This window comes from Canis lupus, chromosome 1 (assembly GCF_011100685.1).
Source record: "Canis lupus familiaris isolate Mischka breed German Shepherd chromosome 1, alternate assembly UU_Cfam_GSD_1.0, whole genome shotgun sequence".
NCBI classification, from domain to species: domain Eukaryota; kingdom Metazoa; phylum Chordata; class Mammalia; order Carnivora; family Canidae; genus Canis; species Canis lupus.
This window is the reverse complement of record NC_049222.1, coordinates 54,914,681-55,483,066: the sequence shown is the minus strand read 5'-3', so window position 1 is coordinate 55,483,066 and position 568,386 is coordinate 54,914,681. Positions and strand designations below refer to the sequence as shown.

Here is a 568,386-nt window from a genome sequence, read left to right as displayed (position 1 = left end):
TATGATAGAGGGTGATAAGTGCCTTGGAGACACATCCAGGAGGGAGGTCAGATAGAGATACAGCTGAGAAATTATAAGTAGAATAAACAGGGAAAGATTCACTGATGAGACAACACTTGAACGGAGCTCTGAGAGAAGGGTGCAAGTGAGCCATGTGTTTACCAGGGGAAGGAGGATTTCAGGATGAAAGAACAGCAAGGGTCGTGTCCCCTGAGGCAGACACCTACTTGACATGTTCAGAGCTCATGTAGCTTCAGTGAGCCAGGAGAGGGCACTGGGAACGGAGTCAAAGAGGCAAAGAGGTGATAGGACACAGGTCATGGAGCTGTGCGGTTCATGGTGACAATTTTACCTTCCTGTCAGGGTGAGATGGAAGGCTAGTGGAAGATTCTGAGTGAGAGGATCTCACTTATATTGTAAGGAGATTATTCTGGTGCCCATGTTAAAAATAAATGAGGGACAACCGGGGTAGGAGGGTGGGGGGCATAGGGATGAGGACAACTGTCCCAGTGAGATATGATGGGTCTATTTTGGAGATAAAGCCAACGGGATTTTCTGACAGACTGGACATAGTGTCTTGAGAGAAAGGAAATCATAAAGGATAACTCCAAGGTGCTTGATGGGAACGGTGGAGAGATGGCGTTCATCAGTACAGTGGGAAGTGTTGAAGAAAATGCAGGATAGGGGCAAGGGAGACTATCAGAAAGTTGGTTAGGGACTTGAGAAGTTAGGTAACAAGTAGACCATCCCAGGGGTGACATCTAGCACACAGGTGTTTATTTGAATCTGCAGTTCAGAGAGAGTACTGGGCTGGAGGTGTACTTTGGGGGGGGGGGCAGTCATGAGCTTATGAGGTCACCCAAGGAGTGGGTGTAGATGGTCAAGAGAAGAGCCCCAGGGCCTGAGATCTGGAAGACAAGTGCAAATGTGTTTCAAGAAGGAGAGAAGAATCAACCATGTCAATGCTGGCAGATCAAGCAACGCAAAACTGAAAAAATTGACCACTAGACCATTTAGCAGCATGCAAATCATTGCAGCCCTGACACAGGTTTTGTTGAGTGGTGTAGAGAAAAAAAAAACTGACTATAAGAGAGTTAAAGACAGGAGAGAATACATTTATCTCAGGAAATTTGCATGAGGGAAAGAGCTAGGCAGTAGCTGGAGATGGTATCAGAGTCAAAAATATTTGTTAAGATCCAAGAAATACAGGATGGGTTTGCATATTGGTGGGAATAGCCCAGTAGAGAAGAAAATGTTGACTCTGCAAGAGAGAGGGAGGGAGAAGTGCTTGCTCTCCATCATCGAGTAGACCAAGGCAGCTGGGCAAGAGTGGAGGGAGGGGCTGGACTGGGGCGGGGAGGGGGCAGCTTTCCCACCTGGGAGTCACAGGCAACAAGGCAGGGGGCAGGTGGGGGTGGGGGTGCGGACGTGCTTGCGCAGGCTTCTTCCTGACTGTTCCTCTGTTCTCAGTGAATAGGAAACCACGTCATCCCCTGAGAACAAAGATGGAAAAAGAGATGTCAGGGCTTTGACAAGAGAGGAAAAGGGATGAGGCAGCCATTTAGGGGAAAGGATAGAAGATCCTCTGCTGCCAGGCACCACCAGCCTGCAGTCATACATTTGAAGTGACACCAGCCACCACCATTGTTTGCTATCTTTTTTCTACATATTCCGTTATGTGGGAGGAGAGTTTAATTCAAGTGGAGCTGTGGTTTAGCCAACTGAGTAAGACAGAGAATGTGCCAGTTGGTGGAGAGTGTGTGCGATAAAACTATTATACTGCCTTCTAACCACTGCACCCAGAACACCCTAGTGACGGCCCAAAGACAGACTAGTTGAAAAAGATGGTAATTCCAAACTCTTGGCTCCTTTTAAAAATCTATGATGGGGGCACTTGGGCGGTGCATTTGGTTGAGTGTTTGACTCTTGGTTTCGGCTCAGGTCACGACCTCAGGGTGTGAGATCGAGCCCCGACATCGGGCTCCTTGCTCAGCACGGAGTCTGCTTGAGATTCTCTCTCCCTCTCCCTCCTGCTCGTGCTCTCTCTTTCTCTCTCTAATAAATAAATAAATCTTTCAAAAAAAATCTATGATGGTCTCTAACACCAAAAACATTTCAATATTGTTTTACCTTTTATTAATTTTGGCCCTGCCAGTTCTCAGGGCCACTGATTATTGAATTTTGCTGTCATCTATAAAAGCAACACCTTTTTTCACCCTAACTTTCTTTTCTTATGCATCTAGTACATTCTAATACTCTGATATTTAGCAAACAAACCTGTGTGCAATATAGTGATATCCTTGATGATAATAATTACCCATCAGACTGTTTATACTGCATATATATTTCAGAAAGGGGAAAAAAGCTACTTTAGCAAAAGCTATCTGAAATTGCTTATTCATTCTTGGGCAGTAAATAGATTGCTTATACTAGCAGTCTTGGGGTTGCCTGCCCTTATTGATATGGAAAGCTTGCTAATGGCCGCTTTTAGACCTCAAATATAGGCCCAGAGACTTACCTGGGCTGGGCTTTGGGAGACATTATTCTGATAAAATAACATGAATTTGGGAGCAGACACTTCCAGTATCTGATTTTAGGTTGCCCTGGCTTTTTCTGTGATGTAGCCAGCACTCCAGAATCCTTAAACCTTAGGGAAAACCTTGCTAGATACATTCGACATACATTAAAGGTGCTCAATGGAGATGAAGCAAAGAAATGGTCTCGAGAATTCAGCACTGAAACCAAAATTACTGTGGCTGGGGGCCAAAAGCAACATTAGAAACCCAGGGACATGACCACAGCAAGGCTCTGAGCATGCTCTGGACATGTCCTGCCACGGCCCGCATCACAGTGAGAACCCCCATGCGCTACAGATAGGCAAGAAGTTGGAAGGTGATTTTGAGTTCTTCTCCACTGGGATGGCTTACTTGACTTTTTACTGCCTGGAATAATAGGGTTATCTGAACATATGGAAATAAGCAGAACTAGTCTCACCCAAAACCCAAGGCCCACTTCTAGCAAACCCCAGACTAAGATTGTACAAACTCGTAAACATTGTCCTGAGAAATGTATGCTTTTATTGCTTTAATATCTACTTGGTTTTTTCAATACATACAATAATATTTCCAGTTAAACATTTTGTTTTGCTTTGTTGAAATACATAACTATAAGGATGCCAAATAGGGACTCTGATAGAGTGAGCCACAGAGCCCCGTGGCAGTGAGCTTCCTTAGTGTTTAAGTCTCCTTAGAGGAGACCAGTGCTGGTCACAACATCCATTTATTCTGAAAGAATAAAATGGGCCCAATTTCTGCCTCCTACAGCCAAACCGAGCAATGTCGTAGGATGGCATTATTTTTATTTTTTTTTTACATTTTTTTATTTAAATTCAATTTACCAACATATAGTATAACACCCAGCGCTCATCCTATCAAGTGCCCCCCTCGGTGCCCGTCACCCAGTTACCCGATTGTCCCACTCTTTTTCAACAACCCTATTAGTGATAAATAACACTTGTGTTGCAAGGAGAGGGGCGTGCTGCTGTGTGCGGGGATTTGGAGATTCAGCATGAGAGTGAAGAATGAAGGCTCTTCTGATCCTCAAGGTAACAGCTTCCCTTCATGTGCATTAAGGTCTCATTATTTAGAACTGTTGCCTCCCAGCACCCATCGTTGCATATTGAGTTGACATAATTATTACCTAAAAGAAAGTTCCAGTGATTAGAACAAAAAGACTCAACCTTTCATGTGCCCTTTTGCCCTCCCACATCTCCTAAGAGAAAAGGGCTGATGCAAAGTCTGAGTTAAACCCTGAACAAGCTGAGCATTGCCATCCTATTCGCCAGCATCACCTCCATACCTGCCAAGATTAAATCTCTAAACACGTGTCACATCTGGGCGTTCAGCTTTTCGGCGCTGTCTCCTGTTTGTCATAGTGCCTTGGAACCAACACAGGGTCCGATGGTACAGAAAGTTAAATCTTGGGAAGAAATGAAAACATTAATTGTGAAACAGAGCAGGTCCCCAAATGTCTGATGCTGCAAGGACAACTGTGATGAAAATGAAATGCTGCCTCCACGGTCTGCACCGTCCGACCACCGAACAGACTTCTCCCATGACTGGCTCTCCATGAAATAATTTCTCCCAAATGCACCTTCGTGTTTCTCTAGTTTGCTAAGATTCCATTTTTCTTACCAGCCTCATGTTTTATAGCTGTCAGTGGGCAGAAAATGTCAAAGAAACCATTTGTATGGCCTGTGTGCATTTGGTGATCTTAACAGAGAAGTAGGGTAGGGATGGGTTGATGACACAGAGAGGAGAACCGACACCTCCTCGATCAGCGCAGACCCAACCCTGTCCTGCTGTCAGATGCCTCCTGGCTTCTCTGGTTGTCCCACTAAAGCCATTCAGGGCAGAAAGGTCCAGGGTATGCTCACGTGGTATGCTCAGTTCTCAAGGGCTCTCTCGAAATCAGACTTTCCCTGGTCTCATGACCTTGACACCTGACACTGTAGATTACAGGACGTTCCTTAATTTGGGTTTGTACAGGGTTGCCTTCTGACTGATACGGGATAGGCCTTTCTGGTGGAAACATTGCAGAAATGATGCTGTGATGACGCATCTCACCGGGTCCCAGCAGGTGATACATGGGGGGTGGTTGGTGGGGGGTAGGGATTTTTCCCCGGGCTCCTGTCGGTAGGGATGGCAAGATGCAGGGGACATCTGGCAGATTCCAGCACTGTCAGGCCATTCTTTCTCACTTTGGAATGAGTACATATTTTAAGAGGAGAAGCCGTGAAGCTGTAAGTGTCCCTACCCTCATCCAACTGCCACCTGCCAGGTCCAGCACAGCTGGTGTTTCCTGCATCACTTACTACGAGCTTCCAGCGGTGATTCTCCGCTTCACCAGCCCTACCCCGCCAAGAGGCTGGCATGCTGCTGAAAGCTTCCTCTCTTCTCTACTCATTTTTGTCAAAACAGGCTGATGGGTTCCTATTTTTCTCAGTGGGTTATTGCAAACCTTGCTATTATTTTATCAGTATTATTATTTATTTTGGTGTAAAGTCACTGCAGATCCAACCAGTAGGAGCCCCTTCAAGCTGGCCACCGTGTCTTCTTAACAACAGGTCACCGTGTGAGCACTTTTTGCTGCAGCCCACCGTGCACTTCTGCAGTCCCAGCCCTGGAACCTGGAATCAGCCCGGGTCCCTTCTGTGGAGAACGATCTGCTGAAACTAGTCCCTGGGCTCTAGGGTGTTCTCTGCTACAGAGGTGTCTGCTCCCAGGCACTCTGGCTGGGAAAGCTGCACACACACACACACACACACACACACATGCACACGAGTGCACACACACACACATACACATTTACGTCTGTACTTGTATCTGCATCTACCCACATTTGTTGAAACAGCTCCAGTTTTAACTTAGCACCGTAGGATTTATTCCAGTCTTCTCCCTTTCCATATTTATAATTTCTTTCTTTGACCATGAGAAACATGGCTTCTATAACCCTCAAGATATTTACCTATTTGACCAACCTTCCCTCCGTCTAAATCACCGCTGCCATCCTGGGTAGCTACCCTCTGCCCTTGCTTTGGTTCTGATAACCCACCCTGGGCTGCCGTCCACACTCCCACACAAATAACCTCCTTAATCCACTTGTATTCTGGACCATGTGTCCATACCTGCCCCAAGCGTCCACGGCCACAGCCCCCACCCTGGGCACTTGAATGTTAACTTTTCATGTGAGTAACTGTAAGCTGGGCTGCCGCTCATAGTTGCATAGGATGTACACTGAACAACTCCAGAGAGCACCTTCTGAATCATAGTGTGTAGAGTTTTCGACACTAGTTTCCTTTCCAGGCTCTTCAACCTTCTGCAGATATTTACTAACATATCAGCATTTATGAAAATATGTCTTTGAGAGTAAACTCATGAACATCGTTTCCCTGCAAGCACTGTTGAAACCTGCAAACAAAACTTTTCTCAAGTATTTTTCTCTCACTTAGTCAGTACTTACCAAGTATCCGTTTTGTCCTAGAATATGAGCCTTTTGTTAACATTTATTAGGATTTCAGGATTAACTAGGATGTTCCCAAGTCCCAGTCTCTTCATTTATTCTCTAGAATCAGAATGTCTTCCAGGACCGTGGCCTTTGGCCTCTAGGACATTTCCTTGGACATACAGAAAAGACAGAAATGACTTTTGTCCATGATTAGTCCTAGCTGCTGCCACTAGAAGTCACCAGCCATGTACTCTCTAAGCAACCTGGATACAGCCTGTTTTTCTTGTTCACAAATGCTTTTGTCTCTTATATTTCTCCCTGAGTCCCTCATTCGCTTCTTGGGGGCCACGGTTTTAACCAAACAAACCCGGTGAATGTTGGTTGTCACTGGCAATGAGAGGCCCCTGCAGACACGCACACGCATGCACACACACACACAGGCGCGTGCGCGCACTATGTCCCACACCCCTCCCCCACCCCCGCCCTGGACAGCTTCCTCTTCTCTCACCGGACGGGGCAGGTGCTAAGCCCGGCACCCAGCTGTCCTGGGTCCTGCTCCTGCTGCCCCGTGCATAGGGCAGAGCCAGACCCGTCACAGCTCTGCTTCCCTCAGTGACACAAGACTCCAACCATTGACATACTCATTTTCTGAGTCTTGAACTGGCCCAAAGTGCAGCTTTTGTAGGAAAAATAGAGACAACATGCTTACATGGGGCTCTAGGAAGACAGTTAGCTGAGGGCATCACCTTTGAGCAAGCAAGACCCCCGGGAACAAGCAGCTGAAACTTCCTGATGGTTTGTTGTGTCTTCAGGTGGATGCGTGGCCCCATGGGTGAGTGACAGTGTGTGCGAGTGGTTCCTGCCCACGTTGAGACACGAATGTGTGCAGATCGGAGCCAAGTGCATCCCAGAGACCAACTCTCCCCAGGTTCTGATCCCTGCTTCTCCATAAAGGTGGAAGTTTTGCCTGGACACACGGCCCCGGAAGCAAAGCTCTATGTCTGCACGCCAGCCTCTGCGGCATCCCGCGTGGCACCCAGTGGCATCCCTTGTGGCAGAGTGACAGAGCTCTGGTTCTGGGGCAGTTGAAGGTTCCCTGGTGTGCACCTTTTGCCCTTCTTCTCCATCTGGCCAACCACCCCATGTGGTGAACAGAGGGCCTGGCCCCAGGGACAGGGGGTGGTGGGTCAGGGAGCCCTGGGCCACATGAGGACCACCGGTCTGGGGCCATACGTCTGCAGAACTTGAGAGGAGAGAACAGCCCAAGCCCAGCTGGCTTGAGACTCTGCTGCTTTCAGTTTTCTGCATGTGTGAGACCGCTCACTGCCCCCCGATACAAGGACAGAGGAGAACAGAACCCAACCACAGCCTTCCTGGGGTGCGATCAAGCATACAGGTACCCAGGGACAGAGTCCCGAGAAGCAGCCCAGGGCATGGGCTTCCAAGGAGGCGAGGTCAGCAGCCAGACTCCCGCACTTCCTCCAGAAGGACACGGGCAGCAAAGTGGGGAGGAGCCAGGACATGGTTGGGGGTGAAGGATGTGAGCAAAGGAACAGAGGGAGGACACCACAGGTGGCTGGGGAGGTGGGGCGGCCAGATTAGCACCATTTGTCCCAGACAGGAGACAGCAATAAAGAGGCTTCAACTCCGCCTTCTAAAGCCTGAATCTGATGTGTGGGACGTCGTGCTGGCCCACGTAAGGAAAGTCAGTCCAAGGTGTGAAGATTGTAAACCAGCAGCATCCTCACCCCTCCCACTCCCCTGAACCTCAGGGTCCCTGAGCAGCAGCAGGGAGGGCTGGAGCCTGGGAATGAAGAGCAGTGAGGACAGGAGACAGCCCCGCCGCTGACACTATCAGGCAAAGCTGGAAGGATGGGAAGGCAACGGGTTTTGTGCAACGTCACAATACCCTCGGGTTGTGGGGGTCGTAGGAGAATAATCCCCTACACAGGACAATAGTCACAGAGTCAGCCACGCCAAAGAGCCGGTCAACACCATGCAGGCCACACAAGCAAGATCAGGCCAGTCCCAGACAGTGAGAACCATCCACAGAGGACTCTGAACATTGAGCCAGAGGCCTTAGGAGCCCCTGAGGACCATGCACGGGTGCGCAGGTTGAGCACTGCTCTGTATTAACAGCCGCGTGCTGGAGGCGAGATGCCAATTGGGTCGAGAGGAACAGATGGTGGGCGGACGAGCTAAGCAAGCTGCTGCGATGGGCTGGATATGTGGGCGAGGCAAACGCCACACATCACCCCAAAATATGTCTCTTTGACCTGTGCATTGTTTTGAACAGAAGCCCCTGACAACCAACAGAGGCAGGAAGAAGTCCTAAAACATGGCACAAGTCCTCCTCCTGGAAGGAGCACTCCCCCCTCTCCCATCATGGGCGGAGGAGGACTTAGCAGTTCCATCCGTGAAGGAGGCACAGGCTGCATAACGAACCCAACTCACAGCCCTCGTCCCCACCCTTTCCTGGTCATCTCCCTACAATGTGACCCCCACCCCCCGCCCCAAAGCCTCCCCCCAACCCTCGTGTTTAGCCCCACAGTGTCCCTGCCACGTCCTAACCAGCCCGCGGTGACTCATGTCTGGGTGCTCCCGGGAAGCACAAAGCCGTCCCAATAAACTTTTAAGTGGAAACCTGAGCTTGCCTCCATGAACATAACTTTTGGGTCAGCGGTCAGTCCTGTTTACAGGGCGCCAGCTGGAGAACCCAGGCTGAATGAGCAGAAGGGACAACTGAACCCAAAACTTGACAGGCGAGCATGATGCACAGGTGGCAGGTGGCAGTCTGTGCCGGCACGCGGTGACAAGCGGGGGCCAGAAAGGCAGCCCTGCCCTGGGGGAGCAGGCTCCTGGGGAGCACCGAAGGGGGCTGCTGGGTGTGGGGCTGCAGGCTTCTCCAGGGGTTACCCTTAAGCGGAGCGTTGGAGGATGAGAGGGGATCGGCCACCTCCCCGGGAAGCGAGCCCGGGAGAACATTCCAGGGAACCTCGCAAACCAAGCCCAGAACATTCCAGGGAACCTCAGGAGCCAAGCCCAGAGGCCGGGGGTGGGGGGGGGGGGTTCCCCAGCTACTCCTGTCTAGACTCCCACGGGGCCCTACTGCGTGTAGGAGGCTCGGGGGGCTCACAGGTGCAGGTGCGGGGGCGCCTGGTGAACATCTGTCACATGTCCTTCTACGAGTAGGAACATGGTTCATAGGAGGAGAGTCAAACAGAGAGTATTAGGGAAGGTATTGACCTTTACCAAACTTTCAAGGGAGATTATTTTCACTTTTTAAATGAAAACCTGAGCTTGCCTCCATGAACATAACTTTTTACATCTGGTCTAAGACCTGGCATGGCTCCGAGGAGCTCCTGTGATTGAGACATTTCAGCAGTGATTTCTGCTGAGCAAGCTTGGGTAGAGGCCGGCCACCCCTGACCCCAACCAGGGGGGCTAGGCCGGGGAGTGGTGCTGGGAACGCAGGCCCACAGAATCAGGATGACAAGTGTCCTGCTGCCTGAGGGTATCGGAGCCGGAGAAGGATGCTCACAGACCTGGGGACCGCAGACGTCCTGAGCTCCAAAACGAAAGGTTGGGAAACAAGCCCTGAAGACCAGTCACCCACCGCCCAGACATGCGTTAGGACGTGCTGCTGTGGGGCAGCCCGGGTGGCTCAGCGGTTTAGTGCCGCCTGCAGCCCAGGGTGTGATCCTGGGGTCCCTGGATCGAGTCCCAGGTCGGGCTCCCTGCGGGGAGCCTGCTTCTCCCTCTGCCTGTGTCTCTGCCTCTCTGTGTCTCATGAATAAATAGATAAAATCTTAAAAAGAGAGAGAGAGAGAGAGAACATGCTGCTGCATAAATACTCTTGGAGCACTTAAAAGAGCGTGGCAGACACTCAGAGTGCACCACCAAAAAGCCACTTCTTTTCTCTAGTTCTTGAAATTAAATGGCAGTGAAGCGGGAGAGCTGGGTTCTTGTCCCACGGAGTCGGAGAATGAATCTCGGGACCAAGGACACTGAGTAAAGTGATTGAGGTTTATTAAGCAAAGCCACAGAGACACTCTCAGAAGTGAGAGGGGTCCCGACGGGGCCCCCACGGACAGTCCTTTAGAAGTGACCAGGGAGCCTGTGGCCTTATCATCCTTGTGACGTCTTGGTGTGAGCGAGGACTGCTGATCACATCTTTAAGGGCTTCCTGGTTATTCTTTGTTGGTCACAGATGACTGTCATAAAAAAAAGACCCCCTCCCCACCCAAACCCAGGGCAGGGTGGTCTGGCTCGTTCCCTTCGCTCTGGATTCCTTCCACCTCAGCATTTTTTGGGGATTTCTGTAAGCCTGATCCCATAGCCCCCTACCTCTCTCTCCCTACCTGTCCCCCCTCCCCTGTCCCTCACTCGGCAAGATACTTAACACCTGCAATGTGACCATTCAATATATATACATGTGTCCACTGGGCCAGGAGGCCCCCCCCCCGAGTGAATGCATGCATCACCCCACATAACTAGCTTGGGGGCTTTTTTGGGGAGAATCTTTAAATTCTACTCTCAGCAAATTTCAATTATACGATACAGTGTTATCATCTGCAGTCGCCACGTTAGGCATTAGATCCCCAGATCTTATTCATCTCAAAACTGAAAAATCATACTCTGAAAAACTACCCCTCTCTATTCCACCCCCCCCAACCCTTTCCCCCAGGCAACCATTTTTCTGTTGTTGCTTTGAATGCAAAAAAAAAAGGTTTTTTGCCTTTCTCAGGTGTGGCTTGTTTCACTTAGCATAATGCCCTCCAGGTTCATCCATGTTGCCACAAACAGGATTTCTCTCTTTTTTAAGGATGAATAACATCCTATTTTATATATATGCCACATTTTCTTTATCCACTCTTCTGTCGATACTTAGGTTGTTTCTATATCGTAGCTATTGTGAATAATACTGCTACGAACATGTGAGTACAGGTACCTCTTCAAGAGAATCATTGCACTGCCTTTGTTTTTTTTAAGATTTTATTTATTTATTCATGAGAGATGGGGGGCGGGGGTGCAGAGACACAGGCAGAGGGAGAAGCAGGCCCCATGCAGGGAGCCCGATGTGGGACTCGATCCTGGGTCCCCAGGATCACCCCCTGGGCTGAAGGCAGCACTAAACCGCTGAGCCACCCGGGCTGCCCTGCCTTTGGATATATACCCAGAACTGGGATTCTTGGATCATAGGCTATTCCGTTTTCAATTTCTTGAGGAACGTCTGTCCTGATTTCCAGAGTTGCTGCACCAGTTCACAATCCTGCCAGCAACACACAGGGCTTCCTGTTCCCCACATCCTCGCCACCATTTTGTTACCTCTTGCTGTTTTTGACAGTGGACACCCTAACAGGTGTGAGGTGACATCTCATTGAGGTTTTGATTTGCATTTCCCTGATGGTGAGTGATGTTGAACATTTCTTTATGTACCTGTTGGCCATCTGTATCTTCTTTGGAAAAATCTATTTTGACCTTTTGCCCGCTTTTCAATTGGGTTTATTTTGGGGGTTTTTTTCTTTCTTTCTTTCTTTCTTTCTTTCTTTCTTTCTTTCTTTCTTTCTTTCTTTCTTTCTTTCTTCTTTCTTTCTTTTTTTGGCTATTGAGTTGTCTAAGTTCCTTGCATATTTTAGATATTAACTCCTTATCAGATACACGGTTTGCAGTTATTTTCTACCACTTATTGATTGCCCCGTTGATGGTTTCCTTCACTGTGCAGAAGTTTTAGTCCAACTTCTTTATTTTTGCATCTGGTGTCAAATCCAAAAAAATCACCACCAAGACTGATGTCAAGTGATGTTTTCTTTTAAGAGTTTTATGGTTTCAGGTTCTATGTTTAAGTTTTTAATCCATTTTGAGTTGATTTTTACGTACGGAGTAAGATAGGGATCCAGTTTCATTAATCTGTATGTGGCTGTACAGCTTTCCCAGCATCATTTATTGAAAAAGCTGTTGATTCTTGGCTCCTTCGTGGAAAATTAGTTGACCACATCTGCGTGGGTTTATTTCTGGGCTCTCTATTCTGTTCCATTGATCTCTGTGTCTGTTTTTATGCTGATACCACACTGTTATGATTTATGTGGCTTCATAATATAGTTTGAAATCAGGAAGTGTGATGCCTTCAGTTTTGTTCTTTCTCAGGACTGCTTTGGCTCTTTGGGGTCTCTTGTGGTTCTACACAAATTTTACATCGCTTATTCTGTTTCTGTGAGAAATGTCATTGGATTTTGAAAGGCATTGAACCTATAGATGGCTTTGAGTACTATGGACATTTTAACAATGTTAACTCTTTCATCCCATGAGCAGAGACTATCTTTCCATTTATTTATGTCTTCTTCATTTCTGTCATCAATGTCTTATGCTTTTCAATTCATAGATCTGTCACTTCCTCAGTTACATTTATTTTAACAATTTTATTCTTTTTTATGCAATTGTAAATGGGATTGTGTTCTGAATTTCTTTTTCTGGTAATTCATTGCTGTATATAGAAATGCAACTAATGTTTGTATATTGATGTTGTATCCTGCAATTGTGCTGAAATTGTTATTAGTTCAAATAGTTTTTGGTGGAGTGTTACAGGTTCTCTCTATATAATTTTATGTCGTCTTCCTTCTTTTTTTTAAAGATTTTATTTATTTAGAGAGAGAGGCAAGCTCCATGCAGGGAGCCCAATATGGGACTCGATCCCAGGACCCCAGGATCATGCCCTGGGCTGAAGGCAGGCGTCCCTGTCATCTTCCTTCTTACTTGATTGCCTTTTAATTCTTTTCTTGATTAATGGCTCTGGCTAGGGTTTGCAGTACTATGTCAATAAAAATGGTTAGAGTAGACATTCTTATTTCTTACCTTTGGAATAAAGCTTTCAATGTTTCTACACTGAGAATATTGTTAGCTGTGGGTTCATTGCATATGGCCTTTATTATGTTGAGATATGTTCCCTCCATATCCACTTTGTTGAGAGTTCTTTTCATGACAGGATGTTGGATTTTGTCAAATGCTTTTTCTGCACCTATTGAGTTGATGATATGATTTTTATCCTTCATCTTGTAAATACGATGTATCACATTAATTCATTTGCAGATGTTGAGCCATCCTTGAATCCCTGGAATAAATCCCATTTGATAATGATGTATGACCTTTTTAATGTACTGTTGAGCTCATTTTGCTAATATTTTGTTGAAGATTTTTGCATCTACATTCATCAGGGATATTGGCCTGTAATTTTCTTTTCTTATGATGACTTTGTCTGGATTTGGTAGCAGAGTAATGCTGCCTCATGATATGAGCTTGGGAATGTTTCCATATCTTTTACTTTGGAAAAATTTGAAAGGATTGGTAGTAGTTCTTCTTTAAATGTTTGATAGAATTTCACCAATGAAGCCATCTGGTCCTGGACTTTAGTTTGTTGGGAGGTTTTTGATTATTGATTCAATCCCCTTACTAGTAATTGATCCGTTCAGATTTTCTGACTCTTCATGATTCAGTCTTGGGTAGGTCATATGTTTGTAGGAATCTATCCATTACTCCTAGGTCATCAAATTTTTGTGTATAATTATTCACTGCTGTCCTTATGTTCCTTCATATTTCTATGGTATCTATTGTAATGTGATGTAATGTAAATTTCTAATTTTACTTATTTGAATCCTCATTATTATTCTAAGTGAGTCTAGCTAAAGTTTTGTCTATTTTGTTTATTGTTTCAAAAAATCAACTCTTAGTTCCATTAATCTTTTTCATTGCCTTTTTAGTCTCTAATTTATGTCTGCTCTGATCTTTGTTATTTCCTTCCCTCTACTAACTTTGGCCTAGTTTGTTCTGCTTTTTCAAGTTCCTGAGGTGTAAAGTTCCTTGAAGTGTAAAATTTGGCTGTTTATTTGAGATCTTACTTTTTACTGACATATGTGTATATCACTATAAACTTCTCTCTTAGAACTGCTTTTGCTGCATCACGTAAGTTTTAATACGTTGTATGTCTGTTTTCACTTATCTCAATATGCTTTTTTATTTCTTCTGTGAACCATTGGCTGTTCAGGGGCATGCTGTTTAATTTCTACATATTTGTAAATTCTTCCATTTTCTTCTTATAATTGATTTCTAGTTTCATACCATTGTGATCAGAAAAGATGCTTGATAGGATTTCAATCTCTGAAATTCATTAAGACTTGTTCTAGGATTGCCTGGGTGGCTTAGTCAGTTAAGTGTCTGCCTTCAGCTCAGGTCATGGTCCCAGGGTCTTAGGATCAAGTCCCACATCAGGCTCCCTGCTCAGTAGGAAGCAGGGAACCTGCTTCTCCCTCTCCCTCTGCCTACTTGTGCTCTCTCTCACTCTCTCTCTAATAAATAAATAAAATCTTTATTTAAAAAAAGACTCATTTTAATAAACAACATATTTTGGCCTAACATCTGCTCTATCCTGAACAATGTTCCATGTGCACAAGAAGAATGTGTATGCTGCTGCTGTTGGGTGGAATGCTACATCTGTTAGGCCCATCTGGTCTAATAGTAGTGCAATCCAATGTTTCTTTATTGATCATTTGTCTGGATGTCTCTGTTATTGTATTGCTATTTATCCCTTCAGCTCTGTTAATATTTGCTTTATATATTTAGGTGCTCTGATGTTAGGTGCATAAGTATTTACACTTGTTATATCCTCTTGCTGAATTGACCCCTTTGTCATTATATACTAACCTTCATTGTATCTTGTTACAGTCTTTGGCTTAAAGTATATTTTGTCTAAGTATAGCTACCTCTGCTTTTTTTTTTTTTCCATTTGCATGGATTATGCAAACCTTTCACTTTTAGTCCACTTCTTTCTGTTGTAGGCAGCAAAGTTAGGTTTCACTTTATTTTTTTAATTCATTCGATCACTCTGTGTCTTTTGATTGAAAAATTTAGCACATTTACATTTAAACCAATTATTGAGAGGTATAGATTTGTGCTGCCATTTTGTTCACTATTTTCTGGTTGTTTTGTATTCCTTTGTTCCTCCTTCACTTGCTCTCTTCCTCTGTGATTTGATGATTTTCTGGAGTGGTGTGCTCATATTCCTTTCTCTTTATGTTTTGTGTATCTTCTATAAGCTTTTGCTTTGTGGTTACCACAAGGCTTACATAAAATATCTTATATTCATCACAGTCTATTTTAGGCTGATAAGATCTAACTCTGAACACATACCACACATACCCCCACATGTTATTCTTTATGTCACAGTTTGCAACTTTTAATATTGTGTATACATTAACAAATTATTGTTATTATAGTTATTTTTAAGGAATTTATTTATTTATTTATTTATTTATTTATTTATTTATGTGAGACAAGAGCATATGCACAAGTAGGAGGGAGAGACAGAGGGCAAGGGGAGAGAATTGCAAGCAGACTCCATGTGGAAAGCAGAGCCCAATGCAGGGCTCAATCTTACAACCCTAAAATCATGACCTGAGCCAGAATAAGAGTCCAATGTTTAACCAACTGAGCTACACAGGTGCCCCTGTCATTATACTTATTTTTAATACTTTGCCATTTAACCTTCATACGACAGTTATAAATGATTTACCAACCACCCTTGGAATGCTAGAGTATTCTGAATTTAACTACACATTTACCTTCCCAGTAAGTTTTATACTTTCATATGTTTTCATGTTACTAATTAGTGTTCTTTTCTTTCAGCTCGAAGAACTCCCTTTAACATTTCTGCCCTAGTGGTGATCAATTTCTTCAACTTCTGTTTGTCTGGAAAATGTTTTTTTTCTCTTTAATTCTGAGGGACACCTTTGCCAGGTAGAATCTTCTTGGTTGGCAGGTTGTTGTTTTCTTTCCATGCTTTAAATATATTATAAATAAATAAATAAATAAATAAATAAATAAATAAATAATCCCATTCCCTTCTGGCCTACAAAGCTTCTGTTGAAAAACTCTGCTAGTGGTATTACGGGGTTTTCCCTTGAACATAGCAAGTTGCTTTCCTCTTGCTGCTTTTAAGATTCTCTTCTTGTCTTTAATCCAGTGTAGGTCTCTTTAGATTCACTTTTGGGGGACCTGGGTGGCTCAGGGGTTAAGCACCTGCCTTTGGCTCAGGGCATGATCCTGGAGTTCCAGGATGGAGTCCCACATGAGGCTCCCTTCCGGGGGCCTGCTTCTCCCCCTGCCTATGTCTCTGTGTGTGTGTGTGTGTGTGTGTGTGTGTGTGTGTCTTCTGTGAATAAATAAATAAAATCTTTAAAAAAATAGAATCACTTTTGGAACTGTCTAAGCTCCCTGGATCTGGATGTCTGTTTCTTTCCCCAGGTTAGGAAAGTTTTCAGCCATTACTTATTTGAATGAACTTTCTGCCCCCTTCTCTCCTGGGACCTCTATGTGTGTATTGGTCCATTTGATGGTGTCTCATATGTTCCTTAAGCTATCCTCACTCTTTTTCATTCTTTTTTCTTTCTTTTGCCCTTTGAGTTCCAATGTCTTGTTTTCAAGTTTGCTGATCCTTTCTTTTACTTGATCTAGCCTGCTGATGAACACTTCTACTGAGTCTTTCAGTTCAGTTATTGTATCTCAGCTCTATGATTTCATTTGGTACTTTTTAATATTTTTCTATCTCTTTCTTGAAATTTTCACTTCATTCATACATTGCTCTCCTGACCCCTCTGAAGTCTTTAAAACCATTATTTTGAAATCTCTATCAAGTAAATCACTTACCTCTTTTATTTTTTATACTTATATTTTATTTTATTTTATTTTTAATAATAAATTTATTTTTTATTGGTGTTCAATTTGCCAACATACAGAATAAGGGCAGGGGTGGGGGTGAATGGGCGACGGGCACTTACCTCTTTTAAATTAAGATCTATTTCTGAATAGATCTTGTCCTTTTGTTTAGAACATATTTCTCTGTTCATTTTCCTATACCCTATATGTTGGTTTCTGCACCTTGGATAAAACAGCCACCACTCCTAGACTTGACAAGAGCAGTCTCATGTAGATGAACATCGTCATCAAGCCTGGTCCAAGCCCCTAGTTTGTTGTCTCTCAAGCTTTTGTGATTGTCCAAGCCTCCTTCTTTGTTTTTAGTGGCTTCCAGTAGTTGAAGGTGTGCCAAGAACCATCATCATCCCAAAGGGGAGGATCACAGTCAGTACCTAAAGGTAGGCTGACTAGAAACTATAACTTCAGGCAGAAGCTGGGAAGATGCATAGTTAAGTTCCTTCTAGGGAGAAGCTTGGAGATGGGCTTGTTGCTCTTTGCTGGGCCTGGGTGTACAGCCCCTGGCAGGAGGCAGAGGACAGATGAGAATATGTTGCTCCTATGACCATTAAGAAGTGTTTGTTTGGTATAGTCCTGGGAATCATAAGTGCACATGTCATTGGCTACTGGGGACAAGGGATCTGGGGTTCTGTCCCTTTGATGGCAGCCTCAAGAGATAGAAGCCACACTTGTGTATAAGCATATTCCAAGGAGACACTGGCAACTAGGTTTTATTATGGGAGCAGGCTGGAAGGAGAAGGGATGAAAGGTATCTACCAGCTTCTCAGTCTCTAGGGAATATTTCAGCTAGCACATTTATGCCTTCTAAGTTAGAAACATGGCCCTTGGATAGGAACTTTCAAAGTATGCAGAAAAACCCCTTTCAGGGAAAGACTGGGAGATAGTAATTTTGCCTGCTTTCTCTGTGCTGTTTGGGGGGGATAGCCAAGTGAGTACTTACTTGCCTGCTGATAATTTCTTCTCTGTATGCCATAGTCTTGTTAGTCTCATGAATACACATCCCATTGGCTTTCAGAGCTAGTTGTTTTGGGGTAGGACTCTAGATATGGGATCCAAACCATTTGCTCCTCAGGGGGAAGTTAGGAGTTGCAGTTCCCTCCTGATTGTATGATATTCAGCCAGGGGTAGAGTTTATGGCCAAAGTGTATCTCAGCCTTTCTTACACAATTAGATGTGGGTATTTGTTCATGTGTCTCATGTGTAGGAGTCACCTAGGCAGTTTCTGGATCTCTTTTAGAGAGAATTGCCCTGTGGGTAACCATAAATTTGGTGTGGCTGTGGGAGGAGGGGAGCTCAGGAGCCTCCTATGTCATCATCTTAGTTGACTCATGCTTTGTTTCCATTCTTGATGTGTCAGTTCATTGGTGCATCGGGGAACGCCTCTCATTCTGCAGATCTCAATTTTACCTCCCATTCTTTAAATCTGGATTTCCACATATGTATGATGATCTTAGCAAAGCCCTTCACAAAAATTCTTTTTAAATCCTTCTGGATAAAATGGTAAAATGTAGGCTGAATGACACTCTAGGGCAGATTCTTAACTGCCAATGATTGGATCATGGTACAACCAGGCATGGTAAATCATTTTCTCCATGTGAAATAAACTGATGAGTGAAATGTTATGGGGTTGTGGTATTGATCTTGTGCTCATCAGAATTACTTTAAATCAATGAGTCTGATGAAAATAAGGAATAGAAGCTTATCCAATTTGCTGAGATATAAAATTTGTGAGGGATAATGAAATAGTCAAGATAACGCTCAAGATTCCATATCATTTGATGTGGTTGGAACTGAAAGCAATAAGATACAGAAAAAAGAAAATTATAAACATATAGGCTAGGAAGATACTACCTTGAGTGATGCTGTGAGACATACCATGAGTCACATGTACATTTTTGAATTTTCTAGTAGTCACATTTTAGAAAGGTCAAAGGAAACTGAGGAAATTAATCTTCAAAGTATTTTTTGAAGATTTATTTGTTTATGTATTTATTTAAGGAAGGGAGAGAGAGATCACAAATGGGGGGACAGAGGCCGGGGGCTAGGGAGAATTTCAAGCACCCTGCGTTGAGCACAGAGACCTATGCAAGGTCAATCTCATGACCCTGAGATCACAACCTGAGCCAAAACCAAGAGTCAGATGCTTAATCAACTGCACCAACCAGACACCCCAATCCTCAAAATATTTTAACTCAATATCCACAAACTATAATCATTTGAACATGTGATTACACGTAAAATTTATCAATGAGATATTTTATCTTATTCTTGTATGAAGTCTTCAAAATCAGGTGCGCATTTGATGTTTATTCCAAATGCTCCGTTGTCCTGTGTGGCTACGAGCTACCATGTCGGGCAGCCCAGGTCACAATATTGGTATATGTAAAAATTCTGAGATGAAAGTAAACCAATCACTGCTTTGATATAGATCCCTATAATAAATAATCCAGTCTTGGATGGCTGGTAGTGTGGTGTATCAGTTATCTCTTGCCAAAATAACACTGCATAAAAACAACCCTAAAACCCTAGTGGCATGGGACACAGACCTTTAGTATGGTTCACAAGTCTACAGGCAAGCTGGGACCAGACAGTCAAGGTGACTGGAGTGACACAGCTGTCTTCAACCAGCAGGTGAGCCACTGCTGGTGGCTGGACTAATGTATGTAAGGTCTACAATGACATCCTATATTTTATTCATTATATTAACAATTTGTGTCTCCTTTTTTCTGGCTAGAGCTTAATGAATTGTATTGATACTTTCTTTTTTTTGTATTGATATTTTCAAGATAAACTTTTGGTTTCTTTGATTCTGTTTTCAATTTCATTGATTTTGACTTTCATCATCTTTTCATTTATTTTCTCTCCTTATAGCCTCTTAAGGTAGAAGTTTGGATTACTGATTTGAGACCTTTTTTATTTTTATTTAGTTACATTTTAAAGATTTTATTTATTTATTCATGAGAGACACAGAGAGAGGCAGAGACATAGGCCTCACCTGGGATAACCCATCTCTGCCCTGTGTGCCCTCCCATCTTTGCCAAGCAGCCCTGCCTGCCCTCAGGATGGGGGAATTCTCAGGGACTAGACTCAGAACTGGCACTAAGTCCCTTTGCCTCATCGCCTGACCAGATCGGTCTCAAGTGAAGGCAGATCCTCCAGCTGGGAAGACAAGTCAGTCTCCTCACAGGAGGCTTGTGAGACCACATTTCAAAGGAAAGGAGTGCTGGGCCACTCCCTGGGGCCACAGGGACCACCAATCTGCCTCTGGTGGTGTCCGTGCTGACCAGTGGGTCGTTTCTTCCAGGCCTGGGCACTGCATCCTACGTGTGATGGGAGCTGCACTGGGGAATGTGGAGGCTGAGCTCCTGGGACGAGGCCCCCTTGTAAGGAATCGTAGGAGTTGCATATGTGTAGCCCCTAAAGAACAACAGTGCAGGGAACAATGTGAAAACTCTCTTCAGATTGCGGTGAACTGTCCTGGGCAAGAAGCAGCCTTGTTCTCGGTTCCCCTAATATCTTCTGGGGGTTTGTTACACACCAGGAAGTGTGCTGCATGAGGAGGCTAGTAGCATAAGGGAAGTTCCAGCAGATACCAGTTCATTCAAAGGAGAACTTTCTAACAAATGAGAGGACTCATTACTATCAAATAATTTACTTGCCACAGTGAATTCTAAGAGTAGAAGTACTTAAGCAGAGGCAGTGCCATGGGGACTCCTTCCCCAGGGTGGGTCACGGACCTGCTTCTCATGGACCTTCCAGCGCTTACCTCTACACACTGGTCTCCCAGTTGCAGCTGGTTGGTTTGCGGAGACACAGCCTATCACCCTTCTGTGCACAGACCCATCTAGACTTACAAAGTGTTCCAACCACAGACATAACAAGCCATCTTAAGATGAGCCCCAAGTTGTTAGGTATCCAGCAAACTGTTTTGTGACACCGTAGGGTGGGAAAGTACAGAATGGTTACGTGACTGAAGCTCACGTGGCACAAGTGGATGAGCTAGAAGTGAAACAGAGCCTGTGGGTGCTCATCTGTGTGGTGCTCACTATTCCCGGCACTGTCAAACCACAAAGCCAAACAAAATGCCTGCGAGCCCATCCTTCTCGTGTGGCTGATTAAGTGTATTCTTTTACGCAGAGAAATAATTTAACTTTCACTGAGCTAAAACAAAACAAATCATTAGCAGCCCCAGAGTTAGAATTCGGGACTGCAAGAGTAAGAACATCACACTGAATCGTCTGTTTCCTGACAAGTACAAGGAAATTCCTACAACTCCAAGGAATTGGAGTGGGGACTGCTATTCATGGTGGGGACTGCTATGGAAGACGCAGTTGGAGAAGCTGCTGGCCAAAAGGGGAGAGCCTGCTCCAGGGCTCAGGAGAAACAGTAAAAGATTCTGGAATGGGTCTCCTTGGTCCTCAGAAGTCATGGAAGCATAGAACAAGAAGGCCATGGCGGCCAGTAGTACTGAGAACTTTTCTAGCTGGCTTGACTAGGGCTGCTCTCTGACTCAATCTGCAAAACTGTAAGGGTCTGGGAAAAAGGTGCATAAATCTGCATTCGAGCCAGAGGCACCCCTACAAGAAAAAAAGTTGAGCATTACTAAAATGTCCCTGATGATTCAGGTGGTCTCAACTGAAGGTCACTGGGCAGAGGACCATCAAGAGCCCTGGGAGAAATAGGTCATGAAGAAAAGAAGACCAACAGGTGACCGGGACGACAAGCTCTCAAACAAGATTGATCAGAGGCCCTCCCTCCCCCAGTGAGCTGAGCACACCAGAGAATAGCACAGAGCTTGTGCAGGCACAGGATACACCCTTGACTCAGTGGTGGCGCCAGCATCCTTGAGAAGACCCCTCTGGCCTGTACAATGTTCTAGATGAACCATAGCAAGGCTCCTTTCCTCTCCCTCCCACCATGGGACAGAAGCAATGACAATAGAAGACATGCCCCTGTGCATTCAGGCTAGGGGATGGGTCAGAGCCTTCACGTCTCTCAGTGGCGCCTTGGGAAATGGAACAAGCCCCTCAAGGACACCCTCCCAGGATTCTGGGGAGGTGGGGGGACAGTCAGGTGTAGTGGGGCTGCAAATACAGGAGCAGCAACCAGTGCTGGGTTTTCTGCTAATGTGGCCGGAAGAGTGATCAGGAAGTTACTCTGAATATTCAAAGGCCTGACCAGTGGTGGGCCGCCAAGTGTTTATCAGCTGGCTCTTAGAAGATAAAGAGGCCTGCTCATAGCGCTTGCCAATTCCTGTGGTGTACGTCTCCTCCGCTGGCCAAGGCCGGCAGGGCTGGGGGAGATGCAGCGTGTGCCGCGGACTCCAGCCCACCAATGCACCCCACTTTGCAGCGTGGAGGGCTCTGAGGACAGCGCACACAGAAGAGTCCATTCTGGATGATTCCATGGACAGGAGATATGCGGTGACCACCCACAGATCAGGGGTTGCTTGCCCCAGTGTGGGGAGCCGGGATGGATAGGAAAGGAAAATCTATTTTGATTGTGGTTGAGGTGACACTGGTATAACTCTGTTAAAACTCATTGAAAGAACCTTGAAAATGAACGCATTTGTTGTATGTAAATTAGATCTCAATAAAGGTGCATTTTAATAGGTGGCTCAGTCAGTGACACATCTGCCTTTGGCTCAGGTCATGATCTCACGGTCCTGGGATTGAGCCCTGCATTGGGCTCCCTGTTCAGTGGGGAGTCTGCTCCTCCCTCTCCCTCCCTGCACCCCCACCCCATGCCCCCACTCATGCTCTCTCTTACTGTCTCAAATAAATAAAATCTTAAAAAAAAAAAAAAAAGTTTGAATTTTAAAATATGCAACACCCCTCCCAAGCCGGTGAAGATATCATTAGGCTGATTTCTGGTAGTGGGCACTGGGCTGCAAGGACATTCAGGGGTGACTGTCCTGGCACAAAGCTCCCTTCCCACAGCAGGCAGGGTAGAGGCACCACACAAACCTACCCCCTGTTCCCACCTGTTGTTTCCCACTGGCTACTCTTTCTAAATTCTACTGGAATGATGACAAACAGGACGTGTCAGGCACCTGCCTGGGCCCCTCACCTCCTCTGCCCCTGGCGTCAAGGTGCCCTGTGCTCAGGTCCCGTAGTACAGCTTCATCCAGACCAACACTTTGCACACTGTCTGAGCCCTGAGACTCCTCGTCCATTTCCCACAGAGGTCTCTCAACAAAGCACCACCACTTGGTGGCTTAAGAGAACAGAAATTTATTCTTTCACAGGTTGGGAGCCCCGAAGCCCTAAATCAGGGCTGGTTCCTTCTGAGGCCCCAACAGATGGAACGTGCCATGCCTCTCTCCTGGTTCCCCGTGGCCGCCTGCAGCGTGGCATCCGGAGCTTGCAGACACACCCCTGTCTCTGCCACCCTGACCACACTGCCATCTCTGTGTCGCTTCATGCCCTCTCCTCTTATAAGGACACGGCTTGAGGGTGAGCTGGGCGTCCCACCCTCCAGCCAAGACTATTCCATCTCAAGACCCATAACTCATTCAATCTGCAAAGACACTATTTCCAAATAAAATCACATTCTGAGGCTCCAGGTGGACGTGAATTTGAGGAGACACTATTCCACCAACCACACCCTTCATACTGTACCCCCAGTACAATCCCTCTCTGGAACCCCGGACATCAAGCTTCCAGCTCAGAAGGATCTCATGTCCATCCTGCCTCACCCTCAACTCCTCCTTCCCAGACTTACCTCTGCACAGTCCTGCTCAGTTCAGCAACACACCCTCCCAGGCCCTCAGGCCACTAACTGCCCAGTCATCCCTCAGACCCAGCAGCAAATCCTCCTAGATCTCCCTTCCGAATTGAATGCACATCCTGTACCCCAAATCCAGCGGCCTACCCACGTTCCTCGCCCAGCTGGTCTCCTGCCCGACCCCTGTCTTCTGAGGTCTGTTCTCCACCCAACGGAAAAGTAGAATTTTAAAATCATTCCAATCATGTCTGCATTTCATTCAAATTCTTCAAGGGCACCCCAAAGATATCAGAATAAAACCCTGCATCTTGCCTATGCCCTACAGGGCCTGCATGGAACCTGCTGTCCCCCTCCATGTTCCCACCTCTTCCCCACTTTGTTGACACCGGTCACCCTGGCCACCAGGCCTTTGCTTAAGTTGGCTCAGCACATCCCACTTCAAGTACTTTATCCTCACTGATTCCGTACCAAGAATGTCCATGCCAGACAACCACAGGACTGACCCCTCTCTGTGCCCGGTGACCAGTGGATGCTGGAGCTTCCCTGACCACGATTTACAGTAACTTCCCAGCTCCGACCCCATTTCTGGCTCCTACCTTGCTTTATTTTCCCCTGCCTGCCATGTTGGCTTGCTTGTGGTCACAAGTGTGTGAACTCCAGCAGAGAAGCTCTGTTTTGCTCACTGCTGACTCCCAGTCATCTAGAACAGGGGCCCAGCCAAGGGTAGGTGCCCCAGAAATACTTGCCAAGGGAATGAAGGAATGAAATGGTGATGGACATGGAAAGTTCATTAGAGTGTGGGTTTTATAAAAGCTTATCTCTTTTCTGCAACAATCTTCAGACCTGATCTCCTATGTCAGCCCCTGGTTGATGCATAGATAGGGGTAGATCACCACAATCTGGGGCAAGCCAGATTTTGTGATTTGTCATCTCAAAAGGGGAAGAGGTTTTAAGTTGAAAGAGAAAAAAAGGTAGGCAGCCTTTATATGGGACATTTACACGAACCTCAGTGGGGCCAGGCAACTTCCTTTCCAACTTCTCCTTGTTCTGGACTGCGCTGCCTGTTTACCACTTCACCGGAGGCCGTGGAGATGCTACAAACATCTTGTTAAATAGAGGGTCTTGGGGGACGCCTGGATGGCTCAGCGGTTGAGCATCTGCCTTTAGCTCAGGGTGTGATCCCACAATCCCAAGATCGAGTCCCACATCGGGCTCCCTGCATGAGCCTGCTTCTCCCTCTACCTGTGTCTCTGCCTCTCTCTGTGTCTCATGAATAAATAAATAAAATCTTTAAAATAAATAGATGATAGATAGATAGATAGATAGATAGATAGATAGATAGATAGATAGATGATAGTCTTAGTTTGACAGAACACACGAAGATGCCTCTGGCCGTCAGACAAATACATTTCAGGGAAATGAATGGACTCTCACCCTGGGCTATATTACTTTTGACTTCCTTGTAATGTTGGAAGGCCCTCTCAGTTAAAATATTAAAGAGTACAGGCCTAGGATGTGGAGGTTAATTATACGCGGGACACTGGAGGCATGAGTGCCACGGATCGGTTCTCAGGTCTCGACTGGAACACGATGCCATGGAATGTAACAACCCTTGGGATCAGATGAGTATCTGAATCTTGACTCAACTGCTCATTGACCGGGCTTCCATCTCCTCTGGCTTGAAGTAGGGGGACACAGCCCCTCACGGGGATGCGTGGACATGCCATGGGTGGTACAAATTGAAGAGCTACAAGGCGGAAGAGCAGATAGGTCATGCCGTGGCCACCTGAGGAGGTGGATGGCCCATGTCTGAGTGTTACGGTGATCCAACTTGTCAAGACCAGAGAGGCCTCCAGCCAACAATGGAACCATGGCTCCTGGCCACTGTTGCTGACTTTTGGGAACCAAGTCTTCAGAAAGCTGGTATGAAAATTACTCATTCGGGTATAAGGTTGGCAGAAACACTGTGTTGGTCAGTGCTTTACATACAAGAACCCCCAAAATGGAGGAAGTGGGTATGGAGGAACAAGAAAAGAAGGAAAAAAAAAAACCCAGCCACAGAAGTGGGGTGGCTGCCCCTCTTCCTGCCACCTGGAGGAAAGACACACCTCATTAAGGAGATGCTGGGCTTTCTATTATTTTGATTATTTGGCAGAGCCTAACCCCACCTCCCACCCCCCAGTGGAAGAGAGAAAATCCTCTCCTTGCTGTTCCCCAAAGGGAAGCCGCTGAATCCGGGAAGGGGCCACCCACTCCGGTTTCCAAGCAGCACTATCCTGCCCACGCACCCTGCCACACACACACACTTGCCAAGGAGCCCATCTCCATCCAGGGCTTCTAGCACTACCGTGCCCCCTCCCACATTTCCTGTCCATCTTCTGACCCCTGTTCTTGGTGACTTGGCCCAATACTAAGGGTTATATCTCCTCCATCTTCACCTCTAGACCACAGCCATGGTTGACTCAGGAGTGCTTGACCACCTTGTCTAGCCAACGGAATATGCCATACACGTGACCCCAAGCCACGTGGGTTCCTGGAGGGATGCTACTCGTCTGTGGCCTATGTCCAGAGGAGAATGGGCAGTGTGATCATGCGGTGCCCCCAGAGGCTTCTGCTATAAACCACACAGAGGCCCACACCGAGGCTGGTGTGTTTGGCTGCCCATGACCCACAGTTTCTATGGGTCCCTGGTTCCTGGAGAGGAAGGCCTCTGGATTATCAAGAATATCCAGTTGTTCCTGGTGATTCACAGTTCTCCATACAGACCCCCTAGGGAGGCAGCCTCTTGTTAACCGGGCAGGTTTTCTTGGTGTCCATCCAGGCTCCTGACTCCTGTTCACTCACTTGCCACTGGCCATCCCTGAGTCAACTGGGAGAACTGCCCGGAGGATGACCACACACACAGCTGCAGGACACGCATCCACAGGTGCCATGTCTTAGGCACATCTAAGACAGGTGTGGGCATCACACTTCTCAGGCATGGCACCCAGAAAGTTCAACTTTTTAAGGAACACTCAAGAAGTTCTCACATTAGCTAGATTTGAGAACCACTGAATTTTTAAAAAGATTTTATTTATTCATGAGAGACACAGAGAGACAGAGACATAGGCAGAGGGAGAAGCAGGCTCCCTGAGGGGAGCCTGATATGGGATTTGATCCCTGGACCCTGGGATCACATCCTGAGCCAAAGACAGACATTCAACCACTGAGCCACCCAGGCGTCCCCAAGAATCACTGAATTAAATGATAAAAAGTCTTTTTTCCCCTCAACTCTGAGTCTCAAATGACCCTTGCCCTGCTTAAACCTTTCCAGGTATAACAATGTTCATTGTTGATATTACCAACTGATCTGAAATTACTACTTTAAGCCAAAAATTTCAAAATATTCTCATACTTTAGTAGTTGACATTTACATTACACTTCCAGCTTCTCCCTCCCATCCCGCTGTAATTATTTCCATGTATCCTGCATCTCCAGACATTAGAAAATCCATTTGCTATTTTTGCTTTAGTCAATAATCTTTTTTAAAAAAATAATGATCAGAGAACCATTTTTTATTATTATTATTTTTTTTATGATAGTCACAGAGAGAGAGGCAGAGACCCAGGCAGAGGGAGAATCAGGCTCCATGCACTGGGAGCCCGATGCGGGACTCCATCCCGGGTCTCCAGGCTTGCGCCCTGGGCCAAAGGCAGGCACTAAACCGCCATGCCACCCAGGGATCCCCCAGAGAACCATTTTTAATATCTATTTTATTTTTACTATTTCTGGTGCTTCCTAGTTCTTTGTGTAGATCCAAATTTTTATCTGATGCAATTTTCCTACAACTCAGAGAACTTCCTTCCACACTTCTTGTACCACATGGGCCTGTTGACAATGAGTAATCTCAGGTTTTGTCTGAAAAGCTTTCATTTTTTGCCTTCAATTTGAAAAATACTTTTACTGGATATAGAATTCTGGGTTAATGGATTTTTTTCCTTTCAGTATTTAAAGGCATCACCTCATTATCCTCTAGATTGCATAGTATCTGATGAGAAATCTATCCTATCTATATCCAATAGCTTTTCCCCCTCTGGATGCATTCTCTTTTTTAAATTTTTAAGTTTTGTTAAATCAAGTTGATTTTTTAAAAGTAAGCTCCATGACCAACGTGGGGCTCAAACCCATGACTCCAAGATCAAGAGTCCCACACTCTACCAAATGAGCCAGCCAGGCACCCCTACCTTCTGGATGCATTCTATATTCTCTCTCTCTGTCTCTCTCTCTCTCTCTCGGTTTTTAACAGTTTTATTACGGCATGATAGGTGAGTTTTTATTTTACTTGGGTTGGTTTTTTTGTTTGGTTGGTTAGTTGGCTTTGGTTTTGGGTTTTTTTGTTGTTGTTCTGTTTTGTTCTGGGATTTTTATACATATACTGTTAAGGTTCTCTGAACTTCATGGCTCTGAGGTTTGTTGTCTTGCATTATTTTTGAAAAATTCTTGGCCGTGATCTCTTTAGTTTTTATGTTGTATTCTTTCTCTTTTATTCTGGACATCAGTTACATGTATGTTAGATCACTTTACATTGTCCAATGACTCTCAGATACCTTGTTTGCTGTTGTCACTCTTGTATTCTGTGTATCACTTTTTATGATTCTGTTGTTCTGTCTTCAAGTTCATCCCTCTTTCTCAAACTGAGAGTAGTCCACTGAGACACCTGCCAAAGGAATTCCTTGTGTCTTTATCAGTTTCTATTTGTGGCACCTATTTGTCACTTTCTTACTGATTCTACCTTTCAGTGAAAATGCTCTCTCTGTTCATTGCTATCTACCTCTCCTTCTAGATAATTCAGCATTCATTACGGTTACACCGTAAATCCCTGTCTTAGAGCACCAGCACCTGGGTCACTTCCAGTTCCAGTTCTGGTGATTGCTTTATCTGTTGCTAATTAGTTGTTTTTGTTTTTGTTTTTCTTTGCTTTGCTTTTTTAAATATCAACTTTTGATCGGCTGCTGAAAATCATGTATAAATAGTGGAGACTGAAGGAAGTGGTTTCTATGCTCATTAAAAAAAACAACTCATTTTGTGTGGGGGGGGGGTATGTGTGGGGCAAGATAGTTGTTGATCAGTTAGATGTTGAACTGGGTTTGAGTTTCACTTTGGTTTAAATCATTACCTTCAAAGCACCACAGGCTCCAGAACCCTGCAGAGATGGGCTGCCTTGCGCACAGGGCTGGGGTGCTGGAGGGTTTCCCTGGGTCCCTGCTCCAACCCCCACTCGCAGCCTTGCCTGGGGAGCTCAGAAGCTCCTGCCACTCAGGATCCCTCTCCTGCTAGGCGCCTCCCTCAGAAATAGGCAACTCTTGCTTGTTAGCCCTACGCAGCTCCTGGTGGTGGAAGTAGGGATTTCCTGATGCTGTTAGGCAAACCCTGTGAATCTGGGCCTTGGGAGGAGGGTCTCATAAGCATTCCTGCTCCTCTTTCCCATGGAAGCCAATCTCAGCCTTGTATTTGTGGTTGGTCTCGGGAGGGACAGCATTCCCTGTCGGTTTCTCTGCTGCTCTGGGTTTTGGGGTTTGTCCTGGGATGAGAAGCATGATTGTCCTTCTCTCCATAGTTCAAGGCTTTTGCTCACTGGCAGAAAAGGATGATGGGGAGTTTGTGTCTGTTTATTTCACAAGAGCCACGATGTTCTAGCCGCATGATGACCTCATACAAGCCTGTGCCACTGGGTGGGGGGCCTCTTTCAAAGCCTCTGCCCCACCCCCAGACTCTCTTGGGCAGACCCATAGAAAAGAGCCTGCAAACAAGTACAAACTTTCCTGCATCCTAGGCCTCCTGCTATTTGAACCTGACCTGCTGGCCCAGGTTTGGTCCATAAGGATTCTTTAAAACTCGCTGCTTTGTCCTTACCTACAGTATGGCAGCCACCACTTTCTCCTTTCTATGCCAGGTTTGGCCTAGTTCATGTGTCCCAACTCCTTTCAATGGGGCTTTCCTTTCTTTGGAATTCAGCCCATGTAGTTGTCTTGCAGATGAAGCTCTTTGAAAGTCTCAAGAAAAGCTGTGAGTTGGTGGGTGACCTGGAGTTCTCTCTCTTTTTTAAAGATTTTATTTATTTATTTATTTATTTATTTATTTATTTATTTATTTATTTGAGAGAGAGAGCGAGAGCGTGAGCTGGGGGAGGGGCAGAGGGAGAGGAAGAAGCAGACTCCCCAGTGAGCAGGGAGCCCAATGCAGGGCTTGATCCCGGGACCCTGAGATCATGACCTGAGCTAAAGGCAGATGCTCCACTGGCTAAGCCACCCAGGTGCTCTGACCTGGAGTTTTCTTATAGCCAGGATGAGAGTTATTCTCTTCTGAGATTTCCTACATGGTAGCAGGAAGCAGATGTCCAGTGGTTGGCATTTAACACTAAACACTTGTGTGACTCTGGGGGCTGTGGCCAAAACACTGATCTCCTTCATATAAGAAACTCACATTTTAAGAATGTGTCCATTTCCTCATCCTTGGGGCTGGGTGAAATCCAGAAGAGCCCTAACTAGGCCAAGGAGGTGGCACACCAAGGTCACGGCTGAGTGGAGCAGGGAAGGTGTGCAGAATCGCCTGATGAGAGCAAGCTAGACCATGTCCCAGGTTGGCCAGAGGCTGAAACCGGGGCTGTCTCTCTAAATGGAAATATGGTCTATATGAAGCGGTTGTCTCTTCCTTAAATGTTTTGTTATCAGCATCTCAGCGACACAAATTATGTATTAAACACTGAATTGCTATTAGGAGCAATTATATTCAGGTTTTTATTTAGAGATAAGATCACTTCTCCAGGCTCCAAATCTAGATCTTGATTTCATCATTGGTTCCTAGAAAAAGCTATTCCTAAAACCTACTTTAAATTCAACCATAAAATGATGAATTTCCCCTGGGAATCAAAAAGTGTCATCTCTTCTGATATCCTAGTAGGGAAGGTGTTGCTTGCCTTTGCTCAGGGAGTGGGTTCTATTTCCTAAGTGGCATCACAAAGATTGTATTCACAATTCTAGCTAACGTGCATGAGACCCTACTGTGTGCCAAGCACTCTGCCTGGATTATCTACCTCCCACACACCTATGAGGAAATGCGATGGATCAAGAAAGAGGAAGTGAGAGCAGAGATGAAATGTGCTAGAGGTTTCAGAGCCAGGAAGCCATGAAACTGGGACCAGAACCCAGGTCCACCTTACGCACTTAATAAATAGAGTACTTATGACACGTGGGTCTATTTCCACACCCACATCCTGTATCTGGAAGGTGGAACATCTGGAGACCTGGCTTCATACTGGTGATCCCACAGGTCATTGTTAATATCCACATGTGTTGCTTAGGAACAGTAGGTCTTAGCAAGACCTGGTTCCCCTAGAAATCTGAGACACATTGGAAGCCACAGGGGTAAGGAAGAGGACAGTGAATTAATACAGAGGGCCTGCTGAGTCCTGGATGCCACTTTTCTGTTTAATGCTCAGAAGCTTTATGCAAAGTAGCTGCTGTCTCTGTCTTACAGATGCAGAAACCCAGATTGGAGAGAGGTTATGTAACAGGGCCCTGATATATCTAGTCAGCATCAGAACTAGATTTCGGTTCAAAATCTGTCCTTTATATAGGCCATGCTCCTTCCCCATAACACAGTGAGGAGACACAGAAAAGGCAGGAATCTCTGGAAGTCACTAGGAAAATCATATGCCTGGACAGCCGCACGATGAAGAATGAGGCCATGGAACACCGGAGAAGTGCTGAAGGAAGCCCACCTGCCACCCATCCCTGGGGGCAGGCCCAGGACGGAGGGAAGGTGTCTTGTTTCTCTCTTGGACCTGAATCAAACTACCTGAGTGTCCAGGTACTTTAAAGAAGAAATTATAATTCAACTGCTTTTTTGATCAATGGGTGAGGTTCTTTTTCCAGAGAGGAAAGCCAATGGACCCTCTGTTTACCCACCAAATCCATTCTGCCCTTCTCTGTCTGGACACATGGGCACTAAGCAGGAGAACCAACTTGATTTATAGAATAGTTACTTTTAATTTTATTAAATTTATTAATTAAATTTAATTAAAACCCAAAGAATGATTACTGTAGTTTTGATAAAAACTATCCAAAATTTTAAGGCAAGAAATCTATTAACTAGGATTTGTGAAATGCATGTCTCAATTTTTTCACTTTAAAAGAGTTAACAGAAAAAAAAAAAAAAAGTGTTCTAGGTAAATGCCAGGTGGGGGAGGGCAGGGAAACAGGTCTTAATTCTGAGTCATTGACTTTCCTCTTCCCTTCTAGAACTGTCTCAAAAAATTGGCAAAAGTAGAGGTTTTCAAGGCTACCTCACCATCCTGAGCAAAGTCTGAGATGGACTGATTGCTCTGAGACATGTTTCACAGCAGCAAGAGATGGAGTCCAGCCAGATGGTCCTGCTGTCCCACTGTTCTAATAACATGCAATGTTCATCCGTGTCCAATGTCATTTGCTTGCCTCCAACCTCATGTTGAAAGTGGGACTATTTTGCTGTCCCCATAGCCCAACCCAAACTGCTGCCCCTCCCTACCCACCCAACCCCGGGCATGGTTCACATGGTTTCAAGGAGGAGGAGCAAGGGAGGTACCCTGCCCACAGCTGGAGTCTGGATACTGGCCAGGTAACTCCCTCAGAAAGGGGAGGGTGTTTTTGCCCCTTTAAACAAGTCCCACTCTGCAGAAATGGACCAATGTTGCTACCTAAATATAATTCTCTTCTCTCTTTGGACAAATGTTCAGTGGGGACATTAAATATCTTCACTGTGTCAGAAAGAAAAGAAAAGGAAAAAAAAGAAGGAAGAAAGAGAGAAACATAGATTCCTTTCCTTTCTCTACTAGAAAGGTTAATGAACCAGAATATTTCTAGAAACAAAGAGAATTTCCACAGGAATTTCAGAAACACCCTCATCTCATATACACAATGCATAATATGTGTGTCATTTGTCTTTGGGGAAGAAGTACACAGAAATAAAAGTTTACTAAAACCATTTTTTTCTAAAATAAAAAATACATATATTACATAATGAAAGCAGAAAATCATCTAAGAGTCTCACATAAGAAATAACAGACTTTGAACATATATTATCTCAATAACATATATTATCAACATATATTATTCATATACATGAACTGATGAAATAGGTCCGGTTATCCCCATTTTTGAGGTGATCAAACTGAGAAATAAAACCAGTAGACTATGTACATACACCGTCTATAAGTCCATTTCCTCTGCATCCGGTTCTGGAGTTTGAAATCCATAGGACAGACAAGAATATAAAACCATCTGGATATAGAATTTCCTTCCTTTGAAAGGTTTTTAGCTACAAATTTATTTTCTCTAACAGACTTGGGATCATTCAAGTCATGTAATTCCTCCCTGAGTGAATTTTGATGTTTGTGTCTTTTAAGAATTTTTTCCATTTATCTAAGTCGTCAATTTTATGTGTATAGCATTGTTTGTGATATTCCTTTATTATTCTTTTAATGTATGTAAGGTCTACAATGACATCCTATATTTTATTCATTATATTAACAATTTGTGTCTCCTTTTTTCTGGCTAGAGCTTAATGAATTGTATTGATACTTTCTTTTTTTTGTATTGATATTTTCAAGATAAACTTTTGGTTTCTTTGATTCTGTTTTCAATTTCATTGATTTTGACTTTCATCATCTTTTCATTTATTTTCTCTCCTTATAGCCTCTTAAGGTAGAAGTTTGGATTACTGATTTGAGACCTTTTTTATTTTTATTTAGTTACGTTTTAAAGATTTTATTTATTTATTCATGAGAGACACAGAGAGAGGCAGAGACATAGGCAGAGGAAGAAACAGGCTTCCCTCAGGGAGCCCGATGTGGGACTTGATCCTAGGACCCCGGGATTACGACCTGAGCTGAAGGCAGACACTTAACCGCTGAGCCACCCAGGCATCCCAAGCCCTTTCTTCCCCCCCCCCCTTTCTTTTTTATATCAGCTCTGAAGGCTGTAAGTTTCCTTCTAAGTACTGCTTTTATGGCTGCTTTCTAAGCATCCATATGTTTTTGTTATATTGTATTTTCATTTTCATTCAGCTCAAAATATTTTATAACATCTCTCAGGATTCTCTCTTTATTCATGGACTATAGAAATGTACTGTTTAATTTCTGAGAGCTTAGAGTTTCTTGTGAAACCCCAAGAATATTACCTTGTAATAATATTTCTTTTATTAAGTTCTAATTTAGGGGATCCTGGGTGGCTCAGTGGTTTAGTGTCTGCCTGGAGTCCTGGGATCAAGTCCCACATCAGGCTCCCTGCATGGAACCTCCTTCTTCCTCTTTGTCTCTGCCTCTCTCTCTCTCTCTCTCTCTCTCTCATAAGTAAATAAAATATTTTTTAATAAAATATTTTTTAAAAAGTTCTAATTTAATATCATTATGGCCAGAAACATATTCATTTCAGTTCCATTAAATTAAGAGCTTTTTTTCTAATAATATAAGATATGGTTTATTTATGTGACTATTCCTTGTGTACTTGAAAAGAATGCTTATTCTGCTATTGTTGGGTGGAGTATTTTACAAATGTCAATTAGATCTTATTGAATGATGATGTTGTTTGGTTCTTCTATATCCTTACTAGTTAGTCTATTTGTTAATTCTATCAATTACTGAGACAGGAATGTTGAAATTTCCAACTACTACTGTACAATTGTCTTTTAATTGTTTCAGTTTTTTTCTTCCCAGTTTTTGTTTTGTATGTTTTGAAGTTCTGTCATTAGTGTCTTGGTGAATTGACATTCATAATGTTATGTCAGTCTTTATCTCTGGTGATTATCTTTACTCTGTGGTCTATTTTATCCAGCTCTGATACAGCCACTCTAGCTTTCTTTTGATTTGTGTTTACAGAGTCTATCTCTTTCCATGCTTCTTCTTTTTTGTTTTTTAACAGCGTTAGGGGCGCCTGGGTGGCTCTGTGGTTGAGCGTCTGCCTTTGGCTCAGGGCGTGGCCCCGGAGTCCTGGAATCGAGTCCCACAGTCAGGCTCCATGCATGGAGCCTGCTTCTCCCTCTGCCTGTGTCTCTGCCTCTCTCTGTGTCTCTCATGAATAAATAAATAAAATCTTTTTTAAAAAACAATTTTATTGAAAGTAATTCACATATCATACAATTCATCTCTCTTTTTTTAAGGTTTTATTTATTTATTCATGTGAGACAGGGAGAGAAGGACAGAGACATAGGCAGAAGGAGAAGCAGGCTTCCTGCAGGGAGCCTGATGCAAGACTCGATCGCGGAACTCCAGGATCACGCCCTGAGCTGAAGGCAGACACTCAACCACTGAGTCATTCAGTCGTCCCAGAATTCATCTCTTTAAAGTATACAATTCAGTAGGTTTAGGATATTTATAAATGTGTGCATCCATCACCAGTCAATTTTAGAATATTTTCACCACCTTGAAAAGAAAAAGAAATTCCATGCCCTTAAGCTTTCAACCGCTTATCCCCAGCCCACCCCCAGCCACACCACCCCCAAGAAGCAATCACTACTTTACTTTCTCTTTATAGCAGATTTACCTGTGCTGGACTTTCATATGAATGGAATCATATAGCACGTGGACTTTGTGAATGGCTTTTACACTTAGCTTATGTTTTAAAATTTCATCCAAGTTACAGCATGTATCAGGATTTCATTCCTTTTTTGTGACCAAATAATATTCCATTGTATGGATAGATCACATTTATTTATCCATTCATCCATGATTAGCCATTTGGGTTGTTTCCACCTTTGGTTATCATGAATAATGCTGCTATGAATATCCATGTTTATGTTGTTGTGTAAACATGTTTTCACTTCTCATGGGTGTATACCAAGGAGTGGAATTGCCTGATCATATGATAACTCTGTCTTTGATCATTTGAATAACTGCCAGCCTGTCTTCCAATGCAACTGCACAATTTTGCATTCCTACCAGTGGTGTATGAGAGTTCCCATTTCTCCATATCCTCATCAACATTTTGTTATTATTTAACTTCTTTATTCTAGCCATCCTAGTAGATAAGAAGTGATATCACTGTGATTGTGATTTGCATTTCCCTGACAATTAGTGATGATGAGCATGTTTTCATGTACCTGCCGGCCATCTGTATACATCTTCTTTGAGAAAATACCTATTCAGCTTCTCTGCCCATTTTTTAGATGAATTGTTTGGGGTTTTCTTTTTGCTATTGAGTTGTAAAAGTTCTTCTGTATTTTTTATATATCGCTTTATCAGATAAATGTGGTTTGCAAATGTTTTCTCCCATTCAGTATGTTGCCTTTTCATTTTGTTGATGGTTTCCTTTGCTACGCAGAAGCAAATACTTTTTCTGTACACACTCTCATCTCTGTCTGGTATTAAAATTATAAATATTAGCCTTTTGGGTATGATTCCAAAGTTCCATAATTCTGTTCATTTTTTTTTCAGTCTCTTCTCTTTCTGTTGTTGAAATTAGCTGGTTTTGCTGATCAGTCTTCAAGTTCACTGATTCATTCCTATGTCACCTTTGCTCTGCTACTGAACCCACCCAATGAGTCTTTTATTCATTTCTTTTAACTTTTCAATTCTAATTTCTTTTTTTTTAAAGATTTTATTTATTTATTTATGACAGACACACAGAGAGAGAGAGGCAGAGACACAGGCAGAGGGAGAAGCAGGCTTCATGCAGGGAGCCCAACATGGGACCCGATCCCAGGTCTCCAGGATCAAACCCTGGGCCGAAGGTGGCGCTAAACTGCTAGGCCACCAGGGCTGCCCTCAATTCTAATTTCAACTTAGTTCTTGGTGTCTTCTCTTTCTTTGCTGATAATTTCTATCTCTCAATTCATCTCAAGGAGTGTTATTACAATAGCTACTTTAAAGTCTTAGTCTAATAATTCCATCACCTGCACCATCTCAGTATGTGCAACTGTTGATCATCTTTCCTGCACAAGTTAAGATTTTAATGGCTTTGTCTGCAGTGCAAGTTTGGATTGTATCCAGGATACTTAAATAGTATAATCTTCTAGGATATTGCTTCTTTTTTTTTTTTGTTTTTTTTGTTTTGTTTTGTTTTTGTTCAATTTGTTGAACTTCAGCTCCAAACCCCCATCTGCCTTTCATGGTTTGTGTTTCCAAAGCCAGGTCAGTTTTCAAAGACTTTGCAGTGCTAGTCACATCTTTCAAATGCATATGACACCCAGTGGCCAGTCTTGGGGTAGGGTGGTGGCTTCTCTCAGAGATCAGCACTCGATGTCTAGGGTATGATGTATAGGGTCAGATCCATGCATGCAGAGCTCAGGGGTGCCCAAGACTCATAAACAATGTTGTGGGGTCATTTTCTGGGCCCCTCTCTGCAATCTCCCAGTATTTTCTGGCTCCCTGGTTTCCTTTCCAGTCCTCCTGCCAGACAGCTCTAGTTTTCACCACCCACATCACTCCTCACTCCCTCTGACTGTGCTTACACCCAGGGCCAAGCTGCAGGAGTAGAGATAGAAAAAAAAAATTTCATACAGGTTTATTCTACTCTCTGGGAACCTCATTTCTTCTCATCAGAGGAAAGAGTCCTCCCTCCTCCTTCATAGATGAGACAGCTGTGGGCCTCCACTGGTATTGCAAAGAGGCTGGAGTCCAAGAGAAGCAAAGTTGGAGACAGTCACCCCCTATATGAGCACTGAGTGTCCCATTTCCCAGTCTTTGAGCCAGAAGTTAGGGGTTTTCACTGGCACTCTCTCTGTCCACACTCACTAAATCATCCCTTTCCTCACATCTGATGCCAGTCATTCTGTACAGAATTAACACAGCCTAGGTCATAAGGACCATTTCATTTTTAACTTAGGAGATTTTCTTTTCCTTTTGAAAACACACGAGGACAATATAACAACACTAATTACTGAAAATTCACAAATCCATGACCCTAACCAAGTCCATGACCCTAACCAAATCCATGAACCTAATCAAGCCCATGACCCTAACCAAATCTGTGACTCTAATCAAATCTGTGACCCTAACCAACTCATGACCCTAACCAACTCCATGACCCTAACCAAATCCATGACCCTAACCAACTCCATGATCCTAACTTACTCCATGACCCTAATCAAATCTGTGACCCTAACCAACATAATCCTAACCAACTCCATGACCCTAACCAACTCCTAACCAGCACTTCTCACACCATCTTCCTACATTTCTTGAGAGCTTGTTTGAAGGTTATATTATAGCAGGGGAGTGCAGCTACTCGTATACCCTTGACCAAAAAACGGTCCTCCTTTATTGGGGATGGTCGTCCTCTTCAACTGAGCACACAGTTGCAGGAGGGATGCACATGGAGCAGTGAGGGAGGAAGGGGACATCCGCCTAGCCAGCCAGATCAGCCAAATCAACACTGGCGATCAATGGGGTGACAGATGTCACAGCCAGATCGCCCTCACATCCCTTTCCTACATTTCTTAAGCATACAATATAACCTTCCAAATTTATCTTAGTTTCTTTTTCCAAAACTATTTATCGAATGCCTATTATGAGCCAGGCACTGGACCATGCTGGAGATACAAATATATCCTTTACCCCCTGCCATTGTGTTTACTTAGGAGGGAAATGGACAGAAAAGCCCAAGTAATATACATGGTGGTAAGAGTTACAAAGGAAACACGCCAGGACACAGGCAGCGACCATGTGTCCACATATTCCCTACTACATGAATTTGGGGTTAGTTTGTCAAGGTCTATGTTTTTAAAGCACTATGAGAATTGAAAGAGATTACAGAGAGTTAAGAGATTTTTAGAGAACTGATACATTTACCTCACTGAATCTTCTTTTTTTTATAAAATTTTTTTAATTGGTGTTCAATTTGCCAACATATAGAATAACACCCAGTGCTCATCCCATCAAGTGCCCACCTCAGTGCCCGTCATGCAGTCACCCCCACCCCCCCACCCACCTCCCCTTCTACCACCCCTAGTTCGTTTCCCAGAGTTAGGGGTCTCTCATGTTCTGTCTCCCTTTCTGATATTTCCCACTCATTTTTTCTCCTTTCCCCTTTATTCCCTTTCACTATTTTTTATATTCCCCAAATGAATGAGACCATATGATGTTTGTCCTTCTCCGAATCTTCTTATCCAAACACATGATGTATCTATTTATTTAGGTATTCCTGTGTCCTTTCTGGCATAGGTATGTGGCTTTGTGTACATTCTGTATGAGCAAGCCTGGCAAACCTGTTACAGTTAATCACACACAGTTTGTATGTTAGTGCAAATAGGGTTCTATCTGGTGAAATGCTTCTGATGTTGTTCTAATGCTGCCCACTTTACTACAGTGTTTGCTATGACTTTCCAATACATCTCTTTGACCTGCATTACAGTTTTTAAAGTAAATTAATTTTGTTACGACAAAAGAAAAAGTCCCACTTGGGTTCTTAGTATGATTATCATTTTGGGTGAGCAGGAACTAGTCTCAGTGATGTGGGAAAAGGAACACAAAAATGTAATATTTCACAGGTAGTTATTGCCATCCCTGACCACCCTCCATCTTATTTTTATTATTTCCTGCCAATGTGGTATTTTTACCTCTTCAAGCAATTCAGGAAAACTTATATTTGATCGACCCTCACGAATATTGGAATTTCTTTCTATCCAACACCTTTAGGAGTAAAGCAAACAAGAAAACTTCATAGAGGGATTTATTTTTATAAAATACCTAGCACAGGACAGGTGTCTCATGGTACTGAAAGCACGAATGAATGAATGTAACTTTTAAGGAATACATGGGTACACACATTTTACGATTCTCATAAAATGAAAATTTATGTTAGCTGGGGTGTAGGTTATAATAGTTGCTGGAAGAGTCAACTTCAAAACCTCTGTGGCTTGGAGCACCTGGGTGGCTCAGTCCATCTAGAGACCAACTTTTGATTTCAGCTCAGGTCCTGATTTCAGGGTGGTGGGATTGAGCCCTGCATCAGACTCTGCAGTGGGCTAGAGCCTGCTTGGGACTCTCTCTCCCTCAGCCCCTCCCCTCCCCTCACCCCCTGCTGCTCCACAGTGCACTCACAAAAACAAAAAACATCTGTGACTTAACCCAGGAGAATTTCAGGGGGAGGTGCATCTGCTCCACACAGCCACTCAAGGACCCAGGCTGCCCCCTCTGCTGGTCCCACCATTCTCTACAGCCTTTTAGGGTGACTCCAGAGGCCACCAACAAAGTAATAGCTGGAAGTGGCCACACTCCGACGTAGTGCTTTCCCTACAGCCCTGCAGCATTGGACAATAATTGACATTGAGCGTGAGGATCCTGGATTAATGAGAAGTCCTAAATCACTGAAGAAAAAAGTTAAAAATCTGGATGCTCATTAAGATTACTTAACCTACATTTGTAAATACATTTTCCGTGTTGCAGCTTCCGATGCTTTCATGTAGAGAGGACACTCAGGCAGTGAGAGCACCCATGTGAGCAGGGCTCACCTCCCAGAGCGCGGCCGACCGAGGACAGGGCCCTGGGCAGCAGGGCGGCTATTACATAATCGCACACGCGCAGCGCACACAGCACTTCTGAAACCACAGAGGCCAAACCACAGTGGAAAATTCAGCTACTCTGGAAAGAAATAGCAAGATAATATTCTGCAAACTTTCCTACTCTGATATGCATTCTTCTTAGGTGGCCTATATTTCTAGTGCTTTCTAGAGCCCACATGGTTAGGGAGGAGGGAGGCTCTATGAAGAGACGTGTGCAGTCATCATGTCACCATGGCTAAAACCGAGGACAGATGCTGCATCTGATGCCACACTTGGTGGGCAAGCAGCAGGAGTCCAGGCAGTGAGACCTGGGGAAGGCTGCGTGTTTGGTCTCACACACAGGCTGTCAGTAATAGTGAGGTATTAATGCATCTCCCAGGACTGAAGATGCACGACTCCTTTTTCAATGCACAGGTAAACCCCTGAGAATTCTGAAGATCTTCATCGACTCAGTTTCTGAGGATCACTTGGGTTCGGGAGCAGACGCCACCTGCCAAAACAGCCTGTTAAGCATACCCATGTATGCCCCCCCACCCACCTCCAGAGTCCAGGGTTCTCAGGGCTGGAGAGAACCTGCTGGACTTGGTGTCCTGGACCAAGTCCCTGGGGAGATGACGGTACTGTGTCTGCAGCTACCCGCAAGGACGGCGCATGCTGGCTCCACCTGGGCATGTAATCCCTCGGCCCACCAGGTAAGAGTGGCCCTGAGGCCAGCAGCACAGAGCACCAAGCGGCTCACCTGGGAAGCCCCTGACTCACCACGCAGTGTCCAGGTCCCCTCCTGCCACTGCCCTGCGCTCCTCACCATGCTCTGCCTTCCTCCTGCACCTGCTCTAGGCCTCATCTCTGCCCCTCTTCTCCTCTTCTCTCCACCTTTCCTTGCCCACAATGGGTCAACTGAATACTTACTTTTGTTCTTATAAAGTTGGTCAGTTAAACACTATTTCTAGGTTTTTTGAGCCCTCAATGTATATGGTCCCTGGGAAAAACATTTCAAGTTTCTCTGCTGCTTCTTAGGGCATATGCTGCCAAATGTTTTTATACATCCATGGCAATTAGGATTTAAAAAAAAAAAAAAAAAGAAATGAGAATAGCTCTAGTTAGACAGCCCCTGCTCTCCCAGGGGTATGACTTGAACACGCAAGCTCAGTAAATGGCGTAATTTTGCTTGTTGCCATCACTGGGCACATCATGTAGACCGAGTTAGTTAAATACCTAAATATGAATAGAAAAACAAGTAGTTCTAGGCAGGGTTTTTGTTGTTGTTGTTTTTGGGGGTTTTCTTTGTTGTTGTTTTTGTTTTGTTTTTTTGGTTTTTTGTTTGTTTGTTTGTTTGTTTGTTTGTTTTTGCGTGGGTTGTGCTCTCAACACATTAAATACTTTTAGTTACCACTCTGACTTCGAGCACGATGACACCTGTCCCCACCTCCCCTGCCCCGAGGAGCACCCAGCCACCTGTCTCGAGCATCAACATGTCCAGTTGATCGCGGAGTCCCACTGGTCCTCTTTACCAGCAGTGTTTTCCCTCGCAGGTGGTCACACCCCGTAGGCAGCAGGCCGACCACTGCCTCAGCCGAGGCTGGATTCAGGTGCACCTCAGAAACTGCCCTGAAAGCTCTAGAAGGTTAGGGTGGGTGCATTTTGTGCAGTGGCTTCCCCCAAAGAAGCAAGGGAGAATTCTTAGTTTTAAATCTTTACAGCTTGGTTATATGTTACAGGAAGGACAAATGGGGCTCTGGTCCCGTCCACAGCCCACAGGACACCCTGAACGCCCTGGACTTTACCTCCCAGGATGGAGACACGCAGCCGAGGGACCAGCACCCTCAGTTGACGGGAGAGGCAGGGTCCAGAGAAGTAGGCACGCTGAGAGCTGGAGGCCCAGCAGGTCCCGGACCCCGTTATTCTGTGAGCCAGGATTCCTTCTTCCAAACGGGACCACTTCCACCTCCCACCAGCATTCCCTCACATTCATTATGTTGATTTGCTATTTCACCTAAAACACATATTTTCATGGGCAAAACTTGGCCAGTTATTTTTCCTGAGGCTTATTTCAACACCTATGTAGACTTAGCACTTCACATTCAGAATCTTTTGGTCACTTTCTAGGAAATATATAAATTTCACTAAATAATTATTTGGTTTTGGGGAGCCTGGGGGGGCTGTCAGTTAAGCATCCACCTTCAGCTCAAGTATGATCCTGGGGTCCTGGGATCCATCCCCACTCACTGGGGAGTCTGCTTCTCCCTCTCCCTCTGCCCCTCTCACCACTTATGCGCTCTCTCTCGCTCTCTCGCTCTCTCTCCCTCTCTCAAGTAAGTATTTTTTAAAAATTATTATTATTTGGTCTCAAGGCAATGGATGGGTCAGTGAAACCATTAAAATGTTCATTTACTCTGATTTATCTTGACTATAGACCAAAGCCCTCTCCCTTGGCGCAGAGTACAAGCAAAGAAAAGAAGTCAAGCTCCGGTTTTGAAGGAATTACATGTCAGAACATCACCCTTAGGTAGACAGACTGACATCTATTGTTTCCGTGGGAATAAGTGCCGAAGTGTAGGGAGCCACAAGGGCCAGCCTCCACAGGCCTGGGTGTCATCCTTGGGACTGTCCCCAGTATGCTGTCACAGTCTCCTGGGAGATCACGGACCACTGTGAACGGTCGTTCCCTAAACCCTACTGGGATCCAACTGGAGTCACCCGGTCCGCAGGAACCTCAGCAGCTCCGCATGTGGCCACTTCAGCAAGGTGCAAGACCAACCCAGGGGTGCTCCGAGTCACTTCCGACACTACCACATCCAGGTCCGCCCTGAAACAGGTGAGCTGGCCAAAGAAAGGGATGCCCTCGGGGTTCGCTGCTGGCCAGCAGAAACAGAGAAAGGTGGGCTGTGTTCTCTGAAGAGCTGTGAGGTGGGAGGTCACCAACATCCTCTAGAAAAAGCTCAGGGTGAGGCACAGTTCACTTTCCTGATTTCCCTTCCTTCCCCTGCCTCTCCTCCTACCTCCCTCCCTCACTTTATAGTTTCAGGTACTTCAAAAGGTCCCAAATTATATAAGCAAGAATTGTAACAGATCGTTCTTGTGTTTGTAACAGGTAGAGAGGTAATAAGTGTAACAATAATAGCACAAAAATAAGAGGAGAGGAAATAGAGTTCTCTAGGAGAAACGTTTCCATCCTTACGATCAGTTAAGAAGTACACCATGAGCCCTAGAGCAACCACTAAGAGAGCACTTTAAAAATACGGTGAGGACACACAGGAAAGTTGTGGAGAGTAAAACAGAAGAGTTCTCATCATAGGGAGAAGTCTTTGTTCTTTTCCTTTATTGTATCTATGGGAGAAGATGGTTGTTAGCTGAACCTGCTGTGACCACCTCACAATATGTAGATACGTCAAACCATTATGCTGCACACCTTAAAATTACATTATCCTCAATAAGATTGGGAAAATATAGTGAAAAAGTAAGGAGTTAAAAATGTTACACTAGAAAACACTTATTGCAAAAGAAAGCAGTTAAGGAAAGGAGAAAAAAGATATGAGACATATACTAAACAAAAATTAAAGCTGCCAACATAAATCTAAACTATTTCAATAGTAACACTAAATGTGAATGCATCAAACAATATAGTCAAAAGGTAGAGGTTACCAGACTGTATTTTTTTTCTTGGTCTTTTACCATAATTTTACAGCTTTTGGAGAGAATGTGAATGATCAGTCGCTTGACAATCTGAAAGATCAATCACTTGACAATCTTTCCCAGCATCCAGAAAACATCAAAAAATCCACCTATTGCTACCTACAGGAGACAAATTTATTTAGATTGTAAGATGCAAGCAAGTTGAAAGGAACACCAGCATGCAAACAGCCACCATAAGAGCCAGAATGGCTATACAAACATCAGGCAAAATGGCTTTAAAACAAAACAAAACAGGCACACCTCAGTGACTCAGTGGTTGAGCATCTGCCTTTGGCTTGGGCTGTGATCCCAAGGTCCTGGGATTGAGTCCCACATCAGACTCCTTGCAGGGAGCCTGCTTCTCCCTCTGCCTGTGTCTCTGCCTCTCTCTGTGTGTCTCTCATAAATAAATCAATAAAATCTTTAAAAATAAATAAATAAATAAAACAAAATTGCTAAGGACAAAAGGGACATTTGATGATAAAAAGGTCTCCAATCAGGAAGACATGACAATGAGAATTGCACCTAAAAACAGTTCCAAAATGAAGCAGCAAAAAAAAAATAAAATAAAATAACAGATTTAAAGGAAGAAAGAGTTAATTCGACAATAGTTGGAGATTTCAATACCTCCATTCCCAATAAAGGATAAAACAACTAAGAATGAGATCCGTAAGGAAATAGAAAACTTGGGCAACACTATTAAATAATTAGACCTAATAACCATCTTGTAGGACACTCCACCTAACAACAGCAAAACACACATTTTTCTCAAGTGCACATAAAATATACTCCAAATGCAAATCAAAACCACAATGTGGTACCACTTCACACCCATCAGAATGGCTGTATTCAAAAAAAGAGCTAATAACAAGCACTGGTGAGGCTGTGCAGAAACTGGAAGCCTCGTCCATAGCTGGTGCGGATGCAAAATGGTGCACCTGCTGTGGAATGCAGTTTAGCAATTCCTCAAAGTACTAACTAAACATGGTCATCACAGGACCCAGAAATCCCACTCCCACTTATGCACCCAAGAAAAGAAAAAAAAACCTATATTCACACAAAAACTTGCACAGGAATGCTCTCAGCCGCATCATTCATAACAGCAAAAAGTGGAAACACCCAATCTTCACCAGCTTACTGATACCTCAAATACAGTATATCTAATCAGAATATTATTTGGCAATAAAAAGAAACAAGGTACTGACACCTGCTACACCTTTACACGGAGGAACCGTGAAAACCTGGTGCTCAGTGAAAGAGGCCAGTCACAAGAGGCGATAGATTATAACGTATTATATAACTCCATCTATAAGAAATGTCCAGGACCTGCAGTTCTATAGAGACAGGGAGCGGTTGTCTGGGGAGGGGGTGAGGAGGGACTGCTAATGGGGACAGGGTGTCTTTTTGGGTGATGGTAATCTTTCAAAATTGATTGTGGTTTCTCTCCTCCAGCAAGCCAGGACGCAGAAAGGAAGAAGGCAAAGGGGAAGAAGGTGGCCCCAGCCCCTGCTGTTGTGAAAAAGCAGGAGGCCAAGAAGGTTGTCAATCCCCTGTGTGAGAAAAATGTTGGCATCGGACAGGACATCCAGCCCAAAGGGACCTCACCTGCCTTGTCAAATGGCCCCACTACATCCGGCTGCTGTGGCAAAGGCCTATTCTCTTTAAAGGTTCGAAAGTGCCTCCCACGATTAACCAGTTTGCCCAGGCCTTGGACCACCACACAGTGACTCACCTGGTTCCGCCGGACCACAGATGCAGACCAGAGGCAAAGAAAGAGAAGACGCAGAGGTCATTGGCTGGGGCTGAGAAGAAAGCTGTGGGCAAAGGGGATGTCACCACTAAGAGGCTCCTTGTCCTTCGAGCTATCCACTGTCACCACCTTGGTGGAAAACAAGAAGGCCCTGCTGGTAGTGATCGCACATGACGTGGATCCCACTGAGCGGGCTGTCCTCCTACCTGCCCTGTGTCGTAAAATGGGGTTCCCCACTGCACTCTCAAGGGGAAGCCAGGCTGGGGTGTCTGGTCCACAGGAGGACCTCCCCACGGTTGCCTTCACACAGGTGAACTCGGAAGACAAGGGAGGCCTGGCTAAGCGGTGGAAGCCCTCAGGACCAATGACAATGACAGATATAAGGAGATCCACCGCCACTGGGGAGGCCACGTCCCAGGTCCGAAGTGGGTGGCTCGCATCGCCACCATGGAAAAAGCAAAGGCTAAAAAACTGGCCACCCAACTGGGCTGAGTGGACACTGTTGAATTTTCTGTATCTTGTGATATCAGGTGCTCTAAGAAACAAACTTAAAAAACAAAACAAAACAAAAAAACAACGAATTTCCCAGAGTACACCACAAACCATTGGATGAAGATTATAAAAGATATCACAGATACGGCTTATAATGTTTGTATTCCTTGGGAGCACCATTATCTGTCTGGGTTGACTGCGCCCTAATCTCGAGTCCCTCCCGAGGAATGCTAATCCAGGCTTGACTCTTAATTTTTTGTAGAGGTTCCTTCTCCTGGCCTGAGTGGGAGTCTTCAAAGTCACACAACCGCTTTCCCAAGACCTGGTCGCCTTAAGGTGACACCCCATGTCTTTGGGAAAGTCATCGGGATGTTTCTGAAGCTTTCCTTTCTGGGGCGAAAGCCAAGGGTGGGTGCAATGGTGATGTTGACTGCTTCTTTCTCTCATGCCTCTCCAAACACTGGGGACGTTTTCCCTTAGCTGGGAAAATTCTTCTGATTTTTTTTTCTTTTGTCTCCTATTCCTCCTTGGAATCTTATCTTTGAAGTGAAGTAATGGTGCCATTTTTTTCCACTCATGTTCAATAACTAGACTACAAGCTCAGCCACCCTGTTGTTTCCAGTTTGTAAATCAGTAGCTAGCTGTGTTTAAAAAAAAAAAAAAAAAACAGCTGATGATAACTTCTTCTTCCAACAGATCTGCATCATACATCTCCTTTAAGATATGGGGAATCTTGGATATAAAATATTTTTTTATTTAACAATAAATTTGTTTTGTTTTTTTTTTAACAATAAACACCTTTATTAAATGACCGAAGACAGAAGATTTATTTGCCTTTCCGGGCTTTGATTTTCCTCAGATAGAACTCCAGCTCCTTGCCCTCTAGCACACAGCCATCTGCCCGGCCGCCCTGGCCTGGTCTCGAAGCGATGCATGCAAGAAGCTTGCCCTGTTGGAACTGCTCCTCCAGAAGACTGCTGATTTTGGCATTCTTTTTCCTTTCATCATACTTCTTCTGGATTTTCTTTGATCATTTTTTATTTAAAATCTCTTCCTCCTCAGGCGTCAGCTTGGCCCCCTTCTTGCGTCCGGGGCAGTGCATAGTGGGACTCGTACCACTGTCGGTACGGCGTGCTGTCATGAGCACGATACAGTTCTTCACCAGGGTCTTGGTGCGGACCAGTTCATTGTTGGATGCATTATAGACAACATCGATAATCCTGGTTTTGCGTGTACAACACTCTGAGCCCCAGGAGAAGTTCCCCACGTCTAGCCTCAAGTAGCAGTGAGTAGCTGTTTTCTGGAGGTCCCAATGTGGGAGTACAGATGGAAAATTTCAGATGATGTGCTAAGTGTACAAGGCTACATATTCTTACTGCATTCTCTCTCTCTCTTTTTTTTTTTTTTTTTTTTGGTGATTTTCTTATTATGGTCTGAAGCTCTGACCACTTCAAAATAACCTAAAGTGCTTGTTAAAAAAACGTGAGTCCTGGCCCTAGCCCATCTTACTAGAGCATGATCTTTGCAGATGAGGCTAGGAAATCTGTCTTTTTAATAATCACTGGATTGGTTGTTGGGCATACTAAAGTTTGAGAATCACTGTGTAATGGAAAGGGTGCTAAAATGGGAGTTTTGTGGGTTCTTGGGTAAGTGATAAAAGTTACTAACTTGCAGATTAAGGTGAATAGATATCTTCAACATCCCTTCCTGATCTGTGATTCAATAAATGTTGATGATGTGTAAAAAAAAAAAAAAAAAAAAAAGGAATAAAAGGTTCTCTTTCAAAAAAAAATTGTGGCGGTGGTGACACAAGTCTGTGAATCTACTGAAAACGATTGAATTGTACACTTGACATGGGTAGATTGTCCAGAGTGTGAATTACATGTCAAGAAAGTCGTTAATGACTGCAAGGTGGTGGAGCTGCGGGACGGCCCGTCCTGGCCTGTAACGTGCATCCCTGCTGCTCCCCGGCCCTGACCTTTGTCTCTGCTATTCCGGCTTGCTGCTTGCCCGCTTGTTCTTTGGTGAGTCATGCCCAGCAAGCAGGCAGGAGGCAGGAGGCTGTAGAGAAAGTATTTTTTTTATGTTTGCATGGTTAGAGTTTTCTGAAAGAATTTTACTGGGACCTGGGACAAAGGACAGGCCTTACAAGTTACTGGATAAATGGACTCCCCTCTCCTGAGGTCTGGGCTTACCTTCCAGAAGGGTTTGAAACCCAGGAGCCATGAGGACTTCTAAGGACTCTCCCCTCCTGGAGAGAGGAAAGAGGAACCATATGTATACACACCCCCAGCTTCATATTGTTTGGGCTCTTCACCAACAACACAGACCCCAGGATGGGTACCTGGTCGCCAGTTTGAGCCCCATCATGCGGCCGCTGGGAAGGATCACAGAGCCTGGCGCATCTTCACAACATGTTTTCCTAACGTTGGTTTAATGGTATAGTTTTTGATACCATCTCTTCGTATCAGAACTTTTTAAAGTATCTATGGAGTTAAATAATTTTACTCTAGAATAATTAATTAAAATGGTTTTTCAGTTACTGATATATAATTTTTGAAAATGTCAGCTAAGTTTTAGAACTGTCAAGTTTGGGAATATTCTTCTTCACTGTGAGTGTAGGATTTACAGCATTTCACATTTTCTCAGTGACTAGTCACATTTTAATAATATAAATGCTCCTTTAATTATCTTCATTCCCCAGTTTGTCATCAATGTCCTCAATGTAATGGCATATTTTATTTTTTTATTATTTTTACCAATAATACAAGTGTGTCAAATCAGCTATATGTTTAAATATTTTTATCTACTTACATGATGCACTCCCCTCATTAACTGGATCATCAAATACTACAAGAGCAAATTCATTATTCGCATTCAAAATTTAATTCATGAATGATTACTTCTGGTACCATCTGAACAGCACGCGGTTATAATGAATGTCAGGATAATTTGTGACATTTCAACACAGAGCTGCCCAGCAGCACGAGGGCCCTGGAGCGGAAGCAGGAGCCCACCCCCGGTGCAGCACTGAGTTGCTACTTCATAATCATGAAAACAGAACTGCCCCGCATGTCAGGGCACTAACCGGGGTCTCCGCGGGCTCCGCGCAATTCCATGTCGATGATACACCAAGCGTCCCCTCCAGGGCCAGCGCAGTCCCAGTTCTCAGGCCACCACCAGGACAGGAGGAAGGGGTTCCCCAGTGGGCTTCCCAGCCCATCATCACTCTGGAGGCAGATCTGGAGAAGGAAGCAGGACAGTGATTCCTCGGAGGCTGAGCGAGCTCCCAAGGCACTCTTTCGTCTCCTTCCCTCCACTTCCACGTACAACCAGGGTCTGGGACCCCAGGCTGAGTGCAGGTGAGTGTCAGCCCACGACGAGGCTAACCGCTCTAGGAGCATGACTTCCTTTATGCAGCAGCCCCCCAACCCACCGTAGCAGGTGGAGAATACTCCTAGTAACCACCCAGTAGGTCACCATCCAGGGCTCCCACCAAGGTGGCTTCAGAGGGCAAGCCCAAGGCCCGCCCCCTGCGGCTGCGCCCCCCAACCCTGCGCCCACCCTGTGTGACGCTGCCCTGCTGGGCGACACCCTTCCTTCTCCAAGTACCCTCTGCTTGATCCGTGCATCTGGCAGTCCTGGGCAGATACCCTCCCCCCAGCCTCCAGTGTCTCAAGGTGCCCAGTTCAAAGGTCACATCATGGTGCTACTGCCGGTAGTGGTGACGCTCCACTACTCCTCGGAGGGTCCCAGCTCCTCCTTGTCTTGCAGGGCTTCTAACCAGCAGGGCAGGCATCAGGCCCACCCCAGCCTCAGTGCACAGATGGCAGAGATGTTCCCCAGGCCCCCATGCTGTAGGCAAGGGCCAGGTGTCCTGCGGTGCAGGTGCACCCCAAACCTCTGGAAAACATCTGCTAGAGTATCAGTGCTATGTGTCCACAATGATCAGGGAGTAAAGGAAACGGGTGACAAGTGCACCGAGGGAACAGAGGACACGTGCTTTCTCCGACCAGGGCCTGAGAGACTGCCCAGGTGCTGCCCAGGTGTGCGTGAGAAGGAAACGTGGGCAAAGTGGTGTATCCAAGACAGAGGCAAGACTGCGTGAGGGTCTGAAGACACGCGTGGCATCCAGGGCCTCGCTCAAGACTCAGCAGCTGGCACGGAGCATCACTCTCTGTATCAAAATTTAAAATATAAGACTGAGAAGATCGGAAACCACGTACCACAGGACCAAGAGAGCAGCGAGAGAAATGCCGAGTACTCTAAAAGGGAAGGGGTCTTAGTTACCAGAAATCTTAGTTTCAGGAGAGCTACCCCTCAGTTTTACAAACCTCAAGGATTCAAAAGAAAATAAGTATGCTTAAAATGTATAACTAATACCTGGCAACTTCTAAAGCCAGCCCAAACCAGCCTTTGTTGCAAGTCTAAGTGCTTGAAAATTGAACATTAATGGGACAAATAATTTTGTCAAATCCAAACATTGCATAAAATGCTAAAAACAACTCAAAATAAGGGACCATCGTACGAGCCCGTGTTGCTCTGCTCGCTTCTTCCTCCCAATCTGGTCTGTGGATCCGCCCATGAACCGCCCTGGACTCGGCCCTCTGTCGCCGGGGAGGTGGCTCTGGTGTGGGGAGGGCCCCCGTTCCACGCAGGCAGGGCCATGGCCAGGGCACTGCCACACAGAGAGGGCGAGGCTTGCTAGCAGCAGCCACGACCCACAGGCACACAGCACAAGCCCGAGGACATGTGACACTCCAGGCCCGCCGTCCCTTGCTCTGGATCCATTCCTGGTCAGCAGGAAGGTTCCTCTGTCATAGGATGGAAATTCTATGCTCAGAAATCACTCTCCCCCCTAACTTTGTAGTCCTGGCTCTATCACATCCAGCATCCAGGGCCAGCAAGCTCACGCTCAGCCCCGTCAGGAAATCTTGGAAGTCTTTCCTTACACTAAGGCTCGCCCAATGGCACCAGGACGTGCCCAGCTCTGCGCCAGGGCTCCTGTCCCCACTGCCACTGGTGGCACCCACCGCCGGGTCTTGGGCAGAGCCCGGGGCTCCGTCCCAGAGGCGCCGGCGCTGATATGGGCTCCCTGTTTAACCCAGCCCAACACTTTACTCCCCAAGAATCAGTTTTTCAAAGAGTCTCTTTTAGAAAAAAAAAAAGTCTCTTTTAAGGTAAAAAAGTGATCTCGAAGGTCAAGCTGGATAGTTAGGTTAATTATTCTGTTCTCCGAGCTGTTTCCTCCAACATAAGCCACTCTGTTCACCTCAGGCCTTTAGTCACACGGAGTTCACTGTCCTTCCAGGCCAGGGCTCCTTTGCTCTGGAAGCTGCACGGACGAGTCTCACACGTAGCTGCCCAGCTGCCTCTGCACTTGTCTCCCCGACACGCCCCTTCCTCGGGCGGAGGCTGGCTACGGTGTCCGTGTCAGGAGGGCAGGGCGGCCAGCAGGCCAGAGCCGGGCCAGCCCGACCCCAAGCAGGACGTGCATGTGACTCGGGGTGCCCCGTGCTCCCGAAGCTGCCTCTCCTTGCTGCCCTGCGTGAGTCCCACTCTGCAGCTCTCCCCTGTGCCAGCATCCACACTGAGCCACGGGTGGGACACCTGCCTGCTTCCTCTGGAGAATATTCCCATTAGCTTTGGTCCCATTGACAGCCTTAACTGAACCGTGGACCCACTTGTCGGACCTGAAGCCTGGGGCCTCTGCAAGCTCAGGATCAGGACGGCTGATCCCCTAAAGTGTGGAACGTGGGCCTCAGGAGGAAGCTGCCCAGATGGGCACCTTTACTAGATGCCCCCCCCCCACGCTTAACAGGTGCTGCTCACACGCCCGCCATCCCTGCTGGGCGCGCTCAGGGGCAAGGGCACACCTAGGGAGCGATGGGGCGTAGGGCCCATAAACAGGCTATTCCAGCACGGAGAGGGAGACAGAGTCCGGGTGGCAAGGAAACAGGCAGCCTCCGAGGCTGGAGGTCTCGGAGAACAGAACGCACCCCTGGGGGGAAGGGCCCACGGACACAGAGGGACACACGCACACATTCCAAGGGCAGGTGCGGCCTCAGGAGCACGTGGCCCATGCTGGGTCCCAGCCGGGGAGCCCGTGGCCGCTGCCAGACCCAGACCCACAGCGGCCACAGGTCACAACAGGTGGAGGAACAGAAGAAAAGGTTTTTATTCATGTTGAGTCATCACCAGTAAAACACTCACACTTGAAAAATGCCACCATGAAAGTCAGGTTTCACCATAAAAATGTGATTCATGATTAGTATGTCAAAATGTATTTCTGAACAAAAAATATTAGTCATTCGAAACCTAACTCGAGGAGCGCGTGGGGAAATGGATGTTGTCGTCACTGGATTCGAAGCTATTTGACATCACTCGACTAGGGGTGTGCGGTGATGACGGAGGTGGCTCCTCCCAGGTCTCATTAAAGGGCCAAATTCTCCGCGTGACTGGAGAACGACAAATCTCTGACGCTGCTAAGTCACCCAGAAATTTCAAAAGCCGCCTCCTGCTATCCTTTCAAACCATTTCACTGAAATCTAGCTGTTATCGGGTATCACAAAAATAAGTCCCAGCTGACGTAGATTGCAGGGGCCCAGAACAGAAGCACATGCTACAGGCTACCGGAAGTGACTGCTTGCAGAGGCCAGCCAGGGAAACGCACTCGTAACGAGCACCGGGTCACATCGCACGGCGCTGTGCACTCACACAAACGTGGCACGCCACAAGGCGAGGCCAGACCCACAGGGCCGCTCCCGGCTCGCCTGGCCCACTTTCTGTTCTACTTCCTCTCAGCGCTCCTGGCTCAGGTTCACCTAGATGTTACACAATCACATGGTCATGTTAGAGAACCTTAACCATCTGCTATGGCGTCCCTTCACGTAATGAGGACCCAGCAACGATTTCTGTAACATTGAGGCAGAGATGAAATGAAAACCTGGCACTTGATGAACCACGAAGTCTGCTCATTTACTGAAATCACTCTCTTTATTAATAAAGGTGACTTTTAATTAAAAAAAAACATAATTTAATTCAAATAAAAAAGTACAAAATGTAGCACACAATCACAGCTTCCCTTACGTGACTGGGCACACACACGCCTCACTTCCAGCGCAGTGAAGGTTGCGGCCCCATGGGCAGCAGCACAGCAGGAGCATTGAGTCCAGCGCTGGCTCCGTCAGGAAAGGGCGGCGAGGAGACTGTGCAGCGTCCAAAGCTCGTCACACCCGGTACAGTCCTAGGCCACTACTACTGTTACAGTCCAATTTGAATTTTAATACGATCGACGGACAGATCTGAAATGAAAGCACTGCTTGATGGTTTCAGATGCATTTTGGTATTAAATACGCTTCCAGGCATCTTTACACACAAGTTACAATGATAACGAAGACAGCCCACGGCTAATGGCTTCTTCTACGACAGGGGCAGCGACCACGAACGTTGTCAGCCTCAACTCCTCAACTCCATGGATTAGAAGTCGTAATGACCTCTAGATTTCTTCAAAACAAGCAAACTAAGTAGAACACATTTTAATATATAAACCTTAATGGTCTAATAACCCTTCCAGATGGAAGGAAATACAAAATAAAGCTGACATATCAAATCTAACTTTCGGTAATAAGCTTCAGGTCACTTTGCCAACTATTTGTACAACCACCTAATATCAAATATGCTTTGACTCTGGATGGCTAAAGCCACACACACACACAGAGTTGTGTAACCTACAGCTTTATTGACACTTTTCAGTAAGCTCTTAATACTCATACTTTCATGGGTTCAGTCCTTGTAATGAATTTGAGTTGTAGATAATCAAATTTCCACAGAGAAATGTGTAGCCAAATCAAATCAAGTATATCATATCTTCCATACATGGGCTCAAGTAGGAAGCATTTTGTTTAGTATAATGAAAACTTAATTTTTAAAAATATCTGCAGTCTTTTTGAAACACAAGGCACCAATAGGGAGCAGACATTCCAACAAAGAGTGATTGTCTGGGAAAAAAAAATGGAACTGATCAGAGTCCTTTGTCCTTTGTTGATTAGAATACTTCCTTCCTTCACGGCTATGCAACATCTTCCAGATAATCCGCAACATCACTGAGCTGGGACACAGTCAGGTCCTGTGTCAGGTCATCAAGCTTTGTTGTTCAAAAGAAAAAAAAGAACGGGTATTAGAATACAAGCAGAGTTATAAATAATCCTTAAAATACTTGCTATAATTTAAGTATTATCTTATAATCTACAAACTGCTTCATATTCACCTTCTGTTTTGAAATCTGTGAGAATTACCAAAAGGCTGACCTAATAGCAAAACAAAAAACCTGCTAACATATCCCTCCGAGCTCCTCTGGTATCTTCATAGCAGCATGCCATGGCCTCCTGAGGGTGGCATGAGGCGCACAGGTAAGTGGCTGGCTACTGGAAGCCGCTCAACGTGTCAAGAGCTCTCACTCACCCTCACCAACAATCCAGTGAGGCAGGCATTCCCATTTCCATCTCACAAACCAACCAAGGATTGAAGATTAAAGCCTGCCTAAGAAACCACAGCACATAAAATAGGTGCCCAGATGCTGCTACCTCAGATGTGCTGTTTTCATTGTAAAACACGCCTCTCTCAAAGGCTTTCCCCTGCCTGCTCATTCCTTGATGGTCACAAGCATTTGGAGAGCCCTCCTCATTCTGGAAGGTTCGCTCCCTTTAGGCTGTAGCAACCCACAAGCCCAGAGGCACTCACGGGAACAGGGTCAGCTGTGTATGGGCGCCCACAGGAGATCCTGAGGTGCTCCCTGACCCTGCATCTCACACACATCTAAGTATGTGGAACATGGATCTCCAGAATGGACACCTAACCGTTCAGCCAGCCTGCACTCCTGCTTGCATCGTCCCCTGTGGGACTTCTGCACCAGCCCTGATCTGCCTGCTGAAATGCGGCTTCACCTCCGCCATCACAGCACCCTTGGACCTGTGCCAATTTCCACCCTGACGTCTCCAAACAGGACCTCTTGCTTCTGCTGACTATACCACTGAGGAGGCCATTTCTGACTCCAGGACTTGGGCCAGGAACTGTCCTGTCACAACCTTCAACTGTCTCCTAATCTGCGTAAACTGGCTAGAGCTCTGCAGTAAATAAGTGTGAGACACACACACATGGCACTCGGCAAGCAACGCGCACACCCACTTTATCACTGGTATTGAGGTCATCAATTTCCACAGAAAGATCTTCTTCGATCTCTTCACCAATACTCAGCTCACTTTTCTCTGATCGATGGCTGGTACTAGTTTGAGAGAAAGAATAAGGAAAAAGAACATTGAATATAAACATTTAAATAAAATATAATAAAACAATATTAAATATGATTTCATACATATTATCTCACTTGATCCTTAAGTAACTAGCGAGGGCAACACAAACAGATGAGTCACTTCGAGAGACAAGAAAAAGGTGTCCATAAAGGTGACCAGGACACAAGTCAAGGAAGATGCAAACACAGATTTTTAAAATTTCATCTACCACATCATGCCCGTCTCTCAAAAAAATTGTTTAACAATAAATTATTCTGTTAAAAGGTAAACATAAACTCCCAATTGGGGGGATAAAAAACCCTGTCAATTGTGTAAAATTCTCAGACTCTAGTTTAAAAGTTCTAATCAAATCCATAGTAAGTATTTCCAAACTCTCCAACAATGCATGGGTTATGTTACATATGTAAAAAGGCTATCTGAACCAACATAGTAAGAGACGTTATCTGAATCAAAACAGGAGCTGCGTGTGGCTGCCCCTCCATGATGTCCAGGACCTCATGGCCCACAGCACCTAACACCTGGGAGCAACCCCATGACACTTCCTTGGGTTCCCTGCTTTACCCACGCCTATCAGGCAGGCCTCCTGGACATAACACATTTGTTCACATCCTAGTGCAAAACGAAAATAGGCTTCAAAGTCCAATTTATAATTCTGGACTAACTATCCTTGTCTCTTCAACTGCAACCAGTATGAATGAGAGCGCCGACTACCCTAAAATAAGCATGAATGGAATGGCCACACCTCTCTGGGTCAGAAACTATTCACGATGTACCTACTGCCCAACTACTTTTCTCACCTGTTGAAGTCATCAATGTAGTCATCTTCCTCTCCAGTGCCTGGTAAGGTGAAGAAAAAATATGTTTATACCGACATGCTCCACAATTTATCTGTGATCATATACACAAATTTCTTTCAGGAAACACTGCATCAATGAATAATATTGCATCATTTAAAAAGAAGTCTCCAGAATCAGAAATACTACTATTAACCATATATAATATGAAAACAAAGGACCAAATAAACTGCCTGGGAAATAATAAAATGTGTGTCATGAAATGTAGTTAATTTTTTTATTCCAAGTACCCAAAAGCTGTGTACGTTTACTATTTATAAAGTCCCTCTGCCCGTCCTCCACATGTGCACTCTCTGTATCAAATAAATAATTTTTTTTTTAAAGGAGGCAGCTGAGAGCTGGACAAACCAGATGCCATTAGAGTGGTGGAGAGAACCCTGAGTGGAAACCTAAATAAAGTACCAGAAGTACAAATTATTGGGAAAGTGGTTCCAAGAAGAGACATGTGCAAAGGCCCAGATATAGGGAAGGTGCGGTGGTTTGGAAAACAGTAAGGAAGCCAGTACAAGCTCAAAATAATCAATCTGGGGGGTAGGAGGGAGGTGAGAGCAGAAGGGCTGGCAGGTCATGCTTGGGGGGAGGGGCAGGAGTGCAGGAGAATAAGGAAGAGGTGTGTAGTTTCTATCTTCTGAAACATCCAACCCCTGTGGGAAGATATGCGCTGAGGGGCGGGGGATGGTGGGGATGGGGAGGGCGACCACATCAGGAGGCTCAGTCAGTTGTCAGTTGAGCATCCAACTCTTGGTTTCAGCTCAGATCATGATCTCAGGGTCGAGAGATCAAGCCCCAGTCAGGTCAGGCTCTGTGCTCAGTGGGGAGTCTGCCTGACATTCTCTCCTTCCCCTTAGGCACTCTTTCTCAAATAAATCTTCAAAAAAATTAAAAAAAAAAAAAGACCACCTTTGCCCAAATTGTCCTCAGTGCCCTTACCCATCAGGTCTTGGGAGATAAGTCACTTCTTAGGTGAGGCCTTTCCAAAATGCCTAGGCCAGGATAAGTCACCCTATGACCTGTTTTCCTACCAGTGCATGTTGACTCGCTAACAGGCCAGGTATTTGGAGGGACCTGTTTCATGGAGATCCTCCCTACTACAACCCAAGCTCTATGGTGGCATATGGAGTAACTCTGGGTTCATGAAGACTACCCAAACATCTCATCATGAAGTGCACACTAAGACTAAGCCACTTCAGTTAAGATTTTATTCTAAAAAATAATCACCTTCAAGCAACCAACACTAAAATTAGAAATCTAGTTACCTAACCCGAGCGATCCAATTTTATCATTGACCAGTTTCAGATCTTTCAACACTGCGTTTCCTCTTTTACCTGTAAAGGAAAAATATTCACACTAAATTGACTTTTAGAATACAACAGTCTCTAAAATCATACCATTTTTCTTCAGCATAGAGTTTATGACTAAAATGCCATAATGGAACACCAAGAAAGAAGTACAAGCTCTGATGAATGATTGCTGGTGTCATGCATTGCATCTCCTCGTTCACCACACGAACACCAGTCTTTATTAGAAAATAAAATACTTTCCAGTCCAACTAACCAGCATATCACTGTCTATAATGAGCCTCACCAGTATGAGTTCATTTCTCTCATCAATTTTACTTTCCTCTGAACTTCTCAACGTTGCTTTAATTCAACTGCTTTTTCACTGACCAAACTGACCTCACTGGTTTTATTTCTTCAGTCCCAAGTGCTCAATGTCCCTTCCACATCATTATTCCCTGATCAGTGTTAAGAGTGACGTGATTGTGACATCCTCAACCCCTACTGTTGGTGACAAAGGCCAGGGGAAAGAAGAACAAGAGGTAAACTGATGGGCGTGCATTAGCAAGCACACAATGAGTTTGCTAGATAGCTAAAAGCAGCCACACATCACCTCCTTCACCTGTCCTATGGCAAATCCTACTGCCATAATATGTGATATTAAAAGGTTAGTAAGGGCAGGCCAGGTGGCTCAGCAGTTTAACGCCACCTTCAGCCCAGGACATGATCCTAGAGACCTGGGATCGAACCCCATGTCAGGCTCTCTGCATGGAGCCTGCTTCTCCCTCTGCCTGCGTTTGTGTCTCTGCCTCTCTCTCTCTCTCTCTTTGAATAATAAAATCTTTTTAAAAAATAAATAAAAGGTTAATAAATATTGCAAAGTTATGCAAAATCACATCACAGTTTCCTAATAAAGATCTGCTTTTTAGAAAACGTTCTCAAAAGAGGCACACTTATGCTCTGAACACACGGTCGATTATATTTACTGTGGTAAACAAAGTTCACCTACGTATCTACATGTTTATGGCTGTGCTTTCTTTGGTCTTGTTGCCACCTGTGTGTTGGGGGGAGGCAGGAAATAAACTGTGGTGTAGCTATCCTGTATCTTCCTAAAGACCCACCTCCCTGCTACATGTAAAAACGTCAGATTCATATTCCAAAGAATGAAGTCTTGCCATCTGCAACAATGTAAATAGAGCTACAGAGTATAATGCTAAGTGAAACAGGTCAGAGGAAAGACAAATACTGTATGATCTCACTGGTATGTAGGATTTAAGCAACAGGTGATGGGGACTAAAGAGGACACTTATCATGATGAAAAAATAAATAAATTTTAAAAATCACATTCACAAAATGATGCCAATATCCAAGGTAGAAAAAAAAAAAGACACATTAGACCCAAATAGCTAAAGACTGAATATTTTAACATTCCTATGACAATTACTGTGGTACCACAAAATCTATAAAACAAATTATTAAGAACTGAATTTAAGTTCTACTCAAATCAATCTAAATGTTCAACAAGAGGAAAATGATTTAAAAATACTACATTTACTATACAAGGCAGCTAAAAAGCCAATTTCCTGAAAGTATTCTGATGGCACAGAGAAACAGAATACAAAATGATGAAGCAAACGTGACCATACTAAAAAGTAGTGAAGAGGAAATGTCGGTGGTTTTAAAATTATGGGCTTTCTTAGTACTTAAGAGAAAACACATCCTCAGTCCTCAAAGTCCGCGTCTTCAGTAAGGAGACCGGGGGCTTCCAGGCACTCACTTTCAGAGTCTTTCAGTGAGGGGGCTCCAGCAAGGGAGCTGAGTCCACTTTTCAGAGGGGGCGCATCAGAGAGTGATGCAAGGCTTCCTGCTTGCTTACTAGGTTCACTTCTCCTAACAAGAAACAAGTGGACAGTTAAAGGTCACACTAAGACATAAGCAACTTAAAATATACATATCACATATGCACACAGTGCTGGGAAAAAGGTTAAATATTTCATAGATTCAAAATCATTAAGTATTCCTACAGGGCAACGCAGGCTGAGCACTATCATCAGCATATCCAAATGGCAACTTAACAGTGAGAAATCCGCTCAGCTCTCTAAAACAGTTTGATGTCTTACAAATTAAATTGCTCTGTCCTCTTCAGTGTGAGTTTTATCAGAAGCCCCCTCCAGCATGCAGCAAGGCAGGGAAGGGATGGCCCAAGAGGTGACCTGACCTGCACAGCTGACCTCCCCGACATCCTGCGCTCCCCACCCTTCAAGCAGGTGTCTACCTGCCCCACCACCGCCCTCCACACCCACGGCCCACCCTCCTCAACCCCTCCCGACCACTTCCTACATCCTGAGGCCTCCTCTCCAGCCCTGCTCTGCCCCCACCCACTTGGCAGGAACCTTCAGGCTACTCCTGGCACACCCACCCACCTGCCCACAAGGGCACCCACATGCCCCCTCATTCCAGCAGACAGCCTCCGCACTGGGTGCTGCCCTGTGCACCTAAGCACAGCAGTGTGGGAACCAAACTCTCCCCCGCCCCTCAGCATATCACTCCTTCTCCTAACAGTGGACTATTCTCTGTAGACATGCACCCTGGGATATTCCACATTATTTCTCAACACCCTGCTCCTTCACACCCCTGTACAACACACTTACCAGGAAAATGCTCCCCATTTACAATCCCCGCCATCCTTTCCTGAACCCACCCTAATCTTTGATACCCTGTCCCCCGCATCCCCACAATCCCATTATCCCCACCTACACAGGGCTACGTGCAATGGCTGACTTTCAGCACTTAGCTCGGGGACCCATTCCAGCCTCCTCCTTCAAGGACACCTCTCTTGGGTCTCCTTAGTCCCCTCCCCTCTTCTCCTCACCTCACTCACCTCCACACTGCCACTCCCCAGGTGACCATCTCCAGCAGGCTTGAAAATGAAGATGTCTCCCCTAACTCCTAGACCCTTTCCCCACCGTGGGCTTGACCTCTGCCTTAGCAACCTTCCCACCCTTGACACATCAGAAGTGAGTTCTAGACTGTCACCTGGCATACCTGTGCAGCCCACGCTTGCTCTCCACTTTTTACCTGTCCGTGGTGTTTTCAACCATCTAATTATTCAGCTGAAAACCCTGAACTTCTCTTGATGTCACTTCATTCTCTAACACTCATCAGCATATCCTTTCAGAGCTAACCTCAAAAGATATTCCCAAACCACCTATTTCTTACCACCTATGCCACCATCTTCCACCTGGATAATCCTGACAGCTTCCCAGCTGGAGACTCAGCAGGCAGGTGAGCCAGTGACTCTGCTGCTCTCAGATCCCGGGGCTCCCAGGCTCCCTCAGGGTAAAGCCACACTCCTGCTAGGATAAGCACTGCATCCCCCTCCAGAGTCTGTGTCCACAACTGCCCCTAGCTGATCTCTGACACCTGTCACCACCTCTGCTTGTGCTGCTCCCTCTCCCCAGAGTTCTGAGAGCTCAGGTATCCACCTGGCTGACTCACCCCCTTGAAGCGAGGTGGTCCCTGTCCTGAGGCTCTAACTGAACAGCACATACCTCCACACACTCACCCCCCCACCCTTAGCTTGGTCCCTATCACTCTGACTGCATCCACCCACACAGCATGTTGGGATCACTTCTTTAGCCTCTGTCCACAAGAGCATAAGCTTCTGGAGGCAGGAGTGTTTGTGTTTTAACTGCTACATCTTGTACCTGAAACAGTACCTGGCATATGACAGGCACTCAGTATACACTTACAGAAATCGTTAATACACAGGTTTTTTGCCACCTGGAATTGTTTTACAACATAAAGGCTTTAAGGAGAGAAAATCAGACTTACATATTCAGTAATTACAGAAGATTTAGGAGCTCATTTTTTTAAAATCCAAAAACAAGAGTTTACTCACCAACCATAAGTTTTCTCTGGTTTAGGAATGGGATCATCAAAGAAAGAATCCCCTTCCATATCACCATCTGGACAAAGACCAGCTTTGTCTTTGACATCTAGATTTTTGTTACTTAAGAAAGATCCAATTTTTGTTTCATGGGCCAGCAAGTGGAGGCTGCTTTTGCTCTTTGGTTCTGCTGATGAGATGCTTGTATCACTCTGACTAGCATCATTGCTGGCCTTCTAGAACGAGAGAATGGGAAAGAGAAGAGGTGTCTTTGGTGAAATAAAACATTAATAAGCTATCTTAAATAGTAAAATGTCATGTGAACATACGCGAATCTGTGTCTCGGTGTGCAAGGGCACGTGTGGGGTCTCACTACTGCAAGGGGGTGGGGAAGCCCCAGGACCTAACAGTTCATCCCTAGTTCACAGCATGGTTAACTTCTGAGGGCGAAAATGTCAACTGTCATATGTTTACACCATTCTTTGTCTCCCTTTCTAAATGGAAATAATTTTACCTATCCCATTTATAAACAAACTTTCCCATTTATAAACAACTTCTGCATTTCCTCTTACATGTACATCACTGCTTTGAAAATTATCTTAAATTAGTAAATTTCCAACCTGCAGAAAGGAGAAGGCATTACTAGTAAAGATGTAAGATTAGTTCACCTAAAGGAACAAAATATTAAAAAACAAAGTGGTCCATCAGTAAAAATAGCAGTTTTCCATCCAGTGCCAAATATAACACGCGTGAAGGTGAAAGATGCCACCTTTACCATTGTTGTTCCAAAGGTAGACTTGCTACAGAAAGCACTGGTCTATGTTCAGACTCTCAGATAACTTCCTCTCATGCCTAGGGACATGTGTACCATGCATGTTTCTGGGCATCTTGAATCGTACAAAATCCTCAAGCATTTTTATGCCTGTCTCGCAGATCTGGTGAAGTTGGCAAAAGAGCACACTGCTTCCTCGTTTTCAGCTGGCCTTAATCTGTACTTCATCATTCTAGTCCACATTTGGTCAGATTTTTTTTTGCCTTTAGGAAGGCTTATTTTAACAACAAAAATAACAGCAAACACAAACAACCATGCTAGTCACGACAGAGGTAGCTGACATTTCTGGAGAGCCTTCCCATCTTCCCATAGGTTATGTCCTCCTCACCCTCAAAGCAGCCTATGGTGTGTGGGGAGTGGGTTCTGGTTTCTCTGCAGATATGGAAGATGAGGCATGGTGTGCATTTTTTTTTTTTAAAGGTGACAAACGTGGGTATCCTATCTCCTTGGTGACTTGGTCATACAAGCAAACATGGCAAAACCTGCTCTGAACCCAAAAGAACTGCACACTGATGAACCAATGTGAGGAAAGGAGCCATGACATTCTGGGTGGACAGAAACACAATGGCAATTTGGTGCAACGCTGCTATAGATACTGTTGGTTAAAGTCAACCTTTTCATTCCCCGAGCTGTACACAAACTCTCTGTTCCTGTTACATGCCTGCCTGCTCCATGCTGAAGGAGACCTCGGGGTGCTTGTAGCTGAGCAGAATGTCTGTAATGCACGTGGATGGATAACAAGAGGAGTTTAAATGCTGGCTGCCGTCTGTCAGGTCCAGGTGCTTATGACCAACCAGACTCTCCCTGCATTCCTCATTCTCCCCATCTTGAAACTGCTGGCTCCCCATGAGTGAGGACTGGCTGAGAACAGCATCTGACATCCGGGCAGAGCCTGCCGGCCCTGAGGGGTGGACTGGGCCCTATACATCCTACACACAGTCCGCGCCCCTAGGACTAAGGCCAGGAACAGGGACCAGTTCCCTGGGGGGTCAACTGACCCTTGGCCCACTTCTCCAGACTCCCCTCCCCCATTTTCAAAGATAAATGAAATAAACGTGCACGGACTGCCAAAATACATACATACATATATATATTTATATATTTTTATATGTATTTATATATTTTTTTATATTATATATATATATATATATATTTTTTTTTTCAGTCACTTGTCAAGGTTCCCAGAAAGTGAAAGGGTCAGGTCAATACAGAAATCTGATTCCAGAGCGCAGCTCTTATGTCATGCTATTACGGCCAAGTTGTTATTAAACTGCAGTGTCTGTGGGTTCAAACTGACAATTTCCCAAAATTCAGCCTTGCACACTGAAAAGGGCAGTGCTGTGTACGATGCCTGTGGTGTGTAAGAGAAGACTCTCCTGAGAGGTGCATGGGCCAGGCCATCCACACTCTACTACCAGCCACACGATCCCAAGGAACTGAATGTTTGCAGGCATGGGTGTCCCCAAGAATTCAACCTGAGTAGTCTTTTCCAAACCTGGTTTCTGCCGGGAGATAAGAAAGAAAGCATGTGCAGCTGGGGAGAAATCTCTGGAGAAGAAACTCCCTGACGTAGACTGCCTTTTCACTATGCATAGAGACAGAATGGGGCATTTGTGTATGAAGATGCATGTTTACACTTTCACACTATTTAGAGGCCAGGATTAGCTGACAGCAGATGAGACATGTACTATACAACTTCTAGGACCTTGTACACTGCTATATGTTCCAGAAGTTATTAATATAGATAAATTACCATAAAAGACATGTCTGGAAAAATACCAAGTTATCATCCTTTAGACAACATAGGATATTTTCACAGGGCAGATACATTTTATGACTTCCTAACATTCTTGAAATTTTCCTGGTATAATCAAATACAGAGAATTATCACCCACTTATATATCCCTTAGATTCATGTCCGCTGTAAGTTATGATTGATATGATTAAAAATGAATTTATAGATTTTCAAAGACATATGCATTTGGAAATAAAAACCCTGAGTCTTGTGATACTTAAACCCATTTACAATTATAGATACTGAGTGATCCACTTCCTCCATCAAACACTCCTGAGAAAATTCAGAAGGACACAGTGGTGTGAAATAAAATGGAATGTAAATGTAAAGCAACTTTACAAAAAACAGCGATTATTCCAATAGAGTCTTCCTTCCGCATGAATTCACATCACCAACGTAACTTAAATTCGCATAATGAACTATCTACACATAGTACCTAACACCTATCCGTGACTAGTTTTTGACCGGTTTCAGCAACATTCCTGCTACAGGAACAAAGACTAGTTTGAGGAGGACAAGCTTCATGGACAAGCACATGCATAATATGTATTTTTTAAAATAACAGTATGTTTTAAAATTATAGTTCTACTTATCTAGGGAGTAAAATTTAAAAATACTCAATCTGCTTTGGAACTGTTCTCAAAATGAATTTCTAAACCCCATAGGAATGTATCATTATAACTATGGCTACCTGTTTACCAAAAGGACCATTACTCAATTGGGTTACTAATGAATTCACTAAACTTCATTCCAAATCACTTTTACTGCTAGAAAAAAAATTCACACGGAGAGAAAGATTTATCAAAACATCTACAGATTAATACGAAAGTATTATAGAACTTTAAGAGCAATTTCCATGCAAGAAATCCAAATCCTTGGGCAACTAGAAATCAAATCATGATATATACCCTGGGATCGGTTTTAAAAACCTTTACCAGGCAGCCCCGGTGGCACAGTGGCTTAGCACACCTTCGGCCCGCATTGGGTTCCCTGCATGGAGCCTGCTTCTCCCTCTGCCTGTGTCTCTGCCTCTCTCTCTCTCTCTCATGAATAAATAAATAAAATCTAAAAAATAAACAAACCTTTACCGTGGCTTAAGACAAGTCTTTGTCTTATACACATAAACTTAAGTTACTTGTGTTCCTACCACCTAGCTGTGGATAATCTGGAGCTAAGATTCAGGAGGAATCTAAATGGTGAAAATCAAGCACTGTTTAAAATAAGTAAGTGTAAAAAAAAAAATAAAAAAAAATAAAAATAAAAATAAAAATAAAAATAAAATAAAATAAGTAAGTGTAACAACAAAAATCCCTGGACGATGCCTTGGAATTCACTCCCTGGATAACCTCACAGGCCTCAAGCAGTTGTGATGGGTTAAATGGTATCTCCCCAAACAGAAGATGAAGTCCTAATTCCCAGGACTTCAGAGCATGCCCATGCTTATAAATCATGTCACATTACAGGAGGCAGGTCTCTACAAGAGAAGACATTCAGGGAGAACACGTGTGAACAGGACAGTGGGGACAGATGATGGGTCTACAAGCCAAGGAACACCTAAGGACCACCGGCAACAGATCCTCCTCCTGGCCTGCAGGAGGAAGCAGTTGGGCAGATACCCTGATTTCAAACCTGCAGCCTCTAGAACTGTGAGACACTACATGCCTGTTGTTTTAAGTCACCAAGTTTGTGTACCTTGTCACAGCAGCCCTACATGTAGATGCTTATAATAAATAACTAAAGCCTGTTTTGTCTTTTCATAAAAGGGAGACACCTACTGAACAGCACGAAAGCAGTCATTTAATTCCCTTGGACCAATCTCAAGACTCTTCATGGTGAATTAGTGTAAAGTTGTAAGAAAGGTTTAGTCTATATTTAATGCTCTACAAGCACACTTAAAAATTTGGATTTCAGTCATTTCTAGATTAACAGAAAATGAGCCTCACAGAGAAAGAAGTTTCACAGTGAAAATAATTACAAATTTTCGAGGAGCCAAAAAAAAGTGAATTATCACTAGAGTATCTTAAGAACCTAAAAAAATAATTTTTCCAAACTAGTAACAGAGAAACATCAAAGCTAAAGAAATACCTCAGTTTTGCAAAAGTATTTTAAAAATGCATGAGTATTCATTCCCTTCCTCACCCACACCACAAGCCCCCAGCTCCCCTCTCCCACCCCACCAAAGCCTTTTCCTTGATATGACTTGAACAATTTTACCACAGCTGCAACACACATATATTTAAAATTTATTGACCTCGAAAGTAAATACTGTAGGATTCTAGAGTCACAGAATATTGCAACTTCTCTAAAATCTCTGTTTTTCTAGAAAACCTCTGTGCCTCACGCTCTCCAGATGATCTATGATTCCTGTAGAGGCACTGTATCTCTGGCTTTGAAGCCAGATTTGAAAACGACCCTCTGAACAGCTCCACCACCCGGTCCAGCCAGCAGCTCTGGGGCCAGGGGACAGTGCCCACATCCAGCCTGGGATCTGAAGCAGCTAGACACAGACAGCTGGCCAGAGCTATGGGCCGAGTGGCAGAAATGCTGTTGGCCCATGTATCCACCCACTCTGGCTGGGTGTGTGTGTAAGGGAATGACAGTGCTTGGTTTATCTAAAACGCCCTGAGAAGACTGAAGACCCACAAACATGCCTATCCATCCACTCCCAAACACACATGCTTTGTGGTCTTCATCACTGCCTTCAACCAGCAGAAGCCAGGCTTATCCCAGAATTTTAAAAATAGGGAATAATTTAAAAATATCCTTTTATGGGAACTTGAAGCAAAAAATACCTCAATACACACTAGTATTATAACACCTGAGAACTGGTTACAAAAAAGGATGATCTTTCCTATTTTTTAACATAATGATAAAAAGTATCTGAGTCTAAAAATTAAACAAAAACTGTCTAACATCTTAAATAACAAACCTAAGTTAGTAGAACCTACCAAAAGTCTGTTGTCATTTTTGATATGCATTTTCTTTTCTATGACAACTGGCACCACGTTTAGTAACATGAGAGTTTACAATGAAGTAGACTATTAAGGAGGGTACTTTGGAAGTAAGTATTAACAGACACTTGAATGTTTAAAGAACCACCCCCCCCACCAAACACTTCTCCACCAGTATTCCAATTCTCCCATCCATCTTTTACTGTCTCACAATAGTAACAAAAACCAGAAGCGTAACTTATTTGCACCCAACTTAAATTTGTTCAAAAACCTTATATTTTGCTCTGCACGCACATTGACAGGTTTAAAATAGCAAGTACAAATCATTTATGTGTCTCTACACATGCACACACATACACACACACACACACGAATGACCTTTAAAGTTCATTTCTAACATGAATATAACTTCTCTGAAAACTGCCAAGGATCTCTGAATGAGCCATTAATACCGTGCCTCCCTGTATGTGAAAAAAGTAACAAGACACATCAACACTCCTTGCTCAGTGTCCTGGACTCTCCTGCTGCTCTGCTCATGGTCCCTATAGGGCACACTTGGCCATGGCAGGCAGAGTCACCACTTACAGATTTGCACAACTGGGAAACGCCCTCTAGCTACCATGTGAAGGGCTCCCCCTGGAGCCTTGTGCTACCTCAAGACCACATGCAGCTTGGTGTTTGAATATTAAGATGTTAAGAATGTTATAGGATATTAAGGATCTGCAAACCCACAGCATGCACGAGGCAAAGCAGAAAGGTAGATGAATGAGGACCTACAGGTTCATCCGCTACCAAGCTGCAAAAAGGCAATGCCAAATATAATTCAGATTAAGGCAATAGAGAAACAAAATCAGAAGTAGAGGAGAAAAAAGCTTCCAAAGAGACGAAGAATCTGGGGTGGGGAATACAAAAATGAAGTATAAGGGCCCGACGGACAGCCTATAGCTCCAGGGCTGGGGCCTCCGTATTCCTCAGACACCCCCCAAGGTAAGGGGAGCACATGAGGCCCACCCGCTGCAGAGTGAAGGGTAAAGTCCAGGACGCATTTCACTGCAAAGTGAAATTTCATCTTTCACTTGTGCTTTGGCTGTACGTACAGACTTCTTCAAAATGTTTTAACCAATAAGATAATAAAAATTTAATACCATGAAATATGCTCTAAGCTTTCTTAAAAAGTGTAAGAAATTGATTAAAGGTATCTTTAAAAACATGCTGGTTTATATTTTCAGGTGAGTCTCACCTCTCCAATTAGCCTGTCAGCTGCTTCAGTGGGGACCATAATAACCTGGCTGGCCCACAGCCCTTAACACAGCGACTTTCTCTAAAGTGTTCAAACATACCTACTAAATAACACTCTAAAATGTCTTCTCGTGGACTAACACATAAAAATAATGTGAATAAATATAGTAATGGGAATTTACCAGTGAAACCACTAGAACTAAAGACAGCTAAAATAGCAAATGTGATTTTAAAAACCCTTTAATTTTAAAGGTCTTCAATAATCTATACATAAATTAAGGTTCAACGAGAGCTGAAGAATCTCACAGAACTAAATATTAAATATCTTAAGTATCTTATTCTAGATAAGGTGAGAAGTGTACTGATGAGTAGTGCTTCTAAGACCTGTAATATTTAAATTTTAAAAGCAGCTAATCTACTGGTTTAGTCAATTTTTGTCATGTTTTGGGGAGGGAAAAAAAAGCAGCCATGGCACCCATCACTGCAGTATCAGCTCGCCCAGCCCTGTGTGTCCCAGTGGGCCTACCATGAGCCAGGGCTTCAGGGAAGGCTAATCACTGTGCAATGGTCTGATAAGTTGCTGAATGCTGAACACAAAAATGTCTTGAAAGAAACTAAGTTTAGCCTCCAATTTATCAATTGGGACTTATCCAAAAAGCAGTTTCATGCTCTATTTACCTCAGATAAAAATCATAACGTTAAGAATATGTACATGACCATCCATTCAAAATGAAAATATGTATTTTCAACCTTTTTATTGCCAACAAAACAAAGAATTCTCCAAGTAAAGCCTGTTGACAGCACATTTTTAAAATCCAACAGTATGATTTTCACCTGGATAAAAATCAAAAAATCAAATTACTTTTTGTTCTACACCCCATGACTTGGTTGTATTCTGATTTCAGACAGAAGACAGTGACACTGGCATAGAACACTGAACCCTCGGCCAATAGGGATTCAGTGCCCGCTAGGAGGCCCACAGAGTTGGCGGTCTGCGGTGGCACAGGCTGCTTTTTCCCTCTGCCCTCATGCATGTTACCTTGGCACCAGACTTCTGCCCGCTTGTCTTCTTCTTACCTTGTCCTTTATACCTTGGTATCTGAGCATGAGAATAAAATGACATTTTACCACAAAGTAGAAATCTTTACAAAGAAAGTAATTCATCAAACTAATAAAGTTTCCTATGAGAAAAGCTCTCAGGAATGGAAGCCCTGATCAATATGCTCCTTTCTGAAACCCATATTTTTTCTTCTCATTCCTTAATTCTCTTCTTCGAGTGGTTCCACCCGTGTAACTACCGTACCTCACACCTACTGGGTCCCACGTCCACGCTGCGACCTTGCCCTGCCCCACAGCATCTCTGCGCTCCATGGCCAAGCCAGGCCCGGCCTCCAGAGCACTCTCCTCCAGGAGCTGCCCTGGCCTCACCTGGCCTTGCCTCACTCAGGAGCACACAAAGCGGGTTCCTGTGGATGGGGCTGGGCTCCAGGCTTGGCCACAACGTCCCACAGCTCCTAGTGCTCTCCATGGGCACCCAGACCAACCAGGTATGCTGAGAGCCCAAAATGATTCAAAGACCACTGAGAAATAAAAGACAGCTGGCAAGAAAAAGGTGGGGAAAGTGCTTAATCCCCAAATCCACATACCCAGAACTACACAGAACTGCCACCAGAAGGCCTCATCTTGAAATGAGTCCTCCATGGCACTGAGGGCATGGCCGCCCTCACAGGGCCTCTGCTGCCCCACCTCCGGCCTCCGCCACCCCCACGGGCCTCCAGCGCCCCCACGGGCAACCCACAGAAGGTGGTGAGAGCAAGTAAGGGGACACCTGGAGGGGATTGCCACTCTCCAAATCCACCTTTTAAAATTAACAGCACTTCTCTGTACTTAAGGCCACATTTCCTAACTGACTTAAAAGATTCTCATCATAATTCTTAGATCTTAAAAATAAAATCTGCATAGAGAAAATATGTCCAAGACTTTAATGTTATCCTGAACACACACCACATGTCAAAGGTTCATAGTGCTAATTTGCTTTACAAAATACTAATTTGCTAAAAAGAGAACTTCCAAACAGCTCAATGCTATAGGTACTGATGTTCTGGTATGTGCATTAATTTTAGCCCCTTCACAGCCGGACATTTTCACAGAAAGCACAGCTTTTTCACAAAGACTCCTGTATCTGACAATTCACTAAAAGGGACTTTTCAAATTTACTCACGACCTTGTTCTCTGTAACCACAGTTACAGCCTCCCATTAGCATGGAGGGAAAACCTTCCCCACAGAGAAGCTAACTAGATCTCAGAGAGGAGGGACACGTACAAACTGCATGATGGTCTCTTTCCTGGGCTGGAAATAAAGCAGAAAATCCTATGATTTGAAAAGATGAAATAAAAAAGATAAAAAGCAAATGCAATGTCACAGACCCAGGGACAAAACAACAGGAACCACTTGGTATCTAAGCCCAGGCACCTGCAAGACAGACATCTAGGCATACAACCCCTGCCCTCTAGGAGTCACCTAATGGAAGAGGCACAACTGTACTGCCAAATCAACACAGGACCAGGAACCACTGGTAAGCGTTGCTCTGACCGCGTACTCAGGGGGGCCTCACCCTAATCCCGCAAGATGGCAATCAGAGCAACAGTCACAACACAACCCGACCCAAACCCATCCTTAGGTGGGACTGGCTGCTGCAACCAGTCAAGAGACAACATGCTCCCTAACAATCACGTTCTACCCATTCTTGTGATCATGGACTTGAAATTTCAGCATTCCACTCAGTATTTTTCTCCAGTATGCCAAATCCCTGAAATCAGAAGGCCTTAACTTTAACAACCCATAAACCACACACACAACATACACACACACACACACACACAACCAACCAGAGCACACATATTTTCTTATAAATCCTCAAAATAGCGCATTAATATAAAAAATCATTGTAATTTGCATTCCTAAACTTGTCTCCTATCTACAACATTCAACACAATATTCTGGAACAACAGTCTGGAACCTAGGATCCTCAAGCTAGGAGTTCATAAATGAAAAGTAAATCTTGTCAACTAAGGAAGAAAATTTTCAAAGTATCAAATGAGTCCAAATATCCTAGAGTCCTGTGATTTAACAGAGCATTCCTTTCTATGACACAAAATTCCTAACACTATGAACAGCGTGAAATAATTTTCAATATACACTTCATCAAGCAGAAAAAAGCAATTTCAAGAAACTAAACAGCACTTGCATTGCAAAACAAAACTTGGAACAAGTCAGAGCAAGAGAAAACCAGAGCCCTGTAGATGTCCTTGTGTCCCTGCAGCCAACTCACCTTACTGGGAGCACTGTGTGCACTTGTTTTGCCTTCTGGTGACTTTGGTGGAGAATGTGCATCAGATAGATCTAGTGCACCCTAAAATATTTCACAGTTTAAGGTTAGAACATATTTTAAAGTAAAACGTAAATATACATTATGCCTAATAGATTTTTAGCATTTAAAACCACTACACAATGGTATCTTTAATTCTTTCTAAATAATATAATCGTATTAGATTTTCTCCAATTTTACTAAAACAACAAAAACAAAACAAAACACACTTAGATTCTAATTACCTAAGTATTTCACTCTGTCACCTTTCGCAAGCCACTCAGTCGTCAGTTCAACACACCCTGGCTGACCTTCCCACACGATCCCTTTGCACCCCGTCCCAGTGACTGCACCAGCACCGGCCAGTGATTCTCATGCATCTAGTCTTTTCACCCTCTCTTGACTCACTTCTCTCCTTCCTTTTGTCACGAGACTATCAAACAGCAGCTCATAAATCACACCACCCTCTTCAAAGAGCCACACTCTCCTTCTTCCTCTGCACATTCATGCTATCGTCTCATCTCTGGCCACCCCACTGCACTGTACCCCACCCTGCAGCATCACAAAACCACCACCTTCAGGGCACCAGCTGGTTGATTCTCAGCACTATGCTAAATGCAAAAGAGAAATTTTTAAATGTTTCTTCAATGGAAATAACCTCTTAAAATTCATCCACTACATCATAAGCAGCTATGTGCACTGTGTGCATATTACATATTGGTTACTTTGGTATAAAAATCCTTCCCATGACTATAGTTTTTACATATGGAAATGTGCTGCTCTTCATGCCTCCTGCTCCTCCCTTGAGCCCCATGACTTCTGGTACAGCACCATCTTCTCCCAGGCTGAAAACCTCATCTCACCTTTGCAAGCTTTTCTTCTTGCCATATCACCCTCTGAGACCCTACTCCTTTGCCATAAGATTAATTTGCCAAATCTTGCTCCTTCTTCCTTTAAAGGAGAATCTTTTTCTGCCCATTTATCTCTGCATTTACTGCCACCATTCCTGTCTAGATGAGCCTTATAGTGGGTTTCACTTCTTCTAGTCTTTGAACGTCTCCCAATTTCACCATCTAACCTTCACAAATTCACCTTCCAAACAAGTACTTCCTCTGTACAGAAGTCTGCAAAAGGTTCCTACTGACCTTGAAATACATCATCTGTTAAGAATCCTCCCCCTCAGGGTACCTGGGTGGCTCAGCTGGTGGAGCATCTAACTCTTGATTTCAGCTCAGGTCATGAGCTCAGAGTCAAGCCCCGCAAGAGGTTCAGTGGAAGTCTGCTTCAGATTCTCTCTCCCTCTCCTTCTGCCCCTTCATCCTGCACGCAAGCACTGTCTCTAAAACAAATAAATAAATCTTTGAAAAAGAAGAAGAGTCTCAGTTGGGCTGGACCCTGCAAAGGCTACAAAGGTGAGACCAAGCCCTTGTCCCCAGCAAAGGCATGATGTGTGGAGAGGACCAGGCAACGGCAGGCAGCTACCACACCGAGGCAAAGCCAGGCACTCAGTTACAACACCTGCCAGCAGGGAGACAGGAAAATCAAGAGGAAGCATCCCAGAAGGCAGAGGGCAAGACAGACCAGGAATGACAACATTCCACAGTGGGGTATGGGGATGATGCACCATTTCAGGTGGAGAGCAGATGAGAGGACAAGAAAGCAAAAGCCACTTTCAAGTATAAGCAAGCCTGGCTGAAACATATGTTCCACGTTTCAAGAAAAGGCATAAGGCTAGAAAGATGAGTTGACACCACATCACACAGGATCTTAATTAACATCAAGGATGAGAAATCTGGAAACTATCTGGTTGCCATTACATAATGACTACAATTTTTAAAGAGGAAAGGAAAAGATGAAGAGCTGAACTGTAAAATTAAGTCAGCAAGGGTGCTGGATGCAGACTGCTGACAGCACCACCAGAGGGTGCTGCTGACGGGACAGGAGTGACTGACTAAAGGATGCCCTAGATGGGAGGACACGGGGGCGGCACAGCCAACAACCAAGTGCTGGAATTGTCCATACTGGGGAACATCCAACACCCTGCAAAATCCACTCAAAGTCACGCTAAAGGATGTGGGGAACAGCAACCTCAGTAGTTTTTTTTTTTTTTTTTAAAGATTTTATTTATTCATGAGAGACACAGAGAGAAAAGAGAGAGGCAGAGACACAGACAGAGGGAGAAGTAGGCTCCATGCAGGGAGCTCGACGTGGGATTCGATCCCAGGTCCACAGGATTACGCCCCGGGCTGAAGGCGGCGCCAAACCGCTAAGCTACCGGGGTTGCCCACAACCTGTTTTTTTTTTTGTTGTTTTTTTTTTTTTCGCAACCTGTTTTTAAATGCACTTTTGGTAAAAACATCACTGAGTTCAATGGGCTTAATCCACAGCTAGTCTTCTTCTCCAGCAACAGAAGTCAAAGACTAATAAAACCTACAATTTTTTATTTCAGCATAAATGACAGGTTTCCTCTCAAAGTTATAAAAACTAGTGAATGATGGAAGAACCAAAACACCTGTGAGCTCTCAATTTTAAATATGAATTTAACCACTGACTTATATGGGCATACATAAACGCACCACCAGTTAAAATGACATACACCAGTATCAAGAGGGGAAAAGTAGCAAAGAGTGGGTATTTCATAATAGTTTCAAATTTCAAAGTAAAACAATGACCTCTTGAAGCTACAGAAATCCTATCCTGCTCTAAACAGGGCAAATGGATTGGAGAGGCTTCAGATCCACCAGGTAGAAAGACACATGAAGAACACACCGAGTTTTCATTTCCAAATCAACCCAACGAGACAAGCAAGCTCTGAGTGGGTCTCAGTGTGAAGCAGACACCCTGTCTAGCAGCAAAGAGAGAGCTCTCAGCTTGCTTTCTCTCACAGCCTGCTATTGGAACCACCTGCTGGAACCACCGGGTACAGGCGGGGTGGGGCAGAGACACCCTCCTGACAGAAGGACACTGAGCCCAGGGCACAGCAGAGAGGCGGCTCCTTGGATTGAAACCAAGGAGTCACAGAAACAGGATCAACATAAACAGAGAAATCTGGGACAAGAACTGGAACGGGGTGCTTACTTGGGAGGAGGTAGATTTTCTGTCTCATATGTATAGCTTTCGCTTTGTTAGAGTGAAGTCTGTTTTTTCACACAAGATTCAAATGTGTTAGTTCATGGGGAGTGGGGGGGGTACGTTTGCTGAAGAGCTGGAGATCATGGTTTCACGCTGGGGAAAGCACTGGGCTAGACACAGGGAGTCACCAAACAGTAATGAGAACAAAATGACAAACAGCGATGATAAAGGCAAATCCTCGGAGATGCCTACACTGCAGGCACTGCTGCCAGAGCCTCCCTACCCTGATCTCCCTCAGTTCTCACCACCCGCCATGAGCTATTACTTCGAGCATCCCCAATCAGTGGTGAAGAACTTCAGAAACGTGGAGGTTAAGTGGCTTAAGGGAGTCACACACAAGGCAGAGCTGGGATATGACCCCATGCAGCCTAGCTCAGAGCCCAGGCTCAGGCTAACATGTCCAGGGAGAGCACGGCAGAGAATGAGGGCCACCAGCACCACAGAGAACTGAACTCATGAGCAGCCAAGGGCCAGAAACAGAAGAAAAACACAGGTTGTCAGCCACCACCACCACTGCTGGCCCAGGAGAGAGTAGGAAGCAAGACTGTCTGGAGTTCTTTACGTTTATGTTGTTTGTTGTTGTTGTTGTTGTTAGTAGCTAGTACAATACCCATAATAGGATAAGCACACACCAAAAACTTGTGAAGGAACTGCAAATGAATGAAATTATAATGTGCAGTTGCAGTGACAACTTGTGCTCTGCACAGGCTGACTTGCCCCCCCCCCAGTTCTGGTTCTGCTCCCTGCCCCAGCGCCACCCAACCCCAATGCTCCGCTCTCACTGCCCCCTCCAGCATTCCACCCTACCACCTAGCTCCCTGTAGGCTTCTTAGAACACCTTCCCAGTCCTCTCCTCTCCTCTCAAATAAAGACTGAATTTAACAACATTTCTACTTGAAAAATCATTGCTCCTCTTTAAATCTGAACTCCTAAAATGTGTGGCACTAACCATTTACCATACACTCCCTCTATTATCATAAGCCATCACTTACACGTCCATTTCCTTTCATCAGCGTATTTTATCTCTAATAACTCTTAATTCTTCTCATCCATGAAACCATCTTAAATTTTATCTTTTCATTCAAGGACCCATTTGTTATGTCTTATATGCAACAGGTGCTCAGTCAGGCTCTCCTGACGATCAAAGACTCTAAAACACAATGGGACTCTCCACACAGTACAGCAGTGCCTCACATTCTTACCTATAAACCGGTGTCTGAGACAACTACCATATTGTCCACATCTGTGAAACAGTATCTCCATGCAAAACTAATGTTTGTAAATAGAAATCAGACTGTTAATCTCATTATTGGATTTCTAAAAAAGGAGTAAGAAAGGAAATAGCTAATCAAGAAAACAGGAGTTTGACAATGTTTGGAAACTAAGCACTATCAACAGCTTAAACAGCTTTGTCTATTTTTAAAAAGCCCTTAACCTCAAAAAATTATTAACCAGCCTCTCATTCAGCTCTGTTATGTTTAAAGTAACAAAATGATGACTAACGAGCTGAGTGTTCTCTGCACTTAACATGCACTAACTTGTGCATCAAGCCTCAGGATGCCCACGAGGCAGTCCACTCTCCCCATCTTACACAGGCGGAGCGGGGAGAGGACCCCACATCCAAAGCCAAAGGCTAATCAATGGAGGAGCTGCAGCTGTTTCGACAGAGCCTGGCCCTTGACCCTGATGCTATGTGCCCATCTGCAAAACAAGTGTACCACCAGACTCAGTCTCCAATTTTCATCAAAATGCATATTTATGCAATCTGAGTGTGCTTTGTTTTGTTTTTAAGGAACAGCTTCTTTTCATTTAAACTTTGATTCACTATGTATGCAAAAATCTGCATGGCTATACTGAGTAGCCAATTATTAAAACAGAAGAAGGTAACATAGGCTCGAATTATACTTACCTCCCCATTGGTTGACCCTTTTTCTTTCTGTTGACAACGTCTGATCACTTCTAATAATAAAGGTCCACCCACAGTACCTTCTGCTTCAATAATACCTAGATCTCGGGCTAAATTCTCTCGGCCTTCAAGACCTTGAAACTAAGGAAGAAGTAACACGTGACAAGTAAGACAAAAACTCACAAAAGTATGCACATTATTTTCAGACACTAAAGAAAAATATTTTTGAAATGTAAAGATATCTCTAAACTCAGATCATTTTTCTAATGAATAAAATGCCCATAATATAAAAAAAATTATATATTTATTTTACCAAATCTCTACATCCAAAGTCTCCATGAATGAATGTAGTTTGACATAATAACAATTCTACAAAACACTCCTTTCAAAGTTCTATGATGCAGATGGGTACCATCTACCTCCAGCTCAGATGGCTTTTTAAGAAAAACAGATAATCAACTACAAAAAACTACATGTAAAACACTAAAAAGTGTCAAATTTTGTTAAGGTTCAGGTTATAATGAACTCATTTGTACCAAGGATGGTTTCAAAGGATAGATGTAAAAATCATTACTCTTACGGTGCTGGTTTCAGGCTGAAAAACGGCCAAGGTGAAGTCAAGATTGAAAAACTGGAGAAACTCTGCAACAAGACTAGCCGCCAGCCGGCCTGCAAAATGAGAGGCGGTGAGCACACCTGTCAGAGCCGTGAGGCCCCTGCACTAACACCAGGAAGTAAGAGTAACTAACTAATTGAAGAAGAAAGGTTTCTAGATTTTTTAAATTATAAATTTATCTTTGATGAACACAAGTAATGAAAATCTCAGTCTCGTGTTTTCATTAGAATCATCAGTTCGAAGCTAACTATTAGTAAGACAACATGACATTTTGTAAGCGGATTAGACTATTCTGCTTCTTATAGTAAAAAGTTTTAACCAAAAATTTTCCATGACCAATAATATTCAAAACTTAACAGTCGTACAATAAAACAATTTTAAAATGAGAACCTATAAGAATCACAGACTTCAAAAAATATCTAAAACTCCTTGGGGCGCTTGGGTGGCTCAGTTGGTGAAGCATCTGCCTTCATCTCAGGTCATGATCTCAGGGTCCTGGGTTAGAGTCCCGTGAGCCCCGTGTCGGGCTCCCTGCTCAAAGGGGAGTCTACTTCTCCCTGTGAGGCTCCTTCCCTCCTCAACTCCTGGGTGGAAGCACATGCCCTCAAGCTCTCTCTCAAATAAGTAAAATCTTTTTTAAAAAAAATTCAACTCTCTTAAATGGAATCAGCAATTGAAAATTCAGAGACAGGGATGACTGGGTGGCTCAGAGGTTGAGCGTCTGCCTTCAGCTCAGGGCATGATCCTGGGATGCCTGGATAGAGTCTCGCATCTGGCTCCCTGCATAGAACCTGCTTCTCCCTCTGCCTAAGTCTCTGTCTCTGTCTCTCATGAATAAATAGATAAAAATCTTTTTTAAAAAAAGGAAAAAGAAAATTCAGAGACAGACAAAATAAACAGGAACAAATTACACATCTTACCATCTTTTGTATTTAAAAACTTTCTCAGGCTCTCATTGACTAGAGGAGTTTTGTTCTGTTAAAAAATGAAATATTTTGTCAGGTGTTTATCCTAAAAACAACTACACAATGTGGTTTAATTTTTTGGCAAAGATATAAATAGAATACAGTCAGTCATACAATTATGGTTAAACCCATTCCATAACTATTGATTACTACATGAATTCTTTCATGCTATTTACTCTCTCAGAGCTTATAAAAATGAAACCATACGTGAAAACTTGCAGTTAACTTTTAAATATTTCATAAATTGCTTATTAAACCACTTTAGAAGCTAATCTTCAAATACTCCTGTGAAATCTTATTACTTTAATTACAAAACCAACTGCATTTACTTATATTTATTATTCTAAATCCATGTTGACATTTTGTCATTGTAGGTATCTACCATTTATAGCATGCTTACTGTGAGCAGGACTCAAATTACACACTTGCTATTTGCAGCTCATCAGCAGTATGTAACATGATTTTGTGTAGTGCTTAGGCCAACTTATTCTTGTCATTAGACATTTGAAATACAGGAAAAATATTTCTAGCTCACTTGAGTTTCTTTAAGCAGACTGAATGAATTATAGGTGTAACAGCAGTCTCATGCTCTGTGGATGGGATTATGAATGGTGTAATCACTTTGGAAAGTAGTCTAATAATGTTCTATAAAGTTAGAAGTACCCCAACCCTGTGACCCATCTGTGGGCATTTTCTCAAAAGCAAAGCACAGATCCAAGCAAAGACGTGGACATGAATGCTCACAGAGGCCCTATTTATAACACTTGACAACTGGAAACCAGCCAAATGCCCATCAGCAAATGAACGACTTAACAAACTGTCACATATCCGTACAATGGACACCACACAGGACTAAGACAGAATGAACTATTCCTACAAATGACAATATGAACGAATTTCAAATGCATTATGCTGAATCAATTCAGCCAGATCAAAAACAGAAAAGAGAGTCTGTGCTATAGGATCCCTACGTGTATGGCTCTTAAAATGCATGGGATGGGTAGCCTTGGAGTGTGTGGCAGGGAGGAAGTCTTGGAGGGTCAAGTACAGGTACACAATCTTGACTGTTTCCATGGTTGCATAAATGTTAAAATGTAATACACTGCACATCTAAGTACACTGAGTTTACTATAGGTCAACTGCACTTCAATAAAGTTGTTTTTCAAAGACTCAAAAAAGACAAGGAAGGACGATCACAAAGGTCCTTAGTAGGCTGGTCTAGGTAATTTTAAGACATTGACTCAACTGAAATACTTAAGGAAAATGGAGGGACAAGATCGGATATGTATTATAAACAACTAAACCAGGAGCACTGCAGAGAAACGACTTCAGGAAGATGCTGAGGGACACAACCGAAGGGGAGACTGGAGAGAAGGAAGGGGTAAAGTAATCTGCAAAAGCAATAGCGAAGCACACGCTAGGAGGGCAGGAGAGAATCTCCTTAGACATCTCAGGTACAGAGCTGACAGAACCAGGCGACAGAGCAGACACACAGAGGAGCAAGGTCCAGGTGACGCTCAGATCTGCTTGGACAAAGAGTGGTCCCCATAAGCCAGACCACTCTAGCAGGTAGTGTCACATCCAGGTCTGACGCTCATGGCACGGCTCAACAATACAGGGCTGAAGTCACTGGTAGAATTAAGGTCATCCAGGGAGAGAACACAGAATGAGAGCTACTGGATAATAGCTCCAAGGACTGGAATCAGGGGTAGAGAAATAGAAACTAAGGAATGCTCAAAATGAAAAAAGAAAAGAGAACAGAAAGTCCCAAATATCAAGGGAGATTTTCAGGAAGGAAAGGAGGAATTAAGAATTTCAGATGCAACAAAGAACAACTAAATTAAGAACACAGGTAAGAAGTAAAACATACTCCATAAAAAGATTCTTCTTGATCCCATAAAGATAATTCCTTACATGTAATGGATTTAAGGCGAATGGATTTAAGTGGATTTAAGATGTTAACGGCTAAACAGTGCCTGGAACATAAGAAAGACACACGTATTCTTTCCAAGTTCGGCTGTGAGGGAAAAAATTGAGGAGTATTAAAAGCAAAACATGGATTAAAGAAAACAGCTATCTCCTTGAGATCTAAATATGCTTCTATGCTCAAGGAAAGAACCCACAGAAAGGGAGAGGCCAAAGGCACAGCAAATGGCTGAGGAGCTGGGTACCTAGAAGTCAAAACCCAGAGAATGTGACTATTCTTAGACTAAACAGAGACTCCTCCACTAAAACATGTAGGAAAATGGTATGAATAAATACATACAGGGTAGCTTTTTCTGAATTGAGTGATGGATTGCAGGGGGTGGGGGGGGGGGGCGGGATGCAATACAGAGTTAGGACCTGATGCTCCTATTTCCTTGTGAAGGAAGAAACGAGGCCAGCTGTTGAGAGTGCAAGGAACAGTGAAGCTAAGTGGGAGGTGCTGAGTGAAGAGGACTCAGCCTGCACAGACCTTCGCTGAGGCTGGTACCCACCACTGAATCACAGTAGTGATCCAGTGCTGAGGGACTACTTAATGCATACACACCAAAGCAAGGAGGGGAGGTTAGTTTGCTCAATTAAATGACATTTGCAGTTTTTTCCAGAGCAAGTATGGCTGAAGATGAAGCAGGTGCAGTTTCTTAGACATGAACTGCAGGGTCCAGAGAAGTCAAGAACAGAAGGCGACTGAGAGAAGACGGACACCTGGACAAAAACAGAAGAGAACTGAAGCACTTTGTGACATTAAAGAAATGAAGAAGAGATGAGACATATTTGTCATAGGAAGGTGAAGACCTTCCTTTAGAAGGGTTACAGACGGATTCCTGCTGACAAGTTCCAGGATATTTATTCACAGTAGTGGGGAGACATGATAGAGGAAAAAAACTAAATACACTTATATGAAGAAGTGAGTGGACTTTGGACAGTGAGACAGACCACACTGAGCTTAAAGTAAATGGGTGGTCAGAGAGTGGAGAACAGTTGCATCCTATATTCCCTGCACCTGCTGGGCATCCACAGCGCACACTGCTGTAGTAACAGTGCTGCAGACTCAGGGACAATGAAACCCGTGCCTCACAGAGCTCCTACGACCTTGTTTTTCAGATTTCCCCTATGGAAATGCACCTCCACCACCCAAGATTCAGTATGGGCCCCAGAATGACTATAGCACCTGAACTTTTTTTTTAGGTTACCCCAGAATTCTAAAACACAGACAGAAGGAGAATAATCTTGCCTGTGTTCCAATAGTTAAAGAAATTACTCCTTACTAGTTCAAAACCATCCCCGGCTACACACGAATACAAGTACTACTATTCCAGGACGGCGACTAAGTGATCAGAAATTAAACACAGGTGAATGTGGCAATATTAAAATTTGTAGATTTCATACCTCTACTTTTTCTTGCTCTTCTAGTGCTAAAAACACAGCTGCTCGTAGTTCAGCCTTTAAAAATAGGAGGGAAGGAAAAAAACAAAAATTGTTTCAAGGCAATTTTCATGGCAAGAAGTGCATATACGACATATGTCCACAGGCACCAGCCCCATCGTCTAGCAGCCCAAAAGCGAAAACTAACGCGACCCCAGCGCCTAGCGGGCAAGTGCGGAGGGGTCCGAGGGCGCCCTGAGATGCTCTCCCGCACAGAGCCCAACGCTCGTCCCCCCCCCCCCGGCGCTGCCCCCGCGCCCCGCCGCAGCTCCCAGTATCCCCGCGCGGGGAGAGCACCCCCGGGCTGGGTGAGCCCCCACCCCGCAGGGAGCCGCCCCTCGGTCCAGTCCCCGCGCGGCGTCCCCGCCCCCCTCCAGCCCCAGGCCCCCGGCCCCGCAGGGAGCCTCCCCCACCGCCCGGTCTGTCCCCGCCCCGCCCCCTCCACCCGGCCCCGCAGGGAGCCGCCCCCCGAGGCTGTCCACGCGCCCCTCCTCACCCCGATCCGGCCCCGCCCCCAGCCCCGCAGGGAGCCGCCCCCCGGGCCTGGCCTCGCCCCCAGCCCCGCCCCCAGCCCCCGGCCCCGCAGGGAGCCGCCCCCCGAGGCTGTCCCCGCGCCCCCCCACCCCGACCCGGCCCCGCCCCCAGCCCCGCAGGGAGCCGCCCCCCGAGGCTGTCCCCGCGCCCCCCCACCCCGACCCGGCCCCGCCCCCAGCCCCGCAGGGAGCCACCCCCCGAGGCTGTCCCCGCGCCCCCCCACCCCGGCCCGGCCCCGCCCCCAGCCCCCGGCCCCGCAGGGAGCCGCCCCCCGAGGCTGTCCCCGCGCCCCCCCGCCCCGGCCCCGCCCCCAGCCCCCGGCCCCGCAGGGAGCCTCCCCCACCCCGACCCGGCCGGGACGCGGCCCCGCGCCTCTTTGTGACGCCCGCTGTCGGCCCTGGCCCTGCGGCCCCCGACGCGGCCGGCGTCCCCGCGGCGCGGCCCAGCCCACCTTGATGCGGTTCAGGACCCCGCTGTTCTCCAGCGTCTGCACCAGCAGGTCTCGCAGCTCCGTGTCCTCCTCCGGCACCACCGCGGCCGCCGTCGCCGCCATCTTGCTTCTCCAAGACAACCGCCCAAGCCGCGCCAACGGCCAACGGCCGCCGCAGATTCCGCACGGCGCGCGGCGACGCGGCCGAGGCCACGCCCCCCGCGCCGGCGCGCAGCCCGCCCTCACGTCGGGGGCGGGGCCTGGGTGGGCGGGGCCTGGTGGGCGGGGCGGGGCCTGGCGGGCGGGGCGGGGCCTCCGGCTCCGGGAGCTCCCAGGCTGGCGGTCCAGGTGGCTGCGTCGCCCTGCGGTGCCTCGTCCTTAAAATTGTATCACATCGTACGCAGGAGTCAGTTTTTTGCTTTGAGGGTCAGACGTGTTCCCACCGGGCAAAAGGGACACCCAGACCTGCCAGCCAGCCTCGGACGGGGCGGGGCAGGCAGAGGGTCGGTGTCTGGGGCACCTGAGTTGGTCCCCGTGTGCGGCTCCCGGTGCAGACACGCCGCACCGGGGAAAGTCCTGACGTCTGCCTCCTTTCCACCGTGCAGCCGAACTGTGTGCACGTACGCGGAGGTACGTGCGTGCACGCGCTCACGCGCAAAAGCCTGCACGCACAGGCCTGCGTGCGTATATGGCAATGTGCTGATCGAGAGAGAGCATGTGCAAACACGCGTGTGTGTGCAGCGCGCTCACCGGGAGAGAGACAGCCCGTCATGCATGCGTGTGTGTGCACGCGCACTCACCAACAGAGCCCGTACACACTTGCGTGCGTCATTGTGCACGCGCTCAGGGAGAGCATGCGTGTGTGCACGCTCACAGGGAGATGTCCTGGATACACTAGAAGAGGGTGGAGGGAGCCTTGCTACTCAGTGTCCCTTATAGGAACCGTCAGTTATCAGAAGAGTGGTCCACGGGGCAGAATCGTGGATTACAGGCCCCAACAAGGAAAACTGGACTGCTCCTCATACCAAAAAATCCACCACAGCTACAATTCAGCCAATGAGAAATCATCTCCACCTTGAACTCTTGCTTTTTTCCAAAGGACTTTGGTTCAGAACATCTCCCAATTTCCTCTTTCTTCTCCATAAAATAGCGTTCCTCTCCTTTGTTTGGAGGACTTGCCTATGGTTTTGCCATAGCTTGCATGTCCTAAATTGCAGTTCTCTGTTATTCCCAAATAAACCTATTTTTGCTGGTAAAAAAAAAAAAAAAAAACTGACTTCTGTTTTTGAGGTTAACAATACACGGATGTATGTGTATGTACACGCGCACACAGAAAGCGCACACATTTGCACTGGGTACAATGTATTTTACATGGATGTTCTTTATGCTCTGTATGTTTCAATGGTTTTGCAATAATATGTTGGGAAGCTGAGGGAATCCAGAAGTAGGAGGAAGCTAAGTAAGAAAAAGTGCAGATTCTAGAACCCTACCCTGGGGATCCTTCCTGGGTCTGCAGTAGGTCCTAGGAATATTTTCACAGCCCAGGTGACTGTGATGGGGGGGGGGGTACTCTGCAGATTATTATGAGAAACGGTGCATATAAGAAAGAAAGCAGAAGTGGAGGTTTCCCATCTCATCAGCTCTCCTCCCCACCAGAGTGTTAAAATTGGTTTATCTTTCTAAACAACCTTATATAGAAATGTTACATAGACACATACTTCTCCCCTTCCATAATCCGCATCCTATTCTTACTTTTTAGTTTACTAATATCACTTAATAAATCCTGACCACGTTTTGATATTTGTACACACAGATTCTTTTTTTTAAGGTTATTTATTTATTTGTTTGTTTATTCATGAGAGACACAGAGAGAGGCAGAGACACAGGCAGAGAGAGAAGCAGGCTCCATGCAGGGAGCCCCACGTGGGACTCGATCCCGGGTCTCCAGGACCATGCCCTGGGCCAAAGGCAGGCGCCAAACCACTGGGTCACCCAAGTGTCCTTGTACACACGGATTCCACCTCCTTCTTTAACTCCTGCATAGTATTCTGTTGAAGGGTATTCCATACACTACTTCTTGTTTTGTTCACATTTGTTCTGTTTGTTGTGGAAGTAATGCATAGTGATGGTTAAAAATACGAACAAAAGGCACTTGTGATGAGCACCAGCTGACGTATGGAAGTGTTGAGTCACTATAGCATACACCTGCAACTACTATAACCTGTATGTTAACCAAACAGAATTAAAATAAAAACTTAAAAACTATGATTGTCCTAACACGTAGATTATTTATCATTAAGTATTTATAAAATATTTCTGAGGAACCTATCAAAAAAAATCCAAACAAAATGGGGAAATATTAAAAGTAACAGTGTCCACATCCTTCCTGCAGTTACCTACCCTCACCCAATACCACACTCTAGACCTACCCACCATTAAATTTGTTTTCCTTCCTCTGCTTCTTTTCGTGATAACTCTGAATACTATACTCCTACATCCTGACTCATCAACCATGAATGGTGCCTTCCAAAGAATGAAAATGTATTTTCCAACTTCTAATTCTTAAAATTATGTTACTTTTTATTGTGCTGGTGAGGATTTTGTGACTCTAAACTGGCTACCTAAATCATCATTTACCCATTTACACATCACCTCTTAGCTCCCTGCTATGGGAAGTGAGGAAATGAGTACATTTGTGCTCTCTCACCTCCCCTCTAATGTTGTCAGTTTGATTCTTATTTTTACACTGTCAAGAATGTACATTCTTTCCCTAATTCACATCTTTCAAACTTTCTCCCCAGGTTGACCAAAAAACAATGGATTCATAATATTAGGGGTAAAACAGGTCTGTTAGGCAAACCCCATATGCCTTGGAAATTAACTCTTTCCTGCATCCAGAGCCAACCTCCAACTGCCAACCCCTGAGACGATTTGCCTCCTGGCTTTTCTGACCACCAGAGCCTGCGCTGCCTGCTGCCTACATTTGGGGAAGGCCTGAAGTGCCAGGGAAACACTCTCCTGAGAGCACCTCAACTACTGACTGTGACTGCATAAGGACTCCCACCTTACTCCCCAGTTGGGGTGTATACAGTGGTTCTATGCTGGCTCCTATGGTTCAGGTCTGCGCTAGTTAACGTAGCGCAGCCTTTATTGCTTCCCTAACCTGCAGTGTCCCACTGCCCCACTTCCTCTCCCGTGTTTCCTGAGACCCCCTCTCCTATACACTGATCACACTCACATCCTTGTTTCATGGTCCGCTTCTGAGACACTCAAACCAAGACAGGTAGACCAGCTTCATTCCCTAAGGATGGGGCCCTGGAACTGGATCATCCACCAGCCAAGTGGCAGCAGGGAGCCACTGTCGCTGTCTGCCAGGTGGCCGGTGGCCTGGCATGGTATAGAAGCTGTGCTGGTAGGACTTAAGTGGGAGAGGACTTGTGGAAGGAGGCATTGGCTTGGGCCATCTCTCTAGCATTGAAGACAGGTGTGATGGTAATTTTAAAGATTCCAGAGTCAGTTTTTTTCTAATGATATTAAAGTGCTGAAGGAAGAAGATAACAGGTTCAAATCAGCCAATTCTCAACCTAGGGCATGGTGTAAAAACTACCCTGTCAGCCAGAAACTCCCATGACACCACATCTGCAGCTTGAAATCCTCTATAATAGGAAACTCTATGGAGATTAGCAAATGCTATAAATTAAGGCTTTTTTTTTTTAACAGAGAGACAGTTGTTAAGCATTTACTAGCACACCTTTGCATTCACTAGGCTTCATCCAAGGATTTATACTGCTTGTTCATTCTCAAAGCCTCTAGTCCTCTCTAAGCTTCAGACTCCTTAGCTGGGAAGTATTAACCTACCTCACAGAGTTCTGTGATATAAAATGAGACAGTTTGTTGGAAATCACATCTATTTCCTGATATTGAAAAAAGACTTATTGGGAAGTTGGCTTTTGAGATTGGCCTTAAGGAGAACCAAAAACAGAAGTAAGGTCATTCCAAATGTGAAGGTAACAGGAGTCAGAGAAAGGGCTGGGAAGTCGGGCCCATGCTGGTAAATGTGGATCTGATCTGTAAGAACCAGGACCCATGAGAGAAAGTGGGAGCCAGTGGGTCTGGAAAAAAAATGAGAGGAAATTACTAAGTGTAGACTTTAGGTGGAAGGACACTGAGGAATGGAATCGAAGTTAGTGACAGAAGCACAAGGGGGAGAGGGTTCCACACAGATAATGGTGGGTTTTCTGGGGAAGGAGGAGAGTCAGTGTCTTATGAACACCTAGGCTTGGATATCCAGGAGGCAGTTGGAAACCCATTTGTCAGCACCTTACGCTGAACCCTGGCTGTGGAAGGTGGTAAGAAGATCCGTTCTTTGAGTCAAGGAGCTGGCCAGCCCAAGCATCCAGATGGATGACCAACTCCTGTGACCTGTATGAAGATCCCAATGAGGACTCTGGGAGGGACAGGGCACCCCCGGTGAGACACACAGGACCACACCATGAGGCTTGATAGCAGAGGAAGAAAGAGGCATTCCAGGCCGATGGAGAATGGACCAGAACTCCATGGCCTAGAGTGCAGGGAGGTATCGGGGAGAGTAGGGGGGCAGTGAGCTGGACATGGAAGCCACTGGTCACCGAGGCCTTTACCCACCCACTAATCCGGCTCAACCTCTATCTTGAAGGGATGAAAGTGTGGTAGCCATAGTTTTAAAAGCAATGTGGTATTATTCCTTTGGATTTTATGAAGTGTCCAGAGCAAGGGGCAGTGGGAATTAGTCCAGCAGCACAGAGAGAATAAAGACAGGCCTGAACTCCGCTCAGAAGAGAAGGCTCATTATCAGGAATTCTAAGCAAACTCAACCAAAATTTGCTGTGTCGATTGCATTATTTCGTTAGCTATCCAGGAGAAAAATCTCCCTGATTTCTTTCTGTATGGAATAGCTCAGAATCCTTTGAATATATTGCCACATGCCATGTAAAAAAGAGAAAAAATTAACGTATTCTAAATTTTTATAAAAGAAAGAATATGTTTCTAAAAATCCGTTGGCTATTGCAATATACATTTCTTTTCTGACCTGGTTATGACCCAGAATGGCATCACATATACAGAGGGTCTTCATTAGAAAGTCATCGCTCACTGTCCACAATAAGCCATGATTTAAGCTCCGTACCTGAAATCAGTAAATTCTGCAAGATAACCACGAAGACCATGTATTATCATTACTATTACTGTGATTGCAGAGACTCAGCTGGATCTCAGAAGATATGCCTGAGATTCCAATCCTTACTTGGGAAGCAAAGGTAAGAAGTTATGAGGCTCATCTCCTGAATCACTGAAATTAGGGAAGAGGAGAGGAGCTTTGCCTAACGCCCTGGCCAACCAGTAGGTGCGTGTTACAGGGGAGACCTAAATATGCTAAATAATGAGAAGGGCAACACAGGATGACAGGAGGAGCATGTGCTCAGCATGTAGTGGGGGTTCAGTGACTGTTCAGAGCAGAGAGAAATGAATGAGAGAAGGAGGGATGGAGTGATGGGGAGAGGAAGGGGGAGGAAGTGATGGGGAAGGAGAGTGGGAGGGGAGTGATGGGGAGAAGGAGGAAGGGGAGGGGGTGGGAAAGGAGTGATGGGGCAGGGGCAGGGGAGAAGCAGTGCTAGAGGGGAGAAGAGAGGAGAGGGAGGGGGAGGGAGGAAGTGGTAGGGAAGGGGAGGGAGGAAGTGGTGGGGGAGGGGAGGAGAATTGATGGGAGGGGGAGAGGGAGAGGCACAGAGGAAGTGGCCTGGAGGGGTGATGGGCAGGGGAGGGGGGAGGGAGGAGGAGAAAGTGGTGGGGGAGGGGAAGACAGAAGTGGTGGTGGGGAGGGGCCCTGCTCTGACCAGCTGACTGGAGAAGCCAGCTGTTATTTGGCCTCTTCTAGGTCTGCAGCTAGACTTCCTCTTTCCGCTAAACCACAATTCTCCATTTTGTTTCTTCCAGCAGCTTTAGAAGATCACTTTCTAAGCCATGGGGGTGTTATTTCAATAACTTCTTTATCCAAAGAATTAAAAAATAAATAAATAAATAAAAAAAATAAAAAAAAAAATTTAAAAAAAAAAATTAAAAAAAAATAAAAAGAAAAAAAAAAAAAAAAAAAAAAACAAAGAATTACTGTAACTCCTTACCTCCTCCCAGAGAGTAGTTGACAAGTGGGGAAATTTGCCCTAAACTGTGTGGTTTTCCTGTGGTGAAGGCCATAAAGTGGGAGCTCTGTCCGAAAGCACCCAAAATTTCCTTGGGCAACTTGAGGCTGACGATATCACTAAATGTACATTCATAAATGTGAGATTTTTAATACCGTTGCTTAAATTTTTACTTAGTAATTGAAAGGAAACACACTATTGAAGTCAAAGAATGAGCCAAAGAAGCTTTACATTAAGGAAGAAGACGTGGAAAATGATTCACTGATGGTCTTGGGAGGTGAGAGAGCTAATAATGTATTAATCTCCCTACGTCACCAAAGCTGATGGATTAAAGGTTAAAAAATATTTAACATGAAAAAAAAATTAAAATAAAACAATGAGGGACACCTGGGTGGTTCCGTGGTTGAGCATCGGCTTTCAGCTCAGGTAGTGATCCTGGGGTCCTGGGATCAGTTCCACATGGGGCTCCCCACAGGGAGCCTGCTTCTCCCTCTGCCTATGTCTCTGCCTCTCTTTATGTGTCTCATGAATAAATAAAATATTTTAAAAAATGAAACAATGAAAAAGACGCCCTTATGTGCTTCCCATCTAACTTGTTGTACTCACTAGTCTGTGTTTTTTGGGAGAACACTGCACAGCTGGTACTTTTGCTTTATCCAAGCTACTCAATAAATTGCTCTTTTTTTTTTTTACAGCTTTATTGAAGAATAACTCATATACACACATTCATTCATTGAAAGTGTACAATTCAGAGCATGGGGGGGTGCAGTCCATTAAGCAACTCTTAATTTTGGCTCCGGTCATGATATCAGGGTCTTGAGATCGAGCCCCACAGTTGGGCTCTGTGCTGGGGGTGGATCCTGCTTGGGATTCTCTCTCTCCTTCTCCCTCTGCCCCTCCCTCCCTGCCAGTGCACACACTCTCTCTCTCTCTCAAAATAAGTAAATAAAAATAAAGTGCACAGTTTAATAATTTTAGTATAGTTATGGAGTTGTACAACTTCACCATACCGTAATTAGATTTTTTTTTTTTTTTGGCTTCACTACAAGGAATCCCACACCCTTTAGCAGTCATGAAAGCCCAAGGCAGCCACTAATACATTTTAGGTCACTGTAATTTTGCCTGTTCTGATCTATCCCTATAAATGGAATCATATAACGTGTATTCTGCTGTGACTGGTCCCTCTCACTTAACATCATGTTGTCAAGGGTCATTGGTGTTGTAGCCTGTGTCTGATTTCATTTCTCACAAAGGAGGATGTGTTACTATTACTACAGGGTACTGCTCCATTGCCCGGATACATTTATTTATGTGTCTATTTATCAGTTGACTGACACTTTGGTCTTTTTCTAGCTTAGGCTATCATGAATAACAGTGCAGTCAACAAGTCAAGTTTTTGTGTGAGCATATACTAATTCAGTTGTGACTGACACCTAAAAATAAAGACAACTTGCCTTACAAGAAAAGAAAGGTCTGGACCCAGGCTGCAGAAGTGAAGGGGCATGGAAGATGGTTTGAGAGACAGAAACGAGCCACAGATGCAAACTCTTTACCCAGATTCTGAGAATGAATTCTGGAGACTACCATAGGGAAATTCCTTTAGACACCCCACCTGCATGTTCTCAGCAGAGATGGGCCGTGATCCTTCCACATCCCAGAGCTGAAGTTATATACTGCGTGTGGAGGAGTCGTGGAGTCTGTACTCAGGAGGGCCGGTGCTTTCTCTCTCGAGGCCAGCCATCCTGTGCTTGTGAAGGTCAGGAGCACTTAGACAGAAGTAGGCTCTCGATGGCCTAGGGGTTTCCACAAAGTTTTTAGAGATTGTGCAGAAGACAGTGACATACTGGGAAAAGAGAGGAACCCTGTCTTTCCACCCGTTGGGAAAGACTTTTCACTACACCTTGCTGAAATCACTCAGTTCATGATTCCAACAAGGACATACTGATAACAGGTTGCGTAGTGGTTAAAAGCGTGGACTTTTGAACCATGCTGCCCAGTTCAAATCGACTTCCTAGGTACGTTGGCTGCAACAAGTTTCCTGATCTCTCTGTGCCTCATTTCCCATTTGTAAATGGGGTAAAAGTCTGTGTGCATGGAACATGTGCAGTTAAAAAGATTGCTAGATAGCATCGAATGTCCAGAACACAGAAGACACAATTAGACTGTGGTCTACTACTCGATCTTGTGTATCCGCAGCCTCATTTCATTTCCTCCGTGGTCCTCTGAGCTAGTTTTTTTAAAAAATATTTTATTCATTTATTCATGAGAGACACAGAGAGAGAGGCAGAGACAGAAGCAGGCTCCCTGCAGGGAGCCCGATGTGGGACTCCATCCCAGGTCTCCAGGATCAGGCCTTGGGCCAAAGGCAGGTGCTCAACCACTGAGCCACCCAGATGTCTCTAGGCTTTGGCTTTTTAAACTCCCTTTTACACATGAGGTAACTCAAAATTTGGTGGTTCACCCTCAGCCACACCTGCTATCTTGTTCCTGTGATGTTTTGTGGAAATTTCCCTCCCCCCATATTTATGTGATGTAAACTTAAATAAAATAAAATAAAATAAAATAAAATAAAATAAAATAAAATAATAAAATACAGGAAAAAATGATTGAATGAAGGCAATATGGATTGCAAGAGCTAGGAAAGGTGTTTCCACCTTTGCAAAGACACCATCGCAGCCACCAGAGGGCGGTGTCCACAAGGACACATGGCAGGGGGCCTCCTGGCTGGATATTTGTCATTAACTGCTCAGAGATATTGATGTGAAAGCAGATGGCTGCTGGCATCAGTTCATGGACTGAGGTCTTTAAATGAGATATTTTTCAATACTTAGAACAATGAGATATCCTTCAATACTTAGAACAACGTGAAAATGTTGTTCTGCTTTCCACTATGTCTATTTATTTAGCTTTATGGTATGTAGCCCTCTTTATGAATTTATTTATTTATTTTTTAGGTCTTTTTAGGGACGCCTGGGTGGCTCAGCGGTTGAGCGTCTGCCTTTAGCTCAGGGTGTGATCCTAGGATCCGGGATCAGGTTCGAGTCTCGCATCGGACTCGCTGCATGGAGCCTGCTTCTCCCTCTGCCTGTGTCTTTGCCTCTGTGTGTGTGTGTGTGTGTGTGTGTGTGTGTGTCTCATGAATAAATAAATAAATCTTTAAAAAAATCTTTTTAAAAATTTTTAACATAATCTCCACACCCAGCACTGGGCTTGAATCCAAAACGCCAAGACCAAGAGTCTCATGCTCCACCGACTGAGCCAGCCAGGCGCCCCTACATTTTACGAATTTAACGATCTTGTTGCTAAGTGCATGTGTACCCATAATTAATGGGTAAATATTCCATAAATCAGTGTGTGGTACATTCAAACCTTGTAAATGTACATTCTCTTTGCTTCAGAAGCTGTGTACTACTCACATTTGAAGATTTTGGATTTTTAAAAAATTACTTTCAATTGCTATTACTTTTGATTCACTATTTTCATCCATTAGTTAAATATCTTTGACATTGAAGCTCGGAATTCGACCAATGTATTTGGGCTAAAATAAATTAATTAAAACCAGGAGAAGGCACATGGGTGGCTTAGTCTGTTGAGTGTCAGACTCTTGATTTCTGATCAGGTCATGATCTCGGGGTCCTAAGATGGAACCCACAGGGAGTCCCACATCAGGCTCTGCCTCCAGTAGGAACTCTGGTTGTCTCTCTCTCTCTGTCTGTCTCTCTCTGCTCTTCCCTTAGCTGGCATGCTCCCTCACCCTCTCTCAAATAAACAAATAAAATCTTTAAAAACAAAGCAAAACAAACCCAAAACACTCATAAGATGCCAGTACTATTTTAATTTCCAAATGGATGAAAATTCATTAGCTACAATGTGAGTGAAACAAAATTGCTCTAAAGAAAAGATTCACAGAGGTTTTACTCTCAGTTTTGGAGGGGGAAAAGCACTTTACTGATATAAAAATCTTATAGAGGGTCGCCTGGGTGGTTCAGTGGTTGAGCGTCTGCCTTTGGCTCAGGGTGTGATCCTGGGGTCCTGGGATCAAGACCCACATCGGGCTCCTTGCAGGGAGCCTGCTTCTCCCTCTGCCTATGTCTCTGCCTCTCTCTCTCTGTTTCTCATGAATAAATAAATAAAATCTTTTTGAAAAAAATCTAATAGAAACAGAAAGAAAAGAGAAATCTACGAATAGATGAGGCAACAGCAAGCAGTAAAGGAGACTAAGACAGAGTTACATCAAATCGAGTGAGTACAAGTCCAACCTCATCAGCTGGGGAAGCCCAGTGCGACAGCCAGGTTGGGGTCCAATTGAAACGCCTTTGCGGAGCGTCCACTCTTCAGGTGAGACTTCCTACCAACCATCCCCATGAGGGCCGTATTTATAGGACAAATGACAGGGTCTCAAGTTAAACATTTGTTTACCTACGTGCAGTGTGGAGCGAGCTGCATTTCTATGTTATCATGACTTTATATCTCCAAAGAGCCTGGGCAAGGCATGCTTGCCTCCCCTCCTGGATTCCATTCCCCAGGGGGACCAGCTCAGCCTGGAACTGAAGGGGATGTAAGGCAAGATTTACAGCTTTTGGCATCTAGACCAGAAAGGCCAGTTCTGACCTAGAGGTCAGCAAATGTTCACTAATCAGGCTACCGAGGTCACTTATACAGCATGAGTCCCACAAAGAAGATTCCTTAACCTGACTGCCTATGTGCAGGTCTGGGTGATCAGTTATGCAGGACAAAAGCCTCCAGCCATACAAGACAAAAATTAGGTTGATTTAATTGATGAATCTAAAAAATACTCATGAATATTAAAATACACACAACACACAAAGATCAGGATATATCCATTGAAAAAACTCCTTAACCTCTTAAAACTCCTTTCATATATATTTGCATATATATGTACCAAACTCCTCTTTTTGCTTTTGACTTGTATTTTATTTAATTTTTTTAATATTTATTTATTTATTTATTTATTTATTTATTTATTTATTTAAGAGAGAGAGAATGAGCAGGGGAGGAGCAGAAGCAGAGGGAGAAACAGATTCCCCAATAAACCCCTGCTTATTGCCTGACATGAGTCCTCTATCCCAGGACCCTGATATCATGACCTAAGCAGACAGCAGACATTGAATTGAGCCACTCAGATGCCTCTCCCCAATGACTATTGAGATTGCATGTCTTTTCATTTGCTTACTAGCTGTATGCATTTACCCTTCTGAGATTCTTGTTTGCTCATTTTTGCATTAGGTTGGCTTTCACTTATTGATTTCTAGAAGTTCTTTATATATTACAGATACCGATCCTTTTTCAGTAACATGTGTTGCATATTTTGGTTTGTCTCTTCAATTTCTTAGTGTCATAAATTTTAAATCTTAATGCAGTTACCATCTTCTGGTTACTACTTTATGGACTTTAAAAAAAAATTTTAAGATTTTATTTATTTATTCATGAGGAACACAGAGAGAAAGAGAGAGGCAGAGACACAGGCAGAGGGAGAAGCAGGCTCCATGCAGGGAGCCTGATGTTGGACTCTGATCCCTGGTCTCCAGGACCATACCCTGGGGCAGAAGGCGGTGCTAAACCACTGAGCCCACCCCCCCCACCCCACCCCACCCCTCTGGGCTGCCCCTGTTTTTCAAAAGCCTTGTGTAACCCAAGATTAGAAATATCTGTTTTCTTCCAGAAGTTTTAAAGTTTTGCTTTTTCATATTTAAATTTTTAATCTAAAATTAATTTTTGTGTATGGAGTGCAGGTGGGATCACATTTCATTTTTCCACATACCTAACCAATTATCCCAGCATTACTTATATTGAGGGGGCCTTTCTTCGCCCATTTGCCTGCCAGTGTGGTCTCTAACATAAATCACAGTTGCATACATACATACATGAGTTAACAACAGTTAAATTTTTGTAACTGTGTAATATGTTTTGATGTAGGATAGGGCAATCTTCCACTTCATTCTTTTTCAGGAATGCTGTGGCAATTCTTGGGCCTTTACTCATCCACACAAGATATTAGATTAGTTTATCAATTTCCTTGAAAATACTTACTGGATTTTGACTGGGTTTTGAGCGTTAACCTTCAAAATAAAACTGCCAGTTATTTTACTAGCAAAAAAAAATGGGCTTATGCAGGAACAGCTGAGAACTGCAAACCCGAATATGCACGCTAGGGCAAAACCACAGGCAGGTCCAGAGAACAAAGAGGTGCATGACTTCACAGGGGAAAAGGCCAGAGGGAGGGCCTATTATAAACAAAAAGTGGATTGGATGAAACAGAGAGTTTGAAGGATCGTGGCTTCTCATTGATTGAACTGTGACCACCTCTCATTGGCTGGGTGGTTGCTAGGGGGAAGAAGAAGCTTTTCTTCCCCGGCTGGGATAATAAATTAGTAGTTTAAATGGTATAGACTTGCAAGGTGGTCCCTTTCAATCTATAATTGCTGACAAGTGGTGGGGCCCGAGAGCTCCCCCTACTGGTCTCGCTCTGCATCCTAAAGAGGTTGCCTTGACTGATTTTTCACAAGAGGTGAGTCAACAACGGAAGACAAAGAAAAAACACACTAAATAAGTCTTCCCTTCCATGTGTTTAAGAAAACTAGTGTTACACAAAGATCACCAACAGAATAGGATTAAGGTCAATCCCATACCAAGACCTTATAAGAAAAAAAAAAAAAAAAAGAAGAAGAAAAACCCTGTGGGTAACAAATCTTGCCAGAAAGTCATGCCTCCAAACAGATGAACACTATATCATATCTGAAAAGGACTTGTACCACAATAAAAAATACACTGCTTGAAAAGAATTAAAACAAGTTAGCAGACATAAAAATGACATAGATATGGGAAAAAAATGACACTTCAGATTTAGCAAAACTCAGAAAGGAGTTGAGAAACTCAGAAAAAAATCAAAATTAAAAAAAAATTCTTTCAGAAACGAAGAGAAATAACATAAAACCCAATAAGCAGAACTGACAATGCATTAAGAGAAGATGAAAAAATAGGAAGGTATGAAAAGAGCTGTGTGGTGGCCAGAAGGACAGGTGCCCAGAGATGTCCAGATCTTGCGTGTTTGTTTCCTTGAATGGCAGAGGGACTGGAGGTGCAGAGATTATCCCGGATCCATCTGGGCAAGCCCAGACTGATAACGTGGTCCATCAGGGTGAAGCATTCCTCTGTGCTGTAGTGAGGAGACAGATGGAAGTCAGAAGTAAGAAGTAAATGCAAGCCCTGAGAGGACAGGTGTACAGAAGGTTACAGAGAAATCTGTCTCATCTGGAGCTGAGTGGCAGGATCCCTGAGTGAGCCTAAAGGAATAGTAACCAGCTGCTCAGATGATATACTTGGCCATTTGGAAGATAGCAATTAGGCTCTTTTTTTCTTACATATTCTTTTGGAGAGCCTAAGAAGTGATAGAAGAATATCATAGAGTTAACAACTATTACCTCTAGGAAAAGCAAAAATTATACAAGAGAGTAATAAATATAATCATAGTATTCAACTAAGTCTCAACAGGAAAAGCTACTTGCATTTTCACATAAGGGAAATAATTAATACTGTTTTAAATCTTACTGCCTGGAAAGAGGAGAATCAGGGGAGATAATTTAAATATGCCATTAAACCCTTACCTTCCATCACTGGAAGACCACGGAGGATCCCTCAAAGTCATAATGATGGAGGAAAATGTGCAGCAACAGCAGAAGGGGTGGGCAGAGGCTGCTTCTGGGAGCAGTAGTGTGTGCCTAGGAATCACTTGAGTAAACATTTAAATAAACGAAATTATAAAATAAATTAATATTTTAAATATTAGATACAAAATGTGCACCACTTTTATCTCTCCATATAGAATTTTTGTTTTCCTTTAAAAATAGGTATTTTATTATTTATTTTATTTTTAAAAATTTTTTAAAAGATTTTATTTATTTATTCAGGAGAGACACACAGAGAGAGGCAGAAACATAGGCAGAGGGAGAAGCCTGATGTGGGACTCCTGATCCCAGGACCCAGGGATCACAACCTAAGCCGAAGGCTGATGCTCAACCAGTGAGCCATCCAGGCGTCCCAAATTATTATTTTTTTTAAGTAGGCCTAATGTCCAGTGTGGAGCCCAATGCTGGGCTTGAATTCATGACCTTGAGATCAAGACCTGAGCTGAGATCAAGAGTCAGACACTTAACTGACTGAGCCACCCAGGTGCCCCTAGAAAAATATTTTCATTAGCTGAAAATATTGTAACAAGTGAAATAATATTATAGTTGCACTTTTCAATTTGCTAACTTCTGATGTTTAATATATATATTATGGTAATTTTCATGTGGCAAGGTCACTGACTTGGAAACATCATAACAGACACTGAATTATTCTGACATTTCATGCAGCCAGAAAGATTTTAACTTGGGGGTTAACTTTTTCTATATACTTTGTCCTACTTTGGGTCAGAATTCTATGCCTGATTTTTTTTAAAGATTTATTTATTTATTTGAGAGAGAGGGTGTGTGAGTGTGTGTGTGTGTGTGTGTGTGTGTGTGCCTATGTGTGGGCGTGAGTGGGGGGGAAGGGCAGATGGAGAGACTCTCAAGCAGACTCGCCACTGAGTGTAGAGACCAACTCTGGGCTCCTGACCCCTGAGATCATGACCTGAACTGAACCCAAGTCGGATGCCCAACAGACTGAACCACCCAGGCACTCCTCAACTGATTTTTGATCAGTAACCAAATCTTATCCCTTAATATGTCCAATATTCCAGAATAGCTAAGATGTGTGACCTTACCTGGATGGACATGAAGAAACCAGAAAATACAGATTTGTATGTCTCGTTTTTAATTTTTAATTTTTAATTTTTTTTAGATTTTAATTTTTTAAAATGAGATTCCTGTTTACAAAAGTAGCATATAGTCATTAAAAACATGTGAAAATAAGATAAATACAAGGAAAATGTTTTCAGGGCTTTGTTAATAAACACACATCATATGCACACATAAACAAAACAAACATTCTTTTTGTTGAGTTTTTATTTAAATTCTAGTTAGTGAACATAGAGTGTTGTGTTAGTGTCAGGTGTACAATATAGTGATTCAACACTTTCATACATCGCCCACTGCTCATCATGACAGTTGTGGTCCTTCATCCCCATCACCTGTTTTCCCTATCCCCCCACCCACCTCCCCTCTGGTGACCAGCAGTATGTTCTTTGTAGGTAAGGGTCTGTTTCTTGGTTGCCTCTCTTTTTTCCCCTTTGCTCATTTGTTTTGTTTATTAAATTCCACATATAAAGGCAGCCTGGGTGGCTCAGCGGTTTAGCACCACCCTCAGCCCAGGGCCTGATCCTGGAGACCCGGGATCGAGTCCCACGTTGGGCTCCCTGCATAGAGCCTGCTTCTCTCTCTGCCTATGTCTCTGCCTCTCTCTCTCTCTCTCTCTCTCTCTCCCTTTCTCTCTCATGAATAGATTTTTAAAAAGTCTTAAAAAAAATTCCACATATAAGTAAGATGCTAAGGTATCTGTCTCTTTCTGACTGATTTGCTTGGTATAATTCTCTCTAGCTCCATCCATGTGCCCACAATTGGCAAGATTTCATTCTTTCTGATGGCTGAACAATAACCCATTATTAGTACACCCTCCAGTGCCAGCCCCGTCAGCACCCAGCCATGGGAGCAAACTGAAGCCAGTTTGAGTCCTCCAGCCAGAGGCCTCAGGGACAGCCATCCCAAAGGGTCCTTCCCACCTGGTCTGTGGGCATGATAATATCATTGTTGCTTCATGCTGCAAAGCTTAGGCTCGTTTCCTACACAGCAGAGTAACAGAAACACTGGGACATGGTCCTGAGCCTGGAGAGGAAAAGACAGAATGAAAGGTATTTCTTAGAAATGGCAGTTACAGTGCAGGTGTGAGTGAGGGGGTTAGTCCAATTCATAGATTTTGGCTTAGGAAAACAGTGGTGCCTAAGACCATCTTTTTCTTCTAACTTGCATTTGCCCAGTACTTTTCCATGCATGCCTTCATTTGCATATACCCAGGGCTGGACGAGAGCCACAGGGCAGGCTGCAAGCAAGGGGACTACATCCCTGGACTAAGCCACCTGCTCCAGAGCCCAGGGCTACTATGGGGCAAAGCTGGGTGCACAACTTCTCCCTGTTTCTCCAACCACAACACTCCTTGCTCTTAGGTTTGCATACAATTCCTGCGACACACAGGGATCTGTATTTGATGACAGTAAATAACCATTCATTATTCCCGAAAATGGATCCCTCCTGCTGGAGAAGCAGGAAAAGTTTCAGGGCAGCCTCTGATTTCAGCTGCAAGTTCCTAAGGCCCCCCATACCCTACCCCCACCCGCCTCCCCCAGGACAGCTGCAGGTTCTCTGCAGGACTCCTGGAATGGGAACCCCCAGCTGCCCTTTGCAGCTGGATCCAAATGATGAGCATCATGGCCTGGAGCCACATTCAGTCAGTTTTTCTCACTAAGAACTAACTGGTGGTCAGCCTTCCATACACAGCACCTCCGAAAAGATAGGAAATAAGTAGTTGCCTTTGATCCAAAAGCATGCTTCTCCTAACACTTCCTAGGTTCATGCTCTGTGTTATCCATACTTCAAAGGAGTAGGTCAAGGCTGCTGGCGTGGGAACTTGAGTGAATTAGGGCCCAGAGAACACAACCGTTCCAGTGGTGAGTGGCTTCCTTTATCAAAGGGACATTCGTGACTGTGGACGGAGACTATTCCCAGTCACACTGCCACTGCTACCGCCACGCTGACACCAAGCCCTCGTTTTCCACAAGAGACCTCTTAATAACAAAATTAGTAAGTGACTTAATAAATAATAGAAGTTGCTAAAATCACATAGTGTGAGGTCATCCTCCAGGGATGCTCCATCTGTGAAGCAAAGCCTCTGTCCCAGCCGGTCACACGGATGAGCTCACAGCCTTGGGGATATGGACACCTTGCAGGGGTGGCAGAGATTTAAGACTGATTTCTGCTTGCCCAATTTTGGAGGATTCTTCTTCCTTTACTGAGCTTCTTGAAAGGGAGTCTTCGGAAGTGGAAGGCTTCTCCTGCTCTAGAGAAAAAGATGTTCGCTGGGCCCACGGAGCCCCTCGCTGTGAGACACTCAAGCCTTGGGGCATCAAACCCTCTAGGGCAAGAGATGGGTAGTTTTCTCTCTTTTCCCAGAGAGCAAAGGATCTTCCTTCTGAGGTTCCTGACCTGCTCCTCAGAACTAGAATAGACAGTGAGAGCCCAACATGCTCTCTTGAGTTAGAAAGGTAAGATTTTTCTTGAATCCAGAGTAAGCCTGAGTTGACAGGTTTGACTTTGGGGACAGGATTGAGTTTCTGGCTGACATTCTCCACACATTTAATACGTCCTTTGTAGGTTGAAGTTTCTGAATATAATATATTTTAAAACATACAGCATGTATACAGTATACAAAATCTATAATACCCCTAGAAAATATGTTTTTATAATTATTTGAATTTATGAGAATGTTTACCTATAAACTTGCAAGTGGGTTTGTAGACTTTCAAGACTATTTCAGAAGTTTGAGAGCGAAACCCTTTGAAGTCCCTACATCATAGTGAAATGCCAGCCCTGGTTGGGTTGGCTTCTTAAATTGGGTCAGAGGTAAGTGTCAGAGGTGTTTGAAGTCAGAGGATCTAGAGCTCTGGTTCTCAACTGGGGGTGATTTTGCCCTTGGGGACATTTGAAATGTCTGGAAATACACTGGGTTGCCACAGCTGAGGAGGTGCTCCCAGCATCTGGGGGGTGGCAGGGGGGAAGCAGCTGTGCTCTCAACCTCCTCCAGCACACAGGACAGCCTCCACCGCCCCCCCCCCCCCCCCGCCCCACACATCAAAGGATTATCTGAGCCAGTGTCAATAGTGCTAAGAATGAACCCTGACCCCAAAGGTCAAGTTTATTCAATATCAACCTGTTTAAAGTATCATTTTAAAGTTCAATAAAAAGCAATTTTACGAAATAGAATTAAAATTCAAGCTACAACAACAAACTTCAGGAAAAGTCAGTTCACCTATTAGTGACCTCAGTGAGAATGTAGAGTATTCATTTTATTAACTCCTGACGGTGGTGTGCATGGTGCTTTCGGGTTCTGTGGCATAAACCGGGGAGAGGGCAGAGCACCCTTCAGTCCCCCGGTGGTGTGCTGCCTTCCTGCAAAGCATGGGGAGCTGAGCTGCCGGCCCAAGTGCACTTTTATTTGAGAACAACCGACAGACTCCGCTTATTCAGACTTCAGTATTGAGAAGACATTTTTTCCCCCAAAATGAATGAAGTTCAGGCTGTTACTTCAAGCCAAACAGCTGACAACGTTTGTTCTCAGTGATACCATTGGAGTTTCCAGGTGACCCCTTTGGAAAGCTAGTGTCTGCCCTGGAATGCTCCAAAGCTTCCTAGGGGTTATCGTGCTTCCCCAAGGTCAGTGTGATATTAATGAAGATGATCCTTTGATACCGTATCATGAAACACGTCCACACTGGGGAAATCTGCGATCACCCAGTGAGCCACCCCTTTCCAGATTCCTGGTCATTGACACTCCGGAGTCCCGAGTGGAATGGGGCTTTGCCATCGCTGCCCCGACAGCCTGTCGCAAAGTCGGATCGGGAACAACACGGCTGTAGCGTGGCTGAGTCTCCCTGGCCAAGGCCAAGGTACCCATCAGACTGAGAGGTCTTTTCTGGAGGCCCCCGGGGAGGATCTAGTCCTGTGTCTTTCCAGCCTCTCCAGGAGCATGTTTCGGGCTCCTGGAATTCCTCTTCCATCCTTCAAGCTAGCAGCAGCAGGGTGGAGTCTTTCCCATGAGCATCCCTTGACTCTTCCATCCTGACCTTGCTCTCTCAACATCCCCAACAACCACATCAGCAAACGACCCTTTCCCTTTTGCAAAGTAAGGTAACATATTTCCAGGTTCAGGGAAATAGGACGTGGATGCCTTCAGGAGCTATTATTTTGCCGGCCACACATGATGAATGATGCATTCCGAATTCCAGATAGAGCGATGGACTCTAAGGTAACGGAGCACCAAGTTCATTGATGTAGTTTCAGATTCTGCACTGCAGCTGATCTTTTTGAAATTTTAGATTCTAGAGTTTTTGTCTAGTACCTGAACGGTTATTAAAATACTCCCACGCTTTCCAGCTACAAATATGAGTGGGGCTGGATGTTCTTTATAAACTTTAACCATGCAACCTATTTGCAACAGAGTGAATGCAGAAACAAATAGAAGAATCCGATTTTCTTTCATTAAACCAGACATTGAGGGATGCCTGGGTGGCTCAGCGGTTGATCATCTGCCTTCGGCTCAGGGCGTGATCCTGGAGACCTGGGATCGAGTCCCACATCGGGCTCCTTACATGGAGCAGCTTCTCCCTATGCCTGTATCTCTTCCTTTCTCTCTCTGTGTAGAGAGCATGAAAAAATGAATAAAATCTTTAAAAAAACAAAACAGACATTGAGGATATTTGAAAATATGTAGGAACAATGCCACTCTTCTCACCAAATTGCTTTTGTTTGGAAAAACATTGTAATTTTTGTTGAAAATATGTTCTTTATATGAGTGCACAAGGTGCTTATCATTATTTTTAAATTAATACATCATTATTTAAAAATTAATTTACAATAAATTTTAAATTAATATTTTATTAATCTAATTAATTTGAAGTTTTAACTTCAAATAAGGTAACTATTATTAAACCTAACCCATATAAACAAAAGTCTTTTGGAGTCCTCAAAAATTTTAAGGATGTCAGAGAGCCTGAGACCACAAAGTCTGCTATCTTAGAGAATAAAGTATCCTAGGGTGAACCTGTGAAATGATGTTCCAGGATGACCCTGGAAGTGCCTGAGATGAACTTTTTCACATTATTTCCAAGTCCTAGGTAACATTTCTTGAATATTTTCTTGAACTTCTGTGGTATAGGAGGGAGAGAAGTCTCTGAAGACTCAGGACACTGGGCTCACCCAGCGAGGACCCATCTCTCCTTCTACACCTGCTGAACTTCTCACAGCTCCTGGTTCCTCCTCCGAGAAATGGACACAAACACCTGCTTTGTCTACCTATTGGAGTGTCAGAGACTAAATAATTATAGTAAATTTTTCACTATAATTATTTCTAACTCAGAAGTTGCTAGGTAAATTGTGTTTTATTTATAAGCATATACAGGGGAACAATAGCTTTTGGCTGAGTGGATGAAGCAGGGCTAAATGTATTAATTAGCAAGTGTCTGTTAATCGCCTACCCTTAGCCACAGCACAGCAGCAGCACACAAGAATCAACAGACACAGCTCTGTCCTGAACGTTCATAATTTTGTGTTAGAGAGTGAGTGATAACATCCATATCTGAGATATTTTCAGTGGCTTTCGGCTGCAGAGAAATTCGAGTTCAGATCGGGAACCGGAGGATTTAGATGAAGAGATTAAGTTGCAAGAAAAAGATGCACCCCGATTTGAGTTTTTATGAATGGATAGATTTGTTCCCTTTTTTTACTGGGCAATCATTGACCTCTAACATTATGTTAGCTTCCAGCGTACGAGGTAATGCTGTTACGTTTGCCTGTGAGTCTGGTTAACATCTGGGACCACATAGAGTAACACGATTCTTTTTCTCAGGATGAGAACTTTTAGGATCTACATTCTTAGCAGCTTTCAAGTATGCAGTAGGGAATTATTACCTGTGGCCTCTGTACCATACATTTTGAATGGACAGGATTTGAAGCAGAAGGGGAGCAGCTCCCAGTAGAGACACTGAAATTAAAAACAGTTCAGCCCAAGGGGGAAGAGCATGATTCTGGCTTCTGAGCCCACATATGTGCTGCTGGCCTGGTGGGAGGCAGCCTCCACTCCTCCCAGCCTTTCTAACTCCCTGTTTCCCCTCCGGCTTCCCACGCTGCTTTACCCACAGGTACAGAGGCTTAATTGATGATGAGCCAAATGACTCCCCCACAACACAGACTTTTTAAGACAGTGATGAAAGCCAAATTATGGTGAGCTCTTGTTTTCTTTAAGCTAGTGGGACAAAATAGGAGTCACCATCTTAATCTGGTCCAGGGTAACTACTGTGCAGGTTAGCCAACCTGCAGGCCAAACCAGCCCCCAAAGAACCGCAAATTACATTAATGACTGGCTCTTCAACGAAGGAGGAATGAGATGGCAGGGAAATACAGTCCCCTTTTTCATCCGGGGCCAAGTAAATGGTTGAAAGAGATGAAAGGAAAACACAAAGATAAGAAAATCAGCCCTTCCATCCTAGACTTGACTCCCAAATGGACCCACGACATATTTTCTTCGAAACAAAGCCCAAACAAATGGACAAACAACACTTCCTTCCTACTCCTGCGTCTTTGCAAGGCCTGGAAACAGTGGCTGCCCCAGGGGCAGAAAGCTCCAGGACTGTGGTCTCTGAGTACAGACTCCACCCAGATTCTACCCAGAAGGCCCTAGGGTACCCTTTAAGAAAGAAGGGAGCAGCAACCTGCATCTTGTCTGATGTGGAATTTGGGGCAAATACAACAGAAAGAGGGAAACGTTTCTGAATGATAAAAGGGAATTTTGTAAAGAAAACGTGAAACTGTAGCACCAGACAACTCAAAAGCAAAGTACACAAAAACACAAGACTATGGCAAGGATATGGTGCAGGCGGTGTGGGGTGCACCTTGTCACCTCGAACCCAGAGGACACCTTGTGTGTTCATCTCGTGTTGCTAGCATTGATCATGGCTGTGGGGGCCATTCCCCCAACCTCCCCTGCGTCTGCTTCTCCCTCTAATAGTTTGGCTTCTGGCGACGATCATCACCCAGATCCATTATTTTATTTGGGGTTGCAAAGTGGCAATATTGTATTACCATTATTCCTTCTTCCCATTTTAGCTGGAACTCTGTAAGGGAGAACTTTCTTGATCAATGATTTGATTAACCTGACATGCGCTTCATCAGGGAAGAGTGAACGAATGTTGCTTCCTGATTACTCTCAAGTGTTCAGAAGTAATGAGATGGCATCCTCACCGTCCCCAAAGGACCCCTGAGGCTCGTTCTCTGGGGGGATGTCATTAAGCATTCACAGGTTTTAATGTATTTGATGTTTTCAACCCATTGCAGTTATCTTTTTGGGGGTAGTAGTGATTTCAGAAAAATGTGATTTTGCCAACAGGGGCCCCACAGGTGCACTACTGAGGTGGCTTGGCAGGTCCTGGCCATGCTGGTCTGTGTGCCTCCCTACCCCCTGCTGTACCCGGTGCTTTGAGCTCAGGGCTTGTGGGGTGCCTCTCTCCAGCCCAGAAGTAGCCCTTCCTTCTCCAGGAGCCCTGGTTCCCCTCGGTGAGAATCTGCATGTCCACACCACAGGCCTGGTGCTTGTTGGGACTGAGTTGGTCACTGCTACCAGGACGTTCCAGTGGGTAAGTAACAAGGGTTTTGTTTGGCTGGCTTTGTGTTTTCTCTTTACAGAAGTTATATCACAATTTTGTGATGAAATGAGGTTCTCAGTTCAAATTTAGCACATTTCTTCATTTTCTTCCATTTTTATGGAAGCCACATCCCTAGTGGCTTTCATATCATTCCCTATTTGTATTGTGAATTTGTTTTCTTAGCTTCGAAGGGACAGGGCTGTGCACTTACTGACAAAGTGGACGCTGCACACATTTTGGTCCCTTTGCAGTTCTTTCTGCCTTAGGATGTGTCCTGCTGGGAAGTACAGCCAAATTAGTGTTTAAAGGGACTTCGAATAATTCTGCACTGTGCGGCTATGCCACCCATTCAATACCTACACACGTCTTCCACTTTGCTTTCAATTATTAGGGGCTGCCTTTCTCAAAATTAAGTTGCGTTGCACAATGACATCACACACTGTTCCAAAGTGGAATCTACACAACAATCCCTTCAAAGCACGTTGGCTTCATGCTGGTCCCCTTTCCTAGGCCCCTCCGCTGAAAACCAATTGTTCTGTCTGTAAGACTGTGGGACACAGGACAGAAAGCTTTGTGGTGAGCACAACTACTTATTAGACTCACTAATTTTGTGGGTCATCCATTAAGATAGGCCCACAACAGACGCGGCCTCAGCGGGAGGAGACCAAGTTGGGGCTGGGTCGTGGGTAGGCGGCCGGCTGCGCTGGCTCTCAGCAGCTGTGCAGACAGGCGTCCCTTGGTCTGGGCAGGCGGTGCTTCCCCCACAGCCTGGGGGGGGGAGGGGCTGCCTCGACAGGAGCATCCTAACACAGGGGACAAAGCCACCGCCACCATGTGGCCTCAGAAGCCACCCGGCATCCCTTCTGCAGTCTTCTGCCTGTCGGGGGTCAGCGATCCCATCCAGGTTCATGGGGACGAGAGGTTTTCAATTTCAATAGAGCAGGGCAAGATTCTGGAAGAGTCTCTGGGCTGGGAAGAATGCAAAGCCACTTTTGGATACAAAGTGCCAGCACATTTTAGTTAGGTTTCAGTCTATCTTTCCATTGTAAACTCTTAAAGACAGGAGAAGATGGGAAGAGCTATGTAGTAGCATTCCATGGCACAGTGGACATGGTGGGGTGGGGAGAGGAGCGGGGGGTGGCTTGGAAAGCTGGAGGAGGGGTGGTGCTGTGCTGAGGAGGGACAGGCCCAGGAGAGAGAACGAGCAAAAGGGGCAGAGCAGAGTGCAAGGGCTGGGCTGTAGGGCCCCGCCGATAAGGGCCCTCTGTTCTCAATCTACTGTGGGGGAGGAGGATTCTGATTCCTGTTCAGATGAGTTGAGATTTTTCTCATTGACTTGTAAACGCATTCCATATAAGGGATAGCTATTATTATGGGATTGTATTCAAAGACAGCACAAGCCTCTGTGTGGGGGCAGCCTGCTGGATAATGCACACAGGCCTCTCTGCCCTGTGCACACAGACACAGGTCTTTCTAGGGAGGAGGTGAGGGGTGGGTGGGATGAGTGCTGTGCGCCAGGGCCCCCCAGAGGCTGATGGGCACATCCCGAGCTGCGTAGCAGGCCACGAAGACAGCTTTATGCCACTCAATGGCTGGCTTAGCTCAGGCTCTCTTCAGTATGTTTGGCCATTCTCTCAGCTACTAAAAACCTAAGTCAAGATTAAAATTTTGCAAATATCCACTACATGAACTGTTAATGCAATATTCAACTATTATTCATAATGCAGAATGTTTCTCTCATGGAGAGCAGCTCAGTTATGTAGGACTCCCTCAGAAGTCTGCAGTAGCTCGCTTAGTTCTTCCAAGATAGATAATTGTTCAAAACAGTCCAAGGAAACAGTCTGTTCTAATATCTATGGATGGGTGTGCGGGCGTGTGCACATGTGTGCCTATATACATGAGTGAGCTCATCTTTTTAACTGTTCCTTTTTCAGAGTCTTTTATGAGAGCAGTCAGAAATATGAGTAACAGACTTTTTAGGTAAACATTTGAATGACTTCTTGGCCTTGAAATCTAAAATTTCTTATCAAAGAATAAAGTTAATACAGTTGACACTGGAACAACATGGCGTGAACTGCTTGGGTCCACTTAGTTGTGGGTTTTTTCAATGGACAGTATAGTACTATAGATGTATTTTCTCTCATGACTTTTTTTAAAGATTTATTTATTTATTTATGATAGACACAGATTGAGAGAGAGAGGCAGAGACAGAGGCAGAGGCAGAAGCAGGCTCTTCGCAGGGAGCGCAACGTGGGACTCGATTCTGGATCCTGGGATCATGACCTGAGCCAAAGGCAGGCACCCAACTGCTGAGCCACACAGGTGTCCCTCTCCATTCCATTAAGATTTTCTTTCTTTTTTTTTTAATTTTTATTTATTTATGATAGTCACACACACACACACACAGAGAGAGAGGCAGAGACACAGGCAGAGGGAGAAGCAGGCTCCATGCACTGGGAGCCTGATGTGGGATTTGATCCCGGGTCTCCAGGATCGTGCCCTGGGCCAAAGGCAGGCGCCAAACCGCTGCGCCACCCAGGGATCCCCCATTAAGATTTTCTTAATGGAATTTTCTTTTCTCTGGTTTAAGACTCCAGTATATAACACATACAACATGCAAAATATGTATTAATCGACTATGTCACTGGTAAGGCATCTGGTCAACAGTAGGCTACTAGTTGAGGTTTCAGGGAGTCAAAAGTTATACACAAATTTCTAACTATAGTGGATCCGTGCCCTGAACCCCTAAGTTGTCCAAGGGGCCAACTGTATATTCTTTTATTTCGCATTTCAGAATCTCATGCTGTTTGATTTGATTTAGTCATGTTCTGTTCCAGAAAGTTTCTGCCCTGTGATTCCAACTATTAAAGTGACATTCGCATTTCAGAATCTCATACTGTTTGATTTGATTTAGTCATGTTCTGTTCCAGAAAGTTTCTGCCCTGTGATTCCAACTATTAAAGTGACATCTTCAAGAAATATTTCCCTGAGAAAGCCTTGTCTGGTCTCCTTGATCCTCTCCTGTCCCTGTTTCATTGTAGTCACAGCCCACGATAAAATGGGTCCACAGAACAGGTGCCACAGGAGCCACATTGTATGGGGAGGCCACAAATATTGGTAGTATAAGAAGAGAAAGGTCAGGGTGCCTGGGTGGCTCAGGTCATGATCCTGGGGTCCTGGGGTCGAGTCCTGTCTGGGGCTCCCTGCTCAGTGGGGAGTCTGCTTCTCCCTCTCCCTCAGCCCCTCCCCCAGCTCCTCTCTCTCTCTCTCTCTCTCTCTCTCTCGATAAATAAATAAAATCTTAAAAAAAAAAAAAAAGAAAAAAGAAGAGGAGAAAAGTCAGAGGGAAAACATTTAGATAGTATCCTAACTTTCTCAGCATACAAATAATTTAGACTACAAAGAAGTTATTAAAAGAAGATTCCCCTAAGGGTGACAAAGTTATTTAGGGCTTGAAAACCCTAAGTGGACACAGCAGAGATGCAGCCATGGTCGCCCTCACACCTTTAACACATAAGATTAACAACTGGCCCCCCAAAGCCAGGCTCGAGGCTAATATGGCAAAACTGGGAGCCCCTTGCTGGTCTTCCCTCCAGCTGAGGGTCGGGAGGGTCTGCAATAAGATAGGACGCAGCAGCCTTGAGCTCCCCGCTGCCCCAGGCTCAGTGGGCTCAGGCTAAGCCACAAATGACATCTCTTTTAATCACCCCGATGCTGTTAGAGGATTGTTTTCCCATTTTACAGATGAGGTAACAGAAAGCTTACAAGAGCCAGTTAGCTTATCAAGTTCACACAGGTAACAAGTGGGAGAACCCCATGTACACTGGATGACCCACAGGTGGGGCATATGCTCCTGGCCGCTGTACCCCTTCTGTTCTGAGCACCCCGAGCCTCCTGGCCAAGGTCAGACCTGTGTGTTTGGAAGACACCCAGTAAATAAATGTGAGCTTTGAACCCAAGGAGCAAAAGTCCTCCCTTGGCCAGCCTGGACCCTGCAAGCTCCTGGAGTTTCTTTCCTTGAGCACACACAGATATTGGGGAGCACTTTTTAAGACTTTGCCCCTGACATTTGGCACACTCCACTGTCCCACAGCTGAGCACCCCTGACAAACTCTCCCTCGACAGATGCTGCTCACCCAGGTGGAGCTGCTCTGTGAGTTCTGGCTTCTCCTGCACTTCCTGTTACCTCAACCCCCTGCCCCCCAGGCCACCCTTTCTGGAAGCAGCATAGGGCCCTACTACCTGGCCCTCTCGGCCGGGTGCTGTCTATACTCCTCTCTTTACTGTCCCACCTGGTTTGTTGAAGGTCCTGGGTCTGGTAGGACCATATTACTCTTCCCAGCTATCTGTTCTGTTCCCAGTATGTCCCAGACATTTGCCCTGGGACTGCCAGGCCCCGGCTTGTTAAAATTTATGTATGTATTTATTTATTTATATTTATTTATTAAAATATTTTATTTATTTATTCATAAGAGACACACAGAGAGAGAGGCAGAGACGCAGGCAGAGGGAGAAGCAGGCTCCCTGCGGGGAGCCCGATGCAGGATTCGATCCCAGGACCCCGGGATCACCCACGAGTTGAAGGCAGACCCCCAACCACTGAGCCACCCAGACGTCCCAAGGCCTCCACTTTTAGGAGGAGGATACTTTCCTCCTCCATGCCAGGCTTTCCTCCATGCCAAGCTTGACCATGTGACTCGTTTGGGCCAAAAGGATGTAAGTGGAAGGGACGCCTGGGTGGCTCAGTGGTTGACCGTGCAGGGCACACCTGTCCTCGGCCCTGCCCCAGGCGGTTCAGCTACGGGAGGAAGGCCCAGGGGACACGGGGAGCCTCGCAAAAGGCGGGCCTGAGGCTGAGTCCGCGAGTCCGGGGCGGAGGCTAGACTGAAACAGAAGCCTCCTCGGAGAAGCTGGAGCCCGGCCAGGGGCCGGGATTGGGGGCGTGTCCGCCCGCGGGGGCGTGTCCTCCTACGGGGCGTGTCCTCTTATGGGGGGGCGTGTCCTCCTGCGGGGGGCGTGTCCTCCTGCGGGGGCGTGTCCTCCTACGGGGGGCGTGTCCTCCTGCGGGGGGCGTGTCCTCCTACGGGGGCGTGTCCTCCTACGGGGGCGTGTCCTCCTGCGGGGGGCGTGTCCTCCTACGGGGGCGTGTCCTCCTGCGGGGCGTGTCCTCCTGCGGGGGGCGTGTCCTCCTACGGGGGCGTGTCCTCCTGCGGGGGGCGTGTCCTCCTACGGGGGCGTGTCCTCCTGCGGGGCGTGTCCTCCTACGGGGGGCGTGTCCTCGTACGGGGCGAGTCCTCCTACGGGGGCGTGTCCTCCTGCGGGGGGCGTGTCCTCCTGCGGGGGCGTGTCCTCCTACGGGGGGCGTGTCCTCCTGCGGGGGGCGTGTCCTCCTACGGGGGCGTGTCCTCCTGCGGGGCGTGTCCTCCTGCGGGGGGCGTGTCCTCCTACGGGGGCGTGTCCTCCTACGGGGGCGTGTCCTCCTACGGGGGCGTGTCCTCCTGCGGGGCGTGTCCTCCTACGGGGGGCGTGTCCTCGTACGGGGCGAGTCCTCCTACGGGGGCGTGTCCTCCTGCGGGGGGCGTGTCCTCCTACGGGGCGTGTCCTCCTGCGGGGGGCGTGTCCTCCGACGGGGCGTGTCCCGGGTGCCGGGGGCGGTCGGGGCCAGAGGCCGGGGCGGAAACGCGGCGGTCGGGGCCGCTGGGCGGTGCAGACTGTGAGGTCGCGGCGGGCGTCGCGGTGCGGCACCGGCGGGGACGCGTGAGCCCCTGGGGGCCCCGGGGGAGGCGGCGGCCCTGGCCAGGGGTCCCGAGTGGAGGCTCGGGGCGGCGGCGTGGGGGAGGGGCCGGGCCCCCTCGGGACCGCGGGCTGGCGTGGGGGCGGCCCTCGGCCGCAGGCGGGTCAGAGCCGGCCTCAGGAATTCCGTCTGTTTTCAGGGACACGCAGGGCCTGGCGCCGGACACTGTGCCTCGCGTGCTTTAGGAGCTGAGCCCCTTGCCCGGGGTGTGCCCGGGTGTGCCCGGGTGTGCCCGGGGTGTGCCGGGGTGGCCGTGCGGCGGGGCGCCATGAGGCCCGCAGCCCCGCTCCGCCTGCTCCTGAGCTCCCTCTGCCTGGCGCTGTGCTGCCCGGGCGGGGCGCGCGGGTCCCGCGGGAGGTGAGCCCGGGACCCCTGGGAGGGGGCGGGGCGGTGCAGGTGCCGACATGCCCCGACCGCCCCGACCGCCCCGACCGCCCGCGGTAGACGCGCACATTTGCGTGAGGTTCCAGGACACGGTCGGGATCGGGTGCCGCTTCCTCTTTTTAAAAGTTTCTCAGCGCCGGTCTTCATCCCTCCGCCTTCCCCTTCCTCCTCTATTCCGTGTTGCAGCTGATGGGGGGGGGTTGTGGGGAGGGGAGCGGGGGAGTAAACAGGCCCTGTTGTCGGGATACTCTGCGCACTTCTGTAAGGGAACCCACATTTTGAGCCCCAGACATTAATGTTTTCCTCTATTTATTTTGGGCAATGATTTCACATTTAATACAGGCCTTCATAGTTACATAGTAGGTGTGGGGAAAGGTGAGTTTTACTTTTTAATTAAGTGTCGTTGCTGTGTTATCATCCATCTGAAAAGGTGACGTTATATTGCAGCATTCCCGGAAAGTTTATTTTCTGAAAAAGAGCTACGTTAATGAATGGATGAGCTCTTGCCATCAGGTTAAGAGCGTAGCAGTCAGTAAATGTCAGATAAAGACCTTACGCTGTAGTATGTGGTCCCCACCCCCCATCCGCTCCTAATTCGTGCGCTGATGGAGCTGGACGACCGTGGTGACCGAGGCATGGTGTGGAGAAAACTCACCTGATTCATACCCTCCAGGATGTGAGGGGTTAGCAGGCGTTTGTCCAAGCACTGGCTGGGTTGACAGCTTGGTGACTCTCCTCTCTTCCTCTGCCCAGTGGCCTTTCTCCTTACAGAATCTTCGCTTCCCCCCTGCGTCCTGGCGGGTGGGTGGGGGGCACTTCCTGTGCACTCCCAGCACTCTTGCCTGGATTGTGTGTGGACATTGTGGTGTAGACGTTCTGAATCTCGATCGATTCATCATAAGCAGGATACCGGTGGTCCCCCTCCCTGGCCATAGCTTCATCATGTAGCCTCAGTTTCCACCTAAACAAGGGTTGTGCACCCAGAAAAAAGCAACTTCTAACATTTGTCCCAGCTCCAGTGCTCATGCTACAGCTTGTCCTTTCTTTGATACCAAGCGCCATTTATAACTAAGCTTTTGTGACGTCTGAAGTGTGCTTCTATGCTTACTCAGCAGGACTCCCCTCTTGATAGAAGCTGGTGTGTGAGGACTTAGTCCTGTTTTACTTTTGAATCATTCTTTCTAAAATCTAATTTATCCTGGATTCAGTGTCTGAGTGATGTCCTTGTGTGCTGCTGTAGGGTCTCTTCACCAGCTGTCTCCCTGCTTCCACCTGGTTGCTGGCTGGGCCTTGCAGACACCACTCCGCACCCCTCATCTGGAAGGCTTGGGCCGGGGTGGGGGTGGGGTTTGGAGCGTGGGGTCTTTCAGTGTGCAGGCCCTGCTCTGTTGCTCTGGACCGTGTTGGAGTGAGCACCATGGGATCTAGCAACTGCATCCACACATGGAGGAGGGGAGGTGTAGTGCACTGAGCAGCTCGTGCCTGTTCAGGTCTGGCTTTGTTGCCACATGAACCACAAAAAATTTCAGGTTGCAGAGCCTTATGGATTTCACATATGTGGTTAAGGGATGATGATGCTTTTGTTTCTACACTCGAGACCAGCCCTTGGAGACAGGCACTTCGGGGTTCCTTCCCCCTCTCCCTCCTGTCAGTGAGGCCTTCCTGGGCGTTCTGGCTCAAAATTTCAGCTCCTGACCCATTGCTGACATGCCTGTCCTCTTGCTTACTTATGTTCTTTATCATGTGTCACTGTGGGGCACCATGTGTGTTTTCTTAGCCACTGTGGTAACCGTTTCCCTCACTGGCATGTGTGATTCAAGAGGATAGGGGTTGGGTCCCTTGCTCTGGGCAGCGCCCCCACTCCAGATATGCCTGGAGACTGCATTCCTTGCTCAGGGCAGTGCCCCCAGCCCACAGTAGTGCCTGGGAACTGAGTCCCTTGCTCAGGGCAGTTCCCTGGCCCACGATAGTGCCTGGGGCCTGGGTCCCTCACTCAGGGCAGCACCCCTGGCCTAGTAGTGCCTAGGGACTGGGTCCCTCACTCGAGGCAGTGCCCATGTCCCGCGGCAGTGCCTGGCCCATAACAATCCCCCCATGTTTGTTGAATGCATGATGGTATAAATGGATGCATGAATTAATTTTTCTTTAACTTTGAAACAGCTCTTGAAATATAGGTTCCTTGTCTTTTAACAGTGACAACCATGAGTGGAAAAAACTAATTATGGTTCACCACTGGCCTGTAACAGTGTGCAAGGTGAGTTTTCCTGATGTGACCAGCCCCTTTCATCTGGGGAACCCTGTGGGGAGTGGGTCTCTGTGCGCAGGTTTCCTTGTGGGCTGATGTGTCATTTGCAGCAGTGTAATGCTTACACTCCAGGCTGGAGGCTGCGGTCTCTGGTTTGAGTTTCCTTTTTTTTTTTTTTAAAGATTTTATTTATTTATTTATGAGAGACACAGAGAGAGGCAGAGACACAGGCAGAAGGAGAAGCAGGCACCATGCAGGGAGCCTGATGTGGGACTTGATCTTGGGACTCCAGGATCACACCCTGGCCAAAGGGAGGCGCTCAGCCACTGAGCTACCCAGGCGGCCCTGGTTTGAGTTTCCTAAACTTCTCACCTTCTTGTCCCTTTCTGCCTTAGAGCTGTAGCCATACTCTGGCTAGAGGAGTGTTGGAAGGAAGGGGACAGAGCTGTCTACCACCAGCTTCAGAGTTTTGCTAGAGACCTAGCTCTCTACCCTGGTGGCCAGCATTGAGGGAGCCTTAGGTTCTGTGGGCAGGACTGTGTGTGGAGAGCTCCTGTCTGGGTGACCCTGGAAGATTTGCCTTCAGGGCAGGGAACAAGGTCATTTGGTAGGTGAGGCATTTCTGTGACAAAATGTGGGTATATTTCTATGTAGTGACTATAAATATGCATGGAAGTGCATTCCTCCCTTGATGCTTTAGAAATCAGATTTTAAAAAATCTGCTAGTGAAATGTCATTGTTAGGGAATTAATTTCAATCCAGGGTGGGCATGACAGGGGGTCCTGTCACCTGTCACTCTGGTCTGGGTGTTGTCCTGGGCAGTGGGGCTGTCTCCGGCTTCCTTCCCTGTGTGAGTGACTTAGGCATTACAGGTGCAGTGACCACCATGTCTGTCTCCATGACCCTCGGTTCTCCGCCCAGGCCCTCGGGCTCATGCTGGCCCAACAGGTTCCTGCTGATGATGAACGAAAGCTGCCCCTGGGCCCCCGTCCCCCACTTACGGACTCGTCATAGGGCTGCCCGAAGACCCACGCTCTGGCCATGGGTCCTGACCTTGCTCTTCGCCAGCCGGGCACCTGTGGGAAATGGGCCACCTGCCTGGATTGTGATTTCCTGAGGGATGAAACCAGGGTGTCAGGACAGGGTAGGCGTAGCCCCCTACTCTGGTCCTGCTCTCCTGCCCTGTCAGCCTGGCAGTCTCCTAACCCAGAGCCTCCCTCATCTCCAGAGCAACTGGGGGCAGAAAGGTGATCCCTACATGGTGCCTCACCTGTTCCTCACCAGACAACCATAGATACCTTTCACGTGCTTATTCCCTACGGGGGCTTCGGGCATGAGTTCTGTCTCACCTGGTCCAGTGGATGATCCATTTCTTGATAGTTGGTTCTTTTGGGAAAACTCCCAATTGAGCTACACAATTTGGAGGTACTTGAAGGATATGCGACTGAACTTTTACCCCTGTGAGTTTATCTTGTCCTCTCCTCGCCTTCGCATTTCTGCTCCAGAACATTCACATTTTATATTCTGTAATGTTCACACTTATTATATCACTAACACATCTGGACCAACTCATTCCTCTGTACTATCATCCTCAAACACTTATTTTTGGTTATACCATCAGAAGATTAATGGGCAAATAGGAGTGTTTCCATCAGATTGGCTTAATTTGAGAACACGTTTTTAAAAAGCAAAACTCAGTGTAATTAATTAATTATCTTACGTCATTGTTTGAGGATTGGGCCACTCCTTCCAGAAGGGACGCCCGCCCCCCTGTAGCTCCTCAGGGATGCGCACTGGAAGCCGCAATAAATGAACAATGAAATGGTGATGTTCTCTGTTGTGTGTTTTCTTTGCAGGAGGTTGAGAACGACTGCAGGGACCCTCCAGATTACTGGACGATACACGGATTATGGCAAGTCCGGGCATGGGTCACATTTAAACAGGAAAAAAGGGCAGCCCGGGTGGCTCAGCGGTTTAGCACCACCTTGAGCCCAGGGCCTGATCCTGGGGACCCGGGGTTCTAGTCCCACATCAGGCTCCCTGCATAGAGCCTGCTTCTCCTTCTGCCTGTGTCTCTGCCTCTCTCTCTCTCTCTCTCTCTCTTTCTGTGTCTCTCATGAATAAATAAATAAAATCTTAATAAACAAACAAACAAACAGGAAAAAAAATAGCTCACCTGCAAGTAGCTTGGGGCTGGTCCTAAGAGTTACACTATTGACTTTTGTTAGATGTTTATTCAGTAGGCCGAATCCTTTTTTAGAATATCTTCACCATTTGGACAATGACCCTGATTCTGTAGCTGTTTACTTCTGTGTTGGGAGAACAGTGACGGTCTGGATTACAGGCACCTGTGGGGACTCTGGGTGCAGGCTGGGCAGGCTAAGTGTACTACTCTCATTTTATCCTTCTTGTCAGGCCAATAAGGAGATGCGTACACATCAGTGAGCGAGCATGCCTTGTGCATGCATCTCATATGTGTCTGCATTGTATGTGCATCACAGGTACCCAGATTCACCTTTTGGGGTCTGCCTGCAGTTTATGCAGTTTATTTACTCCTTCCTTTTTCGTGCATATATTTGTTATGTTTAACTGTGCACGTGAGTCTGCCCGTCAAAGCGATGCCTCTTGTCCTGCTGCTTCCGTGGGAGGAGGGCCATTCTAGGCTTTGCTGGCATGTCTTATTGCTCAGGAGTGGGTCCTGTGGGTCTGGGGACCAGCTCCAGCCCCTCCTTCGTCGCCTTAGTGACCCTAATGCTATAGCCTCTGGGAACTTGGCTCTCCTGGGCTGTACAGATGCTCCTGTTGCTTCACTTGTAGCTGGAAGGACAGTGCACAGTGCCGCTTTCATCCCGGTGGGGAGCAGTGCTGATTTCCGGGTGCCGGGCCAGCCTATTAACTCTGGAGACACGTCGGGGGTCTGGGAAGGAGGTTTGGTGGCCTCGTGAACTCAACTGCACCTGAATACTGGGGTTTGACATGTCTAGAATCGACATGTAGAAGTAGGGAGGGTATCCGTGCTTGGGATTTTAAGAAATCATACTGGCTGAGCCGGGGTCAGTGAGTGGCAGGCACTCGGTGAGCAAGTCTGCATGCTGTGTCACAATCCTCATCCTCATGTAGTGAAGAGAGGGCACCAGCATGGAGAGGGCCTGACTCCTGAGCTCCCCCTACCAGCCTGTGTAAATTGCTTCTTTGGTGAGAGTCATGGGTTGGCCTTACTCTTGGATGGTTTCTTTGGAAGGAGCTGGGCTGTGACCCTCCTACCCGGGGGGTCTTTGTTAAATGGCTCACGTGGCAGTAGAATGTCTCTGCCTTTGCTCCCCACAGATCTTAATGGAAGTGTTTCCTCCTGTCATTTGAAGCTCATCTCAACCAAGACTAACTTCTGTTGTTTTTCATTTTAATTTAAGGCCTGATAAAGCAGAAGAATGTAATGGATCATGGCACTTTCACTTAGAAGAGATTAAGGTAGGAAATGTTCATGATGTCGCTCCTGCAGATACTGCACTCAGTTCAGTCTTCCTAAGTGTACCCTCCATGTCATGTCTTAAAATGGGACTCACAGTCGCATTCACCAGAATTGAAACCCTGGTGCTTTTTTTGGATTTCTGGATCTCTAAAACAATCCACATGTTAAATCCAAGCCAACCTTTCTCCTCTACCTGGGGCCCAAACCACTGCAGGTGAACTGTGTGAGGTGAAGGCAGACGAGAGTGAAGCCAACTCTGGCTGTCTGCTGCAGGCCTGCCTTAGTCCCCTGTGGCCCTAGGCCAGCTTGGCATGTGCCTAGCATATCTAGAGCTCTGGCTTGGAGGACAGGTTCATGGAACTCGCCTGTCCTTTCTGGCTGTGGGCCGATGGGTTTCCAGGTAGGGCCTGTGAGCAGGAAGGAAGGGAGGGGCCTTTCCAGCACAGAGGCCTGCATCGCAGAAGAGCCCAGGGAGTGGCTTTTATGGGCACTCTTAGCAGATGTCCTCTTCTGAGGCACTTTGTTGTGCATCCACACCCACATGTGGGTCCTTACCTTTCCTCGGGGGTGTGAACAACCCCTTGCATGTAGCTGGTCGTCTGCTAGGTAACTAGTACCTGGATTTACAGGGTAGGGTCAGATGACTAGGGCCTCCCCAAAAACATGAGGTAGCATCAGGATTTGCCAGAACTAGGGTCCTTCCCATGAATACATGGCCCCTCGAAGGACAAGGCAGTAAGTTTCAAACCCTTCACACATTCTAGTCCACATGGTGTTCTTTTCTCCTCTTTCCTTCATGTGAGGACCTTTGCTGGCATGGGCCTAGAGGCCTGAGAGTCTGAGAACTGTGTGTAAGGATATTAGTGCACCCGTCTCATTCCTCCGACATGCTTCCCCTTTTTGGGACTCCCTTCAGCTCGCCTAGTACCACGGGGATGTTCCTGATGTGTCTTGTGACCCGAAAGTGGAATTACAGATTGTCTGATGGTGGAACGGTGTACTGAGTGCCCCCAGCATTCACGCCAGGAAGGGAAGGAGCCCCACGTGTCCTTTCAGCGGCTGGCCCGGCTGCCGTGTTAGGGAGAGCTGCTGGGGGCCGGGCCGGGGGTGAGGAACTGAGGGGCAGAGGCTGTGGGAACGGAGAGCTAGAGGGGTCTCAGAAGGAGAGGGAAGACAGCTCAGTCCCTAGCTGGGAGAGAAGCTTCAGGTGGGGCTCTGGATTTGGGCTTTGCTGGGGGTGGCTTTCCTGACCTGGGGGCATTGGCAGGGGACCGGGCTTTGGAGCATCTGTGGTTGACAGTCAGCTTTGGACATGTCCGGGTGGGTTAACATGTGTCTGTCACTAAAGTGGCCTACGTTAGAGAAGAACTTCAGGTGTGATCAGTGCAAAGGTGGTATAAGCACATGGGGTGAACATGGATGGGGTGGAAGCAGCCACAAGCCTGAAGCAGAGATGGGGGTGTGAGAAGCAGCAGCCGGAGGAGGGGAGCAGAGGAGGGAAGCCAGGAGAAGCAGGGATTTGTGAAGGAGCCCTGGCAGGGTTCATGAGAGGAAGGCTGAAAGGGCCCTGTGCGATGAGCGGCCTATGGGTCAAGGTGGGGAGGGGGCCGCACTCCACTCTGTGCAGAACAGAGCTTGTTTACTTGTACGTAAATACATCACGATGTGCATCCCCCATTATATTACCCAGAGGAGTCTCACTGCCCTAAAATCCCTTCTCCTATCCCCCTCCCTCCCCTAGCCCCCGACACCACTGACCCTTCCCATCTCCACACGTCTGTCTTTTCCAGAGCAGCACACACTGGGACTCATATGGCCTTTCCAGATTGGCCTCTTACTCGGTCATGTGCCTGGAAGGCTCCCTCCATGTCTTTTCATGGCTTGATGGCTCGTTTTTCTTTAGAGCTAACTTCCTGGTCTAGATGGACCATATCTGTGCACCCATGCCGCTACCAGCGCTCAGATTTTCAAATGCATTTCATGCTGAGTCAGATTTCACTTTTACCTGTGTTTTAAGAAACACTTCATGCAGCGGTGCCTGGGTGGCTCAGCTGGTTGAGCGTCTGCCTTCAGCTCAGGTCATGATCTCAGGGTCCTGGGATCGAGTCCCACATCGGGCTCCCTGCTCAGCGGGGAGCCTGCTTCTCCCTCTGCCTCTCTCCTCCTGCTTGTGCTCTCCCTCTCACTCACACTCTCTCTCAAATGAATAAATAAAACAAAGAAATAAAAAAAGAAATACTTCATGCAGAGTAAGGACAGAATCATTTTTACTCACCTGAGTGTCATTAATGAACAGAGATCAATTCTTTTGATGTATTGGTTTATCAAATTTGCCTTCTAGGTTTTGAGTTGTTAGATCCTACACAGATTTTTTTTTTTTTTTTTTTTTTAATGCACAGGACCTTATGCCTGAAATGAAGATGTACTGGCCTGATGTGATCCATCCACTCAATCACAGCCATTTCTGGTGAGTGCAGCAGCGTGACAGCTTCAAGGGGCACCCAGCAGGACTGGGGGGTGAAGACGGACCATGGGGCCTCCCTTCTGAGGTGTGGAAGTGTGAACCATTTTTTATTTGGGATGCCATTTTCAGGGCCTTTCTCCAATAGATAAAAAAAATGTGGGCGAGGGGTGCTTGGGTGCCCCAGTCAGTTAGCATCTGACTCTTGATCTCAGCTCAGGTGTTGATCTTAGGGTTGTGAGCTCGAGCCCTGCCTTGGGCTTCGTGCTGAGCATGGAGCCTACTTAAAAAAAATAAAATGTGAGCAAGTGGAATTTATAGACTTGCTCTTTTTTTTTTTTAAAGATTTTATTTATTTATTCATGAGAGATACAGAGAGAGGCAGAGACACAGGCAGAGGGGAGAAGCAGGCTTCCTGTGAGGAGCATGATGTGGGACTTGATCCCAGGACCCTGGGATCATGCCCTAAGCCGAAGGCGGATGCCCAATCGCTGAGCCACCCAGGCATCCCTAGACTTGCTCTTAATCCACTATTTCATTCATCACTTTGTTTTAGACTCTCCTCTCCTGAGTTTTCACTAAGCCAAATGCGTGCGTATCTAAGGGGCTCCAACGCTGGCAGGAGAGAAGGTTTTTTAAAGACTTTGTGCTCTTGCCCCGACATACATCAAGAAAAATGAAGAGGCACTTCAGAACACCACGGTCTTGTGCTCTGACTTAGGACAGGGTGAGGTCCCACCTGCAGCTTAGTCGGCAGCCTGTTTCACAACATCTTTAGGTGTAGCGGGAACTGAGCCAAGGAGAGAAATGCTGTATTTGATTCAAGGTAGCTTTTTACATCATGGCTTATGAAGAAGGTAAAAACTCCGTTTATTTACATTATATAAACCGAAAGGAATTATCCCTGCCTCACGCCAATGTGGCAGTTTATGATTCACATTGCAGTTATTCAGATCTTGTCCAAAATGATTAATCCAATTTGAAAATATCTTTGCGTAGAATATTCAGGAAGAGAACTGAGTTTAGATGGAAGCTTTCTGCGACAATGGAACAGCACTGTTGCCGGTGGTCAAGTCAACACGTCAGTCTAGGCCTGAGGCAGGGACGTGGCTCTGGGGTTCGTGTGCCCTGGGTCTGTTGGTGAGATTCTCTCTTTGACAGGAGAACCACTCTGACTTAGGGAGACAAAGGGCCTGGTCCCTGGCACATGTTGCACAGCTGCACCCCAGAGAGTGCTCTAACAATACTTGATGGCCTGAGTTGGAATGGGGGAAGCAGTGGGAAGCCCTCTACGGCACTTCACAGTGCGCATAAAAATGACGAATCTGTGCGAAGTGTGCAAAATACAGTTTTCCCACTTGTTACAATGTTCCGTGGTACAATCAATCAGATTGTTTTTTGCCGGGTGACTTACAAATAAATCAACAAACATCCTTAGAGAAGGCTGTCTGAACTGGTCCTCGCACATTTAATCCAAATTTTGCGGGCGGACTGCACATGTGTATTTGTGCTCTCATAAAGGCAAAATGATACTTTTCAGGTTGGATAGTAAATGGCACATTTGAAAGCTTTTTTGCTGAACGCAGGGGTGAACATCCCACCCTCCATAGCATTTCTGCTCCTCGAGCCCCCGAGTACAGGGGCAGCTGCCGTCACTGCCCACCCCTGCCCTGTGTGTGGCGTTTGGGTCACGCTTCACTGGTGCCCAGATTCCCTTTGCTGTGTGCATTTCTGGAAGGTCACGGAGGCACCCCAGGGCTGTCCACCTCGGCTTTGTCGTTGGGGGCCGGATACAGAGGAGGGCTCCTGTCAGAAAACCGCCCTCTTTCATCCCAAATAGGAATCAAGTACGCAGAGTACACAGTCTTGATACTGCTTCATGCTCGAGGTCATTCTCTAAGATTAAATCCATTCACAAAATTAGCTGTATTGAAAAATACCATGTACACAACCCTCTGCAAAGTAGGATCTTTATTTGTTTGCTGATGCTTGTACGAAAAAGGAGGAGAGTTGGGTAAGGCCCGGTTTGGTGGGCAGCCTCACTGTGGAACGTGTCCCTGGGCCTTCATGTGCCATAGGAGCCCTTAACCTCTCTCATCCCAGAGGGGCCCCCAGATCTGCTCGTAGGCCCTGCCAGCCACTGAGAGGGCCACTCGATGGTCACTTCTGCTTGGGAACTGATCGTTTCGTGTTAAATGAAAAATGTCCAATTCCAGATGATGTGGGATTAAATGTTGGAAGTACGCTAATGGCACTTTAATAAATAGATCCTGATCTTTAAGTTAAGCTTGACCCAAACATAATAATAATTGACATCTATTGAATATTTCTTATGCACTAGGACCATTTGGGCTGGTGCAAAGATGCTTTGCACAAAGCGCACCCTCCTCCGGCACCATAGATGATAGGCTCTGGTGACTCCAGCTGCATGGAAACTAAGGCATCTGGAACACGGTTCCAGCTTCCTTTAGTGGGAAAGAAACTCCTTTTTCTACTCAGTGAAATCATTAGCTCTGAAAACAGTTGTAGATGAACAAAGTAGGTGTTCACTCACTCTTATCCTTAGGCTGGAGCAACTTGTCGCTGGGCGCTGGCACCGTGGTGAACTGGACCAGTAGATCTGTGCCTGTTTAGATCATATTTTTGTCAGACAGCACCTGACCCCTCAGGAGTGCCAGCATGAATGTAATTTAGCTGAACTTTAGGAAAATCGATCATGGATAAAATGGAGGACACCTGATGTCCCTTCCGGTTTCCCGCACTAATGATGGCTAACATCCGCCTCGACGATCGTCAGTGATTCTGCAGGCAGCGTGCCCTCCCTTGGGGGTGGTTGGGACAGTGGCGCAGGACAGCAGCAGTAGGTTGTTGGCACCGGCTATGGAGTCCACAGTGCCATTCGGGTGCAGACTGGGACGTCCTGGCTGAGTGGCCTCAGCAGGGTGCCCAGCTGGGCCCTCTGCCTCAGTTTCCCCACTTCTAAGCCAGCAATCTCTTTGCCTTTCAAAAGAATGTGAAAACATTTCATAGTCCATCTGCAAAAAGCTGTGGGGAAGGGCTGCCCAGGTGGCTCAGCGGTTTAGCGCTGCCTTTAGCCCAGGGCGTGATCCTGGAGACCTGGGATCGAGTACCACATCGGGCTCCCTGCATGGAGCCTGCCTCTCCCTCTGCCTGTGTCTCTGCCTCTTTCTCTGTGTCTCTCATGAGTAAGTAAATAAAAACTTAAAAAAAAAAAAAGTCATGGGGAATTGTTATCAACAGTCATAGTTTCCTTGAATCCGTAGTGCTGTGCGTTGGCAGCATTAGGTTTGTGTGTTCTGTTGGAGTTTTGTCCAGGGGTGGGTGAGGACACAGTCGTGCTGGGTAGAGGCTGAGATGGGGAGTGGTTCTGAGGCGTTTCTCCAGAGGTAGTGCTGCTGCCTCTTCTCTGCTGGCTGCTTAGGAAGGACCGCTGGACATCCCTGTGAAGCTCCTGGAGTGTGAAGCAGTAGCCTCCTGCAGAGCACCCAGTGCCATGTGATGGGTGGGTGCCTGGGTGGCAGTGCTCAGTATTTGCTCAGCTGTGACTTGTGGTGACATGCAGAAGTGAGTTGTCTCGGGCAGCCCAGGTGCCTCAGTGGTTTAGTGCCACCTTCGGCCCAAGGCGTGATCCTGGAGACCCGGGATCGAGTCCCATGTTGGGCTCCCTGCATGGAGCCTGCTTCTCCCTCTGCCTGTGTCTCTGCCTCCCTCTCTCTCTCTCTCTCTCTTTCTCTCTCTCTGTGTGTGTCTCTCATGAATAAATAAATAAAATCTTAAAAAAAAAAAAAAAGAAGTGAGTCGTCCCTGATTGGCAGCAGAAAGCCTACAGGGAAGTAGAGTGCTCTCTGGGGATCATACTGAGTCCACCAGGGCCTCGTTCCTGTGCAGGGGACGCACAAATTGTGCCTGTTGCACATAAGAGATCTTACCCTCTTTCTTGGTAAAAGAAACAGCATGCCTGTGAATATCCCGTCCTAGGTGTGAACTTTCCATTGTGAATTTGTTTCATGACTTCTAACTAGAGATTGTTTATTAAAATTCTCTCACAGGAAGCACGAGTGGGAGAAGCACGGCACCTGTGCTGCCCAGCTAGATGCCCTCAACTCCCAGAAGAAATACTTTGGTGGAAGCCTGGACCTGTACCGGGACCTTGACCTTAATAGGTAAGGGACCCTCTGGGGCCTGGTCCTCTCGGCAGCTCTGCCTCCCGCACCCCTGCTCTCTGGCCATACTGCCTCTCGTCTGTGGACCTTGGGGACTTGGCCAGCAGAACAGTCCTGAGGAAGCCCAACATCTAGCCAGCCTTTCAAATCAGTCTGGGCTGTGGCCAGCTGGAGCAGCCTCAGAGACGTGGGTCTCCTCTCTGGTCTCTGACATCATTGGACGGTGTGTTAGCCTGAGGACACAGGACTGACCAGGGCCTGTGCCTCTCGACCATGATTTCTGATTAAAGTACCTTGAGTTAACACGAGGTTTTATAAAAACTGCACGTCACTGTGTGTTTGCATCTCTGCTCCAGTGCTTCTGGAACAAGTAGGAGGGGGTGTTGGGCAAGGGTCCCCAGAGCCAGAAATCACCCAGGCCCGTGGAATCCTGCCACTGCCTGTCCCTCGCCTCAGCTCTGGACAAAAGGGGAACCTGTTAAGGCTCACGAGCCACCGAACTTGTAAACACCAACTCTGGATGGTCATGCTGGGGGCCAATGTGTTCTCCAGGGCCTGGCCCATCACCCGGGACTGGAGGCCAGGCTGGCCATCCACTGAGGATTTCTGGTGACCAACTGTGTGAGGAATTCTTGCTTCTCCACATCCAAGTGGTCGTATAGTAAACTTGTGACCTCGTTTTAAAGACCAGGACAGAAAAAAAAAAATAGAAAAAAAATAAAGACCAGGACAGGAAATGATACCATTTGCTTTAGACAGAACAGGCCAGCATCCTATCAAGTGCCTTTGCTGTTCCACCGTGGTTAGTTCTGTGAATCACATCTGCCTAGAAGACATGTGCGCCCCGTGGGTTCTGTGCACGTGCACTCTGCTCCTGTGGCAGAGGGGATCCCTGAGATCTGGGTGGAGGGTGTCCGGTGCCGGGACAGGAGGATAAGCAAGATTACAGGACGTACACCCCACAAAGGAGGCCTCCAAGCTCGTGGTTTTCAGTGTGCCTCTGATCCTGCGGCTGGCACTGACCAGTTGTGCAACATGCACAGTTTCTGCATCTTAGGACCTCACTGTTAGGCCATAAGATGATGGCAGGGTCACAGGAGATTCAGAAGCCACCCCGCTCTCAGATGTGCAGACCCAAGGACCGCTGCTTGGGAGGCCACCCCCACAGCCGCACACCCCAGCTCCCACGTGCCATGTGCTCTGCTCCAGGCTTTTCTCGCAGCCAGAGCAAGACCTTTGGGAACATTTCCCCACCCAGAAGTCTGGGTGATACTGCAGTTCAGACATCCTGGTAGAGAGTTAACTGGGAGAGTTGATGATGCGGTATGGCCTCCGAGCACAGGAGAGGCGCGATGCAGGCAGGCAGGGCAGGATGCACTTGGCCTCGGGTCTCCCTGACACCTGTGCAGCACCAGGCCCTGCTTGCTCCCCAGGCCCAGTTCTGCTGAATCAGGTGGACAAATGAGAATAAATGGGGACTGCTGAAAGGCTTTATATAAAACATCTAGATAATTCATCCCTTCGTCCAATGACTGTTTATTTTTTTTATTCTTATTTTTAAAAGATTTTATTTATTTATTCATGAGAGACACAGAGAGAGGCAGAGACACAGGCAGAGGGAGAAGCAGGCTCCACACAGGGAGCCCGATGTGGGACTCGATCCGAGGTCCCTGGGATCACACCCTGAGCCAAAGGCAGAACTCAACCACTGAGCCACCCAGGTGCCCCTCAACAACTGTTAATTAAGTTCTTCCTGTTTAAACTTTTTGAATCTCTGTAGTTCTACATGTGTACTGGCATGTGCAGGATTCCCAGTCCTGGGAGCATCAGGAAGGCCATTGCCATTTCTTATTCATCCTATGGAAATATGCACTTGGGGCCTGTTGCACATAATGCACTGCTAGAGAGATAGTGTCTTTTAGACTATATGGGACCGTTATAAAGAAATTATGTTTTTTCCCCGTTCCTCCAAGGAAAATCTAAAATCTCAGTACTTGCAAAATTAAGAAGTTAAAAACATAAAACCCCTTGTATTTTTATCTATATTATAAACCATTACCGCAGATTATCTTTTTCTCGGGGCAGCTTGTCATATTATCATAAACTAGCAGCGTTTTATTTACTTTATCACATGAAAGTAGCAAACCTGAAAAAAATGCAAAAATCTTGAACCAAATCTTGGGTAACCCACAAATAACGGGCCAAGGATTAATGCCAAACTAATCTTGATGCTGTAGAAAACATAGGCTAATTTGGGTTGAATGCCAGGCTTCCCCAAATATATCTCTCTCTCTCTGCCTGACTTCCTTGGTAACCTGACTCGGGCTGCCCAGTAGGAATAGAATGCAAGTCACATATGTAACTTAAAATTTTCTAGTAGCCTCATTAAAACGCCTGGGTGGCTCAGTGGTTGAGCATCTGCCTTCGACTCGGGGCCTGATCCCAGAGTCCTGGGATTGAGTCCCATGTTGGGCTCCCTGCATGGAGCCTGCTTCTCCCTCTGTCTGTGTCTCTGCCTCTCTCTCTCTGTCTCTCATGAATAAATAAAATCTTAAAAAAAATAAATAAAAAAGAGCAAAACGGAACCAATGAAATTGATGTTATATTATTTAATCCAAAATATTATTATTGCAACTTGAAATAATTATGTAAAAATTTGCAAAGTTTTGCATTTCCAAAGCCAGAGCCTTTGAAATCTGGTATTTACCCCACGCAGACGTTGTAAGGGCAGGCAGCAGGCACATTTATTTCTAGGGCTTTGATGACCCTTGCCCACCCTCCACTGCCTGTGCCAGGAGCACTGCAGCGTAGATCCAGACACTTGGTGGTGGTGCAGTCTTTACAAACACTGTCTTGTTAACAGTTTATACCGTTGCCAGACAGAAGTCACGGTCGGACGAGGTGTGCCCTGGTCAGTCTGTTTTTCCCCGGGCACACTCATATGACAATGCCCATATCCGGAGAGGCAGCCCAGGACTCTGTCTGCTCCCAGGAGTCAGAGCCCGGATAATCCAGAGAGGCGTGATGGGGGCTGGAATGTTGTTTTGGGGCTGTTAATCTGAGAATTGTTTATATTGTGCTCCATGATTTAACAAGTAAGTTAGTCATATGGTGTTTTGACGGGATAGCTGGTCAAAACCATGTGGTTTAGGAAATGATTCAAGTCTGTGGGTGTTGAATATATTTAAAGATTTGACCAAGCATGGTTTTCTAGGATAAGCCTGCATCCAAAGTCAGTTACTAACTCTTTTGAGGCAGGCGTGCTGAATAGGTGGTAACGTGTGTGCCAACTCAGCGGCTACTAGCCATCTGGCCACTGTTGAGGGCCTGGGTGCTGGAAAGAGAACCAGATCAGTAGTAGGATGTGCATTCTGGTCAGGGATAGTCGGGGAAGCCTGAGCACCATTTATCTGTTGTCCTTGCTCACAGACTTATTGCCCAAAGTAATGGAAAACAAGTGCTTCCTTTTAAGTGTGTCTTAATTTTTTTAAGTGAAATACAACATTTTAAAAGAATAAGAAAGGGGCAGCCCCGGTGGCCCAGCGGTTAAGGCCACCTTCAGCCCAGGGCATGATCCTGGAGACCCGGGATCGAATCCCACGTTGGGCTCCCTGCACGGAGCCTACTTCTCCCTCTGCCTCTCTCTCTTTCTGTCATGAATAAATAAATAAAATCTTTAAAAAAAAAAAAAAAAAAGAACAAGGAAGGAAAATCTACCTTGCTATACAGCTAATTTTTTTTTCATTTTTAAATTTTAGCATGCTCCAAAAATTGGGAATAAAGCCGTCTATCAACTACTACCAGGTAAGTCTTGCTTTCAGCCTCTCAACCCAACGTGTATCTGCTACCCGGGGACACCCAGCCGTGGTACTGTCCCTTCAGCCTGTGGGCTACACACGGGTTTTGAAGTGACTCAAACAAGCCCCATTCCTATTTGGCTGTTATGTTTCCAAATAGCTTTTATTTAAATTTTGTTCTCTGTTTTGTGCCTATTGAGTGTGAACTGACAGCTGTATAAACTGATGATTTGGAAGCCCAGATTCATGGTCCCTTGGTGAGAAATGTGTTCCAGTCTCGTCCAGAGCAGGGGAGCCAGCAGGAGGGCAGTTTGAAAATCATAGTCAGTTTTATAGTATTTTGCTTGAGGAAGAGCATAAGGTGTGTTTTTATTTTCATGATCAAACTATAGAAATCCAGACAGACCCGATCTTACTCTCCGGTAATCCGCCCAGGGCAGCCTGTTTTTGTAAACGTAGTCTTCCTGGCTCAGGGCCAGGCCGGTTCCTTTACCGTCCCCTGTGGTCAGCATCCCCAGCCAGGTGTCCCACAGGTGAGTGACCCTCGGGGCCTGGAGTACTTCCTCTGGCCCTTTATAGAGCGAGCCTTCTGACTCCTGCCTTAGAGAACCCTATGTTTTCTAGTTCCTCTGATTTAATCTCCAGGCATTAAACAAGGAGTTAAAGTTCCTGATTTTAGCAGCCCCTTGCTTCCAGTGTCCTGGCCGCACACCGAACCATCACACAGGTCTCTTGACTGTGAAGTCAGTCGGCATTTTTGTTGCACTCTGTGTGTCCAGACTCCACTGTGCAGCTGGTTTCTGGTTAATCTGGTTTCCTTTCTGCAGTGAAACTGAGGCTAAGAGGGGACGGTGGTCCTGGGGAGACAAGCTCTCTCAGCTCCCTCATGACAGGGGGGTTTGCAGGGCCCCCTCGGTCCTTGGGGTCCATGTTCAAGGACATAGGGGGCCTGTGTTTCCATCTTTGCCCAGGATGTGCTTATTTGAGAACTGATTTCCGTTAGAGTAAAGCACCAAGGACAAATGTTTTGGGCTTCCTGTCTGTGCTGCAATCACTCTGTTAGGTTCAGATGCAGCAAGATGTGAGCTCAGACGGAAGTCCTGGCCTCTGAAAGTTGCTCTGACTTACTGGAAGGAGATGCTCTGCTTTTGCGCACAGCGCCCAGGCTCTGGGTTTGAATGGAAGAGCAGAGTGGGGGAACGGACCCTGTGTGGAGCACGTGTGGGAGCCACTGTGGTCTGAGGGTAGATCCCAAGCAGGTGACAGCCTCTCCTCGGGCTGCCTCTGAGCTTTGTCTGCGAGCCCCAAGTGCCCGGAGGACTGTGCCCCATTGTCAGCTGTGCGTGTTTGTGAGTGTATAAGCCGGAGTGTCACATATGCATGGGGCAGAGCCCTTAGCCCACCTCCTTCCAAGTGTTTCTAATGCATCTTATTTAATTTCAGGTTTCAGATATTAAAGATGCCCTTGCCGGCATATACGGAGTCATACCTAAAATCCAGTGTCTTCCGCCACAACAGGTCAGATGTGCAATGCTTTCTTTGTTTTGTTGCTCTTTCTGTCTTTATCAAGAAGACATGTTCAGCTTTTCGACATCTGTGTGCTCACTATAGAGTTCCCCAGGGCAGAGACGTGCGTCTGTGCGTGGGTGTGTATGCTTGGAAATCACAGGTGGTTAAACACTGAATCAGAGGAGACATGCACGCCGATGTTTACTCCAGCATTATTTACCGTAGCCAAATTATGGAAGCAGCCCAAGTGTCCATCGACAGATGAATGGATAAACAAAGTGTGGTATAAATACAGAATGAAATATTACTCAGCCATGAAAAAGAATAAAATCTTGCCATTTACAATGACATGGGTGCATCTAGAGAGTATGAGGCTGAGTGAAGAAAGGCAGAGAAAGACAAATACTGTGGGATCTCACTCATATGTGGAATTTAAGAAACAAAGCAAATGAGCAAAGGGAAAATAGAACAAACCAGGAAACAGACCCTTAACTCTAGAGAACAAACTGATGGTTACAGAGAGGAGGTAGATGGGAGATGGGGGATATAGGGGGTGGGGATAAAGGAAGGCACTTGTGATGAGCACCAGGTGATGATTGGAAGTGATGAATCACTGTATCATACACCTGACACTACTATGACGTTGCATGGTAATCATACTGGAATTCAAAAAAATTATATAGAGATGCATACAGATTGCCCTTTGACGCTGTGCTCGATAGGGTTTGTTTTTTTGAGACTTTTCCCCAATAGGAACACACCTGTTCTGGAAGGACAGTGGAGCAGGAGCAGGGAGGTGGGTCTATGAAACATTTCTGGGTTAGAAATCTTCTCAGGGTTTATTTATACTGTTAGGCTTAGCAATTGTAGTTGTAGGTGTTTGTCTAGTTTATGGGTTTATGGGTGGTTTATCTGTGGTTTCTTTTGTCAGCTGTGATAAAGACTTAAAATCTTTCAGTAGTAGGGTACTTTTGCCTCATCTATTCTTTGAAATCGGCCTTCTCCCGAGGCCGTGCTGCATATGCCGTGTGCACAGAGGTGCACATTTCTAAGCTTCGGGCGGTGTCCCTTCACACAGGGCCGGCAGGTGGGCCCAGGGACATTTGGGTGGTGACCGAGGTGGCGAGTCCTGCAGCCCCCTGCCAGTCACCCGGGTCCCTGGCCCCAGGCACTGCTGGAGAGAGCGACTCGTGGCCAGCACCTGGAGGCCCGGGTCTGTAGTCACCCTCTTGTCTCTTCAGGTTCTGAGACTTGTGACCATATAACAGATGATCCTCCAGGGTGCAAGTTCTCAGACGTCTCTCATTCCCAATGTTTAGGGTGAGGAGGTACAGACGATCGGGCAGATAGAGCTGTGCTTCACCAAGGAGCTGCGGCTACGCAACTGCACGGAGCCCGGGGAGCCCGGGGGGCCTGGGGGGCCGGCGCCCCGCGGGCCCAGAGCGGGGGTGTCGGGGGGCACCGGGCTGGAGGTGTGCGAGGACGGCCCCGCCTTCTACCCCCCGCCGCCGGGGGCTGTGCCCTGATGACCAGCGCCCTGGGGATGAGGAATCGCTGCTGGTCAGAAAGCAGCTGCCAAGTGGAACGTTCTGTTTACGACTGTCTTTACCGGAGGCTGTTCTGTTGTCTTCCATTTCCCTTCACGCCCGCGAGCTGACGTCGTGGTTCCTGTGAATCTGGGTTGCATGTGGGTACGTTGGAAGAAAGGCGATCTCCCACGCCTCGGTAGACGCTTTGTGGTTGGAATAAAGGACGCAGATTTGCTTTTCTTTCCCTTTATTAAGCTCTCCGGCGTCTTAGACACGGCAGGCAGCCTGGGAGCTGGGATTCAGGGCAGCTCTGGCCTGTGCCTCCGAGTGGGTGGCCTTACTGCCGTGGGGGTCACATGGGGGTCGCGTGGGGGCCCGTCCTCAAGCCGGGATCAGGCCGGCACCGGGCGGGCGCCTCCACCTCCTACCTCCGCTGGACACGTCTTGTTCCTGGAGGCCAGAAGTGAGAGAACACGTTCACCCGTATCCCCTCGGTGGCCTGGCACGGGCACGGCCCCTGAGTGCCTGGTGCTGGCAGCCGAGATGCTCTGAGGGGCAGCGGGGGACATCTGCGGGTCCTGGCCCGGCACCCACCAGCATCCCCACCCAGCCAGGTGCTACTGAAGATCTGCTCAGACTATTTTGGGCCCTTTCTGTGAGAAGGGACCCCAGCCACCATGTGGGGCCACTGAGAAGTTCGTAATGAGGGCAGTGCAGCCACTGGATGACCTGGCTCCTCCTGGGGGGTCAGAGCCGCCCCCCCACCCCTGAGCCCGGCCCTTCACCTGCTGGGCTGCAAGTTCGCCCATAGGATGAGGACAGTGGATGGCCTGTGCGATGGACTGTCCCCTCCACGAAGCTCCCCCTTAACACTATTGCTCCTGGTCTCTGTCCTCGTCAAAGGCATTTGGCGGCAGGGGTTAAAGTTAAAGTAGGACCCATCTGTGTGTCTTACCAGGTTGATGCTGTCCACGTTCTTTTTTTGATCAAACACTTGAGAATGTGCCGGGCATCTTAGTAAGCACTTCAGAACATTCACTGACCTGATCCCAAGAACAACCACATGTCCAAAATAACCCCATCTTTAACCAAAAAAAACTATGGAATTGGATGGCTATGAAAGGTCACGTTCTTTGGGATCACTGATATTTCCTTTCATGTTTTAGGGTCAGTGTCAGCGATGAGGTAGGTGTGATTGATTCCAGTAGCACAATGATTTTGTAAAAGGTGCTGAGTTTCTCCTCAGAGCAAGTCCTAATGCTCCTTCCCCGCAGGGTGAGTCTGTAAGGCTGTGCGTGTTCCCAGGGCTGCCCTGATAAAGCACCACAATCTGATTGAGGCCAGACCTCTCTCCTCTCGCAGGGAGAACCTTGTCCCTCCAGCTCCTAGCAGCCCCAGGAGGCTTCCTTTCTGCGTCTGTGTCTCCCTTCCTCTGGGTCCTCCCAGAATGCGCCTGTCTGCATGTCAGATCTCCCTCTTCTTTCCCTTAGAAGGACACCGGTCATATTGCTCATTTTAATATGATTACATCTGCAAAGACCAGTTCCCAAATAAGGCCCTATTCTCGGGTCCTGGGGATTAGAACCCACAGCACCTACCAACAGACCAAAGCGGCCTGGCCGCTGGTCCTTGTGTTCTGTACGGGAGGGCCTGGCAATGTGATGCCAGCAGCGCAAGGAGGAAACCACTGGCAAATTCTCCTCCTACAATAAACGAGGAACGTGGGAATTGCTGGAGAGGTCTCTGAAGGATCTTAACACGCTCAGAACCCACACGGTAAAGGTGTCTCACTTGACTGGGACTGAAGGGATTTTTTTTTTTTAAGATTTTATTTATTTATTCATGAGAGACGCAGAGAGAGAGAGAGAGAGAGAGAGAGAGAGAGAGAGGCAGAGACACAGGCAGAGGGAGAAGCAGGCTCCATGCAGGGAGTCCGATGTGGGACTCAATCCTGGGACTCCAGGATCACACCCTAGGATGAAGGCAGCGCTAAACCACTGGGCCGCTGGTGGTTTAAAATCCCTGAAGGGATTTTTAATTTTTTTTTAATTTTTTTTTTTTATTTATTTATGATAGTCACAGAGAGAGAGAGAGAGGCGCAGAGACATAGGCAGAGGGAGAAGCAGGCTCCATGCACCGGGAGCCTGATGTGGGATTCGATCCCGGGTCTCCAGGATTGCGCCCTGGGCCAAAGGCAGGCGCCAAACCGCTGCGCCACCCAGGGATCCCCCTGAAGGGATTTTTAAAACGAAAGTGGGCTTATCTGTTGTCACCTGAGCCTTTCTGGTGGACCCTGAAGCCAACAATGAGAAAACACTGAACAGGCTCTCTGCAGGTCCATCTAGACTGGGGGTAGTCACAGCCAGCGGGAGCTTGGGGTGAGCGCTGTGTTGGGGGCCAAGACCAGGTCACCCCCCGATAGGGCATTTTGACGTGAAGATTATTTTGAGTTATAAAGGAATCAAAACCCAGGAGATTTGGGGAAAGCTCTTTATCTCCTGCTCAAGGGCCCTGCTCCAGGAAGGGTGCTGTCCCCATAGATTGGGATATTATGCCATGAGGTAGGGGCGGCCCATAGGGAGGAGGAACCTGGCACCTGTTTGATCAAGTCCTCAGTCCCAATGGGCCCATATGGCCCAGCAGACAGTTGTCTACCAAACATTTACTCGTTTTCCCCTTCCTGTGAATTGCATTCCTTTCCTGGAAGTCCCAGACCCTGCCCCCCAGCTCCTGAGTTCAGGACGACACACACCCCTCACTTTGCTGGTGTCTGGAGTTTCTAGGTCTGTGGATTCCCTGCACGTACACTATTCAATTTGATTTTCTCTTGTGAATCTGTCTCTTGTCAATTTGATTCGAAGGACCTGTGAAGGGGATGGGGAGTCCTGCTTCCTGACAGCTGACAGACACATAAATGAACTTCTAAGAGATGGAGAAGGGCACAAACAGCCAGACCCTGGGCACAGTGGGGTAGAGGGGGTTTGCTAAGACATGTCCCAGTGGATCATTCTGGATCGATTTCTCTTGGTACACCGTGGGTCCTTTCAGTAATGTAGATTAGCATCTTTTATCTCTAGAATGTCTTCAAGGGTTATAATTTTATTTTTAAATTTTCATTTTTTTTTTGAGGAAGAGAGAGATGGAGAGGGTGTGTGAATAGGGGAGGGGCCGGGGGAGACAGAGAATCTCAAGCAGACTCCATGACCAGTGAGGAGCTGGACTCAGGGCTGGATCTCGGGAATCAGGACCGAAGGTGGAATCAAGAGTCAGACACCCCACTGACAGAGCCGCCCCATCAAGGGTTATAATTTTAAAGGTTAGTTTTATTTTGTTACATTGTTTTAATTTTCTTTTTCAAGGCAATTTATATACTGTAAGGTCTTAAGCTTCCTAGTAACTTATAGCCCACTTGCTGTGGTTTGGAGAGGTGTTGGGATCTGGAGCCGAAGGCCAAGTAAGAATTCATGAAACATCTTGGGTGCAAAAAGGTGGTTTTATGAAAGCCCGGGGCCAGGACCCCGAGGGCAGAAGGAGCTGCTGCCCCAGGGTTGTGAGGTGCAAGTGATTGTAGACTTTGGGGTTGGGGGAAGTAAAGACCAACGTTGATTTCCAAGAGGACTTTGATGTGCTGAAGCAGACCCTCAGGCTATTGTCAGGCTGAGGTGGTTCTCCCTCTAGCAAGGCAGGAATGGGAAGACAGTTGGGAGCTTCCAGAGCTTCCAAAGCTTCCCGGAGGAACTGTATGCTCCCCACCTCAAGTATCTGCCATTGCGCTGTCGGTGTTGAGCACATTTAATTGTATCTCCATTACCTTCCGCCTCTGATCCCCACATCACACTGACACTACTTGAGACAGGCAGGTGGGCCTTCTGCTGAGGGCCAACAGCGATCTTAGCCTGACCCCCAGGACCCTGCGAGTCGGCTTTAACATATGACAGTCCCTCTGGAAACTTCCTTTTTCTCTATACCCCTGCCCCTTCAGACACATGTTGGTGATGATCCCCCAAGCATATTACCCACTGAAAGGCATCTGAAAGGTCTCCTGACTAAGGCTTTAGTGGACTGTACTAAATGACCCCTCGAGGTCCTGGAAACCTTCCAGATTCCTTAGAGGCTCTCCCAACCTCCCTACCTACCAGAAAGTATGTATCAGCCACTCCTCCCCCACCAGCAAGTGCTTTCTGCCCAGGGTCAGGCCCCAGGCTTTCATAAAACCACCCTCTATGCACTGAAGATGTCTCAAGAATTCTTCCCAAACCCCAACGTTTCCCATCAGTAACCACTAGAGTGAGAACACAGACCTTCCCAGGTACCAAAATCAATTATTCACAAAACAACACACCCAATGAGGAAACATGAAGTCAGTACACAGTAACTGCCACATAATATAAATGACGGAGTGGAGACCAAACATAGCAGACACGCGAATGCACATCCCTTACCCACTGAAAAAAACTTTTTCAAATGGTCCAAAAGCAAAACCAAACTCCCTGGTATAAAAGAGACACACCCGAAATGCAGTGCTCTAAAAGGCAGCCAGCAGAGAGGGACAGAGACTGACCGGGCAGATAGAGACGGAAGGACAGCAGGTGTTGCCGACGCAGAGAAGTTTGTCTCCCCAGAGCATTCCAGGGGCTGCAGAAGGGTACTTGGTAATGTATAAAAATAAACACGATGCTAAGAACTGGTTTCCTGAGACAAAGATGCTAAATGATTGCTTTCCTCGGACAGATCTTAAAGTGGCCGTGTCAGGAGTTTGATCAAAAGCAGCACCATCATGTTGTCTTCTCCGCATGGGAGAGGACAGGGCCCTGCTCTGGGGTCCAGGCTCCACATCCTAGGAGAGATGTGCACAGCGAACCCCTCTCCCCACCTCTGCACCCCCTACCCCCCACCCCCATTTCCTGTTCACCTGTGGCTTCTCTTCTACATGGACCATTTGCATCCCCTGTCTGGAGAAGCAAGAGGGGGAGACAGAAACAGGGATTTGATCTGTGTCTAGACTGGCTGACGTCCCTCCTCACCTTGGCTGCCTCCAGCAGGTCCTCACTCAATAAAGAAACTTTATAGCCCAGAGTCATTTAAAAGAATGCTATTGTTTCTTTGAGCCGTTCTGCAAATACATGGCTCAAGGCTAGGGTTTCAACTTCATTACGTCCAGGCTAGTCAGTGAATTTAAACAAACTTCACTTTTGAATTGCATTTTATAGCCCAGGGGGCTGGAGAAAGCAGAGGTCTGGTGAGGCTTCTCAGACACCCGTCCATCTAAAGCCTGCCTTTCCTTTGTTCCCATAAGCCATTATCTTTTAAAATAGGGCGTATTTATGATTACGCTAGCCTGCTAGCCTGCGCATCTCCTGCAGGTGGACAGACCTGGGATGGCTCATCTGGAGGGGTGAGCTGCCAGCCAAGCTGGGGAGGTGAAAGCTGGGGGGGCGGGCAGGCTGGCTTCAGATCTGTGGCTAATCAGGGCAAACTGCAGGGGAGGCTCGACTCACAGCGGGACACCACTCAGGCCGCCCTGGGTACTGTTTACCCGGACTTGTTTTGACCTGGAGCACGGAGGAAACAGTAGAGATTGTGCCCCAAAGGCCCAGTCCGCCCTGGAGACACTTGGAAGCCTGGTTGTGTGCATCACTCACTGGGTCCGGTTCTGCTCACAGCCCTTTCTCACTGCAGACACTCAGGGACAGGGCCCAAGGGTGCCCAGGAGTCAGTGCCCAGTGGCTGGGCAGGGGCAGCTGGGAGTGGGGCAGGGGGAAGTAGGGGTGGAGGATGGGGTGGGGGCGGAGGTCTCCCACAGAGCCAAGGGTGGGTCTCTGGGGAGTCAGCGCCCAGCAGATGGGCAGGAGCAACTGGGGTCGGGGCATGGGTCTCCTACGGTTCCAAGGGAGCCCCCCCTCCACCACCACCCCCAGAGCTGAGGGCCCAGTGTGGGCAGACCCCTTTGCCTGGAGTGCCAGGGAATGAGGGACCTTGGATTAACCCAGAGGAGCAGGGCCAGTGGTGAAGCCCAGGGACGAAGCCCTGGCTGCTCCTCCCCGCCCCCCAGTGCCCCGACCTGCCCACCTGACCTGTGGGTGGTAGGAAAGCACTGCCTCCCATGGAAGCCTGGTATGTCCCATTCCCACCCCCACCCCCCACCCCCGCCCTGTGAATGCGTCCCCTCTCCTTGACCTCCAGTGTTAACTTGGAGCTTTGTTTTCCTATGTTCTAGTCCCCTCCGTCCAAAAGTATTTCTGAGGGACACCTGGGGGGTTCAGTGGTGGAGCATCTTCCTTCAGCTCAGGTTATGATCCCGGGGTCGTGGGATCGAGTCCCGCATCCGGCTTCCCACAGGGAGCCTGCTTCTCCCTCTGCCTGTATCTCTGCCTCTCTGTGTCTCTCATGAATAAATAAATAGAATCTTTAAGAAAAAGTTTTTCTGAATTATATTCATTTTCTCCTTTTCATGAGTCTTAGTTCAGAGCCTCGTCACTCCTTACGTAGGCCACTGCTGACTCCATGCCAGTCTTTCCACAAAAGGCTCCTCAGCACTGTGTTCCTGTCACTCTGAATCACAGCCAAGGCCCTGGGCCATGGGGTCAGGTCTGCAGTCCTTAGCATGGGGACCAGGGACCTCACAGTCACCTCCTCTACAACCTGTCAGCCACACCGGTGCTCCCCAGGGCTCAGGAGGGACCAGGGACGCCTCAGTCCCTTCCACTGCAGCCCATCAGCCCCATCAGCACTCCCCAGGGCTCTGGAGGGGTCTGACCAGCAGGCCCCCATGGCCTGCACTATCCCTGCTTTGTGCCCCCCTCCTGGACCCCGCTCAGCCCCTGAGCCTGGGGGTCTGGAGTCTTGCCTTTGTGAGAGCTCTTGCTGAATGTAGACACGGGCCACACCTCAAGTGCCATGAGACCAGGGGCTTCTTTATTCAGTCAACAAACATTTTAGCACTTCTGTGAACCAGGCACTGGGACGCTGCAGTGAGCAGATAGACAAAACCCTTCCTCCTGGAGCCTGTGCCCTGGTAGAGGGGGCCACGAACAATGAGTAAAACGAGGACTTCGGTGGTTCATTCAATGGTGAGGAGTTTGGGGGTAGAGGAAAGGCTAGGGTTTAAGGACCGTGGTTGGGCCGGGAAAACAGCTGTCAGCCTCGCACCCTGCCCAGAGGAGGAGGTGCAGGGATTGTCTAATTATGTTTTCTCTTTCTGCCGTGTTTTTGTACATTTTGGATCAGGGATACAAAGAATTTAATTCAGGTCACAAGGCAATGTGCAAATATCTTTTCCAAAATTCACCTTGATGGTTGAATATGGAATATTCCATACTCCTCGCTGCAGAGGGCTGGGAAAACCCTCGTGTACCGCGAGGAAAGCTGCTCTTCCTGAGACCTGGCTTGTGGACTGGGAGGCCAGGAACCCCCCCACCCCCACCACATTTCCCAGCAGCATCTCTACTTCTGTAGGGTCAGTCCCTGCATTGTTTTATGGGGTGAGCTGCATTTACATGGACGGGCGGTATAGGGATTCCTTGTGCTGAGCAACAGGGAGAAAGGCTGCGATGGGAACTCTGTGTTTCTGAGAGCTGCAAGCAGCCCTCCACCGACTGTAGACAGGATGGAGTTTCAGGTTCGGGTGACGCTAGATTGCCGGAGGGTTGGAAATGCACAGGGTCAGAGCCCCTAGGTTCCAGCGACTTCACGTGGACTTGCCTGGACCCTTCCAGACCTGCGCGGCTTCGGTGCCTTCAGAAAGCAAGAATCGTGCAGTAACGCCCGTTCATTCCTGGATGTGGAGAAGTCTGCAGAGCTGCACAGCCCCTCTTGACCTGCAAAGCCGTTGGCCCCGGCTTGTCTGGTGTGGGTGGTCCAGTCCCCACCATCCCCGCTCTCCCGGGTACTGGGGCCTACTGGGCTCCACCGCGAGCTGTGAGCGCCTCCTGCCTTGAACAAGCAGGTGCTCTGTAACATCTCACCAGAATTACGGAAAGATGGTCAACGGTGGCCCGAAGAGGACCTTGAAGGTCACCTGCAGGCCTTGTCTGTGTTAGAGCATGACAGGAACAAGCAGGACAACTGGGACTGGAGTGGTCCCACCTGGGATGCTGGGAGCCTCCCGCAGGTGGGCTATCCCTGCACATCGATGATGGATATGATTTAATGTTGCTGCAGCTGAAGGTCTCATCGGTGATATGGGTGCGGTGGGGTTCCCCCTGCTGGAGTGACACCCCGAGGTATGGGCCGGCACCAAGGAAGGACGGGCCACTAGCTCTGGGAGAGTCTTGCCGTTTGAGTGTATGAGTTAGTGATCCTTGAGCTCATGTGTAGATATTTCTTTCACATTGTAATATAAATCACCAACATAGATATAAACACATTCATTCCTATCCCTTAGGGCCCTGACAGTTACAAATAACTAGAAATGAAAGCTGTCTTCAAAAATAAGGGAATTAGTTGGCCTCAGTACTTGGAAACCCTGCCTTCAGGTGTCGTTTGATCAGGGCTACGGCTCAGTTACTGCGCAGTCGGTTGGGCTCCGTCCTCCACACGGCGGTTTTCCCTCCGCCCCGTCTCCACTGGGGACAGCGTGGCAGCCACCGTGCCAAGCCTCCGTCTGGGGGGACGTTCCAAGTCGTTTCCTTTGAAACCAAAGCAACTCTCCCCTAAACCGAGTCTCCTGAAACTCTGTATTCGCTTTCATTTTTTAATAAAAGATTTTATTTATTTATTCATAGAGACAGAGAGAGAGGCAGAGGCACAGGCAGAGGGAGAAGCAGGCTCCATGCAGGGAGCCTGATGTGGGACTCGATCCAGGGACTCCAGGATCACACCCTGGGCTGAAGGCGGTGCTAAACCGCTGAGCCACCCAGGCTGCCCTTGCTTTGATACTTTTTTCCTCCATGGGACATAGAAGGACAAGCGGTCCCCTTCTGTAGGTGCTACTTGGAGCTGCAGGATGGTAGGAAAGGCTGTGTTTTATGCTTTGTGCCTAATTATGACAGATGATACGTACCTCAGGTCATACTGGGTTTTTTTTATGTGTGTGTTCTTATTTTCTAAAGGTTTTTAAAAATTTGTTTGTGAGAGAGAGTGAGTGAGTGAGTGAGAGTGAGCACCAGCAGGGGGAGAAGCAGGCAGAGGCAGCAGTAGGAGAGGGAGAAGCAGACTCCCAGCTGAGCAGGGAGCCCGACACGGGGCTCGATCCCATGATCGGGATCATGACCTGAGCTGAAGGCAGATGCTCAACTGAGTCACCCAGGCGCCTCTCCATGTATGTTCCTGTTTCATTGTGCAGACAGCCCCGCGGGGCCTAACCCTGGCCACCAGTGGCTAAGCTAGCGGACTGGCCTGGGGGCACGGAGCGGGGGCGGACGTTCACAAGAGCCTCCTCCCTCGGACAGGCACCTGCTGTGAGAGGCGTCCTGGCCTCTGGCAAACAGCGCTGTGTCTTGCCGCGTGGCCTCGCCGCACCCATCTGTGCTCCCAGTGAGCGGTGGGCGCCACCTGGCACTTGCCCCGCTGAGGACGTCACAACGGTCTAGCCAGTGTAGACCACTGCGGACGCCTAGCGTCCTCCAACCTTCTTCACCTGGAGGTGAGGCTTGTGGTGGAGCTCTGTGTGCCACTCTGTCACCTCCCCTGGGGGCCCTCCGAGAATGACAGGGCTGAGGCCGTCAAGCCCCGGGGTCAGGGGGTGGGTGACTCTGACAGTGGAGGCAGGCCGGCACAGGCAGGGCCATCCTGGGCGAGCCGAACTCGGCCTGCTGCCACTCGGGGGGACACACTGGGCCCACGGGCCATGTCCCCAAACTGCAGAGGGTCCTCAGACCCCAGGCACCTCCTCAAACAGTGTGACAGGTGTGGTCTGAGGGACACGGTGGCTCTTTGCCTGAGGAGCCAACCCAGGGGGCCCAAGATCCAGCAGGGTGTTGGGTGCAGGACGCCACGCAATCCCCACGTGGGCCACCGAGACGCAGCGAGCCAGGCAGTCCATTCCTGCCCATGCTCGGGCTCCCTCTGGGGACCTGCTGTACCCAGGGGACACATTTAATTACTGAGCACGTGCTCTTACATGAGGGCGACCTGGCTCCGTGCCAGGCCTCTTCCTCCCTCGTTCTTGCCGAGAGCAGGAGGGCCGGCGGTGACTCAGGCCACGTCCTGGGAGCCCAGCCCCTCCCAAGCACCGGTGTGGCCGTGTGGTCACCAAGTCCCCTGGGGGTGGGGTTGACACTGGTGCTAGGGAAGGGCCCACTGATGTGTGTGCTGGGGCCCCAAGACCATCTGAGGCCTCCTAGAAGCTAAATTGTCACGTCCGGCTTTCATGCATCTGGGGTCTGCCAAGTACGGTGCGTTTGGTGAGGGGAACCTGACCCCAGCAAGCTGCCTAGAGCTGGAGGATGGCGTGTGGAGTTCAAGGCCATCCTCAGGTCTCCACTGTTCATGCCACCATTCAGAGCTGATTACCCACCGACGATGGCCGTGTCTGTGTGGAGACGACAGGGTCTAGGGTGACCACAAGGAGGCAGGTGGCAGTTAGCTCTCACTCAGGTGGGTCAGGCTTGTTGAATGTTGACATTAGGACTCCTTGGGGCACCTGGATGGCTCAATTGGTCAAGCATCTGCCTTTGGCTCAGGTCATGATCTCAAGGTCCTGGGATCAAGCCCCACATCTGGTTCCCTGCTCAGCGGGGAGCCTGCTTCTCCCTCTGTCCCCTACTTCTCTCCCTGCTTGTGCTCTCTCTTTTATGTCAAGTAAATAAATAAAAAATGTAAAACAAACAAACAAAAATTTGGACTTCTTAACCCCTCTGCGCTAAGCTGGACTGTGGGGCTGCTGTTACTTCTGTGTTAGTTTGTTCACAAAAGGACAGGTCGTCAACATACTAGTGGCAAACAGGTTCGTGTTGTGAAGCTCCCCTCTGCCTTGGTGATCATGTCTGTGCATTCCCTGCCCGATGGGGTCTGTATTCCTTTATCAGTGATTTTCTGTAGTCAATAATCTCTCTAGGAGGGCCAACTCTCAAGAATGTGGTACCTCTTCCATTTATTTTAATTTCCAGACTTGTCACTGAATTTTCTAAAATAATTTTTTTAAAAAAGGATTTTATTTATTTGAAAGAGAGAGAGCAGGAGGAGGGGGGCAGAGGGAGAGAGAATTCCAAGCAGGATCCACGTGGAGACCGACATGGGGCTCAATCCCACCGCCCTGAGATCATGATCTGAGCTGAAATCAAAAGTTCCACAGTCAACAGACTGAGCCACTGAGGTGCCCCCAGACCGGCCACTGACTTTTCAGCTGAGCTCAGACGGCTCTGCTTCTGTGTTACCTGTAGGGCTGTAAGGCAACCACGGACATACGTCTAAATGCAGAGAACAGTGATACATATTTGGAGTATGTTGCTGCACTTATGTTGGACCACAGCTGTGACATCCAGGCCGTTTGCCACTTTTGCATTAAAATAATTAGACTATAATGTGAAAATATGGCCCCAAAGGATCGAAAAGTTGTTATGCTTTCTTTCTGGTTCTTCCATTCAACATCTGGATCCACTGTGATGGTTAATTGTATGTGTCAAGCTGGCTGGGCCACCGTGTCCAGATATATGGATCAAACATTATTCTGGATGTTTCTGTGAGGTCATGTCTGGAGGAGAGTAACTTTTAAATGGGTAGACTCTGAGTAATACAGATTGCTCTCCCTGATGTGGGTGGGCCTCATCTAATCAGTTGAAGGCCTGAATAGAACAAAAGACTGACATCCCCTGAGCAAGAAGGAATTCTCCGGCAGATTTCAGACTTGACAGACTGCATAATCATGGAAGCAAGCCCTTACACTCCCTCCCTCAATCTCTCCCACACACATCCTACTGGTTCTGTTCCTCTGGAGACTCTGATGGGTAGACTTTGAGTGAAGTTAGCGTTGGCACATGCAAGGCACCCAACCAGTTGAGCTCCTGGGGTCTCCCTGAGCTGGATGATTTGTGCTGTTCTGCTTTTTGGGGGGTGGGGTGGTGAATGAAGGGTCAGGTGCTAGGATTCCATGCAGGGCTCCCTACAAGGTCTCCACTGCCAAGAAAGGATGCGGATGCGCAGGTACAGACCATGCTGGGTGATTGCAGGTGTTGCTTGGGCTGGGCTGAGGGCTGGTGAACATCGTCGCTGGGTGGGTCTGTGAGGGTGTCTGCAGGAGGGATGAGATTTGACACCTAGTAGAGACCCACCCTCACCACCATGCGGGACACCATCCCACCCTCTGGGGACCCCATCAGGGCAAGAAGGCAAATGGAGGGCAATCCGTCTGTGTTCCTGAGCTGAAACATCTTTCTTTTCCTGCCCCCGGACATGAGAGGAAGGTTCTCAGGCTCAGGCTCGGACTGAATGACACCACGGCTTTCCTTGTGCTTCAGCTGCAGATGGCAGAGGCCTTGTGAGCCAAATCTTGGAACAGGTCCCCTCATATACGTCTCTGTATCTATCCCGTAAGCCTCCCGCTTTAACACACATTTACTACCAATATCTACGGAATTGGTGGAAATAGTCAAGCGTGGAGCTGAGAGGGGCCTGGATGGTGCAGTCAGTTGAGTGTCCAAGTCTTGATCTCACCTCAGGTCATGATCTCAGGGTTGTGAGATCGAGCCCCGCATCAGGCTCTGCGCTCAGCATTGAGTCTGCTTGAGATTCTTTCTCTCTGCTTCTGCCCCTCCCTGTGCTCACAGGAGCTCGAGCTCTCTCTCTAAAATAAATAAAATCTTCAAAAAAAAATGTGGAACCGAAAATGTGGTGACCAGTGAACTACTCCCACCCCGTCCCATCCTTTAGCCACTCAGAGACACTCGGCCACAGGGTTCTATATGTTTTCTTTCTAAAGAGCTTCAGGTTTACAGGAAACTTGCAAGAATGGTGCAAACACTGCTCCTCTGAGACCTTTGTTTTTTTTTTTAATTAATTTATCTATTTATGATAGTCACACAGAGAGAGAGAGAGAGGCAGAGACACAGGCAGAGGGAGAAGCAGGCTCCATGCACCAGGAGCCTCAGGGATCCCTCCTCTGAGGCCTTTGAGGGTAAGTTGCTGCTACAATGCCCATCACCCCCAAACATTCAGCATGTGTTTTCTACAACAAAGGGCATCCTCTTACACGCTCAACTGCCATCTGGATGAAGAAGCTGGCCTGACACTGCACTGCCACCCAGTCCGTAGACCTCACTCCATGTCCACTTGCTGTTCCAACACCACTGTTAGGGAGAAGCATCTACCCAGGACCCCTCTGTGCATTTAGTGGCCATGCCCTTTCATGGCCCTCAACCTGGAATGTTCCTCGGAGCTCGTGTGACCCTGTGTCCTTGGCACACGGGCGGACTACTTTGTGGGCTTCGTCCAAGGTTTCCTCAGGGCGTGTTCTCTATTGAGTCTGCTGGAGAAGTGGGCCTGGGAATCCTCCTGCATCCCTCCAGGGCGCCTGATTTCCACATGTTGCCGCGAGCTGCTCTCTGACAGCCTCTCCACTGTTTGCGTTGCCTTCTACTTCATCATTCGGGACTGTAGTATGCATGCACGGACTCTGCAGTTAATAAATATCCTGTTCCTCATGGCACTTTTGATCTGTTAATTTAGTAACTGAAGTCAGTGTGGACTTGGGCTTCCTGTTTTATTCCATGAGTTATAACCCATCACTTGCATAATTTGGTGCTCCAGTAGCCCTCAGTTCAGCCAGTGGGAGCCCTTGGGGCTGGAGTCTGTGTCTGCTCCCATGGCCCTGTCATTGCCTGAACATTTCCTTACTTTCTGGCACAGAAAAATGCCTTTCTACACCAGGCATCTCCGTTTATTTCTATACCGGCCCATATGGACTGCACTGCTGGCTGCACACAGGTGCTGCTGGGTCCAGGCGAACGCTGCGGGGATCATTGATTGCTCTGCTCCCTTCCCGCATGTGTGACTTTCTCTGACGTCAGCACAGGCTGTGCACCAGTCCCCTGGCTGTGCCCCATGCACGCGCTCTGACGCCCATGCCAGGCCCCTGTCCTCCCGCATCCCTACGGGGCCTCATCCCACCAGACACTCCCAGAGGGGCCAAGGGAGGAAGTGAGCTTTACCCTCTGTCGCGCTCTTTATGGGGTTTACGTTTTTACCATCCATCGAGTCTATGCAGTGCACACTTGCGAACTGAAATTCTTACAGGAACTGTACGATGGAAGCCACGAGACCAAAGAGCATGATGGATGTTTAGTAATAAAGTCCGGCAGGTGGGCCTCTGAGGCGGAGTCAGGAGCATTTCTAGATCCCTTTATGTGGGATTTTTGTGATGCTGTGCTAACACTCTTTTAAAAATAATTTGTTTGGCCACATGTGCCTCCTGAGCTGCCGGCAGCAGGGAGAAGCAGGGCCCTTGCACAGGATGTGTGCGCCTCCGGTGGGAGAGCACATGTCTGTGCGAAGCCCGTGGGGCCGCCGAGCAGAGCAGACGGAGAGCCTGTCGCCCGGAGGAAGCTGGGGACGAATGGTTCGGAGAAGGTTGCAGAAGCAGCTGACGCTCCTTCCTGAAGAGCTCCAGGGAGAGCATATCCCCGCTCGCACAGCGCTGCTCGGGGCTGCGGTGCAGCAGGGCCTTGCATGCTGCCCAGTGCAGCTCTGCGCTTGGCCCGGGAACAAAGGCACACTCAGCGTCCCTGCTGCCCGGAGCACTGCCCTGGGGCCCACTCGTCGCCGAGCTCACTAGCAGACGCAGTGCCGCACGCAGCCTTTATTCTAAAGACAGCCCCTTTCAAGCCCTCTCCTGTTCATCGCAGAAAGCCCCGCAAGCAGACCAGGGAAGCAGAATCTCTGCAGCTTACGTGCGCCACTTTCTGTTGGTTCCACGCTCACCCCCCCACACCGAGATGACTCTGAGCGGGGACAGTCATCCCCGTGAGTCCTGAGGCTCAGCCCCAGGCCGTGGACACGGCCAGCCCAGGGCCCTGGAGGGCAGGCCCGTCTGCTGCCCCAGGGGGCCCAGGGCAGACTCCGAGAGCTGACGCCAGTGACAGCCGCTTCACCCCCCAGGGTCCCAGGACGCGCTTTGTTCTGCTTCAGTGAGTCTGCTTTGGGCTCTGTCTTGATGCCTGTCGATCGAGAGGCCAAAATGAAGCAGAGCACATCCCAAACACGCATGACCGCGTCTGACCTCTGGTGTCTGAGCTACTCAGTACAGGTGTTACTCACTGGGAAATGGGAGCGGTGACTGGAGGAGGCAGGTGACCTGAAGGGGAGCAGGTGACCTGGAGGGGAGCAGGTGACCTGAAGGGGGCAGGTGACCGTGGAGGAGGCAGGTGACCTGGAGGGGAGCAGGTGACTGTGGAGGGGGCAGGTGACCGTGGAGGGGGAAGGTGACCTTGGAGGGGGCAGGTGACCGTGAAGGGGGCAGGTGACCGTGGAGGGGGCAGGTGATCTGAAGGGGGCAGGTGACCGTGGAGGAGGCAAGTGACCTGGAGGGGGCAGGTAACCGTGGAGGGGGCAGGTGACCATGGAGGGGGGAGGTGACCGTGGAGGGGGCAGGTGACCGTGGAGGGGGGAGGTGACCATGGAGGGGGCAGGTGACCTGGAGAGGGTAGGTGACCATGGAGGAGGCAGGTGACCTGGAGGGAAGCAGGTGACTGTGGAGGGGGAGGTGACCCTGGAGGGGGCAGGTGACTGTGGAGGAGGCAGGTGACCTGAAGGGGGCAGGTGACCATGGAGGAGGCAAGTGACCTGGAGGGGGGGGTGACTGTGGAGGGGGGCGGTGACCTGGAGGGGGCAGGTGACCTGGAGGAGGCGGGTGACCTGGAGGGGGCAGGGTGAAGAAAGAAGGAAGAAGCACAGGGGACTCTGGCCGATGGGGAGGAGTGCAGGGGCGGCACAGGCGAGGGCGACAGTGGGCCCTATGCTGGGGGGACGGCTGTCCTCCACGGAAGATCGGAACTTGTTCTAGGGGCTGGCAGCGCAGGAGGTGACAGTGTGGCCGTGGCTGTGGCCATGGCAAGTTTCTGCTGGGAATGAAGGAAGGGCAGGGGAGAGGTGAAGAGGCCTCGAGACCCCAGGGGGGGATTATTTTGCCAGAGGGTCCCACAGGGCCTGCAGGAAAGTCTATGTGCCATTGGGTGGCACAGGCACCAGACAGGTCCGGAGCTCGGTTCTGGGTTTCTACGATGTGAGGAAACACGTATGTTGGGTTAAGGGTGTGTTATTTATGGAGATAGATTTCCTAGTGACAGTCCCTTCTCTAGGCTGTCCCCTGCACCCTGCACTCTACTTCTCATTCATTTTTACCATTATTTATTCATTCGTTTCTTCAACAACTACTCTCAGAGTTCCTCCTCCGGGTGCGGATGGAGCAGCGAGCTGAGGGCTGAGGAGACCATCCCCGACCTCCCTCATCCTCCTGCCGGGGCCCCCGTACCCTGAACTGACCCACCCGAAAGGGACAGTGAGCATGAGGCCGGGTCGTGCGTGGCGCTAGGGGACACAGGGGCACCTGGGGACATCACGGGTCATGCTCTCTGCTGGGCTTCCCAGCATGTCTCTGCTTTCCTTGCAACAAGTTCTATGTCACATCTTGAGCACAGAATCTACCTCTCCCAGTCTCCCTGGTCTCCAGAACAGGAAAAACATAAATCTCTGCACACAAAACCTCCCAGAGACTCTCAGAAGGTCAAGACCCACAGCAGGCCTTGCTTTCCCACGGCGGATGTGACACAGGTGCTTCTACGTGCGTCCATAGCAGGGCTGTGAGCATGCGGGGCCCACGCGGCGTGCAGCACCTCCATGGAAACGGGCTCGCTCGGCGAGGCCCCCCTCCACTGCAGTCAAGGCTGCGAGCCGGGGGAGGGAGGAGGCAGCCAATGAAAGCGAAAATGATGTATTGTGACATAAAGCACAGAGAGCCACAGACTGTACTTCTGCATCTCAGCGCGGGCAACTGTGACCTTGGGATCTAACACCCACGTCCAGTTAGGATCAGGCTTGAATTCTGGCCCGTGGCTCCCCAGATGGAAACTAGAATGCCCCTATGTTCCTGCTATTCCCTTCGCGGTCCTGCTCCCTTGGTTGTTTATTTGCCAGCTGTGTGGTTGGCACCGAGCCCCTTGAGGGCTGGACCAGAGGCCGGGGTGGCTCTAGAGTTGGCTGCTTCAGCTGGGAATTCGTGGCAGGTGTTCAGAGGCTCCAACATTCATAGTTATAACCATCCAGGAGCAAGGAAGAGATCACACCTTTTGCAACCTGAATTACATTCGCGCTGAGCTCCCCGGCGGGATTCACCCAGCATCCTGCAAGCGCTTGGGTGGATCTCCCCATGTCAGGAGCTGTCAGAGGGGTAGGGGGCAGGTCCTGCTGGGGCCCGAGGCCTTGCTGGGCTCCCACTGTCCGTCCTTCTCCTCTGTGCAGCCTTTTGTCAGCACTCCTGGGCCAAGATCTCCCGTCTGTTCCACCGGGACTGGCGGCAGGAACCCAAAAGGTCAGCACGGTAGCAAGCCACCTCAGGGGGAGCTGTGCATTATGATTTTGGTGTTTCCTCTGCGAACTTCCCAAGGGTCCTCCTCTCGAGCCTGGGGAGGTCGACGGATCAGGCATGCTTACACTCATTTGAAAGGTTCCCCAAAAGCCTCTGATAGGTCCATGCTCCTCCAGTGTGAGCCCGGTGCCTCCCACATTGGAATCACCCGGGGTTGCTTAGAAATGCAGTCTTGGGCTCTTCCTTGCCCTGCGTCTCAGTCTGTATTTTAGTGGGGACCCTGGTGATTGCAGGACTCAAAGCCATCTGAGATGTGTGGCTTCGGGGGCCCAGAGCCCGGACTCCTCATGGCTCCCCCAACCACCCTGTCCTTCCGATGGACAGTTCAGCGTTTCCTGAGCTCCACATTGTCTCCCAGTGAGGTAACTCAGGAGTGGCGTCTAGATCCCGGACGCAGAACCAGATAGATACACAGCTCCTGAAGCCGCAACTGGGAGGCTGAGTCAAACCAGCGAGGACAGGCAGGGAGGGGTGGGTGAGAGTGGCAGCAAAACCTACAGGCAGGGGCACCAGGGTATGAGGGGTCAGGAGAGAATGTAGAGTTCTGGGTTCAAATCCCAGTTCGGCAGTGCTCTGGCTCCTGACTCTGCCTCACTTCCCTGTGAAATGCAGGCTGCATTAGGCAGTAGCAGGTGAGGAGGCCCCAAGACCGGCTTACAGCTGCGTCTGCCGCGCATTGAGATTTCAAAGCTGTAACGACTGGGCGCCCGGGTGGCTCAGTTGGTTGAGCATCTGCCTTTGGCTCAGGTCGTGATGTCGGGGTCCTGGGATCAAGCCCCGCATCAGGGAGCCTGCTTCTCCCTCTTCCCATCCCCCACCTGCTTCATGCTCCCTCTCTCTCAAATAAATAAAATCTTCAAAGCTGTAGCAACCATCACTCCCCAAGAAGCCTCTTGGGGCAGGTGAGAGGCAGTGGGCACCGGTCGGGACGCAGCTCATGCCCCTGCTGGTGGAGGCCTGATTCTCACCCACTCCCCCTTCCCATCCCTGGCTGTGTCCCAGTGTGGGCCCGGCTGCCCATCAGCTGGGGTGAGAAGAGAGTCACCGATCACACAGCGCTGGGATCTCCGCATGAAAGGGCTCTGCTCGGGTAGCCCTGGTGGCGCAGCGGTTTAGCGCTGCCTGCAGCCCGGGGTGTGATCCTGGAGACTGGAGACCCGGGATCGAGTCCCACATCGGGCTTCCTGCATGGAGCCTGCTTCTCCCTCTGCCTGTGTCTCTGCCTCTCTCTCGCTCTCTCTGAATGAACAAATAAATAAATCTTTAAAAAAAAAAAAAAAAGAAAGAAAGAAAGAGCTCTGCTCTGCGCCTGTGTCAAGCTGTTCGGCACCACGGCTGGGCCAGCAGGCGACATGCCCCGTGGCCTCATTTCCACAGCAGAATGATGATGACCCGACACCATCGGCAGTGAGTCTCATCAGTGGGGCTGAGGAAGGGGTTTTGCAGACCTATGGGCGGAGCAGCATCCTGACTCAGGCTGCTGGGCCAGATGCCCTGCACCCACCCACCCAGGAGGCCCCTGTGCTACAGAAGAGGCGATCAAGAACGGGGCTCGGGGCCAGGCTCGTGTGGCCACCCCCGTTCATTGCTTGTGAGTCTCTGCACTAGCTGGGGTGGTGCGAGCTGCTATAGTAAATACACCCCGGCCTATTTCTCCCTGTGGAGCCGATTCCAGTGTTTTGGCGGGTGGGCAGCATTGCACACGATGACTCGGAGGCCCCAGGCTCCTGTGGCCAGTGGCCCTGCCCAACCCTTTCCCCTTACTGCTGGGCTTTATTTTTTTAGTTGCCATGGACCCCTTTTTGTGGCCTGATGAATGGGCTTTTCTCAGAGTAATGTCTGTAAACACACATAATGGGCAACTGGTGGCTCAGCGGTTTGGCGCTGCCTTCAGCCCAGGGCCTAATCCTGGGGTCCCGGGATCAAGTCCCACATCGGGCTCTCTGCATGGAGCCTGCTTCTCACTCTGCCTGTCTCTCTCTCTCTCTCTCTCTCTCTCTCTTTCTCTCTCATGAATAAATAAATAAAATCTAAAAAAAATAAAAAAATAAAATAAAATAAAGCACCAGGATAACAAAGAATGTGACGTGAAAATGCGATTTCTGTTAACAGCAAGATCACCAGTCCTGAGGCAGCACCTGGGTTTTCTTGCCTATGCTTCTAACAAGGGGAAATACGGACCATCACGGAGGTCAGTGAAAGCTCTCCCTGACTTGAGTTCACAGACCTCCTTCCATCCCCTGCCCCCGAATTGTAACCCCAGGCTCAGCCCCGCAGCCAACAGCCTGGTCTCTATCTCAGACCGTGTCTTTGCTCTCAGCGCCTCTTGTCCACCGCGTCCCCAAGCACTGAAGTGTGCACCTTCTCTCTGAGCCCTGGGATGAATACTTAGTTTCAGGGGTCTGCTCACGACAACCCACACTGTAGGCGTTCAGGAGCCCCTCACACTACAGTAAAACAGCTCTGAGACGCACCAAGCATTTGCTGGTCACATGGTGGCTCCAATGCTAGCAAAATACAGTTTATTTGTTCCAAGTCCTGTGCTTTCTTTCAGCCCACTTTATTGCTTTAATCCAGTTTGTGTATATTTTGAATTGTGTGCATGGCTTCAAAACTGAAATCAATCACAAAGTCTCAAGTGTGGTTAGTCCGCGAAGTGTGCAAATACCTGATCTCACCTGAATCTATCTTGAGGAAGATTACCAGGAGAAGGCCTTGGTATGATTATTTGATAGAACCAATTATTGTACATAAAACAGATACATATATGTATATAATAATGTAAGATCAAAAAAATTCACTTATTCTCAATGAGCAACACCTGGCAGCGGTCCCCCCGGATTCTGGGTGGGACTCCAGGTGGAGATGCTGCTGGAAGGGAAACAGGCTGGGCATCTATCTCCTCGGCTCCGGAGACACAGACCAAGACGTGGTCCTGAAACAGGGACCCGTGGCCTCGGGGCACAGGAGGGAACCGCAGCTCCTCTGTGCTCCCTCCCCCATCACGGTGGGAATCACAGGACAGTCAGGCTGGTCCTCTGGGCACCTGGCCATCCTCCCCACCCCCGTGGCCTTTGTGAGCTCTGCCCACCCCGAGAGAGAGGCTCTCGTCAGAGCGGAGGGGATGTGGAGCCCCAGGAATGTGCTCAGCTGTCACTCCTGGCCCGCCACCCACGCTGGGACAGCCCGTCTGCATGTCAGCCTGGAGAACCGAGCTGTAGCTCCAACGCCAGGTCTGGCGTGTGCTACTTCGCTGGGGCTGTCGGAGCACATTACCACACCGGGGCCTGCTCTCCCCCGGTGCTGGGGACCAGCAGCCCGAGGTCAAGGGGGTGGCAGGCCTGTGTGCTCTTTCTGACAGAGGCTCCGGGCGTTTATTGTCTGTGGCTGCGCACCCCCAGCCTCGGCCTCCACCTGCGCATGGCCTCACCCGGGCCTGAGGTCTCTCCTCTTATCAGACACCGGTGATTGATGAGGGCCTCCCCGATCTTGCATGGCTGCATCTTCTTACATCTGCGAAGCCCCCGTTTCCCGATAAGATCACACCCACGGCTTCCAGGTGGGCCCTCCCACGGGATGCAGCACCCACGCCAGGTCTAGTCACCCCGCGTGTGCGCTCTGCTCTCTCCTCCTGGCCCAGCTTTACCTGCTCAAGGCTGGAAAAGGATAAAAACATGTTCTCTAGTCTTTCCGGGGCCTGCCTCAGTGTCCCAGGTCCTCCTCAAAGTCGGCGTCCGTCCTCCTTCGAGAGGAAAATGAGCGATCGCGATGGTAATGCGAGGACTCTATGTGAACAGTCGTGCGTCCCTGTTATTTCAGGCCCGATAGGCCTTTGGCTGACGCTCTGTAAGGGCTAATTTTTTTTTTTTTTTTTTTTTTTTCCAGGAGGGTGTTTGTTGGAAAGTAGAACACAAGGAGTCTCAACTGATGAGACCCGATTGTCTTCAGCCAGGACCACAGGCAGGAAGAAATATTCTGGATGACAAATCCATGTAGGTTTTTGTTCTACCACAAATTTGAGTGACTTGGGCAGCCGGGGTGGCTCAGCAGTTTAGCGCCGCCTTCAGCCCAGGGCGTGATCCTGGAGACCCGGGATCGAGTCCCACATCGGGCTCCCTGCATGGAGTCTGCTTCTCCCTCTGCCTGTGTCCCTGCTCTCCCCCTTACTCTGTGTCTCTCATGAATAAATAAATAAAATCTTTAAAAAAAATTTGAGTGACTCTGGGCAGGTCTCTCCACCATGCTGGATCTCAGAGTTTAATCTGTGAAGTGGGGTGACCAGGTGAACAACTGGGTCTCAAACTACATGCTGAGGGTGGGGGGACTTTGTCAGGCACAGCAGGGTCTGCGGCCAGGCTAGACGTGGCAGGTGCCTTCAGTCTGTGGACGTTTCTGAGGACCTGCTGAGCTGTCCTTCCCCGGGCATGGAGCACGTGCTCCCCACCCCCTCGAAGGGATCGTAGGCACCGGTGCGGACAGGCATGCACACAAGCAAACCCTCCTCCCACTCCCCTTTCTGGACTCCATTGTTCTTTTGTCACTGTATTTTCCTCCCCAGAGACCCCTTGCAATTCTTCAGATGAAAAGCTGTTAAATTCCAGTGTCTTATTGCCTGTGTTTTTATAAAACTGGTAAAAACAAGACAGCATTGGTCGAAAACTTGTTGGGGCAATATACCAACAAATTGGTTTATTTTCTTCAACCCCGGCAATTCTGGCTTTGCTTTGGACTGGTCCTTGTGTGGGCCGTTCAGGATCCAGCCGTCATCACCACGGCATTGACCTTGGGCTTTAAAGACTAACGTTTTAATTATTATAGAATACAGGATTATTGAAGAGCACTTGGAAGATACAAACAGACCTAAGGAGGGAAATAAAATGTAGCTGTGTCCCATAATGTAAAGGAAATCATCTAAAAAATTTCTCTTCTTGCCTCTCTCCTCTGCTGCACATCAAAGGGATTTTCAATGCTGGTTACAAAATGGAATCTGATTATTTTTAAAAAAATCATTCATGCCTAGGCCAATTATTCTCAAATCCTTGGGAGCCTCAGACATCAAGGTTTTTTTTTTTTTTTTTAAGTTTTCCCAATGGTTTAACCAATGACCTACAGCTTTGGGTTTTCTGTTTCAAAGTTTTGTTCACATTCTTTATACAGATCCAACCCATTACCTTTTTTTTTTTTTTTAAGATTGTATTTATTTATTCATGAGCGACACAGAGAGAGAGAGAGGCAGAGACACAGGCAGAGGGAGAAGTAGGCTCCATGCAGGGAGCCCGACACAAGACTCGATCCCCGGTCTCCAGGATCACACCCTGGGCCGAGGGCGGCCCTAAACCGCTAAGCCACTGCAGCTGCCCCAACCCGTTACCTGTTTAAAAAAATAAAAAATTTCAAACAAACAGCAAAGTTGAAGAAATACCTCAGTGAACACCTGTGTAGTCATCACTTAGATTCTACTACTGACGTCTTACTACATTCATTGTGCCTTCTGTCCACTTAGCCAACCCTCTGTCCATCCACTGAGCTATCTTATTTTTGACCCATTTCAGAATAAACTGCTGACATCTCTATACTTCCCCATAAATACTTCTTCATACAGATCTTTACCTAGATTAACATTTGTTTACAGGTTTTCACTTTAGGTGTAATATTTGCATGCAGTGAAATGCAGATCTTAAGTGTCCACTAACTGGCTTAGCCGACACACACACTTTCGTAACCTTGACCCTATCGAGATAGAGACACGATGGTTAATCCCCATCCCCATTACTCTGCTGATTTTTCTCCCATCATACACGAGATGGGCCTATTTTACAACTTTGCAAGATTGGAGCCATACAGTATTTGCCATTTCACATCAGAATCCTTCCACTTAGTTGTATTGGATTTCTGTGGCTGCTGTAACAAATGATCACAAAGTGAGCAACTTGAACAATGCAACGTTACCTTCTCACCCTCCCTGGGATTAAAGGCTGACCTGGGCCTCCCCAGACTAAAATCAAGGTAAGGCAGGACTGGTTCTTTTCTGGTGGCTGTAAGGGGGGAGAGTTTTCATGCCTTTTAACAGTTTGTAGAGGCTTCCTGCAGTTTTTGGTTCATCCTCCACCACTCTCTGCCCATAGAAAACAAAACAAAACCCAACTCCTATTTTCTCTTAAGGCTCACAGGGTACTTTGTACTCCATGTGTGGTCAGATGTGGGTGGGGTCCTCCCCACAGCAAGCAATTCTGGGATACCAGCTGGGGGCGGGGGTGGGGTGGGGGTAGGGGTGTCTCCTACAATTCAGTTCAGTTGTGACAGCGTCTGCCTAGAGGCAGGACAGACCCCACAGCCCCTCAAGACAGCCCCTTGCTTAAGATGCCAAGTCCAAGTCCAGGCTGATGACCTGCTAATGGCAGCTTCTGATAGTTCCCCTGCTGGGTTTGATGACTGCTGGAGTGGCTCACAGGGCCCAGGAAAACAGTTACTTCCTACATCACTGATTTATTAAAAATGGTATTGAATAACACAGAAGAATAGCCAGGTGAAGAGATACAGAAGGTGAGGTCTAGGAGGTCCCAAGTGCGGAAGTGTCTGTCCCCGTGGCATCTGGGGTGAACCAGCCTCCCCGCACAGGGATGTGCTCTTGTTCATGAACCCAGGGGCTCTCTCTCTGAACCCCATCCTTTTTGTATTTTATGGAGGCTTCATCGCACAGGCACAAGTGATTAAATCACTGGCCACTGGGGATGAACTGAACCTCCAGCCCCTTCCCTCCCCAAGCTTGGGGGTGATGCTGAAAGTTCCAGCTCTCTAATCCCATGATTGGTTCCCTGGTGACTTAGGTCATCCGGAGGCTTTCCAAAAGTCGCCTCATTACATATGCTCAGAGTTTGTTATGAACAACGAAAGACACACATTTCACCTTTATCGTTCTGAAAATATTTCAGGAACCGAAGACAAAAATCAAATATAACTCAAAAGCTGCCCCTATGGCTCTAATCAATCACTGAGGAAATCACAAGGGTTTGGGGAGCTATGAGGGTGGAACCGAAGACCGAAATTTATATTCATCATATCACAATTACACCCTGGTCTTCCATCTCCAAAGCCAGCCATCACCTCTCTGGCCTCACAGGGCACTGCTCTGACTTCTTTTCCTCCCTCTTCAACTTTTAAGGAAAGTTGATGACAGTGGCCCACCTGGGTGATTCGGGATAAGTTCCCTATTACAGGTGAGCTGATGAGCACCCCAATGCTTCCTCCTCACTGTGTAAGCTAACACAGTTAGGGTTCCGGGGATCAGTCCTTGCAAGTCCTTAGGAGGGCCTTATCTAATCTACCCACGTCTTCACAGCAATCCCGAGATTCTTCGTCTTGAGGATGGCGAGTATTCTACTGTATGAAATTACCAGTTTGCTTATCCACTCTGTCTCTGGACAGCTGGGATTCTCCCCATTTGGGCTATTATGAATAAAGCTGTTTTGAAAATTGTTGATCAAGTCCTTTGAGGAGATACGTATTATTTCTCTCAAGTAAATACGTAGGAATGGAATTGCTGAATCAGAGAGTGTATTTCATTTTTTAAAAAAATCTGCAGACCTTTTCCCCAAAGTGGTTACGTCATTTATTCTCCCAACAATACTGTGTAAGAGTTTTCATTGCTCTGCATCCTCGCAAACATTTGGCAGTATTGATCTTTTTAATTGTAAGAATTCCAGTAAGTTGGTGGTAGCCTCTCATGTGGTTTTACTTTGCATTTCCCTGATGACTAATAACGTTAGGCACTTTCTCTTGTGCTTATTAGCTATTCCTGTATCTTATTTTATGAAGGGGCTAATCAAGTCTTTTGCCCATTTTTAGAGGATTATGTTTTGATTATTGAGTTGTGGTAGTTCACATATTCTGCAAACCAATTCTTAGATATTTGTTTTGCAATTTCTTAAAAAGTTGTAGTTTGCGGGGATCCCTGGGTGGCGCAGTGGTTTGGCGCCTGCATTTGGCCCAGGGCGTGATCCTGGAGACCTGGGATCGAATCCCACATCGGGCTCCCGGTGCATGGAGCCTGCTTCTCCCTCTGCCTGTGTCTCTGCACCTCTCTCTCTCTCTCTCTCTCTATCTGTGACTATTATTAAAAAAAAAAAAAGAAAAAGAAAAGTTGTAGTTTACCTAGTAGTTTCCTTAATGGTGTGTTTTGATGAAAAGTTTCTATTTGAATATAATCTAATTTTTTTCTTCTGTGGTTATTTCCTTCTGTGACCTACTTAAAAACATCTGACTGCTTTTAAGTCACAAATATTTTCTCTTATATTTTCTTCTAAAAGTTTTATGGTTTTAACTGTGATCTATTATAAATCACTTTTTGTATATGGTATGACAAGGAATCAAGTTTCCTTTTCCTACAAAATGGAAATCCAGTTATTTCAACACCATTCGTTGACAGGATTGTCTCTTCCTCAGGGGATTGCTTTGACACTTTTATTGAAAATTGAGAGACTATATGAATAAAGGTCTGTTATTGGGGTCTCCATTCTATTCCATCCACTTGTCAGTCCTTATGCCACTATCATAAAGTCTTGATTACTGGAGCTTTATGGCAAATCCTTAAATCAGGAAGTTAAAGTTCTCCTAGTTGGTTTTTTTCTTAAGGGATTTCTTTGGGTATTCTAGGTTCTTTGAATTTCTATATAAATTTTAGAAGCTACTTACCAATTTTTATTTTAAAAATCTGCTGAGAGGGATGCCTGGGTGGCTCAGCGGTTGAGTGTCTGCCTTCGGCTCAGGGCATGATCCCAGGATCTGGGATCGAGTTCCCTATCGGGCTCCCTGTGAAGAGCCTGCTTCTCCCTCTGCCTCTCTTTCTCTCTGTGTCTCTCATGAATAAATAAATAAATCTTTAAAAAAAATCTGCTGAGATTTTGATTGAGTTACTGTGCTAAATATACAGATCAATTTTAGAAGAATTGACATCTTAAACAATACTATCTTCCAATCAATGAGGATGACATATCTCACCATTAGGTTTTTAAAAATTTTTTCATTACACTGTTTTATAGTTTTCAGTGTAGAAGTCTTATACATCTTTTGCTAAGTATTTTCTTAAATATTTTTGATGATATTATAAATGGACTTGTTTTAAATTTAATTTTCCAATTATTTGCTATGAATATGAATTTGGTTTATTAATGTAATAATCTAGCACTACTTTAAATTCATTTATTAATTACAATTATTTCTCTTTATTTTAAGATTTTATTTATTTATTCATGAGAGACACAGAGAGAGGCAGAGACATAGGCAGAGGGAGAAGCAGGCTCCCTGCGGGGAGCCTGATGTGGGACTCGATCCCGGGACCCCGGGATCACAACCTGAGCCAAAGGCAGATGCTCAACCACTGAGCCACCCAGGTACCCCAATTAGTTACAGTTATTTCATAGATTCTTTACGATTTTTTATATACATAGTTATATCATCTGCAAATGACATTATGACCATTATGTCTTTTATTTCTTTATCTTGCTCACTGCACTGTCTAGAATCACCAGGACAATGTTTAATAAAACATTGATGAGATAGGTATCCTTGTCTTATTTTTTGCTCCTAAGGAAAAAGTATTAGTAATTTACCATTAAGGATGACATTAGCTGCAGATCTTTCATCGGAGGGAAGAGACTCTCATCAATTTCTGACGGGCTTTTTTTCTTTAATTATAAATGGGTATTGAACTATGTCAAATGCTTCTTCAGAACTTATTAAAACAATTGTGTGGGTATTCTTATTTTTTTTTTCTATTAATTGGAAATTACTTTTTTTTAGTTTTTGCTTACTAACAGGGGAATTTATTTGATCAAGGTTAAACCAGTCTTGAATTTCTTAGATAAACCCAACTTAAATATATATTCTTAAATATATACTATTAAATATGTATGATATTTAATTTATATTTGCTAGTATTTTGTTAAGAATTTGTGTTTATGAGGGTTATTAATTAGTACTTTTCATCCTATTTTCTGTTTTTGTTAATGTTTTTGGTCACATTTTTTTTTAAGATTTTATCTATTTATTCATGAGAGACAGAGAGAGAGAGAGAAAGGGAGAGAGAGAGAGAGAGGCAGAGACACAGACAGAGAGAGAAGCAGGCTCTATGCAGGGATCCTGACATGGGACTCGATCCCAGGACTCCAGGATCATGCCCTGGGACAAAGGCAGGTGCCAAGCCGCTGAGCCACTCAGGGATTCCCCACATTTTCATATTAATCTTAGATTGGACTCATGAAGTAATTGAAGTGTTTATCCATTCTTTGTTTTCTGGAAGAATTTAGGTGACATTTATACTACTTTTTTTTATACAGTTTTTGAATTCAACTCTAAAACTATCTGGGCCAAATATCAAAAGTCTTTTTGATATTAATTCAATGACTTTAATAAACATAGGATTATTTAGATTTTTTTGTGATCTGTGCCAATTTTGACAGTTTTATAGTTTTTCATCTACAGAAATTCCATTGAATCTTTTTTTTTTCATAACTTTGGGTTTTCTCTGTATAGCACTCATGGTTACTTCTACCTTCTTAAACATATGGTACATACTTATAATTGCAGTTTTAATATCTTTTTCTATATTTCTATTGTCTCTGTTATTTCTCTTTTCTTTCTTTCTTTCTTTTTAAGAGAGGGACATGGCTGGGGAGGGCAGAGGGAGAGAGAGAATCTTAAGCAGGCTCCAGGCCCAGTGCAGAGTCTGATGCAGGGCTCGATCTCATGACCCTGAGATTATGACCTGAGCCAAAATCAAGAGTGGAACCTCAACTGACTAAGCCACCTGAGTGCCCCTCATCTCTATCATTTGAATCTGTTTCTTTGATGATTTTTCTACTGATTATGGGTCATATTTTCCCATTTTTTAAAAATTCAAAACATTTTGCCGTTGACATACAATATAATATTATTATTTCAGGTGTACAACATAGTGATTTAACAATTCTATACATCATGAAATGCTCACCACAGTAAGTATCATTACCATCTGTCACCATATGTGATTATAATATTATTGACTATATTCTCTATGGTATACTTTTCATTCCTATAACTCATTTATTTTAAAACTGGAAGTTTGTACCTCTTTATCCCTTTTACCTATTTTGCCCATCTTCCCAGCTTCCTCTCCAATATATTCTCTGTGTTTATGAGTTTTCTGTATTTATGAGTCTGGTTTTTTTTTTTTAAGATTTTATTTATTTATTTATTCATGAGAGACACAGAGAGAGAGAGAGGCAGAGACACAAGCAGAGGGAGAAGCAGGCTCCATACAGGGAGCCTGACATGGGACTCGATCCGGGGTCTCCAGGATCAGGCCCTGGGCTGAAGGCGGCGCTAAACCACTGAGCCACCCAGGCTGCCCTATGAGTCTGTTTCTGTTGTTATTGTTATTTGTATTTTTTTGGTTTCTTCGCATAGCTAAAAATTTTTGATTGGATGTTAGACATTTTATTTTATTAATTTATTAAGATTTATTTATTTATTTTAGAGAAGCGAGTATGTGAGCAAGTGGGGGTCAGGAAGAGGAAGAGAGAGAATCCTGAAGGAAATTCTCTGCTGAGCAGGGAGCCTGACCTGGGACTCAATCCCAGGACGTTCAGATCATGACCTGAGCTGAAACTGAGTTGGTTGCTTAACCAAATGTACCACCCAGCTGCGCCAGATGTTGGACATTTTAAATTTGCCATTGTTGGGTGCTGAATTTTGTTGTTTCAGTATTGTTGAACGTTGTTTGGGGATGCAGTTTAGTTACTTATATTTAGTTTAATCTCTTCAAAGCTTGCTTGAAAACTCTGTTACATGGGTTCAGGATAGCCTTGAGTTTAGGGCTAATTTATTCCTATTACTAAGGCAGTATTCTTTTGAGGACTTTACTGATGCACATGTATTAGGTGGTCTTTCTCCTCAGGCTGCTCCTTCACAATGACTCTTTCTCTGGCCCCTGGTACTCTCCCCATATACATGCACAGATAAGTATCAGCCACATTTTCAAGGGTGCATCTCTTTGTATTTCTGGGGCTTCATCTTCACTGGTTTTAAAACTAGAAATTTTAATCTTCCCAAATTCCAAATTGTGTCTCCTAAATTCAGGGGAACCACTAAGCTCTGTTTGGACTTTGCTTCCTACTCTGTCACCTGGAAACTTTCCAGGCAATAGTGTGGGGAAGTCTTAAGGCTCACTTTACCCAATTCCCTTCTCTCAAATAAGTGGTTGATGGTATCTGTGTCCTGAGCTGAAATTGAAAATGTCCAGCATCTAATCAAAATTGTCAACCACACAAAGAAACAGGAAAATATGACTCATATCCATTGTTCCACATAATTTGAAAAATATATTTGTTTATGTATCTTTTTGTTTCAGACAGGAGGGTAAATCCAGCCTCTATTACTCCATCCTGGCTGAACAGAAGTCTCTGTGGGTTTTGATCACAGTTTTCAGCCATACCATACTGTTTCTACGACTAAAAGTCGTAAAACAAGAAACTCACCATGTGGCATTTCTTTCTCCCAAATTGTGTCTCCCTTCCAAAATATGCTTATTTTAGTTTACTCTCAGAGTCTGTGGGTAATTGTTTTTGTATTTAGTCAATGATTATTATAATCAAGAGGTTGGTCTGTTGAGAGGTGAAACCAAACTTTAACTTTTCTTTTAAAATGCAATTTACTTAATCCTTAATATACTCCTATCCATGCTGCCAACCAGTGTGAAAATATCTTCTCATCCTTTGGTTCACAGTCTGGTTCTTCCTAGGCTGGTCCCGATCTATGTCTAGCCTGCGGACTTCCTCAGTAAGTACATCATGACACTTTCCTCTCCACCAGCTGGTCAGTTACATATCTGTTTCCAGACCTTCGCTTGCCCTTAGACCACTTGGCACATAGGCCCACCTGAAAGGAGCTTTGATGATTCTGTGATGGAAGCAGCTTTTAAGATATAATACAACAATGATTCATATTATTAACTCAGTAAGTAAGTTCCCAGGCATTTTGTAGGTGTTAAATTTGTAAATCAAGGCTTCTGTTCTCCAATCATTTGATTCTAGGTCAGAAGAGTGAACAGGTGGCATAAAGCATCAGGGAACACGTGTGAAAGAAAGTATAACACACTTAGGTAATTGTTATAAAGCGCCTAAATCCAGTATGGATTTAGGGGAAACTGTACAAACCAGCCTAGGGGAGCACTGCATTTAGCTGTGAAGGACAATGCTGCTGGCACCGCTGATGTTACAGCTCCCCCCAGGATGATAGAACCTGCACAAGGGTCCACCATAGCCTTGGAATACAGAAAAGCCTCAAGAGAAGCTAATTTTGAAGAAAGACTTGAAGTATGAATACTCATTTGCCAACAATGATAGAATAAATTAATATTTGGGTGGCTGATTGTGATGTATCAAACGCTGTGCCTCCACACACAGCTGGCACGCCCATTCACGAGGCAGCTCCCAGCACATGAGAGCTGGTCCCTGAGGACTCAACTCTTTCTTTCTTTCTTTCTTTCTTTCTTTCTTTCTTTCTTTCTTTCTTTCTTTCTTTCTTTCTTTCTTCTTTCTTTCTTCTTTTTTTAATGGTCTTTATTATTATTATTATTGGAGTTCAATTTTGCCAACATATAGCATAATACCCAGTGCTCATCCCATCAAGTGCCCCCCTCAGTGCCCATCACCCAGTTACCCCCACCCCCCTGCTCACCTCCCTTTCCACCACCCCTTGTTCGTTTCCCAGAATTAGGAGTCTCTCGTGTTCTGGAGGACACCGCTCTTTCAACCCAGGAAGACTCATTCCCCCTTGTTCCCCGCATTCATTCCATGCGCTCAGTTCACTCACTTTCTGACCCACAGACCAGCTTTGGGAGATCTTTTGACTCCTTCAGTTTGGCTGCCCTTCCTGGGTTTTAGGCTCACACCATCCATGGTTTGGGCTACTAGTAGCACAAGAGGGAGATGCTTCTTCCACCGGTTCAGGAACTCAGGAGGCTCCATCACCACCATGGGGCTGTGGCATCCAGACACATGAGGCTGCTAGTGCTGCTGATTACAATACTGTTACTCTTACTTCTGGGTGGAAACTGAAGCTCAGAGAAGGGATGCCATGAACCCAGGCCACAGGATAATTAAATCATGGAGTTGGAGTATGGACTTTGGGTCTTGAGCTTGGGCTTTGTGGCCTTCTTACCCTCCCCCCATGTTCTTGCCATAAGTGGATTTAATGCCTTCTTTTTATTCACACACAGGTCATGTAACACCTGCTGAGTCACCTGCTTGAACGCTGGTCATGGGTTTTCCCCATCTTCTTGATTCTGTATTTTGTGAGTATCTTGCACCACCCTGCTCTTCCCGTGATCTGGCCCCAGTGCATCTAGCTTTTGTGTTTTGTTTTGTTTGGAATCCACTTGAAAATTTTCCTCAAGACTACACAGTAATGTACATTTCTGTCCTCTGGAAGAGCTGTGGAAGTTAGGACACACTTGTAGAGTTACCCTGATCATCTTGAGCTGCCTGTCTGGGGTCCTTTTCTACGCCTCCTCATTTCTTGGAACATTTAGCTCAGATGGCAACCGTTAAATCACCACCAATAATGTAAGCCTAAACAAGTCTATAATTTACCCAGTTACTAACTTCTTGAGTTTTGAGAATAATTTTTGGGCAGATGGTTCATTAAAATGTAGTAGAAAACATCAAAAGTGTTACAGACACATAATGAAACATATAGATAATGCTTCGATGTCATGTTTGGAGAGAATTCCTTCCCCCAGTTAGGGAAAAAGGCAGAAGTGTTTGTTTCTAAGCAAAAATGAAAGGGAAGATTTCATAATTATGTTCATGGTGATTAACTTTTTGGTTTGTCTGTGTATTTCAGATCTTGAAATAACCTGAGTTATGTAAAAGTGATTATTGCAAACCTTTAGTGTTCCCCTCAGGATATTAAGAACAATCCTAAATTTTATGGAGATAAATCTATTTGTTCCTTTTTGTGATTTATTGCATTTTTTTATGTTTAAAAAGTTATTTCCTAAGCAAGTCAAATAAATATTTAACTTTATTTTCTTTTTGTTGTTATGACTTCATTTTTTACAATGAAAATTTTAATTATCCCTAATTAACTCTGTGTACTTGGGAAGTGAGGCTTTAAACTGCGTTTTCCCCCAAAGGGCTGGTTTCCCCACAACAGTCATTAACTAATCTATCTCTTTGTAACTGCTGTTCAGTATTTTTCTGCTGTATTTTAAGTCCGTGTGTGTTTTCTGCAGTTATTCCTTGGAGGGCTCTTGCCCACTGATTTATGTGCATATTCTCGTCCCACGGCGGCTCTGCTTTCATCAATGCGCCTTTCAAGTATATGTTATACGTGATAACAGATTTGTTCCTGTGATTCTTTTTATTCTTTCTTTGGTTAGTTTTTTTTATATATATATATTTTTATTTATTCATGAGAGACACAGAGAGAGAGGCAGAGACATGAGCAGAGGGAGAAGCAGGCTCCCTGATGAGTAGGGAGCCTGATGCAGGACTCGATCCCAGGACAGTGAAGACAGATGCTCAACCACTGAGCCACCTGGGGAACTCCTCCCATATCTGCTTTCATGAAAATAAGCCAACATGGAAAGTATGTTTGAGTCACGAAGATCTTTTGGGGCCACTTACAAAATCACCCACTTTTCCTATTTGTAAGATGAACCTTGTATTAAGTTGTTTTACTGTAGTATATAACAAGACACAGAAATGTTCCTATCCAGTTCCTAGCGAGGCTCCATTTGGGAATTTCCCTAAGTGCAGCACAAAACCTCCACTGAACCAAAAACATTCATTTGTGGGGGATGATCGAGGTATGTCAACATAGTGGAATGTTATATAGAAATTTAAAATGATTTTGAGGGCGTAACAATGTTGGAAAACATTAATATGATGTGTTTTATTTTATTTAAAGATTTTTATTTATTTATTTGAGAGAAATTGAGAGTGAGAGAGAAGAGACTCAGCACGGAGCATGGAGTCCAATGCAGGACTTGATTCCAGGACCCCGGGCCATCTGGAAAGGCACCTGGGTACATAAACAAGTGCAGTCAACAAATTTTAATATCATAGAGGGTCTAGAGACATTCTTTGATTAACATTTATCCTGTTGGCAATGATGAAAAAGGCCTATCTTGCCTCCTGCTCAGAGCAGCTTTGCCTACCGATCCTTACTCGATAAGAAAAAAGTTGGGTGGAGGGACAGGGGCTGATGGAAAGTTTCTGGAGGGCACTGGATTCTGCTGGGCATCCCTCCCTGCCCTCACTCTGCACTGGGATGGAAAGCTCTGCTGTTTCGGTGAGTGTGGGGCCCCTGGGTGCCAGAGAGCTATGAGACTGGTCCCCGTCGACCATACGTCTGCCCCCTGGGGGCCCCATGACTTTGTGGTTGTCGAGGAGGGAGAAGGCACACACAGAGAGAGGCTAGGCCCCCAAGCCCTGTGTTCACATGGGTCACACCGGCCTCAGTGGAAACGTCCTGGCCGGCCTCCAGCCAACAGCTCCATTCCCTCACCCGCACCACTTCCCCAAGGAAGGCGTGGGACGTGCCTTCATTCTCTGTCCCCCAGATGGCCTGCCAGATGATCAGGGACACATGATGCAGAGGTCAGGAGAAGTGATCTTCCCTCCCTCCCGGCTTTTCAAGTTCATTTAGAAAATATTACTAGGGGAGAGCAAAGATTTACATGCATGAGGGACCAGCACGCGGCAATGCAGAGGACACAAGCTCCAATCAGAAAACATCTATTTTTACTGGAGAAGAAAAAAGTCTAGCCGAGCCTTCTCAGCTGACGGAAGTGCCACCTAAAAACTGCCGTAATCAGCTGCCTGGAAGAAAAACATATTCCAAACACAAGACAAAAGGCTGTTTTTAAAGAAAATCAAGCCAGATAACAAAAATGTTGGATGAAATTAACAAATCAGGAGGCTATTTGCTCGTTTTAAATAGCGAAGATGTCAGTGTTTTTATACAAGAAGAATCCAGATCTGTGGAAACATAATGACGTGAAGTCGCTGGCAGAAATTGGGGACGTTCTTGTGCCACCATACGGGGCTCCGGTGGGTCAGCTGAGAGGAGCAGGCCTACAAAGAGAGGGGATGTTGATTTGAATTGTCACGTTGGTTTTAGCCACATTGTGGACACTGTAGGAGGAGGGCTGAATAGAAGAGCTGGAAAGAACGAAAGAACTGCACAAGCTAATTTTCCTTCATTATCAAGGGCATTCGAGCCCGCTCAGCTCCACAGGTAATTTTCTCAGTCAGCAAGTCTGCAAAACCTGGGCACTGTGAGCTCATGCCCATTGCATGGCTGACCTCCCGTGGATCACGAGGAAAACCTCACTCTGACTCCCTCGTAGGTAGAAAACTCAGCCCATGAACACAGTTGTGCAAGAACTGTCAGATTTCTTTGAATAGAGTGAATTCTGAGACCGACTCCCCATCACTGCAGATCCCTAGTTGGGCAGTGACTGATATCACCCCGCTGGGGTCCACTCTGGGCACCCACTCTCCCATCCACCTGCTCCTTCTGGGCCCAGCTGCTATTCTGGGAATCTGTGTCCATCCCAGGGAATCTGCGTGGAGGCAGGAGGCACAGGGGGGCCGATCCGCCCTATCTGGGGTCACAGGCTACAGGCCTCCCATCACAGGTGAGGAGGTGGAGTGTGATCATTTATGAGAAAAATGCACTGGGTCACTCACATGACTAAATATGTATTTCTCAGGTTTATTTAGTCTTTGTCCACGGTTCCTGAAAACACTCAGAGCCCTGAAGCAAAATGAGTGTCTTGTTATTAATGAAGGTGACTTTCAGACCCACCCAGAGTGAGGCTGGTGCCTGAAAGAGCAATCCTGTGACTAGAGGTTCAAAGCTGGCAGGTCCCTCCCACCCTACCCCCAGCCTCACTCTGAGAGGGGAGCAGAGCTGGAGCTTCTATCAGCGATTTAGTCCATCATAACTGTGTCATGAGTCCTCCCTAGAAACTTGGGAGGACAACCTTTGGGTTCTTCGTCCTGGGAAGCTTCCATGCTCGGGGGACCAGAACCCTTCCATGGGCCCTAGAAGGACAGAGGCCCCTTTGTGCAGGTCCTCACACCACATAGCTCTTCATCTGGCTGCTGGTTTGTATCCTTTATCACATCCCTGAGGGGGACCTGAGTTTCCCTGAGTTCTGTGAGCTGCTCTAGCGAACTTGCTGAACCAAAGGAGGAAGTCCTGAAAACCTACAGTCTGTATCCTGTGGGTCAGAAACACAGGTAAGAACTTGACCTTGCACCTTGATGACCCTGGTCTGCAATGGGGGGGAGGGGGAGTCTTGTAGGACTGAGCCTTCACCTGTGGGATCAGATGCGGTCTCTTGGCTGGAATTCTCAGACACCCTGCTGCTATCGGGACGTTACTTGTATATGTGGGTGTGTTGGGGCAGGGATTGGGTCCAGGAACTCTAAAAGAGGATGGGTCCCTTAGGGGCTTGGAAGAAAGAACAGAATGGGCTTTTCCCAAGAATTTTTTTTTTAAGATTTTATGTATTTATTCATGAGACATAGAGAGAGGCAGAGACACAGGCAGAGGGAGAAGCAGGCTGTCTGCAAGGAGAGCCCAATGTGGGACCCGATCCTGTATCCCAGGATCACGTCCTGAGCCAGAGGCAGAAGCTCAGCTGCTGAGCCACCCAGGTGTCCCTTCCCAAGACTTTTTATCCTTACGAGAAATACACACTACTTCATTCCCAAAATTAGTCTGAGAATTCAAGGTTAGGTTAAATTATTTTTTTAAGATATGTATTTATTTATTTGAGAGAGGAAGAGCGCGAGCACACTTTCATGGGTAAGGGTTGGAAGGAGGGACTGGGGAAGGGGCCGAGGGGGAGGGAGAGGGAGAGAGAATCTCAGATAGACTCCCTGCTTAGCGTAGAGCCTTTCGGGGGGGCTTGATTTCACAACCCTGAGTCCATGACCTGAGCCAAAACCAAGAGTATATGCATAACTGATTGAGCCACTCAGGTGCCTGAGTGGCTAAATTATTCTTAAGAAATAGCCTGGTAATACAAAAAAGCAATTTGCTTTAAAAAAAAAAAAACGCCTTGCTATGATGATTCCTTTACCAGTATTATCATTAATACAGTCAATATTTATATTACAGATTTATGGTTAAAACTAGGGCAAAAAAAATCATCATTCTTACCGCCACTTTGGCAAAATCAATAATCAAAGCACTCAAGTCAATGCACAGATCCTGCTGGTCCTACACATGTTTTTTATCTCCCTCTACTACTCCTAACCCTCTGCAGCCTCAAATATTCTTTGGTTTAGCAAAGACTTGACCGAAGACTAAATGTGAGCCAAGTGCTTTGCTTGACTGCGGAGGCATCAGGGACAAGAAGTCCTGCCCTCGTGGACTGAAGGACGGAGGAGTCACCTGCTGGCAAGCTGTCCTGCTTGTATGGTCACGGAACCAGGTCAAAGGGGTAAAGAGCACTGGACAATTCTGCAATCTTCACTCTTCCCAGGAAATCACCATGTTAGTGTGCACATGCACACACACACATGCGCACATACACACAATTTTGGGGGTACCTTGTGAAATTCCCTTAGCAATGAATCAATGATTATTCATTAAACACTAAGCTTGTTCAACTCTGCATTGGGTGCTTTGGTGAATGCAGCATTACTTGTCTTCTAGGACTGCTAGTGCTTTGCTTTATGTCAGTAAACACAGCACCGCTCACCAAGGGTGAGAGGGAATCCCACACCACCGTGGTTATTGTTCAATAATTGTGAATATTATCACATTCTTCAAATACTGTCACCAGAAGTACAAATTTGATTCCATAGGTTATTTGGAAGATTCCTATAAATACCACGTTTTTAGTGATTATTTATATTCTAAGAAAGTAACTAGCATGGTTTTAAGAATTCGCCAAGTACTATTCATACATATGCTTAATTTTCTAAGATTGGTACAAAATTACAACGGGTTCCAATTCCTTCCAAAGCCTAGTGTACTGAGCAGAGGACACATCGGTCTTCTACATTTGACTATTTAGAGTCTTCCATCATTTTAATGGATAAGTTTGTTGCCTTTTCCCTTTCTTTACCTGTTAAGCGATGGTCATTTTTTTTCTTAGTACAGAGACCCAATCATTATAAAAACTTCAGTAAATAATGGTAATAGTAACAAATGAACTGTTTGTTATCAGGCCCAGGAAGGAGGGGAAATCAGGGTACATCTCTGGGAATGTTTCCCTACTCATTGACCTGGGCTGGGCTCCCAACACCCTCCCCTGCCTTCAAAGCCAGATTCTGTGTCCACACTTTCCACTGAGTTCACACTGCTTCCTTTAAAAGGCATTGTATGTGTTCAACTTACAGATATTAACGTTACTGTTTGTGTTTCCAAAAGGAATTTGAGTCGGTCCAATGAGGAGTGCTTTAAAGTAAAAATCTAGGAATATACTTATTTTCCATTAAGAATCTTTCTTGAGGGCATGGTTCCTCATGTGAATTCCCACGGAAAGTCCTATAGGTCTTTCTGGTGAGGTGGAGCTTTGGGAAGACGGCGAATGCAGCCTCTTCCAGATGATGTTTTGATCATGTTTGCTCATTGAAGGGCTATATGATTCGCCTTCTGAGAGTTGAAATAAATCTTGGATCAAATATGCTTGGCTTGAAGCCACATTAATTTAATTTAAATAAATCCCTGGGAATTACTTAATTGGCGATTACTGCAGAGTACACCGAATTAGGAGTGTACAGCTTTTGTGTTAGCATCTCTGCAGGACTGGCAAGTTAGAAGACTCCCAACCAGGAAGGCTGGTGAACCCACACAGGCCTTTTTTTTCTTTTTTTCTTGCAGGATTGTGCTAGCTTCTGGGAAGTATTATTTGTGGGCAAAAAGATGAGTGAGCTGGAAAAGTAAACATAGATATTCTATCATTTTTGCTTCCTCCCATCCTGCGTATGTGTGTTGTTTCTTAGCTTAGGTGTGAGATGCCTATGACTGGAATGGGATGGTCTTTGCCAGGGCTGCGTCCCTGGGTGACACACCACCAGGACCAGCTGCTGGTGGCCCAGTAATCACAGGGCCAGGTCACATCAACCTTCCCTTCCTCACAACTGAGATGAAAAATTCATCGGGAGGATTGCAGATAAAAGCGCCTTTAAAATTTTCTCCTAGCTTAGAATTCTTCTCATGGTGAAGAGATGCTGTTTACCCTGTACTCAACCTTTCTTTTCTTTCACGTGATTAATTCCTTTTGGAAAAAAAAGCTGTTGTTAGGATTCAGAGTGTCACGACTTTGCTGTGCTGGAAATGGGTTTTGGGTTCTTCCCACAAAAGGGGCCGATTTGGATTCCAATCACCTTTGGTGTCTTTCTGGACAACTGCAGAATGTTCGTTAAGTGGTTTCTGGAAGCCAGTTAGTTGCCAACTAAAAGGATGTCCCTGGCTAGTCCCCGGGGAAGGAGGATGCAAACGAGGGTCTTTACACACCAGTTTTATTTGGGCCTCTGGTTCCTGGTCATCCTAGAACCGTAGCATCCTAGTGCTTTCTGATTTATAGTTATAACTTATCTTCATTCCCCGGTGCGAATTTGCTCGGGCCACAGTAACAAAGGATCACAGACTGGCTTACAGCACAGAAACCTACTGCCTGGCATCCTGGAGGCTGCAGGTGTGGGATCCAGGCATCGCCAGGGCCACGCTCCCTCCGAAGGAGCTGGAAGGATCCCAGCCTCCCTCCCTCTCGGCTCCTGACAGTTTCCTGGCTCGTGGCAGCAGAACTCCGGTCTTCCATGATGTTATCCCTTGTGTGCATCTATGCCCACGTTTCCCTTCTCTGGGGACACCAGTGGCGGTGGATGGGGGACCATCTCTCCAGGATGACCCCAACCTAACTAATTACCACGACTGTGAACATCAGTAATGGAAAACCTCAGGAAAACAGAGTGGGGAGGTTGAGTGGGGGTGCTCTCTCACAACCAATGATTCACACCTGGGAGTCAGCTGCAGCCTCAGCAGGAAGAGCCAGACTAGACCCAGCATGCACTTGACCTTGCACGTGGACACTTCTACCCCAGCCGAAGGAAGAGACTCTTTCCCCATCCTGTGACAGCTCAGCCATTGAGAAGCCACCAGGCTTCCAACTCCCGGTGGACTTCCCACATATGACAGCCCTCCCTCTACCTCTTTGCTCCTTAGAAAGCATCATTCCTCTCCTTTGTCCTCCAGACCTCCCTATGCTTTTGCCACAGCTTGTTTGCCCCAGTTTGCAATCCTCTTTTATTCCCAAATAAACCCATCTTTTGCTGGTGAAATAACAGGTTAGATTTCTTTTTAAGGTTACCATTACAGACTCTATTTCCAAATGAAGGCACATTCTGGGGTGCTAGGGGTTAGGACTTCAGCATGTGAATTTGGGGATGGTATAGGGGAAAACACAGCTCAGCCCACAACGATGGATAACACGCCTTTTGTTAAAATTGAGTTGGTTTTGAGGGTTTTGGAGGATTTTGTGAAACTAAGGATTGGAAATACCAAGGCCCCTAGAAATCAGTAATTCTCCTCTCTTTACCAAATCCTTCAAACATAATCAACTTGCAAAATGCAACAGCCTGGGATAAGCCTTGCGGGTCACTTAAACATGCCCATCGCAGTGTGGAGAACTTATCTCAAGCACCGGAGCCCTGGGAGGTAGCAGAGGGTCCCCATCCTCAGATCCTGACACACGCTTACACGCACTGCCGTGGCTGAGAACGTCAGACCAGTTGGGTGTTCGTGGCAGAAAGGGGCCAGAATCAGATTCCTGATTCCCACTTCCTTTCTCGGGATTTTGGTTATGTAAGACCCACAGGGTGAAGAGGGTCTCTCCCACCCTCCTCTCCTTCCTTCCAGGGCAGGGGACACATGGAGCTCTGCTGTTTTCATTCACTCAGGAGACTAATTTTTACTGGGGGCCAGGTTTCAAGAGCTGGTGCCCGTTCACATGTCTCATTTTGAAAGAGGACTTGCCCTGCCTTCATTTTGACCTTAAACCTTCTAGTTGGGTTCTTCTTTCCAGCTGGTCTCGTGGCTCAGGGGGAAGGCCCTGTGGGCAAAGCAGCCCCTGATGGGAACTGAAACTACATCTTGAGCTTTAGGATTGTCCTGAGCCAGCAGGACCAGCCTGTGATTTGCTCCATGACAGTGATCCATGGACCTTCATGGCTCTTAACCCACAGTTTCCTTATATAAATCTGGAAATGTTTTCCATATTTTGGAGACAGTCTTCAAGACGCTAGACCACCATCTTCTTGGCACTGGCCTCCCTGAAATAAATTCCTTTCCTGTTTCACCACCACTTGTCCCTCAGTATTTGGATTTTGTCAGCGGTGAGGGGCCAGAGCTGGTCTGTTTGGGACCACCAACCCCCAAGCTGGGTGCTCGTGCACCCCTGTCCCTCCACTACAATTTCATGAGGATTTTGTGTCCAGGGACTCTTGAAATAGTTCCCACTCCTTTTAGTCTGTAGGGCTTGCTTCACTAAAGACCCATTTTGCATTTTGCCAAGTGTGTTTCTTCTTGGAGTCAATGCTTGTGAGTGGGGTTCCTGGAAATCAACTTTCTGAGGTGCTGTTCCTGTTGAAAAAGTTTTTCAAGTTTTCTTGGGATTTAAACTAAACACTCTTGCCCCATCGCACATGATTTCTTGAGTCCTTTATTTGAAGCTTTATCCTTTCAGATATTCAGATTACAACCATTAGCTCCTTTCCAAAAAATTGCCTCTCTCTTGTCTGATTATACGTGCTCCTAACTCGAAGTGAGCTTTCCAGATAGGGCTAATGCTTTCCTGGGTCAATATGGGTTTTTTTAACGTTGTCTTTTTTTTTTTTTTAATTTTACTTTATTTTTTGGTCTTGTAGGTAGTCTGTTTTCATGGTCTTTTCCTTTCTCTGTCCAGCACACCTGGCACCGGGTAGTTTGTCCCCAGGGCAGTGCCACATGCTTCAAAATGGATACAGAGATAACTCACCACCCAGGATGGTTGATTGTTTGTAAATAATCCTCTTGGACGCTTCAAAAAGCAGCCAAGCAGAGTGATTAAGCATGGGAAGGTGATTCCAGCGCTCTGGGATTACATCACATCTCCTCCGGCTGTCACCATGGATCACTTCAGTACTCCTGACTCCTCCGCTTCACCTGTGCAATGTCTGAATGATGTTCAGCCCCTCTGTGAGTGCCACATTTGCAAAGTTTAAAAAGAGACGTCCTGCTCGTGAACCGTATTTTCAGCAATTCCCAAGATATGCCTTTAATAATAGTTCTTTTGTGCCTGATGACAGCTGATTCTGGGAATGTTGCAGCACATCAGCCAGAGGGTGGGCTCCCCCGTGTGGGTTGTCCTCTTCAAAGGGAGGCAGGGGGCTTGGCCCACATTCTTCTCCTCCATATTCCTTCCCCAAATGAAAGGATGAATGTTTCCTGTCAGTCTGCCTACCTCAGAGTGCTTGTGGAAAATTCCAGAAAGTGAAAGTTTTATAAACACCCAGTAAGGAATTCAACATCACTTCCCTCCCCACTGCTTACCTTTAGGGGCTCCATGTTCTAAGTGGTTCAGATGAAACGATGTTGATGTCTCACCAGCACTATTTCTTATGTCAATGATTTTCCTATCTTTATTACATAAATATCTTTTCATTTTATGTTATTAATCTATGACCTCTCACATTATGCCCCAAATTACCTTACTATAGTGAACACAGCAAAACCCTTCACTCTCCTCTATCCAGGAATGTCCAGTTTGAAAACAAACAACATCGTTATCATTTTTATTTTGAATGAGATTAATTTTCAAGATCTTACTGGCCTGATTTTATAGATAGATAAATCAACACTAAGAATGGGATGGAGTCTCTCTGGTTAACTCTGACATATGAGGTATCTGGGATTTGGGCTAGGTTTTCTTTTTTTTCTTTTTCCTTTTAATCAATGGATTTCTTAGCGATTTTATAAAGATGAAAAAGACAAAGGGATTGATAATTTTTGGAAGCCGTAAGCCATTTTCTAAGATATTTTTCTCAAAGATAAAGGAAGTTGCTGTAGAAATGAATAGATGCATTCGACTTTAACACCATTTCCCAAAAGAGAGGACCGAACACCAGATTAGCACTTAGAAGTCTGGGAGATGAACCTTTTATTCTGAGAGGGAAATGTGTAAGACAGAAGACAGACAGAGAAGGCAGGAAGGATGGAAAAGTCCCCTTGAAACACACGCACAAGCCTGGATCCCTCTTCTAGAAACTGGGATCACTGTGCTTCATTTCTGGCGTGCCCTGTTGTTGGGTGCCTTCGGGCAAGTTCCTTCTCCGGGAGCCTCAGGATTTTCCCTGTGAAACTGGATTGTCAAATCCACACTAGATGGAAGTTAAATCAGGAAATGTGCACGATGTGCGCAGTATTCCTCCTGGAACTTGGTAAACGATTGACCCTACCTACATTGCTTGAATTAGTGTTTTCCTCCCAATCCCAGAAATTGGACAGGTGCTGCCGCTGGCCGTTGAAACAGCCCCCTTGCGTCCCTTCCCTCCCGGGAGGCTCGGACGGAGGCCGCGTTCCCCGGGCGCGGGGCGGTGTGGTGCGCCCGGGCGCGCGGGCAGGAGCGGACCGCGGGGGCGCAGGCAAGCGAGGCCGCGCCACCTCCTGGGGCCCCGCCCGGGGTCCTGCGGGCCGGGTCCCCCGGTGTCCTCGGTGGAGGGGCGGGGCTCCCCGCGCTCAGGATGGGCTGGGCGCCTGGGAGCAAGCGGGGGGGCCCTGCTTCTGCAGCCCCCTTGGCAGCAGTTTCCTGACACCAGGGTTTTCAATCTTCCTGCAGGAAAAGCAGCTTCCCTGCACCTGACTTCCTGGCTCATCCCCTCGTGTGGGGCTAAGGCGGTCTGGTGGGGTTTAGGGAGTGGTTGGCGAAGGAAAGTGTGCGTGTGCGTGTGTGTGCGCGTGTGTGTGTGCGCGCGCGTGCCGTGCAGGGAGGGAGAAGGGCAGAGTCTGCCGCAGGCCCCTCCTCGCCCCCCCTCTTCCCAGCCCTTGGTTGCTATGCAGTTTCTATGGCAGCAGCATCCTCAGACCCAACTTGCACCCATCATTTAGAGCCAATTAAGGTAAAATAGTGGGGGGAGGGAAGGAGGGAGTGGCAATGGAAGGGGGAGGGGCGAGGCCGGGAATCCGCTGCGGGGCTGCAAGTGCAGGTTCGAGGTCGGGTCTGGCTCTGCTGGTCGGCCCAGCGCAGCGGCAGCAGCGGCAGGAGCGGCCGGAGGGCGCGCAGCCCCGGCCCGGCCCGCAGCCACACTGCAGACCCCCGGCCCCCGCCCGCCCCCGGGGACCCCCTGCCCGGGCGCTGACCCCCTGCCTGTCCAGGCGCTCTGCACTCTTCCATGCCTCTCTTCTTTTCTCCCTTACCACCAGTACTTGAACAGAAGGAAAGGAAAGTTTTAAAAAATGCCGATCGCACAGTTGCTGGAGCTATGGAAGAAGATCGAGGTGGAGCCCATGGAGATAGAGGTGAGTGCCCAGGAGAGAAGGATGCGCGCTCAACAGCCTATCGGTGGCACGCGGGAGGTCTCACAGAATGGACTCCTGCGTGCTGGGGATGACTGTGTGAATATCTAGTGTGTGCCGAGCTGTGTGTGTTGCCGTCTATGTATGCAAGCGTGTGTATGCATTGTGTCCATAGGTGCTCACACGCAGGGCGCTGAGTGGGGTGTAAACTATATGAATGAACGCAAACGCTTGAAGAAAAAAAACTGTTGCCCTTAAACGAAACTTCAGGATGCTTCCTGAGGTATGTGTGTATCTTGAAGTCATCACAGCTTCCAAACTAATCTGCATCAGTTTGATTTTCCTTCAACAAGTGGCTTTACATGATAAGAACTCCATTTGCTAGAGTGGAGGATGAAACCAGGAGGCAAAACAATGGTGACTTCTTAGGAAACAGAAGGCATGAAGATAATGCGGTCTTAATAGCTGTGCGTCCACATAAAGAGGAGCCGTTACAAATAAAGAGAAAAGCTAATGAAATGCAAGTGTCAGTGGCCCCTCCCTGGGGGCTGGCTGCTGGGAGTCCCCTCTGATACTGTTTCACTACATGCTTCCCTAGGGACATGGAACTCTCTGGAAGTCTGGTCCATGGAATTTGATTTGCTTAATTTGAATTACAGGTGATCAACATACGTTTTTCTGTGAAGAGTAGGTTCCTCAAAGTTATGCATTATTAGAGCACCCTTAGTCCATTATTAGACTACCTACTGAATCGTTAGACATACCTGTGCTGTGTCTCTAGCAACCGAAATTGCTTTACCAAATGACAAATTCTAATAACTTATGAATGTTTACAAAATCCAAGCTTTAATTTTTGTCTTATCTCCTATCCCAGCCTCATGCCTATAAATAAATTCTTTTAAATGTTACTTATTTTTATATGTACAGACTATATGTTTAGACATTCATGTAACACTTATTTTATTTTTTTTAAAGATTTTTTTTATTTATTCATGAGAGACACACACACACAGAGAGGCAGAGACACAGGCAGAGGGAGAAGCAGGCTCCCCCCAGGGAGCCCGATGTAGGACTCGATCCCGGGACCGGGATCACACCCTGAGCCAAAGGCAGACGTTCAACCACTGAGCCACCCAGGCGTCCCTCATGTAACAATTTTAAACTGAACAGGAGATTCTGTTTTATTTATTTATTTTTATTTTTATTTATTTATTTATTTATTTGAGATTCTGTTTTAAAAGAGAATTTATTTAATATTATACATTTAGTATGTTGAGGGGAGCCAAACTAACTTAATGAATGCTTGGGCTATATGTTGCTGTTCAACAGAGGTGGTTGAGCACAGCATAGATATCAAGCCTATTTTTTGGTGGGACAACGTGCTGTTGATGCCGGTGACAAGCACCTAAATCTAGAGAGGTGACACCCCAGCTCTTCACTGTCATTGACTATTCTGTGTGCCCATGATGTCATTCCTGGCAGCCAACACCAGGCCTTTGAAAGAGCCTCTCACTTATAAGGGTGGCTAATTCGGGGTTCATTTTTTTCCTTTGGAGGGAGATTTGAGGTTTTAAAAAACTGAATGAATGAATTTAATTAATAATGACTAGTCAGAAGTTTTTTTCTTACTTGCTGGTGTTTTCTGAAGCCCTCTCGGAACTATGTTTGTCTGTGGTGGAGACCCAGCTGGGCCCCCTGAAGGTAGTAGCCCTTCTGCTGGGGTGGGGGAGGATTTGGGTGGGGGCAACACTGCGGATGTGGAGGGCCTTGCAGAATTTCTCATGGGGCTCCAGACTTTCCATCACTGCCACTGACCGGAGCTCTAAGGAGCAGCTTGTGTTGTAAATATATCGATTGAAAATGGACCAGCGATGTGTATATTCACATCATTTAAGAAATAAGTCATAGACAGCACTGCCTTGCCACCCCATTTAGAGGGCGAATTTTAAAACTTTTTGAGATTGATGTATATGCAACAGCAAATCATGAAAATTGATAAAGTAGATGGTCCTGGAGCAAAAGAAATTTTCTTTAGGCTTCCTGGGTAAATGTTTTAGGATAGTATACCCTCTGCAGTATGCCTTATGAAGATAGAGCATCCAATCCTATTTCTTTGGAACCCAGAAAATCAGAGCTTTTCCTGGAAAGAGTAAATGTGAAGCATTGGTCCTGAGGTCCTTTGGGTCCAGGGGAACCCTGAATCCACACATGTGAAATCTCTCTGCCCTGGAACTCAGAGGCTCATTGTATTTTCCAATTTTGCACGTTTTATGTTGTATGATATTAAAATATCTCACATATCAAGACATTGGGCAAAACAAATGGAATACATTTGGCCTCCGGACTCAGATTAAATATCATAAAATCTTTGCACGAGGAGCTTTGTGTGCTTCTTCTTATGAGAGAGTCTGCTGTACGGTGCCAGTTGTTCTGTCACTCGCTTTTGCACAAATTTAACATGACTGATGACTGGTTTTCCAGTGCTAGGGACCAGTTTTATCCTAACCTAGGAGTCACTCTGGCCTTGCCTTGTTTTCTCGGACTGGCCTGGGTCAGGCTTGAGGCTCACTGTACTGGGGACACTGTTCTCTGTACGCGAACCAGCTTTGCCTCGGCCCACAAACCAGGGGAAATTTGTTTGACTATCGAGGAAAAGCATTTGTGGTTTTATGAATTGTTTTGAAATATTTAGGTGGTATATTTGACCACTTAATGAGGTGTATTGACAAGGAAACGTGTGCTAATTAGAAACTGGGCCCTCCATAAAATCCCTGAAGAATCTGGCCTTAAAGAGAAGCGTACAGAGTTGTGTGTATGATGTTTTAGCCGGACCCTCAGTCACTGCTTCCAGCAGGTGTAAGGTGGCCCAGGGCATGCCTGGAAGGGGTGTGGGGCAAGGCGGGAAAGTGGGAGACAGAGTGAGTCAGGGGGTGCAGAAACCCATCCACAGGGGCCCATTCATCCCCTTTCCATGTTCTTTTGAAGGAGTCAGCAGGACCGTCCTTTCTGGGATGTCACCATGCGTTAAAGAAAGGAAAAGTCCCTGTTTTTAAACATTGCAGATCCAACAGGACTCCCTGACATCTCACGGTCTAGAATGTTCGGTGCCAGTTGTCTTACGGCTGCTGGGTGAGCTGACCGCCTGGAAGGTAGTGAGCCAGCCGGCTTGGGGCGTGTGGCGGGCGATGGTGTCCCCACTGCCAGCCGTCTGGGGCTCCTCCCCGGAGCTCTCTCCACATCCCTCAGTGGTAGATGCTATTACGTTCCAGACTTAAACAGGGAAACTGAGGCCCAGGTTAAGCAGTTTGCTTTCGGTCATGATGTAGGAAGCAAGACTCAGACACAGACCCTCCTGGTGAAGCCTTATCCTTATGGAAACACTCCGCTGTACGAGTCTATGGGCCAGGAACTTGACCCTGCCCGAGCTCAGTCATTCTCGAAGCATCAGCTGAGACCGTGATTTTATTCCATTCAAACAAGAATGGTTGCAGACGCCCTCCCTTTGTCACATCTGTCTAACCCCTTTAGTCTGAGCCCCACGTGGATCCACAGGTCAGGGACTTACGTAAATCACCTGCTTCCCCGCTTCACTTGTGCCATGAGTGATACACGCTTGGCTGACGGGGCAATTTCCAACCGTGGCTGTGAACGCTCCATGCTCTGCTCACCACCTGCTGTAGAAAGATCCATTTCCTGCATGAAGCTTCACACGGTCACATGCAGATTCAGGTGGGACGGTCCCTCAGTGCACTTGCCCTATTCCGCTGCTGCGCTAGTAGGGAATACCTTGTTCGCCCTTGTGCTGCTTACCCGTAGGATGCTCTTGACAAGAGTGTTGTCATGCTAACTCTCTTCAATGTGTATCTCTGTTGTCAGACCACCGAGGAGGATCTTAACCTGGACGCGGAGCCCGCCGCAGAAGATACCGTGGAAGAAGTAACTATACATGTTTTATTACAGCCTGATTCTTTGGGGAGGAAGGTGGGGTGGAGGGAGACGTGGAAGTTTGAAATCAACAGCCTATGAGCAGTTATTTTAGTGAAATATCTGCATGCAAACACACGCCGACACAGATACATATATGCACACGTGTGTGCCATGTGTCGATGATAGCCAATAAATTTCCCTCCAGAGGAATACGTAAAACATGGGAAGAAAAATCACAAACCAGAGTAAAAGAGTCCTTGAGCAGGGGCTTTTCAGAGGGGAGATGAGGGATGGTCATCAATAAAGACAGGTGTGTAGGATAACCAGCTGGGGCACGGAAGTGCTAAATGGCTGCACCTGCTGGAAGGTAGGCACCCTGACCTCCGAACGTGCGTGGGGCTGGCTGTGCTCTTGGAGCCCTGCGAGCAGAGGGGGGATGCGCCCCTGCCCCCAGGAGCAGGTCAGTGGTGGCAGAGGCCAGCAGCTGAGGGGGATGGGAGGGTGAGGCTGGGAGGAGCACACCCTGCAGGGGCCGTTGGGTGGAAAGGTGCCCCGAGGACTGGCTGTCACTGGCTGCATTAGCCTGGTTTCCACACGGTGTGGTGGGGGCACAAGCCTGACCCCAGGGGGCAGGAAAGCGGGAGCAGACAAGCCCAGACAACGCAACGTGGGGGAGGCTGTGGTGCCAGCAAGCATGCTCCAGGGCCCTCGGGTAGGGAAGCACTACCTTCCAAAGTTGAATCAACGCTGGAGGAAGGGATTCTGTTGAAGCAGCCGCATTTCTACCGCTTGCAAAGAAGTGCCCTCCAAGGCAGCTGCAGCCGGGAAGGGTGACAAGGCAATTAAGAAGCTTTCACTTCCTGAGTTGCTCAGCCAGGCGCTGCTTGGAACCATAAAAGTTGTAAAATTTGCAATTCTGTTGACTTTTTAAAATAGCTGGGAAGGTACTGTAGCTGAAGGGGTGGATCAGTGAGCACTGCTGGCTTTGCAAAATGGTCTGTTCGGATGCTAAGAACCGTCTTTCACGTCTGTCTAAATGCATGCACACCAATCTGCATTTTAAGCCCGGTGCCACTGGATCTCATGATCACATGACGTAATATGTTGGTTAAATAAAGTAAAAGGGTGCAAAGCTGCTTCATCTTTAGCTGGCAGCCTTTCAGTCCTGCACTTTTGATACTGCCCTGGAAGTGTGCAGCCCGGCTCTGCTCCTGGCTTTACAAGGAGCTTCCAGCATTCTTGAACAAAACATCTGGCCTGGTGTAGGCTTGCATTCTCTGGGAGAGTAGGTGTGGCCCCTGTTCTTGTCAGTTCCACGGAGGTCAAGGCCCTCCTTGCAAATGAACAAAGTCGAAGGCCCGGGGTCTCAGAGAAACCACGCCACGCCTGGCCTGCCACTTTTATTTGCACTTTGCTGGGCATTGGTGGGAATTTTGATCACCAGAAACCTTCTGGATGTTTCTTGCAGACAGATTAATGTGGTACATGAGCAGTTAGGTTCGGGAGGCCAGCTCGTACAGGGGTGCCGACTGTTCCTTCTCATAGGCCAAACTGAACACCACGATTATGTCACAAGATATGCTCAAAAGCGCTTATGCAATTAACAGAGAATTTTCTTAAAGATTATTTATTTATTTATTTATTTGAGAGAGAGAATGTGACTGAGTTCTTAGCACGAACAGGAGAAGGATCAGAGGGAGAAGCAGACTCCCACCTAGCAGGGAGTCTGGTTCAGGACTCAGTCCCAGGACCCCAAGATCATGACCTGAACCAAAGGGAGACACTTAACCAACTGAGCCACCCAAGTGCCCCTAACTGAGAATCATTAAATTCATTAACAGTATTTATTTCCTAAGATTTCCTAGTCTCAAAGTGTCTTATCCTTAACATTTTGGATGGAAATACAGATGCTGATTTATTGCAGTAAAATCATTCGACCGCTTTAAGGTTGATTTTGATAACAGGAGGGGAGACACAGCAAATTATTACTATTTCTTCATGGTAGGAAAGCAATTTAACTTTGCCTCCTAACAAACGAAGGAAGAAAGTTCCAGACAAATTTTGGGAGTATTTTGCGGGATATAATGTTGATTTCTGATAGGTTCGTGGTGTTGGTGGGGACACTGAGAAATAATGGGACAACAAGCTACTCACTGAGGTTTCTGATAGATGATGCTGGAAGCAACAGGCAGGTCCAGCCGGCAGCACACAATGCTTACACAACCATCTAAGGGTGGGTTAGAAGCCAGCGCGTCTCTGTGCATCCTCTCTGGCCTTCAGAGGGGGACTGTGCCGTCACCTGTAACTGGAGGATCTGTGGCTCAGACCCATGGAGGAAGTCAGAGTGGAAAAATTTCATACCTTTGTCCGGTCTGACATGTATGGTGATGATGAAAAATCCTATTTAGGAAAAAAAAGTCATTCACATTAACAACAGTTCATTCATTCAAGCAAGAATATTTGTTGATGACCTGTGGGTGGCACATGGTGCCACCATGGAATGATGACAAAGGAACATGGGTGTGTCCCCGGGGGCACACGGGGAGGACACAGCATCGACTGCAGCCTGGCCATCATCTGACATGGTGTCTCTGTGGGGATCGTCTTCATATGGATATATTTTAAAGCATAGAACACACTGGGACATCTGATGTACGAATATCTCCATGTGGGGTTCTTGTCTAGTTGTATTTCACGTCAGGGCTCTGTCCATGAAAGAAGGTTCTAGAATAAAGACTGCAAGTGAGATAGGAAGTTGGTGTTGGAGCCACGTGCCTCTTCACTGCTGTGACACCAGTGCTGGGACAGGGAGGTGGTGTCCTAAGTCTGGGAGGATGGCTATGGGTTGAATTTCACCTGACACATCAGAAGTGGGCACCCTTGAGAGTCTGAAAAAACGCAACAAACTCCAAACAAACAAACAAAAAACCCTCACCAGATCACATTAGGGAACATTTCAGCTGTGTCTTGAAAGGGTTATTATTGGGAGGGATGTGGGAGAGAGACAGCCCATGGTCGTGGAAGGGAAATCTGGGAGCAGAGAGCTGACCCATGACTGTGTCAGCGGCACCTGCCCTGTGAGGTTCGCACTCCTGCTTCCTGCTTCCTTTTGCAGGTTACGTGCTGTAAACCCAGGTGGAAGGTGGGGACTTAGAGCCCTACCAGTGTTCATGGGTGACTGCAGAGTCACATGCTTCACCTGGGCATGCCACCGAGGGCCCCGGTCCCTGGTCCCTGGGGGAGATGGTGTGGCGTGGGGTGGGCCCCTTCCAGGACATGGAAGCGAGGCCTCTAAGCACTGCTCAGCCCCAGACTCCATGTCCCTACCCCATCTGTTACCCTTCCATCCCTGTAGTATAGACACAGGTGTTTTTTAAAGACAAGTTTCTAATTTCACAGAACAACCTGTGAAAAATATTGGAATTTGTTGTATGTGTTTTTTTAAAGTGCTTAGATATCAGGGTTACATTTATTAATAAAGATCATTGTCTTGTCTGGTCAACTTTAGAAACCGGGTCCAGATAAGTTCTTCTCAACATTAGCATCGTTTTACTTTATTTCCACGTGATGACAAGGGTGTTTCCCTCTCCCCCCTGAACTTCCACTCTCAGTTTTGACAGTAGAGACTGTGGCATCCGAAGGCAGAGCAGAGCATGGCGAGGGTGGTGGCACCTGCTGAGGGCAGCTACCACTTGGCGGGGAGCTTTGCGGGGGAACCGGGGTGGGAGGGCTCACAGTGAGATGGACAACGCCTCTGGTGGCCTCTTTGAGGACGCTTGAAGATGGGGTCCCCGCTGCTTGGCCACTGGCCTCTTCTCAGGGGTCAGGTGGACCTGTGGGCACTTATTTGGGGCAGGACATCCTGTGATTCTGAGCATCTGTCAGTGTGACCTCCTTCAGTGACCAGCAGCCTGACTTCCAAGCAGCTACATCTTGGACTCCTTGATTTCTCTGCTCAGGGGAGAGAAGCTCAGAGCGAGGCCAGGGAAGAGATTTGGGGGATCATGGAGAACCCTTTATGCTTGAAGGAAAGAACAGCCCCAAAGTGTTATCAGAACCCTCTGGGCTGGGATCTCTGGGTGGCTCAGTGGTTGAGTGTCTGCCTTTGGCTCAGGTTGTGATCCTGGGGTCCTGGGATCAAGTCCTCTGCTCCCAGAGGGAGCCTGCTTCTCCTTCTGCCTTTCTGTGTATCTCTCATGAATAAATGAATCTTAAAAAGAAGAAGAAGAAGAAGGAGGAGGAGGAGGAAGAGGAAGAGGAAGAGGAAGAAGAAGGAAGAAGAAGGAAGAAGAAGGAAGAAGAAGGAAGAAGAAGGAAGAAGAAGGAAGAAGAAGGAAGAAGAAGGAAGAAGAAGGAAGAAGAAAGAAGAACCACCCTCTGGGCTAAACTCGTGGTAACAGTGGGATGTCACCCTGGTTGGGGCTGAGCCACCTGCCCCCAGATCACCTGTAGATTCCAGCATATCATCTCTTACCTGTCCCTCCCTGGGGAGCTAGACAGTTACATTGTTCCTTTAAAAAAAGAAAGAAAAAACAACCCAAACTGGTTTGAATAGAAATGAGACAAGAAGAATAATGAAGCCTCAGAAGTAATAAAGCAATTAAGAGCAAAGCAATTACAGTTTAAAGCGATAGTTAGTAGTTTGGAACAGAGATTCATGGTCTTCGGAGCCCTGCTCATTATCTCACTGCCTGTCAAGTGCCTGTCACGTCTCCGGGAGCTGGTGTCATCCCCATCACACCCACCGTGTCAGCCCGTTTACATTCGTGTTTCTTCCTGTTTTTCGGTCCAGCAAAACACAGGCCTCCTTGCAATCCTTACAGAGACTCTGGAGAAAGTGCTGTAAACACAATGTAGTTTGGAGGAAGGGTTGTGTGGCTCAGCAGGTGCAACCCATCTGTATTTAAATGCACGGCGGGGTGGGCCGCAGGAACGCTGACTTCACGAAGCATTAGCATCGACTGAGGCAGAAGTGAAGGAAAATGTGCCATTTCGTGATGAAAACTGTGCAGCGTGTTATTTGATGTGTCAGTGGTGGCTCTGCGAGCCTCCACAGCAGACAGGCAGCCCGACTCTTCTATCTCTCCATCTCTGCGTCACGGCCATCTCGTCTCGTAGGCGTTCACATTCATCTCCGCTGGACGTGGCAGGGTGGCCTCAGCTGGTGTCGTGTCTGAGCTCTTCATCTTTCTGCTTCTGTAACAAAGCCAGCAGCGAGCGCATGTGAGGGTGTTGTCTCTCCAACGATAGAAGGACTGCTCAGTCAGTGCTAACAGGGACGCTCTCTAAACCCCCGGGCACCCATCAGGGACCCCATCCTGCTGCCTTAGATCACCCCATCAGGAGGCCATGGGTCCCAATCTTGGACAGGCAGAGCAGATTACTCTCATCATTCTGTGTCCTGGCTGGAGCCTGTGTGAACAAGCAAGCGGCCTCCGGGACAGGACAGCAGCAGACGTGGCCTAGGCCACCCTGCCGGCACAGTGACTCTGTGGATGGTCACATGCAGGAAATGCTGGTTCTCCCGGGGATGAGGGGATCCTGACCAATCCCATGATTGCCAAGGACTGATATTGGGGTGGCTGCTAAATAGTGCAGCGAACACCCAATGAAAGCTGCGCTTCAACCTAGAGCAGCGGGATGGGAAAAGCACTAAGATCAAGGTTGGGGTGTCCTCTGGGGCCTCCTGTGTTTGAACCCCCGGGAATGACAGTACACCAGTCCCACCAGAGAGGAAACCCAATGACTCGATGAAATAAGAACACTGCATGTGATTTCCCTCACCTTCCAGCCTTGCTAAGCCCCTGAGAAGTGAGAGGGAGGTCCGTCACTTTCCCTCTGTTTCTCACGGGTGAAACTGAGGCATCGAATATGCTGTGATTTGCTAAGTATAACCCAGAACCAACAAATAAGGGAAATTCAAACCAAAGCTATTCATGCTGGCAGCGTGCTTTCCCTTCCTAGAGTCACCCATCCCCCAGGGTCGCTGAGGGGGCTGACGGCTTCTTGGCTGACGGGATCCGGGCCTGGGGCCAGATGTGGTGGCTTGGTCTTCTTCTCTGGGATTGCAGCGAGATGACAGGTGCCTCTGCCGCCCCACTGGCTCCTTTCTGTCCCCACCCCAGAGGCCTCGGGCAGTGTCCCCACAGCCCGCATCTGTACTTCGTGTGGCTGTGCGGGACTCACTGGCTCGACATCGTCACACTGGGCTTCTCTCTCCCGTTCTCACCAATGTGGGAAAATATGGAATCGTTTTTTATGTGTACAAAACCCCCCAAGAATTACACAAGTTCCTTATATTCTATTAATCTCAAATGGATGATTTGAATGATCACGGCAACAGAGGTTGTATGTATCCTCCCTAGTCATGCCGTAGGTGTGCGGGTAGGAATTCACCATAACAGGTAGAAAGTCGTGTGGTTTGCGACCCTTCAGATATTTCAGAGGTAATTAAGAGTAAAACAACAAGACGGTACTCTTGTGACAGAGATGCAGCTGCGAGCTGGGTGTGGAGACATAGGCTTTGCAATTTATGTGAGTCATAAACCTCTCTAGGGAATCATTAAGACATATTTTTCTCCAAGATGTAGTACCAAAACACCCCGCGGTGCCAAACGCATGTTGAGTCAGCAGCCGGCCGGGCATCGGCAGCGTCTGCCCCCATCTGTGCCCTGGCCAGGTCCCCCCTGGCCGCCCAAGGGGGGCCCGGGTCCCTCGGCCCCACAGTGGATCCCCACCTGGCCCTATGACGAATGGAGCCAACGGCCTGTGCGACTCATGTACAAAGAACTCAAAGTCTCGGTGAAGACATCGTTTTGGGAGCATCTACTGTCTATTTTGGGCTTAACAGAATCATGAGTAAGACCTCCTGTTCTTCAGGAAATCATACTCCTTGAGGATTCAGACACATACACGCCTGTTTCCCAAGTAATAGGATAAATACCAGAGGGTGATTTCTAGCTGCTTCTCAAGATGACGAGGGTCTCCGGCGGTGTGTGTGGCGGTGGATCGCAGGTCCGGGGTGCAGGCCTGGCGGGATCCAGCCTCCCCTTCCCCCTCCTCCTGCCCCCCATCCCCCGTCCTCCTCCTCAGTTCTCCAGGCAAATGTCTCAGTGAGCGCTGTGTGCCTGGCACTGTGCCAGGCTCTGGGGACTCAGTGACTCACAGAAGAGAGACAAAAGTCTCTGTCGCGTGGACCTTCCATTTTAGTGTCCTTGCAAAAAGGCAACTCCATGAGACTGCTCCGTGCAGGGGCGAGGGATGATGGGGAGCAGTGGGGATGGAGTGAGGGGGCGGGGGGCATGCCAACAGAGTGCTGGTGCACAAGTCCCCTCCGAGCAGGCGGGGGCCAGGCTGGGACTGAATGAGGGGACTGAGCAGCTAGGAGACCTGGAGAAGACTGTTCCAGGCGCAGGGGTGGAGGAGCGGGGCGCAGGGCCGTGGGGACCAGGCTCTGGGTTTTCAGGGAAGCCGCGGGGGCTGCCAAGCAGGAGCTCATGCAAGAGGAGAGGACTCGGGGGGCTGGTTAGGGGCCGCTGGGTGGCCCAGGAGGGTGGCGGGTGTGGTGCGAGGCCGGCAGGTGTTCCTGTTGGCCCCTCGCACAGCCTCTGGGCCTCCATCTGCCTCGCCCAGGCTGCTGGGATGGTCTCACCGACAGTTACGCCTGTGGTGCTGGGGCTGACAGCTGACCTGGGGGTGCAGGCCGTGGCTTCCTTCTGGAGCTAGGAGGGAGAACCTGCCCAGGGCGCCTCCTGAGGCCTGTGCACGTGTGGCCTGATCCAGGCCTCCATCCTCATGGATGTTCTCCTGTGTCTTCCCACGGGGTTGTGTTGGACTAGGGCCTACCCAACTGGGATGACCTTCATCCTAACTCAGTTACATCTACAGTGACCATCTTTTTGAATGAGGTCACGTTCTGGGGTCCTGGGTTTAGGACTTTCAAGGGCAGAGTTCAACCCCATAACGAATACAGTGTTTGGGAAACTGTTTTCTTGGTATCCTGCGTCTGGGGCTCAAGGTCTTTGCCACAGACCCTGCTTCTCAGGGCACGAACTAAAAGCCATGAGTGGATGCTGACTAGGTCTGTAGCCTAGTCAGCGTGGTCCTTTCACGCCAGCCAAGCACCATGTGCGGCTCCCTCTGGCTTTGGGCGACCCGAATCCTGGTGTGGGGGGTGCCGGGGTTGGGACAAGAGAACGTTTTGGGGGTGAATTTTCCTCTGACTCTCAGCCTCTGCCGGCACCGCCCTCGCCCTTGGTCAGTCCCCATCCCTCTTAGAGAGTGGCTGGAGGTATGACACTTACGTGGTGGCAGAAGGAGGGAATAAAACACACGTCGTGACATGTGCTGCGGAAACACTCACCTCTTCTCAGGGGCAAGGCCCCCATCCCGGGCCCCTCCTGACTTGACCTTGGTGTGCCCCTGTGGGGCCAGGTGCCAGCCAGCGTGGTCGGCCTACACTTGTCTCATTTTATGTCTTCTTGCTCGGCAATGACGTTCTATTCTTGGGCTTTCAGCTTGTCTTCCCGTAGGCCTAAGGCCTCGTCCTCTGCCCCAGAAGCACGAGTTAGGTGCTTGGGCTTCAGATATCTTGAACAAAGCAGGGAGGGGTAGCAGTATTCCACTTTCTTTTTCTTTTCTTTTTTTTTTTTTTAAGATTTTATTTATTTATTCATGAGAGACACAGAGAGAGGGGGAGAGAGAGAGAGAGAGAGAGAGAGAGAGAGAGGCAGAGACACAGGCAGAGGGAGAAGCAGGCTCCACGCAGGGAGCCCGATGTGGGACTCGATCCCGGGTCTCCAGGATCACATCCTGGGCCGAAACTGCTAAACTGCTGAGCCACCCAGGGATCCCCCACTTTCTTTTTAAATAAGATGGGACGATTGTGATTAGTGAAGCTGGCATTTGGGAAGGGGCTCCCTGGCGTATTTATGGAAAGCCAGTGTGGCCACTGAGGAAGACTGGAACACGTTGGGTAGCATATGTATCACGAGTGCCAAGCTCAGGAACTGGGATGCACCTTTGTATTACTGTTGGGTGGTCACGGAGCATTTGCAAGCCCATCCAGATCCACCATTTGCTCGGCCCTGGCCTAGGCTGTGCTGAGCAGCTCTCTGTGTTTCGTGGGTCTGGGCTGCAGCACAGAGGCTCCCCAAGCAGCCCCCGCTGTGCTCAGAAGGCAGAGAGGGTGGGAGCCAGCCTGCTCCCTGGTGGCGGGCAGTCACTTAGAAGTCGGCTTCTCTTTGCTCCACAGCCACCCGGTACTCTGGTGAAGCCACAGTCTGGCCCAGTCGGTCTCAGTGGGCCTGAAACTCTGCATTTTGAATCAGCCTTTTCCCCAGGGGTGTGGTGCTTCTGGTCCATGCTTGGGCCACATCTTGAGTCTCAGCAGCGGGGAACCCTCAGAACAAGGGCTTGATACGTGCAGTTAGACAAATCTTTTCTAGAAGCACAGGGGTAGACTGGGCAGTCTTTGACAACACTGGCATTGACTTCCAAATCCATTTTTTCTCCAAGTAACTGACAGTGTGTCATCAATTTGTCTTTTTGCTAGTATCTACAGGCATTGCTCTGTCACCAATATTTTGCTGTATATATGAGTAATACTCATTTTATCCAATAGCTCAACTCACAATCTATTGGGAAGGTAGATATTTGTCCTTTTCTATTTTAAATATTCCTATTTTAAAGTAGCTTGAGTTCATTATCTTATGGTTCTGGAGAGCAGATACCCACAGTCTCCACACTTGATGGGCTCAGCTCAGGCATTGGCAGGCCTGCGCTCCTTGTGGAAACTCCAGGGGAGATCCTGCTCTCTTATCTCTCCCCACATCCTGGGTTGCTGGCCCTGCCTGCCTTCAAAGCTGACAGCATGACATTACGTCTCTGCTCTGACATCCGCTTCGGCCCTCATATCGCCCTCTGACTGTGGTCCTGCTACCTCCCTCTTGTGAGGACCCTTGTGATTGGCAGCTGTTTTTAAATTGGTAAACTGAACTACTCTAAAGTCTCCATTATAAGGCAGGAAGCAAGTCAATATTTAGTTTTACATTTAGAAAATAAAGTAACTAACCCCCAGATATGGCACATTTCCCCATTCCTCCTTACCCCCTCTTCTTTTACCTTCCTTCAAAGTTGCTATGTGAATAGTAAATATTTATTTATTTATTTATCTAGGAAATATTTCTTCAGCACCTGTCCTGCAAAGGGCAGTTTGGAAGACATAGTGATGAATGAAACATGTCCCCTGGCTTCAGGGGTTTTGTTGGATAGAAGATCTGGTAACTACAGTACAAGGCACACAGATAAGTTCATAAAAACGATGCAGAAGGTTACTTTTTTAAAAAAAAAAAATTTATTTATTTAATCACGAGAGAGAGAGAGGCAGAGACACAGGCAGAGGGAGAAGCAGGCTCCCTGCCAGGAGCCCGATGCAGGACTCGATCCCAGGACTCTGGGATCACGCCCTGAGCTGAAGGCAGACGCTCAACCACTGAGCCACCCAGGTATCCCAGAAAGTTATTTTAAACAGAGCTACCAAGTTTTTAGTGAAAACACAAAGAAAGAAACAAGGCGAAGAACACTGTGATCAGCTCAGGAAGCCCAGGCAGTGGTTGTATTAGTCTCTGATTGCTGCTATAACAAAAGACCACACACATGATGATTCAAAGCAACAAAGACTTAGATTTCTGGAGATCAGACGTGCTAGAATCTAGGTGTTGGCAGGGCTGCGTTCTATCCCAGAATGAATTTCCTTCCTGTTTCCAGCCTCTAGAGATGTCTGATTTCCATAGCTCATCACCTGCTGAGGAAAGCCCTCTGCTTCCACCTTCACGTCTGCTTTCTGACTCTGACCCTCCTGCCTCCCCTCACAGGGACCCTTTGATGACATTAAACCCATCCATGTAATTCAGGATAGTCTCCCCATCTCAAGATCCTTAACATTAACATGGAAGGTACACATTCACAGGCTCCAGGACTCACTGAGTGGAGGTCTCTGGATGCTGATATTCACAGTGGTCATGCCTATGGGACAGCTGGTCTGGTCTTTGCCTCAACAAGTCTGAGGCAAAAGGCCAGGAAAAACACATCTTCTACATAAGCATAATGCCCATATGACTGACGGGTGGATGCTTTCATTCTGCCTTCCCCCAAACCATTAGATTAGGAAGGTCAAAAGCACCTGACTTTATTAGTTAAGAGCTACCTACCTTTTTGCCCATGTTATTTTACTTCCTTGAAAATAAAATCAATTACAGCCAAATCATATGTCTGTTGGACAGGGCATTGATTTCTAGCTGTTAATTTTAACAAAGAGCATTAGCTGCTGACCTCCTTATACAAAGCTTTTAAAGACCAAAGTACTCCGTTCATGACTCAGGCATACCTTGTTTACCACACAGGGATTTGGGGTTTGTGACCTAGAGCTATGGTCAATGAGTACTTGATCATGAACAGAGTCAACATAATTTTTGTGTGCCTTGAAAGCAGGAGGTAAAAAGAGATCTTAAGATAATTATGAATTGGGACAAATTCTGCTTCTTGGTTGTTTTTTTCTCATGTGAAAGCTTTATTTACTGCTGAAAGGAAAAATACTTGGATAAATTATTGGTTAAAAGCAAGCAAGCAAGCAAGCAAGCAAACAACATCAACAAAAGACTTTGGAGCTCTAGTTCTGCTTAGGATGCAGAAAATCATAAAGAAAATGTTCTCAGGAATGAGAACAAGCCAGGTGATCTACAAAGTGGTAACTTTCCTTGAGCAGAGCTATCAGGGGGCTTTATCCTTGAGGATGAAAGCCCCTTCAAAGAGAGCTGGGACATGATCTAGTTCACCTGTGGCAGTGAGCAGGTGGAAGGCACAGCCAACATGGGTGTGGATACAAATAAAACAGTTAAGCGTGGGCTTCTGTATCAGTTTAGAATCTGGGGGACCCAGGCATAGGGGAGCCCAAACTCCCTCACATCTCCTTTCCATGGGCCTTCCTTGGAGATATGTGAGAAAGATTAGGGCCAGGACATGACTTGAGGGAGATCCGACCCAGCTCCTAGCACATCTCTCACAGGATGCAAAGGCCTAAGCCACTGGGAGGAACCTCATGATCCCTCCAATGCTTGAGACCCTGGAGAGACCCTGTCTGTGGGGCAGCTAAAAGCTAGCTGCTGTGAGAGGAATCCCTCCCTGCTCTTTGTACTTCTATATATTACCAATAACAATTTGAAATTGAAATTAAGATTATATACAATAGCAGACAAAGACTGTCAGATATAGGGATAAATCTAACAAAATCTGTTCAAAGTTTGCATACTGAAAAGGATAAAGCACTTCCGGTGGGGGGGGGGGACACTGCTGAAAGATTAAAGAAGACTTAAATTAACAGAGACATACTATATTCATGGATAGGAAGACTCAATATTATTAAGGTGTTCATTTCCAAACTGATTTGTGAGTCAATGCGATGCCAACAGAAACCCCAGCAGATTTTTTCCCCTTTTATTTTTTAGAGCAGTTTTAGGACCTCAGAAAATTGAGCAGAAAGCACAGAGATTTCCCAAATACTCCCTGTCCCCACACATGCACAGCCTCCCCCACTATCACTGTCTCCCATCAGAATGGTACATTTGTTACAATTGATGAACATACATTGTCACAGTCACCCAAGGCCAAAGTTTGCATGAAGGTTCATGTATGGTGTATCTGGATGAGGCATGATGACATCTATCCATCATTGTGATATCTTATATGTGGTTTCACTGCCCTAAAAATCCTCTGTGCTCCTCTGTGAATCTATTTCACCTCCTTAGCTCTGTGGCCTCTGCTTCATCATCTCTCATTGTGGATAAGGTTTGTGTCTACTTCATAGTACCTGGGGATTTGATACCCCAGCTACTGGAAGGATGTGTGCTCCTATCTTGCAGGGGTGGGGCTAAAGAGCTGGGAGGCATACCTCAGTGTCTGCACTCAGGCTCTTGATGATGCTGTGGTTCCAAGGGGACCTTTCATCAAAGAAGTAGCACCCCAACTGCATGGCATGGTACAGGTCCAAGGAAGAGAAAGCATCTGGCCAGAGGTGTTCAGTGGTCAGGGCTCTAGTGTGATGGAAAGAACCAGGAAAAGGTTTTAGTCTAGACTGGAGGGGGAAAGAAGAAAGAATGTCCCAAATTTCAAATAAAAGGTTGTAAAAATCAACATGGGAGGCAGGATGGGAAGGTCAGGGCTGTGGGATCCTACCCCTGGCCTGGGGAAGGGGGCTAAGGCATCAGCACAAGGATTGAGAAGTGAAGGAGCCAATACCAGGTGGAGGGAATGAATCAGATCTCACAGCAGAATTCACACCTGGTGTGAGCTCACTACAGTGTGCCTCTAAGACAACAATCCTTGTTGCACTGCCTTGCAGAAAGATGTCTGTGAGCTTGGTACAGCTTCTTCCATGTGCACATATAGAGAGAGTTGTTTTATACTTTGGACCAGTGACATTATTCTTTTGGTGGGGGGGATATTTCAAAATTTGTAGTAAAATACGCATAAGATTTACCATCTTAACCATTGTTAACTGTGCAGTTCAGTGGCTTTAAGTACATTCACACTGTTGTGCAGCCATCACCACTAATCATCCAGAAAACATTTTTTGTTTTATGAAACTGAAGCTCTGTACCCATGAGCAATAACTCTCCAAGTCCCCTTCCTTTACTCCCTGCCCACCCACCCACAGAAATAGACACACTTCTACTTTCTGTCTCTGATTTTGACTACTCTAGGTGCCTCTATAAGCGGGATCATACAGGATTTGACTTCTGTGACTGGCTATTTCACGGAGTGTAATGTCCTCAAGGTCCAACCGGGTTGTAGCAGGTGACAGAGTGTCCTTTCTTTCTAAGACTGAATAAGATTCTATTGCATGTATAAACCACATTTTGTTTATTAATCTGTTGATGGACACTTGTGGCTCGCATGTTTTGGCTATTGTGAATAATGTGTCTTTGAGCATGAGTGTACAAATACATGTTCAAATTTCTGCCTTCACTTTTTTTGAAGTTGAATTGCTGGACTATATGATATTTCTGTGTTTAATTTTCTGAGGAAACTTCATAGCAGCTGCCCTATTTTACATTCCCACCAAAGGTTGCCATGTCTCTATACTCTTGCTGACATTTGTTATATTCTGGGGGATTTTTTGACAGTAGCTTTTCTAATGGGAATAGAGTGGTATCACATAGGGTTTGGTCAGCATTCCCATAATGGTTGGTGATGTTGAGAATCTTTTCATTTGCTTATTGGCCATTCAGGTATCTTTTTTGGAGAAATGTCTATGCAAGTCCTTTGCCCACTTTTGATCAAATTATTTTTGCTGTTGCTGAGTTGTGGGAGTTCTTTAAACATTCTAGATCTTAACCTCTTATCTGGTGCAGGGTTTGCAGATATTTTGTCCCATCCAGTAGGTTGCCTTTTCACTCTGTTGGTTGTGGCCTTTGGTCCTCAGACATTTTCCATTTAGATGTAGTCCCATAGATGTATTTTTCCTTCATTTCTGTTCTTTTCATGTCCTATCCAAGAAATCATTGCCAAATCTAATGTTATAAAGCTTTTTTCCTGTTTTCTTCTAAGGGTTTTTATACTTTGAGGTTTTATGTTTAAGTTTTTGTTCTGTTTTAAGTCAGTGTTTGTATATGGAGAAAAGTAAGGCTCCAACTTCTTCCTTTTGCATGTGACTTAAATCCTTGATCTTCTGGGGCACCTGGGTGACTCAGTGGTTGAGAATCTGCTTTTGGCTCAGGACGTGATCACACAGTTCTGGGATCAAGTCTCACATCGGGTTCCCCACGGGGAGCCTGCTTCTCCCTTTGCCTGTGTCTCTCTCTGTGTCTCTCATGAATAAATAAATAAATCTTAAAAAAAAATCCTTGATCTTCCTTCCAAGGACAAGGGCTTAGAGTCCCCATGGACATGTGCTGAGGACACAGTAGGGTCCAAACACCTGTTCTCTGGCCTCATTTTACATCATAGGGCTTAACATCTCAAACATAATGAAGATGTGGAAGTAGTCCTCATGCCCTACTACTTTTCTTGGAACATAGAGAGAACTTTATATCAATTTTTAGATTACAAATATAAAGTGCATATCGACTGAGAGTTGATTTGGAGGAGGAAGAGAAAGCTGTGGAAAAAATGTTTTCTATGCTCTAGTTATTCCAGCCAGTTCGTAAAATTTACATCTGTTTTCCTCAGTAAAACTTAAAATACCCTCCAACCTAGAAAATTTGCCAAAAAAGAACATTTATTTATGTCCTAAGTGTTATTTAATGACTCATTGTTATATTTGTCTTGATTCATTCTTTTAGGCTAATCCCATTTTCTTTAGTTTCTACTCAAGATTATTGATGAGAAAGAACAGTCGGGTGACAGTCACACCAGTGACCTGGTCATTCCTACAGGGAGATCTCATTTGTAGGATCCAGAGTCTTCCTCCACCCCCACCCCAGGGTGAAGCTCAGCCTAGCTCCAGGCCTCTAAAACAAGAGTTTTAGAGTTATTGCCTGTTAGAAGTGGTGGCTCTTGCGCAGACCCAGCTCCCTGGACCCAGCTGTCCCTCGCTGCCCAGAAGTATGTCTCAGTCCCACTGGAACCCCCAGACCGACCTCTCCATTCATTTGGAGACCTGCGGCTGTTCTCACTTTGAAATGGATTCCTGACCATGAAGTCAAATGAGCTCTTAAAAGGATTTTAAAGACTCTTTTTATTTAATGTGGGAAAATACCACCTGAAATGCAGCCATGTGGGTGGAACTTGAAGCATGTTCGCTTCCCATCCAAGGCCACACAGGGAGGGAGGTTTGCAGCCCGAGAAGCCCTGTGGCTCACTGGGCTATGAAGCTGTAGTCAGCAGGCTCGCAGGGACCAGGCGGCACATGACCCTAATGCGTGACAATTTGGCTTTCAACTGTCTTAATGGGACAGGTCACACAGAATGAATTGACTTGGAGCCAGATTTAATATTCAATTTCATTTTGAGAGGCATGGAGAAATATGTCCCTGGAGCATCTTATAAAGTGAAAAATCCCAAGGTCTACCTGCTGACATAGCATAGGGCTCCCAGGCTGGTCTGGGAAGTGGGTTCTGAACTCAGTGGCCGAGGGGCAGAGAACTGCAATAGTTCTCATGTTGCTTTGGGTTGAGTTCACCAGGGGCTCATCATTAGTCCACACACTGCTCTTCTTCTTCTTCTTTTTTTTTAAAGATTTTATTTGTTTATTCATGAGAGACAGAGAGAGAGAGAGAGAGAGAGAGAGGCAGAGACACAGGCAGAGGGAGAAGCAGGTTCCATGCAGGGGCCCGACATGGGACTTGATCCCGGGGTCTCCAGGATCACACCCTGGGCTGAAGGCGGTGCTAAACCGCTGAGCCACCCAGGCTGCCCACGCACTGCTCTTCTTGACTTGTTTATTCATTCATTTGTTTTCAGTAAACATTCTTACCACACCTGCAATATATGTGCAAGAGTTTCTCGTGGCTCTGTTGACGTGTGTGTGTATATATATATATATATATATATATATATATATATATATATACACATGTGCCTGTGCATGTACATGGAAAACAGGCATACACGTACCTACCTGTGTACACACACACACACACACCCCTACCTGAGATATTGAGTGGAATTCACACAGAGAGTGTGCACATTCAATCTTAGGAGAGAGTGCCGTCCTATTTCTTAAATCAGTTTTTGTACAAAGTAAGAATCTTCCTTCTCTACTGTAATCATGGTTTTGGATCACAACCACCCTCTCGGGAAGAGCCCACATGTATGTGTTCCTGGCGTATCCTTCATGGTCAAGCCAGACATCTGTCAGCACATTGCTGCTCTGCAAGGCAGTGCCTCATGGGGCTTTTTCCTTAAACACTTCTTGTCTTAGGAAGGCAATATGTGAGCACGCATAACATTCCAAAGTTTGCTGCTTTCCCCGCCTGACTGTTGGATAGCCTCCTGAGACATACTTTGACTTTGATTTGTGAGTACTTCCCAGGGAGTAACCCAAGGAGTTCTGTTTAAAATTTCGTGGTAAGACAAAGTCCATTTACATCCACTTGAAGGCATTTCCATCACCTTCCAACTCAGTTCAATCAAGTCCTTTTTAACATAAATACCCTGTGCCTGCTCCGAAAACAGGAACCTTATGATGTGGTGTGCGTGGTGGTGGAGGCAGTGCTGTGGAGGTCAGGCCGGACTCTGCTGTTACAGAAGAATTCTTACCTTATTTTAAAATCTCAACAGAAGCCTTTTAATCATCTGCCATCTATAGTCAGAAGAGGCATACATATCGACAGCATTATTTTTTGAAAGGTACTGCAAGTGCTCTTCTGGACTCGGTGCTACATAGAAATAAATGATTGCAGCTGCTACACTTTTGTGTGAAGTCTCTTCTCTTATTTGTGGAAGGAATGAGTACAGATGAAAACCTGAGGGACGCCTGGGTGGCTCAGTGATTGAGCATCTGCCTTCGACTGAGGGCATGACCCCAGGGTCCTGGGATCGAGTGCCATATCAGGCTCCCCACAGGGAGCCTGCTTCTCCCTCTGCCTATGTCTGTGCCTCTCTGTGTGTGTCTCTCATGAATAAATAAATAAAAATCTTTAAAAAAAAAGAAAAAGAAAAAGAAAGAAAACCTGAGGAAAAGCAGAGGAATGCAGACCTCTGTCCATGGTACTAAACCTCTCCTCTTGCGCAGGCACAAGTTCTGTGTTCATTTCCTACCTAGTCTGCCAGCAATTTTCTTGAATTTCTCTCCTTTATTATCTTTTCCTCTCCAGTTCTGCTGCCTCGGATATATCCCAGGCCCCCAGTGCCTTCCTGAAATGCTGATCCCTTTGGCTGAATGCCCCGTTAATGAGAGAGAAGGGATGGGGTGAAGCATCCAAGCCCACGGCCACTCTATGTGAGAATTTCTCCCTTCCTGCCCTGGGCTCTTTCCCCAACTAATTGGCATCTGCAGATTTGAAGCTACGGAGGGGATGATACAATTTTGGTAGAGTGGATTAGCTTGGATTTAGGTTTCAACAGTATTTGAATCATAAGGGTGTTATTGTATGTTAGCAACAGTAAGTCTGAATAGGCTAAACGCTGTGACAAAGTATCCCAGTAGCTCAGCAGTTTGAAGAAATACATGTTCATCACTTCCCACATCAAGTCTAAGGAGGTATTTATGGGCAGTCTTCCCATGCAGGGAGCAGGGGCTGGGCTCCCTGGGGGCGGCCGCCCTGCCATGCCCTGATGCATCCACAGGCTCTACTGGGGCCCCCACATCTGTCAGAGGGAAATGATGGAGATAAATGGTTTTCTGGATCATATGGAATAGTCACTGCAAAATATTCTGTAAATTCCTATTTCATGTGATTTAAAAAAAAAGATGTTATGTATTTATTTGAGAGAGAGAGAGAGAGAGAGAGAGAGAGAGAGAGAGAATAAGCAGGAGGGAGGAGCAGACAGAGAAGCAGACTCCCCACCGAGCAGGGAGCCTGACACAGAGCTCCAACCCAGGACCCCGAGATCATGACCTGAGTTGAAAGCAGATGCTCAACTGATTGAGCCATGCAGGTGCCCCAGGTTTCATGTGATTTTTGATCCATGTCTTTAATCATGCACATGAAACAGTGCTTCCTTTGGGATTTTTTTCTCCCCTTTGTTATACCACAGAGTAGCATCTCGTAGATGCTGGGGTAAGATATTTCTAGCTTTGGAGGATTCATGAGAAAGCTTTAGTACATATTGCCAAGATATTCTCCTGTAGCTTTGGTGAATAATAATGAGCAGTTTAAAAGAAAGATGTTTATCTTTGCTCTACTGTGCCTTAACGTGAAAGAGCTCATATGATTTTTTAGATTATATTTTAAAAATATCATCTTTTTGTTCTTTCCTGATCAATATAGCCAACATTTTAAAAGGGTTCTTGATGATAATTGGTTTTATAGACAGTCTTTTTAAAAAGCATGTCTTCTATGTGGTGTCTCAGTAAGATGATCTGATAAAAAAAAAACACTTTAGGCATAAAACCATGCATACCTTTGAAAAGCATTAAATATATTTTATGTTGTTTATTACAAGATATATTACACCTGTCACAAAGGGTTAATCAATAACAATCAACCAATCAAAAAATATCTGTTTAATGCCTACCATGTCCCAGTTAGAATATGAGGGACCAGGCATCATTAAGCTTTGAGGTTGAAGATGCTCTGACCTAACTGTCTGACATACATGTGCTGGATGGAGGAGGGTGAGGGGCAAGTGTAGTCTCTCTCCAGTGGTATTACTCCATCATGTATTCTAAATTACATTATGTTTTTAATATACCCCCTTTAGGAATAAAACAATAATGCCCAAAGAGTTTTCTTTACAAGGAAGGTAAATGCTGCTATACCATATGCTGTGGGTTGACTTGTGTTCCCCCTCAAGGTAGGTTGTAGTCCTACGACTGTGACCCTATTTGGAAATAGAGACTTGACAGCTACGAAGAAGTTGAGATGAGGTCTGTAGGGTAGGCCTTAATCCAATATGACATGCTACGAAAGGAGGAGGAGAGGAGTGTGGGCACATGGGGAGACAGCTATGAGCTGAGGGAGGCAGAGGCCGAGCCTGGGGCCATGTGTCTGCAAGCTCTGGGCTGTTGTGAATTGTTAGCAACACCAGGAGCTGGAAGAGACAAGGAAGGACTCTCCCCTACAGGTTTCAGAGGGAGCATGGCTCTGCTAGCACCTTGATTTTGAACTTCTCTCCCACAAAACTGTAAGACAAGAATGTCAGTTTTCAGTGACCTGGTTTGTGGTATTTTGTTAGGGCAGCCCTCAAATACTAACACAGTGTGTTCTAAATGAACTTGGAAAACAAATTACAACATATAGGATAAATTCCCTTTAATTATATCAGAGTCAAACATGATCAAATCTAGAGTTTGAACAGAATCACTTTATAGATTTAGGTGGTTCTAGAAGCCTGTCATGAGGTAGTGACCTGAGGTTTGGCTGGAAGGAGTGTGAGAGGGGAGGGGCCCCTTTATCAGGAGGTCTGGTCCCTGGTTCCTGATGTGGGACCTTCCTCTTCACCTCCCTCCCTTACCTACAAATATGGTTGAAAGAACACAGAAATGCATGAGGGCCACATGATTTACTGGGAGGTATTTGAAAGTAAAATAGATGAGACTGTTTTTTTCTCTGAATGGTCCTAAAGTTACTTAAAAATTTTTTTTAATTAAAAAAAATTTGGGTAATCTCTATACCCAAAATGGGGCTCAAACTCATAACACTGAGATCGAGAGTTGCATGCTCCACCAACTAAGGCAGCCAGCTGCCCCTAAAGTTATTTTCACTTAGGGAGAGAGTTTTCTGACTTCTTTAGGAAACCCTCTTTGTCTGGGCACTGTTCAATTTTGAATGGGATTATTGGATTTATAATCCATCAAACACCCCATGGCTGGCATATCTCTCTGTGAAGTGATGGTAAAGTTCAAAGATGGAAATTTGATGGAAGTTCACAGCTGTGAAATCGATCTGCTCATTTTAGGGCTTGAAAACATGCAAATGAACAGGATCTTTTGAGGTCTTTTAAGTTTTTAGCTTAAAATTATTCATGAAACTAAGTGTGAAGTTGCAGGGACAGGGCCTTGGACCTGCCTGAAAAGGCGCTAGAAGCAGACCATTTATTTATGGCCAAGTGGGTCAGGAGGGGCACACAAGAGGAGGAGGATCCCACTGTGTCAAGGGCCAGGACAGGAAGGTAGATGATGCCACCACTCTTGACACCTGTCCACGCTGCATAGCTGGGACACCCATCTGAAGAAGTGATGCTTATACTGGCAATCGATAGGAGGGAAGAGGGGGCTCGGGATGGCTTGCAAACATCTGGGAGGCCTGGTACTTGCTGTGGTCCCTCCATCTTCCAAGATGGGATGGTAACAAGGTTGTATAAGGAGCTCCTCTACAGAATCCAGGCTCTGCAGTGAACCAGCAACTATTGTTCAGCTTCATAATTAACATTCTGAACAAGGCACTGAAATATCCACCAATGACTCTGGAATCACTAGAAAAAGAATCCATTATGTTCAATGTAATTTTCTTGTTAAGTAAATTTTATTTTTGAGAGCTATTATTTCAGGAGTATATGTGGTAATTTGATTAAGAAGAACATGTGATTAGCCAGGACTCTTCATCCCTTGACCATGCAGCTATAGCAGAAACCAGACTGTACTCACATTTGCAAAAATGCTGCTTTAGACTTTTTAAAAGGTCAAGGATGCCTTCTTTTTATGAGAGGATTAAAAAGAATTTTTCTACAAATACAACTCTAAAAAAATGAGTGAATATTGATTCTAGCATGTTAAGACTGTTGTGCTTTTAAGGGGTCAGAGTTTCATGCAAACATTCCCCAGTATCTGTCAAGTGCTGTGGGTTTCCATTTTGGACTTGGAGGCCTTCACAGAGAGCCAGCTTCTCCAGCCAGCCTCATTGTGGACCTGGGCTGTGTGCTCTCCCCGTGGGTACCACTGGAATGCAAGTAGAATATAAAGCATCAGCTGTTTGTTTCCATTTACAACAAAAAAAATTGTTTCTCTTCTTTTTTTTAAAGATTTTGTTTATTTATTCATGAGAGACACAGAGAGAGGGAGAGACACAGGCAGAGGGAGAAGCAAGCTCCATGCAGGGAGCCCGATGTGGGACTCGATCCTGGGTCTCCAGGATCACGCCCGGGGCCGAAGGCAGGTGCTAAATCGCTGAGCCCCCTGGACTGCCCAAAAGAATTGTTTCATAGATGCAGGTGATCCTTCCATGTCCAGCAGCCACTGGACGACGGGAGCTCTGTTCCCAGCAGCAGCCTCCTTTGGCCAGCGAGTAGGCATGCCCATGCATACAGACACAGGAAGGGCCGTGGCTCCCCAAGGGCAGGGTGTGTGGGTCTGGCCTCCCAACCGTGGTGGAGTAGGCACACAGGGCCGGCCAAGAAGCCACCCTTCCCACTCAGGTGGTGAGGTGCATTATCAGAGGTGAGACCCCGTGAAGATGCAGTCTAGGAGAGGAGCCCCTGGGCCCACTCGCTGTGTCCCCTTGTGTGGACTAGAGCTGTCGGACAGCAGTCATGGTGACATTTCTGTGTCCTTGTGGTGCACAGAGCATGAGATCCCCACCCTCAGCACAAATAACCCCACTGCTCATGTTCACACTGCACAGTTTAGGAGGGACTGGTTTACTTCACCACCAAGTTCAGGTGTATTTGGGAGTCTGTGCGGAGCCCTGACAGAGGTCTCTGAACCATGTGCGCTGGGCCCTGACTGTGTTTGCAAACGTGCGGCAGTCCTAGGAGCTGCGGGTACCATCTGTTCTTGCTGTTCGAGATCATTATGTTCTGTGAAGTTGCCACAAATGCTGAATTAGCAAATACGAAATGAAACCATTGGCCCTAAAGGAAATGTGGGGTGAGGTCCCTGTGAGCCTCTGGTCATGACGTCTTCATCAGCTGACCAATACGCAGTCTTGCTCTGTTTGTGTGTCTGTTCAGCAACACCTGACTTAGCATACGCTGTTGAAACTCCTCTCCGGGGCACTCACCTGGCATGTGTATTTGCAGGAGCTCCTTGTCTCCCTGACTTCACTGTTGTCAGAGTGTTGGCCCCGGCAAGCAGTTCTGTGTGACACTCTCAGCTGCCGGGTGGTGCACGGGTGTCAGGGTGCCCACTCTGTCCAGCTAGCCCAGGAAGGAAGGGTCCTCCTAAACCACTGTGGAGTTTTCAGTGGTCTCAGCTGACGTGCTGTTATGTGCAGACACTTGGTGTGCTGTGTTTGGGTCATTATGTATGTTGGTGATCACCAATGCCACAAACAAAGCCATAGTGAGCGTCCCCACATGTGCCCCTTACATGGGTATGCACTTAGGAGTGGTGAGATTTCTGGGTCGTGGCCTTGCATTTAGTGTGAATAAACATTGCTGGAACACTGTCCAGCGGGGCTGTGCCCGTCCACGCCCCAGGGCCATGCATGAAGTCCTGGGTCCCACATTTCCACTGGCACGATGTAGCATTCTGACTTTGCCAGTCTGGCATGTGTGCAGGGTGTCCTGTTGTTTTAATTTGGATTCTCTAATGAGTAGCAACTTTATCTCTTCATAGGCTTCCTCGTATCTACTTGGGTTTTCTCTTCTGAGCATTACTTATTCATATTCTTTGCCCATTTCTATATTTGAATTCTCGTCTTTTTCTTTGGATTCTTAGGCTGGCTTTATTTATTCCTCATGTTGGTCCCTTGCTGATTTTACAAATTACAAATATCACTCTTAACATAGCTACCAGGCAGTAACCTTGCCCTGCAGTGAATACAAAGCCTAAATTTGATATTATCAAATCTACATTTTTTTTTTTTTGCTTTGCCTTATGGTTTGAGGTTTGGGGATTTTTTTCTTGTAAACAAATTTCTTCATTCTTGAGTCACAGAAATATATGCACCTCTTATGCTAATGATGGATTCCTATCTTCTATGAATGTTAAACAGCTTCTTTTTTCCAGTTGGGTTCTTTCCTAGGGCTCCTCCTGGCATACAGGGGGCCCAGGACTCTGTACCTCTCTTCACACAGTGACCCAGTTTCCCCAAAATCAGACTAGAGATCAGATTAAACCGGACAGCAAGGTGGGGTCAGGCACACAGTGATGTATCTGGAGGGAATTCAGAGAGCTTGCCAAGTGCAGTGTGCTTCTGACTCCTGGGAGGAGAGATGGAGAGAGCCCCAGTCGGGCAGCCAGGGCCCCCAGCAGGAGATGTGAGTCTGCATTAATATGGCCCCATTGCAGCGAAGTTATGCAGGATATGAGAGGTGACGCATGCTGTGCAAGAAGAGCAGAGAGTGGAGCAGATGTAATTTTAAAGCACATATTGAGGGAAGACCCCATGATGATGTCTCTGAATAAAGACTGGAGAAGGTGAGCACGTGAGCTCTGCCACCCCCCATGGAGGGCATTCTAGGCAGAGGTAGGAGGGCGCTGGCCCCTTTGAGGCAGGTGGAAACCTTGAGAAGGCCAGCGTGATGGGAGGAGACGGAGTCCAGGGAGAACGTTGAGGTGAGGTTACAATGATAATGGGACCAGATTGCGTGGGGCCTGTTGGATCACTGTAGAGTCAAGGACCTGCTCAGTGAATGGAAGCCACTTGATTGGTGTGATATCCTACCCGCATTCTCACAGGGTCACCCTGGCTGCTGTGCTGGGAAGGGAGATGTCTATAATTGGACACGAGAGGCCGTGGTTGCTCTGGACCAGAGAGGTAGGCAGCTAGGGAAGTGGTAAGAAGAGGTCATTTTTAATAGGGCCATGGTGGACCTAGAGCCAAAGGCATTTTCTGCACCACGGGGTGTGATTGTAGGAGTTTGGTGCAGAACCCTGAGTGATGGGGGGTTTCTCGAAGGAGGGAAGCACCTCGGTGCTGAGCAGGGTGGGGCCAGAGGATGGACCACCACATTGACCAGCGCAGAGCCCGGTGGCTTCCAGAGTGCTGGGAGGACAGATGCTGGAGACCATGTTTGGCAAAGGGGGCAAAGAAAGGGACTGCAGGCAGCAGAGGAGGCTGCTCGGGGTGCCTGAGATTCTCCAGCCGGAAGATCGAGTCTCCGGGAAGTTAGTCACTTGCCCAGGGACACGTGGCCAGACCCATCCTCAGGAAGTTGGGGTCCTTGAGCCCAACCCAAGGGCTCTGTGCGGCCTTGTGCAGGTTTGGTCACAATGAATAATGCATTCTTTTTATGGTAGTTTTAGTCGGGTTTTGCAGGGATTCTTGCAAGCTGAACCTGTCCCAGGCAAATGTACTACGCATTAGGCCTCGGAATTTGTCTGCGAGCCCGTTGGTGTTTCTGCGTGAAAGGTCATATCATAGCAGGTGATGTGACCTCCTATCAAACTCTCCTCCTGTCGGTTGTGCTCGGATGTGTGCTTGGTCCACCAGTAATCACTTCACCCCAGTTTAAAATCCTGGTGCCACAGTGTTTAGCCAATCTCTCCTCTAAAGTTTTTTCTTCCTGGGGCTGGTCCTGCACTTTGAGGGTGACGGGCGTGGGTTAGGTGCGCTCACTGATGCCTGGAGGGAGGTGGCCCTGTTGCTGCGGTGGGGTCGGGCATGGGCTGGGGCAGAAGAGGCGGCACCCCCTCTGCACGCTCTCTGAGACCGCAGTTAAATTGGTCCTTCCAGAAAAAGAGCTGCAGATGGAACCAGGAAAAAAAATGAAGTTACTACATGAGGTTTATGTACATTTCCATAAGCAATATGATGAAACTCATTTTTGAACTGCAGGAAACGGTCCAAGGTGCTGCTTCTTGGACGTAATTGTCTCCACACATTTTTCTATACCACAATCTGTGCAGATTTGCACATCAAACAATAGTTCTGAGCAATGTGGGTTAAATTCTGGGATGAGCCAACGTGTCTGAGGCTCTTCTCAGCCTGCGCTGTGCAGGCATGAGAGGGGGCCCGAGGGCCGCTGGGGACTCTGCTCCCCTGACCGGGTGCCTGGGAATGCACAAGAATGTAAATTGGAAAAAAAAAAAAAGAATGTAAATTGGCCAGGTTGCAGTGGGAGCAGTGGGGAAGTATTTCTTTTTAATTACAATATCTCAGGAAGGGAAGAGGTGAGCTGCTGTCCCGGCTGCTGGACCTGGGAGTATGTTTTCCATTACAGTATCACTAAGAATTGTTTTCTCTTTGATTAAAATCCAAGTACCTAGGGATGTTTTATCTCGTAGCTTCAGGCCAGGCTTCCGATAAGTGTACAAATCACTCGTGTCCAAAGGGAGTGACTTGTAATCTCCCTGTCCCCCACTCCCAGGCTGCATAGAATGCTTCGTATCTTTGATAGAGTTTTAACACTTAATAGGTAGTAACAATACAAGGATGAAGCAAACATATTTATGTAGATAGACATATAAAATATCGGTAATGCCCTGACCTTTCATGGAATTCTTTATTTTTATGGGCCTGGGGTCCTTATTTATCTTATAAGAAAAACCTTTACTGTAAATTCCTGCTTTGTTAGCTCATTTATTTCTTTGTCTACATATTATTTTTGTCACTTTATTATGTTCACGCAGCATTAAAAAAAAAACACTTATGGAAATCAGCAAATGTAATCAACATCCAGAATCACCAGAGACTTTAGACACTCGACAGAAATTTCCAGTGGAAAATTTTTTAGAGGCTCATGGTTTTGCAGTATTATCTGGGTTCCACAAGAATAGTCTAAAAAATGACATTAGCACATTTAGGATGCAATTTCATAGCAGCGTTACATTTAGCCTTCTGCTAACATCTTAAAAGCAATTTCCAGCCATTTCTGTTCATCCCCAAGGGAGTTTCCATTTTTGAATTAAAAAAAAAAAAAGATGGCTTTGAAATATAGCTATGGAAAATGGAGGGGCAATTTTCTACATTTTATGTAAATTGAAACATCACATGGTCGCCAGCTCTTTGCTGGAAGAGAGCTGAACAGCCTGGGACATGAGGGCTGCGAGCCTCTCTCGGGGCTTCTGGTCCTGGAGGTGAGGAACATTGTTGGGTGGCAATCTGGGTTTGTCAGCTAAGCAGTTGTCTTTGGTGGTCTGGTTGCTGGGGCTTGTCAGGATGGTCCCTGCCCCGGCATTTCCCTGATCCCAATCTTCATTTAACTGCTGGTTTGGTGCTCAGAACCTGGGAGTCGCTCAGTTTGTGGGGTCTCTTGGCATCTACTTCCCTGGGAGGGAAGAGAATAACCTGCCTGTGCCCAGGCCCAGTCCTTCTGCAATGGCTGCAGGCCTCCAACCCAGGGAGTCAGGACCCTCAGCTGATTTCCACCTGCACCCCCTCCTCCTTCGCTGGCTGCCTCCCCGTCTCCCTGCAGCTCTCTGCCAGTATGGCCAGGTCCAGGGCAAAGGGCTGGGACACCTCTGGGGTGGGTCCCTCACTGGCTTGCCAGGTAAGCTGGGCTTTAGGGCCTGTGGCTGTAAGCCTGGGACGGCTTCTGCCTGCAGTAGGAAGGGCACTAATTTCTCCGCATCCTGTTAGGGGAATATTTAGGAGCTGTGAGTAACCATGAAAATCACAGTGATCAGCTCCTGATGCACTTACGCTGCAGATCCAAACACTTTTTCCTGTCAAAGCAACACCCATGGGCTTGCTTCTTGGATGCTTCACCAGTGGAAGCTTCATGTCTCAAATACTTCTGATTTTCTGTTTGAAGGATATTTAGTCCAAGTGCATAGTAATTTCTCACTCCCTGTTTTTGGACATTCTTTTTTTTTTAGACCTCAGTTACTTTGCACAGTCTCAGGACCAAAGGGACAGATTTAGTGCCCAGTATTCAAGGAGTATGCTTAAAAGGAATGCCATAAAATCAATGTAGGTCTTGAAAAGTAGAGTATTCTAATTGCTCTCATTTCATCTTTTTACATATAGTATTATCTGCTGTTTATTGCTTGGTCACAGAGGTTATCATTTTAACAGATAATAACTAACAGTTTAACATTATGGTTATATATGAGTAAATTATTTTGTCTTTATTAGTAAGGTGGTTTGTTTAATTTTCTCTCTTTCTTAATAAATGATGAGCTTGGACCCACCGGCTAAACTCTGATGTCATTTTGTCCAGGGAACTGGGGGGTGGGGGGTGCACCTGGACAGACCATCCAATTCTCCATCTCACTTCCCTTATTTGAAAATTGGGGTGCCTGACGTATTCTCCTCAGAGGGACATCCCGAAAACCAAGAGAGCCCACCAACATGGAGCAGCACCCAGTGGAGGCAGCAGCTGTGCTGTGGGACAGTCCCTATCTCCTTTTGTCCAAGTGTCACCCTTTTCTGAGCACGGACAGCCTTCCCAAGGGGATGCATGAAGGAAAAAATGCCTCTACCGTCCTCAATGCAAAACAAAAAACAAAAAACAAAAACACCTTCCAAAATCCTAAAGCTGCATCTTATTTTCAAACCTTGTTTTAGATGCTCTAGGTTTTTTTTTTTTTTTTTTTTTTTTTTTTTTTTTTTGCACAAATACATTAAAATAAAGAGTCACTCCAACTAATTAAAAGTAATTCACTTCTCTCTTACTGTTTGCTGATGTCTGGAGAAGCACTTTATCTTTTTAAAATATATTTTATTTATTTGACAGAGAGTACAAGCAGGAGGAAAGGGAAGGGGGGGGAAGGAGACGTAAACTCTCTGCTGAGCAGGGAGCCCGACTAGGGGCTGGATCCCAGGACCCTGAGATCATGACCTGAGCCGAAGACAGATGCTTTACTGACTGAGCCACCCAGGCACCCCAGGGGAAATGTTTTCCATAATTTACCCTTGAGTTTTTGAGATTACATACCTTTGAGGCCATGGAATAATTATTGCTCCAAATCTTTTTTCTGTTACCAGTTATAAACTACTCACACAGCTAGTAAATGAAAAAAAAAATACATTTGACTTCTGAAAATATTGTTTTTGCAATTAAATATACTCATTGGTTTAAAATTATATGAATAAATATATACAGAACACTGTAAATAAACATATAATGGGTTTAGTATTTAAAAGCTGAAAGTAAGGTGAATAACATTAGATTTATTGTAACCATATAAACCATTCTCTTCTCTTTATCTCCCCCTTTCCCTTTTCCTATGAGATGTTTTACATTTCTTTAAAAGTAGGCACACAACTAAATTGTTCCAGAACTGCTGACGACACTGTCACAAAACCATTTACCAAAGTGCTAATGCCCCTAAATGGGTTCCCTGGGCTGCTTCTGCTGCCCACAGGGACACTGCTCCCTGACAGCCCAGGATTTCTCAGCCTCCCTGTCATTTCTGTCGTCCCTGAAACTCTGACACTAATCCAACTGCTTTTGTTGACTACAAGTTTTATTCCTTTTAGAGTCTTCCTGTTTACTTTATGAATAGTCTGCAATTTCAGAGCCAACCGAAGGCATATTCCCAGTGCCTCTCATGAAATGTTATTTTCCTGGGACGGTGATCAAGGGAAGGGCAGTGATTGGAATTTGAAATTGTCTCAAGTAGAAAGCGCCAGCTCAGCAGACACAGGAAAAGCCAGCACCTCATTGCTACAGCTTGTATGGCCCTCTCCGACCCATTTCTTTCAAACATTGTAGGCAGGTTCACCCAGACTCACCCAGCTCAGGATTCAGCAGGGGGTGGGGGGAGCTGGCTGTGACTCCGTCCCTGCTGGTCCACTAGCTGGGGGCAGACACTGCCACCAATTTGTCAAAATCACCTAAAACCTTTGACCAGGACTCCTGCTGTGTGGGCCCAATTGCACCAGGATGAACTCTCATCTAGGCTTCAAATGTCTCATTGACTTAAAATATATTCTCTAGAACTCCTAAGGAGTGGGCTTAACTGAAACAGTGATCTATTGTCCAGGATCTAAGTGAGCTCATGACGTCAGCGACTGCCAGAATGGTTAGGAACCAAATACCCAATCTTTAGGGGGACCCCATTATCTCCGAGAAGCTGCTACTGAGCAAGCCCCACCCCCAACCCCAGACAGGCTGAGGGGTCCCCTTCCCTGGGGCCTGAGGAGGAAGAACCACCAGATAACACCTTTTCAAATTTGCGTCTAAAAGTAAGAGATATTAGTCACAAAGGGACTATCTTCTGGCATTTAAAAAATGCAAATGATACAGAATAGAACTGTTCCCACTGCTCTGAAGGGCTCCCCCTGCCACCTGAGTGCATAGTGCCTTGGGACCCGTCATCATCCTTTTAAAAACACACAGGACAGTGCTGTTCTCTGCGCAGGCAGGTTTTTTTCTAATTCTTTTCCTTGCTGAATTTGGATTTCCATCGCTTCCACCTATCCTTCAGAATATTACCCTAACGTGATATATATGGATCTTTGTGAAAGCCTTTTATTTGTTTATTTTTTAAAGATTTTATTTATTTATTCATGAGAGGCAGAGACACAGGCAGAGGGAGAAGCAGGCTCCCTGCGGGCAGCTCGAGCGGGACTCGATTCCAGGACCTGAGCCGAAGGCAGATGCTCAACCGCTGCACCACCCAAGCGCCCCTGTGAAAGTCTATTATTTGTCACCTATATTCTTGCAGTAAACATCTGTTCATAAGTTGATTTTCAAATTAATTGTGACCACAAGGCTGTAGGTGTGAAGTTTCTCTTGAATTATTGTTACAATTATTATTGGGATACAGTTGGGTAAAACATTTTATTTTAATGGGAAATCATCCTCTGTGTGTGTGTGTGTGTCTCATGAGTAAATAAATGAATAATTTTTTAAAAAAGAAAGAAAATCATCAAATACAGCAAGTGATGGGGAATTCAGAGCCCAGCGATCCAGCCCCGTCGGCGGGGTCGTGCGCAAGGTGTCACTGCACTGCCGGGCACGCAGTGAGCAGGGCCAGGTGCTGTGCCCTCAAGCAGCCCACCGTGCTTCTGAGCTGGAGAAGCTCACATAAATGGGTCAGAAAGGTGGAAATGAAGAAGGATTTGTTATAATAACATTACTTGGTTTTTCTGAGCTGTATGCCCGAGAGCGCTGTGTGATTGTTATAGATTATTTTGAAAGCTCTAGCAGCTGAAGATGTGAATAGGTTGCCCTTGGGATTTGCTGAAAGCAAAGAGCTGGAGCCTGTGAGGCTTCCTAGAGGAGCCGGAGTGCGAGGAGCTTCTAGGGTGTCAGCCAGGAGCTGTGTGCGCCCCACTGCCCTGCACACAGAGAGACTTACAGGTGACAGGTGAGCCCTTCTTGTGGAAAGGGGAAGCTAGGCCATGGAGGGGGGGCAGGTGGAGCATTGGAGGGAGTTCTGTCTTTTTTTTTTTTTTAAAGATTTTATTTATTTATTCATGAGAGACACAGAGAGGCAGAGACACAGGCAGAGGGAGAAGCAGGCTCCCTGCGGGAAGCCTGATGCAGGACTAGATCTCAGGACCCTGGGATCACGCCCTGAGCCAAAGGCAGATGCTCCACTGCTGAGCCACCCAGGTGTCCCTTCTTCCAACTTTTTTAGGAAGGAGTTGGGGAACCTGGAAATTACAAATAATTGCTTTAACAATGTTTATACCTGCGTGCCGGTGGGAAGGTCTTTGCACACATGCTTACCCAGTCTGGGGAGCACTGAAGTGGGGTCCCAGCCGGGCACAAGGCCCGCAGACAGTGGGGTGTGAGCACAGCCCCCGGAGAGCCGGGCAGGTGACCATCTGCGCTCTAGCTGGCGGAGGTCGTTTGGGGTCTGTTGGGAGAGGCCTAGTGAGGACACCTCTGGCAGCAGGGTTTCAGCGTTGCCCGTATGAGCTCCTTCGGGTGCCGAATCACAGTCCCAGACTGGGTGCTTCTGGTGGTGGAGAGGTCACATGCACACACCCAGATGTTTTGTGCCAGGTGTCATACTTTAGGCATTGCTGTGGTGGCAGCACTGGCAAGTGGGCGGGGAGGTGTCACCCGGTCCCCACGGCGGGCGGTCCTCACCCTGCACAAGTGAGGTGGTCCTTACCCTGCACCCGTAGAAGAGACCCCAGGGGTGCAGCTCCATTGCACCAGAGGATTCTTGAATCGATCAGGCCAGAATAATGCGCCGCAGAGGCTGGTGGGCTCGTTCACCCATCAGCACTGCCGGGAGACACAGAAACATTGCAGCGGACTCGAAGTTTCCAGTCTCCTAGGATTCTGCTTAGCCAGTGGTTTGATCTTCGCTTGGTGCCCATCGTCTGCTTGATGAGGAGGTCGAGGATTCTGATGGTGTTTTCCTTATGCTTCTTTTCACTGTGCAACAAACAAATTAGGGATTCATTTTTCTTGCTTGCCTGTGTTTTACCCCAACATCTAATTGGTCACCCAATCTTGGTGTTTGTCGCGGCCGCTCTGCAGACCTGGGCTCTCCCGCTGCATCCCCAGTACAGCTTCACCAGGACGTTGTCAACCATTTCTGTGCTTAAAATCCTTCAAGGGCTTCTCCACGTTGGTGTGTGTATTTTTTTCTAAAATAGAAGAATTATATCATGCCACTGATTAAAAGCACGTCTATTAAGTGGCGTCCACATCTTGCATGAGCTCTACCCTGCCTCTGACATCCTCCAAGATACACAGACGGGGCGGGGGGGGGCAGGTGGTGACACCCTCCACAGGGACCCTGAGCCAGCCTGGGAGCTGAGCCTGGGAGCAGAAAAACTCTCTTTTGTTCTATGTCTGAGGGCCTTTGAATCAAATTGATGAAGGCATATTGGCAACAGGAGAGAAAGAACTTACCTTTGAACACAGTGAGCACACAGTGCTCAGTGACGAGTAACTCCCAGGGGTGGTCAGAATCTGGGGCTTCCAAACCTGACTTAGTAGGAAAGGGAGGAGGGAGAGCAAATGTGTTTCTTTAGGGAAGATAAATAGGTCTTTAAAAAAATTTTATTTATTTATTCTTGAGAGACACACAGAGAGAGGCAGAGACACAGGCAGAGGGAGAAGCAGGCTCCCCACAGGGAGCCTGATGTGGGACTCGATCCCAGGACCCCAGGGTCACGCCCTGGGCCAAAAGGAGGTGCACAACCACTGAGCAACCCAAGTGCCCCGGATAAATCAGTCTTTCAGGAGCAAGTTTTGTGTGCATTTGTCTGCACAGGTGTGAGTGGTCTCTCCATCTTCTTCAGGGCATGGGAGTCCCCCAGAGGGGGGATTCTTGGTGGGTTTACGCTTGGCCTCCCCTGAGAAAGGAAATGCCCTGTAGAGGAGATTCACAGCAGACCTCGTTTCTAAGAAGCTTCTGCTTTTGGTCAGACAAGGGAAGCTGTGACAAGGCTTCTTCCTGCATTTGCAGAATGTCAAAGGTCTTCAGCTTAGAACAGTCTCCGTATGAACCCTGGGCTCCGAGCGGGTCTCCACGCTGCTGCTCACTGTTCCTGTCCTCTGCCTTCCTTGATTTCGAGGCTGTGTCCTGGATCCACCTTGTCCTGCTCTCTTCCCTCTGCCGGGCCACCCAGTGCAGAGCCTGGGCTCTGGTGGGAAACCTCCCCAATTGCCTGTGGCCTCATGCAGCCCTGCCGCCGTGTCATGTGCCGCACCTACTTGCACACGCAGCCTCTCACGCCTGCTATCCATCTGTGAATGCTGAGCTCTTCCTCAAAGCCTGGGTGCTGAGTTGGGTGCAGAGACCAGGACAGCCTCCGTCTGCAATGATTGCCTGCCATGTGCAAGGAAACGGGGTCCCAAAACACATGAGGAGGAGCCAGGGCTTGAAGCCACTGTGTTCCCCTGACATGCAGCCCTAATGGGAAATAAGGTTCAGGGAGGGAGCCCTGCAGGCAGCAGCTCTGTGATGCCCCCCGGCCGCATCCAGCCTCCCCGGGGGCCAGTTTCAGTGTCCTGCAGGTGTTGGGTTTTGCAGGAAAAGCAATTCTATGTGTGTATGATTTGTGTTCTTTTATTTTAAAGACTAGGCTTCCCTTATTTTTCCCTATTATGATGACAATGTATCTTTGCTAGAACAGCAAAGAAATAGAAGCCCACTTGGGATTTGCAGGTTTGGGATTTGAAATACAGATGCCAGTCCATCCCAAATGGGGTTGGCATCGTGATCTTAAGACATTGACAGGCCAAACAGGGATGGGTTTGTTTTTTTTAAATGAATACACGTAACATGTATTTCTTTTCTTCCTGATTTAAAAGAAATCTATTGCATTATAAAAAATGTGAAGAAACAGAAAGGTGTAAAGAAGACATTTAAAATCACCTTATGTAATGAAGCAGAGATAATCACTCCTAACACAGGGTATATTTCTTCATCTCATGACCTTACTTCCTAGTCTATCTCCCCATCTGGGGGCACACCTTTGCACCTGTTACATCACCGAGAATCAGTATCTCTGTATGTTTCTATGTGTACGTCACGACCATTTATACAGCTTACTACAACTGAATCACACATTTTTATGTTGTCATTCAAAAAAAATGATTTATTCACTTATTTTAGAGAGAGAATGTAAATTAATGCAAGTGAGAGGAAGGAGCAGAGGGAGAGGGAGAGTTTTCAAGCAGACTCCCCACTGAGCACAAAGCCTGTTGGGAGCTCAATCCCAGGACCCTGAGATCATGACCTGGGCTGAAATCAAGAGTCAGATGCTCAACTAGATGAGCCATCCAGGCTCCCCTAAGATGTTTCTTAACATTTTATAACCTTCCCCTAAAATTCTTAAATATTTTTACTAACTGTAGAATTTTCCATCCTAGAGTTATATCATATTTTATTCATACAAATCTTTGCTGTTGAATATTTGGGCAAGTGTTCCATTTCTCACCATTATAAGAAACACTACAGTAAACATCTACATACTTATGTCTTTGTCTTTGCATTGACTCCTATTATCGGGTCAAAGAGTTGAGATTTTTCTTTATAGAAATAGTTTACATCTTGTGACTCTTATGCAAAACAGCATTTGGAGACCTCATTTGGGAAGAACATTTTACTTCTTGGTTTGAGTGTCCATACGGGTGTTGGAAAGCGCCCCCAGGCAACACACACAGGGAAGGAGAGCTCCTGGTTGGGCACTGCTCCCAGGGCACCTCTCTCCCACCCCCCGCTGAGAAGCAGTGGGCCCCAAGTGTGCTGCAGGAAGACTGGGAGCGCTGCTTTGGGAAGCGAAATGACTGGAAGCAAATGGTAGTGGTCAAGAATACAGGCTTTGGGATTCACTAAACTGGGTTTGTTAAATCCCACTCCACAGCTCTAGCCATGTGACTTTGGGAGAATGACTTACGCAGTGTGCATCGCTCACCTGGTGCAGATGCACGGCTGGCCTCTCTGCTGGCCTCAGCCGTTTTCTGGCACATCCTCTACAGAAAGTAATACTTAGGAAATAACAAATCCTTTAGTACATTGAAGAGCAATCGCTCCATAGACCAAAAGAGCAAATGATGTGTTTTTCCATACAACCTCTGACCTGGCAGTGAGGAAATGGAGGTTCCCAGAATCGGGGTGACTTGCCCAAGCAGTGTAAAGAGTAGTGACCCACGGGAGCCCAGGAGAGGCACCAGGTCCCTTCTTTCCTTTCTGGTCAGGGAGAGACTTTTACATCATGTTGGAAGATGTATTATAAAGACAGTGGAGGTGGGGGGATCTTCTAATTTCAGGATGAGAACTGCCTTTATGATGAAAGGATGGTGCTTTAAGGGTCTTCTGAAGACATAGGCCAACAGAGGGAGTGTGTGCGTGAGTGCACATGTGTGTGAGGGTGTGCGTGAAGACGTGCATGTGTATGTACACAGATAGAGGGACTGGTCCCCGTGGTTGGGGGCGCTGGCCAGCTGAGGCATGTAGGGCAGGCTGCCAGGTGGTGCCGATGTCTGAGAGTCTGAAGGAGAAGCGCTTCCTTCTCGGGGAGCCTCAGTCTTTTTCCGTAAGGCCTTCCATTGAAGGCTGTGACCGCCCACAGTAGCGAGGGCCATTTGCTTTATTCAAAGGCCACTGATGTAAAGGTTAAGCACGTGTAAAACCTTCCAGCAACATCCAGACTGCAGTGTGGCCAGCATCTGATCTCCATGGCCTGGCCAGGTGGACGCACAAGTTAACTGTCCCAGGAACCAAAGGCCTGGCATTGGTCAGAGCTGAGCAGATGGGTCCAGGGTCTGGGGTCTCCATGTTCCATCCGGGGCAGAGGATGAAGCACTCTGCTGCATAAATCACAAATTAATTAGAATTGATGAAAATGTCTATAAATAAATGTGTGCTCCCGGCCTTGCACACATCTGGTTTACATGGTCACAGGGCTGAGGTGGGAGGGGATGGTCCCCTCTCCCTGGAGCTGCATCTCAGCTGCACACAGGGGTCCAAGGAGCCCTGCCCGCTCTCAGGAGGGCTGAGGGAAGCTGGCCCCGCTCTCTGGGCCTCAGAGTGAAGTCGTGCTTCCTCCTTGGGCTCTAACTGAGCTTCAGTTTTAGTACTGGGGCTTCTGAACTTCTTCTGGAGCATAACCACGTTTCCCAGTCTTGTGCGTGCATATGTGTCTTGGCCACACCCAGCTCCTCCGTCTCCAGAACCTGCCGGGACTCCTGATGGGTTAGAGTCTTGCTCCTAAAGATATGGTTCATTCTTAACCAACAGTGATCTTGCACCCCTGGGGGGTAGTATTAGCAATGTGCTGTCATTGCTGGGAAGGAGATTTCTCTTAGTATTTGAGACCAGGGATGCTTCTAAACATCATACAGTGCACAGGAAGGCCCCTGTGACAGAGCCACCCACCCCAAAGGTTGTAGTACTGAGGGGGGGACCTGAGGCCCTGAACCCTGGCTCCCAGGAAGAGCTTACCCCTGAGCCCCTGCACCAGCCTGCTGCAGGACCTGCCTGCTGTGTGGTCCTGTCCATCTTCTCTCTCATGGCTCAGCTCTGCACTGAATCCCTAAATGCCGTGTCCACACCAGATCTGCTTGGCTGGTTGATGGCTCCTAGGCCTCTCTGCCAAGTGCCCGCCCAACCCCAGTGAGTGCATGGGGTTCCTGGGAGCACTTGCTTCAGCGTAAGGTCAAACATCGTGCTCCAAGTGACAGGGAGAGGCCCTCCATATTAATATTATCTTGGAGGGATCCCTGGGTGGCGCAGCGGTTTAACGCCTGCCTTTGGCCCAGGGCGCGATCCTGGAGACCCAGGATCGAATCCCACGTCGGGCTCCCGGTGCATGGAGCCTGCTTCTCCCTCTGCCTGTGTCTCTGCCTCTCTCTCTCTCACTGTGTGCCTATCATAAAAAAAAAAAAAATTATCTTGGTAATCCTAAAATGCATTGTCAAGTTATGGATAATTAAAAATGAGATGAAACCAGTTTCTAGTTTTTCTGGGAGAGAGATGATGACCTCACTTGGTCCTAAATATATTCTATAGATGTTATTTATTTTCTCTTCCTTGTGATTTTCTTAGTAGCATTTTCTTTTGCCTGGCTTCCCTTATTGTAAGAATGCAGTGCATGCTATAATATAAATTAATGTGTTAACTGTTTATGTTGCTGGTAAGCCTTCTGGTTAAGGGTAGGCTATTAGTATTAAGTTTGGGGGAGTTAAAAGTTACATATAGATTTTCAACAACACGGGGGTCAGTGCCCCAGCATCTGTATCGTCCAAGGGTTAAATGTACGCTCGTTTAACAGTCTGGTGTATGGATGTGTGTCTTCTCCACACATGGGTGCTCTGCCTTCAGCTTCCGTATACTGATTTATTTTCTAAAGGCATGGCCCTCACAAATGGAGCCAGAGAGGAAGACGTGAGATGGCTTGTGTTTCTGTGGGAGGAAAGCTCTGACCTACCATTGCATGGTACTGTTTCTTTAGAGGGATCTTCTGGTCCTCAGATGCTGGGAGAGGATCTCAGTGCTCTGGGAGGATTTGATGACAAGGAGTTAATAGTCTCTTTATGGTAGCAGAGTCACTCAACACACCGGAGTGAGTATGATTTGATTACTTGGACTGTGAAAGCCACACACAGAGAAAAATGTCTGGCTCCGTTTACATGACCTATGCAGTCTGAGTCTCTAAGATGAGTACATGTGTTCCACAGGTGTAGACAAAGACTACAAATGCCATGGTAAGTGCCCCCCTGACCTGAAACAACCCCAGCAGATTCCTCCGTGTCTGAAATTGGCTCCTATCTCCAGTTCAATTACTACAATTGTTTAAATGCTCACTGGACATTTGCCCTGGTTCCCTGGTTATTCTGGGTTGGCTCACAAAGGCATGTGGCCTACCTGGCCCTGTTCGTAAGCTAGCGCTGCTGTGACAAGTACCACAGACTGGGCAGCATGCCTTACAGTCCTGGAGGCTGGACGTCTGAGGTCAGGGTGTGGGCAGGCTTGCTTTCTTCTAAGACGTCTCTGCTCGGCTCGCAGACGGCATCTGCTGTGTCCATCTGTGGTCTTCCCTCTGGGTGTTTCTATATCCTACCTAATTTCCTTTTCCTAGAAGGACACCGGTCCTATTGGATCAGGTCAGCCACATGTGCGACTTCATGTCACTTGATCACCTCTGTAAAGACCCTTCTCTAGGAGCGTCATACTTGGAGGTCCTGGGCATTACTGCTTCTACACATCAACTTTCGAAGGGCACAATCAGTCCAGAACAGTCCATACCTATCAATGATGGGTGTGTTTTTCATTTTTATGTGTTTGGAATCATAGTCTATATTTCCTATTGAAACTTATTTTCAAAAACTCTATGATATTGTTGAGATTTATTCATGTTGATCATGTAGTTCTATCTCATTCACGTCGAGTGCTGTGTAGCATTTCCTGGTATGGAACATGCCAGTGTATTTTTCCATTCCCCAATCAGGGAACTAAGTCAGGTGATTTCCAAAGTTTGTTCTTTTAAGTAGTGTTCAATGGACAATGTATGTCTTCCCATGAACATAAAATAGAGTTTATTCCTCTGTTTAGAGACTTAAAAGTGAAACTGATGGCCATATGATATACACATTTTCAAATTAACTTGATATGGAAATTCTTCTCCAAACTGGTTGAACTCATTTATCTTCCCTTTAGCAATTTGTCACAGTTCCTTTTTCCAGATTCTCACCAACTCCCATTGGATACAGTGTGGCACACTTGTGCTCTTTTTTTAAAGATTTATTTTTATTGATTTTAGTGGGGGGGGGGGAGGGGTGGGCAGAGGAGAGAGTATCTTGAGCAGACTCTGCTCCTGATGTGGAGCTCGATCTCAGGATCCTGATATCAAGACCTGAGCTGAAATCAGAGTCGGATGCTTCACTGACTGAGCTACCCAGACGCCCCACTTACCCTACTTTTAGGAGTGAAGAATTTGCTTATCTGATGAAGATGAAAAGCACCTCTCCATTGTAGGGATTACCCTTAACATATCTCTGATGCTAATTCTTTTCGAGTTATCTAGGTTATGAGTATATTCTTCTGGTCTATGGCCTGTCTTGACCTTGTAGTGTCTTTTGTCCTGCAAAAATATTTCTCATGTAAATATAATCAAATCTATTGATTTTTTTTAAGTATAACGTATGGATTTTTGACTTGTTGAAGAATCCTTTAGTCATTTAAGTAAAAATACAATCTCCTAAATGTCCTTTTAAGAATTACGTAGTTCAGCTTTTTCTCATATTGGTCTTGAACTTATTTTTGTCCATGGTATGAGGCTGATGGGTCACTTGGCCGGAACCCCTCATCCCTCAGATCTGCCCTTCTCTGAGCTGTGGCATGCAGATGGATTCCTGGGGTCTGATGGGCTCCTCGCACAAAGGTGATTCCTGTGGCTCTGGAGTGGGGGCAGATGTATGCCCGGGGTGCGTGTCTCCTGCTTGCCCTTCTTCAAAATAGTGTTGGCCAGTTTTCAGCCTTCACCCTTTGACTTAAATCCCAGGAAACAATATATCTGCTTGGATTTGTGATTGTCACTGCATTAAATGTATAGATTGATTTGGGGAAAAGTGACTTTTTCCTTTCCTTTTTTTTTTTTTTTTTTTAACCATAGTAGGATTTCCATTGTGGAATGCAATATTTATCTTCGTGTATATTGGTTTTCTTTTAGTTCTTTCAATAAGATTTTTCATATATTCTGTAAAGTCCTTACGTATTTTCGTTAATATATTTATACAAATATATATCCTTTATACTTTACAGATATTCTTTTCCTTCTCCCTCCTCTTCCTCCTTTCTGCAGTTTTGAATGTCATCTCTTTAAATGGTTTCCTGCTGATGTACAGAAGCCCTCTTAACTTCTGAATATCAATTACTCTTATATGCGGTAACCCATCATACTCTGATTAGAATTAAGAAGCTGTCAGCACATTCTCTCAGAATTCATGGAGAATTCTACTGCCCTTGAACCATGGGAGTTTGTCTACATTTACTTCTTCTACATCTTTTTTTGAGTTTAAAAAAGATTTATTTTATATGGTGCTCAGTGCTGTCCTCTGGCGGTCAGAAGTGCTCGTGGCAGCTCTACCTCTTGGGTGTCTTTTCCTGAGGCGGCATCTCTCCTTGGGTTCTTAGCTCTGGACTCTGAGCAAGCACACTTTGGAGCCTCACTCCTTCTGTGCAGACTCCCCAAGGCCTGGCTCCAGCTCAAATGCGGCCCCTGGGAGCCGGGGTGTGTCTTGGGGGGGCTCAGGCGTATTCCTGGGGGGGTGAGGGGTGGAGGGGTGGGCAACCTTCGTGTTAAGCTTCCCTTGAACCTGCTGCCACTGTGATTTCACCCAGACCCATGGAAGGTGCTTGTTTACCATATTCATTCATCAGGGATGACTTAAAATATTTTAAACCTGAGCCCTGGACAAGTTAGGCAAAGTCCCTTACTCTTTTTTTTTTTTTTAAATATTTTATTGATTTATTTGAGAGAGAGCAATCACGAATGGGGCGAGGGGCAGAAGGAGAAGCAGACTCCCCGCTGAGCAGGGAGCCCCACATGGGGCTCGATCCCAGGACCTCAGGATCATGACCTGAGCTGAAGGCAGATTCTTCACCCACTGAGCCACCCAGGCACCCCAAATTTCCTTATTCCTCTGCTGCTCTGTAGATTATCATCCCAGTTGACCCCTCACCAAACTGACAGAGTGTTCTAGCTTCACATGGCTGGCTCAGTTCCAGCCTCTCAGCTCACGGGGGCCAGGCTCTCCTTTTCTCTACGTCCATGAGTGTTAAAACCTGCCCCGAACAGCAAAAAGACAAATGACCCAACAGAAAAAGGGCAGAGGGTGTGAATTGATGTTTCTCCAAGGGACACATATAAATGCAAATCAGAACCACCATTTCGCACCCACTAAGATGACTGTGATTATTAAGAAGAAGAAAAAGAAGGGGATCCCTGGGTGGCTCAGTGGTTGAGCGTCTACCTTTGGCTCAGGGTGTGATCCTGGAGTTCCTGGATCAAGTCCCGCATCAGGCTCTTGCATGGAGCCTCCTCCCTTTGCCTGTGTCTCTGCCTCTCTGTGTCTCTCATGAATAAATAAATAAAATCTTTTTTTAAAAAAAGAAGAAGAAAAAGAAGAAAAGAAAATGCAAAATATCAAGTTTTGCATGAGATTGTGGAGAAGTTGGAACCTACATTGCTGGTGGGAATGTCAAACGGCTTCCCTGCTGTGGAAAAATCTGGCCGTTCCTCAAAAAGTGTTAACATAACTCAGCAATCCCACTGCGAGACACGTACCCACGGTTGTTGACAACGCACTCAAATAGGCTACACAGCGCTGCTCACGGCAGCCAGACGGCGGGCAGCCCGGGAGCCCACCAGCAGGTGAGCAGATGGGCAGGAGTGCTGTGCCCGCCACACGGAGCACCACTCGGCCACCAACAGGAACGAGGTACCAACCTGTGCTACATCGTGATGACCCTCAGCAGCGTGATGCTGCATGATATCTGTTGTCGGGTCCTGTGTGCGTGGCGTTCCAGAGCAGCCAAGTCCGGAGAGGCAGAGCCACATCACTGGCCGCAGAGGCTGGGGGTGGATGCGGGCCCCTCAGGGCTCCCTGGTGGGCTGATGAAAACATTCGGAAGCGGACGGTGGTTGCACAGCAGTGACAATGTGCTTAAGGACACATTTCGAAATGGTCACTTTTATGTTATGTGAAATTCACCTCAATTAAAAAAAAAATGTTTTCCAAAATCGGTATTCAAAGATGGGGGCACCTGGGTGGCTCAGTGGTTGAGCATCTGCCTTCGGCTCAGGTCGTCATCCTGGGATCCTGGGATTGAGTCCCACATCGGGATCCCCACAGGGAGCCTGCTTCTCCCTCTGCCTGTGTCTCTGCCTCTCTCTCTGTGTCTCTCATGAATAAATAAATAAAATCTTAAAAAAGAATTCAAAGATGTTGGAAACTGAAGGCCCCCAGGGCAGCTTTGGTGGTGGTCCAGCCCCGTGCTCCCGGCCCCTCAGCCCCGTGGGCTCCTCTTCCTTCCTCCTTACCCGTTGGCCGTTCACTGAGGGACATTTCTCCATCGTCTCTAAGTGTGCACGGTGACCTCCTTCTCCCTGGCAGTACCTGCGGTTTTGCAGGATGTGCACCCCCTCTGAGCGGCCCCCCATCTATCTTAGCATGGATCTGAGCCCCGGACCCCAGGGAAGGAGCGTGGAGTCTGGAACACCTCCTCTTCTAGTGCTGGTGCTGCGGCCGCTGGGGCTGGTCACAGCCTCTTGTCCTGCTTCATCCGGAAAGGACAGCGCTACAGTCCAGGAGCTGGCAGTGGGGGGCGAGGGCGGATTTCCTGGTCGATGCTGTAACATCACCTCCGTAACCCCTCAGGATGGATAAAGACCCCGATACAGCTGAAGATCTCTGGGACCTTGGGTCCCCAGCAGAGGGTGAGGAGGGCCGTCCAAGGGGAGGTTGGCTTATGCAGAACAAGCCCTGCCATCCTGACACTTAGGTCTTGGTGTGACCTTAGGGTTCTGTTCCTGGGGGAGCACATCAGTGACATCATGGAGAACAAGGCAGGCAGCCGGGCGGCCAGGCTGGAGGCAGACCCCAAGCCGGCGGGCGGGGAGAAGCACCGGGGCCAGTGAGGACACACAGACTCCCACCACCTGCGGGCCTGCGTGTGGGGTCGGGGTGGGTCTGTGCGTGAGGAGCCTCCCGCCCATCCACAGACATTTAAGAATCAATACTGCAGAGAAGAGGGTGGATAAACCTGACGTCGTTAATGAACTGTTTGGGGAATTTCTAACTGGCTCCAGGACAACCGAATCGACATTGATATATGGCCTAATTGTTTATGAGAAATAGATTCCAGCTAGGGCCCTGCACGCCCCCACCCTCCGGCCCCATAAAGGGCTGGGCTGCAGAACAAGTCTCTGGCGCCATCTGCTGTTCGTCTGTGGCCACGCCTCCCCCACGAGCCCAGGCAGAAAAAGAACACAGGTCTAGTGGGAGTCCCCTGAGGTCAGGTCCTAAGGGATCACAGGCCAGAGACACAGACCCAGTGTTCTCGAAGGAGCCAGATGTCTCTGAGCCTGGCTGAGCCACTCGGGCGTGGGGAACACCTCACCTTCCTGCATGTGCATGGTCGACACTGATAGGTGGCTGAGTGCCGAGTGCCGGAAGCATGTCACTCCTTTCTCCCAACTCCCCCAGAAGGCAGGTGCTGCCCCAACTGTGCACATGGGGAAATCCACGGCCACTTGGCTAAGTCGCTTGCCCTGCGTCTGGTGGCGGGAAGCAACCTGCCAGCTGCTCAGGAGCCCGAGCGCCGCCCTTGCTGCTGGCACCTGCTGACGGCACCCGGGAGCCACAGCCTGCTCCGGGGCCACGGTGGTCAGTGCTGTGCGTGTGCAATATCTTAAAGCAACTGCACTTTTCCAGGCAAATCAGGGCTTAAAGCGTTGAGCTTTTTCAGCATCCCAAGTACTAATTTCAGTGAGGAAATAATAGTGTGTATTCATTCTCTCACCTGCTTACCTGGCCAATGTGGCTTTTGAGGACTGTGCACAGAGCCTGCAAGGTACCCCGTTGTCTAGTAAACAGGGCCTCTGGGAGTGAGCCAGACCCTCTGTGTTACAGAGTCGGGTTGTCAGCTGACTGGCCAATCTGAAAGGCCAATCTCCAAACACCCACAGAGTCACATGAAGCTTGGCCATCCAGACTAGAAATTCCAAATGCCGTAAACACCACAGTGGGTGCCTCTCTCTTGTCTCACATGATTGCCTTCTAGAGCTTTACAAAAATATTCAAGCCAATTTTTTTCCCCAGAATGGTTATTGATACTTTGTCTAGATATTTCTGATATTTTCTTTCAAGCTAACAAAGCACAAACCTGTTGCCCCTGTTCACTTATTGTCCACAAAGGAGTCTGAGGAGTTTCCTCCTCGTGGAATACACCTGGAGTGCCATCTGTTCACACGAAGTGCTTCAGACCGTCCATACTTTACTTTCTCCCTGGGGAGCCGGCCGTGATGCTATTGAACTCATGCCAGGTGCATTTGGACAAGAACAAGGTCACGGGGATGTAACGGGGAGAGAGGACGGGGACGGCGATGGAAACCCAAGTCAGCGTCCTCCCAGCCCCCCACTCCCTGCCCTCCACCTGCCAGAATGACAGGAGCTCTGAAGGAGGAAGACCTCTCCACGCACCCTGGATTGGAATGGAGGAGGGAGGGGGGGTGAGAGCTGCTGGAGTTGAAAGACCCCCTGCTCCTGGCTGCCCCCCATGTTTGGCTCAGGAGCTGAGCCAAGCAGCTGATCATGAAGTAGAGGGAATGGGGGGCGGAAGGAGGATGGGGAGAAGGGAAGGGTCTGCAGGTAGCATGGTTGCCAGATGGTTGGTGGGCCAGCATTTCACTCTTGTTGTGCCCAATGCCCCGGCCTAATTCACTGACTCCTACTGGCAAAGTGGGGGCCGAGGAAATGAAGAGGATGGAAGATTCATGACCGTGAATGAGAGGATATGCAAATTCAGCATCTCAAGTTTTCAGGGAGAGCTTCCCAAATACTGAACACCCTGTACATACAGTCCAGAGGCGTCAAGACAGGCCAGGTCAGGGGCACCGTGTGTGGTGTAGCCCCCGTAGAAGGTGACCAGGGGTGGGTTGATCATGGGGTTGGAGAAGACAGTGGATGAATGTGTGATTTTGGGGCACCTTGGGGGCTTTCATTTTCTGCTTTTAGGCATTTATTTGTAAACACATCATTTATGTTGCTTTAGGCCTCACACCCTTTTTCAAGTTGCGGAAACCACGTTAAACCAGCATAAGCAATACGGGCGATCTGTCAGCCCCTGTGGTGGAAAAAGATTTGGCTTCTGGCAGGTTTGAATGCAAAGGTTCTAAAACTGTGGGTAGGCCACTGACTTTCTCTCCATGCCCTCATTTCCTCGTCCCACGTGCCTCCATGCAGGCACGTTTCCTCGGTCCAACAAGCACAGACCCCAGCCTCAGAGCGATTGACTTCATTGGGGAGTTTGTTAAATTCCAGATGTTTCTGGGTGCCGGGGTGGCTCAGTGGGTTAAGAGATTGACTCTTAACTTCAGCTCAGGTCATGATCTCAGGGTTGTGGGATTGAGTCCTTCTTCAGGCTCCGTGCTGAGATTGGAGTCTGCTTGAGATTCCCTTTGCCCTCCCCCCATTCTCTCTCTCTCTCTCAAATAAATAAAATCCTTTTTTTTTTTTTTTTTTTTTAAAAAAGCTCCAGATGTTCTGGATGTTTCTAACATGCACCGAGTGTGGAAGGTTGGGAAAGTAAAGAAATTAAAGACATGGAAGATGAGCTGCCCTTTGCCAGCTGTCTGGGAAGACAGTGGCGGGGAAGACAGGTTGAAGTTGAGAAAGATCCCCAGTAGTGCGAACTTCTCCCGCAGCGGGGCCCCTGGGCCTTCCTGTGGCCCGTGAAGTGGGAGCGCATCCCGGCCATTCTCACCCTCTGTTTTCTGACACATGAGCCACGACGGCTAGCAAGAGGTGCAAGAGATTCATGTAGAATTTGGTTTCTTTCCTCATCTCTTATTTATTTATTTTTTTTAGCAGGTAGGAGTCAAGGAGCAGGGATCAGAAGGGAGATAAGGGAATAAAGAAAAGGAAAACCGAGCCCTGCAGCGTGGGGCGTGCAGAAACAAGACGAGCCTTCCTTCTGTCAAGCCTGCAGGCTCCTCAGGGTCATATGCTAGCCAGAGAGAAGCTAGGGGAGCGGAGGGGAGTGCTGGGGTGCGTTTCTGGCTTGAACCCCACGCTGGAACAAGGCTGGACTGCCACGAGCAGTGTGGGTGCGCGTTCACAGACGACAGGCCCTCCGGTCCTGCAGCCGGAATGATCACTTTCTGTGGAACCGAGAGCTGACAAGTCACCTTAAGACGCTTGTCCATTCCGTTAGTGATAGCCACGTCTAATTAAATATGCATCTAGAGAGGAGACCTGTGACTTTTTTTTTTTTTTTTTTTGGTTTTTTTGGGTTGAGTTTTGAGGTTGGTAATGGGAACATCATCACTTCCTTTGGCTGAATTGTAAAACTTGCACAAGAGTTTGCAAGTTCCCTTCTTGTGCTGTTCACTTCAAGGCTTCCTGAAAGCTCGAGAAACTCCTCAAATTCTCTAGAACCATGTGGAGGTTAATGTTTAGAAGCAAAAAACGCCCCGGCGTGGTGAGTGTCCAGCTGACCTCAGCAGCACAGCTGCTCGCCGTGAATGCCAGCCCCTTGACTTACAGGACTTTCTCTTCACTTTCTGCTTCAACAGGGCAAGTGGGACTCGACGTCGCCTGAGACAAAGCCAGCTGCGCCCGCAGAGGTAAGAACTGCTCGTCTTGGCTTGCTTTCCTCCGTGAGAATAGGAGTCATGGTTTAAGAGTGTTGCGCGCGCGGTTCCTTCTAGGTTCTGGGGTTAGTTGACACGGGCCCCCAGTGCAGCAGCCCACAGCGACGTGCTCTTGGCGGAGGGTCCAGTTGTCTGAGGTTCTGGGTCAAGTGCAGAACCGCCCTGACCCATGCAAGACTGTCGCCGTGCAGCAGGGGGCGGCCTCGGGCGCTGAGCCTGGAAAGTCCTGCGTCCTCCGAAGGCTGCGAGGTCTGTTCTGATTTGTGGATCACTGGGAATGGAATACACATGATTCCCCATGCATCTTTCTGTTTAAAACTCTGGCACGTGCCTTCAAAATAAGCCCGGAGTTACTATGGCAAGAGAGCCCTGAGAACGAGGTGAAGTGGGGTGGGGGCTGCCACGGGCACGGTTGGCGGGCGGGAGCCTACTGACTGCATGCAGAGGTCAGATCTTCGTCGGAGACTTTTCTAGGAATTAGGCCTGAAATGGATCATTGTAGATGAGGGTAGAGTTCCTGCAATATTGCTAACAGCTGTGTGGTTTGAATAGTTACATTATAAATAGGAAGTTTTATAAGGTGGTTTTGTGGGTGTTTGGCTTTTCCTGGCTCCCACGATACCGCTAAGTAAGAAGAAGGCTACGCGTTTGGGCGAAGCCACGGCATCTGAATTTGTCAGGCTGAGTATTCACAGCAGGCGTGGCGGGTACAGTGGGCCTTTCCTTACAGGTGCCAAACAGGTCACTTGAAACTTGGGTTTTGGGGTTTTGATCAGGCTTATTTAATTTATATGAATGCATCGGACTATATTCTGGTTCGTACTAAACAAAATACGTACTACCCCCCACCCCACAAGCCTCTGGAGGCTTCCTGAGGGTTGTACTTCACTGGGCTGTTGAGGCAGTGCTGAGAAGTGATGTGCTTCTTAGCCGCTCCTCAGTGGGTCCACAAGGCCCAGGCGGCAACAGAGTCCCGGCCCATTCCAGGAACCCATATTCCTGGAGCAAAAGAAGCCACTTCTGTGAATGGTCACCATTGCATTTGACCGCTGGCATCCACATAATGGCACTTAACACTGAATTCTGTCGTTGTACTACTTACATACTTATTGTACTCCTGTCTGCGTCTAATATACATTTATAAATAGCTCCACACCAACAACTTGGTTGAAAGAAACGTTCTCTCTACCATTAGATCTTCCTTATTAGACATAGAAATTGTGTGCGTGGAATTGCAGGTTGGCAGTAGTGATTTATGTTCCGTGACATCTCAAGGTGGTTCCGGTTATTTCACGTAAGTGACTACACAGATGTGTGAATACTCTCCTGCATCTCAGGCCTTAGAACCTCTTCTGAGTCTAGCCTATAACCTGTTCAAGACAAAAAAAAAAAGGCAGTTCAGCTCTAGTTGGTGATTCTTATCAGAGCTTTATATGGCTTTCTATGGCCAGGTCAGGGAGGAGCTGTGTCTCGTGCAGTGGTGAAAAGTCCTGTTACTGTCCCACACTCCACACGTAGACTGGCCCCGCACAACAAGAATGAAGAGTTTCCACACTGCAGGTGGTTCTCTTCTCTTGGCCACAGACACAGATGTAGGCAAATGGACAAGGACATGTCTGGTGGGGGATGGAAACCGTACCAGGCATGGGTATACATGCGGGTGTCATCCGTGCATGGTCCCAGATGACCAATCCTACGTGCCTGTCGCAATAGGAGCCACGGTCAGAGCAGCCCACGGCCGGCCTAACCCTCCTCAGGCTTGGCCACGCGCTCAGATTCAGGAGCCCCTTCTCACATGCAGGGTAAACTGATCAGAGCTCACGCAGCACCAGCTGGGAGCACCCGGGAAGCCTGAGAAGCCTGGGGTGTCCTGTTTGAGAGCCTAACGGGGACATGGCTGCTGGCTGCACGCAGTTGCCACCACGGCCCTGCGGAGAACTACTGCGGCACTTTACCAGGTGCGTCCTGCTGCTCACCCTGCAAACGCAGCAATGAGCCGACCCTTAGGTATTTTTCCTGCTAAACCAACAAGGTGTCTCCAGTCCAGCGGCTCATTGAATTTCCTCTTTCCCTATTATGGCTTCACTCTTTCTGGAATTGATTTTATAAAAAGAAATGTTAAAAGGAGACAAAGGAGGTTACGGTCCCGAGGCGCGGGATGCTTTCCTTTGCCGGGGCGCAAACGGAGCAGAGGGGGGCTCCTGCCCCATCGAGGCTGTGCTGGCTCCCTGTCTCTTGCTCTCTTCTTGCTGCCATGCGGTCCACACACATGCCCCCTCCTGGGGCTGCATCATTCAGTGACCTGATGACCTGGGGAGACCGTAACCATGAAAAAGTGGTTGTTCCCTTGGCTTTCCTGCTCCTTGGAGCCGAGGAACCTGGCCATCCTCATCCTCTTCATCATGGTGCAGCGCTGCAGGCCGGGGTTGCTGTGGGACCAGGGGGGCGACAAAGATGCCTGTTCCTGGGTTCAGGACGAGAAACCGCTTGAAGGCTTGTGCCCAGGCCGGGAGAACACGTGACATGCCGGATAGGCGCTTGTCTACAGCCTGCCTGACACCAGGGTGTGTGTGTGTGTGTGTGTTGTTTTACTTCTTAATTGTTTGTAAAAAATCTGTTCTTTTGGCAGATACCTCAATATGCAAAGAAAATAACACAGTAATTCAAACTTAATCCTTTGAAAGGGAACCAGGGAGTTAAAATGCCGACTTTCCTGGGACGTGATGGCCGCCCAGCAAGTCTTGGTCCCACACTAACCCTGCTGCTTCTTGCAGAATCTGGGCCTGGGGGCTTCCTGCGCGGCCCCTGCATGGCTCCCACATGCATGATCACTTAGGGTCCCCTGGACTGGAAGTTGTGCACGGTTCTCCTTTCCGTTTTGCTTTCTTTGAACGGAGCTTTAATTTTTCTCATCCTGGACTGAATTAATTCTGAGCCTTTGTAGCCTCTGAATCAGGCGGATTTTCCTGTTCGTCTTGTTTATCAATTCCTTCCCTGCCTCTGTCTGAGTCCTAAAGCATTGGCGGCGGGTGCACAGGCGTGCTGTGCTTCCCCAGGCGGCGACAGTGTGAGGCTGAGGGGACGAGACGAGGTGCTGAAGCGTGGGGAGCAGGCACGGGACTCTGGTTTTCACTCTGATCTCAGGGGTCAGATCCTACCCCAGAGCTGGCTCCTTGTGCTGGGGAGCTGAGTCTCCTCCTTGCTAGCTGGGCTTCGGGTTAAGGCGTCCTCATCTGGGGATGCGCTAGGGACACTGCTGGAGTCTCACCTCACAGTCCTTGGGTGAAGACAGGGTGTGGAGGGCCCGGGGTGGGGGTGGTGGGGAAGGTGCATCAGTGCTGTGATGGGTCACGGGGCTGGGATGCCCATCTCCATGGTGCAGGCAGGGCGCCCAGGGAAGGGTCCAGAACAGAGTTGGTAGCAGAGGGAACTGCAACCAAGAAGGAAGGCGTCTGCAACCTCTGGGTGTTTTGTTCTCTCCTTGAATCATCAAGAAAGAGACAGATACACAGTCTCATTCCCGCATTGACTTTAATCACTGGACAGTCCCTCCATGTGTATGCCACCCTTCAGCAGAAACCCAATGAAGCATGTAGGGGCCAATTTTGTGCTAGGAACAGCCTTTCCCTTCAAGATAGCTGGAGAAAAACCAAACATTAACTTTAGGGAAAAAGGTTGACTCCCACATTTTAGCATATTCAGCTATACCCGACTTCCCACCCATTTCCAGATAAGATCTATAGGAAAAAAAAAACAAACCCACAAAACACTGAAAAAGTCTCAAAGCTTTTTATTAAGTTCCAGGATCACAGATGATTTTTTTTCTTTGTCATACTTTCTATAAATTTCAAGAATTCTATACCACTTACGCAATAATTATATTAAAAATTTTAATTAGCTAAGGCTCAATTCATCCTAAAAGTATTAAAATGACTCCAATCTTTGGGTGGTGATATATTACAGATGCCTTGGGTTTAGTGACATATGGAAAACTCTAATGTCTTAGGTGATTTCACCAATTTAAGGTGACAGTTCATGACACTTAGTGACAAATAGCACAAAAGAATTCAATGAACTGACAAGTCATTGGGATTTATTAAGGCAGCGTAAAAGAGGTTGCTGTCATAATTATGCATCCCAAGCAACCCAAAGGGAACTTTCTGTTTGAATTTGTAATTCGCCTTGTGACTTCCTCCTCTTGTAATCCTAGCCATTGAGATATTGACCTCAGGCGAACCCAGAGAAGCAGGAAGCGCTCTGCTGCAGCAGGTGTTCCCAACGGTGTCAGGGCAGAGCCAGGGCCGGGACAGGAGCAGGACACCAGCTCCTCCTTCCCTTAGCAGGAGGACCACTCCTCACCAGGCACCTGCCACTGTCCCGGCAACCTTCCGTGGCTACTCTTCCTTTACTCTTCCTGCATTTCACAGAGGAGGAAGCGAAGGTCAGGAGGAGTGAAGTAATTTGCTGAGTCATGCAGCTGAGGGGTGAGGCTCAAACTCTTGTCTTTCAAACGAGTAGGATGCTCTTTCAGTGCTTTTGCACATGCCAGCTTGACATCTTACATCCTATGCTCCAGTTTAGGGATCCTCTTCTAAATTATGGTCTTGGGGGAGAAACACTATAAAGAGCTATAGGAAATTATGGCTATCCTTATGATCTACTAAAAGTTAAATTAAGCTATTATTTTTTTTACGACGGTGCAACTTATTCAAGTCTCTGAGCCTGCCCGTGAGCTGTGGGCGCACCGAGGAGCCCGCCTGCGTGAACACCAGGGCTATGGAGAATGTCAGAGGAGGGAGCGGCCGGGGCATACGCTGTTGGTGAGCTCATGGCAGCAGACGGTCGCCAGCCATCGCCAGTTGTGAATCCACTGCTTGATGGAGCCCAGCCATGGTGGGGAGGGGGCACCTGTGGAATGGCAGCCCCCGAAACACTGGGCTTCTCCCAGCCCTTAGTTTCCCATGGAGCACAGCTTCAGCAACACAGCTTTGTTGGCCTAGAGACGTCGGCACCCGCGATGGCTTCCCCTGGTTTCTCCGCTTGAGGAGTCGTGCACGTTGCTTTCTCAAAACGTGTACTGTTAGTCCAATACTGTGATTCTTCTATATGGTTTTCCTTTTGGATATTTTCCTTCCTCAGTACACAGGGGCCACTCTTTATCCCTTTATCGTGCTCTTGGGGTCGGTGGCCAGCAGCATGGCAGCTGGGTGGGATTAAGAAAGGACCAGAAGCCCATGGAGCCAGGGGTAGAATCCTATCCTCTCCTGACTTAGCTACTAGGCCAAGGAATATGACCTTGACCCAGGCCACGTTACCTTCTGGGCCAGCGTGGACATGAATTAGAGATACGCAGTCAGATCTTTTAAGTACTTCGTTTTTCTTTCATGTGTGTTTAGACACTCATGGATGTGCACATATAAATATACAAATGTGTGTTACGTAAACATTGTACACGTTTATAAAGGCAAAGATGTTTGTTGCTGTTGGTCTCCAGATTCCTTTTGCAAGCACTTTCCCTCACGTTATTAGCAGCTGCCCACTCATGATGAAGGGTTCCCATTTCATTTTTCAGAGAAAAAGCTGGCATTTCAGCTCCTGTGCTTTGGGAAACTCATGGCTCCCACACGGGCCCATGCAGACCCGTGCACCTGCTCGTCGTGGGCTGGCTCCCCTCCTGGGAGTGTGCCTCCACTTCTCTCCTTCCCTCTCTGCCCCATTATGATCTAGTCTGGTGCCTTCAGTCCCACCACAACTGCTCTTGTAAGAAAGGGCGAATGAAAAAATCACACCCTGCCTTCTTTCCTGGCCCCGGAGAGAGGAGAGACATGGCAAACACATAGCGTTGTCTTGGTCTGGGCTGGTCCGTCTGATTCTGGGGGACTCAGAGAAATGGGACATTTGAGCTAGGTTTCACAGGGGAAGACCCCGCACCGAGGTCCCGAGGAAACCATTGTGGTGGTGGTGGTGGTGGTGTACTTCTTGGGCATATCGTGCAAGCATCTTCATTCCGCTGCTAGAGGATGGATGCCCCATGTGACACCAGTCGCAGTCCCTTTAAAGCACTGCCCAATACACAGTGATGGCTGGTTTTCAAAATGATGTCTCTTTCAAAAGTGTTTGGAAGATGAATATGCCGGGATTGTCATGGAGATTTCCCAGGGCATGAAAGGCAATTTCTTGCCGTAGTCACCATGACAACATTCAGTCCACATGCTTCCATATATACCTGCAATTAAATTTCATCAGAAAGGAAAGGTCTCCAGTACAAAGCCGCTGGTTTCACCATGACCGCTGAAGATAGAGACTGGAGACCCCATCCATCTCTAATGCATTTCCAAAAGCAGTAAGTCTTGGGCGACTACTTTCTCATCCTTACGGGAGTTTCAGTTGAATTGCAGTTAGGACACCTCAGAACATCGTTACAACAGACTGATGATTTCAGGTCAGGGTTGTCCGGACTCTTGCCTCCGCTCTCTGCCCGCCCTGCTCCCTCTGTGCTCCCGCACACTGTCACCAGGTGAAGACAGGGAACGAGGATGGTCGGTGAGCACAGTGTTTCAAACGATTTGGGCAAAATGTGTGATGCAGAAAAGATGACATTTTTGGCTAGGCTCCTTTCTGAGTTTTCTGTGGCCCATGTTAACCTGAGCCTCCCAGGGGTGGGGGGCAACCGTCCACTTGTGCCCCTCATGCTCTGCAGCCAGAGCAGACTCCAGGTCTCTGTCGGAGCAGGTGCGTGGGCCCCCGCATCGGCCAGGAGCTCTGCTGAGCTTGTTGGTGCTGCTGCCTAGATGCTGCTTGTTTACCTCTCAGGATTTCTTCTTTTATAGGAGACCAGATAGCTACGCCCTTCGAAGTAGATATTGAAGCCTTTAATTTTATCCTGCCTGGAGAATAATAAAGGAAACAGTTTGTCACCCCAAACAAGCCCACCCTTCTTCCTCCAAAGAGCACCCCCCCAACCACCTGCCCGGCGATGCTGATGTCAGCGATGCTGTGAACAGTCCCTTGGGAGATAAGCTGCTTTTTCAAGGGGTTGCCCCTGTTACAGATAGAGAAAAAAAAAAAACGTTCTGCTTGTATCCCATGCAGTTGTGATAAAACTGGAACATCAACAACCCTCCTTCCACCAAACAAAAATTCAATAAAAAAATTCAAAGTTTCCATCCAACCTGAATACGATATCCTTTTGCTAAAGCAAAGGACTATTGAAATAATTGAAATATCAGGGAAGGATCACAGGAGCCCAGGCTGTAAGGAAAATTTTTATACTGTCCTCCAACACTCAGAAATACTGGGGAGTAGGACTTGAGGTGGCGTGAACTTGTTTCTCGGCATGTTCTGGAAGCCCCCAGGAGTGGGCTGCAGAGCCACGTGTGCAGGGTGGGCTGAGTCCCCCTGTGGCAGGCAGGCTGCTCCCCACAGCGACTGCTGCTTTCTGAGAGAGACTGCATGCAGGTGTTAAGATCCAGAACTTTCAAAGGGGTGAGATGCCGATTAATTTTAGGGGAAAAGAATGGCACTAGAATGTCTTTTCAGCTCCTGCTGCTTTGAGAACTCAAGACTGACAGGTGCAGGGACTGTCTGGACCCAAACGAAGGAAGAGACAAGAACTTTTGTGAGAGCAGGGACAGCACTTGTTTCTATGAATTTCCTGATGTTAGTATTTTCTTCCAGCTGTCAGTAAGCAAAATGGAATAGAGGGGTGTTTAAAAACGGGCATTTTCTCTACTGCCATAATTCAGCCTACGAACAAACCATGCTTTATTCCCAAAGTACGTAAGCTCAGGAGTGTGATCATTCTGCTCAGAATGTGCTAATTACCAGTCCAGAATAGGAAAAATGCATGGAAAACATGCAGGTGTATGGCACATATTTTTAAAATCTTATATTCTAGGTTCCTAGCAAAGTCTTTCTAGCAGGAAATAAGATGAATAAAAATTCTGCCTGCGGATGTGCCTCCGAAGGGCCGACGTGGTAACCACTCTGTGTGAGCTGTGTGTGTGTGTGCACGTTTGCATGCGTGTGTGTCCATGTGCACACAGGACATGTGCAGGGATCAACGTGCGTGAGTCCATTCTGCCATCCGGGAAGGGAACATTTATTAAGCCTTTGTGCTGCAGAGGCAATAGAATGAGTGAAAAGGTGTTTGGTTGGGGCACATTTCCTGGGACAGCAACTGGTGGGGAACGGACGATTGTATGACTGGTTTCGTTTGGCCAGAAAAGACATCTCCTTTGACGTGTCGGTGTGAGAAAGAGCTGGACCAGCCATCCCTCTGTCACGTGTGCCACCGTCTGTCAAGGCAATTTCTCTCTCTCATCTTCAGTGTCCTCTTTCTCTTTGATCCCTTCTTCCCATACCCTATGTTTTTATACCAACTTATTTCCACACCCACACCCGTAACAATGACTTCTGGCATCTGTCACCTAAAAGCTGATTATTGGTTGGTAGGGTTTCTGGGCAGCATCTTTAGGTCTTCAGAGGAGGAGCTGACTTATGCACCCACAGGAGCTTTAAAAGAAACCAGTGTCATAGGCCTGACCCTGACCTTGCTCCTGGCTTATAAGTTTCATGTGAAACCTTGCACACCACTGGTGTGGCCCAGATAAGGCTCGTTGCAAGTGACGGCTGCAAAGGACCAGTGGTTCTGCAGGGAATTTGGGTGCTCCGTGTTCACCAGGGAGGCAAAGCAGATTTAGTTGAAGACAGAAAGTGTGTGCACGGGAGAGCATGCATGTGCATGTGTGTGTCTGTGGCGTGGGTTATTCAAAGTGTAAGACAATCCTTGCATGATCTGTGTCCGTTAGCAGACCCGGTGCTACCTAAAGAAAGAAGCAACTGTTTTTATTCACCTTCCTCCTGCTAGGGTGCCCACCTAGTGGGACAGTGCTCCTGGGCTGGTAGGGCTGCTGCAGGGAGCATCTCTCCCCACCTGCCCCCTGCGGTGTGGCTGACAGTTTGGAACATTTGACTTGTTCCCCGGGAAGCTCCTGCTTTGATGGAATCAGCCAGATGTTGTGTTACAGGCTGTTAGGACTCAGCAGAGTCCGTGAGCTTGCGTTGAGAGCAGGAGAATGGACAGCCTGCCCCTCGCAGTTGGGGGCCCAGCCTGCCTGAGTGCGAGCACACAGGACCTAGAGCTTCCACCCCCTTCCTTGCAGGGGGTCCGAGCTGCTGGAAGGGTGCAGGGTGGAGGCGGAGAGAGGGCGGGAAGAGCAGCAGGGGCAGCTGCTGGGAGCTGACAGGGCAGAGACAGGTGCACAATGGCTCAGACGCCCTGCAGCCCCTGGGCTCCCGGGGGTAGATCATGCTCAGGTTGCCGCACAAGATGCTGCACAAACTCTTAGGAAGGTAAGGGGGAGACCGGGCACTTGCCCTGGGGGCCCTGGGGGCGGTTCTGACACATGCTGCTGGGCAATGAGTGTCCTCGATCTTGGCAGCCACGGCTAAGGTCACAGGTCGCGGGGGGCACACAGAGAGCAGCCCAGCATTGACACCAGCTGTCCACATTCGCACTTGCCTTGTCTCTGAGGGCGTGCCCCAGCCCGGATGGACGCAGTGGGTTGCTCTCCTGTGCATTTGTACAATCAAGGAGGTCACGGGTCACTGCGTCACCCATGGGACGCAGTGGGTTGCTCTCGTGTGCATTTGCACAATCAAGGAGGTCACAATCACGGGTCACTCAGTCACGGGTCTGTATTTTTAGAAGGAAAAGGAACGAAATATGACAAAGTTGACATTTATTGAAACCGTTACTGAAAGCTGATATTTTAGAAGAGATTCTGATTGAGCCGATTGCCTTTAACTTTTTTTCTTTTTCTATCGTAAAATGCACATAACAGAAATTTATTTTTATTTTTTATTGGTATTCAATTTGCCAACATATAGCAAAACACCCAGTGCTCATCCCGTCAAGTGCCCCCCTCAGTGCCCGTCACCCAGTCACCCCCACCCCCCGCCCTCCTCCCCTTCCACCACCCCTTGTTCGTTTCCCAGAGTTAGGAGTCTCATGTTCTGTCTCCCTTTCTGATATTTCCCACTCATTTTCTCTCCTTTCCCCTTTATTCCCTTTCACTATTTTTTATATTCCCCAAATGAATGAGAACATATAATGTTTGTCCTTCTCCGACTGACTTACTTCACTCAGCATAATACCCTCCATTTCCATCCACGTTGAAGCAAATGGTGGGTATTTGTCGTTTCTAAAGGCTGAGGAATATCCCATTGTCATAACAGAAAAATTTGCCATTCTAACCATTTCCATTTACCATGTTAAACATTTCCAAGTGTCCCGTTCAGGGTCATTGGGTACGTGTCCTTAGCTGTGCAACCACCACCGCCCATCTCCAGAGCACTCTCATCTTCCCAGACTGAGACTCCACCCAGGGAACACGTGGTCCCCACTGCTGCTGACCTCAGCTCTCGCCAGTTTGTAAGTCGGATAACTCAGGATGCATCATAGTCCGGGCAGTGAGTGTGCATCGGATTACGTCCAAGCAGGTCAGGCATGAGAGCAACTCTGTCTGTGGGATCTGCTAGAGAAATTACTTTGAGTCATATCCCTTTTTCAGGGGAGGAGGGTTATGAAATACAGGGTTTTAAAAATCACCAGCATCCTGACATGGGTATGGGATTTGTGAGTCTGAATACTTTTTTGAGGAAATCTGTGATTTCCCACCAACTTCATATATTTTTTTTATTTACTTATATTTTTTTATGTTAAACAAGAAATGTTCTGATTCTCCTGTTTTAGTAAATATCTCCAAGTGTGTGTATGCTTGTTATCTGCAGATTTGTGGTTAATAAAAATGTCCTTTGTAGATCTTCATGCTAAAAATATAATTTTAAGATAAACTTATGTTTCACTTTAAAATCACTCCAAAATACTATTTTTTTAATATTTTATTTTATTTATTCATGAGAGGCACACACACACAGAGAGGGAGAGAGGCAGAGACACAGGCAGAGGGAGAAGCAGGCTCACATGCAGGGAGCCCAACGCGGGACTCGATCCCAGGTCTCCAGGATCAGGCCCAGGCCGAAGGCGGCACTAAACCGCTGGGCCACTGGGGCTGCCCAGAAAGACTATTTTTAAGGGTGAATTTTAAAAGGTGAATACAAGCTGTTTCCATCTACTTTGGGGATTAAGTAAACAAGGCAGTGAGGCAAACATAGGGCCTGCCCACCGTGTGGAAGCATAGACCGACCTACAAGCAGAAGTTGCACCCCTGGACTTGCGTCCCTCACCCGACCCTCCATCTCAGCGAGCGCTGCATCTCTAGGAGCATTTCCTTATTGATAACCCTCTTTTTCCCAAAGACATCAATAAAGTGAACAAGTATAACTAATAGGAGATTTAAAAACAAGTAAGTGCACGTGTAGGGGAAGGAATTAAGGTAAAGACATGGATCTGAAGCGTGGTGTGAGGTTGGTATCCCAGATTGAGGTCCGGAGGCGTGGGGTGCACACAGACCGTGCACCATGGACATCATGCCGAGGCTGCTGGCTCCCCGAGGAGGGGAACACACGCGCTCCAGGCTACAACAAACCAAACCCCAAACCAGTGGGTCAGGTGAACACATCCCTTTTTGTCACTGAGCCCAGAGAGATGTGCCTCCCGCAGGCCTCCCAGGAGGGGGCACCATGTGAGAAGCAGTGACAGTGGCCTGTGGCAAGTGGGGGGCATTTCTTAATAAGGCCCTGAATTGTTTTTTATAAGGCCCTGAATTGTAGACTGAGGAGGGGAGACCAACATACAGAGCAGAAAAGCACTTCCATCCAAAGCCAGCCCCGTGTGGTCCAGGCGGACAGTGCGCTGAGGATCTGACCTCCCCACGGACGTCTGAAGCCCCCGGGACACACGCGTGGATGTCAGACCCTCACACGGGTCTTTGTGCAGAGGGAACCGTCCGTTTTGTTAGGATTTAGTGGAGTTTGGGTCCCTTGACAGCTGTAGGAATACAGATTTTCTGTGCTGCGGGTCATGAGGAGGGGCTGGTAAAATTTGGGCCCTGGAGGGGCCTTCGACATCACACGGCCCACCCACCACTTCTAGACAAGGACACTGAGGGGCCGAGGAGCTGAAATGCCCAAGATCACACAGAGAGTGTGGTGGAGCGCGACGGAGTGGTGGTCCTGCCGAGCTCCTTCCCAGCTCTTGTCTTTATACTGTGAGGGAGAATATGTCAGGGGTCAGCCGCCCCCGGAGAACTGGGAGAGTGACCTCAGCCTGCCGGTGTTTGCCTTCTGTATTTGACACTTTGACACCTGGGGAAGACTGTCCCTTCAGGGTGAGCCCGTTCCTAGAGACACCTCACTCAGGGTGTACCTTTCACATGCAAGCTGACCCCCCTCTGTGGGGCTCCCACACTCTGGGCCACTAGCCCCCCACCCTCATCACCCCCAGGGCAGGTACCAGACAAACAGCCCCTCTGGCTCCATCAACCCCAGGGCAGGACCCAGAAAACCAGCCCCCCACCCCCATCACCCCAGGGCAGGTATCAGACAACCAGCATCCCCCTGCCCTCATCACCCCAGGGCAGGTACCAGATAAGGAGCTTCCCCCACCCTAATGACCCCAGGGCAGGTACCAGACAACTAGGGCATCATGACACCCAAGAGCCCACTAAGACTTAGACTAGCCAGTCCTGAGCCTGCTGACCCCACCTCACCTGTCCTCCCTATGGAAACCTCAGTAAAGGTCCCCTGTCCCTGCTGCCCCCTGACTGACCAGGCTTCCCCGTGAGCCCCTGCATGTCACACTGTGCCCCTGCCTCTTGGGGACATGAGTCAAGAGCCGTCTTCCCAGTGGCAGCTGACTCCTGACTGCTGGCCTTGCCATACCTGAAGAGTAATAAAACCTCTATTGCAAAACACTCTCAATTGTTTCTGAAACATGCATACTTGTTGCGTGAAGTAAGACAGGTGAGACCAAGTCCCTGTAGTTGAGAAAGCGCTCCAGGTGACAACACCGATGCCCAGGTAGTTGTACTGAAGTGAAAGGCAGACCCGGGGCGGCAGGACCCAGAGGCCATGTGCCCCACGTGTCCTATGAGGGGTCCTGGGCAGGTGGATGGGGGACAGCACAAGAGAGCACCGCGGAGGAAGTTCACAGCGGCAGAAAAGGCATTTCCCAGAATTTGGGTCCCTGGCCATGCTGTTGGGTTGGTGGGTATCTGAAAAGTGAGTGTGTTCAGGTAGCGGATCCCAAGGCCTTTGGTGGTTGGCCCCAGAGAGCCCACGGGCAACTCAGTTCTGTGTCTTTCCCCAGTTTCATAGCCACTCACGACTGTTTGTCGAGCACATTGCGTGTAATAATGATAATAACCTCATTATGACACGTCGCATGAACAGCCTAAAGGCAGGGCACGTGAAATGTGTTTCTCACGGGGATAAACTCCAGTGACAGCAGTTGGTCTCTTTCCCCCTGGATGCGCTTCTAAACTGCGATGTGACATGTGACTCTTTCTATTAAGCTCATCTGAATTGTTTTTTGCTTTTACCACGTGGTGTAACGGGAGAAAGTTGTGGAAGCGTGGGTAACAAGGTCAAAGCAGAGATGGTGATTTTTGTGCACGTATTAGGACATTTTGTGTTCATAGGACGAGAAAAAAAAATCGTCCGACAACATTATCCACAGCTAACTTGTAATAAAAAGTGTGAGCAATAAAGTTGTGACTTGCTAGGAGTGAGGGAGGAGAAATGTAATTATGTGGTTTTAAAAACACAAGCTTGGGAAAGATTTCTACCACGTTTAAGGGATGCTTAAAAGATAAGAGAGGAATTTTTATTTTAATTTTTTTAAAAGATTTTATGTATTTATTCATGAGAGACACAGAGAGGGGCAGAGGCACAGGCACTAAACTGCTGAGCCCCCCAGGGATCCCCTGGAGAGGAGTTTTTTTTTTTTAATTTTTATTTATTTATGATAGAGAGAGAGAGAGAGAGAGAGAGAGAGAGGCAGAGACACAGGCAGGGGGAGAAGCAGGCTCCATGCACCGGGAGCCCGACGTGGGATTCGATCCCGGATCTCCAGGATCGCGCCCTGGGCCAAAGGCAGGCGCCAAACCGCTGCGCCACCCAGGGATCCCTGGAGAGGAGTTTTTAAAGGCAGTTTATATAGAGGATTATTTAAAGACCGATGATAGGAAACATTCACTGTTAAAAACCAGTTGCAGGGGCAGCCCAGGTAGCTCAGCATTTGAGCACCGCCTTCAGCCCAGGGCATGATCCTGGAGACCCGGGATCGAGTCCCACGTCAGGCTCCCTGCATGGATCCTGCTTCTCCCGCTGCCTGTGTCTCTGTCTCTGTCTCTCTCTCTCTCATGAATAGATAAATAAAGAAAAAAAAAAGGTTGCAAGAAAAGAATGGCGCACGTGAAGGAAAGGGGAGGAGAGAGTGTTCTAGAAAGTATAGTTCATTTGCCTGTTTATTGATTCTCTTTTCATTTTATCAACAAAAATAATCTGTTCAAAGGAAACTCGTAACAGTGAGCATCGCAGACATTGAGAAGCAGGTGGGTGAAGTGTAAGCAGCTAGCGTCTTGGGAACAAACGGGAATGGAGCCCCTGGAACGCCCTGGCCTGATGTCTCTGCCTCCATCGCTCGGGCCATCCCGTGGCTCCCCAGACCCTTGATCGTCTCAGATCCGTGAAGCCACGGACCTGGACTTCATCTCTCTGCTTCTCATAAAGCATCTACCCCAGTGGCACACATGCATTGCTTGTGACAACGGTGCCCGTGAGGAGCGACGCTGCCTTTTAAGAGCAGGGTGGAGAGGAGATACGGAGATGGCCTCCTGTGAATGTCAAGGCTGCTCACGTTGGAAACTGTAACGGGGATTTCAAATGTATTATTGAGTCTTTACAGAGATTGGTTTTCTGATGTCGTGACTACACCTTTACTGGTAAGAGGCTTATTTTGATGTGGATAAAGGAAGTCAAGTGAGCACGGCTGGATGACCAGAGGTGGTGTCTCTTAGTTCTCCCTAAGGATGGTGGTTCAGCCCATAAATATTTACTTACGGGGGCGCCTGGGTGGCTCAGTCGGTGAAGCGTCTGCCTTCGGCTAAGGCCATGATCTCAGGGTCCTGGGATCGAGTCGCACATCCAGCTCCTGGGATCGAGTCGCACATCTAGCTCCCTGCTCAGCAGAGAGTCTGCTTCTCCCTCTCCCTCTGCTACTCCCCCTGCTTGTGCTCTTTCTCTCTCTAATAAGTAAATAAAATCTTTAAAAATATATATTTACTTATAGAGCTCTGGGTAGGGGGCTACCGCTGTGAGCTAGGGCCTACCCACTTAGAGTCCTGCAGGATGGCCGGCCTTCTGTCCTTGGGGAACCATGGGCTCCAGGCAGGGGTAGCATGGCCGGAGAGAGGAGTTGGTATTTAATGCCACGTACCGGGAAATGGCACCTGTGTTTCTGCCTTCTGCAGAAGGCCGCTCACGGTGAGCGGGCTGGCCCCACCAAGTAGGCCGCGTGCACAGTCAAGGCTGGAAGTGTTGGCTCCCAGCAGAATGTGTGAGGCTCACCGCAAGGGTCGGGACCCGGACTGCGGCGACCATGTAGAGCATCCATCCCCCTGGTCCAGATCTCACCACCAGCACAAACCTTTGGGGTGGTGGTGGCGGGGAGATGGTCATGGCAGATGACGTGGTGGATCAGGATTCGAACTCACGTCCCCCTCTGTGGCTGTAACTGCTCTGTAGGCTGTTTTTCCATCTGACAAAGTGAGACGCCCAAGTAAGGGCTTGGCCAGGCCTAGAATCTTCCCCTAATAGAGTTGCTCTGTGATAACCTTCTCGTGCATGTGGATCCACCATCCTTGAGTTAATTAAACTATTTAACAGCTTATCAATTTGTTGCCCAGTGCCCTCTTTTGAAGTCAGCAGCTTCTTACAATTTTACTAACATAAAATAAGCTCTCTCTCTCTCTGAAGATTTCTTTCAGTTCATTCTGAGTTATCCCCTAGTCCTTGAATAGGCTTTCCTGATGACCACGTGGGTCTCAGACACCCCTCGGAGCTCGTCCCTTCCGTGTGGGCTTCTCACTGTGTGAGGCTGCTGGTCAGAGGTGGCCGCCCGACCGCCCGGTCTGCTAGGCCGGCCTCTTTTGGATGAGGAAGGTTATAATTAAAATTGTTAGAAACAAAATCTTTATTTAAAATAATAAACATAATAAACATTAGGGCAGCCCGGGTGGCTCAGCGATTTAGTGCAATCTTCAGCCCAGGGCCTAATCCTGGAGACCCAGGATTGAGTCCAATATCAGGCTCCTGCATGGAGCCTGCTTCTCCCTCTGCCTGTGTCTCTGCCTCTCTGTGTCTCTCATGAATAAATAAAATCTTAAAAAATATATTAACACTCAGATACAGATTAATCAGATTAAATACCTTTTTGGCTAGATGAGCAAACAGTGCTAAGTCATAATCTTCGCAGACCCAGCCTGTTGTTATCCTCTGCTTCATGGTCTTCTGCGCGAGGGAAGGATTGGCTTCTACTTTTCAGGACTTTCTTTGCTTCCCAGCCTTTGACTGTGAACAGTCATGAAGAAGATGCTCTTTGTTCTATAGAGTCCCAGGAGTCTGTGCATCTGTTTGGCTTTGCAGAAAATCCCAAATTCTGTGAGTGTTAGAACCCACTAGTGATACGAAGTCTAATCCGACCAGCTTAAGCAAAAAAACCTGGACGTTTGTGGGGCTTGGAAACGAGAAACTCAGGAGCACTGTGATTCTGAGCTCAGACACACCCTCTTCCTTCCAGGCTCCTTACCGGGAAGGGTCCTTCCCCGGCCCTACATGGAGGCCCTAATGCCCAGTCCAGCAGGAGAGAGGATCCCTGCACCCCACACCCTTCCTGTCATGTGTTCTCTGTCCCCAAGGGCGGGTGGATGGATTCTCCTTGCAGATGGGCCTAAGTCAGGCAGGTGCTCAGTAGTTTCCCACAGCAGGACAGATTGCTCCCCAGTGAACCTGCAGAAATCTTCCTCATGACTAGTGTGTTGATGGCAGGACCCCCTGTGACTAGTGTGTTGATGGGGGGAACCCCTGTGACTAGCATGTTGATGGCGGGACCCCCTGTGACTAGCGTGTTGATGATGAGACCCCCTGTGACTAGCATGTTGGTGGGGGGAAGACCCCCATGACTAGCATGTTGACGGCGGGACCCCTTGTGACTTGCGTGTTGATGGGGGTGGAACCCCCTGTGACTAGCGTGTTGACAGGGGGGAGACTCCCTATGACTAGCATGTTGATGATGAGACTTCCTGTGACTAGCATGTTGATGGCGGGACCCACTGTGACTAGCGTGTTGGTGGGGGGGAGACCCCCGTGACTAGCATGTTGATGGGGGGACCCCTGTGACTAGCGTGTTGACAGGGGGGAGACCCCCTATGACTAGCATGTTGATGATGAGACCCCCTGTGACTAGCATGTTGGTGGCGGGACCCCCTGTGACTAGCATGTTGACGGGGCCCCCTGTGACTAGTGTGTTCCCACCCCTGGAATTCATCCCAGGCCTTCTTCACCTGCGAGACCCACCAGAATCACCCGGCCAGAGAGTGCTGGTCTTCCCACCCCTTCCCGCAGGACAGACAGGCAGCTGCGGAGTCACATCTGTGAGGTTTCCAGGACGCAGCATGGGTCAGTGAAACCTGCTGATTTGCAGAAATGATGCTGTAATATCTTCTTTCTGCTGTGGCCCCACTGACCTGCAGAGGCTGCCGTCCTCTGGAGCTGGGGCCGATTTACGGTGAGGTGCTCTGTGACTTGCTGAGCTGTGGGATGCAAGCCCGGGCCGCCCTCACAGGACATTTCACACCTGCGTGCAGCTGGCGGTGGCCCCACAGAGTCTGTCCCCCGAGAGTTGGGCTTTCTCCCTGTGTGTGATCATAATCTCCCCAGCAAGAGGGAGATGCAGCTCTTGGCGAAGATCCCCCTTCCAAGGGGAGGGCTTGGGTTCGTGAATTTCCAGCTTATGTTGTTTTGTACCAATTCACAACTTGAGCCATGGATCTGCTGGGCACGGGCCACATAACCCTCCCTCCTAGTGGCCGGGAGTGAGGCCTCCGTGGCATGGCCCCAGCGAGCGATGCTGTCCTTTGTCCCCAAGGGACACGTCAGGAACACAGTGGGGTGGCTGCCCTCAGGTCCTGACATCTAGGTCATCTGGGGAGAGGACTGTGTGCTCTGGAGACAATGAAGGGACAGGGAAGGGTGGCAGGTGGTCTGGGGGAGGCCCTGCTGGGAGGGCAGGGCCCCAGGGAAGCAAAAAGGAAGGAGCTGGTGTCTGGGGAAGAGGAGGAGTGTGGGCGGGGAGGTCACAGGTGTGTGCGCGTGCACATGGGGAGGGGACATGGGGCTTCAAAGTCCACGGTAAGGATGTGGCGAGTCCCAGGCCCACCTTAGCTGCCAGGACAGAGGCTGCGCCGGCACCAGACAGGACGGCGGAGGTGGCCAGAGGGCGTGGAGCCCCGTGTGCCCAGCACATGCTCTCAGAAGCCTGGGGCGGCCGGAGGCAGCCGGAACCCCTATGTACAGCCGAAGAGAGCCGGCAAGGGGACATCCCCTGTCCAGCACCTCTGATGGTGCCGAGAGGGGGGCCCCGTGAAGCAGGAGGGACCCAGCTCTGCCCCCTGCCCCAACACCGGCTGCACCTCTTACAACTGCCTGTTTCTTCCACCAACGTTCCACCTGCCTCACCTGCCTTCACCTGCACAGGTAGCAGGTTGGGAGCACAAAGAAGCCAGCCTCAGGGCTGGACACGGCCCGGCCAGTACATTTCGTCACCTCCGGGGGGGGGGGGGGGGCAGGTCCCTGTCTCCCGGGGTGCGGCAAGGATCAGGGGGTCACGTATGCAAGCAGCCGGGCTGTTTCTGGCAGAGCTGCTGCAGAAATAGAAGCTCGCCGTTCGCCTTGTCTGTGCTTGGGACGGGGCCGGTGTGGCGGCCGTGAGGGTGACAGTTGGAACGCTGGCTCGCTCGGGGGACCCTCGGCTTTCCTGCAGAGGCTTCCTTTAAAGGAGCCGCACTGCGGTGCGGCTGTCCCTCTGAGAGCTCACCTGCCCTGGGGGAGGGCTCCCACCCTGCCCACCGGGGCCTTGCTCTCCCCGGGACAAACAGCCACGCACCCAGTTTCCTTCCCACCTCGGAGGACACTTCACACACTGATGGGCGTCCGCACATCACGGCAGCCCCCGACACCTCGCCTGCCCCCACCCCGTCCCATCGTCTGTGCTCCGGGGCTCCCTGTGTCAGGACACCAGGGGCTCTGTCTTGCTTGTGGCTGCAGGGTGCTGATTCTCTCCAAGGGCGTCCCGAGGAGGCACGGCCACCCAGCCCTGGTGAGCTCACTTGTGTTTGAAGTAAAGAACCCCAGCAGCATGGGACCCTAACCCCAGAGCCAGTGTGAGCTCACACCTGGGCGTCCACCTGCACGTCTCTGCTGGCGCAGGTGTGTCGTTTCAAGAGATGGTTTCCCACGTGGAAGCGTGCCCGAGGACCCGGGGACGGATGTCTGCGCGGCTGTTGTGGAATGTTCTCAGAGCACACACGCAGGCAGGAGCCTGACGGCCTCCAGAGGTCCTCCACCCACGTGTGTGACTGCTGCTGGGTGCTCTGAGCAGTCGTTCGGCCGGGCAGCATCCGGGGGTCCGCATCCCAGGCCCACACGGGGATTGCGCTCAGAAGGCCAGCTTGTGTCTGGTCACACCCCCGGCTGGTCCCAAACTCCGAGGAGAGGCCGGGCGTTTGGCACCCAGACCGAGGACCTTCTTGTCCTTGCATGCGTCAGAGCGACGTGCTGTGCAGACATCACTGGCTCCTTTACCAAAACAACCATCTAGAGGAAACTTGGAGGGCCAGAGGCCGGCAGGGCAAGAAATGAGCGCCTCCAGAACTGTGGGAGGATGGAGGTCGGCTGTGAGCTGCCCAGTCTGTGCTCTTTGTTACGCAGCACTCGCTGACTCACAGGGGGAGGCTACCGAGGAGGAGGATGGGGAACCTGTGCCTTCCCACAGCTGGATGGACGCCTGGACGGGCCTTTCAGAGGGGCCACATCCATGGTCTTCAACTGGAGCTGCCATGCAGACTCTTGTCACTGAATCTGGTGACGGCTTCCTTGTCCTTCTGAAACTGGGGACAGCATGGCCAGTAGGGACATGCAGAGTAAATAAAGAGCTGTGCCCCCTCTGCCCATGTGCCCCCAGGGCTTCCAGCCGTGCCCCTGAGGACGCATAGCTGTGTCTGAGCCTCTGTGGGCTTGGCTTCTCTGCCGGAGGCCCCATGTCCCTCCTCGTGGGCGCCTCTCTGCCCTCTGGCCCTCTGGCCATGATCACAGGGGCGGAGGGCCCAGCACTGTTTATTCTCCAGCTTGTCGCCATAGAGGCCGTGCTTTGAAAGGAAGGAAATCCCCCCGGGATCCTCATGAACCCAGGGGCCCTTCTCCAGCTGCACACTCCCTCCCAGGCTGGTGGCCAGGCTCTGGCTGTGTTGTCGAACTTCTGTGTGTTCACATCGGCGGCCGCTGTGGCCCACGACCACGCAGCAGTGTGGCAGGCCAGGGCGGGCCCGTGCTCTGAGGCCTTCACTTCCCTGGTCGCGGGTGAGGGACCCTGCTGCAGTCCTTGGGAAGCCACTGCATCTGCAGGGGTGGATGTCCTCAGAGACTTTAAGAGGAGAATGCAGGTTAGTGGGCAGCAGTTCATGAGTGGCCACGCCGTGTGCTTTGGTGTTTATTCCCGGATGGAGGAGTGCGGAACTGCCTAGAAACTCAGGTGCTCTGGGGATGAACAGACGTGGAGACTTGCAATCTCTGTGATGTCTCTGGGCCCCTGCACCGACACTCAGGTTTGGTGGGGAGGACTGGTCCATTGGCAGGGTCTGCAGCTGTCATGAAAAGGAAAATATTCAAACCTCTAATGTCTCTATAAATCGCTCGTTTCCCTGCCCTATTTCTTCTTTGAAGGGAGGTGGGGCTGTGCACTGACCTGGAGCCCAAGACCCGCCTGATAGAGGCTGATTTGTATTTTGGGCCACATGGTGGAGAAGGTAAGGAGGAGATGGAGAGAAACCCCCTGCAGCATCCAGAGGACAGCATACAGAGGAGCCAGGAGAACGCAAATGTAAAATCCTGTGCATGTCTCGACATCATAAGGGTTCTAAGGGAGCAGAATGGTGCCCCTGGGGTGCAGGCTGGGCCTAATGAGCTCTCCATAGAGTCAGTGGCCGGTTGTTATGGCAGCTAAGGCCACAGCACTCTGCTAGATGTTCAACTATGTGTGGCGTTGCACGTTTGCCCAAATATTATTTCATCTTACATGCTCATTAAAAAGTGGGACGTGGCTAAACAGCCGGGATTTGGAAGATGCTTGGAGTCAGTCACCTGGGTCTGTGGTTTATCCAGGGAGGTGTCCTGCAGCAAGTCCTCCCCGCTGGGCTGGGAGGGTCCTTGCCTGCACCTGGCCCTGGGAGCCTGCGACCGTGCAACCCTGCAGAGTTCACTTTCATGGGCTGCCTCCCTTGTGGTGGCAGCTCTGTCCCCACACAGAGAGCACAAAGGGAGGCCTCCCTGGTGGATCCCCCTCTTCTGAGGTTGGTGGCTCTGACCCAGCACAGGAGTCTCACGCCAGCTGGTTGGGGGCAGTCAAGATGCCCGGCGCCCAGGGCTTGTGTGCATTGCTAGAGAACTACGTAGAAATAGGGCACAGGAAGGCGTTTGGGTAGCAGTGGAAACAGATCTTTCTTATCCCTTTTTTTAGAATAGTTTTTGGTGGAGATATATTAGCTTTTGAAATACTTTAGCTCCATAATAAAGGTCTTGGGGAGAACTCCAGCTGTCTGCCGGGCGGATGCCGTGGTCTTATTCCAGAGCCTTCAGCCAGAGTGACTCCTGCTTCATCCTGGAGCTGGCTGGTTGTGTTGGGACCAGCGTGTGCGTCCAGCCCCTCCGTGTTGGGCGCAGCCACAACCTGGCACAGGGTTTGTCCTTGTGCTGTCATGCCCTTGCCCAGAGCTTGTGCAACAGTCAGTGCAATCCTGTCAAACCCTGTCTGCGTGGAACTTGCATTTCTTGCACCGTTGACTACGCCTCATAAGTGATGGGAACATGCTCCGTGCAGTGTCGTGATATGTGCTGCAGAGGAAAAGAGATCGTGTGAAGGGAACAGAGCGTGGGGAGCAGGGAAAAGGGGTGAGTGACAGGGGCAACACTTCCTGGTCAAGTGCTGCTGGCAAGTGCCGTCCCCTGTGAGCACAAGGACCCAAGGGTCAGGCTGGGCAGGGCGGGCCACATCTGGCTGACCCTCTCCTGCTCGCTTTGGGCCACCGACACATTATTAATGAGATGAGGTTTCCAATTATCCTCATTCAATTGGTTGGTGCTCATCGGGGGCTAAGTCATCCACTCAAGGGCCAGCTTATATTTATTTTTGTGCTTTTCCTTTCCCAGCCAGAAAAAAAAAATTATAAGTTTAGGAAAGTAGAAAATATGATTTGATATTCAACATCCAACAGTTAGAAGCAACAGGAGCGTGTGCACCACGCTGGGACACTAGCACATGTGCCTCGGATCACGTTGGAATCAAGCTGAAGTGCCCTTGGCAAAGCTCGGCCCCCCCTGCTGCCCCTGCTGCACTGAGCCTGCCACCAGTTTGCACTGGGGGTGCGGGCCACGTCTGTACGTCCTGTAGCACGTGTGCAAGGAACACGCATGTGAACAGTATATAGGATGGCTCGATGTGCTTTTAAAGTGCTGTCAGTGGAATTACTGGGTGTGTGTATCTCTGCAACCCTCGCTTCTCCCTTCGGGCTCGTGACGTTCCTTCCTTGGGTGCCCTTCCCGCCGCACATTCACATTCCCTGCGAATCCTGGTGGTTAAACGTGGCTGCTGCGGCCTCCTGCCATTTCCCGTGTCCACGTGGAATTGTGTCAGAAAGTGCCTTTTCAATTTTACTAGATTACTGCCAATTGCTATTTCGATTTCGACCAAGTGGGAGGATGCTTTGGTGTTTTCGGGCTCTGTAAACATTTTGCCAGCCTAACGTGTGAAGTGTTTTAATCAGCGTTTCTCCGTTACTGGTGAGGTCGGACATCTATTGACATGTTTTTTGGCCATTTTGGTTTCTTTGTGAATTGTTTGCTTATATCCTTTGTGTATTTTTCCAGCGGGTCATCTGTTCTCCTTAATGATTCCTGATGTTCTTTATGAATTCTAGACATTAGTCCCTTGTCACACAAGCTGCAAGTAGCTTCAAACGGCTTGTTGTTCTTGTCTCTCTGTGTGGGATCTTTTGTAGTAAGAAATGTTCGAGCTTTGCACACCAATTGATGTTTTTGTTAAGTTTTTTTGGTTTTTTGTTTTAAGAAGTTCTTCCTACCTAAAATCATAAAGACCATCTCTTTTCCTTCTAATACTGAATGATTATTTTCTTCTAGTATTAAATTTGGTTTTATAGATGGTGATATAAAGAACAAATTAATTTTCCTGTAGAGAGACAGCTATTCTCTTGGCCAGCTGAGCTGTTTGCTCTTCTTCTCTGATGCTTCTATGTATATGTTGTATTGGTTTTATTTTTTATCTGTATTATTTTTTAAAATTTTATTTATTAGAGAGAGAGAGAGAGAGAGAACAAGCAGGAGAGAAGTAGAGGGAGAGAGAAGCAGACTCCCTGCTGAGCAGGGAACCTGATGTGGGGCTCAATCCCAGGACCCTAAGATCATGACCTGAGCCAAAAGCAGATGCTTAACAGACTGAGCCACCCAGGTGCCCCTGTTTTATTGGTTTAAAATGTACATTTTAGGTACTATGAGCCCTTTAGCCTCAAATCAAGTACACTGATCATTCAACTAAAAATTATTTTTGAAATAGGCACTGACACAACTCATTCATTCTGAATCCTAGTTTTCAACAATGCTGGGCTTCAAGCAGATTGTTCCTTAGGGTGTAACAAGAGAGGCATTGGATCTAGACCAGAGGGAGTTCAGATCACACCTGGTTACGTGTTCATCTCACACCTTGCGCTCTACAAGGACTGTGTTCATAGAAGATGTTTTAGGACATGTTTCCCACACCTGCTAGAATGTAAGGTCCCTGGACATGGGTCCTGGCACTTGGCACAGGTGTTCTATAAATATTTAGTGAATAAATTATTTTAAAGCATGGCCTGTAGGAAAAAATGAAGAAGCTGGTGCCACTGACATGAGGGGAAGAACACAGTGTGTTTCCAAACATGACTACCTTGCAGAGAAGGGCTCTAGATGTCGTGGGGCCAGCAGGCAGAAGCTGCAAGATGCAGGTTCAGTTCACACGTTGCTCTTCTCAGATTCACATCTGTCCAGGATGTAGTGGCTTAAGTGGAGGTGCATACTGGTTGTCAGGTAGCCGTGGTCAGGGAGAGGGCTGTGTAGACGTGTGATTGTCTCCTGTGATGGTGGGGCCCCTTGACCCGAGGCTCCCGCTTCTGTAACAATAAACTTCCTCTGTCCTTTATGGAATTTGCAGTGTACTATCTGTTACCTGACTCAGGCACAGGCAAAGCCATAAGCAAACGCAACCAATGGACTCCCAGTCTGGTCCAAATGGCAGGACCCAGAGCATTTTCACACGTGTTTAGGGTTATTCAAGTAGTTCATTTGGAGATCTTTAACCTAGTGGATTTCTTGGAGTTCATACTTGTAAGTTTATCTGCTTCAAGCTTTTGCATTATAGCTTTCAGTGACTTGCAGATTTAGATCTGTTTAAAAATGGAATGCAAAATATCAAGGAAAAGAGGAAATGTTAAAATTGTTGAAGACATGAGTTTAGACAAGTTAAATGTGAATGACTCACTGCAGATGCTAAGCTTGTCACAAATTTTATAAATATCTGCTAACTCTTGTAAATTTTATTTCTGATGTTAGGGTGTTTTTTCCCCTCTCTCTGCTTAAAAATAACTCCTGATTTTTTTTTCAACCGTCTGCATTGAAGCAATATTGCTGGTATGTGTATGAGATTGTTCACATTTCCAAACCTATGTGTGTTTTTGCAAACATTTGTCTTGCAAATATACAAATCAATGTGTCTGGGCTCTAACCACACACCTGTTGTGTGATGCTCAAAAATGTCTCCTGAGAACCACTAACAGGGAAGGGACGATAACTTCTAATGCCTTTGGATATTTTTTTGGTGGTGGATCCCACTGCTGGAATCCAACATTGCTCAATCAGGACTTTCCTTTTTTTTTTTTTTAATATTTTATTTATTTATTCACAAGAGACACAGAGAGAGAGAGAGGCAGAGACACAGGCAGAGGGAGAAGCAGGCTCCATGCAGGGAGCCCGATGTGGGACTCCATCCCCGGCCTCCAGGATCACGTCCTGGGCTGAAGGCGGTGCTAAACCTCTGAGCCACCTGGGCTGCCCTTGAAACCCCTTGGAGGTGCCTCCCACATTCTATGTGAAAGTTTGCTATCTCCCGGACAGATCTCATTGTCTCCAGCTACACAGATTTTTTTTTTTTTTTAACTCAAGAAAGCCAAATTCTCTTCATCTATAAAATGGGACCAGTACCAGTAAGTACTTCTAGGACATAGGGACATGGAATTAGTCAGGCTTGAAAGATGATTAAATGTGCCAAGTTATAAGGTAGCCCCTGGCACAAAGGCACCATGAAAGACTACATGTTAGCAGGTGCAGGGGCTGTTCTCTACCACGGCCTTTATGGTAGGTGTGTCTAAGGGAACGTTCGTGGCTCTGCTCTTAAATGACCTTGGCATCTGGCCCTTTCATTCTCCCCCACCTGTCCCTCCTCTGGCTTCCTCCAAAGCCGTGGCTCTCACTCACTGGGCTCCACTGCCTTCTAGCAGTAAGTAATGCAAGACTTGTGCTTGAGGGGCTGAGCTGAGGAATTTGCTGGAAGGGTTTCTAAAATGTGGGTGGACTTCCTCCCCAAACAGTGGCTTTTAGGATTCTTGAGTTATAACTTCCCTTTCTGTCATTTTATTTATAAAGTAACTACTATTGCTACTGCTACTAATAATAAACTGGAAGTAACCTAAATGTACACGAATGTAGAGTTGGAATATTCAACAATAAAATAGGCATTCAAATCTTAATTGGTAAGAAAAAGTTTCACATGTACAAAACGCCAGGGGTAGAGCATGAGACCGCGATAGAGCAAAATTTGTATTTTAATTAAAAATGAGTATGTATGTGTGCCTAAGATTCTAGGATATAAAAGACAGTGTCAAAAGTGAGTTCTCTGTGAGTGATGACTTTACAACGTGTCTTTTACTTCAGGTAATTTTCTGTATTTTGTAATTCTTTTGCAATGAGAAATAGTGTTTTTCTTCATGACCAGAAAAATAAGGTTTTTCTATTTATGAAAAAATTAACAAAGAGTATATCTAAGGGGATTTGGGGTTAATTTGGGGTTCATCTAAACTGGGAAAATACTATATTTCTGGTTGTTCTAATTACCATGTGCCTCCTGCCTTAAATTTTCCAAGAGTAAATGCATGTCATTTGTCTCTAAGTCAAATCAGCTGGTATTTGAACTCTTTATATGTGCATAGCCACACTGGGGTTAGAAGGATGTCAGGATTGATGTCCTCAGGTAGCTCATCCTCTAGCCAGGGCCATTGGCTCCAAACACTTAGCAGTAGAGCAAAAAGGGTAAGTGTGGGGTGGCAAGAGGAGAGGACAGATTCAGTTGGGTGAAAGTATAGAGGAAAAATCATTACTTCTAGAAGGGGTGTGGGTAGACCAAGACATTTCCAGAGGAAGGTAGTATTTGGACAGCATAATAAAAAGTGGGCATATTCATTATCTATTGATGTAAGTTAACAAACTTTTCTTAATAATTTTTTAAAGGTTTAATTTATTTATTCATGAGAGACACAGGGAGAGAGACAGAGACATAGGAAGAGGGAGAAATAGGCTCCTCGCAAGGAGCCCAATGTTGGACTCGACCCTGGACCCCGGGATCATGCCCTGAGCCAAAGGCAGATGCTCACCTGCTCAGCCACCCAGGCATCCCAACTTTTTAAAAACTTAATGACTTACAAGGACACACATCTATTATTTCTAGTTTCTGTGGGCCAAGAATGTGGATCCCCAAGCTTCAGAGTCACTGCGAGCTGCAGTGTAGGTGTGGGCCATATCTGGGCTCATCTGAAAATTCAGCTGGGGAAAGACCCTCTTCCAAGCTCACTTGGTTGTGAGCTGTTAGATCATAGGCCTCAGTTCCTTGACATGCAAGCATCTCCAACACAGCAGCTTGCTTTATGAAGGCATGCAAGAGGAAGAAGCCGTAGATTGCAACCAAGATAGAAGTTACAATCTCTTGTAACCTAATTGCAGAAGTGACAACCCACCATCATTGCCATATTCCGTGGGTTTCAAGCAAGATAGTAGGTCCAGCTCAAACTTGAGGGGGCTTGGACTGAGGAGATATCTTGATATCAGGAGGTGTATTCCTTGAAGACCACCTACTAGTGCCTGGCAAGTTGTATGTGTAGATGTTGGGGTGGGGGTAGGTACCCAGGAATAGCTGAGCAAAAGTGAGGAACAGTGAGTAAAACCATGATCCTAATTTTAGAAATATGACCCTCCTCGTATTCCTTGCCAAGAAAACACATCCCTGTTTGGTACTTTGCTTTTCCTTCCTCAGAAGATCATGGCAGATTTTCTCAATTCTTTGGCCCGTTTTCCAGATGCCAAGGTCATTATAGGAAGGGACTAATGCTGAGCTTCTGGGAACATTTAAAGTCATAGGATCACAACCTCTCTACCCTGAGACACTCCCAGAGAGCTTTCCATGCCCAGATACAGTGTCTTTCAAGTTCACAACTGTGACTGGGTCCTTTACATCAGGACTAAGACCAGGAACCCGGGGGGTGGGGGGGGGGACTAGACTGGTGTGGGTGAGCATGGCTGGGATGAGCCCCCCACTTAGTGTCTGTCTCAGTAGCTTTGAAGGAGTAAAGGTTTCTTGTGTGAGAAAGCCCATTGCTGCTTTTAAATGAATAATTTACAAAGTGGAAGTCTAGACTTCTCCTTAGTACCTGTGGTGTGTATAGCACCTCTCTCATTTATAGGGTCCTCTGTGCCTGCGTGATGCTGATTATAAGGCCTGAGGTCTGAGTCATTTCACAAGGCATCTGGAGACACACACCTAGGAATCTAATGGGGTTTAATTCAGCACTTTTTGGAGTAAAGAGCAAACCATAGGTACATACCAATAATTGCACCAAGCTGCAGCAGGCAGGGGCAAAGGGTCATGGCCGAGCATGATTTATTAGGTAATGAGAATTTTACAGCTGTGAAGATCTATTTGTTTCTACATAATTGTACAAGTACAACCCCTTTCTCTGTAGATTAAGCACAGCATGGTCGCTAATTGGCAAGTGGCAAGAAAGGACATGAAAATTTTGTATCATAGTGAGGATTTCTGATAAATTCAACATCTAGAACCTTCCCTGATATAGAACCTACCTTTATGTGTATTTACCCTTTCTCCTCTGCGAACACACATAGGTCAGTAAGCTTTGCCACATCCCCTTCCCCCTACCCAATTTGAGTCTTCTCTCTCCAGCCAGCCATTGTTCTGGGAGACATCTTTAGGGATTTCCAATTTCATCAAATCTGCCAAGAGAGATTTTTCATTTCCTCTTGCCATTATGATGCTGTCAGCTAGGCTGTAGTTTGCAAACTTTATACCTGGAAGAAAAGGGCTTCTCCTCTTCCCTCTGAAATTCCCATCCCCAGGCAGTCACCTGCCCCTTCCTTACCAGACTGATGATTCACAGAAGTAGTGCAGGGATTCAGGTGGGGTGGGGATGAGTCCCATGAGCCACAGGGAAACAAAATCGCTGTGTTGACAGGATAAATGGTAGATTTTTGCTTTTAGAGGTTCTAGAGCTTTACAGATTTAGGAGTGGGATTTTGGGGGCCAAGAAAGCTTTCTGCGTGGTCTTGACATTCCCCACCACATGCAACCTATATATTTTGTGCCTCTCTCTTGAGTTTGGAAAAAGTTTACTGGGGAAATGAAAGGAATTCAAAGAAAAGAACAGGAAACACATTACAGAATCCAATCTGTTGCTTCCATGGAAATGGCAAATGGTGGCAGGAGTCACGGGGGCAGAATGACATCCTAGCTTGGAAATCACCTGAAAGCAGTGTGCAAGCAGAGCACAGTTACCAACGCTCTTTCCACATGTGAATCCTGAGAAAATCAGAGACTTTCAAGTAGATTTAAGAGACAGGACACAGCGACTCAGTGGACTGAATATATTTTGAGGCAAATAACTTCAGCTTTGTAAGATGTGAAGCACAAATGCTCCACGTGCCTCAAGAATTTTCTGACGGAGATACAGAGCTGAAATCACACATATAGATTTAATTCCTAGATTATCTGAACGTGTGTGGTCTTATTTCAGTGATAAACCACCGGAAAATCGGTTGTTCTGCGTTTGTTGGCGGGTCAGATGGGCATAGAGAGTTTGACCATGAACGTTATCACTGGAGAGTCTGCATAACGTGTTAACAAAGCCGTCAGTACCTTGTTCAACTGGACCCAATGCGTGCCCATAAATCACACATCCTGCAGCTTCTCCTATGGAGCTTTCTGGAACACTGGGCTGTAAACGCTCCCTCCGACGCAGACTGAGTTCATCCCCTGTAGTGTTTCATCAGATCTCTTACCTGTAGACATTCACGCTGTTTTTTGGTGCTGTTGTTATTTTGCTTTGCAAATAACCCTCCGTGGATTTCCTTTGTGCACGTGTGACACATGCCTGGAAGCAGGGCTGCCGAAGAAGAAAGAGCCATCGTCCCCAGCTTTGCTGACGCCGCCGAAGCGTCTCCCCCGTGAACAAGTGCAGTGAGTTCTCAAAGTCCTTTCAGGTTTGCAGAGAATTTGATCCGAGATTGTCTTCTTGTGAATCATGACTTGGAAATTGGATCTGACGTAGTGCAAGGACGTAGGTGCCGATACTATGATTTGTAAACCGAGACTCCTTTCTGTCCGAATACTGTTTTACTGATGGCGGTAGCCAGGGGGACGTGAACTTTCCAAATCTGTGATATTTTATCATTCTGGGTATGAGAAGATTGTCATGAGGAAGGTGGGTTTGCTTAATATTTCATGAGACAAATTTATAAAATATTTAAGTGCCCCTGAAGGAGAAATTGCTTTATAAATAACACATGGCTTCGCTCTGCGCTGGCTCAGCATCAGCCACGTCAGGCGTTCAGGGCGACAGGTGCGGCACTGCAGGAACAATAAACCTGCATCATTAATTCTTGCTGCTGTCAGGCCTCGTGTAGCTGTGTGTAAACTCATTAGTTTCTCACTGAATAATGGCTGAGTGTTTTAATTGGCATATAAAGGAACCAGTTGCTGGAACCTCCCAATGACGGCCGCTGCTCACCCGCCACGCAGTTACACCCTCACCAAGCATAAGACGTCCATGCCGTTGCTGGAGACTTGTATTTTTCTCTGAGAGTCTGGGTATTTCTCTTCTACCTGAGTGAGTGGTGCTTCAGGAAGGGAGAAAACCTCGTGTTTGTCACCCTTTTCTGTTTCAACATACCCTAGAAAGTCCAGGTCTGCTAACGGGAAGCAGAAACTAGGTGGCAACAGTGGTCTTGCTCTGCCCGGGGCTGTTGTGAAATAGTAGCTGTTATCTCTGGTCTGTGAGCCCCTGTGGGCACCACCAGTCCCCCACCCCTGCCCTGGCCACCCCCACAGGCTGAGGCCACCCCCAAAGGCTGAAGCCCTTCCAGGCTTCTGAATGCAGACCGCAGCTCCCATGCTGGAGAAAGTTATAGCAAGGACCTCAAGTCCTGCCTCCCTCCGACAAGTGGGTCTTTGCCTGGACCACCTTCACCTGCCTGCTGCAGCCTCCAAGGATGAGACCAGGTCCTAGTGGGGCCAACACACCCTCATGTGGCAGCTGCACCCCTGACCCAACAGCACCCCTGGAAGTCTTACTTTGTTCACTTCACCAACACCCTCCCCCGCCCAAGTGCTCATTCCCCCGACTCAGTCTACACACTCACTCAAGTCCTTTATCACAAGGAAACCCATGAGCTTTGCTTTGATTGTGCCCTTCCTGCTGGTGCCTGTCTTCCTCCGCCATCCTAAGCAGCATGGGGATGATATAAAGGATGTAAGTCCACGCTGCAGATAATGTCAGAATTGCTGTATGAGCAGCCCGGGAGGATGAGGGCAGGGCCAGATCAGCCAGGAGGCTAGAAGGCCCCTGCATCTTGTAGGAATGGATATGTACGCACCTTGTCTGCCTCTGAATTTCCTACGTGACCATGCAGGAGAAGAGTAGGCGGGTTGCAATCTCCTAGCGACACATTGATCCACATAACTCACACTGGTACCCGTTGCTCCCTTGGGTCTATAAAGAAGATAATCCAGACTTTAGGAACAGCACAGTTACCTGGACCCCAGCAACCTGGCGTCGGCAGACTTCCCATATAGGCTGAGAACATCACATCCAAGCATAATCTGGTGTCAAGTCCTCAAGGCACCGACTGATGCAGGGTGGTCTGGCTGGGCCAGGAGGGCATGCAAACCCCTTTCCTGCCCTCAGGCTCCTGAAAGCCCCCTTGGGGAAGGTCCTGAACCTGCAGGGACAGGTGTGACATTTGGTGAATGCCTGGGGTGCATTACTAGGGGAAAAGATAGACGCTTTTACGTGATGCTTACCTGTCTGTAACAATTTTTTTAGAGAGTTGGGTGGCTAAGTTTGAGATTATGTGTCCTGGGACATCCTTGGTAAGCAGAACTCACTCATCAGTGACTCACCATGACCAGAGCCAGGTGTAGAGCACTGCAGTAGTCACCTCACCACTGCCCTGGGGTGCTGTTGACCTGAGCATTGAGGGGCCCAACCAGGGACATGTATCTGAACACAGGGTGCCCTTTGGGCCTGATGCCACCTATCTGTGGCATGTCACCTGTGTGTGTCCTGCCTCACGCCATGCTCCAGACAGCCCCAGGGTTCCTCGAGCCTTTGTTCTGGCCAACTACTGCCCTGCCTTCAGTCCACTTCTGTCATCGCCTGTCCTGGAAGAGGCTCCTGAGGTCTCCCAGAGGGCATGTCCTCTCTGCACTGAACGCAGTTTGAAGGAGCCCCTGTGATTTGCCTGTTTCCACACCCTAGATGGCAGTTCCCCCAAAGGTGGCACTGATCTTTATTACTAGGAACAGGGACAGTGATGTTTGCCAAATGGAATCAGGAATTGGGAGCTGTGTCCAGACCACGTTAATTCCCCCAGCACTCCTAACACGAGGTGTAATGATCCCTGGTTCACCGAGCAAGGGCTTGTGGTGTGTGGTGGGGTCCCATCCTGCCAAGAGGCCAGCTCCAGTGAAGCATTGTTGGGGAGGTCCAGTGACTGATCACCTCTCTTGCGGATGGTTGATGGCCTCTGAAACCTGGATCCCCCAGAGCCGGCTTTGGAGTCAACTTATCCTCCTGAGAGCTTCTTTATCCCAGTGCAGAGAAATATTCCTAAGAATTTTTTTTTTAATTTGGATATTTGGCGGGGAGATCATAAAACCATAGAGGAGGGCAGCCCGGATGGCTCAGCGGTTTAGCACCACCTTCAGCCCTGGGTGTGATCCTGGAGACCCAGGATGGAGTCCCATGTCGGGCTCCCTGCATGGAGCCTGCTTCTCCCTTTGCCTGTGTCTCTGCCTCTCTCTGTCTCTCGTGAATAAATAAATAAAATCTTTAAAAAAAAAAGACAAATATAGAGGAGCTCAGGAAAAATATAACAAAAAACCTGATTCCCAGCATGCAGTTGGATCTGTTATATTTTGGTGGTTTTGTGTGTGTGTGTGTGTGTGTGTGTGTGTGTGTCTTTTTGTTTTCTAATAAAACAAAAAGGGAAAGAAAAAAATTAAAGTCTTGACAAAAAAACATTTCGACTGTATTATTTCTCCAGACCTTCCCCTCCATCTCCTTAACATCCGTGGTAACAGGAATTTGATGATGCCTTCTTATCCATTTGTGTCCTTTTTGTTCAGAATATGTATATTTAAAAAATAATACACAGAATAGTTTTGTGTAGCTTAAACTTTACATACATGGAACTGCGGCATCTGTTTCCCTGCAGGTTGTGTGTTTCACACTCCACGATGCTGGATTTTCCTGTGGCTCTGATTCTGTCACCGTCAGTGCTGCCCGGGAATCAACGTTTCTCATCTCTCCCCGTGTGCCTAGAGTAGGAACCTCTGAGTCGCAGCACAGGGGCATTTTCAGTTTTACTAGGTGTCAGCCTCTGTCCACATGTTTCTTACTAGAACTGTCTCCTGGGCCCCGAAATCATTATTTATTGATTGGTGCCAAGTGGATTTTGGAAACAGTGGGAGCACCCTGCCTGTTCAGATCCCCTTAGTGAGGCTTGGACGTGGAGAAGGTGCCTGCCCAAGTTTCCTGAAATTTTGAGAAATGCCAAATGTAGCACACCAGGATTATTGGTTCTAAGGACATTTAGCAGTCACGCTCCGAGACACTCGTCTGGCATGCAGCTCACCTCAGGACGCTCTGTTCTCTCTCTGGCTTAGGTAGTTGGTGTAGGAGGAAGAACTGTGACCCGTGAAAACAAAGACAAGGCACTTTTGGAAATGAGGAAGGAGGCACATGGTATTGATCCTACAGTCCCCCGATCCTATTGTAAAGTCCACACAATCGATTTCCAGTCTCCTGTGGCAGGAGTGAGTTTGGACCACAGGGGGTTTCTTTACGACCTTGTGGGGAGTCCTTGCCTTTAGGATCCTGGCATGACCCGCACTGTCTGGCGTCAGAATCTTGGGTGAACGGCCACATTTGAGAGTATCACCCTCAAGTTGGCCCATGAGCCCCCTTTCCTGACCCTCCCCTAACAGTCAACTTCTGAAGCTGAGATCTGGTCTCTTGTTTTTAGTGTTCCCACTGCTGTTTTTTCAAGCTCTGACATTTCTGGCTTTTTTCCTGACAAACCTGTGTGGCAGCCATGGAGTCCCTCTGCTACCTGCCCTGGCCCACCCTGCAGTGCTGATAACCAGAGTTGTCCTATGAGAAACCCTAGCACCTGGCTGTCCCAGCTTGCATGGCATGTGGTGTTAGGACCTCTGGCTTCCAGCGCCTGAAACTAGTAATGGCCATTCAAGTAAATATTTGTAGTATAGACAATATTGTCATGGGATCCCTGGGTGGCGCAGCGGTTTGGCGCCTGCCTTTGGCCCAGGGCGCGATCCTGGAGACCCGGGATCGAATCCCACGTCGGGCTCCCGGTGCATGGAGCCTGCTTCTCCCTCTGCCTATGTCTCTGCCTCTCTCTCTCTCTCTCTCTGTGTGTGTGACTATCATAAATAAAAAATTAAAAAAAAAATATTTGTAGTATAGACAATATTGTCATGTCGGCTCCTTGGAAGCCCGAATGTCAGCAAGAGGCTCTGCTCTCCTGAGAAGCAGAGCTCTCACTAGAGACTGGATGACCCAGGGCACGTTGCCCATCTCCCAAAACCCATGGCTGCAACTGTAGAGTGAGGACCTCCGGTTGTTTTGAAGGTCAGATAAGAGCACATTTGAATTGCTTGACTCAGCACAGTGCTCAGCCAATATTTGACTCCCAAGAAAAGAACCACAGGCTTGAGAGAGGAACAGTTTTAAAAGCTCAAAGAACCAAGATAATTAAAAAAATTTTTAATTAAATCAGAAGAACTCTCAAGCTTTCTTAATCAAAATGAGAACATGCTCTGGGTGAATTGCTGGATAAAAGGGCATGGCAAAAATGGGGAAGCTTGGGTGGCTTTTCTTTTCATAACTGGCTAAATGCATGGTGTATTTACCTATTAACTTCACATTTCTGTGCACTCCCTTTCTGCCTAAATGATTTTTCATAATTCTATAACATGTATTGTTTGGAAGCTATCTTAGTGGAAGGTCTGAGCCATGAGGAAGGGTGAACAAATGTCTAAGGATACCTGAGCACACAGGCAAACCAGAATGGTGAGGAGGGTTCCTGACACCAGGCTTTGTAAAAATCATGGTTAGGGAACTAGAAGACTTAGCTGTGCTAAATGTTTGAGGTGCTAGTATGAAACACAATTAAATGTGTTCAGCGTGGGTCCAGAGGATAAAATAGGAATACATGTGGAGAAGGGGAAGGAGGGAAGCAGGTCAGGTTCCAAGCAAGCTTTCAGCTCAACAGTTGGAGCCACTCCCTTCTGTTGGCTCTCTCTTGAAGAGTAGGTAACTGAATGGTCCTTGGGAAGGGCTATCATAAGGGAATTTTACGTCTAAAAACTATCTAGATGGCCTCTGTGTTCCTTCCAATCCTGAGATTGCTGTGCAGAAATGGCAGCTTTTATTCTTGCTAAAAATAATGAAAAGTTCACTTAAAAACACCCTAAAAACCCAGTGGATAATATACAGACTAATGTAGAGATCACTTCCTTCTGAAATGCAATCTTTCAACATGATTTTACTACATTCCCGATAGGTTTCTACACATCACTGTTTCTTAGAGTCTGGGATGTGTAACTAGGCTAGTTGTTTATATGGTGATTTCCCATGCCATATGTTTGTCTGTGAAGGGCTGATCTTTTTATTCCCTCAGCAGGATTGAGATAGAGTTGACATGTAGTATCGTGTGTAGTATACAATAAATGTGCTGCTTTGGTGCCCATATATTGCAGAATGATCACCACCGTAGTATTAGCTAATGCCTCTATTGCCTCACACAATTACCATTTTCCTGTGTGTGTGTCGTGAGAACATTTGAGATCTACCCTCTGAGGGATGCCTGGGTGGCTCAGCGGTTGGGCGGCTGCCTTCTGCTCAGGTCGTGATCCCGAGATCCGGGATTGAGTTCTGTGTCGGGCTCCTGCAAGGAGCCTGCTTCTCCCTCTACCTGTGTCCTTACCTCTCTCTCTGTGTCTCTCATGAATAAATAAATAAATCTTAAAAAAAAAAGATCTACTCTCTGAGCAACTTTCAAGTGTATAATACAATGCTATTCACTATAACCACCATGCTGTACACTTCATTCCCAGAACGTATTCATCTTATAACTGGAAGTTTGTACTCTGACCAACATCTCCCCATTTTCCCAACCCCCAGCCCAGATAACCACCATTGTGTTCTCTGTTTCTATGAGTTTGGCTTTTTTTTTTTATAGTCCACAGGTTAGGGATATCATATAGTATTTGTCTTTGTCTGATTTATTTCATTTCGCTTCATGCCCTCAGAGTCCATCCATGTCATCACAAATGACAGGATTTCCTTTTCTCTAATGGCTGAATAATATTCCATTCTGTATGTGTGTCATATCTTTTTTATCCACTCATCCATTGATCAACACTTAATTTGTTTCCATGTCTTGGCTATTGTAGATAATGCTGCCGTAAACATGGGGGGTGCAGCTATGTCTTTTTTTTAATATTATATGTATTTATTCATGAGAAACACACAGAGAGAGGCAGAGACACAGGAAGAGGGAGAATCGGGCTCCCTGCAGGGAGCCCGATGTGGGACTCGATCCCAGGATCCCGGGATCATGACCTGAGCCAAAAGCAGACACTCAACCACTGAGCCAAGCAGATATCCCTTCAGCTGTGTCTTTGGGATCCCGTATTCATTTCTTCTGGATACATACTCAGAAGTAGGATTGGTGGATTATATGATAGTTAAGCTTTTTTTTTTTTTTTTTTTTTTTTTTTTTGAGGTAGTTCCATATTGTTTTCCATAGTGACTGGAGCTATTTAAATTTCTACCAACAGTGCACAGGAGTTTCATTTTCTGTATATCCTCTCCAGCATTTGTGATTTCTTGTCTTAACAGGTGTGAAGTGGTCTCTCATTGGGGTTTTGATATACATTTCCCTGATGATGAGTGATGTTGAGCACCTTTTCATACCTGGCCATCTGTGTGCCATCTTTGGAAAAATGTCTGTTCAGTTCCTCTGCCCATTTTTTTAAAGATTTTATTTATTTATTCACGAGAGACATGGAGAGAGGCAGAGACACAGGTAGAGGGAGAAGCAGGCTCCATGCAGGGAGCCCGATGCGGGACTCAATCCCGGGTCTTCAGGATCATGCCCTGGGCCAAAGGCAGGTGCTAAACCGCTGAGCCACCCCAGGGATCCCACCTCTGCCCATTTTTTTTTCATTTATTTATGATAGTCACACAGAGAGAGAAAGAGAGACAGAGACACAGGCAGAGGGAGAAGCAGGCTCCATACACCGGGAGCCCGACGTGGGATTCAATCCCGGGTCTCCAGGATTGCGCCCTGGGCCAAAGGCAGGCGCTAAACCGCTGTGCCACCCAGGGATCCCTCTCTGCCCATTTTTTAATTGGACTGTTTAGTTTTTACTGTTGCTGGGTAGTAGGAGCTCCTTATGTTTGGATATTAATCTCTTATCACATTTATACATATTTGTATAAATATATTTGTATATTAGCCTCTTATTACATTATACACATATTTTCTCCCATTCTATAGGTTGCCTTTTCATTGTGTCAGTGGTTTCTTTTGCAGTGCAAAAACTTTTTGGTTTTATGTAGCTCCACTCACTAATTTTTGTTTTTGTTGCCTGTGCTTTCAGCGTTATATCCAAAAATTCATCCCCAAGACCAAGGCCAAGGAGCTTTTCCATTCAGTTCTTATTTACATCTCTAATCCATTTCAAATTGCTTTATTTTCATGGTAGAAGATAGGGGTCTGATTTCATCCTTCTGCATGTGGATAGCCAGAGGTCTCAGCATCATTTGTGGAAGAGATCCTTCTTTTCATTTGTTTGTGTCTTGAAGAGCTAATTGGGTCTTCAATTTACTTTTAATTTTATTTGGCACATTCAAAAGGACACTTATTTCAGGGAAGCCTGGGTGGCTCAGTGGTTGAGTGTCTGCCTTTGGCCCAGGGCATGATCCTGGAGTCTTGGGATCAAGTCCCACATTGGGCTCCCTGCATGGGGCCTGCTTCTCCCTCTGCCTGTGTCTCTGCTTCTCTTTCTCTGTGTCTCTCATGAATAAGTAAATAAAGTCTTAAAAAAAAAAAAGACACTTATTTCATATAGCAAGCAAACACTGTATTTATATTATATTTTATCTACCCCTAGGTAAGCTTCAGAAAGAAGAAGAATCTGTAGTTATGCTCCATCAATTTAAATATTTAGGGAATGAAGCATCCCATAAAGTTAGTCAGGCTCATCCTTATGTATTTGATGCCTATAATAAAAAACTTAGCATTTTTTTTAAGTGGAGAGCTTTTTATTTATAATAACAATGCTCGTCTTTGTTTATAAATGCACCAGAGGCACCTGCATAAGAAAAAAGAAATGGTTCTCTCTGCTGTTAGATAATGTGGGTCCTCCTTGACGAGATCTGGCAATCTAACGTGAGCCTGCCAGCTTATCCGTGCTCAGGGTGTTTGTCTTGTAGTGATGGGGGCGGCTGAGAATGGCAAACATAGGGGAGAAGCAGCAGGGAAGCTGCTATAAAGAGTCAATTGGGCTGGACTTTCATTTCCTGAGCATTTGGAAGTTGAGTGGAGCTATCCTGGAATTTCACGTCTGTTGAGAGTGAGCTGGAGATGTTGGTTAAAAGTTTTATTCTAGACGGGGCGCCTGGGTGGCTCAGTCGGTTAAGGGCCCGACTTTTGGTTTCAGCTCAGGTCATGTCAGGGTCATAAGCCTGAACCCCAGGTCAGGCTCCACATGGAGAAAAAAAATAAAGAGTTTTAATCTGGTCATCTATCAGCACTTCTAGGACAGTAGCAGGAATGGAGGCTCATCTGAAGGCATTTCAGAGATGTTTGAAGCTGAATAAGTAAGACCCAGGAAAAGGCGAGGGGGCTGTCTGTACCCTGATTCTGCGTCCTGCCATGCCATCCACAGATCAAACCCCTGGGTCCTGCTTCTCACCCCACATCTCCACCACTTTGCCCTGGGGATCCACCTTCTCCCATCCTGCCCTGCCTCCATCCCTCCCTCTGTGAGACCCTTTGCCCCATTTAACTTTCCATCTTGCTGTAAGGTCCTCAACCATAGAAGAGCAGGACTGTTGGATTCCGTGGGTGAATAAAAGCTTAACACCTAAATAGATGCTGGTATAAAAGCAAACCCTGAGCTGTCTATGCAGATCCTCAAGTAGCTGGACAGGGGCACACAGCTCATCCCACAGAGTTCAGTGTGCTCATCGTACCTCTTCACTCAGAAAGTAGAGCTTTACTTTCGGGACTTTGGAAATGCATCCTTTAATAGACGATTGACTTCTCTCATTGTGCTCTTCCAATCACTGTTAGGTCAACTGCTTGGATGACATTTCAAAAGTGATAGTGACTAGTTTTCATTTACTGACAGACATATAAGGCAGCTGAACATCTTAACAAGATCTAAGTCTTAAGAAAGCAAAAACAATTTTTGCAAAGTAGCAGGATATTGAAGTAAACTAAGAGTTGCTCATGTTCACCATCTGTTTTTAAAATTAAATGCACGGTATGTCCAGTCATAATTCTCATCGAAAGGTAATTGTTCATCTTAATCTATTATAAACAAAGATTTAAAAATCAGTTTTAGAATTTGGGACATTACAATACTTGCAGTTTTTCCAATGTAATATTTAAAAGAGAAAAAAATCAGGAGGTCCAACAGGTGAGAGTATTTACTGTTGGAGCTCAAGTCCATCAAGGATGAGTATACTGAGACATTTTACATATAGAAGTCAGGTCCTGGAGCAATAGTAATCTTTTGGAGTTTTTTTTTTAAAGTGTCTTTTTTTTTTTTAAAGATTTTATTTGTTTATTTGAGAAAGAGAGAGAGAGAGTGTGTATGTGTGTGAGCAGAGGGAGAGGGAGAAATAGACTCCACTGAGCAGGGAGTCTGATGCGGGACTTGATCCCAGGACCCCAGGATCATTACCTGAGCTGAGGGCAGATGCTTCACCAGCTGAGCCACCCAGGTGTCCCAAAAGGGTTTTTTTTTTTTAATTGAGTTCAGCAAGCCCAGGGATACTTGGAAAAGCCATGGAAAAAAGAAAACACTGAGTGTATTTAGATGTAGAACTACAGGGGATTTTGTGACCAAAGGGAGTGTAAATGTCATCAGTAGTAAGCAGGTAAAATGATAGCATCAACAGTGGGACTGCGGAGACAAGGCGGGCAGCCTGTGTCCATTTCTTCAACTCCCACACCAGGGTGTCCATAAAGAGTATTTCATTGTGATAAATCAAGTGAACAGATATTGAATCGCCAGGAAAATTAAAGATTGTAATTCAATAAACCAAAACCAAAATGAGGCAGGGAAGTAAGCGAACGTGCTTGTCTATGGTAAACGATTCTTAAGGGAGTTCGTGTGAAGTTGATGAGACAAGGAATAGAAGTTCACATTTATAAAGCCTTTAATTAAAATGAGCTGTCGATGGCTCAACATCATAAAAACACACAGAACTAAGAAATCAGGCTAAATGGCAAAAGATGCAAAACAAAGGAAACCAGAGCACTGGAAAGGCAATGCGAAGTATGGCAAGAAGGTGGAGGGCCAGCATGGTCATCATTTCAAAAACATACATGCGGTAAACACACATTAAAAGTAATTTTCAGATTTGAGTCAAAAACCAAAACTGCTCTTCCCCCAAGACAACCTGAGGTGATCCCTAAAATGGTTCCCTCTTCGTATGACCCAGAAAACTGTACAAAATCATGCCAATTGAGAGGTTCACATCTTCGAAGAACACCCCTGAAACTGCCCAGCCCATCAAAGGTATACACATCCGATGAGCCACCAAGTCTCTGCAGGATGTCACTTTGTAGAAGCAGTGTGCGTCACCTTGTCGGCACGATGGTGGACTTGGCCAAACAGAGGGCCTCGACACGGGGTCGGCAGCCCAAGAAGAGCGCTGAATTTTTGCTACCCCTGCTTAAAAGTGCAGAGAGTAATGCTGAGCTTAAGGGGTTAGGTGTAGACTCTCTGATCATTGAGCACATCCGAGTGAACAAAGCCCCACTCTGCACAGGCGGCCCAGAACTTACAGTGCTCCTGGTCGGATTCACCCACACGAGAGCTCTCCCTGCCACATCCAGATGGGCCTTACTAGCAGGGAGCAGAGTGTTCCTCAACCAGAAGAGGAGCTTGCACAGAGGAAAGATATTCCAGAAGAAACAAAAACCTATGGCCCTGGAGTAAATTCTGCATCCAATAAATGCAAATAAAAGTAACCAAAACAAGACAAAACAAAACCTACCTATTTATCTAAAACATTGCATCCTAAATAATGTATCTGTGACAGATTGACTATACAAGTCTGGAGTAAAAAGATTTCAAACAAGGAAGCAGCTGGCATTGTGAGTATCAAGCCAGGCTAAGTTCCAAAAGCAAGCATCAAACAGGCTTATTGGGATGGTGACAGTGCCCTGTGGCCTGAAGGTCTCCATCCCAAAGGCCATGCACCAAACAGCAGTGAAGCCAGCCTGCAGACGATGCACAAGCAAAAGAACTACAGAGTTAAGAGACCTCCCATCGCCTCTAGTAGGCTATGTTTGCTTTGCACCACTGCCCAGCCCAGAGTCAGAGCCACGCACCACCCAAGCAGGCCCGGGGCTGGACTCAAGTCCCAACAGGACAGTGGAGAAAACATTAAGGTGTTATTCCCCCAAGTGTTGCACTGTGGTCAGAACATATAGTCTAAACCAATTCTACTTTTAGGAAATGATAGAGGTTCGTTTTTTTGTTTTTTTTTTTTTTAAGATTTTATGTATTTATTCATGACAGAGAGAGAGGCAGAGACACAGGCAGAGGGAGAAGCAGGCTCCCTGTGGAGAGCCTGATGCAGGACTTGATCGCAGGACCCCAGGATCATATCTGAGCCAAGGCAGATGCTCAACCACTGAGCCACTAGGTGCCCCAGGAAATGATAGAGTTTTTCTGTGAGGACAAAGTTAGAGCACCCCATTGCCGTATGCTGCAGTCTGCGTGTGGATTCTGGGTAGGGAGGTAGAGTCTGTTTTCAGGGTATGGGGCTCTTTCTCTGTCTCTTTTTCTGTGCACATCACACGCATGTATATGCATGTGCTACATGTGTATGTTGGCTCCCACCTGGTGCCTCACTTGGCCCTGAGGAGTCAGTGCTTTTGTTTTTCAGAGCTTGGAGATCCTGCCCTGAGCCAGGCCACAGCTACTGGGTGCTAGAAGCAGCCTTGAACCTGGGATGCTTGGCCGGGACCAGGCTCACTTTGCAGGGCTGGGTCCAACTTAAGACACATGTGCCCTAAGGCACCTCTGATTTTTCTGGCAACTTTATCTGGATCCTGCTCAGACTCTGTTCTAGGCCTTTATACTATTCACCTTGACAGGACGTTTCTGTAATCACCCTGGGAACACAGGCCCAAAACACTGCAGTTGGCTTAGTGATGTTCAGGAGGCACGATGTTCAGAGATGGATGCTGCTGGTATCACGTGGAGTCCTGATGAATCAGGTGGACACACACAGCTGGAATTGCTCAAAAAAGACTAGCTGAATTTCTTCAGGATGGGAGAGTAGTACAGGACTCATGAGCTGAAGATATGAGGATTGGAGAATGACTAGAAGTAAACTCTGAGCCACCCGAAGAAGGACAGCTCTCTGGAGGGGATGATGTGGCCTCACTCAGGGACACACAGAGCATCAGATGTCTCAGAGGATGAGACCAAGGGAAAAGAGAAAGCTTTGCACTTAGGACAAACTCCTGGCAGTCCCAACCAAGGGTGTCATGGCATTTTTCATCTGGAACCCCAGAGAAAGGGTGATAAGAGCAAACAAGGACCTCACAGTCTAATGGGCATGTTGCCCCCATTGGGTGGTTGACAGGTGATGCTGAGCTCAAAGAAGTGAGCCTCGGTGGTCTGCTGGTTCCTTGGGACATGGTGACAGTATTTTAGAGTCTCATCCATGTCCTCCTGGTTTCCACTGCTCATCCTTTGATTCTTCTTCATGTTGAAGGCCTGTCTGGCCTCAAGATCGCCCTTCCACCTGGGATGCATTCCAGCCTGTCCTTTCCCCTGAAGGAAAAGAGGAATGGGACCCCAGCCTCCACGCACATTCTCATGTGGCTTTGAGAAGATGTGGTATCCCTGGGTACTGGGCATGCACAACTGGAAGTACAGTAAACCGTGTGGGCCTTCTGAACCATTTCCCTACATCCATTGTACCAATTCCCAAAATGCAGGTTGCTTCCCTGGGCACGCCAACATTTGATAACTGGGTCCTGAGAAGACTAGCAGGAGATTGCGGATTTATTCTGCTTCTGTTCTCTTGTTTTTTTTTTTTTCTGATCATACTGTATTCTGATTATACTTTCATACTAATTATATTTTCCTATTATGTTTTATATTTTACTTTTATGCTATTCTGAATAAAATCAACTCATGTAAAATAGCTCGATGCACGTGAAATGGGTGTGTGTGTGTTACACGGGGGTGATGGTGTCTGGCATGTAGGGCTGTGTAACGGACATAGGGCTGTGTGTGAGCCAAAGGACCTCGATCTGACCCAGCTTTGGCTCTCGTCTTTCTCCTCTGAGTTGGCAGTTTCTGGGGCAAACGGCTCAATGGATAGACAGAGGTTGCAAAACAAGGAAGGGGCTTCCATTAAACTGCCAGTTCTGCTAATTCTGTTGCAAAACATACCAAAGCGGCTCAGTGCATGGGGTTGGCGTTTGCGTGGGGCTCTCCCCAGGAATAAAGGGCGCAATCGTAAATGACGGCAGTCCACCCGCATTGTGAGGATGCATCCCACGGTTCTGCTCTTAAGAGATTCTAGCATGTTCATAGGTGATTTTGCTAGGGAAACTGTTCTTTTAAGAAAAAGCCATTTTAAAAGGTAGGTATCCCAGATATATATATCTGTATATATGTATATCTGTATATATATATATATAGTATATACATAAACTTTTTAAACCAAAAAGCCTCTAGGAACGTTCCTGGTGAGGGAGAGACTCAAGACTCAGAAGATGCTGCAAAGGACCATTGCCACATGCGCCTCCTGCCTGGAAGGAGGCCTGCAGGTACAGCTGCCTTCACGTGGTCTCCACCAGATGATGGAAGAAAGACAAGGGTTGAGACTCGAGTGGGAAGCTGGGCCCAACTGCAGAAAGTCCAGTTCTCTGCAAGCAGGGGAGAGATTTGACAAAGGGGACACACATGGTCCTAAAATAATATCTCCTTCCCTAATTATTGGCACTGTGGACATAGAGACTAACTTCCATCATCCTGTCCTCTGTAGCTCCCAGAAGGCCTTGCAGTGTTGAATGAATGAATGAATGAATGAATGAAGTTAGCAAGTACCCGCCAATCCATGCAGCAGGTGGTAGGCAGCAGGAAGTCATGAGAGGCTCAAGGCTGACTGGGTGCTAACATGTGCACATGGGCTTTTGCACACGTGCTGTGTTAGCTCCCAAGGATCGTGGCAGCATACAGGAGGGCTTGAAAAAGCAGAGGGGTGAAAGTCACCTGCCCAGGGTCACACAGCTCATAAAAAGTGGATGTGGAATTTGAACTGAGCAGTTTGGCATCGGAGTCTGGTCTCAACCACTGCAAAGATGTGCCTATGTGCTGGGATCGTGATGTGGGAGCGTTCATTTCTTGCAGGGCCACCTGCCAAATCCAGTGATAAACTGCCCAGTGTCCCCCTCATTTCCTTGTAATCCTACCTGTCTTCTGAGGGTATTGGCATCGTACCTGCCAACTCTTTCTTGTTCCTTGACTTCTCTTTACTCCTCAATAATACTTGTAGCTTTAAACAATGTTACAGGCTTTCAGGAAGTCAGTATTTTGCTGCGGATGTGTGGTTGAAGAGTGGTGTAGCTGACAGCTGACCTTCCTGCATGTGACCTCTCCCTGATTCCAAATCCACTGTGTGGGGTATGAAGTGCTCATGATTATCGTATCTTCCAAGTGAGGAAGGTGAAGGTCAGAGTCTGCACCTCAGCCTCACACGCTAGTTGCCCGTGGGGCTCAGATTCCAGATGTCCTCCAACCTGGATGCCCGCTCTGGTCTTTCTTCTTCATCAAACACAAGGGCGGGGGTATCTGGGCCCCAGAGTCACCTGGGCCCATCCAGGTCCCATCCAGGATTCCTCTCCCTCCTTGCAGGGTCCCTCCACAGCCTGGGGCCAACTAATCATGACCATCTCCAGGGGCTCTCAGCTAGACCAGGGGGGTCCTGGGGCTGGGCCCTAGGGTCTGGGCCGGCATCCTCTTCTGGATGCCACATCTGCTTGCTCCAGAGCCAAGTGCTTACAGAGACCTGAGGGTGCTGTGGGTCCCGCTGGAGAGGCCAGTTCCATAGAACCAGGCTTGCCAAGTATCCTGAGCCACCAACTGCCTTAGGGCCACTCGACCAGGGACAGAAGCCCCAGATGCTTTTTATTTGTCATTATTATTAGAATGGGATCACCTTGTGAAAAAATAAGCATTATAGATGAGGCAAGGGTCTACACAGACTGTAAAGTATATCCTACCCCAATTCCTGTCCCCCCTCAAGGACACCTGTCTTTAGAGTGATTTTCCTCTTATTTTTAGAAACCTATATGTGGTTATGTAAGAGATACAGTAGTATTTTGAGAGGGTTCATATAATTACAACAGTAACTGTTTATTTCCACTCGACAGCTTGTCTTGGAGGTAAATCTCCATTATTCTTTTAAACAGCAGCAGGAAATTGCCGTGGTGTATTAAGTCATTTCCTTAGAGATAGGCATTTGGGGTTGTGGTGTTTTTGTGTTGTAAACAATGATGCATGAGTATCTCAGGACCATTGTTCTGCCCACTGCCTTCCTCGCGCCAGCCTCTGCTTGCCCAAACTGGTCCCCTGCCTTAGCCTTAGATTACAGCAGCAGAACCTCAGAGCGGGGACCACCCCGCAGCCAGCGGCTCTAACTTCCTCATCTTAAGGATGTGGAAACAGACTCGGACAGAGACTGTTTATGTCCATGGCAGCAGAATGACTCCTGCCAGCCCCACCAGGCCCCACCCAGCCCCACCCATGGCGTGGGTTTGGCTTCCCAGCAACACAGTCTCCTTTGATGCCAGTCCTGTAATAGGGAGTCTGAGTGTCCCATCTGTGTGCTAGAAACAAAGAGTGTCCAGAAGATGGACTTCATGCCCAGGTCCTGCTGGCAGATTCTTTTCTAGGTATGCTCCATCATAGCGCTTCCTCTCTGGTGCTCTCCCTGAGTGCAGGGTGGCTGCAAGCATTTTGGAAGACTTGCTTAAGGAGAGGGACCCTGAGGGACACTATCCATGTCCCCAGCATGTGCACTTTTGGTATTTAATTTGCCCTGGCCTATGATTGTTTCAACATAAACCCTTTCATTAGTCACAGCAGCTTTAATTACAGATTTTGAGTTGAGATCCTCATGAAATCGATAAGTAATTACTCATCTCCCAAAATAGCAGCAGAGCACTCACGCGCGCCCAGGTGTTATACAGCCGGCAAGCCACTTCCGTTTTCTGGGAAGTGTGCATTACAGGACTTTCAAAAGAGAAATTATCCCTTAACACCAAACATGCAACTTCTCAGAAAGTGTCTTCTCCTCAAATATCTTGGGTCAGCTATGGGAGTTTATGGCATGGACACTCGGCACTATGTAGGAGGTGTTCAGTGCACCAGGATTTAACAGCAAGAAGGCGGGCTTCACTTCTGCTGCTTTGTAGCACCTCAATGGCTGGCACCTGCTTTTCCTTCCCAGGCGCATAATAAGCTAACAGGGCTGCCCTAATAATGTGAGGTGAGCTGTTTGCAAAATATCCAGCACCAACTAGACATTGAATAAATCAAGGCCATGTTTCTTATTACCAAGACTTTCCTTTAATTTTGAATGAGGAAGACGTTCAAACCATCTCAAAAAGTTAATTATTCAATGCTGGTTTCTCATTCAAGTCTTAATTCCCTTTGATAATACCTTTCTTTTTCTCTTTCTTTCTTTCTTTCTTTCTTTCTTTCTTTCTTTCTTTCTTTCTTCTTTCTTAGAAGCTGTTTTATGGGGTGGTTGATGGCTCTGTTTCTGGGTCACACAGCCTTGGGTTTCCTTCTGGGTTAACCTGCTCACTTTGGGGAAAAGTACGTGGGTGGCCTTCAACTTTCGTTGCCAACCACTGACATGGAAACGTTAGTCCTTTAGTTAACGTGTTCATTTTGTCATTGCAACTATTAGAAATCTATTCTTTGCCGTGATCTTGGAAGATCAATATTGTAATTGATATCATGCTCCTATCCAAGAGTTTATAAAGCATCTACCATGTTCTTAGCACATGGTAGGAGTTCACTAAACGGTAGTTATGTTGAATAGGCGTCACCAAACATTTGGTTAATATTAGTTAAAATTGAATATTTATTAGTTAAAATATGAATATTTGTTTAATGAAAATATGTCCATTTTATGGTGTCCTATTAATTTAAAATATGCATTGAATTATTATGATGAAAAATGAAAGCCAATAATAATTAAAAAATAGATCTTAAGAGGTACCTGGGTGGCTCAGTCAGTTAAGCATCCAACTCTTAATTTTTAAAAATTTTATTTATTTATTCATGAGAGAAACAGAGAGAGAGGCAGAGACATAGAGAGAGAAACAGGCTCCATGCAGGGAGCCTGATATGGGACTCGATCCCAGGACTCCAGGATCACGCCCTGGGCCGAAGGCAGGCGCTTAACTGTTAAGCCACCCAGGCATCCTACCAACTCTTAATTTTGGTTCAGGTTATGATCTTGGGATCGTGAGATCAAGCCCCGCATTGGGCTCCACACTGGGCGTGGAGTCTGCTTGAGATTCTCTGTCTCTCTCTGCCCCTCCCTCTCTTCTCTTGCACTCTCTCTCTAAGAAAAAGAAAAAGAGAGAAAGAAAAAAAAATAGCTCTTAAGACTTGGGAGCTTGGGGATTTAAACCAGCTAAATGTTCAGATTGAAGTTCTTTCTCCCATGTATCCCAAAGTTGTCATTTCTGAGAAATTTGACATGAATTCCCTTCTGCAGATCATGGTTGAATGTTGGGACATAGAATTTGCAAATTTTAATATGAACATTCCTTTACAAGATCTCCTCTATGTGCTCTAACCAGTATTACTAGGGTGACATTTATCAGAAAGAATGCAAGGTTAATAATCATGCAGCCTTGCGATTCCTGAGCAGAAAGTAGTAGTTTGCAATCTGAAAAATGATGAGATTGCTCGCGTCTCCATTGATTAGTGTTTTGATGAAAAGTAGGCAGAATGTGAAGTACACTTATTTTCTGATCTATATTTCTGAATGTCTAATCAAACTCTTGACCAGATCCGGAATAACCATCACAGGGGTTGAGAAAAACATTCAAAATAGAAGTGGATACCCAGAAAAATCACTACAGACAACTTGTGCTGTTCAAGTGATAGTATTAAATGAGACAGGTGGTAGAGTGGGGTGCGCATACTTTGAAGCAGGCATCAATTCATTTAACGTTCTTACTGGTACCAACCCTTGCACATGTTCAGGTTCTGTGAGATGTGAAAAAGGAAGAAAATGCTGAGTGCCTGGGGCCATTTTGGGAAATGGCAGCTAAGGACCAGGTAGAAATAAAAGAACAGACCAGAAGGGAAGAGCACTAGGGTGCACCCCACGGAGAGCCCCACCTGGAGCCCCACCTGGAAGTGCCTAGGAGGGGCTGCCGTCTGGCCCCAAAACCTCTGTCAAGGAAGAAGCAACCCCCTCCTCTTGGTTTCTCTGGAATTATGTCCACAGGTTGGCTGTGGTTCATTCTGGGTTTCACCATTGAAATGGTAGCCCCTTGTTTGCCCTTGAGGGTTGGAGTCACCGTATCAGTGACATCAGACCAGTGCCCACCTCCCGTCTTTGTGTGGTCCATGAGCTAAGAGTAAGTTTTACTGTTTTTTAAACAACTAGGGGAAAAATTTTTTAAAAAATTTCATGATCCATGAAAATGATATGAAATTCAAATTTCATGTTCTAATAAAGTATTATACCCCAGACACCCATTCATTGACCTGTTGTCCACGGGCGTTTTCAGAAGTGACATGGCTGAGTATGACAGAGGCTGGCCCTCTTCAGGGACATCTTGCTGACTGCCGCCATGGTCTGTTGGCTTTGTTTTCAGAATCAACCTCTGTCAAAATGAGGATTTCTTCCATGTGGTTAGTAAACAGCCCTCAAGATCTTTGCTTCCTGCCATTCTTGATAACAAATGTTCAGTTGTTCATGCATACACGGACGCGATGTACACAGACCACAGGCCAGGGATGAAACCGCCAGGGGCTGGATTTGTAGCCTTCAACCTTTCCCCTCCCCTGTTGTATTAACAGGCTCGAGACCTGTTTCATGGGTTTAAAAAAATGGAATTTCACTCTTCATGAACTCAAGGTCAGTGGCTGAGATATACTTGGTCTCAGAATGTCCAGTCTCAGTGGCCTCCCTGGGTATGAGGATGCGGGCATCTTGCAACAGTCGGGGAGATTGTGAGATATGTCTCTTGAAATACTTGCTACTTACTTTCCGGGAAACACATCGTCATTACTCCATGTTTGGGGGTCAAGTTATTTTGACTGTTTTATTTTTTTTAAAAGATTTTATTTATTTATTCATGAGAGACACAGAGAAAGAGAGAGAGGCAGAGACACAGGCAGAGGGAGAAGCAGGCTTCAGGCAGGGAACCAGACGTGGGACTCGATCCCGGGTCTCCAGGATCATGCCCTGGGCTGAAGGCAGGTGCTAAACCGCTGAGCCACCCAGGGATTCCCTTTTGACTGTTTTAAAGGGAATGTGTGCACAGACTTGTATTTTCAGATATCTGTGTATTCTGTTATATGATTAAAAAGGCAATACACATTGGTTGAGCTTTTGATATGGCCCTAAGATTATTTTATTCAAGTGAACGTGGAACGATTAGCCTTTTTTAAAGGGAATATTGTCTTCAAAGGCTTTTAGTTTTTTCCCCGATGAGTTGGTGTAGATGTCCTCTTGGAAACTGAGGTCCTGCCTGACGCATGAGGCTGAGCAGCGTTTCCTGCTGAACTGCCAGGCATTAATGTCCTCCCCGGGCCGGCATCTGTCACTTGCCATCCGCCCGGCCAAGTGACAGCCTGCCACAGATAAGATCTGCCCCCGTTCCCTGGTGCGCACAACTAAAAAGCTAATGAAAGGAAGTGAAGGTAGACTCACAACGCTCTTTTTGTCTGTGTAAGGAGATGACAAATAATAAAACAATCATGATTGCAAAAATCTATATCTAATATATCTGCCCCAGGTATAAGTTAATTATGAAAGACACGCATTTGCAGTGTGGTAATGTGTCATGTTGGAACATTCTGGAACTGAAGCAGATAGGCTGTATGTGTGCGGGGCCCCCAGCCGTCCCCAGCACTCTGTTCTTGAACTCCACCTCTGTCCCCTACTCTTCCCGCCAGATCTCGTTCTCCACCCTGGGCTTCCGGTCCTCCCACTCTGGCTCCTTCTGCTCTGCTCAGACACAGGTTCTTTATTCTTTCCCTGATCTGTGGCAGCTCTTTCGAGGGCACATCGAGGCTTTGTTATGCATGGTACAAATATTTTTTTGAAGTTTAAATTCTGATTATATTATTTTGACATCCGAAAGTTTTAAATTTAGTCTTGATTTCATACTTCGAAAAGTCCCATCCATCAAAAGATGACATAGATGCTCAGCCTTATTTTATTCTAAGTACTTCAGTGTTAATTTTTCATAGTTAGACTTAATTTTTCTGGCATTTTGAATTCTAAGATGTATCCTAGGGATTTAACTTTTTTTTTTCCAAACTGCTTATTCTTTGTTATTACAACCTTTTCCTTGTGTTCTGACTTCAGACATTGCTTATGCTCTAAAGTCTTACACATACCTGGATCTGTTTTTAGATTTTTCTCGTTCAGGAGTCTGCCTTTTCTTTCTACCTTTTTTCTGGTTTTGTTGAGACGTAACTGTCCTGCCCATGCTGTGGCAAGTTTAAGTGAGCTGTAGCTCATGTTGATCCTCCTGCAAGGCGATTATCACTACAGCTCCCACTAACACCTCTGATGCATCACCTCATTACCATCTCTTTTTTGGTAAGAACATTTAAAATCTATTCTCTTAGCAACTTCCAAGTACGCAGCCCAGTATTATTAGCCGTAGTCACCATGCTGCACATTCCACCCCAGGACATATATATCTTATCCCTGGAAGTTTATATCTTTTGACCACCCTCCCTGACTCTGCCCATCCCCACCCAGGTGTACTCCTTTCTAAGAGGCAGCAGCATGGGGCTGGTGGCCTTCTTGTTGGTATTTATGTGTCCACCTGACCCAATGGCAAGAACCCACGTGTGGCACATTGGAACTGCAGTTCAACAGCAGAGCTGCACTTGCCAGTTACCTCCTCCTGAGGTGGGGCTATCCTTGCTTTCCTGAGCTGAGGTGCAGAGAGGGGCGATGGGGAGGGATGGTACCGGACTCCTGCTTCTGGCTTTAAGCCTGACCGAGGGGCCAAGAGGAGGTACCCTGCCCTCCTGCCCAGCTGTTCTCCTTCTGTTCACTAACTGTCATGATGCAAAGGTGCTGTCCAGGACTGGCACTGAGCTGCTGTGCTTTTATTATTTTTTTTCTTAATGTTTTGTTTATTTATTTGACACACGAGAAAGAGCACAAGCAGGGGAGGGGCAGAAGGAGAAGGAGAAGCAGACTCCCCGCTGAGCAGGGAGCCTGACACAGGGCTTGATCCCACGACCCCAGGATCATGACCTGAGCCGAAGGCAGACACTTCACCTACTGAGCCCCCCAGGCGCCCCTGAGCTGTGTGCTTGATGTGTCCTGCCGCTTGTGCCAGCAAGTCCCTGGGCTGCATCCAGGAGAGAAGCACGTGGCAGGAGTGAGGCAGGCCTGGCATGGCCACTGTGCAAGTGCTAAGGGCAGTGAGGCCTGGGCCCTCGGGCCGAAGAGAACAATCTAGAACACAGGGTGCTGAAGCCAAATTGTGCCTTTTGACAAAAACTCACTAAGATGTGGTATTGGTTTCCTGTGGCTTCTGTTAGAAAGCACCATGAACAAGGCAGCTTAGAAACTGATTCTCTTGTGGTCTGGAGGCCAGAAGCCTGAAGACAGGGCTGCTTCCTTCCACAAGCTCCAAAGAAGAACCGGCCCGAGCACAGGGCTGGGGGCCATGCCTGGTGCGCCCAGCGTGTAGATGCACTACCCCTCTGCCTGCCCCGTCCCATGGCCCTCTGTTCTCTGCATCTTTGTCTTCTCATCTTGTAAGGAGCCAGGCTTGTTGGTCCAGGGTCCACCCTGATGACTCATCTTCATTCCATGAATCCGCCAAGGCCCTATTGCAGATAAGGTCACGTTCACAGTTCTGGATGTAGGACTTCAACAGATCTTTTGTAGGGACACAATTCAACCTGTCCCAGGCTCATAGATAAACTTTCTTCTTTCTCCCCTACGTGTTCTGTCTCATGGATGGGTCTTCTCAAGACGTGAGCCTGGAGGGCCAGGCCTCAGTGCTGAGCCACATGGCTTTTCTGTGGTTTATTGCAAGAACCCAAATGTGACCCAAAGTGTCCCTTCAGTGTGAGAGTGTGTCCCATGGCTCAAGCTAGTAGCATGCAAATAAAACTGGAAAATGAGCCCCTCCCCAGCTCGTCCACTGCAGGATGTAGGGGTGACCTGTATGGTACTGGGGGGTTGGGGTTAGGCTGGGTGATGGGCAGGAAGGGTCCACCAGGGAACTGACACAGTTGGAGCAGGGTGTCAGACTAGCCCAGCGGGGTGCTTGAAACCAGGAAGCCACGTTGGAAGCTGAGGCATGAGCAGTGGGGTTTTAGGCTGGGTGTGGTGGCAGCAGTGGGGTTGACGTGGGTGATGCCACAGCTGGACTTTGTAGAAAACAGCAATGGGCTGACTCGTGGGTGCCCTAACCAGCTGGCCAACTTCCTCTAGTTCTAGAATATCATGCCAAGACATTGCCACCTCTATAAAGGATGCGACCAAAATTGACCTCCAGGATATCACAGGCGAGACTTATTTGTTTTTGCCTCTGGTTTCACACTGAATGTTTCACAGACTCAGTGTTATGGGGTTTTTTTTCTTGCTAAGAGAGTGAATCTGAGCGAATGATTGCATCAGGACAGGAATGAGTTCACTTCTAGGACTTGTAATTCACTCTTCTGTCCTTTTTGTGTTTTCAGCCAGTCCTCAATATTCCTATTATTTGTCTTCCCTCCATACCATGCATGACTGTTTTTGCATTTCTGCCCAGGGCTGTGACCCAGATCTCACTTAAAAGAACAGAGCATAAAGCAGTGGCTGCTGCCTATTTTCCTGCATGGTCCACCTGCACAGATGAAAATCTATTCTTTCATCCCCCTTAGCATCCCTTAGATTTATTTTCCTCCTCATTTTATTAATCAAGTATGCTTTTAAAAAACAAAACAACAACAACAAAAAAGTTACTCTTTCTCCATGTGAAATCCAGTCACGGATTTGTGTGTTCTGGTCTATAGGAATCCAGCAGCCACAAAGTTGAGCTGTACAGCTAGGGTTCCTACAGTCTGAAAAGAAAGCAGATGGGAGCAGTGTTTGGACTAGGGCAGTGAGCAGGACTTGGGGATCGGGGAGTGTAGGTGCTAGAGCAGGAGCCTCAGTGTCAGGGAGATACACCATCCTACGGATTGCAAGCCAATGATGCAACTTCTATGGAATATGGATCCTTCCTCGTGATCGCGTGACTATGTTTTCTTGATCTGTGCTTGTGTTTTTTGGCTTAATTTCTAAATGAGCTGTCAGGAATGCAGACCTCCTTCATCAGGCACTCCCCCCTTGTTCACAGCAGGATCTCGCCTCCCACCTGAGGGTAGCCGAGCAAGTCATTCAACATACCTGTCAAGGTGGAGAATCTCCTTGAGAACACCCACCAGGTGGAGAATCTGAGAGGGTCAGCCCTCGAATATGTACTAGTATATTCTAATTGACATGCCTGACACACTGCATGGCTTATTTCCTTTCCAATAAAATAAGAAAACTCAGGATAAACTTTGTGTGGTAGTAGTGATTCAGGTCAACTTTGTCTACCCATAAAACACATGGTAGCATACGTGATGAAGAATTAAGAAAGCAGAGCCCTCTGGTTTCAATACATCTTCTAGACACGTAGGCACACAGCAAATCTGTGGACCTCGTGGTGCTGTATCGAGACCATGGGGTGGGGGGGAGGAGAGCAGCGACCACCTCAGTGTGTGGAGCTCCTGCCTGGTACCTCTCTCCCTAGGCTGCTACTCTTGTGTCTTTCTACCGCCCACCCATAACCTTAGCCCAGTTCCTGCCTCAGCTCAGGCACCCCAGAAATATTTGTCAAATAGTGAATGATGCAGCTGTAGAGCCTTATATAAGTCTATACAATGCGTGTTAACTTAGTCCCAAGTTCCTAGTAGTCCTCTGTATCTTTCTATGAGTGTCATCTCCTGTCAATAGGAAAAACAAACAAACAAAGAAAAAAAATTTAAGTAGCATAGTATCTAGATCTGGACAAGAGGAGCCCCTGTCCCTGGACCTGAGCCTCAGGAGACCTGTCTGGCCTTGTCCCTCACCAGAGGATGTGCTCCTCCAGAATCTGCCCTGCTTCCCTTCTCACTATGCTCCAAGGGCGTGGCATCCAGACTTTCCTGCCCAGGTGACGTTGAACTTCCCTCTCAAGCCTGTGTGGGCCTCTTACAAAGGTCCATCCACCTGTAGGTAGACCATGCCAGCAGTGTCCATCCCAGGTGCATTTCATCTGCCATGGCAAATCTCTGTGCTCAACTGGATCCCTTATTAACCTTTGATGTCTTCAGGATCTGTAGTGATGCCCCCTGTTCTATTCCTGATACTACTTTGTGCTTTCTCTCCTCTCTTCTTCTTCTTCTTCTTCTTCTTCTTCTTCTTCTTCTTCTTCTTCTTCTCTTCTTCTTCTTCTTCTTCTTCTTCTTCTTCTTCTTCTTCCTTCTCTCTTCTTTGTCAGTCTTGTTAGAATTTTGTCAGTTTTATTGATCTTTAAAAAAAACAACCCAGCTCTGTTTCATTGATTTTCTCTATTGCTTTTCTGTTTTTAATGTCATTGATTACTGCTCTTTGTTTATATTTATTCATTCATTCATTTCCTCATATTTATTTGTATGTATTTATGTCCTTTGTGCTTGCTTTGGGTTGATATTGCTTTTTCTCTAGATATGGAGGGGAGAGCTTTCTATTGTTTTATCCTCCATTGTACCAATACCTTCTTCTGTTCTCTCCATTCTGCTATCAGGCCCAAACTGCAAACTTTTTATTTTGATTACTTTATTTTTCAGATTCCAGATTTCCACTTAGTTCTTCCAAACATTTCCTGTCTCTTAGTTGAGGGATTGATGTCTTTATTTTCATTTGTTTCAACTGTTTTCAATTGCTTGTGGAAGCATTGTTTCATGGCTGCTTTGAAATCTTTGTCAGATAATTCTAACCTTTCTGTCATTCTGTCTTGGCATCTATTGGTTGTCTTTTTTCATGCAGATTGAAATCTTCCTGGTTCTTGGTGTGATGTGTGATTTTTTTGTTGTTGTTGAAATCTTCACTTTTGGTTACTATGATATGAGACCCCAGATCCTTTCTAAGACTGGGGTTTAAGTGGTGTGCTCAAGCACCATCCCAGCAGAGGAAGTGGGAGTGCCACCCCATTACTTCAGATAGGGGTGGAGGATTACCCTTTTCCACTTGACTCTTGAGTTGGAGTCTGTTGCTACTGAACAGAAGGGGGTGTTCTGGCTCCCAAATGTCCTCCACTTCTGCCAAAGGAAGGTGTGGCTTTATTACCACCAAGCAGTGGTTGGAGCCTTCATGCCCACTGGGTGGTGGACACCACCCTTGTGGGGTTATTGGGCACCTTATTATGGCCTGGTTAGAGGGACTCTAGGCTCCCCCACATGAGAGGTCAGGCTTTTGTTTGGGCTTCTAATTTTCTTCCTCTGTGCCCATTGGTGTTTGGAGCTGCTGGGTTCTTCAGTTCCAGGTGTGGAATACACAAGGCAAAAAGAAAACCCAGGGCCTGACCATCGTGTCGTTCCTCAGGTCCCAAAGTGTGTAGCTGACCTGCCTTTCTCTCTACACATTTCAGAGTCTTCTTATGTTTGTTTCCTATGAGATGTCCAGAGTGTTTGCTTGTTCTTAATGAGAGGAATAGTGAAAAGAGCACATGTCCGGTCTTCTGTATATGTAATATATATGCTCCCAGGATGTAATAAAAAGAGACAATGTATGACCACACACACTCACATGAGGTGCATGCACGCACACATTATTGCATAAGAAAGTGGACTGAGGATTACAGGATGAAGCGTGTTGTGCTGGGAAAATAGTGCTGGGAGCAACGTTTGGGTATCCATTTAAATCAGGTACTACTGATTTAAAGCCCCAGCATCTGCAGGGCTAGAGTTTTACCTTCAGAACTTCTGATTGGAAATTTTTCATAGAAAAATTGAACCGAATCTTTCAGATGTTCAGAGATTTGTGTTACACGTTCTTTAGCTAATATGCCCAAGATGATATCAGAAGAGTGTCTTTACAGCAGTAAACCAGGAGATTGATAAGGAAAGGAGAAAAAGAGACGGATGACTCAAGACATAGATATGATACACTCGAGCTGCACTGGTGTGATTAGTATTCCCTCGGGATTTTGCACATGACTTTCTATGGCAGATTCTGGCTAAATATGGAATATGGCGCGTATGAAAATCAAAGCTCTCTCAGATGTTTAAAGATGTCCTTCCATTTAGAAAATCACAGTTGTTCTGTACACGACAGGGACCTTTGCAACCTCTAATTTGTTTTCAGCTGTGATGAGTCAGAGGCCGACACAGAAACTGAAGTGTTTATTTGAAAAATGCTTCTTGACAATAATTAAATCCATCCTGGAGAATAGAAGGTACATTTATGCACCTATAAATCCGGACGATGGCAGCGAAAGATTGAACACAGCTGGCTAAAGAATGCGCCGGGATCGAATTTCACTCCTCCCCTTCTTTCTCTTTTTGTTATTTGACATTTGCTAATCCTCCCGACCCACCTGCACATCTTGTTCTTCACCAATCTCATTTGCGATTCTGACTCTCATGGGACAGAGGTGGTGTAAAGAATAATGATGATCAGAAGCGGAATGTGATCTGAGATTAAAGTAAAACCAAACTAGTCTTAGTTTCCTCCTCCGCATGTAGTTATCCTTGAGTACATGCCCTATCTTTATTTCTGGCTTCTGGGACTATGGATCTGCTTCCTCCATTAATAAAAGTAGTGAAGTGTTAGATTTGTGTGAAGAGCACCCTGCAGGTGTCATCCCCTCACCCCTGTACAAACACTCAGTGAGGTCTGCAGCATGAACAACTGCCTGTGTTAGGTAAGAGGTCACTGAGCCCCCATCATGAGAAGTGACATCCCAAGGGCAAGCGATGGTAGGTGACAGAGTGAGAAATAACCATCATCCAGGCTCCTGGCTTGTAGAATGTGTGTGATGATAATTCTGTTTTTCTTCTTTGAATATTGACATACTGAGCAGCACATTACCTGTGTTTCTCACTTCTCCCAGTTGTCTACATAATTAGCTCGACTCAATCCACAGTGCTGAATAACCTTTAATTTTGTGGTACAATGTCCTGTTTCCATCATCTGTTGCCCGTGGTAATCGATGGTAGAGACTCCAGTTTGAGAAATCACCTATTCTGAAAATGTAATTAAAGTTGAAAATGAAAAGATTTCGATTGTTTGGAAAGGAAGCCGTTGTGGTGAAACCTTATAGTGAGTTCACACCTGTCAGTTACTTAATTACCAGTGAGGCCTGCCCGTGTCCCCGGCACATGCTGCGTGGTTCTGTGTGCTTCCACTCAGGGCAGCACGTGTTTGTCTGTGTGGTGTCACTGGGCACCTCCTGCCCTCCTGCTTTGTGGAAGCATCACAGGGGAGAAAAAATGGGTTATGTCTGCTTACACCAAAATTGTGGGGTTTTTTTTGGTTTTTTGTTTTTAGCATCTGACCATTTTACAATATCCCAATAAAGGAAATCATTGAGCATAGCTTAACTTTCAATGAGATACGATTTTTTTTTTGTGGAAAGCAAGTAACTATTATTAAAAATAAAAAAAAATATTTATTCATTTGAGAGAGCACGAAGGGGAGGGGAATGTAGAGGTAAAGAGAGAGAATCTTGAAGGAGGCTCCCCACTGAGCAGGGAGCCTGACGTTGGGCTGGACCCCAGGACCCCAAGATCATAACCTGAGCTGAAATCAATAACAGACAGAGCTGCTCAGGTGCCCCTCCAAGTAACTATTCTTAAAAGTGATTTTAACCCTAATTTGGCATCAAGCTTAATCCGATATTGGTTCCAACCGAGTTAGTACTCACTGATAAAAATATACTGAGTTCAATTAGGTTTTTTTTTTTTCAGATCCAACAGAGAGCACTAACTTTTTAATGAATTAAATATGAATTTAAATGTAAATACATAGATTTAATTATACTAGAGAATATTTTCCTTTTTTTCTTATGGTTATACAATACCAGCAAGAAAAATTCTCTTCTTTAAAGAAAACAATAAAAATAATAAAGAAAATAATTAGGCAGTTCTGCAGTTAACTTGCCAATCTAATTCTTGCCATGCCTCTGGAACTGTTCATTCAGAACTGTCCTGGGTCTCATAAACCACTTAATTTCATACTTCTTCCATCATTTGACATGTGCGAGCTACGTCGAGGGCCTGCCACAGGTAGATGCCTACTGGATGCTGTCTCTTGCCCCTTTCCTATGAACTTCTGTGAGCATTCTTTATTCTTGACTTTTCTGGATAATCTTCTTTTTCCTGGAGACTAATTACAGATATCTTGGGCCTTGTTCAATTTTGGTAATACTCTTTCCCTAAATTGAATTTATCCATTTGACCATCTGCACCCTGACAACAATTCTAAAGATCATTATCAAATCTTTTTAACATTTTTAAAGACTTCATACACAGAGCTTCACAACTGTTATTGAAGGCACAGGATGTAGTAATGGGCTCTTCCCCGGCCTTGGGGACGTGCTCTGCTGTGCCCCCTCTGTGCTCGTGTGGACTGGAGTGGTAGCTGTGTGATATTTTACTTTGTTGTCACAGGGTTGTATTTCTCTCCCAGGCTTCTAAAGCCTGCCTCAGTAGTTGTCCCCTGCCATGTGGCCTTACAGTCTTTGGGGTGGGGTCTCCAGGCCACACAGCATGGGATGGACAGGTCACAGATTCCACTGGCATGTGGCCTGCATTACTGCTGGAATGTTCTCCAGGGCAGTTACGGTGCCTCACATTCCCAGAAGAGGTGTGTGAGGGTCCTTCTTTCTGCCCACGCTCACGGACTCTGGGTGCTGTCAGACTTGTAGGATCGTATAGACACGACGGTTGTAAAGTAGCATCTCCTTACTTTATTTCTCTCTGATAATGTTCAATGACTTATGTTTTATTATATATTGCCAGTTACAGTTACATGCATTTCTCTTGCTCCAAACTGTATTCATGGTTTTCTTATTGTCTGATCAGGTTCTTCCCTCTTTTCTCATTTATCATCACATTAGCCATGCAATTATTGATACAGAAAAGGCATTTGGCAAAAACTTTATCACATACGTTTGATAAAAAAAACTTTCATTGGTTATTATAGGCATAGAGAAATGCTATTGATTTTCAAGCTAATTTTTATATCCATCAACATTTTTTAACACTCCTTAGTTTGAAGTGTCTTCATTCTGTTGGGATTTCTGTGCTAGGATTATGTCATCTGCCTGCAAGAATGGTCTTTGATCTTCCTCTTTTCAAGCCTCCTCCTCGCCTCCTCTTTCCCTTCCTCCTCCCCTCTTCCTTTCTCTACTTTTTCCTCTCTTGCCCTCCTCTCCCCCTCCTCCTCCTCTCCCCCTTCTCTTCCTCTCCCCCTCATCCTCCTCTCTCTCCTCCTCCCCATCCTCTCTTCTTCCCCTTCCTCCTCTCCCCGCTCCTCCTCTCCCTCTCCCTCCTTCCACTCCCCCTTCTCATTACTTTGGTAAGGAAGGACCTTTGATACCAGGTTAAACACTTGTTATTACTGGGCATCATTGTTCCTGATTTTAAAGTTTCTTCATTAAATGTGATCTTTACTAAATGTTTTGGGAATATAGCCTTCACCAAGTTGAAGATGTTTTCTTTTACTCCTTGTTTTCTGGAAGCATTTGTGCCAAGGGTGGTGATGTGCTCAGACCTGTGTTTGGTAAGGCCACTTTGGCCCCGTGAGGGGCTGCTGCGGGGGGCCAAGCCTGGGACGGCCACAGCTTGCTTCAGGATGGTGGTGGTGGAGACAGAGGGGTAGGTAGTTCGAGGACCACTTAAAGGTAATGACTTTGTGCAAAATCATGTGCTGAAAACAGCAAGAGCCAGAAGAAATATTGCGTTGCAGTAGAACACTCAAAATCTCAGAAATTTTGCAACCAGAGCACTAACCAATAATAATAATAATAATCCTAATTAACAATCCTTGCATAGAAAAAAACATATCAGATCCCTTATGAATGAAATATGCTGCAATACACATGGAGTTTTGCTATAATACAGAGAAAAATAAAGCAGCTTGGTGACGGGCCAGGCAAGGACAGATGGGGTGGTGGACCAGGGAGCGAGGTCAGAGAGAGACAGTCACAGGCTTTGCACAAAATGGAATAACACCAACAGTGGGTGTCCTGGAACATTATCTGTGCTCAGTCCTTCCGTTGAAGACCCCAGAGAGTCTTGCAACACTGACACTTTCAAGGCTGATCATGAGGCCAGACAGGACCAGGACAGGAAATGTGGCTCAGCAGATGTCGTTCATGAGTATAGGCTTCTGTGTCCTGCCCTGCCAGTTGTGTTAGCATCCTTGGTAGTCAGCGTGGCGCCTTCCAAGTGCCACAGAAGCCTGCCTATGCCCACTGTGACCTTGCCATGATGTTCATGCCTACTCAGTCCCAACTCCGTCCCTTACAAATGCATTTGTAGAACATACCCGTAGCAAACCAGGCTGCCTTTCATCAGTAGCTTGCAAATGTCAGGACACTGCTTTTGTAAAGGGTCAGGCAGGTGGTTGGGAGATGCTGATTATCTGCAGAAGCTTCTAGAAGAAGAAACTGACCTTGAATCACCTTGGCTATTTACTGTCTGTTATCAACACCTGTCTTAAGATTATTTTAAGATTGCTATACCTGTGAGGGATATTTAAATGTGTGTTATTTACGATCCAGGTAAACTAATCCCAGTTATTCAAGGGATGGGCGGTTCTTCTCCAGATGTAACCCTCATCTCTTATGTGAAATCAAGTTCCAACCTGATCATCTGTGAGAAATGTGATCCCATTTCTTCTAAAACATGAAAATAATACCCAGAATCAGTTTACGTTCTTTTGAAGACCATAGCTAGGAAGTGCACTCACGAAACAGATGTCACATGAGGAAGATACACCAAACAATCCCATTTGTCAGATTTTATACTCTCATCATTTCTTCCATTCTCTTTGGGTTTTTTTTTTTTTTTTCACGTAGAAAAAATGAACACCTTAAAGCAGAAAGGTACACATTAGGTTAATTGAATTGCAGACAAGAAATTGGGAGTGGCCAGCCTTCCTGGACTGTAATCACAGCAAATGCAGCATCGCGTGCTTTCACACAAAGCCCTTGTCCTTTGATCACACATGCTATGTAGCACTGTTTTTCTCCGTCATATATTTTCCGTGAAGAATTGTCAAGCCACCGAGAGGAAGCCTGGAGGAGGAAAAAGATGTATTTTTAATGACATGGGTGTGAAGGATGCAAGGCACTCCTCCAGAGTCATCCCGGCCTGAGGGGCACGCCACGGGTCTTCTCTGGCTTTGGTTACCAATGAACTCCTCTTCACGGCTGTGTCTCTATTTGAGGTGTGGCAACTTGGTAAAACCACATCGGAGCCTCCAAATGAAGTTAATTGTATATTCTTTGGATTTACAAACTGGTCTTAGTTAATGTGAGTTGAACCCTGTATGTAAGATGCGTTATCAGCCCAAACAAAGCTGTCACCCCTCCTCCCATGGAGAAACTCGCTTCTCCTATGACAAGAAAGAGAGGTCATATTCGAAATGTGTCTGGTCATTCTCATGATGACATAATTGGGAAAGCATGTTTTAATCAATATATTAGCCATCGGCATCCATCTGTAACAGGCATTCTGTGAGTGGGACACTTAACGTAGTGACAGGTAATAACATGATTTTACCTGTTTTGCTTGGTGAAATGAGTCCTAAAAGTTTCATCCCATCAGAGAGATGTGTATTTGAAAGACAATGATGCTGTGTGCACCCCCAGCCCAACAATGGCCTGTGGCTGCAGGACAATCTGAGTCATAGGCAGAAGCCCACACAACAAGGAAGGAAGTGGGAGAGGTTTGCAGCGGGAGGGTCTGAAGGAGAGCTGGAGGGGGCCATGTGTCAAGGACAAAGAGCCAGGCACTTGGATGTGTCCTGAGCTTGCGGGGAGGCAGGTCTTATGAAACAGGGATGATGACAAAGCCTGAGGGAAATAATTACCAAGGGAGCGGAGGTGTTCTCAGGGCACAGTTTAGGTGGTGCACTTCTTGGGGTCCTCATGAGAAGGAAAATAGAGAAATTATTTTTTTTAAATCCAATGTGATTCCATATGCAGCTTTTCAGGGACACTTTGGAAAAGGACAGATGTGAAAGGCAGACAGCAAACACAGCAGGTGAGTGAACAAAAATCTCCAATTGCAGCATCATGAGGAATAAGCTCCAACTTGAGTAAAAGGTCTTTTAAAACCTCTTGGTTCTTGAAATCTCATGCAGTACAGCTTAGCCACTTGCAATTAGGCTCTTCTCCACGTCACAGTGAGTCATTGTAACCAGACCCTCTAACTTCTTCGCCCTCCTTTCATCTCCAACTGGGCCTTCCCATCCACCGCTTGTCACCTGGCTCCCCAGAGTCTGCTATGTGGAGATGCTCTTTGGGGTGCAGCTATAGCAGTGAGTGTGCATACCCACATCCATTCCACCTGTTTTGGAGGAAACTGTGGCGGGGCCTGTGCTGCTGAATCCATGGATGTGCTTCAGTGCAACAGAGAGACTCCAACACATTGTGATTCTCATCAGGAAGGATTGAATCTGTCATGGAGGGGGTCCCGAGGTGACGGCCCAGGTGGCTGTGGAAGCTCAGCTCCACAAGGTCATTCAGGGACCCGGATTTCTTCCATCTTCTCACTGCACCATCTTTGAAGGTGTGGCCCTTGTCCATGGAGGTGAAACAGAATCCTTCTCAGATAGGGTTTCCACCCTTCAGAAGACAGAAAGGGAAATGTAGGACCTTGACTCCATCTTCAATGAGATGTTATAGGGTCACATCAGTCCCCTGCATGTACCAGTGATCTGAGCTCAGCCACTCAGCCACGCTTAGCAGGATGGGAATCTGGGGGACAGTTCTCTCACTAGCTGGCTGGGTGCCCAGGTGCAGCCCAGCCTGAGTGCCAGCCTATCTGACTTCTCAGTGAATCCTGCTCATTTCTATGTCTTTGTGTACTCTAGAGTTTATTTATACCATGTGGTACCCTGTAGCTTACCTTAGTTTTTCTAGGGCTGGTTGGTGTGTTTTGTTCTTTACTTTACCTTCTTTCTAGGCAACCTCTTCCCCTCTTTGGCTGATGTGTTAGTCAGGCTTCTCCAGAGAAACAGAACCAGTAGGATACATACATACAGATAGAGAGAGAGAGGTAGAGAAAGAGGCATTATGAGGAAGAGGCTCATGTGATTGTGGAGGCTGACAAGTCCTGATTTCTACATTCAGCAAGCTGGAGACTCAAGAGAGCCCATGATATAACTTGCAGTCTGAAAACCAGCAGGCTCAAGACTCAGGAAGTTTTAATTCAAGTCCAAAGGCTGGAAAAGATTGATGCTTGAAAGCTTGAAAGCAGTCAGGTAGGTGGAGTTACTTCTTACTTAAGGGAGGATCAGCCCTTTTGTCCTATTCAGGACTTCAACTGATTGCATAAGGCCCACCCACATTGGTAGGGGATAATCTGTTTTACTCTGTCAACCTATTCAAATGTTAATCTCATGCAAAAAAACATCCTCAGAGACACACCCAGAATAATATTTGACCAAATATGTGAGTACCCAGTGGCCCAGTCACGTTGACACAGAAAATTAACCATCACAGATGATTAGCAAATGGTAGGAACATTTGCTATAATGAGGAAAAATGGAGGAGGAGCTGTTTACCTTAATAGGTGGTTCAGGGAAAACATGAGGCGTTCAGCTGTGGGTGTGTTAGTCGAGTTTCTGTGGAAGAGTGGAATGAACGTTCCCAGCAGAGAGGGGACGTATGAATCTGAAGCTTGGACGGTAAGTCTGGAGTGGACATAGAAAGGGACCTGTCATCTGAATATACTTGTGCCTCCAGCTCCCAGGGCAGGTCTCTGATGATCAGCTCTTGACCTCACAATCTTGTTCGTCCTGCATGCAGTCACTGACCAATCCAGGTGGTATTCCCACCCATGGGGTCCCAGACAACCTTGCTGTTCACTCAGCCCTGGTTCACGCCCACCCGTCTGGCTCCTCCTCTTGCAGTCTTTCCCTGGTCAGAGCCAGTTAACACCCGGAGAAACACCCTAACTAAAACCTTCACGTGGTCCTATTGCTCGGCCCCGTTCCAGCCACACCGCCTTCTCGGGACCGCTGGCCCGGGCTCTGTTGTTTGTGTTATCCCTGATATTTTGTCTTTGTGTAGGTGGTTCTGTTCACTTTTCTTGGCCTAGATGATCCTGACTCACCTGTAGACAGGTTTTCAGCTTTGGTGACACTTGCTCCAGCCTGGGGCGTGGGCCTCCTGCCCTGCAGGTAACTGGCTGCTCAGCCTCCTGACAACGGTGTTTGTGTATATAACCTGCGGTTGGTTGTTCAGTGATGTTCCTGCACCAGAATGAGAGCTCCACGAAGCTGGCTCTCTTCCTCTTGCCACTGCTTTTCCCGAGTTTATTTCACAGCCCAAGTGACTCATGCACATTTCTCAGATACATGGATGTGCAAAAGGACAATTATGCATAACATGCTAATCACATCGGCAGCTAGCATTGTGCTGGGAGGAGTGGTAAAGACATCCAGGGATGAAGCCAGCATCCAGAGCCTTGTGTTCTGGCAACCGAGTGCTCTCAGTGTGGATGGGAAGCATACCTCAAAGCTATCATCTTCCGAGAGACGTGGCACGTTAGTGTGAGTTAACTTAGTGTATCTTCTGTCTCAATAGAGAAAGGAACTCATTAATTCATTTCACAAATATTGCAATATTGGGGTGCCTGGGTGGCTCAGTTGGTTGAATGTCTGATTCTTAGCCTCAGCTCAGGTCGTGATCTCAGGGTCCTGGGAATGAACCCTGTGTCTGGCTCCCTAGTCAACAGAGAGTCTCCCTTTCACTCTGTCTCTGCCCTTACCCACTCCCCCACTCATGAGTGTGTGCTCTCTCTCTTTCTCTTTTGCATAAATAAATAAATAAATAGATAAATAAATAAATAAATTCTTTTAAAAACATTGCTATATTCAACAGTCCTCATTATTCTTGATTTTGTATGTGTAGCCCTAGACTTATAGATCTATGTGCAGATTTGAGAGTAATGTGAATTGTTTCATGATGTAAATGTCACTCTGTTGCCACACACAATTCATGCAAATCTCGTAGTGGTTTCTGAGTACTTCACACACCATGAGTTGGAGCATGAAGAGAAGTAAAAATATGTGGCACTATTGCAGAGGGGCAGTGACACCCAAGAGTCTGGTGCCTCCCCCCTGAGAGGTGGGTGTGATAACCTACCTTGCTCTCACTTGAGTGCTTCCGAGTCTCTAAGCCTGCCCCACCTGGAGCAGCGTGTGTCCAAGGTCCCTTGGCAACTCCTCTCCACTGCGTCCACCTTCTTGGGTCTTGAAGATGTGGGATAAGAGTTTGGGACAGTATTTCTGGGATCCAGAACAGAGCTGATCAGGACAGTTAACCTTCAGGGCTGTGGGCTGTGCTGCACATGCACATTCTTTCATGTTTTTTGCAATGCAAGGCTCTCTAAAGCATAGCCCAGGGCAGGGGCCCCTCCTTTCTAGGTGTGTGTGGGGGGGTGCTATTGTATGCAGAGCAGGCAAGGCACTCCCCTGGTCCCCTAAAGGCCAGTGGGGATACAGACCAGGACAACTATGGCCATACAGGGTAACCCAGGACACCCCAGAGGTAGAAAGGACTGGGACCTCACACCCCCTGGAACTCTCTCTGCACCTGGAAGCAGGGAGGAAGTAGGCCAGACCAAGGATGCTGGAGGAGAGGTGTTCCAGGTCGGAAAATCCCTGCCACAGGGGTAGAGGTGAGGATGAGGGACTGAGGATGACAGAGGCCTGAGAGATTTTTAAGTCCATCTGGTCACACTGTGGAGAACGGATGACTGGACAGGAAATGGAGGGCCCCGGGGCGCACTGCTGCAGACATCAAGGGACATACAGGTACACAGGATGGTGGATCTAAGGACACAACAAGGAGACTGAGTCAGTGCATGAATGAAAGCCAAAGACCCCAAACAGCTGGCCCTTGTTTGGGCCCGAGTAATGGGGTGGAGGACGTGCCATGGCCATGGCAGTCGGGGGCACAGCAGTGAGTGGGGGAGGGGGAACCACTGTGGGGCCCTGGGGGCCATGCTGCCTGCTGGACACCAGGGCCTCCATCAGCAGGTGGCTGGTACAGATTTCTGGAGCTCGAGGACACCGGGCAGCCAGAGACACAGTTTGCATTTAGCAGTGTGTGGATGGTAGTTAGGCCACCTGGTGGTCAGGGGTCCCCACAGCAGGGCTGAAGCACGCCCTACCCTCCAGGGTCATGGAATTGTGATTCCAAGGACCTACATTGTCACCCCACCCAGGCACGCCCTCATAAGATGGGAGCGGAACCCCTGCAAGGCCACCCTTGGCACCTGTCTTCAGCTGGAACATTACTAGAAATCTCTCCCCAGCTGAGCGGGTTAGCGACATCAGTGGTTGCGGTGACAGTGACTTCATTGCATTGGAAGGCCGTGAGCAGACGGGCGGGTCCAAACGGGGAGATTCTCAGCAAATTCCTCCAGAAGAAACGCCCGTTCTCCTGACCTCAGCGATCACCTGAACACGAGGCTGAGCAGGTGGTTTCTGCAGAGGCCTGACTTGCTGAAGGAAATTCCTTCTTTGGTTTCTGGGTCTCCATGTGGCAGATAAGCTGTGTGGGGTGAAGAGCACTTGGACGGGCCACCCCTTTGTGGAGATTCAGGGACATGAAGATATTCTCTGTCTTCTTGTTAAAAATGGCACACAGATTCCCAACGAGCAACAATGTGCAATGACGCGTGAGAGAGATGTTTATTAATTTTGTCATTCAACAGAATGGTGAGAATCACAAACGGGAGCAGAAGCCCTTGGCGGGGGGTGGGGGGCGGGGCGGGGGGACAGAGTGACATTAATAATGAAGGGCATGTAGGCTGAGGTCCTGACCCCTCCTTCCCTCAGCAAACCAGCTCAGTCACTTTGAGCTAAGAGGTGTGTCTAAGCAAGAGCACGCATCCGTGAACTTTTTTGTGTGTGCATTTCTCCTATTTTTCTTGGCTTTCTCTCCAAAATTGCTAACACCAAGTTAGCTGCTATTTGGGAAAGCACAGACAAGGGACCTGGTGGGGACGGCTGGAAGTGTCAAATGGGTTAACAGGGAAAGCAGCTCATCACGTTAAAGCAGCCAACCGCGTCCCTCCAAGGAGCCGTGGGGTGGACACGAATGGTATAGACGTTTCTTTTTAAAAACTCCATCATCACGAAACTGCTGAGGCCACTTCATGAACAGTGTGAGTCCACTTTGGATATCTGTGGCCGGAGGTTTGGAGAGAGGATCTGATGTGGGGAGGCCAAGGACAGCCATCGGACACAGGAACAGGGAATCTTTGTGGCTTTGCAATTAAGCCGCGTGGCGCTGGTGCATGGCTCACATTCTCCCGGTTTTAGGTTTCGTTAGCAGAGGCCCTACCAAGGGTTCACGGAGATCAGAGTCTGAAAATGACAAAAATAGAGCGTCCGGAAAAGAATGCATGGAAACAATGCTAAGGACCAGAACAATCACGTCCCGGGCCACCTGCCCCGTGGCCTCCCAGGCGGTGGAAGGAGCATCACGCGGGTTTGGCAGCCCCGTCCGAGCTGGGATCCGGCGCCTCCCCGCCGACCGTGTGCGTCCTGCCCCCACCGCCACTGGCACGGCGTTAGCGGCTCGTCTGATCCGGGCTCCCCTCGGGCTGGGCACACGCGCAGCAGAACAGGTGGCCAACCTTGCTAACTTGCCACCCAGTGGAAACGGCAGTCCCTATATTAAGTAAATGACCCCGAGGTGTCGGATTAGGTCAGCCACTAAAAGCGGTTCTGGTTCACCGTCGTCTTGCCCGCAGCTCTCGGATGCCGCCCGGTGAGGATCGGCCTCTGCGCGGGGAGCTTTGCTCTGACACGTGGAGGGGGCGACGCTCCACCAGGAGGAGGAGGAGCCGGTGGCTCCCGGGTTGGGGGCCCTGGTCGCTGACCCGGGCACTATGCTTTCTCGCTTCCGGCAAGCCTTCTCGAAGTTCTATGGGGCTCTGTTAGTAAGTACCTTCCGTTCTGTTTTCACCAGGGCGCTTTGCATCGGGAGCCGGGACTGCCAGCCCCTTAGGGACTCGTGCTTCAAAGTCATCCGTGACATTTGTAACCTTTCCCCCACCCTCGCTTAATATTTGATACGAGACGGCATGTGATTTTCTGGAAGCATTCGCTTTTCTTGTGTTTTTCTTTGTTTAGGTGCAAACGCGTTCTCCGTTATTTCTGTTTTTCTTTAAACTTTGGCTTGCACGAGGGGCCCGTCCTGCGTCGCGTCCGTTCTCTGCCCGACGTTATTCGATCTCGCCCTTGAGCTGGCTGGCGCCGGGCACTGTGCATCCCGGCCCACCTTCGGGCCTCGCGCTGCCGTGCTTGCTTTTCAGCAAGGGGAGATTTTAGTTGAACCAGAGCTGGCGGCGCAAGGTAGGAGGCTGAGCCGTGTTTGCTCCTTTCCCCTTTTTCTCACACTTCTGTCCTCACCCTGGTCTTTCTCTGCTTACTTTATCCCACATTCTCCTCCTCCTCTGAGACGGCGGGTGCTGGCAGGTGACAGTCCAGGCTGGCTCTGTGGGATGTCACCGCGAGGTCCCTCATGCCCAGCTCGCTAGTCCCTCTCTGAGATGCCTTTCGATGTAATCGTGTCTTTAATAATTTGTAATTCGCTCTCCCCACACGTGATTCCCTGTCCTGTTACTGGTCTCACTTACGAGGATGACTTTTCATTGGTCCGTGGCTACTCATCGGGGGCGGGGGGCCTGTGCCCTGGCCAGCTTCCTACTAGCCTTCTGGGATTCTTAATGTCCTATTCCAATCTGTGGATAAACAAGTAAATGCCTGGGTAAGAAAATGCCAGAAACATACTTAGCATGGTTACTTGGAATGCACCTTTGCCTCAAACCCGTGGGGCCTCCAATCCCTTTGAAGAGAAACGATTTTGGAGGGCCGGGTGTGCCGTGCACAGTGTGGTAATAACAGGGAACAGATAAAATGTGGGGTGGAGTAGGCACAGTGGTGAAGGAAGCATCGTGGAGGGGGTCTAACCCCCTGGCCCCTGCAACGATACAGACCGACAGCAGGTACGCAGGTGTGGGGGCAGGTGCAGAGGGGGCCGCTAGGTGTGGAGGGACACAGAAGCAGTTATTTGGGAATATCAGCCTGGCGGGCCTCACACGGGTCTGTGCAGAGAGATTGACACCTGGAAGTCCATTCAGAACCACAGGTGAGGGAGACCTGTGCTGCTGGAGCCATGAAAACAGAAGGGAAGAAAGGAAGGAATTCGACAGGGCCTTGGAGGCCTGGGCCCACCCTGCACACTGAGCAGGTGGTTCCTGTGTCACCTGCTTTCTCTTTGCTTGGTTTCCACACCTGTTGCGTGTCACAGACATTTGTGTATCTCAGGACAGAGTGCAGGTTTCCCAAAATGAGCTGTCGACACCCAGATCTGCTAGCACCTAAAATGTTTTTAAAATTTTTACTTAAAAAAAAAAAGATTTTATTTATTTATCCATGAGAGACACACAGAGAGAAGCAGACACAAGCAGAGGGAGAAGCAGGCTCCCTGTGGGGAGCCCGATGCAGGACTCAATCCCAGGACCCTGGGATCATGCCCTGAGTCGAAGGCAGATGCTCAACCACTGAGCCACCCAGATGCCCCTTAAATTTTTTACTTTTATTATCATGTCATAAAACCATGAAGGATATATTCTATAAACCCACAGATGCCGTGCACTGTTCATGACCAAGCTAACCAAGCATTTATTCAATGTCTTCATTTAGTTAATGTTCTTTATAAAACACAGTAATTGAGATATAAGTGCCAGATAAGACACTTAGGGAATACCCGTCCATGGCAGGAATGCTTGGAGGCCTCTGTTGGAGAGACTTCCCTGATGAAATGGAAAGAACAGGTAACCCTGTCTTCAGCCCAAACACGTCACTTGTACACGTGGTCACTCAAGTCTAAAATGAGGCCCTGGCAGGGCTGACCCCAGAGCAGCACTATTTGTTCGGTGGCAGTTCTGTGTCCATTTTGTGGATGAGAATCCCGAGGCCTCCTGGATGGGGTGAGTTGCCCAGCTACCCAGCCGGCGGTGAGGCTGGGGGTGTGACCATGAGGCCAGTTGCAGAGCCCAGGCCCCGGGCAGCCCTCCATGGGGAGGGAACGTGTGCCTCACTCATGCACAGATGGGACAGCCGTGTGGTGCGTGAAGGACACTGGCCTGGAGATGGACAAGTGGGGCTCATGGGGTGTCTCCTACCACTGAGCAGGTGCTCTCTCTGGTAAGGATCCTGAGGACTGCGTGGAGCTGTGTGCGGCCACCCAGACATAATTCTGGCAGCAGAGGCACAGCGTGTCTGACTTCCTGACAGACGTTGGCTGGGAATCCTGTTTGGCTTTCTGAGCTGACGGCTGGGATGCTCTGTGTCGAGGAATGGGCAGATGTGTGCTGATTCTGCAGAATGGCAAGGGCTGCTTCGCTGTTCTCGTGGGCTGCCTGTGGATACATGGACGCACTGCCCGTGGGAGTGGATTTATGTACGCGCCCAGGGGGAGGGCTTCTGGGAATCCACAGTGGATGCGAACGACCGATGTGACCATGTGAGGGCCTGGTGCGACCATGGCGCAGAGATAAACCACTGCTCGCGCTCACGGCGCCCCTCCCTGGACGGGCCCCTCCACGGGGAGGGCCACAGCCAGGATTCCCCGGCTCCCCCAGCGAGGCCAGCAGCCTCGGAGCGGCCGGAGTTCCTACCTCAGCATCATGTGAGTCACTGTCCCGAGACCTCTCTCTGCAGCGTGGCAGCAGATGGACGCCCATGTCCTGGCAAAGCGCGCAGGGGCGCTGGGCTCAGCCCTACACAGAGAAGGTGCTGCCGCCGAGCCCACCTCATAGCTACAGGTGGGCAGTTTTGTTCAGTTTCCAAATATTTACCTATGATGTGTGGGAGCATTTAACCCCACAGCATTCTAGCCGCGAGCTCACACGGCTGTCCTCAGTTCCCCACACTGGTCCTGTGGGGTCCAGCCAGCCAGCCCCGGGCGTGTCACCTGCAGAGGGCCAGCAGGGCCCGCGGGTCTGAGGGCACAGCTGGGAGGACCGCCCCTGGATGTGCACTGGGAACTCTGAACAGTGGGATGGCCTCCCCTCCCCTCCTGCCCGCCTCCCCTCCTCTCTCCTCCATGTTCCTGTTCCTGGCGCATTCACGTAGATGTTCACTGTGTGTATCCCCTGCACATGTTTTTACTCTTTCCCTGTCATACTGAGGAGACACAGACACAGGCACGTGTGGCAGGTGCACACAGAGGCTGCCGTCGGAGATTTCCCTGAAGACATGGCAGGAGCACGTGGCGATCGTGTTGCGGGTCCCGGACTCCTTTGTGTGAATTCACATGTGAGGTCTGTTGGAGGGAAGAGAACCGGCCCTTCCACAGAAGCAAAGAGACACCATAAATCCACGTAGAAACAGGAGGCCCATGGGGTTGGGAGAACAAATGTCTTTCGTGAGAGGACATTGCTGGAGTAGCGGCCCACGTCCAGCAGTGGCGCTGGCCCAGACGCCAGTGGAAGGGAGGTGGCCGTGGGGTCAGCTTGGGGCGGAAGGCCTGGCTGTTCTCACTGAAGACACTGAGATGCATCTTTACGCCTCCAAAGTGCCCCCGTCCACTGATGTGTGCAGAGAGGAAGGCCGGACAGCTCTTTTCCCAGGAAATGTGGGTCATTTGAAAGGAAAGCGCTGGGGTGAAAAGCTGGCCAGCGGAGCGAGGCTCATTCAGGCAGCTGTGCCTTTTAGGAACAGATGCTGTCTGAGACCTGCAGGCAGAAGGAGCCCCTTCCCTCAAGAGGAGCCGGGCCTGATGGATGTCGCAGGCAGGGGAGGTCTCCACGGCGAGATGAGCACGTGAAGCGGTGAGCACGCCGTGTTGTCACAGAGTTTGGAAGGGCTCCTCTGGACCGTGTTTGGACACCAGGCACTGTCGAAATGCACAGTTTCCTTCTCAGGAAACCCTAGTCCCAGCCGCTCGGATGAGTGAGATGCTCTGAGCAGGGGAGACAGGTCCCCCCAGGAAGCCAGGAAGGCTGGGCAGTGTCGGTGTACAGGGCCTGGGGCTGGAAGGGAAGTGCGCTGTGCAGGGGCCCCGGCTCCCTGTGGCCTGTCCTGTGCCAGGGAGGCGCCATGCATGATCCATGTGGCTCGGCCTTCTCTTCTCATTAGAGTCACACTTACCCTATAATTCCCATGGATTTGAGTGTCTTCATTTATCTTCAGCCTCTGCCTTCATCTTCATGTTCCTTCTGCATCATGAGTCCTGACCTGCTTACTCGGGGAGACATCCAAGCTCTCTTCCTGCTTGTGACTTCTTGGGGGCTGTGGGCTACATGTGTGCATGCAGGCATGTGTGTTTATACAGGTATGCATGTGTAAAACACAGATGTGTGTGGGTGTACGTGCAGGTGTGTGCAAACACATTTGCAGATGTGCAAGCATGTATGCAGATGTGCATGGGTAGGTATGTGTAGGTGTGCATGTGTGTTTGCAGGTATCTATGTGTGTAGGTGTGTTTGTGTACAGGTATGTGTACACATACGTGTGCAGATGTACAGGCATGTATGCAGATGTGCATGTATAGGTATGTGGAGGTGTGCATTGTGTGTGCAGGTATGCATGTGTGCAGGTGTGTTTGCGTGCAGGTATGTGTGTGTGCAGGTATGTTTTCATGCAGGTGTGTGTACACACAGATGTGTGCAGGTGTACAGGCATGTATGCAGATGTGCATGTGTAGGTATGTGCAGTTGTGCATGTGTGTAAGTACATGTGTTTATACAGGTGTGCATGTGTTTACATAGATATGTTTGGTGTGCATGCAGGTGAGGGGGGCATGCATGTATGCAGGTGTGTTTGCATGCAGGTATGTGTAGGTGTGTGCACACAGATGTGTACAGATGTGCAGGAGTGTGTGTGTGCAGGTGTGCATGCAAGTGTGTGCAGGTGTGCTGGTATGTGTAGATGTGTGGGTCCGTGCAGGTGTGTATCAGTGTGTACAGGGGCTGACTCATGTCTCCAGCTCCGAGAACCCCCTGATACCTGCACTGATCCATTTCCTCTCCACCTTCCAGTTCTGATCCTTCCTCCCACAGCAGCCGTGACAAACGTGCTCTCGCCCCACATGCCTCCCTAATTAACCACGCCGGTGATGCTGACAGAGTCAGTTTAGCTCCTCAGACCTTTGGTTTTAAATCTGGAAAGTGAAAAATAAATAAATAAATAAATCTGGAAAGTGGAGGAGTTCTGGTAAGATGCATGGTTCCTTTGAGATCCCAGCTTCTAACTCCCCGTTGGAAAGAGGACCTTTGTCATGTGCCAGGCACTGTTTTAAGTGCTCCACACAAAATAATCCACTTGATCCCCGTAATTCTTGGGAGGGTGGTGCAGGTGTTGCCTCACGTTCCGAATGAGGAGAGTAGGGGTGAGAAGGTCATGTGTTTCCATGTGCACACGCAGGTGTGCCTAGAAACTGCTCGGAAGCTGCCTCTCCTACAACATTGTGCTGTGTAGCTAACCTGGGCATGTCCTAGACCTTAGGTGGAATCATGATTCCAGCCATATTCTGTTTCCTCCGTCGGCCCACGTGTCATTTCACACACAGAAGGGACGCTACATGCCGTTTGCTCAGCCTCCTCTTATTCCTCAGAGCCCAGTGGTGACATGTTGCTTCCCGGTTCCGCTCTTTGCTAAGTGGCCATAAATGGACTTGGACAAAGTGACTTCATGTTGGCTCCTCGTCGCCGGTTCCCTTAGGAGTTACCCCATCACCCGTGTGGCTCTCACAGTAGGGTGTTATCCCCTGACTAGGTGGGCGGCCAAGTCGGGGCTGGCCTGGGCGGGGGTCAGAGAGACTTCCAGCTGTGCCCCTCAGCCTCCCCGTCTCTGGCCCCGGTGTCCCTGTGTCCACAGTGGGTGTGAACTGCTGCAGAGCTCAGCACCCCTCCAGCTACCCCCGCAGAAAAAAAGAAAAATCACTGGCACCGAGCTTTAGTGACTGGGTCCAACACGCCTACAGAGTTTGAAAGGCAGTCAGAAGAGAGTGATGACACCAAGTGTCACAGGAGACCCGGGAATCCCTGCCAGGGCTTCTGCCTGCAGAGACCCCAGCTAAAGCCTTGGGTGTCATTTCTCCTGACTTTGGAGCCCTCCCACCCTCGCCCTCCCATCCTGCTCTGCTCACATGGGCTATCAGAACGTGTGCAGAAGCCCTGTGAACACACCACACACACCCCACCCCACCCCCGCCCCGCCCAGTGGTAGGTGGTGGCCTTGGTGTCACTGAGTGAGTCTTACAGGTCTCATTCCCGCCTTGTGGGGCTTCGATCTTTCTCAGCAGCTCACGCCCTCCTAGAGGAACGCTGCTGAGTGCCCGTTCCCCTCCGGCCATGCTCACCACTAGTGCAAAAACCCCGTAACCTTTCACGTGGCACCAGGTCCACGGGCTGGTTCTGCTGCATGAGGGAGATCCTGCCCTTTCTTTAAATGTTTGCAAACTCTGAACATTCTCCACTTGCTCTTCACAGAAAATCAAAGCTTAGCAAGCCAATCTGAGCCAATAAAATGTACTGGATTCTTGTAATCTGAGTAATCCAGTAAACTGTCTTAATGGAGAGATAAATACGGGGAAGGCAGATGGACACCAATAGAGCGACACACGTTTTTAGCGAACCCCTTTGCCTTCACACTGCCTTCTCCTTCCTCTTGAGCTTCACTGGCAGGAAATCCCTCTGGCCTCCGTGGATCTGGTGCCCTTCACAGCCACGCAACAGGTGCCCGACGTCGGAAGGTGCTGGCGGCTGGCACTCACACAGCACCATGCGTTCGGGATTCCGGAGCCTTCCGCCGTCGGGCTCTTGGGCATGTAGCTCTCGGGACACTTCGGAGCTCTGTGTTCCTCCTCACATCGGGCGTGATGACAATGCCTGGCGCTGGCCCTGCCTCGATGCTCATCTCCAGCTGCTCCTGTATGTCGGGCCCTCCCCAGGGACCGCTGCTCGTGCTGTCCTCGTGTCCTCATCAGAGCCATGGAAGTGGCTGCCGAGGACACCGTGCAACCATGCCTACATTTCCACAGCCTGGAGCAGCGCTGGGCAGGAACGAAGTGGGTGCAGAGTGTGGGCTCATTTATTTTCTGGAAGCCAGGCAGGCATGGCCCATGGCTTCTGTCACTCTGACTTGGACCTTTCGTACCTTTGCTTGACCAGATTCTTCATCTTTCCTATCTCCTTCCACCCACCGATGAAGGAGATGGTGTGCTGTCCCAGCGAGTGTGCACGCCTCCCCTCGCCCTAGTGTCGGGGGCCGTCAGGGCAGCGGATGTGCATGAGCACCAGCTACAGGGACAGTACAGTTGGAGGCCCTGGCCTAGATGTTGTGAGGACACAGGCAAGAGGAGTGTGATCCTGCTGTCAGTCAAGGCGGTCTTCATGGAGGAAGTGACAGGTCTCACAGGATGAACAGGATGAGCCAAATGAGCGGAAGGGAGGGCACAAGTGAAAGCCAGGACAAGTGAAATGCCATGGATGACACCGAGTCTGTAAGCAGGGGACGGGCTTCGGTGGCCATTGCAATGCTGCTGGCCTGGGTTTCTCTGGTGGGCACCAGCATCGCACGGCAGGTCCAGCAGTGACCCTCTGCTTCCTCCACAAAGCTCATTCAGAAGCATCTTGCCACCTGCACCACAGAAGGAGCTCAAGGGTGCGTCCAGTGATGAGGACAGCCGCCTTCGCCAGGTGTCCCACGGCAGGAGGAGGGGGTTGCTTGATGCAGTGCCCACACATCCCCGCCCATTGTGACCAGTCCCTGCTGGAGACCAACTGCGGCCCTATCCTTTTCCAGCAGGGTGGGTGTCTCGGCCTGATGAAGTTCAGCCCACCTCCGTGTGTCTGGAAGGGCCCTAAGTCTGTCCAGCAGATGTTCCCCTAAGCCCCTGGACCCGAGGTGCAGGGGGTGGAGGCACCATGGCGCTCACGCCCTGCCATGTCCTAGCCAGCCTGTGTCACGGCCACTGCGTTTGTCTGTCTCACTCATGGAGTCTGGTGTGGCCATCGGAAGAGCATCTGGACCCAGGCCGGACCCCCCACTGCTGCTGCTCCAGCCCCCTAGCTCCCTGGCTGGTTTCTCAGTCCCAGATTGCTCATCTTTGCCCTGGGAAATGAAGTCCTAGAAATGTGAGGCTCTACAAGAGCTGATCTTCGCAAAAGCTGGTCCGGAGTAGGAGCTACAAAACCGGTGATTCATTTGACTCACAACCCTCCCTGGTCCAATCTGAAGTTTGCTCCTAGCAGCTTGTAACGACGCAGGGCCCGTGACTCTGTCCGTTCTCCCACGTGAGCTTGGGGCAGCAAGGAAGTGGGAGGTGGGGGCTAGTTCTAGCAGTGAGTCTAGCAGATGAGGATGCATCTGAGAGGTCCTGCTGGGGATAAGAGGGGGCAGCGCCCGCGAGACCCCATCCCTGCCCGAGAGGCACTGAGCCAGGTTCCCAGGACCTCTGCCCCACTGCAGCCTGATGGCAGGAGCTCGTCACGGAACACAGAGTCCGAGGTGGAACCCGGGCTCTTGCCACCCTTTGCTGCACAATGGTGGGTTCCCAGCCTCGACGTGCAGGAGAAGCTCAGGAGAAAGACGGGGGACAGTCTGCCGCTGGGTGCCTCACCCAGTCTGGGGCCCGGTGCCTTAGAGGCTGGGGACCCCCAAAGGACTAGCCCCCCAAGCTGCTCCCCCCACCACCGGCCACTTTCCATTCATGCACCGGCTGGTTCCCTCGTCATCTCACGTTCAGGGAGGCGAGATTGGCTCCGCCATCTGAGCTGCAGATCTGGGTCCCTGAAGGTTTAAAGAGCCTGGAACACATTCCTCTTCTCTGTTCTCGGTCTGATATGCTCTGGCAGCATTTGTGCATATACATAGTGATCAGGGGACAGTGATTATCCCCACAGTAAAGCGCTGATTCATGGAGGGAAGTACTATAGTCCTTGAACGTTCCTAGGTGAATCGTTAATTTATTACAAATGAAACCTGACATTCTCTGACCACATCATTAATAAGGCAAATTTAAAGCTAATCATTTAAACTAACGAGATCATTTTAAACATTTCAGCTCTCTGGAACTGAGGGAATGTGGTCTGTAGATGATGCACCGGCTCTGGAAACATTTTGTCTCTCACTTGCTCGTCGCTCGATTGGGAGTACATCATCACCTTTCTTGCCTTTTCAATATTTACTCCTAATCAGGAGAACGTGATTGCACATAATTTATAACATGAAAGGCTTTGAGGTCTTACACATCTGAGAAATGCATCGTATCCATACAGCTGCGTGGAGGTGTTGATGGCCGTCGAACGTGCATGTGCTTGGGTTGTGAGCCTGGTCCTGGAGCGCGGGGTCTCCGAGGTGCACGTCAGAGCTGAGCTGCGGGTGCCAGGACGAGACAGCGCGGGCGCCTCCCAGGGTGCGGACCAGAGCCACCCTGCATGAGTGTAGCCAGAGGAACAGAACTGGGCCGGATGTCCTCCCACCACAGGACCTTTGGTCCATCTCCCATTGAATGTCCTCATCTGTTTTGTCACTTTGAAACTCACAGTGATTGGCTGATGGATTGGGTCATAAAAGTCGGGATTTGCATTACTAACAGCCTTCCAGAAGCTGCAGGTGCGGGGGAAGTGCAAGTCCTTGTGAAGTAGGGAGGTCTGAGAACACGGAGGACACATAAACAAGGTGCTGTCTGCTGACAGTGGGGTTCACATGAGAGTCTCTGATCAATGGTCTTGCTGTAGGTGTGCAAACCCTGTGTCCTTTGTCTCTGGGTCCCGGGCGCTCACCTCAGATCCCATTATTCTCACCCTGAGATGGGCTCTGGGTGCTGCCACGGAGCCCCAAGCCCCGGCCTGCCCGCACGGCTCTCCCTCTCACCCCTGCTCCCAGCCGCACTGACTGGGGGCTCTGGGCTCTGAGTGCAGCGCGGTGAGCAGACCTCATTGACTGATCTGAGCCCAGGGTGAACCCCAAGCAGGAAAAAGAGCAAGGATATTCCATTTTCCTTCAGCAGCACTTCAACACCAGTGTCTTATTAAATTAACGAGACTGAAAGAGCCAAGCGATGCATGCGCTTTGTTTTTAATTGAGCTTTTATGTTCCTCGATTCATTAATGAATTAAAAAGGAGAAGCTGGTACATTTTATTGCCTATAATTATTGGAGTGGAAGTTTGTTTTGAAATGTGTTCCTTGGGTAAATTGCCTGTAGGTTAAACATAAAAGCGGCATCTGAAAACCTTAGAATGCTATTTAAGATGAGCAAAATTTTACGATCAAACAATGTGCTGTGTACATAATTTTTCTTCTAATATTCTTATTTGTCATCGTAAGATTTAAACCTAAGCCCACCACCTAGGACAGAATGGTGTGACGGGGTTCGAGAGACCTGCACAGGAGGACGGAGTATTGGGTCCCCTTGCAAGAGGCCTGAGGGACGGGCACTCCCAGCCAGGGACACTGGGGGGTCAGCGCATGAGCATCCTGGGGCCCGTGGTGGGAAAGTCGAGAGGTCTTTTGTCTCTGGGACACAGGCCACCCTATCATTTTGAGAGCAAATTCTGGAGCAGAAACTAAGAAGATGTGCAGCTCTGAGGCATGGAGTCGTGTGAGGAGGGTGCAGCAGAGGCTGAGGTCACTGGGGCACAGTTCTCCTGCTGTCCTCAGAACCCCAGGTGTCGGGGCAGAGAAAGGCTCAGCCTCCCTAGGGGTGGCCAGCCCTGGGCGGCAGCTGAGCGGGGGCTGGAGACAGGCCGATGGGGAGATGCGGAGTGTGGGGCAGACGTGAGACACGGTGCCTGGGTTAGGACGCAGAGGGCACTGGGTTCAGCTGCCCGCGGCCGATGCCGGGTTTGGGGTGTTTCCAGCTCACCTGCTGCAGTTTGCCCGGGACGTGAGGATCACCTGTCCTCGGGATGGCGAAGGCCGTGTGTGGCCCACTGCTTCTCCTTGTCTGGAGCACGGCGTCTGGTTCCCCCACGGTCCCTCCTACGCAGTGTTGTAAGCTGTGGGCTTCTGCTTAGACGTCTGCATAGTTTTCGAACTCTTTACGTTACGGGTTGATAGACAAGAAAGAAAATAGGTTCTTCCTTTCCTGCTCTGATGTTTACCCCCTTTTACTTTCTGGCTGCCTGTCTTCCCGGCTCCTTCTGTCTTTGCTGTTAGCTGCAGAACTGAGGAGGGGAGGGGATGGGAGACGAGGCGCCGACAGGGAAGGACGGGGCTGTTCCGCCACAGCTGGGCCGGCCTTTCCCCAGCACGACTGGGGACCACGACTGGGGACGGGGGATGTGGCATTGGCGCCGGGACACCCTCCCATCTGGCTGCCCTGCTCACTGGTCGGAGACAGTCTGCCTTCCCCTACCATCCTCCCTGGGCTCTGTCCTCCACGCTGTCCTGTGTTTTCTCAGTTCGCGTTGTCTTAGGAGGCAAACGCAAGTGAAAATGTTTATTGTTTGTTGTGTTGTGACTTAAGAGGCAACATCTCTCACCGAACTGTCGTACCATTTGCAGCTTTATTCTCCAGTATTTTGTTGCGTGTTTGTGCTGGTGGTTGGTCGGCCAGGTTTTGTAACATGAACTAAATTCCATAAAATTAATATTTGTGGCAAGCGAATAGGGTTCCATCTACTAGTGATGATAACCAAAGATCCACTTGGGGATTGACATCTAAATCCACACAGTTCCTAGAGTGTGTGACCCTTGGTCAAACTTTAGAAGTTCTCTGCCGTCACCAGCTATGTGCTGGATGCTGGACTGTTGAGTGTTGCCACACACGGGAGTCTGGAGGTGCAGCACGAGATGAAGGAGTGTAGAATTAAAGGCCAATCTTCGACCCCCTTTGGGCGGCTTCCCGCCTGCAGGTCTGCAGGACTCTCTGAAGCTCAGCATCTCTTATTCATTGCCTCACCCTCCCACTCCCAGGGATGAATCACAAACCACAAGAACTCCTCCCTATCAGGGTGATGTAAGCTGGAAAGTCCTCACAAATGCTCTCACCTGTTGGGAAAAACATTAAGACATTATCCCCCCTTGCAGAGTTTATGCTTTGGAAAGCCAAAGTTTCTTATATGAAATGAAGGTGAGAAGTGTCGAAGGCAGAAAGTCAAGTCTTGCCATTGCATCCAAAGGAAAGAAGAGAACCCTTGGGGCTAAGATACTGTGGGTACAGCTTCGTATGTCACCAGACTCGCCGCACATCGTGAGGAAGGCAGCTTGGACGGATCTGATTCCCGAGTGGAGGGCTGGAGACACAAGAAGGGGATAGGACATGCCCTGAACACAGGAGCAGCCTTTGTAAGGAGCAGATGGCATCGCTGGAAAGTGGAGGGACGTAGGTGGGACAGGTGACTTGGTACAGACTTGCTTTGTGCCACGGTGCTGGGTCAGTGGGGCATATACCACACAAGTATGGGTTGCCCTCCGTATGAAATTAGTGTTATATGTGTCCAGGGTCACGGCTGCATCTGAGCACACCAGCTCTAGACGTGAATTATTTCATGCTGCTCTGAGATGCTTTTGGTATCAGAAGATTTTTCAAAGGTATAAACTCTACAAACGATCTATAACCATACTCATTTGCTTGAGAGGTTAAATCCCTTCTTAAAAAATGAAGTTTATTGTAAAAATTGTGAGCACATACAGAACAAAGGAATATGATAAATCTCCATGGATCTGTCACAGGTACATAATTTCAAAATTATTAAGTAAAGGCCAGTCTTGTTTTATTTATGCATCTACCCCCCTACCACTTCCCTCCCCCCACACCAATTCCAGATTATTTTGAGGCAAATTCTAATCATCATAATGTAATCCATAATGTATCTGCCTTCCTTTCAAAGAGTAAAAGTTGGGCAGTATCAACACCTACTTGTTGGTGGGTAAAATCCATATGAACAAGCGTATTATTTTCCTCTAAGGTTAGACCTTGCACCTCCTTCTCTGTGTCTGCCTTGGTGTTCTCCATCTCTCAGCACCATGTGTGAAAATTAGCACTTGACCTCTTGTTCAGCTCCTGGAAGGACGGCTGGCGCTGACCATCTCTACCTCAACTTCACCCACGCTCTGAGGTGAGTTGTTGACACACCTGGAGGTTGTTTCTGTGCAGGCCCCGCCATTCTCAAAAGTATGCCAACGACCATCTGGAAATGCCCCTGAGTTTGGTAGAACTGAGTACATTTGTAGCAAGAGATTTCTCCCCTGGTTAAGGAAGCCTAGGTTGAAGAGAAGACCAGTCTCTCTAGCAAATGTTTATGATGTGTCGGGTTATGAAAGGGGCCTTCCTTGAGTTCCAGGGGCTTCAGCAACTGATAAGCCAAACCGTACAGACCACCAGAGAAGTACTTCAATCATGAAGCTAATCATTAGCTTCTTTAACATACAGGCTACATATAAAGGTGTAAATTGAAGGAGATGATTTGAATCTGGTGGAGTATAAGCGCGTAGACGTTCTGAGTGCTGTCCACACGGCAAAATGCTGGGTGCCATGGGAATATGAAGCAGAGATCACTATGGAGTTAAGAGGCAGAAGGTCTTAGAAAGAGGGGTTCTGGGAAGTTGGCTCCAGGTGGGCTTAGCACAGGGACACCCAGACAGGTGGAGCAGGAAGGGTCTGGGATTGTCATATGCGAGGTCAGGTGAGATTTATCTCAAATGACTTTACACGATGGAGGGAGGAGTTAGAACACATAATAGGGAGTGAAGAGCCAATGAAGGTTCCAGGAGCAAAATGACAGGTTGGAGTTGCCCGTCAGGAGGTGAGTCCACTGTGGTTCCAGGAGAGCCCAGAGAAGGCCTGTTCCAAAACTCCAGAGGAGAAGATGTGAGTGTAGCAGGTCCCTTACCCGGCTTTCTGTGAGGACCGTGGCAGCTTCCTCACCTTCCAGAGAGAAGCAAACAAATGGTGGCCCAGAAGAAGCAGATGTAGGTCAGGGAACAGATGAGACCTTTATGGACCTGGAGAGATTTGAGAAAATCCAGCCCCATGGCCATAAATCAAACAGGGTAAAATGAAACAGCAATGATACAGGAAGAAGAAAGCATTCTTCCAGATTTACAGTAAGGCTGTTCAAAAAATTCTGAAAAATTGGGAAAATGCTGGGGGAGAACTGGAAAACAGAAAATGGGATCAGAAAGAGAAGGAAGCTTCATTAGCTTCCCATGTGTCCTGTCCTATTGGGGAGTCCTCTGTATTCTGGGCTTACCAAGAAGGAAGGCACCAGCACCCTCCTTACCCGTGGGGAGACCACCTGCCTCTGGGAGTGGCAGATGCCTGGGACTTGCTGTGTGTCCAGCCTTTCTGCTCTGTTACCTAGGTGACCTTTTGCATATAGGGCCCTCCGTAAATATTGTTACAAGCAGTTATGAACGAAGGGGAGAAGCACGAGGCAGTGACTGGCCAGGGAGCAGGCTGGGATTAAAGCCTGGGATTAAAGGTAGGGTGGGTGGGGACCCCCAGGTCCTCACCTGTCGGGAGCCAGTGAGTGACAAGCCCAATGCACCTGCCTAAGGTGCTCGCTCGTCTTTCTCCCTGAATCCTTTCCAGTGAAGGCGTGTGTGCTGACACTAACCTCAGGAAGGTGGTGAGCAAGAGCTCGGCCATGGGCCTGGGAGGAGAGAGAAGAAAGCCCTAGAACCTCAGCAATCATTTATTTGTTCACCTTGGTTCAATATGCAAGTGTCTGTATTAATGCAGAAATGTTTTGGAGAAGCATGAATTTTAAAACGTTTCTTTGTGATCATGATGCTTATTTCTGGTTCACTTCCAGCCTCTTTCAAGTAGGAGTTCTGTTACTTCCATAAATAACTCCTGAATGTATTCCTAGATCCTACTTGGTGCTTCCTGGTTCCTAAATCCTCTCCTCACCCCAACCTCCCTCCGAAGACATCAACCCATTGTTCTGGGTGCCTGTTGGGCTTCGTGTCCTGCTGTCCCCTTGGGATCAATGTGGTAACCACTGGGATCTTGTGCCTTCCCCTGGGTCGGCTCCCCAACCATTCATCCCCATCTGGGACCAGCTGGAACCAGCGGCCACTGATGTGCACGTGTACCTGGCGGGCCCTGTCCCCGCCTGGGAGTGTCTCTGCCATGTGTCCACCCGCTGTGTTCAAAGCGCCATTGTCCCTAATCAAAGTCAACCAGGCTTTCACATTAGAGCTTTCCTGTTTCCCATAAATAACTTTCTGAATGCATTACATTGCTCTTTTTAAACAAAAATAACCTGTTTATTGACATGGGTGGCTATAAAGAATTTTCCGGGTGAGGAACCCTGGCCGGTTCCTGTTTTTCCTACTGCAGGGATGGAAGGGGACTGTTACTCAGCTTTCTTTATCAGAAAGAGGATCCGAGTGTCACCCAGAGCTCTGCCCCTGAATGCACCTGTCCTCAGCGCCCGCTGACACTCCATGGAGAGCTGCACGGGAAAGAGTGTTGCTGTCTATTGATGTTTATTTGATGGTAACTTTTTAGAACAAGTGCGTCAGGTGTGTGTGACAAGTCAAGGCTATTTTTAGCAGCCAATGGTAAGGAGATGGTAAATGCCTCCGTGTCTTATGCCAACTCCTTTCTGCTTGTCTCATTGTGTGCCTTCCTGGTCAGAGAGGGCCCCTGCCCACCCCCCCCCCAAACTCCCCACCCCTGCCATGCCATCTAGCACTGCCAGGGGCTCTGAGGTGGGGGGTCTGCACGCCTGTGTGGAGTTGGCCAACAAGCTCTGGGAACCCCTCATCTCTTCCAGGTAGCCCGACCTCAGCAGAGCCTGGGCTGTGGGCCCTTCCACCCCCAGGTACAGTTGGCTTTGAGCTGTGGGGTGAGGAGTTTCCTCTGAACCTGGAACCAGAGTTTCTGCAGCACAAAACCTGGCTCTCAGGCTTATTTTGGAGAGTGTGTATGTGTGTGTGGAGGAGCGTGCACACACATGGCCCAGGGCCAGCAGCATGTACCCTGTGTCCACATGCACACATGTGGCCCAGGCCCCAGCCCAGTAGCACGTACCCGTTATTCACATGCACACACGTGGCCCAGGCCTGGGAGCCCAGCATATATAAGTAGGCAAGTAGTTTCAGAGTCTGTGGGAGTATAATGACCAAGGGAAAGGGGAGGACAGGAGGAGATGGGGTAGACAGCCAGAGAGGACAGGATGGGGCTTAGGATGCCTACCCAGGGTGCAGCCCAGTACAGCTCCCACCCCAGCAGCCTCTGAAATGCTCTTAAAGCTGTGGGCATGAGAGAATGTTGGAGCCCACCTCTGCTTTCAGCTCGGCTCAAGTGTATCTTTCAGCCAAGAACAAGGCTTCCTTCTTGGAAGGCAAAGTGTTTGAAGGAGGCAAGAGTTTCCTGGCTCTCTGCACACGGAGGCCACATCTTCCCCAGGCAGGTGGCAGGGGGACTGTGGTCTCTTTGATGCTCCAGTGTCTGCGAGCCGTCTTTTCTCTAAGATGGTCTCCTGGCCACAGAGAAATGAGTCTGGTCTTCTCCACGAGATGAGCACTGCCATCACAATCACAGGAGATCTTGTAGAGGAATAAGCATATATTATTATTGTTGTTGTTGTTGTTGTTATTCAGAACTGAAATTAAGAAAGAGATTTAGAGGTATCCACCTAGCATTGTCTGCAGGTGAACAGTGTTCCCCTGCCCCCATTGCACTCACAGAACCGAGAGAATCATCTGAGAAGTTTCTGCCTCACAATAGCTTCCTGCTTGAAGATGGGGAGTTCAGACAGTAATAGGATGTAGCGTCTTATTAGTATCTGTGGGTTAACTGATTAATTACAGTTATTATCTGGTGTTCAAGTAACAGATGGGTATCATCAGCTGGCTTTTCTTATCTTCCCTGAATTTTGATGGTTTCAGGGTGAAATATCACTAACAGGTCAGGATTTGTGCAGCGATGCAGCCTCGACCCTGCGTTTGGTCTCTCTCCCACCCTGTCCTCACCCTCAGCCTCCTCCTGTGGAGCGCATGTCCTCTTACCACTCTGTATTTCTTTAATCTCCACTGAGGACATTTTAACAGGTTTTCCTTCCTGTCAATTTTTTCCCCCAAATTGACTTTTTTTTTTTTTTCCAAATTGACTTTAGAGTAGACACGCAACCGTGACGTGTCAGCTGGCAGGACCCCACAGAGAGGTGGTGGGGCTGTGTCACTGGCTCTAACTCATAAGTCAGGATGAAGTGGAGGCCGAGGCTGCCTCTGTCAGGACCCCAGATTTCAGACCCCCTGGCTCACCACTGAGTCTGTGCTGTCCTCGCCATGAATCTGAACATGGTTGTAATCTTGCCCAGTGGGCTCAGATCTCTGGTGCTGCTGATTCCTGGATGTGCTTAGAGACCCCAGCTCACCCCTGAGCTCCCATCCAGGATGCTCCATGATACGGTCCAGCTCCGACCTTGACTCAGGCTTGCCAGGCCACCCCTCCTGGGCCCTATTACCCTGTTTCCCCCTTCAGCCTGTGGTCTCCATTGATATCAGAGCATAGAGATGAAGGCAGATGCTGAAAAATTGACCTTAGCCATTCTTGTTGGATCACACAGTTGTGGCATCTTGACGCTGCGTGGTGGCCTTTCCCATCCTGACAACTAGCTGGGCTGCTGTGACCAAATTTGAGTATCTGTCGGTATCAAGCAGGGTCATTCTGGAGTGGCTCTCCCTCCATTGTCGACATTCCATGGGGGATCCAGGCGGGAGTGGACACTATTTGCCTTAGAATTCCTTATTTCCATATCCAGCGATCAGGGCTGTCCATGCTTTTACCTGATGCAGCCCCAGCTTGGTGGGTTATAAGCAATTTTAAATGGAAACAGTTACCAGACACACCTTCTTAAATATGTTACAAATAGACCAGAACCAGAATGACAAGCTGGGGATTATTCCCTCTCTCTGACTTCTAACAGCCGTGTCACCTGATTTCTCAGACGTGTCATTCTACTTGTCTGTAGGGCATCGGACAGGTTGCTCTTCAAGGCTCGGATAAAAAGGGCAATGGGGAAATTGCATTTAACTCACATGTTAGACACAGTGGAACTGTGGAGAAATTGTTTTTCCTCTTACCATCTGTAGGAACTAGAAGTTGTCACATCCCAAATGTGACAAAGAAAATTGTGAATAAAGTGCTCTTAGGGGTGAGGGTCACACTCCGAAATGGTATAAAGTGGCACACTTTACTTGGGCAATCGATCTCTTAAAGCATATGATTGTGCTTGTGTTTAAGGAGAGATAAGCATTAGAAAGCAATCATCTCAAAGTTCGCGAGTGATTTTATCTCATGTTTCAGCTTTTCACCCCCTGTATTAACTACTCTTTGATGTGAGACAGATCATCCCAAACTTATCAGCATGAAAAGCAAACATTTACTGGGATACCATGGCTATGGGTCAGCATGGTTGGGTGCCCATGGCCCAAGGTCTCTCATGATGTTGCTTCCAGGTGTGAACCAGGGCCGTGGTCTCACTTGAAGGCTTGACCGGTGGGCAGTTGCTTCTCACTGCATCCGTGTGACTGTTCACCAGCCATAGTCCCAAGCCACATGGCCATCGGCACTGGTATTTGTCACCCTGACTTTCCAAGTCCTCTGGCGTCTGCCTCTCCAAGCAGCCCCACCCACATTCTTGCACACTGCCCACTTCATCAGGGAGATCTCGTTCAGCAGCTAATGTTCCCTCCCCAAACACCTTGTGGGCTCCTACCGTGTCCCAGTGCTGGATTCCTCACCTGTACATCTGGGACCTCTCTGCCACCACTATCCAAGGGCCAAAGATCCACTTGTCCTTTGTGTCTTCAGGGCCCCAGGGGTTCAGAGTCTTGCAGACACTTTGGGGTTTGAAACTTTGGCAAGCTTGGAAGACTGTAGATTATTCACACCAAGTACTCTGGGTCTCTTCATCCACATCTTCCAAATTTTGTCTCATTTGAAATACCTCATCAGTGATAATAAAGATAATGATCTCACTCAGGAGCTGTTTGATGTATGCTCTTTATTCTGGCTACTTTCTTTGGCATATGGTTCTGCATTTTTAAAACAGCAGAGAATGTGCAAAAAGCACTTTTTGCCTATACAAGTGGTCCATGGATGTGGAAATTTTGAAAGCTGCTATCTATAAAGAAGTATATGTTTTTGTGACATACTTTTTGCCTAAAGAATGTGAAATCTGGCCTTTTGTGTCTGTTCTGTGTCTGTGGAGATGTCAGAAAGGATTTAAATCTTATAAAAATGTACATATCACCAAAATGTTTCAATATAGGTATATTATAAACTCAATTTCTGATTCAAGTATGTTTTTTAAAAGGCAGGAAACGGACAATTTTCATAGAGCCTATTTTTTATAGTTTTTTAAAATACATTAAAAGAAGTTTTAATTGTGGTAAAATACACATAACATAAAAGTTACCTTCTTGGGGTGCCTGACTGGTTCAGTCAGTAGAACATGTGACTCTTGATCTGAGGGTTGTGAGTTTAAGCCTCACATTGGGCATGTAGCCTCCTTAAAAACATTACCATCCTAATCATCTTTAGGAGTATGTGCTGGGACATTAAGTTCATTCATAGTGTTGTACATCCATCCCCACCATCCACCTCTGCTCCCCCATCCCTCAGTCCCTGGCACCACCCTTCTGTCTCTGTAAATTTGACAGCTCTAGGAACTTCATATAAGTAGAATCATACAGTATTTGTCCTTTTGTGACTGGTTTATTTTACTGAGGGTAATGTCCTCTAGGTTCATCCATGGTGTAGCAGGTGTCAGAATTCCCTTCTTTTTTAAGGTTGGATAATATTCTCCTGTATTTATACACCACATTTTGTTTATCCATTCATTTGTCACGTGGGCATGCCGGTATCTCATTGAGAGTATGTTTCCAGTTCTTTGGAGTGTGTATCCAGAGGTAGGATTGCTGGATCCTATGGTAATTCTACATTTAATTTTTTGACTAACAGCCATACCATCATATATTCCCACAAACAGCACACAAGCACCCCAATTTCTCCCCATCCTCACACTTGTTGCTTTATGTGTTTTTTTTCCTTTATTATGGGCATCCTAACGGGTGTGAGGTGGTATCTCATCGCGGCTTGGTTTTGCAATTCCCTGATGATGAGTGATGTCGAGCATCTTTTCACATGCTTGCTAGTCATTTGTATATCTCCTGCGGGGAAATTATCCTCATGTTTTATAAACAAAAAACAAAACATACTGGCATTTGAAAATGGTACTTTATAGCATTTCTACAGAACAAACAACCATCGGGATTTGATACGTGACCAACCAGACCACTTAACTGAGTGGAACATTGTTGATGTTACCAGGAAGATGGATTGGCTTAGAGGCCATCAACAACTTTCACAGAGTGTGCCCTTGGCCCGTGTTCCCCCCAGGAAGGTGTCCCGTGACGTCTGCACTCCATGACGTACAGGGGAATAGCTGGAGCTCTCGTGGTCATGAGCAACCGGCCCAAGTGTGCCTTGCAGAGCAAGGCTCCAGTTTCAGACACAGACTTCTGATGAGGGTTCAGCTTTGTGCTTTCGTCATTTCTGGATCAATCTGCTAGAAGAAAATTGCCTTTCAATACTTTTTCTATTTTGGGACCACTAATCACTGTCCTTTTCAGATCACAGGCTCAGGGAAGATAAAGTAGCTGGCAAGCCCTCTTGATGGCTTCCACTTTGATTTAGTTATAAATGTGTAATTGGGCTCATCATCGTGATGTGAGGCAGACTCTCAAGGCTGTGAATTTCTTATCTGAATCTCTTGCTGAGGCTGGCAGGGCAATGCGAGCTGAGCAAGGCCATCTGCTCTGCTCTGACATGGTCCTGCCTCAAAGACAGTTGCTTCCCTCTTCCTCACTCAGCTTCCTTCCTGGGGACCTGGAGACAGAACACCCAATTCCTCCCCTGAGCAAGACTTGGAACAAGTCCTGCGGGAGGGATTTTTCATTTACTTTGGGTTTTATTCAGGGACTAACTCCAGCTGGCCAGGTAATCTTAGCAACCAACTTTGTCTCAAGTAAGGACTGTGTCAGCTCCAGAATTTTTCCAATGGAAACACGATTCTTAAAGTAATTTGTGTGTGTGCTTCTTTTCTGTGCCTGTATTCTTTCCTGTGTGCTTTGCACGATTCTCTGCACAAGTGGGGACATAACCTCATGGGGTCTTCACAGAAAAGAGGGTGGGACTGAGCTTCTGGAGTTTTTGCTGGAGGTCTTGTCCAAAAAATTTCTGTAACCTGAACGTTCTTTAGGTTTGGTAAAAATGGGTGTAGAATAAAAAGAAAAAGCTGGCACACAATCAAAAGCACAGTAGCCATTGTCAAGAGTTTTATAAGCGTATTTTGAGTCAGTTAACCCTTGCCTTTGTATTTTTAATGCAGATTCAGGGATGTTTTGACTAGTGCATAATTCAGATACTCCATAAACTAATCCAGAGTGTGAGTGCCTGAAGACAAATTCCACGGGGCCCTTCCTCACCTGCGTTAGCACATCAGGGACCATTTCTCTGCAACATGTGCCTGTAGATTTTGTCCTGCTTGGAAAGCTGCCTCAACAACCAGGAGACTGCAGGCTGGACTTACTTAGTGCTGAGTCTTCTGGATAGAGTATAAATAGGCACATTTTAAGATGTGTGCTGGTTTTCCTTCCTTGAGAGTCCCATAAACAAATGACTATTTTCATCATTCTCGTAACTTCTACACTCCCCATGTAACACTCCCCATGTTGCTGATGATCTAGAACTCCTCTCCTTCACTGAAAAAAAAAAAAAAAAAAAACAAAAAAACAAAACCAGTAGCTATTTCAAGTATAAACGACTAGACCAAATTTGGTAATATGCGGTTCTACAACATTGCTCTTTTATTCATTCTTCACATTTATTAATCACGTGCTGTGGGCCAGATAGCCAGATAATTCTGATAGATTCCAAACTCAGTACAACATGGCTGGGACATGCAGGCTACATGGGCATACTGTCACACGTGCAAATTGTGGTGGCTTCATGTTCAATGCCATCATAAAAAATATACAGAGTACTTTGTACAAGTAGGGGACAAGGAAAAAAAAAGTAGGGGACAAGGTACATGACTCCTCCTGGGAAACTGGCTGGGGGTGGGGCACCAGGGCTGATCCTGTGTGGGGGGTATGGAGAGAAAGGCAGGATGGGCAGACATGAGAACATGAACAAAGGTCCTGAGGCACAGACAACGACCCTTTGCGAGGGCTACGACTTGTTCCTTACACCTGAAGATGGGGTCATGGAGGGGGATGTGGTAGCAAAACTAAAGCAGAATGTCAGATAAATTAATATCCACAAAGTTCCAGATGGAATATACACATAGAAGTCCACGATCCAGAAATAGAACCGAGGTGGGGTCAGGCGATGACATGTTCAGATTAATGGTAAAGAAGCCATCATAGTATTTGGAAGAACAAGTCCAGATGCAGTGGAATGGGATAAGAATTTGAGAAATTCACGGATCATTTAGGAGAAATTTAAAGATTATTAACATGACATTATTGGCATCAAAATATTTGGCTTGGGTTTTATTATTTAAACCAAGGATTAAAATAGAGCCATTATTCTTTTTTTGTATCTTTAATTTAATTCCAGTTAGTTACATTCACTATAATATTAGGGTTAGGTGTGCAGTATAATGATTTAACACTTCCTTACATCACCTGCTGCTCCTCACGACAGGTGCCCTCCTTCATCCTCATCACCTGTTTCCCTAACTCCCACACCTCCCCTCTGGTGACCGGTAGTGTGTCCTCTAGAGTCAAGAATCTGCTTCTTTGTTTCTCTCTCTCTCTTTTTTTCCCTTTGCTCATTTGTTTTATTTCTCAAATTCCACATAAGTGAAATCACATAGTATTTGTCTTTCTCTGACTTTTTTTTATTAGCATCATACTCTCTAACTCCATCTACATCATTGCAAGTGGCAAGATTTCATTCTTATTTGTGGCTGAGTAATATTCCATTGCATATATATATACCACATCTTCTTTATCCATTCATCCATTGATGGATACTTGGGTTCTTTCATAATCTGGCTATTATTGATAATGCTGCTGTATAGGGGTGCATGTATGTTTTGACTTAGTGTTTTTGTATTTGGGGGGTAAATACCCAATAGTGGAATTACTGGGTCATAGGATAGTTCTAATTTTAACTTTCTGAGGAGCCTTCATACTATTTTCCACAGCGTCTGCACCTGTTTGCATTCCCACCAACAGTGCATGAGGGCTCCCCTTTCTCTGCATCCCCACCAACACGTGTTGTTTCATGTGTTTTTTACTTTAGCTATTGTGACAGGTGTGAGGTAACATCTCATTGTGGTTTTGATTTGCATTTCCCTGATGATGAGTGATGTTGAGCATCTTTTCATCTGTCTGCTGGCCATCTAGATGTCTTCTTTGGAGACAGATCTTTTCATGCGTTCTCTACTGGATGAGGAATTCCACAGCCACATTTGGGGAAATATGTTATAGGTTTGTGAGGTAGAAATGACCCCAGTTGTCCAAAAGAGGAAGTGAACGTTCAGAAAAGTACAGAGCTTGCCAAGGTCACATAGCTGTGTGGCTGAACCAAGACTGGGCCCGGGTAACAGGTTATAATTTGTATTTATTTATAATTCTTGATAGTACATACACCTGTGCTTTGATACAGAGAGATCTAAAGAGCTGCCTTTTTTACTGTGGATGGTAGGGATATTGGAAAGAAGGACAGAGTTCACGCTCTGGACATCAGGAGGTCCTTGGAAAGGTCTCCTGGAAACTTTAGCTGCTAATTGTGGGTGTGAACACTTCAGCCAGAAGGAACCAGGCTATAGATTAAGTAAAATACTGATTTTCAAAATTTGCATGGCTTGCTTGAATTGGTATTGATCAACCAGTGATTATTAAGAGATTTTGTAACATCTATTTGATCTTTACTTTGTTTTTCTTTATTGATCAAATACTGGTGTTGGACCTTTTGGTTCCCTTGAGGTCTGATTCCAGGGCAAGCATTTTACCTTGATGATCTGCATGAGGCTGATTGCTCAGACCTGTTGCCACCATCACTTAGTCAAGGAGGTGGCCACAAAGTGGTGACTTTTTTGCCCTAACCTTACTCTTTGAGCATAGCTAACCTAGTGTGTGTGGTCTGGAGGATATGGAAATGCCAGGATGAACCGAGGTACCACCTTGCACACCATGACCACCGGGGCACCCAAACCCAGCCTGGAGCTCAAGGACCTTGCTGCCCTCCAGAGGTACACGGCATCACTCCCATGATCTGTGCCTTTCTCATTCCTATGTAGTGAGAGCTCAGCAAGGAGGAGTTAAGGATCCATGTCTGCCATGTTGACCCACATTAGCATCAGCACAGCCCAGCTGAGAAATGAGCTTGCAGTTATGACCACATGCATGGTCATGCGTAGGGCATGCATTGACAAGCATGGAAGCATGGCCTTCCAAAGGGACACATTGTCCCCAACACACCACATGCAGAACTCTAGGCCTATGGAAAGGTGGTAGCTTCGAGGACCTTGGAGATTCCAGACTCACCAGAGTGTACAATGTGAAGATACAGGAGTCTGGGCAGGAAGAGAGAATATAGGCTTGGAAGGGCTCCATAAATGGCAGTGCAGTCAGGGGTTCAAGTGTGGCTTGTTGTGGACAGGTGTGGAGATGGGGGGGGGCAGGACCAGATCTAGGTTGGTGGGGCTGTACCCAGGAGAGGGGTGGAGACAGCCTTCAGGAAGGGGTCGTGGAACACGGGAAGTGGTAGGTTCCAGAAGCATTCAGCAAGTAGATGTGGTGGTTCGCTGCAGATGGTGCAGGATGCACAGAGATGCTGATTGGGTTGGAGCCAGTGAATGCCATTGGTCAGGGTGGTGAGCCGGGCAGGTAAAGACTTGGGCAGTGGGGTGTGGGGAGCTCCTTTGTGGGCCTCTGAGCATCTTTCTTGTCTTTGATGGTGCACAGAGCTAGATAACTATTCCCTAAGGTTCAGAAATGTTTCTGCAAAGCTGCTTCTTCTTCTTGGAGGGGTCACAGGAGTTGTCTGAGTTGAGAGAAGGGAAAGCCTGCCCTTTGCAGCTCAGGTTTGGGAGGTTTTCTGTTGGTTGTAACTCTCCCCTTTCATGTTCTGGTCTGTCTCCTGTGAGAATAATCACTATAAATATCATTAGTACTTTTCTCTTGTTCTGCCAGTTATAATGTAGAAATTTGTAATTTTTATTGAATTCGCAATTTCATGTGGCTTAGCCTAATTTGTTTATTATGCCATTCAAGATTCTTTCCCTATAGTTATGCAATTCCTATTCTTAGAAAAGCTCATAGAACACAAAATAAAACAAAAGTGAGTGTAAGTGTTTGTGAGTGTACCCCAAGGAGAGGCACGACTTCATCTTTTTGACATAGCCCTTAAAATATCTTCTGATGTTCACATTTGGTACTGAGTATATGTTTTGGTGAGTGGTTCTAAGAACATTTTGTTCTTCAGTGAATGTCCCAAACATTGGCCATGACCGACTACTTGTCTCTCATGTAGTGTGTTTATTTCCCATTTGTTTGGAGCACTGGTCCAGTTGTGGGTGCACTGGGCTTTGTAAGAAGGATGATGCCGTCTTTGTTGACAAGGTTTATTCACAGTGAAGGCTGATGGAAACAAAAACTGAAGCATCACAGTCATGTTTATTGTGGTCTAGGAAGCTGAACAGAACAAGGGAAATTAAATCAGGTATGTGTGTAATGCTCACGAGTGGCTTATACTGTTTGCAGTGTGCAACTGTATAAATAAGTTATTAAGGTTCTAACAGATTCCCCCTATACACTTAAAGTTTACCAAGTATTTTTTTTAAGATTTATTTATTTATTTATTTATTTATTTATTTATTTATTTATTTGAGAGAGAGCATGCATACAACTTGGGGGAGGAACAGGGGGAGTGAATCTCAAGCTGACTCCCTGCTGAGTACAGAGCCCCACATAGGGCTCCATCCCATGACCCTTGAGATCATGACCTGAGCCAAAACCAAGAACCAGATTCTTAACCCACTGAGCCACCCAGGTGCCCCTACAAAGCATTTTCAACCACTATTGAACTTTCCAGAAATGCTTTTTAGAGTAGAGGCAAAAGCAAGGATCCAAAGAGAAGAAGATCCTTTGTGTGCCCCCCACAGTTTCTTCAGTGCGTCCCCCCCTAAACCCCTCAGCCATGGTGATGAAGCTACCATCAGAGGTGAAGCGCCACTATGCTTCCTACTTCTTCGGGGTGTGACAGCTGAGTCCTGGGGGACAAGGTGAGCTCCGGAGCACTGTATCCCATTCTCTTCCTCCCTCCTGAGATCCATCTTTTCACACTGTGCCTACTGGCTCCATGTTGAAGCAGAGCTGCTCTGAGTGGGGATTCCTTCCTGCATATCCAGAGTATGGAGCAGGAGGATTGTCCATCAGCGCAGAACTCCAGTGAAGAGGCAGTAGGGACAATTCATACTCCATTTCCTGTTGTCCTTTCATTCTGCTCAGGCTGCCATGACTAGATACCCTGGACAGTTCTGGAGGCCAGGCGTCCAAGATCAGGATGTTGGCCAGTTTGGTTTCTCCTGACGCCCCTCTCATTGCCTGCAGACAGCCATCTCCAGGCCTCCTCCCACTCTTGTGTACACATGCGTCCCTGGGTTGTCTGTGTCCAAACGCCCCCTTCCTGTAAGGGCAGCAGTCAGGTTGGATGGGGACCCACCCCAACCACCTCATTTTAACTTAATCCCCTCTTTGAAGGCCCTGTCTCCAAATACAGTCACATTCTGAGGTCTTAGGGATTTGGGCCACAATGCATGAATTTGAAAGGTAGGCACAATTAAGCTCCTCTAGTTAATTTGGCTTAAGGGGCTATGATAAAACATTGCATAAATAAGCTAAATCAGAGAGTCCAGATATATTCCATTCAATCAAATTTACATGCCTCCCAACACAGAGTCTGATTCTATTCCCATGCTCTAAATTATGTCACTGTGTTAAGCTTATTTTTAAGTTTGGTTCCACATTCACACTGAGTACAGTGAGCCAGGAAGACACAGATGGTTGTGCATTAGGATGAGTTGGTTGCAGGTGAGATATTTGCTCACCTGTTGTGCTCACATTATGAAATCAGTCTTGTCCTGTGTGTTGCATTTTCTATCTCTTTTCATAGCCCCACAACCCCGCAGCTGGTGCTGATGGGTGTTGATAAAGAAGCGATCCACACAGGGCTAAGTGAGTCCTTCCAGACATGAACATGTGGGTCGGGCTTGCACATAGAGCTGATCTTACGTCCCCCAAGAGTGGACCTCTAACACGTGGGTGATTTGGAGTCTGCTGAGTCCCTTGTCTCCTGTGCTCACCATCTCTTGCCACCCCTGCAACAAATGTGTCCCTTGCCTGCCAACTGATAGCTAAATTGCCTTAGCGAAAAAGCTGTCACCTTACAATTCCAGCCAATTCTTGAAAGAGCAATATCCCAGAAAGAGGAGGACCAGTGAATGAAATTCGTGTGAGAATTCTATTCCTATGATAATCTTGAAACAGGAAGAAATAATTTGACAAAGTCTAGGACCATTTCTGATGCTTAGATGTTAAGTAGCTGGGAATAAAGAGATATTCACGAGATGTAAAGAAAAGCTATCGCCACTCACTTGATGCAGCCCCATTCCTTCAGGAACAAAGCAAGGATTCCCACAAGCAAGTGAAAAGAAATCTTTTTACTGAACTACTGAGGAGACGGTAAAACTGGCTGAACTAGTTCTCCAATACTAGTGTGTTTTAACAGAATCATCAAAATTGGGGGACATATATACAATTCAATAAACTATGTTGGAAAATTGCATATGGGTAAAGAAGATCCTCACTTTATTTTTTTAAAAGATTTATTTATTCATGAGAGAGAGAGAGAAGAGAGAGAAAGAGGCAGAGACGTAGGTAGAGGGAGAAGCAGGCTCCCCGAAGGGAGCCCGATGTGGGACTCAATCCGGAATCTCAGAATCACACCCTGAGCCAAAGACAGATGCTCAACCACTGAGCCACCCAGGCGTCCCAGAAGACCCTCACTTTCTATTGTGCTCCAAAACGAGCTCCAGATAGATCGGGTAAATAAAGATAAATCATAAAGAGGTAAAAGAAAATATGATTAAATATTTAACTTATCTCAGAATGGGTAAGCGCTTTTTAGGCAGATGTGAAAAGGAAAGAAAAATCTCACAAAATAGATAATCTGACCTGACTTACTAAAATACTGAAAACTGTTTATATGTCAGAATTTATAAATAAAATGATAAGACAATAAACTAAGAAAATATACATATGTAAACTTTGATCAAGAGCTTAGTATGTAAAGAACTCTTAGAAAACTCTTACTAACACTCCGATCGGGGAAAAAAAAATGGGCAACAGACATGGATGTATTTTACAAAACAGAAAAATAATATAAACAACCACCAAATATTTTTAAACACTACTCAAATAAATGTAAATTAAAAGAGTAGACAGCTTTCGGCCATGCAAGTTGGCGATCTTTAAGTGCAATAGTTAATCAAGTAGGTGCTTTAACGTTGCTGGGAAAGTATGAATTAATTCAAGCTCTTGGAAAACAACTTGACATATGTATCATTAACCTCAAAGTTTTCGTGACTCTTCACTTGGTATTCTAATTTGTAGGGATGTGTCCTATGCAATTAATAAGACATTCATGAATTTATGTGCAAGAACACCCCTTGCAGTATTATTTTTTTACTGAAAAGAATCTAGCAATGAGGGAACAGCTAAACTACATTACCCCACATAATGTGGAGATTGTGCAACCTTCAAAAGTCTGCAGAACTGCCCTTTCTGCAGTGGTAAGTGAAGAAATTGGGCCTAAGAACCCTGTGCACTGCACAATCTCAGTGTGTGGGTGTTCCCCTGTTACTCTCATGTCACTCAAATTCTTTGTAATACTCACCCTTCTTGTGAGGAAACCATTAATTGTGTAAATGATTGTTTATATTTCTCCAAATAGAATTCATGCTCACGAGATAGGAACTGTGTTTATCTTGTTTGCTTCTGCACCCCCGGTTTAGGGCACGAGGACATTCCTGGCATGCTGTGTTAGTTATGTGTCAGGCAGGCATTAAAATGCTTTTTCAATAATCTCTCCCTCCCCCTCTCCCTTCCCTCCCCTTCTCCCTCTCCTTCCCTCTCCTCGCCCTCTCTTTCCTTCTCCCTCCGTCTCCCAATCTCTCTCTCTTACACACACACACACACACACACACACACACACACACTCACAAAGAGAGTGAGACCTAGGCAGACTCACAGGCACATATTGGAAGAGATTGGACCAAACTAATAGCACTGATGATATGAGATTCTTTGTTGAGGGAGGATGACATTATGTTCCCACCCAGTCCGTGGGACAGTGAGCATCATAAGCACTCCAAGGAAAGGAAAGCAGACTTTGAAATCCTTCCGTTCTCTTAGTGGGAATTGTTCACGATGTACACTTAGCCGGTGTTCCCAGTTGACAAAATTAATTTGTGACTGTTCCTCATTCCCATTGATTCCTTTGGTTCACCCAGTGAAATAAGAACGGGCCTCCCCCATCCTCCCACTGAGGGGCTGCCGTCCAGGGGGTGCTGTCCCTGGTCCCGTGGTTGGTGCTGGAGCCCCAGGGCAGCAGGTGCAGGGCTGGAGTCCCCTGGGGCCCAGCCCAGCTCTGAGCACCGCTTCTCCTTATGCCCTAGTCCCTGGAACTCACCCCTGGGTTTCCGGAGCCACCGCCCTTGCATGGAGTGGAACTTTAATAAAATGCATGTTTATGGTCCAGTCCCTGTTTAGGAAAGAAGAAAACAAAATTTGGAAGTAGATACTTTCTTTCCCTGGAAAGAAAGAAAAGGCCACGGAGTAGAGGGTGCAGCAGCCCGAGGACAGAGCGTCCCCTGTACCGTCATCACCAGTCCTTCCGGGACCGAGCAGAGGCCACTGGGAGCAGCTGGGGGAAATTTCTAGTGCAATTAGTTTTGTCAGCCTGTGTTTAAATGAGAGATTTAATGAGTGATCCTACATAATTTTAATTTTGGTTTTTAATTAATAGGGCTGAAACTGGGAAATGGCACTTTGTGTCTTCATATATTTAGCATATTTGACTAGTTTTTCTTCCTGCCTCATTAGTGCACTTGGGACATCTGTCCCATTTGTATTTGAGCGGACGACTCTGCGGCCCCCGCGTAAGGGCCACAAAAGGCCTTTGGTGGCTGAAAGTGCTTTATCATCACACGTGGTAGGGGTGAGGCAGGGAGCAGATGAGTCATGTGAATGGAGAGAGTTGGCTGGAGAAGCAAATATAATTCTGGGAGGGATGTGGAAACTTCTTGTACTTGTCAAGGGGAAGAATTAGGGTGCCTTTGATCCACAGTATTTACTCAGTCCAGTGTCAAGGCTGTAATGTGGGGGCGACAGGGCCTGGTGCTGGCGTGTTCTACTCCTCGTCCTGAGGGCATGGGCGCCCCGCGCTGACATGTGCATCCTGTGCGCAGCAGGTGAGGAGACGGATATGTGTGTGACTGGCCTTGCTTGCCTAGTTGAGGAACCCACACCACTTGCCCATTTCCAAGGTCACTGGAAGGTTGTGGCTGGCCTGAGCTTGTCCACTTGACCATCCCCCCAAGGACAAGTTCCAGCCACAACTTTCTGCTCCAGCACCTTTTTGAATGGTGTTGAGGGACCAGGAAGCTCTAGGGTCTTGAGCTACTTGGGACCAGGTATCTTAGCAGGTTCCTTTGAGACAGGTAGAGGTCAGAGTTGCCAAAACAAAAGCCAGAGCTGCTTTTGAACCGCCTGGGGAAACCAGGGAGCTCCACTCTGTAGACTTCTGCACTGTTACTGGCCTGTTACACCACCTGGGCCCTCGGATGGTTCCTTAAGGGTTTTGAGCTGCATCCCCAGATTGGTGACGGCTTTCATGTAGTAGCTTGGCCACTGAATCTGAAAAATCTTCTGTGTGCAATTGTAAACTTCCCTCTGACCTGCAGATGTTGACCTGTCCCTGCTGCGTGCCATCCGCACAAAGTGAGGAGTGCGCGGTGTGGCAGGTGAGCCCCGCGGTGGAGCTCTCAGCCAGGCACCTGTGCCTGTCACCTGTGCACTGTGGATCTCTTAGGGGAGGGGACTCTCTCTCTGCAGGTACAGATGCTCAGGACTAGTCTGAGGCGTCGTCCGTCATCCCTCCCCGTCTGTCACGGGGACAGATGAGATGATGCCCGAGGCAGAAGTCAACCCTTGCTTCAGACGAGTGAATTCATGCCAGCTAGCCTTTGGCTGAGCCACATCCACAGTTCTGATCTCTGTCATCAGACATCTCCGAGCTGCTGGCCTTCTTGCATTTCCTCACGTGCTGTACTGGACAAGAGCTGCTCGCACAGCCAAGACAAATGTGCCATCAGCTCTTGCTCTTTGCCATTTCTTCTCTGCTGGCATCTGTGTGCACAACTGTCTGTCAGGAATTGCATGGCTCCACGGCCGCCTGTCCCCGTGGTCATTTGCCGGAAGCCCTGCAGGTCCTGCCTACAGTTCCCCACAGCCTTGTGTCAGTCATCACAGGGATATTATCATTAGGTGTATCCGAACCTCACCAATGCCATCATTTGGTGGATTCAGATGTTTTATTGTGGAAATATCATTCTCCTCTTAGTATCTAAAATTCCTCTAGAACTATTTTTTTTTTTTTAAGGAAATCGGCAATAGTGGGACAAACTCATATGTCCCATCTAACATCCCCCTGGCATGAGAACAACTGTGCTGTTGGCCGGCTTTGCTCCTTGCTGTGTATGTTTCCAGTGGACGCGACACCCCTGCCTGTGCATTGGGCTTTGCGCCCCATGATACTGCTCTGATTTTCCCCAGGGGGTCCTGACCCCAGGCCCAGTGAGGACCCTGTGCATATTCTCACAGGCGGTGCTTGACGGCTTCCAGCCTCCTGCTGTCCTGTCCTGGGCTAATCACCTCACCTGCTGAGTCCTTCCTCCCATGCTGTGAGGATGGTGAGGAAGCCAAAATGCAGAAGGTTTAAGGGCCTCCCCAAGGGTCATGGGGCCAGTTCTCGACTCACATCCCAGTCCCAGGGCCCCGAGAACAGAGTAGCTGTACATTCCTGTTTTTCTCAGATGGGGTTCCATAAAACCCAAATGCTGGCAGGAGTGGCTCTGCTAACTGTGCCCCGGTTACCGGGACATCCACCTGCACCGTCATGTATCTGATCAACAGCTCTGGGAGCCCTGTCCTCTTGGATAAAGGGGACTCAGGGATTCTGGAATGTTCCAGCCTATGCCAGCACCTTCTGCATTGTTTCACACTGGATTTTGGCCAGTGTCTGGCAGAGATTCCTGCTCCTACCATGTGCATCACAGCATGCTAGCCTTGGGCTCAGGTGCACATGCATTGTTTCCCTCCTGACCTAAATAAGAGTTCCTTGAAGTCAGAAACCACACTGTATCGTTCTTTGATCTTCCTGAGCCACAGACCCAACAGGCGGGCAGGGGAGGAAGCATCACAGAAGGGTTTATCGAACTGCTATGATTTGTGCCAATCAATATGCATTTGCTAAGTTCACCCGGCTTGTGAGCGGCTCTATTTTGGGCAGCCCAGCCGCTGGTTCGGGAAGTGTGCACGCCGTGTGCGGAGACGGTCTGTGTCTGCGCCCCCTCGGAAGGCGGGAGAGGGCCAATGCCCCGTGGTGAGCAAATTCCACCTGAGAGCAGAGAGGGAGGCAGGAATTTTCTTGTTGTTTGAAAGGAGTTCATGGCCACAAAGGGTGTCCAAAGGGTTCGTGTTTGGCTTAACAGTAATGACAAGACAGACACATGGGGAAGCCTTCTGGGGCCAAGAATCAGAAGACCACTGGGGTCACGGTCACCTGGCTTCTGTGTAAATGACTTCCTCGCTTTCCTTACAGTTTAACCACAGCATTTCCTAAGCAAGAGGTGTGTTTTTCCAAGTTTGTGATCCATCTGTGTGCTTGCTTTTGTGTCTGTCTTTTGCTCATCTCTGCATTTGGGAGAGTTGCCGTGGTGCCGGATGCCCCTGCAGCTTGCCTGTCTCAGCGCTCCAGAATGTTCTCCCCCAAACCCCTGCACCCATGCCCCCTGCCTTTGCACCAGACTGCTTGCTCCTGGCTCCAGGCTGTCAGGTGCGGCCCTGAGAGCTCGTGTGCACCTTTCTGCCCAGCACCTGCACTGCACAGTCCTGAGCCCTGGCCCTGCACCTCCCCCCTCTCCTGATGGGGCCTTCCGTTTTCCAAACAGGTGGCACAGTTCACGTTCCCACCAGTTGGGCACCACAGTCCTCATTGCTCTGCGTGGTGGCCAGCCTTTAATAGCCAGCAGGACTTAAAGCGCTGTGCGATATTTTAGGCTACAACCAGAAAGGAATATGGATCTTAGTTCCTTCAGAGAGTTTTAATTTTTTATTTGCCACCTTATGTGACGTGAATAACAAGTAAACTCTTGTCTGACCTCCATCCACCACCCACCAGTCTCACCTGCCATGGGTCCCACCTATAGGGTACCACCCACCAGCCTCACCCACTGTGGGCCCCACCTATAGGGTACCACCCACCAGCCTCACCCACTATGGGTCCCACCTGCACGGCATGCAGCAGGTCCACAGGGCTAAGCTCCACCACTGAGGTTACCAGGTGTACCAGAATCACCTGTGTTGGTTTCCTTACCTGTCTGGACTGCTTTGTGCATGTGGCATCATTTACCACTGACGCCGGGTGCAGACACTATCACTGATATCGGGATCCTTCTCACAATAATGGCTTATCACTTTGAGTGGACCATGTGTTTTCTTTCTTGGTGGCATATAAATAATGGTGCACCTTATAGATTCTAAGTGTTTCCTGAGAGTCACTGGGTATGGTAATTAATTACTATAAATTGATGAACTTTGGGCAAGAAAAAAAATTTCTACAGAAAATAAATTGAATACTTTGGGAATATCTGATATATAAAAACACAAATGAGAAAAGCGTTGGTGAAATAATTGTAAACGTTTGGGGGTATAATTGTCTAGAAGGAGTCGGATCCCAGGCCAGTTTGCAAAGGTTAATTTAAGTTCTCCCCCAGTCCTCTACCTTGAGAATCACACTGGAGATGGGTGCTGGAAACTCTTTGCGACCATGGGCTAGGTCCTGTTTCTCTCCTTCCTAGGAGATGCACATTTTCTCAGGTGTCCATACCGTTGGAAATGGAGTGCATCTTAGATGAGAGGAAGCATAGGGCTCGATAATGGGGCGAGTTCTCACTTTCCAGCCAAATATATGTAGTCCTGGTTCACCTTATGACGCGCAGGAAAGACGCACTTCACACTAAGCTAATGCTGCAGATTGCAGAGTAGAGTCGCACTGTGACTCTGCTGTTCAACAGCTCCGAGGCCAGCAGGATCTCTTGGAGCTCTTGTTATGAGAGATAATTAATTCATTATTACTTACGTCAGGTTGAGTCACTTGCAACTGAAAATACCTTCATACAGCCCAGTATGCAGAGCCACGGCTTAACCTAACAAGAGAGTAGATTCACTTTCAAAGAAGCCCTGGGCTCTGCCCAAAACAATTGGCAAAATAAATATGAGTTTATGTATTTTAAGTTAAAATAGAGTATTTTGGGAATTGAGCTCTGTTTTCTCATGATTTCCTGATTCACCTGTGGCAGTGACTGGTCAGGGAGACATGGCTCCCCTGAAGGCGGCATCAGAAGTGCTCAGGTGGACTCAGGTGGGGAGCATTGTCGGAACGGGGCCAGGTGCCTTCCCAGGGTGCTGCCACGGGCTGCACGTGACCCCCGTGAAGCCGAAAACCTCTCAAGCTCTGCTTCTGGAGCAAGAGCACACATTCTCGTACATTTGCACAGAGATGCACGAGGTGGCTTAACTAAAATGTACTTGAGATATCATTTCAAGCAAATGTGAGGACATTGTCACAACTTTCACTCCAGCCCTGGTCCCTGCCTTATCACCCAAGCCCGCAAATCAGTGTTCTTGTCTCCGCCCTTTCTTGCCCATGGACAGCACTGAACAGCACAACTCCCCTTGATGTTGCAGATGTTCCATGTCTATGGCTTCTCGAAGTGTGGTAGTGTGAGGAACTACGTTTTGGGTTTGTTTTTTCTTTTTTTTTTTTACTTTTATTTTGGAATACTTCTAGATTTACAGAAAAGTTGCCAAGATAGTAGAAAGGGCCCCTGTCTGCCCTTCACCCAGTTTCCATATCAACGTCTTGCACTGCCACAGGACATTTGTCAAATCTGAGACACCAGCATTGGTGTGTTATTGTGATTAACCCAACTGCAGGCTTTATCTGAATTTCACTAGTTATTCCTTTAATGGAACTAACTTTTACAACTTATTTAATTTTCGTTGGTTTAAATTTAAGGAGCCTCATGTGGCAGGTGGTTCCTGATCGGACAGCTCAGCTGTAGGCAGTTTTCTCCATAAGAGCCAATGGTCCTTTGGGAACCATGGCCAAGGCTGCGCCTCCCCAGCTCGGAGCCTGCCCATGGCTCCCTCTTCTCTCAGAGGCAAAGTCCGAGCTCTTGCCCTGGCCTGGAAGGTCCCTGGCCTCTCCATCCTCATCTAGGCCTTGTCGCTCTCACCCACTCCATTTAGCATTGACCCCTTGGAATAAAGGGAGACTCCGCTGCAGATCAGCTAGTTAGCATCACCCAGAGAGAGACCTTCTTCCTTAGCAATGTGGGGTAAGCGGCAAGGCATAAAGGGGAGCCCTGGGCTCCGGAGGCAGAGGGCTTGATCAATCTATGTCTTCAGCAGGTAAGTACTGATGGCCATCTACATGCCAGGCTGTGTCTACAGGGAGCTTCCTTTCTAGTAGGAAGGACGAGAAAATGAAGAAATAAGCCAAGGTATACAGAGTGTTGAGAAGGAAGAGGAAGAAACACAAGAAGAATAGATGATGGCATTTTAAATGCAGGGGGATGCAAATGCAGCCTTTGCCACTTTCCAGTTGTGCCTTTGGGCACCAGGAGTTAACTTGGCCGAGCCTCTGTGTCTTCCTCCATAAAGTGCGACATGAATTCTGCTGGGATCTCAATCCTGAGGATTCAGTGAAATAGGCAGAATGACTGTCACGCAGGCTTCCAAGTAACACAGGGGTCTTCTCATTCTCCAGTGGTTCTAACCTCCAGTCGCAGGATGGGGAAGGGGGCGCCTGTACTGGAGATTCGGTCCTGGGGAGAAGGCGTAGCTGTGCAGAGGCCAAGGTTTAAAATGTGCTGTAGGAACAAGTGAGAGGGGAGACCTTCATTCAGAGGAAACTGCACCTTCACGTCCGGACTGGGGGGACGTTGCTCAGCGCGCAGCCGAACACATCTTTCTCTTCCGTTTTCTTGGGGGATTTAATGAATAATGTGGAGAGAAAGAAGCAAAGAAAATGTTATTATTATTATTATTTTTTTTTGCTGGTAACTTCTCTTCTATTTCTCCTTCAAGATGGTGAGACCTGGAGGAGAAAGGCTGGGGCACAGGCTCTGTGCACCATCTGAACTGCCGCGCCTCAAAGTGCTCACTGGCCCCAATGGGAAGGGTTGTCTGCACCAGGAGAGGGACTCCAGACTGAGGTGGAACACTCTAGAATGGCACACGCTGGCATCAGACCTCCTGAGACGGTGCAGGGCAAAACATAATGAGCACTGGGTGTTAAATGAGACTGGTGAATCACTAGTTCTGTCCCTGAAACTAATCATATACTATATGTTAACTAAATTGAATTTATTTTTTTAAGAGTTTTATTTATTTATTTATTCATGAGAGACAGAGGGAGAGGGAGAGGGAGAAGCAGAAAGAGAAACAGGCTCCATGCAGGGAGCCCGACGTGGGACTCGATCCCGGGTCCCCAGGATCACACTCTGGGCTGAAGGCAGCACTAAACTGCTGAGCCACCAGGGCTGCCCCAAACTGAATTTAAATACAAAGTTAAAAAATAATTAAAAAAAAAAAAAAAAAGCTAAACAAACACCAGCACACACACACACAGACAGACAGACACACACACCCCTATGCTGGGGTGTTTGCACGCATCTGTATTTGGATAAGAGAGAAATAGAGCCGATGTGGCCACATGCTGAACTACTTTTCCTGCTTTCTGAAGGTTTTAAGTTTTTATTTTTTTTAAAGATTTTTATTTATTTATTTATTCATAGAGACACACGCACACACACAGAGAGAGAGAGAGAGAGGCAGAGACACAGGCAGAGGGAGAAGCAGCCTCCACGCAGGGAGCCCGACGTGGGACTCAATCCTGGTTTTAAGTTTTTGAAAACAAAAAGTTGGAAGGGAAAAAAAGAAAAAATACAATGGCAGAGAAACAGCCAGTGAAGGACAACGAAGTATTCTGAATAAGATGTGATAAAAAAAAAAAAACAAAAAAAACAAAACTCATGGGGATTGGGAGACGATGAGCAAACCTTTCTCCAGTTGTGGGGATTCCCTTTCTGGGCCTGAGGTCCCTCAGCCTGCAGGCCCATCTGTCACCTTGTTCCGTCTGCTGGGTCTCTGACACCTTATCAAAGTCGCGTGGTAACAAGAAGGAAAGCAGGAGAGACAGAGCATCCCAGAGCGTTCTGAAGCTGCCAAGCTACCCAGAGCCTTAACAGCTCGTAGCTGGCTGTTGCCAGGGAGGCTCACCCACCCCTGCTTTTGCCAAGTCCCTTTATTTAGGGAACGTGGAAAGGAAAGGCCATGTGGAAGGTGCTTGATCAGGGGACATTCTGGTGGACCCTATTTCACAGATTCAGGGTAATGTCTTCTCAAGAAAATAAAATTATTTGATCATAATATGTCAGAAACTATGTGTCAGATTATCCAGTAAAATACCCTGAGGTCCCCCAGGATGAGAGGCTCAGAGTGAGGGAGCTCCCAAAGTCAGAAAGCAACCGGGTGCAGAGGCAGCTCCTGACTGCGTGCTCCCCTCAGCCTCTGCCCTGCCCCTGCTTCTGTGCCTGCACCCACACCTGTTCCCACACCTGTTCCCACCTTCTGCACCAGCACCTGCTCCTGCACCTGCTCCCACACCTGCATCTGCTCTCACCTCCTGCGCCTACGCCGAGTCATGCTGTCACTAATGGTGCCAACAGAACAAACTTCACCCTTTCTGACTGAACACGGTCGGTGAGGGGTGGCTTGTTTCATGTCCAAATACCACATCCAATACTCAGTGCAGAGCCTTCTGACGATCTTTATGGTAATTCTGTAATATTTCTGCTGAAAGGTGTCTCATTTTTGGAGAAGTACAACGTGGCACTGGAAAAACTCTTTGGAATTAGCTGTGGTGCTCTTTCTTTCCAGGAGTTCAGAGGCAAGCACTTGTCAAATGAGAGGATATTAAGAGTCCTTTGCCCTGAAGTACGGGCAAGTGTCTTTGAAAACGTAACCAGTAGGGTTGGAGAATCACTCCGATTAGATAAAAACACAGCCTGCTATTGGCTCTCATCAGCTTCCCTGGTCGCACCGGAGGGAGATGCTTTTCCTGCGGGGTCTGCTCAGCGTGGTGCCCGGTGCTGGGGAGGAGGTTCCCCGTGAGACAGATTGGGACTGCTCATGATTGTTGCAAAGCCTCATAATCAACAACAGTAAGCTTCGGAAAATACAAGTGAGCATCTTTATTCGCATTTGTGAAGCAAGCGGCCCCTCTCTGGGTTATGTTCCCTTTGCCATTTGTTTCTGTTCCTCCTGCAAACTGGGGAGCCCGAGTCGGAGTGGCATGGTGCCTCTTCGGTCTCCGGTCCACTTTAGTATCTCCCTCCTTTCCATCCAAGCAGTTTGTAAAATGAACCAAGAGTCACAACTAAAATGCTGTTGGGTGATTTCATCCAGTCACACCAAACCTGTGCAAGGTTCAGGTTGCTCTGCCCTCTGTACTTCGGGTTATTAATAAGAAATCTAGGGAAACATTCATACATTTCTGGCAATTTGGCAAAGTCTCACCAGCCCTTCTAGATGTGGGTGAGAGTGTAGGTTCCGTCTTCTTGTGCCTGGTTCGAGAACTCTGGGGCCTGGCTCGACTGGCGCTCACACCAGGAAGCAGCCTCACGAGCCTCCAGGGATTATTTACCTCCTCAAAAAAGATCTAGGACAAAATAAGTGGAATAATGAACAGGAGGCAAGTTCGGAGGTTCGGGGCAGCCCAGTGCACCCCATCCAGCCCACGAGGAGCTCCGGGTGACGGAGGGAGCCCGCAGAGTCAGAGCAGTCGGGGACGGCAGGTGCTCCGGTGCAGTCAGGCAGTGGGAGGTTGGTTTGGTGCTTACCTGGTCAACTGAAGAGAGGTCCCCATACTCTAGGGGGTCAAGACTGGGTGTGAGGACCCCAGTGCAGCTCCAGAAGCCCATCTGGGGCTAATTAGATCCTGGATGTCCTCTAGCACCGGGAACCCTAGCAGGTGGCTCCAGGACCTGAGCAGCAAGGAATTACATAGCATCTGATCATCTCACCCTGCAGAGCGTGAGTTGTTTCTGCACATCATAAGGAAGCTTGATATGAGCAAAACAGAAAACGCCTGGGTTAAGTCAAGAAACGGGGTCAGATTCAAGGTTGAGTCGCTCGAAAGTGAAAGTGACCTCCGTGTGCCTTCCGCTCAGTTCCTCAGAGGGAACACGGTGAATACGGTCCAGCTGTGCTAGGAAAGCAGGCCGATTCCTTCGCTGTTAAAGGCCACGTGTTTTCAACTGTCTCCTGAGTAAAACCACATGCTGTGAATTTCCCAAGAAAAGTTGAAGATACAGAATAAAATTTTTCAAGTGGGAAAGAAAATTGGAATGAAAATGCACCTGGAAATAAGTTCCTGGTGAGATTTTTTTTTTTTTTAAGTAGCAAATAGAAATGGGAGGCTGTCCTCCCCCAGAGTGGCCTTTGCCACATGTGATCTGAAGGTGTTTTCTTTCTGAGACCACCTGAAGCCCCAGCCGGCTGACGTCACCTCTCCGCAGGACGGTCACATTCACAGCACAATACTCCTCTGGAGTCTCTCTTTTAACATGCCTTCACATCCTTACGTTTTTTAGCATTCAGTGGTTTTAGAAACCCAACAGCAGAGAAGAACAAAGGGCTATCTGGAGCACAGCTGTAATGGGAGCCTGTGTGGACAGGGTGCGCCCCCTGCCCCTGAATCCCAACTGCGTTCACCTTTGCTCATCAGCATCCGGGGCGGTGCTGAGTGAGGGACTGGCTGGCCTGGGTCAGTCCTGGGGGCACCCAAAATAACTACAAGCTCCTATGGATACACTGGTCCCTCTGAAGCTATATTTCAGGATGGACCCAGGGAGAAGCTCTGAGGAAGTATTAAGCCCAAGAGTCAGCCAACAGCATGTTGTACGCCTGCCCCACAATCCATTCATCACATGAATGTCATCATCATCATTAACCAGCTGATCAGGCCCCTGCCTTGGGATTGTTCGTTGTCACCTCCACGGACTCTAAGTGAGCTTAGTAACTGGTGCCATAATATTCGATCACTGTCACCAGTGTTTCAAAGTGACAGCATAATGTGCCTCAAGGAAATTCTTTTCTCTCTTCCTTAAGATGAAAGCCTTCACAGCTGTCCTTGAGTTTCCTTTGTCTTTCTGTGAAAAATTATCTATCGTTGATAAAATGTTATGCTAAATGAGAAAACAGCCTAGCGGACACCACAATCCTCTGCAAAGTTCGGAAATACATAAGAAGTGAATCAACCGCAAGTTTCTAGTTTTATTGCTTGTAATAACCTGTTTTTCAGGCACACTTACATAATGCTGTGCATTGAGATAATTGCATAATCTGGTTAAAAAAATCTTTGAACTGCTGCCCACACAATACAACACTTTCTTGTACTCACTGAGTTGTACAAGTGGTTACATCAATTGGAAGTAGAAGGTATGTTCTGCTTTTCACCAAAAAAAAAAAAAAAAAAAAAAAAAAAAAAAAAAAAAAAAAAAAAATTTTAAGATGTAACCATGAGATAAAGTAGAGAAAGTACCAATGTCAAACCAAGAGATCTTGGTTCCGATCTGAACTGTGATCTTCACTTAGCTGGGGACGTGTTCTGTGCTGACGTTTTCTGGTAGACAGTGTCTGTGGCTATAAAATGAGCTGGACGAGGTAGGCAATGTGGTCACGTCAGGTGCATGTACCAGCAAGCAGGGGATTTTTGCACGGAGCTGTCCATATGGGCCGTGATTTTAGGTGCTAAAAATGAAACAAAACAAAAGGGCCTGTCCAGGTATCAGACCTGAGCCAACTGGAGTCACATGAGCTCTGTGTATCCACCGCAAATCTCACTAAGCTGCGCAGACACACACCAGTCCTGCAGTCTTATGTGTGGTCCTGGGAGACAACTTTCTACAGATTGCTCAGAGAGTCAAAATCATTTAGAACTTTGGCTGGAACATCAGGGTGGGGTGATGAGGGGATTGTCATCATTGTACCCTTGAAGCCAAAAACTGAGCTTTCCTGAACCCATAGAATGCGGTCTGTGTGCACATGCCTGACTCAATGTACCTTTGCACACAACACCATAAGCATATGATGCCCCTGGCCTTTGTGTGAGGCCAGCTATAGGGAATGTAGGACAGAGGCCTGAAAAGAAGCCATCCTTTCTTGGCTGCTTCCATCCCACCAGGGAGCCAGAGAATACCCCTCTTCTCCACCCCCTCATTCCTGATGCAAGTTTGGATGCTGTATCCTTTCAGTGGCTATGAGTAAGAACGTGGTGATAAAAGATTTCCTGCAGAGACCCCAAAATAGAATCCCGGGGAAGCCTCATCTCATTCCCTGGGGGAGAAAGGGACTCTTGCTCAGCAGCTTGGGGTGTGAGTAAGTTGTGCATGATTGTAATTCCCCAGGAGACAAGTGACACAATGTGGAGGGACTCTTCCTCATGGCATCTAAATCTGCCTGGTCCCCCTGGGGTAGGCAGTGGAGCAGAGGCCAGGGGTGGTGGGCGCTGAAGCTTGAGGGCACCTGGGACCAATGATGGGTGATGTTCGTTTTAGTGAAGTATAGTTGACACGTGACGTTACATGAGTTACAGGTGCACAACATAGTGACCCAACAAATCTGTGCATTATGTGCACTCACCATGAGGGTCGCTGCCACTTGTCACCACATAGCCGTATGACACTGCTGCAGTATCATTGGCTAACTTCCTCAGGCTGTGCCTTCTCTCCCCATGACCTACTCAGGCCACAACTGGATTCTGTGCCTCCCTCCCCACTCCACCCATGTTGCCCATCCTCCACCCCTCTGGCAACCTTTTCTGCTTTTTATTTGCCCATTTGTTTTGATTTTTAGATCCCATATATAAGTGAGATCACGTGACATTTGTCTTTCTCTGCCTTATTTCCTTGGCCTAATACCCTCTAAGTCCATCCATGTCGCAAATGGCACAATCTCATTCTTTTTCATGGCTGAGTAATAGTCCTCTGTGTGTGTATGTGTGTGTGTGCACATGTGCACATGCATGCATCCCCAAACAATGAACGTTGCAAACGGCAGCTTGAGTATAGCTGAGTTAGACGGGAGCGCACAGGGGGTAGGGGCACTGGTCTGCCGTGCTGTGCTGACTGGATGGGAAGAAGGTGGAAGGAAGGAGCTCACCAGGAGAGCTGAGACCTGGTGGCAGAGGTAGTGCAGGGAAAGGGGGCTGGGAGGTGTGGTCCAGGTGAATCCTACAGGAACTGGCAGTTGATGAAATGCCCAGGAGGTGGTAAAGAAGGAAGGGGAATGATGTTTCCAGCGCAGGCACCCGCCTCCAAGTCTGAGGCCTAAGTGCTCAGGAACAGAGGGTGCAATGCCATTACCAAGGTAAGGACCTCCAAATGGGATGCAAGTGTTTGAGGGAATCAAGACTGGAGTTACGGTCATAATGGCCACCCAGCAGACAGTTGGAATTATGACATTCGAGCTATTCAGGGCTGTTGGAGCTGGAAATACTTCCAGGTTAACTGCGAAAGCTGATGGGTAGAAACACTCAGGTGGTGAGTTCCTGCATGGGAATCCATGGTTCATGAATATATGAATTTGCTCATTCGTTCTAACAAGACACATTACTTAAACATCCCTCCCACAGCTGCTGTTTTGTCAAATGAGACACAGCTTCTACTTTCAAGTGGCTCTTTGTCCAGTCACAACATGAACGCAAGTGGACAGTTAGGGTAGTTGTGGCGTATGTGATGGAGGTGTGTACATTATGCTGTAGGCTGTCAGGGAAAGAGCATGAAAATCAGAGATGGTGTGTGTGTGTGCATGCATATGTGTGTTATCTGTGTACACACATATGTGTATTTATATGTATTTAGTTATATATGTATTCAGAGTGTGCATGTGCAGGTAGAAAAAATTATCAGAGATGATGGCCCTTAAATGAAGCTTTGAAGGAAATTGGCTGAATCAAGGTGCTATTTTTAAAAAAATAACAAACCCACTGCATATGGATAGAGTAAGGCAGGACAGCTGTACTGAAGGGCTTCTGTTCATGGGTAGACCAGAAAGGTATTGAAGAGGCATTGGAGACTCCATGGATGTCATCCAAGGGACCTGATCTTTATTCTAAAAAGTATGGGCAGTCGTTGACTCTGTAGACATAGAGGGGCTGGACCAGCTTTGAATTTTGAAAATGTATCCAAATGGCAGCAGGAATAATCCCACAGTGCGTTGTACACATCAGAGCCGCTATCTGAGATGTGTAGAAACATAGGCCAATCCGTGCTCAGACATCTACAGAGCCCTCACTGCACATGGAAGACTATTCTGGTATAATCCAGAGGCACATGGCTTCACCCATATCTCTCCGCACACTTCCCATGCTGAGAGCAGACCCCAGTGCAGCACCATGGCTCGCAGATTGCAGGCATCAGTCTCAACACCCCTGCCAGCTGGGAGGAAAACCCAGTCAGGGGTGGGGTCTGATTTTATTCTGGATGAGTTGTGTGGCACAGAGGGAGAGCCCCTGCCCCGCAGTGTGTGCATCTTGGGCTCACTGGCACCACCCAGGCCCTCCCCATAGGTGAGATCTCCTGCGACATGGTGCTGCTCTCAGGGACACTTGCTCTTTCTACAAGGGCTTCTTACACAAGGAGGTTATCCCTGTGAGCCCCACCCCCACCTCTGGCTCTCACGATGCCCTGCTCCCTCCCCAACTCCAAAATCAAGGCGTGTGCAGGGTAGGGTATCATGAGAGCAGAACCTGTCCCAGGCCTCTCCAGCATCTGGTGCTGCCAATGATCCCTGGTGTGTTGCTGTAGATGCACCACGCCAGTCTCTGTCTCTGGCTTCACGAGGTGTTCTGTGTGTGTGTGTATTTCTCTTCTTATAAAGATAGCAGACATATTGGATTTAGGGCCCACCCAAACCCAATTATAACCCCATCTTAATTTGATTGCATTGGCAAAGGCTATTTCAAAATAAGGTCACATCCAGAGGTTGGGGTGTCTGGACTTCAATATATATTTTGGGGGGGACACAGACCACAACACCAGTCATCTTGATAACTATGTAAAAGTGGCAAATTCCCAGACCATAACTTCCTTTGGGCTTTTTATATTTTTAGTCCGTTGCTTAAAATATTTCCCAGCGAAAATGTGTTTGCAATGTACTTCCATGTTCGCAACCTAAGCCTAATCCTCTGTGAGAAGACTGGGATCTCGCTGAAGCAGTCGCTCTCTGCACATGGTGTGGGGGGTTCGCTGGAGTCTCAGGCTTCCTGAGAGTCCCCCAGATGCTCCAGCCAGGCTTCCTGGGCAGGAAGTGTAAGCACAAGAATAACCGGAAGCCGCGATGTTGTGGGTGGGGGACGGGGGGCGGGCACAGAAAATGAGGTACTTGTTGGCCCACCAGGGTGGCTGTCACAGCACCGGGCTTCAGGATGTACCATTGTAATCTCACATCTGTTCCCTATAAAGAGTTCTTTTTTTAAAATAGTGTATGGCATATGACCTTCCATTCCTAAAAATATGATTTCTGGTTACTGACTTGGCCCCTTACTTGGCCAAGGTGATGTCCAGTTACTGGCTGAAAGAGAGGAAGAGGGAGGGACGGGGAGGGGACTGGCCTTTATAAATCAATCTTCATCTGCCCTCTGTCCTGAATCACAAAACACATTGTGTCAAAAAGCAATGATGCTGTCTGGCCGCCAATCCACTACCCAACTACCACTTGTCTATCTATCTGTTCACCAAATACTTGTCTTGCATATACCAGGCATCATATGGGGCTTGCAAAATAGACGCACCTCTGCCCTCGCAGAGTCTACAGTCCCATAGAATAAAAGCACTAATCAAATGATTACACATAGACCCAAGTATTCCAATCTGAGTAATCACTCTTACCTTCAGAGCATCTGCCTGGGGGCAGACTGATCTGGGGGTTCATGGAAAGCATCCCTGGAGAACTGGTATTGGAGGATGATTCTAATCTCGGTGAAGGAGAGTGGGGCGTGTGGTGTGCTCCAGATGGAGTAACCAGATGAAGGTGGCCTGAGACATGTAAAGAGCTGGGTGGAGACCAGCAGCCTTGCTTAGGTTTGCAGGCAAGAAAGGTAGCCTAAACACTGATCTGGAAATAGGTCCAAGATTTGTGTCAGAACATCATGAGTGTTTCATGAAGCCTCTGCCACCATCAGCTCCTGTACTTGGGAGCACGTGTTCTGGTCCATTTCCTACTGCACTGAGGCCACACTGTCCATTCCTCCGGTGATAATTAATCACCGATGAAGGCCTTGTGCTCAACCTTGACCTCTAATCAGGAAAGCACCTCTCCACTTGTTACTGTTCAAGGCTGAGCTGGTTATTCTTGACCTTTTGTTCTCCCATAAAATGAGTAGTTTGTCAAATTGCACCAAATAATCCCAGGGTTCTCTTTGGAATCAAGTTAAATTATTAATCACCTTGAGGAGGATTTACTTTCTCAGAATTTCGAGGATTCCTTTATCTTTGTGAGGGTTTTTTCTTCAACATTGGTTGTATTTCCATTTTCTCTAAGTGTCCTTTAATATTATTCAGTTAGGGATCCCTGGGTGGCGCAGCGGTTTGGCGCCTGCCTTTGGCCCAGGGCACGATCCTGGAGACCCGGGATCGAATCCCACATTGGGCTCCTGGTGCATGGAGCCTGCTTCTCCCTCTGCCTGTGTCTCTGCCTCTCTCTCTCTCTCTCTCTCTCTCTCTCTCTGTGACTATCATAAAAAAATAAAAAATAAATAAATAAATATTATTCAGTTATTATAATACTTTTATAATTAAATATTTGATGATAATTCAAAAATTACAGGGATTCCCTGGGTGGCTCAGTGGTTTGGCACCTGCCTTCGGCCCAGGGCATCATCCTGGAGTCCCAGGATCGAGTCCCATGTCGAGTTCCCTGCGTGGAGCCTGCTTCTCTCTCTGCCTGTGTCTCTGCCTCTCTCTCTCTCTCTCTCTGTCATGAATAAATAAATAAAAATCTTAAAAAAATTATTCTAGTTATATTTTAAATAGTATCATTCTAAAACTGCATTTTCAGGGCACTTGGGTGGCTCTGTTGGTTAAGCATCCAACTCTTGGTTTCAGCTCAGGTCATGGTCTCATAGTAGTGGGATCAAGTCCCTGCATCAGGCTCTGCACTCAGTGTGGAGTGTGCTTCAGATTCTCTCTCCCACTCTCTCTCTCACTCTCTGTCAAATAAATAAGATCATAAATAAATAAATAAATAAATAAATAAATAAATAAATAAAACTGCATTTTCTAACTTCCTGGTGGATAAAAATACAGTAAGTTTTGCTCATTAGTCTTATGGATGGCAACTTTACTGAATTCCCTTAATTTGAATAATTTGCCCAAGATTTTGTAGACTTTTTTCATATAACCAAACATAATCTACAAATAGTTTTTCTTTCCAAATTTTATTCATTGTGATAAATTGTGCTTCTTATATGTTGTTAGCTTTAAGTTGCTAATATTTTGCTTTAGAATATACGTTTTTTCACAAATGAGCTTCACCAGCAAGTTGTTGCCATCTGCTTTGTACTGGCCCTCTCTGAAGAGCATTCTCTCATTCTGTGGTTTCTGGAAAAGAGTTCCCAAGGTTGTAATTATATTTACAGATAGATGAACAGATGAAGAGGTGGTGGAACTCGCCTATAAAATAATTCCCTGGGATTCATATTTTCTTTGTGGAAAGATTATTAACTGCTGCCTATTAACTAATTCTAAAACCTGTAAGATTTTTACTTTTCCTTAAGTCACTTTTCTTATGTTTTCCTAGCATTTGTTCATCTCACCCAGGCCTTCAAATTTATTGCCCTAAATTTGTTTATTACCAACTGTGATGATCCCGTTCATCTCTGCTGTCCCTGTAGCTGTGCCTCTTTCCATTCCTAAGTATTTATTGGTTGCATCTCCTTTTCAACTGATAATTCTTATCAAAATGTTTCAGTTTATTAAGTTTTTAAAAGTACAATTTTGAATTTATTTGTCTTCTTTATTGTATCTTGTTTTTTTTTTTTTTTTCTCTCATTGATTCTACTTTCCTTGGGTTTATTCTCCTGGGGATTTCCCCCCCATAATTCTTTAAATTATTTACTTAATTCATTAATTTATAGACTTCTTTCTATCAGAAGCATATGATGCTATAAACATCTCTCTAAACTTTAGCTTAATAGCATCCCACAGAGACTGAAAATCAGCATTTCTTTAAATCTCTCAAATCCAAATAATCTCCAATCTTTACCATAATTTGTATAATAACACATACACATTACTATAATTTGATTAATATGGTATAATATTATACAAATTATATAAGCTATTGAGATTGTATTTGTAAAATTTCCAATCATATAGGATTGTTAAGTGATAAAGTAAAAGTGATCTGTATGGTGTAGTAAGAAAAGTCAATCTATGTGGTAACAATTGTGAAACTATTGTTTAGGTAATTTACTGATCTGTGTGCTTTGTGGCCGAGAGTACCATATGGTCAATTTCTGTGCATATTTCAGGTGCATTTGGAGAGAATGCATAATCTAATGTGGTTGAATGTTGAGTACTATATATGTTCCTTATGTCAACTTTCCCCAAATGTTTTATTTAAATACTTAATTTTGTTTTTCTGCTTGATTTATCATTTATTGAGAGAGATGTTAAGAACTCCCTCACATAATAATGGATTTGTCAATTTCTCCTCTTGTTTCTATCAATTTTTGATTAGTATATTTTGAAAGTATATTATTCGGTGCATACAAGTTTAGAGTTATTGAATCTTCCTGGTAAATTGAAACTTTTCAACGTATAGTGATATTATGTCTTCAAATGTTTGTGTAATTTGTGTGTCATTAATGTTGCTTTATCAGCACCCTTTTCAGTAGTATTTGTGTGATATATCTTTTGTCATTCTTTGATTTATAACTTTTTGTGTCTCTTGTTTTAAATATATCTCTATAACTAAACTTATTTCATTTTATTTTTATTTGTTTTTTAAAGATTTATTTATTTTTAGAGAGAGAGGATGCGTGTGGGGGGAGTGGCAGAGAGAGAAGGAGATAATCTCAAGCAGACTCCCCACCAAGCACAGAGCTTATAGTAAGGAGGTGGGGATCTCATAACCCTGAGATCATGACCTGAACCAAAACCAAGAGTTGGATGCTCAACTGACTGAGCCACTAAGGCGCCTCAGCTAAATTTATTTTAAACCAGTTTAGCACCCTCTTTGTATTTTAATGGGAGAGTTTAGCCCATTAACATTGATTATAATTTTTCTATATATGTTTATATATAAACATATATAAATGTTTATATGGTGTATGGTTTAGTTTGCTTTTGCTTTACTTACAAACCTAATTAGCCTATTAGTGTTTTGTGGAAGAACACATAAGCTTCAGTGATTAGAAAGAAGGGACTTTACTATGCAAGGAATAGAAAGTGACATGAATACCGCATTGGCATTGGTTTCCTTTGCCCCTAAGTTCCAAGGGGACATTGGCAGATAGATACCATGCTCACGGTGAAACTGCATCCCTGTTGAGAAACACTGAGCTTGGGGGACCTGGTATTTTATAACAAGTAGTAGCAAGCCTGCTCTTTGTCTTGGAGAGAAACATTACTTCATCCGACAAGGATGCTTGCTGCCAAAACAATCCTGAGAAATGGCCGGCCAAGCAGTGGGCAGTGCCTTATATTTTCACATACTCAGCAAGAATGAATAAAAAATGCAGAGACACCTGGGGCCCATGGTGGCTGCATTCTCAACAAGACATTAGATGTTCACTCTAATTACCATCCTGCCGGATATGCTACTTTTTAAATCAAGATTTCATTTCTAACTTGATGCAAGTCCACAGATTGTGCAATACTTTGATTTTTTTTTTTTTTTATTTAATGCAGTTCATAAGTGTTTAGCTTTCCCTGTAAGTGTCATTGTCAGTCAAATTTCTTGGGTTGTTTATCGGGAAGTGTCTTCATTTTGCCCTTATTCTTGAAAGAGGTAGACTCTGAAGTTACAATTGTTTTCCCTTAGCACTGTTTACTCTTCTGTGGCTTCCAGCAGTGCCATTGAGATGTCAGTTGAACTCTAATTAACATTCATTTGTAGAAAACCTGTCTTTTCTTCTCGTTGCTTTGAAGAAGCTGGGCCTGCAGGTTTAATATGAATTTAGGTATGGATTTCTATTTAATCCTCCTTGGGACTGTAGGGGGTGCTTCATAAATTTGAGGATTGGTATATTTTATCAACTCTGAAAAATTCTCAGCCCTGTATTTACTTGTCTTTCCCTCTCTCAGAGGCATACTGGATTTTTCTCTGCCCCCACCCCCACCCTAGTCTTCCATGTGTCTTATACTGGCTTTCATATTTCTTGTCTTTTTTACTTTCTTAGTTGCACTCTGTCAATTATCATCAGATCTAACTTCTCCTTTATTAACTATTTCTTGGACTTTGTCCAAACTGTTATTTATCTACTGAGTTTTTAATTTAAATAATTGCAGTTTAATTTTTAATGTTCTACTTATCTTCACAAATCTGTTTGATCTTTTATAACCTCTAGTTGCCTTGTAACACTTTCCATCCTTTTGTATTTTAAACATATTTCATATTATTTATACAAAAATTTCAACCTCTCCATATTTGCAAGTATGATTCTGCTACTGGTGATCCCTGCTGACTCTTGCTCATGGTAGTTATTTCCTCGTGTATGTAGCAGTTTGTGATTACGAGTCAAGTTCCTTAGAATGTTCTCTGTTTAAGCTTTGAGATATATTTAAAGTAGTTCCTTCAGAGTACTTGTATTTGTCTCTGCCTGGTCCTCAGGATGCTACAATCTGAGACCATTAAAAAGTAAATGTTTGGCTTGGGGTTTTTCAGGCTGGGAGTATTCATTTTGGCTTGGTACTGGCCTATGAGCTGCAGGAGGCTGACAGGAGGAACTCTGTCCTTTGTCATTTCCAGAGCTCACACCTGAATAAGCCAGGCTCCTCCCAGAGTGAGGGTCTCCCAGCATTCCCCCTACAATCCGCTCTGTGGGGACCACTATTTTCCCTGCAGAGTGGCTCTGACCCAACTTTCCACCCTGCACTGTCCCAGGTTCTCTCCAGATCCCATTCTCCAGACCCTGCTGAAACTCAGGTCTGGATTATAGGGATTGACATCAGACCAGAACAAACATTGCTTCCTCTTCAGGATTATCTTGTTAACCTCAGATTTTGCCTACATTTGTGTTCTCCTGCTTACTGTTGGATCAGTCATAGTTTTAAAAAAAGAGGATTTTCTTCTTGTTTTATCCAGCACTTTTATGTGTCTCAAGAAGGTTCCCCCTGCCTATGTCATCCGTCATATTACCAAGAATGGAGCCATTCCCTACCCTGCCACCCCACCTACCCGCCACCCCCTTGGCTCCTCCTGTGGTTCTCTGATGAGGAAGACCTACCACAGCACCATATTCCAAGGGGCTTATACCCTGTTGCTTTTAGTGTCTCTGAGAATTTCTTTTATGTGTCCAGCTAGTTCCCATCTCTAATATCGGTATTTGGTGTTTGGAATGCTCTAGATGTCTATGAAATATCGTTTAAAAGATGAACATTTTTTTGCTCAGAAAAACTTCTGGCAGAGATTTTACATTCTCCTTTGTACCCAGTCCAGGTCTTGAGGGACATTTCTATTTTGAGGATTTTTTTTCCTTTTTAAGTTACAGAAACCCTTCCTGCTATAGTTTTCACCTGTTTCCTCTTTCCTGATAACTCCCTTCCTCTTAACGTTCCCCTGTAATTTATGTAGAGGCCTGGGCTGACAAGAAAAAGCCCTCATTTCTCTGTTCACAGTCAGGTCTTGTCACATACTGTCAGACCAGATGCTCCGTTCTCTAGGAAGCCTGTTTCCCGGTGTCTTCATCACAGAGGCTCCTGTCACATCCATGGACTGAGAGGTGTGGGTTAGGGGTTAGTCTTCTTGGGAGGCAGAACAAAGCACAGCAGACCAGGTGGCTGGACACTGCATGCATTTGTTGTCTCACATTTCCAGAAGCCAGAAGTGTGAGATCAAGGTGCCAAGGGCCGTGCCCCGCTGGCAGATGTAGCGGACTTCTTCCTCACCTCTTCTCCCTGCTGGTGGCCACCATGACGCTCCTGGGCTGATGGCTGCTCCAGTCCTGTTTCTGTCTCTGTTGTCACATGGCCTTTCTATAGGACACCAGTCACGTTGGATTAGGGCCCACCTACTCCAGCAGGCCATCATTTAACTCATGACATCTGCAACAACCCTGTTTTCAAATAAGGTCACATTCTAGGGGTCAGGGCCAGCACTTCAACCTATCTTTTGAGAAAGAAACCCATAACAAACAACGTGTAAACACTAGTGAGGTCAAACCCAGAGGATCTACAGAGGCTGTCACCTCCCAAAAAAGAATGGTCCTTTTGCCCCTCCCTTAACAATGACTAGAAAAGACCAAGCATAGGGTAGCATCTACATAACACATTTTCAGAGTTCTTCTCTTGGCCACACACTAGGGTCCCTTCCTTCTCAATGCTACCTCACCTAACAAGCTTCCCTTTGGAAGCTCAAGTAAATGTGTGGTCTCATGAGGAAACTGGCCTTTAATAAGAAAACTTGGCCAACCATTCTGCACCAAAGGCACTCCCAGCATCTGTCCCCACAGCTGCAAGGAGGCCTGTGGAGGCTGCTGCTGGACTTCTGTCTGTGAGATGCTCTGTCCACGGGATGTTGGCCTTGTGGCATTTCCTGACCAAGTGTAGCTGTCTATGGGAATGAGGATCCTAGACGATCACCCTCTTGGTTGCCACTCTCTTCTTTGATTTCTCTTGATACACACCTAGTAAAATACCTGACACATTGTTGTGTAGTCACTGAAGGGCAGGTCCTGTTTGGACCCTTTCACCTCATGTAAGTTCACGCAGTAGGTTCAGCATCCCGAGCCAGAAGATGGAGTTCTTGTGTCTACTTTGCAGATTTCATAAGTGTGTTATACAGATGAAATGGTGAAAAAAGACCCCGCTCTTGAGAACCAGCAGATGTCTGAAAGTAGTCACAATAAAACCCCTTTAAATAAACGTGTGAAGGGCTGCCGAGGTGGCGGTCCTGAGTGTTTCCAAGTTGGGAGAGGTAGAGGAGCCAAGAGTCATCATCTGATGCTCTAAGTAACACGAGGAGCTGAGGGAAGACTCCCTCACACGGCCTGCAGCGTGAAGGGGTTGGAGTTGGCTTCTCGGGAGCAGCACTGCCCCGTACTGTGAAGTAGGGGAGCGTGGCCAGTGAGTGGAGGCAGGTGGGCAGGAAGGGCAGCCCGAGCAGTGGCCACAGCATGCACAGTGTGGTGCACACGGAAGCCCACCTTCATTCACGCAGCATGTCAGCGTAGCCCAGCTGTGTTCTGGGGCGGGAAGGAGAGGCAGGTGGTGAGGACAGGGAGCGGTGACCAAGAACTGCACAGCTTCTCTGCTCTGGAGTTTGCGCTTCTCCTGGAAGACCTGGGGACCTGTGGTGCGTGGGGGTAACTTGACCCAGTTTGCCTCTAGAAAGATCATTGTAGTAGCAGGACGGCAGATGGGTTGTGAGGGATGGCGTCTGGCCAGTAATTACCGTCTTCTGGCAGGAACTGATGGGGACCCAAACTGTGATGCTGAGAGCAGGGCTGGAAAGATGAGAGACGTGAAAAATACTGAGAAAGTCTCAACAACAAGTCTCTATGTCCTTGGATTTTGAGAATAAAGAAACACCAGAAGTGAATGTAATTCCTGCCTCTTGGTTTGGGCAAAGGGGTAAACAGTTGTGCCCACAGAATTCCATAGAGTTTAACAGGGAGTTTTCAGATAAAAATGCTAGAATTGGGGGTCTTTTCCTTTCCCAGGCATGTCACTAGCTTTCTGTGTGAAACTCAAGGATTTTAACAAATGACAACTTTGGTGAGCAGTTTACAATTTTCAGAGCACTTCCTCATTTTGCTTTACTTGCTCAGAACTGCCACGTTTGTAGGTGACAACCTGGTGAGAATAGCAGCACAGGTTCCTGCCCCTGGCCGGCCTCTTCTGCATACCTCCATTCTCAGACTCGCCTGATCCCCCGCAGAGGGGCCATCCTGTGCTCTGTGGCCTCTGCCTCTGCAGCATCCCTCCTGTCACCCCCAGCAGTGACAACCACACAGGTCTCTCAACACTGTCAAATGTCCCCCTGGGGGACATAGCCCCAGTTGAGAACCCTGTTCCAGAGGCTCAGAGTTTCAGGAAGGGTCAAGTCACAATCAGGACAGTGGGTAGAAACATGATTTGGATATTTCACATCCGACGTGCATTCCCTCGGAGCAGACGCTGGTACTATCCCACGGGGCCGGCTCCACCCCCCCCCCACCTCCCCACAACTTGACACCAGCACATGTGCCTGGTACCACACGGGTACATTTCCAGGAGTTTCTTGTTCATTTTTCTATCATTTTACATTCGATATCTGATAAACCCTGTAGGCAGAGGTTGTGTCTAATTCTGCTGGCTGCTGTCCTGCCAGCTTTGCGGGCACCTGCCATCCCGAGTCGTGGGTGCAGTGACTGTGAGCTCTCGGTCCCTGGAACTGCATCAGAGGGAATTCTCCAAAGCCTGGGTTTCACGTGGCTTTCTCTAGAGAGCAGGTTTGCGTGCTTCTGCTAGGCACCCGGGTGAGAAGTAATCAAGACCACTTGAGGTTTTGCTGCTGTTTTCAGATGGGACAGGGGTGGGGGACAGGTGCATGAAGGCACAGGCCTGGGTGAGGAGGGCTGTGTGGGCGCCAATGCCCGCTCACCTGGTCTTCTCCGCGGAGTGTCACTGCTCAATCATGAGCCCTTGTCTGCAAGGGGGGTTATTTCCATCCACCTCACGCTGAGGATGCAGCTCTGCAAGATCCCCACACTGGGCGGGTGGCTTCTGTCCTCTGAGGCCCTTGCTGCTATAAATGGAACCTCAGTGTAGCAAACCTGGATGTCATTTTTGACTTGTAACTGGTTTGTTGAACAAACGTGGCTTGTGATAGCATCAAAACACACCTTTCAGGACTTGTCAGAGTGAATGACAGGGACCCCATCACTTCGTACAGCTTTTTCTTCCCAGTCCCGAGTAAAAGACTACCATGTTTGATTAAAGTTTTAAATACTTGGCTAAGAAGTCAGTATTTCCAGTCCTAAGGACTGGCCAAACTCACAGCATGTTGGCCTGGCTTGAGGCCGCCTCAGCAAGGAGCCTGCTGTGTCCCTGCCCAAGTCAGGGCAGGAGGGGAAGGGATACAGGGAAAGAACACAATTAGTGAAAAATGGTCTGCACACAGGTGGCCTCACTCTGACCCTCTCTCTCATGAACAGCTGTCTTATCTTCTGGGGTTACTGCAGCTTGAGCGCCCCCCCCCCCCACCTGGTCGGCATGCCCTTCCAGGACACAGGCCTCTGGATTTGGAAGTCACTTAGAATTCTTGGTGCCAGCCCTGGGCCTGGTGCTGCTCGCTTCTGCTCCACGCAGTGGCTCAGAGACCCCCAAACTTGCCCTTTCCCACGTGGTGGCACCTGATCTGTTGGAACCCTCCCTGCATCCTTCTGCCCACAGGCCCTGTGAATACAGGTCCACTCAGCAGCTCGTGCCATGCCTCCCAGAACAGAAACCATCCCTGGTCTCTGGGACTCAGCTCTGATCTGCTGCATCCCCAGCAAATCACAGCTGTCAAGGTGCAGCTCGAAGCAAAGGAGGTGGCCTCCTGCCTCCCTGGTCCTTTGGGTGGAGGGAAAGGAGGCTGTGACGGTACAGATTTTGCCAAAGTTATCTTCCGCCCAAAGCCTTCCTCTCCTTCCTATCCAGGGCATGTTTTGTTCTCAAAGACAAGGGAATTCCAGGGTGGACCAGACCTTAGTTATTATTTCTGAAATTCTGAAATTGTATACCTAAGGTGTCTCGGGGACTCAGTAGAGCTTTAATTTTCATTAATCAATCATGAAACCCCGTTTGTTCTAAATTCTCAATAACCCTGCTCTTCTACAAGCTAGGACCCCACCTCCTCTGTTTGCCCAGGAAATGTCTCCTTATCCCTAGGGCTCACCCCAAATGCCACCTCCTCCTTGGCTTCTCCAGCTAGGACTGACTTCTCATTTATCTCCATCTGCGTTGTATTTCCTTACATGTTGCTTTCATGCTGCATAAAAACTGCATCATGTTTGTTTATCTGCTTATTCTCTCTTCATGGGACTGGGAACTTCTGTGGGTCAGGAGCCATGCTGCAGTCATTTCTGTATCCCTAGGGCTGAAAACAGCCCCAGGCACCCAGATTCGTGATCACCCGTGGAACCGGGGTGAATGCACACAGCCAGTCCAGTGCTCTCTTACAGGCAGCAGTAGCAAAGAATGAAATGTCAGGCTTCCTGTGTTTAAGGCAGGGGGAACTTAAAGTCCCCAGAAGAGCTTTGTCTTCTCTCCAAGCTTCCTCCTCCCTACCATTAGGGCACTAACCTTAATTAAGCTCACCCTTTGCCCCCAGTATTTGGGGAGGATCATTTAGGCCCAGGTTAAAAAGGGCCCTGATACCTACCTACTACAGATGTGGTGGTCTGGAGGTATGCATCATATGAGCACATGAAGTGGTAGTAAATGATTTTTAGAGATTTTGATATACTTACTTTACCAGGTTAAAGATAAAGGCAAACAGAAATGTTCTAGCAATGAAATTACTTCTGTAATTGAAAATATGAAAGCTTTTTTTTCCCCTCTTTTGAGACATCCAAGTTCAATAGAAGAACAGTTTGGCTGCACTCAAATGTGGGGAGATCATGAGCGCCCCATAAGACATTTCCTTTCCAATTCTCTTACACCAGGTCAAAATGCTCTTGTGGCAAATCACAAGCGTTGATTTAGGCCTGCCCGAGGCTTTGTCCTTAGGAGGATGCCCCTGAGCTGGCACAGTTGTCATACTGTCCTCCTGTCTCTGATCTGTTATACAGCTCCCCACAGTGAAGCTTGTTAGAACCGGCCCCTTCCTCATCCCAGGGCCTGGTGAGCAGCCCCAGGTCCGTGATCCATCAGCCGCTTTCCGCTAGAGCCGCTACGTGGCATAGCCCTGGCCTATCTGCATTTGTTCAGGGCCAACATGCCTCAAGCGGTGGCCAGGGAGAAGGGGAAGATTAGGGGGTAAGAAGCTGTTTTGCACAGTAGGGATAGTCACCCTCCAGCAGAACTCTTGAGGGAAGCAGGAACCAGTTTTGACGTGCACATTTTCATCTTCGAGGTGCACAGTCGGAACACAGAACACGCGAGGTGAGTGTGCTCACACTTGCCAAGCAAGGGAGTGGCAGCACCAGCACTGGCTCTAAACTCGGGTGCTCATCACTACGGAGCCTGTGGCATCCAGTCAACCCCAGAGAGCTTATGTGACCTCACCTCCTGACCCAGATGCCAAAAATTACCAGTTCTTATTTGGGGCATCCACCTTCCCTCCTCACTTTAGCAAAGATTGCCCTTTGCAGGTATTCATGCCCATCGGCTTAGCTAAGGGGATGACAGGACACTTGGGGCTTTTCCACCATCTACCTGGTGAAAGAGCAGTATTTGTCACACAGTACCATATGCATGAATGCTTCTGAACTTTTCAGGGGGTGGTGGCAGGATGCTACTGACATTATTTGACCCTAATTTAAGCATTGACTCAACACGCGCTCCTCGCACAAGAGTAAAACAGAAAGGGCTGCAGGGAGCTCTGAGCTCAAAGATCTGGAACTGTGTATAGCCCTCTGGGGAGCATTTCTAGAGAAAAAAAAAAGTGTGTTCCCCTTTAAGGCCAATCCCCTGCACCCACAGCCAGCAGCTGGCCTCGGGGAGCGCTGCCTCAGGACCCGGTCTGCCGGGCCTCCTAAAGTCATCCGTTTGGATAATTTTCTATATATGGAGTCGGAGGTCATGGAGAACGGATGTGTCTTTGTTTTCCAAGCGCTGCCCAGGGAGGTTTCCCCAGACCGCGTGGGGACCCGTTCATCCCGGGGGAGTGAGGGAGGGACCCGCAGGTCAGGGCGCGGGGACGCGGGGACGCGGGGACGCGGGGACGCGGCGGGGCCGGGAGAGGTGCGGCGCGCACTGCCGCGGCTCACGGAGTGCCCCGGGTTTTGTTTCATTTTTCCCAAAATGTTCGCTAATGAACAAAAGTTTTGTTGGGCACGGAAGACCATTGTGCCAACGTGTGCATGTGGCCGCTTTCAGGAAAGAAACCAGAACGATACCCCCGAGCTAGACCACAGCAGCGGGGCAGCGGGGCAGCGGAGCGGAACCGGGGGCAGGCGCCCGAGCCGCGGGGCCCCGCACCGCCCGCGGGGAGACGCCGGGGCCGAGCAGCCGTGCGCGGTGCTCCCGGCCTCCGCGGGGCTCCTCAGGCCTGCGCCGCCCCGGGCGCCCCCTGGGGGTGTGGGCGGGGGGCGGGGAGCGCGCTGGGAGTCGGCGGCATGGGGGCGGGGAGGGAGGACCGCCTGGGGCGGTGGGACGGTGGCGGGACTGGTGGTAGGGGCGGGGGCCCGGCCAGGGGCGGGGCGGGGTCCTCTCTGGGCGGGAGGAGGAGAGGGAGGAGGAGGAGGAGAAGGAGGGAGCATCTGGGTTGTGGGGCTGCTGATTGGTCGCGAGGGCGGGGCGGGGCGGGGCGGGTCTGGTCCTCGCGGGGAGGTGCAGCAGCAGCACCAGCAGGAGGAGGAGGAGGAGGAGGGGGGGGAGCCTCTGATTGGCGGCAGTGGCTGTAGGTGGGACAGGGAGGGGCGGGGCGGGGCTGAGCGGGCCGAGCGGGTCCTCGCGGGGCGGCCGCAGCAGCAGCAGCAGCAGCAGCATCGGCATCAGCAGGAGGAGGAGGAGGAGGAGGGGGAGGAGGAGGAGGGAGCTTCTGATTGGCGGCCGCGGCTGTGGGCGGGGCGGGGCGGGGCGGGGCTGCCTGGGGCCGGTCCTAGCGGGGCGGCGGCCGCAGCAGCAGCAGCAGCAGGAGTAGAAGGAGGAGTGGGGGGAGAGGAGGAGGAGGAGGAGAAGGAGGAGGAGGAGGAGGAGGGAGCATCTGGGGCGGCGGGCACTGATTGGTGCTACTGGCTGGAGGCGGGGCGGGGCTGCCCGGGGCTGGTCCTCGCCGCCCGGCAGCGGCCGCAGCAGCAGCAAGAGAAGGAGAAGGAGGAGGAGAAGGAGGAGGGCGAGGAGGGGAGGGAGAAGGAGGAGGGAGAGGAGGAGGGAGCATCTGGGCGGCGGGCACTGATTGGCGGTAGTGGCGGGGGGCGGGGCCGTCTGGGGCTGGTCCTCCGGGCTGCGGGAGGAGGAGGAGGGGGAGGAGGAGGAGGGAGGAGGGAGCGCCGGAGCCCGGGCCGCGGCGGCCGGCTTGGCCTGCCCTTTGTGCCCGCAGCCCGCGCCCCGCGCCGATGGCCGCCGCGCAAGGCTCCCCGGCGGCGCGCACCCGCCCGCAGACCTGACCCCGCGCGCCTGGGATGCGCCGGGAATGCGCGTCCTCCGGGCCTGCGGCTCCTCCCGGCTGGGCGCGGGGCGATGGACCTGAGCATGAGGAAGTTCACCGTGCGCAGGTTCTTCTCCGTGTACCTGCGCAAGAAGTCGCGCTCCAAGAGCTCCAGTCTAAGTCGACTCGAGGTAAATGCCGTCGCCTCTGTGCGCGCGGGTCCCCGGGTGCCCGCCGCGCCCGGAGGATGCTGTGGGTCTCAGCGCCTCCCGAGCCCTTCCTATTGTCACACGCACGGTACCCAGAGACCCAGGTCAGGGAGTTAAAGTTCTCGCAGAGCCGGTCCGGTTCTTCTAAAACAGAACGCTATTGCTGGGACTTAGCACTAACTGGACCCGTCCTCCGGTTCTCGTCGGGGACCAAACTCTGCCCCTATGGAATTTCTAACTAATTTGTTCCTGGGTCGGCGCAGGATGCGGAGCGGTCACCGTGCCCACATAGGTGCTCGGGGGAGGGAGGGCGTCTGGGTCCGCGCAGCCCGACCGCCGCCCCGTGGGGCAGCTCCGAAGTGCCCAGGACAGGACCTCCGCGGGCTCCGCCGGGCCGTGGGTTGGGAGGGGATTGGGCTTATCTTACGGTGGCGCGCGGCCGGATCGTGCAGATGCTGGTGTATTTGAAATCCGTGGAGCATTGACTAAAACACACACCCACACACACACGTTAGAAGGTAACAACCCAGTGTAGTCGGGCCATCTGAATCGGTGCTCACAGCCAGGTGCCTGCCGTAATAACCCTGCAGCCCCGGACTTCATAGAGATGCACTCTGAAACCCAGAGGACCCTGAGAATTATGTCCTTTCCCTTGTCCCTCATCTTGTCATCTTTGGGTTTCCAAAGTCATCTCTGGACAGTTCTCTGGTGTGGTATTATTATTATTATTATTATTATTATTATTATTATTATTATTTCAACAATGAGATCTTGTCCTCTTCATCCTGGTGTCCCAATTACATTGCTGAATCTATAGATGACCAAAGGATGGAACGTGTTTAAGTAAAGAGAGAGACATTGTGATGTTGGGGGGAGGGGCTGGCCGCTCAACCTGGCTTTTCCCCTTGACATTGCCCTGGGCTTTGCCACCACCGCTGGCACCTATCTGGGTTTTGACTTGTTTCTAAGGCAGTCCGATCAATTGGAACAATGTCACATTTTTCATCTTGCTTTTCTTTGTCCCGGCTGCCATGATACTCGATACAGACATGGATTAGCAGATCTTTAAGCAAAGCTCAGGAATAGACATGAATGCAACAGGAATTACTTGTATAAAAAGTTTCTGTTGTGGTTATCACTAAGAGTTGGAGCCAGATAGGATCTTTGTAGCTGGTTTCTGAGCGTAAATCATATTTTTCAAACCAATACAATTGTTAATCAAATAAGGGAGGAGGGCTTGCCTCAAACCTCACATTGACAGAAATGAAACACGAGTTCAGTGAGATAAATCATTTTCCTGGATCTCAGGCACTTTTTAAAAAGCTGAAGTTGGTAAGAACAGAAACTCAGAACAGTATTTACCTTTATGCCCAGTAAGTTTTTATTCATTAAAATGCCAAGTTTATCATACAGCTCCTTGTCTCCTTTCATTTGTTGTCCTTGCCAAGGGGAGGCACACGGCTGAGCAAACTCCCGGTGCTGTTCAGGAAGACCGGCAGTAGTATCTACCCGGGTGGAATGGGTCGAGGGTCAGGAATCCAATATGCATGATATACTCACCTTTGGTGTTACGGTTCTGCAGGGAGAACCGGGTTTGGGAAGTGCCTCAGAAAAGAACATGATGGGAAACCGAGAAGGGACTAGAAATGGGGTTCCTTCAGTGTGAAAATAAAATGTCAAAAGACCATAAATACACCATCGGGTATGCAGAAGGTCAGCTGACTAGAGAGGAATGTGATCTATCAGCAAATAATCAATGAGCAGTTCGTATAACCTGGATGCCGGGTGCCGGATGGAAGTACTGATAACAATGGTCAGCTTGGATACAATGCTCTGGTCTCTACAAATGCATTCACCTGTCTCTTGTGAAAATTCAGGAAGGCATGTTTTACTGTCTTCCATTCTACAGCTGGAGGGGACCCCCCGCCCCCCGCCCAATAGAGGATTTTGCTGAAAGCTTATCAACAAATTCATTCTGCAATTGCTTTTTTAAAAAAACCTGCTATGTGTTGAGCCCTTTCCTTAGCACTGTAGATCCCCAAACCACAAGTCCTAGAAGTCCTGGCTGGCCTCATGGTACCTCCACCTAGTGGGGGATCTAGTAAGCGACTGACCTGTGTGTGCTTCACTCCAGCAAGCTCCATACTTCTCTCCAGCTGCCTCTCCATCTTTTTTCAGAGAAACCTGTTTATTCGCTTGCATACCCACAGCAGATTGTAGGCCAAGAAGCACTCATAAAAAAAATATAAAATTTTGGAGGGGAGGTCTGTCAATAGTTTGAGGTTGAGTAACGACATATAAAGTGCTTGGTGTGGATGTATATTTCCTCTGGACTGATGAAAAAGATTACTCATTTTGTAAAAAAAAAAAAAAAGTAAACATTTTTTTCATTGTTTCTGTGTAATTTCTTTTATAAAATATACACAGAGGCTGCAAATTTTTTTTTGTTTTTTTTTGTTTTTTTTTTGTTTTGTTTTGTTTTTGTTTTTTGAATTCAGAATCTAGTGACATAAACAGGAAAGTGACAGTAATTGCTTTAAGTTTAAAACACTATTATCATTATTAAAATGGCCTTTAAGGAGAGACTTAACCTTGTAGTGTTTTCATATTTGCTTTTAAATTGGACTTTAGGTTTTTTTTTTTTTTTTTTTTTTTGGACTTGACTTTAATCTAGAATCCAACATTTATAAACCCTAACCGACAAAGAAGCCAGAATACTGAATCAGATTTGGGAACAGTTTATGAATTACAGCTTAAATACTTTCATAGTGCCTCAGCATTGCACCAACCGAGGTGGCCAGATGACCGACTCTGGAGAGAATCATTTTTAGAGTTTCTACAGGGAAATTGGGTATGTTTCCTAGACTTCTCTGTGCACGTCCGAGGAAGATACCAAGTTTCACCATCTGACCTTCCCCGGGTTTCAGGGCATTGACAACACTGCCTGAGAGCCTCAGCAGGATCTGCATGGGAGATACACCAGTTCCTGATTCAGCAGTCCATTTTGTAGATGAGGAAACGGAGCCTAGGGAAGCCAAAGGACTTGCTTATCCTCCTGCACCTAGAATGTTTTAAAGGAAGGTCTTGCTGTAAGAGCGTTGTACCGTCTATTATTGGTTTTAGCCATTCTGGGGGTGAGGTTACTGGAGTGCCGCATGTATTAGATGGAACTTGAAAGAAAGCTATTGGGATTAGTAAAACGAAATTGTTCCCAGGGGTGTTTTGGAACATGTTCCATAACCTCAAATTATTCTAGAGGACCTTTTTTGGGAGTTGGCAAGTTCCAGGTGAATCTGTGCTTTGTGTCGCGTTCACCTGAATTGGATTCCTTTCATGGCAGGTGGCTGCTCCTTAACCCCTGTGCACCCCATTTCCCTCCAGTGTGAGTTGGGGTAGTACTTCCTGCCTAGGGTGAAAGTGATGCGTGTGAGCTGTCGTGTGGAAAGAACGTGGAGTCTGGACAGTGGCACTGCTAGTCAATAATTGTTAGCTATCGATTCTGATAAAAATCTTCCAGGCTTATTGATGTTTTCCATACTGTTCAGTGCCTTCTGTGCTGTGTGAACCTGGGATCGCCTCTGTGGGGTGCTGTCTTCATAAATCTCAGCCTGGTAATTAATAGTTTAGATGACCTCGCTGTGTACTTAGGGGCAGAAAAGGCCAGAGATCACTTCTCCCAGGCTTCCTTCCAAGCTGTCATTCACTAGGATTGGCCCCATTTGCTAAGATGGAGTTCCTGTCCTCTGACTGGGATGGCGATATTCCACTTCCTTATCCTACAAATCGCTCTGTGAGTCAGCCCTACCCATCCATGAATGCATTACTAAAGCAGGTCCCAAAGCCATGGCATCATGCGCTAAGGTGGCTTCTCGAGTCAGGAAATGCCCCAGCACCAGCATCCCAAGTTAGGGAGCTTTGGGAAGTCATCCTCCCTGGCTCAGCCTTCAGTTCCCCAGGAGAGACTCCAGAGGTGTGCCGTCCAAGCTCCCAAGCCTGGCTTGGTTGGGAGGGGTTGGCTTAGAAGGGCTTGGCATGGGGGGGTGGGGGAGGGGAGGAAATAGTTATTAAGTTAATAAAAATTGTTATTATTTACTCAGTACGATTTATCTACCAGTTTGTTAAAGGTACCAATGCTCAGAGACTGTTGGTTTCAGGAACAGTTGTTTTGTTTGGAGTCACCAAAGCCAGGGAGTTGGTTCTCTTTGATTATGTATCATTTTTGACATTTTTACTGAAAGAAAATTGAGGGTGAGTGAGAAGGACAAAAAGCAAAGCCCTTTAGCTGGGATATGGTTCGTGGTAAGCTGTTGAGGGGAAGAATTTCACTTATTTATGTATTTGCTCAATTGTTTGCATGAAGAATTTTTAGTGTAGACCATGTACACTCTGCTAAGCAGCTGGTAGGTAGGATGCGATCTTTATGTGGTCTCTGCCCTCGGTGAGCTTAACATCTAGTGAGAGAGGCAGACCTGGGAATGGAAGCCTACTGTGTGAAATTTCTGGCATCCTTGGTTTAAACAATCTAATTATATCGATTGTCAGTTTCTATTTCCTGGGCAGCCTGGGTGGCTCAGCGGTTTAGTGCCACCTTCGGCCCAGGGCGCGATCCTGGAGACCTAGGATCGAGTCCCACGTTGGGCTCCCTGCATGGAGCCTGCTTCTCCCTCTGCCTGTGTCTCTGCCTCTCTCTCTCTCTCTGTGTCTCGTAAATAAATACAAAATCTTAAAAAAAAATTTCTATTTCCCATGGTCGCAGGTAACCAAATGTTGTCTGTGTGTGCATTTGAATATATTTTAATTGCTTACCCCTTTTAAAGGGAAGCATGACTAGGGCCTGATGCTGGAGACCCGGGATCAAGTCCCATGTTGGGCTCTCTGCATGGAGCCTGCTTCTCCCTCTGCCTGTGTCTCTGCCTCTCTCTCTCTCTCTCTCCCTCTCTGTGTCTCTCATGAATAAATAAATAAAATCTTTAAAAAAATAAAAAAATAAAGGGAAGCATGATGTCCTAATAAAGTAACTGCTAAGGGACTCGTAGCAAACAATGTGAGTGATGTTGGGTCTGGTCACGGAGAAAAAGAAAGCTTCCTGGAAAGTTAAACATTAAAGCTTATTCTTGGTGCTTGATAGGTAAGCTCTTCTTCTAAATCTTGGGTGGTTTCCCGGAAAACCATTTCTAATTAAAATAATTTTCAGGTACTTTCAGCAAATGCACCCAAAAATTCTATGGTGAGCCTGATGTTTATGGGGCTTTCAGAGAACAAGAACAATAAAAATCAGAGAAGACCACAAGAAAGAGTCCGTATTAATAAGTATTTAATTTGCTTACTGTTTTGCTTATGCATGTTTATTCTATTTTGAACACATTAAAATTCATTCCTTTGTGGTCACTTTTTGCAATACGCCTTATGTCTGCAATTTCATTACAGACTTGCTCTGCTTACTTCGAAGAAAGCTCCCCAAAATATTGTTGCTTGTTCAAAAACATGTGAAAAGACAACCAAAAATTTTGAGATTTCCCCCATCTGTCTTTTTCACCTCCTCTATGCCTTCTTTCCATGGAGCCTCCGTGCCGACTGTCTTCCAGCACACACCCTGATATGGCAGAGACAATTTCAGTATGTTTTTCATGCTTTCAGAAGCACAGGAAAGAGATGAAAGTGCACTGAGCACACATCACCTGATTTATCACCCAGGGTTTCACTCTGCTTCTTGTATGCTGGGTGGACAGTTTCTTGGATGTGGCCAGTTAGTCAGTAGGTATGAGAGGTCTGAACGCTCCAAGGCAGGGAGGGAGGTGGAGAGAGAGACTCTGGGGCTTGAGCGGAAAGTCATGTGAACCAGTGTGGTGTGGGTTATTCAGTATCTCCGGGTGCTCCAGTGGAAAGGGCTCCTCTGAAATGTGGGGAAGCTGAGGCTAGATCTGTTTTGTATGGAGTTGGCAACCAGTAGTTCAGCCAGAAATAACCTTCCTCTTTGGCCCAAAGGTTCTATGATTTTCAAGTAAGTACAGATGGGCTGGCACTGAAGGCTTCCTCTAGGATGCTCTGCATTTATTTCTGGTGATGCTGGGTTATGTTGTGTTGTATTTTTCCTCCAGCACTATATGTTTGCTGATATATTTTCACTGGTAAAAGCTATTAAATTAAACTCAAGTAGGAATTATCAACAAATAGTCTGTTAAGCTGCAGTGCGATTTAATCAAGCAAATGGATGAGGCACAAATATATTCAGTATAAAATACGGCTCATCACGTCTGGTTTGCAGCTGTGTCAGAAGCCCTGCTAGGAGCTAGCGAGGAGACGTGGTGGTGGTGGTGCAGCTAGCCACGAGGCACCTGCGCCTGGCGCTCTGGATGGCGAGTGACTGTGCAGTGACCGCAAACCTGTGACTTCTCACCGAGCAGGCGAGAGTCTGCGCTTGAAACCACCAGAGATGTGCCATGACAAAGACTCTCCTCCACCAAACTGTAGTCAGGCTCCTCTGGGTCCCCTTTGCAACGAGGCTCCGACCTTGGGCTCCTGCGTCGTCCTTGTCGGGCCTGCAGTGCCCAGTGTTAGCAAGAATCCCACTGAGCCAATTTGGAGAGGAACCCCCTGTCCCCAGATATCTGACCGAATTCCTTATCCCCACCACTCCACAGGTGATGTCTGGTCACCCCCTGCCTTCAGCAAGAATCCTACGAGGTCAGTTTAGAAAGGCTCACCCTGTCCTCGTGGACGCCCCAGCTCTACTCCCTGCCCATAAATCCCCACCCTTCCTTCCTATATCTGAGTCGAGCTCAATCTCTCTCCCTGACTTCAAGGTCCCATTGCAGTGCTCCAGTGAGTAAAATCTTCCTCACTGTCTTTAGCAAGTGTCGGAATAATCTTTCTTGGCCAGGACTCGTTATTATGGTAATTTGTGTATGTATTTTGAGATCCATGAAGGGGTGTTCTAGGAACACCAATGGTTGAGAACCCTACTTGATTCCCCAGAAAATCCACAGTGGCCACTCCTCCACGAGCTCTGGCTTGCAAAGGTCCTTGAAATCCCCAGGCAGTGTTCTTGTCCCTCCACACCCTGCCCTGAGCCCCCTGCTTGCCGCTGGATACACACCGACCTTGCTGGCCGCCCCTTCTCCTGACCCCCTGGCGCCTCCCTCATCGCTGCCCTCAGCCTTGCCAGGAGCCTCATCCTTTCCAGGTCCTACTTCCTCAGCTACAAAATGGGGAGAACAAGATACTAATGCCATGCTCCAGTTGTTTAGTGCTGGAAAAGTGAAATAGGCCCATCAGAGGAGGGTTTGCACTTGGCATTCTGTGATGTGACACAAAGCTGGCTTCGGTCGGACCCTATCTGCAAAGAGTTTTCACTGCATTATGGAAACACGAAGGTTCTCTCCGGTTTCCTCAGCCTTTCTTGCCCTTCCGAGTACACATCTGCTTTAGGTTAGTATTATCACCACAAAGCAGCTTTTCCAAAGTTGTAGCTCCGTTAAGGTTACCAGGAGTGATGGTTTGATCTATACGCTGTCATTTTAAATATAAGTCGTGGAGTAGCAGCTCTTGTAAAAAAGAGAAGCGGGTTCCCGCTGTTCTGGGGCCAGCCCTCCAGCCTGTGGACTGACCCACAGTGGCCGGGACTGGGCGTGTTAGAAGAGGGGGTGAGGGGCCGGTAGATGCTCTCTGGCTTCTTACAGAAAAGAATTGTTCCTTTCTTTTCACTGCTCTGTTCGCTCACATGAAATGAGCAAGACCCAAAAAACCGAATCCGAGATTGAGTCTTAGACTATTGGCCATTGTGTTTTCTTCTGTTGCTAGAGGACAGAGGGCTCTGAATAAGATGGGCAGGCTAAGAGAAATAGGCTTCACGCCCCTGGAGTGATTCGTGTGCTGGATTTTCAGGCCTGGGATTTTCAGATGGACATCAGCCAGCACGCGAGCCTGGGACCTGCTTTGACGCGTCTCTGAAGTTACCATGAGCTGTGACACTCTGCATTGAGACATCCTGGCCACAGCGTCCTGCCCAAGGCCCACGGGCTTGCAGCTTTTATTCATTAAACTGTGCAGCTGATTTTATAAGGGGAAGGAGTGGAGGGATTTTACTTTGAAAGACTCTATTTTGGAACAGCTATGGTGGAAATGCTCCAGTGACTACTTAAGAGGTTGCTCATTGGGGTCCCCATGTTAACTCTTATGGCCCAAGATGATCACTAACTTTCTGGAGCTAAGGTTAGACATTATAGTAACTTCCAAATGTGTTTTCACATCTGACATACAGTGTGGACAGTTCCTTTCTAAAGATGAACATAGAAGAAAGCACCTGACTCAGGAACGAGAGTAAAACGCAAGAGGAGGCCAGAAGATACTGTAGAGCGTCTGTGTGTGGGAAGGTGTCAGGGAGGCTGGAAGGACCCCAGCAAGGCCAGAAGGCGGTGCCTGTGGGACCCCCCCCCCCCATCCGCACAGCCGCCCACTGGTGAACCACCAAGGTGTGTCACCGCCACACCCTACAGGGCGAATGCACAGAGGTGCCACTGGAGACATTCCTGTCCTAGGACTTGCTAAATAAAGTTGACTCTGTGGTTGACTTTGAAGATAAAGCAGAGGAAAGAAAACCAGATGAACGAAGCAGAAATGAGCCTTTATTTTTAGAACACTTTCGCCTTCTCGCATTGCGCTTAGATTGTAATTACCTGAGGAAACAGGGCAGGTGTGCTGCTGGAATACAGTGGCGATGAGAGCTGAGTGCCTCCACCACAGAGAACCCCAAGAAACAGCAGGAGATCGGGCATGATGTTTGTATTTCCAGATCTTATGTTTCTAGATCTTGCATGAATTTTGATGTGTGACTTAATCGAAACTTTGTAGGATCCACTCCAACAGTGAAGTGAATAAAAACGTTTGACCTGATAGGTTATGCTGAAACTAATGTGTAAATGTATATGCTCAAGGTGCCCTGCAATGGCTGTAAATACGCAGAATGTCTTACATTTTTATCAGTACATATTCCTTTTTTCTCTGACAGCCTGTGTTGAGGCTCCTGACAATAGGATTCCCATAGTTGACATAAGAACAGAAGAGTGACTTGTTAGAATGAACTGTTGTCATTTTGCCCATGCACAAGGGAGGGAGGGGGGTACAAATGGGAGATGCCACCTCGACCCCAATGGGACTCCTCCTTACTATAGGTGATGGGCACGGCTGGATGGTGGTGGGTTGTGGCATAGCACCTGGGCTTCCTGCTGCTTTCTCCATGTCCTACCCACAGAGCAAGGGGAACATAGTGCCCTGGGCCGTTTGCGAGTGGGGCCTTCTAATGTCTCTTCTAGGGCTGCACCCAGTCCAACCCATCTGCAGACCATCCCTCAGCCTCTTGTGTTGTCCCCTTCCCTGACTGGCTGTCACCTGGCCCCATGTTTATCCACTTAGCCCCTCCCCAACACCCAGCCTCCCCTTTGGGTCAGAGCTCATCCCTGGGGGTGTGAGCACAGGGCCACCTCTTCGCCACCCCCCCCAACCCCAAGGACTCTGGTCTGGAGCACTTGGATTTGGTGCAGAGAGATAGTCACTGCTGTGCAATCTAGGATGGAGTAGAGCATGCTGCCTAGAGTCCCTGCCTAGAGGGTGGTTTGTGTTCAAAATCACACCTAGAGTGGAGGCACGTGTTGAATACAGAAGTAGTTTCTCCCTTGTGGTGTGGGCTCCATCACCCACTTCTGTGATGTCCTGGGGTTTTTGTTTAAAGATTTACTTATTTATTTGAGAAAGAAAGAGACAGAGAGAACACAGGCAGAGGGGAGGGGCAGAGGGAGAGGGAGAAGCAGACTCCCCACTGAGCAGGGAGCCTGATGCAGGACTCCATCCCAGGAGCCTGCAATCATGACCTGGGCCAAAGGCAGACACTTCATCTACTGAGCCACCCAGGCCGCCCATGTGATGTTCTGGGTATTTATATTTATTTATTTATTTATTTATTTAGTTAGTTAGTTAGTTAGTTAGTTCTAGGTTTTTATAAAATCCCCCAAATTACATATCATCCTGCTGGGTCAGGCCTGGGTCAAGGGAGCTCCCCCAGTTGTTGGGGAAGAGCACACCTGTCCTTCCTGATGTTGTCATCGTGTGGGTGGACTCCTTGTGCTGGCTCAGTGGTTGTTGCCTGTGTGAACTTATAGAAAACCTTTCTGAGCCACCCTGCAGCTGATCTGGAACCCATTAGGCTCCACTCTCGTGACTCTGTGTCCATGGACAGCATGAGCAGCCCTCAGGACTCTTGTCCTGCTGTGTCCTATATGGACGCTGTCTGTGTAGGACATGGCTTCTGGCTGCATATGTGTGAGGTCCTTGGAGGCCTTAGGTATTAACTGAATATTCACCGTGCCTAGAAGTTCTCTCTAGGGCTTGTGTTTAGGGAGTTAAAGTGTAGGAAAAAATGGTCATAATACTGATGGTGGTGGGGAGATGAAACCACTGTGTCCATGCAACAACTACAAGATCATCATAAAACCACACATCAGCTTGACATGGTCCCGGCACTGGACAGTGCACAACTGTAAGGCTACTGTTTGTCAGCCACGCTTTTCCATGGAAGCGGCATCTAATCTATACCCACAATGTAGCTGCTAATCCTGTCATCTTGCAATAAATACTGTGAAAAAAAAAATCATTGGGACGCCTGGGTGGCTCCTTAGGTTAAGCATCTGCCTTTGGCTTGGGTTGTGATCCTAGGGGTCCTGGAATCGAGTCCCGCATCGGGCTCCCTGCAGGGAGCCTGCTTCTCCCTCCGCCTGTGTCTCTGCCTCTCTCTGTGTCTCTCGTGAATGAATAAACTCTTTTCAAAAAAAAAAAAAAAAAAACAATCATTTTTATCACTTAAGATTTTTTTAAAGCTGTAAAATATCTTAAAAGGTTGAGAAATGATGATCAACCTTTTAAGATCTCAGAAATTTTGAAATCTATCAACACCAGCAATTTTTTTAAGCTGAGAAAACATAAGGATTTTTTACTCTAAAAGCTTGTGTTTATGGAAAAACAGATTGAATTCCAGGAAGACGGCTTTTGTGACATCTCTGAGGGCAGCTTCTCACCAAATGTAAAAGCTCTCCAACTCCTAAAGCTGGTGTTTTGGTGACAGACAATGTCACTTTAAAGCTCCGGTGCCCGTGCTGCCTTCCTGGCAGGTGCGTGGAGCGGGTCCTGCCCAGGGCTCCCTCTGGGCCCGCGACCTCCGGGACCCCGCCTCCAGACAGCCCCCATGCCACCCCGTGCTTCCCCCCTCACTGCTCCAGTTCAGCCCTCCCTGGCCGGGAACGATTTATGTCCTTCCTTCGTGGTTGAGGCGGGAAGGTGGCGGCTTCCCTGACGTTGCAGATGGGCCGCGGTTCATTCTGACATGACGGAGTCTCATCGGGGCCTGCATCCAAGACCTGCCTTAGTTGAAAGCAAAAAGCCATCGTATCTGATTTCTTCAAAAGTCTTATAAAGCTTTTCTTACTCTCCATCCATCCCAAACCGCTCCCTCCTTGTTTTCCCCCTTCCCTGCACCAACGCCCTCATGTGGCGCATGACCCGTGAGCCATGCCCTAAGAAGCACCCGTGGGTGTGGAAAGGTGACGTCCCTTGCAGTGTGCCATAGAAAGGCCCCGCTGGCTTGCCACCCAGGGGACTCCACACGCTTGCTTTCTGGTTAGGACACTCGGCCGAGGTCCCTTTAGTTATGAGAGCTGAAATGCTGCCGTCAGCAGGTGATGAGCATGGCCGTGTGTCCTTCTGGGGCTCCAGTGGCAGGAGACACAGCAAGAAGAGGAGGGGCCCAGGCTGCAGAACTTACTCTGGTTTGGGGCTGCCGGTTGAGTCCCCCACCAGCCCGGGGAATGTCAGGGGGTGTATTGGGGTAGGCCATGCATCCTCGGCCACGTGGAAGACTAAATCATGGCAGCAGAAGAGCTCCCCGTGTGTCCTAACCCCATATCCCTGTGCATATGACAGGTATTTGGCAAAGGCACTTTGCAGATTGGATCAAATGAAGGATCTTGAAATGGACAGTCCTGGATGATCCAAGTGAACCCCACTGACATCACCTTTCCTTACAAGAAGGTAGGAGGAGACTGAAAGGAGGGAGCGGGGGACATGATGAGGGAGGAAAACCAACCAGGAGTTGGAAAATAAAGACTCACTGTCTCAGAAATTCTAGGAGGACCCGGCACTGTCCACACTATGAACACCAATTTCAGACTTTTGGCCTCCAGAACTGTCAGACAAGTGTATGTTTTTACCAGCTACTGAGTTTGTGATTTGTCACAGCAGCAGAAGGTCTGGCACAGAGGATCACTTGGTTTTGAGTTAGACCCCCCAGTCGTGGAAGAGGCACCGCAAGGGGAGGGGCTGACCTCTGGCCTCCAGGGGGACAGCATGTCAGGAAATGAGGCCAGGCCTCAGCTCAGAGCCTGAGCACCTGCATGGATTCTTGGGGCCTGGCAGGGGTCAGTTCAGTGTGTCTGAGGGTCCCCCTTGCTGCAAGGCTGGAGACCGAGGACCCACCACTGGCGGTGGCCATGGCTTTCTCAGAGGTTATGGGGTACCCGGGGAGCTCAGCCCAACCAACACTCATGCAGTGAAGATCTGTGGAGCACTCATGCGAGGGGTGAAGCCTGTGCTCGTGGAGCTGGTGTTCTCATGGGGAAGAGAAAAAAAAAGCCAGATTGAGGTAGAAAAACGTACCAGTAGTGACAGTGTGGAGAGAAAAGCCAGAAGGAGGGAACGGGAAGCCAGGGGGATGGGGGAGAGCAAGCTCTTTTAGGGTGGCCCAGGAAAACATCTTGGGGTCCTTTTATCTGGGGAACCAAGCAGGGGCACAGCTCTGGGTGTTCCTCAGGGCGAGGCAGGTGCATGGGTGCCCAGGGGGCAGCTGCAGGCCGTCCCACCCAGAGCAGAAGGACCAGAGCCCAGGAGAGGCCCTGCAGCTTGGAGAGGTCAGATCTCAGCCCAAAGGCAGCAACACCCCAGGAGCGCTCCTTCCAGGGAGTGACCGGGCCATATCTGCCTGGAAAGCCCTCCCTAATGGGGTGCGGGAAGTGGACCACAGGATGGCAGGGTGGCTTGTCCAGACCCAGACATAACTGAGAGGGGAGCCATGGACAGCCCCCAGGCCAAGGGTGAGCTACCCCGTGGAGGTGGTGCTGAGCCCGGGTGGGGAGATCACAGGTGTGCAGCTGAGCCTTACCTGCAGGCAGCACTGGCTCTGCCACCTGCCAGCTTACCATGCACCATGTCGGGGGCATTAGCGAAAGATTGCACTTCAAGTGACAGGCATGTGTCAGGACTGCAATTTTTCCTGATTACTAGATCACACTTCCCCTCCAGCTTTGGAGGTCTGGACCCATGCTTTTCATTATGGACTTGAAATTCAATAAAAGATCTTAAAAATCTGATGGGAATGGACACCTCCCTTTCCCCAGGCTAAGCCTTCTCTGTGTGTTCTTTTTTTTTTTTATCATTTTTTAAATTTTTATTTATTTATTTTAGAGAGAGAGATTGAGCACAAGCAGGGGAAGGGACAGAGGGAGAGAATCTGAAGTAGACTCCCCACTGATCATGGAGCCTGAAATGGGGCTCGATCTCACGATCCTGAGTACATGACCTGAGCCAAAATCAAGAGTCAGATGCTTAACCAACTGAGCCACCTGGGCACCCTTTTCTGATAACACCAAACAACTACTTATTTTAAAAAAGAAATAATCAAGGAATGGCCATGGAGGAGAGAGAAGGACACGGAACAAAGAGAAGGGATGATGGAGGGAAAGATGGGAATAGGAGCAGGTGGGCAACATATGGATAAGGATGCATGAAAGGAAGACAAGAGACTGATGGAGAAGATTTGGTAGCAGCTGCTTAGGAAAGACCATCAAAATGTGGGAAGAAGTTGACACCCAAACTGTAAAGCCCTGCTGCCCTCTCTCCCTGAGCGTGAATGCGGTGCAGCAGGCGGGAATGGATGGAGAGTTCCCCATGGGTGCCACAGAGGCGTCTCTATCCTATGTTAGAGACACAGGACTGCTCACAGCTGAGAGGAGAGGACGGTGGCAGGAGCAGGGGCTCGGCACAGAGCTCCTCATGGCTGGGCCCTCGCCCTGGTTCGTAGCTGAGACACGGAGCAGACGTACACGATGTGAGCCTGCAGTGGACTCAGCGTGTCTGCAGGTGTCTTCTGCTTTTCTATGGCATGAACTCTTCCTCATATCTACGCTGCACTCATAGCAAGGAGGGTCTGCAGATGGTGGAGGTGCCAGGAATACTGGAGTCACTATTTGGTTGCTTACACTTGGCAGACATGGGTTGGAGACGTGCTGAGCCATGAGCTCCAACAGGACCCAGGAGTCACCCCCAGAACCTTTTAAGTGGGGACAACCCAGTTCCCTCTTGCTGCCCTGGACTTACCCCAAGACTGGTGGGCAGAGCTCTGACATGGAGGGATGGCAACACCAAAGAAACATCACAGGGGGAAAAAAAAAAACAAGCAACCAAAACGGGACTTGGAGAGGGACTTTGGTGAGAACGTCACATCTTAGTCAATTGGCAGTGTTTCTTCTGAAGTTACAGAACGCAGCAGGCAGAGAAGGCCAAGGACAGTCGTGTGTTTAGGTGACCCCAGGAAGGTCCACTCCAGAGCCTTCCCCTCACACCCAGTGGGCATCCCCAACCCCTTCCGGGGCCAGAAGAGTCTTCGGCGCTATTTAAAGCTTCGTGGAAATGTAAGAAGGTATTGTCACCTACAGCACAGTGGAAAAGAGTTGTAGGAGCCCAAGGAGGGCTTGGAGTTTGTACAGTGTCAGCGATGAAAGATTCCAGAACGGCAGCTTGCAAGATCTTGGTGTCCTTCCCTTCGTCTACATAACCAGAGTACTCTGCGAATGTCACTCTTGCACAGTATCGTGTCATCGCTGGCAGCTCTTCATTGTGTCTGTAAAAGTGTGGTTTATCTGTGACTACTGTCCGAGTGCCTTTCATGTTTCCAGACGCACGTCTGTCACTGACATAGTGGCAGATCCGGCACACTCCCAGAACTCCTCCGTCTGGGAGGAAAAAAGAAGCGGCAAAGCCAGGATTAAAATGACTATGATTCCAGTCAACTGGTCCTTCATGCATCTTCTAGTTCCTACTGTGAAGGAGTAGAGTCCTTTGAACATTGAGTAACATGAGTTTTCTTTCTCAGCAAAGAAGAGTATGAAATATTCTCTTTGACTGTCTGGGGACTAAGAACAAAATAATCCAGTCTCTATAAATGTATATTTATATGTAGAAGTGTTTGTAAGTACATGTGTGTCTACGTGTGTGAGGCCGTGAGGTAGCCCAGCCTATGGATGGAGCCAACACACATTGGCGGGGTGGGGGGGCGTGCAGAGCCAACCCTACAGAAATGAAGTCAGAGCCCTGTGTCAGCCCGAGCCTGAGGTCCGTGTTACCTTGGGACCTTTAGTTATGTGATCTAGCCAACTCCTTTTATGGCTTAAGCCGGTTTCATTTGAGTTTTCACGAATGCAAATAAAACCATCCTGGATCCCACACATGATTGAATTAGCTTTTTGTAAGAGCCCTAAAAAAGTAAATGAATGATGCACTTTTTACAGATGAGGAACTGAATATTAAAAGGTCAGAGAGCTCGCCAGGGGTCGTGCTGATAACACTGTAAATGGGGAATCCCAAATCAGATGAGGTTCTGTTGCTTCCAAAGCACATGCCCTCAACCATTCTCATGTGTATTAGAGCCAAAATAACACGTTTAGACCACGTTACCTGTTCTGTTTACACTAGCCAGGAAAATGCCATCCTAAAGATATTTACTGTCTAAAAAATGAGAAGGGGACTCCCTTATGAGGTGTGCATTGTGTTTGAGTTCCAGAGACCCTCGCAGCAGATGCCCCGTACATACAGGTGCCCAGTGAATAGGTAGCGAGGGAACCGATGCATGGCTGCTTCCCAGCCCAGGGCCGAAGGGAAGGAACCCAGAAGGTTCGCATGCCCAGGCTCTTCATGAGACCTGGGTTTCAGACCCCAGAGAACTGATCATTCCACTAAACCACAAAGCTTTTGATGCCTTTATAATTACAGAAAGCAGGTGTCTGCCACCAAACCTGTCTCCCACCCCCTGCCCTTTGCCTGTGTGTTGTGTCACCATGGTAAAGACTGCAGTGAGGGGCAGAGCAAATCATGCTGAGCAGATCCCCAGAGGGGTCACAGCCCAATGTCATTTCCTGGGAGGGGCTGATGCATTTTTGTTACCGGTTCTTTACCATAAATGGACACATATGGTATACTATTTAACCGTTTCAGAAATATTGATGGAATTCTATAGAATAGGAACATGTCTTAATAGGATGTACATTTGGAAAACATAATAATACTTTTGAATTTATGTTTTAAAGCATAGGAGAAATGCTTTTTCAGATTTTCCAGTTTAATTGAGGTGGTACTGTGGGGAAAATGAAAGTTAGATTATTTTCATTCATTAAAACAAAGGTATTATATGTCTGCAATCGTGGTTCTGTTGTTTCAGTGTGTTTAGTAGGTCTAAGGATACATTTGTTCCTTTTCTGTCCACTTTTCTTTCTCACAGTAATTTCTGGTCTAAAACCTAGAATATATAAATAATAATGTAAAGCAGTAAGCATTCAAAACAAGATATAAGTTGGCCTTGATTCTAGGAAAATTGTTTTATTTATCATACTTAGCTCCCCACTTCTTAGAATTATTCAGTTATAACTGCACACAGTAACTGGATATGCACATGCTCATTTTATAGAACAAATTTTATGAGACCATTATAACATTGTTTTCTTTGCTGTTATTTTTCACATGCTCTTATTGGCCACATTTTCACTAGCACCATCTTTTAACTGTAGTGACCATATTTTGATAAATCACTAGAAGGAATTGGTTATATAAAACAGTGTACAAAACTATGACATACGAGATGAAGACTCATGGGCAAACCATCTTTTCAGCCCCAGAGATATCTGTAAACTTTGTCCCAAATGCATTCATAAGTGTTCGGCATCGTGAAACATGGCAACTAATTCCTAGGATCTTATCTCTATTTACCGTCCTGCGTTCTTTCCTTTGACTTGTGTCCTCGATTTGTGCTTATAGGTGATAGTCAACTAATTCTCTCAAAATTTGGAAGATTCACCTTAATTTTCACCCCTGCTCTATTGCCATTGCCTATGTTGACTGGATTATTTTATTCACAGGAAAGAACCAAGAGCCATTTGCTTTTACCTTTCATGATCTTGTCGTACCATTTGAGTATGACAAGAGTAGAAACTTTCTTTTTATACATTTATTAAATTGGTCTGCCACACATTGCACTAGATGCCTTGCATGCTCATAACCATGTCAGAATACTTATTTACATATTTACCATGAAGTATTGCTGTGTTTGGGAAGCTATTACCGTGTCGAAGTACATAGCAAAATATCTAATGAGGATATGAGCGAAGAGAACAAAAATCAAAACAAGAAAAAAAGAGTAAGAATGATCAGAAAAAAATATGTAGAAAAGAACAAGCGATTCAAAGCTAATAAATCCTCTGTATCTTGAATTAAATGTAGAAAGATATATTCTGATGATAGGAAAATTTCCATTTGAGAATTCCCCATTTTCAAATCATTTTTGGTTAATAAAGTAGACTTGATACTAAAGCTTTTCTGAATAAAATCAAGCTGATAATTTTAAAAATTTAAATTCAATTAGCCAACGTATAATACGATATTAGTCTCAGATATAGGGTTCAACCATTTATCAGTTGCATATAACACCCAGTGCTCCTTTGGTAATTTGGTAATGCTTTCTGGTAGTTTATAATACACTTGCTTTTGGTAATTTATAATACACTTTTGGATGTTTTCAGTGTTCCTAGGTCATGAATACAAATATCTCAGACATCGTGGCCAACACCGTAGCTACCAAAATGTTATATCTTGGAAGGATGATGGGATCACCAGCAGCCCAGTGGTCCTTTCTGTGATGACCCTGAAACTAGATTTAAATCCGGGTTTCTCTGTGTGTTTCGCACTCCACAACACTGTTTTCAAACATCACATACAGACCTGCAGTGTATGAAACTGACTTAGAGGAAGAACCGCTCTGGTTGCTGGTGGAGGAGGGGGAGGTATCTGCATGCCCCTGTGGCTTCTCCCTCCCGCCAGCCATAGGACCTGGTCCCAGAGAACCCCAGTGTGAAAGCCACCAGTTCAGACAAACCTTGATCCAAAAGAAGGCACAAAATACAGCTTCCCTCTCTTTGTGGTCCCTACCCGTAGGTCCTAGAGTGGAGACCACAGAGCCCGACACTGCCCCCCACCTGAGCATTTTCCAGATGTCAGTGGACATTGGGTTGCATTTGGGCTGACCCGCATATATATTCCAGAAGTTGTGCTTCAGAATAAATCCCCAGCCTTAAATTGTTTAGTTCTTTATGGTCAATTCATTTTTGCCTTTCATTTTTCAACATTAAGTTCCAGGATATTTAACACACAATGTTGTATTACTTTCAGGTGTACAATATAGTGAGTCAGCAGTTCTACACATTACTCAGTGCTCATCAGGATAAGCACACTCCTTCGTCCCCATCACCTGTTTCCCCAACTCCTGCCCCCCAGCAGTGTGTTCTCTGCAGTTAGAGTTGGCTTCTTGGTTTCGCTCTCTCGTTTCTTCCTTTGCTCATTTGTTTCTTAAATTCCACATATGACAAATATGATATTTCTTTTTCTCTGGCTGACTTATTTCACTTAGCATAATACCCTCTAGCTCCATCCATGTCATTGCAAATGGCAAGATTTCATTCTTTTTGATGGCTGAGTAATATACTATCGTCTACACAGACCACATCTTCTTTATCCATTCGTCAGTCATTAGACACTTGGACTGCTTCCATGGTTTGGCTCCCGTAAATAATGCTGTAATAAATGTCGGAGTTCATGTATCCCTTCAAATTAGTGTTTCTGTATTCTGGGGGTTAATACCTACTAGAGTAGTTACTGGATCACAGGGTGGTTCTATTTTAACCTTTCGAGGATCCTCCATCTTGTCTTCCAGAGCGGCTGCACCAACGTGTATTCCCACCAACAGTGCATACGGGTGCCCTTTTTCTCCACATCCTTGCCAACACCTGTTTCATCTTTTTCTATTTTTAAAAAAATATCCTTAGCTTTCTGGTTGTTTGGATTGAGAATAAACATGGCTTTATGTCTAAATATGTATCAACTGTAGAGCAACAGAATAAACATCTAAAGAATAATTCCACATCCCTGAGGGGCCAAGATCAAAGGCTAACAGTTGCGGAAGTTTATCCTTGAAGAAAAATGGAGCAAGAAATAAATGAGGGGGAAATTCTATAAGACTTCGAGGAAAAATCCATTAGACCCTTTTACCAATTTCAGAACATTGCCACTATCTATGTGGTGTCCAGGGACATATGCTTCAATATGCCTCTCAGATCCAAACAATAGTCAAAATGTTATATGTCCCCTGAGATTTGAATGTTACTCCTGATTTTGTCTCCCTCACAGATGAAAATAATCCCAAATCTGTAACTGGAAATTCTCAGGTGTGGATTTGTTTCTTGCACATATGCATTGATGGTTAAATTAGATGTGAGAATTTTGAGTCAAGCAGTTTTTATTTTTGTAGCCCCAAGCTGGAATGTTAACAGGGATATAGGGAGACTTGCTACCATCATACAAATGACTAGAGGTATCCAGCTTCTAACCTGCGAGCGCCTCTTTCTCATAGTGGTCAAGGGAGCATCTTTCATGCCTGGTGGGGGTGGGGGGCTCCATTGCCTAGTTGTGTTCTCCTTTCCATCCTAAATTCTCTGGCATTGTCAGTGAGCAGACATCCTGGGGAGATTGCCCGTTGTAGCTTCAGCCAGTGCCTCCTGGGGGTCTTTGTGAAAAAGTCCACAATTTTTTCTGAGAACAGACTCAGAATTTGAAATGAAACGCACAAGAAGAAATGTCTTATACGCCATTTTTAAGTGGGGGTCTCATAAAAGTCACCAAGAAAGGCCCTTCTTTGAATCTCCTCAGGATTGTTTGGTTCCAAATTCCCTTGGATGGCATGATTTTTTTTTCTTGTTTTTGTAAACAGCTTTATGAGATCGAATTCATATACCATACGGTTCACCCAGATAAGATGTACAACTCTGAGGTTTTCAGTCTCTTCACAGAGGTGTACAACCATCAGCAAATCTAGAACTTTTCCTCCCCCCAAGTGGAACCCATGGATGATGGCTGTGATGCCTGCTGACCCTCCAGCAGTCCCTAGTAAGCCACAAGTTACTTTCTAGCTCTACAGATTGGCCTATTGTGGGCATTTCCTGTAAGTGGAATCAGTGGTTTTTTGTGACTGGCTTCATTCTCTTACCATAATGTCCCTAAGGTTCATCCAGGCAGGCAGCAGGTGTCTCTCTTCGTCGCCAAACATCTCATTGTATGGACACAGCACGTACTGTTTACGCTGGTACACAGCTGATAGACATCTAGGTTGTTTCTATTTCTGGCTTCTGTGATTAATGCTGCCACAAGCATTTATGTACAAGTTTTTGGAGCGGATGCATGTTTTCATATCTCCTGGGTATACACCTGAAATGGAATTACTGGGTCGGATTGTAACTCTGTGTTTAAGCTTCTGGGGAACTTCTAGACTGTCTTCCAGAGTGGCTGCCACATTTTATGTCCCTCCCAGCAGTGCTGGAGTGGTCCTCTTACCCACCGACATCTGGTACTCACCTTTTTGGTTACAGCCATCCTAGTGGGTGTGAAGTGGTCTCTCATGGTGGTTGAGTTGTGTTTCCCTACTGACTAGTGGTCTTGGGCATCTTTTTATGTGCCTATCAGTCATGTCTTCTTTGGGGAAATGTCTCTTCAGATCACTTGATCATTTTTACATATTGGGTGATTTTTTTTTAAATTACTGAGTTGTAAGAATTATTTATATATTCTAGATATGAGTCCCTTATCAGATACATTATTTGCAGGTATTTACCCCATTTTATAGATCGTCTTCACTTTCTTGATGGTGTCACATGCAACCATCGAGCCTTCATTTCTGTGTTAGCTGTCATCCTGCCATGGTTTGAGTCACCTTGAAGCTCTTAGGCAGCCAGGTTTCCATTGGGTGTTGTGTTCAGGATATATTTGTGCAGAACCAAATTCTCTGTGCTACCTGCTTTTTTCATGTAGTAAAGCAAGGGAGGCAAGGGGTCTCTAACCTGGTTCCCCAATGGTGAACAGGTAGGCATATTTCAAAGAAATCAATTTTGACTCTCTACAAGTACTCAGGTCCATGGGTCTCAAAAGAAGGAGTGTACAGGTGCCTAAAGTCTAATCTATTTTAATAGTTTGGTGTCTACCATTTTATTTTCAGATGGGCAGGAATTGCTGAAACCACAAACCTGGGTTGTAGCTAGAACAAAAATGTATTGAAGAATCTAACATGGGGAGCCCCCTTGCTCCCATCTATTGGGGGGCGAGGGTGATCTCGGGCTGACTCTGCTTTTCTAGACCCTAACTAACCATGGTTCAGAACCTCCGGTGGGGAAACAGCCCAGAGATCTGGTAACAGGTGGTGATTTGGTGTCTTAAGCTAAGTTCACTTCAACCGGCGAAGTAACTAGCTTTCTGTTTGGGTTGCCATGTCCTGAGCAGCCTAATACCTTTGTATCTGAATCATTAATCGTATGTTTTCGTCTCAGGTCATATCACCCCAGAAAGCAACATTTTGTTTAGTTCTTTTCAATAAAATTTGTATGCTATTTTTATTTTTCTGTCACCTCTGAAACATCCCAGTTGAATGCATAAAGGGGAGTGTGAGAGAGTTCCTGCATGCACTTCTATTTAAAATGCCACCCCCACATGCCCTTTTACTGTTAGAATCATAGTCGACGTGTTAATTTTGTGCTATAATGTCATATCAAATTTAAGTGCCTAGATAGAAAAAGCATGATATTATAAGACTTAAATAGGAATATCTCATAGAGATTTATAAATATAAATCCTGAGTTTCTAATTGGATCAAACCTTAACAAGTGATTTTTAAGTTCCAGGTCAGAACTTTAGGATCGCATATTTAATCTCATCTTTTAGGCTAAGTGATGGAAAGAAAAAAAGGAAAGAGAGTGTCTGGGGGCAGCTATCTTCACTGATGTGGTGAACAAATGTCCAGAGATCATGCTTGTGGCCTTAGGAACCAGGACCCAAATGCAGATGACTTGTTGCAAGTTACATCTTCCGTGTGGGCAGGATCCTTAGATAAAGTCTGATTGAGGCGCTTCCAGGAGAGGTAGGAGTGGCATCACAAATGCAAGCCTGGAAAGCTATCTAGGGGGGAGCGGTGTGCCCTTGATGCCCATGGAGGGAAGAAACGGGGCACGGGCTCAGAGGCTGGGGCCCGGGGACTCAGCACATGGAGCCCCTAGCTGATGCTCTGGACAGCAGAGTCTTGCAGGGTTATTGGTTGTCTTGAGTAGTGTGAATAATTACTTTGCTGTAGAAAATTTGTGCTTTGTCGTGGTTTGCTTCCCCGGACCTCAGGTGCAGTGTTCTCTGAGCAGGCTCATGTTATATGTGATCCTCAGGACAAATAGCCCCGTGATGGAAGTACTTTTATTAACTTGCACACGAGGCAGGGCACTGTTAGATTAGGTGACTTGTTGAAGGTCCACGGGCCTAAGCTCCCAGATGCCTCCATCCCAGGCTCATCTCCATCTCCGTGGCTCAGGTGGAAGGGCCTCCGCTCCTCTCTGACCCAGGTCTGCTGTCTAACACCTGGTGGAATTAGCGCACGACATTGCAGTCACCCCTGTCAGGGAGCCGTGGGCCACTCTGCACAGTAGTAAATGTGATCGTTCCTTTATTTGCTTCCAGCCTTTTTCTATTTTTTTTCTTTCCTTTCCTTTCTTTTCCTTTCTCTTTCTCCCTTTTTTTTCTCACTCTTTCTTTCTTTTTTTGGTTTTCCACGTGCTCACTCCAAACTGCCCAATAGGTCACATGAGCAATCCTGTGTCAGGGGGAAAGTTTTAAAAGAAAGTAAGGTGTTTTTCTTACTTTTTATTAGTGAACTATGATCTTCCCATTTAAATAAACTTGAAACCTCCACATGCTGATTGTAAAGCAATTATTTCCTAGACCATTTGTTCGGATCACAGCTCCGCACCAGAGCGTCGGCAAGGGGAAAGTGTTAGTACACGTGTATTTTAAAATAGTGTTGCTCCTAGTTAAAAACTTCACATCGGAACAGTCTCCCCCTGGAAATGTTGTCACAGAATGTTAGTGAGAATGCAGCTTTCTTTTATTAAATCCCTCCTTTTCACCAGTAAATGTTGGCTTTTCATCCCACTTTGCTGGTGACCGTGAGAAGGGGGTGTGTTGGGAGAAGTGCTTAGCTGTCCATCACCCCTTCCACAGGCAGTGACCCCGTCTCTGCCTCTCACACTGACTGCCACATTGACAGGTGGCTGGGGGCGGTGTCCTCGGCTCCTCCACTATCCTTGACATCACGTCCTGTGTGGCGAGATGAGGGAGTCCATTCACTGGGCCATGTGCATGGGACCCCCAAGGCTCCACCATGTTGAGGATCCTTGGCGATGCCTCTGGACATCTAACTGCAACCTCAGCTAAGGCTGAACTCACTTGCCATGTTTCGAACGTCACCCTGACAATTACAGGTGTCGGACACTGGGAAAATCCATGGATGAAATCCTCCTCGCAACCTCTCAGAAACCCAACTGTCTCACGGTAAAGCTCTCAGGTGTCCTGACTCCAAAATGACACCTGGACAGTTGCCATCCCAATGCCTATCCCATTTCAGAGGCCAGTGAAGCACTGGAGATCCCATGCCTGATACCAGCCCCCTCGTCTGGGGACAATGAGCTGGAGGAGGGAGCCCCCGCCTCCGCCCCTCAGGATGCATCAAGTTCCTGAACACCCATAGGGAACACAGTGTTTTCTGGAAGTGCCACGGCCCACATGGGACCAGGACAGGTACAGTGGATCTCAGCATGGCTTTCCCTGTGCCTCAGCAGCTATAACGTGGGTCCCGTAGAGAGATCTCAGAGACAGTAGTTCGCAGGCACGTGGTATGTCCAGTTCTTGATATCCGGCTGCCCTCTTAGACTAAGGGCTGTGTCATCATTTCAGACGGACCTAACACTAACAACCTGTGTAGGTTTCACTGAATGTCTCTGTTTATAAACATCGAGGTTTCTTATCTTCGAACAAACTCACCGAGAAAGCGAAAGCCGGATGAATTCCGAGATGCCCTATGTTGATGCAAAATGAATAAACCTTTTAGAGTTTCGTTTTTTTAAAGAAGGAAGTGAATTTTATTCAGGCCCAAGTGAGGACAGCTGCCCGAGATACACAATCTTCACAAAGAGGAGAGAGCTCGAGAGAGGGAATGCGTAACACAAGGTTGTACGTGTTTTTTGTTACATCAAGACTCACAAATCATCACATTCCAGAAAATTACAAACTTTGCCTTGTGCTTTTAGTATATGCAAGATTGCAAGCTTTGGAGGTGTGAGAACTAAGGGAGATTTTTACTCTTATCTTTAGTGTGAAATGTTTCTTTTAGGTTATTTGCTAACAAAGCAGATATACGATGTGTGCTCAGGGCAGAAACAGAGCCCAGGCTTTGAAGTTTGGTAAAGTCATTCTGACCTTGGGAAGCATTAAAGTATAGCTTCCCTGGGAGCCCAGGGGCAGGGCCCACGGACTTCAAAGGTTGGAGATTGCCTTTATCACCCTGAACAACGTCCTTCTCCCTACATTCCACACTCTGGGTAAGCCCCTTGCTCTGCAGAAAATGTACTCAGATTTAACCAACAGAAATATTGACTTAATTCCTTTTCCAAGTTTTATTATAAAATATTTCACACGTATATAGAAATAAGAACTATTATAACAAATACACGTGTCCTCATAATTCAGCTCAAAAAATAAAACATTATCTATACAGGTGAGCCCCCATTTACAACTGCCCCATCTCCTTCCAGTCCATCACCCCAAGGTTCCACTTGTCCTGCATTTGATGTCATCATCCCAATTTATCTACTCATGTTCTTTCTGCATATATCCCGACACTATAGAGTATTGTTTGAGGGGGTTGTGTGGATGCAGTCACATTGAACGTATTCTAACACTGCTCACTCCGTGTTATATGGATGAGATACGTCCATGTTGATCATTTTAGGTTGGTTCCCTATGCTTCTGTATGGGTTGGCTGCCTACCATACATTGAGCAGTTCTCCCGTGGACAAGGAGCTGTTGTGTTTTTCTATTTCTGTTATGAGCGATGCCACCCTGGTGACCTGGCACATGGTTCCTTGTGCACGTGGAGAAGGGTGATGGCTGCTGGCTTGTGAGATCTATGATCTTCAACTTGACTCAACATCACCAATTCCCCTCCAGATGGATGCACAGGGCACACTCCCCACTCCCCAGCCGACGACGGTCTGGGTTCCTCATCCTTACCTGCAGCAGGGTCTCGGAGGTGAGGCTTGGGTGGGAAGTGGTATCTCACTGAAGCCCTGACTCACGCTGCTGGGACCCACGTGCCTGGCACTCACTGGACGTGTGTACTCCTGCTTGCACGGCTTGTCTGTAGAGCTTTCCTAGTCTCCTTTTCTCTCTTTCTGTTGATTTGTGAGAATTCTTTGCGTATCCTGGATAAATAATTCATCAGTCATGTGTGTTATAAATAGCATCTAGTGTGTGGCCTATCTTTAACCTTTTTATGCAGAAGCCTTTAATTTTCATGTGCCTGAATTTATCAAGCTTTTCCTTGCTAGTTTGTGCTTTCAGTGATAAGAAGTTGTCTTTACTCTGAAGTCATAAAGCTAATCTGTTTTCATCTAAAACTTTTAGAGTCTTATTGCTAACATTTTGGCCTTTAACTGCTCAAGTGAATTGTTTGAAGTCTGAGATATGAAACTAAATTTCATATTCTCTCTTTTTTAACTAAATGGCCAGTTTCTCAGCCCAACTTACTGAATTGTCCATGCTTTCTGCACCACCTTCGTGGCTACTCTGTCCCACTGCAAGAGCTCCTAGAAGGATTGGGTCTGTTTCTGTTCCATTCGTCTAACCTGGGCCAAAACATACCCTGTCTTATTTGCTATTGAATTAAAATAAGCCTTGGTATCAAATTCTATGAGTCTTTCCTAACCTTCACATTGTTTTTCTTCAATATCACCTTGACTTTATGCTTCCAAAGCTTTTAGAGACAGCTGGTCATTGACACAACTCTAAGCCAACTAGATTCACTCACTTCCAAATTAAGTATGATGTTTTTTGGTTTGGTTTTTTGGTTTGGTTTTTTGAGAGAGAGATACAGAAAGGGAGAAGTGGTGGGGAGGGGCAGAGAGAGGGAGAGAGAGAGAATCTCAAGCAGACTCCATGCTGAGCACAGAGCCAGGCGCAGAGCTCGGTCTCATGACCCTGAGATCATGACCTGAGCTGAAATCAAGAGTCATATGCTTTACCGAGCCACCCAGGTGCCCCTAAATGTGATGTTTTCCATGGAAATGGTTTATAAGCAGTGGAGTGCTATGCAGATTTAAGTTGTGAATATTCACATTGTGCGTGTTCTGATTTATGTGGATTAAAGAGCATTTTATGTATTCCATGTATCTACGAGTATGTAACTTGCTTACAAGTAAAGAAATATGGCTTGATTTTTTTATTACTTTCTCTCCCTCAAGTCACAGAGCCTGTGGGTGCTCAGTAAATCTTGTCTGTGTGGAATCCTCGGTCAGGCTCAAGGCAGACCTGTTAGACGTTCCTGTTTTTGTTTTTTTCCTAACTCTTCCTTCATGTATCACCATCTTTTTGAGGTGAGGACAAGATATTTTTGCTTTTTTTTTCTTTTGAGAAGTACTGGACACACAGAGTCTTTAATAAAATAATGCCTCTTTCTGCTAGACAGAAGCAAGACAGATTTCAACAGGAAGAATGTGATAAAAATGACTTCAAGTTTAAAATTTAATCTCCCGCTGATTTGATAAGACTGTTTGCTAAATGCACGAGAGTATTCCGTTTGCTTTTGTCATTGATTTCCATGCATTTGAAATTTCATTTCACTTTGAAAGTCTTTAGGAAGCTTTATGATGTAGTCCTAAAAATGGGGTAAGTTCAGCAACTTTCACGTTACAAGAATTGTCATTTTGTTCTCCCATTTATTCAGCCAGCCTTTGGGCTTGATGCTCTAGTAGGTGCTTGCTCAGAGATCAGTTGGGCATGCTCCCGGCACTCACAGATCTTACATCCATCAGGAGTAACAGATGTCCTCGAATTCCTGAGGCAGTGTGTCAACGAGGAAAAGTTAAATGAACTCAGATAGGAAAAGTCACATCTGACTGGAGTGACTCATTCATTTCTTCATCAAACAAGCCTTTATTGAGTTTCTGCAAGTGCCACGCACTGCCTAGGGGAACCTCCAGAATGAGGTGGAAGCAAGCAGCCTCTGCCCTTGGAGCCCATGGTCTGCTTGGGAAGACAGACATTAAGCCAGGAATTTTAGGTCCTTGAGCAGACAAAGGAGGAGTAGAGAGTGTGGTGGCACATGGGGCCGAGGGATCTAATGTAACGGGTTAATGGGGGTCTCCATGGGGGAGATGGCATCTGCTGCGCGTCTTGACAAGCGGGCGGCAGTGGACAGTCGGTGGTAGGAGAGAGGGGCCCAAGCCCAAAGCCAAGGAGTGTGTGGGGAGGGGAAGGAGCAGTGACTTGCTGGATGTGACCTGACCCGCCCAGGAGGACTTGACTGGTCACCTTCCTGTGTCATGGAATACTCATTGTCATCGTCATCACGATGCCAAACTGCACTTGGGCTAAGACCCAGGGTTCGTCTGGCTCCTCTATACTGCAGCTTATTTGTTTTTTGAACTTACGCTCATCTTGTTTTTGTTGGTAAGTTCTGCTGTTCAATCTGTCAGTATCTTTAAAGGCACGCATTCTCTCCTCCTGCCTGTCCCTTCAGCTTCAGGAAGCGTCGTGCTTCACTCGGGCGCCAGGGAGAGCGCTGTCTAGCAGAAGGCCGAGGACACACCCGTCAGGAGCCTCCTTCCTGGTTGACGTGGATTAATCACCTTGCTTTGCTGGAATCCATCAGATAGCTAGTGATCCACCAGTCATTATTTCTCCAAGTCATTCCATGTACCAACGAGAAAACCTTAGTGTCTTTCCGAAGACCAGAGATACATTTTCTCCCTCATCCACCTGTCTGGTAACCTCCCCCCAAAGAGAAGGAACTCAGCTTACATTTAGTACAACTCTGTGGTTATCGGTGATCCCACCTTCCTAACATGTTCCCCACCCATGCCCTCAGGTCTTCTCGCCTGTTGTTTCCAGAATCCTTCAGAAACCACCAGGAGTGGGTCTTCCGGGACTGGTGGCTACGCTGTGACCCAGTGGTAAGCCTGGGTGAGTGGTTACAAGCCACAGGTGTGCAGGTCACCTGGGCCACGCCTGTACACCTGCCCCCCAGCCAGCGCCTGGGCCGGACGGTGTGTCACCGGGCAGTGGTAGACGTGGGGTCCGACAGGGCTGAGTCCAGTCTTCCAGGAAGAGTATAGGGTGGAAGGGAACTCAGAAGGGAGATAGAAGAGAGAAACGCTGGGTGCTCATCCAGAGAAAGCCCTGCTGTTGCCTGGACCGCTGCAGAATCCTGCAGTCAGGACAGGATTTCTCTCCCCTGCTTCCATTCCTCCAAAGAAAACAGGCTTCCTTCTCCTGACGCAAGAGGAAAGAATGTTGTATAAACAGAGACACTTAGAACCAAAATGTTTAGAGCTTTTACCCACACAAACCACCCATGATTTAGTTTGTGATGAGCAGATTCCAGGTTGTTTAACCAAAAGTCTTGAAGTTCAAAGGGTCATCTGATTCCAAGTTCTCCATCCAGAACCAGCTTCGAAATCACATTAGCTCAGAACGCCTAGCCTGACTTTCCATTTCTTTGTTGCCCCTGCCTGTCAACATTGTTGAGAATCCAGTCTTAATTTTGCAAACCATTTCATCCATCTCTAAGCGTCTCTATGTTGTTCCTATAAGAGCATAGATGCCTGTGAGAAAATTACAACATGGTCCGTCTGCCCCGTGGTCATTTGTAGGGACCCTTCCCTGCACACAGGGCCAAGGAGGAGGAGGAGGACAAGGACAAGGATGATCCTCAGCAGCCAGGCTGCAGGGGGCAGGGATCAGCAAACACAGCTCCTCCACCTGGTTTGGCCCGAGATGCCTCATCTCCCCCTTCTCTCCCTCTCCCTCCTGAGAAGTGTCTTGTTTACTTTCTGCCTGCGAGGTGAGGAATAAGGGGAGATAATAGCCACAATTATGGTTGTCAAGCGCCCGTGTAAAAGCGAACCGGGGCCCCACTGCTGCTGGAGATGTCTCCGGGACCTCGCCCGAACCCATTTACATGGGAACAGAGTGGAACATTTTAATAGAGGAAGACAAATACCATTTGCACAAAAGCTCTGTCTGCTGCATGATTGCAGTGGTTCGATGAGGAGCTGCCACGTGCTCCAGATCCATCGAGAGGAGTGGGTGATGCCGCCAGGGACGAGCAGCACCCGCAGCACACGGGCCGATTCGCCAGCCTCCGGCTCTGGACACCTGCCTCTCCTCCCCTGCGCTGGGGCCATGCCCCCGGGGGGCATTTCTTGACCCTTTCTGACTCCCAATTTGTTTTTTTGTGTTTTTTTTTTCTGTCTCCCAATTTGAAAGCAGCATTTCCATGCTACTGATTAAACCCAGAGAAAAGGAAATGAAAATTTTGGTTATGCCTTCCTCATCTGTTTGAGCTACAGGCTTGCACATCGGCAAGATCGCCGCAGTTCCTCTCCAAGACCACTGGCATTTTCACATGACTTCCCCTCGTGTACTGAATATCTCTGTGCACCATCTTCCCCCTCGGTGTTCTGTCCAGAGGATGAGAAATTCTTTCTTCTCTCCCTGTCACTGTCCCCTTGGCCCAGCAGCCCATGTGTGTCCCCCACCCACTGGACACTCCAGGATGCTGACCCTTCAGCATCTCCTTGCCGGGCTCCGGGGCCTTGCTGGAAGCATCCAGCTTGCCCCATGGTCTCAGCCACTGCTTGGTTGATTGGTCGGTCTCCTGCATTCAGCCTCCCTTCCCTTCTCAGACAGGGCATATTCACCTGCTGATGTCATCCTCTTCCACTTCAGCCCAACCTGTACCTTCCAGAATGGCAGGTTGCCCCTGGCCTTTGAACGCCTCGCTTCCCTTAGCATGTGTCCCAGGCCCACTTCTCGGCCCCCTGCCTTGCCCGCCATGGGCACACCGTCTTGCTTCCCGTCCTTCCTCCCTGAGCCCTCACTCTGTCTACTTTCCACCTGCTCATCCTTCCCTCAGTGAGCGTGGGCAGGCTCGTGTGTGGCCGTGGTCTTGCTCGCAACGTCTGTGCGCCATCATCCAGCTTCTCTGGGACTTCACCCAGCACTGCAGGGAGAATTTCCACATTCCCCCAAAGTCTCCCCTTCCTCCTTTACGTCTCGGTCTGTATGTGGCCTGGCCCTTCTCCTGGTCAGAGGAAGAGTCTGCGTTGGGAATCCTGTACACTTCTCTCCTATCCCCAGGTCCAGGTGTGCTCACCCAGTCTTCACCAAGAAACCTGCATCTCCCTGCTCCCCACCTTCCCTCTCTGGTCCTCTCCTCATGACCTTCCCCATGGCCTGCAACCCCAGCCTTGAGGTTTCTCTGCTTTCCAAACCATCCTGCACACCAATTCCAGAGTCGTGACCCTGGCATCCTGGTCAGTTCACAAATTCTAAACCCATTGAAAAGCCTTTCCCTGTAAGGTCAGATGCGGTTACTGTTGAAGGATTTCTGTAGCCAGGTCCTGGTCTGTACCTGCAGGCTTATCTTTTTTTTTTAAGATTTTATTTATTTATTCAAGGGAGACAGACAGAGAGAGAGAGGCAGAGACACAGGCAGAGGGAGAAGCAGGCTCCATGCAGGGAGCCCAATGCGGGACTGGATTCCAGGACTCCGGGATCATGCCCTGAGCCGAAGGCAGATGCTCAACCACTGAGCCACCCAGGTGCCCTGCAGGCTTATCTTTTTAAAGCATTCTAAAATAGATTGAATAGCATTCCCATAAATTCTACAAGAAAGCCCACTTCTGGAGGTCTCGATCTGCAATTGGCTTGGATTCATTTGCCTCATCAGACCGGCCAATTAGGGATCCTGTTTGTTGATTTGGCAATGATCAACTGAAGGGAATTCCCTCCACTTAGTGGTGAGTTCTTCTTCCTTCCTGTGGATCTTTCTACCTGCCCCGGTCAGTTAGCAGGTCACATGGTACAGAATGGCTCTCCAGATGGTGCCCTGGAGCACGTGGGGCAGGTTTTCCCAAGAACACAATGTCCTAGAAGTGTGGGTCTCACTGTGGTGAGTCAGACACACAGGTTTTTGTGCAGTAATTAGGATGACTAGAGGTTATTAATGATACAAATATGTGCCTGCAAATCAATGGCAAAGAAGAGCCAGCGTCCTATATATTCAGTGAGGGAGAGGGGTCTGCAGCACACACAGCTGGGGAGCGAAGTCCAGGGCACAGGCCCATCTGGGCAGACCTGGCATGCGACCTGCCTCCCCAGGCAGCTTGCCTGCAGCTGAACCCAAGGTTTCTGGAATTATGAGAGAGCATCACAGAGCTGTAGAGTAGACAGTCTGTCTCAGCCAACCTCTTCATGTCCTGGTGAGCAAGCCTGGACCAAGGACTTTGAGCTCATAGAAGTCGTCAAACTTAAAGCCGATGCCTGAATCCCAGACCCAATGGCCAGATTTCCCTCCATTATATTATTTTGCCCTTTTCAGTTGTGCACTTCTTCTAAGTATTGAATAGGAGGAACTTTGGTGTTCTGGGAGCCAAGTGCTATTCTTGCAACAACAGAAAGATGATATGAGAGTGATACTTCAGGACAGATCGTTGAAAAATCTGTGTCTGAAATGGCAAAGATTTGGGGTTTGTTTGTTTACATTTGACAATTTTTTTTTAAAGATTTTATTTAGTTATTCATAGAGACACAGCTAGAGAGAGAGAGGCAGAGACACAGGCAGAGGGAGAAGCAGGCACCATGCAGGGAGCCCAACGTGGGACTCGATCCCGGGTCTCCAGGATCACACCCTGGGCTGCAGGCGGCGCTAAACCGCTGCGCCACTGGGGCTGCCCTGACAATTTTTTATAAGATTTTTTTCTCATTTCTAAAGCAAAACATGTTCATTATTTTAAAAAATTATGAGGAGGGGCACTTGGGTGGTTCTGTTGGTGAAGCATCTGCCTTCAGCTCAGGTCATGATCCCAGGGTCCTGAGATCAAGTCCTGCATTGGGCTCCCTGCTTCTCCCTCTGCCTCTGCCTGCCACTCCCCATGCTTGTGTTCTCTCTGTCAAACAAAATTTTTAAAATCTTTAAAAATAGAATTATGAGGAGAATAAATAAAAGTTAAAAAAAAAACTAAAATAATCTGAAATCTCCTCCTCCAAAGCAACAACTGTCTAATTTCTGGTGTGGCTGCTCTGGTCCTGCCCCATGTATACATATGAGCAGCTGTTAAAAAATGTAATCACATTCTGGAAACTGCTTCACAATCTGCTTTTGTCTCTTACCAGTATATTTTCAGCATTTTTTCCTATGTCATTAAACAGCCCACATACTAAAAAATAATGGCCATACATCAAAAAGAGGCTTTATTTTTCTTTTTTAAATGCATTTCTATTTTTAAAAATATTTTATTTATTTATTTGACGGGGGGGGCGTCACAAGCAGGGGAAGGGGCAAAGGGAGAGAGAGAAGCAGACTCCCACAGAGCAGGGATCCCGATGTGGGGCTCGACCCCAGGACCCCGGGATCATGACCTGAGCTGAAAGCAGATGCTCAGCCGACTGAGCCATCCAGGTCCCTACTTCTATTTTTATATTATTAAAAACACTATGATGAACAGTTGTGACCATGAATTGCCCACGCATCTTTTATTTTCTTAGGATAAATTCTGAGCAGTGGAACCATGAGGTCAATTGTACCAATAAAAGCTGTTCCACACATTTACCACAGTATTTTCTGAGATTTTTACCTTCCTGTTCTCTCAGAATCCTCATGTCCTATTTTATTACTTGTAGTAATTTGACACGTTAAAAATGATAAATTGTCTGTTTTTAAGTACCAGCAAGTCTGAAATTTGTTCATACACTTATTATTATTCATCAGTGTTAATGTCTGTTTGGTTCTTTGCCACTTTTATTTGAGCCATTTGTCTTTTTCTTATTAGTTTGTAAGAACTCAAAAAAAATAATTTGTAAGAACTCTTTACATATTAAGAATGCCAGCAACTTGCCTTTGCAATTTTTTTTTTTTAGCCAGTTTGCTTTTTTCCTTCTTGTATGGAATGTTTTGATATAGGTAACTTTCAAATTTTAATGCAGCCAAATTTATAAATCATCTCCACCGTGACTTCATTTGCTTTTGTACCTAGAGGAGAAAGATCTGCATCTCTCTGGGATTCAGAGACGCTCATCTGTAGTTGATCTGGTTACACGGTAATTTCACACTCGGTACTTCATCACTGTGACTCCAGATGACTGTGTCGAGTTGCAGCAGCATCTTTATTGGAAACAGCTGCTCAGCCATAGTTTTAAAAGCTACTTTTTGTCCTTTGCTTTTTCCAAATAGCCTCAGATTTACTTTACTTTCTACTCTAATCTGTTCCCTACCAGTCTACCCTCCTGCTCTTTCCTTCTCTTCCTGCACTAGGATAGCCTTCTTTAAACTACTTCCCTTCCAAAGGCTTCAATTTTTTTTTCAGGATCCAAACTACACTTTGGGATGTGATTGGAATTAAAATAAACCCATCAGTTATCCAGGAAAATTAGCTGTTAAAGCCCCCTGAGTTCTCCTCTGAGCTCCCATCTGTCTGTCTGTCTGTCCGTCCCAGGCCGTGATCCACAGCTCTGCCCTCGGGCCCCCGGCCCTGTGCCTCTCATCTGATTGCCCTTCCGCTCCGGGACTTTTTCATACGGCTTGTACTAGTGATTAGCTCAGATTCCGAATGCCTAAAATATCTTTGTTTTGCCCTCTTGTGTGATTAATATTGCAGCTAGATGTTGACTTGGAGGCTCAAGATCCTTTTCCCTCAGGATTTCGTGCAGATGCTGTTTTTGCTCTCGGGTATGTAATGATCCTTTGTTACTGGTTCATACTTATGAATAAATGAATATAATTAGGTTAGGGTGCTGGTATGGCCTGTCCTCTCAACCAACCTATTCTTTCAATAAGGAAGGACATGTCCAAGGGCAGTGTTTCTGTAGAAGGCAAGGCCAGGCAGCAGGTGGGCGGGGGCTCCCCAGGTAGCCAGGTAAGACAGCCTCCTTCGCTTGAAGGCAGCTGCTTGGGTGGAGTCCCCTCCCACTGCGCCACCTGCGGGCCATCCCTCACCCCCTCCCTCCTTCCCTTTCTGTGCCTCTCTCCACTCCAGATCCCATGTAGTGACAGATGCTACAGCAAGTTGTGATTTGCTTCCCTCTTTATCAGGTGTTATAGGGGAGTGTTCAGAAACATTGACTCTGGGTCCTGGGTTCAGATTCTAGCCCCTCACTTACAGTAAGTTACTTCAGTTCCCTTGTAGAAAGTTGTGTTCATTGGCTGGTGCGTGTAAAGCCCAGGGTGTGGGACCAGGCACAGCACAGGCCTGCTGGGGGTCAGCCGCTACAGGGAGTGTGCCACGGCCCACACACCACATTCCTTCTTTCCCTGGGGAGCACTTTTCTGGCCTCTGGGGGAAGCCACACTGCCGTGATGCTCTCTCTGTGGGGCCAGGAAAGTATCCTGTGGATCTCCCTGTGGCTTGTGCTTGCTCCTTGTGATGGTCGTTGGGAAACAGCTCCCGGGGGGATCCCTGGGTGGCTCAGAGGTTTAGCAACTGCCTTCGGCCCAGGGCGTGATCCTGGAGTCCCAGGATCGAGTCCCACATCGGGCTCCCTGTGTGGAGCCTGCTTCTCCCTCTGCCTGTATCTCTGCCTCTCTCTCTCCCTGTGTCTCTCATGAATAAATAAATAAAATCTTAAAAAAGGAAAGAAAGAGAAAGAAAGAAAGAAAGAAAGAAAGAAAGAAAGAAAGAAAGAAAGAAAGAAAGAAAGAAAGAAAGAAAAAAGAAAGAAAAGAAAACAGCTCCCGTTCTGCTGATTTGTGACATCCACTTCCCCAACCAGCTGGTCCCATCGTTTTTTCGCCTTGCAGGATTTCAGCACACCTTTCAGTCCTCCCTGCATCCTGGCTGGTTGTGCAGCAGGGTGGTGGGGTCATTGTTTATTAAACAAATCTTCCATAGTTTCCTCTTTGCTCTCTGAGCTCAGAGCTATTTCTGGGTCACAGATGCCGTCTGTTCCTTGCAGGTACGAAGGATTCGCTGTCGTGTGGGTTCAGCTCACTTTGGGTTTGGTTATTATAACTGTGCTTAGTGGCCTTAATTGTATGATATAGGCCAACCCAGAAGTGGTCATGACGGGTCACTGTGGGTGCTGGCGTCCTGGTGATGGTTAGTGATGGCTCGCGTTTGCTTCATGTGGGATTAGTGTCCTGTGGCCGCTGTAACCAGCTACTGCAGACCCGGGGCTTACGGCAGAAATCTGTACCCTCCGAGTCTGCAGGCAGGAGGTCTGAGATCAGGGTATCCACGAGGCTGTGCTGTCTTCAGAGCCCATGGCGGGGGGTCTTTCCTCACCCCCCTCCACCTGCTAGGGGCTCCAGCCATTCCTGGGCTTTTTCCCTCTGATCTCTGCCTCACCATTCCAGGGCGCCATCACCTGTGTGCTGTCTTCCCATGACCTTCTTACAAGGATACCAGCACATTGGATTAGGGCCACCCTACTACTGCATGACCGCACATTACATTTGCAATGACCCCATTTCCAAATAAGCTTTGCTCCACCTCTTGACATCACTCAGAGAGGCCTTCTGCACTCTGTGGAAGAAGAAGACATGGTTGGTGTCTCTGCCAAGCCCTGACACTGGCTTTTTTTCCACGGTCTCCATGTATGAAAGATTAAAGTGGTCAGTCTCGGGTGCTCCATGCCCTGGAACAGAGTCTTCTCTTTTCCAGATCTGAGGCAATTTGGGGTCACATCCAGGGATCTGTAAGATAATCTTAAATTGATGGGTTTTCCTGCTGGATACCTTGATGGCATTCCTACCAGTGTTGGGAGGTCCTTGCCCCTCCAAGTCCATTGGCGTGGAAGCAGGTAACACACTCTTCTGATCTCATTTCCCACTCTTTCCAAGCATGATACAGAAAGTAAAAACAACCGAAACAACAACCAAGAAAAGAAGCCTGCTCTAATCACAAAGGCTTGGTCTTTGCTGCTCGAATGATGCTAGCTTGCTCCAGCCAGTCTTTGGCCTGAGCTGCTCTGGCCCACCTTGAACGCCCTCTCCCCACCACAATCTTTGAATTCCCTAAAGTGCCCCCACAGCCTCCTGGAAGCGTGCCCTCCTCAGGCCAGCCCCACTCCTCCTCTGACCACTGTGGCTCTCATTGTCCCCTGCATCCCACGCAGCATGTCCCAGGCCTTGGGTGTCTCGTTGGGGGAATATATGACCTCATCTCTCCCGTAGACTACAAGTTTCCCTCCACTCTAGTCACATTAGGACAGTTTAGTGTACACTGTATACAAACTAAGGGAGTTAGACATTTTGAAACTGTTTCTAACAGATACAGTTTGTATGGGCGTAAACATTCCGTGAAGGTCCTTCGAGACCGCTATCACATGCTCCGCCTTAACCAAGAGATGCTGGGGGCGCAAGCGACGTGTCCCTCCAGCACAGCACTACTTGTCACCCCCTTTCTGCTGAAGCCAGGATTAAAAGCTGAAACTGCAGGGTTTCCAGTCGCATAATGTACCTTTAGGCACTTACATTCCCTGACTTTAAAAAAGAAAAAAAGAAAAGGCTAGAACAAAATACTAAGGACAGAAGGGCATTGTTAATGCAGCTTTTCCATAAAACTTGAGTCATTTCAACTGATTTCTAGAGGAAAGGCGCAGCCCCTGTGTCAGGAAGAGAGTGGCTCTGTATCTACCCCCCGGAGGCCAGGTCATCGGGCCGGCGAGTCAAGTGGCTGAGTTTTCGGTTCCAGGGTGAGTCGGTCCTGGTAATAATTTAGAACATGTGTTCCCAAAACCACATACTTGGCTGGGTAGCTCCACAGACTCCTGCCGCCCATCCTTTTCCTTTCTTCATGTGAAAATGAGCAGAGGCAGGCAGGAGAGCCCAGAAGGGCCTGGGATGCGCTCTGTTCCTTGCTGAGAGGTCAGGCTGACTTCTTTCCACACTGGCTGTTAAACGTAATGGACTTTCGCCAGTGGTGGGAGGCGACTGGCCCCATGGCCAGTATTTTCAGTTTGGTCTGACCATCTGTTTCCAGAAAGCCTGAGCCTGGCCCCCCCCCCTCCCTTTTTTTTAAGCGCCTAGCTTTTGAAAAAGTGGTGACAACTCGAGATCCCGGGAGGTACATTACTAATTTCAGCTATGATTCATCAAAGGCTTAGAGCTTTTTTCCTCTTGTTCTGCAGAAGGCCCACTCCCTGGCCACCCACCACCTAGATTCCCTGAACCGCCCACGCCTCCCCCTCCCAATGTGGAGACAGGCCTGAGAAAGCTATTGTAATTCCTTTCCCAGTGACTTGAGCAGAGCGCCAGGAGTCACCCCGTGATTCTGTAGATGGTCCCCAGCAGTTACGTTGACAGCAAACCAAGCACGTTTTCCGGCCCCGGGCTGAATGTGTGTAGCTTTGTTTTTATGAGGGTGTGGGTACCTCTCCTGCCCTCCCGGGGCCCGGCTCCCATCACCAGGGCTGCAGTGGAAAGCCCAGGCTCCGGGGTATTCCTCAGTCACCCCAGCAGCAGAGTTGACAGTTGTGGGAATGGAGATCTCAGGATCCAGTCTGCCGGTGACTGTTTTTCTGTAGGAATATGAATTACATGCATGCAGAGCTGCGGGTCCCCAGATGGAAAACCGCTCGCATGCTAAGCACAGCAGTCTGGCCGGACAAGAGGAAGGAGACACGCAGAACTTCCCTGGAGCTGAGAGCATCTTGGCTGTGTGTAGGGTCCACAGCTCTCAGCCTCTGCAGAGGAGGCCAGTGACTTGCTCTTCCTGCCCTCATTTTTCTGAGCAGCTACTATGCAGCAAGGCTTATAGATGACAATTGGAATATTTCATTATTCCAATATTTATTTATTTTTTACCTAATCCACAAAACTATCTTACTGTAAATATTATCATCCACATCGTCCTGGAGAGGAGGAAAGTTTGAGGGAGGCTAGCCAGTTTACTCAAGTTCCCATGGCCAATAGATGGTAGAGGTAAAGGTCTTTAGCTCAGACCATTTGATCTGGAGACTAGGTTTCATCCAGAGTGAAAACACCCCTGGGTCCTGGTCCCAGGACTCACACACACGTATGTGTACACGGGTACACACACATATGATATTTCCATAAGTAGATTTGATTAGGCTGCACCCTGAGTGTGGGGCAGACTTTTGGAGGTCTCTGTCCCTCTTTCCAAACCTCATCCCAAAAGCAGCCTCGGGTGGAGCATGAGTGGTTGGTGCTAGGACCTGACTTTTCCAGCAGGGGCACTCATTGGACTTAGGGTGGTTTAAATTGGGGAGCAAAATGAAAGTACCTCCTCTTTCTTTAGAAGTCCAGATTTAGTTCATGGGATTAACATTCTTTAACCACCATGAATGAGTGGAGAGTCAGCAGGCAGAGGGTTTTCCGACTCGCTCCTCAGGACACTCACACAGGACAGGGAGTGGGCTCTTCCCAACACTGCAGCATTTGTGAAGTTGTGCCACACATGACACCATCACCACCATTCAAGGCAGGAGACTGTCAGACAGTTGAAAATTCCGGTATGACCAAACCTCCGGTTTTAGCATCTCAAGATTTTTTTTTTTTTTTCAGAGATTCAGACCTTCTTATATATTACATTCATTTATGATGATTTGCTTTCTTGGTCCCCTTCTACAGAAGCACAAACTTTTCCAAGGAGGATATTATAGTATTGTGTCCAATTTTCAGGAATAATCATGATAATATTTCTTATGACAGTAACCGGTTGAGGGTCCCTCTACCCAGAGCCGCAGAACGAGTGTTCTGCATGTGTCTCACGGTAACCAGCCCAGGCAGGGTCATCCCATAGTACACGCAGGGGAGAATGAAGTCGAATAAGCTGCCCGACATCATGATTAGGGTTGATTTTGGTGATGCATCCCCTTGCTTCTTCGGGGCTTTGCCTCGGGCCAGTGCTGCGTGCAGGCTTCAGGGTCAGGCTGACCCAGCGGCTCTCGGGGGCTCCAGACTTTGTTGGTGTTTTAGTGCAGCGAGCTGGTGAAAGGGAAATTCATTTCTTGCTCCAGCATCTGTCCGATGTCAGTGCTCCTGGACAGAGGCCAGTTTTCTTCCACGTGGTGAGCTGGGCTCCGGCCTGCACCCGCCCCAGAGCCTGGACGCCCCTGTACTCTGGTTGCAGGGGGAGAGACAGGCGGGGTCAGCGGCTGCCTAAAGGTACACCACCGCTCTCCTTCCATTGGCCAGAGCCAGGCACGTGACCCCCTGACACAAGGGTTGCTGGGAAATGTAGTCCCGGCTGGGAGGCGCTCCCGCCTGCTGGTGGCCAGGGGAGCAGCTCTGTTCACGGGGGTCCTAAGGCTATTTGACTCCATGTGTAACTGATTTACACTAAATCTGGCGTGACTTCAGAATAACCCTCGGTAATTCTGTGGAGTGGTTCCGTAGGCCTTATTAAGAAAACCTTTTGATAGCATCGCTGGTTCTCTTGAACGTTAGAAAACCCGCCTGGGCAGGTGCACGTAGTTATAGATAAATTTCAGAATTAGGCTCTGTGCTTAGATGGACAGCTGGACGCAGTGGAGGCCTGTAACCAAGTCCACACAGGTGGGTGAGCAATGCTCAGCTCCTCACCGCCCAAAGGAGAACATCCCAAGTAAGCAGCTCAAGGGAATGACATCCTGGGGGGGTGGGGGGGGGTCCTTGATTTCCAGGCCCCCGCTTGCTCACCACCCTCTCCCTGCCCCCAGTGCTGTAGCTGTCAGGAAACCCCAGGCAATCAGAGAAATGTGTTGCCTACGATCTTCCCTCAGAGCCTCAGCTCTCAGCCCCCCTTGGTTGCCCACACTGGTCCCCATGAGCGCAACTGGCGCCCGAGGGCAGCCCCGGGCCCACAAGCCTGCAGGTTTCCCCGCCTCAGTTGCCGTAGTAGAGATGTGCCGTGTGCTCTCCAGGCACTGTGATGCGCCACCCCTTCCGATGCTCCTAAAATACCCCCAGATCCCATGTGTGTGGTCGTTGTGGTCCCCCTAAGCCCCCCACACCCCCTACACCTTTCCGGGTTTCTGCACCAGTATCACCTTTCTAATAGATCATTCATGATCTGCTCAGTGAGAAAGGAATCCTATTGGAATAATTTCTGTGTTCACAGCTCTTCAAAGCATTTATTTACGGAAAACTTGGCAGGGCAGCACAGCTCTCTTGTCTCATGTAAACTTTCAGCTGGAATATTATAAAATAAAATGGATCACCATCCATCTTCTTGGGTATGAAGGTGAACAAATGGGCACAGTATATGACACAGTGTGTCCCTCACACACCGGAGATCAGTGTAACATCCACCCAGCGCCCAGGCGTTTTTTGTTTACAGACCGTGTTTCTTGGCCCAACTCTATAACCTGGCCATAAAAATGTGAATTTTTATTGGCACTTAATTGGAGTATCTCTGTCACTGCTGGGTGAGCTTACGCAGGTACTACAAATAGAACTAACGTACTGACTGCCTTTCACGGTGAGCTGTCACCACCAGTAACGGAGCCTGTACGTTTATGAAAGCAAAATGCTGTAGAAAAATATGAAAACCACCAGATTTGCACATTTCTTCTTGTGCATTCACCGCTTTGCATGGTGCTTCTTGGGTAGAGATGAGCCTGACAAAACATCCACACTGTCCCAGGAAAGGAAGCCCAGAATCTTGTGATATTTGCTGCCTCTCTTGGCTATCAGAGCTTTGAATAAGCATCTCAAAGGAATGTGATGGGTTTAAGTATTTTTTTTTGACATATTGCAAATCAACTCATGCAAATGTTTCTCAGGAGCATCTCTGTTGCCCTGTCTGGGTGGTGGAGGGAGGCTATGTAGGCAGGCTTGCCCACATGTCCATGCCGCCCCAACCTTGCTAAGGAAAATGTGCAGGACACTCAAGCCTTTCATAACCAGCTTCTAACAACTGGTTTTCCCCTCTGTGCTCTTTGAACTTGTACAAGGATCTCATGAGATGTTTAGTCACTAAGCTATGCAGGAGACCAAGCGGAAGGAGTCATTTTTGAAGGGCAGAGGTGACAATGTGACAGTCTTGCCAAGATGTGGGTGTGTGGCCCCTGGTGACGGACGCTGGACATCAGGACCACAGATGAGGGCTGGGTGCTTTCTAGACAAGCATGATTTTAGTGCTTTTAGCCCACAAACAGCAATTTGGAAGTTTCCAGAAACTAATTATGTGTAATATAAACATGAAACTTTGAAAAACATGCAAATTTAGAATAAAATTTATCAAATTGCTTTATCTTAATTAGAACTGATGTTAAAACAACCATTTTGTTTTTCCAAGTTAAGTGTGTGTATGTCCTGTAATTCTGTTTTCCCCTAGTGATTTTTCTTTTATAAATAAAAAAAGTCAATGAATTTCAAAGTAGGAGAAAACACGGAGGATAAAAATATACTGAGGCATTTTTCCTAAACCTTCAAATTATTATCCACCCCAAATTGACAAAAAAAAATATTTAAGTTTTAAAACCAGCTTATTATTACATTGCTGTATTTTATGGCTTTTCCTATTATTCAAGAAGTGTTTTTCCTCCCCTGTAACTTGGATGCCTAATGGCATCCCTTACATAAGAGCCTCTAAAAGGTCTTCTCAAATATTCCGGCTTCCTCAGTTAAGATGGAAATCACATCTAATGTTTTTAATAATGGATATTTTATTACCATCTGCATATTTTTTAGCACTTTTTTCCATAGAGAATATATAAATGCCTTTCACATTTTATGTTTATGTTATGCAATGAATATGGTAAAAATAAAATGCATACTACAAAACTTGCACTAAAAAATAACTCCCACTGATCCATAGAAGTTGTGAAATACAGTTTGTTCTGGGGAGAGGACTGCATACGCGTCGACACCCGCTTAGCGAGGGCCCTGGCAACGGGCTGCTGGACCAGTCCATACAATGGCTTAGGGGATGGTGGTTTCAAAGCCTTTCTCTCTCCCTAGAAGTTTGATTTTGTTGAATGAAGTTTGCACCCCCAGGGGCACCTGGGTGGTTCAGTCGGTTAGGCGTCTACCTTCAGCTTGGCTCATGATCCCAGAATCCTGGGATCAAGCCCCACATCAGGCTCCCTGCTCAGTGGGGAGTCTGCTTCTCCCTCTGCCCTGCTTGGGTGCTCTTGCTCTCTCTTTTTCATAAATAAATAAAATCTTTAGAAAAAAACACAAAGCCCGCACCCCCAGAAGCCAACCCAATAGATCCAGATAACCTTTGGAGGCACTGAACGTGCATCCTCCTGCATCCTGTGTGCTGTGTCCTTTCATCTGGGCCGCACCTGCTCAGCTGAGATTCGGGTGACAGTTTCTAGGGGCTTTTCATGCGCATCTGGCAGGGTTGGGCATGCTTTAAATAGAAAGGAAGAGTTCGCAGTGACGCCCCCGACCCCCCACCATCAAGAAGCCGGCCTCGGCTGTGGCCTGACATCTGCTGTGTCTGTTCTGGGGTGTGTGGGAATAACTGAATCCCACCCTGGGGGTGAGAAATGCTGAGAGGGGACATCCGCCGCCTCCTCAGGGCAGGGACGATGGAGCATCTGGGGCGGAGTCCAGGTGGAGATAGGCCTGGGGGCTCATCGGGTGGGACAAAGGACAGCAAAGTTTTAGTAATGAGCAAAGGAGGGAACTCCAAATGTGGACTGGTGTTTGAGTGGGTTTTCAAATCGAGAATGTAGGCAGTGTGTACACCCAAGCAAGGCCGCTTTCGTTGCTCTGAAAGTTTGCTGTCTGCACTCCTTCTCCCCAGCAGACTTCCCATCCTCACCCAGTCCTGGGGGGCTGGGGGGGGGGGCATTGGGACAGGGACCTGGGTGGAAGGCACCTGCCTTGACCCTGCCATCTGTCTTGGTGGGAAATCACTGGAGAATGAGGTGGAGAGCATGGGGAAGAGCAGGCCACAGGAGGTGTCAAGACAAAACAAATCATAAGCTGTTATGGTCCAAAGTTTAACTTCACTGTTTCATATTTTTAAATCTTCTCTCTGGTGCCTGAATTTTGCATTCACGGCTTTGAGTGGCAGTACCTGTTGCTGCTGGAGTCTGTTTTCAGCATCCAGAGATGCTGGTGCAGAAGCAGCCCCAGGGTACACACAAGGCGGCAGGGCGGGGTGCGGGGGGGGGGGGTGGGGTGGGGGGCTGGTTAAAGTACTTGTTCCGACTTAATTTGTTAGTTTAAAATCTTTCTTATCTCAGAGCTCCTCCTCCTCATTCTCAGTGTTTTACTAAGACTCTTACCTTTTACCGTGATAAAAGTTTTATAAAGTCTACTCCTTAGGTATTTTGCTACTTCAGAAAGTCCTGCTTTTTAAGCCTCCTGATGAATGATCACAGTTTTCCAGAAATTATTTGTATGGTTCCTGTTTCCATTTCACCCTTGTACTTGTACTTGTACAAGGTTACATGTACTGCACTCCTGCGTTCGGCCCTGGCAGGTGTGGCATGGAAGGAGCGAGGATCTCCCTGCCCAGATAACCTGCCCAGGTAGCAGAGATCCGTAACAACCTGTCACCATGCCTCAGGGTTTCTGGATTGCGGTGACTAAAAGTGGTTTTATTTTGAATTTATTAGAACTGAATACCTTTTGCCTTTGAATTCTTTAAGGTTTTTAAAAAATTCTCTTTAATATTATTTCAAAATTGGGAATGTCCCAGACTGCTTCCCTACCCAGCTTGTTGATTCTGGGGTTGGACACACCATCTCAGGCTCTGCAGGAGAACTTCAGTATTTACCCAAGGACCAGGGGTCCTAGGAGGCCACTAGACCAGGACGGTCAATCAGCAGCCCCGCAGTGTCCATGTAACAAAAACTCTCGTGGGCTTTACAGAGACAGGCTCTCTCCAGATCAGCCAACCACACAGGTGACGCAGGGGCACCTGGACACCTTCCCTGCAGGAACTTTATTCCTGGCTTTTCTGTTGTCCCATGTTTGAACAGTGAGCACTCTGTGTCAGCAGCAGGATGCTGCATGCGGTGTGCTGTCCTGAAGCAAAACAGGAGAAGGGCCCCTGACAGCTTGTCACTCTCCTTTGCCACCCATCCGGGTCCTTGGTGCTGCAGAGTGGCATTCTCCCCACATACATGGTCCTTGCAGTTCAAAAGGAAGAAACCAGAGTCAGGTGGCGCCTATCCACCACAGAGTGACTCCCATAAAAGGCAATGAGCAGCCGGGCTCTGCAGGATGGCCTTATGTCCTAAATGGACTGTGTGTCTGGGGCTGCCCACACCCCACAGAGGGAGGGGCACTTGCACGGGTTTCCTGGGACTCGAGCTGTGCCCGGGGGACAGAGGGGGTTGTGCATGCAGAAGTGGCCTGTCCCTTCCTGCCACCCTCATGGCCTCAGTCCCCTGACCTCTGGGGACAAAGGCAAGACCCAAAGAAGTGATTTGAGGGGCATTGGGGGCAGGGTAGCTCTGGCCTGGCACCCCTTGTGAGAGTGGGGTGCCCCAGTGTGAGCACTGCCGCCCCCCTAGACCTTGGGGATGGGAGGGACAAGAGCACTAGGTCCTGGTTCACACCCTGTGTCACCTGCGTGAAACCACCCAGTGGCATGAGGGGCCAGGCCATGAGCTGCGACCCAGGGGCCAGCCCCCCCCCGGGTGCCAGGAAGGGAGCTGCTTGACTTGTGATCCATGAGGATCACTCAGAACCCCCAGAGAACTGCTCGGAGGAAGGAGCCGAGGTCATTCTTGCCACCTGCGCATTTCTGTGAAAGCTTCAACGGTGGCCCGCCCTGTGCTCAGGATGCAGGCCAGGTGACCAGCACCAGCCTTCCGTTTGTGGGGGAAGCATCCCCCTTTGTGTCGGTAATGTTTCAATTAATTTCTGTTTCATAACATTTTGGATCTTTTCTTAATATAAAGTTTGTTTATATACATGTCAGAAATTTGAAATGCTTTTTTTCTCTTCACCAATATTTAATAACTCCTATGTGGAAGGTGTGACACCGGAATGCAGACAACTATCAGCAAAGCTAGAAGCCCTCCTACATCCCACAACTCAGACCCAGATATTCAATACTAGGGGACATTTTCATTCTCCTTCAATTTGTTATAAGTCTGAACATAGAATTTTGTGTCCGGGGGCACCTGGGTGGCTCAGCGGTTTAGCACCCGCCTTCGGCCCAGGGTGTGATCCTGGGGTCCTGGGATCGAGTCCTGCATCGGGCTCCCTGCATGGAGCCTGCTTCTCCCTCTGCCTGTGTCTCTGCCTCTCTCTCTGTGTCTCTCATAAATAAATAAATAAAATCTTAAAAAAAAAAAAAAAAGGAATTTTGTGTCCATAAGAAAACCAGAACCAGAATATTAAGTCTAAGGGTGTCTGCTCGTCATCAGGTATCATCGCGAATGAATTTTCTTGTAGGTAGAACATCTGGGTGTCTGGGTGTCTTCAGTTTGCCCAAACAGTGCAGAGTGGTTCAGGGGTTTTTCCTAGTGGTTTTCGCCCTAAATAATGCTACAATGGCATCCTTACCCACAAATATGTGATTATTTCCAAAAACCCTGAAAGCAAAGTCCGCTGTTTCCCAATCAAGGGTTCTGGTGCAGAGGCGCCCCGTGGCTCTCCAGCGAGAGTGTTGAATGCGCGGACCGGCTCGTGGCCAGCAGGCGGTCGCCCCACTTCAGTCTGGAAAACACGGGACGTCTTTATTTTCAGCATCTCGGCTAAATAGACACGCGAGGAAAGTGTCTCCTCTCTTTATGTCTGTGATAGCTGGTGAGAATACTTTAAAAAGTGCATTTGTTGGATTTTTAGCATCCTCACATGCAGACTCTTACTGAGTCCTTGGACTACTTTTTCCTTTGAGTGCCAACACACACACACACACACATACACGCACAAACACACTTTTGTTTTGGTTCCAGATTTTTTCCCTGCTTGTCACGGGCCTTTTAGCATTGTTTATGAGCTTGTAGAATTTTTTATGTCATTAAATACTTCTCTTTCTGCTCTGCCATTGCTTTTAGACTTCCTTCTTTCCTCATCTGCAAACAGTGATGTCTTTGCTCATGTCTTCCCTAATTTTTCATCCTGGGTATGTATGTATTCAGCTCTAGACTATCTGGAAGGTGTCTGGGTATCTGGTGTCATCTGGAGGTGAACTGGCAGTGTCGGCCCTGTGCGGTTGTCACTGCTGCAGACTCACCAAACAGTTTCATGCCCCAGAGAGCAAACCCATTAGAATGCTTTTTATTTTCCCCACATTTCTGTGGTATTCATTATTATTTCATAAATAGTTTAGATAAATTTATTATTTTTAAATCCCTAAAGAAAGCCCTTATAATCTGCATTCAAAGTAAGTTAAATGTCCATTACATGGGAAAGAATGAGCAATACCCAGTCTTACCAGTTTGTCTTTCTACTCGCTCAGGTGTACTTTGTGTCCCTACCATGTCTTAGTCTACTATCTAAATACCCTTTAGTTATTTTTAATATTTTATTGCTTTTTGAATGTAATCTGGTTTCCCCATTGCATCCCCTCTCTTGCTAATTTTGATTTATAAGAATGAATTGTGTGTTTTGTTTTGCATCCAAACCCTCTATCGTTAAATCGAATATATTTATTTTGGTTTATGTTCTCAGTGCACTAAATATACACGCGTACAGCCTCAGAGCTACATTTGTAGTTCTAATTTCTATTTCTGTGCTTATTGCATTTTCTAGACGTTCCAGGGGAGTATCAAGTAGTGATGGAAATTATGTCTGTCTTTGTAAGTTCTGTAGTTTGGGGGGATTTTTTGTTTTTGTTTTTGCAGATGGGATACGAGAAATGAAAATTAAACATTGTCATTGGCGACCTTAATTTCTGACGGTGGAAGAGGTGTAGCTGTCAAGATAACTTCCTGTCATGTAGGCAGGCAGGAAGGACACTGAATGACTCTTTTGTCCTCTTATCGACAGGACAGGGACTGCCCGTGCTGAAATGCTCAGGCCCTGCCTTTGTGCAGCGGCTGTCCCCCAGGGCTCCGGCGCCTTTGCACTGAGCCTCGCTCGGGGCAGAGACCAGGTCCACCCACGGTTGTGTCCCTAGGAGTTGGCCCAGCACAGAGCAAAGGAGTCAAGTAGGTTTCAAATGAACAAAACATGGAGGCTTAGGCTTGCACAGCACATAACATGTTTTCATGTCATCCTGTCACTGAGCACCTGATTTCCTGAACTTTCTTCCAAGGGGTAACTGTCTAACCAATACTTATATCATGACCTTTAGGACCCCCCAAAGTAAGGAAAATTTGAAAATCTCTTCTGTTGAATCCAGTCATTCTGGGTGCATCGTTAAGTGGTAAGAGTGCAAACAAGACTTTCCTACCAGGGATGGAGAATTCAGATATAAGCAGCATCTTGCACCCAGCAGCTGTGTGGGACGAAGCAAAGATGCTCTTCAAGGAAATAGCATCAACTCAGCACTGGGAGATGTGCCGTTTCCAAGGGGATGTCTCTTCAGGGACATTTTACCCATCTTTCCTTTCCCAAATCACAGCCCCAGAGGGTGAGGTAGAGGCCTTTGTCCAGATGACAGTCCACGAGGCATGTTCCATCTAAATCCATAGAGCTGCCACTGTGTGGCCTGGTGGCCTCAGGAAGGCCCGCAGGCAGCTCTGAAGGGGACACCCATGGAAGGGCTCAGGAAGGCCTCACAGACCACCCAGAGCAGATGCAGCTGGTGGAAGGGTGGTCCATGCAGCTCTTTCCACGGGAAGGGATGTCACATACCAGGAGACGAGATATAGAAAGGACGAGAGACTGTGGGCAGCCCCATAGCTGAGGCTGTGACATCCACAGACTCCTCACACCTGCAGAGAAGGGATGTCACTGTTAGAGGGAAATAGCCACGTAGGACAAGAAGAGGTGCTCCGACCACCAGCCCGTGCTTCTCAGATGGCGCTTCTGGGACCTGTGGCTGGAGGATGGTGCCGGTCCTCAGGGAGAAACCCAGAGAAAATAACTCTGTGTGATCTCTTATTTCTAGTAAACTTGCATTGATCTTACTTACAGACTTTCCTGGGTGCTTTTCGCCCTCTAATGAACTCCTTTGTTAGTAAATCCAGAACTTAATGTTTTGGTGTACGTTTACTAAAGTTTGATTTTTTAATACACTTTTAAACATACATTATTTGTAAATGAGGCTGGGACGAATACTTGTCCAAAATTGCAAAACCAGGAAGAAGCAGAGTTTAAGACTGAAATGCCAGATTTTCTGATTTGAATTCTTGTCTTTGCACAAAACACACTTTTTATTTACTTGCTTGTTTTCTAGTATCTTGAATTTTGCCACAAAAGTTCAGCACCTCCTCTCAGAGAAGGGTTTGAAGTCTGTGTGGTGGTCAATAATCAGTAATGACCGTGACCCTCTTAGCTCAGATGGCCTCACCTCGGGGTTCTATGAATGGGTTTCTGCAACTCCCAACTGTCTAAGACACATCCTGGGCATACATGCACTCGCGTAGTTTCCTGGGAAGAAAATGCCACGATTTCCTCATGTTCTCAAAGATTTCCAACCCTCAGAGAAGTTGTTGCATGCGACCTAGTTCCCTTTGGGAGCACCAAGAGCAGGGGGCAGTAGTGATGGGGGGACCCTGGGACCAGTAGGTGGGGGCTCCCTGGGCAGCAGCGTCTGACCTCCAGCTTCCCAGACCCAAGAGGTGGCCCTGCCCCTGGGCTCCACGGCAGGTGCCTGTGCTGGCATGGATGCTGCAGTGGGGGCTCAAGCCACCTTGGTGGTTGCATTTCCCCACATGGGTTAGTTTCAGATGAAGACACAGGAATTAAGTATCCCTCAGCCATTATTTTCGCAGATCCTTGGGAAAATGAAGTTGGGCACAGATTTCCTGGAGGGGGTTCACCTCTTGTGTACCGCTGATCTGAGAGCTTCAGGCATCCCCTGGGTTCCCTCTGTGCACATAGGCCAGCCCAGACCCAGGGCACACCCCGGCCACAGTGTACCCCCCACCCCCGCCCCGGGCTCTGTTCAGCGACCGCGCATGCCGTCCTTCGTGGCTGCAGCCCTGACCACTGCTCGTCTGGCACTCTCTGTGTCAAGCTATTTTCCTGGTCAAAAATCCTCTTCTTGGATGACTAGTTCTATTAACATACCAGCATTTCTCCATAGCTAATCGGTCCAAGTGGACTCTCTTGTATTCAATGAGAGTCCTGGGAAATGGACCAGAATTAGTCACATTTTCCTTATTTCCCTGCTGGGTGTTTGCTCATCTCTTAGACAGTTTTCCTTCTGGTTTTTTGAGTCACTGGCATGGATCTTCGGGTGGCAGGCCCCTTGTTAATCATTCGTACCCAGGGCCATGAGGCTGAGATTACATCCAGACGTGAGGCGCCGGAGGGCGGTGGCCGAGGACTCAGCAGGATCTGGAGTGTGGTTCTCCAATCCTGCTGTAGAAAAAAACATCAGATTTGCCACTATGGATGTGGCCGGAGTCAACCCAATGTAAGAATTTGTTTTTAGAGGCGGCAAAAAAAGGTGTTATGTAAAGGAGCGTTCAGAGGACCCCTGATGGTTTAATAATTTACCCCAGTAGCATTAACTCACCTGACCCATTCTGGAAGCTCCCAACTCTTGAGACTAACCAGTTCCTTCGTTTACATTTGCCATCTGTTAGATGAAGAGGACTTTTCTCCTGTGGGTCACTGAAATCAGCGGGATAACCCGCTGGCTCAGTCTGCTGTTGTAAGGAGCGTGGGTTCTCTCCTGCCCCTGCACCGCCTCTGCTGGGCTGAGTGACCTTGGCCTGGCCCTCCGCCTCTCTGGGCCTGACTGCGTGCAGGAGTGCGGAGGGAGCGTGCACATAGGAGGCAGTCATACCCTCTCCCCCCAGCTTCCAAGAGAGGGAGCCCTGCTGACAGGCCTGGTAGCCCAAAGGGAGCAAGACTCCTTTTCTTGAAAGGCTTGTGAGGTTCCAGACAGGGTTGGGCAACACTCAGAACTGACGAGACTGGATGCAAGTGAGATGTAAGGCAGGAGGTAAAGGCAGGAGGTAGAGAGCTGCCCAGAGAATGCCATGGTCACCACCAGTGCCCTGCCTCACCTGAGATCCCCGAGACATGCAGAGACAGAACCACTGGCGGTATCTGGAGGCGGCATCTCTGTGGCCACAGTGTAGCTGCCAAGGTGTGGAGGCCGTGGCAGCCCTGGTTTCCTCCATCAGCAGGCGAGGGGGAGCAGGACTGCATGGGAGGAACACCGAGCAGGGCTGAGCCCTGGGCGCTGGTGCTCGTCAGGCTGGTATGTGTGCTCACGTGAGGGTCCCTCCAGAGATGCCAACAAACAGCCTGAGAACACTTCCAGGGAGAATGTTCTGGAAATGACGCTGATGGAGGCTTTGTCCAGTGTAATACAATGATGAAAAGGAAGGTGGCCTTATCTACAGTAACAGGTGGTGATAAGGCTTAGGACATTGGGTTCCAGGAGCAGAAGAATAAGTCTGTTCTGATCCGTGCACCCCCGGATGTTGTTGTAAGTTGTCACATATCTCAGACATGGGGTTGCAGGTTAATTCCCAAATTCTAGTCTGGATTTATGTGAAAACCTTTCCAATTTTTATCTGTCTCCCAAGCACCCAAGTTTCGTGTGTCTCTCTTGGGAGGGAGTTAGGAGAACAGCATGGCAGTTTTACACTGAGACAGGGAAATGTCCCTCCTGGTGACGTCCTTCCTGGCATCCTGGCTGCAGGGGCTCACAGATGAGGTCCCCGAAGCAGTCCCGGGGGGGGTCTAGATCCATTTGGCATCCTGAGTCCTCGAAAAGAGCTCAGAGGACGCCACCTGAAGGGACACTGTCTGTGGGCTCAGCTTCTCAGGGCTCAGGTTCTCTGGAGGCTGTGGTACCAGCGGCCCGATCTGGTGCTGGGCCCCTGGGGGGATCACTGGCTCACGGCATCATCTGCTGATTGAACTCTAAACCAGTTCTGGGCCTGGCTATTCCCGCCTGCAAGATGCCAGCACAGCTGAGAAGCGTAAGGCAGGGAGTGCTCAGGGAGGGCCCGGGACCTGCTGGAGGACCAAGGTCACGCAGGGAAGCCCTCCCAAAAGGCAGCAGGGCAGGATCCCCACTGGTGTTGCTGAGAGCGGCTGCCAGGTGTCTGGATCCTGGGGACCAAGGAGCTTTGCCAAGTTAGACACACATCACATGCCTCCTGAGGAAGCACAAGGCAAAAGGGAGCATCAGGACTTTAGTTTTAAAGGTGGTTCCTTCTCGTTGTCTTGTCATGTCAGGGACTGTCTTCCGGCATAAACAGCGAACTTCTCCTCCCCGGTTGGAGGTTAAGGACTTAGAATCCTTTGTACAGAGGAGAGCCAGGAATCCCTGAGCAGGTGGCCGAGCCCCTGGGTCAGCACCTGCTCTTCTCAGATCCCCCAGACCTGCAGGGACCATCTTAGGACTTTTAAGCTTTTATAAGAGACCCCCATGCACCTACAGTCACTGCACCAGAATGAACTGGCTTCTCTTAAGCACGTCTTCATTGTTTCAGATAGTTACACTATAGAACACGAAGTGTGGCTTATTAGTGAGATTATTCTAGAACGCTAATTTCCTGGTTTTCTTTTTCTTTTTTATTTTTAAAAAGATTTTATTTATTTATTCATGATAGACATACAGAGAGAGACAGAGGCAGAGATACAGGCAGAGGGAGAAGCAGGCTCCATGCCAGGAGCCTGACGTAGGACTCGATCCCGGGACTCCAGGATCGGTGCCTGGGAGGCACCAAACCGCTGAGCCACCCAGGGATCCCCTGGTTTTCTTTTTAATGTTGGGGTTTGACTTCAGGAGTTTTGGAGATGAATAAAATCTATTCCATGGTTACACAGGAGGCATTTCCTGTTTCTTAAAGCCCATAAATATTGAAGTCCTGATGGTTAAGGAGGCTCTGCTCACCTCACATGCACTAGCAGGATTTAACCAGCAAAAGGGTGAATTATCCCCAAAGCAGCTGTTGCCCACTTTATCCAGGACCCTTTGTCTACCTACTTTGTTCCCTGCTTTTAGCCTTTTAATAGGTGGCCTATTAAGTCATCAAAATGATCATCTTTGAAAACATCTTTAGGGTCCACACGTGGACGGCCCAGAGTTGGAAAGGGGATCACATATCCTAAAGCCTCTCCCTTGTTCCTGTCACTTAGGTCTGTTGAGACAGGAGCGGGCCCCTCAGGGCTGCTGGGGTAGGCGGCACCTGAAGGGGAAGGAAGGACAATCCTTGGCCACGGCGAAGGGATGCTCTAGTGACCATGTTGAGCAGGTGACTTTGAGAACATGCAAGACTTTCCTGAGTGGAACATTCTGGAGCCTCATTTCCATCTAGCTAGACTGTCATCTGTGCGTCAGGGAAATGCCTGTTTTTTATGGTGTCACGGTGAGAACTCCCACAACAGACAGGAAGTATTCAAAACACTTCAAAGATTTTAGTTTTTTATTTTTATTCATGAGAGATACAGAGAGAGAGGCAGAGACATAGGCAGAGGAAAAAGCAGGTTCCCTGTGGGAAGCCTGTTGTGGGACTTAATCCCAGGACCCCGGGATCAGGACCTGAGCCAAAGGCAGACACTCAACCAATGAGCCACCCAGGTGCCCCAAACAATGGTTTTTATTTTTTAGTTTTCTTAAGTAGGCTCCACACTGGGCGGGGCTTGAACTCACAACCCCGAGATCAAGACCTGGGCTGAGATCAAGAGTTGGATGCTTAACTGACTGAACCACCCAGATGCCCTCAAAACACTTCATATTGAAGAACAGAGGTGAGGGAGGCACTGCAAAAGCAGGCCTCAAAAGGAAAAAGTCATCTAGCAATTTGTCAACTCTTGTGTTCCTTTCCTTCAGAAGCTCTTTAAAATTGGAGGCCTACACACCACCTGCTGGGGCCGTGGCCATGTCTCTGCTGATCCCTGAGAAGTTCTAGCACATTTTGCAAGTACTCAATATCGATGGGCAGTGGAAAACAACTTTTGCCATCCCTGCTAAGGGCACAGGGCGAAGGTACGCTCACGTGGCATTGAGGAAAGCAGACCCGTCTCACCAGGGGGGCAGGAGAGCTCACCGAGAATGAGGCAATACCTGTGGTCATGAGTACACGGAATCCAAGCTGATACACCATTCCAGGTTGGGTTTTAAACAGACCAAGGATGTGATGGATGGAAAGGATAGCCAGGTCCTGGCCAGTGGTCTAGACAACAAACTCCGTGAAGACCTGGAGCTTTGGAAGAAGATTCAGGCTCAGAGGGCCGAGGGCCATCCCACTTCTGGGATTTTGTATCCAAGATCGCATCTTGGGTGCGTCCAAGTAGAAATAGATCTGTAGGACCCGTCTGTTAATAGTTTACATGTTTATAAAAAATTAAAATACAAAAAAACTGGAGACGGTATGGAAACAGGAAAGGGAATGTGTGGAACACACAGCAGGTGCCTCACATCAGACAGGGGACAGGATAGACAGAAGCAGGCTGTAGGCACCAGCGCTTTGCTGGGTGTGCTGTGGGCCCTCTCAGTCCCACTCCCTGCAAGCTGAGCCCAGGGACCAGGCGGAAGCACGGCTGTCCCATCCCCCAGGGCCTCTGCCCTGGAGAAGATTGCCCCATTCCCACCATAAGACCTGCTGAACACCCACGAGGAAGACAAAAATGCTCAGGCGGGATGTTCCCGGCTCAAGCCAATGGAGTATATTTGAGCCCAAAGTGCTGGGGAAAGTCGCGTGGTGTTTACTGAACAGCTGTGTCTTGCTGTCACTTGCACAGGATTTTAGCTACACAGGGGGAAATTCTAGGACTGAGAACTCCCTCAACTCATTTCAAAATCGGGTTTGGTGAGTTACTGGTTTATTTTTGTAAGATCCAGGGCTGTTTCATTTGGTGGACCCTGAGCACACCTGCCCTGTGTGTATGTGTGTGTGTGTGTGTGTGTGTGTGTGTGTGTGTGTGTGTAGACTCGAAGTGCAGTTGCTGGCAGGGTCATGGCGTGGGAGTCTCCTTGGCTGGACGTCAGAGTTCCATCACGGGTCAACTTTGCCCTGATTGGAGCTTACACCTGGTGGCTGGCTGGCTCTCCTGTCCCAGGGGCAGGTGTGACCTCTGAGGACCACAGTGAAGGAGACAGTGTCCCCACTACCTCTGCCTCCTCATCTGATGAAGCCTGGTGACTCAGACCTTGCTCCTTGTCTTGGACCCATCCTTCCGCCTCCCTGGAACAGTGTGCACCCTCAGATCAATGAAACAAACCCCGTGGGATTTTTATTCCTTCGGTAGCTCCTGGCCCTGTAGCTAATCGTGCGCTTCCACACTCACCGCTCTCGTCGTCACACTCCGCTTTGCAGAGCTGCCTTGCAGTCTGGGAATACGGTGGTCACCAGGCTTGAAACTGAAGTGGAAATTTGCAAAAACTCGTGAAAACTTGCAGCACTCTTACTTGAGGAGAGAGCCAGTTGTAATTTCCTGGGTAACCGTTATTTGGAAGGTTTGAAGGATAATAAGAAAAGCATGTCAGTCTGGGGGAAGGAGCGGCTGAAAGCCCCACTTAGAACTGTATCGGATGCCCCCACGGTGGCAGCTCCGGGAACTGCCCTGGATCATTCCGTACGGTCCCTCAATGCCACACACACACAGGGCTTGGTGCAATTTCAGCCACGGCTCCGGGGCAGCCTGCTGGCGGGCGCTCACCCTGAGACACACACACAGTTCCCACGAAGACTTTGACCTAACCCTGTGTATTTTGCAGTGGAGCTCAGTTCTGGGTGAGAGCCAAGAATACATGCAAATCTCAGGGGGATTTGCACTAATGTTCCAAAGCTGTCATTCTGGGAAAGAAGAGCAATTTGGAAACATTGAAAAACAGACAAAAGTAGACTGGTTTTCTTTTTGAAAATATAATTGCCGCAGAAGTTGGCCAAGTCCGTTTAGAGCAGTACCCTGCGTTTGGCTCAGTAATAGTGGCAGCAACAGTGAGATGAGCCAGGCGTGGGACGGTGGGACCGTTGCGTCAGGGCGGGCCATGGGAGAGAAAGGTGGGTACTGTGCCCCGGGAGCTCTCCCCAAGCGCCTTCCTACTCTGCCCAGGACCTTGCTGCTCACTGGCTCCACCAGTGGTTACCACTGGGTTCCAATGAATCCTGTTCCTTCTAAGCACCTCCTTGTATCAAGGAGTTTAAACAGAAACAAAAGGAGTGTGAATAAACATGAGTAAGTGGCCAGGATCCTTGATACCTGCAGCCTACGTGCTCTACTGGGAGGATTTAATCCAGCAAGATGATGCTAGTGTGCGCCTAGACTAATGATTGTGGGGCCGTTTGGATTTTAGGCCGTTTGCAGAGCCTAGTAGATCTCATGACCTGGTTTGCCCTCAGCATTAGATGGAGCTGCTGAGCACCGGCCGCTGCCACAACCAAAGTGCAGGGATTATGCGTCGTGGTTGGTCCGTCCCTGCTATACCCCTCAATGAAGAGCTAGTTCTCTCTGTGCATAGGAAATGATACAACTCTCACGCCTCGATTCAGAAGAATAACCTCAACCAACAGAGTTTTCCAAATGAGTTTTCCTATCATTTTTCTGGGGTAAGCAGTTAGCTATTTGGCATCTGACTACCAGAGCTTCAGGAAAGTTTTAGGATTTTCTCCATCCTCAGGTCGATGACACAGTGTGTGATCTAGAAAGGCAGCAAGATAAATTATTGAACGTGGTGGAAGCATTTTGGTGAAACCCCAAGCTAGGATAGGCTTTTAAACACTTATAATATGATTTATTTGAATTTAGAAAGTCTATATAGGGATCCCTGGGTGGCGCAGTGGTTTGGCGCCTGCCTTTGGCCCAGGGCGCGATCCTGGAGACCCGGGATCGAATCCCACGTCAGGCTCCCGGTGCATGGAGCCTGCTTCTCCCTCTGCCTTTGTCTCTGCTCGCCTCTCTCTCTCTCTCTCTCTCTCTCTCTCTCTCTCTCTCTGTGACTATCATAAATTAAAAAAAATTAAAAAATAAAAAAAATAAAAAAAATAAAGTCTATATAAATAAGGAATGATTCCACATGTGCAGAAAGGTCCCGAGCCCATGTGTGACGCCCTAATAATTAGGATCAACACTCGTCAGGTTGGCGTGGTCGTGCTGTACATGTGGTTTTGCAGACTGATGCTTGGAGCAGAGCATCCTGCAGAAAGCCAAACGGGAGGGCATTTGCTATGCTTCCTAAAACCACCCGGGAGGGATTCGTTTATTCCTGTACAAACACTTATTGAGTAAATACTATCTATCAGGCACTTTGCTAGGTAGGAGGGTACCACCAACAACAAACAGGTGTTTGCACAAGGTGCCCGGCCACTGGAGGAGTCAGCTGAGAATGTGTTCACCTGCACGGAACCTCTGATTTCTCTGAGAAGCGTTTGCCAGGCCCCTGAGCTTCTTTCAAATAGCATCACAGGTCACTGGGTGACCAGGAACTTTAGGCAGGTGAAGTCGGTCTATAGAAGGGTTAAATTTTAATTGTCCAGATTCCTCGGCTGGCCCTACGATGGATCATTAGACTCGCTCTTGGTTTTGTGTGAACACTAGTGCAGTGCTGATAGCAGCGAGCTGCTGTGTAGGACACCACGGAAACGGATGTGCGGCGAAAACCAACCCCGTTTGTCACCTTGATTGAGATACTTCATCTGTGCTCATGACTGTTGGCAATCTGTCACTTATAGTTTATAATTGGCAAAAACTAATGCTTGCGTAGATCTCAAGTTAGCTTAATTCCCTTTGATTTCATTTTTTTGGGCCAGGTTCTCTCAATTCCAGGCTCAGGGTGGGGGGCAATGGGGTGTGGGTGTGCCAGTGGGGCACTCGAAAACTGTAAGCTATATCTGTTTGGCTTTCTAGCAGAATGCTTCATAATCATTTAAAATGTCAGCTAAGATGGTCTAAAAACCAAAAGAGGGATGGTCATTGAGCTAACTTCTTTGAAGCAGGTTTTTGTCCAAAAGTGTAATCTTTTCAACAGTTTTGGAAACCAGTAAAAAGTAATCTGCACATTGCCGCTGAAATTATTTACACTTCATTGTGAAGCTCATGATTGTTTTCTGTCTAGACTCTACCTATAAGAATCATCGGAATCGGAAAATATAGTGTGTACAGCAGACCAGCTACATGAACCGGGTTCTGAAACTCTGATCACTGAATCAGCAGTCTTCTCTAAGGATGTTTGGGATGATCTACTTTTGGCCAGAAACTACAAAAATAGCCAGGACCAGAGTATTGGCAGAAATGGTGCTCCTCCATTGCCCCAAGTACCGAATCTTGCTTTGGCCTCGTATTGGGGGACACCACCCAGGTGGAACCATCCCTCAGAGATGCAGGGATGGCTAATCCAACATTCACACACACACTACAAAACTGACCCTGCTTGATTTTCTTGGATTACTAGCCATGACACTTCAGGAAAAAAAAGTAAACTCTTCATATTTATATCTACAAACCTATTTAGGACAAATTTATCTCACTCAACTTGGTTGTTTAATTAGCTATAGCAGACATTCATCTCTAATCTCACTTTTAAACCAGCTTTTTGTTTGTCGGTTTCCAGTAAATTCATACCACTCTCCCCCAAATACCTGGTGTCCCAGGGAAATGATCTGTTAACCCACTGGCCATCTGCCAGGCGGGAAAGTGTGTGTTGGCCTCTGTATTGTACACATTTGTGTTTACCATCTGCACCCTGATTGGAAATTTTGTGTTAATCTACAAGATGAATCCCGCATGTTTGAGTATAAAAATCTTAATAGCTTTAAAAATATTGAGCCTTTCTTTTCAACCAAATGGCAAGTTAATTCTTTGCATCCAGAAATGGTATCCAAAGTACTTAATGCTGGCTTCTGTCTTTTTGTTTTCTTACAGCAAGATTTTATTTGCTTAATTAGTTCATAGTTAATTTTGCCTAAACTTCCCATAGTGTTTCAGAGTTGCCGGATAGGAGAGCAGTGGGTGGATGTGGGAATCTCATGTAGACAGTAAGATGACTTTACTATTTTTAAATTTCCTTCTATAGAAGCCTGGGTCTTCTTGATCATTTTCTTATTTCTTTATAATGAAATTTAAAAAGCAATAGGAAGAAAATTAATCCTTTATATTCCTCCAATACTGCCACCATTAATATTTCAAATTATTGCCCATAAATATTTTTCCTACATATTTTTTAAATGTCATGGTAACCATTATGTACGTAAAATTTATGGACTGCCTCCTTTCATTTACAATCTTATAATCGGGCTCTTTCAGCATTGCCAAAAGGACTTCAGAATCACTTAGAAAATTTTTTTAAAATTCTGAAGTAATTATAGAGTTGCAGGAAGTTGCAAAAACTAGTACAGAACTCTTATCTGCCCTTTACCCAATTTCCCCTGCTGGTAAGATCTTGTATAACAATACTGCAACCTTCAAACTAAGAATTTGGCATTTGGTGACATCAACAGACTTTATTCAAACGTCATCACTTTTATATGTACGTGTGTGTAGTTCTATTCAATTTTGTCACATCTGTAGATTCATGTAATCACCACCACCACAATCAAGACACAGAATTGTCTCATCTCCACGAAGATCCCCCTACAACACTTTTGTGGACACACGTACACCATCCCCTACCTCTGGCAACCACTAATATGTTCTTTTTCTCTATAATTTTGTCATTTCAAGAATGACATGCAAACGAAACCATATAAATACAATCTTTGGAGACTGACTTTCTTTACTCAGCATAACTCTCTGGTGATTCATTCGAGTTGTGCATATCAATAATGTGTTCTGTTGTGTTGCTGTGGGATGACCGATCTCAGCTTGCTTAGCCATTTACCCCTCTAAGGACATCTGGGTTCTTTCCAGTCTGGGTGTTGCAAATAGAGGTTTTTGTACGAACATAGTCTTCATTCCTCTGGGATTAATGTCCAAGAATGCCACTGTTGGCTGCTACAGTAAGTGCAGGTTTAATTTTGTAAGAAACTACCAGACTGTTTCCAGTGGCCGTACCACCTTACATCCCCACCAGCCGTGTGTGAGAGATCCAGTTTCTCTGCACTCTTGCCAGCATTTGATGTTATCACTGTTTGTTTTTTATATTAGTCATTGATAGGTAGGTAGTGATATCTTATTGCAGTTTTACATTTCTCTGATGGCTAAAGATGTTGAATATATTTCCATGTGGCCCTTTGCCATCCATCTGTATATCTTCTTTTGTGAAATGCCTGTTTATCTCCTTTGTCTATTTTTTAATTGGACTGTTTGTTTTCTTTACCTGTTGAGTTTTGGGAATTCTTTATGTTGTAGACACAGGCCTTTGTTGGACGAGTGCTTTGCAAATGTTTTCTCCTAGTCTATAGCATCTCTATTCATCTTCTTCACAGACTCTTTGAGAGCAAAAGTTTTAAATTTTGATTAAGTGCAATTTATCAATTTTCCCTTGTAGGGATCACACTTTTGGTGTCATGTCTAAAAATGTTCCCCCTTGCTGTATGTCCTGAAGCTTTTCTACTAAACATTTTATAGTTTTATGTTTTACGCTCACATCCCTGATCCATTTTCACTTAATTGTTGCATAAGATATGGGATTTAGGTCACCTTGCCTTTTTTCTTTCTTCCCTTGGAGGTCCACTGCCTCAGCATTATTTGTTGAAAAGACTCTCCTTCCTCCATCGAATTAACTTTTCTTCTTTAAAAAAAAATATTTTATTTATTTATTCATGAGAGACACACAGAGAGAGGCAGAGACATAGGCAGAGGGAGAAGCAGGCTCCCCGCAGGGAGCCCGATGTGGGACTGGATCCCAGGACCCCGGGATTACGACCCGAGCCAAAGGCAGATGCTCAACCACTGAGTCACCCAGATATCCCTCTAATTAACTTTTCATCGTTGTCCAAGAGCAGTTGGGTGTAACTGGATGGGTCTATTCTAGGGTTCCCCCTTCTGTTCCACTGGCCCCTGAGTCTGCCCCACCCCCAGTAACACACTCCCTTGATTACTTCTGCTATGTTGTGAGCCTTCATGTGGGTTCAGTGATTCCTCCCACTTGGTTACTCTTTTTCAAAATTGTTTTTAGCTATTGCCAGTTTTTTGCATTTGCATTTCCATTTTAGAATAAGCTTGTCTATACCTATGGAAAGCCTTGCTCAGATTCTGATAAGAATTGCATTTTACTTGCAGATCCATTTTTGGAGGATTAAACAGTTCACTGTGTTCAGTCTTCTGATCTATGGACAGGGCATCTCTCTCTATTTAGCTCTTTGATTTCTTTCCGTAGCATTCTGTAGTTTACAGCACACAGCGACTACACATTTTGTAAGTTTTTACCTGAGTGTGCCTTTCTGGGAGCAATTGTAAATGGCACAATCACTTTTAATGCCTGCGTTAAATTCCATGTGGTGGTTGTGTCATTGTTTACTTAATGCTCACGTATTTGCTGGACATTTAAATTGTTTCCCATTTCTTCATTCTTATGTTAAAAAAAACCTATTGTAGCAAACAACTTGCTATGTTCACATTTTATTTATAGAGCCTGAAAACTGAGATTCCTGGGTCAGAAGGTACGAATGCATGTGCCTCCGGAGAGACCATGGAATTTGTGTGTAGAATAAAAGAAGTCTGCACCCAAGACCAGTGCTTTTCTATTCATGGACCTTTCTCTTCTGTTCACATTACTTTCTGTAAAACATGGATTTAGTGGCTCTTCAGATCATTTCTTGCATTGTGGCTGATTACTTTCTATCACAATATAGAATTCTGTACAGGGCACAATTATTGCTTACCCCAAAACATGGCCTCATCCCAGGTACTTGCCCACGTGGTCAATGGTACTGCTGTTATTTTCCCGAAGCAAGTGGCCTTTTAAGATCCTTTGGCAAATTATTCCCATCTGAATGTGAATAATGTTATCAATTTGAATAATTCATTCCTATCTGCTCCCTATAGATTCTTCTCTGCCTGCCCAAACAGTCAGGGCCAGCACCTCCCTCCTGCAGGGACGGGTGCTCTCTGCATGTCTACTTGCAGAGGAAGGGCTGGGAACATAGACGTTCCAGGATGAGGCCTTTCCAATCAGAGCAATCAATTTTAATAACTATTGCCACATATTCTTGGACCATAACAAAAACCTGTTACTTAAGGAACATTTTCTTTGTGGAAACCAAATTACCTTTCTGTACCCAGGTTTGCTTAAAAACACGCCATCAGGCCATCCCCATACTCCCTCCTCTGCCCGCTCCAGGGAGAAGGTGCTGCACTGGTCTGTGGCCCCGAGCCACACACCTTCTGATGGACGTCTAAGCTATTGAACTAATACAGCCCATAGTTTTGGTCCACCAGCTCGTTATTCGCCCTTGACTCACTTTGTAGGACTGGTTTGCCAGTGAGTGCTAGAGAATCTGTACTGTATGGTTTGTGCCTTTGCCTCAAATGTTCCCAAGGACAGATTTACAGTGATGATCTTCTGTGTGTATTAAGAAAGACACACAAACAACCCATGTAGACTTTGATTGGTTTACATTATCTTGGAGAATATTCTTTGCCCTTTTGAGGATTTGAACCTACCATTTGACCAGGAGCTTTGAATGTAAGTTCTCAGTAGGTGGTAAGTTCTCCTTAAATGGTTCTGGAGAACTGTGGTTCCATACCTCAGATTTTCTTTTGATGAGAACAAAAGATGGAACCCCCATAATGACACTCATAGATTTGTCTCCTGCCTCTAACTGTGTATCTGGCCATGGGACTGTCTCATTTACTAGAGAAGGAATGAGAGCAGGCCACCATCAGTCGCATCCTGAGCACGGTTAGCGCCCAGGTGTGAGCAGGGGACCCAGGCTTTTCACTGACCGTAGTTACAGAGGACTTGAAACAGAAACAGCCTTATGCGAACCCAACAGTCCTGCCCACACAGAGTTGCCAACTACTCTCTGATTCAGCATTTCCTTATTCTGCTCAGTCAGGAACATCTGTTTGTTTGTATGTTTGGTTGTTTTAAAAGATTTATTTATTTTAGAGTGAGATTGAGCATGCAAGAAGGGGTGAGGGGCAGAGAGAGAGAGAATCTCAAGCAGACTCCCCGCTGAGCAGTGAGCCTAACACATCCCACAACCCTGAGATCATTAGCCAAAATCAAGAGTCAAACACTTAACCACCAGATGCCCCAGGAACATCTATTTCTGACAACTTGCTCTGATAGAGGTATTTACCAAACATTTACAAAATGTTGATTTGGGGGAAAAAATAAAACTGGCATATAAAGTCAGAGATATATAAATAATTGGGGCCACCTGGCTGGCTCCGTCAGAAGAGCACATGACTCTTGATCTGGGAGTCCTGAGTTCGAGCCCCATGTCAGGTGTAGAGATTACTAAAAATAAATAAATAAACTTTAAAAAATAAAAAAGAAATATATCAATAATTCCATCTTGGAGAAGGTGATATACATAGGCATGAAGTTTTCTCTTTGCTGGAAAGAAAGAATGGAGCTGATCCCAGTAGATCTCACTGGGATATGACCGTAACTGCATTAATTACACTGATCTCCTGGGTTACATCATGTGGGTTTTTCATTTGAGATTTTAAAGCCTCTTATCTCTCAGTACATCCTCTCTCATCCTACGCATCTCAAACCCAAAGTGAAAAATGTTTTGAGGAAGAGAAACAGTGTAGCAATAATGGTCTATTGGGAGAGCCCCTGGTGTGAAGCCTGGTGCTCTATCACCCTCTGTGGGTTTTTACTTAGCACTATGTTTAAAGCTGTGGTAAGGGATAAGGTCCTCCAGCCCCTTTGCACACACATCCTGCTGCCCCAGAGCTCATGGCATCCCCGCAGAGAGCTGTCTGTTCCTTGAGGAAACATCCCTGTGGCTGGACCTAGTGGCACACACTTTCCATACACATCGAGTTATGAGGCTCTTTGTAGATTCCTCGGTGCCTCTGAATAAATCCATGGATAGCGACTTTGTCATCTGTCATTAGAGATGACTTGTTAGAAAACACATCACAGAAGGCAAGTTTCAAGATGAAGTGGGAAGGGCCCAGGAGCCAGGTGTACAGCCTGCCCCTCAAACACGGCGGTCGGAGGCCAGGGCCCCTTGCCTCGGGCCTCACAGATGCTGCTTTCCTGGGGGGCTGGGGTGGGGGGCCTGCTGGCGTTGGCTCACCCGGAGGATGGGGAGCCATCAGGAGGTGGGAGTCACAGTCTACCAGCTGATGGGATGCTGTGGCCTTCCAGTGGGATCCCATGGCCCACCAGTGGGACGCCTTGGACCTCCAGTGGGACCCCATGGCCCTCAAGTGGGACCCCGTGGCCTGCCAGTGGGACCCCGTGGCCCACCAGTGGGACCCCGTGGCCTGCCAGTGGGATGCCATGGACCTCCAGTGGGACCCCATGGCCCTCAAGTGGGACCTTGTGGCCCGCCAGTGGGACCCCATGGCCTGCCAGTGGGATTCCATGGCCCACAAGTAGGACACCATGACCCACCAGTAGGATGCCATGGCCCACCAAGCCCACAGCCCTCCTCTGGGTGAGGGAGGCCCTGCAGAAATGCCACTCTGGGGGTCAGTCTTCAAGTCACTGCTGTCAGGGAGTCTGATTTACGTGGACTGCAATTTATAAAAATGCCGTCAGATGAGAGCCTCACGGAAGGCTGGAAGGGAAGGTGATTGGAAGGGACAACAGGCAGCCAGGGAAAGAAAGACAGACCCATGAGAGGCTGAAACAGAGGGGAGCATTCATCTTATCTCAACCACCAAAGCCAGTAGGAGTGGAGGTAGTAGAAGGCGGGATTTGGGGTGTAAGGGAAAGGGGGTGCCTCTGCTGTGTTTCCCATGCTTCCTCTTGTCTCTTCACTTGGTGCTGCCCCGAGACCCTGTGCAGATGCCCTGTCCTGGCCGCCTGTCATTCCGGAAGGAGGGAGGGCCTCTCTCTGGGAATCGTGCATCCCACAAACGGTGGGCCAAGGGCACCTGCACTTCCAGCACTGGGAATGACCAGGGTGGAAAACGGATCTTGGGCAACTGAGCCCATCTTTCCCCTACTCCAGTGTCGTGTGTCCCACTCCTGAAATTTCAGAGCTGCTACCTGCTGTCTCAACATTTCACCCAGCGGGTTCCCTTATCTTCCCCGGCCCTCATCCTTCCTGCTTGCTCCCGCCTGTCCGGTTGTAGACTTCTTCCTAAAGAAAGGCGTCCGGGTTTTGTCCGGATTCCAGCAAGTGCCCATAGGACCAGCTTGGTTTCCACTCTCGCTGGGAGTGGTGCGGCTGGACTGAGTGGCTCAGCTTATTTTTAGCCCTTGAGAGATGGAGAGGAAACTTTTTGTAGAAGCTGTTTCCTGAGAAATGGGCCAGACACGTGTGGCCGGGCCTGTGAGCACGCGCTAGCCAGAGCTCACGCACGGCCCAGGCCTGGTGCAAGGGCAGCAAGGCCACCTGCAGGGGTCTAGGGTGGGGGGTGGGCACCCAGGGGCGGGGGGCACCTGCTGGAGGCCCGGCCCCTGATCCCCTGAAGGAGCCTCCTGACCTGTCTGAAAGGAGGGGTTCTTCTGTAGAATCTGTGGCTCTAGTCATTCTCACTTCATATGAGAGGTGCGTGCAAAGCCACCTGCCCCCTGGGTTTCTGCACTGAGCCGCATTGTTAGTTGGTTCAGCAAGCTTTACGGTGAACAGAGACCCCAAAGCTGCACAGACGATGCAGGAGCTCCCTGAGGGATGGACCCCCACCTCCCACCTCACCCTGTCTGTCTTCTGTCCTCCCTGCTCCCCACCCCCCCCCAACCTGGGCTCTTTAGGGCATCTCCTCTGGTCCTTACCTTCCAGAAGAGGCACAGAAAGCTCTTCTCTCCACCTCGAAAGCACTCCTGAACTTCTCTTTCTAGCAGTACCCTAGACTGCGAGTGGCACACTCTCCTGCTAAAAACAATTAATAGTACTGGATACATTATCTTTCTTAAAATATGTGAATATAGGGACACCTGGGTGGCTCAGTGGTTGAGTGTCTGCCTTTGGCTCAGGTCGTGATCCCGGGATACCGGGATCAAGTCTTGCATCAGGCTCCCTTTGGGGAGCCTGCTTTTCCCTCTGCCTGTGTCTCTGCCTCTCTGAGTGTCTCTCATGAGTAAATAATAAAATACTAAAAAATAAAAATGTAAATGCATTCGTGAGTTGGGAAGTTAGGAGCAAATATTCAGAGGTCAAAACTTGTGTTTGAGTGAGAACCCAGAATTAGAGGACAGTTGAAATGGACTGTGTCCTGATGGCAGTTGACAAAGCTGTGAACCTAAGGTGACCTCGTGGCCTCACAGGCAGGGGACTGGTGACAAGTCCCACTGGGCCTCTTACCCACTCCTGCATGAAGGAGAACCTCAAGGAGGGCGCGTCGCCCCATCCGATGACTCTCATACTGCCTCTCAGCTGCCTGCCATGGGCCTCCAGAATCAGAGTTCCAGGGACAGGTGCCGTCTGGAGACTGGCATGAAGCCCCACGACAGGGTGAGGTCCAAGGGGGTGACCACAGGGCAGGAGGCCAGGGATGGAGCCAGGCGTGGCAGGATGTTGGGAAGCAGGGAGATAAGGAAGGAGGAAAGGAGACAGAAGAGTGGGGGGGGGGGTAGGAGGGGCCCCCAGAGCAGCATGTCCTAGACGCCAGTGAGGAAGACAGAGGAAGACAGAGTGGCGGGTCGTGCCCGTGCTGCGGGGACTGGTGGGTCATACCGTCCTGTGGAGACTGGCGGGTAGTGCCTGTGCTGGGGAGACTAGCACTTCTTTTCACTGAGTATCCACTTATGCTGGTGGGATGCACAGAAGGGGGACAGGGAGTGCTGGTGTGAGCCATACGAATTGGTGATTTCTAGAATGGAGTCTCCCCCCTGTTCTGGAGGTGAAGCTAATTTTTGCCCAGTTTTAATTTTCTATGTCTTTATCACTTATATTTCACAACTTTTAATTTGCACGTGCTTTTCATAAATATTCTCCCTTTAACAATGACATGAAAAGCTAAGTGAAACCCACTTCTGTGATCAGAGCTAGGACCCCATCCTTCACAGACCCTGGACTCACCGGCCTTGCCCCCTCCTAGAACCCACCCATTTAACTAGTTCCTAGCTCCCAGGATGGTTCTGATGCAAGTGGGCACCTGGCTGGCCTGTCCCCACCTGGGACCTGCCCATTTAACTAGCTCCTAGCTCCCGGGGTGGTGATGCAGGTAGGCACCTGGCCAGGTTGAGAACCTCTGGAACAAGATGTGCCTGCTGTCCAGAGGAGTAGCTGGTGGTACTCAGCTGTGCAGACACCGTGTGACGTCAGCCTCTTGCCCACCTGAGCTTCCTGCAGGGCTATGAGCTCTCCACAAACCAGGGGAGCGCTTACCTGCTGTCGTTGCACTGACTGTGTCAGGAGTCCAGCGGGGCTTGTTGGGCAGGACTTGCTCACAGTGACTCAGAGCCTTCATACTTTCCTCGTTCTTTTCACACATTTATAAACCACCTGTTTAACAAGTCACTGTGTACCCTTTGTGGGAATTGGTATCCTGCATGCGAATTGGTGATTTCTAGAATGAAGTCTCCCCCTGTTCTGGAGGTGAAGCTAACACTTGCCCAATTTTAATTTTCTATGTCTTTATCACTAATATTTCACAACTTTTAATTTGCATGCGCTTTTCATAAATATTCTCCCCTTAACAATGACATGAAAAGCTGATGCTTCAGCAAGGAGGACATTCTGAGGAAGTGATCTTGGTGAAGGGAGGAGAGGATGGCGGTGAGGTGTTCCGTACCCGGCCGTCTTCATCACCATCTGAGGCCCACCAACCCCTCCCCACCACTGCTGGGACACCTGTAACAGGAAGCTCTGTGATGCATCAGAAGTGCAAACACAGTTCCACGGAGATTTTAAAAATTCATTGTCACAAATGACCTTGTCACATATTGACATCATTTAAACAATTTATTTATTTACTTTTTAAGATTTTATTTTTTTATTCATGAGAGACACAGAGAGAGGGAGAGGCAGAGACATAGGCAGAGGGAGAAGCAGGCTCCATGCAGGGAGCCCGATGCAGAACTTGATCCTGGGACTCCAGGATCATGTCCTGGCCCCAAGGCAGGTGCTAAACCGCTGAGCCACCCAGGGATCTCCTGAGCCACCCAAGGATCCCCTAAACAATTTATTTCTCTAGCTTTTATCTCTTACGTTACAGCTGTTTTGAAACCCTCTTGCTTGTGGAGCAGGCACCTGACCATTGTACCATCTTCTCAACAAATTTCTCAAGTTATTTAAAAAAAAAATGCACATTCACAGTGATGAATTTGGGGAATACAGGTGAGGTCTGGAGCCGACAACCAAGAAAGAATTCTTGAGACGTCTTTGGTGCAAAATGGTGGTTTTATTAAAGCACAGAGACAGGACCCGTGGGCAGGAAGACCTGCTGCCCCGGGCCTGTGAGGGGCAGCTAATTATACACCTGGGAGTTGGGAGGGGTTTGAGATAGCTGTATTCTCTAAGGAATCTTGGGAGCAAGGTTTCCAGGACCTTGAGGGGGCCAGCTATTGTTGGGATAAGGTCACTTATTACCGTCTAATAAAACCTGAGTCATGAGACCCTTCAGATGTCTATCAGTGGGCCATGTGTTTGGGGGATGATTGCCAACATGTATCTGGGGGCATAGCGATAAAGGGAAATTCTAAAGGAATTTTTATATGTTAAAGTAGACTTACAGGCTCCTGGGGGTCGGACTAAGATTGCCTTCTGCCCTTAGCAAAGTATGAACATCGAGGCAGTTGAGTCCGTAGAGGAAGGTCCCTTTTGTCAGTGTGCTGCCCCATGCTCGTGCCTTGTCCTCAGCTAGCCCTGTGTTCCCCCATCAACAGGAGTCACGTTAGAAACCAAATATTTAGTGCCATGTGTAGAGCCTTTAGCGACAGAGTTTATTTTCTTAAGGGAATACCATTAAAATCCACAGGGTTCTGGATAAAACAGCCTGCCTGGTAACAAAGAAAAGGCATTTATTTCAAAATGAGACCTGGGTGATATTATAATGCTAGTTGCCCTTTAGGGCAATGATCATTCAGAAAATAGGACGTTCCATCTGGAAACAGAGCAGACATGCCTGGGCATGTTCCCTCCCTGCCTGGGTCTGTTTGCTGTGCACGTGGGCCCCTGTGGTCAGCATTGGATCAGGCTCCCCTCCCCTCCCTCCCCTCCCCTCCCTTCCTTCTTTTAAGTTTTTGGGAAAGAGAAAAACCAAGTATCCTCAGGCACATCGAAGCCAGAATGTCACTACAAATGCAAAACTCTAAAATCGAAAATGTTGACACTCTTGATTCCTTAGGGATAATTGAGATTCTTTGCTCTTAAAGACCTTACTGATTTTACGTGAGAAACGAACTGCATTGCAATGTGATCAGGGAAGAGCATCCTGAGGTTTCTGACACCATCCTCGGAGGTGAAATTAGCTACGTGCTTTGGGTACGTTTGCTGTAAATTCTTGGGCAGCAAGAATACACAAAACTTGAAGTGTTCTGAGAGACTTGTCTGTCAACCTTTGATTTGAACTGGGAGGGAGTGTGGATGGGAGGGCGGAAGGCCGCTGGGAGACTGGCCCCTGTGTCCTTAGAGAGGCACGAAGTCAGCTTCACGGGTGAGCAGGTGCACCAGGAGCAGGGACGGGGTGGGAGTCCGGGGTCTGGGCACCATGGGCTCCCACTAGACCAACGCCAGCTGACAGTGTCCCAGTGGGTGAGTGGCCTCGTTTACGGCCACTGCAGGCCCCTGGCTCTCCACAAAGAGAGGCTGAAGAGGAGGAATGATCTGGAATATTCATAAAACACAAGCGTCCTGTGAAGTATGATCCGGGAGGAGACCTGCAGGCCAAGCTAAGAGCCCACGCCCCTGCCAACCCCGGCCTCCTCGGCCGTCCACACCGACACTGCGTTCTCTTGCCCACCCTGGGCCCGCAGACAGTGTGGAGTTTTATATTTCTATTCGGCGCCGTGCCTGTTAATGAAGTCATGGGACGATGTGGTTCGGGGAATCATTACCTGGCTCATACTGTCAGTGTTGCATTACCACGGCTGCATGATAGCAGTTATTCAGGAGGGAAATCGGGGTTCTGGGGGCTGTGTTGTGCTGTAGGAGGGAAATTGAGGTCCTGGGGACTGGGTTGTGCTGTAGGAGGGAAACTGGGGCTCTGGAGGCCAGGCTGTGCAGTAGGTGGGAAATCACGGTTCTGGGGGCCAGGCTGTGTGTGCTGTAGGTGGGAAATAGGGGTTCCAGGCACCAGGCTGTGCAGTAAGAGGAAAATTGGGGTTCTGGGGGCCAGGCTGTGCTGTAGGAGGGAAATCGGGGTTCTGGGGGACTGGGCTGTGCAGTAGGAGGGAAATCGGGGTTTCAGGGGCCGGGCTGTGCTGTAGAAGGGAAATCGGGGTTCTGGGGGGCTGGGCTGTGCAGTAGGAGGGAAATCGGGGTTCTGGGAGCCAGGCTGTGCAATAGGAGGGAAATTGGGGTTTGGGGGGCCGGGCTGTTAAGTAGGAGGGAAATCGGGGTTCTGGGGGGCCAGGCTGTGCTGTAGGTGGGAAATCGGGCTTCTGGGGGCCAGGCTGCACTGTAGGAGGGAAATCAGGGTTCCAGGAGCTGGGCTGTGCTGTAGGTGGGAAATCAGGGTTCCAGCTGTGCTGTGGGTGGAGGCTGCGCTGTAGGTGGAGGGTGGGCACTGGGCCCATTGCCGGAAGGTGCTTTGTTAACAGAAAAGGGCCATTTCGTTCTCACTTAAGGGACAAAGAATCTTCCATTTGTTCTTCAGTTGACACGTCCACAGCAGAAAAGGCTAGCATGTACCGTGGAGAGTCATTTCGGACCTCAGCTTTGACCTTGGTCTGAGTGGGAAATTCAAGTCTGCAGCAGCCGCACTGAGTGCAGCGCTCGCGGGAAACCAGGCAACACCCTGAAGCCCAGGTTCCCATGGTCCTTCCCCTTCCCGTCCTGGATGGAGAGAGGTTCCCCTCCAGAAGCTGCTCGGTCTCCTGAACCTTCAGGGCCTGGAACTCCCGGAGGCCTGAGGCATAAAGCGGGGCTGTCCTCACCTGCGACCACCCCCACCTAGACTGCAGTCTAAATGTGATCCCCGATCGGGTGACCCTTGCCCCCAGATCCTTACTTATTTATTCAAGAAGTGATCACAAATCTATGACATTCCAATTGGTTGTCTCCTGAGCAAATCGTCCCTGAGAATGTGGAATTTGGAGTGTTCCCTTTAGCATCGGAAGAGAAAAAGCGACAGATTCTGGGTCAGGCTGCTGACCTGCAGTGAGGGTTTGCAGTGTGTGTGACCTTGATCCAGTACAGGTGACGTGGAGATAAAATAATACAACTCGAAACTTCTGAGAAATGAAGTCTTTGTACCCTTTAGAGAGACCCCTGTCATGTAAATTATTGCTATCATGATTTCACTTGAAAATATCTGCTAACATATTTCACTTGAAAATTCCGCTAACATACGGGGAGACGTGGTGGCGTCCTGGCAGCCTGCAATTGGAAACCCATGTCCAACACGCATAGCTCGAGGCCTGACTCAGACTGGATCTCTACTTCAACACAATGAGAAGTCCCGAGTGCCCAGAACACAATGTGCGTGTCATTACCGGTCACTATTTTTAGATGGGCTTTTCAGCCAGGCCCGTTCTGCTAATCTGCAGCACCTAGCCCGATGCCAAGACCGTAGGGCAGGGGGTGAACCATCAGACGGATGGAGGGGTTGGAAACCGAGTCTCCAGGAAGCAGAGACAACGACTCAGCAGCAGTCAGCCTCCACTGTCAGGATGAACACCTCCTTCCTAGTTGTCCGATTCCAGATTGCTGGCACTGGGCGGATCGCATACCCAGGTGTAAGCGAAGTGCTGTTATCTTTGGGGACGGGAAGTTCTCTGATGAAAAAAAATCAGTGATTTCTGTCATTGTGTTAATTTATAGAACAAGGACTTTTTTTTTTTTTTTTCTCCTGGAAATCTTGCTTCTGGACTGGTGGAAAAATCTCGTCTGACTGATTCTTCTGAAATATAATCTATGGGAGACCAGTGAGATGCCCTGTGCTTGTGGAGGAGGAGGGGGAGGAGGACACGCACTTGCGTTATAGCCAACCGCAGCCACGTAGGGAGTCTGTAAATGGCCCTCTTCAGCACAGCCCGGTAGACATTAGGACAGGTTCTTGGAGGTTCATCCTGTCCCATAGGTTCCATGATCATCCCCATCCCAATGTTTGCCCGAACTGTTAGAAGCAGGCTGGATTTCATGGAGAGCTCCTTTACATGTCCTTGAGATGAGACCAAGTGACAAAGATCCATGTGGGAAAGAACCAAGTAACAGCTCCCCTGGCCTGCTTCCAGAAAGGAAGCACAGATCAGGATGATGGTTTAAACTCTGTGATGTTGCATGTGTCCCAGCACGTCCCGCTGGGAAGGGTGCCCTCCATCACCAGAGACAGGAATCTCTGCTACTTTTCCCCAGTTTCCTACTCCAGCCCAAACCCTCTCTACAATTCCTAATTCATGGAGGCTCCCAAAGTCGAGCTTTCTTTGTCCTGCCAACTCCTGGCAGATTTATTGTCCTTTTGTCTGTAAAGAATAAAAACTGCCTGCTCTGGTCATTTCTCTAGGTCTCGGCTTTGCTATGGGGCCTCGGTACACATGGTACTTTGATTTCTTTCCTCCTGTTAACCTGTCTCATGTGAATTTAATCCTTGATCCGGCCGGAAGATCTTGAGGGTAGAGGAGGTTTTCCCTCTTTCACCGCGGTCCTCAGAATCCGTAACATCACCTTGTGCGTGGTGACCTGAGCGTGAGACGGCAGTGTGGTGGATCGGGGAGGCTGCTGGTGGTACACTCACCGGGTGCTGTGCTCTCTTGCAGGAGGAAGGCACCGTCAAGGAGATTGACATTAGCCACCATGTCAAGGAAGGGTTTGAAAAGGCCGACCCTTCCCAGTTTGAACTGCTGAAGGTGTTAGGACAAGGATCCTACGGGAAGGTAAGTTGGGGCTCCAATTCCCTCTGAGTGGGCCACACGCTCTATGGTGGGTCCCCGTCCCAGGTGGAAGCACCTGAGTGTCTGGGGCGGCAAGCGATGGCGAGGTTGGCTCCTGGGCTGAGGAAGTGAGCCCCATGGGCCCACCCCGTCTGCAGGCTCCTGTGTTCGTGGCAGCCCATGAGCACTTGGCACGGTTACGACTATCTCGCAGAGCTGTGCAAACCAGAGCTGCATGGGCCCAAGTACCCAACATTGCCCCAGACTTCCCTCAGCATCTCCTCATCACCATGGTGAGGACAGTTCTTGACCTTGAGCCGAGGCCTCTCGGAAAGCACACACCCAGCGAGGAGGAAGAAAGTGGCATCCTTCAGGACCAGCCATGATGGTGCTCGGGAGGCAGGGAGGCTGGGCCTCGCCATCAGGCTTCTCTGCTTGCCCTCTGCCTCGGCGGTGTGCTTACTCTCTCGCTGAGCCTCAGTTTCCCCATCTATACAACGGGGATGACATAACCCATGTGATTATGCTACAACAGAAGAAGGCCTGATCCTGTCCAGCAGTTGCCTAAGCTGTATCTGCGCTTGGAAATCGCGCCCTTTCCATGTCACTGATAATGTGCGGTGGGGCCGACCCCTGCCAGGAAATGAGAAGTGGTCGGCTCTTCACTGGGGCCACGTCCAAGCCCAGCAGGACGTCAGGGATTCTCCAGTTGTGACGACGTGTGAGTTTTTCCAGCACACTGTGCTCCTTCTTCTGCATCCTTGCGTGACTGTCAGGAATCTGTAGGCTCTGACAGCGTGATGTCTGCAACATCCAGGCCCAAGGAGAACGGTTCAGTGCCTACCTTGTCTGCAAGCAGAACGGCGGCCTGGAGCTTTGGAAGACTCATTTTTATATGGAATGTGGACATTCTCCATAGGACTTTGTGCCAAGATGAAATCTGCTGCCTGTTGATTTAAGGCACGAGTAATAGAACATTCGTGATGTTCTGGAAAGTCTCTTACAGACCATGAAAATTTGATTCCTTGCAAAATTTGTCTTTTGGCCTGTGTATAAGGTAGACTTTTTCTGTTTTCTTTTCCACTTCCCTACAGTGACGTGGGAAGGAGGTGTTTGCACGGATGTACATACAAACATAGTAGTTTTGAACTGCACAAAATTTCCAGGATTCACAATTTTGTATCCAATAAGAATGGCTACTTAATGTGGATCATAAGGTATTTTTGGAAGCAGGGAATGAAGATCTCAATCTCTTGCAGCGTGAGGAGTGTTACTAAGAGCACAAGGCAAAGCCTATTTATGCGATAATGGAATGTCCGCCGTTAATTAGAAATGTCAGAAAAAAGAAGGCATAATTCTTTCTCTGAGAACTATGATTTTGGAATAAAGACGAGCAAATTCACAGACACTTGCCACATGTTGTTTCCTGAGAATAGACTTGGACGTGCAGCTCATTATCCACCAAGTGGTCCTCGTCTGCAGCAAGGGCGCAGCTGGGGCTGCTGCAGCCACTGCCTTCTGATTGGGTCCCTCAGGCCTCCTGGTCACCACCGCCCACCGCCCCCATCTCGGGTGCTTGGTGACAGATGGATGGGACAATGTTTCTAAGCTCAATGGAGACACAGGTCTGGGGCTCTAGGGAGTCTGTCCAGAAACTTCACTGGGCAAAACCTGCCCTTGAAGATGCCCTCCTCAGATACCTGGGGTTAATGATAAAAGAAGAAAAGGCTTTGTGCAAGTACCTCCAAATTTCGAACTTTGAAAACCATTCTTTGGAAAACTAGTGAAATAATGAATGGCGCTTGGTGGGCCCTAGAAGCGAAGACCAGGACTCCCAGTGGATGAGAGGCAACCAACAGACAGAACAGGGCTCTGGAAAGCTCTCAGAAGTGCCCTGGGATGACTTGGAACCAACACTAGGCACTAGAGAGCCACAGACACAAATTACATTTGTCCACACAGGGCTGTAGCTGAGCACAGAGGGAGCAGTGGTGCTTGGACAGGAGGAACAGCCTTGGCCTCAGACAAAGCAATTTCAGGATTGAATCGGGAAAGCAGTGAAATTCTGGAAGGTACGGCACAGGTGTCCAGGTGTGTGATGCAGACCAGGGGTTCCTTGAGAGTCTGCAGGCAAGAGAGGTGCTGGAGCCACCAGGAGAGTCCGAAAGTGACACCGTCGCCCTCTTCCCATCCCCTCACCTGCTCCTTGAGGTCCCTCAAGTGGATAAACACTAGGGGCCAGCGTGGCAACATTCTTTTCTTCAATAGAAGAATTTCTTCAATTCTTTTCTTCAAAATATTCAAGGGAAAGATATGCAGATACAATTCCCACACTCTGAGAAGGGATTAAACCAAATAAATACACGCCCTTGCTCTCCTATCGCTTAATTGATAGCATGTAAGAGTGGGTCTTTAAATGCCTCCTTTTGAGGACACTGTCACCCTACATCCTCTGAAAGCGCACGGCACCTCCCAGTTGGCTGCTCTGTCGGAGGACACTGCAGACTGATTGCGACGTCGCAGCTCTAAGAGCCGAAAAGTTTGCTGAGAGAGTCAGGCAGTGGTTTTGCTGATTATAGTGACACCTGAAGATCTGGGGAGACTTAGGATGACAAAGCATCCGTCTCCATGTGTCCCCACGTAACGCCTTTGCATGTCACATGCTGAGCTGTTGAAGAAGCGGTCGGGAGTGAAATGGGGACCCTGTTAAAGCCAGCTAGGTTAGAATTGAAAAATCGGTGACCATATTTGCTGAAACTGCTGGAGTTATCCAGAACTTAGTTCACTGCATCCAAATGTGTTCCTGAATGACACGCGTCCAGCTTAAGAGGAGGCTGCACGGGGCGCCGTAGGGAGTGGCAGCCTGTGGCTCGTGAGCCCTTCTCTTCACTCATGACCAGGTTCACCTGTGGCATTGGTTGCTCCGTAGTTTGTGCCCTAAGCACCGGCTCCATCAGGTGCCCTGCCTGTCCCCAGGGTCCCCCCCGCTGCGGCGCCCGTGGTGCGCCCAAGGCCCGGCACCTGATGGGGGCTTCGCGAACGCTGTGAGAATGGAATGTCTTCCAGTTCTTTTCAAAAATAAAAGTAGAACTCTTTTAATATACATATAAATAGCCATCACTGTCAATCATCTTATTTTTAAAAGCCTGAAATACAACAGAGAAGACGGTTTCATGTGTGACTCTCCATGCAAAATTTGATGTCAGTTATGCTCCTCTTAGTGGCCGGCAGCCCGCGTGAACTTGGTTTCCAGTATGGGTTTCCACTCATCCCCAAGCTCGTACATATGCTCTCACATATGTTCACGTGTGCATCATGCACACCCTCCTGACAGTGCAGGGGGAGAGGTGGACAGTGGGATGAACATGCAGGCAGGAAAGGTGGTTTCTGGATATGGCACATTTTGAAAGAAAGGTTTTATTGTTGCTACTGGTCGTCTGACTCTAAGAATGCCCATCTGGGGCTAACCAGTAGGCTTCACTGTAAAGAGTCAGTAGGTTAGTGCCCCCCAGCTGAGGCTCATGGGGGACTTGAGCCAGGAGCCCCCGGCTCTAGCTCTGCGGTGACCCTCTGCTCCAGAGGTCACAACCCCTCGCTGCTAGAGTCTCAGCTGTTTCGCCGGCAGCCCCTTCCCTGCCCCAGACACCCCATCCCTCACCCTCACAACTTCAGGACACAGCTTCCTTTCCTGGGTGCTGGGCACCAATGCTCAGGTCCTGAGTGGGACCCCCACCCTCTCTAGGATGCTCACTGGGCTGCTGCTCATGACCTGGATCCTGGCTGTCCCCACGTGCCCACACCAGCCTGGGGAAAGGCCTTGGAGGCATGAGGGGATCCACCGTGTGACCAGACGTGCTGCAGGGCACATGACTTCCCATGAGTCAGAGGGCTCAGAATGTCAGACACGAAGTTGTTCTCTGCACACCCACCCTTCTGACCGCAGCTGGTGCAGCTCTACTGCCCGTCGGGAGGCCCGTCCCCAGCAGAGCCCTCGTCGATGTAAGCACAAGACTGCAGGAGGCCTGTCGGCACAGAAGGCTTGTCCCCAGGGCTCTGCAACACAGCCAGGTCCATCCAGCCAATAAGCGCAACCACAAGGACACATGCACACACCTAGACACGTCCTGTGTCCCCCAAAGATGAATATCAATGCTCAGGGACAGAATAGTCCAAATCCAAAAGAAAAGGGGTAACCGACTTCTGTCCGTGGTTGCGTGGGCCCCCACTCCTGGAGGCAGCATCCAGGGCCAGCCTGTCCCTCCCACCCCCATTGTTCTCTGGGCCAGAGGAGGTCAGTGCTCATTGGCACTGACCCCGGTCTAGGGAGAGAACTGTGACCCAAATGCCGGCAGCGGTCAGGAAGGAGCAGGACAGGGGCTGTCCTGGGGCCAGGACCCACTCGGGGTCAGGAGGCAGTGTGTGGTCCCCAGGGCACACGGTGAACCCAGGACAGACACCGAGAGTATCTGGTGAGGAAGGCAGACCTTCTGCTCAGGAGACCCCGTCCTCAGCCGTTCGCTTCCCCTTTGCCCTCCTCCCCAAGTGGGGAGCTGTGGGAGCCAACCCCATGTGCTGGTCTGTGTCCTCTGTCCCCACCGTGACCCTACAGCCCCACCCCCAACCCCATGTGCTGGTTTGTCTTCTGTCCCAACGGGTGACCCTGTATCCCCACCCGCCAACCCAACACCTGGTGGAACTGGCTTCCCCTGGAGACAGGTGCAGTAGCAGGTCTTTCTGGCTTCATGAGGCTCCATGAGGCAGGCATTTTGGGGAGTGGGTGGGTCATTGTCACCCTTGTGGTGGCGCCTCCACTGATAACAAGCATCACTAGCGTGGTGGTCTCTAATGCCCCAGGAGGGTGTGTGTGTGTGTGTGTGTGTGTGTGTGTGTGTATTTATCTTACTCTTTCTGTTCAACATCATGCCTATGACCCTAAACTCACTCAGCCCCTCAGTTTTCTTTTTGATTTTCCTCAATGTGACATCTCAAAATGTGTTTCAAAAATGTCATTAAGGATCCACACAAGTATATCTAAGAGCCATTTAAAAACTAACTCTATTTTTAAAAAAAAGAAACTAACTGTATCTATAAATTTAACTCTGCCAAAGCTAAAATTTAGGTGAAAAAGCTCAAAATAAGAGAACTCAGCTTATCTTGAGAATCAGCGTCTGTTCATGTGATTGGCAATAACTATCAAGGTAGACGTCACAGCGGGGTTTTACAAAGGGATATTTAGAATAAACCAAATGATCTCTCTTAAAATTTCTGGGCGTTTTTTTGTTTTTCGAATTGCCTGGCCTTTATTTTTTTCCCCAGAAGAGTGATATTACCCATGCTAGAAAAGGTTTAGTGGTACCAAGAACAAACGATTCTTCACACAAACACATAATGCTGTTTTGTGTCCTGGATGAAACCTGTCCTGGCAGCCTAGATGTTGGAGAAAATTTTGTGTTTAAAATTTCCTCGGGCAGCCCTGGTGGCTCAGCAGTTTAGCGCCTGCCTTCAGCCCAGGGCGTGATCCTAGAGACCAGGGATCGAGTCCCACATTGGGCTCCCTGCATGGAGCCTGCTTCTCCCTCTGCCTGTGTCTCTGTGCCTCTCTCTGTGTGTCCCTAATAAATAAATAAAATCTTTATAAAAAATAAAATAAAATAAAATTTCCTGATAGCATATTTATTTCATTGGATTTTTCCCCTAAACTCCCTTGTATATCCCCTTGTCAAATCAAATAAGGAAAATGAGTTCAACGTCCTCCCAATTCCCGATGTTGTGTGTTCTCTTTGTCAGGTGTTCCTGGTGAGGAAGACCAAGGGATCTGACACTGGGCAGCTGTACGCAATGAAAGTCCTTAAGAAAGCTACCTTGAAAGGTGAGGATCTCGCCAAGGGGCTGGCTGTGTTTGAGACGTGCGGCTGCGGCCTGAACTGTGCCTGCTGTTTGCATAAATACACTTTCTGTTTAGTATTGCACGATTTCTGAAGCTGCTTCTAAAGGAGTGTATCGGACACGTTACTCTCTGATGATAAGCGGTACAAACATTTCCCTGAACATTTAACATATCCCTGCAAAATTCCCACAATTTTCAGAGAGGAGGCTGTATTGCACAAATAGCATTCCCCCACCTATGTCCTGCTGTGGCATTTGGAAAAAAGCTCAATGAGGGCGAAAGCAGAAGCAGGTCGTCTGGCTACATGTGGACCACAAATCAGCCTGAATCCTCAGCCAGACTGGATTGCTCGTTTTCAAACAAACCACGATTCCCAGCTGTGTTGCTTCCCTTTTGTGGCTGGGTTTCAGAAATACAGTCCCGCACCTGATTCTAGTGCTCCTCAATCCCACCCCCCAGTGAAGCATAAGCCCTAAACACAAGGCCAAAAAAAACTGCATCCAAGATCACCATTCCTGGCTCCTGGCCTCATAGCTGACAGCACCCAGGAGCTGAGCGGGTGCTACTCTCTGATCCCCGCCCACTCACTCTGTTGGTGACAGTGTAAGATGTCCCGGCACACACACCAGGCCCTGGGCAGGTGCAGCAGAGGCTATTGGTCATACACACTCATCACGCCCTGGGGAGGAGGCCATGAGGGCCATGCTGGGCTCTGCCGGCCTGCGCTTAGGAGCACAGCCACCGAGGCCGGGCTTGAGGAGGCCGGCTTTGTAGTAACAGGAAGGCAAGGTGGCCCCTGGCTCCTGTGGAGCATGTGCTGGGCCTGTTTGACTCGTTCTGTAAGCCAGCAGGGAACTGAAGCCTGCTGAGGACCAGATGGGGTGCAGCTGCAAGGTGGGGGGCCTTTATCGCAAGGTGGGGAGTTGTCAGGGGCTGGGGGCCCCCAGTTAGGCCATCGGACTCCATGAGGCTCAAAGACGTCAAGGCAGCATGTGAATTTTTAGGTCTTAAGACACAATGTTGTCAGCAAGTGCATTCAGTGGGCAATTCAAGCGATACGCCATTCTCTGCACACATGTCACTTCCTGTTGGCTGGCAGATAAGATAACCAGCAATAGAGGGCAGGAAGTGCGTGAACCAGATACAGACTTGCCCATTCTAGGTATTCAAAAGAGAACAAGTGTTCTTCCAAAGGAGGTTGTTCAAAGATGTGACCCTAAACGGTTCTTTCCCTTAAGTCACAACTGTTCCGTCTTCCCTTCAAATATGACCTCACTGTCCCCTGTCCTGGAAGGAGAGGGAGGAAATGCAGGGGTGACACTATGCACTATGCACTATGTCTATGCACATGCTCTGGAGGCATGAAGTCAAGTCAATGAGCTAGAATTCGCCCTGTTGAACCTGCTGCGAAGCCTGTGCTCCATCAGCATCAACCGTGACCTCTCAGCTTGTGCCAAACACTCCAGCTCGGTGATTCACCTTCCATGGATGCACGTCTCCACACTTGTTTATCATCCAATCCAGTGTCCTTGAGAAAGTGCTCTGGACACAGTATTCCACGGATCAGACAGAATAGAAAGCTGTGTCCACAGAACGATCATAATATCATTAAACACCTGAGCACCTCCATCAGGACAGGACCATGCACATATGGGCAGGTAGGAGATACATGTGCCTGTGGAAAATATGCCAAAAGGAACATGGTCATAGGATTATCAGTAGTGTTGCATTTTCTTCCCTATACTCTAGATTTCAAGTTTTCAATAAAAATAAAACATATTTGACTTTTTGTAATGTAAAATTATTAGTAAAATACTTCGGAACAACGTGCTTGACTATGGAAAACCATTAGTACAGAGTGAGAATGAGCCATATAAGCATCTAAGAAGAGGGAGATTTCCCGTGCCCTGGTGCTCCTTTAAAAGCCGTCTTTCAAACTAGACGTTATTTGACACCCTTTGACTGCTACGGCTTTCCATAATGGCCCATCACAAAATAATAGATTTTTTTTTCCCCCAGAAATACAATTGGGATTTATTTTCTAAAGAGAAAGTGAGAAGATTTACAAAACAGTGCCTCAGGTGAGGTGGTCCTTGGACCCATCGTAGGAGGACGTGCAAGAAGGAGGCCAGGTGTCTGCAGGCACCACTCACCACATCCCCTGGGAGGGGACGTCAGCCCTCTCTGAACCCCCCTCTTTCCTCATTCGTCTAGGAAGAGGTTTGGCTCAAAGGGTGATTTTTTTTAAAGATTTTTTTAAATTTATATATTCATGATAGACACACAGAGAGGGGGGCAGTGCAGAGACACAGGCAGAGGGAGAAGCAGGCTCCATGCCAGGAGCCCAACGCGGGACTCAATCCCAGGACCCCAGGACCACGCCCTTGGGCCAAGGGCAGGCGCCAAACCGCTGAGCCACCCAGGGATCCCCTCAAAGGATGATTTAAATCAGCTTGAGCTGCACCACCTCTGCATTCCATGAGCCCCAAGTTCTTCAGATACTCTCCACCTTCTCGTTGGCACCGGTTTGCAAGCTGATTAGTCATTCTGAAGAATGTGCGAGAGAAACAAGGACTGCACCGTGACAGTGGCAGTGATGCTCCCCACTCGCCAGCGGCACCGAGAGTACAGACAGCCCCCCCAGAGCGCAAAGGCAAGGAATTGCAATAGCGAAATCACGTTGAGAAGGTAAACATGGAAAGGGGGTGGAGGACTCGCGGAAGTCATTGTAAAGCGCCGGATTGTTTCTCAAAAACATGGGTGACTGTCGTGTGTGCGGAAGAGAGAATTGTTGTCAGTGGAATTCCAAATAAGTTGACAGAAGGATAATAGTCCCTGACAGCTCTATTTTATCTTTAAAGAAGTTTGGAGCTGTCAGGCGCCTGCCCCCTTTCGTTTAAGGAGGTGGCGCATCACTTGTAAGGGAAATGTCAGCTGCTCAGAAGCTGAGGGTGTGACAAGCTGGCAGTCCCCCGCCCTCGTCTTCCAGCACCTTCTCCGCGCCTCGCAGGGCGGTGCTGCCTGCCTTCTGCTGGCTTACGGACCCTTTGCAAATGTTCCCCTTCTTCCCTAACTCTGTATTCGTTACTCAACACCCTTGTTACAGTAACAATTCCTTATCAAGTATTCCAAGCATAAGGAGTCCAGAGGTTGATGCCCCACTCTGTGTTGTAAGGGAATGGGGCTCGGTGGCCATAACCACGGTCCCCAGCATGCGACCAGGAACGCAGACAGCCTGGTGTCCATCCCCCGGGTACCGAGTCCATATGTAGGGACTGTGACCCACGTCAGTAACAGCGGCTCCTGAGCTGGGCCACCCCTGGAATCGCCCGTGGGACCTCTGTAGGATGCGGCTGCCGGGTGCCACCCCCAAGTTCTGAGTTGGGTGGTCTGCGTGGGTGTCAACATGAGAATTTGTCACCCCCAAGGGAAAGGACCCCGATACGGTGGTTGGGAGCATAAACCTGGGCCCTTGGGCTCATCTCGTGTCCCCCCTGTGGGCTGTGTCATCTTCATGTCCTCCTACTTAGAAAGGGGTGATGCCATCAGAGTACCTGCCTCCTGGCGTTGTTGACGTGAGAATTAAATTCACCGAGTGTGTCGGACGTCGCAGGCCCGGCGAAGGTCAGTGTCGGGTGTCCTCAGCTCTGCTCCTTTTCTCCGTGGACCTAGGAGAGGTATTGGGGCTTTTCCTGGCTAGTTTTGGGAAGGTCTGATGGTGTGGGGGAGTGAAGGGGAGGTGGGACATCAATTGCCATCTCCTCAGGAAGGGTTCCGGCTTCCTCCAGCCCCAGGCCTGCGGCTACCACCACGTTCATTGCCACGAAGGACGAGCCTGTGTCAAGGCCCCGGCAGGGCTCAGGTGTGGCTGTGTCCCCTTTCACCGGGCCATCCTCCACCGTGCGGAAGGGCTTTGTACGTGAAAGGTTTCTTTGCAGTGATGGTTTCCTGGTAGGACTCCACCAAAAATTAGTTTGGCCCAATTTTTCAACCATCTTCCTTAGAAGTTGACTTTCTAAGCCCAAAGGTAGGCATTCCCTGCTTTGAAGAAAGTCCGTACTCTGTCCATCTGAGGCTGAGGGGGAAAAAATCCATCATTCTGGCAAAATCTCTGTCGAGCCAGTTACATTATTGCAGATGGGTTCACAGCAGCGGTGGGAGGGCCGCCGACCACGAGGATGGAGACGTGGACCCGGCTGCCGCCTTCTGAGCTCGTCGGATCACTGGTCGGGGCTGTTTCTGCTAATCGTCTGTCTTCTCTATAAGAAGTAGAGCTGCGAGGACACCGCTCGGACTGTGAGCAGAGGCACGGGGGGTGCAGAGTGCGTGGTGGCCGGGACGGACACAGACTTACATTCGTGCTGATCATGGCCTTGGAGTAGTCCTCGGCCGACGCGGCCCAGGCGGCCTCAGACCTCAGAAGGCGGTTGCCAGCACCGTGACGTTTATTCCTTTTCTCTGACGCCGATAAGCTTCGTTTCAAGACACCGACTGGCTCAGAAACTGAGCTTCAGTGAGCGCCTTAGTTTACACTGATCTTATTTCCGGGCAAAGTCATTAACGTCATTAGGCTCACATTTGGATAATTGCAAATTCTGGGAGTGGGGGTGGGGGGTGGGTTTAAGTGTCCCTACTGGTAGTCCTCCTTGTACCAATGAGGACACTGAGGCCAGAGCAGTGAAGCCACAGTCACGAACCGTCCCACGGTTTGCAGGCTGTGGAGTCAGAACCCGGTGCTCCTCCTGTAACAGGCTCCGGGGACCCAGTCCTGTCCCCTCACATGCCCAGGCTGTGCATCAGGAATCCACGGCCGGCTAATTGTCCTCAGGCATTCACTATTCGGGGGCTATTTTCCCAGTGCGTGGTCTGGGACAAAAGGTAAAATGAGTGACTCCCCCTTAAGCCTCCCTGGCTTGTCTTTCTTGGGCATCCTGGATGCACCTGCACATCCATAGGGAACAAGCACGTTATCCTACAGGGCCTGTGTACTTTGGGGTCCTTTATCTGTTTTTTTTTCTACCAGAATTGTGTTTCTTGGATTGTGGATGGGTTAAAAAGCAGAAAGTAGATGATCATCCTTCCTTGTCATCTTTAATGCCTGTGCAGTATAAATGCAGAAGAGAAACAGGCTGAAGATTCATCCACAAAAAGATTCTTTGGTCAAGAAGGGACTTGAGAAACATGCCTTTCTCTCTTTAAATAACCTGGTGTAGAGAAAAAGACAAATCTTGGGGAGTCAGACCTCATATGGCCACCAACATGGTTACCATTTTTAATTTTTATTATTTATGGTTTTCTTCCTTTCTATTTTCTCTGGACTAAAGAATGGTACAGAGTTTTGACCACCAAACATTTAGGAACACAACTTTTCATGGGAGCATAGTTTTTGCTTTGAATTTGACCTCTGAAGATTATGTATGGTGTGAGGACAGATTTTAGCCTGCATCCAGGAGACGGCTTGGGGTATAATTTCAGACCCAGGAGATTTTGTGAGCAAGGGAAGGAAGCAGTGAGCAGCGGTCAATTCACTGAGCAGAGCCTGAGCTCGCCACCCACCTGTGCGTGGACTCCAGTGCTACATGAGCATCTCGGACTGGCTCTCTCATGCTGCACGGGCCATTTCTCAGAGACTTCTAGTGACTTGTAGGAAGGCAGGGATCATGTACCAAGAGGCAGCCCGAGGTTCAAAACCTCTCTGCTCCCATGTGCCAAGCCATTAGGCTGGCCAGCAAAACCAGGCCTTGCATTTTGGTTTCTCACTTGATGGGACATCTCAAAGGACCATGGATATTGAGATATTTTATTACCATTGAAAGGGGCATGAGCCAACTTTTAACTCCTAAAACTCCAGCACAGGCCAAGTGGTTGAGTAAAAAAAAAAAAAAATTAACAGGTTGGAATGTCCTAAACTTTAAATTCCTCATGAGCACAAAGGAATAGGTACTTCTAAAGTTGTTTAAAGGAGAGTAGATCTTGGACGTCATGAAGATATGTTGGCCTGATCCAAAAAAAGAGTTCCAAGAAAGTAGCTTTAGTTTTGTATCATGTGTCATGTCCACCAGGATAATCCCACAATGCACCCCCTCCCCTATGTTTCTGGGAAGGAAACCGTGCCCTTCATAGTAGGATGAATTTGTGTTCATCTCCACATTCATCTTAGCACTTGGGGCCGCCACAGGCCATGATGGCTGAAGGACACATGAAGGTCACAGCTGGCACCAGGGGATGCAGATTGCCTACAGAGCAAAGCCAGGCATGAAAACCACATCCCCCTAATCCTCCACATTGCAGGGCAGCTACAATACAGAATTGGTTTGAAATACAAAACAAAACAAAACAAAACTTCATTTACCCCCAATACCTATGGTTTATTAATGAATCTCAAAATAGCTTAGAACATCCTTCTTCTTATATCCGTAGTAGCAAGCCCCACTCAATCCCAGATTCACCTGTCAGATACCAGGAACAAAAATCCTAGGGAGATAATGGGGCCTGACCCCAGATTCTGCACCAGCCTAGAGCTGCCCAGCGAGCGACTGCTGGCGTTCCTCTCCAGCAGGCGGGATGTCTCGTGTCTCAGCTCACGACATCTCTCCCCGGTTCTGACTCCCTGACGCCATAGCAATCCAGGGATGGAGGAAGCACCTTTCTGAGCTTTCTTCTTTATGCATCTAAATCTTAGGAATCAAAATCTCTCAGCACCCTAAGCTGTCCCAGAGGCAGCCTGAAGACAGCACAGACAGTGACCCGTTTGCTGTCCATGCCCGTGTCTCTTCATGCAGGGATACTCTGTGGCTGCGAACCAGGTGGCCGAGCTGGAGGTATAGGCCCTTCCCGCCATCCCTGGTTCTGGCCCGAGAGCAACCAGCAGGGCCAGAAGAGGCATTGATGAGGGTGGAGCGTGGGCTCTGCACGCCTGAATGGAATCCGCAGACCTGGAGATCGACGGGCCGGCCCCTCAGGACGCCGGCTCCTGCCTCTTGTCTGCAGCTGAGGGGTCCTGCTCCGTGTAACCACTGCGCTTCCACATCTTGTTAGCTCACCGTGCGGGTCCCCGGACATGGCACCGTCGGGGATGCAGTCTCAGCACTGACCAAACCAAGCCCCGTGTGAACACAGCCTGTTTCCCGGCCCCGGGGAAGGACCCATGCACACCTGGGAGTCATGGTCACAGCACACGTGTGTGTGCACATGTCCCAGCTGAGCTGTTCCCTCTGTCTTCACAATCGCTCAGGGCTACTGCATTCACGGAGGCTCCTGGCCCTCTTTCTGTTTGCCCCATGCACCTCTACGCATTTTGCTGCCTTTTGCTGCTACGATCTTTTGGATGGCCAGTCTGGGGACATTTGAAGCTCATCTCTCCCTTGTCCCTCCATTATTTCTCCATTGCTTTTATTAAACAGATTCCCACCTGGACATCAGATGGGCATTCCTCTTTGTTATTATTTTTATGGATTGATTGTTTTTTAACCTTTAATTCTTTAATCGATCTGGGATTTATTTTTGTGTAAAATATAGGGAGGAAATTTTTTTTCTGCTATAATTTAACAGTTCCTTGGAAATTTAATGTAAGATCTTTTTCTGATTTTTTCACCAGGCTTCTTAAGGCCTCTGGTTTCCGTCACCAACCCAGTATTCGGTTATGTAGCTAAGCAGTTTTCCTCATGCCAAACAGATCTGAAACAGTAGTAGTAAGATCGGTCTGTTTAGATGATTTTTAGATGCTCTGAACCAGCGTGGAAAGACCAAACTTCTCGAGGAGATGGCTAGGTGGGTGTGGGAACACAGTGGCTCCTTTCCTTAGCTGCTGTGCTTCCTGGGATCTCCTCAGGGTTGGTGAATGGAACAGAGACCTCTCCCAGGAGAAGACGCACCAGGGGGTATGAAGCCTGCCGCCTGCAGGCCCTTGTCAGCCTGGCCCGCTCCACTGAGATACAGGACACCTCCAGGAGGCCGGCTGGATGCATCAATGAGCTCCTCCCTGTGAGGAGGCAGCCCAGGCCTGGGGCGTGGTGACGCATGTGGGTCCACACGTCAGGTAACATTCGGAAGGACAGTCCTGTGGCCTTGCTGTCACTCACATGACATGCCTGCAGCTGATGGCTCTGCTGTCATTGAGCATCTGAAGTGTCCCCCTGCCCTCTGGCCACCAGCCCTGGCTCTCACACCACAGAGAGGGCCTCTGGGGCTCCCCTCACTGCCATCTCCACACTGCAGCCCCCCAACTCTCACTTGCTGGGGGCAGAGGGGGCAGCTTTGCTTGCTCATGCAGCATAGAGAAGACCCACAAACCACAGATGGGGAGTGAGCAGGAGGACAGGGCTCAGAGGAGAAAGAAATTCGAGGTCAGGCGGTGAGAACTGTGCTTTCGCCATCCCGTTGTCCCGTTTCCGAGGAGTGAGGGGACCAGCCCTGTCCCAGGGTCAGTGTTGTCTCGCCTTACGAGGAGCCCATGCTCTGCCGTCGGCGCCACCACCACGCCTGCCATCCTACAGCCTGTTTTCTGTTTATGTAGAAAAGAGAAAGGACACTGGCTAAGGCCTTGCTCACTTGACAGTGACTCACAAATGATAAACAGGAAAGGCAAGACTCAGTTCTGCAACACAACCTCCTAAAGAGCTTGCACGCAATGACCATGACCAATGAGGAAAACAGGGTCTGAACTCGGGGCTCACGGCTCAGCGATACAGGCTGCATAAGTAAAAGGCCCAGTGACTGTCTCCGCTCTGAGTGCTGTTCCCCTTCCATCTCCCGGGGGTCTGTGGTCTCTGGGCTAGAGTCTATTTGTAGCACGGATGGGGCACTGCGCCCCTGTGGGATGCACCAGCCCTGGCCTGGAGCACCGCTTCTCTCCACAGCGAGCCTCGTCTGCTCTCCCATAAATGCAGGGTTGCATGGCATGCTCCCCAGGGCCCTGTGAGCAGTGATGTCCCGTTCCATTGGTCCAGCCAGCAGAGGACCCACTGTGTGTCACCTGGAGCATGGACGATGACAAGCCAGACCCCACACCCATTGCCTGGTGCTTTGGTCCTGGGGTCTGGGGGCTGTAGGGGTGTAGGGAAGGCCAGGCCCAGTAGGTGCCACGGGGTGGCCTGTAGCTCTGCCCATGGCCCTCTCTACTGACTTGTGGGCCTTTTAGAGGCCAAGGGACACCGAGGTCACTGTAGTTGCCAGGGTCTGGTATTGGTGCGGGAACAGACCAGCAGTGGAACAGAAGAGGAAGGTCAGAGAAAGCCCCGAAGTTTTCCCCCGTAAAGCCCACCCTGCAAAGGAACACAAGCACCGTGTACTGTGGGGGATTCACAGGCTGCCTCCTCGTTCCCATGACGACCCTGTGAGGTGGGTTCCAAAGCCAAACCCCCCTCTAAGCAACAGCTGGGATGCAGGATGCATGCTCTGAGGCCACTGTGCCCCAGCAGGCCCCCCTGCCCCCCCAGACAGGCAGGCAGCACACAGCCCCTGTGGGCGGGGGGGGGGGGGGGCGCAGGGGGGCTCCAGGGCATGAGGACCTGAAGCAGAAGCAAAGCCAATGTGAACAAAGGGGAAGGTAGGAGGCTGTCCTGTGACCAGGAGTGAGACAGGACTTCTTTGTTCTCTGATTGTGGTAAAATACACATAACGTCGTATCGGTCATTCTAACCATTTGTAAGTGACATCAAATCCACTCACAGCGAGTATAACCTGGTATAGCCGTCCTCACCACTGTCTATACCCACAACTGTGTCAGCATCGCAAACAGAAGCTCTTCCCAGCGCCTGGCTCCGTCCCTTGCTGTTTCTGGGAGCTTGACCACTGTAGGGACCTCAAAGAGATAGAGCCTTACAGTATTTGTTCCTCCGTGTCTGGCTTGTTTCACTCCGTGTAATGTGTTTGGGGTTCCTCGTGCTGTGGCATGCATCAGAATTTTATTACTTTTTAAGGAGCGATCGCACTCCACTGCCCAGATAGAGCGCACTTTGTTTATCTGTTCGTCATCGACAGACGCTCAGGCTGCTTCCACCCCTTGGCCGTGTGAGTAATGCTGCTGTGAACATGAGCGTGGGGTGTGAAGGTGTCCGTTTGAGTTCCTGTCTTCAGTTCCTGGGGATGTAAACCTAGGAGTGGAATGGCTGGGCCACGCGGCGGAGCTGCGTCCACCTGTTTGAGGAGCTGGCACAGGTGTGTTCCACTGAGTCTGTGCTGTGGCACATTTGACCAGCTCAGGCACAGGCATCCCAAGTTCTTGCTCCAACCTCTCCAATGCTTGTCATTCCCCCCACCCCCACTTTTCTTTTATTACAGTCATTCTTTGGGAAGCATTTCTTAAATAAAACTTTAAAATTGCACATCACAAGGGCCAGAACATAGATGGATTAAATGCCTGGGCCAGTAACGCAACACTTACACGGGTCACTCATAGGAACATTGGAGGAGATTCCCTCCCTCTGTTCACATGGGCGCCACAAGGTCACTGCCCCTGGTGTATCAATTTGCTTATGGGAATCTTAGGGTTATTCTTATTCTCAAGTGGTGGGCCTTTTTGGCCGGTTTATTTTTGCCTCAAAACTAATTCCAGCTGCGTTCCCAGATGGCTACACTTTGGACAGCGTCAGCACTAAAACCATTAATAATGTAATTGATTAAAACACACTAATGTTGGAAAAAATCCCTACTGCCTGCGTATCCTCAGGGACAGAGAGAAGCAATCTTCTTCTTGATTTCCAGTTCTGCCAGAAATGAGAAGATGGCGATTTTGTGACCCTAAATGATTCAAGCAAGGATCATTCATATGCATATGCTAACACTCTTGGAGGAAGGAGTGTCAGGGACCCCAGCTAATACCAGATATCACCCTGCAGGTTACTCATTACTTACAAAGGGACATATGGGTCCTTACAGTAAGAGACTGGTGATTTGTCACTTTGATCAAATTTAGCATCACATAGAGAGGGTACTGCAACATGCACACCTTTCCTGTTGCAATCAGAGGTGCACAGCATCACCTAGGAGAGACTTTAGCTGAAAAAGACCCTTAGTCTTACGAAGCCTCCAGCCCTAACCTCAGTTCACAAGAAATAAAGGAGTTAGAGCCACCAGTTGAGCAACAATCAGACAAACCCAGAATATGAAACAATCTACAAGAAACTGGCCTGGCCTTCCCAAAAAGTCCACAAAACATTACAAAAACAAACAAACAAACAAAACCATGGGATAGTTCTCTTCTGGGATAAAGAAATATAACAACCAAATGTGATGTGTGAACCTTGTCTGGATCCCACATTGGGTAAACTAACAGCTGTACATGGCATAGTAGGGGGGTGTTGAACATGGATTGGGTATCAGATGACATTGTGAAGTGATTGTTAAGTTTCTTTGAGGTGACAGTCGGGTCAGGGGTTATGTAAGAGATTGTCCTTACTCCCAGGAAATGCTGCTTGCACACATACCTAGGAGTCAAGTGTCACGGGGTCCATGATTTAGTGTTAGTTTTGGCTGCAGTGTGTGTATGTGTGGAGAGAGAGAGACACGCAGAGACAGAGAAGGACCAGAAGGAAAGCAAATGTGTCAGAGAGCAGACAGCTGTCGATTCCAGGTGGATGACTCAAAGGTGATCATTATCCTACTGTTTCAACTTTCGTGTCTACTTGGAAATTATTGCAACAAAACAAGGGGGGGGGCAGTTATTTGTAGCTAATGTTTTATATTCCGAGTTCTCTAGAACACCATTCCTGCCTCTTGAAAGGCTGTGTTTTTCTGTCTTGCAGTTCGGGACCGAGTCCGATCGAAGATGGAGAGAGACATTTTGGCAGAAGTGAATCACCCTTTCATTGTAAAGCTTCATTATGGTAAATAGAGTAAAACATAACCTACTTACTACTTCTGTGGTTTTCCTCTCTGAGGGAGCAAAATGCCCTGTTTTAACCAGAAACCAAAGTAAGGGGCTATAGTTTGTTACTGATTAAATCATCATTGATAAAGTAGGAAAGAAAGAAAGAGAGAGAGAGAGAGAGAGAGAGAGAGAGAGAGAGAAAGAAAGAAGAAAGAAAGAAAGAAAGAAAGAAAGAAAGAAAGAAAGAAAGAAAGAAAGAAAGAAAGAAAGAAAAACTGACTCTTGGCCTAGATTGGAGTGAATCTATGACATATTTTTGTGTTGTTTTAAAGTAAAATGCTTTATGCCCAATAATTTCTTTAACCAGAATGGCATCGCCTTCTATATTTCAAGTGAATACTGTGTTTCAAGCATTTTAAAGAGAGTAGCTCACTGAACCCTCAAAACTTTCTTTCAAGGGAGGTCATTGTTTCCATGTCCTGGAAGAGAAATGAGACACAATCAAATGATTGTGATTCTTGTGGCCACAAAACTCGTTTGAGTTTGCTTTCTTCCATTTCTCTCCTCGGGGAAGCAGTAAGTGAAATCTTCAGAATAAAAATAATGAATGAGGGGCGCGAGACTGCATTCACGCTTACTCCCCTACTGAATAATTAGCATGAGGGAAGTATAGAAAATAAAACAAAACCAAAAAACAACAAAAAAACCCCAACCCACTTCATTGGTTTCAAAGCTCCAGGTGTGGGGGATTGTCCATGACATTTCAAATCAGAAGGAAGCAAAGGAGTAAGCTGTGCCCAGAGGTGGGAGGGCGGAAGCTTGTCACTCTCTGCTGGTTAACTTCTGATGATTACTAAGAAAACACCTCAGTCTTGCATAGAGAGTGTGTGGCTTATCCTTTCAAAGCTAGTTAGAGTGAATATGGGTGTGAAGTCGCTGGAAGGTGGCTGTGGCCGTAGGCAGGTGTCTGACCTGACTCATAGCAGCCCCGGGAGGTGGACCCCCACACACACAGCCACCTGTGCAGCCCCTGCTCGTTAGCCGCTGTCAGATCCAGTCCCATGTGTCATTTCAGCTGGCTTCCAGAGGATTTCCCTGAAGAACAGCTGAGCATCTTTCAAAGATTTTTTAAGCTGTCTTCCATGTCAGCTCTGTGGTTGATCAAACGACATTTGTTGTCCTTCTGCCCATCAAGCCCTAGGAGAGAGGATTTAATCCACACTTCACTTTATACGATTCTGACAAGGATTTTTTTAGTTAGAAGCTGTCTGTTTCTAAAACCCTAATACATAGAATGTTTCTAGTGTTTTCTTTTAGAAAATAAAAAGTTTTCAAGTTAGCTGGGATATCAGGACCCCCTACATCCGCACTTTCTGTCTATACAAAATAGATACCAGATGATAGATCATCAATAACATTGAACTGAGTATCAATAGTCAATAGTGGTTTGTTTCTCTCAACCCTCACATGCACGTTCAGCCCCCTTTGGGGCAAGGTACACCTGGCTAAATGGTGAACAAGACCAGAGACATAAACCTAGTTTGCGGTGATCAAACCTAGAACATGGGCTCCGCTCACCTTTAGTCTGATACATGGGGTCAACCGGTCACCAATGCTTCCAAATGATGGATTTCCTGACCTGGAGTTGCATAGAATGACATATGAACATATGACATATGACATTGCATATAATGACATATGACATATGACATTGCATAGAATGAAGGAAAGGAGGCTTGTCCACCCCGGGTTGGAGCCATCATCCGGCTGCTGACCAAACTCCTCACAGCAAAGCTGTTGGTCCAGTGCAACCTACGTGTGCCCAGAGCCCAGCATCAGCAGTGGTGACAGGAGAGCAGGTTGGAACTGCAGATAACGTGCCTCCATGTATCTTCCAGCCCCTCTGGGGTTAAAAAGGAAGAGGGAGCAAAGGAGAGGGGAAGAGCGAAGAGAGGTGACCCTCTAGACTCTCGATAAAGGTGGGGAACACAACAGACTCACTCCTGCCGGCCCTTTCCTGGAGTTCTGCCCCAGCAAGTGCCCTCCCTCGCCCCGACCCGGTTCCAGTCCTGTTTCTGGAAAGCGCCAGCACCACAGCACATGTTCCGGGCCCCCTGGATGCCAACCCTCTCTCCTTCCACAGCCTTTCAGACAGAAGGAAAGCTCTACCTGATACTGGACTTCCTGCGAGGAGGGGACCTCTTCAGCCGGCTCTCCAAAGAGGTACTGGGGACAAAGGGGGATGGCGAGCACTCGGGGGAGGTCTGTGTGTGTGGTGTGCGTGCTGAGTGTGCACTGCGGGGGTGCGGTGTGTGTGCTGCCACTATGTGCTAACGATGTGCCTGTCCGTGTGTGTGAGACTGTACTATGTCAGTGAGTATGCTGAGTGTGAGAATGTGTGTCAGTGTGTGCTGTGTGTGCATGTGGTATGCATGCTGTCAGCATGTGTGAGAGTGTGTGTATGGTATACATGCTGGGAGTGTGTGTCAGAGAGGATGTATGTGCAGTATGCGTGCTTTGAGTGTATCCATGTGGTGTGCATGCTATCAGTATGTGTGATAATGTGTGTGTCTATCAGTGTGCATGCTGTATGGGTGTGTGTGCTGCGATTATGCAAATGGTGTGTGCAACATGTGTGTCAGTGTATATGAGTGTTGTGTGTGGTGTGCATGCTTTGAGTGTGCATGTGGTGTGCATGCTGTCAGCATGTGTGATAATGTGTGTGTCTGTCAGTGTGCATGCTGTATGTGGTGGGCGTGCTGCGATTATGTGCGCAATGTGTGTGTCAGTGTGCATGCTGTGTATGTGAGAGTGTGTGTGTGGTGTGCACGCTGTGTGTGTGCATGTGGTGTGCATGGTGTCAGTATGTGTGACAATGTGTGTCTGTCAGTGTGCATGCTGTATGTGGTGTGTGTGCTGTGACTATGTGCAAATGGTGTGCATGTCAGTAAGTGTGAGAGTGTGTGTGTGTCAGTGTGTATGCTGTGAGTGTGTGGTGTGCGTGCTGTGCTGCGGGGGTTACGTGGTGTGTGTGGGATGCGTGTGCATGGGAACATTGTGTATGTGCATGAATATGTCTGTTTGAAGAAGTGGCACGAGCCCTACAGAGAAGCCCTCTGTTGCCATAGGAAGACTTTCAGCACACGGCCCTCCCGGGGGCACCGTGCAGCGCCCCGACCCCCGACCCCTGACCCCTGAGTGCGGTCCCACGTGGAGCGGGAGCAGAGGGCCCTACAGTGGCAGCTGAGGAAGAAATCTCCCCATCTCTCACTTTCTGTCGGGTCTTCTTGCAGGAGGTCTCCATGACCGCAGACCACTTCTGGACCCGGGGCCTTGTCCTTGACCTCGCGGTCCTGTTATAGGAATTGTCCAGAATGTTACCCAAGGCCACACGAAAGCTCTCTGGCCCCTAGTTGATGTGAAGAGCTCTCTCCTGCCCCAGGCAGCAGTAGCACTGGGCTCAAATCCCAAGGACCCCATGCAGTATCCTTCCCCCATGAGCCCCCCCAATCCCAACCCCCGCCCCTGGGCAGTCTTACCTGGCCGCGCTCATCAGCCTGAGACAGTGCGTTCAAACCGCCCTCTCCCCTTCTCTCTCCCTCCCACTTTTTGGCCGGGAGATCCTTCCATCCTGCGTGGACCTCCAAAGTGAACCACAGATCAAAATGGAGCAGGAGTGGGGGTCCCAGAGTCCCGTGAGATGCTCTCTCCCTCCGTTTTTTAAGGGTCCCTCAGACAGTGCACCATTGATATTTTGGGCTCCTTGCAGTAAAGTCAGATCCTAGTTCTACAAAGAGCCCTTCTGGAGCAGGTGTCTGTCCCTGCTTGTGCTCACATGCTCCCAGAGATGCAGAACGGTTGGCATCTGCCCATTTCTCACCTGATAAGTATTGATTTCCCCTTCCCCTCTCAGGCCATTTGGGGTTTGGGTTTGCCCAGCATGTGGCATGACACACCCCGTCGTTGGGCTTCTTGACCAAAAGGCAATAATAATTAGCACAAAGCCCTGTATGACCTCACGAGGGGAGCATGTGTCTCCCACCACACCATTCATTCCAGAATAAAGGTAAAGTTGTCAAATGTGGGTGCACCAGATTCTCAGAAACAACATGGGAAAGTATCCTCTTTCTGCTCTCTCTTGGAGAGAGAAAATAGTAATATTTAATTGCAGAGTCGAAGAAAGAAGATTTTGTTGTCAATTAGAATTAGTAAGGGATTAATCTTGAAAGCTGCTCATTTCTGGGTAGGTCCCAAAGTATAACTGAAAAGCAAAGATGAAAACATTCACCTCTTTCACCTTGGAACAAGGCCACTGGACGGCATCCTGTCGTGTGTGGGCCACGGTACTGACTTCCTCCGAGGACGCACATCCGTGGGTGTTTCATTCCTATGCAGACACTATTTGTCATCTATACTTGGGGACCATACTGAGATGAGCCCTGGGTACTGGACAAGTAGAGAAATACGGTTGTGCTCTGAGCACGGAACCGCAGACAACCCATGGTGTTTCTAGACAGAAAAAGTCGGATTGGAGAGAATATGATTGCTAGCAGAATCTGATTAAAAGTAAATCCGTGGACTATGTTAACTGATTTAGAAAAGAAAACTAGCCAGGAGAGGTGCCCATTGAGCGCAGGAGATAGAGCAGGAGACTCCAAAGGCCAGAAGGGCAATGAGGGTTGACAGCCCCAGAGGTCACCACCCAGGACCAAGGGGCATGAGGCCCCGATGGGGGGTATCCCTTCTGTGGAATGGATGTGCTCCACCTGTTCCAGCCTGACGTCGTCACCATCCAGTTCCCCAAACAGCTCTTGTTCTAACTCTGTGTACCAGGCCGCCTGCTGCTTATGTGTTGATTCCTCATGTGTCTGCGTTCAGAGAGAGCTCAGTGATAACTTACCCTTCTAGTCTCTGTGACACTGATTTCTCACAGTGAATGTAAAGAATGGTTTGTGATGACAATCTGGCTTCCTAGTAAGGTGACTTTAAACAGTACGCGCTGATTATAACAAGCACCACAGGTACGAAAGTGTCCCTCGGATGATGGCTTTCAAGTGTGCTGGGCACCTGGCCTAGCATATGCCTCAGCTCACCTGAGCCAGGATGTCCGACTCGTGGACCCTGACACCCATGGGTCCCTCTCAGCCAGCCTCCCCTGGCTCAGGGTGCCTCACTGACTCTACACCACGTACTTGTTGTCTCCGGTAGAGCTCAGCCCACTTTGGGTAGATGGGAGGGAGTCGGGATGCATTCTCAGCAGCCCCTCATCAGGCCTTCGGGATGTTGAGGTGTCACTTCACATCCCAACGACCTATGTTAAAATATCAACCCAGAAAGACGTTCCCCCCCCCCAAGTGCTACATGATTCCTGGGTGGGGGAGGAGGAGGTGGAGGAGGGAATTAAGTGCCCCACTTACGAGCTAATTAGGCCATCTTGGTAGGGAAGCGCTCTCCTGCCTTCACTCCTCTCCAGACCATAAGGAAAACTCATTTTCCCGTTGTAAGAGCCAGCAGAGCATCTTGGGGGGAGCCTGTGATCTTCCACAGAGCAGAACTGACTTGAGTGCACTTGCGGGGCTGACTCACAACGTTCTCTGGCAGAGTTCTTCAAAACAAACCAGCCACAGAATAAGCCGAACGGTCTTGTTCTCTCTTCCTAGGTGATGTTCACCGAGGAGGATGTCAAGTTCTACCTGGCTGAGCTGGCTTTGGCTTTAGATCACCTCCATGGCCTGGGGATCATCTACAGAGACCTGAAGCCCGAGAAGTAAGTGAGGACACAGTAGGACGCTGCCTCCACACCCCACTTCTTGCCGCCCCAGCTGGTAGCTTCTCTGTTTGATTCTCTGTTTGATTCCCAGATGGGTGCCCAGAAAGGTGTAGACTGGGGCCATCCTCCTATGGGCACCTCCCACGCAGGTCCCATCTGCCCGCCCCTGAAAAGGTGCCCAAACAGGTGAGAGGCACTGGGAATGGCGTATCCATTCCCAGTGCCTCTCACCTGATCCTCGTAACAACACATCAGGGAAGACCAGGCTAGGGCCGTGTCCCTGCTGTTCCGGGTAAGGCTGGGCAGGTAGGGGGCATGCCCCCCACTCCTCCTTGCTTCTCAGCTGCCGCCTCCCCTACAGTGGGGAACTCCTCAGATGTGGCCACCTCAATACTAGTTTGCCTCTTCCGCTCCTGTCCCTTCTCTGCTGTCCACCTGCAGGGCTAGGAAGCCCTCGCCACGACTTCAGCCAGCCATTTCCAGGTGGCAAGTCAGATGAGCTTCTCAGAGAACTTTTCTAAAAGATTGTGGCACCTGTTTCCCCAGATCTTCTGATGAGATTTTGCGCGTCTTTGGCAATGATCATCTATAATGTTTTAGGACATTTTAGCAATCTATTCTAAATTAAAAGATTAAAGTCCCTCCAAAATCACAGTTTCCATGTGAGGTTTTTTTCTTATATTCTGTGTAGAGCAGACTCATAGGAGTGGGCCACGTGAAGAAGGTGATCAAGTGGGTGCCATTTTGGGTTCAGTAGGGTTGCTTGACCAGAGCCCCAAAGGCCAAGTCCCTGATGTTCTCACTCACTATTCACTGTCCTGTGAGACCATTCGATCCCACACATGGAGGGTGAGGTCCATGACTGCTGGTGGACAAGGTAGAGGCTGGTGGGACCTACCAGCTTTGGCCATAAGGCAGCCTGTACACTTGGGCTGACTCATCACCAAGGGCTCGGGCCATGGGGTTCCAGCCCATGCTCCACAGCCTTTCCTCCATCTACACCGAGCTGAGGAGAAGACGGCTCTTCTCTGATGCCATTTTTATTAGATGTGGTGGTCGTTTATGGGAAACATCTGGGCAATGTAGTGTCCATACATGGTACACTTGTCCAACACCAGAAGGACGTGGCTTTGACTTAACTACCTACAGTAGTTAGCTACAGTACGCCATCACTGGCTGCATGCGTCAATAAAAGTTTAAATAATCTCAAAAGGCCTCATCTTCAGCATCTCCGAGGAGAGAACAGTATCCTATTAACTCCAGCTGCCTCCCTCAGAGAGCGGTAGCGTGAGGCAGGTCTCAAAGCTGTGAGCCCCAGGCACTCGTTAGGGCGTGCACCCTGGTTCTCTCTCTCTTTAAAGGTCAAAGGGATCTTTACAGTTAAAAATAGTAATATTTAATTGCAGAGTCGAAGAAAGAAGATTTTGTTGTCAATTAGAATTAGTAAGGGATTAATCTTGAAAGCTGCTCATTTCTGGGTAGGTCCCAAAGTATAACTGAAAAGTAAAGATGAAAACATTCACCTCTTTCATGATAAATTGGCATTTTAATTATGTGCTGTAACATTTTCCTTCACATTTCAATTAAATAGTAGGTCTCTTTTTTCTCAATCCCATGGCAGATTTTTTTCAATTGTGGTAAAAAGAAAAAAAAAAAAACAATAGAAAATTAGCACCATAACCATTATTAAATGTGCAGCTCTGGCCGTGTGCACACTCACATCGTGTAGCATGCAGCCACCAGCACTGTCCTTCCAAACTCTCTTCATCTTGCAAAACTGAAACTCTGTCCTGGTGAGACACTCACACCCCACATCCTCCCCTGCCCAACCTCTGGCACCCCCTACTTTCTGCCTCTATGAATCTGAGTGTTCTGGGTCCCTCGTATGAGTAGAAGGCATGTTTCCTGTGTTCTGCCTGGCTTACTGCACTCAGCACCTTGTCCTTTGGTCCATCTGTATGCTGGTGTGGGTCAGAATGTCACTACTCTCTCTGGCTGTTGAAGGCATCACATATGAATCCTCAAGGCCTTGCTTTGCTTTTTCTCCATTCTGCTTCTGGTCTCTTTAAGGCTGGGCTAGTACCCTCCAGGAGCTGATGGGACAGGATTTAATTACAGCAAAAAAAGAAACAGAAGACTAGGAGCCCTGGGGTCCCCAAGGCCTGGAAGAGGGGCTTCCTCTAGTGTTGGCCAGCCTCTGCCCTTATAGGATCTCCCTCTGCCCTGCAATGAAGAACACCCTCCCACAGGAAAGCTAGGAAGGGTGAGGACGACACCCCCTCCAGACTGACGCTCTAGATGTCAGACACTGGTGGGACGAGGGCTTGCAGCCAGTGCGATAGCTCCTACAGCAAGGTGAAGCCTGCCGAGCCCCAAGCCTCCTCAAAGCCAGGGCCCAAGGTATCACAGGCTTCCCCGGCAGAGCTGGGTCAGTCCCGAGAGGCAGGGTGGGGCTCAGAGAGGGGTGATGTGAAGAAATAGTGCCTCTGGCCATTGAGGACCTGCCTGGATCAGGAAAAACTCAAGAAGCTCCAGATTCCCCACAGACCAAGGCAATCTTGAGCCCTCTCAATCACGTTCTTCATGAAGGACGGTCAGAAGGCTTCCTGAACCTTCCTATGGGCTACAGAAAGTCTCAAACCTGTAGGCCCCTGCTTCTGTTGGGTTAACCCCAAACACTGGATTGGAATCCACTTGTGGCTCAGCAGAGAAGCTGCTGACTGGGGAAGCAGTGATCCCAAAGCCCACGTCTGCCTGTAGCAGGTGACATCTGTGTGGTGACTGCTGCCCTGGCTGCCCTGCTGTGTCCCCCCTGAGATCAGCATGACCCTCAGCTGACCAGGGCTCTTGTAAAGCATGTTTTCTTCCCTCTCTTTCAGCATCCTGCTGGACGAAGAGGGACACATCAAGATCACAGGTTTGTAAAGGACAGCAGTGTCCCTGGTAAATGTGGGGAGCAGCTCGGAACCAAAGCCCTCATCCCACCAGCATCTGCTGACATGGGTCTCACTTTTGGCTGAAGTTTTCTTCCATAGGGATTAGCTATGTAGGAGTGTGTCCTCTGGGCATGTAGAGATACTCAGACTTTCCAGGCTCCCTTCCTTTCCTCCCTCCTGACCACAGAACCTTCCATCACTTTCCCTGCAGACTCTCATCCCTGGATGTTTTGTTCAAGGATGATGATGCACAGGACCCACCCCTGGGCAATACTGGTGCTCTCCTGGGTAGCACGTCCCGACCCCACAGCCTCCTTCCCGCCTTCAGTTGCCCTGTATGAATCCACATGTGAGCCTGCCTTCCTACTGAAACCTCACACCCCTCCCAGTGCCACCACATTAGGGGACACTGAAAACACACTCCCTAGTTCCATGACACCCGTTGTAGTCATGTCCTCTTGCTGCTGTCACGGTCTCCACGGTCTCCATACAGTCGGTGGCTTACAATGACACAGCTTCTCATCTTCCTGTTCCAGAGGCCACAAGTCCAGAATGGGCCTCAGGGGCTACCGTCAGGGTGTCAATGGGGCTACGTTCCTTTCTGGAAGCTCCAGGACGCCTGTTTGCTGCCTTCTCCATCTTCTAGGAGCTGCTCACCTTCCTCAGCTTGTGGCCTCATCCTCCCTCTTCACAGCTAGCATCACGGCACCCCCTAATCTCTGTGACCCTGCCCCCAAATCCACAGAAGGGCCCTCGTGTCACGGGGCCCACCTGGATAACCCAGGATCACCAGCCCATGTCAAGTTCCTTGGCGTCAGCAGCTCTGCAGGACCCCACTTCCTGGGAGGTGACCTGCTCACAGGTTCTGGGGCTTTGGCTGCGGGGCTCTCTGGGGGCCATCCTCCCGTGAGCTGCCCTGCTGACCTGGTTCTGCCTCCTGTGCAAACACACCCACTCCTGCATGTCCACCGATTTGCTGTTCCTGAACTAACGCTCTCCCCTCTTCCCCTGGAAGCGTGTCCCTGCTCAGGGGGCCTGGTCGACCCCTGCTCTTTCCTCAGAGCTTACCTTGGCACCCCTTCTTCCTGAGACCTCTCTTCCCTGCTCTGTGGCCCCCATGAGGTCACACTGCCCCTCTGTTGCTGGCCTGCATTCCCCCCCCCACCCTGTCTTCTCAAGGGTTTACCCGGTCTTCACGGATCCCCAGTACTTGGTGGAGTGCACATGGTAACCGGCAATAAACATCGACTAAATAGTTTTACGTGCTTGTTAATGTTCAAAGTTAGAGTTTTGAAATGTTTCATGAATTTATATACCAGAAGCTGATTATCCATTTAATCGAACCTTCAGGCCACCCACTCCTGGCATAGAGTCCTAGGGAGCCTAAAATGTCATGCCATCGGAGTTTTGCAGCATGTGGTAGAGATTTAAGATTCTGTTAATACTTTCAAAGTTTTCTCTGCCAAACGACGAATTGCACATATCATATAAAAGTCACACTTGTGCCTGGTAGCTGGAAGGCATTTTGAGCTATAATGTCAAATTTTTCTATTACAGCATTTCAGCTTTCTCTGGTTCAATAATCATGATGATGATGATGATTATTATTATTATTATTATTATTATTATTCATGACCCCAAGGTAATAATATGTGCTAATTTGCCATTTTGACCAGGCACAGTTTACAAACAACCCCCTCCCACACTCTAATGTGCAAAGCAAGCCACTACGCTGAGTGAGCAAACCCACCCGTGGGTGTTTAATGTTCTCGCTCAGCATGTGACCTTACTCCACCCCCACGAGGCCCTGGAAGGAACTGATGGATATCATCCTTCTTCCCAAACATGCTGAAACTGAGGGTGCCATCATCTTGGAGCCAATGTGTCCCCTGTATCCCTCACCCACTAAGTGCATTAACGCACAGGCTTTGGAAAAAGATAGACACACTGAGGATTTCTTGGAGGAGGGAGACGGGAAGCGCTCACTGCATTCCCACGGCAAATGCTCCACAACCTTTATCAGACGTGCCTCACCACAGGGATCTCCTTCCCCGGTAGCCTTCTGCCTCTAACTCCCTTCCAGCCCTTTCTTTCAGAGCTACCACTTCCGTCCCATCTCCTCCGAGCAGCCCCACACGCTCCTGCATCCTGGCCCGCTGACCTGCACACCGGAGGGCCCGTCCACCTGCTATGCCCCTTCAACAGGGGCACACTCCTGGGACTCCTTGTCAGTCTCTAAGAAATACAGCTTCTTGATCCTGTTACCAGGCACTCCAGGCTTTGTAGATCCCTGGGAGTCCTTGACTTGGGGAACTGACCATGCGGGGGCATGATGACGCTTGCATCCAAGGCGGGTTCTGTGGCCAGGACAGAGCGGGTGGGAGAAGTGACGCCCAGCTGAGTACAATGCACATATGTGACGCAGAAGCTCGCAGGTTAGGACTCAGCATAGAAACAGTTCTGGTGCCTCAGACTGAGGCGGTGCTGTGTGCTGTTCCACTTGCAGATTTCGGGCTGAGTAAGGAGGCCATCGACCACGACAAGAGAGCGTACTCGTTCTGCGGGACGATAGAGTACATGGCCCCCGAGGTGGTGAACCGGCGGGGACACACGCAGAGCGCCGACTGGTGGTCCTTCGGCGTGCTCATGGTAATGGTCTTCCCTGGTCTGCGTCAGCCTCCCTTGTCGCGGGTTCCCAGCTCCTGTGCCCATCCCCACGTCGGCTCAGAGGTCCGGGAATGGCCAAGGAAAACCATGCTTGCGGTGTATACAGGCAGTGTCCTGTGTGCCCCGGGGACAAGGAAGCCACCAGATTCCTGACCCTACCACTTCTCCACCTGTCCCAAATTCCCACTGCCAGGAAACAGAACTGGGATTCAGATAAGGACACACATGTATTAAGCGTCAAACCCTCTTGCTACTTAACATTTCTACGGTCTGGGCATGAAGAGTTTAAGGGATGTGGTGATTTTCACATTAAAGACATTTTTCTTATGTCAAACACAAAATCCTTCTACTTAGTCACAAAAATTAACATGAGCCAAAATATACATGGAGTGAGACATTTTTACATCTACATCTAGAAACTTGAATTTTCTTAGCTTGCGTGTTCACAGACCGAGCCCATACCCAGACACCGCCTAGCCCGGGGGACCCTGTAGTCGTTATAGAAGTGGTGTTGGCTCCCTTCGCCTGTCCCCAGAGGGGACATGTGGTCCTTCCTCTCCTTCCTTGCCCTGTCACTCCACCTGTCCTTCCAGCAGGCTCTGTGCCCGTGGCCTTCCATGCTCCCCGTGCCCTCTGCCCAGACTGGACTTCTGACGCTGTGGAGGGTCACTCCTCTGTGGCTTCCCTGCGTCCAGGCCACCTATCTTGACACCACACCACGTGCTTTGCTTCCTGGCTGCAGGACCGCTGGGCTGTGTCCAGCGGCGGGGTTCAGAGGCATTGCCTGGGGAACCGTAGCTTGGCTCTGTCTTGTGTCTTCTTGGCACTTTGACAAGCTGCTGTTATAAATCTGTCATCTTATGGTGTGAATCCCCACCTCGGGGTGTCTCCCCAACACGAGGCATTTCCTAAGCACCACCGTGACCTTCCACATGGACTCCCATCACAGACAGGCACCCATGCTCAGCGAGCTCTGTGTCCCCCGGGGATGACATGCCTGTGGGCTCCCCAGTCTAACCACCTGGGGCGGGGCCCCCTGCGCTGCCTGGTCCCAAAGCTATAGGAATGCTCTGGGGTTTGGAGAATATCACACAGAGGATGGTTCTTGGCTTTTCTAAAGGAGACCTGGTCCCAGCGCTGGCTGGCATCGCTGACACACCAGGAGCCGTGGGCCCCGGGTGCTGGGCATTTCTTACTGAACCGGCAGGATCACTTTAGTCGAAAGGATTTCACATTCAGTGTCTGACAGCAGCTGGAGAAGCACATGGTGCTGGTTCCAGTTCTGTTTTGTTCAGCAGCAGGAAGCGGGAGGGGGAGTCACTGTGATAATAGAGTGAGTCTCTTGGCTCTCAGCGTTCATGAGGCACCTTCGCAACTCACCTGAACCAAAAAAATCTTTACATTATGCAGCAAAGATACCATTCTTTCTGGTATTAGATGTGGAAATAAGGCTCCAGAATCCTCAGTATTGGTTTGAGATCACACCATTGTTCTCAAAATCACATTCCCATTTCGTCCTGCCCACCGAACCCTTGGGCCTCACCTGGCAACCAGCTTGCAGCCAGATGTCAGGTCATTTGAGGGCATGTTGTGTTTACAAGGTGCCCCCCACCAGCTTTGTTAAAGAGGGTGTAGGTCCGTGGAGGGAGCACCTGGAGGAACGGTCTGCACACTGGAGGGGCCACTGCCCGTCCCTGGCATTTCTCCACCGAGGAACTACACCCGTGTCCTCTGATGATGCAAGAGGGCCCCCCTGAGAGCTCGGATGAAGACACCCACGCCGATGGTGGAGATCCTTGTCCTGGAGCAAAGTCACATGTCTGAAGTCAAGCACTTGTCACCAGGAATAGAATGGTCTCAGTAGTGATGGTCTCCATAGCAACGGTAGATCCCTATCTCCACACTTGTCTGGAACTCAGGCTCTAAGAGGACGTTGAAGTTGAGGGCTTTGTGAACGTTTTCTGAATGCTCCGGTATCATATGTGAGACTATCGGAGATACTTTTCCCGTTCTTCACCAGCACTGAGCATGTGTGGGGGCTCATACACAGGTGTCTGTGTAAATTGCTCAGACACTGCTGCAGCACATGTAGCCAGCTCAGGGCTCAGTTGCCACCCTGGGAAGGGACAGGGAGACCCACACCTACCCCTGAGGCTGCTGAGGGAAGCAGATCAGCGTAGCTTCACATGCTCAGAGCAGGGGTGGTGCACCGGGAGATGTGGACTGGTCCATGCCCCATGCACCTTGACACACCTACACACAAACATACATGCACCTGCTGAGCAAAACCCAGCCTTGTGTGCCCGGCCCCAGGTACTGCTACCAGGTCATATAGTCTATTTCATTGTAGGATTTGTGCTTGTCTGTTTTCAGATTATGATGTAACTTGCTCTTGAGTTCTTCTTTAAGAATATTGATCAACCAGATGAACCTGAATCGTAGGTTCCCTGCTGTGAAGTGTCTCCCTTGTGGAGAACCATCTAGTTCCACTGCTCGCAGCACCTCTCAGGCTCCTTCAGTGGTGGTGTCGTGTCTGTGCCCCAGGGCTGGCCACTCTCTTTGGGTTCATTAGATGTCCGTCAGACAGGTCTTTTAACTCCAGCACTGTTGAGGTTTGAGACTGGACAATTCTTTGGATGGAGGTTGTCCTGTGCACTCTAGGGTGGGAAGTAGCATCACTGGCCTCTACTCAGTAGACGTCACTGGCACCAACACTTCCCATCTCTCCTGACCATCAAAGCTGTCCCAGACATCAGGAGATATCCCCTAGGGGACAAAGATGCCCCAGTTGAGAACCACTGCTTTAGACACATCAAAATATTTATCTTTCTCGAAATTTCATAACTGCTCCCAGTGAAGCTAACCTGAGTCTCTTTGGGTTCCCTCTGTACATTTCCACAGCCTACCTTGGTGCTGACTTTGAATGCATCGGTTGGGGTACCCCCAGCCCATGTGCCAGAGTATGAGAACCCAAGGCAAACCATGGCTTATATTAGTTTTCCCTGGAAACCTTGGTCAGTCTCAGTATTGTTCAACACCAGACCAAAACTCTTACTATGTATAATGTCCCAGGAAAGCTCACTAGTAATGCCCTGATTTAATGAGATACTTAAGTACTGAGAAATTTCTTTTTGAGAACAGTAATACTAAAATGATCTCCTTTGTCCACAGGTGATAGAAAGGGAACCCTTAGAGGGGCGGGAAGTGAAGCCAAACAAAATAGAGAGACATATATGGGTTGAGGAAATACATAGCCTCACCGTCATCACCACCACCACTATCATCTTCATTACCAAGCAGCATTTATTGAACACTCATGTACGCCAGTGTTGGGTGTTCATAAATGGTTCAGCTCTTCCTACTGTGTTGCATGGAGAAGGACAATGTAGAAGGAAGAGCAGGCTGGAGGGAGAGAAACACAAAGGATGTGGATCCCGGGAGTCGTAGTCAAAGCTAAGATGTAATCACTAAGCAAATGTGTGCCCGTTGCTGGTTGATCCATAATCAATAGTTACATGATGCACAGAGTTTAGGATGGGCACCACCTTTATAGCAATGATTAATAGCTTTCTTATTTCACATGGCCTAAAATGTTTTTCCTTGAAATGGAATTTCATTCATAGTGGACTCAAGAAAGAAAGGAGAGAGGGTAAAGAGGATAGAACCAAAATAGGGAGAGAATGGTTTTTGCCAATGTGATTCTATCTTAAGAGATATTTTAGTTTCCATGATTATAAACTTTCATCCTGTTCTGTCAGATAAACAGCTCATATTTCAGAGCATTCTACTTTTCAATTTAGTTATGTTTGTCTACTTTCAGATTCTCTTAGGGACTCTCTTACTTCTGGTGTTTATGACTCATGTCTTAATTGATCACAGGCGGTCTGTTCTGTGAGCCCTTACCGTGCGAGTGTAGTAGCACAGCCTTCAAACACCTCGACAGGCTGGAATTGTTAAAATCCTTTTAAAATTTTACTTTCAGAAAGCAAACCAAGAATATTAATAAAGGCTTAACTACATTCATTTCTTTAAGTTTGTAATTTCACTGCTGGTAGTGAGTGCATCATAAGGATAACTCCAAATCTTAGGAAAGCTTTTTTTTTATATTTTATATTTTTATTAGAGTTCTATTTGCCAGCATATAGTATAAAAAGCTTCCGCACAGCAAAAGAAACAGTCAACAAAACTAAAAGACAACCTACAGAATGGGAGAAGATATTTGCAAATGAAAAATCAGATAAAGGGCTAGTATCCAAGATCTATAAAGAAGTTATTAAACTCAACACCCAAGAAACAAACAATCCAAACATAAAATGAGCAAAAGACATGAACAGAAATTTCACCAAAGAATACATACACATGGCCAACAAGCACATGAGAAAATGCTCTGCATCACTGGCCATCAGGGAAATACAAATCAAAACCACAATGAGATACCACCTCACACCAGTGAGAATGGGGAAAATTAACAAGGCAGGAAACCACAAATGTTGGAGAGGATGCGGAGAAAAGGGAACCCTCTTACACTGTTGGTGGGAATGTGAACTGGTGCAGCCACTCTTAGGAAAGCTTTTTTGTGCATTTCAATATTACTTATAATAGCAGAAAATTGGAAATGTTTTAAGTGTCCAACAATAAATAAACATATTTTGGTAAATCCATATATAAAGTGATATTATGAAGAGTTTATAATCAGCATGAGAAGTTTTTATATTCTGTGAATGGTGAGTATATAAAACCATTATCTGTGTTTTTAAAAAAAACAGCTTCAAGAATGTAGTAGAAGAAAATCACAAATGTTGATTGTGGCTTTCTTTGGATAATGGGATTATGGATCATTACTTTGGTCTTTCTACTTTGATGTATTTCCCAAGATTTTCATAATGCAGAGGAAAAATACTGTAGGATAAATTTTAAAGGGATAGAGACAGTAGAGTCAAAATCAAAACTAAGTCCAATTTAATAAGATCATACAAAGTCCTGCACCAAGGCTGTTTTCTTAGACAGTTGATCCTTGACCAACACAGGGATAAGGAGCGCTGACCCCTGAAGGCCATCAAAAAATCCATATATAACTTTTGACTCCCCTCAAAATTAACTAATAATAGCCTGGTGTCGACCAGAAGCCTTAGGATATCATAAACAGTAGATTAACCTGCATTTTGTACATGTATTCCAAACTGTATTCTTACAATAAAGTAAGCTAGAGAAAAGAAAGTGTTATTAAAATCATAAGAGAAAATACATTTACAGTATAGTACCATATTTATTGGAAAAAGATCCACATGTAAGTGGGTATTTCACACCCATGGTGTTCACACCTGTGTCGTTCAAGGTTCAACAGTAATCTGAAATGACACGAAGACACAGACTGGGATCAATGCTGTGGCCCATGTCAGCTAGATTCAGTTTCCTATTTTCAAGGACAGGGTTTGGTGGCACTGCTGCCCTAGTACCTTTCTTCAGAAGGAGTTGGGTGTGCATGATTTTGTGGTAGTACCCTGGGATTTCAGGCCACTGCCTCCAGAGCCTGTGTCCTCAGGGCTTTTGCATGAGAGAAATCCATGCTCAGGGAAGGCTGACCCTCAATCCTGTCTTTATCACAGAGGCCATCCTGGCAAAGGTCCACTTATTATTTCAGTGTGAGGCAGCCTGTATTGGAGATGTTATTGGGGCCATCGTGTTTTTACCAGATGTTGTAGATGGACTGAAGTCATTCTGTCCTGGCCCCCTCCATAGCACCCACCAGAGAAGGACAGGGTCCTCAAATAACCTCGTAGAAGGTGTCCAGCCCAACTGCCATTCCCTTCGCGCCCCTCTTTGTGTGTCCACGACATGCAGCACCTCTTGCTGCAGTCCAATACTTCCTGTGTTTATCACCTGTCCACCTCCCCAGTGAACTTGGAGCTCCATGAGGCCATTCTGCTCACTGATGTACTCAAAGCATGTTGGACAGCACCTGTGCTTGATGGGTCAGGATTTTGAATGGATGAATGAACTGTGGTTGCATGTTGCCCATCTGGGACTCTCTGCTATTAGATCCGGTAGGTCTGAACACTTGCTCTCCCTGTTCTTTGTTATTCCGCAGTTTGAGATGCTCACGGGATCTCTGCCGTTCCAGGGGAAGGACAGAAAGGAGACCATGGCCCTCATCCTCAAGTGAGTACAAAACACCTACCCTTGGAGATCCATCCAATACTCGTTAGCACCTTCTGATATCAATACCTTCAGTCGTGGAAACCTAGATCATTAAGTAGGCATTAGCAATAACCATAATAAACATTCTGGGCATTTTAATTACAATGGAGAGTGAATGGGATCGCCAGGTGATCCTGACAAGTCTTGCACCACAGATAACATTTTCCATCAGTGAAAATTGCATATGATGTCCAATGACAGGGATTTTCGATGTGATGATTGATGATGACCTTCACAAACTACAGATTTGAGGGACTGCAGAGAGAACACTAGAGTGGGAGTTCCCTTTCTTTTTCTATCTCTTGACCCCCGTTCGTGTGGGTACCCATGCTCTTCTGCCTGACCCTGGCAGGAATCAAAGTTACCCATGTGACCGAATACAAATTTTCTGTTCAGTTCTCACGAAGAATCATTTACCATGCAAATGGATTTTGCTCTTAGGATCCTAGAAATAAGTCTACACCCAGCGTCTTGCTATAAGCCCTTAAATGTTAGCAGGCTCCATCTAAGCACGATGTCAGAAGGGAGACATCTGGGAGGAGAAAACAGGAGCATTGCTGGGAATGGGGAAGTGGCTGTGGAACAGGTGGATCTCAGCTCCAAATTGAGGTCCCCTGCTAGACAAGGGCATGGACTTCCTGCACCTGAAGGACAAGCCATAAAGCAGCTGGTCCTCACAATCAGCTTTCTCAAATGCTGCAGATGGACAGGTCACTTTTATGAAAGTGAGAGTCCTCTAAAAAGCTTACGTTTTTGTAGATTACACCATTGTATAAATGAAAGGAGAGGAATTAGTGGAGGAAACCTCATAGGATTTGCTCAGTGTCTTCTGGTATCAGATTACCTTCATTGTGGGTGACATATCTATGGCTACAGTCTGTTATTTTTGCCTTGGTTACCCCTCTTTCTCTTAATTTTAAGGGGGAACAAGATCTTTACTTGTTCCAGGAGTGACTGAACATTTCTGAAGGAGCAGCACCAAACTGTTGCCCCATGGATCCTAAAGCATGATCTGAGGACCTCTGGAGACCTAAGACCCTCCTGGGAGCTTGGAAGCTCCTCCTTTACCAGATTTTTTTTTTTTTTTGCAGTTATTTGAAGAAGTTAGATTACTGGATTTTTTTTTTCATCATGATAAGTGTCCTCTTTAATCCCCTTTGCTTATTTCCCCCATCTCCCTACCTACCTCCCCTCTGGCAACATCAGTTTGTTCTCTAGAGTTAAGACTCCGTTTCTTGGTTTGTCTCTCTCTGTTTTTTCTTTGCTCATTTGCTTCATTTCTTAAATTCTACGTATGAGTGAGATCATATAGTATTTGTCTTTCTCTGATTGACTTATCCTCACTCAGCATAATACTCTCTAGCTCTGTTCAAGCCTTTGCAAATGGCAAGATTTCATTGTTTTTATGGCTAAGTAATATTCCACTATATATGTACATATATATATATACACTACGTCTTTGTCAGCCATTTATCAGTCAATGAACACTTGGGCCCCTTCCATAGTTTGTCTGTTGTGGACATTGCTGCTATAAACATTGGGGTGCATATATCCCTTTGAATGACTGTTTTTGTATTCTTTGGGCAAATACCTGTTAGTATCACTGCTGGATCATAGGGTAGCTCTATTTTTAACTTTCTGAGGACTCCATACTGTTTACTAAGGTGGCTACACCAGTTTGCATTCCCACCAACAGTGTAAGAGGGTTCCCCTTTCTCCACATCCTCCACATCCTTGCCAACACTTGTTGTTTCTTATGTTTTGGGGTTTAGTCTTTCTGACAAGTGTGAGGTGACATCTCATTATAGTTTCAATTTCTTTCCTTGATGATGAGTGCTGTTGAGCATCTTTTTATGTGTCTGTCCACATCTTGGTGTCTTCTTTGGAGACATGTCTGTTCATGTCTTCTGCCCATTTTTTTCATTGGATTATTTGTTTGGGGGATGGTGATTTGTATCTGTTCTTTATATATTTTGGATACTAACCCTTTATCAGATAGTCAGTCACAGATATCTTCTCCAATTCAGTAGGTTGCCTTTTAGTTTTGTTGGTTTTTTTCCTTCACTGTGCAGAAGACTTTTATTCTGATGTAGTCTCAATAGTTTACTTTTGCTTTTATTTTCCTTGCCTGAGCAGATGTATCTAGAAAAATGTTGCTAGGGCTGATATAGATGCTCTCTTCAAGGGTTTTGATGGTTTCAGGTCTCACATTTAGGTCTTTCATCCATTCTGAATTTATTTTTGCATATGGTGTAAGAAAATGATCCAGCCTCAATCTTCTGCATGTGGCTGCCCAGTGTTCCCAACACCATTTGTTGCAGAGACTGTCTTTTTCCCATTGGATACTCTTTCCTGCTTTGTTGAAGATTAATTGGCCATATAATTGGGGGGTTATTTGTGGGTTTTCTATTCTGTTCCATTGATCTATGTGTCCGTTTTTGTGACAGTACCAGACTATCTTGATCACTACCACTTTGTAATATAACTTGAAATCTGGAATTGTGATGCCTCCAGCTTTGTTCTTTTTCAAGATTGCTTTGGCAATTTGAGGTCTTTTGTGGTTCCACACAAATTTAGGCTTATTTGTTCTAGTTCTCTGAAGTCCCAGATTTTCTTCATAGTATTGCAACAGATTGAACACAGAGGTGAGTAAGAGTATCTGGCTATCGGGGCGCCCGGTGGCTCCATCAGTTGAGTGATGGACTCTTGGTTTCAACTCAGGTCATGATCTCAGGGCCCTGGGATCAAGTCCCACATTGGGCTCCACATTCAGCATAGAGTATGCTGAAGTTTCTCTCTCCCTCTCCCCAACTCCTGCGTGTGTTCTCTCTCTCTCTCTCTCTCTCTCTCTGATAAATAAATCCGTCTTAAAAAAAAAAAAAAGACATCTGGCTGGCTTTCATCTAACCCAGAAGAGATTCCCAAAATGTAAACAGTAGCACTCTTCAAGCCAAAGCTTTGGTTGTTATTTTGGAAAACAGAGTTCAGTTGCATTAAAAATGTTACTTCTATTAATGGGATTTTTATTATTTATTTTTAATGTTTGTATTATTTTTTAAGCAAATTGTTAAAAAGCTATTATAAAAATGTCTGCCATATAACCCACATAAACAGAAGCTCTTTGATGGCCTAAATAATTTCTAAAGTGCAAAAGAGCCCTAAGACCAAAAAGCTTGGGTGCTGCTGCCCTGGGTCACATTGATTCGATCTGTCTGTCGATGCTGACCAAGCAGGATCCTCAAGTGCCAGAGAAAACTCTGGTTGTCCTTGTCATTTCACACCACACCTGTGCTTTTCAGAGCCAAGCTGGGCATGCCGCAGTTCCTCAGCATGGAAGCCCAGAGTCTGCTGAGAGCCCTCTTCAAACGGAACCCGTGCAACCGACTTGGTAAGAGCCCGCACACCCCAGGGACTGCAGGCGCTGCTTCCCCACCCTGCTATGCTTTTGTCTGGCTACACGTTTGTCCAAGTTCACTGAAAGCAAAGGTCTTGCCAGGGGTGCAAATACTCTCCCATGTCCCAGATATATGGATCCCCAAAACACAGTCCCTGGCAGATATTGTAAGCTATTTTCTGAAAGTCACTATTTTTACACAAAATGGTAACACTTTTTTCTACTCATTTTACTTGCCTTTTAGAACCTCATAAATAGGACAAAACAGCTAAAAGCTGCTTCTTATTTAATCCCTCTTTAGTTAATAAATGTCAACCTGTTTTAAAATCAAGATTTACATGAGTGTTAACTAAGTACTAACCCATTTTCAGAATAATTCTTTACAAAAGGTTTCCCCTAGATGCTTTTCAGTGGTGCTTCTCCCACAAATGAAGTATTGTATAGACCTTCCCCAGGTCACACAGCTGCTGAATCGCCCTTGTCCATGCGTGGGTTTTCATTCCTCATTGTCACCGGCGCTGGTGTGCGTGCCCGGTGTAGTGACGCGAGACCACTGACGAGGTAGATCCATCAGGGCGGGAGCAGGTGCCCCACATGGTGCCAGCTGCATGCGGAGCTGGAGGGCAATGAGATAAGGCTCCGTCTTTCTGCCCACATGGCAGCAAACACTAGAGAGCAGAGTGGAATAGGCGGGCCCTCCTATTCCCTGAAGTCCTCCAGAGAGCAGATGGTGCAACATTTTAACACTTTGGCAAAACCCATCAACACTTTAAACTGTATACAACTCTATACCAAGAAATTTTACTTCCAGAAGGCTATCCAGTGCATAAGTTACATGTATAAAAAATGCTCATTGATAATCTGTCTTTTTTGCGAAGACCTGGAAATAAGGTAAATGTCGATCAGTAAGGACACCATTAGGTAAATTATGGCACATCCATACCAGGCCTAAGGGCAGCCATTTAGATGAGGGTAAATGGAGGGGCGGGGGGCACCTGGTTGGCTTAGTCATTGAAGCATCTGCCTTTGGATCAGGTCATGATCCCGGGGTCCTGGGATGGAGCGCCAATGTCAGGCTCCCTGCTCAGCAGAGAGTTTGCTTCTTCCTCTGCCCCTCCCCACCCAATCGCCCATTCAGCTCACTCTGTCTCATACACGTTCTCTCAAATAAATAAATAAATAAATCTTTTAAGAAATAGAAATAAATAAATGGGACAAGCTTTCACCAGGTGTCTCCACCAGGGCACAGGGGACATCTCAGCTGGGTAATTCTTTCTTGCAGAAGACTGTCTCGTGCCATAGGATGTTTGGCAGCAACCCTGCCCTCTCCCTAGATGCCTCCCTCCCCAAGCCATAGCAAGCTGAGCTATGTCTAGAGTTGCCCCTGGGAACAGTTCCCCCCCACCACTCACCCCTACTAGACCCACTGCTCTGTCAATCCTGGCTGGAAAGATGCCCAGGATCTATCTAGTTGCATAGATGAGTTGCTGCAGAGTCTAAACGCATCCCGTGGGGGGACCTGTACCCATTTTAAAACACAGTAGGTGTCTGCAAGCAAGTGTGGAGAGCCCCACATGGACCCAGCCCCTGACACCCAGCGCCTGACACCCTGGCACAGGCCCCCAGATGGTGACTGCCAAAATGACCATCATCAAATGACTTTTATTAAAGACCCGCCAGCATGATAATTGCACACATCTTAAGGGGCGCCCCTAACAGAGCCCCAGAGGTCAGACACTAAGGGCAGGCACTCCTCATTCTGCCAAAGGCCCTCTCAGGACAGCAGCTCTGGTCACTGGGCTGCTGAGCCGGCAGGTGCCAGTGGGGACGGCAGAGAGCCTGGAGGTCTGGGAGGGGGTGCATGCCAGGCTCCAGAGCCGGGTTTACACCATGCTGACATGCAAGGGCTGGGGTGGGGTGTATAGGTCTGGTTTTCAGTCTTGAGGAACCTTGAGGGCCTCACAGAATTCCCTCCACCTTGTTGTCACTGGGCACCACAGTGAAGTCCCAGATGGGCCCCAAAGACACCAGCCAGGAGTCGTGATGGGCCCTCGTCCTGGCTCCATCAGAGAGGCACTGCTCCTATAGATGCCTGCACCACACCCCTGCGTTAGGAAACGCCGCTTGCACGTTTCCTGGCCCTGTGCGCTGTGTGCGCCATGTGCACCTCCACACACAAATACCAGCTCGGGAGAACCTCCTCGAATCGACGGCCTCCCCATATTCATCCCGGGGCTCCCACAGGCAAGGCCCTCATGTCACGTGTCCTGCGATGGGGAGGGTTACAGGGACAGTGGGAGCACTCGACCCCAGGAACACAGACAGGGAGTAAAGGGCCCCACGTCTGACCTCCATCCTGGAATTGTCTTGTGATTTTGTCAATCCCCTGTCACCTGGCCTGGGGGCCTCCCCAAGATAGCAGACCGTCTCCTTGGTCACTGTGCTTTCTGGGGACAAGGTGCACAGACTTCTTAACTGTTACAGCGCATTTTAAGACCTGGAACCAAGCAGTAAACATGTCCCTCAGCTCAGTGTGTTCAACGTCACCCCCTTGTATTTATCTCTAAGAGTCACAAAGACCATAACTGTTTTTCTATTTCTGATGTGACTCTCCTCATCATGAATTAATTGATGACCTTTCATTAATGTCTCCGTCTCTGTGGAAGTGGCCCCGAAATAATCCCTCCCTGTCCAAGGCCAGCCTGTAGTGCGGCTTGGCAGGTCTTAACCCACAGAGCACCTGCCTCAGAGCCTGGAGTGCCCAGAAACATCGCTGCAGGTCATTTCTACTCCTTTACGAGCCCCTTCCCCTTCTCCCCCGTCCCCCACCAAGCCCACACAGGCAGAGTCCCTGTCTTGTTTTGTCAGTCTTCCAGATGCCGGGTTCCAACACCTGGACGCCCCTGTATTTCATTCTGTGACTCCTTCCCAAGTGCTCTACCCCCAGCCAGCATGGGCACAGCCTCTCTGCACAGCCCGGGAGGCAGGGGGGAGGTCAGCTCTCCCACTCCGCTGCCCCATCGGTTCTTTAACCAACCAGCTGAACAGCTCACTTCTCTTCCCGGGCCTCGGTCCCCCTGGAGAGAACGGTAGTGTGCATGGAGCACTGCACTAAGAAAATCATTATCTCATTGAAACCTGCACAACAGTGCTTCAAGGTAGGGAAAAGGAGACACTTAGATTTGCTTATAAGAGAGGTGTGTCCATAAGAATTACTTGTAGTTGCAAAGTACAAAACGCTTAAGCAACTTAAAATGATTTTACCCAATGATTTAATTCTTCAAAGTGCAGTTTATTTTTCTTGCAGTAACAAGTCATATGGCCGTAGAGGATTGTAAGCGTTGGCTCGGCAACCAAACTATAGTTATCAAAAGCCCAGGTCTGCTTATCTTTTTATTACCACCCTTAGTACATTGCCTTTTCATCTTCATGAGTGGTGCCTTGTGATCACAAAGTGGCTGCCACAGCTCCAGGCATCACATTCAGTTGAAAGGAGGAAATGGATGAGGGCAGCTGCATCTGTCCCTTTTATCAGGAAGCCAAAGCTTTCCCAGAACGCTGGGACTTCTCTTTACTTCTTGCTAAGTAGAAACTGTCACTTGGCACTTCTAACTAAAAGGAACATGGGAAAATAAGTATTAGGATAGAAGGAATAGGAGATTGGGAATGGTTGTCTTATTAGCCAACCTCCAGGATCGGCTGCGGGAGGTATTCGATAAAGGGTGAGCCGACCTGAGGGAGGGTCTGTGCCTGGCCGACCTTTCCCCAACTCCTCAAACCCTATTTCTCACTCCTTTCAGCAGATCTTAGGGACCCATTAGTTAGGAAGGAGAGGGAATATATGGTATGTAATCTAGAAATAATACATATGCATATGGGGCTCCCCAGTGCTTCCTAGGCTCTGGCTCTGGTGACACAGTGGAGCAAAACCATGGTCCTCGCTCTCACAGGGCCTTTAGCACAGCAGAAGATGCTAGCATTAGCCAAGGAAGTGGCAAATAGAAAGAGAGAGGTATAAGGTGGAGCTCACTGGAAGGAGAGAGAGCTTTGCAGGAATGTGGACACTGGCAAGTGTGCACCGGGGAAGGGGAGTTTGTGAGGAGCCCCGGGTGGCCCCACCGGGCAGAGGGCAGAGGGTCGCAATGCCAGGACCGTATCCCGCCTGGCACTTACTTGCTGAAGTGACCTGGAGCAGATGTCTGCACCTCTCTGGGCCACTTTCCCTATCCGTGGATTGAGGGTGATGGCAATACCTCCTTCACAGTGTGGTTGGAAAAACCTAAAGAGCTAGAACAGTGCCTGACACACAGGACACACTTTAATGTGTCTGACAAATCCATGAAAAGCAGAGATCACCAGGAGCCCCAAGATCCGTGGTGAGGATCATGTCTACACCTCTTGGCTGCACTGCTTCCTACTAACTGGACCATTGTCGTTCTCTCCTGCTTGGCTGTGGGACAGAACAGAGAAAAGTTATCTGATGCACAAGTACCGATCCACTGCGACTCTGGGAAAAACAAAACAGACTATCGTTTTATGGGATGCATTTTAATAGACATTGTTAAACCTTCTCCTGAGATCATTGCAAAAAAGAGTCCATGTTTGACCTGTGTCTGGAGAGCCCTACGTTCCCTGACAGGAAAGCATCAAGGTGGCCTGCTGGGTCCTGAACTCAACGGGAGGGAGCGCAGGGTCTCTCCACCCACTGGGAAGGGGGACGCCAGCGCGGTTGCCCTCTGAGGCCCTGTCCAGGGTGTTCCACCAGGAACCTTGCCCACGGCTGAAACTTCTCTTTCGGTGCCGAGTTTGTGCTGCAAAGGTCTGTGCAGTCCCTGCCCTGTCGTTCTCAGACGGAGATCTGGGCACGTGGTGAATTGTGACTGTGCGAGCATGTGTGAAAATCAGAGGCTGGCGAGGGGAGCAGACGTGGCACCTCCTCCCCATCCCCGGTTCCCTCTCAGCGGAGCCCCGGCCGCCACCCGTTCCCGCCCAGGGGAGCCTGGCTGCGGGTCCTACCCCACCAGACGTCCCCGCGGGGACCCAGACTCAGAACAGAGGGATGAAGACATCGGACCCATCCGTTCGCTGAAACACACATGAGACCAGAAGCGAGTCACACTGGTCTCCTGAGGCGCCTGAAGGCTTGTGCCTGGAAGTCACTGTCCTTTCAAACACCGGTGCATTAGCTGGAGAGGATTTGTCACCACGCGCCGCCTGGTGAATGACACTTGGGGAGGATCCGTATTTTCTCTCCCTCTGCTCTGGAAGAAGGAAGGTGATTTTCTAAATAATTTATTCTTTTGTCGTAGAATTTAATGTCACAAAAGTCACAGTTCTCTAACCCAAAGTATCATTTTGTTATTTAGTTTAAATCACTGATGAGAGAGGAAGCTGGCTTCTCTCATTAAGTGTATGGGCTTATGTCATCTTAGAAGAGCCTGGCCCAGTGGCCCAGCAGAGCCCCCAGGAGGCATGGCTGTCGGCCCATCTGCGGCCAAAAACTGCCCCTCAGATCATCCCCAAAGGGGGTCCTGCAGCCTCCAGGAGCAGTTGGCCCACCCTCGGAGGATACACAACAGAAGATGTCCAGACTCAGCATAAAGAAGAAACTGTAGTTGGGATTATTATTAGTCATACGACTTTCCCTGGGGACGTAACTGAATCTAATTGTCCCTAAATCCTCTGCCGTAAGGAGGGAAATCACATTGCATAGATGCGTCTTGGTCTGCACAGGCAGTTGGGTCCTTCTGTCCTTTCCATTTGCTGGGAACCTTACCCTTGGCCATCAAATAGCCCCCGGCCATTCAGGGGGCTCAGAGGGCATCCCCCTTCCCGCCCCCCACCGCTGCTGATCCTCACACGTAAGCCAGAACCTCTGTCTCTCGAATCCTACCCTGTCGAAGCAACCTGGGCCCCAGCCCACCCCAGGCACCCTACCCCATGGCCGGCCCGCGTTGGTGCTGGGAAACAACAAACCCCCTGCCCGTCCCCCTGCACCCCTCCTGGTGCCTCCCCTCCCACTGAGCCCCCCCCCCCCCCCCGGGAGGCCCACTCCCAGGCCTCACACCGGCCCCACGTCCCCGCTGCCCCACTAGCTCCGCCCCTCACACAGGAGTGGAGTTCCCAGCAGGTTCAGCCAAGCCCACTTGCATGCTGGGGGTAAAACAATAAGCTGGAAACAATGAGGGGCAAACAGATAAGGGTGACTGCAGCAAAGGGTGAGACGCTCAGTGGCTGTCCCATCCCACTGATGAGCTTCCTGAGCCCACAGAACAAAGTGCCACGGACCATGCGCTTTCCCCAGGGACGTAATGTCTCCAGCTCTGGAGGCCTGAGTCCTGCATCAGGGCATGGGCAGGATGGGAAGGAAAATCCCGGGCCTCTCTCCCAGCTCCTGGGGGCTGCAGGATCCTCGCTGCTCACAGGCTTCCAGAAGCACCAGCCTCCTCTCTGCCTTTACCTTCACTGGCATTCTCCCTGTGTCTGTGTCTGCGTCCCAAGTTGCCCCCTTTCCACAAGGATGCTGGTCAGGTTGGGTGGGGGTCCCCTCCTCCCCCGCCCAGGATGCCTTCATCATAACTAGCCATATCTGCGGTGTCCCCACTTACAGATAAGGTCACGTTCTGAGGTTCTAAGGGGTCAGAACACCAGTACAAGAATTTCAGAGGGACACCCTCCAAGGGCAGGTGCACAGAAGTGTACACCTGGAAGAAAGAGCAAAGGTGCCTCTGCTTGACCTCTGACACTTTGCAGATGAAGATGCCGAGGCCCCTCCTCCACCATGGCTTGCAGGAAGGCCCCGCCACGGCCACCAGGTCTAAAGCCAGTGGCACTTCTGCCTCAGTATCCCCCGGAATGTCCTCACTCAAGACTCTGAATCTAGGTCTCTAACCTGCTGCTGACTAGAGGTATTCGCTGCTTGGCAACCGAGCTGTGTACACCTGAGCAGGTGCCGGTGACGCGGGCAGATGGTGCTGGCAGCCTCCAAGGGGAGCTCCAGTCCTCGGCCTTGGGCCTAACAGGCAAACCTGCAAACCGGAAAAGCCAGTCACGGCAGGTGTGCAAGGGCAGGGTGCTGCGGGCAGAAGGCGGGAGGGACAGAGCCATCGGAGCTGGCAGTCCCGGAGGGCGGGGTGCGCGGGGGGGAGCAGGCAGTTTCCTGCGGGGCGAGCAGCGAGCTTCCACACTTCACGGACCTCGGGAGTCTTGGAGCGCCACTTGTGTTCATTCCCACTGTGACTTTGTGCGGAGGCACGACAGCTGATGACTCTGAATTAGGCGAGGGTACAACTCATTGTACGATGCGACCCTGTGCTAAGTATGTCGGTGGCCCCCAAACAGCTGCTGTTCCCGGGAGGGAGTCAGAGGGCAAAGTTGCAGAAGACGGGCGAGGGGCATGCGTGATCTCTGTGCCTGAGGGGGGCGCTGGAGGAGGTGGTGCAGGCCAAGCAGGGGCTGCCAGGGCATCCCTGGAGGGGTCCCCCTGAAGGGCACAGCCAGGGGATGGTCTCACTGTGCTCTAGAGAAAGCCTCTCGGGGCTTGTGTCGCTGACAGGTTGGTCCACAGAGGCCAACGGGGAGATGGAGGAGGGGGTCAGGCGTGCTCTAAGAGGGAGGCCTGGGGAGATGAGTCCCTGGGCTGGGCCTCCGTGTCCTCATCTCCACCCTCGAGGTGCCTTCCAGGTGTGACACTCCTCACTCTGAAAGATTCGCAAGTCCAGGAGGTCAAGGACAAGCTTGAGCCCCGCCCCCACACTGGCATCTGTGTGCTCAGGCCAGGGTGGCGCCCTGGTGAGGTCCGGGCCGAGCCCTCCAGAACCTCAGGGTGCGCCTCCGGGCTCAGGAAGGCCACCAGTGGTGGCCGTTCTTGTGAATGGGTTTGCAGAGCAGGGCAGAGAGTAAACGCCTCTCCAGCGAAGTTGGCCTGCTTTCCAGACCTTCCCGAGGGATGGAAGATTAGGATGGGTGCTAAAAGGGAGGAAACCCATTCCCCAGGGTTTTTCAAAGCTGACAGCTCTCTACCTCGTCATCCCTCGTGAGCCTCTGTGTCTTCCTAGAGGACCTTCTAGGAGATTCTCAGACGCCCAGAGGAGTATGTGGCAGAGAAAGGAATGAGGTGCACTGGTCCATATAAAATAGCACAGCTGTGTAGACCACATCAGATCCCATCTCAGGCACACCTGTCTGCACGGAGCCACCCACTAGCAGGGGATTTTCTGTGTTTCTTGTTTCTGTTCTACTCCCCAACGTTGGTCTCCCCAAGACATGCTTTATAGGCTGGTCTCCGAGGTCCCATCCTGGGTCCCATCAGCAGCTGGCCAACCTCTGACAGCTTGGTCAAGAACAAGGCGCGGTCGGCTCACACCAGTGTCCTCCGAGACACAGCCCAGCAAATGTTTTAAACACTGAACAAATGAAATTTCAAAGGGACAGCAAAATAGTTTCGAGACTATGAAAAATAATGTGTAGATTGCATGTGAGTGAATAAGACATAAAAAACAGACCTCGTGTTCACCTGCCCGACAGGATAGCCTGGATATTACAGGTGTGCCAGTCGGTGGAGTTCGAGGAAGCAAGGATGGTAACCGAAAGTAAGCGTGTTCTGAACACGTGCCGGGAATTGGACATAAGGGTCACCTGGACGGCTCAGTTGGGGAAGCATGTGACTCTTGATCTCAGGGTTGTGAGTTCGAGCCCCACGTTGGGGGTAGAGGTCACTTAAAAAAATTAAAATTTAAAATTAAAAAAAAGGGGGCACCTGGGTGGCTCAGTGGTTGAGCGTCTGCCTTCGGCTCAGGTGGTAATCCTGGGATCCTGGGATCAAGTCCTGCATCCAGCTCCCCAAAGGGAGCCTGCTTCTCCCTCTGTCTGTGTCTCTGCCTCTCTCTTTGTGTCTCTCATGAATAAATAAATAAAATCTTTAAATAGAATTTAAAAAACAAATGATAATAAAAATTTAAAAAGAAAAGAATTCTAGATGGATGCCGTGTGGCACCAAAACAACAGAGTGACTACTTCAGAGGCATCTCAGGGGCCCCAGGGATGAAACGTTCCCAACACTGTCCGTGGAACTGAAGAAACAGTAGAAATATTAGGGGCAGATACCGAAACCTTTTGAGACTAAGTTACTGAGAAGGTGGAAGCCCAGTGCCGATGAACCCCACGGTGAAAGTGTTCACCTTGTCAACGCTGTGAGCAGCGGAGGGCTGGACGCACCCGGTGCTGAGCACGGGAGGAGGGCACACTCACCGTGACCCGTGGACGTAAGGAAGGGCCGCCTGGATGAGAGATCACACCCTCACCCCGCGTGCAGGAGTCTGAGACTCGGGTCCACGTGGACACGCCCTGTGATACGCCCATTTGCCAACGGGCCACAGGTGACTACATGTTCCTACTCCCGAGAGTCGACTGTGAGCTCCCAGAGCTACTGCTCCATTGAACTTCTCAACTCATCTTTACCTGGCGTGGAGGACGTGAGTCACCTGCCTAAAAAGAGAGAAGTACCCCCTCTGTCCCCAACATCTCCACCAGTAAGGATGTGCCCTCACCAGCTCTGTGTGATAGGGACCAATCGCAGCCCTCCGCGTGGGGCAGGGGGAGATCTCCACGGCATCGGGTCAGAGCCCGCAGCACCCAGGTGTGACCCAGGCATCTGCACAAACCCTCCCTGACTTTCCCAGCCCCCAACCCTGCTCAACCCTGCCCGACTGGCTCTGCTGTTCAGTTGACGTAAGAAGGGGTCATGGATACAAAGCGGCCTGCTTGACACGTCTCGGGAGAGGATAAATAAGACTAGATCCAAAACAATGACCGTGTGTGGTGTGCGCACAGGGGACGGTGAGGTAGCCCCGAAGAACCGTGTGCAGAAGAACTTTTCCTTCCGTTTCACATTTTCCTCCTTTTGGAACGAACACCTATAATTTTTTAGCAATAACCCAAGTGTTAATTAATTCACTGTCGACTGTTTGCTGAGGCTTCAAAGCACAAACATGGGATAAAAATCTCACTGCAGCAGAAGAAAGAAGGTGCAGATAAAAATGTGCTGATTGGGTATCCGAGAAAACCCAGCACAGAACTCGGAGTCACACCCAAATCTGTATTTCCGTTTGTGTCTCACTTGGTTCAAATCCCTGCAGACCGTGTATTTGCAAATGACGGATGAGGGTGAAATGCAACAGGTACAAGATGCAAAGCAGATTCTTCAAAGAAATGTAGCGATGAGTCCCCCTGCAGGTGCCTGCACCCTTGGGCTCGGACGTGTGTGCTCGAAGTGCCCCCCGCCAACCGACCCATAGGGCTTCTGGCAGCCCGGCAGCACTCACCAAAGAAAGAGCTGGGAAGCAGTGCAGATCCGGGGTGGGGTTTCCTTCCACTTTAATCCTCAGGACCAGGAGGATTTTTGAGCTCAGAGTTCTGGTCTTCATCAAAGGGGATCGGCGATGGGCTGACGGGAGCCAGTGCTGGGAGTCAGAGCGCTGATTTGTTCTGCACGGTTTTCTACAGCAGCCGTCTGGGTACCCGTCACAGGCTGCTAGCTGCTGGGATCAGATCCGGGAACAAGGGAGCCAGACTCGGAAATCCAGAGAGGTCTTCAGGGGGAGGTCCTCGAATATAGAACCCATTTCCCTCTACTCGCGCCAATACTTGTGACACCAGACCTGTGGGTTTTCCACACGAGCGAAGTCTTCACTTCCCAGGAGACACCAGCTCGGTGTCCTACGATTCACTTCAGCTCTGGCTCTAACCAGCCGGAGGTGGCACAGTCCCACTAGATGCCCCACTTCAGATGCCAGTCCCCCGCCCAGGGCGTCTCCTGTGCTCCCCACCAACCAGCTATACATCAGGAGTTTCCGAGACCCCTTCTGTGGGTCTGATGATGTGCTGAAACAGCTCACAGAACTCAGGAAATCATTTCACTTTCTTTTACCAGTTTATTACAAAGGATGTTTTAAAGGATACAGATAAAGAGGTACCTAGGGTGAGGTCTGAGGGAGTCCCCTTGGAATTTGGGATGTGCCACCACCCCCCCACCAGCACATGGATGCATTTTTGTTCATCAGCTCAGAAACTCTCCAAACCCTGATGTATGGGGCTTTCACAAGGGCTTTCACTACTTAGGCGTGCTCCATGAAATCACGGGGGGTTGGTGATGGGCTCCACCGCCAGCCGTCTCCCCTCCCTGGAGGTCAGAGGTGGGGCTGAACTGTCCCACCTTCTGGTCACGTGAGTGGTGCCCACAACCACGGAAATACCAGGAAAGGGCAGTCAGGGGATTAGGATGTGAAAGCATCCAGCCCAATCCAGGAGGACTTCAGCTCCTGGGATCCCAGCACCCTGGATGGAGGACTCCACCCGACTTCCCAGGCCCTGACAGTGTGGCTGGATGGGCAGTGCCAGGGTGGCCACAGCACCTTGGGGTGGCTCCCTGGTCCTCTACACACCTTCCTGCTCCTGCTCCTTCCCATAGCAGCCAGCAGCCACCACCAGCCACCTTTCTGGGGTGCTGGCTGAACAGGGAACCCCTGAACCAGGCCTTGACCTGCAGAGCTCAGGGTGGGGTGCAGAATCGGGAAGTCTATATCTCACAAACCGAGTGACACAGAACCCCCTTCCCCAGGCTTGGGACAAGAGCTGGCTGGAGACAGCCCAGCCCCCATGGCCTGCTTCCCCTTCCCACGTCCCCAAGCCCCCAGTGCCCTCCATCACCCACTGAGGCTCCTCTCCAGCCTCCCATCCTGGAGAAAACACGGAGCTCTTAGGGCCTCGGGATTTTGGTTTCTCTGGACTAATAGACTTATTTTTAGAACAGCATTGAGAGAAAAACAGAACAGCAAGTACAGCAAGTTCCCATGTATGCCCCCCACCCCCTAGACAGTTTGCCCAAGCCCTGAAGTGGTGTCAGTGCCGTGCACTTTGACAATGGATACACCAGCGCTGGCCTGTGTGCTTCAGGCAAATGTATAATGACGTCACCATGTGGGGCAAAACATTTCCCTGCCTGAGTCCTCTGTTTTCTGCAGATTCGACCTTTCCCCCAACCCCACCCCCCACCCGGCCTTGGGATTTAATGTACGCAGCAAAGTGAAAAGAGAACTAACAAACCCAGCAGAACTATTTATAAGCAGTCTCCAGGGCCCCGGGCGGCCCCGGGGGTGGATGCCAGTCTCTCTCTGGGTTCTGTCCCGCTGGAAGCAGCCTCTCCAGGTCCTGGCTCTCTTCCTCTCCCTGTAAACCCAGAGCCATCTAACAGGGCGCTCTGCACTGTGGTCTGCCCTCCTGCTGCTTCTGCTAGTTCTCCTTCTTCTGGAAGGCCAGGCTGAGCTAGGATTAGTAGGGTACGAGAGTGCAGCCAGGGGGCAGGAGCTGCAGGGCTCAGTCGGGAGAGCATGTGACTCTTGATCTCGGGGTTGTGAGCTTGAGTCCCCAGGTCAGACACGGAACCTACTTGGATGGATGGATGGATGGATGGATGGATGGATGGATGGATGGGATGGATAGATGATAGATAGATGATAGATAGATAGATAGATAGATAGATAGATAGATAGATAGATAGATAGAAGGGCACCTGGGTGACTCAGATAGTTGGGCATCTGCCTTTAGCTCAGGTCATGATCTCCAGGTCCTGGAATCGAGTCCCATGTTTGGCTCCAGGCTCAGTGGGGAGTCTGCTTCTCCTCCCTCTTCATCTCCTCTTGCTCATACTTTCTTTCTCTCTCTCTGTCTCTCTGTCTCAAATGAATAAATAATTTTTTTAAAAGATACATAGATATATGCATAGCTACATACATAGACAGATAGACCGATGCACACATGCACACACGCAGCCAGGCTGTGATGGGCCTCAGCTCCCCCTCCGAGTTTCCAGGCACCTCCACACCTGCAGCAGAAAGCTTCCAGCCTGCCCCACCCCTGCCCTGGCCCTGTCACAGCCCTACAGAGCTGTGGAGGCAGGGAAGCAGGGGAGAAGGGGCCCCTTCCCTCAGGAAGAAGGCATTGGGAGCTGCTCCGGGCACCCCCCACCCCCCTCCAGCCCCTCACACTGCTGTGCCAGAAGCTATCAGAGGTCAGGAAACCAGGAGTTTGTTCTGATGCTCACCTCTGCTTTGTCCTCCGACAGGTGCTGGCATCGACGGGGTGGAAGAGATCAAGCGGCATCCTTTCTTTGTGACCATAGACTGGAATGTGAGTTGCACAGTGCCCACTGCCCTGCATGATGGGGAGGTGAGGTGGAAGGTGCACCAGCTTGGTACAGACCAGGGGTGACCGCAGCCCTGTCACCTGGAGCGGGGGCCTGCCTCAGGAGCCCTCTGAACAGGCTGGCATTTTATAGGCACAGACCAGAGACCCCCTTCCTGCAGTGCCAGGCCGAAAATCCCTTTAGCACTTGGCCCTTTGGAGGCAGGTTGAGATGACCCTGCTGCTACTCCCACCTGCTGAGGACAGAGCAGAGATCACCTTCCACCCAGTAACAGGCTGCAGGAGCCCCTCAGGGCACCGGGTCACTGGGCTGCCAGTTCTCTGGGTCTCTGGGCCCCTGGGCCTCTGTGTCTCCAGGTTGCTGGGTCTCTGGGCTCTTGGGCTCCTGTGAGTCTCTAGGCTGCTGAGCTGCTGGGTCTCTGGGCCCTTGGGCCCCTGTGGGTCTCCAGACTGGGTCTTGGGGTCTCTGGGTTCCTGGGTCCTATGAGTCTCCAGGCTGCTGGGCTGCTGGGTCTCTGGGTCTCTGAGTCCCTGTGGGTCTCCAGGCTGCTGGGTCTCTGCGTCTCTGAGTCCCTGTGGGTCTCCAGGTTGCCAGGCTGCTGGGTTTCTGGGTCTCTGAGTCCCTGTGGGTCTCAGACTGCTGGGCTGCCGGGTTTCTGGGCTCTGGGTCTCTGGGCCCCTGGGCCACTCTGGCTCTCCAGGCTGCTGAGCTGCTGGGTCTCTGGGTCTCTGAGTCCCTGTGGCTCTCCAGGCTGCTGAGCTGCTGGTTCTCTGGGTCTCTGAGTCCCTGTGGGTCTCCAGGCTGCTGGGTCTCTGGATCTCTGGGTCCCTGGGCCCCTGTGGGTGTCCAGGCTGCTGGGCTGCTGGGTTTCTGGGTGTCTGGGCCCCTGTGGGTCTCCAGGTTGCTGGGTCTCTGGGTCTCTGGGCTTCTGGGCCCCTGTGAGTCTCCAGGCTGCTGAGCTGCTGGGTCTCTGGGTCTTTGGGTCTCTGAGTCCCTGTGGGTCTCCAAGCTGCTGGGTCTCTGGGTCTCTGGGCCCCCTGTGGATCACCAGGCTGCTGGGTCACTGGATCTCCAGGCCACCGGGCCCCACTGCACAGTGCTCCTTAGTGCTGAACCGCTGGCATCTCGAATTCCGTACCGCTTTCCCAGTCTCTCTTTTGGGGCTCAGGCCCACACAGCTACCCCTTCTTACAGAGCCATTAAAGAAAAAAAAATCCAACTGTTAAAGACAAAGTTATTGGTGACACTTGTTAGTGACATAAGGAAGACTTATGTCGGGATGAGTTCAGGGACCATGGGGACAGGGTCTGCAGTAGGAGAGAGATGGGGCTCAACTCTGGCTAGCTGGGGCAGTGGGATTTATAGCCAGGGGGCAGGTGGGGGGCCATGGTTGGAAGGCCACCGGGAGGGGCTCTGGCTGAACCGACCCCCCCGGACTTCTGCTGTACACAGGCCTGATGCCCAGATGCCACCTGGAGGGAGGGGCCCATCAGACGTAGGCCTCTGGCTCCAGTTCTCCAGGTGGTTGCCAAGATGCTGCTTGGAGCTGGATGCTGGCAGAGGAGTTCCGGACCCTCACCCCGACCAGCCTCTCGGAGCCGCCTCCTAACCCGTCAGCTTGGGGACGGTGCCTCTGAGCGGCCGCGGCTGTGCTTTGTGTGTAACGAAGGCATCCCCCGTGGATGCCAGTGTCTTCTGGTCCTTTCCTTTGGTTCACACAGCAGGCACATTCCGAGGTTTCTTTTCTGGAGCTCACAGATTAACCTCGGGGGATCTTAACAGAATGTGAAATACATATATTTATATATGAATGTCCCCTGCAGAACAGAGGCCGTCGGCTTCTGTTATTTTCTGTCACCTGAGCGAGTTCCAGCAGCAGGTGGCTCCGTGGCCAACCGCCCCCGGCCCCCCACGGTTGTTACCTCCGAGAAGGTGCTGACATCAGTGCCGTAGGGGACCAGCTGTTCCCGGACCTTCTGACCTTTCCCGACCTCCCTTCTCCCCCTGTGAAAGTGGACCAGCAGGGAGAGCACAAGCTTCCTTAAAACCCCCTTCTGCCGTTCCGATTATGGAGCTTTTACGAGGTTTGGTTTCTTTTCAACGGCGAGACGAGAGAAGCCCTCGAGATGCTGGCACACCTGTGACCTCCCCGCCAGGTACACAGGCCTCGTTAAAGGGCCCAGTCGACATCAGCTTGCATTTAGAAAAGTGGAAACAAAGACATCAAAGCCACGACCTGCCTGTGAAATCTCTTCTCCCTTCGCTTACTGAGATGTGAGCTTATAAGGAGCCCGGTCGCCCTCAACTCACACACAGGCTCCTAAAGATCTTTGTCGGTGGATCATTCACGAGTCCCACCCAGCACAGAAGCTCTGCTGTTCGTGTGTGGTGATGAGGCCTCAGGCTGTGTGCTAGCCCCAGAGGCCAGCGCCACACCAAGGGCAGGAGCCCCACAAGCTGGGGCACAGTCCCCTCTGCCAGATGTTGTCCCTTCCGGGCACAGGCACCAGAGCAGAGCTGCATACCCCCTTCTCTTATTATGCACTGTTGCACAGACTTGGCCACGCTGTTGACCACGTTTCAGGCACCTCCAGGATGTGGGGACAGAGCTGGCCGTGACACCCTAGGCTTTGCCACGGGGTCCAGAGAGAGAGGCAGGAAGGGGAGGACATGCACTGAGTCATGGAGAGAAGGCTGCGCTGTGAAGAGCACCACGGAGGGGAGGAGGCAGGGAACCGGAGCTGTGCCCTCCACGCCAGCCTCTCAGGCCTCTTCTGCCGAGCACATCGGCCCACATGTCCCTAAGCACTCCTGAGATCTCTGAAAAGCCTGTCCCACCCGAGCCACCCTTCTAATACCACTGCTCCTCACCCAGTGCCCTGGCCCCCTGACCTTCCTCCATCCCTGGCTCCTCATCACCTTCCAGTGCATCATGTCCCCGCTTCATGGTGTTCTCAGTCCCCATCCCCTGCCCCCGGGATGGAAGCCCCAAAAGCTCAGGAGTCACTGCCAATGTTGCCTCTGAGACAGGCTGGGGCAGAGGAGGCACTCGATGAATAGTGGGTGAGCGAGGGAGCAGGGGAGCAGGCGGGAAAGGCTCTCGGGGCAGGAACACCACAGCCCCTGCCTACACCGACGAGAAAACAGGAGAACTGGATCGCTGGGGCAGAGTAGGGGAGCTGGCCGCGTGGTGTGGGAGATCTGAGGGCTGCAGCTGAGAGGGTGGGAGGCCCGGCCACACGGCTCCGGGGACCTCTCGACACAGCCACCTGGAACAAGAGGAGCTGCTGGCAAGTGCTGCAGACAGATGCTTCTCTCAGCCAAGACAGGGCACCCCTGAAGGAGTGGCCATGCACAGGGGAGCCAAGACAACTTTATGAAACGCCTCGAACTTTCATAGCACGATGATGACCTTGAGTGTGCTCTGCAGGTTGAGCTCGTGTGCATCCCAGAAAGCCCAGGTCCGCGTGAGCTCTGAGCAGAGGCCGGCTTCTTTCTGCAGTGTTAGGAGCCGTGCCCGGTGAGAGTCCAGCCACGATACCGGCCTCGGTGTGCACGGCTCATCTTGTCTCCACACATGGGGCCAGGTCCCTGCAGGGCAAACGTGGTCATGGGATTTCTGCACCAAGAATGTGGCATTCTGCTTTATTTCAAAGTGATTGGGACTAAAACAGAGGACGGGAAGTTTCTCTTGTTGCTTTTAGCATTTTGTTTCATTTTGCTTCTGAGAGAGGCCCTTCGGATTCATGGGGACCAAGCATATGTGCTGTCACTTCCATATTTGCCCGAGGCTGACGAGGGAGGGACAGAGAGATGGAAGGATCGCACTCCATCCCAGGCCCTGAATGAAAGCAGCCAGTCAGTGGTTAAGGGAGAGGAGCTCTGAGTCACCACTTTTGTGCAAATTCATGTATTTCATAAATGATACTTGGCGCTTGGCCGTGTCCAGGTGAGCGAGCAGGGTGTCCGCACTATAGCAATGGAAAGACACAGCTGTCCCCAAGCTGCTCATCATCCGACGGCTGCACGGTCCAGCCACAGAAGAGGTGTACCGTGGAGGCGTCCCGTCGGAGAGAGGACCGCCGCAGAGAACGCGGGCAGGCCCTGACATCTGGGGGGAGATGCAACTAGCCAAGCCCTCCTGGGGACCACAGCCTTCTCGCAGCTGCCAGGGGCCTCCCGGGGCCCCCATCGCCACCCTCCCTCCCCACCCCCAAGCCGTGAGTCTTGGTGTCCAGCGTGGCTCCCCGTCGCCCACCTGGCAAGTGGCAGTCTGAGAAAGCAGACACGAACATGCGAGGCATCTGGGGAGTAATGTTACTAACTCTGTGTCCAGACGTGCCCGTTCTGTTTCGGCAGCTTAGATAAGCAAACCACAGCAGAGCAGCGTCTGCAAAAACTCTGACTACCAGGAGGCATTCCCTCTGCCCGGCAGAGGCTCGTGAGGACGACGCAGAGCCACTTCCCTGACCTGCCTGAACCCAGGGCCTGCCTCAGGATCCGCCCTGGAAAGTGCAAGGGTATTTATTCCACTTTCTGCTTCTCTCTGTGACCTGAAACTGCCAGCAGCAATTTTCAGGTGACCTGCAGGAGCGGAAGAAGTCCACCCACGGTGCAGGTGAGGCCACTGCCCCAGACCGTCCTGCTCTACTGTTCACCTGTCTGCAAAGCCGAACAGGTGAACGTCTGCTGCGGAGCAGACTTCATGAAAGCTGCTCTGTCTCACGAGACAAATGAAACATGACAGCCCCCAAGTCCTGCACCTACACCACGCAAACTGCCCATAGCTGCACGGAAGTTCCACACCACAGGACCCGAGGAAGACACGCAGCGTGGCCTGGCACCCCACTGCCCTCCGACACCTGCTGACCAGCCTCTGGTTTCCTGGCCGAGCCTGGGGCCCTCACCGTACCTGTTCAGAACCCGATATCGCGACTACTTTTATGAATGCTGGCAGCTTGTGCTGGTGTCGCTCTGTTTGCATTTGTGACCCTTCCAAGGGTACCAGCAGTGGTCACTCTGCGGTGGGAGGGTCTCCCGTGAGAAACCAAGGCACGGGGCAGGAAGAAGAGAGCCCAGGGCCCGTGGGCTAACTGGCAGCGTGACCCAAAGTCCCCACCTTGCCGGACATGTGACCAGAAGTTGCAGACAGAAGTCTTCTCGCCCACAAGACTGTGCAGAGGGGAGTTTAGGGGTTCGGTTCCCAGGAGCGGTTGGCTACTGGCCAGCATCTCGGGGCCTGTGTCAGAGGGTGAGGGGGCTCCTCCCACTGCCTGCTAGAAAGATTTCTATCAGTTTATTCCCACATCAAATACACCAGAAGAGCTTCTCCTTTCAAGGAGCCCGACAGGACTCTTTGTTCAATGAATAACCGCCTCTCAGTTCAGCAGTTTTATAAATACAGATACTTTGGCTGGAACTGCTTTCAGCGAGGGGTAAGCTGTGTAGACAGAGTCCTGCTGCGTGGACCACAGACCCATCAGATCCCCCAGTGGCGGGGTGGGGGAACCTGGAGCCATTTGATTTCTCCCTGTTACCCCTGCCAGGCTAGCATCAATTCCACATTATTTCTGTGTTGCTATTTCAGGAATAATCTATAGCTCACTGTGTGCCCTTTCCTAATTGGAGAATGTTAATTTTGAGATGCCTGGAGCCAGAGCTGCCTGCAGAAAGCAGATGTTAGGTCTGTGACCCCAGGCTAGAAGCAGCTTCCTATCACATTACCCTGTCACCACTCTCACTGTGCCCCCCGGTTCTCCCCTTCGTCACCGGAAGGTCGTTTAGGTATAAATAGCCCTGGTGCACCTGCCCAGAGCCTCCTGGCATGACGTGCGAATCCATTCCCATGTGGCTGCGACTTGTTGTGTCATCCTAAGATCCCGGGACGGCCGAGGTGATTTAAAGCGATGCCCGGTGAATTTGATCATAAGACCCCCATTCCCTTTCTGTCAGTGTGGGATGGACTGTTCCAGAGGCTCAGAGAGGGGAATCTAGGTCAGAATTATAATGCATCTCGTCAAGCTCAAGACCTACACAGAACGTGGCTGCCAATCGCTCTCGATTTAACCCTGTGTACTGCCGCTTACATTCCAAAATGAGAAGCACGAGTATCTTTGCCCTGAAACCCCAAACCCACTCCTAGGTTTGAACACAGGGAAAGAAAAGCATGTGTAATAGTAACACATATTAGCACACATTAGCCCAAAGTTTACCCAGTTATAGGAAGAAATTGACTGACCTTTAAGACTGCATCAGGAGCCATCCAGAGCACAGAGGGCACCTGGGTACCTTACACAGCCCTTTGCTACCTGCTCAGAACCAGGATGAAACCACAGCCTCCTCGGGGACCGGGAGGAACGGTGGTGTTCTGGGGCTGCCCTTGCACAGGCTATGCTCACAGGTGGACCGAGAACAGGGATGAGTGTTCCGGGGGCTGAGGGGCCCTCGAGGGAGCCCGCCCACCAGCGAGCCCTCGGTGGGCTCTCTCTCCCACGCTCTCCCTTCTGGTCAGTTAGGATTTCCTTAATGAAGCACAGGCTTACAGAGGAGGTTCGAAGGCCTAAGGAAAACTAGACATACATGCTATAATTGTGCTGCTGAGCAATGGCTGGGTTCTGTGACCAGTTTTGGGGGCACACACTGGGCTGGGTGTGCATTAGGAGGGAGGAATTGGGAATCTGAACCAGGCAGGCCAGCCCAGGGGTCCTGGGGTGGGGGAAGCCAGGAGGTACCACATCCTCTGCTCCCTGAGTTATTGCTAAATACTGGAGCTAAAGGGAGGCAGTCCTCTCCACCTAAACGATGTGCACAGCAGCACCACTGCTAGGTGACAGATGCCATTCTGATGAATTCCTTTCCCTTACGTATAAAGACTTGGAAAATGGGAGCCTTGTCTCCCCACAAGGTCAGCCTTCAGGCCTGGGCCTCTGTGTGGCTATTGAGGGTGAGGCAGGCGAAAGACTGGGGTAAAGCACGTGGCCTGAGAGTCAGTGTGGTCTGAGGAGGCGCCTGTGCTTTCATGGTCCACTTGGATTCTCAAAGCCTTGGTATCCTCCCCCCATGGCAGGGGCGTGGAGGGATGGCAGGACAAGCAGCAGAGCTGTGCAGGTTTCTGCAGGGAGGGGAAGGGGGTTTGAAAAAGTGCCAGTGGCCTTGACGACGCAGCCCTGCTTCTCATTGGAGCTGGTGTGGTTATACTGTTGGTGGTTGGATGGAAGCGAGCCTGCAGGGTGTCCCCAGAGCCTGGAATCTACCCCCTGGGGGCCCGCACATGCACACGGTCCTGACCGCAGACGCCTCCAGGTGCTGCTTGGTGTTCCATTGTAGAGCAAAACCGCTTCTGTTGAAAAGCCCTGGGTTCTGGGGATGTTTTATCTGCAGGTTTGAGGCTGGGAGCAGGTCTCAGCCTCCTGCTTCCAGGGGTCCCTGTGTCAGTGGAGCTGCAGGGAGAAGAGCAGCTGAAATGTATGACCTCCAGCCCCACATGCAAACGGCTCGCCTCTCACTGCTCATTTGGGTTAAGTGACAGCCAGTTCTGTGTGCCTGTAAATAAACCCCCCTGTTCCTAAAGCAGGAGCCTGGCTTAGTTGGGATTCTCCTTCTCCTCTCCCTCCGGCTCCCTCCCCTCCCCACTAGCTTCCTCCCTAACCTGTCGCCCACCTGCAAGAGAACACATGCCTGACCAGGGAGAGGATGTGAGTTTTCCTTGAGCAGGACAGGTATTGATTTAATAACCCAGCTCAAATACCGCCGGAGAATCCCTGTTGTGAGCAGAAAGGGTCTGAGCCCCGCAGGGCTGCGCCTCGGCCATCGGTCTCAGTAACCGCTAACATTTTAATAAGGAAGCACACTTTGCTTGGCCTTATTAGATTTCCTCTGACAAGTGCACACATCATGGAAGTTTATTCCCACCCCAGAGTGCGTCACCGCGGAAAGTAGCATCTTTCTATTTCTGGAAAGAGCTTAGGAAGTAAATCAATTCCTAATGAAATCTATTCACCCAGGGCAGGAAATGACCAGATAATCCAGGGCGGAGTCAAAGCATTCGTTTTCCTCCCACGGCTCCCAGGTGCACAACCCGAGCTCTGCTCTGCCCTGTGCCCCAGCTCCTGCCTCTCGCAAACCGGGGGCACCTGGTGGTCACCAGCCATGCCGGCCTCTGCCCCCCGCCTCCCTGATCCCAGACACAGTGGTTGTTCTATCAGCCGCACCTGGCAGTTTCTGTGGCTGCCGTGGCTTCTGGAAGGGTGTGCTCTGGGCAGGGATGGGGCACTGCGCCCTCCTGCCCCGTGAGTGGTGCTGTAAGGGGAAAAGCAGGTCCTCTTCCTGCTGACCCTCACTCGCTCCTGACCTTACACCACTCACCCAACCTGCCTTTGCCTGGGTTCCCTCACCTGTAAAGTCAAGGTGATAAAATCTGCTTTTCTGTGTCATGGAGAGATTTAGAGCAGATCTGGACGGAGGTCGCTGCGTTTGTTTTCTGAGCCACGAGGGTCCCTGGTTGCAGACCTACAGACATAGAAGAGTCAAGAAAGGGCCTGGGCAAAACTGGGAAAACTCATGCTACATGGTTGCAGCCAGACTCCCCTCCTGGTGTCCAGGCCCTGGGTGTGCCGACCTGCCAGGTTCTCAGCACGCCGGCCAGTGCCGTGACTCCGCTCCCAGGGCACGCCGACTGACAAGGACTGCGACGTTCTGAAGCCCGCCCCGCAGACGCCCCCTCAGCCTCAGCTAGGAGCAGCTGCCTTGAGGCCCCCCAATGCCTCTCCATCCCAGGGCTCACCTCCCAGGCCGGTCCCACTTTCCCCTCCTCCCCCGGCTTGCTTCTTCCCCATCGGCAGCTTTACCCAGGCCTGATTCCAAACTGCATTGTTCCCATAGTTGAATCTCCCCAAAAGAACGAATTGTTGATTTGCCTGAGAGCACTGAAGACAACGCAATCAGGTTTAGACCACATTTTCAAGGAAGCCAGTGTCAGAGTGAAGCAGTGAGGGGCGTGGATTTTCTGGCTCCGTGACTCAGGGTCAGGGCCAGATGTGGCCATTCCGGAGAAGGGCCGATCCTCCTCAGGATTCAGGCATTCTCAGCAGCCCATCAAGGCACACAAATGCATGTAAAGGAACGCAAAAGCACAACTCTGCCCACTTGAGCAGAGGGGTCTGGACCCCCAAATCTGGGGTGCCCGAGGAAAGTACTGTGGTCCCCGGTCACAGACTCTGGGATGCGTGTGCACCGGAGGGACCTGGTTCGATTCTAGCAGGGGGCTTTCCCAGCGTTCCCCACGTGCTGGCCCCGCAGTGGCCAGGGCGGGGGAGGGTGCCAAGCAGCAGGGGCCCCTCCCTGCTGTTACCTGGGGTGGGCTAAGACATTACTGTCCAGCCAGATTGGACTTGAAGAGAAAAATTCAAAAAGAAAAATTGTGCCCCCCCAAAAAGGCTTAAAACCTCATGTTGCCCTAAATGGAGATTACTTAGCATGTGTCCAGACCCTCATACCTTCAATTGTGGCCCTTATAGGATGTAATTATATCATATATTCTACATAATATCAACACGTGACTTACTGGATTCCACACGTATTCACGTATACGTCAGAGTGTGCAGAGGGGCTGGCAGCAGGTGAAAACCGGGGCGGAGTATTCGAAGCATGTCTTCCCCTCCCCAACATCAGGGTCTGCTGCTCTATGGCATGTTTCGAGGTGTCCGTAGCTCCTCACTGTCCCGTCCTGCTTTCCCTGCAGAAGCTGTACAGGAAGGAGATCAAGCCGCCGTTCAAGCCAGCAGTGGGCAGGCCCGAGGACACCTTCCACTTTGACCCCGAGTTCACAGCACGGACGCCCACAGGTGTGTGCCCGCGTGAGTGCATGCAGACCCGGGGTGCTGGCCAGTTGTGGGTCCTCCTCCTGGGTCAGTTAGGGAGAGTGACTTAGGAGCCAGCAGATCTCAGGTTCAGGAAAGCTTCCTTGGAGAAAACTGGTTCTGTTTGACTTTCTTGTTTTCTGGTCCACCATGGAGGTTTAAGTGATAGAACCAGTTCTCAGTCATCTCTCCACCCTTGCTGCCACCCCAGCAGCATCTGGTTTGGAAATTATCTAGGAGTTCCGTAGAGTCCCCCTCACCTGCTGCCTCTCGTTCTGAGCTGCCAATCCAGGGACCGCTTCTTTCAGGCAGGCACAGAAGAGAACCTCAAGACAATGAAAATCTCTCATGTATCAAGAGGGTTCTGTGGGAGGAGGAAGGCAAAGCCCATAGCTGTGTGAACCGTAGATCTTATTCATGCAAACCCCACACACCTGTCAGAAAAGCTGTGTCAGCTACTGGACGTCCCCACAGCACATGACACATATACTTAGCTTTCATGAAGATCAACAGTCACTCTTGACTTGAAGAGTCAGAGCTCATCCGTCCCTCTAGAAGTTCTCATTTTGTGACATTAATGAGTTAATATTAATTTTTTTGAGGTATGTTGATTGTCTTGGTCTGCCCAGGCTGCCCTGATGGCCACTTCGATCAACAGACATTTATTTTGATTCCTGGTGAGAGTTTTCTTCGTGGCTTGCAGACGGCCACCTTCTGTGTGTCCTCACCCGGCTTCATTCTGCCCACGAGGAGGAAAAGAGAGATCCCTGCTCGCTCTCTCTTCTTATAAGGACACCAGTGCTCTTGGAGCAGATCTCATGACCTCATTTCACCTTAATTACTTCCCGAAAGACCCCATCTCCAAAGACAGTCACATGGAAGGTTAGGGCTTCAAACTATAAATTTTGGGGGAACATGATCCAGTCCACACAGTGACGTATCTGTTACATAATGGTGTTACGTGGAAAAGAAAAAAAAGGAAGAAATCCCTTGTCTATGGGGATTCTTCTTAACTTTTGAATCTGAAACTTTCTATGATTTTTATGGATAATCGTGAAACAGAGATGGTCAAATACAATATACTATGTGGAGAAACTTGGAACAGAGAATCCACTTTATTCCCTTTAAGTTAGGCGGTTGGCGCTGGGAAATAAATTCCCACCATGCTAGACTGGAGAAGCTTCATTAAAACCCAGAAGGCTGCAGCACAGAGTAGTTTTTAGAATCTGAAAACCATGTGCCTCCAGACAGCAGAGACGGAAGCGCGGCGGGCGCCAAGCTGCTCCAGACCCGGGGCTCCGGCTCCCCGGCTTGCTTCCCACTCTCTGCCTTTCACTTGCACAGAATTGCAGCTTTGAGGTCTTTCTGCTCCTGAAAGCCCCCATGCTACCACCTGCTGCCCTGGAGGTCTCTACAGAGCACAACCGATACATCCACGTTGAATGATCTTCAACCCCCAGGGCGCTTAGGGCTTTAGATTTAAGACTTTGAGCTCATCCCAGAGAATTAGCCAGAGCCCTGCAAATGGTAAAGGCAGAGCATATAGCTCAAGAGGCTCATTTACAGCTGCTGAAGAGTGTGTTGCTTTGGGGGAAGAACAGCTCGTTTACCTTGCACTGATGCACTTTTGTTAGTAAGTGGAGAATTTGCAGATCAAACAAGCTTTGTCTCTGAACTGGCGGTGGGGCACGAAGTACACAGCCGTACCTTCTATCACCTTCTATCGCCAAGGCTGCCTCTCCCTGCAGGGACCCGCAGAGCTGGCGGGCAGGCTCAGGGCAATCAGCGCAAGTTCAGATGGGTCCTTGTGGAAGTCATCACCCCTAACGTTTGGTTGGCGTGGCTGGTGTGCCTGAACCATAGACGGCATAAGTAGAACTTAGCGTGCTTTAGAATCATCCAGGGGATGCTGGTTTTGGGTACAGTATTTAAAATGCAAAAATAAATAAATAAATAAATAAATAAATAAATAAATAAATAAATAAAGGCACATGAGCTGGATAAAAGAAAATTTAAAACTTTGATGATCTCATGACTAGTTTCTGACTAGTATGTTTGAGGGGTTTTTACATCTTGGTCTGGCATCTCTCATCAATCCGTGCAATCCAGTAGGCAGCTGGTTTGTGCGTGACCAAACTAGCTTTCCTGTTGGCTTAAGTTTAAAAAAAAAAAAGACCATAAGCCTACCACAAGATGTTCCTACTCCGCATCCAGAAATCTAACCTACAGGATGTGGATTAGCCACTCTTTCAGAATCACCTTGCTATAGCTACCCTTTAACACGACCATGCGCTGAGCTCATATGCTTAGAAAATTCTACCTCTTATTAATGCATAAATGTGGAGAGAATGATTTCTCTGTGTCCTTAGCACTTCAGTTACTCCCTAGCACAACCCAAGCTGTATGGTGTCATAAATTAAGCAAAAGAGATTGGAGAATGCAAAATAGTAGGCCCCTCCTGGAAGGTTGAATGCTCTCGTTGTTACCTGCAGACTCACCCGGTGTCCCCCCCAGCGCCAATGCACATCATCTGTTTAGAGGATTCAGTTTTGTGGCCTCAAGTCTGGTCCAGGAGCCCTCGCAACAAGATCTGCACAAAGCCACGGTCCATCCCATCGTGCAGGTAACCCCGTCCTGCACGGCTGCCCCCGCCTCCAGCAGGTGTGGGTGGAGAGATGCTTGCACCCGTGTCGCACGTGGACTGAGAGTCAGCCTGGGTGCCGGGGTGCTGGTGCCACGTGTACTTTCTGCCACCAACTCTTCCCAGCCTCCTGGGTGTTACCGAGTCCCAAGGTGATCTGAGCTGTGGCTCTCACCCCTGCGCCACAGTCATCCTAACAAAGGGAGAAGAGTTCTGATCAGAATGTCCCCGGGGTCGGCCTGTGGCTGGAGCCCTGCAGGGGTCACGGTATGGATAGGACTGGCACCCTAGGAGAGTGGTTCGGTTTGCGGGTGCCACTTCCCTGTTGTGAAATGTGCTATTTGGGGGATCAATTCGGAGGATATTTTTTATTTTTATTTTTTTTTATTTTTTTAAGGAAAGCAAGGTTTTTCTCCACCCTGCAGACCTTTTTTTTTTTTTTATTTTTTATTTTTTTTTTTTTTATGATAGTCACACAGAGAGAGAGAGAGAGGCAGAGACACAGGCAGAGGGAGAAGCAGGCTCCATGCACCGGGAGCCCGACGTGGGATTCGATCCCGGGTTTCCAGGATCGCGCCCTGGGCCAAAGGCAGGCGCCAAACCGCTGCGCCACCCAGGGATCCCAGGAGGAAATTTTTTAGAAGGAGTTTTCCACATTTTAAGTAACCAGATACTCTAATTCTCTTTTAGAGAATTCTAAAAAGAAATTGTGATTATGTTTTATTTAAGGACAATGTCAGGGAAAATTAGAGAGCGTTAGATTTCCCTATTTCTCTCTCCAGGGCCCTCTGGGAACTGACAATTTCCAATGGGGACACTTGCTGTGATGGTGTATACTGATATTAGTGGCTTTTTGTCTGTGCTCAGTACAGAGAGGGGAGGCTTGTGCATATGGGCAGACGTGGGCTGTGACTGCGACACCCCGGGGTGTGAGTTCCCATTAGATGTTGACACCCAGACACCACTCTGGCCTCGAGTGTCAGAACCACACACCCGTTATCCACAGGGGCTTCTGTGCTCCTGGCTCTGGATTCACATCCTCTTGGATCCTTGGGGGGAAATGTGGCCAGTCAGCTGACACTGAGTATTGTGGTCTAAAAAGTTAAGCTCATACTGGAGAGATGAGGGCAGTGGGGATTTAGATCTGGAATCATTGCTGACCAGCAGCATGACCTTCATGATTCCATTAACCCCTGGCCTCAGTGACCTCGAGTGACCATCTGGAACCTCCCTGGCTGCCCCTGTGTGCCTGTGGTTGTGTCTTTGCCTTAGAGAGCGCTGCCAGCAATCTCTGCCCTGGGTCTCTCTCTGCAGCAGCTACATGGAAACAACATCCACTTCACTGATGGCTATGAGATCAAAGAGGACATCGGGGTGGGCTCCTACTCCGTGTGCAAGCGCTGTGTGCACAAAGCTACTGAGGCAGAGTATGCCGTGAAGGTAAGACTGTGTGTGCACGTGGGCTGTGCGGTGGGCGGGCACCATGCACCACTGCCCTGCCCCCAGCTGGCATGGCTGAGCTGGCCAGCCTCTCCCCCTGCACCATCTCACGAGCCCTAACACTACACAGTTGGCTTTGCTTTGATATGAGGTCACCCATTCAAAACTTATTTTGCAAATCATAAATATTTTCAGTTTTATTCAACATGTAAGTACTGACCAACTTTAGCACTTTTGTATACAGAATACCCTCAAATAAAAGCTTTGGGTGCCCAGGGTTTTGGAAAATACAACTGGGGTATGGGCACAGTGTTTGAGGGAGGAGGGGAGAGGAGGGGGTAGAGGAGGAAGCTACAGTCACCAAAAATTAAATCAAAGAAAGGAATAGAGGCATAAACTGGTAACATCTGGGCAAACTTAAGCAGAAGGCCGGTACTTTTACTCTCAACCATCGAGAAAAGTAAATAGTAAGAATTATCTAAGATTATCTAGAATCCGATCTCTACATATTACCTTTAGCCCCTGTAATTGTTGCTAGATTTGGTATTTGATCTGGAAATCCCAAATACCAGTTTCTTGAGTTTTCTGGTTGGTAAAATGTGGATGAAAGCTAAAGCTTCCGGCTAAAAGCATAACCTAACTTATGTAAAAAGCGTCCACCGTGCATTCTCTCCACAAGAGAGCCAGAGATGCTCTAACACCACTGCTTCCCCACTGAACTGACCTCGGGACCCTGGAGACACCAGGTCCAGCCTGTGGCGTCATCATGACCAGACCTGAACGTGTCTGCAGCTCGTGGTACTGCACCTGCCCTACACCAAATACGTGGGGACACACGGAACCTGTCCAGCAGGCAGTGGTATAAAAGGAGCAATTCCTTCCATCATGATTTTCCTAAGCTCAGAAGACATTGTTCGAAATGTTGCCTACAGGAGATGACCCCCTTCCTTCGCAGGTAGCCCACACTCTGTGTTTCTTGCACTGAGAAAATATTCCACTCTGTCAAAAAAAAAGAAAAAGAAAAAGACACCAGCCAAAAACAGGAAAAATAAAACAAAACAAAACAAAAAACCTAGGCCCTTTGGTCTAGTTTGGGTTGAAAATTGATGACTTTGACAATTGTATCTTGAGGGACACCTGGGTGGCTCAGTGGTTGAGCGTCTGCCTTTGGCTCAGGGCGTGATCCCGGATTCCCAAGATCGAGTCCCACATGGGGCTCCTTGCAGGGAGGCTGCTTATCCTCCCTCTGCCTGTGTCTCTGCCTCTCTTTTTCTGTCTTTCATGAATAAATAAATAAAATCTTTTTAAAAAAAAAGAAGAAGAAAAAAAAACCTGTAAAAAAAAAAAAACAAATGTATCTTGAATTCCTCAACCAAGAAAGAATGTTTGAAATACGGGGGAACAGTTTGTGCATTGCACGGACAGACTCCTGGCACCCCACCTGCCCAGGAGCCCAGGAGTCAGGAGCACGTTACCGGGAGCCGAAGAAAGGAGTGCGGCACGATTCCCGGGAGCAGTGGGTCCAGAGTGCACACGTACCGCTGACAGGTCCCAGCGTCCTATAGCAGGTGCGGCATGGTGTCGCCAGCGGTCACCTCTGTGGCCCGGGTGTGTGCGGCTCCATGTATTTCCAAGCGTGGGGTGATGAGGAGTTTAATTTCTCCTCTTCCTTGGGAGAGTCCAGCGGAGTGTGTGTGTGGACGCCCCTGTTTCCCCGCTCAGGTGCAGCTCCCGTGGGCAGGTGAGCCCGATGTGGGGCGTGCACCTGCACTCTGCCCTGGATGAGAGGATCTCATCTGTGCTTCAGAACCTACGTCACACATGCTCCATATGCCTGCGTGGGCTTCCAAGAATTTTTTCTGCCTGGGTCATTTCTCACAGAATTCCTTTAGGCAGCTTATCGGGTGACCGGCAGCAATCCCAGAAACAATCACTGCTTCCAGTGAGCACGAAGAAATGCATCTATTGTTCGGCTGGCTCAGTGACCACGATGCCCTTCTAGAAAACAGCCTGCCTCTGTGAGGCTTATCAGCTATGTTTTGTGCCTCTGAAAAGAAACCTTGCATTGACAGAGGCAGTGGTGTGTTTCCCCGTACTGTCCCCATATCCAGCTCTCCTAGAAAAACACCGTCTGAATTCAGCTTTGTTTCGTGTCTCTACTTTGGTCCCCAAGTCTCTCGTTGAGGCCACACCGTGCTGGGAACATCCGAGGCATCTCACCCCAGGGCCCACGAGCCAGATGCGTAGCTGCAGCTTCGTGCAGCAGAAAGCCAGGTCCTGCTCCATCCCTCCCCTTGCTTTTTTTCCAAGCCTTGAAGTTCCCTGGACAAACTGAGCTGCTGGACCTTGCAGGATTTCCCTCATCAGCACTGAGACCACAGTGGGTCGTCTGGAAGGTGTTTAAATTCGCCAAACGCAGGCAGGAGCGTTGACCCTCCGCCGCACAGGCCCCGGGACCCAGAGCTGGGTCAGGAGCCCGTGCGCGCTCCTGGTTGGAATCACAGCGGTCCGGTCATTGCTCTTGGTTTGGATCTCCTTCAAGGGTGAAGGAAGTGGCAGGAATTTCAAGGCAAAGAGCTCCGCATTCAGGATGGGCCCATTTGTTACCAAAATGTTTTCACATCCTGCAGATCGCTCCTCCATCTCATTTTCAGTATTTTCCGGGTAGAACATAATTGAAATAGTCTGTGGCCTCTTAGTGGGTCAGCTGAGTGGTGGATGAGTAGCAGTGTCCCCACTGAGGGACGAACTTAGCAGCAAAGCTGAGTAGGCCTCGCAACAGCGCAGCGCTGAGAGCATGGCCTCTGATGCTTGGTGTGCAGTTGGACCTCAGCTCCGCAGACGTCCTGTTGAGCCTTGGCGGCCGAACTTGGCCCCCAGCATCCCGCCAGCACGCGAGCAGGGGCAGACCCAGCCATGCACGTTCTCGCGTGCACGGAAAAGGGTGTGTTTCATTTTGAGACACGGCCTAGTCAGAGCCAGTCGGGGCCCCCACACCCCACTGCATAGGGGATTCAGAAACCTCCCCTCTGCGTAATGAGCAGAAAAACGTACGACGTAATGAACAGCAACTTTGAAGAACAGTGGGACGCAGCCAGAGGGCAGGGGCTTCTGTCTGGGGCAGGTGTAATCAGTGGGGCTGGTTTTGCTCCCGACATCCTGGTTTTCACACTGGGATGGCAGGTGCCACCGGGGCCTGATGGACAGAGGCCGAGGATGCTGCTTATAGTGTCCTGCACCGGGCGGCTCCCTCCCACCGTCCTCCACAGTTACCCAACCCATGATGTCATAGAGACCTTCAACCTAAAGCCTCCTTCGGGGATGTGGGGCGAATATCTCACGCAGATAAATTCCAGCAGACTGATATTTGGGAGATGAGGGTGGCCTATCTGGCAGGCTTCGAGTAGCAGGGGGACAATCTGGAAGAGCTCTACTCAGGGGCAGGGCAGGACCCCTGGCGGACGGAGCAGGAACTGCCAGCGCTGCAGAGACCAGGCCTGCAGCCTCCAGCCTGGGAGCGCGGGCGGGATATGGTCGTTCTCACATTCCCGGAAATATCATGTTTTGCTTTAAGCGTATTTTTCCGTCTTATAGGTGCCTAATTTTGCCACTGTAATTACTCTGTCATCACTTTAAATACATTTAAGGCCATGTTTCAACCTCTCTACCCAAGTATATTCCCAGTCAACAAGATTGTTGGTTTTGCATTTATTCTCAGCTGCGTTTTTCTGTGCAGCTCTTAGAATGAGTGAGAGCAGGGGCACCTGGGTGGCTCCATGGTTGAGCATCTGCCTTTGGCTCAGGGCGTGATCCCGGAGTCCTGGGATCGAGTCCCACATCGGGCTCCCTACATGGAGCCTGCTTCTCCCTCTGCCTGTGTCTCTGCCTCTCTCTGTGTGACTCTCCTGAATGAAGAAAGAAATTTAAAAAAATAAAAAAGGATTAAGGACGCCAGGTCTAGCAACCACTTAACAAAACTTTTAGCGCAGCATGCGCACAGTAGGGACTCAGTGCATGCTGGTTTGGAGTCTGAATCCGAGGCTCGGTCCCTCCCTCCCTGCCGAGATAGACAAGGCTGGATTGCCCAGCATCTCCCAGTGGGAGAGCCTGGCCTCAGGCGGTCAGGCAGGTGCTGCCCCTCATCCTGCTTGAGGGCACCACCTGGGGCTGACGGCGTAGGACATCCCACCGGTGCACCTGCCTCATGCTGATGGAGCAGATGGGAAAATCCTTACGTCCTCTCTTCCTCTCCTCTGTGTCAGGCACATTATGGGGGAACAGATGTGCCCCACTTTCTCAGCACCCAGGCTGTTTCCGTGGGGCACGCAGCTCAACAGTCCAATGCACGATCCAAGTTCACCTTCACGTTCACAGCCAGCCCCAGAAGGCGAGGAGAGGAGATGCGCTTGTACAGGACTTTGAAATGACATGACACAAAACTGCACAGATGGCCGGGCACAAGTGCACCTTTCTTTTAATTTGAGGTTAACAGGGAATCACTTGTGATGTGCAGAAGGTAACTCGGATTGAGCCGCACGTGAAGGGGAGAGGTTTATTTGAATCGAAAAAAAAAATCATTAGTGTTCTCTCATTCTATCAAAGGTGCTGTACGCACCTTACACGAATTGCTGAAGAGGGTCTCTGGTTTTTATGTTTTGGAGTCTTTGTGGCTCAGCGTGATCCGGCTCGCGTTCTAGACAGCCTAGGAAGCCAATTTGTCTAAAAGGAAGGGCTCCTGGCCCTGTGTTGTGGGGAGAGCCATGGGAATATATCGGGGCTCATTCACTGTGGAGAAGCTGCCTTGTGTCCGTCAATGTCCCAACTTCTCAGGAGCCCACGTAGGTGCAACCGAGAGGGAGTTCCAGATGGTGTCTGCAAACAACTGGGGTGTGTACCGATTGCAGGACAAAGAACCAACACGCACACTCGAGGAACCGCTCCTGCCACCTGGATCCTCAGTTTCGAAACACAAACATCAGTCACGAAGCAACACCTGAAGTTCATGAGACCAGGAACAGCAAGCCTTAGATAAAATTCAGATTTTTTTTAAGATTATTTATTTATGAAAGACACAGAGAGAGAGAGAGAGGCAGAGACACAGGCAGGGGGAGAAGCAGGCTCCATGCAGGGAGCCCAACGTGGGACTCGATCCCGGGTCTCCAGGATCACACCCTGGGCTGAAGGCCGTGCCAAACCGCTGAGCCATGGGGCTGCCCGATAGAATTCAGACTTAGCGCAAGTTCTGTTAGGACGACCATGATGATGACAGGGACGGCACTCGCCGTGTGCCAAACTCACTGAACCCGAGACGCTCTGTGGGTTAAGCCAGCCGATGTTCACGACACCATGATGACACCCCCTCAAGGGCACAGAGGCTGACAGCCTAACAGCTCACGCAGGGACACGCAGCCTGTAAGGGGCACAGCTGAGGTCCATCCAAGCGAGCTGCCTCTCACTTCCAAGGGGCGAAGCCCGAAGCCTCCACTCCAGCTCACTTCCATGAATTCAGGGAAGCATGAGAGGTCACCCAGGTCATGAGAGAATGAGACAGCCACGCAGGGCAGATGGGGTGGGGCGGTAGTAAATGTAAAGCCCAAGTCACAGGGTCTGCAAGGAAATTGCGTGGTTTGAATGAGCCTCTAAGCTCCCTAAACGTTACAGCAAAGGTGGAACTGGAGAAAGTGGGGGTCCCCGTGACCCTGGATCCAAGGGGCCTTTTCTTGTGTGTTCCCTGCTGTTCTCCGGCTGCTGGCTCTCATTCGCCTGCCTTTGTGACAGGGTTGATTCCACCTGGTAATCTAGGTGATCCCAGCGTCTCCAGTTACTCAGTCAGGTTCCTCCTGGAAGCACAGCAACTTATCTGTCAGCTCCAGGTGTTAGGATGCGACGTCTTTGGGGCCCACATCCTGCCTTTGGGGCCCCAAGACACCCTGCAGCCCCCAGGCCCACCTTTGCCTGCTTCAGCCTCTTCCACACAGCAGCCAAAACCCAGTCTTCACAACGTACATGCCGTCTCCTCTCTCTGCTCAAGATCCCTCCTATGGTCTTCCATCCCACTGCGGGGGGTTTAGGCGGGCAGCAGCCACCAGCAAGGCCTGTTACCTGTCCCCCTCTCAAGCCCCCTCTCCAGCTGGACTCAGCTCCCCAGGCTATTCCCAGAACACCTGACGCTCCTACCTGGGTGACAGGCTTGCCTTCCCTGGGCCAGCACTTTCCTCCCCGAGACCCAGAGCCGGCCACCTCATCTCCAGGGGTCCCTGCTCTCCGTCCGGGCCTCCCCACTGCACCCCGACCCCCTGTGGCTCCTGTCCTGTCACCCATACTCCATGGCCCCCATGTTTAACCTGACATACTGCATACCTTGTTTCCCATCTGTCCACCCCCACTGAGATACTTGGTGGTGTCAAGGACCAGGGTGATAAAAAGAGAGAAATATCAGTCAGGAGCTTTCCTTCACATTCCAAGTCATTTCATGCCTTTCTTTGGCTTTTGTATTGTCAGCGTTGACAACACAGGTGTTGGTAGAGCATTTCTTGTCCATGGAACACATTTTATTCTGCACAGAATCCCTTGTTCACTAGGCCAGTTGCATTCATTCCTTTTCATCATTTGTTATTAACGCTCTTTCGGCAGCAGACACACGGGTAGGTTGTGGTTGAGAACACAGACCTGTCCTCAGGGATCTCACAACCTGGCCACTGAGGTGTTTTACCGATCAAGGAACCAGAAGCTGCCACAAAAATACCATGTGGCTGAAGAGTCTGAAGCCGAATGTGCTTTGGGCGTCAGTGTTTCCTGCTGGCCCTTGTCATCTGCAGACAGACAAGCAGACACCTCTTCATCCAAGTCCTGCGGGCTGGAAGGTGCATTCGAGGGATGGATGGATGCCCCTCGTGAGCCACGGCCAGCTCCTCCTGGAGGGACCTACAAGCCTTCTCTTCAGGAGCATCTTGTTCTGTTATTAGAAGAACTCTAGTTTGCTTTAGCAAAACACTCAGGTGAAAGTGAAGTAAGATCCTTACAACTATGAGAGTCTGTGTCACCCAGTCCTTAATTCTAGGGAGGACGTGGGGCGGACCCACGTCCTCCGGGAGCTGGGCAGGCTGTCCTGACATGGAGCCCGCCTTGTGCTCTCAACAGACTGTTCACAATAGCATTAGCGTTCCTGTGCTCATTTTTTTATGTGTAGGTAAGTTCTCCAAAAATGCAATAGGATGGAGACAAATGTTTGTGATGAATAGAGCTTATTTTTAGAAGGAAAACTGATCAGCATGGAAATCTTAATTTCTTCCAAAAGGAGAGGCTTCAGTCAGTAGAGCATGAGGCTCTTGATCTCAGGGTTGTGAGTTCAAACCCTACGTTGGGCATAGAGCTCACATAGATAATTAAATAAAAAGAAAGGGAGAGAAAGAGAAAGAAAGGGAAAAAAAAGAAAAGGAAGGAAGGAAGGGAAACGACACAAGAAGTGCACCTGATGCGTCTGTATCTATATGCTTCACGTGCAGAGACAGTCTGTGTGCCATCCCTTGTGTCACAGGTGTGCTCACTGAGCCCCGTAGATGTGCAGCTGGCTGGAGAGTGACACCGTGGAAGGCTGGTTGACCGGCCGTGGTTGGGGGCTGAGCCCGGGCGGCATCCTGCCTGCTGTCTGCCACCACTGCTGGTGAGAAGGACAGACGCCGTTCCTCCTGACTCCTTCTTTGTGGCCCGCCAGGGTCATCTGAGCACCAGCATGGCAGAGAGCCGGCCTTGCTCAGAAACACATTTGCTGAGAATTTCTTTCCTGGTTATGTTGCTGCAGCAAGATTATATACAATGCAGTATTCTTCTCAGAATAAGGAAGTTGATCCACCACCAGTGCTTTCTTGATCTAGAAGCAAGTCTAACGATGGCAATCCCAGAAGACCGAGCCCACGGAGGGGAACTTCATTCCTTGACATGTCTAAATACTCTGCTCAGGACCTCTCTCTGCGCCCTGCCGTCTGGGCCCTGGTACAGACCAGCTTGGGCTCGGGGACCAGTAATCATGCCTCATGGCTCAGCATCTCTGTGAGGACTCTTCTTACCTTTTGAAAACAAAATTCCCAGAAAAAGACTTGTGGGTAAAAGCAGCCAGCACTTGCTGACAACGGTCAGGATCCAAACTCTGGGTCTGCCCAGAGCGTGCAGCTGTGTGGGCCCCTGTCCGTCCTGCCCAGACCAGGGGGAGGGTGGCAAGCCAGCGGGGCAGCTGTAGGAACCTGTGCCAGCCGCGGCTCTACCAGAGGACTTCCCTGCCAGGCTGGGTGCCCCAACCTCCCTGTACACCCACCTCCCCCGTGCCCTGTGCCCAGAGGCCTCATCACAGTACCCTGCCTTGCCTTTTCTCTGGCTTCCGGTCAGCTCGACCACAGGGAGACACCACAGGAGGAAGGAGGATGGTTCAGCTCCTGTTGGACGCGCTGTGTGCGCAGCCACTCCATGTGTCCCCGTAACTGCCTGCTGGGCCACTGGCAATGGAGGAAACGCTTCCCACTTCCACCTCCATTGTGAGGGTGACAAAACAGATTTGTGCTACAAATACACCTTTTTTATCATGAAATTTTATTTGAAAAAAACAATGAATCTACCACTAATTTTTTTAAATCCACTAATGTATTTTAACCTTCTCAAATTTCAAAGAGACAGTTACAGCCCAGAGAGATTAAACGATCCCATGGGCCATTGGAGTAGAAGTGGTCCTAGAACCCCACTGACCAGCACTCAGTCCAAGCAGAATATTAAGGAACCCCCACTCTGCTGAATAAGCCTTCAAAAAGGCTCTCCCTTAGGGGCATCTGGGTGGCTCAGTCAGTTAAGCATCTGCCTTTGGCTCAGGTCATGAGCCCCCGGTCCTGGGATCGAGTCCTGCGTCAGGCTTCCTGCTCAGCGGGGACTCTGCTTCTCCCTCTGCCCCTCCCCACCCAGTTCATGTGTTCTCTGTCTCTCAAAATCTTTTTAAAAAAAAATTTTAAGAGGCTCTCCCTTAGAACAATGTATTATCCGTTAGCTTATTTCAATAAAAGAAGCAATCCTGGTGCCCACATGAGAACTTTATTGGAGTTAAATGCAGCAAAAGGAGAAAAATGTGTCAAGAAAAGGAGCTTTACTTTTTGCTTGTTTAACAACACGCATCACTGGGCTTGTGGTCTTGGGGCGCTGGTGTCATTGGAGCTCGGCTGGAGAGATGGGGAGAGGAGCGTGGGCACCGGCACCAGGGTGATCTTTCCTGACAGCGGAGGGAAGGGACGAGGGGTGTCCAGGGGCAGCGTTCCAACAGTGAGTCAGTTGCTGCCAAGCACTCTCTGTGTTCATCTAAACAAAAGACTGAGTTTCACGCAAAGCTCTGCTTAGAGTCTTTGACATGAGAGAAAGTAAAAGCAATTCTCCTTCCTACTCTGGTAGTCAAATGATTGCACATTCTCCAAATAGCAAATAGTTTTAAATCAGGGGAAACTAATATTCAAGAACAGTATGAAGGACTTCCATTCTGAGTGTTGTTTCTAACACATGTGCTTGGGATTCTCTTGGACGGGGTCCTCTCTCACCACCAGTTCCGTCCACATAAAAGTGGGAGCGAGGGCGTAAGTAAACCAGAGATAGCAGCCAACAGATGACCCCTGCTCGAAGTAGGCTTCTCTTCGCTGACACCTCATCCTGTCATTGGAAACCATCTGTTTTCATGGGTGGAAGGATTTTATGTGTCATCCTACAACGTGGGATACAGACGCTGGGTGGCCGAGGGGAGGGAACGTTTGTGTGCCTAAGGCCCAGCAGTCGACTCGGCATCCCTGCCAGCCGTGGAGTCTCTTGGGGGAGAACCTTGCACTTGCTCACCCTCTGTTGCTGGTGTGTAGCCACAGAGCAAGGAGAGATGCAAGCAGCAGCTGGAGGCTCATTTTGGCCAAAGAGCTCAGGCCACCAACTCCGAGCCCACCGTGGGGGCTGAGAGCACCTTGTGTTATTTGGTGGTGCCTATGTGAGCTCCTCAAACCCACCCTCCTCTACCCAACCCTGTAAGAGCTTAGAATTCACGGCTGAGGCTTATGCCTGCTTTTTATAAATGTCTCTCTCATGCAAGAGTTGGGCAAGAGGATTGCCGTGAACGTCTAGGCCGCTGTCCCGGGTCCCGCTTGAGCACGAGCTGGAGGGGAGGAGGGGTGGGAGGGGTCCGCGCTGGCTGACACCGTCCCAAAGCCTCAAGTCACATGCTCTGCTTGTTCCAGATAATCGATAAGAGTAAAAGAGACCCCTCGGAAGAGATCGAGATTCTCCTGAGGTACGGGCAGCACCCAAACATCATCACCCTCAAAGACGTAAGTGGTCGTCACGCTGCAGCGATGCTGTTTGTGCTTCGCGTTTTTCACCTGGCACCAAAGCTCGCGTTGGTCTGGTGCAGGCTCTCTTCGTGGTTCCACCACGGTGGCTGCCCCCCAAGGGCCCCCCAACTCTGGCTCTGGCCACGTGCATCCCAAAATCACCAGAGTCGTGGGACTGCTCACCCCCATCCCTCTGACAGCACCACCCCCACTCCTCCCAAGTCAGATAATGTAGAATATAAGGGAGGAAGAGAACGCTGGTGCAAATTCTAATCCAGATGTGTTATTATTTTTCAGTGCCATTCCTAAACGTTAAAGAAATGGAGAGCGTGGAGTGGATGAGACGGGGCGGGGTCAGACCCGAGACCCCAGATCCCGGCTCTGGCCGTGGGGCTTCTCTCAGCTTCCTTCTTCTCTGCTGGGCAATGAGGGGTCCCGGCCTGGGAGAGGGGCGGGAGCAGGAATCCACCCCATCGGAGGCACAGAGGACGGGGCTGTGGTGTTGGGGCCACAGGGGACACAGTTTTCACCTCACCACCTTCACCCTCACACTCCAGAATGACTCCAGTGTCACAAACCCAAAACCTCAAGATGTTGAGGCCACCTCGACTTCCCCTTGGGCCCCGTCATTTCTGGAGCAAGGGGACTGCAAAATACTAGCACAACACGGATGTGAAACAAGTGCCGAGGGTAATGTGCATCAAGTGAACCCAGCTTTCCCCCGTGGGTCTCGGGCACCTCCGCCCATTTTGGTGTTGATTTCTATGTTAAGATCCACAAGCCGAAATCAGCTAATTTGAAAACCTCCTAAGCTTTTCAAACCACATTTATCATGTTGGGGTGAGTGATTCTGAGGCAAGGATGCCATCGTACGTACATTCTCAACAGCAGAGAGCGTTGGTTTTTTTTTTGAGTTCATAAATTGGAAATGAATACACCGAAACCAACTTTACATCTTGCAGCTCAGGGTCAGACAAATGATTTTAGTGATTTGTTCTGGAAACTCACCAATTCGTAAGCTAAAAATCACTCATGTTTGGGTGCTCTGCCCCATGTCCACGAGGTCCTTCTGGCACCTGGGCACTGGCGGGCAGGGTGACAGGTGCCCACATAAGCGTGTCATGAAAAGAGCCAGAGCAGAGGGGTTGGGGGGCTGTTGGTTTTTTTTGTTTTTTTTTTTTTTAAGTTCATGAGAGTGAAGGTGGTGTAACAAAGCTCTTAGTTCCATTGCTTCTCTGAGACAAAAGCTTGGCTGCAATGTGGCAGGTCCTGCCTGCCTCTGCCTCCCCTCCCTGCCTGGACTGGGCTCCGGATGCTCCGAGTCTCGTCCACCGTGCCACGGCAGGGAGGGCCCCTGGGGGCTGCTGGACAGGTCGCTGCCTGCTAACGAGACCCCCTCCAGGGGGGAGCACACTGAAGGCTGAAGCGCCCCGCTCTGGAGAAACCACGGCGGCAGCACGGTGCTCTGCGCACAGCCCAGCCCCACCTCTAAGTGTCTCCACGGCCAAGAGGGGGCCGAATCGGGATGATTTGTTTCAGCTAAAATCCCACCCTTGCAAGCTCCTGGCCTCGCTGACTCATCCCCTGCTTTGCAGCAGATTATGCAAGCTGGTTTTCCCTAAGAGCCCCGTCAGGTTGTGACTGGAACGGCCATCCACACTCATTCACTTCTTTTCACCCGGGGCCTTGTTTTTACACCGGGAGGGGGCACTGAGCCCCGGGCCTCTGCACCGGCCTGTGCCCCTCCCAGGGCTGCCCTTCTGCCCCCACGGCGGGCAGGGGGGCGGCCACGGTGACTGCATGTCCCTCTCCCCCCACCAGGTCTACGACGACGGGAAGTTCGTGTACCTGGTGATGGAGCTGATGCGCGGCGGAGAGCTCCTGGACCGCATCCTCCGGCAGCGCTACTTCTCGGAGCGGGAGGCCAGCGACGTGCTGCGCACCATTACCAAGACCATGGACTACCTCCACTCCCAGGGGGTGAGCCCGCCGCGCCCCCAGAGCAGCCTGTGGCCCACGGGCTGCGTTCATGCGCTCCAGAGCCGGGAACCCCAGTTGTCCCCGGCTTCCCTCCATATCACAACTGCCCCTCCCGTGGCTGAGATCATCTCCCCCATAGTGTGCCCGGGAGCTAGCTACAGAAATTAGGTTTACCTGGACCAGGTCTAGAGAGAAAATATTTGGGCTCGATAAGGGAAGTGTTGGAGTTTTTAGCACCTGCTCTATTTAAGACCGAACTCCTTAACCAACACAGAGGAATGCTGCAGATGGCAGTGGCGGTGAGAGCTGGCTTTCCCACGGTCCTCACCAGGTTCCAGGCGCTGCTCCGTGCCGTCCTTTACACAGTCCTAGGTTCTGGGAGACTCATTTACAGACTGAGAGACTAGAGCCGAGAAAGTTAGGGATCTCGTCCAGGGCTGATTGCACACAAGTGTGTGATACAGCCCGGGCTCCAGCCTGGCTCTCTGCTCCCAGACCTGATGCTCTCAGCCCCAGGCGGCCTGCAGGGAGCAGGCCGTGAGGCCCCATGCTGTGTCTCTGGTCCCAGTCTCTCAGCACCTCCCGTGAAGCAGGCAGTGCTTCCCTGGGCAGCTCTGCATATGTGGTCCATCAGGGTTTTTTTGTTTTTTTTTTTTTAATTTATTTTTTATTGGTGTTCAATTTACTAACATACAGAATAACCCCCAGTGCCCATCACCCATTCACTCCCACCCCCCGCCCTCCTCCCCTTCTACCACCCCTAGTTTGTTTCCCAGATCCATCAGGGTTAAGATGCAGTCAGCTCCAACCAGACGATGTCCCTGCAGGACCGCACCACAGGCCCTTTCTGTGGCCACCCAGTGGTCTGTGAGTGTGAAGTACCTTCCCAGAACAGTCACTTTAGGAGAAACCTTTTGTTTTGTTTTGTTTTTTTATTTATTTATTCATGAGAGACACAAAGAGAGGCAGAGACACAGGCAGAGGGAGAAGCAGGCTCCATGCAGGGAGCCCCATGTGGGACTCGATCCCAGGACCCCGGGATCATGCACTGGGCTGAAGGCAGATGCTCAACTGCTAAATCACCCAGGCGTCCCTAGGGAAAACCTTTTGGATGATGATGATGGTTTTTCTAGATTGGCTTCTATTTAATGAAAGAGGTAATGGGCCTGGCCCCAAAACTCTCCTGCTCCCCTGCCTTAGAGGCCTCTGTAAACCAAGCTGGGTGCCCTCGTGCATCTGCTCACCTTCCCTCCTACCTCCTCTCCCTGGGTTTTAACAGGACAGTGGAGACGAGCAGGTTCCAGGATGTGGGGGGGCACATGTGTGTGCTTACAATCATCCTCTGTCCCCTTCAGAAGAAATTGCTGTGTGCCCCCAATAGCTGCTTTGCCTTGAGGTGTCAGGACAGCTTTCTCTGACCCTGTCCCTCATGCTTGGAGCACCCTGCACCTCCATCAGCCCAGGTGCATGCAACTATAGGGCTCCCAGGAATCGCTTGAGCCCTGTGCACTGGTCACATGCCCCACGATGGAGGCTCCGTGTCTGCCTCGCTGTGTGCTGAGCCCAGCCCCTCATCATGCTGGAGCATCGTAGGCACACCATAAACACTCATTTCTAGAAATCTTTTTATGCTCATCACCTGACCTCAGTGCACCATTTCCCTGTATGTAATTATTTCACTTGGGGTAGCTGCTTACTCACTTACGAGAGTGTCAGTGCAAGAGAAAGAGAGAAGGGAAGACTGGCCCCTAAAGGATATAGCATCCAGGCTGACTGGCTTCCAGCTGCAGGACATGCTCAGAATCATTGTTCCAACAAAACCACCTTTATCTTCTGAAAGCATCCCCCTCTCCCTTCCCTGCTCCAACCTGGACCTGCTACCTTTCCAGGTGGTTCATCGAGACCTGAAGCCGAGTAATATACTGTATATGGATGAGTCTGGAAACCCTGAATCCATCCGAATCTGTGACTTTGGGTTTGCCAAGCAGCTCCGAGCTGAGAACGGACTGTTGATGACACCCTGCTACACAGCAAACTTCGTTGCCCCAGAGGTAAGACGTCTGAGGCGGCAGATAAGCCCTCTCCTACCTCAAGGGAAGAGGTGGATTGTTTAGTTCATTGGAGTCGCCTTGATTTAGTTCAGCAGTGATGTTAGGGCATAGAAATGAGTCCGAAAAGAACCAGCCACTGAACTTGCTCAAACACAGTTATTTTCTCATTTTATTTTCCAATTTGTAAAATTGTTGATGGTGATGTTTTTAAATAAAATTGTAGACCATTTGGGTCAGATCCCCGTATTTGCCAGGAGTTACTGAGAAATAACGCAGGTAGTCTTTCATGCCACCCAGAGGGGAGCTAACAGGTCACCTGTGTCACTTGTGATTAGAAATCTACCTACAATTGCACAGACGGGGAGACTGTTTGTGGATCCTTCTTGTACCAGAGTTCTGCTCCACACCGATTTCCACTGTAGAAGCAAGCCAGTACTGTGGGATTTTTTTTTTTTTAGATTTTATTTATTTATTTGAGAGTGAGAGAGAGAGAGAAAGAGAGGGACACAAGCAGGGGGAGCAGAAGGCAGAGGGAGTGGGAGAAGCAGACTCCCCACTGAGCAGGGAGCCCGATGTGGGGCTCCATCCCAGGATCCTGAGATCATGACCTGAGCCAAAGGCGACACTTCACTGACTAAGCCACCCAGGCTCCCCAAATGCTATGGGATTTAATAAGAAGCCCCATAGTGATCTGCAGGTGAGGGTTCTTGGCCCACATCCCAAGACTCCAAGAATCTTGTACACTTGTCCCAGGCTCCCTGGGGATGGTTTTGTTAGGTTCTGAAGTCACTGATACATTTATGAAGACAAACCAAATTTCATGTTTTAAGTAAGCAACAAAATCCAAGAGGCTCATAGGACTGGACAGGCTCGTGGCTGGTGAGATGAGGGGTCAGGAAGGAAAATAGACATTGGACTCTGTGTGGATCCTTCTAGCTATTGGTGAAACTGGACCATAACCGCCCTGGCGAGGGCCCAATAATCACACAGCAAGTCCTAAGAGAAAGGTGTTCAACCCTTGATCTCAGCTTAGATCGTGATCTCAGGGTCATGAGTTCGAGCCCCACTTTGGGCTCCATGCTAAGCATGGAGCCTACTTTATTTTTTTTTAAGATTTTATGTATTTATTCATGAGATACATAGAGATAGAGGCAGAGACACATGCAGAGGGAGAATCAGGCTCCATGCAGGGAGCCCAATGTGGGACTCGATCCAGGATCACGCCCTGAGCCAAAGGCAGATGTTCAACCACTGAGCCACCCAGGCGTCCCTTGTGCCTGCTTTAAAAAAAAAAAAGAAGAAGAAGAAGAAAAAGCACGCTGGTACAGCATAGTGGGTCTGCAAGCTGTGAGGTAGCCCCCGCCAGTGGTCGTGAGGAAGACAGCAGGGTGCTGAAACAAGATACAGCTGGGCATGGAGCCTACACAGGTAAGCTGCGAGGCTACTTTTAGGTTACCCAGATGCTACCTGTGGTCCCCTTTAAAATAATCTGCTTATAGGCCTCTGTTATTGCCTTATTTGATCATTAGTAATATTAATAATATTATTTTAGCAATTATAAAATAAATCAGTACATTACTTTATCATTTACAAAGCACTCTTACCAATATTTTTTACTTTTACCATCATATGCCACATGAAGTACACAAGGTAGATGCTAGGCATCACACTTAATGGATTAAAAAAAAAAAAAAAAACAGGTTCAATGTGTTCAAGTGAGTTTTGAAGGTCACTCCTCTAGTGACACATGGGATTCAACAGTGAACATTCAGCTAATTTTCCTGTGTTGGCTGACCACCTACCACGCTGCCGCCACAGTGCACAGCATCAGCGTCAATGATACAAAGACAGTACGCTGGGATCCTTGTCCTTGTGTCTCAGAAAATTAAACACAGCTCTCCTGCCTAAATCCAGTAAAGCTAAATCCAGTATCCAGGAGTCTTTATGCTGCTTTCTTTATTGTTATTCAACTGTAAATATATCAGAGGATTGCCCTCCCTTGAAGTATATAATCCTGGGACACAAGAAAATTCTTCTATTCCTCAGAAAGCTAAACATGGGATTACCATGTGATGCAGTAATGCCAATACCCAACAGAATTGAAAGCAGAGACAAGAACAAACATTTGCCCACCCACGTGCAAAGCAGCATTATTCACAACAGCCAAAAGGTGGAAGCAACCCACATGTCTGTCAACAGCTGAATGGAAGAACGAAATGTGGTGCATTCATACAATGGAGTGTTAGCCTTACAAAGGAAAGAAATTATGTCCCACGTACAACATGGTTGAGCCTTGAGAACATTATGTTTGTTATGTTTGATAAGCAAGACAGAGAAGCGTGATTACTATATGATTAATTCATGTGAGATCCCTAAAGCAGTCAAATCCATAGAGATGGAAGGAGGGGGTGGAAGCCAGGGGCTGCAGGAGGGATGTGGGGAGTGACCGTGTAATGGGACAGTTTTAGTTTAGCAAGAGGAAAGAGTTCTGGAGATGGATGGTGGGGATGGTTGAGTAACTGAACTGTGCTCCTAAAACTGATTAAGTTGGTAAATTTTATGCTATGTAGACTTTACCATAATTTTTTTTAAATTCTGCCTTGAAAATTAAGTGATTCCAAGCTGTCACATATCTAGCAAGAGCTGTGGTTCCCACGTATGCACTGATCTTTGGGGAATCCTACTATAGGGCATCACAGTTGACTTTGTGTTAATAAACATTGTCCCCCGTTCCCACTGACCCGGCTCATGGTCTCATCAGAATAACACATGGTGAACTCGAACTTTCTTCACCAAGTGCTCATCTGTTGCTCATCTGTTGTCTGCTTCCCCCCTCCAGGTCCTGAAGCGGCAAGGCTACGATGCAGCATGTGACATCTGGAGTTTGGGGACCCTCTTATACACCATGCTGGCGGGGTAATGCACACCGTCCCATAGGTGTCAGCACACGAAGGCATGGTTGCCCGAGACATCATGGGGCAGGCGTCTCAGCCCTGCCCTGGTGCAAGGGTGGGGAGCCACCTCCCCCCCCAGGTCTTGGGTAAACACTTCCTTAGCCCTTTCAGGACAGCTAGGGACCAGGATTAAGAAAGTTGGCCATGTGCTTTCTTCAAAATGTGTCTCCAAAATTAGGAAACTGGAACACAGACTTTAGCTCATCCACAAAAACCCAAGCCTCTGAGCACATGTCCACATTCTCCCTGGCATCATGCCACCCCCTTAAGATATCTCTTAAAAACATCCTCTTGAGTTAAGAAGCACTCCTGAAATCTTCCTGGTCAAACAGCACCTCAAGGAAGGCAGCCAGGTGAAGGCAGGTGACTGTCTTCTGTGGCCATCAGACGAGACGGCCAGTGGTGGTACAGCTGGAGGGTTGGGTGCGCTGTGTGCACATCTGCTCCCAATCTGAGGTCTGCCCCTCCCCAGCTCCGCTTCTGGGCTGGACTTCTTGACCTTTATTGGCTCACTTTCCTCACTTTTGAAGGAGGAGAGGACACTTTGTGGTTTCCAGCCTTAAAGGTCTAGGATCCTATGAAACCCACAGGGACCTATGTTTTTAAGTTTATTAAGGACTTGCATAGAAGAAAAAAGGAGTTCTAGACCATCCAGTACTGCTCACTGGAGCAAAATGGGCAAATGCCCTCACAAGAATTAATGGGAGCAGCCAACTTTTTCTATGGTTGTAATGAGGCATCTTGTAATAAGTGAGGATCAGTGTCTGTAGTGAAAGAACACAGGCACGTGAGCCTGGGGCTGGGCCTTGAGGACACAGTAGCAGGGAAGGCGTCTCGGCCCTTCCTGACGTCACACCATTAGATTTCCCTGTGATTCTCCTGATACGTTGTCTGTACAGAAACCTCAGATCACAAATTTTGCCACTAAAGAAGTGCCGTGAGAGGGATCCCTGGGTGGCGCAGCGGTTTGGCGCCTGCCTTTGGCCCAGGGCGCGATCCTGGAGACCCAGGATCGAATCCCACATCAGGCTCCCGGTGCATGGAGCCTGCTTCTCCCTCTGCCTGTGTCTCTGCCTCTCTCTCTCTCTCTCACTGTGTGCCTATCATAAAAAAAAAAAAAAAAAAGAAGTGCCGTGAGGATTGCATAGAATTCCTTTTCTAGGAAGGCATGTATCGACATGCCCTGGTTTATGTTGGGAAGTGACAGGATAACTCACAGTAGGGCAAATGCACATGGCATCTTATATGTCTCCATATAGATCCCTGTGGGTGCATTATTCCATCCATTTTGCAATTGAGTCTTAAAAAATTAATTTTTCAGAGAACCAGAGTTGGTAATAGATCAACCAATTATTGGTGGGTCTCTCAGACTTCAAATCTCAGGCTCTCCTCCATTTTACCACAGTCTCACTGTGGAAACCAAATGACTGGGCAAACCACTATCATACACTGTCACCAGGGAAGCCAGAAACAGTCCAAGGATGTTCATGTTTGGGTCCCCAGAGTTTTGTACACTTGTCTTATTGACATACAGCATTGAGCAAGTAAAGAAGATGGACAAAGAATAAGAAATAAGTGACACTTTCCCATAAATCCTGGATTTGGAGCACAGTGGCAAAGAAAGAGCTATTATTTTTAACAGCAAAGAGGCAGGGGGACCTGGGTGGCTCAGTCGGTTGAGTGTCCAGCTCTTGATCTTGCTCAGGTTTTGATCTCAGGTTTGAGTTCAAGCCCCACATTGGGCTCCACATTAAGTACAGAGCCTACTTAAAAGAAAAAAATGAACAACAACAAAAAGAGAGGTAATATCAAGCTGTAAACTTTACTGTAGGTCATAAAATGACAGCTCGTAACCATGCATTCTCTCATTGTGCAGATTTACCCCGTTTGCAAATGGACCAGATGATACTCCTGAGGAGATTTTGGCTCGGATTGGCAGTGGGAAGTATGCCCTTTCTGGAGGGAACTGGGACTCAATCTCAGATGCTGCAAAGGTGAGTGTTTCCAAGCACTCTTGCTTCTCAGGTGTGGAGATTCAGTATTAACCATTGTATTTGTGAGGAAGCTAGAGGATGCCTTTCATATAAATAACTCGGGTATTTTATCTCATAGATTTTTTTTTTTTAGTTAATTTAAAAAAAATTTTTTTTGCAAAACTATTCTTTTTTTTATTATTATTTTTTTATTTATGATAGTCACAGAGAGAGAGAGAGAGAGAGAGGCAGAGACATAGGCAGAGGGAGAAGCAGGCTCCATGCACCGAGAGCCAGATGTGGGATTCGATCCCGGGTCTCCAGGATCGCGCCCTGGGCCAAAGGCAGGCGCTAAACTGCTGCGCCACCCAGGGATCCCGCAAAACTATTCTTATAGCACTTTTCACATTCTCTACAGTCTTGATATACTGGGGTTCCCCAGAGAAACAGAAACCAATAGGATGTGGATAGATACAGAGAGAGAAAGATTTATTTTAAGAATCAGTTCACGAGGGCAGCCTGGTGGCTCAGTGATTTAGCAACGCCTTCAGCTCAGGGCCTAATCCTGGAGACCGGATCGAGTCCCACGTCGGGCTCCCTGCATGGAGCCTGCTTCTCCCTCTGCCTGTGTCTCTGCCCCCGTCTCTCTGCGTGTCTCTCATGAATAAATAAATGAAATCTAAAAAAAAAAAAAAAAAAAAAAAAAAAGAATCAGTTCACGAGACTGTGGAGGCTGATGAGTGTAACATCTACAGAATAGGTCAGTGGGTGGCAAACTCAGGGAAGAGTGGCATTGTAGCTTGAGTTCAAAGCCCATCGCTGGCAGACTTCCCTTTTCCTCGGGAAACCTCAGTCTTTTTTATCTTAAGGCTTCCATCTGATTGGATGAGACCACCAACATCATGGAGGGTCATCTGCTTTCCTCCAAGTTGACTGATTTCAATGTGAATCTCCTCTAAATAAGACTTTCACAGCCACACCTGGACTGGTGTTTGGCCACACACTGGAGACTGTGGCTTCACCAAGTTGACACATAAAATTAACCATCACACTTTTAGTGATGTTGCAGACTGAGTGCCCTGAATGATCACAGATGGATCAAGGAGAACTCTGGAACAAAGGTGTATTTATTTAAAACACTTTGTGGGACACCCGGGTGGCTCAGCAGTTGAGTGTCTGCCTTTGGCTCAAGGCATGATCCTGGGTCCAGGGATCAAGCCCCACATTGGGCTCCCTGCGAGGAGCATGCTTCTCCCTCTGTCTATGTCTCTACCTCTGTGTGTGTGTGCATTTCTCATGAATATATAAGTAAAATCTTTAAAAAAAAATAACACTTGACAATGGGGCTTCCCTGTGCTTCACTATTTGTGACAAACTGTTTAAAGAAACATCAAGCTTAATCTTTTTCAGTTGAGATCATCAATTCCTCTCTAGTTAAATAGTAAATGATAACATAACCACTAGTATGAAGCAGCATCAACAGTCTATTTCCTGTGTTACTATAAAATGTGACAGAGGAGTAGACCATCTAGGGTTCTGAATCTAGTGCCGCCATCATCATCACTGTGTGACCTCATACAGAAATAGCAGAGGGGATGGTGGAGAAGATGATGGAGCAGATGGCAAAGGGAGATGATAGAGGTGATGGTGGAGATGATGGTAGAAGAGATGGTGGAGGAGATGGTGGAGGTGATGGTAAAAGTGTTAATGGAGGTGATGGTGGAGGGGATGCTGTACAAGATGGTGTAGGAGGCGGCAGAGGGAATGAGGGAGAAGATGGTAGACATGATAGTTGAGGTGATGGTAGAGATGGAGGAGATGACACTGGAGGTGATGGTGGAAGTGATGATGGAGAAGATGATGGAGGAGAAGGCAGGGGATGGTGGAGGAGGTGGCAGAGGTGATGGTGGAAGTGATAATGGAGATCATGTTAGAGGTGTTGGTGGAGAAGATGGTGGAGGAGATAGCGGAGGGTATGGTAGAGAAGATGATAGAAGAGATATGGAAGAGACAGTAGAGAAAATGATGGAGGAGATGACAGAGGGCATGATGGAGAAGATAGAGATGATGGTAGAAGAGATGGTGGAAGAGATAACAGAGGGGTTGGTGGAGGAGGTGCAGAGGTGATGATGGAGGTCATGACAGAGGTGATGGCAGAGAAGGCAGCTGGCATTTAGTGAGCACTTCCCGTGTGTCAGACCCTGACACTCCCAGTGTTGCCATCCACCCACTCAGTCTCAAATGAGTATAGACCAGGACTCAGGTGCTGGATTGGATGAGACCCACCATCTAATTTTCTGGTCATAAACCACATTTCTTTGTGAGGTGACCTTAGAAGTGGGAGTGAGAGCCAGGAGGAAGGTGTCAGGAAAGTAGTCAAGTATCAGGATTGCTGCTGCCGGCAGAGGGCTTCACTGCCTCCTGGGACCTTGACGACTTCTTCCTGCCCTGTCAGCACCATATCTTCAGCCTCACCTGCCCCATGCCTTTTCCCCTCTCTGTGTTCACCAAACATATGACAAAACCTCCAGTCCTCCAAAATCAGAAACAGCCTGTGGATCCATGGGGTTGTCACTGCACATCCTGCATGTCCCGCCTAGAAACATTGCTTTACTGTGAGATCTTGAGCAAACAATACAGGTCTCTCTGCTTTCAGCTTTACACCTGGAAATGGGAAAATGGGAACCATACTGCTTCCAGGGGGTATTTGTTTCAAGAAGTTACCAAGATCAGTGCTACCAAACATTAAAAGGCATTGGATTTCTTTATTTTATTTTTTTAAGATTTTATTTATTTATTGTCAAGAGGCACAGAGAGAGAGGCAGAGACACAGGCAGAGGGAGGAGCAGGCTCCATGCAGGGAGCCCGACGTGGGACTTGATCCTGGATCCCGGGATCACACCCTGAGCTGAAGACAGATGCTCAACCACTGAGCCACCCAGGCGTCCCAGATTTCTTTATTTTAAAAAGGATATTGGATTAGTCTATAGTATTTCTCTGTTGTGGTTTATGACCAGAAATTCTGTCGAGTCCGCCATCGTCATACTATGTACAGACACTAACTCCCTTATTTCCCTGTGAAATGTTGTGGGAATACCAGGGAAAGGTGGGCAAGCGAGCAGGAAGGCATGGATTCTCATCATGGCTCTTCTTTGGCCACTCGTTTGATCACTATCAATGTCAACGTCTTCTGCAAAACAGGGACAGTGATATTGGCTCTCTTTCCTTCAGGGACAAGCCCGATGGCTCTTGAAAACAGGTGCCTCACGCATGTGTGTGTGTGTGTGCGCGCACATGCAAATACGTGTAGTGCAATGTGTGAATATGTGAGGTGGAGCTTTGTCTTTGAGCCAGTTGTAGGAATCTTTATTGTTATTATGTTAGACTCAAATAAGAAAATCACCCATTACTCAGCCATTAGAAACGACAAATACCCACCATTTGCTTCAATGTGGATGGAACTGGAGGGTATTATGCTGAGTGAAGTAAGTCAATCGGAGAAGGACAAACAGTGTATGTTCTCATTCATTTGAGGAATATAAATAATAGTGAAAGGGAATATAAGGGAAGGGAGAAGAAATGTGTGGGAAATATCAGAAAGGGAGACAGAACATAAAGACTCCTAACTCTGGGAAACGAACTAGGGGTGGTAGAAGGGGAGGAGGGCGGGGGGTGGGGGTGAATGGGTGATGGGCATTGAGGGGGGCACTTGACGGGATGAGCACTGGGTGTTATTCTGTATGTTGGTAAATTGAACACCAATAAAAAATTATTTTATTTAAAAAAAAAAGAAAGAAAAGAAAATCACCCTGGGGCACCTAGGTGGCTGGCTCAGTGTTTGAGCGTCTGCCTTAGGCTCAGGGTGTGATCCCAGGGTCTTGGGATTGAGTCCCATATGGGGTCCCTCCGGAGAGCCTGCTTCTCCCTCTGTGTTTCTGTCTCTCTGTGTGTGTTGTGTCTCTCATGAATGAATAAATAAAACCTAAAAAAAAAAAAAAGAATCTTAAAAAAAAAAAAAAAAGAAAATCACCCTGTTGGACATTAGCCATTTGACCTACGTAGTGGTTACAGATGGACAGCTCTGTGGCTGATGATGATTCGTAGCAAATGTTTGTGGGCAGTGCGAACAAAAATGTCACTACATCCATTGTCATAACTGGTTTGTATCTGTGGGACAGTCGTTACTTAGTTTCTCCGCTTGGAAGGATAGCATTTTTACTAAAGTAGCAGTTCAGTAAATTACATGCACCATTCAACATTTCTATATTCAATTTCTCTTTACATGTAAGATCTTTAATACAATAAAAGCCTGGAGTGAGCCACCAAGGCGATGATAATTAAAATTCAAAAATCATTCACTTACTTTTAAAGCTGAAAGTAAACATTTGGCCCCAAAATGCAGAGAATCAGTCAGAAGAGTGGTGAGGTTTTGCCATGAGAGGGAATGAAGGAATGTTATTCAGGAGACTCTTTGAACCAGCTTCTGTTGTCTTCCCTCATAGGACGTCGTGTCCAAGATGCTCCATGTGGATCCTCATCAGCGCCTGACAGCGGTTCAAGTCCTGAAACACCCGTGGATTGTGAACAGAGAGTACCTGTCGCAAAACCAGCTCAGCCGACAAGACGTCCACCTGGTGAAGGTGCGGACGTGTCGTCATGAGAGCAAGATGGTGTGGGGTGCGGGGGGCAGGAAAGTTGCCATGATCTCTTTCCAATTAACCTAAAGAAATCACAGTGTAGGAACCAGATAGGGAACCAGTAAGAGGCAGGAATGGGTATCCCCCTAATTTATTTGCTTTTAAACATTTCTTCCCATGCAAGCAATCACACACAGAACTCTGAATGAGTTACAACATCTGTTAACAATTGAAGCTTTGTGTGTGTGTGTGTGTGTGTGTGTGTGTGCACGCACATGCATGAGTGTGGAACAGAGACAGACATAGAAGAAGACAGAGACAGACAGACAGATGGGGTTGGAGACTGGCAGAGAGGGAGGCAGTGAGAGAGGGAGAGAGAGAGAGGTGGAGGGAGTCCTGCATGTGTCAGGGATCCAAAGCCCTCCGTTCTAGAGCAGAGGTCTACAGACGTCTCTGTAAAAGCCAGACTGTAAACGCTGTGGGCTTCCCGAGCAGTGATCTCTGTCACTGCTCCTTGAATCTCCTCCTGTAGCACAGAAACACCTCCAGATAATATGCAAGTGGCCAGGTGCTGCTGTGACACAGTAAAAGTGTGCCTCCAGGAGCAGGGGCACTGGGCTGGGCTGAGGGCTCCGGTCTGCCATCCCCTACCCCAAGCCACCACTGCCTTACTTAGTTTTTCTGAGACGTGTCCCAGAGCTCAGGCAATGTGCCATCCAGCTACACCTCTTAAACTAGTGCATCCTGACACCCTGGGACCCTGCAGAGGGAACAAAGATCAGGACGCAGCAGCATCGATGATCCCAGGGATCAATAGGTCTTAACCTACAGAAGAGCTGCCCATTAAATTAATGGATCTCTGTGTAGACCCTTGCCATCTGGTGATCCCAGCTTTGCAATTTCTGACCTTGCAGTACAAGTATTAATAGAGTCACTGAAGCCAGGTGTCATCAGACCTAACGATGGCAAGGCGATGGTTTCTGGCCACCTCAGTCGTGATACACTGGCACTCTACTATACAATCCAGACAGATTGACAGACATTCCGAGGACTGGGGGGGTCTACACAATGGGAACAAGTAGGTTTTGCCTCACATGCTTGGTGGAGGCTGCTTGGAGCTTTGTGCAGAAGGACTGAAGCCGCACCACTCCCAGGTCTTAGGGTCAGTCCTTTGAGGGTAAAACCGGTCCTCTAAAATCCAGCTAGTGTGGCAACACACCACAGGGCACGGGTCCTACAACCTCATCCTGAGGCTCCATGCGGATCTGAAATACCCCAAGTTATAAACACAACTGAAGGCTGGTGTTGGATGTAGAGGGACACGGTAATAGAACGAAAGTACTGTCATTTATGAGGCCCCCGAGCATTCTGGGCATGGTGAGCTCATGGCACTCCTCGCCCCGAGGCATGCAGGACGAGGTACCTCCCCGCTGCGCGGCAGGGACTATGGCTGGGAGAGGTCCCCGCTCAGGACTGGGTGGGCGCCCGGGTCACCTGCCCTCTCCCTTCCCTCCGCAGGGTGCCATGGCCGCCACCTACTTTGCTCTGAACAGAACTCCGCAGGCCCCGCGGCTGGAGCCGGTGCTGTCGTCCAACCTGGCTCAGCGCAGGGGCATGAAGAGACTCACGTCCACCAGGCTATAGTGGAGCAGGCCCCGCAGAGCATCCTGGGTCCTCGGTGCCAGCCTGGGCCCCCGTCTCGGGCACCGCCGGGGTGACCACTGCCCGACCGCAAGGCTCGGCTGCCTCCGCTCATTCCACGTTTTCTTGTTCAGCCTGGATCGGATCCAGACCGGTGACCTCCCAACGCCTCGCTGTGCCAACCTCGCCGCCTCCTTACCCCGAGCAAAGCCAGACGGGCTCATTGCAGCGCACACCACCATGCCCAAGGCCTGTAGGGTTCCTTCAGACTCTGGAGGTCTTTTACGATCATGGCTTATATTTATATAGAGAGATATTTTTTCCAATGATAAAGCCAGTAACTGGGTCAGATTTCCGCACACGCGTCCTAGTTATTAGGGTGGGCGGCGCACTGACCCTTCATGGCACGGCCTCCCAGGAGGGGCTGGCCTCTGCGGTTCTGGGGTGGCCAGAATGATGGGGTCTGCGGATGGCACCCAGGGGTAGATGCCAGGTCCCCTCCAAATGATCCAAAGAGCCCTCATCCATTGCCCTTCCTCTCTGATTGAGGTGCTGGGTGTTCTCTCAGGGTCACAGACCCGAATGAGGGAAGAGCCCAGGACTAGCAGGTGTCACCTTTGCCATGGGAACCTCCTCTCATAAGATCCGCATGCCTCTGGGGACAAGCCAGCCATGGCCTGTGTCCCCCACCCTGTGTCCTTGTCCCTCCATGGCTGGGGCTGCGGGGCTGGGGGGTCCAGGCTCCTGCCCTGGCTCCAGCCAAGAAAGGTCGCCCCAGCTTCTGAGAGAGAGAGAGAGAGCAAGCGCAAGAGCATGCACTGGGCCTGACACCGGCCCCGCGACCCCAGGTCAGGCTCTGTGCTCTCCCAAAGCAGTGGATTCGCTGTGCTTGCCTTCCCTCTCTGTCCCCCGGGAGATCCGTGAGCGTTGGCACCCGGAGCTCTGTTCCTCCCTTCTAGGCGTGCTCGGTCCTGCTGGAGCCAGGAGGGGGCCGGGAGGCCCGGCTGCCCCTGGGGCCCAGAGGGGAGCTGAAAGATGGGTTCCCCAGGGTAGGGATGCACTTTGTAGAAGCTGTGCTTTTGTGTTACATTTGTGTTTCTGTTTTTCACCTGATGTTGCAGTGACATTTAATGTTTCCCTTGGGGTGCGTGTGTGCACGCAGGAGGGACGCGTGCCCACGGGAGGGGGCGCATGCATAGGGGAGGGGACACATGCACAGCGGTGGGCGTGGTGCCGAGGGGGGGCCTGTGCGTTCCTCCTTAAATAAAACCGGGACAGCCTCAGTGCCGCTGCCCAGGCCAGAGGGGAGAGCGCATGTGCCCCCCCTCCCCCGTGTCCTCCTGCCGGCCCCATCGCCGGTGCCCCCAAGCCAGCCCAGGATGCCCCACTGCCCTCGGCTGGATGCGGGGCACCTGTGGTCCTCAGCCAGGTCTCACTAAGAAGACGTAAGTCCTTGTTCCCTTCATCCCCCATCTCAACCAACCACACCACTTCAAAAAGACAAAAAAGCAACATGCCACATTCTGTTAAAACTCCTTAGCTGGGTCCGGTTGTTTTCAGACCTTAAAATGTAAACTTATTTCAGAAGCTTTCATTATTCTGTGAGCCTTTCTCCCCAGAGACGTAAAGGTGGGGGCAGGTTCATGAGCCAGTTTCCTACAAAGCTTCCGTAGGCATCTTTCACACTTTCTCAATAGAAAATGCTTCTCCCCAAAGCCACAAAGCCTTGGTTCACAATAGTTTTGCTTTAGGTCTGAATTATTTTATCTCTTAGTAGTAGCTTAGGAAAAACTGGATAGCCCTTAGGTCGCGGGTTTGCCCTCCTGGGAACCAACAGAGGTCATTGTACCTTCTGTCTGCCATGGGGCCACTGCTCTGCCCCGCGCTCACGGGGCCCAGGTGTGCCACCCGGCAGGTGGTTTGTTCGTGGAAAGTCTGAGTGCAGAGTATTGCAGGCCCCAGGGAAGGAGCCCAGGAGCAGGCAGGGAGAGGGGCCAGCCTGTGCTCTCCGCCACGGCTTCTGCTTGTCACCTTTTGCAGTGCCCCCATGCACGCAGCCCCACCTTGCACACTCCGAGAGCCACAGAGCCACCCGGGGCTCACCTGGCACCACGCTGTGCCCTTGGCGAAGGGCCGGCGTGCAGTGGCGGCGGCAGAGACACCGCTGGCACCTGCCCTGCTGAACCAAGTCTACTTGAATGTCTGTACAATACCTCTGCTCTCTCACCTGATCCAGAACACGGTGATACTTGAAACCCTTCCAGAAAGTCAGCCTAGAGAAGTCAGTATCACAGTTGAAACTGAGCTGCCCATTCCTGAGTGGCACGGCCTGGCTGTGCGTCCTCAGCAGCAGTCCTGGGTGAAGGAAGGGGCTATTCTCGTTTCGCTTCCCCAGTGCAGGGCACCCCCCACCCCAACCCCCTACCCCAGCCCGGAGCACCCCGGGGGCTTCGCACAAGCAGCCAGAGTGCCCGGAAAGTCAGATCGCTGCCCCTGGAAACACGGGGAACCACCCCCCTCTGGATCATAGTCCACGGACTTTGTCATTAGAAAACCGAGCCCGGGAGCTCCCCCCAAGGAACTCCCTGCGGTCTCCTCCCCACCTGCCCGCCCCCCTGTTTGATGGAAACACCTGGCTCGCCCCATCCAGGTGAGCCCCCCACACATGCCGCCCCCAAGTCAAATTTGGGCAAGAGTGAGACTTCACCTGTGTCCTTAGGTCAGGTTGTCCGTGACTTTAACTCCGTGTGTGTTGATGCTTGGAAGACTGTCCAGCGTTTTCAGTGATAATAGTACTTAATGTTAGCCAGTATTGTTCATAAATGGTGTTACCCCCAAAGCCGCACGTTGGGACTTCTGCCTCACGCCTGACTGATCCTCTCAAGCACATGACGAACTTGATTTGCACTCTGTTTTTCTTTCCCGATGGTTTGTCGCCCTTCACCTCTCCAAGAGTCCTTAAAATTCAAGAATGGAGAAGGACACCGCAGGCCCCTGGGTGGTGAGGAGACTGGAGGAGCGTCCAGCGCAGCTTCGCAGAGCTCGGAAGAACGTGGGATACTCGAACTCACCACCGCCGTCGCCCACGGGGAGCCCGCTTTCCACCCAGACCCCGACTCAGCACTTTGTTTACAAGCCCGCATTTGTGTTTACAGGTCATTCTTATGTTCACGCTTTGTATTTTATGTTTGAGATGGGCGGCCACTATACAGATATTTATTACGCTTTCCAGACTTTCTGAATAGATTTTTTTGGAATAAACATGGGTTTTATGAAGTGTAATATTTTTCTAGGATAACAATAATTTTTGGACTTTCTGTGTTGTTGCCAATGATAGTCTGCAGACAAGCATCTTACTTTCCCCCCGTCCCTCGCTCTGTCCTCGGGCTGCTGGAAGGTGGCATCGTCATAGGGAAGCTGGGACAGCACGGCCATCCACTCCACATCGAGAGCTGTGTGCGTGTGCGTGGGCATGCTGGGGCTTTGCATGCATGTGTGGCTTGCGTGTGAATGCATGCACATGTGCATTGTGTAGCGTATGAACATGTGTGTGCACATGTGCATGCCTGTGCAGTATGTGCATATTCCTGTACATGAGTGGTGTGAGCATATGCGTGCATCTCTGTGGTGTGTGTTGTGTGCCTGTGTGTACCTGCATGTGTGGGATGTGAGTGGTTACACATGTACACGTGTATGTGTGGTATATTGTGTATCTTATGTGGCCTGTGTAGAGTGTGTGTGCACATGTGTACATGCACCTGTGTGTGTTGTGTGTTTGTGTATGCCTTGTACACGCATGTGTGTATGCATATGTGTGGTTCCATATGTGCACGTGTGTGTGGTGTACATGCATGTTCCTGTGTATGTGTGTGCACTCTGCATGGAGCCAGGCCACGTGATGGGATGGGCGCTGGCAGGAGACAGGGGATGCTGTGTCGGCAGTGAAGCAGGTGACCCAGGGTGGGCTGCTGGAGGCTGTCCCTGCCATATCTCGTTCTGTGCACGGCCACCTGACGTCCTCATGCCCATCTCCTCTTTATACAGAAATAAAACAAGAAGCTACACTTGGTCTTCAGCTCTCCAACCTAATTTCTTCCTATTTGGTCAGTTCCTGAGTGGCCACGAGTGAGAGACACACATTCACCTTTCTGCCACCAATTTCTGGGCTGCTCCCCCAGCAGAGTGTGGGGAATTTCTTCCAGAAACCCTTCAGGCTCACTGCACAGGTGGGGGTGTCAAAAGCTCCCAGAGCCAACAGGAAATGCAAGATGCCCCCAGCTACAGGGGGGAATGTCTGCAGCCAGCAGCGCCCCCATCCCATGTTACAGACCCCATGGCACACGCCTGGTGGTGAGATGGCAATCCCTCAAGTCACAGCTCAGGAGGTCGGAAGTCCCAGGTAGGTTTGGGGGCTAAAGTCAAGGTGTCAGCAGGACTGCATTTTTCGGTGTGCTAGCTTCTTTTTTTTTTTTTTTTTAAAGATTTAATTAATTTATTTATTTTTTTAATTTTTATTTTATTTATTTATGATAGTCACACAGAGAGAGAGAGGGTCAGAGACATAGGCAGAGGGAGAAGCAGGCTCCATGCACCGGGAGCCCGATGTGGGATTCGATCCTGGGTCTCCAGGATCACGCCCTGGGCCAAAGGCAGGCACCAAACCGCTGTGCCACCCAGGGATCCCAGCTTCTGCAGCACATATACTAGGACTGCATTTTTCGGGGGCTTCAAGGACAGTCTGAGCCCTGCATTCCTGAGCTCCTGGCCCTTCCTCTATCCTCAGAGTTAGCCACAGGAGATCGAGCCCCATATTCTCACCCCATCCACCTCCTCTCCTCCTCTCCTACTTCCAGGACCCTTGAGGTGACATTGGTGCCCCTAGATACTCCAGGATACTCTTCCTATTTCGGGGTCAGCTGATAAGCAGCCTGAACTCTGCCTCTACGTCACCTGACACACTCACGGGTTCTGGGGACCAGGACATGGCATCTTTTAAGGGCCCATTCTTCTGTCTACACACCACATAGGGCAAGCGTAGATCTGCTTACAGTCTTCAGCTTGTGTGTGTGTTTCGGTGGAGGAAGATTCAGATGCTTTGCTAACAAATCAGCCTGGCACAGTCTCGTGGGTGCAGATAAACATGACACTTGGGGTCAGAGCCTGCAGCAAACAGCACGGCCCCTGGTACACACCGGTTCCCCTCGCCCTCAGGTCTCCCTTGGTGACAGAGACTGGCACGTACAGCCAGCTGGGTCACAGTGGGGCACCTGGCTTGAGAAACCCCAGTCACTTGTACAAGGGCTTTGTACTTTGCCCCCGAGGGGGACACTGTCTCTATCTTCTTGGGCCATCACCCAGGCAAACGTCCTTGAGAAAACCGTCCAGTAACTGCTCACACACGCACAGAAATGCAAGTCCCGTGGAGATTCACCTCCCACGCCCGGTGGCTCTGTTCCCTGTTGCCCTGAAATGCTGAACAAGGGTCATCCAGGAGCCTACCAACAGGCGGAAGAGCTAGGTTTGTGTATCTTCTGCTGTTTTTATCTCCTGGGGACATCCTCCTACCTCGCAATCACAAATGCATCTGAGGGTATAAATATCCATCTTTTGTAAGGCTTAAAATGGTCCTCCAGACACTTTTTTGTGCAAAATACTGTGCATATATTCTCAAATTCGGCCAACCCAGGCCAATAGCCACATGTACTTCCCAGGTGCTGGAACCAAGTGACACGCAGGAGCCACAGGCCTGGCTCCTGGCTCTCAGCGTAGCCCCAGGGCCACCTGCATCTCCGCCCCAGCAAACCCTGAGGTTTTGTCTGGCTTGCAACCTTCTAGGTAAAACGAACAAACTTCATTTGCAAAAGTGGATCCCAAAGTACCTCTGACTGAACCAGGGTCAGAGGCCCTGGGTCAGGTGCAGCTCTGCCTCTGGGGTGTGTGGATGTGCGCCCGCCTCCCACCCTGTCTCCATCCCCGCACCCACTCCCGCACCTCCCCCATCCCACCGCTCACCTTGCTTGGCCTCACTCAGGTCCAGAGCTTCCTTCACGTAAGTGCAACCTCATGTATTTTCAGTTTGCCAGTGTTTCTACAGAGTCACATAAATTCGTAGTCGCATGAAAAATCAGACCAAATGAGATGATCCGTCAGGGCAAAGATTCAGTAAATCAAAAAACATTTGTTAAGCACAGACCCCACGCCCAGGAGTTAGAGATGTGGCTGCAGCAAAGCAGAGCCCTCCCCTGGTGAAGGCAATCTCCAGGCGGAGGGAGAGAGAACAGTAAGACGTGGTAGGCTCCACACACCAGCGCTGTGCAAGAGCAGAGCACAGCAAGGGAGTTGCTGCCCTATTCAGGAAGGGCAGTCAAAGCACAAACCAATCCTGAAGATTTGCCAGTTTTGGGGGCACCTGGGTATCTCAGCATGTTAAATGTCAGACTCCTGATCTCAGCTCAGGTCTTGATTTCAGGGTCATGAGTTCGAGTTCTATGTTGGGCTCTATGCTGGGCATGGAATCTACTTTTCAAAAAAAAAAAAAAAGGGATTTACTGGTTCTTCTCAGCAACAGGTATTACCAGTCTCTCAATGCAGAGCTTATGAATTTCAAGGTTGATTTAATTTATTCCCCATTAATGGCTATAATTCAGGATCTAGAATCAAAAGCACCCAGAGCTGACATGTGTCCCATTTGGGTATATGTTTGTCACTTTGCTGTGATGAGGACAAACATCAAACAAGTATCTGGCACAGAAACAATTTCCCATGTGTTGTTCTTAATCACACTTGAGCTTCTTTGGCAAGAAAACCTCATTTTCTAAATGATAACTGTGGTAGCTCAGAAGCATCACTGTTGGCGGTGCATTCCCTTAGTTGCAGTGTTTTCCCGTGAAATGTATCCATACATTTTTCTTTCCTGCAGGAATGGGGACACCACAAGTTCACTGCCTGAGCTCAGCTCTCCTGCGGTTCTGCTCTGGACCGAGGTTGAGATGGTGAAATTGGAGGCCTGGATCACACAGAGCTGAGTCAAAACCGCAGGCTTGGAACTTGGCTTCAGTTTTACTGCAGCGCAGCTGACACATGGTGTCATGTCGGTTTCAGGTGTACAACAGGTGACTGGACACGTGTGTTTGCTTTGCTGCGCTCACCACATGCGCCTCCAGCACTATTTATGCTCCCCTCTGCTGTGCTCAAACTTGGCTCCTCTATCATTTCAAACTATCGACAAAGAAACTCCACCCATCAGGTATTGGGATTAGTCCTAAATGCAGTGGAAAAGGTAAATATTCAGACTAAGGAAGAGATTTTTTTTTCAAAGATTTTATTTATTTATTCATGAGAGACACAGAGAGAGAGGCAGAGACACAGGCAGAAAGAGAAACAGTCGTCTCCGGCTCGGCTCCTTGGTGCCAAGTGCTATAGGCAGGTTTGGGTGCGATGTTGGTCACAAGTGTTTCTTACCATTATCGGGCACTTCCAGCAAACAAAATCCTGCCTGTCCTTTTCATGCCGGCTCAGGCAATGTGTCCATAAAACCTCCTCCAGACCCTGTCGCTCCTCAAAGAGCCTGTACTATAGCCAGTAAGCATTGCAGGGAACTTGGCTTTGGTGCACCCATGTCCCCCCTGCCTGGGACATGCCTGAGAGTGTGCTCTTCCTTTTTTATTTATTTATTTATTTATTTATTTATTTATTTATTTATTTATTTATGATAGTCACACAGAGAGAGAGAGGCAGAGACACAGGCAGAGGGAGAAGCAGGCTCCATGCACCTGGAGCCCGACATGGGATTTGATCCCGGGTCTCCAGGATCGTGCCCTGGGCCAAAGGCAGGCGCCAAACCGCTGCGCCACCCAGGGATCACAAGTGTGCTCTTCGTATTCCGAGCTCAGCACAATGCCTTGCTCAAAAAATTATTTGTTAATGAATAAACAGATAAGGTATTGAACAGGAGGCCATATGACATTCTAAATAGGGCTTTGGCATCCTCAGGTGGGGTTAGGTGGCCTCAGTGACGTGGCAGGTCGGTCACATAAGTTCCTTTCTTCTTCCCAAAACTTCACTACTGAGCCCAGCACAGGCCACGGGCCATCGTGTGTTTGCAGTGGTCACAGACCGCCAGCAGAGGGTGCATATCAGCTCCCTGCAGACCCAAACTTGCCTCTCCTCCCAGACTCCTGAACTCAGTCGAAACACTTCCTGAAACACACCATTTCCAAAGGATATACCCAGAGAGCCTTTGGTCTGAAGCCTCTCCCGCCCCTCACCGTCAGCAGGCATCACATCCTGATGGTGCTGGAGTCTGCACTACCTTCCGCTCATCCCTGCTCTCACCTGGCCACTGTGGTCACCTCCTGCTTGGCCTCCCTGCTGCAACATCGCTTCTCAAACCCACTGTCCACACTGCAGCTCAAAATTCCATCAAAAGACAATTAATGGGGGGGCGGGCATCTGAGTGGCTCAGTGGTTGAGCAGGTGCCTTCAGCTCAGGGCATGATCCTGGGGTCTGAAGATCAAGTCCCCACATCGGGCTCTATGGGGAGCCTGTTTTTCCCTCTGCCTGTGTCTCTGCCTCTCTGTGTGTGTCTCTCATGAAAAAAAAAAACACACAATCATGCTCCTATCACTTTACTGTGTCAAAACCTCCAATCCTGTGATTCTTCTATTTTTTTAAAGGTTTTATTTATTTATTCATGAGAGACATGGGCGGGGGGGGGCAGAGACACAGGCAGAGGGAGAAGCAGGGTCCCTGCAGGGAGCCCGATGTGGGACTCGATCCCCAGACCCCAGAATCATGCCCTGAGCTGAAGGCAGGTGCTAAACCTCTGAGCCACCCAGGGATCCCCCACTGTGATTCTTCTAGAGCAGGTATGGCACTTTGATCTGGCACAGGAGTACCCCTCCCCCCATGACCTTGGCCACTATGTTTCATCCATCAGTCTCCAGGCACATCCCACTTGAAGTTTATGCTGTGCTGTCCAACAGAGTGGCCACTAACCCACGTTTGGCTATTAAAATTTAAACTTAGAATTAAATAAAATTCAAGCTTCAGTTCTGAGGCAAGTATCCCACAGCCACACGACGCTGGGGCTCCTAGGTTGGACAGCAGAAACTCTAGAACATTCCCATGATCACAGAAAGTTCTACTAGACGCTGGCATTCTAGTGTATATGTCAGGAGTCTTAGAGATGAAAGCATCTACTCTAACCAGTTGAAGCAGAAAGATTATTATTAAATAATATTAAGTAATGTAAAAAGCTGTCAGGAGAGCAAGCCAGAGATAATGTAGCCAGAGATGGTGTCCCCACAGCGCAGGGCCCCCCTGGCAGAGACGCCCCTGCCTCCCAGCTTAGCTTGCTGGGGACCGTTGCCCTGCACAAGACTCATCTCCGCTCCACACCTCGCAAGGACAACGCCCTCCCACCTGGCTCTGACCTCAGCCCAGGTCAAGAGATGAAGTCATTGCAGTGGGAAAGTCTCAGGAGTACAGGTTCTCGAGTTTTCAAATATCTGCAGCACAAGAAAGCCGATCCCCTGCATTGTCCACACTGCAGTCCGTGGCCACTGCGCGTCCTTGCAGCCTTCTCCCTGTCCTGGGGCCAGCCATGGCAGCAGCCACATGCGTCTAACAGGCAGCTGCTCTTCATAAATCATGGGAAGGCACACACTCTCTCCAGAGAGAGCCTCCACACCATTCGAGGTGACCATTCTCAGTGACAGGAAAATGGGAAGGGGAGAGAAAGAAAATGAGTTATGATAAAACCCAAGAGAAATTGTGGGGAGTTACTGTTATGGGCTAAATTGTGTCCTCCTCCCCCCAAAATTCTCATGCTGGAGGACCGCAGGACCTCAGAGCATGACAGTGTGAGGGAGGCAACCAAGTTAAGATGAGGCCATTGGGATAGGCTTTCATCCAATAAGACAGATGTCCTTCTAAGGGGGGGATTTTTTTAATACTTTGTTTTTAAGATTTTATTTATTTATTCATGAGAGACACCGAAAGAGAGGCAGAGACACAGGCAGAGGGAAAAGCGGGCTCCATATAGGGAGCCTGATGTGGGACTCGATCCCGGGACTCCAGGATCACGCCCTGAGCTGAAGGCAGGCGCTTAACCGCTGAGCTACCCAGGAGTCTCTAAGGGGGTATTTGGAGGTAGACACACACGAGGGGACGACCGTGTGGATGTATGAGAAGATGCTTGCCTTGTGGCCAAGCAGCGACACCCCAGGAGAAACCAACCCCGCCGACACCTCGATTTCAGACGTCCAGCCTCCAGAACTGTGAGAGATAAGTGCCTGGTGTTGAAGCCTCCCAGTGTGGTAGCTTGTCACAGCAGCCCATGCAGACAACAGAGCTACTAGAGCCTGCAGTGCTGAGGCAGGTGGCAGGGTGCTGGTGACACCCCTAGAATTCCCAGCTACCTCCCGCACGTCTGATTCCACCTTCCTTGTCCCCTGAGCAGCATCTGAACTGGCTGGGAGCTTTGCTCTTCATTTTCATCTCGTTCTGCATACCTCGAGGTCTGTGCCTCCACCAGCCCACATCTCCCAGGGGATGGCTATGTGTGTGTGGGGTGGTGTCCCCCTCCTGCCCCCAGGTAGCAAGAGCCCTCCTTCATGAGCTGAGACCACTAGATGGTGACACTTCTGGCCTGGGGGCTCTGACAAGGCAGCTGGAAGAAGCCACATTTGTGTCCTCTTGAGAAACATCCTTGGGCAAAGCCCAAAAGCCCAGAGAAAGGAAAGCTTTGCTGGTGAGTCACAAGGTGTGACCAGAAGCAGGTCTGGGGGCTCCTACCCCCTCACTCAATCTCCAGGCCGTGGAGGAGAGAAAAGCCCCCCATCTGCTTTTTGGTGAGGTGTCCACCGCCAAGGCCAGGATGCACCCTGGTCCCCTGATAGGTGACCATTCCTCAGTCACCCACAACCTTGTCCTAACAAGACCACATGGCAGGACTCAGGAACCCCAGGGTGCTTGGTCTCCTCCCTCCGGTCCCGGTCAGCTCAGGTCGCAGGCAACACAGCTGAGCGGGGACTGAAGCAAGGGGCCTTCATTCCTCCGGGTTCAGGAGGCTGGGAGTCTGAGATGAGGGTGCTGGTGCCTCTGGGTCCAGTGGGGACCTGCTTCCTGGCTCACAGGAGGCTCTGGTATCATCACGTAAGGGGCCCCCCCGCCTTCACAACCTCACCTCAACCTAATCACCCCCAAAGGCCCCTGCACACACCATCACAGCAGGGGCAGGGCTTCAAGTATGAAGCTGAGGACACAAACCCGCAGCCCGCTGTGCCTCCTTGGCTCTGAGTTTCCGATGTCATCGGTTGGAGGTGGCCCATCCGTGGTAGCACAGGCGGGAGCAGGATGAGGGTCCCGTTTCACCCCGCAGTCTAGGAAGGGCGCTTACTCCTCGCTCCCACCCAGCAGATCAGGGAGGATGCCCCGAGGACGAAGGAAGGGGCAGGGGGCTGGGCCAGCACACCTGTACCCGAGCGCGCTGCTCACACAGACCCCCAGCTGCTCCTCGGACAGACGGACGGACGGAGCCCTGCTCTGCTTGGCTGTGTCCTCTGCCGGGAACACCCATCCCCGGCCATGCAAGTCTGCGTCCACCGCCTCTGTGAGAGTTTTGTCTGATGGCCCCACGTGAAGAGCAGCCTGCTCTGTGCGGTTCTGCTCTGGCTCATCCCCCCACGGGACTCCCTCCTGGCCGTAGCACGACCTGCATTGATGCTCTCTCTCTCTCTCTCTCTCTCTCTCTCTCTCGCTCGCTCGCTGGACTGTGACCATGGCAGTCTTTGCCTGTTTTCACTTGAACCCCAGGCACACTCGTTGGCACTCAGCAGTGCTCACAGCACAGAAGTGGGGAACGGTACCCCACAGAGATCTGGGCTGGGTTTCCCTGTAGAAAACACATCCCCATCCTCCGGCTCCCCAGCCACCCCAAAAGCCACTGGGAAACAACTTCAACACGTGGTACCAGGAGTGTATGAAAGCAGAGAAGCACAAATACTTCAGCTGCTGGAAGGCAGGGTTCAAATTCTAGCTTGGGCCACTGCGAGCTGTGTGAGGGCCTATCAGGCGGTCCTTCAATTGGGGGACCTCACAGAAGTCTCAGGGGCCTCCTGCACTCGCGTGTGGGCATGCTGCTTGCTCCTTGAGAGGGGACTCGTGCAAGCACACGGGTCTCAGGAGGCCTCATCCTCCCTTGGCGAAAACATCCAGAGTAACCTACTACCACCACAGGCAGTGTCCCCTCGAGGTTAATGATTTGGCGATGCTGGAGTTTGCTTGAGCAACAGGGAATTCGGAAAAGCTGCATCTTCTCTTTTTAAGTGTAGAACTAGGCCAGGGTAACAGACGAGGACAACCAAATATTAGCTTTCAGATACACCGCTCCCGATGCTCCCGAACTGAGCGCCCTGGCCCACGTGGAAGCTCCTCGAGGTCACATAAACAAACGTCCCCTGGGCAGAGGTCAATGCATTTTGTGGGGGAAAGATTTCCAAAGCACCAAACCAAACTTGTTCTGTGCGACGACATCACACTCCTAGGGTGCTCACGTCACAGGTGCCCCAATTCACCCGGCTGTTCCGATCTCCATCCCTTAGATCATGTTTGGTGAAGGTGTAACTGAAGTCGAGACAAAGCCCTGAGAATTCAAGTTCCAGATTCATCATGGGCTTCATACTGACGAGGGGCACCATGGTGGAGAGTGGGGCGGGGGGTGGGGGGGGTGGGCGGTGCTTGCTAGGGGTTATTTAGGTAAAATAAGAGGTGACCGTTGCCACAACCAGGAGGAAACCTTCATGGAGCAGGAAAGAACCCGTGATGGATCTTGAGGAAACTCACAACTGACTGCAGGTAGGGAAGAGAGGAGGAACCACAGTTCGTGATGCAGAAAATTCATATTCACGACAAGTATGTTAAGCTGACGTTATACATGCAGAATATACACAAATTTATTCTTCCACTACTTGAAACCTCATTTTGATTGAAAAAAAAAAGTGACACCTAATGAATTGATCTAAAACGTACCTGTGCAATCCAGTGTGGAACCAGGTATAAAATGAACAACGGAATTTCATTTTTTTAAAGATTTTATTCATTTATTCATGAAAGACACACAGAGAGAGAGAAAGAGGCAGAGACACAGGCAGAGGGAGAAGCAGGCTCCATGCAGGGAGCCCGATGTGGGACTCAATCCCAGGACTCCAGGATCACGCCTGAGCCAAAGGCAGACGCCCAACCGCTGAGCCACCCAGGTGTCCCAATAATAAATCAACTTTAAAAAAAAGAAAAGAAAAGAAAAGACAAGACAAGACAAGACAAGAAAATCTGGCATCTGAATGGATATGAATTGTACGTGTAAAATACGAAATTTTGAAGACTTAGCATGGAAAAAAGAAAATAAAACATTTCAATAACTTTTATGCTGATTATATATTGAAATAATATTTTGGATATATTGGGCTAGACAATATCATTAAAATTTCCTTTTAAGTCACCTATTTCCTTTTAAGTCAATGTGGTTACTAAAAACGTAAAGTTCTGCGTGTGGCTCTTGTTCTGTTTCTAGTTCCTTTTTCCTCTTGCCAGGGCCATGTGGGAGACGGTTCAGTTGCCCTGCTGTCCTATTAAGCGTTCCACTTATGGCACAGGTTTGATTACTTCCCCACCGTTTCCTTGGGTTACTTCCAATCTTGCATTTCCTGTGCGCAGGCCTGAGTGGATTCAGGTTCTAGATGTGGGTGGGCTCCACCAGCGGGGGAGGGGGGAGGGCGGTTTCCTTGCTGAAGCATCACACCAGGGGGTACTAGAGTTCTGTCCTTCTGATCCTGATGCTAATAAGTAGGATCCCCTAGGTCCCTCCTTGTAAATTTGCATTTCTCCTTTCAGACAGCAAATAATCCCTGTGAGGATCCAGCTCCCATTTATTTACAGAATGGTTTTAGCATTCTTTGCGGATTTTCTTCTCATCCATCATTTCACTAGGGATTGCAAACTGGTGTTCTTTCAATCCTACCGTTCTTTCATATTTATTAGCTGAACTTATTCTTTTTTTAAAAAGATTTTTTCAAAATTTATTTATTCATAGACACAGAGAGAGAGAGGAAGAGACACAGGGAGAGGGAGAAGCAGGCTCCATGCAGGGAGCTCGATGTGGGACTTGTTCCAGGTCTCCAGGATCACACCCCAGGCTGCAGGCGGTGCCAAACGGCTGCGCCACCAGGGCTGCCCAGCTGAACTTATTCTGAGAAGAGCTTTCCTTCTTCACTAGGACTATCTAAAATAGTTCCTGGGGGTGGGGGTGGGGGGTGGTAAATGCTTCTTTCCCTTTAACCACAAGAGTTGGTGCACTAATTATGACAAAGGAGTTTCAAGTTTTTATTGTGTTTGGTTTTTTTTCTGTGCATTTTTTAAAGTTTTGGGGCTTTTCGTTTGTTTGTTTGTTTTATTGTTTTTAAAAATAACTTTGGGAAGCCTGGGTGGCTCAGTGGTTGAGTGTCGGCCTTCAGCTCTGGGAGTGATCCCTGGGTCCTGGGGTCAAAGTCCCGCACTGGACTTCCCGCAGGGAGCCTGCTTCTCCCTCTGCCTGTGTCTCCACCTCTCTCTCTGTGTCTCTCATGAATAAATGAATAAAGTCTTTAAAAATAAATTAAAATTAACTTTACTGGGATACAATTTGCATATCATGCAATTCCCCCTTTTAAAATGTACAATTCAATGGTTTTAAGCACATTCACAGAGTTGTACCAGCACCACCACAGCCCGTGTTGGACCATTTCCATCACCTGGAAGGAGAGTGTGTACCTGTGCCCTAACCCCTTGCTACCCTAGGCAGCCACCTGTCTATTTACTACCTCCCTGGATGTGCCTACTCTGGACATCTCATGAGAGGGATCATACTATATGTGGTCCTATGTGCCTGGTGTCTTCATAAGCATAGTGCTTGTGGGATCTACCCATGTCATGCATGTACCAAAACTTCATTTCTATTTATCACTGAGTAATATTCCATTGTCTTGCTTATCTATTTGTCAGTTGGTCCAACATTTGGGTTGTTTTCACGTTTTGGCTGTTATTTACAATGCTGCTATGAGCATTTGGATTCAAGGACTGTGTGAACATATGTTTCCAGTTCTCCTGGGTGGGTATCTGGGAGTGGGATTGCTGAGTCATGTGGCAGCCCTGCGTTTACTCATTGGAAGAACTGCCAGACTGTTCTCCAGAGCAGCTGCACCGCTCTGCATCCCTACCAGCAGTGTACGATGGTTCCTCCTCCTCTATATCCTTACTGACACCTTCTGTTCTCCGTTTTCTGTGGTTCTGGAGAGCGTGATCCAGTATCTCACCATGGCTTTATCATCTCTCTGATGGCAGATAACGTTGAGCATCTTTTCATGAGCATGTGACCATTTGCGTACCTTCTTTGGAGGATTCTCTATTCAGTCCTTTGCTTGTTCTTTAATTGGGCTGTCTTTGTATTACTAGGTTGCAAGCATTCTTTAAATATCTTAGGTGCAAGTCCCTTATCAGATATGACTTGCAAACATGTTCTTCCATTCTGTGGTCTTTCTCTACATCTTTTTGTTCTCCCTTGAGCATCCTGGTGAAGAAGTGTCTCCATTGCTTGCAGTCATTGTGCTTTCTGATAGTTAAATTGTCCTGGGTTTACCCCATGACTCCTTTTTTAATAGGGAATGGATGGGAATTTAGGCAGGGAAAGAATAGCGGCCCCAACTAAGCTCTGAGGGTATTTCAGGTATACAGAAACTGGGACAGAACAAAAATAGAGATAAGGAAGAAAAACCAGAGTTAAAATGTTTTTCTAATAATTGCACTATAGCTATGGAACATAGAAAATAACCACAAAAAGTGATCAGGCCTAGGGATGCCTGGGTGGTTCAGTGCTTAAGTGTCTGCCTTCAGCTCAGGCCGAGACCCTAGAGTTCTGGGATCAAGTCCTGCATCAGGCTCCGCACAGGGAGGCCTGCTTCTCCCTCTGCCTCTGTCTCTACCTCTCTCTCTTTGTCTCTCATGAATAAATAAATAAAATCTTAAAAAAAAAAAGATTAACCAAACCTAGGAAGACATATCTATAGATCAGAGATGTCACAAGAAATGAAGACTCTTGCACAACGTATAAGCATCATGTCTAGTTCTAGACCACTGACCTGACCACTGGCAAGTTTCCTGGTCAGTTCTAAATAAAAGACTGCCAATGAAAAGCCCTCACTGGCAACCCAGTGGGGACCCCTCTCACTCCTGACAGCCTTTTTTGTATTCTTGCTTAATAAAACTCTACCACTTTGCTCATCTCCTTTGTCTACGAGATTTCATTCTTCGACTCTGTGAGACAAGCACCTCGCTCTCCTGCTTCACTTTTCTACCAAACCCCTTAATCCCACAAAGGTAGAATTTCAGCCAGTGTCAGGGCAGATCAGAGGGCTTTCTAGGCTCCTGCAGTCACAACACAAGACCTCATCCCAGTTCTGTCCTGTTGCAGCAGAGAAGACAGGCTGGCTCCCACCACGGACTAAGTCTGTAGTCAGAGATATGAGCTACCATTTCTGTTGATGTAGTTGTCACTGAGGTGCAGGGGTGCACAAGCACCTGGCTCTGGGGGGCCCAAACAGACCAGGTCTGCTGTCACTGCTGACAAAACCCAAAGCAGAGACACAACTGGCTGTGGAAGAAGACAGGAATATATTCCAGTGAGGGCCAACACTGGAAGACAGCAAACTAGTGTCTCAAAGGCTATCTCCAAAGTGCTGAAAACATTTCCAGGTTTAGGGACACCTGGGTGGCTCAGTGGTTGAGCGCCTGCCTTCGGCCCAGGGCGTGATCCTGGAGTCCCAGGATCGAGTCCCGCATTGGGCTCCCTGCATGGAGCCTGTTTCTCCCTCTGCCTATGTCTCTGCCTCTCTCTGTGTGTATCTCTCATGAATAAATAAATAAAATATTTCAAAAAAATTTCCAGGTTTATATAAGGAAAATGTGGGGCAAAAGTAGGTGGTTGTGTGCAGGTGTGCGGTAAAAGTCAAACTGATCATTGTCTCGGAGTCCATCACCAGTGGGGTCTTGCTGGCTGTTCCCTTGAGGGGATGCTTTGCCCATAAGGTCTTCCCCCTGAGCCAAGACACCAGCTGGAAAGAAGAGCCCAACTGGAGAGTTTGAGGTCAAAATGGAGGCAGCCCAAGTCCCCTGTCATAACTCCCCCAACTTGGTTTTCAGCAGAAAATTGTGTAGAAGTTGAGATGAGGCCGTGGAAAGAGCTGGGATACCTCTGACCTTCCTCCAAGGGCAGAGATGAACAGGATAACATCTCAGCCCTTCCTCCTCAGAGTAAATAATGCTTGGAGGATTAAGGGTGGCGCAACATTTACACACACCCTGATTAAAAAACAAACCAAGTGAGCTGTAGCAAAGGGAAGAGGCTGGCAGGTAAGCCCACAGGGAATGCAAAATACTGATGCCTTGGTTTCCTTTTGCAAAATAGTGATGCCTTGGTTTCCTTTATCCTTCACCATAATTTGCTAGGAGATTTCTGAATTGCCAAGCAAAGTGAATTGCCCTTGCTTGTGAAACGGTTTCTTTGTGACTTCTGTGGGAACTGTATGAAAACAGCGAGCCAGGAAAAAAGTAGATGGGGGCAGGGGCTGCCAATCTGAAAGCACTCACCAAGCCTTGGGAGCAGCACAATGGATTAATGACAAGTAGGACGGAAGAACTAGCTACCGTGGCAAGATGGTACAATTCATATCCCTGGCCTCTGCCCGCAAGTGTCCTGCCTCTCACAAAATTCCAGAGTTTCTCAGCTTACTTATTTACTACATTCTTTAAATTACTAATGCAGTCACACTAACATGTGCCTACCTAACTGGAACCAAAGAAAGGCAGGTGTTGGGCTGGAATAAAAGTAGGTAGCAGGACAAAACAACACATCTATGTCTATAAAACACTTCCTCATCCATTAAGTACTCCTCAAAAGTTGCCTCTTCTCATCACAGTAGCCCTCCCACATGGACAAAATGATCAATATTATCCCCATGTCCAGAAGAAAGCCTGTGGAATTAAGTGTGTTAGTTCATAAGCACAACTACTGTTTCCTCTTTTCCTTTTTTTTTTTTTTTTTTTTCCTATTTTGATAGTTAGGTGAAAAAAATATAGCTAGTTTACTGCCACATAGATTTCTTCGGCCATGCATGTGAGGCATCACAGACCTGCCTGCCATGAGCCCCTCCATGGGACACCCAACTTGTGGATCGCTGACCATCCTACAAACACAAGCACTGCCTGGACACACAGTGTATGTCAGTGCCTACAAAACGCTGGTGCATATGGGTGCTCTGCAGCAGGGCCAGCTTCCCCCACTCTGACTTCAGCAATCTGAGCTCACAGATCCTGCTCCTAACAGTCAACAGGGAAGCAGAGTACACCCCTGTGTGTGATTGTCATTTCCGAACTTGGATGGACTTGTGAGATTCTTTCTTCCACACACCTGGGACTCAAGGTAGCCAGCAATGTTTGCATTTTTACCTTCTATACTTTGTCCGCATAGGGGTCATGTTGGGTTTTTAGGCCTTTCTAAGGTTTTATATTCTCTTATACATGAGATCACATAGCCTGCTTCATACTTAAAGGCTTTATTCATTTATTTGAGAAAAACCAAGAGCACAAGTTGGGGAAAGGGCAGAAGGAGGAGCAGGCTCCCTGCTGAGGAGGAACACCGCCCCCCCCACTGCCCCCGCCCCCGCCCGGGCTCCATCCCAGGGCCCTGAGCTCATGACCTGAGTCAAAGTCAGATTCTTAACTGAGGACAGCCAGGCACCCCTGCTCCATATTTAAAGTAGCAAATATACATATTAACATGGAAGAAGTCCTAATTGTGCTATCGTGAAATAGTGGGGAAAGCATGGCTCGCAGATTAAAAGAGAACCGGATTCACATCCCAGGTTAGCTGCTTAGCCAGACAATTTTCCCTTTATGTTTCTTTTCTCTAGCTCATACTTCTCCGTGCAGTAGGAACTAACAAAAGGGTTTAAGGTCCAACCAAGGCCAGATGTGGAAAGCAGAATCATCAGAAGCCAGTCTGGTGGTGACACCAGTAACTGGGGGCAGGAGCCCTCAGGAGAGTTTCTCCAAGTGCTGTCACTAACCAGCTTCCAGGGTCCTGAAGCTCTAAGGTTAGCAGTCTGGGAATCTGCAGACGCTTCCTCTGATCACTGTTCATGAGGAAAAGGAAAATACCAGGGGATAAGGCTGATCCGCCATGAGATACAGGAGCCCCTTCTCACAATGGATGTTGGGGAGGCTCCCTTCCCCATCAATCTTGCAGAGGCAGTTTGGTTTTATGCAAGAAGCCATTCAGTTTCTTTAAAAACACCCCTTCTGGGTTATGAGAATTGTTGTACAAAAAGTGCCTACTGGTTAACAAATGGTAGCTATCCCCAAGAAATAAAATTCAATCAGTAAATTTTAAAGCCCTAATTGGAGGGATTTGTGAATGGGGCAGCATTCCACCTAGCAAGTAGAGATTCTGCAAGGAGTTGTACAAAATGGAAGGTTTTGATAGGAACGACGGTGGGGCAAGAAGTTATCAGCAAAAGAAAAGATTTGTTTCAGGAAGGGGAAGAGGTCTCATCATGCAGATGACCTCATCTCCTTTGGGGGTGGAGGTGGATGGAGGGCCCTAGTGACAGATTACCTCATGGATATAGATTGGAAAATTCCAGATTGACTGGCTTAAAGTTCCGCTCCTGCCAAGTATGAAACCACCATTAAGTCTTGGTTTGCAGGACTGAAGGCAGGTAACTCCACCTTGAGCCTGTGGTTTTCAGCACTATTAATGATAATACTATTAATCATGAAGACCCCCTTGTTTTCTCTTTTTTTTAAGATTTTATTTATTTATTCATGAGAGACAGAGAGAGGGGCAGAGACACAGGCAGAGGGAGAAGCAGGCTCCACGCAGGGAGCCCGACGTGGGACTCGATCCTGGGTCTCCAGGATCACGCCCTAGGCTGTAGGCCGTGCTAAGCCACTGAGCCACGGAGGCTGCCCCCTTTTTTTTTTTTTTTTAAGATTTATTTATTTATTTACTCATGAGAGAGAGAGAGAGAGAGAGAGAGAGAGAGAAGCAGGCTCCATGCAGGGAGCCCGACCTGGGATCCCAGGTCTCTAGGATCAGGCCCTGGGCCAAAGGCAGCCGCAAAACCGCTGAGCCACCAAGGATGCCTAGCCCGCCCCCCCCCCCCTTGTTTTTTCTAAGCTCCTACCTGTACCATGAAGCACCAGGTTAACACAACCCACCTTCCCTGTGTTGCTATGGGATTGCAATGTCCCCTAGTCAGTCTTTCAAATGAGATCCAAGTCAGGTGTGACCCATGGAGGTCCTTAACAGAAAATGAATCTGATTCAAAGATTTGCTATTTTACTTCTCAAAGGCATTTTTATTTATTTTGGATAGATAGCCTATTTTCGTTGTACAAATGTCAACGGGAACAAATAAACCATACAGTGAAAAGGTTCGCTTCCCTCCACCCGTCTGCGCTTACTTAGCCTTTGGAGGCAGCCCCTGCTAACACTTCCCTTTTATCTTTGGAAACAAACTGATAGACTTTTCCTGTCCCTGTGCACAAACGAGTAGCACAGACGACTCTGCACCTTAATTTTTCTTTTTTTAAAGGCTTATTTATATTTGCAAGAGAACGCACGGACACGAGCCGCAAAGGCAGAGGGCGAGAATCTCCAGCAGGTCCAGCTGCGCAGCGAGCCCCCACCTTGGGCTGGACCTCAGGAGCCCCCATCGTGACCTGAGCGCACCTCCCGGTGTCAGAGGGTTAGCTGGCGGGGACACGCAGGGCCCCCTCCCCGCTCCGGTGCGATGCACGCGGCGCGATCTAACCCTGCCTGGGGCGGACGCGTTAGCGCCGTGCACCTGCGGCTACCCGAGCCGTGCACCTGCGGCTACCCCAGCAGGACGGGCCGGGTCGGGGCGTGTGCACGGCGCCCGTCGACCACCCAAGCCCCCCGGCCGCCCTCCCGGTGCGCACCGGGGGCACCGCGGGCCGCCCACGCCGGCACTGCGGGTGCGCTCGCGGCCCGGCCAAGGTGCCCTTGCGGGGACGCTCCCGCGCGCCCCGGCGGCCGCACGAGCCCAGCCGCCTGCCTGCCCGCCGAGCCCGGGACCGTCACCCGCGCCGGGAGACCGCCAGCCAATCCCCGCCGGGCCCCGGACGGTTTACGGCAGCGGGCCCCGCCCCCGAGCGCCGCAGAGGGGCGGGGAGGAGGTGTGCGGCTCGCGCCAGCCAATCCGCGCCGCCGCCTGCCCCCCCGCGTCCTCCCATAGGCCGAAGGCCGGCGCGGCCGTAAGGCGGAGCCGGCTGTCGTGAGGCGGGCCCGCGGGCGGGAGCGGTGTCCGCGCCGTCCGCTGCGCTGGGTGTCATTGGGCTCCGGGGAGCGGAGAGCGGAGGCGAGGGCGCGGGGGCGGCCTGGCGGCGGGCACGGCCATGGCGGGCGCGCTGGTGCGGAAGGCGGCGGACTATGTCCGGAGCAAGGACTTTCGGGACTACCTCATGAGGTGACGAGACCCCGGGCCGGACCGCCGGAACCACCGAGGGCTCCCAGAGGTCGCGGCCGTGCGCCCGGGGCGCGGAGCCACAAGGGCGCGGCGGGGGCGGCGGGGCGGCGGGGCGGCGGGGCAGAGGACGGCGGGGCGGGGGCCCCCGGGGCGGCGGGAGGACACTCGCCCCCGCGGGGCTTCCGGGCCGTGCGCCGCCAGGTGCGCGGGGTCGGGCGGGGCTCGCTGCACCTGCCCTGCCGCTGTGCGCCCAGCTGTGCGGCGGCGGGCCGGCGGCGGGCCTCGGAGGCGCCAGCGGGAGGCGCTGTGGGAGCGCAGGTGCGCCGCAGGTGCGCGGCAGGTGCGCGTCGCTGCCCCTCGCGCGGGCCCCCTCGCCTTTTGGGTGTCTCGTGCTGAGGACCTTCAGTCCCAGCGGGAAGGGAATCAAACCTCCCGTGTTTTTAACAAACGAGCATCCTGCCAACCAGAGTAGAGGCGTGCGTTCCTGAGGCCGCACCGTCCCCTGTTCCATCTCCCTTCCAGTTACAAACAAAAGAGCATCGGCGGGCGAAAGGCCTGAAGACACGCTACCTGTGTGTCCTCTTCACCTCGAATCTGGAGACGCCTGCTTGTATTTCAGAATGTTTTTTAGGATGACTTCGAAGCCGTTTTCCATAGTTTATTTAGGAGTATAATTTTTTTTCTTTAATTTTTCTGTGTTGCGGTTTTAAAGCCTAGTAGATAGGTGTAGGGCTGCGATTGTTGTTTTTTTTTTGTTTGTTTGTTTGTTTGGTTGGTTTTTTTCCTCCCCAGTAAAGTGGTAAAGAGGCAAAGTGATGACAGCTAAGGAGAAAATCAGTCCTTTAACCATCCAAAGGAAACTGCGTGAAGGCAACTGAATTTTTGCCAGTATAAAAAGGACTGACTTTTAAGGCTTGGACTTTGTTGCCAATACTGTTTACTTCTAATTTTACAGAGTAATATACCGTGAGAAATGTAATTCAGTCTCTCACGTGACAGAGTAAATTTGGAAAGAATCTTGGCTCCTGATTTTTTCCAAATAGGAAGTTTCTCGTACTTAACTAGGATTGTGATTAATCAAGTAGATGGTTTACTAATGTGGACTGACTTATCAGATTAATGTGTTGGGAAAATCTGAGCAAATAGTAATTTGAGGATCTGTTCTTAGTCCCTGCAGTTAAGTTTCTCTGGCTTTGAAGGTTACCTTTTTTTACTAATGTTTTCTGCTTTGGATAACAAGCCTTCCTAATCCTTAGATACAGCTAAGATAAAATTCTATAGAATAATTAAGAATAAAGCGATTACACTCATTCATATTTTTAAAAATACTGATGACTACCTAACGTTCATTATAGTGTTATATTATGTAATAATAGGAATTGCATTATGTAGTAATAGGAATAGTTTGTTAAGTGGATTTTCCAGGAAGAGAGCCTACTTCTCTATTTCTTATTTCTGTTTTTATTTTTACTATTATTTTACATTTCTTTTTTCTTTAGTAGATAGGTTTCTGAGAGGCAGGCTTTCCCATCAAATACTTTGACATACAGCTTAACCTTTGTTCCTAAGATGAGCATCCTATACTTTTTCCAGTGTTACTTTGAGTTAAGCTTTGACTAAATGGGGAAAAGAAGAGAATTGCAGTGTCCAGGAAGAGTGCTGCCCTGCTAGGGCATCAGCAGAAGAGGACTTCTAACCAAGGGATCCCAACACGTCCAACCCCAGTGGACCTTAGTTACTATGAGATGGGTTTAATGATCATGCCCTATCTGATCGGGTTCTTGAGAACATAAAACTGGATAAGGGATGTGAAAATACTCAGAAACTCCAAATCCACTGTACAACTTATATTCTGCCTTTTTTTTTTTTTTAAGCAGAAATGTTGTATACTGTCTGGAAAAAGTTAAAATCTTAAGAGTGTGAGGCATAAAAAGCTCTGTGATTTCTGTGATTTTTTTTTTTTTTTTTTGACCTGGAATTACTTTTGTGAACTGAGTCAATAGAGTGAGATGCCATTCTTGGAACGGTGGGATTTCCTGCCAGCACTGCCAGCTATGGAGGGCTGTTTGAGGGCTGGTATCCAAATTCTCACCAGAAAATCTTTATTTAAGCTTTTTCTCCTAGAAAGAGAAACCCTTCCTCCTAGAACTGATCAGAGGAAAGTTTTCCTTGTGTTCTTCCAAACTTCTTGCTCACAGCCTCTGCTGTGCTTTTCTTTCTCTTTCTTTCTTTCTTTCTTTCTTTCTTTCTTTCTTTCTTTCTTTCTTTCTTTCTTTCTTTCTTTCTTCTTTCTTTTAAGATTTTCATTTATTTATTCATGAGAGACACAGAGAGAGAGAGGCAGAGACATAGAGAAGCAGGCTCCTCGCAAGGAGACTGATGTGGGACCGATCCCTGGGCCCAGAATCACTACCTGAGCCACTCAGACATCCCACTGCTGTGCTTTTGCAAAGGAGAATAAAGCATAAGGAAGAAAACTTTAGTGGCTCCCTCTTCCGATCAGAAATGAGGTTCTGTACCTTCTCACCTCCTCAGGTAGAATAACTGTTCTACCTACTTTGCACTCCCTATTAACTGAAGATCTGGATTCTTTTTACAGCCTGTTGAAGGGATACAGAGATTTTTCTAAACTAATGCTATTCCAGAATTTTAAAAATCATTTAGTAACACTTGAGTGTGTTTCATACAGATATTTAAAGTTCTCTCAGTCACATTTTATGAGTAACATTGAAATGTCTTTCTTGCTAAAGTGGGCTTCCAAATGTATTCTTTTAAAAGATTTAATTTTCAAGTAATCTCTACACCCAATGTGCGGCTCCAACTCATAATCCTGGAGATCAAGAATAGCATGCTCTATGGACTGAGCTAGCCAGGCGCCCATCCGAGTATATTTTAAAATGTTGATTTTTTTCACTGAGAAACAGGAGTTAAGGAAATAGATTCTAACCATAAGTAGTGTGTAGACTTTGATTGGATCTAGCATGGAAGAAAACCACCATAAAGGCATTTCTAGGACAACCCGGGACATTTAAATTGGGTCTTAATATTAAATAATATTAAGTTATTACTCAAAATTTTTATTAGAACTGATTGATTTATAGTATTATTAAGACCAAATGATGAGTTAGAACCCTAGCCCTGGTGATTTGTAGCTGTGTGGTCCTGGGCAATTGCTTACATATTGTGCTTTGGTAGCTGTTGAACAGCATAGCATAGTGCTTGATGAAAGTAATATTGCATGTTTCTTCCCTGGGTTCTGGTACTCTCCTACTTGGCACCTTTCATCTCTCCTCTCACCAATTTCTTACCTTAATGAGGATCTTGAATCAAGGGATGCCTGGGTGGCTCAGCGTTTGAGCCTCTGCCTTTGGCTCAGGTGGTGATCCCGGGGTCCTGGGATCGAGTCCTGCATCGGGCTCCCTGCATGGAGCCTGCTTCTCCCTCTGCCTATGTCTTGGTCTCTCTCTCTCTCTCTCTCTCTCTCTCTGTCTCCCATGAATAAATAAAATCTTTTTTTTAAAAAAAGAGATCTTGAATCAAGAACTTTCTGGGTTTCTATTATCTTTTTTATTTATTATTACTATTTTTTCAGTAATCTCCACTCCCAGCATGGGGCTTGAACTCACAACCCTGAGATCAAGAGTCCTGTGCTTTACTAACTGACTGAGCCAAACAGGCACCCCTATATATTTTTTTAAATTATTTCCTCATATACCTTGTTGATGAAGTAAGATAAGAGAGCTTTCTTTGCTCTTGCTCTTTGTGTCCTCATTCCTTGTTCCCTTGCATTCCTCTGTCCTGAATTTTGGTTAAAAAGAATAAATGAAATGGAACAAATAATTTCTGAGGCATAGGACACATGCTTTAATGATTGCATCAGGAGCAGTCTGTACAGATTTATTCTACAGATTTACCCCCTTCCTGAGAGGTGAATGGATATATGTATATGTGTGTATATAATTGGATATATGTGCAAAGGATGTTTTCTTAAGCAGAACCTAGATCATGGAGAGTTTTTAAATCTGTTTGCTAGCACGCTTACAAATCAGAAATTAATGGGGTGTTTGCCATGAATACTCTATAGTTCAAAAGGTATGCTATTCTAATTTTAACTCCTTGTTTTCAGGAAAGCTTTAAAGATTTCTACTTACTATCCAGGTGAGAAGTTGCAGCAGAACAACAGGGACCCCTTGCCCAATGATAGATTATTGGGGCTGGGACAGGCTTAGGAGTCTGATCCAGTGCCTCACTGGCCACATGAAAAACTTTTATCTAGACTAAACTTGAGACCTATGGACAACAGGTTTGCAGAGCCACAGTGGAAATGCCAGGTTAGGATTTGAGGAAAGTAATGCGAAAGAATGGTTTCAAAAAGAAGTAAGGTCGGGGCTTCTGGGGGGCTCAGTCAGGTAAGCATTCGACTCTTGGTTTCAGCTCGGGTCATGCTCTCAGGGTCCTGGGATTGAGCCCCAGGTTGGGCTCGGTGCTCAGCACAGAGTCTGCTTGTGCTTGTCGTCTCTGTCTGCTCCTCCCCCTGCTAGTTCTCTCTCTCTCTCTCTCTCTCTCTCCCCCTCTCCCCCCCCCCCCCCGCCTCAAATAAATCTTAAAAAAAAAAAAAAAAAAAAAGGCGTAAGGTACTTTGTGCCTCTCCTCTCCACCAGGCTGCTTCCTGTACCCTGCCCACAGTGATATTTCCCTGTGTATATGTACCATACAACTGATCTTCAAACATTTCATGAAGCTGATGGTGGTGAAGCAGAACTGGCCACAGGAGAGCCGTTGTCTGTACAGTCCAGTTGCCAGAGGTCTTTTCTGATGTCCAGTCAGTTTTGACCAGCTAGATACAGTTGAATATCACACATTCTACTTGTGAAAATGCCCTCGTTTTAACTTGAGTTAGAAAATATGATGAGTTTGGTGATGACAAATAAAAAATGTAGGTGAGCATTTTCAGGCTGCAAGAGAACTGCAACTTAGAGCAGCTCAAACTCTTACCCGCTTCAAGTAGTGGCGTAAATAAGACCGTTGGATCCTTTCAGCACTATCGAAACGAGTTACCAGTTACGCAAACTAACAGTGCTTTCAGAGCAAGCTAACAACTGTCCGTAATTTTAGGAAAATAAGAAACTGAGATTGGCAGTGTTCAGGAGACATTGTGAAAATAAAAATGAGCTTAGAAGAAATGAACCCACCAATCACTTCCAAATTAAAGAAAACAAGATAAGGTTTTATGGAGTTTCGTTTCATTTTGTTTTGTTGTCAACTATACAGTGATTGTCCTTCATCACCTCCACATTGTCCTTAGCCAGGAAGGTGGAGTTTCCTCCTGAGAGTTCCAGATTGTAAGTGAACACAAGAAAGACTTTAAAGTTGTTTTTTTTTTTTTTTTAACCTTAATGGAAATAATGGCAGCATACCAAATAAAGAGAAAAATCAAGGTCTTTTTTTTTTTTTTTTTTTTAAGATTTAATTACTTGGGAGAGGGAGTGTGCACTGGTGGGGAGGGTTGTGGGTGAGAGGAGAGGGAGAGAGTCTCAGGCAGACTGAGCACGGAGCCTGACTGGGGCTCAGTTTCACAACCCCGAGATCATGACCTGAGTTGAAATCAAGACTGAGCCACCCAGGTGCCCCAAAATCAAGGGTATTTTCTACACAGTTTTACATTACTCTCCCCAAATTGAAGTTTGTGCGTTGCATATAAATTTATTCTTTCAAATAGATATTCATACACTAAAAAGATTTTCTTTCCATTAGCTTGACTCTGCAAAAATATGCATTCAGATTTTCTGACTTAGTAGATGATTCGTGTTTTAAATAACTAACATAAAATTAAGAAATGTTGAGTTGTGGATTTTTATATTTACTAGTATTGTTTAGAATGATTTCATTCTCTGTTTTATGATCATTAAACTATTATTTAAGTAATCAACATTATTACATTTTTTTAAAATTTTTATTCAACTTACTTAAACTCAGACAAAACAGTTCACCCATTTCTCATCCTCTGCCCCTGGCAGTCACCAATCTGTTCTCTGTATCTATGAGCTTGGTTTTTTGGTTTTGTTTTTTAAGTTCATTCCTATAAGAGGTCACATGGTATTTGTCTTTCTCTGACTTATTTCACTTGGCATAATGCCCTTGAAGTGAATCCATGTTGTAGCAAATGGTAAAACTTATTCTTTGTTATGGCTGAGTAATATTTCACTGTGTATATGTACTACAGGTTATTCATCCATCAGTGGACACTTAGGTTGTTTCATATCTTGGGTATTGTAAATAATGCTTCAGTGAACATAGGGATGTATATGTCTTTTCAAATTAGTGTTTTTGTTTTCTTCAAATACCCAGAAGTGGAATTGCTGGATCGTATTTAATTTGGTTTTAATTTTTTGAGGGACTTCCATACTGTTTTCCATGGTGGCCACACCAGTTTGCATTCCCGTCAACACTGCACAACCAATGTATGTTCTCCACATCTTTGCCAACAGTTTTTTTTTTATATTTTTGATAGCAGTAATTTTTTAAAGATTTTATGTATTCATTCATTCATTCAGTCAGTCATGAAACACACAGAGAGGCAGAGGCATAGACAGAGGGGAAAGCAGGCTCCCTCTGGGGAGCCTGATGCTGGACTCAATCCCAGGACCCCGGAATCATAACCTGAGCCAAAGGCAGACGTTCAGCCACAGCCATTCAGGTGCCCCAATGATAATCTAAGAGGTGTGAGGTGATAACCTAGTGACTTAGATTTGCATTTTTCTGATTAGTCAATGTCAAGTATGTTTTCATGTACCTGTTGGCCATCTGTATGTCTTTTTTGGGGAAAAAGTCTATTCAGGTCTGCCTATTTTTTTTATCATACTGGTTTTTTGGGGTTTTTGTTGTTGTTGTTGTTGTTTTGCTATTGAGTTGTGTGAGTTAATGTATTTTGAATATTAGCCCTTTTTCAGATATATAGTTTGCAAATATTTTCTCCCATTCGATATGTTGCCTTTTCATTTTTCTTTTACTTGCAAAAGCTTTTTAGTTTGACATACTCCCACTTACTTATTTTTGCTTTTGCTGTCAGATTCAGAAAATCTTTGCCAAAACCAGTGTCAAGCCACTTGCCACCTAGTTTTCTTCTAGGAGTTTTATGATTTCAAGTCTTACATTCACATCTTTAATCCATTTTTGTGTTTGGTGTAAGGTAATGGTCCAGTTTCACTCTTTTGCATGTGGCTGTGCAATTTTCCCAGTATCATTTATTGAAGAGATTGTCTTTTCCCCATTTTATGTTCTTGACTCCTCTGTCAAATTTCTTGACTCCTGTGTAGGTTTATTTCTGGGCTCTGCTCTATTGATCTATATCTCTTTTATGTCAATACCACGCAGATGTAGTTTTAATTACTACATCTTTGTAATAGTTTGAAATTAGGGAACTTAATGCTTCCAGTTCTGTTTTTCCAAGATTGCCTTGCCTATTCAAGGTCTTTTATGATTCCATGCAAATTTTAGGATTGTTGTATTTCTATGGAAAATGCCATTGGGGCAGCCTGGGGGGCGGGGGGCGCTTAGCGGTTTAGCCGCCTTGGGCCCAGGGCTTAATCCTGGAGACCCGGGATCCAGTCCCACGTCGGGCTCCCTGCATGGAGCCTGCTTCTCCCTCTGCTGTGTCTCTGCCTCTCTCTCTGTCTCTAATAAATAAATAAAATCTTAAAAGAAAATGCCATTGGAATTTTGATAGGGATTTCATTGAATATGTATATTGCTTTGGATAGTATGAACAATTTAATAATATTCTTCTGGTCCCTAAGCATGAAATAGCTTTCCATTTATTTGTGTCTTCTTTAGTTTCTTTCATATCTTACAGTTTTCAACATACAACATCCTTGATTAAATTTATACCTAGGTACGTTATTTTGATGCAATTGTAAATGAGATTGTTTTCTTAATTTCTTTCTGATAGCTCATTAATAAAGAAACAACAGATTTTGGTATTCTGATTTTATAATCTGCAACTTTACTGAATTTGTTTAACCAGGTTTTTTTTTTTTAAGATTTTATTTATTTATTTGCAAGAGACACAGAGAAAGGCAGAAACATAGGCAGAGGGAGGAGAAGCAGGCTTCATGCAGAAAGCCTGATGTGGGACTCGATCCCAGGATTCTGGGATCACACCCTGAGCCAAAGGCAGACACTCAACCACTGAACCACTCAGATGTCCCTGTTTAGCAGTTCTTTTTTTTTTTTTTTTTTAACAGTTTTTGATGGAGTCTTTGGTGTTCTCTATGTAATATCATGTCAACTGCAAATAGTAACAGGCTTTTTTTCCTAAGTTCTTTTTTTTTTTTTTTTTTAAGATTTATTTGAGAGAGAGCAAGTACACAAGCAGGGCACAGGACAGAGGAAGAGGGAGAGAGAATCTCAAACAGAATCCTCCCTGAGTGCAGAGCCTGACCTAGGGCTTGATCTCATGACCTTGAACTGAAAGCAGACACTCAACTGCTGAGTCACCCAGGCATCCTGATTTGTGGATATTAAACCATCCTTGACTCCCTAGAATAAATCTTGCTTGATCATAGTGTATGATCCTTTCAATGTACTATTGAATTTGGTTTGCTAGTATTTTATTGAGGATTTTTGCATCTGTTTTCATCAGGGATATTGGCCTGTAACTTACTTTTTTGTATGGCATCCTTGTTTGGTTTTGGTATGTTGGACTTGTAAAATATTTTGGTAAGAATTCTTCCCTCTTCTATCTTTTAGAAGTGTTTGAGAGGGATTGGTATTCATTCTTCTTTGGGTGTTTTGTGGAATTCAACGGGGAAGTTGTGTGGGCCTGGACTTCGTTTTGTTGGCAGGTTTTCGATTACAGATTCAATCACTTCATTAGTAATCAATCTCTTGAGATTTCCTATTTTATCATGATGTAGCCTTGGTAGATTGTATGTTTCTAGGAATTTGTCCATTCTTCTAGGTTGTCCAGTTTATTGGTGTAAAACTGTTCATAATGGTATTATACAGTCCTTTTTATTTCTGTGGTATCAGTTTTAATATCTCTTTCATTTTTTTAAGATTTTATTTATTTGAGAGAGAGACAGAGATAGTGACAGAGGGCACGAGCTGGAAGGGGAGGGAGAAGCAGATTACCAACTGAGCAGGTAGCCCAATGGTGGGTATGCGCTTACTGCCATTTTGTTTATTTTCTGGATGTTTTTGTAGTTCTCTGTTACATTGTTCTCTTACTGTCTTGTGGTTTGATGATCTTTATTTTTTGTTATTTATTATAGTTTTTTGCTCTGTGGTTCCCTTGAGGCTTATATATAACAACTTGTATCTGTAATAGTTTTCAGTTGGTAACAACTCTAAGTTTGATCTCATTCTAAACTTCAATGTTCCTCCCCTTATTTTGTTTTTGATATACTTTACATCTTTTTATCTTGTCTGTCCCTTAGCTAATTATTTTATTTTTACTACTTTGTCTTTTAACCTTCATACTAGCTTAATAAGTAATTAATCTACTTAACTTTACTATATATTTACTTTAACAGTGAGATTTACTCTTTCATGTGTGCTCTTGTTACTAATTAACCCCATTTCATGTAAGGCAAGTTTAATGGCAGTGAACTTTTTCAACGTTTGCTTTCTGGAAAATTATTTCTCTCTCCTTCAATTCTGAATAACTTTGCTGGGTAGGGTATTCTTGGTTGGAAGATCAGCATTCTTTGTGTGATGATTTTCATGCTGTAGAATAGGGTAGAATTTGAACTATAGTATGGTTCAGGAAGAGTCCTGAATTGAAAACTAAATTCTCCCCAAGTTGATCTTTTAGGTTTGTTTTTTTTTTTTTTTTTTAAAGATTTATTTATTTATTTATGATAGACATAGAGAGGGAGAGAGGCAGAGACACAGGAGGAGGGAGAAGCAGGCTCCATGTCGGGAGACCGACGTGGGACTCGATCCTGGGACTCCAGGATCGTGCCCTGGGCCAAAGGCAGGCGCTAAACTGCTGAGCCACCCAGGGATCCCCCGATCTTTTAGGTTTTAAAAGCTACATCTCTTAAAATATTTTTGATGGGAAAACGTACCACTGGTAACTTACAGCTAATTAGATATGGTTCTTTGTTCAGATCCTGAACAAAGGTGCTTTAAGAATAGTAAACACTACAAAAAAACAAAATATCCACTCAAGAAATGGGCAGAAGACATGAACAGGCATTTCTCCAAAGAAGACATACAAATGGTCACAGACACATGAAAATATACTCAGCATCATTCAGCATTGGGGAAATACAAATCAAAACCACAATGAGATACCACCTCACACTGGTCAGAATGTCTAAAATTAACTCTGGGAACAACAGATGTTGGTGAGGATTCCGAGAAAGGGGAACCCTCCCGCAGTATTGGTAGGAATGCAAGCTGGTGCAGCCACTCTGGAAAACAATACAGAGGTTCTTCAAAAAGTTAAAAATAGAACTACTCTATGACCCAGCAATTGTGCTACTAGGTATTTATCCAAAGGATACAAATATGGTGATCCCAAGGGGCACCTGCACCCCAGTGTTTATAGTCTCTGTGTCCACAATTGCCAGACTGTGGTTTGAGCCCAGATGATGTCCCTCAACAGACGAATGGATAAAGAAGATTGTGTGTGTGTGTGTGTGTGTGTGTGTGTGAGAGAGAGAGAGAGAGAGAGAGAGAGTTTGTGTGTGTGTGTGTGAGAGAGTTGGACTATTACTTAGCCATCCAAAAAGAATGAAATCTTGCTATTTGCAACAATGTGATTAGAACTAGAGTGTATTATGCTAAGTGAAATGAGTCAATCAGAGAAAGACAAATGCCCTATGATTTCAGTCATGTGAGGAGTTTAAGAAACAAAACAGATGAATGTAGATGGAGGGAAGGAAAAATAAAAGACCATGGAATCGGGGGTGAACCATAAGAGACACTGAATTCTGAGGGTTGCTGGAGGGGATGAGGATGGGGTAACTGGGGGATGGCATTAAGGAGGGCACATGATGAGATGAGCACTGGGTGTTATATGCAACTGAGGAATCCCTAAATTCTACTTCTGAAACAAACAGAATAGTGACACTGCAGATGAGCATAGTCCATAATCTCCTAGGTCAGGCTGGCCTGGTAAGAAAACCCACCCCTTCTGAGGCAAAACACTGTGCTCAATTTGGACTTCCTGTGAAATAGTCTTGGTAAGGCAAATCTAGTGAAACATAATTTCTTCAAACAATTCATTTAGTGTTGAAAGACTCTTTTTAGGCTTCTTGAATTTCACAATAAAGCCTATTTGAATATTATTAGCACCGTCAACAAATACTTTCACAGTGGAAATTAGAACCTTCTTGACCTCTAAATCAAAATGGTGAGAAGAGCTATTTGGATGTCAATGTGTTTATAAAGGATTTTATCATTTTACTTCCTTAACTCTTTCAATACATAAACTTTAAGATTTTGCCATACAGAAGATTAAGCTATATCCTGCAAAAAGAATTGCCATTTCAGAAATAAAAGGAATTCATTCTAAAACTTTTTATGTATTTTTAAACCGTACTAAGTTTAACATTCGGAAAAACACTTAATGTTGAAAGTTTTTACTATTCATTCGTTCGTTCATTCAACAAAGACTTTTTTGGGTGCCTTGTAAATGCTAGACACCGTTTGAGGTTCCAGAGTTTTAGAAGTGAACAAAATGTAAAGTTACATGCCTATTTTTAGGGGCTTTTGTTCTGGTAATAACCTGTTCGTAAAAATGGTGAGCTCATCACTGCCGGAATTCTGCAGCACTGTGTTTCTCCACCTCTTCATTTCCAGAGAAATGCCCCCTCAGCCTGCACTATGCCATCCAGCAGCTGTGAGCCTCAGATGACAGTGGAGCATTTTACCTGTGGCCAGTCCAAATGACATGCGCCACAAATGTCAACACATATAACAGATCACAGAAACTTAGTACAAAAAAATGTAAAATGTCACATTGTTAAGTTTTTGTTGATTACATGTTCAAATTGAAATATTTCTGATACATTAGAATAAACTTAATAAAATTCCCTAGTTTCATTTTACTTCTGCTAATGTGGCTTCTAGAAATTTTTAAATTACATATGTGGCTTCTGGTAGTGACTTGCATTATATTTCTGTTGGACAGCTTCACTCTAAGGTGTAAGTTTATTTTCGTAAAATTTACGAAATTTTAGTTTCATTGGGTCAAAGTTGTTGTTAGGAATAATACTCTATCTTCTTAAGAAAAGAACATGTGCTGCTCACCTGGTAGTTCTGTCACTGAAACTTGAGCACACGTGTGAGGTTGAAGTCACCGAATAGAACTGAAATCTTTCAAAGCATCTGATCTTTTTTTTTTTTTTTTTTTTTTTTTCCCCTACATCTCTCCTGTCTGAACGTTGGGGCCTCCTCACAAAATAGTACGGTAAGAAAATTGTTCTACTTTATTTCAGGCCTTTGCAGACTTTGTGCATTAACAGAGTTACAGACAGCAGCCTTGGCCCAGCCCTGGCCTCCTCTGCTTAAGCTGGCCAATCTGGCCACCGCATCTGGTGGTGGTTCTGATCTGCTCTGGGCACTAACTTCAGGCAGGACCAGTGCATTGACTGCTGAGCAGAAGGAACCTGGACCAAACGTGTTTACAAACAGGGAAGTGGGACTAGAAGCTTGCACTAGGCAAAAAGACTGCATTGTTAACCTTCTGGGGTTAGATCTTTTAGTAAACTAGTGATGAGATCATTTTTACCTTTCATATTCTTTTTAAGAAACCGGTTGTAAGCGTATCTTAATGTTTATCATCATAAGAGTGTTGATCACCGCTAATTTGCAGAACTCTATTCATGCATGACAGTCCTCAACCTAGAACTCGTAATGCCACCATGTGAGCGCAAGTCCCCCAGGGCTGCTTGAGCTGTCAGGTTTATGCCAGGGTCCTGTTCCATGACCCCAGCCGCAGGGGGAGATGCCTTTGGGCCTGGTGGTGGAGAACCTCTCCAGGCTCTATTCCAGCCCCGTGTCTATGTATGAGAAGGTAGACATGGGGACCAACATGCAAAGCAGAGCTGTGGGAAGAGATTAACTAGAAAAAGATAAAACTAAACTAAGGTGGAGAAAAGCCCAGTCAGTAGATGAGGAAAGGGAGACACCAGTATGGCAGGGAGCTGAGAAAAGAAGTGCCTCTCCCCCCCCCACCCCCCGCCCCGGAGAAGGACGGGAATGGGGGGAAGCCAGTAAGTGAAGGCTGGCCACCCTCCCTCTCCAGAGCTCCAGTAGGTAGGGGGGAGAGGATTGGCCACTCAGCATCCAGGTACAAGAAATTCAAGTTCCAGCAGAGTGAGTGTAACTCAGATAACATCCAGTCTGAAGATGAGAACACTAGCCCGCCACCACAGAACCTCTGAGATTCTTTACACCAGCTGTGTCCAATTACGGGGTTTGAAAGTCAGCTGTAGATGCCCCCATGCCTAGCATGCTGGCCCCAGAGGAGCTCTGGCTCTTTACAGCTGGTTAAGGCCTGGGCGGCCTGGGCCTCCCACTTAAGCATGTTAAGTAAGCATTTCAAAATATTCTATCATCCCAAACATAATCCACATATTTTTCTTGTAGTTCCTTTGTTTCCTACTTCTTAATGGAATTAGGGATTTTAAAGACTCCTGGTCAATGTTAGAAATGTGCTCAGCAGCCTGAATTTATCTTAAATGCTCTGATAGGCAGAAGTTGATCACTGATTAATAGTCTGATAACGAAAAAGGGTGTTTAGTCAACGATGTGTGGTTTCTTTCATACCTTACTGTAAATTGTACATTAATAAACAATTTTTAATTTGATGGGAAAAGCTACTGAACTTAGTTCAGCCTCAGAAACTAAATCAATTGGATATTACTGCTGTTGAACACAGACAATGGCATTTTGCTGTCCTGGGACGCTGCTGTCCTAGGATGAAAAACTGTTGAGCCTTTTTTAAACATTGGTTGTTGCTATGACTTCAAAAGTATCTTCCAGTCTTAATTTCTTAGTATCTCTGGGGTTCTGAGTGGAGATTTCCATGTTCTCTGATCTAAATATAGCTCATAGGAGCTGAAAAGCAAGTTCTCCCCTTTTAAGTTGCTTTCTTCAGAAAAAAATCTCCAATTTAGGATAGGCATTCTAAGAGATACTGACAAATACCTTAATGTAAATTTGAAAAAAAGGTTTTGAGAGATTTAAACAGTCCCTTACAGAGAATAGTTGTAATGAGGTTTAAGTTATAATGAGGTTTAAGTTACGGCAGGAGGGAATTGGGTAAGAAGTTAATCTGATTTAAAGTTCTCTCAGTGGGACAGAGATTACCTAGCAGTAATCTGGAAGTTGATGGGGATCTTGGTAAATGGCCAAATCCTTCCTGACTCGGGGCTCACCCTGGAAGAGCCACTGACTAACAGGCCAAGCCTTGACCAGACAGTGCCTAAATGTTAACCGGCCATCTGCAAGTAAATCTGCAAGATATAAACATGAAGGTTCATTTTCACATGTTTCCATTGTCATTTAAAGGAAGAAATTGCAGCTTTTCACATCCCCTCCTTATCCTTTCCTCTCCTTTTCCCTTCCTCTCATTTTTGTAGCATTTCTGGGGCCCTGTAGCCAACTGGGGTCTTCCCATTGCTGCCATCAATGACATGAAAAAGTCTCCAGAGATTATCAGTGGGCGGATGACATTTGGTAAGGACACACATTTGAATAATTGGGAGGACTTTGATACATATAATTATAGCATAGTATGGCTTCTGTTTACATTTCATGTTTGTAGCTCCAGCTACTACAGTCACGATTTGAAAGTAACATAAAGAAATATGATGGCATGGAAGGGTGTTTGTCCACGGGGAGGAAAAAAAAACAGAGTTGTTTTGAAATATTTACCCAGGAAGTGTTAAGGTCCTGTGTGCCTTTCAGATCTAGTACACACAAGTGAAGAATGGGTCCTCTTGGACTTTATTTAGATGAAGTGCCTTGAATTTTATTTGAAATCTGATATTTGACCATAAAAGTCTTGTTGCGGGGATTAAGTAGCAATTCTTTCAGACAGTGCTAGAACTAATAGCCCACTCTAGCAAGCAAACGTCCCTGAAATGTTTAATAAGTAAAAATACCTAACAGTAGAGTAAAATATGGAATGAGTTTCCCGTTCGTGGGAGAATTTAAGCAACAACTTTTATCGTCTGTGAAAAGTTTTAGCAGAAGAGATTCTTTTTCTGATGAAGGCGATCAAGCTGCTGATCTCTGATCACACCAGCTCTCAGTCTGCTAGACCATAAGCCATTGCTTTGCTTTGATGTTTCCGACAGCCCTCTGTTGTTACTCCTTGACATTCATGAGATTTGCCTACAAGGTCCAGCCTCGAAACTGGCTTCTGTTTGCATGCCATGCCACAAATGAAGTAGCCCAGCTCATTCAGGGAGGACGCCTTATCAAACATGAGTAAGCAGATCCCGATTTAATCGTTTTTGTTTTGAGGAACTGGGGAGACAGAAACTCCAATCTGGAGGCCTTGGGGGACTAGGTGTGAGTGTGTGTGTGTGTGCACAGAGATAATGTGTCAGCAGTTGGGGAAACTAGATTCAGAGCAAAAATGTGCTGTTGGAAAAAAATATGCTGCTGACTTTAAAACAATGATTGGTCTGCAAATGCAATACAGATTTGCTTACTGAAACATGCAAATTAACATGAGATAGGATATTACTGTTTTTAATAAAATTATTAGGTTGAAATAAATGTAAAGGTGTCTTAACGCCATCCAAGTTTGTTTTTCATTGAATTTTTCTTTGTGTTTATTTCCAGGATGAGTAAAAAGGCATCAGCATAACAGTGGAAAATGAGCAACCAGGTGTTTGAAGGGACAGCGTCAGCGCTGCTGCTGAGTCACAGATTCCATCCTCAGAATAGTCTTGCTAAGGAAAATAAGCTGAATGCTATTTTTACTAACCAATTTTTCTAGAAATAGCTGAGAGTCCCTAAGCCAACTCTCTGCTGCCTTACACATACCAAGTATTTTACTTCTCTTCATAAAGAGTAGCTCAAAATATGCAATCAATTTAATAATTCCCAATGATGGTTTTATCTGCAGTAATATGTATATTATATTACTTGCTAGAATTTACTTAATAAAAAATTGGATAAAAACTGTAATTATTAGCACTTAAATACTCAGAATCTTTAACTCTTTAATGACCCTGAGACCACCGACAGCCGGCCATACTTACACTGTCATGGCCAGTGTTAGAGAAAGTGTGCTTCCATGCAGCGTGTATATTAAAGTGCTGTAACTTAAATGGCAATAAATGATTTAAATATTTGTCAAATGGGTATGATTATCTTGCTGATTATGATTAAGTTTCTTGATTAAGAAACTGCAATTTGATATCATATCCTTAGAAAGATTGATGTGGGTAAAACGTGGAGCTCTGAAAAGTATTGTGACACCTGGGGGCTGGTGGGCTGGGGGGGGTGGTGGGCTGCAGGGGTGATGGGCGAGAAGGCCAGCCTCTGGGAAGCGCAGACAGTTGCTCAGGATGCGTTCTTTGTTCCGGGCAAACATTAGACAACCTCCCAGGTGTGCCACCTGAAACATACCCCAAGAAGCTGACATGAGAACCAGCAGCATCCTGGGAAGGGCTGTGGAGGTCACGGCCCTGTCGCCAGCTCTGGTTGCGCCTGTCTGGAGGTGGGGAAGCCCATCCACCAGGACTGGCTCCGGGGAGTCGACAGGGACAGCAGGCGTCCCTGGCTGGTCAGCTCACATCGTGCAGCGAAGTTCAGGCTGTGAAATTTCCGCCATGGACACAGGCAGGGCGTGTGCCCTCTGAATCTTGTCTCTGCTGCGACTTCAAAGGTGTGAGACCCAAACCGTTTTCATCTGTCTCCTGTGAGCTTCCCGCGGCTGGGGAAGCAGGACTGGCGTTCCGTCCCCTCTGTGGGTGGGCGCGTGGCTGGGAGCAGGGTGCAGACTGCCGAGGGCTGGGTGGGTGGACAAGAGGACCCAGTGATGAGAGGCTGGACGGGCTTCGTGAAGTTAACCAGCGCCTTCTACTCTGATCACACAAATAACGTTGCTTGTGAGAGACCCAAGCTGCAGGGGCGCAGAGTACCGGCTGAAACCTCCCTGGCCTTTGCTCTCGTGCCCTCTCCCGCGCCAGCAGCGCAGGTTTTGTGGTTTGGGATCTTCCTTTTGTGTCACCTGGCCTGTGTGCTGGTGAGGAGCCAGAGCCTTTCGCCACCTCTCAGAAGCCCCCAGAGCCCCAGGAACCCTGATTCAGGTGCTGCTGACCTTAGAGCAGGAGAGGCCCCGCTGACATCGGGGCTGCAGGCTGCCTCAGTGGGCCTTGTCCCTACGCCTCACCAGACAATATGGAGAGGCCAGCAAGGTCACTTACCCAGTGGGTGCTTCCGACAGGAGCAAGAAACCTGCAGGGGGACCCAGACAAGCGCTTGCGAGGAAGGTGCATGCAGAGGAAGGCATGCCAAGTGCCCCGTGGGAGCCGGGAGGTCACACCCTGTGGAAAGGAGGGGGCGCCCAGACAGGACTCTGATCTTGTTCCTGGATCCCTCCGAGGGCCCAGAGTTCCCAACAGGCCACCTTCTCCGCACAGAGCCAAGAGCTTGCAGGGGTGCAGGCCAGGGTCCGGGTGACCTGAGAAGCAGCAAGGAAAGGTGGGAAGGGTTTGCAAAGGGAGACAAGCCCCCAGAAGGTGTGAAGCCTTCTGCTGCTGGCATTGGGTTCCCCATCTCCCCCGGCGTCAACACCACCATGGGACAGTCCCTCCAAGGCGGGATTCCTTTGTGGGGTTTCATTTTAAAGGTTCTCCGTTGCTTTAAAATGACCCCTCAGCTGGTCTTCCTGAGGACAGAGCCTTGGGCCAGTTTTCTCATTAGCAAAAAGGGCACTTCTGACAGCAGGGTGTTCGGCTCAGAAGTGACAGCCCTGTCTAGAGAAGCCGGGGTCAGCCGCATGCCCCTCACTGCACCGGGAGCCTGGCGGGTCCCCCGGACTCCGGGGCCTGGGCCGCCTGCCCTTACTGCTGCTGTCCTGGGAGCTGGCACGGCTCGGTCCCCTGGGGACACTGGCGGTGTGTGGCCACCCGAGCTGGTGTTTGCTCAGTGCCGTTCATCAGCACTCAGCGGGTGCGTCCCTGGCACCGCGGTGTGCAGTTCACAACCTGCTGGTGACACGAACGCAGGAACCGGGACGAGGTCGGCCCTCGGAGTCCTCGCGCCACAGCTCAGCTGCAGACACAGGATGGGGTCGAGGCAAAACCGGGTGACCCCAAGAAGCCAGGCAGATCTCTTCCAAGTGTTTCATTCCCGCCTGTCACGTCCTCCCTGAAGATAGCACGCAGGGTTCAAAGTAGCGCTTGATTCCGATTACGAGACGCAGAGAGATGGTGAGGACGCCAGCTTCCACGGTGGGGACGCCGCCGTGCGGTTGCAGCCACACAGGGCCCCGCTGCTGCTGCCAGCTCCGTGGGGCGGAGGGGACCATCGGCAAGTGTTTCCTGCTCAGCGGGGACTGTCGGCCGTGGACAGCGGGAGCCTTGGCACAAGGGCCAGAGTGGGGAAGCCAGAGAGTCAATGGCCTGTTGTTTCCTAATCCTCCCCTCGGGCCTGCTCCCGGCTCCGGCTGCACAGGCCCCGAGTCCATGCGCCTGCCGGGGGGACATGCTGCCTGCACGCCGTCACTACCTGTCCTCTCACATGACCTCACACTGCTTAGAAGTCACCTGAGGGCCTCAGAGGACCTCCCTCTGCAGGTATGAGGGTCCCCCCACCTCCACGTGACCTCACACTACTTAGAAGTCACCTGAGGGCCTCAGAGGACCTCCCTCCGCAGGTTTAAGGGTCCTCCCACCTCCGCGTGACATCACACTGCTTAGAAGTCCCCTCAGGGCCTCACAGAGGACTTCCCTCCACAGGTCTGAGGATCCCCCCCCCACACACACACACACACGACATCACACTGCTTAGAAGTCACCTCAGGGCCTCATAGAGGACCTCTGTCGGTCTAGAGGAGAAGCAAGTATCGAGAGCATGGCCTGGGTCCCATTCATTAGGCAGCAGGCCCAGAACACTCACCATATTCCTACTACCCGGCCCTAATTGCTTCCCTAACCCTGAAGGTCCTCTGTCTGCAGCAGACACGACCCCACTGCGGCCCCAATCGGCCCCTCCAGCCGGAACCAGCAGTGGTGGGGACGGTGGCATCTCTGTCCCCGATGACCAGCCAGCCCCCTGGGAGGAGGAAGATGCCCCCACTCACCAGGGCTGCTCACATAGTGCACAGACGCGGCCCCATGAGGAAGGCAGGATACCTACCCAGTTCTTTCCTCTTCCACCTGGTTGTACAAGGAAGGGATGGCTTCAGGGTTCTTTTTTTTTTTTTTTTTTTTAAGATTTTATTTATTTATGAGAGACACAGAGAGAAAGGCGCAGAGACACAGGCAGAGGGAGAAGCAGGCTCCATGCAGGGAGCCCGACGTGGGACTCGATCCCAGGACCCCGGGATCACACCCTGGGCCTAAGGCAGACGCTCAACCACTGAGCCACCCAGGCTTCCCAACTTGGACTATTTCTAACAACTCGGACACGTCATTACCCAACTAGATAAAAATGGTCTCACAGTCACACCATTATTACCGTAAACAATGAAACTACTATATAGGAGCTCAAAATTTTCCTTAGAGTTTGTCCTTAGAGCACACGTCCTCAGTCTGTAAGTGCCAGGTAATGGTTGTAAATCCACTTAGAACAATCTCTCACTGTGTGTTACGTAGGCGCATATTTGGTGCAGAGTTCACTACAATCGTTTCTGTTTGTTTTGGAGCTGAAGACGTTCGGAGCTGAAGACGTTTGCATTCCAGCAGCTGATCTTCCTGAGGACCCAGCCTTGGGCCAGTTTTCTCAGTGCAGGAATTTGGGGGTCGGTGAGCCGTGTGCCTCCAGGGGACAGGCTCATCTGAGCAATCCATCTCTGCCAGTGCGTCAGCTCAGAACTGAGGAGTTCCTTAGCCAATTCTGCCTTTTTCTATTTCATTTCTAAGTAGTGTCATGTACCCACATAGTTTGACCTTTTTTTTTTTTTTTTTTTAGATTTTATTTATTGATAGAGAGAGAGAGAGAGAGAGGCACTGAGCAGGGGAAGCTGGAGAGGGAGAGGGAGAAGTAGACTCCCCGCTAAGCAGGGAGCCCCACGCAGGACTCGATCCCAGGACTCTGCAATCATGACCTGAGCTGAATGAAGCAGACACCAACTGAGCCACCCAGGTGCCCCTTTATTGACTTTTTAATCTTGTCCTGATGTGGAAGTTTTGTCCTGTGCCCTTTCCGACTGTAAAAACAGTCACAGTGACACCACTCATGGCCAGACTTTGCTATGAGTCGGGACAAGGGTCAGCGCAGGGCAGCTGGAAGGCTCGTGTGCAGCAGCGAGCTTCACTGCAATATCTGCAATATCGGCCCAGAGAGAGAAATGAGAGCACAGGGACTCGGGGAGCACGCCCAGGGCATGCCCAGGCCCCTTCCTCGCCACGTGGCTAGTGCGCTTTGCATGTAACAAAGAAGAGGGAGCACTTCACACGCAGAGAGAGCTCAGCAGATCCAGTCCTTCAAGTTTTACTGCATTTAAATCCAACCCCACTCCACTTCTTTCCAAAAGCCTTTTTTTTTAAGATCTTATTTTTTTTTAAGTAATGTCTACACCCGACATGGAACTCGAACTCACAACACCGAGATCAAAAGTCACATGCTCCCCGATTAAGCCAGCCTGGCACCCCTAAAAGCCTTTCTCATTAAGAATGGCATCTTCATGATTTCTTTGTTATAGTGTTCAGAAGTTGCTACACAGAGCACAGAGCAAAGTCTTTAAAAGCACTTGGGAGAGGTCAGCCAGCTGAGGGGTCTGGGAGGCATCTTAGCCGCCACTTCTAGACAGATGCTTCTAGAGCCCTCTAGATCAATGAGGCAACATCTCAGTCGAATCGACGAGCTTACGGTGTTTGTAAAAATGGCCTGAAAAATTCTGGACACATGAGGGAGGACTCTGAACATTTTATTTAAAACTTAAAAGTTGGGCACCTGGGTGGCTCAGTGGTTGACGGTCTGCCTTTGGCTTAGGTCAGGATCCTGGTGTCCTGGGATCGAGTCCCGATCCCCTAGGGGAGCCTACTTTTCCCTCTGCCTGTATGTCTCTGCCTCTCTCTCTGCCTCTCTCGTGAATAAATAAAATCTTTTAAAAATTAATAATAAAAATAAAGGGGTAGTACAGCCCCATGTTTAAAAAAAATCAAAAAATAAAAATAAAACTTAAAAGGCTTCCTTTTCCTCTAGAAAGGACACCTAGACAAGCCCTCAAAGGAATTGTCTGGTTTTCCGTTTTGGTATCAGCTGTGTCGGGGTAGACGTGGCATCGTGGGTAGATCTGGGTCACTTGGCCAGCAGGCAGTTCTGGAAACTGCGGTAGACTGCAAGCTCCCTAGGGCATCCGTGGTGAATGAACACGTGTCGTAAGCCCAGCCCATAATGATTTAAACAGCCTTTATGGATTTTAGAAAGTCCCCAAACTCTGTGGGGTTTTTTTTTTTTTCATTTTTCTTTTTTAATTTATTTAATTTATTTTTTTTTAATTTTTATTTATTTATGATAGTCACAGAGAGAGAGAGAGAGAAGGGCAGAGACACAGGCAGAGGGAGAAGCAGGCTCCATGCACCGGGAGCCCGACATGGGATTCGATCCCGGGTCTCCAGGATCGCGCCCTGGGCCAAAGGCAGGCGCCAAACCGCTGCGCCACCCAGGGATCCCTCTTTTTTAATTTAAATTCAAGTTAACAGGGCAGCCCAGTTGGCTCAGCGGTTTAGTGTTGCCTTCGGCCTGGGGTGTGATCCTGGAGTCCCGGGATCGAGTCCCACGTCGGGCTCCCTGCATGGAGCCTGCTTCTCCCTCTGCCTGTGTCTGTACCTCTGTGTGTGTGTGTGTGTGTGTGTGTGTGTGTGTGTGTCTGATGAATAAATAAATAAATAATAAAATAAAAAAATTAAATAAATTCAAGTTAAGATATAGTGTCATCTTGGTTTGAGGAGGATCAAACTCCCTATTTATCAGCTCTGGCTCCCAAAGCACCTGCCCTGGTGCCAGCGAGGCGTCCCCACGCCACTGTTTCCTGTGGAGGTGGGCATCCCAGGAGGCAGGCCCTGTGCAGAACAGATGCCTTGCTGGCCTGCACCAGAGCTCCCAAGGGGCTCTGGTGGCGGAGGCCAGGAGTGAGCCAGTGGCATGGCACAGTGGTGGCAGCTTGCTCATCTGCCCTGGCCCACAGCGTGGGTAGGGTGCTGGTCCTGGAAGCACAGGCTCAGAGCTCTTCCCACCCTGCAGGATCCTGGGAGTGACCTCACAGCCTGTAGTAAATGCCTCTTCTGCTTACACGGGTCAGAGTACATTCTGTTGGCAATTAAGGATTCTAACTGACCTCACACAGGAACACGACTTCTAAGTTCTCATGTCCACAGCTCCTGATGAGAAATCGGGAGAGGCCATGTGCATCTGGAAATATCTTCTACAAGTTTTAGAATGCAGTGTCTTCCTAGGGAAGACCAGAGGATCAGGCCAGGACACTGTCACCAGGCCCTGCAGGCACTTGAAAATTAAAATGCCCTGGAAACAGAAGTATAAGGCACAATGGAGAATGACTTCTCACAATTTGTAGCGATAAATCTAAACCTCAAACAGGATTGCACAGCTCCTGTTGGCAGGATGAGTATATCTCTACATTTGACGACAGTAAGTCTCAGGAAGATTCAAGCGGAAGTCGTGGAAACATAGATGAGGAGAGGAAGGAGAGAAGAGGGACAGAGAGAAGTTCAAACAAAGAATTCAGAGAAGGTCAAGCAGAACCAATGGAAAACCACATGCAGGAGTGTTCTAGCAAAACCCAAGAATGTCAAATGCAGAAAGAACATTCTAAAAGATTCCAGAGAAAAAAAATAAATCACCTATAAATAGGATGACCACACAACCTATAAATAAATAAACCATGTGTCTTTGTTTGGCTACCACCTTCCTGGTTTATAGCTACTGTCCCAGCTTAATTATTAGTAGCGTCCCTTTCACTCTCAAAACTGTCCTGGTTGAAGGACAAATTATTTCTTCACCTACCTACCAAGGAATAAAAGACAGATTGATAAAAGACTTCTCAAAAGCAAAATGGTATGGGAGGATAATGGTAGAATGTTTTTAATATATTAAAAGAGAAGAACTCTGTTAAAAAAATTTTTTTAAAGATTTTATTTATTTATTTATTTATTTATTTATTTATTTATTTATTCATGAGAGATACAGAGAGAGAGGCAGAGACATAGAGGGAGAAACAAGCTCCTTGTGGGGAGCCTGATGCAGGACTTGATCCTAGAACCCAGGATCACAACCTGAGCCAAAGGTAGATGTTCCATTGCTGAGCCACCCTGGTGCCCCTGAATGTTAAAATTTTATTCAAATTGCCATTTGGATGTGAGAATGTAATATAAATATTTGTGCTCATATAAAGCCTCAAAAATTTGCCGCACAGTAGAAATGCTCTTGAAGGAAGAATTCAGATAAGGAGAGAAACAAATCTTGGGGATTGTTACAAGAGACACAGAATTCAGGGACATCAAATACCTATGGGGAGTCCATCGTAGAAACAGACTGTACACACAGCAGTGGCTCTGTGGACAGACAACCTAGGAGCGGAAGGAGAGAACCTTGGCCTCCAGCCGGCAAGGGCCTGCAGGCTTGTAGCCCAACCACCTGGAGGGATCACCTCCTGCCGGCAGTACCACGTATGAGCCTGCGAGTGGTCCTCCATCATTCAAGCCATCGGGTGAGACCGCAGCCCTGCCCTCTGGCCTGACTGCAGCCTGATCACATCCTTGCAGGGGAGCCCCTGAGCCCAAGACCCAGCCAAGCCACTCACAGACTCCCATCCCACAGATGCTGTGGGGGGATAAATGTTTGCTGTTTGAAGCTATTACACTCAGAAGCAGTTTGTTATACAGCAGTACACAACTTATAATTCAACAATTTAAAAAATATGTTTGTATATGCATTAGGTTACTTTTTTTAAGATTTATTTATTTGAGAGAGAGAGAAAGAGAGCATGAGCTGGGGATGTGGAGGGGGCAGCGGGAGAGGGAGAAGCAGACTCACCGCTGAGCAGGGAGCCCGATGTGGGGCTCAATCCCAGGACCTTGGGATCATGACCTGAGCTGAAGGCAGACACTTCACCCACTGAGCCACCCAGGCACCCTGCCTTAGGTTACTTATTGCAGCATTGTGTTCTACTGGAAAATTATAGAAAGAACCTAAGTAGTCCTTGAGAAAACTATGGAACACAATGTAGTAGTACGCTGTTGGAACAGACAGAGAGAGCGTGAGCGCGCTAAGAACCGATACGAACTGATTTCAGAATAAAGTGAAAAAAGCATACGTACCATTTCTTGTTTTTTCATGCGTACCATTTCATGTAAGAAAGAAAGGGTGGAGGCAAGTACACACGTATCTGATCTTTTGTGCAAAAGAAGCATAGGGGTGCACCTGGGGGGCTCAGTCAGTGAAGCATTTGCCTTCAGCTCAGGTCATGATCCCAAGGTCCTGGGATCGTAGTCATATGTTGGAGTCCCTGCTTAGTGGGGAGCCTATTTCTCCTTCTTCCTCTGTCCCTCCACCCCTGCTCATGCTCTCTCTCCCAAATAAATAAATAAAATTAAAAACAAAATAAAGGATACCTGGGTGGCTCAGTGGTTGAGCGTCTGCCTTTGATCCCGGGGTCAGGATCGAGTCCCACATCGGGCTCCCTGCATGGAGCCTGCTTCTCCCTCTGCCTGTGTCTCTTCCTCTCTCTGTGTCTCTCATGAATAAATAAATGAAATCTTAAAAAAAAAAAAAAGCATCGGAAGCATAAACCAGGAATTAATGAGTTACCTGCCAACACAGGGTGGGTGGGGATGGGGGATGGACAGGAGGACGAGAAGGGAAGGAGGAAAAGAGGCTGAGTGTGTTTGGGCATAGTTCTCTTAGGACAATTCTGCCAAAAATAAGTTCTTAAGACCAGCCGGACTGTGGGGGAGCCCAAATGGAATGCAGCAGCAGGCAATGGCCCTACAGGTACTCTGAATGAACACATAACCACATGAAGGGTGGAGAAGAAAATAATCTGTATCGGTTTGGAAAACAGTGTATCGACTGCACATTGTGAAGCTGGAGACACACAAAGGTTATACTCTTATTAGGAAATGAGTTTTCCACAACAGTGTGGGCAAGAAGCTCTGAAATGTTAGTTCTGTCTAGGACGGAGCGTATACAGAAATACACTATGGGTGACCACAGCCTGACTGCTCACTGTCAGAAACAGATGATACAAGTAAGGCAAAGCAGGCAGTATGAGAGTGAACTCATTTTTTAAAAAGATTTTATTTATTTATTCATGAGAGACACACACAGAGAGAGAGGCAGAGACACAGGCAGAGAGAGAGGCAGGCTCCATGCAGGGAGCCCGACGCGGGACTTGATCCCAGGACCCCAGGATCACGCCCTGAGCCGAAGGCAGATGCTCAACCGCTGAGCCTCCCAGGCGTCCAAAGACTGAACTCGTGCGTGTAAGTGATTCCCCAGCACTGTCTGCTCGGGCAGCCGAGGGCTGATGACCTCCCAGGAGCCACACGCACACCTAGAGCTAGGCCAGATACCCGTTTATAAATATGGATTTCTGATCCTGGGAACTGAGGCTCCCTGGGAAATGGTGGGCTCCAGGGTGGGCTGCGGAAACACATCAATAGTCCAGCACACTGTACGGTGCCAGCAATTAAGCGCTCAAGAAATGAGGAGGGTGTATCGAAAGGACACAAGAGCCAGCTTGCAGAGCTCTGATCAGAGATAAATGTAAGCAACAAAATAAACAATGGGGGCAGCCCAGGGGGGGCCCAGCAGGTTAGCGCTGCCTTCAGCCTGGGATGTGATCCTGGAGACCAGGGATCGAGTCCCACGTCGGGCTCCCTCCATGGAGCCTGCTTCTCCCTCTGCCTGTGTCCCTTCCTCTCTCTCTGTGTCTCTCATGAATAAATAAATAAAATCTTGAAAAAAAAAAAAAAAAGAAAAGAAACAATGATAGCAAGGGTAAAATAAGTACCCAGAAGTCCACATTCAATTGGATAATTAAATGAATGAAGGAATAAATGAATACACACACGCACACGTGCATACACACATGCAGACATACATGCGTTCACGGGGAAGGAGGGGCAGCTCTGCCTTATGATAGAATTCGCTAAATATCTAATGGGTGATGAATGTTCCACTTGGGCCAACACCACGGGAATAGTGGGTGCGGGCCAGAATGTCAGTGATGCTAAACTCAGTGGGTGGAAGTATAAGGAGAAATGATAGTTGCACGGTCAACATACCTCCTCCCAGGTACACACTGATCACACAGGGGAAAACAGCAATTCTACAGTGAAGGCATCTGGCGGGTGGCATCCTGCCCAAGGCCTCGATGTTAGCAGTGTTTGTAAGAAGATACACATACACGTGCCCTTCCTGTGAGGAGGCAGTAAGGATTCTCATAACCTTGGGGCACCTGGGCGGTTCAGTCAGTGAAGCATCTGCCTTTGGCCCAGGTCATGATCCCAGCATCCTGGGATCAAGACCTGCGTGGGGCTCCTGCTTAGTGGGGAGTCTGCTTCTCCCTCCCCCTCTGCCCCTCCCCCCCAGCTTGTGCTTTCTCTCTCTCTGATAAAAAAATACAAATCTTTTTTTAAGATTTTGTTTATTCATGAGAGACACACAGAGAGAGGCAGACATACAGGCAGAGGGAGAAGCAGGCTCCCTGTGGGGAGCTGGATGTAGGACTCGATCCCAGGACCCCGGGACCACACCCTGAGCCAAAGGCAGACGCTCAAACCACTGAGCCATGCAGGTGGCCCCAAGAAATAAAAACCTTAAAACCTTAAAAAAGAAATTCTCCCAACCAGCATCTAATCATGAGGAAATACCAGATTAGCCCCAAAGCAAGGGACATTTATGAAATAACTGGCTACTAATCTTCAAAAATGTTAAGGTCATGAAAAACAAAGAGTGTAGAGCTGCCGCAGGCTGGAGACGCAGCAGCCAAACCCAAGGTGGAATCAGATCCTGCGCCGGGAGCAGCGCGTTGGCGGGGCTGCTGGAGAGACAGAATGAGGTCTGCAGGTTAGAGAACAGTATTGCACCAGGGCTGACTCCCGGGTTTCCGACCCTGTGGTCTGGTTATGCAAGATGTTAACGTTGGGAAATTAGGGGAAGGGTAGAAGCAAACTCTACTTATGTTTGCAACATTTTTGCGAGTCTAAAATTATTTTGAAAGGAGACATCTTGCAGGACAAAGGTGAGCTACGGCGAACATTATGACACTATCCTGACTAGCGTGTGTGAAGCGCTTTCAGATGCTCCCAGCACTTCCCATGCCCTGTATCTCCCTTCCACATAAAGAGCCTGGATGCACAGAGGTGAACTAGCCGGTCAGATCAATCACACAGCAGGGGTCAGAGTCTGGATCGGCTCTTTAGGACCAGAACCCACCACTGACCTCTAAGCAGTGCCCGTTCATGGTGGACCATTCACCTAAAAGGACGATCTGGGATGTGGTCCTGGCCACGGCCATGCTCGCTGCGATGCTTGTCTCATTCACCTGCTCTCAGCTCAAGTTTCGTGAGAATAGTGTGAACTCGGCCGTCCAGCTGGTGTCCCCAACCAGAACTCAGAGGACACATGACCAGTCAGGGCACACAGTTGTCATCCTGTGGAAGCAGCACAGCCAGGACTGAGGAGTCCTTCCAGAAAGTCCTAGACCCAGAACTTGTTTCCCAGGGGTGGCTCTGGACCCTCTCTGCTCTGTCTCCTGCTTCACAGGCAGAGCTGCAAGGTCAAGGCCAGGAGTGAGGAGGGAGATGGGGGGCTCCTGAATGTGAGGGGGGCGTGGAGAAGGAGAGAGGGGTAGTGGAGAGGGAGGAGGAGAAGAGCAGGAGGGAGAGGTTGCTACATCCTTACTGGGTCCCTCCCGTGACTGCCTGTAAATCTCACCAACAGCTGATACTGAAATGAATGAGAAGCACCAGAAAAATCTCCTGAAAGGAGTCCTACGAGTAGAAACTGGAAGACATCCGTGATCTAATGCTCCCTGCACATGCCCTCCTGCTGGAGCACGACACTGAGAACCACAAGCTCCATACAGCGCAAGTGCAGCTCCATCTGCCCTCGGGGCCTGTCCTCGTGCTACTTAAATAAATTTACTCAGTTGCACCGTAAAACATCTCAGGAATTCTTTCCTGCCCTTCATGCTGCACGACCTTGCAGCAGAAGAAGGGAGGGAGGGAGGGAGGGAGGAGGAGGGAGGGAGGGAGGGAGAAATAAAATCTATGCCATTCACCTCCACCTGTGTGCAAGGGTGACTACTCCCCCCTCTGTCAGCTGAGGTCTCTTAGGGATACGGTCGCTGGGCCAAACAGAAGGGGACTTCCGTGGCCTTCGGAGCAGCAGGCAGCACTTGGATGGGAACCCAGAATCAGGTAAACACTTGCCTCCAGAATGCCACAGCGCTCCAAAGGGTAGATTTACCCTTTCTACAAGGTCCGAGACTATTTTGTGGCAAAATTCCGCCACCTTGTGGCCTCACAAGACTCAAAAGCTGAGGTCATGGGTGATACACTAGGATTATTCTGTTCAGCTCATATTTGTTGTAAGAAATATAAAAACACTTCTCCAAATGCAAACATCCACCTTATTGGAATATCCCATCTACCTGCTAACACGTACATGCAGACCTAGGACAAAGTGCTTGCAGACGCATCAGGTGTGGCATCTGGGCCAAGGGAGGCAGGGGTGAAGATTGACACAAGTGCTTGGATTGTACAACCTGCACATTTTGTTTGTAGCCAGCCCTTCTGCAAGACTGGTTAGCAAGTGACCCTGATGCAAAAACAAAAGTCTACCCCTTAACTGACTTTTGCCTCCATAAACATGTCTGAATGGGAAAGACGGCTGGTGAGCATAGGAGGCTTTCCCCATCGGGGAGGATGCCTGAGAGCTCATCCTCACCATCTCCCACCCTGCCCACAAGATGAGCTCTGGACCCCAAGAGTTTGTGAATTTGGGTGCCATTTGCTGCCCTCCTAACCAGTTAAAAGACCAAAAAAAAAAAAACACACAAAAAGAAGAAAACAAAACAGCATAAATTCTAAGTGAACTTTTAAATATGTGGGGGATTTGTTTTGTGTTAGAGAGAGACAGAGAGAGAGAAGGGGCAGAGATAGAATCTTAAACGGGCTCCAAGAAAAATTCAGAGCCTGATGTGGGGCTCAATCTGCGACCCTGGGATCATGCATGACCTGAAATCAAGAGTGAGATGCTTAACGGACTAAGTGAACTTTTAGAGTTATAACTTTTGCTCATTCGTTCGTGTAAAAAAATATTAGCGGAGAATCTACTTTGTTACGTGACTCTGTTGCACTCTGAGAATACATGAAGAGAGAGAGAGAAAAAAAAAAAACCAGAGTAACAAAGATCTGTTACCTGAATTTGAGAAGCTTATACTGCAGGGAGATACTCATCCTTCTCCCCCGAAAACGGACTGTGACAAGGGCAGGGATAACACAACATAACTTATTACCAAGGGAAAAGTCCAGACTCTGATCCTAGGAAAACCCTGTAAAGGGCTGAAAAACCTTGAACCCAGTCAAACTAGCATATGGCATTTGGAAAAGCGAGCCCTATGTACTGCTATGCACCAGCCTCAGGTGAAGCTGGAGAGCTTACTGAATCAGGTAAACTCATCACCTGTGCTCCAATTACAAAGCTTCAAGAGGGATCATTGATGAGCTGGTTGGAAAACTGGTGTGCACAATTCTCAGATTACTCTGGCTTTTGCAATAATTGTCACAAATCATGTCATCAATATTAGCAGAAATATGAAACTCACATCAGCACCCAGGACAAACAGTTTTCCACTAAGCTTTTCAGGAAATTTTTTCAGCATCAATTATATTGATTGCACTTGACCAGGATTTGTATCCAGCAAATGGAAAGTCCCTGTCAGAAATTGTGTAAAATACACTCACAAAACAAAGCAGACTTGAGAACTGTGATAGATTTCAATATATCTTCTGACATTCAAATATGAATTGTTCTGGAGTGAAAACGGAATTGCAACATGGCAGCAAATGTGACAGAGCACTGCATGCAAAGTAAGACCCCAGTCCATGCATCCTTTTTTTTTTTATAAAGATTTTATTCATTTATTTGACAGAGAACACAAGTAGGCAGAGCGGCAGGCAGAGGGAGAGGGAGAAGCAGACTCCCTGCTAAGCAGGGAGCCCCACTTGGGGCTCGATCCTAGGACTCTGAGATCATAACCTGAGCCCAAGGCAGATGCTTAACCGACTGAGCCACCCAGTCCATGCATGTCCATGCATGTTGCATGCGAATGTTCCTTACAGGAACACAAAACTGTTCTTTCCTTTTTTTTCCTGTGATGATCCCAACAGATT

At 48.0% G+C, this 568,386-nt stretch overlaps 4 protein-coding genes, 2 long non-coding RNA genes and 1 pseudogene across 22 annotated transcripts; 4 read left to right on the top strand and 3 right to left on the bottom strand.

Moving 5' to 3' along the window:
• Positions 1-46,718: 46,718 nt before the first annotated feature.
• Positions 46,719-52,300, bottom strand: LOC119875906 (annotated as a pseudogene).
• A 1,340-nt stretch (positions 52,301-53,640) lies between these two features.
• On the bottom strand, positions 53,641-82,615 carry CEP43 (centrosomal protein 43). Of its 7 annotated transcripts, none has more exons than XM_038526538.1 (13): positions 82,448-82,615; positions 81,427-81,480; positions 78,010-78,064; positions 77,048-77,142; positions 76,477-76,614; positions 71,400-71,480; positions 69,107-69,166; positions 61,263-61,486; positions 59,139-59,251; positions 57,341-57,409; positions 56,028-56,067; positions 55,075-55,202; positions 53,641-54,065 (listed from the first exon to the last, which is right to left on the bottom strand). In XM_038526538.1, exons 1-13 carry the CDS (start codon positions 82,547-82,549, stop codon positions 54,061-54,063), a joined length of 1,164 nt encoding a protein of 387 aa, XP_038382466.1. In that variant the 5' UTR covers positions 82,550-82,615; the 3' UTR covers positions 53,641-54,060. The 7 variants fall into 7 exon arrangements, with proteins under 7 accessions (XP_038382466.1, XP_038382464.1, XP_038382463.1 ...); XM_038526536.1 differs by having other exon boundaries at positions 55,106-55,202; positions 61,263-61,483; positions 82,448-82,611; XM_038526535.1 differs by having other exon boundaries at positions 55,106-55,202; positions 82,448-82,609.
• Positions 82,616-110,650: 28,035 nt separating this feature from the next.
• On the top strand, positions 110,651-152,036 carry RNASET2 (ribonuclease T2). 4 transcript variants are annotated; one of them, XR_005353795.1, is made up of 11 exons: positions 110,660-110,764; positions 110,941-111,158; positions 113,379-113,439; positions 115,287-115,342; positions 116,841-116,898; positions 119,299-119,366; positions 123,431-123,544; positions 127,303-127,348; positions 128,785-128,859; positions 150,007-150,085; positions 151,780-152,036. XR_005353795.1 is itself a non-coding variant. In XM_038526533.1 (10 exons), the coding sequence occupies exons 2-10, from the start codon at positions 111,070-111,072 to the stop codon at positions 130,374-130,376; spliced, it is 774 nt and encodes a 257-aa protein (XP_038382461.1). In that variant the 5' UTR covers positions 110,651-110,743; positions 110,941-111,069; the 3' UTR covers positions 130,377-130,629. The 4 variants fall into 4 exon arrangements, 3 of the variants coding, with proteins under 3 accessions (XP_038382461.1, XP_038382462.1, XP_038382460.1); XM_038526533.1 differs by lacking the exons at positions 150,007-150,085; positions 151,780-152,036 and adding an exon at positions 130,170-130,629 and having other exon boundaries at positions 110,651-110,743; XM_038526534.1 differs by lacking the exon at positions 150,007-150,085 and having other exon boundaries at positions 151,780-152,034.
• Positions 152,037-158,830: 6,794 nt separating this feature from the next.
• Positions 158,831-162,957, top strand: LOC119870667. Its single transcript, XR_005353096.1, has 3 exons — positions 158,831-158,885; positions 160,655-160,707; positions 162,149-162,957. It is a non-coding gene; the product is annotated as an uncharacterized LOC119870667 (long non-coding RNA).
• Positions 162,958-174,378: 11,421 nt separating this feature from the next.
• Positions 174,379-519,521, top strand: RPS6KA2 (ribosomal protein S6 kinase A2). Of its 6 annotated transcripts, XM_038526526.1 has the most exons (23): positions 174,379-174,456; positions 178,330-178,389; positions 224,526-224,576; positions 424,753-424,869; positions 430,654-430,735; positions 442,498-442,578; positions 444,706-444,785; positions 448,223-448,329; positions 451,212-451,249; positions 453,775-453,917; positions 460,024-460,094; positions 463,433-463,521; positions 476,648-476,712; positions 486,468-486,570; positions 489,078-489,208; positions 490,541-490,666; positions 500,911-501,000; positions 502,825-502,983; positions 504,873-505,034; positions 507,874-507,950; positions 509,865-509,982; positions 514,464-514,601; positions 516,117-519,521. In XM_038526526.1, exons 1-23 carry the CDS (start codon positions 174,394-174,396, stop codon positions 516,240-516,242), a joined length of 2,277 nt encoding a protein of 758 aa, XP_038382454.1. In that variant the 5' UTR covers positions 174,379-174,393; the 3' UTR covers positions 516,243-519,521. The 6 variants fall into 6 exon arrangements, with proteins under 6 accessions (XP_038382454.1, XP_038382456.1, XP_038382458.1 ...); XM_038526528.1 differs by lacking the exons at positions 174,379-174,456; positions 178,330-178,389 and adding an exon at positions 224,349-224,431; XM_038526530.1 differs by lacking the exons at positions 174,379-174,456; positions 178,330-178,389; positions 224,526-224,576 and adding an exon at positions 293,197-293,262.
• LOC119870768 lies at positions 233,879-235,156 on the bottom strand. Of its 2 annotated transcripts, none has more exons than XR_005353793.1 (2): positions 235,021-235,156; positions 233,879-234,300 (listed from the first exon to the last, which is right to left on the bottom strand). It is a non-coding gene; the product is annotated as an uncharacterized LOC119870768 (long non-coding RNA). The 2 variants fall into 2 exon arrangements; XR_005353794.1 differs by having other exon boundaries at positions 234,875-235,128.
• Positions 519,522-537,644: 18,123 nt separating the features above from the next.
• On the top strand, positions 537,645-554,146 carry MPC1 (mitochondrial pyruvate carrier 1). 2 transcript variants are annotated; one of them, XM_038526524.1, is made up of 5 exons: positions 537,645-537,820; positions 550,238-550,241; positions 552,418-552,514; positions 553,138-553,270; positions 553,631-554,146. In XM_038526524.1, the coding sequence occupies exons 1-5, from the start codon at positions 537,750-537,752 to the stop codon at positions 553,653-553,655; spliced, it is 330 nt and encodes a 109-aa protein (XP_038382452.1). In that variant the 5' UTR covers positions 537,645-537,749; the 3' UTR covers positions 553,656-554,146. The 2 variants fall into 2 exon arrangements, with proteins under 2 accessions (XP_038382452.1, XP_038382453.1); XM_038526525.1 differs by lacking the exon at positions 537,645-537,820 and adding an exon at positions 541,964-541,978.
• Positions 554,147-568,386: the final 14,240 nt, after the last annotated feature.

Coding starts and splice junctions, on each gene's coding strand:
- RNASET2 (XM_038526533.1), top strand. CDS start 111,070: ATGAGGCCCGCAGCCCCGCTCCGCCTGCTCCTGAGCTCCCTCTGCCTG. Junction 116,899..119,298: donor TTCACTTAGAAGAGATTAAG/GTAGGAAATGTT, acceptor TTTAATGCACAG/GACCTTATGCCTGAAATGAA. Junction 127,349..128,784: donor CGTCTATCAACTACTACCAG/GTAAGTCTTGCT, acceptor ATTTAATTTCAG/GTTTCAGATATTAAAGATGC.
- RPS6KA2 (XM_038526526.1), top strand. CDS start 174,394: ATGCCGATCGCACAGTTGCTGGAGCTATGGAAGAAGATCGAGGTGGAG. Junction 224,577..424,752: donor AGCCAGCTGCGCCCGCAGAG/GTAAGAACTGCT, acceptor GCTCTCTTGCAG/GAGGAAGGCACCGTCAAGGA. Junction 448,330..451,211: donor AGAGACCTGAAGCCCGAGAA/GTAAGTGAGGAC, acceptor CCTCTCTTTCAG/CATCCTGCTGGACGAAGAGG.
- CEP43 (XM_038526535.1), bottom strand. CDS start 82,549: ATGGCGGCGACGGCGGCCGCGGTGGTGCCGGAGGAGGACACGGAGCTG. Junction 61,487..69,106: donor GGCAGAAGTCTGGTGCCAAG/GTAACATGCATG, acceptor CTCTCGTTCTAG/AAGGCCAGCAATGATGCTAG. Junction 57,410..59,138: donor CTCACTGAAAGACTCTGAAA/GTGAGTGCCTGG, acceptor TTTCCTTTACAG/GTAAAAGAGGAAACGCAGTG.
- MPC1 (XM_038526524.1), top strand. CDS start 537,750: ATGGCGGGCGCGCTGGTGCGGAAGGCGGCGGACTATGTCCGGAGCAAG. Junction 552,515..553,137: donor CAGTGGGCGGATGACATTTG/GTAAGGACACAC, acceptor TGTTTCCGACAG/CCCTCTGTTGTTACTCCTTG. Junction 553,271..553,630: donor GGACGCCTTATCAAACATGA/GTAAGCAGATCC, acceptor GTTTATTTCCAG/GATGAGTAAAAAGGCATCAG.